At 41.6% G+C, this 576,716-nt stretch overlaps 3 protein-coding genes across 10 annotated transcripts; 1 reads left to right on the top strand and 2 right to left on the bottom strand.

Moving 5' to 3' along the window:
- The first annotated feature begins 10,081 nt into the window (after positions 1–10,081).
- Positions 10,082–30,159, top strand: SDCBP (syndecan binding protein). Of its 2 annotated transcripts, none has more exons than XM_019498684.2 (9): positions 10,082–10,190; positions 13,678–13,743; positions 16,974–17,052; positions 19,382–19,491; positions 19,842–20,003; positions 22,093–22,268; positions 23,478–23,649; positions 28,006–28,097; positions 29,391–30,159. In XM_019498684.2, the coding sequence occupies exons 2-9, from the start codon at positions 13,693–13,695 to the stop codon at positions 29,443–29,445; spliced, it is 897 nt and encodes a 298-aa protein (XP_019354229.1). In that variant the 5' UTR covers positions 10,082–10,190; positions 13,678–13,692; the 3' UTR covers positions 29,446–30,159. The 2 variants fall into 2 exon arrangements, with proteins under 2 accessions (XP_019354229.1, XP_006269597.2); XM_006269535.3 differs by having other exon boundaries at positions 19,839–20,003.
- Positions 30,160–39,456: 9,297 nt separating this feature from the next.
- On the bottom strand, positions 39,457–93,341 carry NSMAF (neutral sphingomyelinase activation associated factor). 5 transcript variants are annotated; one of them, XM_006269534.4, is made up of 31 exons: positions 93,201–93,341; positions 79,454–79,540; positions 79,267–79,345; positions 79,106–79,173; positions 78,978–79,014; positions 75,721–75,771; positions 74,092–74,163; positions 73,658–73,705; positions 73,513–73,565; positions 72,344–72,473; positions 71,618–71,689; positions 70,417–70,525; positions 64,046–64,222; positions 63,008–63,087; positions 61,141–61,231; positions 60,983–61,046; positions 60,803–60,854; positions 59,606–59,726; positions 59,072–59,203; positions 56,312–56,354; positions 55,716–55,879; positions 53,437–53,545; positions 51,921–51,979; positions 50,048–50,115; positions 47,807–47,874; positions 47,511–47,634; positions 45,765–45,848; positions 44,570–44,720; positions 44,093–44,195; positions 42,877–42,986; positions 39,457–40,986 (listed from the first exon to the last, which is right to left on the bottom strand). In XM_006269534.4, the coding sequence occupies exons 1-31, from the start codon at positions 93,251–93,253 to the stop codon at positions 40,892–40,894; spliced, it is 2,754 nt and encodes a 917-aa protein (XP_006269596.1). In that variant the 5' UTR covers positions 93,254–93,341; the 3' UTR covers positions 39,457–40,891. The 5 variants fall into 5 exon arrangements, with proteins under 5 accessions (XP_006269596.1, XP_059580043.1, XP_019354186.1 ...); XM_059724060.1 differs by lacking the exon at positions 93,201–93,341 and adding an exon at positions 88,026–92,936; XM_019498641.2 differs by lacking the exon at positions 93,201–93,341 and adding an exon at positions 92,324–92,936.
- An 84,977-nt stretch (positions 93,342–178,318) lies between these two features.
- Positions 178,319–484,440, bottom strand: TOX (thymocyte selection associated high mobility group box). 3 transcript variants are annotated; one of them, XM_059724058.1, is made up of 10 exons: positions 483,551–484,440; positions 334,027–334,092; positions 322,716–322,769; positions 312,633–312,875; positions 238,388–238,666; positions 226,794–227,024; positions 209,699–209,779; positions 194,877–195,263; positions 181,929–182,080; positions 178,319–180,569 (listed from the first exon to the last, which is right to left on the bottom strand). In XM_059724058.1, exons 1-10 carry the CDS (start codon positions 483,653–483,655, stop codon positions 180,533–180,535), a joined length of 1,635 nt encoding a protein of 544 aa, XP_059580041.1. In that variant the 5' UTR covers positions 483,656–484,440; the 3' UTR covers positions 178,319–180,532. The 3 variants fall into 3 exon arrangements, with proteins under 3 accessions (XP_059580041.1, XP_006269595.1, XP_059580042.1); XM_006269533.4 differs by lacking the exon at positions 322,716–322,769 and having other exon boundaries at positions 483,551–484,438; XM_059724059.1 differs by lacking the exons at positions 322,716–322,769; positions 334,027–334,092 and having other exon boundaries at positions 483,551–484,439.
- Positions 484,441–576,716: the final 92,276 nt, after the last annotated feature.

The raw sequence follows: 576,716 nt of genomic DNA, 5'->3' as shown, positions 1-576,716 counted from the left end.
GATTTGCGGCCACAGCTGCTGGACTGGAGAGGTGGGTGGGAACGGAGACAGCATGTGTTCTATATGCCAGGCCAGAGCAGGGCTGGAGCCACAGAGGTGATGGGGGCGAAGCAGTGAGGAGCTGGTGGGGGAGCAGAGGAAGTGGAGGACAATGGCAGTAAAGAGAGGGCAGAGGTAGTTGGGAAGAGGCAGGAGAAAACAGGCATCATAGGATGGAGGCAGGGACAGAGGTGATAGGGCAGTGGGAGAAAGCAATGGCTACAGCTCCAACCTGACCCTGAGCCTGGGTTAGGGTCCAAGCTGGGACTGCATCAGCTGCTTGTCTTTCCCTCCCCTGCCTTGTATTTGAATACAAGAAAGATTAATTCTGCATGAGAACAGGAGCTGTCAAACCTCCCCGCCCCCCCGCCCCCCCAAATGTTCAAACCTCCAGATTACTCTAGGGATTAATACCATGAATTATAAAAGCAACAAAAATACATACCCTTTCTGCTCAAATCAGTTATCCAGCAGGTTGTTATTTTTCAGTTGTGGGTACAACATTATTCTGTCCCTCGAAATGTTGGTGACAGCATGCTGTATTTTTTTGTCTTTTTCTACATTTTGTTTTTGTTTGAAAGTGTTAAAAACCATAGAACTACCACTTAACACAATATTGCCTGGTCATACTCTGTAGGAATAAAAACTTAACCAAAGGAAAAGAAGAATGAAAGAAGGAGAGAGAGAGAGCATAAGAAATATACTGAAAGAGGAAGAGAGACATGAAAACGAGTGGTTAGGGGAAGAGAGAAACATTTTAGGGAGGAATATGAAGTGGGAGAGAGACACACACACAAACAAGGGGTGAGAAACGGAGCATAAAAACAGATGGAAAGTTTAGATAGTAATAATACATTTCTTATTTTCTTTAGAAACTAATGAACATTGGCATAAACAGATCTAGGATTTCAAAAGGTGGGGTATGGACCATGGCACTGGTACTGCAGCGGCTGCTGCAGCCCCCCACCCTCATGCTCCGTGGCAGATTGCACCGCAGTATGTGCTTGGGATTTTTTTTTCTCCCCTCCTCTTCCTTTTCCTTTTCTCTCTTTCCATCTGAGGTTGTCTCTGGGCTTAGGAAGCAGAGAGACCTGCCTGCTGCCTCTTACCTTGGCTGACCTGTGGTAGGGGAAGCCCCAGAGTCACTCTTCAGCTGGGGGGCTGTAATGAATGACTGGGCAGGGAACAGCAGCGGGGCTTCCTATGTTCCAGTGCCTGCTGGGTCCCCCCAAGCATCCGCCCTCCCCCTGGCAGAAGCAGGCACTACAAGGGAGAGGGCCACCCACCAATGCCTTCCCCTGCTCAGCCTGGCTCCAGCAGTTGGTGCCCTTGGCTCATGGGGAAACCAAAGGGAGAGGACAGGGAGTGGGGACAGGCCAGATGCTTTGGTCCTAGCAGTCTCTGCTTGGATCAGGGCACTAGCAGGCTGGGGCTTCCCTTGCCTCCACTCAGCTGGGAACAGTGATGGTGGCAGGTAGGTCCTCTCCTTCCTCACCTTCTCTCTGCTTGGTTCCCCCAGGTATTCCCCACAAGCTTGGGACTCAGCCTGCAGGGGACCCTGGCATCTGCAGCTACATAAGAAGTGGAGCTGTTGGCAAGTGAGCTAAGCTGTTGAAGAGGGATGTGACCATGCCACTTACCCTGCCACCCCCCTGCCACCCCCCCCCCCGCCCCCCGATCTACCCTTGAACATTGGTGTTCCTAAACCAGACTACTTGGGGCCTCTGACCTCACAAGTTAAACAGATTCAGTTTTGTCAGTAATTTGATGGCAGACTTCCAAGAATAACTCATACTGCAAAAAAATGTAGTGTTAGCCCAGTTTGTTTCCCTCTAGTCTGAAACAGCTTTAAGAAGTTTTTTCAGAAAAGCCTGATTAGGCAGGACATTGTAGCCTGATAGGGCTTTCTTTCAGATTAAGTCATGAAATTAGAGGTTCTGAAAACCCACTGTGACTAAATGTCTTCTGACCCTCTGCAAGAATTGTCATGTTAATCCCAGAGACCTGGATGAATTCAAGATTAGGTAACAGAATTCTAACCTACTGGCCTCTAGCTGCTTTACCAGCATCCAGGAAGAGCACAGACCATCTTCAGATGCTTCCTCAGCTTGACGAAGGGTGTTTGTGCCGAACTGCTTGCTAAGAAGGATTTTTCCAACTATTTGAGTTGGTTTAATAAAAGATGTTGGATTTACCCAAAGAACCGTGTCAACCTATCTATGAGTAATTTCAACAGTGTAGCGTGTGCAGTTCTCCACTTAAATACAGGATGTAGAAATGCTTATTTATAAATTTTGAAGATAGAAGGGTCTAGTACAATAATCTAGCTGGATTTCCTGCAGAACACAGACTGTAAAATTTTACCAACGAACCATTTCAATAACTTTTGTTTTAATTAGAATAACATTTCCAAATTGTAGTCCATGGGCCACTGGTGGTCCACAAGGACATGCTAAATGGTCCATGTATTGCAGCAGGTCTCAGCCTGTCCTTTTCCATTAAAAGATTGATGAAACTGGTACATAGTGATCTGTGAGAAATTCTGAGGTTTGACTATGGTCTGTTTGTTCAAAAGCTGGGGAACCATTACACTAAATGAAATCTTTTTTTATATAAAGACATGAAATCTTGTTTTAGAGCCATCAAGAGACAGAGAATCTGCTATATCCCTTGACAAGTTGTCCCAATGGTTAATTACCCTTATGATTAAAAATATGCCTTATTTCTACTTTGAATTTGTCTAGCTTCTGCCTTAATTATGTAAAACATGGAATCATAGAAGCAAATATGAAAAAGACCTATTAGCTCATTCCATTGCTATTCCTTCCAATGAAATCTCACTTGTGGATTAGACACAGGGAGAAGCACAATAACGCTGTGTGTGAGTGTAGAATTCCACTCCACCCACTTCCTGATTATTTTTCTTCCTAGTTTCCTCTTTCAGGGAATGACTCAAGATTGCATAGTGAAGGAGGCTGTTGCCCACAGAACATTTTCCTCTGACACTTTCAAACTTAGAAGGTGGCTGCTGAATGAGGAAAGGGATTCTAGGGAAAATAAGGATGGTCTTGTAACTTTAAGCAACTAAATGCCATGCTGGAAACTTTGATTTAATCTCTGCCTCTTGCACAGAATTTCTAAATTATGCTGGACAAGCCACTTGAATCAGACTTTTAACAGGTAACTATTAACTGTGTTTCCCATTATCTGTGTACCCACTAAGAACTCTAGGATCTGATTTGTAAAAAGTACTGGGCACTCATAGCAGCAATCAAAGTCAATGGATATCTACATTCTGACTAAATAAGGCATTCTGTTCTTAAAAAAAAATGTAGCAGTAGTCATTTACAGCTTTTGCCAAAATAATATAATAAATTGAACAACAAAAATTATTTTAAAAATTCATTAAATAACACTGTAAGAATCTCAAACTGCACACTCAAAATTACAAGTTTAACATTAATGCTTCAGTTCCCAAACTGCAATACAAGAGTAATAATAATATCACCTCAATTCATAGGAGGATTATAAAAATAAATTCATTAAGATTTGTGCAGCATTAAAACATTACATTGGTAAGCGTTGCATAAAATCCCACCAGGACATTAATAATGATACTTTCAGAGCAGTTTTCGAATAGTTTGCACTAAATAAGGCAACAAGGCCATATATTGAAGTGTGACGATAAAACACAGTATTGAAAAGCTATTTGCTCAGTGAGCACAGTCTGTTCTGTCTCCTGAAACACAGAATGTGGAAAATCATTTGTGATTAGGCACTAAAATACTGCACCCTAATGTATATGCAAAAGGAGGCCAAAAAATATTCTGCCATTTTCAGTGCTTGACTGCCACCTTAAATATGTTTCTCTAATAAAATTTTTGTATGTATTTATTTTACATGCTGAAAGCCTCCTTGCCATATATAAAAACATAGAACATGACTTCATTCTCTGAAAGATCCAAGGACTCTCTGAAACTGCTTCTTCTACTTTTAAGTTGAAGTGAAAGCCTTAATACGACCACAGGCAACTTTACTAGAAACTCTGCAGCTGCTTGTGATTTGTTATTTCCCAGGCATGGAGACCGTTGTTCTCTGGAAGTTAGCATGAAAACAATGGTAAAAAAAGTGTATTTCAACAATGGAAAAATAATCATGACACTTGGTGTAGGGTGTTCCAGTCTGAGTAAGCAAAAGCTGATGAATTCACCAGGTGTTGCTCTGCTCTCATACAATAGATCTAATCATGGAATCCTTCTACAAGAAAAACTCTTATTATGTTTAATGAACAAGGAGTTCAGGACTGAGCTCCAGGAAATGAATTATTGGAAAAGCAACCTGCCCATTTTGACTCTGATACTCATTTAGCATCAAAACAAAAAGAATTTTAAAATGGTGCATGATTATGTACTAGGATAAATGTAATTACTTGCAAATAACTTTTTCAAATGCTCTTCTCTTCAAAAGCATGCTTTAAAAGCACATTAACTGCATTCTGTTGTGGGTTTTTTAGGTGGAGGGTGGTTGGAAGGAGGGGTTGTACATTACATCCAGCAGTTAGCTTTGGATATTTAGATGATGTTCCTATGAGAATATCTAATTATTCTTGTTCCTGTAACCTCATATTTTCTTGTATCTCAAGTTGCTAAGGTACATTTCTCTAGCAAATAGTTTCATAGCATGTCAGACCTGTTAAACCCAGAATAAGAAAATCCATTAAAGAAACATCCACTTTCTCCTTTTTTTCTTCACTCCTTTTTGCATTCTTTTTATTCTCCAGTGTGAGAGAGATCACTGTTCAGGGCCGGTCCATGATACTAGGGCAGAATAGTGGTAATGGAGGTGAAAATAATAAAAAAAGGAAAATGTTTAAAAAATAAGAAATAGGTTTTGAACCAAAAAATGCTGACGTTTTTCCACAAAAATAGATTTTAATTTTCCAAACAATTCTAGTAATTAAAGTGCTGTGAAAGTTTGGACCTTTGTGTAATAACTTATAAATATTACTCTTTGATGTAGTTACTGTTAGGATCCCCTTATGCTTATACTGAATTGATTCAACTGTATGAGTTAGCAAACACTGTGGTAACAACTCAAGAACCATTTACTTGGATGTTGGTGTTAAATACAACTCAAAAGTTTTAAACAGCGTAACTAAAAACTCTTCCTCTCAGCTTTCACTGGCTCTCAAATTGCCATTGAACTATTTCTCCAGTTATTGTAGTTTTCCATGACAGACAAGACTTTAATTTCTATGGTAAAATAAAAGGTGAGGAAAAGTCCAACAGCAGTTGCACAAAATTGATAATGTCTATGTTTGCTCTGAGTAATTAAGTGGTATTATTGCAATCAGTACACTACCTCTCCCTTTCTCTGTCTTGTGTGGTTATTATACGTACTCCTTTTGTCTCCCACATTAATTTAGGTCACAGCTCTACAATTCACTGACCAATGATGGACTCATGCTAGTGTGAATCCAGGGGCAGATCAGTGCAGTGGTGAGGTTATACCCGTCCCCCTTTTGGACCATGCCATGAGAGCAGCAGCTAGAGACTTTTTAAAGTTCCCAAATCAAGAATTATTCCCCCTCCCTTTCCCTCCATACTCAGCAGCATGTCCCTTTCTCTCCCATTCCCAAAGTTTTTTACTCTTTTACTTCCCTTCTGTTAAGCAACTAATTATGCTTACACACCAAGCTCACCAAGAGAGCCATGAAGTGGGCAGCTGTCCTATTAAATAAGTCTTCAGATGACAATATTAATGATTCTGAAAATGATAAATAAAATTAACAAGTGCTTTCCTTAAAGTTCAGTAGAAATAAGGAAATTCTAAACCATCTATAAATATATATAAATTATCTACACCACATCAGCAGGGAGCCCCAAGAAAGGCAGGGGTGAGCTTGCCCCACTCCAATCCACTGATGTGCTACTATGTGTCATGACCCAAGGGTATGATTTTGTGTGTGCTTCGGCACTGCAGAATTATTTCCTGCCACGAGGAGCTTTCTTTGCATGGTGCAATTCTCAGTTGCATAGAGAAAACCCTGGTGCAAAGGAGTTCCCGCCATTCGCATGCAAATTTGTGTCCCACTATTGGCTGTTTCTAAATTATTCCCACATGGCGGCTAGCAATTGGCTTGCTAGCCGTATAAGAGGCTTGAGCGGTTTCCGCCTAAGTTGGAGATCTCCAGGGAGGACCTCATTTAGGAGGACTCCACATCCATCTCGTGGAGAACTCTAAGTGCTGTGGAGCTTAACAAACCCCGCGTGTGCCTTAGAGGAGAATACAGGGGCCTGATCAACCTCTAGCCTCTCCCTGTCGCCGCCTAATCCCTCGACGTACCCTTCCCTGTGCGCTTTTGGTCCACGGAGCCTAGCAAACTTCGTGTGTGTGTATCCAGAGCTCTTTCCGGGTTTAAGAGGCTCAAGTTTTCTACGGGTCTTGTTCGAGCGAGTTTTCTTTTCATTTGTAACTGCAACTTAAGCGAAGTTTTTCCTGCCTGCACCGCGACCATCTACAGTGTAAGTAAAATAATCTTTAATCAACCGCTACACATCCGTGCCTAATTCTAGTCCGCCGTGCCGAATTCCCCAACCCACGTGCCAGGGCTGCTGGCCACAGTCCGCCGCGCGCCCCTGAAAGCCTCGGACTGCTCCCAGCCCGCACACAATGCTCAGAAGGTTTGTCCCCCAGTGCTGTTCCAGACTTATCTTAGTGTCTGCCAGAGACAGAGGACTCAAGAGCGGACAATCAAAACCAGCCCAGAAAAGCCTCACTGGGGAACTTTTGGTCCACATAAGTGGACTCAGATGGGCTGGGGAATATTCAAACTCTACTCGTGATTGCATGACAGCAGCAAAAATAGCAAATGAAGCCCTTTCTATAAAGCTAATGTTGTGCCAACATTTTTTAAAGGATTAAATGGGACAAGCCATTATAAACTTGTCAGCCTGGCTTTGATCCAGACAAAATAATGGCACTGTTAGTATGGAATGCAATTCATAAATAATTAAGGGAGGATAATACAATGGCTGCCAGTCAACCTGAATTTATGGGAAATGGATCCTGTAAAATTCATCGGATATTCTGTTCTGATGAGATTGCAAGTTTAACTGATGACGGTAATAGCATTGATGTAATATGCTCAAGAGTATGTCAAGTGCATTCACTTCTAACTGCACTCCAGTTATACATAAAGTAGTGGTTCTCAACCTTTTTGAAGAGAAGGCACCCCTCACTGGACTCAAAACACCCCTCCATATGGTATTTCCATTTTAAAAGCTAATTTATATAGTGCAGTATTTCCTTCCTTGCAGAGGGACTGGGCAGTAGTGGTGGAGGACTGGCCAGGTAGGGACAAATCTGAACCTGTGCTTATCTGCTTATCTCCCCACACCTCATGGCACCCTTCAAAAGATCTGGGGACACCTCGGGGTACCCTTGTTGAGAATTACTGACAAAGTTAGCTTTATAATAGATAGCTTAGGTAATAGCTAGGACAGCATGACACACTGACTACAAAACTCACCTGAGAAGCTAGCTTGCACAGTGTATCATGCTTTCATGGATTATACTGCTAGTTGTTCATTAACTAGCTAAACTTAATATTAGCTTGGGTTACCTATAGGAGCTGCAGTTACAGTAATGAAAATCTGTAGACTCTAAGTCACTTACATTGTTATGGCCTAACACTTGGGGTGCCTATACACAAGCACGGAGGCTGCTCCAATGCATCGGATGCACTGCGCATTAGAGCGGACTCAATGCTTGGCAATTGCTATGCTCTAGTGGTCTCTTGCAACTCATGTATCAGCATCCCCACACTTAAAAATGGTGGTGGGAGCACTTGAACTATAGCTCATCGAATGAGCTTTAGCTACAGTGGCCCTGCCACTTTTTAAAAGTGGGGATGCTGATACAGGAGACATTGCAGCACCTTAATTTGTGCGGCTCTCAAAGCCACTCTAATGAAAGTGCCATCCCCCACCCTGCACATTAAAAAAAAAAAAAAAAAAAGATCCAAATACAGAACACCAATAACTAGATTCAAAATTGTCTGATATCTCAAAATGCATGTATGCACTTGCAATGGGGAAAACACGTTTGAATGACTGTTTCTAGAGAGGCTCAGCAGTGTTTGGTTTTTGGTTACATCACTTGTATCAATAACCTGTTACATGTCAGAGTTCCTTACATGTAGGAAGCCTCCCTTAGAGAGATTGGATTGGTTTTCCCTTATTGGCACAGAGTTGGTTATAGCCAAGGCTAGGGATTTTGACTGGGGTATGCCAGTGCTCCTGCTGGACTTACAGGGTCCTGGATAGACGGTCTTGCCCCTCTGCTCAGGGTCAGACCAATGGCCATATTTGGGGTCAAGAAGGAATTTGATTCCACGATCAGACTGGTGATGACTGGGTGGGTGGGTTGCCTTCCTCTGAAGGGGGGTGTGGCCCTCTACCAGGGACCTCTTGAGTGTATATTAACCTTTTCCACAAGCAGGGTTTTGGCCACTGTGGTCCCCCTGCTTTGCATGTGGCAGGTGAGCTTGTTATGTCTTGCATTGTCTCAGGGTCAACCGTAGTTTTTCTAAGAGGTTGGAGTATGGGTTTGCATAGGGATGGTCCTGCCTCAGCACTAGCACTAGATGACTTCTGGAGGTTCCTTCCAGCGCTACTGCTCTATGACAAATCTTAATTAGGAAAGGCAACACAACACTTCAAAAAGCAGTGGGTAGTGCAGTATCGAAGAGCAACAGTGATCAAAACAACATGTGTTTCAAGTCTCATTCATGTGTCTAGAAACAAAGGGCATTTATAGACATGTTCTGGGAGGTCCCGGCCCACCCTGCTTCTTTTTAAGCAGCTCCGGCGGCGACTCCTTCTGGTTTCTGGCTGCAACCACCGCAGACCCCCCCAAGAGTCAGAGTGTAATTCAAACCCTAGCAATCCTGAAGGCTGCTGGAGCATGTTAATTTCTGCACTCCAGCAGATTAATCGAGTTTGCTGCCACGCCCTGCATTTACGGCATATCAGAGTAGCCACCTTGCACATGTGTAAATACCCAAAGAGGGCAGGCTGCACTGAGATCTCCGGGGAGCATCCTTGCCAAACAGTACCATAGCAAGGCGGGTGGTTTGAGTGGAGCAACTGTTCTGGGTGCCAAAGTGAAGGGCGGGGCACAGGATGGAGCCGTGAGCGGCTCATTTGGGGGGGCACAGGGATGGGGGAGGGCAGCTCCTGCAGCTGCATGCACTCCTGGACAAGCATGGGGGGTGGCGCCCCCGGATCTGCGTGGTGGGTGAGGGCAGGCTGCTGCTGCGGGCTTGCCCTGGGCACCAAACGTCCTGGCTATGGTACTGTCTCCAAAACAGATGGTATAAAATCCGGGTTGGAAGGGACCTCAGGAGGCCTAGTCCAACCCCCTGCTCAGAACAGGACCGTCCCCAGCTAGATCATCCCAGCCAAAGCTTTATCCATCCTGGGTTTAAAAACCTCCAAGGATGAGGAGCCCACCACCTCTCTAGGAGCCTGCTCCAGCGCTTCTCCGCCCTGCTAGGAAAAAACTGTTTCCTAATATCCAACGTAGAGCTCCCTGGATGCAACCGGAGACCTTGTCCTGTCGTCTGCCAGCACCGAGACCAGCCTGGCCCCATCCACACGGGACACGGGGGCGGCGCTGGGTCTACCCCCGGGGGTGTCCCAGGGGCAGGTCTGCGCGGCTCGGCTGTAGGCGCGGGAGACCCTGAGGCAGAAGCAGGGGACTGATTTCCTCCGCCTTTCCCGGCAGCGCAGCAGCCCTAGCAAGGCGAGGCCGGCCTGCGAGACGGGTGCGAGGAAACAGGGCAGGGGGCAGAGGAGCCACCAGCAGAAGACGACGGGGCGGCACATCGGACACCGACCCGCCAGGCTGCGCGACAGGCGCGGGGCCCTGGACAAGGCGGGAGGGGACAACACCCCTTCCCCCGGGCCCCCCCGCGGGCTTCCCCCAGCGTACGAGACTCCCCACTGCGTCACGGGGCGGCGGACAGCGCATGCGCGCGGCGCCGTGGGCGGGGCCAGCCGTTGAGCCGCAGCTGGTAGCCTCATAGCGACGGAGCCAGGCCCAGCTGACGTCGCTGCTGCAGCAGTTCGCCCCGGGCCGCCCGGACGGTGAGTAGCGGCGCGCGCCGCCCCGCCCCGCCCGGACCTCTGCCCCCGGGCGAGGGGGGGGAGCGGCTCCCCCCTTGCCCTGAGAACGGCTCCCCCGCGGCCGCCGGGGGGCGGGGCGGGGCGGGGCGGGCAGGGGTGCCGCGTCTAGTCTTGGCGGCCCCGGCCGCTGCCTCCGCCTCAACCCCTCCCTGCTGGGCCGGGGGAGGCTGCGGTGTCGGAGCTGCGTGGCGGAGGGGAGGGGGGTGGTCTGGCTGGCTCTCTGGGATCCGGCTTTTTGTTGCCCTCGTCCCGCCCGCGGGCCGCAGCTCTGTGCCGTGGAGCGGTGCGTCACGGGCTGCTTGGGCGGCGGCGGCGCCCCCAGCCCGGCCCGGCAGGAGGCCCGAGATCAGCGCGGCCGCTCCTCAACCAAGAGCCCTGCTCCGCTCCCGGCTGTGTCCCGGGTCGGGCGGGGGCCGCAGCCTCCTACGCTAGCGGCGTAACGTTGTGTGCGCGTGTGTACACGCACACACATTCCCCCCCCCCTTGTATTTATATGTGTATGTACACACAAGATAAATCTCTGTAATCGCAAGGTTTATTTTGTGGGTATGTACTTGTATTTGTATAGATATATACATATAAGTGTGCGTGTGTGTAGGTAGATAGGTATCCAAGCCATAGCTGGTTTGGTTTAGAGGAAAAAGCAATCGGGTCTAAAGGAAAAAACAAGCTGGTGGCGGAGGTGATAATATCTTTTATTAGACCAACAAGATTTGTGCAAAAAAAAATTGTCTTTAATTGCAAGCTTTTGGGCACAAACACCCTTCATCAGGCATCGGAGAAACTTTTATAATCCTCTGTCCGAAGCCTGGTGATGAAGGGTGTTTGTGCCTGAAAGCTTGCAATTAAAGACAATTTTTTTTGCAAAAATCTTGGTCTAGTACAAGATATCACCTCTACCACGAGCCCTGATTGCTGTGTGTATAAACGTGTACACACATGCGTGCACATATCTACACAGACGTGTGTAGATATGTGTATGTGCATGTATAGAAAAAATATGAGAGAGAGCACAAGCTTTCCTGAACCCAAGTTCACTTCATCAGATGCTGTGAAAGAATGCGCAGGAAGTAGAGTGGGAAGAGAGAGAAATCAGAATATAGAAGACAAGAGGGGAGAGGAGGAGGGTGCCCAGTGTTTGAGAGGAGAGCAACAACTTGAGTGGGTTGTGGATGAAGATGCAGTTGCTGATGGCTCCTCACCCATGAATGCCCTAGCGTGAAAATGGTGGGCCAGGCACTGTGGTATCAGTGGTTCCTCCCTTCTGAGGGATTTTCTTCTTGTCTTCTATACCAGTGGAAATTTTGGCTTCAGCTGCAGATAGGTCGGGGCAGGTCAGTTGGAAGTCAGTCAACCTGCTCATCTATTGCAAGGTTTTGCCCAAAAAGAAGGCTTGTCATCTAGCAGGAAGCTGAAGTTCTAAAGATACTTTGTCACTGAGGATTTGTAGGCAAAGTGACAATTCAAACATTCAGGCTTCATATCTTTAATACATATCTCTTTGACAGAACAGGGGAGGCTTGTGAATTTGCTAGTTCTTGGAAGTCTCATTTTTCTAGCCTAACTCTGGGTTTCTTTGCATTGAAGTTTGAACTAGTAATTAATCTTTTAGGTAAAATATCATTTTTGATAGTAGTAGTTGAGCCAGTGGAAATGGAAGTGTACATGTGATTAGCTGTCAGTGTCCTACTTCTGTTCCTCCAGGTAAATTTTTCCCCAAGTAGATCATAGAAAAGGAAAAGGAACAAGAAAAAACTTCTCTAGCAGTCAGTCTCCAGACAAAGGTTATCAGAATTAAGGATCGAGTAATCTATATGAACGAGGAGCTTTCTAAGGGTGCTGGTGATTATTACCATTTTTCTCCTACCTGGTCCTGTTCCTCAACTCCTGTTAATGTTTACTTTTGTTTTAGTTTGTATTACCTATTTTATGCAAAATAAATAAGCATATAAATAATAGACTAAGATGACCTTCTACAAACTTGACCCATATGGCAGGGAAGGATCCCTTTCCTAGAATAATATAATTTTTATCTAGGCTAACTTTTGTCTCTGTGGTTTACTATTAAAAATTGCACCCTTTATATAACTCTTCTTTACATTATTGGAGATGTCAGGTTATTGGAATACCTATTACTACCTAAGATGCAACGAAATTCCTTATTAAAATCAGTTTTCAGTACCCCTTCCCCCCCTTCCCTCGCAACAGACTTACCAGCCTGACCTGGATATGCTCCTGGTCACCTGCGTGCTGTGCTGCAGCTACACGCATGTGTCATTTATCAGCCACATTGGTTCTGCATATCCCCTATGACCTTTTTAAGTACCTCTATGGGTATGATTACCCCTAGTTGACAACCACTGTCTTAATTAGTTTAGATTTATATATTGTTGAAGGTGGATGCATGTTTCTATCGCAGACAACTGATTTGCAAATCTGTTTAAAACGAGCATACGTTTTATAAGTAGCAGGAAGATTTATTTGGAATAGACAGTCCAAATGAAACTGATTTTTACACTTTTACCCCTCCCCACCTGATGAGGGAGAGGCGAGGAGGAGAGGGAATCATTCCAAGGCTGAAAATAGCATATGGAACAACAGGCTTTATTGCTATCCCTAATCCTAATTTCATTTAAAAATTGCTTTCTTTTAAAGAACTACCAATAAATTTGCCCCTAAAATTGTATATTACTCTTATGTAGAGCCCCCTGTTGACTTCAGTGGGGGTTCAGATACATGGGGCTTGGAAAAATTTTGGTTGCCTGGCCTGTTGCCATCCAGTTCCAGGAGAAGGTAGAGTACATTCACTGTACTTTCCATATGATCCCTTGGGGCGATGCATGGTTAAGTGAGACTCCAAGTCTATAATCTTTCTTTTGTATCATGTCATGAGTCAAGGGATAGCTTGTACAAAAGGGACCTAACTGCCTGTATTAGTTTCTCACTGTTGTTCTCAACTATCAAATTCTGGCAGATTTAAGACCACTTGGTATTATTAATATGATTTAAATTGGCATTAATGTATAATAAAAGCCAGTTCTTTGATCAGTGAATTGTTGACTAGTTGAACTTAACCAGCGAAACTTGTTCAAATGCTTTAGTTTAGGGGTGTCAAACATGGGTTCTGTGGACTGGATCTGACCTGTGGGTCTCAGACAGATGCTGCATGCTTCATGTACAGCCAGTACTCATATACAGCCTGGGGTACAATCCTGAATGGCCTTGGAGCCAGTGCACAGGGCTGGTGAAGTGGGGCGTTAAGTACTTTTTTTTTTTTTTTAAACAAACAACAGGCATCAATCAAAGGCTTTATCTTTCTTCTGTATTATGGTTGATTCTTGTAAGTATTTTAGCATCAGCTTTTCTAATAGGTAGAATCTAACAAGCAAACTAAAACTTTATCTGTAAGTGTGCAGTTGCTAAGTTGGATTTTATTTGTTTTCTTTAGTGAAATTACATAAAAATGTCGCTCTATCCTTCCCTGGAAGATTTGAAGGTGGATAAAGTAATTCAGGTATGATGAAATGTATAGACTCTTTAGATCTGTTTTAGTGAACGGTTGAAGTAGTAATAAAATTGTTCCCCTCCCCCTCATATAAAATATGGGGTTAAAACCACTTGTCCATTACTAAATCATCACTTTTCAGCAGTAGAACAGTTGTTTAGCTCCCTGTTCTTTGACATTAAGTAGACCTCCATCCCACAAAACTGTCACGCAACTGTAAAACTCACATATTTCAAAATATGCTTTCCATGTGATCCGAATGATTTGGTTCTGCTTTTTTAACTCCATAACTTATACACTGATATCCAGCTGAAGTTGAGGAATTCTCTGGTCATGTGAGTCTGAAGCTGACTGATAAGGTTAAATCAGAACATTTTGTAAGCCACTGAAAAGAAACTGCCAGGCTTCAGAGAACAAAACTAATCTCATTATTCAACTTTTGGGTCAGTGTCCATGCACATAGTCTCACTTAGAGTGCATGTTATTATTGAAAGGAGTTAATATCTGCCAAATTGCTTACTTCTACCTGAAGTTTTTGATTTCAAAGTAAATTATTGTAAGATGCCAGAACATGTATATGTTCAACATCTGGTCTCTAACCCAAGGGAAACAGATTGGGACATAATTTAAAATCTTAACTATCGTTTGAATCTTCTGTTTTTAATTGTTAATTGATCTCTAATGTTATGGAAATGGACTGCTCTTTATCACTGAAAGTGGCAGTGAAATGATTCTTTGATTCTCTTGAATCTAGGCTGTTTGCAGATGTTAAAAAAAAAACCAAACAAACCCCAAAACAAAACCCAAAAAACCCCATGCTTTAGTAGAAGAGGCAGCATGTTACTTTGGTTTGGATCCACAGCATCTATATAGATCAGGCATTTCAGTGGGGCTTTTTGGCACTTTGATTTAAAGCTGATTCAATCAGCTATTAGATAAAAGCACCAAAAAGCCCTACTAAAGTACCTGATCTATAAAGACACTGGGCAAGCTAGGTCCAACTAGCATGCTACCTTTTCTGGGCATGCGCTGGGCTCAGTGCAGGAACACGCCAAGCTTAAAGTGCCTTTTATTGGGGCCTTTTACTGGGGGGGTTGTTGCGCAGAGGGGAGGTTTAATGTCTGCAAGCAGCCCTAGCGTGATGGAAAGCTTTATTTTAATGCTGCCTAGTGCCCAAACCATATAAAGACCTTTCAATTCTACAAGTTGGCCTGTGCTATAGCATGGTGGGTTTTTAACACTTGGAAGCATCTTTGTTCTACCATGTTTGTTTTCAGATTGTTAACAGTAGCTTATGTTAATAAATTAGTGTTAATACAGTGAAATATGGATGAACATTTGAACTTTCTCATGTTATTTGAGCATAGAACTCTACCCCTTTCCTTCAGGGGTAAAGAAAGGGTCTAATGCTCCAGTCTCAGTAAGGGGGGGGGGCAACCTGGTGGCTGCCTATAAGTATATAAGGGGTGGTAACTTCTCTATTGTCCAAGCCCCCAGGCCCTAGAACAGACTGCTTCCAGAGGTGATGCAAGCACCTACTCTGGACTCCTTTAAGAGACATTTGGATGTTTATCTTGCTGGGGTCCTTTGACCCCAGCTGACTTCCTGCCCCTGGGGCAGGGGACTGGACTCGATCTTCTGAGGTCCCTTCCAGCCCTAATGTCTATGAAATCTATGAAATGAGTAAAGATTAAAGGGGCAAATTGACCAATGGGAATAAACAGAAAGGTGTAACCTCCATAGATTTGACACTTTTTTTTTTTTTATTGTTGGTATTTAATTTGATATAGGCTAGTTTCTTCTAAGCCTATTTGTTGCATGTTTGTTGAAAAAATGGCATTATTAAGTCGTCATTTAATTTTTAAACTACTCCAGTTTGAAACATTAAGTAGCTTGGCCAATTTAATGTCAAATTAGGTTTTTATATCATAATGTAATATATTGAAATGGATGTCTGAGGAGCCTCTTCTAGCCTTGTTTATAAATATCAGAACAGCCAACTGAGTCAATACTATGATTTCAAGATGCCTTTTAAAGTAGTCAATAATACATGGCATATATTCCAAGCTGTGAGTAACATGGGGTCTACAAAACTACCAAAAGAATGGAAAATCTGAAAAGGAAGGAAGGAAATACTGTAAAACAGCATTGTTCAGCTGGTGGCCAGTGGGCTGTGTGTAGCCCGCAAGTACCTAACATGCAACCCAGGGGCTCCCACAGTTCTTACATACTTAACTCCCTGTACATTTTCCCATAGGTCTGGGGATTGCTTCCCCTGGCCGTTACTGCCTCTCTCTATTTGCTGCCTTCTGCTGCTGCTGTTGTCACCTGTCCCTGAGCTGCTAAGGTTTCTGGACCCCCAGTCCTTTCTCCAGTTTGGCTTCCTGCCACCTCTTCCCTGGTGCTGGAGCAGTGTAGCCTGCAGGGGAGTTGGCAAAGGGAAGGTGCGACCCACAGCCACTCAAAGTTAGACAGCCCTACCCTAAAACTTAAAAATAAGCTTATCCTATCTCCTGTCTCTGTGAGTAATATGCTAATGTAAGTTTATTTGAGGGCATTTGCTGTACACCTTGCCACCTCTCTTGAGTTTTATATGAAGCTCAAATTAAAAGATTCATATTCTTTAAATAGAAGCTGTAGCGCCTAGACTGCTAAATAAATTCTTAAGCAATTTACAGAGCTTTAAGTATTATTATGACATGTTGGTTTGCAAATAATCCTTGAAATCCATGCAGGATTGTGCGATGACTTTTCAAGAACTGGCTTTCATTGAACTGAGAAAAAAATCTTGATAAGTTAAAACTGCTCAGATTTTTTTTATAATGTACAACTTGGATCCTCGGAGACTATTTTAACTGCTTATGTTGCTTCTAGATGAGAAGTTATTTATCCACTATAAATGTCTTAAGTTATCGAAACCAAAAGTTAGAAATGTAATCGATTACAGTTTAAAAAAATAAAATAAAATGCTACCTGTCTCTGTTCTTCTTGTTTCTCCCTTTTGAAAAGTCATTATATGATTTTATAGGAAAGATATTTTATGATCATATGAAAGATAACTTTGGACACCAAATGCATGCTATTACCATTAACTGTTTAGTTTCAAGAAAAAGAATTAATCCCAAGATCTCTAACAACAAAGTGTAATGTGATATCTAGAAATGAACATTTAACTCTAAAATGCACAGTAAGGACTGTAGGCTTTACGTACAAAATCACATGACTTTTTTTCCCATTAGGCCCAGACTGCCTTTTCTTCAAACCCAGCTAATCCAGCAATTTTGTCTGAAGCCTCAGCACCCATTCCTCAAGATGCAAGTAAGTTTTATTTATTGCATAAAACATTGTTTTGGAAAAGAACGAAACGTCTTAAATCTTGCAAAAGAAATCTTCTCTCTCTCTCTCTCTCTCTCTTCACTTCTGGTATGTGAAATACAGCCATTAAAATAGAAATGGGAGTTTGGAGGATATCAGAGAATAAAAAAAATTTCCCCTTTCCCACCTCTACCCCTTTTGCAAGATCATGCCTCTTGCAACTTTTTGCAGTTGCTGGAGGGGAGGGGTAACTATGACATCTTTTTTTTTTTTCCCCCCCTCTTAAAATAAAGAGAGAGAATTAACTAATACCTTTCTATCCCTATCCCTCACTAGAAGCTCATGCCAAGTAACTAATTTTACCAGTAGTTAATATACTATAACTTTAAACTAATAAATGTTTTGGGTATTGGAGCATACAACCATTACAATAATTTCTTGTCCATCCTTTTATTGAGGTGAGAAAGGTGCAATAGTGTGGTATAAATCCCTGGCCTTCTGAAAATAATCAATAATATGTTGCTTTGGTGAAGGGGAGGGGTGTCATATCTAAGACTGCATAATGGAAGATTTAGTGGGTATGGAAACCTGTCTGCCATCTTTGTATTGGTGTGTTTCCCACTCATAAGTAGGCATGGACCTTGTGCATGAGGTCAGTCTTTAAATAGTTTTCAGTCATGGTTGGTGTATAGGCCTGAAAACACTAGCAGCTGACACTTTCATCAGCATCAACTCTGAGACTGGTACTAGTTTTATCAACAGAGTCCATAGATACCCTATTGGTTCCAACTGGAGGAGGTAAATTATGCTTTGGCAATGACCTTGGCACTAGTCTCTCTTTAGCTGGCACCCACACATTTTTCCTCAAAGCCATCTATTCTTCTTTCATTTAATAAAAGTAAAGAAAAGGCTTCACTGTGCAAACCAGAACATGTTGCTGAAGAAACCCAATATATCTACTTTAGATTGAGCAACTTATAACTCTATCCTGTTGGTTCCAATCTTACAAATGCCACCTTGGCCCTGTTGAGTACACTGGGGAATCTTAGTCCATAAGCTCATCCTTCCATCACTCAAAGAAGCATAAATGGTCTTAAACATTTTTGCATCTATTAAGTCCTTTTGCTCTCATTCCCAAGGTCTTATAACAGTATAAAACATGCTTATAGTTGGTGGGGGGAGCAATTGGAGAACTAGGCTAATGGAAATTGGTATTTGCTGAGGTTACCTGGAAAGGCTAGGCCTGCTTATCTCTTACTGTCAGGAGACTGTAAAGAGTTTTATGTAGGCTGTCCTCAGGCTTTATTTTTAATGCTTTGTTCCTACTGATATATAAATGAAAGTTTAAGAAGGCTGGTGATGTGACTTCTGTTCAACCAACTGGATAAGCATAGCTCAAAGTCCAAGCCCTGGGATGCAGTACCTGTGTAACAGTACTCCTATTGAAGTATTGTGGAAATTCAGCCTAGGAGAAAGAAAGGTACAAGGTGATATAACCAGAGGTCAGAAAGGGGACAAAGGTAAAGTTAGCCTTTTTTGATGCAGTGACCTTATATTTTATCTGGACCTGAGATTGTTGTATCTAACAGCCTGCACGTTAACTTAGCTCCCCCTGACATTGCCAGGGGCAATGTATTCCCTATAAGTACAGAAAATCCTGCAGCAGGAAAAAACTATATATGAGAATTTTTTTTTTTTTAATGGAAAACTTTCCCAACTTGAGCAGCACAATGCAGACTTCACTTACTTAAAACCCTTTGGCCAAAAATCCTTGACTACAGTCTCTTCTGTTCTTCATTGTGTTCACCTATTTATCAGTCTCTTTAAGCTGATCTAGGCATGTCTGCTTCTAATATACTTAAGCTCAGTTTTCTTTACCCTGCAGAGCTAGATTACTATTTCATGGTCTCTAAGAGGTGAGTAATTATGAAATAATTTTAGCCATGTCCCTACAAACCTCATGGAACCTCCCAGAGCTTTGCTGAATGCTCTTTACACCATCACGTTCTCAAAGCAGGCTTTTTAGTCACTATTCTATAGGAAATATTTCAGGGGAAAAATCAGTTGCTTTCCTGACAGTGACTTAAGAATCTTAAAATGAGATCCACATGGGTGGTGTTGTATATATTTTCAAAGCCATGGTTTGTTGCTTTAATGCACATGACTTTTTATGATGAAATATTAGATTAGTTATGGTTTCTCCTTAGTATTTTTGGGAACAAATGTTTGCTCATGTTTACTACAAGTTTACAGGTGCTCCATTTTTTCAAAACTATCTCTTATAGTAAAAAGTGAATCATCGTATTACTAAATAAATCTTTGCTTTCTATAGGCTTATATCCCAGACTTTATCCTGAACTCTCTCAATACATGGGCCTCAGTCTTAATGAAGAAGAAATACAAAGAAACCTGCAAGTGACTGCTGCTCCACAGTCTCAGGGTGTAGGTATTATTCAAGTAAATTTAGTTACTTGTATGACATTGATATTAAGTGATCTCCCTCTCTTTTAAAAGTAGGCTGCCATATATTAGCTTTAATTGGTGTAGTATGCTTCTGTACAAATTAATGATGGTTGAATGAATAGCTTTGTCTGTTCTATCTCTAGAGCTTACTTTTTACCAAGTCCTCTGTAGAGAATTCTTGGCAAAATTTAAATTATTGATTAGAAACTTAATCATAAAACATCTTGAATTTCACCTGGTTATAAATGTGATCATGTTTTAACTGACCTGTATTGTTCTGATAAATTGCTAATTAAGTGGTATGATAACATGGCTTTTTCAATTAGCAGCAGTTGGTAACAAAGCCTTCCACTGTGAATTATATGGTGGCCCCAGTAACAGGAAATGATGTTGGACTTCTCAGAGCAGAAATTAAACAAGGTCTCCGTGAAGTAATCTTGTGCAAAGATCAGGATGGCAAAATTGGGCTTCGCCTTAAATCTGTAGACAATGTAAGTATATTGAAGTGGTGCTTCTGTAGGCAGGTGGTTGAATTAGTGATTATCTTGCTAATCAATAGTGAGATAATTGTACAGTTTTATTGTGGCGTTGCAAATGGTGCATATATTTTTAGGTTGCAATACAGTGTAAACTATTAAATTACCTAATGTGTAATGTTCTATTCAAAACACTCCAAAAAATCATAGATTTGAAGTGGTACAAAATGAATGTTCGTCTCAAAGATTGTTTGCTCCTGTTTAAATGTCTAGAAGTAGTTAGCTTTTTGTAATACTTGTATCTGTTTGCGGCACCCATAAAGCACTCTTGATATGTCCTTATGTAGAGTGCTGAAAACCCTTCAGTCACTCGCTACAAAACCTACTATAAGTTTCATAGACATTAGGGCTGGAAGGGACCTCAGAAGATCATCGAGTCCAGCCCCCTGCCCAAAGGGCAGGAAGTCAGCTGGGGTCATAGGATCCCAGCAAGATAAGCATCCAGTTTCATCTTGAAGGTGTTCAGTGAAGGCGCTTGAACCACCTCTGGTGGCAGGCTGTTCCAGACCTTGGGGGCTCGGACAGTAAAGAAATTCTTCCTTATGTCCAGCCTGAAACGATCTTGAAGTAGTTTGTGACCATTCGACCTCGTCATCCCTTGGGGCGCTCTGGTGAACAAACGTTCCCCCAGATACTGGTGGTCACCCCTGATAAACTTGTAGGTGGCCATCAGATCACCCCTGAGCCTGCGCTTTTCCAGGCTAAAGAGCCCCAGGGCTCTCAGCCTGTCATTGTAGGGTCTGCTTCCCTGACCTCTGATCATGCGCGTGGCTCTTCTCTGGACTCTCTCAAGCTTCTCCACATCCTTTTTGAATTGTGGAGCCCAAAACTGGATACAGTACTCCAGCTGCAGCCTCACTAAGGCCGAGTACAGGGGGGGTTGCCAAGCTTCTGACACTATAGTCTTCCAGCATAAATTTTGGGTGACATACTGCAGTGCAAATTCTCAGTGTCCTACCAGTTCCAAGACTGTTTAAATTACTGGTATGCACTGCTGATGAGAAAAGAGTTGAGTGTAATAAGAAGTGAAGCTCTTCTCTCATCCATCTGCAAAAAGTAACATCAGGCTAGTTTTCTCCTCTCCTCCACTTGTAATTAACCTAATTGCAAACAAGTTCTTAAACTTCCCTCACTGCCTTCTGGTTGTTCCCACTTACGAAAGATGCATGGTGCTGTTGATTAACATGAAGGGTAATTTGCAAGAGGGAATAACTGTTTGTATCTGTAGTTTCAAAGTATGTTGCAGGCTTTGTTTTTAAGGCTTTTTAAGCTAAAAGTGTATTCTGGGATCCTATGACCCCAGCTGACTTCCTGCCCTTCGGGTGGGGGGCTGGACTCGATCTTCTGAGGTCCCTTCCATCCTTAATGTCTATGAAATATTCCAGTCTCCCTCAGAAGACCCTGGGACTTCTCTTCAGAGTAAGGGACACCTTGAAGGATAGAAAAACCCTAAAGTTCCTTAAAAAGATTCAGTTGAACCAGTGTTAAGTATTGTGTGTCCTAGTTAGGTAGAGTTTGAGTAGGCATGCTTTTCAGGAATTTCTCTCGAGTGAAGTCGAAGCAAGTTTAATTGGAAGCTGAAAACTTTGCAGACAAAACTCCATAAATACCAGTCCTTTACATATCTAGACAAGATCCATGATATGGAATCTGAAAAGAAAAAAAGCCTTCCTCTTGGTGCTGAATTTTTAGATTTGTATGCTAACATACTGTGTTCCAAATATTTAAAGTTCATTGCTAAAAGTTATTTGAAGAGGGAAAAGCAGCTAAAGAGTTTAAAGTTCACAGTAAGAAAGCTTTTGAGACTCCAAATGAACCTTGAGGAAAACTGGGGAATGTTTGTAACTTTCTTGTTAGGCTGGTTATGATAACATGCCATGCTTGTTAAAAGGAAAACATTTGTCAAAGTATTTGTTCAACTTGTGCATGTAGCTTTATTTGATATAAAAGAAAGTTGTTTGTTTGTTTGTTTTTTAAAGGCTTCAAGAAATCCTTGTATCTCACCTACTGAAGAATAATAAAAAATGTTTTTCTTTGCACTTAGGGTATATTTGTCCAGTTAGTACAGGCTAACTCTCCAGCATCTCTTGTTGGTCTGAGGTTTGGGGATCAAATTCTGCAGATCAGTAGTGAAAACTGCGCAGGGTGGAGCTCTGATAAAGCCCACAAAGTTCTCAAACAGGCTTCTGGAGAGAGAATTCCAATGATTGTGCGTGACAGGTAAGACTGCTAACTAAAAATGGGAAATGATTGTTCATTATTTGTGTTTCTGTAGCATCGGGTGTCCCCCTTAGTCCATGCTTATGGTTTCTCTGTACTAACCATGGTTCAAGCAAAGATTGTCCCTGTCCAAATAGGATTCAAGCATGTCAAACTTCCAACTTCCTCGATATATTTTAATCTATTTAAACACTCATTGGCAAGGGTAAATTTATATTGCCCACAAGTATTGCTTAGTTCTGCACAAATCCTAGTTGTCATTTGTACTGATACCTTATCTCTGGGCCACTTGGCTTAAAAATGAGTATCTTAAGATAGTTCTTCCTTTGCTTTCCTATCTTTGAGATCAAAGTTCTGAACATTAATGACAGCCACTGGAAATGGGAGATTGGGGTCAGGGCAAAAAATGTTTACCTTAATATATGAGTTCACAGTATTTTGGTGCTGACTGAGAGTCTTCACTTATCTTTTGAATAAAAGATTTTGTATTTGGCTTAGTACAAAAGCCCATCTCTGCTTAATCAAAATAAGTGTCTGCACAGTAAATTTGCACTACTCTAACTACATTTCATTTAACAGTGTGGCTTTTGGTTAAGCCTGTACAGCATTGTATGTTTAAGTCCTGGATCCCCAGAAAAGATACCAGATAGTTCTATTAAAAAAGAAATGTATTTAAATGTGCAGCTTAGAGGGTGGGATACATGTAACACAAGGGAGTATAGGCCAAAAACTAATGAATGGGTAGCTTTTAAAATCTGAAGGGTGGGGGGGGAAAAAAGGCTTAAAAATAAGAAACAGTAGCTGATTTATATAAAACTCGATTATGTAAGGGTATGTACATTAGTCACCTAAAATCAATTTCTATTTCAACATTGTTAGAATCAATATACACTGAAGATGAAATGTCAGTTTATAAGTTTGGTAGATCAAAGGAATTTATTCAGATTCCTTTAATCTTAATGCTACCTTATTTCTCTGAAAAAAGTTGAGTAACTAGTACTATAGAAAGGACATGAGGCAAAGACAAATCAGGTGAAAAAATGCTGCTCTGCTGCTGCAATTGTGGTTTGTATTTAAAAAAAAATCCTAAACAACAATTATAAAGCCTTGTCAAAATTAGTATAACTCTAATCTCTTTGCAGAATTGTTCTGTGCATGTTGAATACTTCTACATTGTAAACAAGTATATATGGATATGTTTTTTTTCAGGCCTTTTGAACGAATTATTGTTATGCATAAGGACAGCACAGGACATGTTGGCTTCATATTCAAAAATGGAAAAATAACTTCAATAGTAAAAGACAGTTCAGCTGCAAGAAATGGGCTGCTTACAGAACACCACTTATGTGAAATTAATGGCCAGAATGTAATTGGATTGAAGGTAAAATAACTTTTTATTTTTCTAAAAAGAATGTTACAACACCCTGACTCTTCGCTTGGTGGTGGTTTTTTTGGTTGTTTTTTTTTTTTTAATGCAGTGTGGTAACACTAGATATTTTTAAAAGTTCAGGGAAGGTATTTGAAAGTGGCGTACTAGATGCTTAGCAATGTGATAACTCTGTTTGTCATTGTGGGAGGAATGGGGAGTCAAGAAAATCGTATTTACTAAAAGTGGACGTGTTTCCGTACCTTTTTTCAGTTTTTCCCTTGTTTTGGTAGATATAACTAGCAACCAGGAGAGGCAAGCTAAAAGCTTGCTTGATCCTTCAGGTTTTTTGCTGTCAATTCTTCCCTGTGAATTTTAAATGTGCTGATCCAGAGTTTGAAGTTTTAGGGAGTTTCTGGTTCCAAGACTAGGGATATTTTAATTTATAACCAAATAAATCTGACTAGACTACAGGATGATCCTAAATCATTCTACCAGATCTTCCCTCTTCCAAGACACATTGAAAGAGAACTTTGGGTTCCTTGTACTTCTTGCTTTTTAGTCTGAGTGTGAAACTAAGTAATACACTGTGTATGTTTATAGCCAGATGCAGGGGTATGAAGCTCTTCTTTATTGTCAATCTGTTCAAATTATGCTGAACATAGAATAAGTAAATCCTTGCATTTTATTTAAAGATGTATGCCAGGCACAAGAAAAGGAAAATAATCTTTCTTCTCCACTTAAGAGGAGTTTTCAGGTTGGAGTAAGCACTCCTTGTGGACCTCCAGAACAGGGGTAATTGGTTGTAGAAGGGGGAGATGGAAGTGGACTACAAAGCTACAGCATTGGGGATTAGCTCATGAGACACACCTCATAAATTAGCCTGTACAAGCAGAAATTGTTTGAGCAAATGATCCTACCACAAAATGAGGAATTAGTTGACTATTACTCTGGCTCTTTGGTCCACAGTGGCCTCAGTGATGGCTGAGAGGAATTACAGTAGAACCCAGATTCTTTGTGGGCTAGGTTCCCAGCCCTCCTCTGATAATTGAAGGTTTGTGAACAACTGTCAAGTGTATAGCTCAAGCTGTTGCACCTTTTGTGGTCCCACATAGCTGTTTGTTTGCTATAGCTTTTATTTCAAAGGGTGCCACCTCTCTGATCGGCTGTAGTGATCAGACCATGGTAATGCTTCAGCTGATTGTAGAAGCAGCAGCCTTTGAAGTAAAAGGCTCAGCAAGCAGTACTCATTCTTAATTTTGCATCCTGCTTTGAACCATCCTCATAGGAAAACTTTAGCTTGTACTGTAATGGATTCCTCTGGGGTAGATGAACTCCCCTGTCATGATCCTCTGCATTTGAGCTGTGATAAGTTTGACTTGTGGGATAAGAAGCCATCCTGCTGATCAGAGGAAGGGGAGAGCTCATGTAGGCTATACTTCCAAGAGTCATCCCTGCCTGGAGAAATATAGGTTGTGTATTGCAGACTCCTCAAGCAACAAATTATCCTTCAGACAATAGACAATGTAACAATTCTCTACTTCATAATATATAGGCTTGTATCAAGCACTGGCTCAAGTTTTCCTTCCTTTTCCTGCGGAGAAGGAAGATGACCATTTGTGGGTTTCAAGAATATGAACTTTGCAATGTATTGCTTTGTATTTAATGTGGTCTATCACTCTTGGATGCTTATCCCCATGTTATTCACCACCTCTTCCACAGTATTGACAGTTTAGGACTTAAGCCTTCATTTGATCACAACTCCACATGCCTTTCACAGCCTAGTAAAACTTACATTAGCAATTGCAACTGAAGATGCCTTCTTTCCACATCTGCATGAATTTATACATCTGAATTTATACAGTCTAATCAATGAGTACAGTTCAAACTTTCCTACAAATCTATAGATAAGAAAGGGAAAGGGCTCTTGAGTCTTTGTGACATCTACTTATGCAGAGCTATATAGAGGTGATGCTTGTACTTTTCCGAAACTAGCTCTTAGCTGGTGGTTGGTGGGCAGAGAACATCCTTTTGGAGTTCCTTTTCTGAGAAACATTCTGAACACTCGTACCAAGCTGTGCAAATATGGTTGCAAGTGGTCACAGAACCTAGCTGGAGACTACTGCTTAAGTACACTTGGAAACTGAAGTAATCTAGAAAAGCCTAATAGTTGGGGCTGTACCTTTTTAAGAAAAGCATCTGAAGATTTAGTACAGGGGTATCCAACCTTCTTTAACGTGGGGCCGGATCACGAACTTTTAATCGCCCAGTAGGCCGGCGACCCAAACTGAACAGCCTCACTCTGGCAGGGGGGGAGAAATCACCCAAGTGTGTTCTAACTTGTCACATTCTCAGCTGCAATTTCTAGGCAGGGAAGAGTGTCCCAAGAGTTCCCCCGCCCCAACCTTGTATAATTGACATCCTCCCCCTCCCCCCCCCCCCCCCCCCCCCCGTAAAAATGGCAGGGGGTGAGGGCAGGAAATCCATAAGAGGTAGTCAAGTGGAAAGCAGCAAGAAAACCACCTATGGAGGTTGCTGGGAGTCTCCGGGGCTGGCAGGGGTACCAGCTGCAGCCCTGGCCCCAGCTCTGGTGCTGGGAGAGTGGTGGTGGCATGGGCCACACCACTGGAGCAGATATGGGGGGCACTGCCCACCCTGCAATCCACACGCTGCCCAGGGCCTGGGAGGCTTCTGGCAGGTCTTCTGGAGGATTTCCTCGCCTCGCTCTATGTGCTGTGGGGGGGGGGATTGTTTTACCCACTCCTTAGTGTGTATGGGCCCCTGAGTAGGACTTTTGGGGGTCTCTGGGATGACCCCCCTAGCCCAGAGTGTTGGCTCTCCCTGCAGTGCTGGGGCTGGGGCAGGGGGGCTGCAGGTAAATTCCTGCTGCCCTTTGGGTTTTACCCGCTCCCCCGAGCCTGCCTGGGACCCTGCTGCAGTGATGTGGGGTCTCATGGGGGTTTCCCTTCCCCCCCCCAGTGTGAGGCTTCCCTTGTAGGCTCTGCAGAGCAGAGCTGGCTTCTCTGCTTGTAATGCAGTCATGGGGTGGGGAGATTGGTTCCCGCATTTGCATTCTCTTTTACCATCCTGGTGGTATGTTTTGAATAAATAAAACCTATACAGACAAAGATGCTTATTTTTATTTTCACAGACTCAATATTTTACGGACTTAACATAGACATTGGACTTATGACACATTACAACCTGCCTGACATCTGATTCATCACCAGGCACCTGCCTGACCCCACCTCTTACTTTCTTCTTTTTCCCCAACCTTTTCTCCCCTCCTCCCTATTTGTTCTGCTGTTTGTCTTCCTGATTTCCTCCTTTTCCTTTTTGTTTGAGATCCTCTCTCACCTTGTACTATTATCACTGTCCTGTTTCCCTTAGGCCTTTTCCCCCCTGCTTTCCTCCCCTTCTCTTCCCTGTTTTACTATTTTTTTTTCTAATTTAGACCTATTTTCTTTTCCATGACTTCCTGTCACTTTTCCGTGTCCCTCTTTGCTCTTTTCCTGTCTCCTATTTATGCATTTTTCACTGACGGCTTCTTCCCACCCCTGCAGTCTATCACTGCTGTCTCTCCTCGGGGCAGTGGCGGCAGGACCTGGCTCACTGATGAGCCCAGCCCTGTGGGGGTAAGCAGCTCCCCTCCCATCGCTGCCGGCTGGGGCCCGCGGGCCAGCTGTGTCCGCCTCGCCACTGCCCCGCTGCCTCTGTGCTCCACAGTGGTGCTGCCGGCCACTCCACGCTCCACGGCAGCGCTACCGCCACCGCCTCGGGGCGGATAAAATGGCTTGGTGGGCCGCATGGCAGCCTGCAGGCCATATGTTGGACAAGCCTGATTTAGTACATCAAAGTAACTGTAGGGGTTGTGTGGCTGGTTTGGGGGGGCGGGCCGGGTCTTAAACGCATGCACACACAAAATGCCATAACTTTAGACTATGCTTTACTTGAAGTCCTGTAATCAGTTGCTTCTTGGCAGTTCAGTGCAAGAGGAAACTGAGTGATAGGGCTGCGTGACTCTTAGCTAGATCCTATTATTTGAGGACAGGCGACTAACTAGATCTCTGTCAAAGAACAGGAGATGAGTGCATTACTATAACTCTCATAGAGGAGAGAGGACAAAGATTAACTAGGTTTATGGAACTTCTTTGGCAGAAATTTGCTCAAATCTATGCTGGTTTTCAGTATTTAGATGAACTGACACCCCTCTCCCCTCCCCCCAATCTTAACACCCCTGGTTTAGTAAGAATGCTGCAAAAATAGCAAAAATGGCCTTGGATTGTCCAGATTTTTTTTTTTTAAATTGCAAAAAGACTTGCTGTCTCAGGGAAGTAACTAACATGGCTTCCTGTTTTCTTTTAATTACAGGACTCCCAGATTGCAGACATCTTGGCAACAGCTGGGAATGTGGTGACCATTACTGTAATGCCTTCCCACATCTATGAATACATTATTAAGAGGTAAGCAAGAAAAATAAACAAATTTTAAAAATCTCCCCTGAAACTTGTGAGTAACTGAGGCATCAATGTATTTTTATACATAAGATTTCACTAGATACCAAACAGCTCTGTCACACTGGGCATATTGCAACGAAACACTTTGATAAATATTTACTAAGAATTCAGTAACCCTAGTCTACAGAAGAATTCCAGATCCCTTTTTCTTAAGAAGGTTGGAGAATTTCTTGAAAGCAAAACCATTTAAAAGCTTCTGATAGAATAGACTATAACTTCACAGGAAAAGTGGGAACTATGCAAAACTCAGTTTGGAGTGGTTTTAAAATAACCTGAGACCTGTATTTCACTTCAGTCAGTCATGCTGTTACTCATATAGCATTGAGAGCGCTTTACACATATCTAACAAAAAAGGATCATCTTTGCCAGTGAAAAATTGTACATCTGAAATTGACTCTTTGACTGGATAGTGTGGGGGGGGGGGGGGGTGCTGGTTTGTGGAGTTTTTGTTGTTTTTTGTTTAAGTTCCTGTCATTAAGTGTGCTTAAATGCATTGTACAGGTTGAAAGGAATTCACTAATAAGGCCATATTTAGAATTTGAAGTTTCTTCAGTAGCAAAAACAAAACAAGACCAAAAAAAAAACTCTGTTAATTTTTCAGTCTTAATGCATATTTCACAGTTGATATAGTGGGTTTCCTGGCAAGGATTATATTCCATACGTGTCTTATTTAACACTTTGAGGGTGAAGTTGTGGGTTCTTTCTGAGTGCTCATTTGAAAACCTAGGTTTAATTCTGAAGAATACAATGTTACCATTTCATGACCATCTAGATGCAAATTACTCTCTAGGCCAGACTCCAAGCTTTGTTTTTTTCCCGGTAAACATTGTGGTATTCTTGCCACCTCTTTCCTGTAAGTAACCACTCTACCTGTTCTAGCTACATATTGGCAGGTTTGAAAGTTGAGTATTTAAAAACATTCCTTTAGTGGTTGTTTAGCAGTTTGTTTGTTTTTTTTCCTATAGTCAACATGCCAGGTACATGAGGCAGCATACATCTTCTTGAAAAAACATTCCTATTTTCATATATAAATATCACTTTCTGTAGCAATATACTTGTTGGAGTAAAGGGTAAATTGTATGGTCACTTGGTAGTGACACAGCAGCTTGTCTGTGCAAACCTTTGTTTTTAAACATTTTCAATGCTAAGACAAAGTAACTAGAAAATACTTTACACTAAAACTATTCTTTAAAGTTTAGAAGTTCTAAAATTACTATTTTTTTTTTTTTTTTCTTTTAGGATGGCATCTAACATTATGAAAAGCCTGATGGATCACTCAATCCCTGAAGTTTAAACAGAGCCATTGTGTATCCATTTGTGTAATAGGCACTCATCTAAACTTGGGCTGTTATACTCAGCGAATTCTGTATTCTGCACATGAGCCTTTCTTGAGGCCAAAAGAGAGATGCTGCATTGAGCATTTGCATTTATATTCTATGCCTGGGAATATTACAGTTCAACATGTTATCTTGGTTCATGCAAAAAAAGTAAGACTTTTATAGCCTTATGCTGGTTTTACACACATGAAACTAATCACGTTCTGATTTCTTTCTTAGGGTCATGTTACTATTATGAGAAGCCATTTCAATTAAAGGAAAGTAATTGTAATCTTTAGGTGATCTAGTCATTTCCTAGCTGAAACTTATTGCTGTGCTTTTTATGTTCTTTTTTTGAACAAATAAGTATTTTTACAGCTTTTCAGTTTGCAACAATATAGTTGGAATAGTATATTAGAGTTATGATTATTAGTGCTAATTTGGGGCTTTTTTTGTTCTGTATTGTTTACAAAAGAATGTCAGTTAAACTGAGTGTAGCTAATGTTGGCATCATTCCATAAATAAGCATTTTAAATGGAAAATTGTACAGATAAAAATTGATTTATGTTGTACTAAAATCTTTTTACTGCTCTCATTTTACAAAATGTAACTCTAAAATGTGACTACATTCTGTCGCCTTAACTAATGTTTAAACAGTTCAGGAATAACCTAATAAAATCATAGTAAAAGTACTTTGGTGTGCATGTTAGATGCAGTAAGTGTCTCAAGTATATGGCCAGCAGAGCCTCTGGGTCTCAGCACATCCATGTGGGGTATGGCATGTGCCAGATCAGCTCCAGAGGCAGGGCCTGGGATGTGTGCAGCATGGGGTGCCCACTCTAGGTGCTTCAGGACTGCACGGCATGGGTAGGCTTGTGCAGTATGGATCCTGGAGCAGGCACCAGATCTGGTAAGAGGGGAATAGGGAGGAGAAGGAGGGGTTCTGTGGGCCTCATCCAGATGGTGGAGCTGCCCTGAGCCACTTATCCAGCTCATGGGGCTGGATGAATTTGGCACCCTTGAGAGGAGGATTGCAATTTTAAAATACACTAATAGAGGTTAATAAAGGTGAGATGACAGGTTTACAATTAGATCATATTACGAGCACTTATACATGAATGATTAGTAACAAGTGCTAAGTGCCTTTGAGGCACCTTAAAGGTGTGCCACTTCAGTTGAGGATTATCTTTTGAGATTTACATATTAGAGTTAGCACATGCTAACTGTAAGGGATGTTAGTCTGTATTACGGTTAACTAGTCCTTGTTGTCAGTCACATGTTTGGGATCAATACCCTCTCTAATGTGCACTGCTCTGATGAGCCACTAGAGGGCTTACAAGCGGGGATGTGGCTAAGGCTGCACATCTTCATGCCTGCCCTGCTCCCCAACTCTGTAACCAGTGAAGGCTACAGAGGAAGAGCCCCCCACTTCTCCCTGCTGGCCCCTATAAATCCCTAGATTTCCCCCTCCACCCCCAGATAACTAACCTTCCACCCCAATGAGCCTGAAAGCAATGGTGGCTCCTTGTCACCTCCAACTCCCCCTTCCCTTCTGTCTCCCCTTTACTCTTGCACAACCAGGTTCAGCCTCTGCCAGGTCTGGAAGCTAGTGTCATGTGGAGGGACCCCAGGGGCAGGCAGGATGGGGGGACTCTGTGCCTGCTGCTGCTGCCCCTGCATCTGCTACTCTCGGGCTGATTGGGGTAGCAGGGCAGTGATCCAAGGGTAGGGGGGTTCACCCCAACAAATCAACCCCCAGATCCAAGTGGTACAGTGGGAGAGCCTATTCTCTCCCCCCTCTCCCCTGGACTTGCAGCCATCTAGCACAGGGGCTTGTAAAATGCGACCCATGGGCCAGATACAGCCCACCAGGCAATACCATCTGGCCCACAGGGCCCCTCCATAAGCCCACTGTAAACACTGGCCCTTGCTGCCCCTCTGCACGCTGGTGCATCCATGTAGGATGTGTGACTCTGGTTGCTAAGCAACCACCACCCCAGCCTGGGGCGAGGGGGTCCTAGAGATAAGAAGCTTCTGCCTGGCCAAGGCTTTTGCTTAGCCACCCTGTGGCTGTTACTATCCTCCATCCAGGTGAGCCTTGGAATTCAGGTAAGGGCCCCACCGAGCTGGGACCAGGAACTCCTCTGGAGGTGAGGGGGAAGGGGGCCAGGAGCAAGGGGATCCATGTGCTTTGCATGCTGCAAGAGTGCAGGAGCTATGCACTATGGGGCTGGTTGAGGCTGGGCCCACACACTGCTACCATGTAAGGCCGGGGACTGGGGTGGGAGCACAGGAACTGAATGCTATGGAGCCAGGTGGGGCTAGCCTTGCTTGCTGCCACCACATGCAGCTTCAGGGATTCATGCATTCTGGGGACTCTGAACACTGCCCCCCACCCCGGACATGCAGACGCACCCCCACCATACCCCCAAACACACCCACATTCTTCCACAGCCCCCCACCCTCCATACCTCCTCACACACTAACACCCTCCCACATGCCCCACCTCCACCATACCCTCTAATGCCCCCACCACACACGGACCCACTTTCCAACCGTACACCCCCTTACCCCTCCCCCCACAATATACAAGAGTAAGACTGGATTTTGAGCTATGATGCAATTGCCTCAAGATACACAGTGCAAACTTGCATATATCGGGACAAAGATATTTTTAAAAATAAAATTAAAATAGGTTATAAAAGTTTGATATTTTCAGTATATGATTTGATTTTTTTTCCAGTTTCAAGATGGCACCCCTTCCAAGAAATACTTCTGGGGGGCAAGGGGAGGGACTTCTGCAGGCAAAGGTCAGGGGTTAGGGAAGGGGCAAGTAATTATTTTGGCTGGAGGGCTGCAGTTGAGGGCTGCATGGGTAACCCTGCCCCTTGACAGCTACTCTGACCCCCTGTTGCCATATTGGGACTGGAAGTTCCCCCCTTAACCCCTGACCTTTGCCACCAGAAGTCCCTCCCACCAAATACTATTTTTGAGAGGGTGGGGTTGCCATCTTAGAACTAGAAAAAAACCATTCATACACTAAAATCAAACACTATGACAGATTTTATTACAAAAAATATTTTTGTCATGATTTGTGTAGTGTATATATAGAGGTGATTGCATAATAATTAAAAAATAAAGTCTTACACTTGTATGTATGGTGTGCATGTGTGTATGGTGGGAGGTGGGGGGCATAGGGTATAGTGGGGTGTCATTAAGGGGCAGAGTTGGGGTGTGAGGGGGGGTGGGGGGTCCTCTTACGCACTCCCCCAACTGGTGTGCAGCCCCTGCTGATGGCAGCAGCAGAAGGTGGAGTGGGGGGCAGATGCTCCTGCCAGCACTGTGTGGGGGGTCTGGGGCACCTGCAGCTCCCCCACACACACTGGGGAAGCCCCACACTGTTCTCTGCAGGGAATTGGGAGGCAGAGCTTCCTCCACTCCCGGTCTGCAGACCTGCACAGCAGGAGGTAGGAAAGGCAGCTGGCTCCAGTGCAGGGCTTCAGCCACTGAGCACAGGAACTGCAGGCACATGGCACGGAGTGGAGTGGAGTGGTGAGCCAGGCTGCGCCCCTGCACGCAGCGTTGGCTGGATCTGTGTTCTGCCACAAGCACCATGAGTCCCCTGCCTGCTGCTGCTGTGGGCAGCTGGGGCTGTGCTCCATGTCGGGGAGTGTGTGAGGGGTCCCTACAACCCCCAGCCTCCTTCTCTCAGCCTGTCCCCCTGGGTGTGGGTTCTGTGCTGCTCTCCTTCCTTCCACCCAGCTGCAGCTGCAGCTCCACTGCCCCCACCTGGGCCCCAGCCCCCACCACTTCCCCACCTGCTGCCTGGAGAGCTGGAAGCTGGTGAAGCCAAGCAGACTCCCATGGGGGTGACTCTAGCAGGGGCAGCAGTAGCCCTGCCTGGAAGCTGCTGCTGGCTGGGCAGGGCCACTCCACCCACAAGGTATGGTGGGGGGTGCACACATGAGTGCCTTGTAGGCAGAAGGGCTGGGTGGGATGCAATTTGTTTGTGGGGGGGTGCCTCGGACTGAATGAAAATGCCTGGCATGCTGCATCTGGCCCATGGGCTGTATTTTGGCCGCCACAGTTAGAGGCTACTTTTATTTATTTATAACCTCATTAAGTGTACATGAGCATCAGTTTCCCTTTATACAATTAGTTTGCCTCGTTTTATGTGCCAGATGCACTGAAAACAAGAGTAAAACCCTAAAGTGGCTTTAATTGCATATTAAAAGGCAGGCAGGGGTAACTAATTACTGAAGCTAACTTTTTAACAAGACTTCAAATTGATGTCCCTTAACTAAAAAAGTGTGTAGGGAGTTAAAATCTCACCATACTATTAAATGGTAGTAATTGGAGCTATGTCTGACCTCAGAGTACAAAGATTTGTTCCTAGGCTGATATGCTCCTGTATCCCATGTCTGTTCATGAAAACTGGCTCTAACATTTATGTTTGAAGTTTTTCTTTCTTCCATCTGAGTAAGATTGAAGCCTTTTATACTTGTAAGCTAAAGGCTGGGAGTAGTAGTCACTGCAGTTGAAGCAACCAAGCTACTATTTGGGATGAGTCCATTTCTGTTATAGCTACTCTGTAAATATTCACAGTAAAACAGTTCTAGGTGACTATGAGCCACCGACAATCTGAGTATTCATCTGGCATATGAGAGACGTGATTAAGTCCTTGCTCTAGTTCAGGCAGACCAGGATTTGAAACTGCTCTCCTACATCCCAAGTGAAAGCTTACCTAGTAGCTTTACATGGTTAGGGGAGCAACCCCAGACCTGTAATCATCTTACTCATGAACTGTCATCTAAGTGCTCCTGCTAGGGTTATAGCTTTGAAAATACTGCTATAGGCTAAACAGAGTCCATGAATAGTTTCTCCTTTTTCCTCCTTCCACCCTTTTTGGGGTAGTTAGGAGCAGTGACCTTCCAAAGCCCAAAGTCCTGAGTTCAAGATCCCTGGCTTGCCTAAGCAGGTACTCATTTGCTCTCTTTTTTAAAATGCCTCTGCTCTACTCACGGATGTAGAAAGATAAGGCTGTTCAGCCATGGTGGCTCTAGGGGCTGGGTGTTGCTGTGGGGAGGTGGAAGGGTATGACTCAAGGCTGCCTGTGGCTGCCCCCTCTGGGCAGAAGCACCTGCTTTTAGCTGGCTGTGGGTTCATATCTCCTCCTGAGCTCAGCATGGTATGGCAGCTGCCCACCCTGAAAGGGGATGGGCATGCACATGCCATGCAAAGCTATAGATTCCAATCTGTGCTTCATTTTTCCTGCATCCACTGCCTTAGCTTGTGTTTGAAAACAGAGGCAATCTGTCTTTACATTCAAGTCCTCTCTTAGCTGGTCTCCACCCTAATCTCTCACTCATTGGGCACGTCTACACAAAATGCTTAACTGTGCAGCAACATAGTTTATTGTGAAGTAAACATGCATCTACACATGGACATGCTTACTACACAGTAAACCTGGTGTATTGCGAGTAAATTTGCTACCCGCAAATGCAAGTAGCAAATATACTTTTGATTAGTAACGGCACAGTAGTGCTTGTGTAGACAACTGGCTGGGAGCAAATCCGTTCCTGGGCAGCTGTCCACCAAGGGGGTGAGAGATTTGTCCCTGTCCCCGGGTACTGCCTGCTGCCGGGGTGGGCTCCACCACTGGAGCCCAGGCAGAGACTGTCCCCCTGCCCCAGCAGCAAGGAGCTCCAAGCACCCTGCTGAGATTACGAGTTGGGGCTGGGATATCTTTCTCTCTCAACCCCCAACTCAGTCATCCAGATAGAGAAGCAAGGAGATCCTTATCTCCCACCACAGACTCTGCGGTGGCAGAGCTGGGGCTGGGAGATAAGGGTCTCTCAGTGACGGTCTTGTGGTCACGGAGTTGGCAGGGAGGTAAGGGTCTCCCAGCACTAGCCCTGTGACTGTGGAGCTCACGCTGGGAGATAAAGCTCTCCCAGTACTGGACCAGCTGGCACTGGGAGCTCCCTGCTGGTGGGAGCTTGTTCCCTGCTCAACTCCATGAGCACAGAGCAGGGTGAGGAACAAGCTCCCCAGCCTGTTCCCCACTCAGTGCTGCGCTTGTGGACCTGAGCAGGGAACAGGCTCCCCAGCCTCCACCCGCATGCAGGGTCGGGGCTGGGAACTGTCCTGGTAGGGGCAGGTCCCAGCCCCATGCACTGATTGAGGGATCAAGGCATGGGGCTTGAAAAGAGCTGCAGGTACAAGTTAGGTCCCAGACTCTTGTCCTGATCTGTTGCTGGTGCAACTAGCAATGAGCTAGGTGCCCCAACATATTGAGGCAGGCGGCTGGAACCTGTCCCTCTGCTGCAGCTCTTTCAAAGTCTCTTGCTCCTGATTGGGGAGCCAAGGCAAGGAGCTCCCTAGTGTCGGGGAAGGGGACATTGTCCCTGGCTTGGCAGCAGGCAGCCCCCAGCGGTAGGGTGTAATGTCCGAGCCCCTGGCCAGGAAACGGCTGTCTTCTGCCGGATGCTCCATGCCAGCCCCTAGGCTAGCACCCAGGGGAGCCTAGAGCTCGCCCTGGTGGCAGCACAGGCCCATTGCAAGGGAGTTTGCAGCAGTTAGCAGCAAATCTGCTCCCACTTCCATGCATGTGTAGACGCCCAGGGGCGTTTAATTGTGAATAAACTGATTCCAGATCAAATGCATTTGTAGATGTGCCTACTGGGCACATCTACACAATATGCTTCACTTTGCATTAGCATAGTTTACTGTGAAGTAAGTATGTGTATCTACATGTGCACATGCTTATTTCCCAGTAAACTTCTCTAATACCAAGTAAATTTGCTACCTGCAAATACAAGTAGCAAATTTATTTGGCATGAGTAACAACCGTAGTGCTCGTGTAAATGCCTGACCAAAAGCAAATTCTGCTCCTGGTCAGCTGTCTACGGGGGTGGGGGGTAGAGATTGCTCCCAGCCCCTGGGAGCTGCCTGCTGCTGGGACAGGCTCTGCCACAGGAGTCAGGGCAGAGACTGTCCCCATGCCCCATCAGTAGGGAGCTCCAAGCCCCTCACTCTTGAGATTGCCGTCGGGGTGCAGGGGGCTGGGGGATTCTTATCTCCCAGTACCAACTCTGTAGTTGCAGAGCTGCCGCTGGGGAATAAGGGTCTCCCACCAGGAGTCCCTGACCACGGAGCTTAGGCTGGGAGATAAGCATCTCCCAGCAGCAGCCCCATAGTTACAGAGCCAATGCTAGGAACTGCCTGCTGGCTGAGATTTGGAGGGGGGAGGGGGGACAGCCTGTTCCCCACCCCACCTCCATGCTCACAGAGCTGGGCAGGAAACAAGCTTCCCAGCCCCAACCCTGCGTTCCCAGTTGGGGACAATGTCCTCCTGCCCCAGCAGCAGGGAGCTTCCAGGCCCTGCTTCCTGGTCATGGACTGGGAGTTTATTCCCAGGCCCACTCCACAATTGCAATTGCAGAGCAGGGGCTGGGAGTTCCTTGCATGGGGACAGTTCCCTGCCCAGCCTGGAGCTGGCAGGGACCTGCCCGCACCTGGGACAGTTCCCAGCTTGCCCATCTGTGTGGGGAAGCATGTGCAGCCTGGAAGCAGCTAGGGACTGTCCTGTTTCAGCCAGTCCCCAGCCAGCTCCGGGCTGCACATGCAGACTTCCCTGTACTGTCCAGGGCTGGCCGGGAACTGTCACAGTCACGGGCAGTCCGAGCTGTGTGATTGAGGCATGGGGCTTGGAAAGGAGCTGAAGTGGTGGGGAAGGTCCCAACCCCCTGCTTGCTCTGCCAGTGGGGAAGCTAGCTGCCCCATTGATGGATTGGGACAAGGGGCTTGAACCTGCCCCTCGCCTGCAGCTCTTTCCAATCCCTGTGTCCCTGATCAGGGAGCCAGGTCCAGGAGCTCCCTGCTCTTGTGGCAGACAGATGTTGTCCTGCCCCAGAAGCAGGCAGCCCCCACCTAGGGCCAGGAGACAGCTGTTTCCTGGCCTGGGCAGATGCACCCATTGAATAACAAGTCATCAAATCTCATCTTGGATTAGCCTTTAATGTCAGTCATTCTTACTGTAGCTTTCAAACAGGTGCTTTCATGCTGCCCTTCATGGGAAGCTGTCAACCATCTGCACAGCTACCTCCAAAACCCTCTCTCCGTGATGCCTGAAAACACTGCTTGTTAGTTGATTCAGCAAACTAAGTGGCTGTTTTAAGCAGACTGATGTTAATCTGTTAGTGCTGCCCCATCCATCAAATGTATTATGGCTATTTCTTATCTAACACAAGCAGTAGCTTTTTACTGTGGTGTACAGTGCTTGGGGCAATAGAGTACTGTATATCCTGTTCGAGTTTCTCCTTGCTAACATTACATACAAAAATGGATATTTCTGCTTTTGTCAATAAAAAAAGGCTTAGCTCTGTACCTACTGGGAACACAACTTCAGCAGGTCCAGCTGCAGGTCATGTTGTTAGAGGCAGAAGAACTTGCTAAGTGTTATAGGTGTTTAGTCCGTGTGCATATTTGCATGGATACACTGGGGCTTAAAGTCCAAAGGAAGCAGATAGGTGTTTACATCTTTGCAGTGAGAACAGGGGTCCAAACATGAATTGGGCTGGTTACTTTCCTAGCAACAGTTTGCCTGATGAATGACTATACAGGAAAACAACTCTGCTCTACCTTCCATGTGCTGCATTCTTTTTTCTAAATGATGCAAGAGATTAGACACACCTAGCACCAGCTGATGCAGGATCCATTGTGTAGAAAAAACCAACTACCACAGAATATACAGGGTCTGGAAGTAACCTGACATGTCAGAAGGCCCAGCATCACATAGCAGCACACAGGCGGTTTTGGAAAACATGACAGACAAATATTAATAGATTAGCAGGCCAGTTGGTTACTTGGAGTACAGCGATTACTCAGCAGCTCCCGGGCTAGAATCTGGTTCCCCTAAAAAGTCCTTTCCTAAATTTTCTGTCAATACTGTCTTTTAGCCTAAGAAACATTTCTTCCTTTTGTGTGTATATTTAGTATATAGCAGAATAAATGAATATATATTGTATCCCTCCTCAGTCCTCTTTGCTATGTTCTCTGTGATGGCAGATGACAGAATAAGGAGCAATGGTCTCAAGTTGCAGCAAGGGAAGTTTAGGTTAGATATTAAGAAGAATTTTCTCACTAGAAGGGTAGTAAAACACTGGAACAGGTTACCCAGAGAGGTTGTGGACTCTCCAGCCTTGGAGGTTTTGAAGACCTAGCTAGCCAAAGCTTGGGCTAGGATGATCTAGCTTTGAGCACAGGGTTGGACTAGATGACCTCCCAAGATCCCTTCCAACCCTAATTTTCTAGAACTTTATAATTTTAAGCCAAACTCTTTTTACCTTCTTTCATAAAATAAGGTCTCCATCTCCCTTAGCCAGACTAGTAACCTTTTTCCCCCTCTCTAGCTGTTTTAGTGTAAATTTAGGATTATGATCAAATCTCATTCAGTTAAGTAGAGGACAGTTCCACTCAGCAATACATATGGCCACGCTTATTCCTTCAGAGAGCTAATTACCCAAGCTGGATAAATTAAGAGCAAAAACTAACAAAAATGGGAATGAGTTTAAGTTGGAAAAAGAGCTGAGTTCCACAGTCAAGCACATCTTAATTCAGTGGGAAGTCTAGCCAGTGATTACAAGTATAATTTAAAAAGACTTATGCAAGAAATGGACACTTATCAATGCATAGTAATCAATATTTCAAGGAATTTAAAATATTGATAAAGGAAACAAAAGAAACAACAAAAAACCCCACCCATGGCTGAAAGAGATAAACACAGGATTTTTGTTCCCAATTACCTATCAGTACGATGGAAGCATGACTAAATGAAGTTGGTAAAATTGTTAATGATGCAAGGAAAGCATAAGTATTCAATAAATATATATATATATTTTTTAATAAATATATTGTTCTGCATTTGGAAGAAAAGCAGGCTGTGCTTTTATCACAGAGGGACAGTGAAGTGCTTTTCAGTCCATTAGTAAGCAGGGAGCTTATCATTTATTATAGGTAAATATTTAAGTAACAATGTAGCATAACTTGTACCCAAAGCTTTGAGAGCAGGGAGATGCAAGCCTGAGAAAGAGGCTAACGTTGTGCCAATACTTAAAAGAGTGCAACCATGCTGACCCAAGTAACTATAGACTGCTTAAACTGACATTGGGTCTGGCCAAAACCACAGAAGTGGTGCAGGATTCTACTGAGAGATACATTAGGACATCATTAAGTACAATCACTGCCAGTTGAAGATAAACTTGTTTGCCAAGCTCAGATTTCATTCAGTCAACCAAATCAATCAACAAAAGGTCACAGCTTGGGTAAAATGCAGTCTTCTGAGAAACATTTACTTATTTTAGTGCTAATTCTTAGTCACTGTCACACAGTCTTATGCAGCATCAATAAAGCATACATTAAGTGGAGTAACAACTGGCTACTTTGGGATTAATCCCTTGATGAATCAAAAGATACCTCCGCAGTTGCACTTCCTGCCCACCTTCCAATCTACCCCAGAATTCCAGGCGTCACCTCCTGCTGGGGTGCAAAGAGTAAGCTGACGATGACATCCTTTCATGAAAGAATGTACATGAGAGAATGCCCCCCTTCCATGCAGAAACTAATACTGCTTTTCAAGGCAATTCCTCAGTTTTGAACTAAGGAGGTACAAGTTGCAAGTCTAGGAGTGCTTTGCTGGTAAATAACCTTCTCCTTAGTTCCCAAAACTGCATGGTGTTCCCCTCCATGTAAATAACTCTAGTCATGGAGCACTTTGTCCCAGACGCCATTAAAATGTAGCAGCTACTATCTCGACAGAGCTGCATTTTGTGCTTATGAGTAAGGATTCCTACTGCACCTCCCGTTAAAAAGCAAGAAGTTGCAAGTTCTACAATGGAGAGTAGGCCCAGTAGAAGAAAAATACCCACCCTGATCTTTATTTCATCCTAACAAGTTTGTAGAGAACTTAGCAGATCCATGAAAGAGTATCTGGTAGACATTTTCAATTGAATGATGCACCACGTATTTATTAATGTGGTCCTTGCTGAAAACGGAGCATCTTTTTTTGTTTAAAAAATGCATATGGTATTCAATACATTTCAGTTAGGTCACAATGACTGCAAGTTAAGATTTCTTTAATTACAGAAAATACATCTTTAATTGCATCTCAGGATACAGACACAGGCATTTAATCTGAGATATATGACAGCCATCATGAAAAACCAATAAGTACAGAATGGAAATTATAATAAGCATTTAAGAACTTCTAATGAAGTCACCATGAACTAGAAATCCTTAGCTGAACAGAGCTTTGTTTGGTTAAACTTCAGTAGCCATCATTGCACATGGGTAAGTTCCTTTAAAAAGTTTGGTTTAAAAATATAACTTGAAAGCATTTGTTTAAGTAGCTGGAGGGAAAGGCACTTAGTACTGCAGTTTCCAGAGCACGATTTGTCTGTCTTCCCCTCCCGTGATCACACTGTTGCATTGCTCATTCATCCACATAGATGTTACAGCACCTGGGGAAAAAAGCAAAGCAGAATTGTGTATTAGAGGCAAGTACAGTTGGGTACGTGATAAGTGCGGAGCTAAACCTGAAAAGCATGATTTTAAAATAGGTGCTGGGGGTCATTTAGCAGATAGCCAACAGCAGCCTATTTGTTTTCTCTTGCATGAACATGCTCAACCTCTCTCCTGTACAATATGAATACCCTACAGCTGAAGCATACTACATCTCCTCAGCTATCTTTTAGGACTGACTGGATTAAATTTAGCCACAGCAATTTTTATTCTAAATCAGTTGGCTGAGAGCTGTAGGACTTTTCTTTCTGATCAGTTTTCAGTGAACTCTCTTCATTGCCACTTCAATTATGTTGATTTTTTTTAAAGACATGAATGGGCATACAAGTAAGAATACACTTTTGTGGAAGGATCTGACCAGTCCGAAATATTACAAATCCCAGTTTCATTCATCCTTTAATACAGATGTAAGTTTTATTAAAATGTTATAGCCAACTTGAGGGAAATCTTAAAAACAAGTTAGTAGAAAACTATGACAGTTTTCTTCAAGCTTTCAGACCGTCTGTACCATGCAATACTTGAACTGTTTGTAAATGCACTGAAAACTGAAGACTACGTAACATTGCATTGACATGAAAATATAGGACTTCTGACAGATTATCTATTCCCCAATTATATAATAAGCCAGTTTTAAACATACAAATGCAAAACCAACACACACCCTGCCCCAGACTTCTAATCTACTGCAGATATCTGAACAACTAGCTATATCAGGGAGTATACTGGCTCTGGCTTACTACTCAAGTACCCCATTCTATTAATACAACTCCTCAAAGTTCAAAGATTATACATCTATCGTGTTGCTTTTTCCTCATGTCACCCAAGAGGCATTGCTGCCTAAACAGCTCTGCAATAATCTCTGTGTCTACATGGTTGGCCCTATTAGGCTGCAGTAAAACTAGCAAGCGCTGCTGTAGGTACTTTTAAATTCAAGTACTATCTTGCAGCAGCGTTATTTACTGCGCAGCAAAGCATGTGTAGACGCTAATGGGGCTGGCTAGAGCATGAGGGTGCTTCAGTGTAGGGGCTACCTGCTGGCTTGCCCCTGCACTGAAGCATCCTTGTGCCCCAGCCAGCTCCTCTGCAGCATGCTGATCCATGTCAGAGCATCTCTGGTTTGGCAAGCTGACCCTCTGGGCTCCCTGCCAGTTGGGGCTGCTCCAACCTGGTTTAATGTGCTATGGTCCCGGGCACATGTATAAATGCAGCACGTGGGAGCAACAAATTCGGGTGTGATATGCACCATTTTATTGCTTTGCATTAAGTGCATGTGTAGATGCACCCACAGTGGAGTAAAATCTAGGATACATTACTTCATAGTAATGGTGTCATATGTCCAGATCTTTAATATAAGGGGCAGCCCAACCACAAGCAGGCCCAATACTCCATCCAGAGGAGAACAGTCATCCATATACGCACACTCTAGCCGGAATACTACATAGATAAAACAAGATTATCTTAGTATTGAACTTTGCAGAACTCCATTTGCTATTTTTCATCCTGTACTATTTTCTTTGCATATCAGAAGTCCAACCTAATGGACAAACTGACTAACATAATTAAGACTTCCCTGCCTTTACTATGATGCAAACTCAACAGTAATGAACTAACCCCATCCCACCCCCAATCTTAAAGATAATATGTTCTAGGGAGTCAAAACTTAGCACTTCTTTCTAATACTTCATTCTTAATTTCAGTTCTCCGCATGACACTGGCTTGTAGATTTATGATCAGACATTTAAAACCAAGTGTTAGAGTATACAGTGTTTTTTTAGACAAAAGGAAGTCTTGCGCAGAAATCAAGAGAGATTACACAGTACCAAGCGCACCTGCATGCCCTTTGAATTTTTCAATAACTTTTCCTTCGAGAAGGTCCCAAACCAGTAATTCACCAGACTGGCTTCCTGACAGGACTGTATTTCCATCCCATTTGAAGCACCTGCAAAGTCATTCAGTAAACCAGTTTGTTTGACTTAAGAGCCTTTAATAAAACAAATCCTATCTATTTTTGGAATAAGTGAAGGATTATACTAAGAATTTTATGAATTATATTATAAAAAGTGTCAAGACAAAGGAGTGAGTCAGAAGGAGGTAAAACAATAATAAATATTGATTATTTAAATCACAGATACCATAGTGGTTTATTGTTCTGGAACAATATATGAAGTGTAAGTGAAGAGAGGTGAGCCTTCAAGTCGCTTTTATTTCAGTGTAAGATCATTTGAAAGGAGGGCACTACTATAGTACACTACAAACCAATTGCATTTTGAATTTGTCTTACAAATGCAGAATAAAAACCTGCATGTCCATATCACAGAAATTTAGTACCTGGAGACAAAAATATTAATTGTTTTGTCATTACTAAAAAAAAAACTTGGATGTAATCATTTTCAGTCATCCAAACAAATATTGGTATACACTTTTCTATTGCTTAGACTTTATCACTGCAAGAAATATGGGCAATTTCCTAGGTAAGAGCTAAATAACCACAGCTCTGATTAATTTAAACAGAAACTGCACAGGCACTGCCCTCCTGAATGTGGGACTATTTATTAAGGTTCCGGTTTTTAACATTTAAGTAGTGAAGCTTTGGCTGCAGTACACTGTGCATACCTGAACTGCAGCTGGAACTCTGATCTGCTGGTATACAGACATCTTGTTAAAAGGACTTCACTTTCCCTAGTTGAGATGTACTTTATATACATATTCAAAATGTCTAATTTCTATACGTTAGAATAGGGGTAGGCAACCCTCAACATGGGTGCCAGGAAAAGGGGCTGGGGCTGCACTGCCACAACAAGGATTGGGCCGCTCTCAGCTCCCCTATCATCCACCCTGGCACACGAACCTTACAAGATGCGGTTGCAGGTGTTTTTGGCACTCTGCCCAAAAATGTGGCTGATCCCTGCTCTAGAAAGGCATTTGATAACAATACAAGTGTCTATGTCCTGCACTCAAAATTTGATTCTCCAAAATATTTGTGCAAAACCAACTCACTGAACTTAGAAGAAGTTACTTTCACATTTAGCATTTTCTCAGTATTACCTTTGTGGCTGGTCAGAACTCAAAGAAGAGATAAGCGTTCCAGTTTGTACATCTATAACTTTAAAACAGCCATCTTCTCCTGTGCTGAGCAGATGTCTGCTATCTATAAAAAAGTTAAGATGCATTAAATAAGTATCAAATACCTCAGTTTCTGAAGCAAAGAAAATTCTCTTTGGTATTTGGGCATAAAAACATGTCAGAAAAATCTGTTTTTTCAAGTAAAAAATTCATTCCAATTAAGTATTGGCTATGTACACCTTCAAGCAAAAAAGTAGCACCTTCTAAACTGCCAAGAAAATGTGAATTCTGAAGCCAAGTAATTCAAAACACTTATAAAAGCTGAGACAATGAGATGGGATGACCTTAAGATAGTATCTAAAATCTGCCATTATCCCAAAATCCAGTATCAACATTGTAGAATTAAGCATTGACTATCATCTTCTCTCTACCCATTAAAAAAATGTAAACACAACATACCAGGACTAAAAGCAGCATCATACACGGTCCCTGAATGACATGCAAGTTGGTGCAACACAGTAGTGGAAGTAACATCCCATATACTAATAGTGCCTTCTTTGGTTCCGGACACCAGCAATGTATTTGCAGCATTTGTGTTGATTGTATTTACCTGAAATTAAGCAATGCATTATTCTTTCACTCATCACTTGTGTGGTCATTCTTAATTGGTTTAAGTGTTTGCAAAGCAAGTCTGTCCTCTTCTAGAAGTATCCAGTTTTATTATAAAAATAAGTTTGAGGATCTTTTATAAAATTCTAAAACTAGTCAATAACTATTTGTAAGTGGAAAAGCAAGGGCACATATAATCATCAACAGCCTTCAATATATTGGAAAATGCTGTTTTCCTTTGCAGTATCAGAAGTCTAGATTAGTGTTTAAAGTCTTCTAATTAAGAACATCCTACCTTAAACTAAATGCTTAGCTGCACCAAGTAGTATGAAATCCAGTCTACTGCTTTGATCAGGCCAATGGTTTTTTATATCTTTGGGAGGTGGTTGAAAAAATCAACGGTAAAATTTACATGTGTTCATATTAGGTGTGTCTATAACGTTCTAAAAGGAAATCCACTTTAACATTTTTTTAACCCAGTATTCTACTTTTCAGGAATGCCATCAGAAATTACAATATGGATATACAGTTATACTCAGATCCACCATATTTTAGTGTTTAGGCACAGAATGCATTTATATTTACTAGCAGGCAAACCAGAGTGAGTAAGAAAACATGAGTGGACTCTACTTTTATATTTGCTCAAATTTTGGCTGAGAGTTCTGAAGAAGCCATTTTGTATTTTGGCAAAAAGCATAAGGATGAAAATTCCTCAAGCATGTTAACTTTGATTAAACAAAATCAAAGAGCCTCCAAATCCTTTGCATATATAAAAGTTAAGCCACACTAATAAAAATACCCATTTGTTTATGCAGTCCCTCCATTCTCTAGAAGTGATTTTAAGAAAAAAAATCTGGATTGGCTTTCACTTTGCTCTCAGCTTTTCTGGCATTTTTGCACAGCTAGAAACTTTGAAAAAAAATGGAAGCCTTAACTTGGACTTTTTGCTTCATTGATAAATGCCTTCTCACATCCTGGTTTAGATGTTGTCAAATAACTCTTCCAATTTATTATAAGTTATACAGTGCATTATTTCCATACTTACACTAACATCATGCTCTAACTCAGCAAGCAATTCAAAACTATGTCGCCTAGTGCCCAAGATCTCTGCAGGAACACACTGCCACACCTATGGTACAAACATACCAATTTGTTCAAATACACACTGGAATAGTTACTTGTGTAAGCTTTTCTATTACCTAGTTCTATTACTGCAAGGTAAGCTGCTTGTACTAACTGAGAGCTGTACAGAAGTTACAGTGAACATCTTCCGTATTTTCAAGTTCAAAGTTAGATTTACATTTGTTTTGGTTTAACATTAATGCTCTTAACAGCCTCAAGTGCCCTGACAAACCATGAAAAACACTAGGGATGCACTGAAAGATTTTTTTCAGCCAATACCAATGGCTTATTATTAACCAGCTATATGGGCTGATACCAATCCGATTGCTGATATGCAATCTGGCAGCTTGGAGACCAGCATCTGGCCAGTAAGTTTGTGGGGGGAAGGGGCAGATGAAGGCTCCCATGGTGAGGGAGGGAGTAGGGCTGGGGTAGGGGCATGGGTAGGCTCTGCCCAGCTGGGGCAGGGCGTGGGACAGATGCATGTGTGGGGCAAGGGTGGGCAACAGCGCTGGGAGGGGGGCTACAGCCACCCCAAAATTCATTGTAGTCCCCCATGGTCCCCCTTCTAGTGCCACCCACCCCTGCCCCAAGCGCAGCCCTGGCCCAGCCCCCCCACTGGGAAGAGGCTGGCACAGACTCTGGGCCCGAGCCCTCAGCCCACCCTCACCCCATGCACAAATCTGGTGGGGGGGAGGTACATGCCTTCCTCGGGGGGGCGAGTGCAGTGGTGGGAGCTGCCACCCCACCCCGATGAGCTGCCCACAACTGTCCCATGCCCCACCCCAGCTCTGCAGCACCTGCCCCAGCCCCACTCCCTCACTCACTGTGGGAGCCTTGATCTGCCCTGCCCCCATTCCCCCCTCCCCCCCCCCCCCGATTTACCGGCCAGATGCTGCTCTCTAAGCTGCTGGGGTGCATTCCTGGCCATGTGCATGCTGTGGCTGCGCACATACATGCATTTAAAAATCGGTGATACTATTGACCACATCAGCCAAAAAAAGTCGATTGCCAATAACGTCAATTTTCTTTTTATTGGTGCTGATATTATATGGATTGATATATCAGTGCACCTCTAAAAACATGTCTGCAACAAAAGTGCTGAATACCAGCAGCATACTCCATTTAAAGTCAACAAACACCTCCCTCATTGAAAAATTCAGATCTCCCAATGCCCCAAAGAGATTAACTTGGTAGAATGCACTGTGTCAGATCGATCTGAAATCTGTCATCAAAACAAAAATGAATTTTAAAAAGTTTGGGGGGCAACATCACACCAGAAACCTGCCCGTACATAGGAGGTATGGATTTTCTAGCTCATTAACCTATACTTCTGGACAGAGAGAACCAGTCAGACAAGGCAGATCTTATCCTGGCTTTAGTGGCCAATGCCAATGCTTTGATCTTCACCAACAGATATCTATAAATGAGGGTCATGAAGAATTGATGCTATTAAGATACTTCATCTAAAGAGCACATTAACTATAGCATTTGACTGAAACCAAGATACAGCCTAATATAGACGAGATAAAAGTCAGTCACAGTGAGTTTAAGTTTGTTGTTTATAATCTTTATGCACAACAAAACAGCTGATCAGCTCCAGACTGCATTGCAATCACCTTGGTGTAAAATTGATGGGAACAAACAGTAAAGTAACTGACACACAAACCTTCACAGTGGAGTCCCAAGATGCAGAATATAAGCGATCATCATGCCAACGTATCTTGCTGACAGCATCATCATGTCCCATTAGAACATCTTGCTGTCTTCCAAATGCAATTGAATAAAAATAGCTAATAGGAAAAAAATAGTTACAAAAGCAGTATTTAAGAGAAAACTTTTAAAGACATTAAACTGTTTTGGCTTCTGCAATTTCTAAACAGAAAAATAGTACAAGCATCTCAAGTAGCTTATTTCCATGTCCATAATGTAATTAAATATTAGCAACAGAAAGCAAATACATACATGTGATTGTCCCATGAAGAACATATGACAGTTGTATCACCAGGCAAGATCAAACAAGATGACAAGGCCTATAACAAGAGAAAGGAAAATAGTTTTATTTGTTGCCAGATATCACAGAATTCAATTAAATTACATTAGCGCATTTCAGAAAATAGTACAAACAATACCGATCCTACACACTCATATTTTAAGAGTGTTGTGACTAAGAATCAGGGTCTCATTCTTATTAAATTAAAAGCAGATATTGGCAACCTTTATGAATTGTGGGCTTTTGTTTGTGACCCAGCCACCATTGCAGGTTGCTGATCCCTTGCTGCCCCTTCCGCACTACCTCTCTTACTCTCTTGCACCTTCCCTCCCCCCACCATCTCCACTTCCTGTCACCAAGTGCCACAGAATCCCATGACCAATGATCACGTTGAGGTACTCATTCAGCAGCAAGGGTAGAGAGTACGTAGGGATGAAGTGTCAGCAAAGGCTGTGCAGATAAGAAGTGGAGCACAGTGCAGGAATGCACAAGGAAAGTGGCATGCAGTAGGCAGAACAACATTGCGAGGCATCCTCTTTGTAATTTGTCACCACATGCTGCTGTTTCCCCCACCACTGCAGACTGGGTCCTAGCTCTTTGCAAACTGGATTTGGCCCACAACCCATAGGCCCCTGACCTCTGCCTAAAGGGATGGCATGTTCATTAGGCCTGCGCAAAGCAGCTAGTATTTGCTTCGGATTTGGATTTGTTCGATTTGGGGGACAGTGATTCAACTTGGTGACTCAAATCACTGTCCCGAATCATTTCAGCTGAATCAGCCGAACCAAACAGGCCCCATCTCAAACCTGCTCTCCCAGCCCCATCAATGGCTGCCCTGCCCAGCTCTTAAAAAAGAAGAAGCCCTGCACTCACTGGCTGCTGTAGCAGCTGTTGGGGCTTTGGGGCTTCTGGGGGCTTGTGGCAGAGCTCCCCACGCAGTGTGGGGCAGTGGAGATTGCCCCCCTGCCTGCCAATATCCAGTGAGTGCGGGGCTTTAAAAAAAAAAAAAAAAAGAGTTGGGCAGGGCAGCCATTGACAGGGCTGGGAGAGTGGGGGGAGGGAGGGTGTCAGGGGGCAGGGCCTGGCAGGGGTCCTCCATGGTCTCCTCCACCCACTTACTGGCATGGACTCCAGGTCCAGCTCTCTGCAGTGGTGAGCAGGAACTGCCCGAATCTCCGAATCAATTCTGAGAGGTTCAATTTGAACCTTTTTATTGGCTTCCAGATTCGAAGATTTGGCCTTAAACGAGGCCGAATCTCCTCCAAATTGGATCAGCAACTGAGGCTTAGCAGAGTCCTAATATTCATCATTCCCATATAAAAGGAGGTACAAGCTTTGTTTAACAGGTATTTATCACGTATGCTATGGATATAAAACTGACAGTAACTTATCAAAACTCATGGGGACATGACTGGCAGAGACCTCATCTGTCAATCAAGTCTTCATGGTTCAAGAATAGAGAAAAGTCAAAAACACAGTTGTTTCCACCCTCTAGTTCACCCTATTTTCATAATCCAATATAGTCTACCTCCCTGCTCAAGATAACCTCATGAGGTCCCTTCCAGCTCTCCTTTCCTATTATCCTAAGATTAGTGCTATCAGTTATAAGGCTACATTATGTTGAAGATGGCTACTATTGTTACACTACCACCACTGGCAGAAACAGTAGGAGCATTAGGCACAGTTCTGCTACTGACATTACTGCCTGTGTCCCAGATTTGCTCTAAGTGTGGTTGGGTGGCACTATACCAAAGAACCAGTGCCAACCCTCTACCAGTGCTTCAGTGTTGCAGTGGAGCAGCAAAACAGACACGTGAGGCAGAGAAATACCAGAAGGGACAAAGTACTAGAAATAAAAAGGTAGTCATTTTAGTAAATACTTTTTTTAGTACTTAAAAACAAACACCCCACAAACCACAGCTGTAAGAGCCCTGTTGATAGCATAGGTGAAGTTTCCACCCTTTGCCCTAGAATAAGAATGTCAAAGTTATGGCCTGCAGAGCTCCATCATCTGGCCTGCAGTGCTGTCTTTGGGTCTCAGATCATACTGCATGCAGCACGTGTTTGTTCCAGTCCTATGTGTGCAGTCCAGGTTAGGGGAGGAAGGAAGCAAAGACAAACCCAATGTTTCACTGATAACTAGGGACACCTTCCTGTGGGTAACTTTCAGAAAGTTTTCCTATTGGTTTCATTGCAATATGACAACTACTTACCATATTTGAAAACGATACACTTCTCTGAAGCGTTTTTGTTTCTTTAGAAAACATCTTCAAAGTTGAATCTAAAGAAAACATAAAACACCAATTGGAGAACTCAAAACAGAACTGTTTTGCAACATACTATACTCATTTTTGCTGTGGACTAAATATTTGAATGTTTACTTATGGACCACAGACGAAGGATGGATAAACCAGTGGAAAAAAATGACAAGAGTTCAAGAAACAAAGGCTACTGTTAGTAAAACCTATTTGTGACACACTCAATTTCTCTCCGAATTTACCTCTGAAATTATTTTTGGTGTCATTAGGAGAATAACACCGGCAAATTGGGATGCTTAACTGAAGTAGTTCTGGCATTTGTTAATTTCACATGATTGTTTTGCAGAATTAGTAACAATGAGAAGTTGAAGAGCCCTGTAACTCAATCCAGCAGACACCCTTTGATTTTAGTTTATTTTGCACTGCTCCCATCAATCATAGTTCCAATACTTCTTCCTTCAATTTTTTTTAATTTCATTTTTTAATTCTACACTCTAAATTTTACACTGATCTGAAATACATGACTGGCAGCACTCCACTCTGCATCAATGGTAGGCTTAAGTTCCACAAGACACTGAACCTAATAAAGGACCTTTGCAACACTGGAAAGCAGAAGTTACTGACTTTCCAGTGAGACTCAGCACCTGAAAGTTCTCTTCAGTGAGTAATAGTTATTTTTTTTTTTTTTACTTTTTCATTTCATTTTTAAATAAGTGGCATTTTAGTGTGTTAAATATGGGGAATATACAGAATAGATGTTTTAACATGCCATCCTGTCATTAATATTGATGCAGTTCATTCAAAGAACGGACCATAGCAAATTCAGCCAGATAAAAAGCCTTTGTACTAAACAAGAATACTGAGCTATTTAAGACAGTTCACACATTCTATCTACTGTCTCCTTTTCTTTTGTAAGATATTACAATGAAACCTAAAATGAGCATTTTTGCACTGAAACTCCAAGCTTCTCTGCCAGTTATGCAGTACAGCTGCATTCATTCTGCACTGAGCCTGGGTTAACCGACTCCTCTAAGGAGCCCAGGTGCAGCACTATGCCAAGATGACATTGCTTTCAGTTTCAGGGCATGCTCAGATATCTGTGCACAAAGCTGCTTTTCCCTGGGTAGGCACATTCCAGATTGCTTGCAAAGTGCTCAGTGTGGGATTTTAACAAATTACTGTGCTGCCTTAACTCCATTCTCATTGAAGTTCAACTCAATCCACTTCTCACTCTATTGGGTGCGTAAGGTAAAGAGGGCTGTTGTCACCAACTAATCCTATCTATCTCAGGCCAAGTGCCTTTAATTTGCTCAGGTTAAGAGCCTGTAAGATTTCAACTGATACACCAGCTTCTTGCTAAGACAAGGTTTAGCTGTTACTTATTGTGCAGTTCATTTGGGCACTATTCACTGACAAGCAGTTTGGTAAGAACTTCTGTTTCCATGATAATGTTTTCTATGGGATGAAGCAGTTACCTTACACCCAACCCTCAAACCTAGTAGACTGGGAGACTAGTTTTAGTCTGGCTTCTAATCAGCAACCTATTTCTAATAGAGACATCAAATCAAACAAAGAATTTACTCCCTCCCCTCCAAACAGTTCTTTAAATCATGGGGGCTGCCCACAAGTCTCTATGACAAGATGCCAGTCTCAGAATTCACTGACAATAAGTTAGGCCAGTACTAAGTACTTTGGAAAACCCCACCTTAAAAGGGCTGGCTAGTAAGATTGATGGTTCATACAAAGTTATCAGGACAAGACATTACATAAAACAGTGCAAGGTTTGAAAAAAACTCACGATACAAGAGACCCATACTATAACACTCACCTTGAGATGTAGTAAATACTGAAGACCCATTGAAAGAGACTGCTATTCCAGTAATTGCCCTGTTCAAAACATAAAAGGTTGCATGTGACTTCACACAGGTTTAAATACCAACAACCAGACTTTATAACAACTTTGTCACAGCTGGAACCTCACAAGAGTTAAATTAGATGTAGATTAAGAAAACTGTTACAATATGCATGACAACCCTACAGATAAAATACGTTGGCAAAGAAGTGAAAATAGCAGTGTGAGAGATGCCCCCTCTGTTTGTTCTGTCAGTAAACTTCAACCCTCATCAAAAAAGGGGCTGAATAAGTACACTGGAGAACACAGTCACCCCATTTGGGCTAGATACTAAAAGGCAGGGCTGCCCAACTTCTGAGTGGTCAGGGACTACATTCCCCCTTCCAGGCTGCACTTCAAGCCACGCAGGCAAACCCGCTGTTGTGCTGCAGTGAGCACAATCCAGTGCTGGTGTCCCTACACCATTCAAGACCCCCCACAGCTGTGCCACCTCACCCCCAGTGCACTGCATCAATACCTTGCACTTCACAAGTCCCTGGGATCCCCTTGAGTCCCCTGATCAAGAGCTTCCTCAGCTACACCCAGGGATGGGGTCAGGAAGTACAGGCTACAGGCAGAAGGGGTAGCCTAGGGACTTATAGCAGCAGCTGAGGAGCAATGAGGGGAGCAGTGGCCAGACCACGAACCTGGGGGCTAAAGATTATCCCTTGAGGGCCACATAGCCCTGGGACAGTTCTGCTATAACACAACTTGCACATCTACAGATTAGATGCTACTACTTAACTTTGAGGCTACCCAAGACCACAACATCCTGATCAAGGAACCCTCTGAAAGTTAGTTAATGACAGCTAAGCACAGGTTGCGTCCAAAAAGCCCCTTGCTAGAGCTTAAGGGCTTCCCTAGAGTGCCTGGAAAGCTCTTGAACAGATATAACCATAAAGAACACAGGTTACCACAGGTGGGGCATACTCTATCCTCCCTGGATCTGTGCCATTTTGCATCCAAAAAAAATCAATCAGCCTCCTGTATCAACAGAGAGGGGGATGGAGGGTGTCTCTGCATCCTAGTGGTTAGGGCACTCACTTAGAACAGGGTTCTGGTCTCTGCTGAGGGATATTTGTTTTAATGGCTATTGAATGCAAAATGAGTCCTGGGAGCAGGGTTTACAATGAAAGATTCTCCCCTGCAGCCATTTTGAAATGCGGGATGTTGAACACACACGACACCACAGAATTTTAATTAGAGTGGCTGTCTGGGAGCCACTCTAATTAACCTCAGACAGCCACTCTAATTAACCTCCTGCCTACTCCCTGGAGCACATGTATAGACACCCTAGGTGCCTAGTGGACTTTCAGCCGGCACCCATGGAATTTAGGCAATTCCTGGGTTTCCCAAATACACCTACTGGAAGCATTCTTATTTTAATTAAGCTAAAGCCCATGACTGAATGAGGTTAAAACCACCATACCACAGCAGCTTCACAAGAACTTACTCTTTGTGAATTTTATGTTGCTCATCTAATTTTAATTTGGCAATACTGTTCCATGCAAGTGTTATGCTTTCTTCTGTCAAATCTTCAAAAGATTCTTCACCTGGAGAAACTAAATTACAAATAAAAATGCCATCACAAATAAGAAGTCAAATAAGGACAGACTCCAGCTAAGTAGATTTAGTGAAGGAGATTACTGAACCTTTAAGTACAAAGCATACTGATACAAAAGAGGTCATTTAACACACAAGATGTTAAGGACAATGAAAATGATTTTTTTTTTTCAAACAGATTACCCTCAGTATGTGTACATACATGTATATACACACCCCCATAGCTGGTGTTCTGCACATCTTTTAAAGCCTAAATAAAACAAGAGATTTGAGAGAGTGTGCATGAGAGCTCATACTGCTGCAGTTCAGCCTCCTCCACACCATTCTGGTGCTCAGCATCCCCACCCTAGGCACCAAAAATTGTTAGTTATGCCTCTGATTTCCTGCTAAAAAGTTAACAGATTATTGGTCTGGAGAGGCATACAAAAGAGATGCATGATTGTTTTATTTTTTCTGTTAGGATTGGCCACCACTTCGTTGAATCTGACTGCTATAAATAAAATTGTAGGTTTGTACCCATGCCCTCAGGAGGTTACTGGCATAATGATATTAAATAAGCTAACTGTATAACTCATTACAATACAGCTGAGCACTAAAAATCTCACTGTATGAGCTTTTCCCATCAAAAGCTGATAAAAACTGGCAACCATATAATATACTTTAGGAAAGTTTAAAAACTATACTAGTACCTTAAGTAATCTTTAAAAAAACCTGAAGAACAATAAATCAAATCTTACTCTAAACACTTGTTTTGACAAGAATTTTAAAAAGTTAAAATGCCATTTGGAAGCCATACTCTTAAGTTTGCAGACTTACAACACATTTTCTCCAAAGTAACACTAGATTTTACTCCTCAGTAAGCTTATTCTGCATTAAGAATGAACAGCTCTTTCAAGTTGGCCAGCCCAAGAACTGTCACTCCACCTGGTTCTGAGGTAGAAAGGGAATCAGTTTGCAAACGACTATCGTGGCATGAAACTGAGAATGGTAGCAGTGACAAGGTATTATATGCTATAGCAACTTGTGTAAAAAATGTACTTTCAACTTCCTTAGATACAGCTTTGCACCTCAGAATATGATTTCCTCTGATGTAAGCATGTCATGGATCTGCATCCTAGGACAGCAACCTTATCTTCATCCCTTTATTTGAAATTAAAAATAGCTAAGAGGACTGAAGAGGATGATATAACCACTGGTTTGAATACAATCCAGGATACTAGCAAAAAAAGTGTCTGACAGTTAACTGATATAGTCTAAAGTGCTAGAATATCAGTCCAGCTTCAAGTGGTTCTTGTGGTATGGACACTAGTCCATTATCTTAATTGGCACTCACTGGCAGTCCCAGGAAAATGGCCAACATTGTGTCAGGAACAGAGTGATCCTCTCATTCTAGAGATCTTTCTAGGACAGGATATAAAGCATATTAGCATGGAATTGGGTGAAAGCTTGCAGTGGGCATTGCCCATGCTGTAGATAGGTTAATCTGATTCCCATTGCTTTCAATACAGTACTTTCCAGATCACAGAAGTCATTTTTTTAGGACTTCAGTACCATACAGGAGAGAATCTGCATTTATTTTGCATATGTTCTCTCACTGTATGTTTAAAAGGCTTGCATGTACAGATGCCTCAACTGATGTTGTATGTTCATTTAAACCCTTGAAACAATCTTGAGACAAAATTGAAGGATTACCAGTACTCAGCAAGACCAATACCTGTATTCTCAACTGTGTAAGACAAAAATAGAGTTGTCAGGCAAATCTATTTTCTATAATGAGCTCTTTGGTCCTGTAGTTATTTTTATTTGGCTTACAGAGGGACATAGATGCCAACTTTGGGTTTTGCCAACGGGTAGTGTGTGTGTGTGTGTGTGTGTGTGGCCATGCATGCCCAGAAGAGGCAACACATTACCCCAGCTTGGCGTGCCTGACATGGCTTGTGGATGCCAAGCGCCTGCTAATTTTTTTTAGTGGGTGCTCAAACCCTGGAGCACCCACAAGTTGGCGCCTTTGTACAGGGAAACTAGTTGAGTGAGTTTTATAACATGAGATCTTGTCTACCAAGAACAAATGACACATAAAAAACGTTGCCTTCGCAAAAATAGGGCCAAGTCAATAGTATTGTCAGACTATATATAAGCAATAACTATGATTTTTTAAAATAAGTTTACCTGGAGAATCAGTTATGGAAACAGAGTGACTAGAAGTTCGAGACAAGCTTTTGAACTTTGGTATTATTCTGTGGGGATGAGGAACTGTAAACAATTGTTTTGGTGTCTGTCCAAACTCTAAGATTTGTGTCAGCAGAGCTACTTTCTCATTTGGGTCCATAATGCTAAAAACAAAAAAGTATTATTATTAACAATACTTAAAAGGGGTTTTTTGATTGTTTGTTTTAAATGTAGGCCTTTTGGCTAGAGGGCCTACAGTTAGAGATAACACTCACACTAACAACATATGAATTACTTCTTCTAAATCTGACTGGTTATTTGCATGATATAAACACCATTATAAGCTACAGCAACTGCAGATATACTTTCTAAAAATTGAGTAATCTTTATCCATAATGGAAGTAATTTAGACTTTGGAGATGCATTGAAATAGCTTAATCCTTCAATTCAAGCTATATTAAAACCATCAACCTACTAGTGGTTAGCAACAGTCTGTGAAACTAAAATGGAATGACTGCTTCACTTGCTGGAAGCACTTGTGTAGCAGTAACAAATAATCCAATATTTAGCAATCAATTTAGCAAGCATTTAATTACCTGTTCAAATCAACTCCTCCTTCATAGGTTAATGGATGAAACACTAGAAAAAGTAAAGAAAGAAGTTTGTACAATGTAGATAAACATACCTAATGTAAAACTGTGTGCATATTTTTTTAATTATGGTTACATATCTCTGCAAGCTCATAGTTAAATACAACTTAATTTATTCAAGCCATCTGTGTTGGGCAATGGAAGAAAAGTTCCAGATGTTTTTTCTGATCCTATGCTTTTTACTTGCTCAGTTTTCTACACTTTCCCAACAGACCCAAAGTAGTAGGAAGCATACTGATCAGAAATAGATATGCAACAATTATCTTTCAGCTGAATCCATCATTGAAAGTAGGCAATCGTTTCACTGTAAGGAGGTGACTACTTTTGTCAACTACAATTTAAAAAAAAAAAGGAAGGTGATCTAATGATTCAGGGTCAATTCATTCAGTACTATGAACATGAATGATTTTTCCCTCACTAGAACTAAACTGAGCTGAAGAGTCTGGAAGAGATGTCAGAACTTGGTCTCTTGCTTCCCTTGTAAATAAACCAAAGGTTCACCACCTTTGGCCAGATCCAGACATGCAGGCACATACAGCTTATGGCACTACAAACCTCTGCGGTGCCACAAACCACACGTGTTGCACGTTAAACTGTTTGCCTTGTTAACTAGCAGCACTGGGACAAAGTATGTTACCTGGATTTCCCAACAGCAAAAAACTAGAAAAAAAAGCAGCACTGAGTATTGTATGCCGGGACAAACACAGAGACAGAGGAGCAGCCAGCCCAGAACTGCTGGCTTCCCCATCTCTGTGCATGCAAAGCCCCAGTTGCTCCCTGGCTGGCTGGGGCACAGTGTGCCTTGAGATGGGGGAAGCAGGCAACCCTGGCTGGCTGGGATGCAGAGTGCTTCGAGACAGGGGAGCAGGCAGCTCCTTAGGCAGGCTGCTCCCCATCTCCACATGCCTCAGCACAGAGGGCTCCACTGCAGAGCTGAGGCACACAGAGCCCTCGTCTTAAGGCACCCTGTGCCCCAGCCAGCTGTGGAGAGGAGCAAGTTGCAGGGTGCCTCAAGACAGGGCACTGCAAAGTGCAGAGATGGGGATGTGAGCAGCTCCACGTGCTGCTCCCCGGCTGGCTGGGACACAGGGTGCCTCAGCATGGGGACTGCCTGCTGGCTAGCCCTACACTGAGGCACCCTGTGCCCCAGGCAGCCCCTCCTGCAGAGCAGCAGAACAATGCACCCTGCTGCAAGCTACACAAGCTGGGGCATGTGCTGCAGCACAAAGTAGCAGCACAAATTTGTGTTGCTACAAACATGTGTCCCTGCTTGTTGGTGGATGGGACTAGAAGGCATCCCTTGGAACAATGCCAGCTCTTAGTATAGTCAAAATGATTTAAAACTATGTATTTCTATTTAAAAACCTCTGGATCTATCATCTTGTGATTAATGTTTACACACCTAACGGTGCTAGCACTCATGGCATCCTTGCAAGGATCTCAAGGAGCCCCAGCTGAGAATCACTGAGTGAAACACTGGAAATGATGCATATCAAACAAACAAACAAACAAACAAACAAACAAACAAACAAACAACTTAGCATGAAGAATTTTAGCAAACCATGCGCATCACGTGGCCATCTCTTCCTTAAATTAAAGCTACGTAAAACTTAAAATAGGGACATGAGGAGGTGTGCAGAGAAGCTACTTAGGACAGATAAAGGTATTGACTTGGTAAAAAAAAAGGTGTATTTCCTCATTAGAATACAATGAACATATTAAAGCAGCCAAGGACTCTATTATTTATTTGTCTACTACCCTTCTTGGAATTTCTCTAATTGCAGAGCCCTGAAAACTGTTTTTAATCTTTTGCTGAGCCTGATTTTCCCTCATATCTGAAGAATGCCTTGTATTTGAAAGCTTAATTCCACCCATGCAGTTGGGATAATAACTACCACAAACAGGAAGCCTAGCCTCTCACATTTTTCCTGAACATCATGGCTACCACATGACTTAAGCACTAATCAAAGCAACCAAGTATACTTAGCATCAGATTGTAGGACTACTCAACTGGCAATGTTTAAATTTCCCTTTAATATTTTCCTTCAGAGAACTACATCATGGAAAGAGACCAGTCAATGCTGCAACTATTTCCAATTACTTGGAACAAAAAACATCTCAACATATACAGCATCAATTATCTGGCCTAATTATAGCCAGATGAGAGTAAGACAACTTACTAAATAAGACTGCAAACAAACAATCTGATACTATACAGTAGTCCAAGAAGTCCAGCAACTTACTTAACCTTTCCCTTTTCTCCGATTCCCTAGAAACCTCCTGGTTTTCTTCTCAGAAGCCAGCGTTAACAAAGCTAATTTTCATGCAGCAGTTTCTGGACAGAAATGGGAACACACTGTCTGTGGGCCAAGTTACAGACTCCCACAGCCCTTTTTAACTGCATGAGATTATATCAGCACCACATTGCTACCAGGTGTCATATCACAAAGAAAAAATGTGTTTTCCCCTTAACTTATTCTATGTAGGTGCTGCACAACATTACCAGAAAGTAAGCAAGCTTCAGGAGTCACTGTTTCCAGTGAGAAGGAATGCTGCTTCCTCAAGAACTTTGAGAACAAAGTAAAGTAACATTTATGTTGCAAAGAATGATGGGGAATTGGGACCACTTTTCTATTTTTCTCTTTCATATTAAATGATTCTCTAAAAGGCAAAAACCCCCAAAACATTAAAGAATTATAAATTTACCATTGTGAGCTGCAATAGCTTCACTTCCTTTTTGCTTGCAGCCAAATATTAAGTCTATCCATTCATGAAGATGTTCTGACACATGCTGGCTTTCTAAAGCATCTTGGCTCTTCTGAAGAAAGTCATCAGGATCTAACAAATGGAAGTTTAATCAGTACAGAAGGCTACCTGCTTAACATAGATAAACCATTGTGGTCATCCCTGCTGCTCCTCCAGGGAAGCACACTGTAGATATACTATTAAAATTATCATCTGGCACCTTTCAACTATTTGCCAGCACGGGGGGGGGAATCATCAAGAACATGACTTCAAATTATGACCTTGAATCACAAAATAGTCACCTTAGATTACTCCTACATTATTTAGACTAGAACCTTGCCTACCTTAAATTATTCCTACATTTAAATAAGTTGTGTAACTGAAAATAAAACAGGAATATTTAGGATGGGGGTGTGAAAAAAAATGTAGAAGTCTGAGAACAAAGATAAGTTGTCTGCAGTAATGAGATGGTAAACCATCCAAAAATGTCATTACCTGATGCCCATGGAGGAAGTTCTACATCTTCAACCATCTTTCCTCCCTGTCTTTTGCCCAAATCCAGCTTCAAACCATTTACTAGAAAACTGGAATCATTTTCATAAAATTCTGGAATCAGCTGGAAGCAACAAGAGGGAGAAATGGAGATATATTTTATCATTTGAAATTAACTATATAAAAATATTTTAAAAGACTACTAAGGTATAAAGCGTATTATAAAACACTGCAAAGTTCAAACTTAGATTAAAATAAAGTTAAGCCTGGCAAGATTCATCTTAGACACTGAAGAAACTTTCAGTAAGCACATCAAGATAAGGTTTTCATGATCAAGTAAATCTATAAAAAAAATGTTATTTCATTTAAATCAGTTGTCCAAGATCAGACCTTAACTGTTACTGTTAAGAAAAACTGCATTGTCAATCCCGTCTCTACTGTCAAAGAAGCATAGTTTACCAGCACTAAGCATGTACCCGATACTTCAAATATCCAGTGACATTTAGCTGGAACAGGAGCTTGGCACAAACGCATTCCCTGGCAGACGTTACACTTAAGACACAGTTAACCAATTAAATCAGATCTTCAGTAGTAACTCAACTGCATGTTCATTCAATTAATGAAGTGATAAAACAGGGAATAATCTACAAATTCTTAAACGAAGTGGCTGGATCCCATTGGAATGTGTGGCCAATCAGCTGATCAGGACTTCCAGCCTCGGTAGCATGCTGGATCCCTTGACTCCACTGTGCTCCTGAGGTTGGGAGGGCTGATCAGCTGACTGGCTTACTACTGTACAAGGTGGCACAATTGGGATCTGATTCCCAAACTCACAATTGCACCTCATGCCACATATCTGTAGCATGGCAGGAAGTGCTATTGTTGAGATTGGGGATCATAACCCATTATTCCTTTAACTGAATGCCTGCCAGGGGCCATAGCTGCATGATTTTTACTGAAATATCCACATGACAGAACAACAATGATATTACTACTTAACAAGGAGAGAAGGAAAAGATCCAGGCCGCAGGAAGTGATGTGTGCCTAAGGAGAATATTAAAAGTCCTCCCCAATATCAAACACACACACAAGGCAGTTTTATCTCAGTATGGAAGCAGCTCAAAAATTAATTTTGGAAAAGAAAATTTTAAGCACAGAGAAATTAGTGAATGTGACTTGGGAAAGCTTCTGGCTACCTACTTCTTTGAAGTCTGTTGCACCATCCAAACAGTTTTTCCAGGTTTCTGCAATACTAGACACAATAGAATGAGATACTGATGAGTCAAATTAATTTCAAAGCTCTCTTACCTAAATTTATATTTTAGAGCAAGCTATTTCAGCAGTGAAAAAGTCTAATTTTAATACTAAATTTAAACAAACCTGTTGAACGTTCTATCAGCATGGTCAAACTTTCCATTTTGTAAACAAAGCATGTACTCTGGTGCTGGGGAGAGATGAACAAAAAAAATCAGATATATCCAAATTCTATTTTCAACGATATTTTGTGTGCAAAAGACTTGGTATGAAAGCCATCTTACCAACTCTGACAAGATAAAACAGAACATAACCTGGAGAGGAGTAGTGGCTGCCATACATAAATTTTGGCTCTGGCATTTCCCGATAACGTGTCTGCAACATTAGAAGAAAGATATACTGCTTAAAATAGAAATACAGATTTTTTTCCCCCACCTTCCTAGTACAAAACAAGCACACATGCTGTTTTTAAGATTTAATCCAGGATTAAATACTCTTTTCTCTTTAGTTAAAATGCAGTACATTGTTAGTGAACTGTATTCTTGTTAATACTGGTTCCTGCACTTTAGAATATGTAGAAAAGTTGTACGTAAGCAGTAGTAAATTGCAAACAATTACAGAACAGAGAGCCCAGGTTGGCAGTTTGCTTTTCTGCATGCTAAAGCACTTCCATACGTTTAGTGTTAAAGCTCCTTCAGATTTTGAAAAAAAATAAAGGTTATATTGTTTTTTCACCAATCATGATCATAGACCAAAAATTTGGCCAAGTTTCCAAGCAGGTGAAACAGCTTTTTATTCAAGTTCAAAGGAGCAAAACGAGCAATTATTCTGAAGGTGAAGCCTAAGTTTACAATACAGTTGCTGGCAACAAAAGGCGTCTCAGTCCTCTAAAACCAAAGCTGCTATATTCAAAATACTTTCTGCAACAAGGATACATTGCTATATTTATAAATCCATTATCTACTTCAGAGCATAATTAAATCTTGACTTTGGATGCAGGAAAATCCATTCTTAAGGGTGACACTGTTCTTGTGCTTGCTTCACATAATGCGGAACAACTTGTTTGTAGCCTTTATTTTTACTAGTGGAAATCTGAGAATTTCCCAGTAAAATCTTTTCAAGAGCTTCAGCCTACAGCTGCCCCCTCGCCCCTTCTCTCTGTACCTTTAGTGAACCTGGTCTGGGGAAGGCATGGGAATCAGTGGCTTCTCCAGTTGTCCCAATCCCTGGGCGAGAAGCAGAGTGGCATACAAGACTCCCCATACCTTTTCTAAAACGGGGTGTAGGGAATCAGTGGGAAGCAGCCAAAAACTTCATTTAGAGCCTTTTCTACTTTAAAGCCTCTCTCATTTCTAACAATAAAGGTATTATTGATATGGCAAAATTTTCCCTGTCCAATGCATCTTAGAGCACTAAGGAAGTTAAAGAGTTTGAAAACATACAGATAACACCTCTTGTTGCTCCGTGCCCCCGGGAGGGCTACAGGCTGGGGGGCTGTGTCAGGCTCTTCCCAGGAATGCATATCCACAAATCTGCGCATGGGATGACAGACTGCCACTGCAGGCTGGGGCTGGCAGCAGCACCAGGCTGCTTCTTCCTAGTGCTCAGGGAGGGCGCACCGAGCGCCAGGAACAGCCCCATACCACCACCGGCCGCAGCCTGCAGCAGCAGACTGCTGTCATCCCACACCACATCCAGGGGGCAAGCACCCCCGGGAAGAGCCCAAGTCCCCCCAGCCCTCCCAGGGGGCACAGAGCAGCAAGAGGCATGCCCCCCCATCAAAAATCGGCCAAATCCAAATTGGAATACTTGCTGCTTTGCAATGGCTAATGTATATATGTTAAGTTGCTCCAAAAAAGAAAATCGCTGGTTAAAGTGGTATTTTCATATACTTTGCAGCTAAATACAAGGGAATATTTCACAGAAATTATGCCACAGTATACTAGATTAAGGTAAAGTTTGTTTCTAGTAATATTTACAGTCCAATTACAGAAAATCACCCTAGAGTTAATACATCACACAAGCCTGTTCATTTCTGTACCGTGTTAAGTTTAATCTTCACACATTTGATTACATAAAGCTAGGAGCTTGGAGTTCTCTTATTACTGAGATGACCATCACAAATTGAAAGAAAACCCAAATGTCACATACCAGTAATCTTTCTAGCCTTTCCTTATTCAACGCACCAATTGGTTTACTAAGGTCCCGGAATGTTTCAGGCTTTGTCAAATCTGAAAGAGAAATGCAATTAAATTTTATAAAAAGCACTTTTTCATCCTGTCTACTTGCAGAAGAACAAAGGAGTCTCACAATAAATGGCTATTTGTGCTCTTCACATTAGTGTTTTGCTCGCTTACTGAAAAGCCTTACACAACAGAAAGCTTTGGAGTTGGGTTTTGCTAGTATGAGTTTCACAGTGCTGGGAATTAGGCAAACATCTCACTCTCCATATGACCTCAATAACATTAAGGCACAACTAACTGGCATATTTCTCCTCCGCTCCTTAAGCAACTTGACATTATTTTGTGTCATGACAACACTTTGAAAGGAGGTATGAGTGGTAGCTAGAAACACTATTAGATTCCCCTTCTTTCCTTCCATACAGCAGGCAAAGACATGTCAGGCCTATTAAGTGGCAGAGGCAGCCAGATTCTCAAGAGAGAAAACTGACAGCAACACAAGTTTGCTATGAGAGATTTACCCAAGAAACCAATAGTATTAAATTCTGTCATACAGTTTTATGCATTAGGCCTTTCTGAGCATTTCTGGAGAAATTAACCTCATATTTTGGCAACACCTGGATTTGGTAAGTTTTTTTTAATTAATTTTTTTAATTCATGCAAGACTAACAAGCCATTGCTATCAATTCACTGGAAACAAATTGTGGGGGAAAACAAAATAAACTTTATTAGGCATTTAACTGGTCTAGAATGTTGACACTTAGTACTTCTATTAAATATTACTTCATCTTATGGATGGGATAATCAATCCCAACATGCCTTGCATTAGAAAATATAAGAACCGTAAGAGTAAAAAAATATGCATACAGATCAGCATCCTGTTTGTCAACCTTCAATTTCTTGTTGATGTTGCTTGTGTGTTTTAAGTGATGTAAAAGCAGCAGTTCTTACATAAAGTGCAGCTTTTTTATTATTAAAAAAAAAAATACAAAGAAGAATATCTGCTTACCTAATTCTGAACTAGAATAATCTGCTACAATCCAAGGAAATACAGGATACTGAGATAGATCATTGCAGCTCCGATCAGCTAGATTGTTCAGATGAAGAAGATATTGGTAATTTGAAATATGCCCTCGCTGCCATTGTAACATGTAACTTTCAGCTGTGTGTTCTGCAATATGGTTTTCTATAAAAAAGAAAAATCACACAGTAAAACCTTTGTTTAGCCGGTTTCCATTTTAAGATACTTAACTAACTATGCTTGGATAAGTGATCTCCCAATCATTTATCCAAGCATAATAATTTAAAAGGGTCAGATTAAAACCTATGGCAACTATACACTTTAATTCCTATTATACTAGATCTTTCCAAAAAGAGCTAGTCAAGTGACTGTAAACATCTTATATTAGAAGAGAAGAAGCAATTCTAGATGGAATCCTGAATGAATGAATATATCAGTGGGACCATTACATGACCAGAGTGTAAAAGATGCACTCAGGGATAAGGTCATAGCAGAGAAACTAAAAGCATTCTTTGAACCACTTTTTACCACAGAAGATACTGAAGAAATTCCAATGCCAGAACACTCCTTCCTAGTAAATAGGACTGAAGAGTTGGACCACTCTGAAGTGAAGTGATGACAGAAGTTTTAGAATGAATTGATAAATTAAATGCTATAAGTCACCAGGACTGCATGGGAGTCACTCAAGGGTTCTCAAGGAACTCAAAGGTGAAGTTGTAGGAACTGTTAGCAATAGTATGTAAACTATCATTAAAAACAGTCTGTGCCCAAGAACTGTAAGGTTAGCAACATAACACTCATCTTCAAAAAGAGCTCCAAAGAGCACCAGTTAGCCCCACTTCTATCCCTGGCAAATTGGTAGGATCCAAAATAAAGAATAAAAATCAGTCGCATGGACAGAAGTGATCTGTGCTGGGAAAAAAAAAAGTCTTTGTTTTTGTAAAGGGATATCCTGCTTCACAAATCTGCTCAACTTTTTTTTTTTTTGAGGTTGTTAACAAGCATGTGGAAGAGGGGGATCCCATTATAAACTCATAGAAAACGAGGGTTGGAAGAGACCTCAGGAGGTCATCTAGTCCAACCTCCTGCTCAAACCAGGACCATCCCCACCTAATTCATCCCAGCCAAGGCTTTGTCTACCCAAGTCTTAAAAACCTCCAAGGATGGAGATTCTACAACCTCTTTCAGTAATCTGTTCCAGTGCTTTATTACGCTTCTAGTGAGAAAGTATTTCCTAATATCTAACTTAAACTTTGTTTACTTCAACTTGAGACCACTGGGCACCTATACACAAGCAGGGAGGCTGCTCCTATGTTCTGGAATTCCAGTGCATCAGAGCAGACTCTGTTAATCAATTGCTGAGCTCCAGCAGCTTCCCATGTCTTGTGCATCAGTGTCCCCATGCTTAAAAATGGCAGCAGGGGCACAAACTTCAGATGTGCTTTAATTAGAGCAGCTCTGGGAGCCTTTCTAAAGCACTACTCCCCCAACCCTGAAGCACCTGTGAAAGTGCCCACTGTCCCTTGTTCTGTCATCTACCACCACTGAGAACAGTCTAGCTCTATCCTATTTGTAGCCACCTATCAGGTAGTTGAAAGCTGCTATTAAATCCCCACACCCGCACTCCCAGTCTTCTTTCTTCCAGACTAAATAAGCCCAGTTCCCTCAGCCTGTGCCCCAGCCCCCTAATCATTCTGTCACCCTCTGATGGACTCTCTCCAACTTATCCAAATCCTTTCTGTAGTGGGGGACCCAGACCTGGACACAGTACTCCAGATGTGGCCTAACCAGTGCAGAATAGAGGGCAATAATCACTTCCCTTGATCTGCTGGCAACACTCAGACTAATGAAGTCCAGTATGCCATTAGCCTTCTTTGCAACAAGGGCATGCTGTTGGCTTGTATTCAGCTTACTTTCCACCGTAACCCTCAGGTCCTTTTCTGCAGAGCTGCAGCCCAGCCAGTCAGTCCTCAGCCTGGATCAGTGCATGGGATTTTTCAGTCCCAAGTGCAGGACTTCACCCTTGTCCATACTGAACTTCATGCAAATTTTTTGGTCCAATCCTCCAATTTGTTGCAGTTTCCGAATCCTAGCTCTACCTCCATCAAATCTACTATTCCCCACATCTTGGTGTCATCTGCAAATTTGCTGAGGGTACACTCCATCCCATCTTCCAGGTCAGTGATGAGGGTATTGAACAAACCGGGCACCAGGATCAATCCTTAGGGCACTCCACTCGATACCGGCTACCACCTAGACATTGAGCCATTGATTACTACCCCCTGAGCCTGACAATCCCACCAGTTTTCTATCCACCTTACAGTTTATCCATCTAACCCATACTTCTATAGTCTGCTTGCGACAATATTGTGGGAGACTATATCAAAAGCCTTTCTAAAAATCAAAGTATATCATACCCACTGCTCTCCCCACATCCATAGAGAATGCAATCAGGTTGGTCAGGGCCTTGGTGAATCCATGCTGATTGCTCCTAATCACCTTCTCCTCCACATGTTTAGAAATAGATTCCTTGAGGACCCACTCAATGATTTTTCCAGGGACTGAGGTGTGGCTGACCAGTCTGTAGTTTTCTGGATCCTCCCCCTTCCCTTTCTTAAAAAGGGGCACTACATTTGCCCTTTTCCAATTCTCCATGACCACTCCCAATCGCCATGAGTTTTTAAAGATAGGACAGCATTTCTGTAATCACATTGGCCAACTCCCTCAGTACCCCTGGGTGCATGTCTGGCCCCATAGACGTATTCTTTCACCACTGTCAGGTGCTCACCTCCTCCCCAAACTGCTGCCATGTGGTAGTCTGGGAGTTGACCTTGCCTGTGAAGACTGGGGTGAAAGAGAGAGGCATTGAGTACTTCAGCCTTTTCCACATCATGTTACTAGGTTGCCTCCCCCATCCAGTAAGGGACTTACACTTTCCCTAATCTTCCTCTTGTCAATGAGGAATTTGTAAAAACCTCTTACCTTTCATGTTCCTTGCTAACTGCAACTCCAATTATGCTTTGGCCTTCCTGATTTCATCCCTGCATGCCCGAGCAATACTTATATTCCTCCCTAAACTGTTTGTTCAAGTTTCCACTTCTTCTAAGCTTCCTTTTTGTGTTTTGGCTCACGGAAGTGTCCCCTGTTAAGCCAAGCTGGTCTTCTGCCATACTAGCTAAGCCTTCCTATCTACCAGATTCCCTGCATCTGCTGTCTTTGTCCTTTCTTTCCTCAGAATCCTAAACTCGAATCATCTCATGGTCACTGCTGCCCAAGCTGCCATCCACTTTTATGTTCCCCACCAATTCTTCCCTGTTTGTGAGCAGTAGGTCAAGAACAGCATGGCCCCCAGCTGGCCTCTCCAAAACTTGCTAACCCCACCTGCTCCAAAAACTTCCTGGATTGCCTGTGCATTGCTGTATTGCCCTCCCAGCAGATGTCAGGTTGACTGAAGTCCCCCATGAAAACCAGGGCCTGTGATCTAGAAGCTCCCACTAGCTGTTTAAAGAAATCCTCGTCCACCACATCCTCCTGGTCTGGTGGTCTATCGGATACCCACCACGACATCATCCTTGCTGCTCTTCCCTCTGACCCTAACCCAGAGACTTTCAACAGGCCTATCTCCAGTTTCATACTGAGGCTCTGACCAATTATACAGCTTTTACATAAAGCACAACTCTTCCTCCTCTTCTCCCCTGCCTGTCCTTTCTGAACAGTTTATACCTACCCATGACAGTGCTCCAGTCATACAAGCTATTCCACCCATCACATCATAGTTCCATGACTGTGTGAGGACTTGCAGTTCTTCCAGCTTGTTCCCCAGGTTCCGTGCATTCGAGTACAGACATTGAAGTTAACTAGCCAATTGCCCTACTTTCTCAGGAAGAATGAAAAGGCCTCCACTGTTGACCCCTCCTGCTTGTGCTTCCTCCAGGTCACCTACTTCCTCGCTTACTTCAGGACTTTGGTCTCCATCCCCTGGCGAATGTAGTTTAAAGCCCTCATTAGGTTCTATTATATTGATATAATATATTTGGATTTTCAAAAAGCTGTCAATATGGTCCCTCACCACAGACGTTTAAAAAAATTGCATTGCCACAGGACTGAAGGGAAGCTTCTTTGGTGGACTGAGAGCTGGTTAAAAGGCAGGAATTAAAGTGTAGGGCTAAATGGTTACTTTACAGAATGAGAGCGGTTAAAAGTGAGGCAACTAAAGGGATCTGTGCTGAGCTCAATTTTATTAAACATTTTCATCAGTGACCTGGAAATGCGGATGCAGAGCGAAATCCCCAAGTTTGCAGATGATACCAGATTATTCCAGGTAATCAAATCCCAAGGTGATGTAAAGGAGCTGCAGAAAGATTTCACCAAGTTAAGAGTGAGCAAACATGGTGAAAGGACTTCAGTTATGACAAGTTCAAGGTAATGGATATGGGGAAAAATAACTTGAACTATATGTACACAATGCTCAGTTCTGAAATAGCTGTTACAACTCAGGAAAGACCTCGGCGTTATTGTTTTTAGAGAACTACCTACATCAACTAAACATGCAGGGGTGACCAAAAAAGCCAGCAAGTTGATGGATATCATCAAGAAGTCAACTGAAAACAAAATGGAGAATACCATTATACCATTATACAAATGGTGTGCCCATATCTTGAATACCACATGCAGTTCTGGTCTCTGCATCTCCAAATATGGTAGAAGAATTAAAAAAGGTACACAGAAGGACAACCAAAATGAACAGGGGGAGAGAGGATAAAAAGGCTAGAACTCTTCAATTTGGAAAGGAGAAGGCGGGAGGGGGGAAGAAGGCAGGCATGGGACAGAAAGCAGGAGCAAGAAGGAGATGTGGACTACATGGACGGAAGCATTATTTAGCAAGTCCCAGAATACTAGAATAGTAGTTACCCACTAAAAAAATTAGGTAACCAATTTAAAACCAACAAGAGAAAGTACTCTCTCATGCAATGAGTAACTAACTTACGGAATTCATTGCAGCAGATGGTAGAAGCAGATAGCATAGCCAGGGTCAAAAAGGGACTAGGAAAATGGACGGATGATAGATCTATTAATAGCTGTTGAACAGAATGATTTGACATTTTCCTCTGGCATCTCTTAACCAATAATGGTGGATGCCAGGCAGGGTAATGAATTGGAGATAGATTATTCCAGGGACATGCAGTTCAATGCTCTCCCTCTAAAGTATCCAATCTTGTTATAATCAGAGACAGGCTTTTGGGTAGATGGGCCATTGGTCTAGTTCAGTATGGCACTTCTTATGTAGTAGAAAACATCAAGGATTGATTGAATGGAGAGAAAGGAAAGACTATACATTTGTTAAGGTAAGAAAATAATAGAACATGAATTATCTTAGCATTGATAAAACATTTAAGAGCCTAAGTCTCTATTTTCTACAGCTGAGCAACTAAGGATACTTACTTGAAATATGGTTGGAAAATGTGGCCTCATTTTACCATAAAGGACATCTTATTTCAAGGACACCAAGACAAGTAGAAAGGATGAAAACAGAACATCACCAGCACACAGGAAGGAGGAAGTTTACTAAAAGGACTAATCTGTCCAGAAATTCTGAACTGCCCTAATCCCACAATCAAACAAAAAAAAAAGTTCTAAGTATGGGTATGCAAGGAAAACTCTTAAAGGAAAAAAACTGACTGAGCTGACAGAACATTTCCAGATTACTGTTGTCCCTTTTGTGGCATTGGCTATTTCTCATTAAGTCTAAATATATATACTTGAGGAGTATGTGCTACCTGTCATCATGGCATCCCCAAGAATGAACATGCACAGGATTTACTAGACATGAGGACTGAGTTAATGAAATGCCAAAGTTTTGCCAGCTCAGATATCAGCTAAATTAACTGCAAACCTATTTTCTTTTTCTAGCTACAGGCTCAGTTCAAAGTAGACTTTCTATGACTTCAACTAAAACACTTCCAATAAATAATGATCAGCTCAGCTGTATGTTATCCCATGCTATGAAAGCAAAGTCCATTAAGCTCCTCTCACCCTGAAGAGTTAGTAGCAAGTTGATTAACCAGAAAAAAAAAACAACCCTCCATACTTTCAATAAAGCACTATTATCTGAGCTTCCAGATATAGTTCTAATAATAGAAGAATGTCACAAAGTAGCTACAGGCAGCACTGTAACATTCATTTCAGACTTTGCCTCCTCTAACCCAGAATATATTTTTAGACATGTCAGGTCACAACTATTTAATATTTCTACTTCCTCCCACACATCAAAACAGAATCTAAGTTGTTCCTCCCCACCCCCAAACCCCTCCCAGAGAAAGGAGAACATTAAAAACAAAACAAAACAAAACAGTGCACACCTAAATACGTTGCAATATAGAAATACAGCTCATCTCGATCTTGAGGGTTGTAGAATTTTAAGTAGATGTCAGAACAGAGGTCATTTTCTGTGCAAAATACTTCTAGTCCCTTAGAAATTGAAGGAAGAAAAAATTAAAGTCTAAAATTCAACAATAGCGCATTAGTGACTAATTTCAGTTACTGATCTTAGGTTATGGTTGTTCCCATTGAATTTGGCAGCAGTTTTGTCCAAGTATTTTGCTATTTATAAATATTCCTCCCCTGCCCACACAAGAGATTGAAGACAGTTTAAGGACTCCATATAAAATACATCCTATAGGACAGAATCAAAGTAAGCCCTTTGGATCCATCAGGCAAGTAGCTGGGGAAAAAAAAAAAAAACAGAAAACCCCCACAAAAAACAAAAAAATCCCAGTCAGCCATCCTTCCCCCCCTAGTTTTTGTTTGTTTGTTTGTTTGTGTTTTTGTTTTTTAAGAGTAGACTTTCCATTTATATCATGTTAAAAACCAGATCTGTGAAAGAATGCAACTAGGACTCCACAGCTAAACTTTGTACCACCTCTTTCCCATTCCTCACAGTCGTATCACATCACATAATGCAATTTCTTCCCCGTTCACTGAAGTTGTAGGGCATCTTTCAGCTGACATTTACCGATATAGTTACAATGCAAAGGAATATATTGTTTGAAAAGTCATTAGGGATGCCAATGTTTAATAAGCTGACCACGTATTTCAGCTTTCTGAAGCCAGTGAATTCACTGCATAGTCCCAAAGACATTATGATAAATGGAAGAAGTCAGTATTACTTCACTGCAGAACTGCAGTACAGATTAAAAGAATGTGGGAATGAGGTTAAATTTTGATCCCAATTCACACATTAAATAAAATTGTTTAAGCAACTTTTTACCAGCCTTAACACCTGGCTTAGTTTTCAATTACACCAAACTGAAATAATCAATGTAGCCATGAAAGAGGTCCCTTTATTCTCCAGGTAGACAGTTTGCAGTCTCTCTCTGCTTTTGATTTCTACTTTGTCAACTCAATGAGAATAAATACATTCTAAGTGGCAAAAAGAAATGCAGGCCTGTACTTCTAAAATACCTTCCCTCTTCCGCCCCATCAACTAACACCTGCAATTTCGGAGAAAGTCTGACTGGTATTAGCAATGCATGAAACTAGAAATAAAAACCTACAGCTTACCACTGGCATTAGACCATGTCGTCTTTTATAGATGCGACGGACATTGTACAATGTTATTTGCACCACAGGTTTCTGTAGGGTAAGAATTAAGAAAGTGCCAAGGCCATTAGTACTACATAAGTAGTTCTACACTAATCAATTTTAGAATTATGAAGGTTTCTCTCTATTGGAGAGATACAACATCTGATATTATTTGCATACATCATTCTTATTTCTCTGCCACTAAATAATTACTTTAATAATAACTGTTTGATCTTAAAGGCAAGTTAAGTGGCAACTCCATTGCTTATTTCTAACCTCTGTCCTAAAAAGACACTAGTCAGAGTTATAGAAGACAAAAATGAGGAAATTGTCAGAATATGGAAAGAGTCAGCTTCCTAGCTACTGATACCACCTTATGGACAAACATGAAATAACCTCTCTAATGTAAAGCACCAGCTGGCAGTGGATAATACATACTTCATCATTCTGCATTCACAATGTACCAAGATCTGTTACAAACCTCATTCTAAGCTTACAATAGTGCTTGTCCTCTACACTGTATGTGAAGAGACTATGTAAATTTAAGGAAAACAGCTATATATTTTTCATCAGCATCCAAGAAGATTTAACTTGGCTCTTTATCATGTGTTCTTATAGCAGGTTTTCTTATAAGGAATAAGTTATAGGTTTCATAGGAGAGCAGGATGGAGAAACCATACATGTATTTCCTAGCTAATTACTTACTGGATACCCATTGAGAGGTTGGAAATACAGGTTTGCATCAGTGACACACACATGACCTGGATTAGTCACTAATGGCGTCACCATTTCTGCTTCACATTCCATATGTAACGTTTCAGAAATGCTCTGAAATCTATAAGAAAGCAGGAATAAGTTTACCAGTCTTTGTTCCTGCTCAACTGAAATGGTCTTTTAAACTGCTCTAGAAATATTTTTATGAGCACCTTCTTGCATACCTAAAAAATAGTACCCTGAGAATATTTAACAAAGTTCTTTCCTCACAGTTATTTTTCCTCCTGTAAAGCACAAAATTCTTACACCTCTCTATTATATTCCGATGCAGCTACCAAGTCTGTGCGCTGGCAGCTCCACACACACACACCATTTCATTTTTTTTTTTAATTTTACATTTGTGCCAAATAACTTGAAAATTAAAAAGAAAGACATTTTGAAGTATAAATTGTAAGATTTACCTTGGATACTGGAGGACTTACTATCCTCTATAGCAGGGCTCTAACTTCAAAGTGGCTAGGAGTCACATACCCCAGAAGCCACACTAGCAGAGGCTGCACACCTCACAGGCTGCACCAGGGTGACCCAGGCCCACCCTACCCCACCCCCAGGCCACACACAGACACTCCCTTCCCACCAGCCTCTGCACCATGTAACCTACCCACCTAGTGAACCCGTAAACACTCCATTCCCCTCTACTGCACAGCACACCCATGAACCCTCTCCCCTCTGCTGCAATGCATGCCTGAGAAGCTGCCCCCCTCCTGCTGCAGCACTTGCCCGCAACCCCTTCTCTGCATTGCAGGCCCCAGGCTCACCCCCAGCTCCCTATGTTACTTCACTGCGCAGACCCCTGGGCCAGGGGCAGAAAACAGCAGCTGGATGAGGAAGGGAGAGCCCAGAGACTCCAACTGGAGAGCACGTACTGCTGGGCAAGAGCCCAGGAGCCTCAATTTAACCCTTCACAGCTGCATGTGGCTCATGGTGAACATAACATGCTACAGTTCTGGGCCATAATGCAAGCCTAAGTAAAATGTTCTATATTAAAGTACTTATGCTGTAGTTAATAAGCATTGCTCAAAGCTAAAATTAATTCTAGCATCAAAAATGAACTAAATGTGCAGTACAAAAGCACAAAAAATAAGTTATTGAAAACATACCTGTTCTTATCAAATGATGTTCTAGCCAAACGTGACTGCAATATAGCAGTTATCTAATGAAAGAAGGGTAAAGTTTTTTATGTTCCTAATTGCAGTTGCATCAACATCAATAAAAGCATGCTCATAGGAGGTGTCAAAAGTTTACCATGGCAGCCTGATCTCCCAGTTCATCCAGATGAGAAGCCCTGTAAAGCTATTTTAGAGAGAAATCAGTGTGGGTGAAGAAACAAATACCACATAGGACTAAATCTGTTTTCTGACAATTCAGAAGTCAAGTAAGAGCACAGAGGACACACCGTAGTCTTGTAGACAGAATGCAAAGAGAAGATTCAGTCATTTAAAGATAGAGATAACCATTTCAAAGTTTTGTTAACAGTTTCTTTACAATCAACTGCTACCAGGAAATGAAAGTTTTTATAAAAGGGAAGTGCAAAACAGTTTTTAGAAATATGCCATTTGCTTAGGGTATTTGAACTAGGGTACTCCAACCTATTTGCCTTCTGACTATAAAACTGTTCAAACTATTTGCTTTGAAGACAGACTCTTTCTGTATTATAACTTGAAGCTAAAAGTATGTACCTGAAGCAGAGTCTGTATAACATCTTCCACCTTCCCAGCAACATCCAACTGAAAGAAGTATTCATTTTTACCCTAATAAAACAAAGTGAAAACAATACTGGATAGAACAATAAAATTAAAGCTAAAAAACACACAACCCCCATCCACCCCAGACAATATTTTTTTAAAAGCTGGCAGCATTCCTGAAATATTTTGAATTTCACACTCATGGAAAACTCTGTAAACATACTACATGTATATCTTATTTGTAATAAATATTCCCTTTGAACTATAGTTTGCAAGTTATTCAGTATTTAATAAATGCTTAAAGAGAATTTTTCAAAAAATAGCATGAGAAGCAAAATCTTAAGTACTTATGCATCTAACATATGGCAAATGTTTTTTAAAAAAGTGGCAGGACCCATTTTAGAGGATAGTGTAGCTTTGTACAATGCAGAAAAAGATTTCCAGTTAACAACTGCTTTGAAGGATAAAAGCATACAGTTTAACTGCAGTATAGGTATTTTTTCCTTCAGACATTTTACTTTCTTGTTCAACATCCTAGAAGTAGAGGTTTAATTTGAACTAACTTGACTTTAGGACTGAATAGTATTACATCAAATGAGTATACACATGCATGTGCTTTTTAATAAAAAAATGCAAAAGATATGAAGAGTAAAATAGGTTTTGAACAATGAAATATGGGTAGTGAAAAGTTAACCTCTGCAAATTCAGGGAAAAATAACTGCACAAAACCAGATGATTTTCAGCTCAATGTAATAGTCACAGTTCACAGGAATCTAATAAGTAAAGCAATAATGTAAAGAGAAAGCAAGACATCCCAAAGAATTTGGATTGGGGAATAAGAAAAAGAGATTTGAGAAAAAATAAGTTCTAGCACAGATGTAATTAGAGGTCCCCTGTGGCAGATTTCAGGACTGTCCCATTGTATTACTATGAATACCTCTGAGAAATCAGGAGGCCTTTTATAGCTATGTATAGGGTGGGGGATTTATAGGCAACAATGACAAAGACCATTTTCCCAAACACATGGAAACATAATTCAGAATTACTACACAGATTTTAAAAGAGAGATCAGATAAGTGGTTTCATAGTACAGATACCTCAGAGGGCATTTACAAGGTGTACTGCTGTTCATTATAGGAACATGAATTTGTGGGCTGTATCACTATCACTCAATTTTCCTCTTACAAAAAAGAAGACAGAACACTGTGTAACTTAAATTCTTGAACCTGCTTGCTCTTTACTAGTAACTTTAAATAAGAATGCAATTTTTTGGTGTTTGAACTTATGCCCTACTCTTGCAAAGGAAATACAGAAAAGCTTGTCATTTTCTGTTTCATTTCTCTTCACTTGTTCTGGTTTGAACTTACTGAGAAGCCTATAAATGTATAAATACTCCCGAAGTTTGCTTCAATATTGGGTCATAGAAAACTAAGACCTCTGCCAAAGTTACCTCAAAAATATTAATGTCCATCAAATAAAATGGAAAAATTATTCTAAAGTGTTTTGATTTTACTCCCATATTCTTCAACGCAGTAATTAAATAATCTGATTCTTACAAGGATTTTTATGAACTGTACTTCTGTTCTTGAATTGGCAAAAAAACATAAGAAAGTGTTCACTTACTCTTTCAGTTTTGTACGGTGCAATAATGTTTCGTTCTTTAATTAGATGAACCTAAAAAAAGATAATATAATTTGATTTGTGAATTATCATTTGGTGCAATATGTAGATAGAGAATGCAAGTATGTGTGTTCCTGGATGCGAGGAGGGAGGTGGCAGAGGAATGCAGTGCAATTCCTGAAGTTGGAAGCTGGAAGAAGGAATTACAGTGGCTAGAAGACAAGAATATGAGAAATGCTTCATCACATCCAAAAAGGGACCTATCCCATTCCAGAATGTAGCCACTACTCGATACTTCAGAGGAAGGTACAAGAAACCTAGAACTGGCTATATATAAGCCTACCTATAGGTTAAGTTCTTAATTTAAAAGTTATGCTTCTTAATTTAAAAGTTATGTCTTAAAAGTATTAGAACTCGTATCTACTCTAAGTCTTTAAATCAAAATGATCTTAAAGAAAGCAAAAGCTAAGAAGTGTTCAACACTTTTAGTAGCTGATATAAAATTTTTAAGCCTACATAGTAGGTAAATGTCTGAAATTATATTAATTACTTATGCCATTTGATTTCACTTTAACTCCCACAGTAAGAACTGTTAGGCAATAGAACAAGCTGCCCAGGGAAGTTATGGAATCTACTTCAACAGAAGTTTACAAGGCCATGATTTGTGCTGGAAAAAATACCTTTTTTCCCTGGCACAAAAAAGGTGAATGTATTACAGGTGTTCAAGCAATTTATAGCAGAAAAAAAGAATGATTCCACCACAAACTGTTTTTTTAAACAACAACTTTGCTGCTTTCCAGCACGCATGTAATGCCTGTTCAGTTATAGGTAGTGAGATGGGCATCCCTCAAGACTTCAACTCCCCCTCCCACCACCTCCAAGGAAAAGGGAGAGAATGAACGGTCTAGATATCCCACCCAGGGGCAAGGTGTCAGGAAGCCCTGAAAGGACCAGACTACTGCAGATACTTGAGTAGTCTTGGCTCTCTCCAGCACTGTTTAAAGAGCTGCATGGTTCCCCCCACTCCCCATCCTTCGACCAGCACCAGAGAGCTGAGGGACTGCTCAAAACGTGGCACAACTTCCCTTCCCTTCCCTGTTCCCCCTGCCTGCTCAGCCAAAGAGCACAGCAGGCAAGCAAAAGGGTGAGGGGATAGGGTTAAGGTTAGGAAATTCGCCCCACCATTGCAAGAGCTCTGGCAAAAACTGGAGCTCTGGCAGTACTACCAGGGGTGATGGGGCAAAGAAAGCAGCTCTCTCCTACCAGATATTCATTGACAGGTCTGCCCCCTTCCCTGGAATTGGAAAGGAAGGCTGTTGATAATTGGGTACTCCTGGGAGGAGAGAACAAAGGAGCTGCCCACTATCACCCCTTGGCTGAAGAGCTTGCCTTTTTGGAGCTAGAACACCTGTACACTCCCCTTGCCACATTTTGTGGCATTGCAAATTCATGTTTGTTTGGTGTCTTATCAAGGACAGTAAAGAAGTAGCACATCCTACATCTGTGCAGGGGCTGGACTGGATGACCCCTAAGAACTACTCCAATGGCATAATTGTAAGTACTACCTATTACAAGGCAGATGCAATTCATGGGCATCAGTAAAAACTGCCTTTATATGAAGGCTATTTACAGATGTTCAGTTGCTACCAAGAGAATCTCCATCTCTAGACATACAGCTGTTCAAGCTTTCTCTCAAAAGCAAAAAGTGGCCGCTCCAGAAGAAAGACAACACTGGAACAAGGAGAGTTTTTCTTGGGAGAATAAACTTATGTACACCTTCCCCCAGCTTAACACCTCCTAGAGAACAGAGGTAAAAACTCTCATCCCAAGACTGAGGTCACCCGAGGTTGGAGAAGGCACCAGGGCAGCTGCTACCCTTCTCCCATTGACCATTTGCTTCTCACACCAGCATTCCCAGTGTGAGAAGCAGGCAGGGACTTTGCTCTACTGCTCCCTCCGTTTGGCTCCCAGCACCTGGCAGCAGATTGTAAAAAGCGTTGCAGCCTCTGCCTGTTTTCCACACCAGTCCCCAGGATGAGAATTGCATAGGGGTTGCCCTGCTGCTCCCTCTGCTCTGCTCTATAAGACCAGGAGCAGAGTGGTGAAGTGGTTGCTCCAGACAGGAGGCTTTACCCTGCTGTTCCTCTCTCCTCCTGGATCAGCCTGGGATGGGAGAAGAGCAACAGCTGCTGCTCTCTTCCTCTTCTAAGCCTAGCACTGCCCAGCTTGGAGAATGGGGTAGGGGCTGTGCCTCGCTGCTCCCCACCCAGTCCAATCCAGGAAAGGAGAAGAGCAACTGCCACTGCTCATTGCCTCTTCTGTTTTCATTACTGTAGTTACACTGGGTAAAAATATCAATATAGCCTAAGACTTTTTCCAGGGTAAGCAAGGTGTTATTTTTTGTATTTATATACATCTATATATCTCTATATATTTTAGAGTTGCAAGTAAAAGTGAAGCATACACTTACTTCAGCACAAAATAAACTTCTGCTTCTTTTACTAAAATATTTACCACTTTGAAATACACCAGAAAATGACCATAAGATGTTAACTAAATCAGGTGAAAAAATAAGGTGATTCACCCTGGTCACAAAGGACTTCATGAAAGAAGTATCCCCATTTTTGCTAAAAGAGTTGCTTTTAAAAATTTCAAAATCAACTCTATTTTTAATTAAAGCTACTATGTCTATAGTTTATAGATATTAATCATAATTAAGACACTCCTGTCAAAGTATTACTTGCACCGTTTTTTAAATCATCTACTGATTAGTGCTGAACATACACTAGAGTCCAATGTTTAGACAGAGTCTTCCCATTTACTTCAATGTTAGGACTTTTTCCAACGCTAACAAGTTAAATCCCTGTGATAATGAAGTGTTGAAAAACTATGAGACATAGCAAGACCAAAATTAGTAAATCTCATAGATGAAAAACACTTAATTAACGAGAGCATTATTCTTCCATTCTCAAGTTACTTCTGAAAATATTGTCTTTATTAGGAAGTTTCCCCAATAAAAACTTATGATGCAAACTCAGCATGGAAAACTATGATCTTTTCAGGTAGGTTTCTTGAAATATTAAATTTGTGTTTCATATAAGGTTGCAGGTGTTTTATGGCTATTCTTGTTTATTTACAAGATACTTTAAGAACAATAATGGTGAATATCCCCCCCTTAACTAACTGCTTCTAATATTGATTTTAGTAAATACTAAACAGAAAAAATTCTTACTTGCCAAAAAAAACTGTGGATGTCTTACCTGATTAGATGTGATAAAAATCCCTCCAGGTATCTCCCTAAAACGTAAATACGGTATATTTGAAAAGCATAATTCAACTTACTAAAACAAAAAAATGTATGCATCTGAACTTCTTAAAATTCACACACCTTGCAAAATGCTTATTTGCTTCATTGTCTTCTGGTGCTTCTATACTAAGACAGTCTCTCAATGGTATCTGTAACAAATTATAGAAATACAGAGTTTATTTTAAAATTCATTTTAAAAAGGAAACCAAGATACTACCAGGTTATAAGACCATACAACTTACTTTAATAATAGGGTGGATATTGTCATCAGGTTCAAAAATAATTGACTTTGAACAGATTTTTAGTGAACCTCTTATTTGCCTAGAAATGAAAAGAAAATCATGATGATATTGCCAAATCATTATACAGTATAATGGCAGAATGATTTTAATGAATTTTTAAATAAATACAAGTAGATGGGTTTTCTACCTTTCACCTCTACAGCCTTTGTTTATATGATTAGCTGTATGCTGTTCAAAGTAATATTCTTCCAGATTAAGGAGGAGTAAGGAAAACCTATACATGAAAAAAAAAAAGTTAAGAAAATATATAAGAAACTTTCTTCACAAAAAGAGAAGAGTCTGTGCTATTTTTAAATTGAAGTACACTGTCAAAAGGGCACAATTAAAAGCATTAAAGATGTACTGGAGCATCTCTCACTTGAAAATATCTAAAAGTGTTATATTTACACCTAATGTGAAGAAAAAAAAAGTTTTCTATCTTTTATTAGCTTTTTCATGAGTTGAGGTTGTTGGCCTCATACCCCGCACAAAAGATGCCTGGCAAAGTACAACAAATACAGAGAGTCTGCATGATGAAACAAAATAGTAATGGTATAAGACTAATAATATTCACCACTTCACAGAACATGATTAAAAGTACAACATTCCTACATATACATAAATAAGAAAATTTACGTTATAAGAAAAATATACGTAAAGACACCTCATTTTCTCCTGATGGAAGAATTTGCAACCATATTGGCTATGCAGAGAAGGCATACGAGACAAATTTTGGAAACTGAGGTAGAAGGTATCAGACCTTGAGGCAGACTAAGGCAATGATGGCAAGATGACAAACACTGATCTGGAACAGCTAGGTGAAGATGTGACAAAATGAAAGGAGATTGCACAGGATAGGAGAAGGCTATAGTTAAAGTGGAAGGCCTGCAAGACCAGAGACAGATCATTTTGATTGTTTGCAAAACCTTAACTGGGCCTTCTGTAGAAACAATAGTGTGCGATGATAATGCATACGCGCAAGGCCCCAACCTTATTCAGTTCAGGCTGGAGTCGATGTATGGATCATTCCAGATTATGCGGTGAAGTCAGTTTCATCTGTCGCAAAAGCTAGAAAGCATGCCATTAACAAAGGGGGTGGAGAGAAGGAAGAGAAAGGATTATTTTGTGACTAAGGCAGTTAAATGTTTCTCTAAGAACTGGATCCTACCCTTACTTCTCTGATATAGTTCCTTTGGGATACTGGGCAATTTGCTTAAACCAATCTTTTCACAACTGGGTCCAGGTCCTAAAGGATTAAGTGACCTACATGCCCAAGTTCGAAACTGAGATCCAGGACACCTGCTCTGCAGTTGCCTAGTTCTGGAGGTGCTTAAAAATTCAGTAGTTAAATCTATGACTTTCAAATTCCCTTGATGTCTAGCTACTCAGGATGGGGCAGTGCTGGTCCAGCCTCCTATAACTTGCTGAGTTGCCTGGACCCAAACCTGATTGGCATCCAGAAACAAGATGGGATGGCACTTGTGTCCTAAATGACCCAACTTGTTTCTTCCGAGTACAGCTATTGCACACTAAGAGAACCAGGCCCTTCACAAAAATTCAACCATAGATACTTCTACTTTTAAAAAGCCAGCTGAAGAGGTTACAATGGTCAGAGACTGTTTCAAAACCCTCCTCAGCCTGCGGAGTTCAGATACTCATGCCCCTCTTTCTAAGAGTACCCTACCCACCAAGTTATAGACAAGCTAGGTGAGGGGCATCCTCCCCTCCTTATGAAGAGGTATGATATTGTGCAGCAAAGAATACATTATAGATGGGGCTGGATAAAGTAAAAGAGGGAATCTTGTGAATCATGTTTGCACACTTAACAGTGCAGTGATGTTGTATCTGAATTGTTAGGGCAATAAAAATTGGAAGCACGGAATCCCAAGTTCTCTACTCCCAGGTGTCTTTATGTATTTCATATAAACATCATTGCATTAAAAAAAAAAGCTACACATTACTAACAGGCCAGATAATCTCTCTTCTGCCTTATAGAGCTGCATTACAAATGAAATAGCCCTGTTCAGCTCTCTGGAAGATCCTGAAGGAGAAGATTCCAGGTTCTGGATGCCAACTTGATAGAGGATCCTGTCTACAGGCTCATCTCAGGCACCTAAACTTCGGAACTCAAGCATCCCGCCCTGGTGTTCAGCACTGCCTGTTGACTAGCTCTAGACAATTCCTGGACAGTACATGGATTTTGTTGGATCCCATTGTGAAGCCCTCTCTCCTAAGCACTGTACAGAGAATGTAGGCACCTAATGCTGGGTTTTGGATTTGACTTTGGGATTACATGCCAACAAAAAGTTCAGCATAGCAGACCCTAACCTGTAAGCACTCTTCTTGGACTTATCGCATGGTCATCCACCCTGTATTTTTATTTTCTGACTGGGTCATGAATTTGTCTTGGCATTAGTTTATTTGTAGAAGTACCAAGCACTCACCTAGCAGCTGTATGTTTGAATATATGAAATGCCCTGAAAATTCATATTCTTGGCTTATGTTGCAATGAGAAATAGCACAGGTAGAGCACAGGGCAGGGCTGCAGTGTGGCAGTTGCCCCTCCAGCCATGGCTATGGCATGCAGGTCCTGTCCCATCTGGCAGCTGAACACATAGGGTATGAAATTTTGGGGGGAGGGGTTTGGAGTGGGGTGGTATATATGGGTGGGGTCTTTGTGGGTGGGGTTTGAGGGTGGATTGTGGGGGAATTTGTGGTTGGGGAGGGACTGTGGGGGAGGGGTGGGTCCACTGCACGGTGCGCAACCCCCTCCCCCACCACAGCATCAGCCAGGGCAGGGTGGAGCATGGGATGGAGCCATGGCAGCTCTGGGCCACTTCATGCATCTCTGGGGGAGGCATGGGGAACACGTGCCCCCCAGATTTGTGCATGAGGCGAGAGTAGGGTGCCTGCTGTGGGCTCTGGGCTACACTCAGGGGAGGCACTATGATGAATTCTGGGATGGCTATAGCCCATAGCCCCCCTCCCAGTGCTGCCACTGCATCCCACCTCACCCCCACCCATCCCAAGAATAGCCCTTACCCAGCAGCCCCCACCAGGAAGAGGCTAGTGCAGCCCCTGGCCTCGAGCCCACCCTCACCCCACGCACAAAATCCTTGCCCCATGCACATGCCTCCCATGCCGACCCTAGGGGGTGTGCACAGCAGCTGGGAGCTGCCCCCCAGCCCACACACTTGAGCCTCCTGGATGAGCCACCTGCAGGTCCACTCCACACCCTGCCCTGGCTGGGCAGCACCTGCCCCTGCCCCTTTCCCTCGCTTACCTTGGGGACGTCTATCTGCCCCCCCACAACTCTGCTTCCCACCACACTTACTGGCTTGAGGCTGCTCTCCAAGCTGCCAAGCTGCATATCAGCTATTGGATCAGTATCAGCCTATATAGCTGGTTAACAACAACAACAACAACTCGGCCAAAAAAATCTTTATCGGTGCACCCCTAGCACTGGTAGGCTTTCAAATTGTAAATATAATCAATAAAACATTGCACAACCAATCTCTCACTATACAGTGACATTTTATTTTAATTGCAGAAGAACATACATTTGGAGTATTTTAATGAGAGAATTTGCAATTTTTTAACCAAAATATTTGTAATTTTTAAACCAGGAACACCAGGATCTCCGCTAGTGATGCACGTGGCAGGACCTGGGCAGAGAAACCTGCCCAGGGCCAGCACTGGGGACCCAGCTGGAGGGCTGATGAGGTGGCTGACCTGGCCATTTAGGGCCAGGATGACACGTTTTGACAGTTCAAAGCAGACCACCTCAAGGAGCACATCTTCTAGGCCAGGGGTGGAAAAAAAATGCAACCCGCAGGCCAGATGTAGCTTGCCAAGCCATTCTATCCAGCCCCCATGGCCCCTAAAATGTAATATTAATCAGCTCTGGGCTGCCTGTCATGTGGCCCTCGATGGCTTGCCAAAACTCAGTAAGAGGCCCTCCGCCCAAAATTCAAGCCTCTGCCCCGTTCTAGGCAATAGCTGCCCAGATGGCAGAGCGGGGATATCAAAAGACGTGACAGCAGTGCCCCATGAAGGCCAACTGTGCAGCCACAGCCCACTGGCAGCTAGCCCAGAGATGCAGGAGGCTCTGCTGCAGTACTTACACCACAGCCCAGATGGCAGATGCTGTCGCAGGTAGCAACAGGTCACAGTCAAGCAGCAGGTCCTACTGCCAGACTGCTACAGTGGGTAGAGGGTGCAGGGGCCACTCTAGATTAGGGATGCTTCAACAGTTCAGCCAGCACAAGGTATCTGGGGACACTAGCCCCAACTGGCCAGGCGTCAGAAGCTCCCAAGGGCAAGTAGCCCTGAGCTACTTGCCAGGGCAGTTCTTTACAGTGCTAGCTGTACTAGTCTCTAGCTCCCCCAGCTGAAGGTCCAGGAGGAGCTGGGCAGATTCAGTTTGCCCCCAGTGGCACAATTTGCCCCACACTGAAGTACATGTTCAGGCACGTTTGCTGAAGCACAAATCCTCAGTACAAGTTCATGCTGCTGCTATCTGAGCTGCTGCAAGCGCACATGACTGCATGTGTGGATGTGCCCAGAGATTTCAAATAGAAATCCAGAGTTGTGGTCTTTCCAAGTTTTTTTGGGTTTTTTTTGCAACAGAAAAACTGCTCTATTATTTTTCTGTAGCCAAAAAAGGAGTGAAAACTAAGAGCTAGTATATTCTAACGGGTGGCTTGAGTCTATCTTGGGGTGCCTCATGATTGAGAACTTAGGATATTAACAATGCTTTATACTATTTAAGAGAGAAAGGTTTGAATACTAGAGAGGAGGTCAAAGATAGTCTCTGGGCTCAATCTGGCCCATGGAGGCATGTCACTGGCCTGTGAAGCTTCCAATAGAACTGGAAGTTTGCCACTTAGATGAGCTATAGCAATATCAATTGCCATGATTTGTGGAGCCACAACAATTGATGCTGGTGGTGGGAGGCGTGGCTTCTGCAAAAACTATAGAAGCTGCAGCAATTAATGCTGTCAAATTTCCAGCCCCATTCCAGGCCAAATGATGCAACTCCACAGCACAAAACCAGCCCGTGGACTGGCTTCATGCAACTCATTTGCCCCATTGGGCTGGATGAGTTTGCACCCAAATTTTATTTATTCTACAACAGCAGACAACACATGGAAAAAAATACACACAAACCTCAAGAGAAAACAATATACCAAAGTGCTCATTAAGAGAACAGCCTGTGCACTGAAAGAAGCAGGGACTCCTGGAAAATAGCCTCTAATTACATAATCATAGTGTGTCATAGTAATCATAGTGTGGCTGTAATCCTATTGGCCTGATCCAAGGTCTATTTAAGCTAATAAAAATATTTCCATTGACTTCAATGTGTTTAAAGACCCTAAGTGACCTTTAATTTAGACCCTTTGGTGCAAGTATGCGACCGGAAACACTTATGTCAGTTATGCTGCCTCCCTATAAAGTTTTTTTTAATAGTTACATCTGCAAACTGAAGGGTTACTGTTCAATTTCGCTGCTCAAGAATGCATAGATATGAGACAATACAACTTTAGCAATATATACTTCATTTAGCGTTTTATTTTGCATATGGAAGTGAAAGGAAGAAAACAGCAAGAAAAATGCAAGACATTTCAGAAGCAATATACTACGAAGCAAAAAACAAAAGGAAAAGCTTGTTGAGGCCATGGACAGGAATGCATTTAAAGTGCTCCAATTCCACTCCAATTTTGAGCACTCCAAATTCAGTGCATTTACACTTCAGTGCCATACAGATGAATTGCACCCCTCCCCTTGCCCCCAGTTCCCCTCCGCCCCACAAGAACAGGGGTGGCCAGAGTTACTGGCCCTGGAAGCCAGAGAGCAGGGGAAGGGAGCCAGGGAGCAGGGGAAGGGAGGTGGTTAATGAGTGACCGGAAGCGGAGGTGATCACCTACCATGCACTTCTGAGCCACTCGGGCTTTTCCCACAAGAAGGGAAGAGGGCGGGATCAGGGCGTGCTCCCCATGGGGAAAGCTGGAGCAGCAGGAAGTGCTGGGCTGCGCTGTCCCCTGGGAGTCACCTTGGGGAGAAGCAGGCAGGGCTTCAGCCAATTTCCAGAGAGCTGCAAGTATTGTGCTGGTGAGCCACAGTTTGGTTATAGGCGGTTGCTCAGCCTTCTGGAATCCCATGAGTCTTCATTTCTCTTCCCCTCCCACACACCCGGACCCCAGGAGAAGTAGGGAGCAGGTGAGACAGCCAAGAGCACTGTTGTCCACCGAGCTGCACTTGGGAACCTATGGAAGCTATGAGGCATGCGAAGAAACATTCACTCCAGTCCCCTTACCTAGAAAACCAAGCAACCCCCTGGAGCATACAGAGCATTTCAGGAAGAGCTTCAATGATGTTCCTCGTTTTTTGAGGATTTTTTTTTTTTTTTTTAATACATCTTGGCCATTTTTGAAGTTCTGCTTTGGTTGTACATGTCTGCACTAACACCGTCTGGAGCACTTCAAAGGCATGTCAAATGTTTCAAACAGCAGGTCTGTCTCGGCCCTCTGAACTACACAAGTGAGGCCAGATTTCCAGAGCTTAAATTCCATATAGGCACCTAGGAAAATGCAAAATGTTTGCCACCCTGATGTACTCAGTGCTTTTGGACTACTAAGCCTTAAGTACAGAAGGTGAACACTTTAAAAAAAAACTCTACATTTAAGATCCAACAACTGTTTTTATTCAGAAAGAAAGATCACTGGAATCACCACACACCTAAGATCTTAAAATCTGGCTTCTGTTTAGGTAGAATAAGATCAAAGAACTTCAGTTTAAAACTGCATCCACAAGAGAATACTTTGCAGTATGCCATTTTAATACTACCAGAGATGTGAACAAACTGCAGACTCAGTGTATTTTTTCCTAGATCAGGACTTAACTATCCTTCCAGTTCTGGCATTACAGCAGCGAAAATAAACACACACAACAAAATGGATCACAACAGGCAACACCTAGCTTTTGTCCATGTGTACTACAGCTGGTGGTCACAGCAAAACAGCCAGAACACAATATGACAGTTCGGTCCAATAAAATCTTTGCAATGGGCAGATTGTGGCAAAGGGAGTACATGCTTATGTAATGTTTTCCACAAAGTGATGGCAATCTGCATCAACCAAGGGAACTTGGGAAACTATACAAGTTATTGAGCTAGTCTTAATTCTTAAGTTAAATATTTCTTGTGGGAGTTGGGGGAGAATACCTTAAAACAGGAGGCATAGTTATACTGATATGTTTAAAAAAAACAAAACAAACAAAAAAAAAAAAGGTGAGAGTGAGGAATTCAACTGATATTAAAGCTAAACTAATTAACCTACTTCTGAAATAGAAAGAACTGGAATACTATACTATGCAATGACTTGCACGCAATGAGGTAGCTTAACCAACTCCTCAATGCTACAAAAAGAAAGATAGTCAACTAAGATTGCTATGTTTATTTACTGATGTGATGAGAGCTGTTCCCCAATCCCAACAATAGCACCTGCTGCCATGCCATATGTGCAAGGCAGAATGTGCAATTTTGGGATTGGGGATCAGATCCAAATTGTGCCATTACTACTTGCCAGTACACGGGGAGCCCCAGATCATGATCCCTCTGCACTGCCAAGTTGAAAGCCAAGTCTGGGACCAACAATCAGCTGACTGCTGGTCTCAGCTCCGGGATCATTTCAGAGTCTTGAACTGGCTCCAGTGAAATTCTGGGAGCCGAGGCTGACAATAAGCCTTGTGACAGGGGGGCCTCCTGGGGCCGAGCTCTGTGGCCCGCCCGCCTGTCACCGTGACAGTGGGCCTACTCAGGGCCGAGCTCTTCGTGGTCCGCCCACCTGTCTCTGGGCAACCGCCCGCTCATCTCGCCCACCACGCCTTTGATGATAATTAGTTAAATTAAGATGATAATTAAGCGGAAGGCTGCCCTTCGACTGCCCCGATGCCCAGGGGCGCTCTGCGGCTCCGACCTCCCCTAATACCGCAGCCCAAGCCTCGCAGATGGCATCATGGTGTTCTTCCTCACCGGCCCCCGCACTGGGCCCCAGAATCTTCTATGCACGACCCCACTATGGTCTTCTCTAGTCAGGCGGCCAATCCGCCGTCACCTGGGCTACCTCCCCCCCCCCCCGAAGCCTTGTTCCCCTCTCGGGTGTGGTTCCCCCAGAACCTTCAGCTACCTAGCCCTGGCCCACCTCAAGGCCAGTTGGGGCCCCAGGCCCCCAGCTCTTGGGCGTCCCTTGCAGTGGGCCCCTGGCCCTTTTGACCCTCACTGGTCCTGGCCCCAGCATGGGCCAGTCGAGGGGACTCTCCCCTTCAGGCTGGGTCTGTCTAGCCACTCACTCTACTCCTCGGGCCTCACCGTGCCACTACTCCCTTCCTCCTAGGAGCAACTGCGGCACCTCGCCCACCTTACTCCCACTCTCAGGGTCCGCCCTCTCTGGGCCCCTCACAACCCTGGCCCTCTCGGCCCTCATAACCCTGGCCCTCTCGGCCCTCATCCAACTCAGGGGTCACCCACCCGGTGGTGGTGGGAGCTAGGGGTTAAGGCGCCCCAACCTGCCTTTCACCAGGGTGATCACTGACCTGGCATTTCCTGGGGGCTCCCGCGCCACCGAGAGCCCCACCAGACCACCCACTCCCGGCAGGGTGCAGTTTCAGGTCATGCCCAGGACCAGGAGCCTCCTTACCATCCCCTTGCAGCTCCCCCTTACCTCCGGGTCATTTACAGCAGCCCTACGGCCAGGCGATGTTGCTGCCTGACCTCCTGCAGCCAAACTGCCTGGTTTATATAGGCCTCAGAATGGCTGCCGCAATCAGGCACCTGGAGGCTGCCAGCTCCAGGCCCTTAAAGTGGCAGAGACACCCTGTGCTCTGCCACAAGCCTATTTTTGGTCCTAGCCTTGGGACCACACCGCAGCTGGTGGAGACTTCAGTGTGGTTCTGGGGCTGGGGAAGCTATGCATGCAGCATCAATTTAAGACACAATGGAAGCCAGCCACAACATTATTAGACACATTTTGTAGAATAATTAATTGTGTGGCTGGTTCCACATTCTGTGGCACTGTTAATTGCCTGAACATGCGACTGGGTTACTAGTTAAGGCACAATTAACAGGTCAGTTGCATCTTAAGTGTAATGTCTGCCACAGATTTAAGTGGAAGCGTTTCTTTTCTAGGAAATAACACCTCAGTCCAAAGAACAATTACAGAGAAGTGCTTAAGCCCATAGTCATGGGCAGCAGAAGTCATCTACCCCAAAAAAGCAGAGAGAGAGAGAACACAGGCCAAAGTGGCTAAGGAAAAAGACATCCTGACCTTTTGACTAAGCCTTCCTATGAATGCATATTTAAACTTTTAGGATGTCTATACATGAGCGCCAAGGCTGCTCTGACATGCTGGAATTCCAGCTTGTTGGAGCAGACTCGATTAATCAAGTCAATTGGAGCGTGGCAACTGCCATGCTCTAGCAGCCTCCTGCATCTCGTGTATCAGTGCCCTTGCGCTTAAAAAAAAAAAATCGCAGCAGGGTGCTTGAACTAAAACTCATTGAAAGAGCTCTTGGTCAAGCATCCCTGCTGCCATTTTTAAGTTCAGGGATGCTGATACAGAAGACATGGTGGCACTTTAATTAGAGCAGCTCTTGAAGCCGCCCTAATAAAAGCACTGCCCCTGCCGCCCACCCTGCAGCACGTATAAAAGTGCCCTTAGTTTTTAGCAATCATTATACCACCGCCACTAAACAAAATGGTGGTACAGTCTAAGACACATACCCAAAACATACACAAAAATACTACAGGGCACTTTTAATAGCTGGGTAATAAACACTAAACCTGACCTTGCACCATGTTATCTGCTGTTTATAAGACTTTTATACCTCATACATATTTCTCTTATATAGCCATTTTCATGCATTGATCTCAAAGACAGTCAGTTTAATTACTGTCATCTAACACGAGCAAACTGAGATACCTGAAAGACCTTGTCCAAATTACCAAATGGACCAGTGGCAGAGCCAGCTGTAGAATCCATATTTCCCCCGAGTCCAAGTCCAGTGTCTAGTCCATTAGGCCAAACTGACTCATACAGTACAAATAAAGCCTTGTGATGAGCAGCCCTTCACAGCATCATGCAGACAATTTTGCATACAGACTAAAACTGCCAAGTAAAGCAAGAGACAGTTGCCATACTGTGAGATTTCCAAGAGATTCTCTTTCACGGAACAAGGAGCTACATTACAACTATATTAACTGGCATAACTGAATAATAATTCAAAAGTTTATTTTGTGTCTAGTATGGGTATCCTGCTATGAAAGATTTTTTTTAAACAAAAAAAATCGTACCAAATAAATGCCAAATCCTAGTATTAGCTGTACTTTGTGTTTTGAAGCACCACACTTAACGAGAATCAGATAAAATGAGGATGGTGTCAATGCCCCAATAAGAGCCCATTTCTACCACACTATTCAGAGATGCTCCTGAGACATCTTCAATTAATAGGTGCTTGAACATGTCCTGCAACCTCCAACTCCAGGACTCGTTTCTGCCAAATCAACCTATTTGTATTGAGAGAAGACAGCTAGAGTTCTTCATTAAGGAAAACTAAATAAAAGTTCTACTTCTACTCCGTGCTTTCTTCCATGGTGTACATTTATTGGAGGAAGGGTGATGTTACTTAGTATTTCCCACATGGGCAGTTTTAAGCTTCATCTCGGAAAACTGTTTTGCATGGATGAACTTGTGCACTGATGCAGTCTGAATGAAATTAAGGGGCTGTACAGACCAACTTGCAGAAGCAAAAAACTTTAGCAAAGTCTAGAATCAGCAAATTATTCTTGCAACCTAAAACAGTTTAAAGTAATGATCTCTAAAATGTGATTAAAGTATCTTTAAATAAGAAGTGCAACTCATTTACTGATATCTGAACAATAGCTGCCACTACACTTCTGGTTATAGATATTTTGCAATATGATGACAAGAGAAAGTTATCAGTTTAGAAGAAAAGTAAAATGATTATTTTCAGAATTCATCTGCAAGCTTTTATGCTGCCAGTATATTATACACAAAACAGAACGCTAATGCAGAAACAGTTAAGTCTCCTGAACAGGAAGCACAATAGCATGCAAGACGTGGGCCAAAAGAATTCCATTTATAAAAGATCCTTGTATCAAATGCCAGAACAACGAGCTAAATATGCCCCCCATCTGTGTTCAGGACCAATGAGCTACAGAACTTAATTTGTAATTGAAACAATGATCTAACAGAAAAGACAAACACTTGCCATGCTTGTAAGTTATAAATTTGCATATTGGTAAATTTTGTAATCGGAATTAGTTAACAGGAAGCATGCTTGCTTGTTAGAAACCTTTACAAACTTCAAAAGGCATATATTTCTAGTATGTACAAAATATAACAAGTCAAAACACTACAGTACATTTTTCAATTAATTTTTTTCTCTTATTGTTTCATGCTTTTTGTGGATCAGAGAAACAAACGTGGATGTTTACCAATTTCAATAGGATCTCTCTGCTTTCCGTCTATTAAGAGACCTCGCACAAAGTGAGAAGTTTGTTTTGTTTTTTGTTTAAGTGAAACAATGCAGTCTGGCTTCTGTGCAACTTGTGTGCACACAATTCTTTTATGATTTTTTTCTGAGGGTTTGTAAACTATAGAAAAAGGTTTAAGAAATCAGATACTAAAGAAAGATAAATCGATTAATAAATTATTTTTGTACAGTTTAAAAGCCATTTTCCATTGCACTTGTACAAGGGATAATAGGTACTTGTTATAGAATCAGTTTCTTAAAGGCAGTTAAGAGTACTTTTAGATATAATGCCTGCTTCTGAATCAATTTTACTGTTTTTACCATGTCTTACATAACTTTGTTCCTGCATTTAAAAAAAAGCCACACCCAGAGGGAACTAAGACACTGACTATACATAATTTTCAATCAAAAAGCACAAAATGAAGAAAGGAAAAACAATCTTTCAATTTATAGAGTTACAGCAGTTGAGATGACACATTCACCGATTACTGGAAAACCAGTGAGAACATAAATTCATTTTTTCTTGGATTGTCTAATTGCATTTAATTGTTCAACTTAGAAATGAGTTTATACTCAGGATAAGGCAAGGTAATATATTAAGGGGGATAAAACCCTCTCTATTACCTACTTACAGTGGTTTAAGAGCCTTGCAAGCAGTGATGGTAACAGACCCACAGGTAACAGTGGACTGTGAAATAGGGTAGCAAAGGATCAGTACATTTTACAAGTTCTCCATTTAACACAACAGGAAAAAAATAAAGAAACCCGCCAGAAAAATAATATAGCTGGTGGAACAGAACTGTTCTCTTTCCCACTCTTAATTTTTGGTTAAGAAGTTTTCCTCCTCCAGTCCAGCCCTCACCCCTCAGTCAGGGAGGGTTTTTTTCTATGCTCTGTGTACCTCACCACCACAACCTTTACATACCCAGAAGTCAAACCCTGGTCCCTTTGGCAATGCACAAGATTATCCAAGGAGCGCCGAATCCTTCCAGAACCCTCAAGAAAAGCAAAGCAATCCAACAGATATGTGCATCTATTGCATACCTAAAGCTTTAATTGTTTCACCCTGGCTTTCCCTGTCCACATGAGGCCTGGTTCATTACCCATTCAGTCTGCTTCATCATCACATGGTTTTTCTAGCCAAGGGTGAAGAGCAGCTGTGCAACCATCAGCTGCATAGAAGCACTGACATCAGGAGTCAGACAAAAAACTAGAATCCTTGGTTCCAAAATACTCTTTATTAGACCAACTGGGAAACTGCAAGAAAACTGCCCTTTTCTGCAAGCTTTTGGGATCAAAGTCCCTTTGTCAGGCTCTGGGAAAAGTATAGATGGTACAAGATGGTAAAAAAGCATCATTTTGGAACCAAGAGTTCTAGTCTTTTGTAGAAGATCTCAAATTTTAGCTGATTTTGGATTCGAGACATCAGGAGTGGCACTCGTAAAGGGCTCACACGTGACTAGTTTACCATCCCATCTCCACTGCTCCTGGCCCCATGGTTACTCAGACGGGAGGCAGGCACGCCACAGTGCTGTATCTCCATCGCACCTCAAGTGGTAGCATCAGAATAATCCATTCGCTGAGACTTTCCGAATAAAGGTAGAGAACTAGACACGTGGTTTTCGACCACAAAGACCCTAGGACAACCACCTCACAAGAGCGTCAACTGCACCGCCCTATTGAGTGTGCAAAACACCGCCAAGCTGGAGGACGGCGACCCTCAGCCAGGTGCACCTCGAGAGCCTCTTGAGGGTGCTGGGAGCACCGCGAGGGGCAGACCCATGATTCACTCGGCCAAGCCAGAGGTTTCTACTAGACATTTGCAGCTGGGGTTTCTCCAAGCTCTTTGCAGCAGAAGAACAGCTCCGGTCATTTCTACAGCCAAAACACTCCAGGGTGAACAGAAAGAGGCAGCATTTGCCGAGGGGCCTCGGGTCTCTGCAGGGGGCTCCTTGCCTCTTCGAGGGTTGAACGGCGGGGCGGCGAGCGGAAGCGCGGGGCCAACACTAACTCAGGGCCGAGGCTTCCTTGTGGGGCCCCGCATAGAGCTGTCATGAAGAGTTCAACGCCTTTCCCCGCCCCACAAGCAACGAGGCCGCTTCCCCCGCCCCGCTCAGCCCGGAGCCGGGCCCTGCCCCTGCCCCCTCCCTCCGGCGACCCCCGCCAAGCCCCCCGCGCGCGGGCCGGGCCGGGCCGGGCCCCGCGGTCTGCGCGGCCCCATCGGCCCCTCCCGCCGGGGAAGGGCCGGCGCCGCCCGCTCCCCTCCCCTCCCCTCCCCTCGGGCCGGGGCCAGCCGCCGCCGCCGCAGGGCCAAGGGGAGGGTCGCGGCGCGGCCAGGCACGCACCTCTCCCGCGAGTAGAGCTGCGGCTCCTGCCGTCTCTTCCGGATGAAAGCCATGGAGCCGCCTGGCCCGGCTGCCACCCAGCGCGCACCTCCGGGGGGCGGGGAGAGCCGCACCGGCCTCGCTCCCTGCCGGGGCGCCCGCGCAGCGCTCGGCCCTTTATACCGGCGGGACTCGGCCCCGGCTTCTGCGTGGGCGCTGGGGCACACGCTGCCCCAGGAGTGATGGGGCAGCTCAAGGCCGCAGGCCTGGCTTGCCTAGAGGTGAACCTGCCTCAGGCAGGGGGTGGCCCAGCTGAGCTCCCTTGCAGCCCAACTTCTTCTCCATGACTCCCGTGACGCCCTCCCCCTGTGGCCTCCCTGGTTGTCCTGAGGCACGTGAGTGGGGGCACCTCCATGCCTCCTTCCACCTCCGCCTTCAGCGGGTGCAGTCACTGAGGCACCCAGAGTGGTCGCCCGCAGGGGGGGGACATGCAGACACGCTGGGTGACACAGGCTAGGCCCGGAGTCAGCAACCTGTGGCCCACAGAGCTGCTGGCTCGGCCCCTGGGGCGGAGCTAAGGCATCAGGCAGTGGCAGAGGCAGGCAGGTCCAAGCGCCCTGGCATCTCCACCTGAACCGGCCCATTGCTGCCTCTAGAAACGTTGCCCACAACTCTTCCAGCTGTTCTCATCCTCTTCAGCTTGTGGGCAGGCCTCATCTGCATTGGGGTGCCCCTTGGAAAATGTCAGCCCAGAGCATTTGCTCATTCTGTGATGACAGAGAAGTCATTGAACCATTCTTTTGATGCAGCTGGTCAAAACATTTTCAGTGCAATGGATTCCTCTTTGAAAAACCTGGGTTTATCCTATTTGTCTTGTGAACCGTACAGCGCTAAATATGGTGCAGCAAGTTGCAAAGCCCTTGAAAGGATCTCAGCACCCTGGTTGAGAACTGCTGGTCTGCACCAGCAGAGCTTAAGCTTTTGGCCGCACAGGCCAGAGCAGTGGTGCAGAGCTGGCCGGTGGGCTGGATCAGACCTGCATGCATGCTCTTTGCAGCCTTGTCTGTCGTCCCATTCCCTCCCCGCCACGCGCACACACTGGGATTGGGGCCTACACCACCCTCTTGCCCTGGGATAGGGCCCCGCACCACCTTTGTTCAGCTACAGCCCAGCAGCTCCTGCCCCAGCATGTATGGCTGCAGCTCCTGACTGCCTTCCACCCATTTGGTGGCTGCTCATCCTACCAGGCAGACAGAGTGGGTGGAAGGCAGCCAGGAGCTGGAGCCCTGTGTGCTGGGACAGGAGCTGCTGGGCTGCAGCTTTCCCCCTGCCTGGCTGGGCGTGTGGTGTCTAGCACATGTCCCTATGACCTCTGCCACTTTCTTGAACTACCCGATGTCAGGAGAGGCAGGGGCAGAAGGAGGAGCCACTGGAGATGGTGGGAGCTGAGCAGTACCTAGGTGGCTGCAGCCACACCGGGAGCGGCCCCACTGGAGCAGTGGGACTACTGGCCAGGGCTATTGGCAGGCACAGGCAGGGCCCTTCCAGCCCTAATGTCTATGAAATTTGTGAAACATCAGTGGTACATCCAACATGGCCATCAGCCACCACCAATTCCCCAACAAGTACCATAAAAAGCAGGGGAAGGGGCAAAATATGGCCTGCAGGCCTGATCCAGCCTACCAACTGATTGGATCTTGCCTGCAGGTGGGTGGCCCCCCCATTGACTGTATCCAGCCAGTGGCTGTCCTGCAGTGCTGCATATGGAGCTGAACCCTGTCCATTCCCACCTCAGAAGATCATTGAGTCCAGCCCCCAAGGGAAGTAAACACAGTACTAGCAACCAGTTTGGAGAGTGTAGGGCAGTTGCGGCCCAAACAGGGGAGTTTTGTGAGAGAGGGGCATGGTCTGGTTGACTGAAATGGACTGTCCTTTTCTGAAAAACCCCCAAAACTGATCAGGGCTGAGTGAGCTCTGGCTGCTGCTGGCAGAAAGGTAACAACTCTATCCAGAGTCCCAGAAACTGAAAGAGGTTGAAGGGAATTTTAATAACTTTTCTCTCAACAAGAGAAGCATGTCTTGTTCTGGGTGCCTGACACCCAGGGAGAAAGAAATATAATACAAGTGCATTAGATCCAGGTGGATGCAGGCAGACTCAGTTTGCTCTGAAAGCAGATCTCAGAGGTTTGAATAGCCCCAATAAGAGGGCGATGGATCCTGTGTAAGCTGGACTTTCAGGTACAAATGTCAAGAACTGGCACTTAATGAGGAATGTCTTGTATTAGAAAACTTGTCTAACTTTATCCATGAATGTTGCGTGCCACCCCTGGCTGGAGGGGCACAGCAACCACCCACAGATGGCAGCAGGGGTGTGGCATCAGCAAGTGGAGACCTTTTGCAGGTGGTTGCAGCAGTGTTGGTGGCAAGGGGCAGGAGATGGCAACTGGCGACCACCCACAGATGCTGCCGGCAGCATTGGTAGCGGCCAGCAGTGATTGGTGATCGCCCGCAGATGCCACCGGCAGTGTTGGCAGCAAGGGGGGGGGGGGGGGGGGGGGAAAAAAAGAGAAGAGGCCAACGCTGACCACCTGCAGGCACTGCCAGCAGCATCGACGGAGGCCAACCTCAAGGGATGCACGTGCACCCCCTGCGTGTCACCAGTGACTATCCCAACCAGGTGTGAATAGATTTCATAGACATTAGCAGCTGGAAGAGACCTCAAGAGATCATTGGGTCTGGCCCCCTCGCCATAGTTGGGAAGTCAGCTGGGATCAAGTGACCCCAGCAAGAAATATATCCACCTGTTTTCTGAAGGAGTCCAGAGAAGGTGCTTGCACCACCTCTGGAGGGAGTTTGTTCAGACCCTGGACACACGACCGTAAAGAACTTTTTTCTTATATCCAGTCTAAATCGGCTTTCCTGGAGTTTATGGCTGTTAGACCTTGTTGTATCCCAGGTGTTCTCCCAGGTCCTGATGTACCCCCTCTTATGTAATTGTAGGCTGCCACCAAGTCCCTCTCTTCTCCAGACTGAAGAGTCCCAAGTCCCTCAGCCTCTCCTCATATGGCCTTCCCTCCAGGCCATGGATCACGAGTGGCTCTCCTCTGACTCTCTCAAATTTCTCCACATCCTTCCTGAAGTGTGGGGCCCAATACTAGATGCAGTACTCCAGCTGTGGTCTCACCAGGGCCAAGTAAAGTGGGAGGATGACTTCCCTGGTTTTGCTTGAGATGCATCAATTGATGCACGCCAGGGTTTGGTTTGGTTTGCTTTGCTTTGCGAGCCACGACATCACATTGATGGCTCATATTCATCTTGTGGTCAGTCAAGACCGCCGAATCCCTTTCGGTTGCAGTGCTAGCGAGTGTAGCACTGCCGAGCCTGTAAGTGTGCTGGGTGTTTTTCCTACCGAGGTGCAGCACCTTACACTTCTCTGCATTGAAGGTCATTAGTTTTTGGTCAGCCCACCTTGAGAGAGTGGGCAAGTTGGCCTGTATCCCTAGCCTGTTCTGTGGTATGACCGCCCCCCCCATAATTTGGTATCATCCACGAACTTGACAAGTTCATATCCGATTCCCATATCCAGATCATTAATGAAGATGTTAAAGAGTACCGCCCCAAGTACCAAGCTCTGAGGGACTCCACTAGTCACCCTGTGTCACATTGATTTGCTCCCTTCAACTAGTACTCTTTGGGTCTGACCCTGTAGCCAGTTGCCTAGCCATCAGACCACATGATGATCAAGGCCACAGTTCCCCAGCTTAACCATGAGGACATCATGGGGAACTAAGTCAAAGGTCTTGGAGTCCAGGTATATGATGTCCACATCATCTTCCTTGTCCAGGGCCCATGTTACCTGGTCATAGAAGGTGATGAGGTTGGTTAGACATGACCTGCCAGTCACAAAGCCAAGTTGGCTGGCATTCAGAAGGTTGCCTTCTGTCAATCTGGTGTTGATGGATCCCTTGACAGCTGTCTCAAGGATTTTTCCAGGGACAGATATAAGACTGATTGGTCTATAGTTCCTCAGATTATCTTTCCTCCCTTTCTTGTAGATAGGGACATCTCTCTGCCAAGGGGGATGCAATGATGCCTGCCAGTCAAGACTCTTGGGTGCATTCTGTCTGGGCCTGTGGAGTTATGAATGTCCAGTTCCTCAGTGTTCCCTCATCTGGTCCAAATCAATTTTAGGCCCGTCACCTGCTCCTGGGTTGGTCTGGGCCATTCATGACAGTGTGATCCTCCTGGGGAGGTGAAAAACTGATGCAAAAAAGTCATTTAGGAGATTGACCCTTTCTTGGGCATCAGAAGTCAGTTGCCCCGTTAGGTCTCTCAGGGGCCCAATGCTATCCTTGTTTTTCTTCCGACTTCCCACATACCTGAAGAAGGACTTCTTGTTGTCCATGATTCCCATAGCTAGCCTAAGTTCCGTTTGTGCCTTGGCTTTCCTCGACTGCTCTTTACAGGTGCGGGTGAGTGCAGAGTAATTCTCTTTGGTAATACTTCCTGTTTTCCAGCTGGTGTAGGCTGCTTTTTTGAGCTTAATGAGGTCCAAGAGTTCCTTATTCAGCCATGGGTGCTTTCTTGCCCGTTGACTGCATTTCTTGTAAGATGGTATGGCTTTACCCTGTGCTTCAGTTTCATAGTTGGTAGGGTCGGAAGGGACCTAAGGAGATCATCTAGTCCAACCCCCTGCTGTGGCAGGAAAGAGTACTGGTCAAACAACCCTGGCCAGATGTTCATCCAGCCTTTTTAAAAAAAAAAAAAAAAAGACCCCCAGGGTAGGAGCCAGCACTACTTCTTTTGGAAGTTGGTTCCAGGTCCCAGCCACCCTGACAGCGAAATAGAGCTTCCTAATGTCTAGCCTGAAACTACCCTCTGCTAGCTTGTGTGTTGTTTCTTGTAACTCCCGGGATTGCTCAGGGGAACAGGGACTCTCCCAATGCCTACTGGTCCCCCTTGACTAGTTTGTAGACTGCCACTAGATCCCCTCAGCTTTCTCTTTTGGAGGCTGAACAGGTTCAGGTCCCTCAGCCTCTCCTCATAGGGCCTGCCCTGCTGACCCCTGATCGTGAGGGTGGCCCTCCTTTGGATCCTCTCCATATTGGCCACATCCCTCCTGAAGTGCAGTGCCCAGAACTGGACGCAGTACTCCAGCTGCGGCCTGACCAGTGTCACATAGAAGGGAAGGATCACCTCCTTGGACCTGCTTGAGATGCATCTGTGGATACACGACAAGGTATGGTTGGCCTTCCTGACCACATCCCTACACTGTCGGCCCATATTCATTGTGGCATAAATGATGACTCCAAGATCCTTTTCTGTCTCAACACTGGTGAGAAGGGAATTTCCCAGCCTGTAGGTGTGCCGCTGGTTCTTCCTCCCCAGGTGCATTACCCTGCACTTGTCAGTGTTGAACCCGATCCTGTTCTCTTCGGCCCACCCCTGTAACCTGTCTAGATCCACTTGCAGCCTGTTTCTTCCTACTAGCGTACCCACTTCACCCCACATCTTAGTGTCATCTGTGAACTTGAACAGGGTGCTTTCTACCCTCTTGTCCAAGTCACTGATGAAGATGTTGAATAGTGCAGGCCTGAGGACCGAGCCCTGGGAACCCCACAGCCCACATCCATCCAGGTCGAGTAAGACCCATCCACCACCACCCTCTGGGTGCGGCCCTCCAGCCAGTTAGTGACCCATCTGACTGTGTAGGTATCAACACCACTGTCTCCTAGTTTCTTACTGAGAATGGGGTGAAAGACCATGTTGAAGGCCTTCCTGAAGTCCAGAAAGACTATATCCACTGCAACACCTCCATCCAAGGACTTGGTGACCTGGTCATAGAAGGCCACCAGGTTAGTTTGACAAGACCTGCCCCTAATGAACCCGTGCTGGTTGCCCCTGAGCATAACCTCCCCTGCTGGCCCTTCCTGGACATGTGCCAGGATAATTCTTTTGAAAAGCTTCCCCAGGACTGAGGTAAGGCTCACGGGCCTATAGTTTCCTGGGTCCTCCTTCCTCCCTTTTTTGAAGATGGGGGACCACATTGGCCCTTTTCCAGTCCTCCAGCACATTGCCCGAGCGTCATGAGTGCTTGTAGAGCTGTGTCAGAGGTCCTGCAATGACCCCTGCTAATTCCTTCAGCACTCTGGGGTGGAGATCATCAGGACCTGCAGATTTAAATACATTTAGTCCCTCCAGAAGTTCCCTGACAAGGTCCTCATTAACCCTAGGCCTGGGTGTGCCACCCACAGGGCCCTCAGGGGAGCCAGTGGGGGAGATATCTGGGTCCCTCCTCAGAAATACGGAGGCAAAGAAATTGTTGAATATGTCAGCTTTACCATCAGGTGAGATGACCAGATTTCCTAGCATGTCCTGCAGAGGCCCCATGTTACTTGGCACCTTCTTTTGCCCCCCTATGTATTTGAAAAAGGACTTCTTAAAAACATAATCCTTGACCCAGATCAAGGACAACAAGAAGTAACCAATCCTGGTGTACTTCCTTTTCAGAGGGGGAAGGGAAGGGGGGGCAGGGCATGGCCTCTAATTGCCCGACTGACCAATTCTCTGTTTGCAAAAGAAGTCAGCTTTCCCAAAAAGTTAAGGACTTCTGATTTATTGCTGGGTTTGTCTGCTTTTTGGTGAACTAAGATGATGACCAATTTGTGGCTGCTGTCACTAAGTTTCCCCTCAATCTGCAGATCACCACGGATAAAAGGAGAAATTACATTATCAGTGTAACATGGTGAGGTCCTTAGGGATGGCTGTGTTACCCCTAGGGCTCCTTAACCGTGCCAATCTTGCCCAACAGGCACCCTCTATTTTTCCCGCCACATCTTGCTGGTGCTATTAATATAGGGAGGCTGCCCTTGATCTTTTATGTTTGGACGTGGTCTTGCTGGATCCTACTGAACCCTGGGGTTCGTAGACCCCTTGGCGTCCTGCTTCATGGTGGATATCTCCTGAGACTCTCTCAGCCCTCTGAGCTATATGTGTGGCTCCAAACCGCACCCTTACCACATCCTAAGCCTTGCAGATGGTACTGATGTTGTCTTGTCTAGGCCTTGCTATAATTTGGCCCCCTTTGTCCTGCCTGGGCTCTCTGCAGCCCTGTTTCTGCGCCTCACTGGTGCTGGGGTCCCCATGAGGTAGTGGGCCCCCAAAGAGGCCTCATCCAAACCACCCATGTTATAAAACAGCAAACAAAACATGAGCCGCTGGGCTATAACAGAACACCAAAGTTCAGGGTGTGCTCTGCCCCTTTAAAAGAGTACAACTTTTTCCTTGGTACTAAGTGCCTAGTAGGCAAGGGTACCTTGTGGGCTCCTGGAGCCCAATTAGCCCTAAGGGCAGTGTACCTGACAGTTGATGCACCTCTAGTCCATTGCTCCCTGGAGGCTCCTTCCCCTTCAGCTGCTAGCAGGAAACTGAACTGCCTAGTCCCAGCCCTAGGGTTTATATGGGCCTAGGGCCCTGCCTCTTCCGGCCAGCTAACCAGGTGCAGGTGTGGCCAATTTTCTCATTAGTTGATTGTCATAGTAACCTGCACCTGGGCTCTCGTCTGGCTCTTTAGGCTCTCTCCCCAGGCAATTTCTGCTCTTAGAGGAGCAGGCACCTTAGTGCCCTGCGACAACCAGCTATAGGCTTTTTTTGGTCATTGTAGTCAATAATTTTTCAGCTGCATGTCCAGAGCACCCTGGCAAGCATAGTTCGGGTCCCCATGCCCCACCACTGGCCCGAGCCCATGGGAGACTACAGGTCCTAGCAAGCAATGGGAGGGAGAAGCGGCACCACGTTCAACAACAAAGGGACCGTTACCAGCTCCTGATGCTGCTGCCATGGCAATGCTATGTGCACAGCAGATGCCTGAGCACTGGGGCTGCCTTGGAGAGGGGCTGCACGCAGGTGAGATAAGGCACTGCACAAGGGATATGCTGCTCCTCCAGGCACTGGACATTTTTGTAAAAGCAGCTTTTCCCCAGCAGCTGCAGGAGCTCAGTTGTGCGGGGCCTCCCAGCGCTGAGGCAGCAGTGTGCTCTGGGGCTCCAAATGTGTCCGGTGCCACTGTCCATGCGAGGGTCCAGCCCAATCACCCAGGATGGCAGCACAGGCTGCATGGGGGTAGGCTGGTGGGTAGGAGCTGTGGGTGAGGGGGTGATGTGTGTGGGAATAAGGCAGTCACCACCTTCCTCATCAAGAGCTGGAGCAGGCAAGAGGCATATGTGCATTATAAATGCAAAACAACCACCGAAAAAGCTTTATTTATATCAGTCATTTAAAATTCCTTGCACTATTACTAAATATCAGTTATTGGATCAGCATTGCCTGATACAGTTGATTAATCATTGACTATCAGTATCAGCCAAGAAAATCTTTATTGTTACACCTCTAATACCAGCTAACTAGATCAGGGGTGAATAATTATTTCTTCTGGAGGGCCGTTTAACAAGTTCTGGTGAGCTGTCAAGTGCTACAAAGGTACACCCCTTGTCAAAACTGCTAAGCCCCACCCCTTGACAGGTGCCCCACCCCCTGGTTGCCATCTTGGGACTGGGAGTCCTGCCCCTAACCCTGGACCTTTGCCACTGGAAGTCCCTTCCCTTGCCCCAGTAGTACTCTTTTTGGAAGGGGGGTTTGCCATCTTGAAGCCAGAAGTCCTGTCCTGCCACATGGTCCATGACATAACAAGGCCCAACCACCCAACACCAAACCTAGCCTCCACATTGATCCCAGAATCCCCTTCTCCCATCAAATGGTCACTGACATCGGAAAGTCCATCCCTTGACTGGGAAACACTGCCTCTCCACAGGGCCCTGGGGCCCCAGAAGTGCTGCCCTCTAGACCATGAGGCATAGGCATGACCTATCAGGTAGCGAGGAATTGTGACCCCCTCTAACAACCTGCCCCATTGCCCTTAAGCAATCTGTGGAGGTTTCAGGGACATCAAATCTCCCCAAGAATGATGCCAAACCAACTGAGTCAAGGGCCACGCACATAAAATCTTTCAGAAGAAATCATTTTAACAAAGTATGGATAAAAAACAAATCATATACTAAAATCAAATCTATTATATTTTAATTTTATTAAAAAAAAACTTGGTCCTAATTTGTGTGCATTTGAGTAATATATATAGAGGTGATTGCATAATAGCTCAAAATAAAGTCTTACTCTTGTATATAGTGATACTGTGTGTGGGGGGTAGGGAGGTGTATGTGGGGGAGTGTGGGATGTGTGGCTGTGGGGTGGATGTGTGTGCGGTGGGATGTTGGGGGGGTGGGGTGGGACTATGGGTGGCATAAGGGTATGGTGGGGTATATGGAGAGGTGTGGTGTGTAGGGAGAGGTGTAAGGGTATGGTGGATGTGTAGGGGGGGTACGGTGGGGTGTGCACGTGTGGGGGACTGCCTGACCATTAGATCCTGAGAGCTGGATGGGGGTGGGTGGGGGGAAGGAGAGGCAGGGGTTGCATATAGCAGACTTTGCCCAGGCGGTGCAGATGCATTCTGCCCCCACTTCCCTCTGGGCTGCAGCTGCTCCCTAGCATTCCACGTGGGGCCAAGCCCTGCCCACTTCCACACAGGGCAGCCTGCCCCATACTCCTGCCTGCAAGCGCCCTTCACTCCCTCCTACAGCCGCCCCAGCCACAGTCTGGCCACAGCCCTGGCCAGTGCACACAGCACCCTGGAGGGGCTACCTTCCCCACACTCAGCAGCTGGCAGCTGCTGATCATGTCAGGCTGGCAGAGTGGGTGGAAGGCAGCCTGGAGCTGCAGCCCTGCACACTGAGACAGGAGCCCCCAGCTGCTGCTTCCCCCCTGTCCACTACTGCTTCCCTTCTGCCTGCCACTGCTTCCTGTCCCTACTTGCTGCCTAGATCACTACAGCATGGTCAGGAGAAGGAGCCACAGGAGACGGGAAGCCGAGCAGTTCCCTGGGTGACTGCAGTAGTGGCAGCAGCATCCCCACCTGGAAGCTGTGTGCACTAACGGGGGCCAGGGCGGGGGCTGGGACCCTTCAGCAAGTGGGGGTGGGAGCCTGGCATGCACTGCCCCAGGCAGAAATGGGCAGGGCTTGGCCCCATACAGAGAGCAGCAGGGGCAGCTGTGGGCTGGATACAATGTATTGTTGGGCACCTACCCACAGGCTGAATACAATCAGCCGGTAAGGCAAATCTGGCCCACCCCTGACCTAGATGGTTCACTAAAAGATACTGCCCTAAGAAATTCTAGTCTCTCAAAAAAAACTAAGCATTAGGACCTTAAACAGAGTGGAAGTATCCAGATGCAGCTAGCTTTTTTTCTTTTTGGTTTCTTTTCTGTTTCCCTTTTACAGATTCAGAATATGAGGAGTTCTCAGGAATGGTGCAGTTGGTTTGTGGTTTCTTTACCACATGGGAGCAATATAATGTATAGGAGTTAGGTAGCCTGTTGCTTGTGACAAATAATTTTTAAAATGTCCAAAATTATCAACCATTTTTATTACAACAGCAATCAATAAAAAGCTTACAAGGAAGACAGTAAAAATGTTATATATATTGGGAACCCCTAGCATACACTATGCATGCCTGTCAGAGCACAGTTCTCCATAAAGGATTTTTTTGGAGAGTCCACCGTCATATATCCTGACCATGTGGTCAGACCAACTTAGTTATTCTCTCAGAAGCACAGCACCTATACTTGGTATATTTACTCACCAGTGTTCTTTAGTACTTGAACGTCTATCCTGTCATCATATTTTCTTTATTTTTTTCAGCCAACCTCAATGGCAATGATTTAGCTTCTTGACAAGATAGTGGTGGGTTGTCCATGATTACTATATTCTTCTTCTTCTTTCATATGACATTCTAGGATCACACCATTCATAAATTAATATCTAAATTTGATAGCCATTTGACTGATTCAGAGCTAACTGTATAGATTGATTTTAGATTGCCATTAAATGATCTAACTGGGCAATCATTCACAACATGTTGCACCATCTGAAAAACCGCACTGTAGTCTCAACCCAGACTCTCTTTGGTTCCCCATTTATGGAGTAGGTGTCCACATTTTCCATGAAGTGTCTGGATGTGATTCAGGGAGGACCGTATCTTTCTTGGTAGGTCAAATCCTGCTTGGGGGATTATAGGGTTGCTACCGATGTATTTCTGTGGCAAGTTGGTATTTGCCCAGGCTTCCCTCCATTGTTCTTCACTGCTTTTATCATCATAGAGCTTCTTGGTGTATTTCCAGAAAGGTTTTCTAGATTTGAGCCCATCTGGTGGTGGCATGATTATGTCGTTGTTGATTGGGAGGTTTGGGTTACTGATGGACTTATGGTATTCCCTCATGCATGCGGCATCATGGCAGAACTGTGGGGGAGCAACGTTCACTAGGACTGGAAGCCATGGCAATAGTGTACTTTTTAGCATTCCTGATATAATCCACATAGGTGCATTTAACTGTGTATCAACAACCTTTTGCGCATGCTTTTGTTCCAGACAGGGAAGCAATATTCTGCTGCAGTATGCTAGAGTGGCCGTTCAAAGCATGGTTGCATTTGCTCCCCATGCTGTTCCAGCCAGTTTATGCACAAGGTTAACTCATCCTTTCATTTTTTAGCAACATTCCATAGATGTTCACAAAAGGTGAGGCTCTGATCAAGAGTTACGCCAAGGTATTTTGGGAACTTCTCATGCTTAACCTCTTCTCCACAAAAAGTGATGGCGAGTTTCTGGTCTGTGTGTTGTTTAGGTGAAATGATGTGACTGTCAGTCTGGGCACAGTCTCCAACACACAAAATATACTTTAAGAAACTTGAGGTCTTCACAAAGATCTGTCTGGATCAGCATTCCCCCTAAGTTTTATGGTGTGCGCGGCTGCACAGGCGCACTCATGCCACGCTGCCAGGCGTACCTGCATGGCTGTGCAAGCCGCACAGCTTAGCGGGAACACTGGTCTGGACTTCAGCGTGGGTTCTTCTTTGAGTAGCAAGTGCCAAGTCATTGGCATAGCCAAATTTCTGGCTGGTGGTGACAGGAAGATCACTTACGTATACGCTAAAAAGTGCTCGTGCATTGATTGCCATATGGAAAGTAAGGAGATCAGGACTGTCATCTTGTCTTCAGAGTTATATCTCTACTGTATCAAAGACATTAAACTAATCTTCCAGGGTCATACTAGCTTTAGCAGTTCTCTTCAAAGCTTCATAATCAATATGAGACTTCAAATGAGAGAGTACTACCCAGTAGGTGTGTGCGAAGCAAGTCCTATTTGATTTGGATTCAGCCCAAATCAGGGACAGTGATTCGATTTGTTGAACCGTCCCTGATTCGATTCAGCTGAATTCAAATCTGAAGATTCGATGTTGATTCAGAGAATTAGCAATTTGAACATAGACACATCTTTAAAAGTTTTTTCTACGTACCTTGAGGTAGCAGGCGCAGCAAGTGTTCACTGCAATACATGGAGTGTCACACAAGAGCGAGGGGGACCCTCCATGTGCTTGGCGGCGAACCTGGAAGTGGACCAGAATTACTTTCAGCCCACTTCCAGGTCTGCTGGGGAACGTGCTGGGCCCCGCCCCACTCCAGGTCTGCCGGGAAGTACACTGGACCCCCCCCCCCAACATCCCCCTGGTTCAGCAGTTGGCTGCAGGAGGACCCTGGGTGTCCACCCAGACCCAGGAGGCACCAGTCACTGAGTTGGGGAAGTGCGGGGGGGGCCCCCCCAGTGTGCTCTCCGGCAGACCCAGAAGTGGACCAGAAGTGCCTCTGGTCCACTTCTGGGTCTGCTGCCAAGCACACTGGGGAGCCCCCGCACTTCTGTGGACCACTCCAAATTGAATCAGGGACCGAAGCTTTGCACAGCCCTACTACCCAGGTCTGCAACTTGACCCATACATATTCTAGTACTGATGGTCTGTGATGTAGGAGTTAGTAGAAGGAGGCTAGAGACTTTTGTCTTTTTAAGATTAAAAGTCCATCCAAAATATGATCATGCAGCTATAAAGTGATCCACAATGACTTGCATATTTTCTTGGGAATGAGTAACTAAAGACCAGTCAGTGAACAGAAGTTTGCACAGAAGTTTTGCTCATAGTCATCTGGAATTAAACAGATTTCTGTCAATCCTGAAACTGATACATATATCAAAATCATGGAATTCAACAAGAAGCACAACAGCAAGCAAAACAATGATTAGGGTGGGGAGTGAGGAGACAGCCTTTTTTACAAAGTTTTTTAACCAGAAATGAATGGGAGATTCATTCATTTTCCATTAGTCTTGTTATTATATCATTAAATTGTCTAATTATAACAATGGATTTGTCAGAGCAACCAGTCTCACATAGAAACTTCCATAAACCTTCTCTGCTGACAGTGTCAGATGCCTTTGAAAGGTTAATGAAGACACGGTAGAGGTCAATGTTCTGCATTCTGTATTTCTCCTGTATTTGCTGTGCTGCAAAGATCATGTCTATTATTCCTTTCTCTTTGAAATCAGGTTGACTGTCAGGCAAAAAAAATTCTCAGCTATGAGAATAGCTATGAGCTATGTGGCAAGTAAAGAGGTTGGCATGATTCTAACAAGAATCTTGCCAGCAGCCAACAGTATGGAGATTCCCTGGTAACTATCCCATATTAAATGATTATCCTTCCTTTAATATACACACATTCTAAGCATTCTTAAGGAATCACCTTTTTATATCTCATCACCTACGAGATGATGGATTCAGTTTTTCCCACCAGTTATGCAGATCTGAGCTGCAATGACATCAGAACCAGGTACTTTGCCATTTGAGAGCCAAGTAAGTTCAGGTAAAAGAATTTCATTGGGCATACTGGATGCCAGTATGTTGAGATTCCTTGCTGATCAGGCTTTTAGAGTGGTCAATCCACCTTTCTAGAATTCTGTTCTTCTCAATCAGAAGGGTGTTTCTATTTAAACTCATAATAAGTATTACCTCCATTATAGGTGCTTGGTAGTTTGGCGACTGATAAAAGAGACAAGAGACTGGTCTACAACCTGACCTTTTATTATTTACACTCCAAAGCAAAAGAATAAAGACGTATCCCAGTGTCTACCTGGCTACTGGTAACATTGCAATAGAACAGGAGTGTCAAACCGTTTTGAATGTGAGGCCGGATCATGAACTTTTATCACCCAGTGGGCCGGCAAGCCATATTCAAACACCCTCTGTCCTGGGCCAGAGAGATCCTGCCTGTGTAGCCCTACTGCACCTGCCTGTTACTGCAAGGTTCATGGCAGCTGGTGGTGGGCAGGGGCAAGAGGGACCCATTCTGCATCCAGCCAGCTACTGCCCCAGAGACTGAATTGGAGAAATAACTAGCTCCACATCTCCATCCCCCGAGCGGCGCAGCCCCACGAGCCGGCGCTGCCTGAGCAGGGCTGGAGCGAGGTAACAGCTGCACCGCAGCCCCTCATCTGCCCGCCCTCACAGCCCTGCTCACTGTGGTGCCCAGCCACCTGCGCACGCAGCCCCAGTGGCCTCAGCACTGAATAGAAGGTCTCAACTATACCATATGGGGAGACGCAGGAGAGAGGAGGGTAGCATACAGGCTTCTTTGGCTTCCTCAGTGCTCCAGTTTTCCACATAGTCTATACCCTAATTGCTTTATTTAAATTTATTTGTTTCACTGAGATTTTGGGAACCTGACTGGATCATTTTTTCTATGGTCTTGGAAAGCATCAATTAGATGGGACATATCCTTGTGAAAATTACAGTTTTTGGAAGGAAAGATTTTTATCTCCTTCCTGCACCATCTTTGAATGGTGCTTGCTACCATCCTGGGGTTTTTTTCACCTTGGTTTATGGTCTTCACTAAAAAAGGCTGTTTTCTTTTCACAAGTTACCTGAGAAACTCAACAAAATAGACAGTATTTTTATAGAAAAACTACATCAAATACATTTACTTACATCAATCACTACTACTACTATTTTTACTAAACTATATTTGGATTATCTCTTTTAGGGCCTTCTTGTAGTATTTGCTCTATTTTTAATTCACTACTGGCTTAGCTGGACATGTCAATGGGTTTCTTTAGTTTGCTGATTAGGCTACTTGTAATGTGTGCACAGGTTCACTCATTAGCAAGCATTAGGGGCCTTCTGCTCTAACCAGACTTCTGCAGCCTGGCCTAGGCCACTGGAAAATGGCCACAGCTGGCAACACAGCTTTGGACCCACTTGGATGAAGCTGTGCACTGTTTTAAGAGCATAATAAAATTTCTTCATGTAATTTCAGTCAAAGTATGAATGTAGCTCAACTCTTGTTTTGCTCCACAGAGTATCTCATAACTCTCAACTTAGACTGAACAGTGTTATTCATGTTTTCAAAACAGTTTTCATGGGTGCTAATCTTTTATTCATCATCCAGGATCATATTATATCAGTCTTCAAGCTATTGACATTTATCTTCTTTAGAGACTGTAAGTAATTTGTTGTGGGTAATGAATTCTGTACAGATGAGATGTTAGTTTATCCCAGTGGTTCTCAACCTTTTTCCTGCCTGAACCCAATTGCAAAGATCCATAGGCTGTCCTGACCCCCACACCGCTGCCCCCCCCACCCCCCCGGGGCCATGCTGGTGTTCCTTACTCCCAACCCACAGCCCCCTGTCCCTCCCCCCAGCCTTGCCAGAGGGGGTCCATAGCTGCCACAGTCCAGCTTGGGCCAGAAAGCATTGGCTGCAGCGGCTCCAGCTCATGTGGGTAACAGCAAAGTGAGTCCAGCCCTGGCACAGGCTGATGGGAAGAAGGGTAAGGCCTGTGGCACCTCCCCCTGCCCTGGGCTGGGGCTGCTGTGCTGGGCCAGGCAGTCTGGTCATGGCCTTTCCCACCATGGGAGCAGCGTCGCCACCATGGGCACCAGCCTGGCCATACAGCTCTCTCCCACCCCCTGCCCCCGCTGGAAGGGGTAGGCATTTTCCTTCCGCCCCTCTGCCCTGCTGCAGCTTGTGGCCCTTTGAAATATTCTTGCAACCCACTTTTGAGTTGTGACCCATGGGTTGAGAAACACTGGTCTATCCAACACAGCTGTTCATGTGGACTTGGAGATAATGACATCATCGATATCTCTTTGATTGACATCGATGTAATTAATCAAAGGGCAGTTTTTGAATTGGGGATGCATCTAGAATATTTTGCTCTTATTTGGGATCAGAAAGATAGCATTTGGAGTGATAAAACTGTGTTTAGCATGCTTCTTTAGGATTGCTATTGCACTTCTGGATGACATTTTTGTCAATGGTCTGATCCAAGCACAAACATTGAAGTCACCCAGGATATGAACTTGTCCTGTTGTACTTAAGAGATGGCATTTTCCAAATCTTTGGATGTCAACTGGGTTTGCTATGGTATGTTGGAACTGTTAATAGTAGCATGGCATTTCATAAGAGAGGTAATCTTAAACAGACAAAAGTTATTTGGGTAAATCCAATATCTTTTATTAGACCAACTCAAATAGTTGGAAAAAATCTTTGCAAGCTTTTGGGTACAATTACCCTTCATCAGTCAGAGGAAGCATTTACAGATGGTCTGTGCTCTTCCTGTATATACATACTGGCCTCTGGCTGCTTTACTACTCCATCCAGGAAGAGCACAGACCATCTGCAGATGCTTCCTTTGCCTGATGCTTTCTCTGTAATTGTACCTGAAAGCTTGCAAATAAGATTTTTTCCAACTATTTGAGTTGGTCTAATAAAAGATATCAGATTTATCCAAAGAACCTTGTCTGCCTATGTCCTTAAACCAACACGGCTATGACCTACACCTCTGAAACATGGAAGTAATCTTAAACAGGTATTTATTCCCTGCAGCAGGGAATCTAGTTCTTTGATAAGGGATCTAATAACAAAACTAGCTCTAGCCTCTCAATGATCTTCTTTGGCACAACTACTCCAAAAGCAGGTATAGTCAATTCCAGACTCCCTAAAATGAACTTCCCTTGTGAAGTGAGTTTCACTTAGTGTTGCTGTATGGGTTATGTATCTGACCAGTTCTCTATTACTCAATGCAGTTCTTCATTCTGGCCTGTCAGAGATATCACTGCCCATAAGTGTTTGTAAGTTTCAGGTCACTATGCTCAAAGAAGTAAATTTATTTTTCATATTATATCAACCACTGTAATGGGAAAGTTGCCAGCTGCAGGAGGATGACAAGAGCGAGTGTGAAGTAGGCAATATTTAGGATGCTTTTTTAGCTTCTTCAGACTACAAACATAAGGCATGCCATTCTTAAAAAAAAGGCTGATCATTCACCCAGGGGGCTGCCTGATTCCACTATTGTTTCTGTGTGGTGAAGAATGACCCTATACACTGAGCTGCACATGCACAAGTTTGCAACCACAGCTCCCAGTACCTCTTCACCTGATGCTTTACTGCTGGTCTATTACTACAGGACTTTGGAAGGATATTGAAGGTATAAAGTGAGATCAGATTAAACGTGTCTGCACATGGATTGAATGATAGTGGGGAACACAGGTGTCACGCAGGCATGTGTAGTGAGATTACTCTAGGATTTTATTAGGGGAAGCATCCAGGCTCATGCAGGAGTGGGGGTAAATGTATCTAGGGCAGTGGTTTTCAACCTGTGATTCACAGACCCCATACCATTATGATCAATCAAAAGTATGCGAATACCCACACATACAATTCAAAAGGGTCCAAACTTCCATTTGACATTTTTTAGGGGTCATCAAATGAAACAGGTTTAAAAAACACTCATCTAGAGTATGCAGCAGATGTTACCCACATAAATAGATATAAGATAGTTTCTGTACAGCTTTCATCTTTAAGAATTCTAAAGTGTCTTATGTGCTTCACTGCATTGTATTACAATACAATAGCCATTATGAGCAGGATTTTTAAAAATGCTCAGTCTTAGCTTAATTGCTTAACTCCTATTGACTTGATGGGAGTGAAATTAGGCCACTGCTAAGTGCATTTCAGAATCCCACACTACAATGCAGTCAGTTTTCAGTGAAAAGCAGCAGCCAACCAGTGGCACATTAAGCAACAGTGGAGCAGAAAAAGGACATTTTGATCTATTATTATTAGAAAATAGAAGAAAATTTCCCCTGAAAAAATTGCATAGACACACTGCCATTTTTAATGACATTCTGAACTACTTCAAAGTTTACTCTGAGCTCTCATAATTATTGAACATTTTGCAACTGAATGACGCTTTAATGAAATGATCAGTTTTATTTAAAGTGAGTATTTTTGAGAAGACATGATTTTGAAAACAAATCTAAACAATAGTTTCCATCAGGTTAAATACTGAAAAGCAGATCTTAGTGGTGAACTCATTAGTGCAGATGCTCTCTTCTCATTTTGTGTGTCTGCTACCTTGTATAATGGGACCATAGTTCTGATTGATGCATTTGGGCACTATTCCTACCACAACAACAACAGTGATGATGATGAAAGTGATGATGATGATTGCATAATTTTAGTCCATTGCAATGGACGAACAACATTTTATGTAATCTGTTGTCTTAAATAGAACAGTACCTAGAATTTGCACACAAAAAGGCATTAGTTTAATGAAAATGATTTGTTAATTTGCTTTCATTAGATCTTTACAAATGTGGATTTGAAACTATTTAAATGCATTTACAGTCAGCATATATTTACTTAATTTAATTCTGCTAAATTTCTTTAAGCCAGTCATAAACCAATATAGGTATATCCACAGAGAAGTTTGTACCAATTTAGCTATTTCAAATAAAAAATAAACTTTTGTTAAAGCAATACAACTTGTATGAATATGCAAGGCTTGAGTCAGGCCCCCTCCATAATTTCACGGTGTCAGAATTCTGCTGTAATAATTTTTTTAAAGAATTTTTTCCAACCATTTGAGTTGTTCTAATAAAAGATATCAGATTTACCCAAAGAACCTTGTCTGCCTGCATCCCTAGACCAACACGGCTACAACTTATACCCTTGCTATAATACTGGCATTTGAAGTTGTTGTGTAACAGTACCAGCAAGGAGGAGATAATTCTGTACTTATATTGCAAGTGTTTTTGAACAAGGTACATGAAAGCTTCAGTAGAGAAGAAGGGCTCACCTTACTCATAGTGACAGTCCTAGCAAAGTCCTTGTAACAGTTTATGTAATTAAAATTGTCCATAAAATTATATTGATTTTATTACTTTGGGAAGCAGCAACAAGTCAATAAACTTTAGAGTTCTTTGTTGCTTCTCTATCTACCATTACTAGTAGCTCTTCTTTACAAACATATTCATAAGTAGAGAAACAAAAGGCTGAAGTTTCATTTCCTGGCCTTCCTGTATATACCATTCAATTAATCATATCAGATGGTATGTACCCCTCTATGCCCACTTTACTTTAGAAACTTTCCTGAGAAAAGCCAGGTGATACAGGTGGTGTCTCAGGGCAGAAAAGAGCTCAACTCAGTTCTTAATCAGTGCAGCAAATCCAGCTGGAAGCAGTTAGTGCAATTCAGAACGGTTCAGTTCAGGCTAACATAACACAGCTCTCAATTATGCTATTTTTAACCTGGGTCGGGGTTACAATTAAGACAGGTATTGGGGCTTAAAGCCACCTTTGCTTGGTCCTAAAAACAGAAGGCTTAATTTATCCCTGAGGCAATGGATTGACACCTGGATTGAATCGGCTCTTGTATTTCAGTTGTCTGAAAGCATTAACTTCCTTATGGGGTTGGTGAATTATCATATGAACATATTATGATTTGGCTGACACTTGAAGAACATAAGTTAATGAAAGCAGTTTCTGTGTGTGCGTGTGCATGTGTGCATGTGTGTACAGTTCCTGATACAAAGGGGTGCCAGGCCTCTTGGGCAATCCCATAATAGAAATTAAAATAAAGAAACATAAGAATGATGAAAACTGAACTAAAATGTAAATATAGTAGGGCCTGCCCCATCTGTCGTATCTATGGGTGAATTTACATGTTAGGGTTAGCAAGTGCTAATTCTAAGGAATGCTAGTCTATGTTAAAGTTTATTAGCACTAGTGATCAGACACACGTTTGAGGTTAATACCCTGTCTAATGTGCACTGCTCAGACCTGCCACGAAAGGGCTGGTGAGCAGGGGCATGGCCAGGAACTGCAGTTCTACCCCATGCCTTCCCTGCTTGCTGGCTCTCTAGCCACAGGCTGGAGATGTAGACAGTGGAGTCCTGGTGTGTTTATGGATGCCTGGTATGACTAGAGGTCGGCACCTTCTGGCACATCTAAGCTTCTAACCTCAACAATGTCATGCCCTACTTTTAAGAGCTGAGCATGCACAGTGAGTTGTTTGTTTGGACCCAAGTTGTTTGTTTGGTAACCAGGGGAACATAGCACTTAGGACCATTATGCCAATGAGTCATTATGGGATACAGGCAGGCCTCGACTTACAACGTTTCGCACGGACATTTCTAAATTGACACCCTGTTTCAACTTTCTGATGTCAGTTTTGACAACACTTGATCCGACGCCACGCCATGCCAGTGAACAAGTTCGCTGCATCACCCATCTTCCTGGAGAACTTCTGTCCAAACTTCCTTGGACACTTTCTTTAAGAAAGCAGATGAGGCTCCAGAAATACCTGCAGACAAGACTCCTGAGAAGACTCCAGCCAAGAACCCTTCAAAAAGTCCAGCAAAGTCACCTCAAAGAAGTCCTTCCAAATCAATATGATTGCTATTTACAATATAAATACATTAATGTAGCTATATTACTCATCTATAATTGATTAAGTACAAAATTCTAGGGGCTTTTGGGGAAAATATGGTATTGGGCCTTGGGTCAGGAACCAATCTCCCATTCATAGCATTCTTTCCTATGGGAAATCGGTTCCGAGTTATGTTTCAACTTAAGACACAGTTTTCAGGAACCAATTCTGTCATAAGTCTGAGGACTGCCTGTATTGTGATAGTTTGATTTGTATGGTCCAAAGTTTGATTGACTTTGATTGACAGTGACCAGAGATTAATGATTGGGTTTCCACATGATGGACAGGTGGCGTGATTTAGGCCCTAGAAAGCTTGTCCAGTACAGGGGTCAGCGCAGCTTTTCAGGTTGAGAGTTGCTTTGTCTTGCATTCTGTTCCTCTTTGATTGGTGTGCGTGACCGAGTGTGAGAGTATAACTAGCATACAATTCACTTAGCATTTGAGTCTTGATGGTTGTTTGGAACCCAGAGCCTAGTGGTGCCTTGTTGAACAAGTGAGAACAGAGCGTGTTGCAGTGCTTGGGAAGCAAAAACGGAGGGTCCATATCACCTGGGCTCTTCCTGGCTACTCATCTGCTCCTTTGTGTCGCAGCAGTTGGGTAAAGTATCACCCACTGTTGACTGAGGTGCTTAGCACTCAGCTGCATGCAGGGCCATCCCTGGGGTGGGGGGGAAGGGAAGTGAATCAGGGCAACTGACCTGAGCCCCAGGGCCTTGCACCCTGCTACGGTCGTCTCTGCCTGCATCTGAGGAACAGCATAGAAATCCTCAGGCTCTCCCTGCACAGCAGCTGTCTAGGGTGATAGTCTGCCACCTACAGTGACAGATTACTGGTGGGTTTTTAACTGTTTATAGTACTGTATACTGAATATTGTACTGTAAACGGTTGTGTTTGCTGTTAGAGTGTTTTCTTGTTTTCTTGTCATAATACACTTTGTTAACTTTACCTTGTGTGGAGTTTTCTTTGGTATTTTGTACCTCTGATCAGGGCTGGGCTATAGGCCAACTTCTAGAAGGATTTAATTCTTTGGTGTCTCTCAAATCTTATAGGGAGGCTGGCAGGCTCAGGCTATAGAGGCGTAATGACCCCCTGTGTGTGTTTAAGAACATGGGGGGTGGGGAGGGGGGGAAGGGTGCCTGAAGTGGTCCACAGGGTTTTCGGTTATATTGTTATGTCCTTGCCATCTTTTCCCCAGTCTTCAGAGAGAAAGGGGAAGGAAGGGTCTCCCCACACCCCAACCCCATGCCACTTGGATCACCTCCTCTGTCCCCCAGAGGAGCAAATCACCTTGCTGCCTTCCATCAGCCCCTAACCCCCCACCTCCACCCCACGATCAGCCCCTTTACCCCCAGTTTGCCCCCCCCCAACCCTGACTGTCCCCTTTACCCCTGATTGCTGTTCTACCACCCCAAGAGCATGGCAGCAGTACTGGAGGGGGTAGGTCTCTCTCTCTCTGACTGCTTCCAGGCTGCTTCTCTCTCTGTGTGCTTCCTCCACTGCACCCAGATCCAGCACCCAGCAGGCCCCACAGCTGCTTGGCAACTTCTTGCTCCCTCCATCTCCTCTCCCCTGCCTCGACTTCAGTTGCAGGCCTGGCAAGGGCTGAATATAGGAACATTAGGGTGGCGTGGTCTACAGGGAGCCCAGAAGTAGAGAGAGAGGCAGAAGCCCTCCACTAACACCTCCATCACTCTTAGGCTGATTGGGGTGGCAGGGCAGGGCATTGATCCAGGGGTGGAGGGGCCAAGGGGCAGAGAGGATAACTGGCATGGCAGGGGAGCTGTCTGGGGGTTGAGGGTGATTTGGGGGTCAGTGGGATAATTTGGGGGACAGAACCCCTGCAGCTCCTCATCCACCCACTCCCCCCTCCCCCTGTCCCCTCCCTCTTCCCCACTCCGATCCTGTCCCCACCCTTTTCCTTCCCCATGCCTTCCCCTGGGCTCCCCTACTCCATTCACCCCTTTCCCTCCCTTCCCACTCACCCCATCCCCACCCACCTGTTGCCCAGCTGCCAGTCAAGGGCCACAGAATCCTAGTCTAACTGGAAGCACTGACTCCTGTGATACTGGAGGACTGAAGATTGGTGGTTTTATCCCAGGTGAACATCCAGAAGTTAATTTAACTCAAGCTGAGTAGCCCAGCTCAAAGATAATCTTGACCCAAAGTAGTATAACTTTAAGAGACCTAAAGGGCACTTAGCACTAATTAATGAGCCTTAATGTGTGATAATTCAAGCTTTAAGTGCCCTTAACATGATCTAACTATAATGTGTAATCTCACCCTATCTTTTTCACCCTATCTTTCTACCTCTGTCTATGCATATGTGTCACAATGGCCACCGCTACACGAGACACTGTCTGCACAGTAGCTTGTTACTACTGCACAGTAGCATCACATAGACAAAAAAGCATGATGTGATGCTACTGCACAGTACTAATGAGCTACTGCACAGTTGGTGTCACCTAAAAGCCATTCAGTGATGCTACTGTGCAGTAACTGTGCAGTCATTTAGTACTCGTTGGAAGTCATTGGCTGTGTCTACATGAGATGCCAACTGCACAATCACTACTGCGCAGTCATTTAGTACTTGCATACACAAGTACTAAATGATTGCACAGTAATGACTGGGCAGTCAGCATCTCATGTAGACACAGCCAGTGACTTCCAAAAACTAAAAAGTAATAAATAAATTTCCTGTTGCTCTCTCTTCCCTTTCAGCAGCGCCAAACTGGAATGGTTGCCATAGCTTTTTGGTTTGTTTGTATATGAATATCTTTGTATGCAAGTGTGTCTGTGGAACTTAATGCTGGAAAGCTATATTACAGTGATAAGTTTTAGATTACTTCTCAAAGTGGTGAGATCACTGGTCATTCTTATCTCTTGTGGCAGTGAGTTCTCACAAGCCTCCCATTACTGGTTGGTGTTTTCCAAATTCCAGTTGTAAATAGCTGTCAGAGGAGATTATGTTTGTTGAGAAAAGCCACTACTCAAATAGGGCCAACTCGGGCAGGAAGGGCAGCATAAATAATAAGATTTATACCTTAAATTGAATTCTTTATTTAATGGGAATCACCAGACAGTGTGGAAAACTAGGGTGACATATTCAGAGTAACCATGGTTCTTCAAAAGCTCCATCATTTCGAGATTTTTACTCTGAGAGATGAAATTGAAGGAAACAAGCTTGCAGGTTATAGACACATGGGACACTGTGCTCAGGTGGGTGTACCTGGCAGAGGCCACATGCTTTTACTTAGCTGCCACCAGAAAAAAATAGCATCCAATTATATTAAGATTCTAATAGGCTTCTGAAGTTGTGAACCAGCTAACAAACTTTGGGAAAGGATATACTGGAGAGGCTATCAAAGAAAGTGCCTCTAAATATTTGCTTCTGCTTTTTTTTTTAACCAAAGAATAAACCATTTAATTTGTTAGTTTGGCTTTACTGTAGTCCTTTATAAATTCTTGGCAAGACTATATGTTAAATGATTATAAGTTTTTCCATGGCTACAGTCAGTTTATTTATTGATGCCTTCTAATCCAAAATTAACACCGCACTTGCTGTCAAGAGAACTTGATGCTAAAATATAAAAGGGATTCCTATTTATGCTACTGTCACAGTTCAGCAAAGCGGACCCAGAATTAAAAATAATTGTCCCAGATGGGAGTGAAACATTTCCTTCATATATGATCAAAGTAATCACATTCAGCATAACATAAGCTCTATACAAAAGCTGATGTAGTGTGATTAAGTAGGATGTGCAGATGCAAACCCTGTTGGTATATTTATGAGCACTAAGCTCATATCCTTTTAGACTTGAAAAATTATGTTTCTTTTGCCACCTGTCGGAATAGGTCCCTTCTATTTTAGAATGATTATAGAAAGTAACCATAAATAATATTTATTCATTTGTCCTGCTGTATTCACAATATTCTTAAAATAGCAGTTAGTTCAGGAAGTAAGTGTGTGTAGCTGAGACACTAAAGGAAGAGTGTTTCAAAAAGAAAAAGTCACTAATTCTATGCCCTTATTAGATGCCTGGTATGGAGAAAACAAGCAAGAGAATCTTCTATATTCTGACCAGGATAATTTTATCCTAGAACAGATATGAAATTCCCAGTCCTGGTGTGCTCTGAAAATTTTCCAAGATGAAATTAAGACTTCTGCCCAGTATACAAAAGCATGGAGTCATTTTTAAAAGATTGAACATTTTTAAACATTTGAAAGAGAAATATGGCATTTGACACTGCAGTCTCATTGTAATAACCTGATTTAAATGGCATTATTTTCAAAAGGTTTCAACAGTATAATGTGTGAGAATCTACCCAGGACTACATCACTCAGGAATGTGCAGCTTCTGCACCATATTTCAATATTTAAATTTCTTTGAAAAGAAATTCTTACAAAAACTACTATAAAAGAAGCTGCGCGATCACAAGAGATCTGATAACTGCTCTGCAAGAGAGATTTGGAAAGAGGGTTCAGGCAGAGAAGCAATGAGTGTTTCAACATTGATAGGTGTTTTATTTTAAAAGGTTATGATGGCATCCAGAAAGTAGCTAAGAAGAGTTTTAAAAACTTAAAGCAAAGGAGACTGACTATTTTTCAAGGGTTTTGAACATAGATACTATTACTTAAAAAGGGAGCTCTGTGTGTTCAGCACCTCTGAAAATCAGATATAAAAGGATCCATCTCTGGTTTGAAGCTTTGAATATTATCAAAGAAAAATGTTTAAATAGTTTTGTTCCATAGCAGGAACAATGAGTCACAGCAATCGTGCTTGTAAGGGTCATGACTATGTGGATCTTGGCCAAGTTTGTGTTCAATGCATTCTTCTAGCCAGCCATGACAGAAGTGGATCTCTTTCTTTTCATGGCTATTGTCTCATAGTTTCCTTGTACTCATTCATCTATCTGTGTCTGTTTGTTGTCTCTTGTCTTACACCTATCTTGTAAGTTCTTTGTGGCAAGAACTGTTCTTTTGTTCATTTGTATAGCACCTAGCATAGTAGAGTACTGGTCCATGACTAGGACTCTCAGATATCCTCAGTTAGGGATGACAGTTAGATCAAGAAGTCCAACCAGGCACTGAAGTTGTGGATCAGGTTGTTAAAATCTGGCCAGATGTTCATTGCCCGGGACAGCTGCTCAAAGCAGGAAACAAATTCCTACTAGTATCATTTCTTTCTCACCAGGTCCAAATTCAGCTAGGCCAGGGGTTTTCAACTGTTTTGCATCATTGTACCCTTTGGCAGCCAGACACAGAGCAGTGTACCCCAAGTCGAGTATGTGTGTGTGGGGGGAGGGGGAGGGGGGAACACAGAGCACAGCCAGACACTGAGCAGCGGGGGTGGGGGTTGGTGTGCGGCTGGATGCCGAGCAGGGGAGGGGGGTGCAGTTGGTGAGCAGCCGGGTGGGGGGGGGGGTTGGCGAGCAGCTGGATAGCATCTGGCTGGGGGGATGGTGTCTGCACGGCAGTGTGGGATGCTGCGTGACGGTGCTCCTTCGCCACCCATCCACACGCACCCCCTAGGGCTGCCTCAAGTAACCCCAGGGATACGCATAACCCGGGCTGACAACCCCTGAACTAGGCATTCAAGGTTTTTGTGGCTAGAACCTCTGTTCTCTACTACTGGAGCTACTACCATCACTGCTTTTGGTCTTCCTGAGGATTATAAAGATAATACATCAAGGAAAGGCACTCAGGTCCTGCTTCTCTCATTATCTATTTTCTGGGAATAAATCAACTTTTCTGGCTAAACTCACTTTTCTCCAACTCTTACTGTCACTCTGTGTTCCTGTATTGTACAAAACAGCACTTGGCTGAGAAGTCATGCTAGTTCTCTGTACATTATCTCTAGAACCAGAAGCAGTATAGCTGCATTAATAGAGAGGACCTAGATGTTTAAGGCATAGGGTAGGTACATAACTCCCATTAACAGTTATGGGAATACCCACAGCCAACACATTGGGCACATCTACACGAGGAGCTGAATGTGCAGTAAACTAATTCTGTGCATTAGCGTGTCATGGTGAAAGCTGTGCTATTATGCTAATGCACGGTAGAATTAGTCTACTGGGCATTAGCATCACTTAAAAGGCATGCATCAGCACTACTACATAGTGGTGCCAGTTACTGCTCATTTAGTTAGTACCTGTTATTATAGGTACTAAATTTAATGTGCAGTGCCAATAACACGTTAATGCACGTGTAGATGTGCCTACTGATCACTTAAAAAAGTTAAGGGGTGTACGTGGAGGGGGTTTGATTTAATCCTAGTACTTTGAATTTAAACCTGATTGTAAGCAGCATGCAAATCCCTTATGCTGTGTTCTTTCTGTTTACATTGTTGCCAGCAGTTTTAGCTAAAGTGAAACTTTACTAGCATGTGTGGACAGACAGATATGATATTATATATGTATGATAGTTTGTTGTATGTGTCTATTCAGAGGATTGCATCCTACAAACAGGAGTGTTACAAATCAGCCATAGCCTTATTAGTGCTTTCCAAAACACCACCTTTCTAGCATAGGTAATATCTATGCCAGTGATTCTCAACCTGGGAGCTGGGACACCCACTAGTGCCTCCAGATCATTTGAAGGGTGCCACGAGGTGTGAGGAGATAAGCAGGCTAAGCAGATAAACCAGGCTTAGGCTTGTCCCTGCCTGAACAATCCCCCACACCTACTGCCTAGCCCCTGTGTAAGAAGATAAGCACTGTAATATATAAAACAGGTTTTTGAAATTGGGTGCTGCGCAATTCACAAAAGTTATGGAGGGGTGCCTCGAATCCAGTGAGGGCCACCTCAAGTCTAATAAGGTTGATCTATATAATGACATAATTAGGGCACGATGCCTAGGGCACCCACCCCGGTGCTCACTTGGGGTAGAGGGTGGCACAAAAAACGGCTCCAGCATACCACACAAGCACACCAGGGGTACGACACAACTAGAAGTTGCTGCTTTGCTTGTGTGTGTCTCCTGGTCTGGCCAGAATCTGGCTTAATATAATTGGACATGTATTAACATTAGGAGACCTACCAAAAATGAAGCAGCAGATGGGCAATTGCGCAGGCTGATCATGGCATTGACTGCGATTTTCATGAACTTGTTGCAGTGAGCCTCCCCCCTGCTGACTGGCAAGGGGCTCCAGTGGCCTCACCCCTCATTGCTGATTGTCTGAGAGGGGCAGAACTGCACAAAAGGCAGCCCTTTAAGCCAATCAGCAGCACTGGGAGGAAGGGGCGGCTATCATATTGGATGCTCCTCTTCATGCCAGCAGCTCCCCACCACCAGTGGGCTGTGAGGCTGGGCCACAGTGGCCACTGGCTCCCACTAGGGAGCCAGCATTTTTAGTAAGTTGGGTTTTTTTGGCAATTCAACACAAAATTGAAAAAACCACAATTTTTCAGTTTCCGTGAAAATGGCTTCATTGCAATTTTTTATCAAACACTGAAACTGCACTCCTGTGAATACACATTTCCCCCCCCACACTGGCTGTTAGAATCAAGTCAATGTGTGTACGAGTTCACTGCACAGCTAGCTTGCTTTGAAGCAGCTACTGACCACTTCATGACACCCACACAGGTTTCTTACTTTGCTCTCTTTACTTTCCTGCCAGTTATTAGAATTGCCAGCTTTCAGAAACAAAAGTGCTGTGGCTGGTGGGATTCTGACGAATGTTGAAATGTACATAATTATAAATCCTGCCTGTGATCATAGTCAAGTTCCGGCATGCTGATGTTTTTGGACTTTGTTTAATACTTCATATGCCATCCCTATGATGTTCAGGCACTTAGATTAGGTCTTTTGAGTATATTTTAAAACATTCTTCTGTCTCTTATTTTCTTACATGTGTTTTTATAAAGTTCTTTAATCACATTATTATAGGCTTTGGCTGGGGCCTGTTTCTTTGCAGACTGATGTAGAGCTCCTTCTGGTGGTTTTATGTTATTATAACATGTACACCCTTAAAATGGAAGAAACAAGTACCTTATCCCAAAAGTTAATGTCATTTTCAGATTGGTTCAAGAAGAGCAGAGTGGCAACTTATTTATGTTTCACCATTACAATTGTAGATGCTCTAGGTTTATTAGGTAGGTGCTAGATTTGTGGGATTGTTTTCTCACAGGTACTGCTTACACAGGGAGTTTGTGATAGTGGGTAGCATAACATACTTCTAAAAACATCAGAAAGACCTTAAGGTAGTGGATACATCTAGGTCAATGTCTGACAGGGCCCAGGACCATGCCAGGGTGTCCGTAGACCAACACGGCTACAACCAAAAACCTGGGAACCTAAATAAGGATTTAAGTTCCCAAGATGGAAAATCCTGGTTTTGAAATGAGTATTAGGTCCAGAAGGAAAGGAAAATAAGCTACACAAAATAACAGTTTCCTTACAATTGTAGCTTGGCCACTCTCTTCCTCCTGTGCAGTTCTGGAAATCTCAAGGTAGGCTGATGGTCAGTTCTGAAGCGTGATTGATTCCTGAAGAATGTGCTGGCCAATCTACAAATACAGAGCTATAGATGAGATAAACAAATACTTTAGTCAATAAGTAGCAAGTGTACCCTGCATTTTATCCTAAGCCTCAGACCAGACAGTGGAATCAGGAGTATGTAGTATGTGGGCAGGAGGGCAAGAGGGAGTTGTGGGTGGGTGGGTGTGCCAGGGCTCTTGATTTAAAAAAAAAATGAAGGATGAAGTCCTCCCCTCCCCTTGAAGTCTCTGGCAATGAAGTCACATCAACAAGGCCAGGACTTCACCTGAGGAGTTTGTATTTTGTATAGTTTGCACTTTTCAAACCTAGTTACCTAGCAAAAGAGAAAAGATCTAGGTTTATCAAGGTATGTAAGAAATTTTAAACCTAACTTTTAGAAATTAAAATTAAACTCTGCAGCAAATTCCTCATTCTTTTGTTCCAAAAAATAACAGCTTTGACAAAAAAAAACAAACCCCACAACTGCTGTTTCACATTTTTGAACACTTGATGGCACTAAACTAACACTGTATACATATTAATCACCTACAACATAAGAAAATTCATGAGCTACTGTATTTTTTAATGCTAAGCTTTTTGTAGAATGCTTTGTGTTGTTCAGGGTTAGATTCAATATAGAAAGGAATTTTTTTAAAGGGTACAAAACCCAGATACTGCATTGAAAATCGACAACAAAACAAAAATTCTAAATCACAAATCCTAAGATTGTTCTCTTTTAGGTCTAGTGTCCACTTGCGTCACTGTGTCTCCCCCTCCCCCCTTTAAACTTTGTAAACTACTACCATTAAGTTGAAAGATAACAGAATAGTAAGCAGTTCTGAACAACGGAAAACTGTCAGTATTTTTAATGTAAAATACCTGAGCTCAAATTAAGCATTTCACTTTAAAAACTTAGGTAGAAATATCTGCAATCTTAGAATGATGAAGTTTCTGCCAAAATATGCAGTCAGCAGGCTGGTTTTGGTCATTCATATAGTGGGAAGGGAGCATGGCTATTCTGACTTGTGCATAGTCCAAAATCTACAGGGAAATTGCCAGAAGCGCAAGACATCTTTGAAATTGTGTTAATCTTCAGTTCTATTTGGTTCCTTATTCCCATCTGTAAGAAGAAGCACCCTCAAAGCAGAGGGAACTAAGAGGGGAATATTTTTTCCCTTTTTACAAAAGTTTTCAAGATTTCAAGTTTTTTTCCTCATTCTATTTAGGGACTAAAATATGAAATCTGGAAATTTTCTGGAAACGTATAATTAAAGGAAATTTTGGATTAAGCCACACAAAACATTATATATACATGTAAAACATTTTATTTTGATTATAAACGTTGTTATAAACTTGAAAGTAACTTAAAATTCAAAAGAAAAGTTCTTTGGAACATAAACCTTGAATTTTTCATTTTGAAAATGTCAAAACAGGACATTTCAATAATTTCACAACTTGCTTTTCTTTTTCTTTTTTTTGAAAAGGGAATTTTATTGAAGTCAGCATAGTCCCATTAGCAGTTTTGGTTTTGACAAATCAGTATGTGCCAATGAAAAAAATGTTTCATTGGAAAATTCCCAACCAGCTCTAGAAATTAAGCTATGGAGTACAACTAGACTCTTCTTTTTCAAGTCACATGCCTGAAACCATGACTGAATATAGTTTGCTGAGAGAAACCTTTATAGTTCTGAATGTAGGGAGATTCCAGGATGCTTCAAACTTTCCCTCTAGCTTCTGACCTAAATGGGAAGGCTTTCTCCTGTGGCAATACTAAAATGTGACTCCTGTTTTAAAGCCATACCTTTTCTATCTTAAATTTCTTAGAGGCAACTTAAAAACAAAATTTTTGTTTTAACTTGTTTCTCTTCCCCTTTACCACTGACTGTATTTAAATTTCTTAGCAATACAGGATTTTGATGATTCTGATGATTCTATCACTTAAACCCCCAAAGAGCTTACAACTATCTATGGAGCAGGGAGTAATCATCATATATTCAGATCAGATGGATGTTTCTCATATGGCAAGTTTTTGCATCTTTACTGAGAGGGTTTTATTGGTATTTGGTTCTTCCTATTTACTTAATTTCTAACTTTTCATGTCACATCAGACATGAAGTGTATCCTTTCATTTTATTCCCATGCTTTCCATTAGTCTCAATTCCCTGATATACCTGTCAAAGTCCAACTAGGGAAGTTTTCATCGAAATTTTTAGATGGGACTGTGCTTTCCTATGACTCTGTTCTCTAGTGTTTGGGGTATTTTTTGTTGTTTTGGGAGAGGGGGTTGGGGTTGGCAAACTATTGCATAAATTTCTTTGATATGCAGGGCCCTCATTTATATGTTTTGCACAAGCAACATATGAAAGAATGTGGTTCACTCCCCTTAAAAATACCTGCTTTGTTGTGAGTATTAAGATATAGGCTCTCAGAAATTTCATCCAAATATAACAAACTAAATCTATAAATGTGACCTTGAAAATCATACTCTTCCTTGCAGCACTAGTAAATCTGCATTTTTTAAATTATCATCAAAATCTTTTTTAAAGTGCCAGAGATAATACATGCAGTGTTAGCCTTTTTGCAGTCCGTAAAAGTACAGGAAGCCAAATCTGTGTTTCAGCCCTAGAACTAGCACTTGCAGGAAGCCAAAACAGAAGAATGAGAAGATGCAGTTGAAAACCTTTTCTAATACAGCAAGCAGTCACGTAAGCATCCCAGTACTACACATATCAATCTCCTACATTGTCCATAAGCCTGTTTGAGTCACAGAACACAGAAAACTAACTTTTTATAGCCATGGTAAAAATGATCATCATTTTAATTACTTGCAGAGCCTTGATTATAGCTGTACTCAGAACGATTAACTTTTCATGGCAGCTCAGAAGCTTCCTTTCCTTATATGGCTGAATTGTTATTTCTGTAAATTGCATTTGTTCACACAGCATAAACTCAACTAATTCTTCTTTATTTAATTTCTATTTTTTTAAAGAAAAAGTGGCAAAAAATGTAATCAATTTATAGTCATATTCATAAAATACGTCAAACTCTGTCTTTCTCACTGAAGATTAGGTTTTTTGTCCTACATTTCACTGGGCATGTTTGAGGGGTCTTTACATCAGCTGGAGTCTGGGGAGAAATTTTGACTGAACACAGAAGTTAACTACATCTCATTCCTTGTAATAGTCTTTCCACTGAGCATTGACAGAACACAAGGCGGAAGCTTGTTCTATTCCTGTTCTGTACCATCCAAATCTTAAGATACTTATTTAGATTTCTATTAAGCCTTTGCTTGAATATGGACTGAACACAATTTAGAGGGAAATTATAACTCAGAATTCCTCCTAAGAACTCTCAGGCAGGGCCGTAATGCACAGTTACTGCACTACTTGCAACCTATCTTATCCCCTTCACCCCCAAATAGCTCATCTGGCAATTTAGGTCAAACCATGACTCTGTTCCTCAATCTGCCCCAACCCTTCACAGTTATTTAGGCCCAGATCTCCAAAGGCATTTTGATATGTGTCAACTCTCATTGAAAAATGCCAAAAATGTAGTGTCAACTCTCATTGAAAAACTCCAAATATCTGGGGGCACTAAGGTCACACACACACTACATACCACTATGTTAGGAAGCACTGCATCCCATTTGCACTACAGTCCTAAAGAATGTAATGTAGCTACTGTTCAGCATGTGCCTAGGTCATATCTAACTCCACTTTTATGCTCTCAGACCTGGACATGCTCATTAGAGTGTACACCCAGTAACATCCTGACAGTGCCTACATTAAACTTGCGAGCATATAGTATATGCAAAGTAAGTGGTATTACATGGCTCACAGGATCACTTCTAGGTATGACAGAGACATAGACATGCCCTAGAAGAGGCCAAAGACTATTTTTCAACTCCTGGTGCACTTGAGATCTACATAAAACTCCCATCTCCTTCATGCTATGTTTCTGTATGGAGGTACAAAGGTGTCCTTGTATCCTCCCCTGCCTGTATAAACCCTTGCAAGGATTGAACAGAATGTGCCTATAAGCTTTTGCTTAGTCCCAACTCAGTCAACATTTCTACAGACTTCAGCAGTAATGTGCTTGGGGAAGCTCTACTTTTAATACCATTTCATGCCCACAACTTCACCTTCACAGAACCTATTCATTTTTATGAATTCACAGGCTCTATTTATACTGACAATGAAAAAAAATGTGGTTACAGACTTGAAATAAATTATTAGTGTGTAAGTACAGAATACTGAATTTGAAACGGAGTAAAAAAAGATATTGGGGCAGATTCTAAGCTAGTCTAACTTGGCACAGCTCCATCGGAGCCAGTGGTGTGTTGCTAATTTACTCTGGAGAAAGACCTAGCCCGTGGAATTTCAAAAATAAAACTACAACACCTACAAAATTTGAACTCACTACCTTTGAAATATAAGGCAGGCACTTTATCCACTGGGCCACACAGTCCTTGGTTAAAATCCACTGGAATTTAAAGATATTATTCTTGGACCACTGGAAAGAGCTCATTTTGTTCCATGAAAGAAACAGAAACAAGTTGTGAATTCAAAAGCCAAAGCAATAAAAATAGCTAAAAAAGCTATGGAGTTCACATAGAGTGCATTCCTTTGTTCCACATCAAGATCTATATACATGGAAAATCAGACTTAATTTAGTTTTGTTTCTTTACAAATTAATTCAAAGTGGTGACAAAATAAGTATTTTTCTGTATGATAATTATATATCTCTCCATTAATCAGTAATGTATTAACATTATTTGATCTTAGACATCCTATATGATTTTGGAGAGCCTAGGTGTTTCCCAAAGAAGTAGTTTCTTAGAAACAGTTCTTATTGGCTATACAGTATCCCAAACTTGTAGTTAATGGAGGCCTGGTTTCTTGGAAAAATCACTATTTTTCAATTATCCTGGCTGTGTATAGCAAATAATGGGTCTGACTGTCCAATCACTTGCACTGATGAAAATCAGAAAGAATTCTATTAAAGGCAGTAGCATTACAACAGCATTACTAAAATTTGTGTGAATGAAGAATCAGGCACAGGATGTGTATAATTACATAGAAATATGGTCCAATATTGCTTTCCTTAGTGCTGTGAAGCCAGCAAGTGGTTGGTTCAATAGGAATAGAATAGCACAATTGAAGAGTAAATATTAGTTGCCCAAAGCAGCTGGAAGTAGTCTTTCACAAACTTTTCCTCAAAACAAAAAAATCTCAATACCTTTCATGTTTTAAACATACTATTTCAAAATAGGCCAAAACACCATCATCAACAACAAAAAAATAGTCTGTGGTATATTTTTTCCTAAAGTAATTGTCTCAGATCATGTCATTTAAAAAAAAATCAAATTTAGATTAATTTTAGCTGTGGGTATCCGATGATGTTATATCCCAGCTAACAGACTATGACACAGAAATGATAAAGTCTCGCTTCTCATTAGGCAGAATGCATAACATAAGCTCTTAAATCTAGAAAAGTGTCTCTTCTCACAGGGCTGAAATGGAAAATCAATAATAAGCCAACTAGTAGTTTTAAAAGATAAGTGCTCTGTGGCAGAGGTACTAGATAATACAGCTATATAATACACCTTCTCTTGTGGAGGGTGAAAGAGGGAAATGCTTGATGAGAAACATCAGAGAAGCATCCTGCAAGTGACAGACAGCTTGATCTCACTTGGGCGTCTTTACATGTGCTCCATGCTAATTAATCGAGTCTGATCTGACACATTTCAATTAGAACGCGTCAGAGCAGGCATTGGGCACAGGTATAGCTGCCCAAAGTGTGGAGTATGATAAGGCTACGTGAGTCAATTTTGGTTGAAAGTTTATGAGCCAAATTCTGTGCTCAGTAACACAGGTACAATTCCACTGTCTTCAGTGTATAACTGACTGCAGAATTTGGTGCTGTATGACTCGTATATCCGGACACTGTGGATTGCCAAGGGTAATTATTTTTTGTTTATATGCATTCATCAGGGGGATTGCCCAAGGTCTGTTATCAAAAGGCCTATTTCAAGGATAGTTTATCAAATACTGAAATTCCTGGAGCCATTAAGGAAACAAAAGTACCCTTTTCCAAACAAAAGAATGTTTGGAAATGCTAGGAACCTGGAGCCACATGAAATAAACTTTTAATTCATTTCTACTACTCTGGATTTTGTAGGGTAGATAAAGATCTCAGGTTTACCTAAGAAGCAGGGAGATTTCTAGGTCTAGATATACATTCCAGGCACTGACTGGTTATAATGATCCAGAGTTAACAGCAAGATGGCACAGGCATCATTATTGGCATATATCAAAGGTGATGGCAAAGGCTACTCTACTATGTAAGCTCTTTAGATAGTGGTCACTCTTAGAAACATAAGATGATAAACTGTTCTCTGGCTGCAGAGGACCGGACAAGACTAAGAGCAATGCCAGCAGAAAAGCTGCCAGCAGAGGAAATTTAGGTTGGCGATTAGCAGAACTTTCTGCCTAGAAGTGGAGTCAAGCATGAGAGGGAACAGGCTACCAAGAGAAATTGTGGAGTCTTCATCCTCAGAAATGTTCATGTGCAGATTAGACAGACACTTGGCTGGGATGGTTTAGTCAAAAGTGATCCTGGCTTGAGCAAGGGGCTGGACCAGATGACATTGTGAGGTTCCCTCCATCCCTACTTTCCTATGATCCTAAGGCCAAATTATGTTTGTATGTGAAATAACCTTATAAAACTTACAAAAATCCATAAATATCATATGGGCAGAATGTTGTCTGAAGTATATAATGTTTTGTTCTTAGTGATCAACAGACATCTACAAACATTTCAACTATAGTTACCTAAAGACATCAAATTCCCCTTTTCCAGTCTGTTCAATCTCTTGACTGAGAGAGGTGTTGCGTCTGCAAGCCTTTACTGAATTCAACAAGAATTAGGGGTTCCCAACTCCTCTAAGTAACAGGTGGCTGAATGTTGAGTTGAGTGTATTTTCTACTGGCCATGTATTTTCTACTGGAAGTCATTCATTATTCTGTAAATAAAATATTTGTAACAGATCTACTTTGGTCAAAATTGGCTGTCACATACTGATTACAAAAATCTGGAAGTATATGAATGTAAACATTACACATATTTAACCAAAAAAATTCTTTCTGAATATTGAAGCTAATAACTTCCATGTGCCATATGGTTTTCAGGCGATTTGATATACTTCAAAACAGGCATTCAGTAGTCTAATAGAAGCACTTTACCGCAAAAGTGCATTCCCTTGAAATATATGCTTTTTTTTTTTTTTTTACCTTGCTTCTTAGGTCTTGATACTTCTTCAGGCATTGGGAGTACAATGTCAGCAGTAAAGCAACTTCCAAATTCAGTTTGCTAGCCTACATTATCAAAAGCCCTTCCACTGGAAAAATATTCATGTCGGGCTTGAAATACCTTCATCATATTTTTTCTCTTCATCCATCAACATAGAATATGAGGTTATGATGTAGAAAAGGTAGAAACTGCTCAGAAAAAAAATCACTTTCCTGTGTTGTCCAGATCATTTGAGAGAACTGTTTTGATCCTAAGCTTAACTGCATGAATTTGCAGTTTTAACGTGCTAATGACCATGCATGACTACCAGCTGTACTAAAGTGCATGTAGTGTAGGTTCTAATGCAGATCTCAGTGGTTCCAAACTCCTCTTGCTTTCTTGTATTGCTTTCTGAACAAAAATGGTGGTAATGCTGGGTGTGTTTTTTCAAAGGGAAATATTTTTTACTCATAATCAACAACCTTTTTTTCATAATAATAGAAGTACAAGAGTGAAACCTGAGTTCAAGTAAGGAATTTCTCAGAATTATTGTTTATTCACAAATTTGTGATGTTCAGATACCAAGGTGATATGTGCCCGTATAGGATCAGTTGTAACAAATCTGGGTACAGTCACAGCAGAAGCGCTCGTATTGTAGCCCTGTCAGATTCAAGTGCATTTACGAGTTCTTCTAAATATCTGGCTTCAGCAATCTCAGAGGACATGAGAAAAAGAAAAAGTACAAATCTGGGTAACCCTGAAAAAGAACCATTCTGGGTAACCTTGCAATGCCACTGATTTTTTTAGGCACCTAGCAGAAAGGCCTAGCATTCATATTGTGGTCTTTTCTGCTGCAGCCTATCTCATGTAGCTCTGATGATAGAGAAATGCATTAGTTCTATGACATGCAATTCCCATTAGGGAAAATAGGATATATCCCAAATTATTCCATATATTTACTCAAGATAACTGTGTTCTCTCCATCAAGATCCCAGCCAGTACAAATCCCACTCACAGGAGCACAAAGGAATGAATAATAAACACCCTAGCTTCTATTCACCTGTCCCTTGTGAAAAAGGGTCCCAATGGCTGACCTCTGTCTGCTTTTTTGGCATCACTGAATGAATTAGCCTTACAAATCAGATAGTAGATAGATACCGATAGGATTTTATTTTCACTTATCATTTTTATACTCAATCGTTCAGTTACTCAGTTTTACCAGTCTTGTTTTAAATGATGAAGTAGCTATATATATTCAACATTTCTTTGAAAGATTTATACAGTTCCTCACAGGCTGCCAGAATCATAATAAGGACCTAGCTATGGCTTCACAGATGCCTGAATTCAACAAGAATTAGTGGTCTAATTCTGACAAAAATAACCTAAGTTTGGTGAGAGATTGCAACATATTATTAAGAATAACTATGTTATAATGAACATGGTAATGCTATAAGCATGCCTAGTGTAAACTAAAAGCCTGGGTACACTCAGACTGGATTAATAGTAGAACACACTTTCCAGAAAGTAGAAAAGAAGCACTACACTTGCATTTGCTACCCATTCCTTAATGTGGCCTCACTAACTAACTCAGGACTCCCTTGTTCCTTGAAGTCACAGTACTGCACTGAGAGCAGCAAAATTAGATGTGTAACTAAACATGAGTGCCCGGGTGGCAAGACATGAGTGCCCAACCCAGGGGCAGATCGGCGAGGGAGGGGGGATCCCATTAGTCAGTCACCCTTCTCCCCCACTTTGATTCCTGTTCCATTCAATTTTAAAACAAACTGGTAGGGACCACCACTTTTCTTTTCAGGAGGAGCTGAAGGAGTCAATTGACTATATAGTTCATTATTATCTGCTCGATTCCTGCTGATTTTTTCACTCCATACATTTAAACAGCCCTTGATCTTCCACTAATAAAGCTATCCTTTCTTCAGTAATTATTCTGTTTGTTATCTATTCCTGGTAATATTTCTCTGTTTTTATTTCCCTTGTTCACCGCCAAGCATGCCCAAAAAATGTGTGCCACTATCTAGGACCCTGTACCTCGGCTTTTTTTCCTACGGGATTCAAATCCACAACACATTAGAGACAGGAAGGAAAGAGCAAGGCTAAAGCCAGGCTGAGCTGTGCAGTTGCACAGCAGCTGGGAGCTGCAAAGGTGAGGTGAAGCAGTTAAATTAATGCAATGACTCTTTCCTGGGGGAAAAGGTTTGAAATCCTTTCTTTGCAGCAGTTGATGGAAGCTGTGGGAGTCTGAACTAGCAGCACAACCAAGGTCATGTAAAGCCAGCCATGGGCAGCTCAGATGGGTTGATCACCCCGGGTAGGGGCACTGCAAGTGGCTGAAGTGAGTTCTTCCCCAGACCCAACTATTTGTTTCTGCATGTTCAGGGCAGAGGGCAGTGAAGTCCAGCTATAAGCAAGCTATGGGAAGGGGGAGCAATGAGGGGAAGTAGGGGAGAAGTTACAGCCCTGCTCTCACCTGCTTCCTGGTCAGGAGTCAAGGGCGGGGGGGAGCATTTGGGAGGGGTCTGAGTACTTGGGGGCTGAGGGGCTGGAAGGGAAGTCATGGGCTCAAAGCATCTTTTGGGGGAGGGGGTCATATGGAGTAGAGGGCTGTTGGATGAGGAGGGCCTGGGGCATTATAGGGAGACAGACAGGGTTAGGGCAGAGGGGATGGTGGGAGCTATGGAGGTAAAATGGGTTGTGAGGGGGATGGGAGCAAGAAGGACTGTGGGTGAGGGGGGCCCAGGTGTTATGAGGGACTGTAGTGAGGTCTGGGGTCTCAGATGAGCAGGGGAGGACCCGAAGGGGTATGAGGGGACAGGGGAAATGGATCTGGGCAGGGTGAAGTGGATTCATGTAGGCCAGGGGTGGGAAAAATGTGGCCCGCGGACCAGATTCAGCCCACCAGACTATTCTATCCGGCTGGCAGGGCCCCTACAAAATTTAGAAATTTGATATTTATCTGCCCCTGGCTGCCTGTCATGCAGCCCTCAATGGCTTGCCAGAATTCAGTAAGTGGCCCTCTGCCCAAAATAATTGCCTGCTCCTGAATTGTAGGCAGTGAACAGTCAAGCTAGGACTGACTAAGGCATGAAGGGGATGGCATGGTTTAGGGCACAATGGGGAGGGGGAAGATGAGTATGGGCTATATGAGGGATAACAGGGAACAGAATGGAGCCAGGATGCATTTAGGGTGACAGAGTCAAGGCATAAAGGGCAGTGAGAGGCACTTTGGAGCCATGGTGTTGGGGTGCAAGGAGCAATTCCATTGGTGAGCAGGCTGGGGTAAAATAGATGTACTCCTCTGGCACTCAGTTATATTTGCTTTTGCTTGAATCTCAAGCTGAATAATATAGATCAGCCTGTGCCTCCCCCCAGGATCAGTATCTTGGGGGTGAGGGGGGGTGCCCTAATTGCCTCCCTTTGTTATGCTACTGTGTGAAGTGCACTCCTGCACCACAAATTCAGAGAGCATGTCTGCATGACAAATTCAAAGCAGTGATTGTGAAATGGGCAGGCAACAACAGCAAAGCTAGATGGGTAACAGCCTGGAATAGCAACCAGAATGGAGCTCATACTCTAATTCAGCCTCTGCTGCCGCTTGTGCTAGTGCCCTTACTGTTAACCATGTTAGCTGGATTAATGCTTGCATGGGCTTCGCTTATTCAATATGGTTGCTAGCAGACATGCAGTTAAAGGCACAGTAGGATCTGATGTGCGATCCCCACAGTTGTGTTTCTTGTCATGCCACACATGCATGGCAGGAGGTATAATTGTAGAACCAAGCATGAGATCCCATCGGGCCTTATTGCTAGTACAGGGGGAACATGGGATCAAGATCCCTGGCTCCCCCTGCACCAGCAAGTAACAGTCTCCCAAGGCTGGGACCCCAAACAGCTGATGGGACTCACAGCTGCAGAGATGCACCATGGATCATCTGACTGGAGCTCCCAGCTGATGGGTGCAGTGAAGCCCTTAACTCCAGCTGTTCCTGAAGACTGGGAGCAACAGCTGATTGCCTTGGGGGCACATCGGTAACACTTAACTTCGATGGGATCCCAAGGCTGGGAGCAGCAATTAGCTGATTGACACATTCAGACTTGGGAGCACATGGGAATCCAGAGCTCCCATGCAGTCCGGAGGCTGGGAGCCCAAGCATGATAGGAATCAGCCATAAAGTTGCATATTTATATTATAACTTTGTGCCATATTCCTTGTTTTATCATGCCATTTATTGCATTAATGTGTTGCCAGGTAACTACTTAACATGTGATTAACTGGTTAATTATGTCTCAAGTGTAAAATGTACCAGAGGCCTGAGACTAGAAGCAATCATAGTGGTCCCCAAAAATTCCAGCCGCTGTGTTCTGCCTTTTATTTGGAGGTGTTGTACATACACCCTTCCAAGTTCAATCAGCACAGGTGGCCAATAGGCAGTTTTCACTGCAGAAAGGGGAGGTCATGGTGCTGTCCTTTCCACAACTCTCTTGTGCTCTTCGTTGGCTAGTAGTTATAAAGAGGAACATCTAGGCTGCCCAAAGTGTTCAAGGATCACAAATATATCCCCGCTCAGGAGCAGAACAGAAAAAAGGGGATGCTTCCCCTCAAACACTTTCATTTGTGCATCCATGCAGGGGCTAGGTATAACTTGGTCTCCAGGCTACATTAACTATGGGGAAATGCATGGATTACTGTTGTAAATCATTGAGGAATAATGCTGTCGGGTACGAACTGACATTGGGGTATAAACACAGAGGTTCTATAATAACTACAGTGAAACGAAGCACCCTTTCTAGCCATTTTTAGTTGCAGTTTCTAGTTCAAAGCAGGTGAAATAATAAATACTTAGCTGAGTAAAAAAAGTTAATTGGTATGTGGAACATGCTATTAAATAAGAAGTAAAAAATTACAGTGCAGCCATGTTGACTCTTGCCAAGTCTTGTTTCTGCTGGGGTTCCAAGAAAAATTAATAACTGACCTACTATATAGCACTGTTCTCTTATTACTTTCTTGAACTTTCATCAAAAATAGATATCTTGAGTGTATTGGATATTTCTGGTTCTTTTGACGGTTTGCTCCACAGTGCTGTCATGTTAACACCTTCGTGCTGCTGAACCAAATTTCACCTTCAGACACAGGAGGGCTGAATTTTTAGACAGGGATAATGTCGGAATCAGCAGTAGTGGGTTTTGGAAAAGTGACTGAAATATAACCCAAGCTGGGCTGACTTGGCTAAGAAGCTGAAGTTGAGGTAGCATTGCAAGAAATGAGTCTTTACAGTTTTTGTATGCTGATATTTCAGTAGCACATTGCCTTTAAACTTTTCAGGGTACTTATAAGGACCAGAAACCAATATTTGTGGGTGCCAAAGGTAGAGAAGAGGGAATTTATTCCTAGAAATAATATTAAGGCTGAAACTGTAATCTAGCAGTGTCTTTAATATAATTGATCATGAAGGCTTCTTGACATGGCTTGCAACCTGAACAAAGAGACATGCGAGTGCTCTGTTCTCTTTTCTGTAAGAGAGACCAGAAATATTGTTGAGCATGTACCTCTTTATCTCAAAGTTTCTTTGACTTCAGATGGTTCCAGTTTATCCTCTGACCTCACAGTGCAGGCTGGGGAGAGCAGATATCAATGCAATAGATCAGGGGCCAGTAACCTTTTCAAGGTGCAGGCCAGAACAACCCATCTCCAGTACAGTGCAGGCCAGGTATATTCAGAGGTATGTCAGCAGCTGGGACGGGGGGAGGGGCATGGCGGGGAGGGTTTCTTGCATCCATGCCAGGGCCAGGGAGCTGGGAGCTGCGCTGGTGCCAATGCCACTTCTACCAGCCCCCCATTCCCAGTTGGGGTGCAAGCACAGCTTTCAGCCAGGAGGGAGCTGTGCTAGGCCAGGGCAGCTGGGAACTGAGCCCACACTGCTGCTCCTGTTGCTCACCAGCCACCCACTCCCTGGCTGAAGCATGGGCTCACTTCCCGGCTGGGTAGAAGCTGTGCCTGCATTGCAGCTGAGGAGCAGGGGGCAAAAGGAAGCAAAAGCGATGTGTGTGCAGCTTCTAGCTGCCCAGCCTCAGTGCAGCTTCTCACTGCCCCAGGTGTAAGCAGAGGCAAAGCCTTCCAGCTCCACAGGCCAGATCCAGTGGCACCACAGGCTGGATCTGGCCTGAGGGCCAGCTGTTGCCAACTCTTGAAATAGATTTCTTTCACCTATGCAGTGTTTAAAAGAGACTCTAGTAGGAGAAAACAGGAACCTGATGCCGTCAACAAGACAGGGATGCAGTTTTTGCCTTTCAACTGGATGTGCTTTTCCTCAGCTTTGCCAATTGTAGCTCAGTCTGAGATCTGGATGAGAGCTCCCTAGTCAAGCAAAATGAAGGAGAGATTCTTAAAAGATGTAGGAAAGTGCTTGTGCCTGGTTCTGGTCCTCACACCTCAAAATGGATATTTCATAGATTTCATAGACATTAGGGCTGGACGGGACCTCAGAAGATCATCAAGTCCAGCCCCCTGCCCCAGGGGCAGGAAGTCAGCTAGTAGGCAATAAGTAGGAAACTAGTAGGAAACTAGTAGGCAATAAGTTTAGAAAGAACAAAAGGAAGTTCTTTTTCACCTAGGATGTAATTGAAGTGTGGAACTCCTTGTCACCAGATGTCGTGCAAACTGACAGATTAGCCAGATTAAAAAAGGGACTGGACAAATTCTGGGAGGAAAGGGGCATCAGGAGCTATTGAACCTTGGAGTTAGGGATACAGCCTCTGAACCAGAACTTCTTGGACCTTAAGGGTGCTGACAGACATGAAAAAAAAAACCCAAAACAAAAACAGTGCTTTACTGAAAGAGGAAGCGTGTCAGTTTGACCTGGCTCCCTAGCATCTGTATAGATCCAGTGCTTCAGTGGGGCTTTTTGGTGATTTTATCTAAATCCAATTCAATCAGCTATTAGCTAAAAGAGCCAAAAAGCCCTGCTGAAGTGAATGATCTATACAGACGTTAGTGAGCCAGGTCAAACTAACACAATGCTTCCTCTGGGCATGTGCTGCACTTGATGTGGGGATGCACCAAGCTGAAAGTAAAGCACTGTTTTGGGGTTGTTTTTTTTCACGTCTGTAAGCAGCCAAAATGCTTTCCCTGGGTATGACTAGGGAAAAAACCCTGGTCATACCCAGTTTAGTCTCCCTTTCAGCATCCACTGTGCCACTGTGTCAATGAATACTAGGCAAGATGGACCTAAGATCTGATCCAGTATATGGCATTTCTTATGTTGCTAGGAAAGTTGAACAGTCTTGAGCGATTCTTTTAGAACAAGGGTGCTGCTGTGTGTAGCATGCAAGCTCCAGTACAGGGAAGAGCCAGAATGGAGGCAGTGCATGTTGAGCCTCCGTGTGAGGAAGAGTGGGGACAGGAGGACACTGCTGCAGGAGGTATCATCACCAAGAGTCAAGTTAATCCTTCCCCAGCCCTGCCACTACCTCTGAGTCTGAGGCTTTAGATCCTCACCCACCACATAAAACTGGGGCAGTTGTGGGGCTAGGGAACTATTACCCTGGCTCTTGGCAATGGTACCTGACACCTGTCTTGCAACAGCATCCTGCCTTCACTGTATTCTGCATGGTCACAACTGATAGTCTGAGATCCCCTGCCTCCTTGACACCCCTGGGCACAAACTTTATCAGGTATGCCTCTCCGGGAAGGGAATCAGGGTGGCACTTGGGAGGCAGTGGGAACTAAATTGTGACATGTGCATCAGAAAGGTTGACCACCACTGTTTTAGAAGATCAAGTTGTAGCAATGGCCAACTCTGGTTTTGGCTAAGAGTCTGTAACTTTCTGATCCTTCCACAATTTGCTCTGCCTTTGTCACCTCAAGATAAAGCAATAGTGTAGGCTATAGTGGCTTGCTTACTTTATGGAGATAGTTGGAGGAAATTTATCATATCTTTGTTTTCTAATACATTTTTTTCTGGTGCAAATGGTTGTTCTTTGACCTCTAGAGCTTAATATACCTTGAATTCTGGTTACTTAATAAACCCTAGCCCAGTATGGTAAATATTTTTATAGTCCTCATTTGCCATTCAGTTTCTCATGACTCTCCTCTTCCTGATTTTTACTCAGACTGAAATTTGAAATAGCAAAAAACACCAGAGTGGTATTCTCACTGACTTTTCAGCCTGGTTGTTAACAGGAAATAACAGAAATCTTACAACAAAAGTCAGCTTGCCAAAAATCACCTGTCAGATTTTTAGGCCTTTTGTATGTATCCAAAGTAAGTTTTGAATACTTAATCATAATAATTCACAATTCCAAAATGCCTTCCAGCTAAGGATTTCAAAGTGCTTTATAAACATTGGCAATACCAGAGTGGAGGAAGTAAGTATTATTATTCTCATTTTACAGATGGGAAAACCAACACACCAAAGTGTTACGTTACTGACCAACAAAGAGTTCATTGTTGAATGGAAAGTAGACTCCAGATCTCCTGACTTCCACCTAATGCTTTAGCTACTTTCTAAGCCATTCCTTCAAATCTTCCTTTGTACACATATTGCTAATCTCACTGGTATGAGGAAATGTCTCCCACCTACTCTTACCTGATACAGTATTTGGTCTCATGTTGTCCTTAAGGATGACCAGTAGGGCCTGCCATAAAGCTAGGGTCAAAATTGCAGCCAGAAAAGTATACTTGATGGCAGAAAGGAAGGAACTGTTCAGATCATTAAGTGAACACACATTAGGATTTGATACTTCAGCATTTGTCCGCTCATCACAAATTGCCTGAAATGATACCACAGGACGTGGCATCTCCTGTCATTCCTTCAGAAGGATGAGACAAGCAGATCAGGGGCTGATGGACTAGGGAATAAAACAACAACTACAGGAAGGAAATATTCAAATTACTGGAAATTTGAAAGACCAGGAATTAAGCCAGCAGGGAAGAGAAATATTTTATCAAGCTTTAAAATGCTCCTTTTGTTCCTCAATTTTATTTTGCAGTGCCTATAAAATTGAATTAATGTATATAGTTGTAAAGTATAATGGAGCTTTTCTGAGCCAAATATTCTTATGATTCTATTTTTCACATCATATACAAGATACTTAGTTTTGTATTTTGTCTCGCCTTTTTAGCCTGCTGCAGGGTAGATATTTGGCTCTATATGATGTTGGCTAAATATATAAAATAAATATATTAGCAAAACTCAGTCACAACCAAATTAATCATATAATAGAAATTGGCCTAGATGGACCACTGGTCTGACCCAGTACAGCTCTTTTATGAACTACAGATAAGGAAACAGATAGTAACCATATTAATTTATGAAGAGGTGGTCCAGCTCTTTTATGCATTAGCCACGCAGCAATTAGACAAGTGGACCCCAACCTTCTTGACTCAAGGCTCTCCTTGTTATACTTAAGATACTTCTCAAAAAATGCCAGTACTTACCGTTAACTTACTTTTTCTACAGAAAATAATTGTCCAACTCTTCTCTTGCAAAAGACCTCAGAAAGACCCCAACAGGTAAAATTGTTTTTGGCACTATGGATTTCTATTTGAAATCTCTGAGTTTATCTTGTGGATCGTGTGTGGGCATCTTGTGGCACTCTTAAAAGGATGTCATGGCATCCCATGGTGCCATGGCACCCTGGTTGAGAATCACTGAATTACACTGGGGCTTTGACTGCATTCCACCCAAGGATGATAGTTTTCTGCTTTTATACTGAATCATACCTCCAGCCACTGACATTACATCTGACACAGCTTTCCTTCTATTTCTCACGTTACCTTATAATGACAGCAAGCCATTACTACTCTTGATTTTGCAAGAGGACCAATGAATACTGTTGTCCTTCGGTTACAGGGGCGGGCAATTATTTCAGGTGAAGGGTCGCTTACTGAGTTTTGGCAAGGCATTGAGGGCCGCACGACAGATAGCCAGAAGCAGATAAATATTAACTTTCTAAATTTTTTAGGGGGCCCGTGGGCCAGATAGACTGGCCTGGCAGGCTGCATTTTGCCCACCTCTGTTGTATTATCACGTGCCGAATATAAGCCATACAGGAACAGCTGTCTGATGCTGTAAGTGCTCTTTCACACCATAGTGTCTGTGACAGAAACATCTGTACTCCCCTTGGTGATTGATGCATACGAATATGTTGGGCCTGATTCAATACGCTTTACCAAGAGGTTGTTCAGGATTGGGTACATACAGCAAAATACAGAGTCATGTAGGGACAACCACATTGTTCTCAACAAGTTGGCTCAGGTGCCATAAGCAAGATATATAATATATATTATATGAACATGAGCCCAGAATTCTTTCTAACTTAATTAGTTCTATTGAGAAGTAGAATTTATTACTCTGGACAGAGCACTAGCCAAAGTGGCTGTACCATTTCTGGTATCCATGTTGCCTAGTTCAGAACTAGCTCAAACACCTCAATCCAGTGCTGCAGTGTGAATATAAACATACTTGCAATGAAAAGGAGATGCAAAACACAACTAGTATTTTACAACAAATACATTTCACCCCTTTATAGAGGTATAAATGGCTACATAAGATACAGAAGCTCAGTAGCAATGAGCAAGTATTTGTGTGTGTGTCTATAGTAAAAGAATGTCATCCCTGCCTTTATTCTGAAAAAATCCAAGAACCAATCTGTTAATTAGGGACTTGTGGGTCTGTCAATAAGAGACAGCTGCATAATTGCAACACTGATAATTTTAGAAAAAATCATTTTGTTCAGATCCAAAAACTGATTTAAACAATCATTATTTGTTTTTCGTCAAAATGTCTGTGCTCTATTAGATCAACAGTTTCTCCTTTGAAAAACATGCCTGGCTTCTAAGATTAGCTTGTCCATCAATGAAACAGATGGTTTGGAAAGAGAGTCCAGAAGGTGATATTGCAGATTAAGCAAGGCATATGTCCAAGCAAAATTTCCTTCATGGCAATTTTGAATGTTCAATTTTAAATACTCGAATATAGCTTCACGAATGGGCACTGTGGAACATTACAAATTAAAATTAGTTACAATTACAAGAATGTAGGACTTGCTATAGTGAAATAGAGCAATCTATCATGCTGCCTCTGAGAGTGACTATTGTCTGATTGCAAAAGTCAAAAACCAAATTATACAACAGAACATAATGCATCTGGCCAGTTGTGCAATGCTGATTAAAAAAAACAACTCCTTCTTGATGCCTACAGGTAATCAGTTTAGCTGGGAAGCATGAGGTTTTATTATGCTTAATTATCTTAACATAATTACAAATGCTAATGGTCACAATAATTATCTAGATTTTTTTTAGAATCCAGTCACTTAATTCACTAGTTCACTCAATAGCCTCTTGGGGCTGTAAATCCCATACACTGCATGAACAATATTTCCTTGAAATGTGTTCCTCATTTAGCTGTCATTAGTTTCATTAAGGAGCCTTTTCTCCTTCTATTCTAGGGTTGGACAAAAGGTGGTCAGACAAATGTCCATCATATCTATAATATCAATACTAGTACTGATTTTGTGAGTTATAAGAGCAACAAAAATGGAGGAAGGAGTAAGATAAGTAGAAATGAAGGAGAATCACAGAGAACATGAAACGGACAGGTGTAAGTCCTACTGAAGGAAAATCTACAAAGCTTATGATTTAGATATTCTTTCTACCAGGTAAAACTCTACTCTGTCTTCTGCCTGACTTCAGACTAACACAGTTAACCTGTCTCTCTTCATATTCCTGTAGCTTTAATCTACAATCATTTGAAGACAACTGGGGTGAACCAGGATGACTCTTCTCAGCAAAATGGCTATATTACAGCTTCCTGTAGCTCAAAAGGAACAAACAGGTCTCACAGACACAGACCCTATGTGCACAGACCAGTTAAAATGATTAATAACCACAGATAGATAATTATCTTTTTAATCTTCTCATTTTAACTATTCAAATCTCTCTGGCCCTGATCTTACAACATCAAAAACAATGGCATTTTTGCAATTGACTTCACTGAACATTAGGATCAAGCCCTCAATCCCACTCTGTGGCTATCACTATTTGATTCCAGTCTTTCCTCATAGGTTATTAAAATCATTAAGACTTTTCATTTCAGAAATTGGACTTTTATTCCACAGGTCACTATGGAGTCCATCTTTTTCTCTAAATAACACTAATAAGAGAAATGCAAATATATCAAAAATAGAGAAAAGCCCCACTTTCTGTCCTGTGAACTCTTTAGCTGGCAACCATTACTTCTAAATGATATTCTTAAGAACTGCTTTACCCTTATTCTTTCTACTTTCCTGCATCTGTGTTTCTCAGATATTATTCACCTCTTTTCTTTCTCTGGTTTATATTTTCATAGCCTGGACAAGACATTATAATATAGCATCCAATGTTATATTTTGTTTTCACATACACTTTATCACCTCAGCTCATTAAACTGAACTCATTGGGATTTAAGCATATGGTTATGTGCTTTGTTGAACAGGGATGTACTTAACTGCATATTTAAAATCAAGGAAACTGTTAAGTGCTTTGCTTTGCGGCATCACGGCTGGGGTGAGTGGTTCTTCATTGTTCCCAGAACATTCTGGCTTTTTCATCTTCTACTTTCTCTTTTCTCGTTCTTTCCCCCTGCTTAACCAGTGTGGCTCCTTCAGTCAGCGGTAGAATTCCTTCACTTCTTACTCTTTCTTGGACCCACCCTGCACATGTGTAAAACAGATACACTCAGTAAAGTGCTCTGTCCTCTTCTCATGGGGACTGGCCACAGATAGAGGTTAATATAAATCCACTACAGCCTTAATAACAGGGCAGGACCTTTTAGCTCTGCCTATAGATCCTCATGCTTTCAGAACCAGAGATTCCAAGTTTGACCCAAGGCTGGTGAGTAATCCAAGAGGACAGCTATAACCCATGCTGGACAACAGCCAGGAGGAAAAAACATTAAGTTTAACTGGATTCAGTACAATACAGTGTTTGCACTTGGTTGAAGGATGTGGTGTGTCTGCTGTAATTCCGGTAGAACTACATATTACTAGTTAGAAAAAATGCTAGTTTGTATCTCTTTTCATACGCATGTTTCACAGCATCTGATGAATTAGGCTTGTTGCATATGGAAGTGTATGCATTCCTGCCCATGCCTGGGCAATTCCATCCCTCCCTTCTGCACTTGGCATGTGGGCAACCCTACCCACTCAGTGCAACAGGCACATGGTTGCTTCTTTCCCCCTATGAACCATGCATGCAGGCATGTACATAGGTGCAGGCACCCCAGCAGCACCTTCAAGTCTCTGGGTGCAGGCTCCTGCACTGTGCTGCAGCTGTGTCCCAAATAATAGGCTTCCCCAGCACTGTATGCTGTACAGTTCAGCTCTTCCCTGCTCCTTAGGGCAGGCCAGGAAGCAGAAGCCAGGGGAAGGGGAAGGGGAGGGGGAGCCCAGAGCCTCTGGTGACTGTTGTAGTTGGAGCAATATGGGGAGCAGCTGCTGGGTGGGCCCAAGGGTCACAAAATAGCCCCTCACAGGCCACCAGTTGGACAACCCTAAGTTAGTCTATAAGGTGCCACCCTGCTCTACCTTTTGCCTGACTTCAGACTAACATAGCTAGGTAGTTCTCCCTACATATGTATATTGTCATGGAGTGCTGGAGATCGTGAGCAAGGATACACTTACTAGGGGCCTTTCTTCTGTGTACATGTGAAATCTATTAACAGCACCAATTTTATTGCTTCCTCCATCACCAGAAAAAATGTCATTTCCTTCTTTACCAAACACAGGAAAAAACAAACATCTGCCCACCTGCAGATGTTAAGCTGATTAGACACTGAAAACAAAGTAACAAGCAATAGAAATCATTTCATTTCCCTCTTCAGTATCAAACAAAAAGAAAAATAACCTTATTCTTGCTGATGCCAAACTGATTATAGGGTGGATATGTAAATAAAAGGAAAGTCCCCACCAATAGACAACATTTCAGTTGCAAGATAAAGTTAAAAACAAGTTAGAGTGATCTAGATGGGATTATACAGATTCAAAATGTAACAGCAACAGTAGAGCCTTAACAGAACAGCTATGAAATTATCAGTAATAGTAATACAGTTGCCAACATGATCATCTATGTCTCTGTTCACAGCTAGGTAAAATAACATTAAAATCAATTAGTTTTCCACCAGCTGAGATTTGCTTCCAATTGTTTTTATAACACTGGTATTTACCAGTAGCTGTTGAAATGCCCTGACCCATATACATGGATTTCACTCTGATTTGAAAAAAATCTTCATCCACTTCTGCCTTAGTTATAGAGCACTCCTTTTCCTCTATAATGTTGTGCAGCACAGAGAAATAATGCTGCTAATATATTCTATAGCAACATCATTTTACTTTTCTTCCAGATGTTTCTAGCACTATTATTCTGCACTTCCAAATTTTCTTTAGCATACTCTTCCCCTGGCCAGTTTATCAAATGTATGAGTACCATATTTACTCACATACTACATGCACATCTTTCTTCTCCTCTTGCAAAATTGGGGTACGTGTTTTAAGCAAGGAAGCTGATTTTTCTTTGCTGGAAAGGAAACAAGCTTGGAAATATGATGCATGGTAAGCACTAGCTGCCAACATGGCTGCCACTTGTATCTAGCTTAGAAAGCAGAAGGGACAGAGTCCTGTTTTAACCCTCTCAGAGCCACAGCTATGGACAAGCCCTGTAGCTTGTGCATGAAGTGGTAAGCAAGCTGCTGCTGAGGCTTGTGGCTTGCTTAATTTACAGGAGATTATATAAATAACTACTTACAGTAAGGAAGTAACATTCTTGCTATGCCTTTGCAAGGATCTGGGGCATAACCTTAGCCATGCCCACAATTATCCAGGTAATACAGCTGCCTCACTTCCCCAGACTGTCTTTTCCACAGTGAGCAATGCTCTCAGACTAGTAGCATAAAGGGAAGCTTCCAAAAAGAAAGAACACTATTTTGGTTGAAAGTTTAGGAGCTAGTCCTGAACCCATTGTTCTGTCCTGATAAGTCCCGGGTCCAAAAAGAGACTCGGGTCTCCTTTGGAAGTCCTGCAGGTGCTTCTTTCCTGCTCCACTTGCATCCAGTGACACTGTTAATGTTCTGGTCCAACACTTAGACTGTCATTTCTCCACTGGCTCCCCATGATTTACCTCATCAGACAGAAGCTACTTTCACAGTCTATCTTGGCTATCTTCTTATGTTCAGTAACCAGAAACTAATTCCAACTAGCCCATAATGCCAACTTCCATTGCCCACTTGTTACATTTTTAAAAATGCAGTTTCTTGCTTTTCCTGGCTGCTGCTTTGCCCCTTGTGAGCATCTGCAAAGCTACCGTATTATTCTCTTTCAAAACTCTCCTTAAAACTCTCCTTTGCTCTGATGCCTACAAAACACTTCATAACCGTTAGGCAGCTGGTGTGCTGACACTATTCCCTGCTATGCTGATTAATATTGCCTCTTCATTTCCTCCATCTGCCTTATCCATCTGTTGTGTTTTGACCTATTTAGATTGCACACTATTTGGGGCAGGGACTGTCTTTTTGCTTTGTAAGTGGCCCCTGTAACATCATCAACATTGCATGTTGCCAGCAGTTGTTCAAATATAGGCACAGCCAGCACCCCTTGTTTGGAATGGGTAGTCAATACTATCTCTCTACATGCCAGAAGAAGGGGGAGCACAAATCTGAATATCAGAAAATGATAAGGTGAAGATCCATTGGGATTTCATCTTATGACTGGACAGACTGGTGGAGGCAGTTTCTAACTTCTTTGCTTCTGGGGAAGGCAAAAAACCCCAAACAAATAAACTAAGCCAAACCTCCATCAACAAAAGCCAAATCCTTTGAATTCTAGCACTGAAATTGGTGCTAGAATTGGAATTGGTGCACTGGAATTGAAATTGAAATAATTCATGTACGAACATAAAAGTAGCAACATATATGGACTCGATGCTCAGAAGGCCAATTTCACAAAGCTGAAAACAAATACAAGCTAGATCAGGAGAAAGAAAGGAGAGTAATATTATTAATGCCAAGCAACATGAGTAGATGGAAAACTTATTCTGTCAGGCTAATTTGATACTTTTTAATGTATATAACATTGCAAGTTTGGTTGCTAAAGTTAACAGAGTTCAGGTAACTTACTTGGACTTCTGTAAGGTATTTGTAAACCAGATAACATTTTAGTTAAGAAACTAGAACAAAAAAAAATATGGCATACACAAAACTGATTAAAAAACTGGCTAACCAATAGATCTGAAAATATAAACATAAATGTGTAATTGTTCTTGACATGAATGGTTCTAGTGAGGTCCTGCAGGAAATAGTTCTTAGCTTTACACTACTTAATGTTTTTATCAGTGACCTGGAAGAAAATCTAAAATCATTGCTTACAGAGCTTGCAGAAGACACAAAGACTGGAGACACAGATAATACAGGTCAATTATCTGGAGCAATCTGGATCACTTCTCAGGTTGGTATTAATGAGTGGTATATGTTTTTATATGACTGCATACTTATAAATCCCACTTATGTACAGATATACAAGCCATTTTTATAGGCTGAAAATCTCTGTCCTGAGAAGCAGAGACTTTAAAAAGGACATGGTAGATAATCAGTGGAACATGTACTCCCAATGTGTTTCTGTAAGCAAAAGGGGTAGTGCAATCCTTAGATGTATAAATAAAGAGAATTCCAAGTAGGAATAGGAAGGTTATATAGCCAGTGTAGTTGGCACTGCTGTGACCTCTATTGGAATCCTGCTGATGCTGATAAACTGGAGATGGTTCACAGAAGTGCATGAGAACGATTAAGGGATTGAAAAACCTGCCTTATAATAATACGCTCCAGGAACCTAACAAAGAGAAGGTTAAGAGGTGATTTGATCATAGTCTACAGGTACCTAGGAAGGGAAAAGAAATTTCACAGTAGAAAGTTCTTAAGTCTAACACTCAAAGATGATCCAGTGGCTGAAAGTTGAGGCCAGACATATGCTGAGTAAAATTAAGGCACAAATATTCATCAGTGAGGGTAATTAATCATTGGAGCGCCATGTCATGCATGCTTTATCACTAGAAATGTTTAAAACAAGATGGATTTTTTTCCTAAGACATGCTTTATTCCAAAAAGGAACTAATTTAGGGAAGTCTCATGGTCTGTTCCATATAGGTTTCAGATTAAGTGGTCACAGTAGTCTCTTCTGGCTTTATAAGATATGAATCAAACCTAATAGAGCTATGCTATTTCACCAGTTATTGTTATGCTTTTGCAGGATGGTGGGTGGCATGTTAAAGTCTGTTCAGTCAGTGGCACCAAAGGAAGCCTAAAATCAGTCATCTCAAAGAGCAGAACAATCACACAGAACTTACTTCGTATTTTTCCTGAGCATTCATCTTTAGACTTACCCTAAGATATCATTTAGATTCACTGTGCAGGCTCCTTTTTGTAAATGGTCTATCTTTTCAATATCCTTCATTTTTATCTTTAAATTTGAGTTATTTTTTTCTTTACTCACTAGCACTAAAAGATGCTCTATGAGAGTTTATTTTCATCTCTCCTCTTTGTGATTTTATCCAGTCATGTCTGTGTATATTCTTTGTTTAGGCACAAGCATCTTTATTGTCTCAGACACTTAGCTTTTAGCGAGTTACTGTGAGCTAGCTGGTGCCCAGGAGTATGACTTTTAGGTAAATACTTCACTTGATAGTATAAAAGAGAATTTGTCCTTTATAATTATTGTTCTCTATTATAAATCCATAGCGCCCAACCTCCTCCTCTACTTCTTTATGCTTGTATAAAGCCTGCATCTTCAATAGACAGCAGTGCAATAACATGATGATTGTTGCTCTAAAAAAATAAATAAAAGGACCCACAAACACACACACACACCAGCAGTGGTGAGGAAAGCCCATCTTCTAAGTGAATATACTAATCCCCTGGGAAGAGTGACCTAGGAGCGGAGAAGAAATCTCTGAAAGATCCCCATCTTCTGACCCAAGCTGGGGGAGACTAGATGTCTGTTCCAACTGACATCAGGTAGGACACTAAGGATGTTTTTACACTTGCTTCAGGGGTGGGCACTTTAATTAGAGCAGCTGCGAGAGCTGCTCTAATTAAAATGTCCACAGTGCCTTGTGTATCAGCATCCCTGTGCTTCAAAATGGTCCCTGAAGCTTTAGTTAAAGCACCCCTGCTGCCATTTGGATGCGCAGGGAAACTGATACACGAGATGCGGAGGCTGGCTGGAGCGTGCTAATAAGCATGCCCCAGCAAACTTAGTTAATCATAATTGCAGTGTGTCAGAGCAACCTTCCTGCACATGTACAGGCACTCTAAATTCTGTGTGATCAGGAAATGGAGGATTAATTAGACTTAGGAGGAAAAGAAAAGGCCTGGATCCACGAAAGAATTTAGGCCCCTGCCTAAACTACTCAATGTGCCTAAATATAAAGGCATTATCTTCCAAATGCTTGCTTAGTTGCTGCCTAATCCTGGAGGCACCTAAATCTAGAGTTATCTAAGGGGATGTCCGTTCCATCTCCCTGCAGTCTGGGACAGCTGCCAGGAATCAAGCCTTTCAATTTAGTCAAGCTCTACATATGTCCAAGCCCAGAGTAGATGGCTTTGAAGTGTCCTGAGACACTTCAAAGTGGTAGGTATAGGTTTGTGGGGGGAAGTCGGTATGTGGGGTGTGGGGGAGGGTGTGGGTGTGTCTGTGGGGAGGTGGATAGGTGTGGGGGGTATGGGTGTGGGATGAGGGCCTATGTGGGTGTGCATGTGGGTATGTGGGGTGTGGGTGGGTATGGGGCTTGTGGGGGGCTGTGTGTGAGGGGAGGGTTGCTGGGGTGTGTGAGGGGGTGTGGGTGTGGGGTCTGTGTGTATGGCAATGTGGGGGGTGTGGGTGTGTGTGTATGGTGGGGTGTGCATGTGGGACTCACCCTACAAACACACACTCACACTGCCTCTTCCTACACACACACACACACACACACTGCCTCTCCCTACACACACACACTCCCTTCCGCTCCTGACCCCGGGGTACCGGTGAGGGCCCTGTGGTCCCACAATGCAGCCAGGATCCTGTGGTGCTGGAGCAGTGTGGGGGCAGGAAAGGTGGGGGGTGGGGGGGCTGGGCTGCTTGGTCCTGCTGCTGGCTCCCCCTGAGTCCTACTGCCCCTGGCTCCTGTCATATTTGACAAGCAGCAAGGAGAAAATAAATATGAATTTAGTAAAATTTTTAAGGGCTCCATGGGCCAGATAGACTTGCCTGGCAGGACGAATCCAGCCCATGGGCTATGTTTTGCCCACCCCTGGCCCAGTGGCTAGAACTCCTTGGCGGGAAGTCAGAAGAACTCATGAATCAGAGGTCAGTCATCAGAGATGCCAAACCTACGGACAACCACAAGAGACAGGTGCAATATACCTAGAGAAGGTCAGGTGCTTAAACACTACTGTAAGGACATCAAGCCAAGGGGCCAGGAGCCATAAGCCAAGAGCCACAAGTTCAGGAGCCAGAATTCAGGGAGTAGAAGTAGGAACCACAACTGGGAATCAGGTAGGAGCTGGAGTAGGAGACAAGGTCAGGAGACCAAAGGCCAAGTGCAGCAAAGGTTAAATGCTAGGACCCTTCCTTAAGTGAGGAGCTGAAGTCAATCATGTCTTAGCAAGTACCGGTTTAGCACCCAGATGGGAAATCTCTAATAGCGGTGGCAAGGCAGGCCACCTTTTAGGCTCATCTGAGACTGAAGGCTCTTCCCATTACTGGGGTAGGGAGAGGGAGAAGACACAGCTGGGATAGGTGGCTAATTAAACTCTGTATTGAGAAGATCCTCCTTGGAGCTGGAAAAGAGAACTGAAGTTGGGCCTTCTTCATCTTGTGTTAATCCTGGTCAAAAGAATGCCACCTCTTAAAGGACTGGCCTGCCTTTGGTTATTAAAAAGAAGGGCTTAGGTGCTAGAAAAAGGCTCAAGGCTGCGAATCGCAAATGGGTAAAGGCATTCCTGCACCTAGAGTATGGCACTTAGGCCTGTGAGAAGAAAGGAATATAAGGCATGCTTCTATCTTTAACAATTACTAATTGCTGCATTAAGCCTCTCCCCTTTTAACCTGCTGACCGTTGTAGATCCTTTTTCAAGCTATGTAACTTTCCCTGCATTGTATAGGACATTAAGGCACCTAAGTTAGGGCTGTTTATTCTTCTGCAGGGATGTTTCAGTGCGAGTAAATACACTGTGGACAACCTTAGTGAATATTTGTTATCAATATTACAGCAATCCTAGAGGCCTCTGTGCGCGCCAGGTCTGACCCCGGGTCGCTTACGTCGCTCTGCACGCGGGTTGTGGCCAGCAGCCCGGGCAGGCTGGATCGGAGAGGGCGGGTGCCGAGCTAGAATTAGGCACAGACACGTAACGGTTGATTTTAAGATTATTTTACTTACACCAAGATGGTCGTGGTGTAGCCTGAAAACTTGCTTGAGTTGCAGTTACAACAAAAAACACGAACACACGTGGAGGTTGCAAGGCTCCACGCAGACAGAACACGAACAATCACGTGGAGGTTGCTAGGCTCCACGCAGACAAACTCCGGATGTCCAGGACAAGCGCGCATTAAACTCGTCGTTACGTCTTATAGTAGGCTCCGTTCGAAGAAGGGAAGAGGTGGGCGGTGGATCAGGCCGCCAAACTCCTCTGAGCGACACACAGGGTTTCTATTACCCTGCCGCGCACACCCAGAGTCCCCACGAGATGGATGCGGAGCCCTCTTCGGCTTGGGCGGAAACTGCTCAAGCCTCTTATACGGCTAGCAGGCCAATCGCTAGCTGCCACGTGTGAATAATTTAGAACTAGCCAATTGCGGGGCACAAATTTGCATACGACGAGCGGGAAACCTTTGCACCGTGCATTTCTGTGCTGCAAAGGAAATGCACCCTGCAAAGATCGCTGCAAAGTGGCGGGAACACTTCCCTGCACGCGGGTTCTCTGCGCAGCAGAACTCCTCCGTACAACGAAGCTGTATACCCACGGGGATAATTCTTAGTGCCGAAGCACACACAAAAAAAATCAGACCTTTGGGTCATGACATCCCCCCTTGCTGAAGGCACAATAGAATTGTACTTCAAACCTATCATCCGGGTAATTCACTGCTCTGTCAATGGTTCGCGAAACTAAACGAGCATAAATAAAATCAGTCAACAATAAAAGTTCGTCCTCAAGGGATCGAATCAAATAATAGCCGGCACACACACAAAATCAATACATAAAATCACATTCATAACAAAAAACTGAACGATCATGACTTTGGTGGGCGTCATGGTGGAATCGCGCATCAGGCCTTTGTTCCGCTCAGTGATGTTGTCCCTCTCGAGGCCTCTCTCCACCATGCACTCCGAATCCCAGATCTGTAAAAGAACTCTCTTAAAATGGTTATTCAATACTATCTATAAAATCACACAGGACTGCACGATAATGCAGTCAATTAAACTTATCAGTACTATTAAATACAAATATATAAACACGAGTTTATACTGGACAGCTCTCTTTCTTTTCCGACTCAGCAACTCGACGAAATCATCGATGAGTCATCGTCGCCTTCTTCTAGATAATGAAAACCTAACTCGTAGGCTAGCTGCCATTGTCCTGCGTCTCCTAAAATCCGAAGCTATCTCTTATTAAGTCCAGAACGCTGCAGGAGGTATCCAAACATATATCTCTCCTCCTGTGTTCTCTGGCGTAATACTGGACGCTCGGATTCGCGGTGTTTCGTGTTCTGAGCCTCAGTCGGGTGTTGACACTCCCGATCACTGGATAGTCTTGGCTCCATTAGGACGCGTAGTCTTGACAACTGATGAAGGAGACTACTCACAGGATGATCGACTAGTGGGTTCAGCACAATTCGCAGAACCACGATGTTTCTTTGCCCGTAAACTTTAAGACAACTATCTATGCTGTCGAGGGTCACTGGAACGGTTCCAGGGTCTCGCAGGTGACGATGAGGCCACGGTCGCATTCGTTGGAGTGGTGTTAGTCCCAACGTGCCTTCTCTTGGGTTCCAGGCACAGTATGAAACTCCAATGATCGCCAGTACAAGCTGTTCTGCACCGGTGTGCTCTGGTCGGCCGTCGTGCCATGCGTGGGCCTTCTGTTCAATCACTCCTGCCACAAGCGCTGGAATCGGAATAGGCCAATGGACGCTAAACGCCACCATGTCGATGTCGGTGACATGTCCCCTACTCCATGAAGCTTGTCTCACCAAGAAGCTTGCTTCTTCCTGGTCCAGGAGGTCGGACCCAAGTTCCACAACCAGACGTTCCAACCACACAGCCAGAGTTTCGTCGGATCGTATCCTGGATTCTCTACACAAATTCTGCAGTTCGGCTCTGGAACGAGCGTAGTAGGTGGTAGCTTGAACTGCATTCTGCGGACCGATGACTGGGCTGCTCGATACTGCAGGCTGATCAATTTCCTCATGAGTTGTCGTTGCTGTTGCTGTTTCTGTCGGAGCTGCAGTCATTGTTACAGTGGGAGTCGTCGCTGTCTCAGGCAGGAGGGGCGGATGCACTCCTCCGTTCGACTCCCCCTCCCTTCGGCAAAGGGGTGTGGTCAGTGGAACTGACGCTACGTCGCTGGGCGGAGTCACCGGCTGAACACTCGCGGGCTCTCCTGAAGCTCCATCCATCACTTCCGGCTCCTCCATGCGGTCTTCCCTCTGCTCGGCGCCATCTTGTTGGGGCCTTTCAAGATCCCCTTTCTCAGCCGCTTCTCCGACCGCTCGGACGGCCATATGCAGCTGGGTCTTTAAACTTAAAGTTTCAGTCATTAAATCAGCCATACTTTGAAAGGCGGCATTCAGTTTTCCCCCCTTGTTGCACCGTAGGACCATTCTCTCATTTACAGCGCGGTCCTCCGTCTCCGGGTCTTCGCGGAGCTCGGACGGACAATCACGACCCCTCAGTCTACGCACCACCATACACGGGGAAAACCAGCCGATTGGCATCGTCTCTCCCATCTCTCGGGCACACCGTGAGCAACGGACACACTCCCGGGTGGGGGTCGGGCTTACTGCGCTCACCGGGTCGACTTCAGCAAGGGTCACAGCTTCAAGGGGCCTATACAGGACCCGCTCATCGCCCATGATACACCCGAACGCCGCGGGGTGAAGATATATCTCTCTCCCTTCCAGGGCTCCGACTTCTGGAGTTCCCTCTTCTCCCCTTAACAAAAGGTGTCCACGGACACATCTCCGGCCCGTTCCGCCCGCCTGGTGGTACGCGAGGTGCGCCTCCAGTTCTCCGACGCTTGCTACGCTGCGTCTCCCACTTCTCCAAGGGCAGTTCTCAACTAATTCTAACTCTAGCAAGCCCTCTTCTGATCCCATCGGCATGTGCCGCGGTGATCCTGATCCCATCATAGGTCATGGTGATCCCGATCCCATCCTCGTTGCCATGTGCACACTGGGTCTGACCCCGGGTCGCTTACGTCGTTCTGCACGCGGGCTGTGGCCAGCAGCCCGGGCAGGCCGGATCGGAGAGGGCGGGCACCAAGCTAGAATTAGGCACAGACACGTAACGGTTGATTTTAAGATTATTTTACTTACACCGAGATGGTCGTGGTGTAGGCTGAGAACTTGCTTGAGTTGCGGTTACAACAAAAAACACGAACACACGTGGAGGTTGCAAGGCTCCACGCAGACAGAACACGAACAATCACGTGGAGGTTGCTAGGCTCCACGCAGACAAACTCTGGATGTCCAGGACAAGCGCGCATTAAACTCGTCGTTATGTCTTATAGTAGGCTCCGTTCGAAGAAGGGAAGAGGTGGGCGGTGGATCAGGCCGCCAAACTCCTCTGAGCGACACACAGGGTTTCTATTACCCTGCCGCGCACACCCAGAGTCCCCACGAGATGGATGCGGAGTCCTCTTCGGCTTGGGCGGAAACTGCTCAAACCTCTTATACGGCTAGCAGGCCAATCGCTAGCCGCCACATGTGAATAATTTAGAACTAGCCAATTGCGGGGCACAAATTTGCATATGACGAGCGGGAAACCTTTGCACCGTGCATTTCTGTGCTGCAAAGGAAATGCACCCTGCAAAGATCGCTGCAAAGTGGCGGGAACACTTCCCTGCACGCGGGTTCTCTGCGCAGCAGAACTCCTCCGTGCAACGAAGCTGTTTACCCACGGGGATAATTCTTAGTGCCGAAGCACACACAAAAAAAATCAGACCTTTGGGTCATGACAGCCTTAACAAGGAAGAATGTGGGGGAGTATGGGTTTCATTCCCTAATTTGCCTGAAGGGATTCCTATCTTAGGAATCTTAGTGGGGCTAACAGAAACCTGGTGGGATTCATCCCACGACTGGGCGGTACATATTGAGGGCTATAGATTGTACAGAAAGGACAGGTTGGGGAAGAAAGGGGGGGGGGTTACACTTTATGTCAGTAAGCAATATACATCAACCCTCATCAAGACAGAATCCAAGGTTGAGGAAGTAGAAGGATTGTGGGTTAGGCTACATGGGGGGCAAGGAGAAAGGGATTTGTTGGTAGGGGTCTGCTACAGACCCCCACACCAAGGGGAAGAAATAGATGCGGGGCTCCTGAGGCAACTCTCGGAGACCATAAAAGCTAAAGAGGCGGTAGTCATGGGGGACCTAAACTACCCGGACATCTGCTGGGAGACGCAGACAGCAAGGTCCCATCGCTCATGCAGGTTTCTAACCTGTGTACAGGACCTCTACCTGACACAGGAGGTGCATGGTCCCACTAGGGGGAATGCCATACTGGATCTGGTAATGGCAACAGGAGATGACATGGTAGGGGACCTCCAGATTGGTAGCCATCTGGGGGACAGTGATCACCTAATAATAGAATTCAACATAAGACGTCGAGTGGGTAAGGTAACTAGTAGGGTGAAAGTGCTAGACTTTAGGAAAGCTGATCTCAATGAACTCAGGCGATTAGTCAAGGACGCACTGCAGAGTAGGAGTTTTGAAGGGATGGGAGCCCAAGAAGGGTGGCTGTGCCTTAAGGAAATGATCCTTTGGGCACAAAGGGAGACGATCCCAATGCGAAGAAAAAGAGGGAAAGGGGCCAGGAGGCTTCCTTGGCTGACCAGAGAAATCCAGGGCAGCCTAAGGGCCAAATGGGGAGCACATAAAAAGTGGAAACAAGGTGAGATCACTAAAGATGAATATACCTCCTCTGCTCGTGCCTGTAGGGAGGCAGTTAGACGGGCCAAAGCTACCAGGGAGCTGAGGATGGCAACCCAAGTAAAAGACAACAAGAAATTGTTTTTTAGATATATTGGGAGTAAAAGGAAGGCCCAGGGAGGAATAGGACCACTGCTAAATGGGCAGAAACAATTGGTGACAGACAGGGGGGACAAGGCTGAACTCCTCAATGAGTTCTTTGCCTCAGTGTTCCTAAGTGAGGGACACGACAAGTCTCTCACTGGGGTTGTAGAGAGGCAGCAGCAAGGTGCCAGACTGCCATGCGTAGATCCTGAGGTGGTGCAGAGTCACTTGGAAGAACTGGATGCCTTTAAGTCGGCAGGCCTGGATGAGCTCCATCCGAGGGTGCAGAAAGCACTGGCCGACATCATTGCAGAGCCACTGGCAGGAATATTCGAACGCTCGTGGCGCACAGGCCAAGTTCCGAAGGACTGGAAAAGGGCTAACGTGGTCCCCATTTTCAAAAAGGCGAGGAAGGAGGACCCGGGCAACTATAGGCCAGTCTCACCTCCATCCTTGGTAAAGTCTTTGAAAAAATTATCAAGGCTCACATTTGTGAGAGCCCGGCAGGGCAAATTATGCTGAGGGGAAACCAGCACGGGTTTGTGGCGGGCAGATCGTGCCTGACCAATCTAGTCTCTTTCTATGACCAGGTTACGAAATGCCTGGACACAGGAGGAGGGGTGGATGTCGTATACTTAGACTTCAGGAAGGCCTTCGATACGGTATCCCACCCCATACTGGTGAACAAGTTAAGAGGCTGTGATGTGGATGACTACACAGTCCGGTGGGTGGCGAATTGGCTAGAGGGTCGCACCCAGAGAGTCATGGTGAATGGGTTGGTCTCGACCTGGAAGGGTGTGGGCAGTGGGGTCCCACAGGGCTCGGTCCTTGGACCGATACTCTTTAATGTCTTCATCAGTGACTTGGACGAGGGAGTCAAATGTACTCTGTCCAAGCTTGCAGATGACACAAAGCTATGGGGAGAAGTGGACACGCCGGAGGGCAGGGAACAGCTGCAGGCAGACCTGGATAGGTTGGACAAGTGGGCAGAAAACAACAGAATGCAGTTCAACAAGGAGAAATGCAAAGTGCTGCACCTAGGGAGGAAAAATGTCCAGCACACCTACAGCCTAGGAAATGACCTGCTGGGTGGCACAGAGGTGGAAAGGGATCTTGGAGTCCTAGTGGACTCCAAGATGAACATGAGCCGGCAGTGTGATGAAGCCATCAGAAAAGCCAATGGCATTTTATCGTGCATCAGCAGATGCATGACGAATAGGTCCAAGGAGGTGATACTTCCCCTCTATAGGGCGCTGGTCAGACCGCAGTTGGAGTACTGCATGCAATTCTGGGCGCCGCACTTCAAGAAGGATGCGGATAACCTGGAGAGGGTCCAGAGAAGGGCAACTCGTATGGTCAAGGGCCTGCAGACCAAGCCCTACGAGGAGAGACTAGAGAAACTGGACCTTTTCAGCCTCCGCAAGAGAAGGTTGAGAGGCGACCTTGTGGCTGCCTTTAAGTTCATCACGGGGGGCACAGAAGGGAATTGGTGAGGATTTATTCACCAAGGCGCCCCCGGGGATTACAAGAAACAATGGCCATAAGCTAGCAGAGAGCAGATTTAGATTGGACATTAGGAAGAACTTCTTCACAGTTCGAGTGGCCAAGGTCTGGAACGGACTCCCAAGGGAGGTGGTGCTCTCCCCTACCCTGGGGGTCTTCAAGAGGAGGTTAGATAGGCATCTAGCTGGGGTCATCTAGACCCAGCACTCTTTCCTGCTTATGCAGGGGGTCGGACTTGATGATCTATTGAGGTCCCTTCCGACCCTAACATCTATGAATCTATGAATCTATCTACATCTTGCATCTCCCAGATCTTTGCCATAACTACTGGATTGAAACAGAAGCATAGGGAATTCTGTTACAAGAAGTGACTACATAGTGGATGTTTGGCAGGATAAGGGGTAGAACCTAAGGGCCTGTCCTGTACTTTATCCACTGGATCACACTGCTCCTGCTGCTTACTGGTAGCTGCAGTGTAGGCATCATCATTCAGGAGAAAAGTGAGTTTACTGCATGAAAATCTATTCCATTCACTGGGGCCCACATGCACATTGTGCTGAGATATATTCCAGAGCTGCATTGCCTCCTGTTAACAATGCCTTAGTACATGTGCTGATGTCACTGTTGCACTGTCAAGGAGTTAATTTTTCACTGAAAATTACAAATCCCTTTATATAGATCAGGCTTGCATTAATTTGTCAAGGCATGTTCACTGTGCTAGCCATCATCCTTTGCAGGGAACGGCGATTAGATCTGTACATAGGCTGGGGGTCTAATCACTGTCTTATATAGTAATAATAAATATTATAACATCCTTTGCTTTATGTTTTTCTAGCTGTGCAATCTGTCAACCAGTTTATTTCTTCACTAATTAGGCTGAGAGCTTTGGAGGATTTATCTACTGTAAATCCTAAATCTCTTCCTTGATTATTCTCATGTTTGCATTCACAACTTGTTTCCAGGTTTTTATTACTATTTTAATATAAAATAATACAATTATTAGTGTTATGGTGAGGGAGTTTGTATGTATTCACAGCAAGACTGTGATGTCAGTGCTTAGCACCAGCACCATTATCCTACTCTGCTTCCCTGATTTTGAGAGCTGCTATGAACATCAGAACTCAAAACTGATAGCTCTGGGCATGTCTACACTAGTCTATTCTACTGCGCACTAGAGTGTCACAGAAAAAAACCATGCTAATGCACAGTAAAATTAGGCTACTGTTCATTAAGCATCATAAAAAAAATGTTCGCCTTTGCTACTGTGTATTAGCATGGATTACTGCACTTTTATGTAGTACCTCATATTAGAGGTACTCAACTTAATTGGCAGTAGCAAAGGTGCATTAATGAACGTGTAGATGTGGCCTTTGTGTGCTATCAGTTAGCACTCAGTAGTAGGCAGGGAGCCCGATAGCCCAGTTACCATACATTTTTAAAAACCTTTTAAAGAAAAAAAATTAATGTGATAGGCCTGAGTTTTTAAGTGAATAAAGGCACTGCATTGTTTTGATGGGGGCTAAGAGGTGGGAATCTGGGAGAATCCAGACATCATGATGATATTTTGAGAGAAGGCAAGGCATGAAGGCATGGTAAGTGGTAGCAGATGTGGTAAACATTGGGACTAGGCACAGAAATTACACATTAAGCTGTTTAAGTGATTGGAAACTGATTTAAACCTGTAACAGAACAGAAGTTTAGTTCACATAAACCAGTCTCAAGATGGGCAAAACTGGTAAACATAGACCTGGATGGATGTAGTATCAGACTTAACCAATTTAGGTTAAACTGGTATATCAAACTGCCTTCCCAGATCCCCTCCTGACTTAAGTTAAGTTTCTGTTCTCCAGCACCCCATGGTCTTTTGCATGCCTTTGCTTGCTGTCTGCTCTGAAGATCTGGGCTGGTCCTGCCCCCTGGGCTGTTACACTGCTGAGACAGCAACGACTCTGCTCCCCAGCCCTGTGTCCTGCCTGCGCCTTCCAGTGGTGTGGGAGGAGGGTGATGAGGGAGCAGAGACCTTCCACCACATGCCCACCGCCCCCGCCAGCTGTGCTTGCTCAGGTTTGGGGGGGATGGGGATGGGGCTGGGCCATGGGGTGGGGGTCGCTGCTTCTCACCCCCTGATGCTGCCTGGCTCAGCTGACAGCCTGCTCAGCTCTTAGCCCTATTCCTGCCTGCCCATGTCAACCAAACCCATCAGGGTGGGGAGAAGGATAAGAGAGGCAGACTCCCTACAGCTGTGGTTGCTGAGGTCTGGGAGGGCTGAGCCTGGACTCACAGAACAGAGGCTATGCTCCTCTCTGCCCTGCTTCTGCTTGGCTCAGCTGACATGGGCAAGCAGGAGTACGGGGTCAAAGCCGCGCCAGGACTCAGCCCTGGGAGTGAGGGAGTGGAAGCTGCCACCCTGTTGGCCTGCCCCAGCCCCCCCAGATGTGAGCACGCACAGATACAGGAGGGGCCTCTGCTCCCCCTTGTCCTCCCCTCCCCCTGTTGCTGCACAGCTTGGCTGTTAGCCTGTGCAGCTCTCAGCCTTGCTTCTGCTTGCCTGTGTCAGCTGAGTGGTGCAGGGAAGGGTGGGGGTGCAAGTTCCCCCAGCTGTGCTTGCTGGAGTCTGGTGGGGTCTGGGCCCCTGAGGCCAGGGCTTCCTTTCTTCCCCCACCCCCAGCACTGAGTGGCTTAGTTGACTGTCTTGGCACAGCTCTTAGCCCCATCTTCTGCCCTCCTGGAAGGTGTGCAAGAGTGCCTCCTGCCTTCTGGCCTGGCCATTGCCTCCACCCAAGAGTAAATGGGCATTCTGTTCACTCCCAGTTCAATCTACACAGCTTAGAGTAACCTGGGCAGATCAACTTGGTTCCACCTTGGGCTTTTGGACTGTCTGTACTTAGCGTGGATGACCTGGGTGGGTGGTGCCACAGAAACAGCAGTCAGCCTAACAGTTCAGGACAGCCTAACAGCCTTTATGAGTGAAATAATTCTAGATATTGCCTTTTTTCTGTTTAAAAAAAATCAATCAGGAAATTAAATGTGAAATACCTGTATTAGCAGAATGTGAAATCTGTGTAGTTAAAAACACAAAAAGTTGAAGAATGCACATTGTCTTGCCTGTAGACTTTACAGTATCATCTGTATTCCTGTTTTTTCTGGTTAAATTAGTAGCTTAATAGTTTGTGTTATTTTTATTAAGTTAAATATCTGTTGGAAAATGTACACAAAGTGCTGTGCCTTAAAGTTAATGGCAGCACTGAAAGCTTAATTTTTGCATTTCCTAATATTATTTTATTTGAACTGGACAAACTTAACATGACATGAACAGCTGCCTGTATTTAAAAAAAGTTTATGATGACACAGGATCAAGTTAGTTCCAGCAAACTCATACAGATGCTAGTGGGCAGGGTATCCAAGCAAAGGAACCACAAGGGGATCAGGGAAACTTGGGATCATACATTTCTAGACTTGGGGGCAGAAGTAATTCTAATCCTAAAAGTAAAATCAGGACAAGAGACACAGGATGAAGAAAATTTTACACAGCAGGATCTTCATCATTGTAACGTTTATCAGCATCAAGTTGTGGCTTTGCTAGCAAGAGGCAGTGGCTGAATTGAGTCAGGGGGATCAGCAAACATGCACGTGAGACTACTCAGCACAGAGGTGAAGATATCAATGAGTTCTGACATGGGGGGAGGTAGAAAATCCAGTAGATTTTATGAAAATACTTCTTCTGGCATAGTTTGATTTCTAAGGGATTTGGGGGCTGTTGCACTCTGTGGTGAAGTATAAAGCAGACTGAAATCTGTTTCAGTATCAGGAGCCAAACCAGTACCAAGACCAGCTGAGGAGAAAGAGGATGTGGGTGGCCAAAACCAACTTTTTTACTGGGACATGTTTCTACTGTCAGTAAAAAAAAAATATTGTGTTGGCAACTCTGATTGACTGCAGCGGTGGTTTTACACCATGCTGCCCCCACCTAAAGGGGTCCTCTACTCACCCCCATACTCTGATACCCCCAACTACACCCTACACCATGCTGTTCCTGCAGCCCAGCTTACCTCTGCTGGCCCTATTCCTCCCTTCCAGTACAGACCCCCACCTACTGCCTCTTGCTACTCCCTCCCAGACCCACAGCTCTGTCCCTGCCCTGCCCTGCCCAACCCAGGGTGACCACTGAACAGGCAAGTGATGGCCAGGATATGCAGACAGCATTTGCTAGTGTGGTAAGAAGGTAAGAAGGAGCCACTGAGGTTCTACTGGGCCAGAAAGCTCTGGGTGCATCTATATAAGACATTTACTGTGGAGCTGACTAATTAGCTTTGCAATAAAGCGTCAATGTCTACATGTGCGGTGCTATTCAGATGGAGTAAACTAACTAGCTCAGCTGTAGGACAGCACTACCTGACAGTACTATCCTACAATGAAGTTGAGTGGGCCACAATGCACGTGTAGATGGTGATGAGGGAAGCCCTGCATTGTAGCACCCTTGTTCCCCAGCCAGCCCCTCCGTAGCATGTTATGTCAGGTCAGAGCATCCCTAGACTGGTAAGGTTGGCTCCCTGGGGCCCCTGCCAGCTGGGACTGCTCTGCCCTGGCTCAACATGCTGTGGCCCCGGTTGCACGTGCAAATGCTGCACTGGGGAGCAGTGTGATCTGCACTGGAGTTTATTGCTTCAAATTAATTTCATGTGTAGATGCGCCTCCTGACAGGCAATTCACTGCTGTGCTCCCGCTCTAAATACCAGGTGCTGCTCTGATCTCTCTGTCCGTTGACACTAGCATTCCAGTTTTATTCAGATGGCAACAAGACCATGGGTCTTCAAACTAGTGCACTGTTTCTGAGCTTATTTTTACAGACAGCTTCTTTTTTTACTGATTTTATAGACAGACATTTTTAGTGTCCTTTTTTTATAGACTACCCATAAATTTATGGACAGCTGGCAACTCTGTTTACAGCTTCCAGGATTCAGAGATCAAGTAAGTCCTAGTTTGTAGATTATCCTCCTAATCATAATGTTTAATATCTGCTAGTGAACCTATCCTGCATGAATTTGTCCAATCCTCTTTTGAATCTGGTTAAATTATCAGCCTCTACAACATTTGGGGTGATCATTTCCACATGTTAAATTAAATGCTGTGAGAAAAAGAACTTTTCTCTTTGTTTAAAATCTGCTTCCTTAATATTGCATTACGTGTTCCTTAATTTCTAGTATTGGGAGAGATTATAAATAGTAAATCCTTATTTATTCATTGTTTTATAAATCTCTATTATATCTCCCTTCAGACTTTTTTTCCTCTAAACTGAAAAGTCCTAGATTAAATAGTCTTTTCTCCATATACAGGACCATAAATTGCATCCGACTGGAGGGCTTGTTGGCAACATGGTGGGGCTGCTCGTGGCAGAGTAGCTCCTATAAAATACCATAATGTTGTAGTCTACAGAGTAAGGCGAATATAAGGTGCCTCAAAAACCTTAGCCCCTACTGCCTTGTACATACTCCTTGGTTGGACAAAGGCTGAGGGACATCACCTTGGCAGAAACATGCCTTTGCTGAGGCAATAGGCAGTCAACAGCAGTTCTTATCTATTGCAAGCTGGCAGAGGCTACAACCATCGAGGCACTAAATGCTACAACCATCTGGCCTTTGGATTCTGTCTCAGTGGTTTAAAGTGGGGGTGGTAGGTCTTGGGCAGCCTCCACTCCTCCATACTTTTGCCTAGGTGTACACATCAAAGGTCTTGGACCTGACTAGACCTTTAAATTATATACCATGATCCAAAGGGTTGATAGTTGCCTGCTACTATTGCTTCATTCAGAAGCCCCTCCATACCTCTGATTATCCTTGCTGCCCGCATCCTCTACCTTCTCTGATTCAACTATATCATTCTGTAAGCATAGGGGGCCAACGCTGCCCATAGTGTGGACAAACCATGGAGTTGTACCGTGGCACATTAATATTTTCTGCTTTGTTTTCAATTCTCTTGTAAATAATTCCTGACATTGTTTGACCTTTCAACTGTTGCTGAACACTGAACTCATGCTTTCAGAGAACTGTCCACAGTAACTTCAAACTCTCATTCCCGAGTTGCAATGCTTAACGTACAGCCCATTATTGTGTATGTCCATCACAAGTCTTTTTTTCCTATGTGCATCACTTTTTGTTTATCAGCATTGAACTTCATCTGCCATTTTGTTGCCTGTTCACTCTGTTTGTAAGATCTTTGTATACGTCTTCACAGGCAACTTGTTTTTTGTCATCCTGCCTAATTTGGTGGCATCCACAAACGTAGCCCCTTCACTATGTACTCCCATTTCCAAACAGTGTATGAATGAATATGTCAAACAGCACAGGCCCTCAGGACCCCATTGTTTAGCACTGTCAAGTGTGGGGACTGGCCATTTATACCCACCCTTTTTCCTGTCCGTTATCGAACTGCTGATCCATGAGTGGACCGTACCTTGTTCCTGAATACAAATGATGTAAACCAGGTGGAATGCAGAAATGGCAAAGTAACAGCTGGTGAAGTCTGAGAGTTTCAAATTTTGAAAGCAGTTTAAACTGCTTAATTCTTTATACCACAGTGTTTGTGGTAATGCAGTTTTGGATAAACAAATACAGCATGTGGAAAATAAGCCCCTTATAACATTAGAGAGAATTGATCCTCAGGTGTCACAATAATGTATCCAAAAGTATTTTTAAAAAATCTGATATGCCATGGAAATATAGGGTATGGCTACTCCTGATCAGAGCTCAACAGACTAGCATATTCAGAAAGGTCTCTGTGGGGAAACCAACTCTTACTAAACTCCATGACATATGAATATCCCAAATACATGTCTACAGAACAAGATTAAAAAAAAACCAAAACCCTCTGACAGGATTATTTTTAACTTGAGCTTTCAAGTAGGTAACAGAGTTGCCTCTTATCTTTCACAGCATGAATTTCATGCACATGTTGTTAGGAAATACAGAACAATATGGAAATCATGGAGAAAAAAGAATTAATATACCTAAATCAGCCGAGTCATGCCTGAATTACAAAAAAGACTTTAGAAGGGCTGAGATTGAAATAATAATGAAAAAAAATCCCTCATCTATAGCTATAGGGTTACTTACTACCCTGTTTTGATGGGAATTATGACAGGGTTCCTGGGGACTATCTTGCTTCAATTAATTAAACTCACATGGAAAAAGCTTAATGCTGCTCTACAATGAGCATTACTTTTAGGGGAAAGTAAGAACTGGCATTTGAAAAGAATTTGAGGAGCATTCATAGTTTCTGATAGTTGAGGTTTTGAGTGAAACCCATTGCCCAAACCTCAGGTCAAAGTTTGGGAGAAGAGAATTTGCTAAGAGGTGATATATAACCTACCATGGCTAACCCTACGAGAGAGGACTGATAGGATATCTTGAATATCACCATTATCCTCTTTCCTTACTCCCTCCTCTTTTTGCTGTTGTCCTTAGCTCCCCAATTCCTTTTCATTTCTGAATCTTTGTCTTTTCAAAAACAAACACAAAGCTTTCATTTTAAACATTTGAGGCAAAAGAATAGCTTTCCTTTCCTAGGAGAAACTTAGTCACATTTCAGCTCCTGAGAGGCACAAGTCAAAGCTATAATTAACTCTCGGATTCCTGAATTCTTAAAAGCGCTCTACTATTCTCAGGGCAATCATTTAAGCTCTTATAGAAAAAAAAACCCTTTCCCTGGATTTTGTTCCCTTTTACACTACAAAAGAGAATAAGTTATTTGAAACTACATTTCTTTGTGAGACAAGTAACTCAAAAAGGTCTACAGCATTTTGTTTTCTCTTTGAAGTTGGACATAAGGAAGTGCATGTGGTAAGTACGCAAACACCTCTGGGTGATAAGAAACATACAATTAAACCCATGAGTGATAATGAACAGATGCTTCCCTCACACAAATGCTTTTTCATATCGAATGAAGTCTGGCTCTAAGATTTTATCAATTCTAGGAGTTTACAGTTAAGATTAGAGGAAAAAATGTGGCCTACCTTGATAATATCCCATCTGGTTATCTCCTCCCCTGGGGTTTTACCTTTGTGGGTATATGCTTGTTTCTGTTAAACTGATTTTTCCTATCTGGGTAGAATGAAAAACAGAATGGCATGTGACTTCTTGGGGGCCTCAGTAAACAAAGCAAGTGCACGCATGCTATCTGATAGTGACTATTGCTAACCATTTCTTATTGGTCTCATTACTTCTCAGCTGTTTCTCTGTAGCAGGACTAGATCACCAACAAAAACAGATGGTTGGGTCAAATCAGTCATAGCCTTAATCAGTAATTAACTGAACTAAACTGCATGTAACCCAAAGCAGTAAGTCCTTGCCAAACATAAGACAGACCAGTTTGTATTGGTAACCTGCACAGTTGTAGTCAATTATGTGCACACACCTTCCAAACATTGGCACATTGGCTAGTCTTGCTCAGGGATGACTTCAGCTATATCCGGCAATGTTCCCAGTTGGCATGCTGGGAGCTCATTGCTTGGTCTGTTATTCCTGTTACAGCCTAGTTTTATTTGTATTGCAACAATACACGGTCAGAACACAGGATCACTTTGCACTGGGAACTATACAAGCCTATAGAAAACAGATAATCTCTGATCCAGAAAGCTTAGAGTTACACAGAATATGTATGTTTAGGGAGGCAGAATGGTTTGGCGAGTAGGGCACGAGGCTGAACTCCAGTCCGAACCTCAGTTCTGCTCTGACCTATTCTGTTACCTTGGGGAATTTACTTTGCTTCTGTGTGTCTACATCCCCTCCTCTGTCTGTCTGCTCAGTGTAAGCTCTGCAGGGCAGGAAATATATTTTATTATGTGCTGGTAGAACCCTAGTTTGTTTGGGACTTCTGGACAATACTGTGATGCAAATTATAATTGTAATATTAAAGTGCTCCAGAGGGTATTATGGTAGTGTTGTGTACAGTGAGAGTAGATCACTATGATTCTCTGGATCTTGGTTTGGTGGGAAAACTGCTCTTCAGTTTTGGGTTAAGCCTCTATGACTTGAATATAGAAAGGACGTGTCTCAGGTACACATGCCCAAAATAAGCACTCTGTCAAGACAGAATAGTTTAAGGTAGCCTGATACGATACTCACATAGGGAAACAAGCAAGACACCAATGTTACCCCATAAAGTGCCTCTTATCCTAACTGATCATCTTGTATAACTTCATGCCTGTCTGGTTCCTGGCATTACATGTCTTTGTTCTCCAAGGAGTATAAACTGTCCTGCTTTTATTCAGACTTCTATTGATAACGGCAGGATTATAACTTAGTGGTGAACTTCCCAGTCATTACCAGCTACAGTTTCTGAGATGTAAGCCAGATCAGTGGTGCAATGGAATCCCCTGCTTGCCTGTCACAGAAAATTTACTACTTGTGGAATAACTACTTTCCAAGTTTCTATCTAATAGACTCTTAAGTGCATTGGGAACAAGATATCACTGTAACAGTAAGTCGCAGGATGAAAAAAAACCCATAAATTAGAAATTACTTACGAAATGCATAATTTATATTGATCAGAATTTTCAAACATAGCCTCTTTCATATTATAAAATGAAGCATAACTAATACAATGATAATTCACATGGCTGGATATAGTGCTATTGATAGTAATAATAGTAGTGGGAACTGGCAAATGCAGAGCCTCAGTATATATCTATTATAGTCTTTCATCAGCTGTTTTATTTTATTCCATCTAAGTCTTGCTTTTGATAAGCACAATCTGTTTGGCACCAGGTAGATACAAAATAGCCTGGTATTTACAAATGTTCTAAATGACAGGTGATGTTGAAGAGCTGTTGTAGTTTTGATGCTCCAAGAAATATGCAAAAGGCAAGTTTTTGTGGGTGATATCTTTTAATGGACCAATTGCATGGTCAGGATAGATTTAGACAAGTGATCAGGCATCCAAGTAGTGCCCTTCCTCAGGTCTCTGGGAGAGAAACAGGCATAGCAGAGTTAAATAGTAGATGGCTAAATCTACTCCAACTATGTAATTGGTTCAGTAGAAGATAACACCCACAAAAAAATCTTGCCTCTCCCTAAACAATAATAGCAAACTCTTGCATCTTACATTTTCTAACTTGAAGCTAAGGACACCGATACACATGCATTGAGGCTGCTCTGACGTGCTGCAATTACTCAATTAATCCAGTCTGCTGGAGCGTGGTAATTACCGCGCTCCAGCAGACACCAGCATCACATGTATCAGTGTTCCTGTGCTGAAAAATGATGGTGGGAGTGCTTTAACTAAAGCTTGTTCAACAAGTTTTAGTTAAAGCGTGCCTGCCACCATTTTTCAGTGTGGGGATGCCGATACATGTGATGCTCTAGGTACTTTAATTGAAGCTGTTCTCAGAGCTGCTCTAATTAAAGTGCCCCCACACCTCCCAGAGCATGTGTATAAACACCCTTAAAGTTCACCTCTCTCCACACATGCTAGTCCAATTTAGTTAGATTGGCTGGGAGGGGTGGGGGAGGGAACAATGGTGCAGTTGAACCTCCCTTGAATTATGCTCTACCTCAAACTTTAAAAATGCCTGGGAGGGGTAGTGGCATTTCTATTCAGGCAGCAGTGAGGGAGTTAATTGACTTCATGGCTCATTATAATCCACCTAATTCCTGCTAAGGTTTCTTCATTCCATAGGTTTTAACAACCCACTCTCCTTTTTAATGGTCTTGATGTTTTATTATTCAAACTGTCCTTTCTTCTGCAATTGTGGTGTCTGTTAGCCACCCCTGGTAATGTCTCCCTTCTATTTTACAGACCTGCAGTTTGTTTTTAGCTCTAGCTAAAAACCTTAACTTAGGTGTGATAATATTAACTCAGGTGTAGAAATGACTGACAGTGAAGCATTGGAGGCACTGTGAGGACACTCAAGTAGACTAGGAGATGTACATTTAGCTATGATGACTACAGGACTAAGGAGAACAGCTTTTGACTATTTAGCCCAATTTATTTTGCTTTTTAAACTGAATATATAAACCAGCAAATTAATACATATTCCAATAAAGTTATATTTGTTTTTGCTTTGATCTTAAATGGAATTATATAGCATAGAGCCTCCAGCATATTACTAAATCTTCTAGTTTCTTTTTAACTGGAGAAAAATGTGTGTTGTTTTATAGGTGATAATGCACAATATCGTCTGCACCCTGCCCCCTTTCAAAATCCTAGATCCCAAATCCTTGGATTAGGCTCTGACTTTCTGGATGATGAGTGTGAATATATCCAGAGATCTTTCCTTTCAAGTGCTTTCACATTCCAGTGTTTGTCAGATCTATCCCTCCTTGCAGTTATATGCACCTCAAAACTATATTGGGCCAGATTATGTGCTCCTTGATTTTTGTGTGGGGCACAGGAAACACAGAGGACGTGTCAACCTGGTCATAAGCATGGAAAGGAATAATTCTTGAAAGGAAATTAAAGCCTTTACCTGTCATTTTTGTTTCTCTGAGCAACAAAGTCTACTGACCTGGACATTACTTGCTCAAGAAGGACATCCACACAGGCTATGCCCCTTTTATTTTTAAGGTCTGATTCCTGTAGCTGGACTGCCCTAGCACTACCCTGAGGAGAAAGAATAGCATGTTTGACTTCCTCTACTAGGTCTAGTGAAGATGAAACCATCAGCTGTAACACTGTGCATTTAAATCACTTTTTCATATGCTGCAAATTAAATGTCTGGCTCTAGGTAAAGGCTAAGTAAGGCTCTATTTAGAGCAGAGGAGAATTGCCTCTCTTTCTTGAAAGGAAGCTGGTTCAACTAAGGCCTTTGTTTATCTGTTTGTTTGCCGTTTGAAGGGTGATGTTACATTCAGTGCAGCAGCATAACATATTCATCTTGCTTTTGGTTAACTTCTAGGATACATTTTCCTCTGCTCAGAATCCTCTTTCTAGCTTTGTTTTTACATTCTTACAAGTCAATGACATATTTATTTTATTTAAGTGGTAGATACTCAGGTGCTTTTTGAGAAATTAGTTTGGATTCAGATTTCTGGAACTGGCTATATTTTTTTTTATTAGGAGTTATTTTGTAATCCTTATTGGGTAAGACATGATGAACTTGAGAAAAGCTCTCTCTCATCCTTCCTGGGTAGGTACAAGGGATAGTGTGGGAAGCTGGAAAAATCATTTATAACAAATCATTTAGCCATAAGTTCCATCTCTATTTGCAAATTTACACCCCCAAAGATTTTCAAAACTATTTATTAAATGTTTTTTTACGTACCTTGTTAGACGCACGTATTGCGAACATTCAGTATTCCAAACTTTTACCAGCTGCCTGTCACAAACAAGTTGCACATTATGTTTACATTCCCCAATTGGATATGCATTACTCCTAGAATCAGGGAGGTTTGAGCAAATAGTCACATTTGCCATTTAAAAATCCATATAGTACATAGTATTCAAATACATTTTCTCCAATGGTGAATGGTCTTACCATTTCCTAGAATAGAGGGGAGCTGCAAGCTTGCTCAAAACAATTTGTTTACGAATTTCAATAAGCACTGCCAGATTTGTTTTGAAGCATTCACTAATTATGATCCCCTCTGTCCTCCTCTGAGTCAGACATTTGTATAATGCTTTATAATCTTTGACCTCTGTAACTTTACGGGGTCTGGAGAAGACTATCATTTTTGTAGCTGTGACTGCTAACCTATGGACACAAGCGTCTTCAAAGTACAATGAGGAACATCCTTTGCTGAAGTGGAGGTCAATACTAAGGGAAAGTAGGAGATCTGAGTAGGAAACAGTATCAGGGAATGTCCTCTTGATGATTTTAGAGCTATGCCACAATTTGAATACCTTTTCTCCTAAGGAGAACCTATTATTGCAGGGTTTCTATTTCTGGAGCAGTCCTCTGATCATAGATTCATAGATGTTAGGGTCGAAAGGGACCTCAATAGATCATCGAGTCCGACCCCCTGCATAAGCAGGAAAGAGTGCTGGGTTTAGATGACCCCAGCTAGACACTCATCTAACCTCCTCTTGAAGACCCCCAGGGTAGGGGAGAGGACTACCTCCCTTGGGAGCCCGTTCCAGACCTTGGCCACTCTAACTGTGAAGAAGTTCTTCCTAATGTCCAATCTAAATCTGCTCTCTGCTAGCTTGTGGCCATTATTTCTTGTAACCCCTGGGGGCGCCTTGGTGAATAAAACCTCACCAATTCCCTTCTGTGCCCCCGTGATGAACTTATAGGCGGCCACAAGGTCACCTCTCAACCTTCTCTTGCGGAGGCTGAAGAGGTCCAGGTTCTCTAGTCTCTCCTCATAGGGCTTGGCCTGCAAGCCCTTAACCATACGAGTTGCCCTTCTCTGGACCCTCTCCAGGTTATCCGCTTCCCTCTTGAAGTGCGGTGCCCAGAATTGCACGCAGTACTCCAACTTTGGTCTGACCAGCGCCCGATAGAGGGGAAGTATCACCTCCTTGGATCTGTTTGTCATGCATCTGCTGATGCACGATAAAGTGCCATTGGCTTTTCTGATGGCTTCGTCACACTGCCGACCCATGTTCAGCTTGGAGTCCACTAGGACTCCAAGATCCCTTTCCGCTTCTGTGCCACCCAGCAGGTCATTTCCTAGGCTGTAGGTATGCTGGACATTTTTCCTCCCTAGGTGCAGCACTTTGCACTTCTTCTTGTTGAATTGCATTCTGTTGTCCAACCTGTCTGCTTGCAGCTGTTCCCTGCCCTCCGGTGTGTCCACTTCTCCCCAGTTTTGTGTCATCCGCAAACTTGGACAGAGTACACGTCACTCCCTCGTCCAAGTTGCTGATGAAGACATTGAAGAGTATCGGTCCAAGGACCAAGCCCTGCGGGACCCCACTGCCCACACCCTTCCAGGTCGAAACCGACCCATCCACTATGACTCTCTGGGTGCGACCCTCCAGCCAATTCGCCACCCACCGGACTGCGTAGTCATCCAAGTCACAGCCTCTTAACTTGTTCACCAGTATGGGGTGGGATACCGTATCGAAGGCCTTCCTGAAGTCTAAGTATACGACATCAACCCCTACTCCTGCATCCAGGCGTTTCGTAACCTGGTCATAAAAAGAGACTAGATTAGTCAGGCATGATCTGCCTGCTACGAACCCGTGCTGGTTTCCCCTTAGCCTAATTTGTCCTGCCGGGCTCTCGCAAATGTGAGCCTTGATAATTTTTTCAAAGACTTTGCCAAGGATGGAGGTGAGACTGACTGGCCTATAGTTGCCTGGGTCCTCCTTCCTCCCCTTCTTGAAAATGGGGACCACATTGGCCCTTTTCCAGTCCTCTGGGACTTGGCCCGTGCACCACGAGCGTTCATGACAGAAAATATGAATTATTTTGTTGTGAATTGCTACTAAGAGGTCTGGGAAGGTGGCTGGTAAGGAAACTCTACCAGAACGTGGGAGAGAAAGTCATGTTACAGGGTTTTTTGGAGTTCATTTTCCATGTTGGGCTTTGCTGACAAGAGCAGGCTGTGGCATGGACTAGAACACTGTTGCACAGTTGAGGGGAATTTGATAGTATTTGCACTATCCCACACTGATACAACCATCAGAAAGGCATATTCAACTTCCACAGTCCTGCAGACATATTAAATGAATAGACCTTTTGTGATGTGAGTTCCCAAAAACTCGTGAAAAGAACCTTTTCTTCTCCTAGGTCATTGGAATGAGAAATGGGCCTGAAGCTGTTCTCCCAAAGAGAACTAGAGTGGGGTTCAGGTGCCATAACCACTGCTGTCCAGCAGGGGGTGTCTGAAGTTAAGAAAAGCTAAGTGCTATGATATGGAGAACTTTTATCCAGCAGTGATATCAAGATCAGAGGATGCCTATGGCTATGAGAACTGACTATTTGCAAGTACACCAATAGCTATAACTGCAGGAGTTGATTCGGGTCTGCCTTACAATTACTTTGCGGGAGTCTGTATTCCATAATGCTCCTGTTTGCCGCTTTGATGTGTAAAAGCTGTTGACGCTGAAGGTATCATCACAAAATTAAATGTTGGCCCAGCACCTACTCCTCCCCCATAGGCTGTGTTTGCTTTCATTTCTTATCCCTGGGCCTTGTAGCAGCCTTGGCTTTACTTAGTTTTCCCTGCTGCTGTTTCAATTTTTTTTTCATTATTGCTTTTATGCAGTGACATGGATTAGTGACAGCAGCACCGGGTGGGAGTTTTACAGACCCTGATGTTTGCTAATTATAACCTCCTGAATATCAGAGCAGCTAAAATAATATTACTCTAGAAGCATGAAGTCAGGGTCTGACAGGGTAGCGCTCCTGTTGTGTGCTACCTGCCACCAGTACGCTCATTAATGAAAATCTCTTTGTTGCATGGAGAGCTCTGTGAAGTAGTTTGTGTTTACACATGCTCAGAATAAGATCCTCTACGCCCAAGTTTTTTGTTAAGGACCAGGGGCATTGCTTCTTTTCTTGTTAATTCCCTCATCTCAATCCAAACCCAGCTCATTGAAGTTTATCCATGCAAGTATAATTTCTCAGAAATGTTCATGAAAGCAGATAGTAAAATAAAAGGGGTGGGGAGAGAAACAATTTTTGGACTTTCCTTTTTTAGCCCCTTTTATTCGATTCAGTTGTCACCTCTTAGGACCTACTGGGCTGGATATTTGATGTCCCTGTAGGAATCCTTTCCACCCATGTCCTAGGGTGCTTCTACTGTTTTGTTTCAATGGCTGATATTATCCTCTGTCAACCAACAAGTAGGGACCAGAAGGCCCATCCATTTGTAGAATCTCAGACTGATATTTCTCTAACCCACTGATTTCAGACCAGCTTCTTGTAGAGACACCCCAGGGAGCTGGAACAACTCTGGGGCATTCTCCTTTATCCAGCCTACTATCACTTGCATTGTAGATCCACATCAGTTTCACCTCCAGTGGATCTTCGCTGACTCCAGAGCTGGGATTGGATTTGCTCTTAAGAGCAATTAGGGTTTACAGTACTGAGCACTCTCCAGCTTTCACACTCTGAACATATTCCCTGAAGTAATGACATCAAGACAAAAAGCAAGATAAAGGGCTTGCATCATTATGTTTGACAGAGCATATACACTACTTATGCAGAAATTGAAATGATCATAACTAACCTCATGGAAAATTGCAAACACGCAAAGGTTGTGTGAAAAGATGTATAAATCAAATTTACAAAGTAATTTTAATGCACTTTTTGACATAAATTCCCTTTTAAAAGACTCATCAACCACATTCTGATGTGAATGCCTATTTGATAGCAAGAATGATGATGATTAAAGTATTAGACACTAGCAAAACTTCTCCACTTCTGAAAAAAAGTTAAATCCAAGCCCTGAGGCAAAATGTTAAAAATAGGCTTTTTTTTTTGTAAGAAACCATTTGCACAAATGAAACTAATAGGTTTTATCTAAACCATCTGTTGGTGGAGAGGCATTAAAATGTATAGTCACATATGGAAGCACTTACGGACTTCTGTGACAGCTATACATTAAAGAAAAGAAAATGCTGTGTCTTTCCCTTTATTTATCTGTGGTCTTTTTCCCTGAAGTGCATGCCCAGGTTGGTTAACTTTGCTTTGGCAACTGAGCTACTCTAGTCTGCCCTTGCCTGAAGTTTGTGCTCCCAAAAATGCAAATCAAATTCATTTCAGGAAATTGAGATATGTGCTGGGATTGGATGGTTTGTTTGGGAGGGTTTTCCCCTTAAATAAACCTCTGCAGGAAACTAATACATAGAATGATGCTCACTTTTGTTTTTCTGTTCATGTAAAACCAAACTGTGAAAACTGAAGTTAAAATAGTATCATTTACTGTAGCTAAGGAGGTGATTTTTGCATTTGTGCATAACAGGAATTAATCAGTTTCACTGGGCAAAATGTATCACCCCACTCCCTTTCCTAATCTAAGGCAAAACTCTGATGTCTTCATTTTGGCCATATAGCTATTCCCATGATCTGCATGACTTTTTCCATCACAGGCCTAGATCATGCATGTATAGATCTCTTTCCTTCCACACAGAGGGTCAGCTATCTTCATGGCTCATTCTCTCCTTACTTTTAACTCAAGAGGTTGTTCAATAAAACCCCCTACTTGAAGTACTCAGCCCATGGCTCCTTTACTGCAGCGTGTCTGTCTTTCTTCCCAGAGATCTTTGCGTGACAGCTGCCATTCTGCTTCTGGTTGTAAACACAACTTTGAAATTGATAGCTGGGGTAGTCATAGGCAAAAGGAAGAATTCAGTCTCCATAGATCACACAGCGCTTGCCAGGGGTGAAGACAAGTGGACTATTTTTTTAAAACCTGTACCTGGAACCCAGAAAGGTAGTGAGGCTGGGAATACTCTTGAGAAACTACAGTGAAGCAAGGAGTGAGAGAGAGAGAGAGAGAGAAGATCAACCTTGCCAGCTCCCATTATTTTATTGTAGTTCATATGAGATTTGATTTTTAACCTAACATCCCAGCGCCCGGAGACAAATGATTACCTGGGAATGAGGACTTTCATTTTTCCACAGAATTTCTTGTCCAGGTGATTGCAGAGAAAAACTTGAAACCATCACTTAACTGCATCATTAGGACTGAAGACAAGGGAACCCCCCAAATTTATCATTAAAAAAATTCTCATACTACATTGAAACCAAACTTACAATTTGGAGGACCTGAAATGAAATACTTGCGTATTTGGGGTTAATAATACCATGCTACTGTTTTCTTTCTTCCCTTCTAATAAATATTTTTCTTCTCATGTAAAGAGAGGGAGTCCACTGCAGAAACTACTGCAGGAGATTGGTTTTCAAAACTCTGAGCAGTATTGAATCACTGTGACAGTGGGTATGCCACTTAAACACTGTGCTGCATCTATAACATAGCCACAATAACACATACCTAGAAATGTATGTTGCTTACTTCATTACAATATAATGGCTTCTAGAAATGTGAAGAAAAGGAGCTATCAAAATATGAAGTATTATTATGCTACTAATATTGCTCTTCTAGGGTTCTTCCATCTTTTTGAATGACTTTTAGAATGCTTTTATTAAACAATGCTCAGATATGGCTTAAGGGAAAAGCACCCTTCATATTTTCCCTGTAACAATTCAGATATAGAGCGATTCCCTCATCGTTATATGTTTCTAATTCAAGTGTTGCATTCACATGAAAGCCAGGGTAACAAGAATGGACTTTGGTTTGTTTCTTTATAAGGCTGGTTATATAATAATTGCTTTGCAGTTTTTCTGTTAAGACGTAAATGTAATACTTTGGCAGGTGCCATTTTTTCTTGTAAAGAGAAAGAATGGGATTTATTTGTCCTGTTGGTACCAGACACTTGGGAACTCCTGGATGGGCCTGGAATATTGCAAAATGTTGACCTTGTCCTGCTAAAAATATGCAAGGCGCAGATGCTAACAAGACTCTTTTCTAAAAACTTGGGAAATTTTTATCATTCAGATCATGGGGAAAACTAGCTAGAAAACTAGTTTGGAAATCCATTTGAAATTTGTAATATTTAAGAGAGCTTGCTGACTCATAGGTTTTAAGGCTGTAAAGGACAATTAAAATGTTACCTTTCCTGCTACATATAACACTGGCCTGAAATTTTGCCCAATAATTTTATCACTGAACCCAGTAACATGTGACTGAAATAAAGCTTTTAGGAAGGTATTCAGTCTTGATTTGGATACGAGAATCCACCACATAAGCTTATACCTAAAAAGTTTAATTTTATTTCCAGTTTGATTTTGTGTTTTTACTTAACTTCCTACCTTGTCTTCCCCCCTCTGGCTCTTTCTGCTGAGGACATTCAGTATCTGCTGTCTTCATCCTACATATTCATCTGGCCGACAGGCTGGGAAATGCTGGTGCTCAAAGGGTTATGAAATTACAATTGTTCTTTGCAAACAAAATTCACATCTGTTCTGACAACTTATTTCAGCCTGATGCAACTTGAAAAGGTCGAGATTAATCCCAGAAAATCAGAGTTCTATTGGAAAGGCCAAATCAACTTTAATTGTAACACACTGCTATTTATATTGGCGTTCATCTGCAGTGAATATTATTCTTTCCATTGGCATGACTGATTTGCTTCTGAACTCTCTGTTATAGTCTATAAGAAAAGCTAAACTGCTGTTTAAGTAATATAAAAAAATTAACAGCTGCTATCTTTCCTTTTACAGGTTTCCATTGACCAGGCTATACTGTGCGTGTTTTATGGCTTTTGTTTATTTGCAGCCTGGGAAAAGATTGTAGAAGAAAAATTCAACTCATTTTATAAAGATTAATGGTGTCTACCATACTTCTGCATATCATCCTACTGTGCTGGCATTATCCATTATGGCCCACAGGGACTTGGCACAGCCTGAGGGGCGGCAATATTAATTTTGGAATTCTGTCTCTCACACACCTTTGATCATAATCTCTTAACAGTTTTAAAAACCCCTTTGCATGTAACAGTTGCAAATTGTGGTTTTCTGTGTTCATGAGGTGACTAACAGAAGTACCCAATCTCTACATGTGGGACATGTTCTTGTAGCACCTTTCTAACCACCTAACTGGCTTCCGGTATCTGTTATCAGCTCAGCCATCAGCCATAAACTGACATTTCAGCTTTCAGACCCGAAAAAGTGACAGGAGGAGAGAGACTCATTTGGCAATGCTTTGCTCTTGCTGTTTGGCCTGGAGACACATACTCAAAGTGGTATAAGATTGTTTAGTAACAGCTGGCAAGCACCAGGGTGTGAGCCTGATTTTCAGACATGACAGGCACTTACAGGAATGTTGCCAGATACAGCTGTTTAAAAGCCTTAATAAACAGCAAGTCAATACTAATCTTTGCCAAATTAATCTTTTCCTTGACAGCCCATCAGAGCAATTATGTTCAGGCACATTGTAAACACACAATTGTTGGAGGGTGAGGCTCTGATCTGCAGTATTCTGCAGTTTTGCGCATGGCTATTTTTCAGAATGGGAAGCTTTTATTTTTTCCTGCTATTTTATTTTCTAGTTTACTTATATTTTCCCAGGCTTTACATCAGTGTGAATTAAATTTCCCTATAAAGTGTCTATCCCAGCAAGTCCTTAATAGAATGTGAAATGATGACAGTTGTAGGATCCATGCAGATGTACATTTGCTGGTAGGTTTCTTTAATTAGGCAGTAACTGTGACAGATTCTGAAATGTTACAAGTCATTGTTCTCACTTGTCCCCTTGTCTCTGGAATAAGAACTACACTTGAGTTGTGATTTAATGTGCTGCTGGGTAATAAGAAAATACATGACTTAGCAAAGGGAGGCAGAGTCTGTAACATGTCAATACTGATGCAAAGAAAATCTCCATCCTCAAAGGTGCTGAGTACATTTTGTAAGGTGCAGTGATCCCCCTACTCTCACTGACTTGAACAGTATTCATCATTGTGAGGGACTCCACTGCTTTACCTTCATAAGTACGGTATGTTGTTTTCTTTCATTGCCAGAAGATTCAGAGAGACCCAGTAAATCAAATCCCTACCCTGATAATGTGTGCATATAAAAAGCATGTCTGTGGTTTTAGACCATGTGTGAGCTGTGGTCGTTACAGCTCCTTATTGATATCATTTCTCTCACACACGGTTGCAGCTGCCTCACTGGCACTGGCACTGTCTTCTATTCCCTCAGTACATGTGAAAGGCTCTCCAGGGTCTTGCAATGCTTATGGGCATGGTGGGGATGAGCAAGAAAGGACCTGGGAGCTGGTAAACCAGCACAGCTGGATGAGTAATCTAGCTATATAAGAAGCCCCCTTCCATCATAAGGATTTTCCCTTCAAGAGGACTCCCAAAAGAGTCCCAGAAAGCACAGCACTACTGGAGCTAGGAAGACAGACATTGTGCTTACTACAGGGTACAAATGTATAAAGGCTTCAGTGTAGATGACTATGGCCTACTGTGCAACCAACAGAAACTTGCTGGCAGGTTCCTTCCATGGATGAAGTGCAGGAGGTGGCAATCAGCCTCATTCTGTTAAAAAGCCCTATTGATTTCAGTGAAAGCAGAACTGGGATCCAGTTGGTGTCTCCAGTTTGCACTATGTGACTGCAAAGAATGAATTGTAAAAGTTTTCCTTTTCTGTAACCCTTGCTCACCATGGTTGCAATCCAGTAGGGTTCCCATTTTATGGTGCTCACATGTTGCTGTCATCCCATATTGACTTCTCAGGCCTACTTTCAAGTCCTGCTTTCAGTGCATTTTCCAGGTCAGAGTGAAAATAATTATTAATAAACAATGGCGAAATGATTTCCTGAATGTTTGAAGTCTTTGCTGCATTTAAAATATTTGCATTAGCTGTATTTTTTTTATTTATAAATTGTTTGTTTTTCTGTAGCTTTTATTTATTTTCTATCTGAGAGCTGGGGTTTTACAGCTTGGTTCTATATCGTTCCTTTTTTGAAGTTACTTTTGGCTTCGGGAAGAGATACAAACTTATAAACTTTATTGGACTTCCACCTGCTTATACAAGGCTTTTTGACCTTTATCTTTTGTGATCCTGCTGTTGACCTTTGTATCTGTCAATCCACAATTGAAAAAAAAAAAAAAAAAGTAGCAGGTAGCCCCTTGCAGATGGCAACCAGCCACTGCTTATTCTTTGGCCTGGCAGGGAAAACTGCTTTTTCTGTGCCAAAGCTGGAAATCATTTCTTCTAGAATTAAGTGTTACTTCAGCACAGCTAAGACCAACATTGCTCGTCTTCCTGAAGGCTAGGTCTTACCTTAGTTTCAAATGCAGAACTCCCACTGAATTCACTGAAACTGATATTAAGCAATAGCTTAAGTGCTTTGCTTAGCACATTGTAGGCTGGAGCTCTTAAAGACTAATAGACACCCAGTAGCAATAGTTTCATACAGAATAAGTAATTTTATTCATGATGTATTTTTTATTTACATTCATTTTGCTTGTATTTTGAATTCTGATTGGATACTGAAATTAACAACTTAAATTTCTTGTCTGCACACCTGCTTTAAAAAAAGATGAAGATAACACAGCTCTTTGATAAATGAAAAAAACCTGCCCGTCAAAATCAAACCTGACTGTTTCCATCCCCAGCAATTATCTTCTCACTTTAGAATTAATATGAGTGGAAAATGTAGTTTACTATAATATAATAAATAGAAGACATTGGGTAATTAGTAGTGCTGGTATATTTCTAAAGTACTAAACAGACAAACAATAAACTGTGAACTTAATCACGAGTTCTTATACAGTTTCAAGACAGGAAAATTAGAGCTCTCAGCTACAGTCATTTGAGTAATCACATCTGATCTGCATTATTTATTAGTTATTACATGCTCAAGTGATTCAGGTTGTACATTGCCTAAAATCATTTCAAAGCAAGCATATTTTTGTTTTTAAAAATGTTGACTGCATCCCATATTGTATATTTAATCAGAATTACTATCTTTATTTCATATATGAAATACAAATCAGTGTTACTCTTCATCAGTTGGACAGGCATTCAGGTTGAATTCCTTCCTAACTGTTCCTGATCTAAAACCCTGAAAATATTCTATTTTGGCATTCTTACTCCTTATCCCATTGCTCTGTTACTTTTCATTCAGGTGCTATTTGTGACATTCCCCACAGCTCAAAAGCAAAATCACTGCTTTCTTATCATCGGACTTTTGCATTTGTGATAAAAAGGCTGAAGCACGTTTAGTAATTCTTTTGTTTTATTCATTATGGTTTCACTTGGCTGATTAACCAAAACTGAATTCCAAAGGCAGCGTCGTACCTTTTTATTTATATAGCCTTGTGGCTTATGTGTTAGCTTTCGGCAACTTCCTGTTACAATGCTTTAAAAAGGGAAGTACATAAAATATCTGTTTTTTGCATCAACAAAAATGCAGAAATAAGTGTTGGTTGCCTTCATTTTTTGCCAGAAAAAGCAGGCTTGGCGTTAGTCACTGTTTTTGTAAAAACTAAATAAAGTATTCACACCAGTTGTGAATAATTTTTGTCAGCAAAAGTTAAAGCATCAAAGAAATCTCCTTAAAATGCTAACAAATTTACTTACAAACACCTATATTTATTATTTCATAAATAGGCGCAACAGGTTTCATAAAAAAAGATTAAATACAGACACAGTATGAAGAAACAATAATACATAGCCATATGTAAAGATTATAATTTAGCTGTTTCCAATCTGTTTCTGCATCTAATAAAATATCAGGTAAGCATTTGGCAGTTTTATACATAAAAGGATTTAAATGACGTTTACTAACCATTACACATAAAGTGATTTAAAAAAAAAAAGCATTTTTAGGCAGTACAAAATAAATGTGTTTACTTTTTCCCCCACACTAAGTTCCTTTCTCTCCCCTCCTCCCCCCCCCAACTATTTTTTTTGTTTATTTAACGAGACAAAGCCAATATTTTTAATTAAAATCATTTGGGAATATTTTTCTTTTTTCTCCAAATACTTTGAAAATATAGAACTATTAGTCAGCTGTTTAAAAATGAAGTAAAAATATGAATGTTTGCCAATTTAACCCTTATTGTGAAATCAATAAACTGGAATGAGCCAGTTTCAATTACAATTAGCTACAAAAACATTCACATTTTATACTCTAGGAGAGTGTAACATAGATGCTATTTACAAACTTGCTATGACTGCTACATCAAGCCATTTAAAAAGTCTTTAGTAGTTTCATATAAACACCCATTATGAAAACCAATGGAAAATCCAGGACTTTTATCCAAGACATCTACAGTTGCTAAGGCAGTTACTAGCGCAGCACTTCACAGCAAAAACCAACATAAAATCTGAATGGTCCAAATTTCCTTCAGAAAGGAAGAAAAGCAATGTCCGTTAAAGGATCTCGGTAAACAAAAAGAGGAGGAGAAGGGGAAAAAAGAAAAAATAAAGGAAAAGAAAAGAAAGAAACAAGACTATTTTTTTCCAGAGTGGGTGACCCACAAGCTCAAATAGTCCTAAGTGCTTAGCAACTTGTATTTTCTAATAAAATGCAGAACTGCCTTGACTGCATAAAGCAATCCATGATGAAAAGACTTCCCTGCATTCCTCCATGGAAAGGAGAGGTTTTTCAGATTTTCAGGTAAGGTACAGTGCTTTGTCCCTCTGCATGCCCCTATTCAAAGATAAAAAAAATACAGATTATATTTAAACCAGTCAAATTTTTAATAGCCCTACCAAAGAACTTATTATATTTTGTTTGTTATTAGCTCAAGCCATACTATGTGGGTCAATAGGGTACAGCTGCAAAGTATTACTGCTACTACTAATAAAAACTACCACTGCAACACCAATTTGTACTTCCATGGCAGCATCCAGAAATGTCAAAGTACCCAAGGTAAATGCTGAATTACGCTTCCAACATCCCAGTGAGCTAAAGAAATGTGATGCTCCCCATTTTCCAGGTGAAAAACATGGGGCACAGTGAGATTTACTGACTCGCTCAAGTGCATTAGTTGTTGTGGGAAGGCATGCCAGAAGGCACAGGTTGAGGGACTATGTACATGAAGTACCATCTACCCTCTGAAGAGTAGTGGAGAATCTATAACAAAAGGTAAGAGAGCTAATACCAATGGCTGCCTAATACACATGCTTGGAAGTGTGTGTGTGGGGGGGGGGAGGGAGTACGTTTTAATTAGAGCAGTTCTTGGGCAGCCACTCTAGTTAAAATGCTGTAGCCTCACATGTATTAAACCTCATTTGACGAGGTTTAGTTAAAGCGCCACATGGTTATTTTAAAACATGTAGAGCTTAATATATGTGATGCTGCAGCAAAACTGCAGCATTCTAATTAGACTGTGGAGCAGACTCAAGTAATCAAGCCTGCTCCGATGCATTCTAATTAGAACACGAAGAAGCATGTGTATAGGCACCCAATAATTCTCCCTCCAGCTTCCATTTACATAAGAGTCTCTAGGCTGATGCTGGGATGACTTTGATTGCTTCACCAGAGATATGCTGCATAGGATCTAGACTGGAGCATTTGAAGAATGACACTATGCCCTATTCTATTCTATATAGTTTCTTATATCATATGCAGCCCTATAGCATCTGAGAACCATGGGATTTGCAGGTCAAGCCAGTGCTTTTTCCGCTGTAAAGGAAAGTGATGAAGAATTTGGAAGAAAATACTACAGGGGCATCCATGTAAAGTTACCCACTCTTCTTCTTAGATCTGACCCTTCCAACCCTGTTCCTGGGTCAAAAGATCACAGTTATGCTTCTCTGGCAATTTAAAGTTTTTGAGTACTAAAATGTACTTTGTGATAAAGCAATAGCAACCTTTAATAATGTATGTATTGTGCATATTGCTTTCACACAGCCATTCAACTACAAAATAAATGCAACATCATCACAGATGCTTTTTTAAAAAAATCAGTAGGGGAACATGCAACAAAGCTATTTCACAACTCCCTATTAGACTCTTGTGTCATAAAGGTTGCTCAACACAAGGTGGCATTCACTGGCTGCTTACCCATTACTGCAGTAGTCATTATTCCAGTCCACAGTCTGTGCTGGAGGATTTCTGCACCCTGAACGAACATACTCCATTGCTTGGGTAACAACCTGTGCAGCCGTAGATGTGGGGTTGATGATATTCTGATAATCAGGCTGAAGAGTAAATCCCTAGAAGAGAAAGGAAGCTGATAAATGTACAATAAACCAAGCAACAGTTTAAGTGCGAAAATTTTATAATAGTAGTATGTGTAAAGCAAGGAGTAATATGTATATTTCCCCTGTACTTTTTACTTTTAAGTTAAAATTAAAACAGGAAAAAATGTGTGGGCGTTCTTTCAATCCGTTTTTTTTTTAAATCTTCCTTGGGCAGGGTGGGTGGGGAAAAGCGCACCAAAATATTTGATAGCATACAGCTATAGTATGGAACTAAGACATGAAGAACAGAAACAATGTTAAGCCAGGAGGACAGGGGGAAAAAGGCAGTGTGTTCCTTAGAACTTTTATATAAAACTAAGGATCCACTAGTTGTTAATTCCCAGAATATGCAACAGAATCTTTTTGAAGGATGCAGGCAGCAGGTGGCTGAGTGTTTTATTAGACTACACCTATTCACATATTGTTCTCAAAACCTTCTTTCTTCATTCAGTCACAAAGGGACCATCTGCTTCTTCTTTTATTTGTACTTCTTTCTCAAACTAAACAAAAATTCAACCAAAGCTTTTTAACAGTTGTTGGATTAATGTAGCAAAAGCAGCACAAAACAACTTGCTGTCTGAAAACTAAGAAAGGAGTGTGTGTTTTTTGGGCTGGGGGCGAGGGGGAGGGGGAATGGAAGATACAAAGAAATGTATATATTTAAAAAAAATGAAATATCTTTTAAATGGGAATTGATTGCGATTTGTGAGTCTTTCAATGCACTAGCATGTTTAAATATGGCCTGTCAAATCTACCAGAACTTTTAGAATTTCAAGGGTACTTCACAAATATAACAGGTTTTGCCAAAATAACACACAAAGGATAGTTATATGGTTAGAATACCTTCATAGCTGAGTACTTAGTAACGCTATAACAAACCAACCAAACCAAACAATATTTGCTGAAAAAGACCAAACTCAGTCCTGAGGCAAGTGTGTACAATTTCCAGGGACACCTATAGGAGGTGTAGCTGCTAAAGCAAGAGCTGACTCTGCTCCAACATATTTTGTTTGAAAATCCAGTCTTTCTGGACCAACTTCCCACATGGTTTCATTCTGATAAAAGCTCATGTCTTCACAGCTTTATTTTTTGTTTAAGTGGTTTGCATGTGGTTGTTTTAGCTATATACATATTATTTGTTAGGAAAGTGGGCCAGGGAAATTTATTTCTTTTTGGTCATTTAAAAAGATGAACCACTTTTTCCTTTTTATTAAAAAAAAATAAATAAACAAACCAGTATTTTTAGTTTCACTCAGGCCCTTGAGAATGAGTATCCTTTAAATTCAGAATGTCACTTCCCTCTTTTCTAATCACTCTGCTGACTCCCCCTTTCTCACTTCATTATAATCAGGCTTTCTTTCAAAGCCCTTCATAGCTCTGCCCCACCTTACATATTTTCTATTGTGTCTTTTTTTCTCTCCATTCCACTCTACCAAGGTCTACCCTTGATCACAATCTTCTTCCACTCTCCAGTCTTATTCCACACTCCATTCTACGTTCTTCCTAGAGAGCCCCTCATGACCTAATTCTCAAGGCCAATACCCTTTTTTCTTTCAAATCTTGCTTTCCTGAAGACTCATTTCTCCTATGCCTACAAGAAACTGGTTAATAGTGGATGAGTGAAGGGATAATGGGATATAGTTTGTGTGTAATACACACACACACGACTATATGAAGAAACTACATCATTTGATTGTAACTCTCCCAAACACCTTGTATGTTGCTTGTTCTTTTAGACACTGGTCTGCAATCTGAGAAACACAGAACAATATTCATGCTTATAAAGAGCCTCACTGAAATCCTAACTGAGCAAAACTCTTGTTGATTTTAAGGAGAGTTTTATGTGATGAAAGACCATAAAATGGGTCTTGTATTATTACTATTATCATAACACGCTACCCTTAGGGCCATTTCTAATTCAGCTGCAAGAAGAAACTGACTAATGGAGCATGTTCTAGCCTCAGGCACTGAGAATTACCTTCAGTAGAAAATGGCCCTTAGTGATCTCTTATTAGTTTTCCTGAAGCAAACAAATACATGAAAAACCATCATACAATAGGTTGATAAGTCTAGCAACTTGCTTTAGAGAACTGTCAGAGAAACCTAAATTACCCTTCTGGCTAGCAGAGAGGGTTTCTCAAAGTCAGAGGACACCGATGTTATGCTATTTCTGATTCACTCAGACTAAAGCAGAATAAACAATTTCAGAAAGGAAAAATGGCTCTGAGATTAGGGCAGTGGCCTAGCTCTGACTGGGATCCATGCAGATATATTGTGTGACATTAGATAAATTATGCTGGGTCCATTCCAACAAATCACAAGCATAATTTTAGTGTGTTCATAATCTGACTAGGTTGGTACTATCTGTGCAAGTTATAAACATGTGCTTAAATGCTTTTCCAACTTAGGGCATTAATCTTTTTGCCTCAGTTTTCCCATCTGTAAAATGAAACCCATTATACTCCCTTTTTCGTATCCTGTTTTGTTAATTTATTGTAATCTCTTTGACCTAGGGACTGTCCCTTATTAGGTGCATGTACAGCACACTGCACGATGGAGCACTCATTTATTTTGAAGCTTTGTGGCATTATTTTAATACAAATAATAATAATTTACATTACTAAAGATATAAATTAAACCTTAATATGATTTAAGAATTCTTGAACTATGCAAAATGAAGGGTTAGTAAAATATGATTGCATCTAAAATGTAAACAGTAATTATTTCAGCCTGGTTCAAGCAAACCAAACGCACTGAAAATATATATCTGCATAACATCATAAGACAGCCTTATATTTAGGCTTGTAGCAAATATTTGTGTATTATTTATGTAAGTCCTTAACAAACAATGATGAAATAAAAAGCATTCAGAAAATGAGTGCTTAGAGGTCTAATTAAACAATGCTGAATGTTTTGCATTGTAATGCTCAAGAGAAAATCACCAACTGTTTTGCAACATGCCTAGAATTTTAAATTTCATTTTCTTGTTCCAGATTGAAATAAAAATAGGGAACTTGATAAAGATTAATTTGATGTCAGAAGGGACATTTGCTCTTTAATTAGATTTCTGTAGCCCTAGCAGTTTCGTTGTGCCACTATAGCTAGTCCTAAAAAGCCTGCAGCAGAACTAAACAGTGATCCTCATCTCCACACTTTACTGGGAACTAATTTCATTTCCTGCCTGTCTGGAGAGGTATTTTCAACAGGCATCAATGTTTTTGTCTTCACAACTGATTTATTCATCAATCTCAATGTGATATTTTAAACCTTTAAATTACATCCAAATCCTAAAGCATCTGTTTATTACACAAGGAAATTGAAAATCTGTCTGTGTGATATCATACAAAGATTTTTCCTTAAGGTTATAAAGGAAGTTGGCAGATATTAATGATTTTTTTCTCTTGACCTCATTTGAAGACATAGTGTAACAAAAAAGAGGGTGGTATTGGGGGAGGAGGAAAGAATTCTGGACAAATACAGCAGGGCCCAAGAATATACTGTACATAATATGTACTAGAAAAAAATGAGACCATTATTTTTGGCAGGCTATGCCATCACATTGCAGCATACATTTATTTCCTGAAGAAAAAAGGAAAACAACCCAAGGTATATTGAATGAGCCATTATTTAAAAATAAAATATAGCTAACATTAATCATCTACTTTTTTGCATATGCTCTATACATATTCCTGCATCCACAGGTAAGAGACTCAGGGAACTTGGTTTTAGCTGGTCTTGCATATACACAAATGTGGGATAGAGATTGTAATGAGTTTCCCTCACTTTGTGCTCCAGTGCAGAGACAAACAGGGAACAAGAACAGGTGCTATGATGAATGGCTCCAAATAATAGTGCCAGGCACCTGAAAGCGGGGCAGGAACACTTAGGAAGGGGGAAGGGCATGAGACTGAACGTATCCTTTTCCAAATAAAGTAACAGGGTTCTTCCAGTTGGGCTCAGTGGGCTCCTGCTCCAGCATGTGTTTCTCTTGAACCTCCCAAGAATTTTGATCAATTCAGCCACATTCCTGTGCAGCACTCCAATGAACCCAATGATTTAAACTTGGCAAGTGACCCAGAGGATGAAAGTTTTCTTTATTTTGGGCCAAATTCTGCTCTAAGTCAAAACTTCTATTTCCTCATATGAAAGCTCTGCTTGCAGCCTACAGGCTTTGCTCCTGTAGGCCAGAATCTGGCTTGAAGATTGACCATTTTAGAGACATTGCTAACAATGAATGATATTTCATGCCCAGGCAGCCTCTACAAGCAAAAGGAATTACCACACACTACCATGGTCCAATTAATGCAGCTCTGATCTAAAAACCTCCACATCAGTGCTTTCATGTGTGAGCATTAGGTGAAGGGTGACTTACAGCCAAAAAATTGCTATGTTACTTATTCTACTTTCCAAGCCTGAGAAACAAAATCCATCTAAAAACAGCAGCTTAATCTTTTCATTCTTTCTGAGTAGGGGTATGTACACATATGCATGTAAAACTCAGTATGGCAATAAAATGTCAAATGCCTAAATGAAGCTAGCAAGTCTATAGATGCAAATCAGCACAGTTTCTATGAAAGGAAAATCATACTTCTCTAAACTACTAGAATTCGCTGAGTACGTTAAAAGTCGATAAATCTGTTAAATAATGCTTCTGAACTTTATATGAACTTTTAAAATGGTCCAAAATAGGAAATATTAGGAACTATAATAAAGAGTCATGGGTTCAGAAACAAATATTATAAAAAAAACAAAAACAGAAAAAAACTAGTTAAGACCTAAAAACTAAGAGTAGGGCTAAATGGTTATTTCCCAAAGCATAAAAGATCAAAAGTAGAACAACCTAAGGATCTGTACCAACTAGTGTTATTCATTTATTAACAACCTGGAACAAGGGTAAGGTATGACAGTATAGTTTCCAGAGACTACAACAGTTTTTTAGATTAGGTAATATTAGAGAAGACCTTCTGAAAGACCAAAAATGCTGGCTGTCTGGACAAAATGGTGATAGATGAAATTCACTTTGAACCAGTCACATTCAAGTAATTTTGGTAGGAATACTTTAATTGCTCACACATATAGGGGTTTAAATGCAACTACAATCACTCAGAAAAGACAACTGATCATCTTTATAGAGAGCTGAATATAAACACCTGGTATGTTATGATCAAAATAGCAAAGGACAGAAAATACTGAAAATATTATATCTTTTTATAAGCTGATGGAACAATGAGTTGAGTTCCATTCCATCTCAACAAAGATAAAACTGCAACAGAAGGGCTTCAGTTATAGACAATGAAAATTATTAAAGGAAAGAAAACTGTATATATGAGAAGGTGGCAATCTTTATAAACCATGGGCCAGAACAACCTGGCTTCAGTCCAGTGTGGTCTGGGTGGCTTTGGCAGCACATCAGCAAGGAGGGGGAGGGGAGGGAGTATTGCCAGGGCTGGGCAACTGGGAGCTTTAGCTGCAATACCACCACTTCTCCCAGCCCCTCGTTGGGGTGTGAGTGAAGTTGCCTGTGCCATAGCTGCTCTGTCCCCCACTCCCCAGCTCTAGTGTGGATGTAGCATGCAGCTGGTAGTGAACTGAATCAGGGCTGGGCAACTGGAAACTGCATCCACACTGCTGCCACTTCTTCCCACAGCCTTCCCCACCTCCCAGCTGCAGCACGGGTACAGCAAGACGTTCTCCACTGGCTAGAGGCTATGCTCATGCTGCAGCCAGGAAATAGGTGTGGAGGTGGGATTGGGGGGTGGGGGTGGAGAAGTGGTGTCAATGCAGGTGTACTCCTAGCTGCCCAGCCCCAGTGCAGCTCCTCACTGCCCAGTCTCAACATGGGCACAGGCACAGGCAAAACCTTTTGGCTCCAGAGGCCGGAAGATCCACTGGCTCCATCTGACCTGTGGGCCATGTGTTCCTGACCGCTTGTGTATATTAAAAGAAACAAACCTGAAAAAATAACAACTAGGACTGGCTAGCTTAGATTAAAGATGAATAAGAAGGAACTGGAGATGACAGAAAGGACATACACAATTAGGAATGTTGTATGGAAGTTAAATAAAAAAACTCTTACCCACAAAATATTAATTAAACATAGGTGCCTTTTGTGGCTAATGAGAATATACATTCTGTAGAATGAAAAAAAAAAAGTTTGTAAACATTCAGTGTTTCATGCCCATGGACACTTTATGAGTTTTTGGTAGGCCCTTCTTCTATAGGTGCATAACTCCATGACTTTCCACTCTGAGATATCTTGTGTGCAGGTTACAGAGACAGGAGATACTGCACAAGACCTCATTACGTCTTGCTTCCAGATACTTAATCCTTACTCTGTCCTCTAGTGTTTACACTGAGTGACTATCTAAGTAGTCATTCATAACTAGCACCACCTCCTCCTCTCTGAAAAGCAAGGGGAGATAAAACCCTTGTCCACACCTTTAAGTAAAGAGCATGCAACAAAAATGAAAGGTCAACACAAAACAAGAAACAGCCCTGACCCTTCTGCCTCAAGGACTGCCTTGAACCGTCAGGCCTGTGCAGAGATGGACGTTGCCTTTTTTTTTACAATGGGCTACTAGGCTAGTGACTTGCTAGAATTTTCCAGTTTCTTATCTAATCCTTCAGGGATGCAGGAAACTATACATCTCTATCTTCTTTGAGTCTGGTCATTCTATGAGGGTAAATGCCTGATGTTGAATGAATGAGAGTACATATTACTCTCTCTGGACTTTCTTATTGACCTTAGAAGCACAGACCTGTAGAAAAAAAAGGGCTGGAAGGGACCTCAAGATGTCATTTAGTCCAATCCCCTGCTTCAGACAGAATAACTATTGTTTCTCTAATTTACCATTAAAACTTTGAAAGATAGAGATTGTACAACTTCTCTATGTAAACTGTTCTAATGCTTAACCACCCACCAGGTGAGAAAGTTATTCCTAATATCCAACCTAAACTTCTCTTTGTCACCGATCATGCCCCTTTCAGGGAAAGCTCTGCCATGGGACTCCCCAAGAAACAGCCTTATTTGGTTTCCCTCTCCTAAAGCAAGCCCTGGGGTGGCTTCACAATGGGCAAGCCCCTGGGTTTGAAACCTTGGCTCTTTTCTGTTTCCTGGTAATCCATAGCAACCCCCCCTCAGAGAGCTCGGTTTTTTTGGTCAGCTCCTGGGAAGGCGTGTGTCTTCTTCAAAGTGCAGGGTGAAGAGGAGTCAGAGGGCTGACATCCCAAACACAGCCCATCTCCAAACAAACCGGCTTCATTTTGCCACTGCAGTTCCCTCCTCTCTCCTTTCCCAGACTTTACTCTGTCCTCCTTGGGACTCCTTTCTCTCCAGCTTTCTGTCCTCCATGGGACGACTGTTTCCCTCTCCTGCTCTCTCAGAGCCGCAGCCTTTCTCCCGAGGTACTCTCAGCCACCCTTGCAACCGAACAGTTGCAAAACTATTGTATTAACCCAGTAACTAACTTAACATAATCAAATTAAACATCCAATCATAGGTGACCAATCAGAGAGCAGTCTCTGCAGCCTGCTGTCAGGCCTTGGCTGTCATTTGACCTTGGGGTGAAAAGGGCAGATAGGTATCCTGTTTATGAAACTATTTACAGGAACTATTTACAGCAAAGTGGGCTCACACCTCAAAATCCCTACAAGAACTCAGAGGAGAACTCAGCCCAGTTAGCCATCTTTGTCACACCCTTATTGTAATTTAAGGCCATTAACTCCTTGTCCTGTCCCCACAGAGAATACTATTGTCATTATAACCACCCTTTAGGTATTTGAAGACTTATCAAATCTCCCCTTTTTCTCTTATTAATGTGTTTTAGGGACCACTATCATGTCGGTTCACCATTCAGATGGAGTATCTACTGGGAACTACCAATCTGTATTGGGTCAGTCCCCTCCTGCCTGTCCCCTCAGCCCTACAAGACGCTTCTCATTTTTCTATTGCCACAGATCTGTTGGGCTGTAGAAGGTTTTTATGAAGTCATTTGCTGACTCATCCTTTTCTTGCTCACCTGAAAGTGTGCCCACTTCAGAGCCACAATGTTGTGTGTCATGAAAATACTTATCCTTCTTTAACTGGGGTGAGCAGCTGTGAGGCTTCTGGAAGGGAAAAATATCCTCTCCTTACAGTCCCAGCATACAGAACAGGTTAGTAACTTGAGTCTCCTCTAGTTGCTAATCTCAGCCAGAAGTCTAAGGGAACATCTGGTACCTGGTTAGAGTGGACATCTTCCAGGTTCTGGAAACTGAATCCTGATGGGGTGTGGGTTTTTTTGAAAAACAGGCTAGATGTGGCCATTTGTGGTGGTTTTTCTTGGCTGGTGCATCCCCCAATTTTGTTTGTTGCCTTTGTCTGGCACAGTGGTGTGGATTTTAAGGAAACAAACTGATGTTGCTGGGGGTTCTGCTTTAGGCTCAGTGTGGGTACAAACGTAGGTCTTTCTAATGATGGAGAAAATCTTGAGGAGCATCCCCTGTATGTAGTGTCTATATTGAGGAGGCACCCTGCTGTAAGGTTGTGTCCTGAAGATATCATGTAAGGGGGCATTAGCTATTCAGTGGCCTCTGAGTGATTTGTGGCCTGGAACAATTGCTTCTCTTGCTTCTCTCTAAGCCCCTAGTTTAATGTTCCTAACTTTCCTATCCTCTTTCCCTTTTGCAGCCTGGAATCACCAAACAAGTTGTGTTTGGATCCTCTGTTCTTTTAATTCTCTTTTCAGTCCATGAGGCTACCAGGTCTGTGAATATGTGAGAATGGTATGGCTGTGCTGGAGGGCTTCCTTATCTGTTTTCCTTCTTTCCCTTTTTTACAGTTGTACAGCTGTATCTTGTTCATATATTCAGTCTTTACTTGACTTTGATCAATTTGGTCTTTACTATTCAGGCCTTAGTTCAGTCTCTTCAGTCCAGCTTCTTCTATGTGAAGATCAAAGATGTAGGATCCCTTTGTTGGGGTCTTTGGCCACGTCTCTGCTGAGTCCATGAGGGCCAAGGACTGTTTCATCTGCTTTATATATGTACCCAAACCAGCAATTAGGCAGCAGAGATGGCTTAGAGCAGTCCTAAGCATGCTATACCCCTGTACATCTCTCAGGCTCTCTATCTTAGGGAAAACCTGGATTGCTGCTATGGCACGTGCTCTAAACTGCTCAGCTCCAAGATGCCTAATCACACTGCAGTTTGGCACTGCAGGATGGGAGTCAGTAGGCAGGGCTTGTCAGTGGAGCTGGGCTTGGCAGGGAAGCAATGTAAGTATGGCCCTTAGCTTCTGGGTTACTTCCTGCTTACTCAGATTCCTACCACCTTTCTATATGCTGCCTAGTGGCCACCCTGAAACATGCTTACAGCTAACAAATATACTTACCTCTGAAATCCAAAATACTTGCAACTGCCAGGTCCCCATCGCATGTTACACTTAGTTGTGAGTAACCAGTTAATCGTGTCTTAAATAGTTACCCAATCGCAGGTTAATGCAATCAATGGCGTGATAAAACAAGGAATAAGTCACAAACGTATTACACAAAATATGTATAATAACTTTATGGCTGGTTCCTACCACACAATTAACTGAACATGTAGCCAGGAGTCAAAAGCTCCCATGTGCCCCCAAAGCTGGGAGCTGTGATCACCTGCTACTCCCAGCAGGAGAGGTGCATTGGAGCCCTTAACTCTGATACATCTCCTGGGCTAGGAGCAGTGGCAGATCGGGGCTCCCATGCTTTGGGGTGCAATTGGAGCCAAAGGCTCCACTGTGCACCTGCAGCTGGGAGTCTTATAGTTGATCCAGGCTCCCAGCTGTGGGGGCACACCATGTAGGGATCATGCATCAGATCCCATCCTTGCTTTAACTGCACATCTGCCAAGGGTCTGAGAGATAAAAACCAACAGTGTAGCATTTCAACAGGTTACAAGCACCTGTCAACTTGAATGAAGCTGAGATAATGTCATACTTCTTGGATGAATGATGGGGACCAATATTCCCATTCCTATTTAAAATATAGTGGTATTTTAAACTGATTTTTCTACCTTCGCACAGAGGATATGACCAGGCTAATAACTTTTTTTTTTTTTAATGTTGTATGCATGTCAGCAAAGCACAAATCTACCACAGGCTACCATGGACTTTTCTCCGTCCTATGTTGTACCTCCAGAAAGAAATGGCATTGTGCAACATATGCAATATCACAGCTAACAGCATCTGCTATGAGTGGCAATTCTCTCACTCCAGTGACATATGTGTAACATGCTAAAAGACAAGACTTCCCACTCTTTTCTTTCCTTCTGTTTAATGTTGAACCTGACACAATAAAAGCAACAGAATTTACATTTTATTTAATTGGTTTTATGCGGTGTAACCATTCTGAATCATACACCATGGAACAGTGCTTAGGTCTGTGCAGTTATGACGAGCATGGTATGGCACCATCAAGCAGATGTAGTGCTAAAAACCCTCCAACTCCTGTACTGCACCTTCTGTTAACTATAATATTATCTACTGAATAATCAGTGCCAGATTTTCAAATCCATTTCATAAATTGCGCCCACAAGCTCTGCATTTGTATGCAGGTATTTAAGAACAAACCAGGTATTTAAGACATCTGCAAGTGCACAAAAACAAAACAGAAAAGAGTAATCATGAAAGGAAATGCTGGGGCTGTTTTTTCTATTGCTTTCTATCTTTCCTGGATGTTTACTTCCAACAGGAAGGAGTGGAAATGGGTGAAAAAAACACGAGTCTAATTTGGTAGGACTCCACAACAATGTAAATGATTACACCAAGTGAGGTCCAAATTACATCTAAAGTTAGGATCTGATCCTGACACAGAACTAAAGAACTCCCTTGTTTGGATACTTACGGTGTTAGATACCAGTTTACTAGGTCCAGGATACTCTGTCCACGGTACTTTTGGCTGGCAGGTCACTAGGCCTATTGTCAGAATGAAGATGCCTGATCTAGCATATATCCTGCTAACTGATGGAACTGTGATCTAGCTGTCTGTCCCTCACAGGTCTAGTGCTGTCCCCTTTAAAAGCCCTATGGTTTACACCCACTGTATCCCAGAACTCCAGCTGTACGGCCTTTCCGGCTGCTGTTAAACTCTTTAAGTTCACAATGATTCTGCATGGGATTCTAAGGACGTTTCTCTTTCCTATTACCACGACAAACACACAGATCTAGACAAAAATAACGCCTGTACACATTGCCCTGCCTTGGCTTCCTTACCTCTTGGGATCATTGTTTGGGGCTAGAAAATCAGATCCTCCAAGATGACCCAGGATCCTTTTGTGCAGTTCCTTTTGTATCTTCTGAACTATAGAGTCTTTTCAGCCCAGCATGCTTTCTCTAACATTGACTGGTCCTAGAATTAACCTTCCAGCTTTAACAGGAGTATGCTTGCCTCCTCTTTTCCACTGCCTAAGAATTCAAATGTATTCCTATGAGGCTTTCACTTTTCTTTTTCCTTCTGAGAGTCCCTTTTCACATCTCTCCTTTGTTGCCTCTGTCCTTTTATCCTGCTTAGAACATTTCCACTCCCTAGGTTCTCCTGAGTAGGAGACATTTTTTGTCCCAAGCTGCTCCCCTCTCAACCGTCTACCATTAAGTTTTAATGACTATTACAACTAGATTGAAAAGTAAATGCTAGAACCTTGTTAGCAAAGGTGAATACCCATTCACAGAGGCATGCAAAACATATAGATATTTCATAATTCCATAACATCAACCTGAATTCATTAGTTGTACATATAGGGTACATCTACACATGCACTTTACTGAGAGGAGTAGACTAATTAGCTGTGCAGTAAAACATCACACTTGTGCTGGTATTAGGGTGAGTAAACTAATTAACTCTGATGTAACATAGTATTGTCAGAGTAATCAACTGTGACGAAATGCAAATGAAGATGGTGACCATGGATGCAAATTGCACCTCATCAGCCCAGTCAGCCGTGGACCAGGCTCTTGCCTCCTGCTAGGCCCTCTGCTGCCAGACGCTGCTACCAGAAGTCCAGGACCGATCCCTGGTACCCCCTGCCAGCTCGGGGCCTGCGTCGCACTTCACACATATACAAGCATATGCTACACTCACTTTACTTCCTTTCCAGATCAGGGGTTTGCAACATTTTGCCACCATAGGCTGGAGCTTGCGACTCAACTACCTGCTGTAGGCTTCAAATCTCTACTTGCCCAATCCTCTGTGCAAATTATGGGATGGTTTGGACCTTTCTGGGCAATATCCAACTACTTTGTGGGCTGGATCTGGCTCAGGGGCTGCCTGTTACTGACCCCAGTCTAGATATACTCAGAGTTTACAAATTGCATCACAAAATCTAAATTTCAGGAGCCTTAAGATTTCACCTGTTCTTCAGGGTATTTTCTACCATGGAGGCAATTCTGTTGAATACCAGTAATCTATTTCTAATAGACACTCTCTCTTTATATAGATGAGATGGAATTCTAAGGTTTAAGTGCCAATCTTCTGTATCACATGAATAACATTATTATCATGGCTGATTCTACTGAGGTCTGGGAGACTAATCTTATAAATAAAGTTGCTCATGAGTTGAAATCTTTGCAGTACAGACCACCAAGAAAGAACTGTATTATAGAAATACTGGAAAGTTCCAAAACTGAAGTTAGCCCATGACTCAAAAACACCCCACTAAAACTTCATCAAATGTTTTCATTGGTTTGGAAAAATGAAATGGAAAAAATAAAACAGTTTTTCAAACAACCTGAAAAAAATCACATTTTACAACTTACTTGCTGCATTGTAGGTGAATGTAAAGCAGACTGGACCTGCATTGGTAGCTGGTTTCCAATGGACTGCTGCATTGTAATTGGCTGGTGTTGCTGTATGTTGAGATGCTGGTGGAGAGGTGGACTTATCTGAAGTGGTGGTGGTGGGGATACAGCCATATTTGCTATGGAAACAGTCACTGGCATTTGGTTGTTGGGCTTGGGTGCTATATTCCTAGGAATATTAGCGTGCATGGCAGTTATGTGAGGGTTCATTCCTGGTTGTTGGTGATAATGGGAACTTAGATACAGTGCAGAAGGAGCCTGTGCAGGCCCATGAAACACTGACTGTTTTGAATTAATCATCTGAGGTGGCTGGGATGCCTTAACATCAACAGGTTCACTGTAGCTCTGTTGAGAAAACAAACAACAATATTTAGAGACCAATATTTTCTTTAAATGCAGTTTACTGTAAAATTTTTGCATCATGCTATCCTTTACTGAAACACATTCATATTCTGCAGTAATGGTCCAAAACTTAGTGTGATGGTAAGCTGTATTGTTTTGTACGTTTAATCTAGGACATTGTACAATTAATTGTGTTGTGCAAAGAAAAGCATTCTCCTCTCTCATTGTTCCACGATGTGGAGGATTCTTTTATGATAATACACATTTCAAAAACAAATATCTGTCATGGTCATGTTGCTAAAAATGTCCCTACAGTGGAAACTGGGTATTACTCTAGAAATAAAGTTAACTCTTATACCATAAACCCTACACACCTTTTCTCTATTGTACGCAAGACCCCACTGCTTCCTAGCTTACACTACTTCCTGGTCTATCATTTTCATATAACAAAACTTGGAAGTGACTTTACTGAGCTAAACAACAAACAAAAATGTGGATTCAAGCTTGCCACCCTTAATCATGTCTGCCCCTCAAATTTAGTGGGGGGGGGAAACAAAGTCTTTTTCATGTAAAAGGCAATGTGCCCTGGTATAACTGAGAAATCTGGATTCTGTTTCTGGCACTACCAGAGGCCTACTGGGTGTCTTTAGGCAATTCACTTCCCCTCTCAGTAAATTAGTTTATCTGCAAAATGTGCAAAAAAGACCATGACTTGGCTGTAAAATGTTTTGATATCTACTGATTTAAAGTAGTGTGTAAGAGCTAGTGATACTCATCCTTATGGGTGGCAGGACTGAACCCTAACGTTGCTCTTCTACACAACATTAAAATTCCAATGGCAGTGTTGGTGCCCTTTATTTTTTTAAATGTCTTGTGTTAGAATTATATCCAGGCTACATCAACAGCATTTTGTAGACTGTTAATGTGGAAATAATAAGGGCATATTGAATAATTAAATTTTAAGCAGAACCTCCTCAATGAACCCAATGAAGGAGTTCTGCTTAAAAATTGATAGTGCCAGATGGCCTATAAAGTGTTTGACTGCACCAAACACAGGAGAATTATCTCAACAAGCCTTGAAGAGTACAGCACCAAAATAAATAGATTTTCAGAATAAGTGCAGCATTTGTTCTCCTTCCTTAAGATAGAAATATTTTCAATCATGAAGCCTGGTCTTTCTACAATCTTATTTTTAACATTATAATGTTTTACATTCAATTTGTTTAGTTCTCCATATATTCAGTTCCTCAGATCTTCTGAGTAAACTAGATGTGCTCAAGTAAATGCTGAAAAGAATTAAGAAATAATTCCCAGGTGTTTCTCTATGGGCACCTGAATCATAATCTGACAGTTAAGGGAAGGTTGAATTAATAACCAGTGAAAGGTGAAACATTCTGGAAAAAATGGTAAAAATATTCCTCTAGAGAAAGAAGTCACTTTGACAAAACAAAGGATGGAAGATGCATATATGTCCTTGTTCTATGACCTCACCTCCATGTCATGTTTACTCAGTTTACAAGTCAAAGTAAGCTTAACGTTACTCTCAACACTCCCAGGTCAGTTGAGTCTGAGAAAGTCTATTTATATTCTTTCTGATGAATGGTACCATCACCAACAATCAGCCACTCTGCACGTTACAGAAATTGGTTCATTATATGTGATGATAAAGATGAAAAAAGATGATAAATTCATTTTCCCAAGACAGGTTGCAGTACTGCTAGCAACAAAACTTATTTTCTCCAGTAAACTAAGGAAGATAAGCTGAAAATGATAAAAAGAATGCAAATTTCTGTGTGCTTATATGTACAATAGGCATTGTATATACATGGCCATAGAGACATACAGATGAATGCATACACATGCACACATGCACGCACGCACGTGAAGACTAAAGCAAATTTTTATCTTACCCTGTTTTATGCTTGTACTCTTAGTCAAATGAAGGGAGATGAGGGGGACGCTGTCCTGCCACCCCAATAACAGTTGCAGGACATTCTCTTGAGTATGAGAATTATTTACCAGCTTTGGCCGAGCACAGGTGTCTCTCTTAGGTCTAAAAGAAGGTCTGTTATTTGGGCATGTGGCCAGAGCCCTCTTGGTGAATGTGCAAAGTTTCTCAATGACTAAAGGGAGTACAGTCTGTGGCATTCCTTGAGAAACCATAAGATATATAATTGAGTGTAGACTTCCAGCAGTGTAAGTTGGCAGGATACCCCTTGGCCTTTCACTAGCCTCTGTGTTATACCCAGTTAGACCAAGAACAGGTTTTCTCTGAAGTTTTTGAGGTCAAATAATTAATCCTGAAAAGCAGGTGTCAATGAGCCCTTGATGGTTCCACCCTTGTCAAGGTCTTCCACTGTGACATTTCTTTGCGACTACACATGCAGTCACTAAAACGCTATCCTGTGCCTCTTTACATAAGCAGACATATTAAGCCAAATACATTACTGGTGCAATTGTACCAGATTCTGTGCACTTTTATAAAGGATGAATTTGTACTAGTATGAATTAACCCTAATCCAAGATGACCCTGAATTTAAGATGGTCTCTCAATAAATAGGTTCTATACATGGAAAAGTTATAGATTTTTTATAATTTTTCCATGTATAGAATCTAATTATTGGAGGATTCTCTTAAATTTGCCCCCACTACAAGTCCAGTAGGGAAGGCAGCAGTAGGGAGGTAGGTGGTAAGGAAGGTGGGGGAGGGGGCAGGTGGTAGGGGGAAGGCTGTATGCGGGTGATGGGAGGGCAAGTGGTTATGAGAGCAGGTAGCTTGCCCCTGCCACCTGTCCCCACCACCACTTACACTCCTTGTGCCTGCCCTTTCTGCAGGCATAGAGCCTTGTCCCCCTCCCCATTCTCCTCTCTCCTCCCTTTCCTTGTTTCCCCCCTGTTGCTTCTTCTCCCTGCAACCTGGGACCCCTCCATCTACTTTCTTTTTCCATCCCCTCACCCATAGCCTCTATCCCCACCCCTTGGTGCCTCCTCCACCCTAACCCTTGCTTACCTAGGCTCTGTTCCCACTCCACCCTGGGACACAGAACATGGCCCCAGCCTGGCCCTGTAGCAGCAGTGCCAGCTCTGTGCTGCTGTTATGGGGCTAGGATGGGTCTGTGCTCCATGCCCCAGGATAGTGGTTTTTTATTCTGCAGACCAGCACAGGAGCAGGATGGGGCGCACGGAGCCAGCTGCCTCCCTTCTTGGGCTGCCCTGCCACCCAGTTTTAATCCTGCATGTGACTGCCAGCAGCAGAAACTGCTTGCCTGGGTGGACAAATGGGGGTCTGAGCAGGGGGCTTGTGCCACGCTCAGCAGTCAACACTTTGCAGCCTGGTACCAGGCCACAGCCCAGTGATTAGGAACCTTTCTCCAGGATGCAGTGGGGACACAGCCTGCTGGTGCAGGAGCAAAGACAAGCAGGGTGGGGAGGAGGCATACAGGGGGACAAAGGCTGTGGGGGAGGGATGAAGAAGGTGGGGGCAGGGATTCATGATTGGGAGAAGAGAAACAGGGCACGTAGAGGTAATGGGAGAGCAGGCAGCAGCTGTGGCTCCATCCCTGACCCAAGGACAGAGGCTCCAACTAGGCAGGTATATGGCATAACCGCAGACGGAAACTCAGCCAATTTTCATCTGCCTATCTAAGGGAAATTAGTCTGGCTAATAAGATCCCTATTTAATTAACTTTTGAAACATGGAAAAACATTGAGGGGCAGTATATGCATCAGGGGTGGGCAATTATTTCTGGCAGAGGGCTGCTTACCGGATTTTGGCAAGCTGTCAAGGGTCACATGGGTAGCCCCGCCCCTTGACAGGTGCCACACCCCCTGGTTGCCATCTTGGGACTGGAAGTCCCGCCCCATAACCTCTGACCTTTGCCACCAGAAGTCCCTCCCCTTGCCCCCAGAAGTACTCCTTTCAGCAACGTGTTTTGCCATCTCTATCATTTGTGCAAAGAGAACATTCGTTTTAACCTTACAATTATTAGTATTAGGCTGTATAGACTGGAAATCAGATGATGGCAGTCTCTAAGATTGGTTATATAGGGAGAAGTACTGCACATACACATTATCAAGCACATTGCAGGATGGTACACTAGTATACCAATTTTTCATTCTAGTCCTCTATACTCTCCAGTCACTCCCACTCATGACTTAGTTCAAAGTCTTAGTCTTAATTATGAAGCTGTTAGAAGGCTGAAATTAGGACTGTTCCTGTATACATGGCTCTCCAAGACTATGCCGTACAGTGTAAAATTATAAAGATGGAAGGAAAGCAGCTCTGGTGGTCACTCTGAGGTTATAGAACACACTATCAAAAGATGCATCTTCTGGGCTCAGTGAAAAATCAGCTTTTCACAAGAGCCCAGAAGAACAAAGCAGAGGAGAAAATAAAGGCTCAGTTCAAAAAAGGAAAAAGTAGGGGAGAAAGAAAGGAAAAGAAAAACAGTCAAACAGTGAGCATATGCAATTAAATAGCAGGAGCATGAGACCAAAGCCCACTCCTATTTTACAGTGTTTAATGATGCTTAGATACTACAGTTATTGGAATTCTATAAATAAGAAGTTTACATGTAGGTGATAGATCTTCAATTTCTACCTCTCCACATGATTACCACCAAACCCTCCTTTTGAACCCTCCATCCTTTTCCTCATTTATTTCCATTCTTGAGCTAAATGAGGACTTCCTTTTAGCTGTCTACATCCAGTAGTTCTCAACCTTTTCAGACTCAAGGCACCCCTTGGAAAATGCCAGCTTTTTGCGTTCACTCATTTCTTGTCTATGGAAAAATAATAGAGCCATTCTTCAGTTGCAAAGAACCCAGAAAGACCACAATAAGGCAGAATGTTTTTGACATTATGGATTCCTATTTCAAAGCCCTAAGTTTATCTTGTGACTCATGTGGGTGTTTGAACATCTAACAAGGTTAATATTATGCGGTACCCTAAAAGGATTTCATGGCACCCCAGGACTGTGAATCACTGTTCTACTCCTCCCAGATGCAAGAACTTCTTATGCATTTACAAAACTTCTTTACTGCCTGTGTGTCAAAGGTCCTTTTGAACTATCAGCCAACAGGGGTAGCCTAGTTGCACTGATTTCTGCAGCCAATAGTAGACAAGGGAGTGATTTACATTCAGTGACTTGTGATATCCCAACCCAAATAACCAGGTACTCCCTTACAGTAGGCTGACTGGGGACAGGCTTTGGTGTGAGTTGGGATAGGTGCTTTAATTCATGCCTCTAGGAGTTGAACCAAGATGCCACTAAATCCCACAGTATATTGTGTAGCGGAGGCTGTTTGTATTAATAAAGAAAGATATCTGTTAAAGCTGGCCATTACTAGTCTATATGCAGCTTAAAGCATAGTGCTCCATGCAGAAGTTTTAGAGCCCTTGGGATATTTTCCTGATACCACTTCATGATGAAAAAACACAGTATTCTCTATGTGGGGAATAAGGATATTATGGAAACATTTGTTTATTTACTTCAAACATTCATAATTTAGTGGAAATGTGGAAAATAGCAGCAAGTCCTGGTATATGCTGAGCTACACTCAACCACTACTGTGTGTGTGCATGCTCATGTGAATGTTTGTGCAAGATTCTACTGTTGGCAACTTTTCCTATACAGCATCTGTAGAAATGGGATTTGAAAGTGGAAAATAAAGTGTGTCTGAATATTTTTGACTTCCAGCTATAATTCCAAGGAAACACAGGTGAAAACTAGTACTCATCAGCTAAAAATGATTCTTGGCTTCAGTTGGCCAGTTTTTGCTTGGCTTTCAAGAAAGTGAAGATAGACATCAAATCATTATTAGTAAGGAAAAATGTTGGGCCCTGAGCCAAACCCTGGTAGACTTTAGATCAGAACCTTAAAATGTTGCCATATTAAAAAAATACTCTTGTTTTATTTTCAGACACTGAGCTGTTGCATCTTTTTCTCCAGAAAGGAGGCCATGAAAACCATCACTAGCCAGAGGCCGAACAAACTTTCTTACAGATTTCAGTTGGTGGTTGACTACTGAGATCTATAAATGAACATTTCAAAAACCAACTTCAGACTGAACAAGCAAAGTTTGTACTGCTTCAGACTGGAAAAGATACTGTTAACAATGCTGTGGCAGAGCACAGGGTGTCTCTGCCACTTTAAGGGCCTGGAGCTGGCAGCCTCCAGGTGCCTGATTAGGGCAGCCATTTTGAGGCCTAGGCTGCTTATATAAACAAGGCAGTTCGGCTGCAGGAGGCCAGGCAGCAACATTGCCTGGCTGTAGGGCTGCTGTGAATGACCCAGAGGTAAGGGGGAGCTACAAGGGGTTGGCAGGAGGCTCCTGGTCCTGGGCATGACCTGAAACTGCACCCTGTTGGGAGTGGGTGGTCTGGTGGGGCTCTCAGTGGTGCGGGAGCCCCCAGGAAATGCCAGGCCAGTTATCACCCCGGTGAAAGGCGGGTCGGGGTGCCTTAACCCCTAGCTCCCACCACCACCAGGTGGGTTACCCTTGAGTTTGTTGGGGGGCCCAGATGGGCCAGTGTTGTGAGGGGCCCAGAGAGGGCAGACCCCGAGAGTGGGAGTGATGTGGGCGTGGTGCTGCGGTTGCCCCCGAGAGGACGGGGAGTAGTGGCATGGTGAGGCCCAATGACAGAGTGAGTGGCTAGAGAGTACCCTTGACTGGCCCAAGCTGGGGCCAGGACTACGGTAGTCAAAAGGGCTGGGGGCCCACCGCGAGGGACGCCCAAGAGCCGGGGGCCTGGGGTCCCGACTGGCCTTGAGGTGGGCCAGGGCAAAAGGCTGAAGGTTCCGGGGGAACCACACTCGAGAGGGGAACATGGCTTTGGGGGGCCTAGGTAGCCTGGATGACAGCGGAGTGGCCGCCTGATCAGGAGGGATCATAGTAGGGTCATATAGGATGATTCTGGGGCCCAGTGTGCGAGGCTTGGGCTGCGGTATTAGGGGATATAAATGAATAAATGTGATGAAGGAAATCAAACTTTAATTTGATACAGGTGTCTTATTTCCCACATGGGAGCAGTAGGGCAGCTCTAAAAATGCAATCCAAATAACTCTTTTATCCCCATCACTTTAGAAGCAAACAAAATACTTCTTAGGGTCAAAAGAAGAAATCTTTCGAATCAATCTGTTATTGGGAAATTTGGGGCTGACATCTTGTGAGAACAGGTCTTGGTTTTAGTACTAGAGAATGGGAAGACTTATGACTTGGCTTCCCCCATGATTTCTGGTGGTAGACAAAAAATACAAGGTTGAAGATCACTGTCCAGGTCCATCTCCCCAGTAAGCCAGGTCTGCTGCTGTAGTAAACTGGGATAGCTACTTCAAAGTGTACTTCATAGTCCACTTCAAAGCAACCAAATCAATATATACTACCTCAGAATTAGCTTTCAAATGTATTGCTGCTGTTATTCTAGTAAAATTCACATTTTTCTGCTGCCAACTACTTGTGAAAAATGAACAGTACTCTTACTGCATATAGCTATTATACCCAACTTTTTTGTTATAACTAAAAAAAATTCCTTAAGTCTTCAATAGTTTGGATAAATGGCACCATAGGTCATAGATTATTCTTAGACAATGCATAGTAGTAGACATATTTTTGTTTCAAAGTTTTCTTAAAACAAGAGATTTCTTTTCTGACATCAGTTTTTGAATCCTTGTAAGGATTTGACAGTGGCTTATGGAAATACATTATGAGTCAACAGACATTTTTGATTTACAACATAATTCCAATATATGGTATTGGTGAACATGTATGGTTTTGATATATGGCCCCTCATCAGTTTTCATATACTACAAAAACAAGGACTACAGTATCACAAGTCATGAAATAGTAATTGTTTATAGACTTTGTAGTTTTCCTGGGTAAGAATCTTTATATCGAATGGAGAAGAATAAAATGTTGCAAATGAATGTGACCATTTTTTCCCCACTAGGAAAATGTTTCTAATTATTATGTACAAACTTAGTGGCTAAAAAGTAACCCTTGATGTTTCAAGAAACTGCTTCACTTTGATTTGCTCCTTAGGAGGAGAAAGTCACCGTGGTTACTTTGTAATATTAAAAAACAGTCAAAACTATTTTTTATGTCTTCTGTCTCTGTGGACCTAGGGCTAGCTCCAGTAAAGGACACAGGTTCTTAAAGGAATGGAATCCAGAACTGCAAGTGAAGTGCTGAGGCTTCCTATACAGTGCGTGGGGAGAGTTAGGCAATTCAGAATTGCATCCAAAACAGCCAGCTTATTAAGCAGGGATCTGTTTGCAGTCAGCATGTTCAGAGTGCAGTGGCTTAGAGTTAACTAATAGGGAAATGCTGAGGAAAGAGAGAACTCATACATGTCATGAATTCTACTCCCAACACTTCATTTAGGGCTGCAGGCCACTTTTCCTATCCACACCCCAGAACCCTCTCTTGAAGGTGAGAAGTAAAGGAGGAGGTGCTATGGTTCCCCTCTTATATAATACCCTTGTGGTTACAGGACTTGCTTAAGATGTAGGAAATCTGGGTTAGCTTCTTTCCTTTACCTGGGGAGGCTCAACCCCACCATCTCCTACTTTAGAGAAGAATTCCCTAGCTTAGTTTAGTGTATGTGTACTTGAGCATGCACATGTATGTTGAAACATGGGGTGGGGATGGGGATGGGAGGTGCTGACTCTCCCTCTCCAACTGAAGCTGGCTAATTGCACAGAATAAATTCAAGATTCACTGGTCCAGAAAGATAAAGCAGGAAATAGGGTCAATCTGTAGCTTAGTGCTTATGTCACTTACTACAGGTGAATTGATGCTTTATACTTAAACCACACTAAGAGCACTTAGTGTGTGCCCACATGTTAAAGCTTATCAACTCATGCTAAGTGCCCTCTGAGCGTCTCAGGGTGCAGACAGAAATTTTCACCTGATCTAGCCACAGAAAGCATATTATAGCTGTGATGACAGCTGTAGACAGCTTCCAAAATGGCCAACTGGGTGAAAATCTGACCCCTCATTGCATGTGGGGTCAGTTGAAGACATTTCAAAACGGAACATCTTCTGTAACTGCTGTCCGCACTGCCAGCCAGCTTCAGAATGGGAAGGGGGAAAGGGAGTGGAGGGATTTCGTTCTGGGATTTTTTTCAGCCCCCTTTGGATGGTGGAGCAGGTGTACTGGACCCCCCCCCCGGTGGGGAGGGGGCTCCAATTCACCCACCCTACCCTCCAGTAGGGACTGAACCCACCCTCCCCAGATCTAATTCCATCTGCTCACTCTCTCCCCTCCTATTCTGAAACAGGGGCAGGCTGGGAGAAAGGAGGGGCCATTGCTAGGGGAAACTGGCTGCAGTCTTCTAGCCAGCAGCTAGATTCCCCTCTCTCCTGGAACCAATGGTGAACTTCTGTTTGTTCCAAGGGATCGCTGTAACTCAGAATGCTTCCTGCAAAGTGGTCTGAGTTACAGCAGGGAGCTGCACTTCTGTCTGCACCCTTAAAGTTATGGAACTTTAGTTGAGAGTTAACTGTAGTCTGTGCTACCTAACTTGGGTAGGCTACCTTGCTTGATAACATCTGTCTGCTCCATGGAGATAAGAGCAACTTGCAATCTTCTAGCATCCCAGGATGCACCACTCCCAGTCCCCCCCCCACCCAGAGAAAGAATAGAGCCCAGATAACCTGTATCCTAGGCATGCCCCTGCTTATCAGCCCTCTAGTGGCAAGTCAGAGCTGTGCAGGCAAGAAATGCTCTTAACCCTTAATGAGACTGCAGCTGCCAGGACAATAATGTGTATACAGTGATGGAAAAATAAAACCCAGTGTTTCAATTAAAAACTCACCATTTCAATTTTAGGGGGTATAGAATGCAGCCCTGAAGGACTAAACCCTTGTCATGTGTACAAGTGCCCCTATTGTCCAACTCTAATTAAGGGAGGTCTGAGCCTGCCATAAAAGCAAGGTAGCAACATTGCACATGTTGAACACACATGCATTGTTTCTAACACTTTTAGAATGTCAATATAGTTGCTGTGATGTTACCCAATGGCATGATTTTCAATTAGATAGAACATCAATTCTTCAAACTACAATTTTTATTTAGCTGTAGGGGTTTTAGCCATGGTTGTTCAAATATGTCCACATGAAATATTTATGCATGTGTATATATAAACACATATTTAATAGATATAGCAATCCTACTGTCAGCCAGTCAGAAAAAAGGGCAGGGTAAGCTATAAAAAGTGCTTGTTTTTAAAAAAGTCAAATTGCAATTCACAGCATTTTAAGTAATGCTATACAAATTGCTATATACTGTACGTTGCAATTCTGAGTTTGAATAGTACTAAAAATTGCAACTAAGGCCAAATATAAAGACACTTGTTTATCATGCAAAGGCTTAGTCAGTACTATAAGCAATATGGCAATCAGCATAGCATTACATATAGAGCTTTGTAATGTAATTTTTACTTTAAATATTGATTTCTACACACATGAACAAGCTTGACTATAGCTCCATTAATTTCAATCATTATTAAAAGAAAAAAATATCACATAGAACAATCTAGCAAATACGCTGGTAGATTTAGTAGAGATGAGTGCACAGCTATGACATTACGTTCAGACCAACACGTTGCCTTTATATAGTAAATGCTAACCCTACTGTACAATGTACCATATTTTATTGCATAAAAATGCCCTGAAATATAATTTGTACCTTATTTTCAAAAGGCAGAATGAAGAAAAAAAGATTTTTCCAGAGTTACAGCAGGGACAGAGCCAAATCTTCAGCTTGCTCACTCCCCTCCCTTTCCTGCTTATTTAAAGCTGAAATCCTAGCTGCTGCTGAAGACTAGTCTCCATGATTTTGAAAAGAGCTAGTCTCCAAGGCTGTGAAATGGGAGAAGAGAGACTGGGGAAAAAAGTGTGTGCAGAATATAGCATGAGAAAATATAATATTTTAGATGGCATTTCAAATGTTGATTGAAATTTCACAGAAAAAAAATCAGCCTGAGGGGAAACGTCCACCTTGCAAAATTTCAGCTTGTTAAACATGGTGACAATAGAAGCAACTGAAAATATTGACTTTTATGATGGGAAAAGTACTCATCTGGGTTCCCAGACCCATCTGAAATCACTGCTATACAGTTCCTGTCTTAACACAGCTGAGATTCGTATGTATATGAATAAATAACCATGAATAAATTACCAAGCTCCTTTCCCTTTACTGCACAGAACAACTGAACATGCTGTCTCAAAGGCTGGACTTCACTGTTAATGGTGACTTCAGGCCAATGTAGACCTGAACATCAGATCTGAGATCAGGCCAATGTAGACCTGAACATCAGATCTGAGATCAGATTGACTTTCTTCCCTAATGTATGGCACAGCCCACTTCCTAGGATCATTTGAAAATATCTTCCTCATTTGGGAATATCATCTTAGCAGAAGAAGCAGTAGCAGTAAATTCTGCATCAGTTACATTTGTCCCTCCTGCCGCCTTCATCAGATACAGTGTCATCTCCTTTTTATTGAGTGTGTTGTTGCTGTTGTGTGTGAGAGGGACCAGAGTGCATGTTTTGGACCTTCTGGTACCCTAAAAATCCAGGGGACTAGATTTGAAAGTCTCTTTCAGTATTATGTTCCTATTTCCATATGAATGCAAATGAGACAACTACAGTGAGAGAAGAAAAACATTACAGGGATAAGGCGTCTCAAAGCACTGGAGCAAAGAATCTGGGATTGTCTGGGCAAGAAGGAATCTGGAACTGGGAGCAGTTGGAGGTAGATAAGGATTCTGAGAAATAGCAGGGGAAGGTGGACCAGTTGGGCAGGGAAGCAGACAAACTATGAGTAAACTGAGGGTGGGGTCACTGTGCAAAGGATCAAGGACAGCAAGCCAAGGGGAGAGAATGGGGGCTGGAACTGTTTGGGCAAAGAGATTGGAATTGACAGCTAATAAGGAAAATGGGGGGGGGGAGTGGGGGAGGGAGAGGGGGTGTCTGTGACTGGGATGAAAAACCTGGAAAAGAAGGTTGGAACTATGTAAGCAAGAAGAATTGGACTGGTACAGGGAACAATGGTGGACAAGAGATATGACTGGAAAAGTGACAGGTTGAGGCCTAAGAGGTGAAGCTGCTTAAGTGGAATAGTCATAATCACTTGATGACTTTGTGCAAAGTCAAACACTGAAAAGTTTGATGTTAGAAACGTCAAGGTTAGAGCACTTGGCTGCTGAGTATCCAGTCACTACTACAGGGACAAGCCAGTTAACCTGTAAAAAGTTTGGCAAGTTTATCACAAACTGTGTTTCCCTCATTTTCTGGATAGTGAATATCCTTCAGCCACAATGCTCATAGCTGCAGAAGTAATCAGGTGGTACTATTCTGTAAATGATAAGGACTCTGATGCATCAGGCTCCAGGGCTTTGAAACAGGGCACCTAAAATGAGCACAAACTTTTTATCTTAATCTCTCCATGTCTCAATTCCCCATCTGTAAAATGGGGATAATATCCCTTGCCTTGCAGGGGCATTCTATGGATATATTAATTTCTTTGAGGTGCTAAAATAAATTGTATCATAGAAAACTGATGAAAATAAATTTGCCTACAGAGCAGAGTTTAAATAATGTACAATAAATAAGGCATGGGGTTATAAATGGAACAGTGAGGATAAAACAAAATACTGAATTACTAATCATCAAGTGAGCACTGCCCATCCCGTGCACTGAATGAAGTAGAGGGCTTGTGGAAAAAATATGTAATCATGTCATTAAACACTGTAACTAAACACTATACAGTATGTACACACTGAAGCTGAATTAAAGCTGCATAGGCTGTCACCTTAATTCCTTAAATTTTCAGAATCTGACTTTGCAACCTTAATAATGTCTTCCTTAGTGTAGTTTCTCAGATTATATTCTCTTTAGAAAAGATGCAGTCCATGTGATGAATATTAATAAAATATCACACATCCACTTTGTGTTTACATGCTTATTTATAGACCTGTATCACCTATGGTGCCATGAAAATAATTACTAACAGCAATACTATATACTGAAGTAACATTTCTATGCATTTTATATCCTTGTGTCAAATCCTACTTGTTCTAGTTATTTTGGCAGTCCTTCACTAGCTTCATTTTGACTATTTATGTAAAATAACCTCACTCATTCATCTTTATCTTTTAGTCCATGCTTTTTGGACAGAATTTAAACAAATGTTTAAAGCTAAGTAGATCCTTAAGTCCCACTAAAAGCAATGGGATTTAAGCATCTGCTTAGTAGTAAGAACATGCTTTCAGTGTTTTCCTGAACAGGGATGGACTCAAATATGCATTAAAGTGTTTCCCAGTACTGAATTCAAGCTCAATCACCATTTTTTTTTTTCTTTTTCTTTTTCTTTAAATAAATGAACCTTCCTCATAAAAGGCCATGCTGCCATTTTTATTTGCCCTGAAAAGAAAATAAGTGTAAAATTCAGAGCTTTACCTTATCAAAATGAAACAATTTTGGTTTCATGTTAACAATGCATGTTCAGCAAAAATAACAGCCTAGGTTATTTTCCCAAGTGAAGAGCTGGCTTCATAATTCATTTTACAGTTATCGGAGTGCACTGATCTTGTTTTACTCATCTTTTATCAATAGGTAAATTATTAAAAAAATTAAGAAGTATTGTATAGTAGGATTCTCATGACATTCTACCTGTTTGTAAAATCCCATTCTAGAGAGAGTGACTATATATGGAACTTTCCAATATAAGAGAAGAATATTTATTCTTACATGTTTAAGCAAATATGTTCAGTACTTGTAAGTATAAATGTTGGCGATTTACTTTTCTTATACAAGATATAACACAGGAAAACTATGGATAAGGTGACACTCATGTCTGAATTTAGATAGCAACACAAATTCCTTGAATTTTAATCTCACAAGGCCCTTCTACTGAAAAACACGAATAAACTGTAAGTGAATGCGTAGTTAAACATCCCATGTAGAAGTGCCCTTAGTGTATGATCTGCAGTACAATTTATACTTGGTTTGTATACTTCATTTCTGCACTATGAAATTTCATTTTATCATGGGAATGTTTGCACAGTAATGCTAAATATGATATATCTGTACAATGATTGCAATTTAAAAGTTTTTATATGCTTTAAATAAAAACAGATATTTTATGTGAGATGCCAGAATTTTTTTTCTATTAAAATTGTGGATGATTGGATATTCTGTGATGCGGAACAGTGTGCTTATCTGTTGGCATAGGTCAACCTTTTACTGATGACTAGGAATGGACACACTATCTCTGCACTGAGAGAGAACTATTTGTGTTGAGTACTTGAACAGTGGATGGATAGCGTAAATTTAAGATGGTATTGAGCAATGATATTTACATTGGATACTATGATGATGAGCACTATACAAATGTGAACATGATTTACAATCTGTCATAATATATATTGGATTACCTTGGATACAAGACTTGCTCTATATGCAGCTAACTGCTTCAGATACTCCTTCTTTGCAGCTTCAGTTTTCTTTTTGTATACCTATGAAAAATAGAGAGTTATAATTAATCTGTTTTTGTTTTGATATATTACCAATCTGTCTCATGCTTCTGTATAAAGTCATTCTAATTAAGCAGCCGTTCCTTCTTCTCCAGATTCTTCAAAAAGTGGGGGCAAAAGGAAGTACAACATCAAACACTTTAAAAAAAATAAATAAAAAATAAAAAAATTTTGCTCACGTTGCAAGAAATCCTTTCCTCATACAGCAATACAGGTATCTGAGGTTAGTAAGAACCTCCTTATAACCACAATAGCTTTAGTCATTCTAAATATTTCCAGACTGGACTGCTGGGGCTGGAGATGCTCTTTACTATAGCTCCAGACTGGCAGATCAATTACCTTACTCTAGCACAGTGATTCTCAACCAGGGCCCCCTGGGGTACTGCCAGATCCTCTGAAGGGTGCTGCAAGGTATGAGGAGATAAGCAGATAAGCTCAGGCTTGTTCCTGACTGGCCAACCTCCCACTGCACAGCTGTTCTGCAAGGAAGTAAGCACTGCAAAATATAATTTAGTTTTTTAAACTGGGTGCCACTCAGTTCACTAAAGTTATGGGCGGGTGGGGGGGAGGGGCAAAGTGCCTCAAGTCGAATGAGGGGTGCTCCAAATCCAAAAAGGTTGAGAACTGCTTTAGGACATATAAGAACAGTAGGACTAGGGCTGCTGAGCTTGGACAAAAAAGGAGAAAAAGAGATGCACTGGGAGCTTTTCTCCCTTCATTCAGCAAACTACTGGAGAATCAGAGAAGGCCAAAGGATCCATTAAGTAATGTTAATTTAAGTTGCTGTTCTAGTTTCCTCCAGTAAAGTTCTGACCAGCTTCTCAAGAAGGTACATCTGTTCCTACATATTTCAACCCACTATTCTGTCTAGAGTTCAATACAAGCAAGAAAGCATCACACAACAGCTTAAAAAGCTTCAAATTTTCTGGACCAAAGTTTTCTTGCTAGATTGGGCCAGACATCTAGACACTATGGTAACAGGTGCTTTAAAGATACAGTAAGCAGATACTTGAGAAGCTGAGAATGTGCTCTGGGTCTGCACCACCCTCTCAGTTGTAGCCTTGCTCTCTGACAACCAGCCACTTGCTTCTGTGGATGCAAGGGAAGGGGTTATGACAGGCTAAGGAAATTTGCAGTGCTGCCAACCCATGTGACTTTTATCACTAGTTTCTCACTAGTGACCTATAGGTCAGACCCTTGAATCATGTAATGATATGAAGATCTCAGCTTTCATTTAAACACACAAAATGAGTCTCTAGCCCTCTTAGTGTATATCTACACAGTTCACGGCTGCACTGACGATTAGTCCGTGTGCACTAGCTCCTGGGACCTAGTCACAATACTGCAGGTCCATACACAACTCAATAAGCTCCATCTCTATGAACAACTCTTCCAGTGTGGGTAAAGACCATTCTCCCTGGGGCTCTGCTTATTTGGGCTACACATTCATGAAGTGTAGGATGGGAAAAGCCACTTAAAACATCTTTGGAACAGACTCATGAATTCTGCAGTTGAGAAGCACACACACATACACATATCCCCTATACTGTAGGGTAAGCTTTATGAAACTTTAAATTGATCTCTTTTGATCCTCTTACTTTTCAGTAAAGCTAGAGTATTCTCAAAATGGACAGCATCTGGAAACTGCAGGCTGCACATACACAGAACGCTACAATTCCAAAATACAAAATCAGAGCAAAAGCATTAGGCTGGAAGCATCTAATGCTGCATCATTTTTATAAAGCATATTCTGGTGAAATGTCTTTTATTTCATCAAAACTTTGCTTTCAGAGAAAGAACATTCCTAAGAGCTAGGCTGGTGTGGCTGCCTCAAAAGTTGCCTAAAAGAATTAATGATTTTTTTTTTTTTTTAGCCAGGAAAGCAAAAGATCATAAATGGAAAAAAAAAAAAAAGTCCTAGGATACTAAAATTATAACTATATAAAGATTGGTGGGAGGAGAGAGAGGGTTTTTTTTGGCTAGAAAGTTGTGTGTCTGCATTCTTATGATTCCTCCAAATCAGGATAAATATGTGGTCTGGAGTGGTTTCATATTGTTTTTTAAGGAAGTGGTAACGTTGCTTTCTAAGTTGAAATTGTTTGTGGTTACTAGGGAAATGTACTGTTTGTTTTGATAATGAATTGAAAAATTAATTGACAATCTGCTCCCAGTTGCTGAAATGAAATTAGCGTGACTTACAGAACAAAGATAAATTTAAGTTGTACTGTACATCTGAATACATCTGTCTCATTCCGCTTGCTAGATTTTAAAAACACCACTGAGCACAACAGCATTGTAATACACAAAGTGAAGCTCTTTAAAAGATCATATAGGGTTTTATTCTGATATTTTAGTCCTGCTTTAACTCATCAAGTCTTATTTTGCATTACATGAGTGTCAACATTTTAAGCAATCAAACTTCATCTATAGTCAAAACATATGGAAACTGTTGTCTAAGATTGATTTTCTTCTCAAATTGTGGTGTGCAAGAAGACAATCTTCCTTTGCAACACAAAGCTAACAACAGCTTTGTACCCAAACACTACTACCCCATATGTACATCATTATATAGTCTTTATTTAATTATTTCCCAACCATGTATGCACAGCATTCCATACATACATACTATATTTCATACCTTCTTTTCTTGGGTGCTTTTGCAATTTCTTAATGGTGTAAAGCCAAGTAGCACTTTTTTTCAGGTTACTATTGCAATTGACCATGTTACAGGGTATCATTCTGATGGCTGCAATCCACAAACCCTTTACCTATCAAGGGCACTACAGCCTGTTCTAGTATTTTGTATCCGTATCACTGTTCCCTTAGAGGTGTGTCATTCAAGCTGTACATAATTCTACTATGAACGGTTTTTCTTTGTCCTGGGTATTTTTAATATATTATCCTCAAGCATGATAGCTCAGGGTGCTACTATACATTTTTTCAGTCCTCTTCTACAATCCAAAAGTTTAGGCAACTTTTTAGTGGGTTCACTAAATTGCTGATGATTATTCTAACAGCAGAACTTGGGTGGATTCCACACCTCAAAGCTGGGGAGTTGGCTGGCATCAGTAAGGATGCTTAGTTAACAGGAATTTTCTCTGATTGAGGGTTCCAGTTCTAAGTCCCCGTTCTAGTTTGAACTTTTCCATGAAGCACAGCCCAGTGTGGAGACTACATGAGTGGCACACTAGGAATTTTAGCAGTATTTAAAACAAGCAAAGTGCCCTCCCATCCTCATTTTGCTGCTCCCATATTACTAGCCCTGAAGCTTAACTAGTTTTTTGCTATAATACAGTTAATAGAAGGGCAGACTTGGACAACAAAGGGTTTGTGTCATCATTCAAGTGTGCTCTGGATACTAGTTAAAATATTTTTGTTTCACAGTTAAAAGACAGTGAAGAATTCTGAAACACATTATTTTCAATAGCATATTAAAAAATGTTCCCAATTTGAAATGCAGATTTTTTTGTCTTTTGCTGAAAAGCTATAGTTTACTTATAACATTACACTGGTAATATTTATTTTAATGCTGTCTTTAACACCACAAAACACACTCATGAGGTGTATTTTACCTACTGAAACGAGTAAAGACTGCTGAACAAGTAGTAGCTTGGACAGTAGGGTATTTTAGTAGAACCAGGCCACTTCTAGGTTGTTTTTTAATTAAAGTAATAATTAAATATTAATTATTCAATACCAATCGATTCTCATTTGGCCATTAGTGGTCCATTTTGATCCTGAAGATGTTTATTTTTATATACAGTATTTCAGTCTACATATTTTATGAGCTGAGGTAGTTAGATATTAGCAGACATGGCAGCATGTACAGGATCATCAACGTTCTGTGGAAGTCCCTACAGATTATGGCATATTGCATCTACACTGTGTAAAGATGAACAAAAGTGCTGCCATTATTTCACCACTGTGCATCATAACTGGAAATTCACATTGTTTGATGCATAGGTTTTTTAATTTATTACTTGTTAACATTTAAAAAATGCAGCCAGTAGCAGAGTTCCAGGTATTTCTACAGAATGTATTAAGGCACACAAAAATATGGCTCCAAAATAAACAAGCACCTGCTCTTCTCAGTGCCTTCAAGCCCAAGAGATGAGATTTGAACTCTACTGCTAGGGAAATGAATATCAGAGTTCAGGCCTGTACATGAGAGAGTCCTGCTACCAGTTACATTTAGGACCCAATAATCCAAACTTACTTTGCTAACCATAACTATTGACCACACCTGCAGTGGGAATCTTTGCAGAGGGTTGTACCATTATTAATGAGGATATATAACCTCCAAGCTTTATTTGAAAATTAACAGACTGTGGGATCAATGGTTAGGCAAAAGTATTGCACAAATGTCAGATATACCAATCAAACCTACAATACAATAGCTGAATTGCTACAATACCAATTTATGTGCAGATTGTGTTTTATGCATTTCTGAGCCTATGTAGCTTTTGTCTACAGACTGTAAGCTCCTTGGAGCAGCTCCAGGTCATCTTTGCACAGTACGAAGTTGAACAGTCTCTGCTCCAAACAAACATCATAAATACCTGATGCATCATTTTTTGCCATCAATTCTTTATGAATTTCCTCTGAACTTCCTTCTGGAGTTATACCACCACCTTATATTCCACTGGGAATGTCTACATGTGTGCTATCAATGCACAGTAAGGTCACTGCGCATTAAAAAAGGAGCAGTAAACTGCCCCCAGGGGAAGGGTCTACATATGCTCTGGCTTGGGAGCAAATTTGCTGTGAACCAGAGCAAGTGAGACGAGGGAAGTTTCTGCCCCTGTGCCTTACTCTGCCTCACTGTAGCAGCCAGGGGGACCTCCAGGCTCCCCCAGATGCCAGGCCTGGGCTGGCAAGGGGCAGGGGGCTGATGCCAAACCCCATGTCAGGAGCGACAGCTGGGATTCCTACTCCCAGCCACATGGGGATCAGACCCAATCCCCACATGGCCAGGAGAGGCATCCCTGCAGAGATGCTGCCTGGCAGCCACATGGGGATTGGGAGGGTCCTGATCCCATGTGGCTGGGAGAAGCATCCCTCTCTGATCCCCATATGGCTGCCAGGAAGTGTCCCTGCCAGGCAAGGACACCTCTCCCCACTGTGTAGGGATTTGGTCCCAATCCCCACTTGGCTGGGGTGCAGCAGTCCTGACGGCCAGGACAGCTCTCCCAGCCATGTGAGGATCAGGACTATCCCAATCCCCATGTAGTGAGGAGACAGCTGCCCCTGCAGCCAACACAGCCCCTGACACATGGGGCTTAGCTCAGCAGCAGTGGGCTCCTTGCTGCCTGGCCTTACTGGGAACATACTGTTCCTGGCCAGCATCTATATGTGTGCTACTGTGCAGTAGCTAGTGCTCAGTTAATCTACTATCTGTATTTTCAGGTACTAGTAACTGCACATTAGCCTATTTTCCTGAACAGTAGCTTAACACACAGTTAAATAGTGACACTTTATTGTGCAGTAGATTAGTCTACTGTGTAGTAAAATGTCAGTGTGTCTACACGAGACTTTCATTAAGACTAGCTGGTCCCATTTGGCTTACATCCTTGTTCTTTAAAGATGCAGCTGGTCCCTATTGATCACCATGAGATGCAAAATCTGCAGGATGCATTTAAATGCCTGTGTACACATTCCTAATTTTGAGTATCTGGGGGCTCATGGAAGGTCACACTGCACGTACTAGTCATGGGGGTTGGAGGAACTGATATTCCCCATAGATAGACTCATCTCCAGAATTTGTTTTTCACATTGGTTAGACTCAAAAGACAACATGTGAATCTTTTAATGTTTAAGATGTACTGCAAGCCTCATTTTTATTCTCAGCAGTTACCTAAATGATTGGTATAAGGCATGACTTCTAGGGGAAGATATTGCTTTACCTAATGGGAGTTATCTTGGAGTTATATAAATGTGTCTGGAAAAATGTGATGGATATGTCCCAACCCCTAAAAAAAAAAAAAAAGGTACTACTATTTAAAGTGGCAAATCAAAGAGCAGTATCATCACATTAGATCTGTTTGAGTGACTGCTAAAGAATCATTACAACTTTCAGAGAATAAGACGACTAAACCTATGCTTTTGTCCAGAATTAAGTCCTGTATTTGGATTTCGTTCCTTCTCACTGCTGAGTGTCTCCCTTCAAGCTTAGGGCATGGATAAATGAGCAAGTTGTATGGGTAAAGGAGAGCAGGGATATTTAACAGTTGTAAATGCATGTGTGCACACTCTTACCCTATGGTAAATGAAAAGGCATCCATGGCAACTTAGCTATCAAGCATAAAGATGTACTATGGGGTAAGAGCAGGCACCATAACAAGGTACTGGGAGTAGCTGATGCACCATACATCCTTGCCCTCCTTTACCTTATGGTAACTTGTTCATGTGCCCATACCCAAAGAGAAGGCTGACTTTTTTTCTAAGTGGGAGGTCCAATCTTTTTATGATTCAATGAAGGCACCTAGGATTATACAAATTCTGCTAAAAGGCATCAGCTGTAGAAACACTCCACAGAATTAGTTAATGGAAACAGAAAGCTACCATTTAAGTTTTAGTCTATGTACATACTGTAACTGAAAAAGGCCCAGGGCTAGCTATATGGCTCAGCAGTCTCTTTGACTACAGAGCATGAAAATGACACTGATGACATATTAGAGGCTTAAGAAAAAGAATTCAGTCTTCCTGGCAAGCAGAAGAAAGATCACAGGCCAAATTCAGCTCTAGGACAAGCACTGCAACTCTACTGATTTCACTGGAGCTACCACCACAGAATTTGACCCACTGAGCTCAAAGTTTGCCACTTCTAAAGGTGAGATTTGTTTTTGTATCAACTGTGACCTTTAGATAAGAAAAAACAGACAAACATGTGATGTGTGATTTCCACAGTAAATACTGGAGCGTAGCTAGCTATACTTCGAAAAACTGGATCTGAACACAAATGGGCCATAATTAGTTTAATTATATCTGGAGCTGACTATACTCATGATTTAGTGCCTAACTCCTATAGACTTTTAGTATAGAGGATGGAGGAAGACCAAGGAAGAAATTAGAATTATTATTCATGATATGCATTTCAGTAGGGCCTAGAAGCTAAAGCTCCATTTTGCCCAGCAGTTTACAAATATAACAAAGAGACTGACTGCTTTTTGGGACAGGGACTAAATATAAGTGAATATCCACAGCTCCAAAGTTATGTGAAATATTTATCTAGTAGTTCTGTCTACTGAGTGCAGCACAAGGAAATAAATTCAGAGTTGGTGTGGAAGGCTGATATGCTCTACTCTACCCCTTAAGTACTCCTGAGACGCTGCCCAAAGGAAAAAAAACCTGTCAGGTGGCCTGGGGAGAGGCCAATAGATTCATGAATGTACAATACTTAAAATGCCCTATGTAGATGATGTTCAGCAATTGCTATATTGATCTACATGGGTTTGGTGTTCAGTAGAACTCTTGTTTACTCTGACCTTGTTTGGGAGGGAAGGAGAGATTTCATCTGCCAGAAATGTGAAATAAATTACTGTGAAATGTGAAAAAAATAGTCATTGCAAACTTGGGGTCTGACACTGCCCTCTTCTGAAGTTAGTGGCAAAACAAGGAATATTAAATGAAGGCAGATGTGGCTATCAGAAATTTTTAGCTTGCTAATCACATACAGAACATTAATATCTTATATGTGTGAGTATATGTACATCCATATAGATAAATAGATCTATTATATGTCTATACCTATATCTGTATATAATGGACCTATTTTTGTTCCAGGGCATTAAGTCCAGCTGCTCTCCTAGGAGGAGAAAAGGAGCACAAAACAGTGTGAAAAAGGATTGAACTGATTAAAACAACCCGGTGTTGTTTTTAATGCCACTTGTGTTTATCTAGAACTTAGAAAGGGAAAACAAATCTTCCCTAATAGAAAAAGGGTGAAAACAATATGAAAAGTCTTTACTGTTAAAGTGGGGGAAGGGAAGGAGCTTTAGTTTCACGGATAGCAAACAGAGGAAAACACTCCCTCTTTCTTATCAACTGAGAGATCTCAACACAATGAGGTAGTTTTGACTGTGGTTGTTTCTGAATATATTTTGTTTTCTAATTCATGGTGGCAGTATGTACACACAGATGTTTCTTTGCCTCTATTCTCATTTACAAAATAAAGCAAAAATAAACGTTAAACCCTGAATGGTTGTCTTTTACCCATAAAACTGATGGTATAGGAATAATTTTGCGGTCCTCTTAAAAGGATTGTATAATGATTCCCAAACTATAATTTAAGTATGTGACATGGAAGTTGGGGGCAGGAAAACATTGGTCATTCCCTTATACATTAGACTCATACTGTGGCTGTAGTGGGTTCATTTCATAACTATAAATCCAGAAAACAAAATGCAGCTAGTAATGAATAATAGGTAAATGTTTTGAAAGCACTGCTGAGTATCCTCACTTGAAAATCAGCATTTCATTTCTGCTATTTCTATGGCTATACTAGGCCTGCTAGAAAACTATCCTGTAAATTAAAGATTAGAGATCAGTCATCACATGCTATTAACTGTCATCACTTCACTGAAGTCAATGCAGCTATGGCATGTTAAACCAGCTGAGGCTCATCACTGCAGTTTCAAAGACATATGGGGGTTAGGTATTCAATTCCAGCTGAAAGGCAATGGGGTGCTGGGGGCCTAGCTCCTCTTTGAAAAACCTCTGCCCTAGACTACAAATATTACCCACGTGATCAGATTACACCTAATCTTGCAGCAAGTACACAATAGAAATTGAACCATGTACTCAGTAACAGCTGGTATTATGTAGCTGGCTAAATCTGGAGAAGAGCAACATCTTGGTGTGTCTTAAGGATGCACTGCATGAGAATTCCAGTTGCTGCAGTCCCTTCCAGAGCTCATCCTGGAAAGATACAGGACAGTTTGCCATGTTATTCCTTTCCAATGCAGGTTTATGCCTTCAGTACACCTTTGAGCTAATAACCTTGAGAAATCAGGTGATGTATAAACATGGATTTACTTTTAAAATATTCAAATAAATACGGCCTTACACAGTACAATCATTCTGGAGGCTAAATGTTGATGAGAATTACCAGTATTTTTAAAGACCTACACAAATTGCCACATTCTACCTTGCAATAGATAATCTGCTACTTTTTAGTATGAATCTAAAGCTTCACTGAGATCTGAAGAGTAACTTTAGGGAGTCGCTGAAATTTTTTTTAATGCTTGAATCAGACTGGGTTATTTTTAGTGGACAAGATAGAAATCCTTGAAAGCTTAAAGTTTATAATGAAAATGCGCTAACAGTATCACAAATGTTGACTCTAATACACAGGGACTTCAATTTATTTAAGTATTGGTAATATACAGCCCAAGTTCCATGAGATGATAAAGAATAAACTGCAGCATTTATCTAGCGGGTCTTTGAGCACCAATGAGGAGTAAATGATTTGATTTTGTGAGCTCAGAGGATTTGTCAGCTGCCTCATAAGTATAATTCTGGCTCTTCATATTCCTGCTGCTTCTAATTTAGCAGGACAGGCTCATAATTGAAGCAAATTAACTATTTACACTTGCCACTTCTACCAGGGGAAGAGGACACATCAGCAGGAAAGAATGAGTGGGAAATTAAATTCTTCCCACTTGTGTCAGATCTGCCCTTATATAAACACATTAACAGTAATTTCATGAGGCGTCAAACATAGGAATAAATACTGAAGGATAAAATAATGAGGTGTTGCTATTGAGCTGAACTGTTGCAGCTAATATTACTATTTATGAATTATGCAGCCTGAAAGAAGGCATATGTTACAGCACTCAAACAGTTGCTTTGCTTGTGCTATATGATCATTAAGCTTTGGATCTCTAGGTAAATCCTTCTTCCTCCCAGCTACAAGGGCCAGTACAATATTTAAGTAAACACACACACTAATTTGTTCATAGGGGGCAAATTCATAGAACTCTAGTGAAGACAATGACGTTCCACCAGACAGTAACTTTGAATACTATCCTGAATAGGCATTCAGTTCCTTTTCTAGAATAATAGCACATTTATTTAGGGTCTTGGCTTGAAGCTTTAAAGTAACTTGCATTATGTAAACAAGAACATTTTGTTTGTAATTTGCTAAATCTATTACTGCCATATTGGGTCTCCAATGAAACTTAAGGTTCATTTAGTGCATTGGCATCTGGTTCTGATTTAAAATAACTTTCTTCTTCACTTAAAAACAGAAAATTACCTAAGTAGTCTTTTTACGGAGCCTGAACTAGCCTTCTGTTGGAAAGCCAAAATGGCTCAACTATTCATTTATTTAGCAGGCCAGACTCTGATCCCTGAGGGCTATTTTTCTCCCTTTTATAGTTAAACTGTGCTCTGAGGGCAGTAATATAGAGAAATCTGATTTAAAAAAATGGGATGACAAGAGCATGCTATTTACTTGGGGTGTGGGGCAGGGGGATAATTGGCCTAAAAGGCAGACATATATAAACCCACTGACAATCACCACAAACTGCAGTTATCATACCGAGGAAAATGTACAGCAATGGATTATTGGTAGACTTGGTTTCTCTGGATGCAACTACACGTGCACTTCACTGTGGAGCTGACTAATTAGCTTCACAGGAAAGTGTCACCATCTACATGTGTATCTATATTAGGGTGCAGTACATTAATTAACTCTGCTGTAGGATGGTAGTGCCTGAGACAAGTACTGTCCTACAACAGAGCAGTTATGTGCAATGAAACGCATATGTAGACGGTGACCTGGACTGGCTGGATCACAAGAGTGCTACAGTGTGGGGGCTGCCTGCCACCTAGCCCCACACTGTAGCACGCTTTTGCTTCAGTTAGCCTGATGCTACCACCCAGCACCCAGGGCTGAACCCCTGTACCCCCTGCCAGTCCAGACCTGCTCTGCCCTGGCTCAAATTGCTACAATCCCAGGTGCACATGTAAACGCTCCGCCCGGGAGCAGCTGACTCTAGTGCAAAGTGCGCAGGAGTTTATTCAGTTGAAGTGATTGCATTTGTAGGTGCACCCTGTTAGAAGTTTTATCGACAGCAAATTTGATTTGCCCCATCCTTCCCAAATTTAAATCCCTCCTCCTCATTTTCCACCAGCTTTAATTCTTATACATGTGATAGTATTTGGGAAGGAGCTACAAAAAATGTGTAGGAAACCATTTGGAGTCTAAAAGGACACTTTTACAAATATAACTATGCTATTTATAAAAGGTCTCTGAATGATTGGAAAATAACTGAAATGGTTTATAATATGTGGTACCCTGGGTGGATCCAGGACAGCAGTGATGGCAGTGTGGCACAGTGAAGACAGCTCATTGTGCATGAGTCAAACTTCGGAAGTGGGTGTAGCTGCCCTCTTCCCCTTGCTGTGATCCTGGATACCAGTGTGGCATCTGCTCATGCAACCCTGGAGCCTGGGGGTAAGCTCTGCCACTCTTTGCTTTTCTTTCTCTTCTCAGATGGCAGGGCTCAGCCTCTGGGTTCTGGAGCTGTGTGAAAGCAGGGAAACATCTCTCTTCCCCTGCTGCTAAATTTGGGTGGGTGACAGGGGAGGAGAAGGGAGAACAGCAATAACACTAACCTCCGGAGCTCCAGAGCTTCATGAAACCCCATGGCAACAGCCAATGAGCTCATTTTGTTCATAGCCCAGGCAGACCTCCCAGCAGGTGCTGCACTGACATACCAGTGAGCTTAGACAACTCACTGTGCATGTGGCGCACAGCCAAAGGGGGTGGAGACCCCTCTGGATCCACTCCTGCGTGCCACTGAGTGCAGATACTATTGACTTTTCAGGGTTGTGTAGTCGTGAGGAGCTATGTTAGAAGCATAGCTCCTTAATAACTTAAATGAGAAATCCTCCTTAAAAAGTAAATGCATCATGTAGCTCATCATGTTTTTGCTTTTCCTCAGTCCTGCTGAATTTTCCCAGACCACATTTCTTGGGACTTTCTGTAGCATGAAAAACATATGGAACTTTCTGCAAACTCCTTAAGTCTTGCAGTCTGGTATGATGGGTCATCAAAGAACTTTGGGTTTTTATACCATATATATATATATATATATATATATATATATATGGTAATAATAAAATGTGTGTGTGTGTAATTTTATTATTACCCTATTTTCTCCAGAGGATTATCATTTTATACCCTGTGTGTGCTATGATTTCCTTTCCAATAGATTTATATTTAAGACACTAGAAAAGAATTCCAACTCCAGAAACAATTTGGAAACTTAATTCTATTTTTAAGTTCCAGAATAAGCATCAGCTTCCAAAGCATAAAACCCTGAAGCTTCATGATAATTGAATTTTTTCAACACTATGGGTGCGCATAATTCATAAATAAAGTATGCATCTAGTGAAAATATATTGCTTCTTTATTTTAACTTTCTTTTGAGTTTCTGAAGTTTCTAAGGCTTCCTCGTAACAGCCAAACCCCATTCAAGTGTGCTCTGGATACTAGTTAAAATATTTTTGTTCCACAGTTAAGCCCCATATACATTAATCCCTGCCATATTTAGAGTTCATTTTTCATGTTGCCACCCCTAGACTTCAAACAAGTTCCTTGTATTCTGAAACCATAGAATTAAGGCCTTAAAATACAGAAGATATAGGTGGTGTCTTGTAGCCACCCTCATTGCTTTCACTGGGAAATTGAGTTTAAAGACAAATACTTTAGAATATTCCTGGGTTTTCCTAACTCTTTCTTTACAAAGTCCTAATAAATCCTCATAAATAAGGTCTGTTAATCCCCATTTTCGGTCCCCAATGTAGTAGTCCCCAGTAAAGCCAGTAGGAGATTTGCTCAAGTGAAGCTGCAGACTTTGGGCAGCAGCTGTTAACAAGCGTCTCTGACTAGAATTTTTCTGAACGTTTATTTTGGATTAAAAAACTAAAGAATATTTCCGATTTCAGATTCATTTAGGTTTATCCCCAATTATAGAGATAGGTCTAAGACTGAGATTTAAACTTCTGGAAGGTTCTTGAGAAGCATCTGCTTAACTGTGCTGTTCTAATTCGGGAACATTTCCAGCCAGAACTACTGAGCCACACCATTGTCTATTTTGGGAGTAAATCCACGATAGGACATAAAACATCAAGGGTATGTAATAGGATGAAGAAGGAGGAGTGTGACCACGCAGCCTTAGTCTTCTTGGATGCAATGAGTAAGGGTCCAGGATAACAACAGACCATTGCTGCTTCTACTATGTGGGCACAATTCTCTTTAAAGAGGAAAATTTTGTCTTGGCTCCTCAGCCACTTAGCTTTGGCCCAAAGATGGAGTACAGACTCCTCCTCTACAATTTGGGAAGCTTTCTGAGAGAGAAACATTACTGGTACCCCAGCTTGTAAGTACTTGGGAGAAAGGAAAATGCATGATCCAACTACAGAAGAGAAACTGAAACATCTTAATAGTTCATCTAATCCAGCTTTCTTGCCTTGAGCAGTGAACTTTGTTGCATACACTACAGAAAAGAAAAAGAACAAGGCCTTCTAATGCACTTGGTAAGTGACTTCTCAGACCTCTCGATTCAGTTTCCTTTCCTCTGGCTGAACCCGCTGGAAGCTGCATCCAGTTTTGTAAGAGCTGATAGCTTTTTTGGTTATCTATACACATGCTCAGGGGTGGGGTGTTTTAATTACTGTAGTTCCTGGACAGCCGCTCTAATTAAAATGGTTCACTGTCATGTATTAAGTCCCCACGTTTCAAAATGGCTGTGGGATGCTTTATCTAAAGTCCATTCAGTGATTAAATCGAGTCTGCTCTGACACGTTCTAATTACAACGTGAATGAGCACGTCTATTGGCACTCTAAGGGCCAACCAAAATCCAATCCACAGAATTGAATAGGAGCATTCTTGTCTTTTACAGCCCCAGGATTTGTCCTAAGAGTTTCTGTCCTGCATCCTATAGCTGTTTTCCTTTGGGAAGAATAGTGACATTTCTTCAAAGTCGAAAGTATGTTACAAAAAAAAATCATAGTGATGATGCTCTCCTCTCTTAACAATACTAATAATGTGCTCATATTAACGTGCAAGTCAAATTAATATAGTTGGAAAATGAGAAACCTCTGGAAAGTTCTCCACAGGAAACTTTATGGCTCATTGTTTCTGTCAATTAGTGCAATATGACTGAGATGCTGAAAAAGACAGCTTCTTACCAGTGTTTTCTAATAAAATCAAACGCTATATAAATGAACACATATTTTTCTCTCTCTGCTGGCTGGCAGTTTGCCTTGACCTCCCCCCATCCTTCCTGCCATAGTTCCTCTGTAGGCAGTGACATGCTCTACTCTTCATGTTAAAACTCAATTCCCTACCCTGCTAATTTTCCTTTTCTAAACTTCTCACTTCTTTCTCCTATCAGTTCACCCTTTCTCCCACTCAGGTGCCATATTAAAACTAACCAACAACATCAGAAAAGCAACATTCACTAAGTAAACTTAGCCTGGCAATTATCAACTGCCACTCCAATTCCTGTGGTCCCAATCCCACAGTGATCTCTACACAGATGGACCCCTGTCCTCAACAAGGCCTTTGTTTATACCATACACTTGTATCCTCTATCTTTTTTCTTCTGTATTTAGGGCCCCATTACACAGTCCAATTACACCAGACTTTTACACTGGTATAGATGTGGAACTGACATGAGAATATAAGCATATAATTACCACCATAGTGGATCAGATCAATGGTCCATCTAGCCTAGTATCCTGTTGCTGATAGTGGCAGAAGTAATATTATACAGGGAGACCATTAAACTGGATATTTCTAGAGTGAGCTACCAACTATTCAATACCCTCCTTAGCATCCACCATTTATTGGGTCAGAGATGCCAGAAAAAAAACATCTCAAACACAAGGTATTCTCTTACATCTGGCTATCACCCAATCTCATGTAGAATTACACTTTAAAGAATAAAAGGTAAAACTATACCAATGAAAGATATATTCACATATATTCTATGTGTCCACAAGTTAACCCAGGGTGCTCATTTAGTTCATGCAAAAAAGCTATTACTGACTCTCTGCCACCTAGTGGCAAAGCACAATAATAGCAGCCTTCAGTCTGTTACCCTGGGACAAACTAGTCCTCTAGGCGTCTATTCTGGAACCTGGTGTTATTCACATTTGTGTACAAAATGGATGCAAATAACACTGGTGCAAACATGATGTGCGCCTAGGACCTTGGACTGCCAACTTTCCAGGGTAAGGACTGTGTCTTCACAGAACTTTGTACAACACCTAGCACAAAAGGGCTCCTTATCTTCTATGGCCATGTACAGACATTTATTTTATACTAGGAGACTCGCTGCTGTGCACAGATATTCAGGATTTTTCTCCCAGAGCAAAAATGGCTGCTTCAAAGAGAAAAATAACCAGATAACAGCCAGGGTTAAATGGCTTCTAGAACAGCTTTTTCTGGGATATTGAACTTCTGTACACTTACTAGGATGCACCTTGGACACTACTGCAATACAGATATAACTAATGACAATGGCTGAGAGAAGGCCCCTTTCCTATTTTCTATAGCTGGGTTCCAATCTTTCCCTTCAGTGGCAGAATCATAGTGCATTTAAAAATAAACATGCATATTTTGATAGGTTTTTAAAATATGAGGCCATTATTATAGTTGGATTCAGACACCACTGGGTGTGATGTTGCTGCACAGTTATGATCCCCACCCTTGGGTAGCTGCAGGCGCTGGGGATTTATCCACGTGCTTAACAATGAACCTAGGTGAATCTTTGTAACACAATGCTATATGCTCCATCATGTTTTATGGATTAAGTAAAACATTTAATCTTGTATTTCTAAGATAGACACACAAAAGAAACAGGGGCTTACTGGGAGCAATATTAACATCAGCCTGGCTGTATGGAACTTAAGTAAGAAAGACCACAATAGGCCTGGAAGTGGGAGGGTGGCGGGTGATGGAGGCAGTGCAGAGCTGAGGATGTGGAGGAAATTGTTACTTTACCATGTATACAAAAGGGAGCTTTTAACACTGCTTTACATTCTGCCTGATTGTCTCTTACAATCAGTCTAAGTCTTTTTCAAGAGAGAGATGAAAAAAGCCCCTTGATATCCCACAAATGGAATCCGTAAAATATAAAGATAAGGAATCAAACATTTCCTGAACTGACACATATTTCCTTTTACAAATAGAAACAATACTTTCCATGTACAGTACTGAAAATGCATGTGCCATGGAACTGTCAGATAACAAAGAAGTCCCAAAGTATTTAGGGCCTGAGCACAGTCCCTGTAAACCTCATCACAAGAGATGAGATACAGAACAACCCACTGGGTCTTTCACTCTCTGCAAAAGGAAGTGACAGCACATAGAAAAAAAAGAGAATGCAAGAGCTGAACATATAGTCTCAAATAACAAGGAAGAATATTGTGGAAGGATCTAAAGAACATTCTGGTACTGGGATTTGGGTTATCTTATATCTAGCTAGGGATAGGCAGATTCTAGGATTTTAGTTAAGTTAGAAAAGGATTAAAGATAATAATAACAAAAGGTGAAGACGTAACTACTGAAGGAGAGAAGATTATTTTAAAAAATCCTTAAAGATTCTAACCTTTGCTATGCCAGGCCATTGCTGGCACTGAATAGGAAAATAACGTTGGCCATTATTTTAATTTACAGTAGGGCACCCCTGTTCCATTACAGTATAGAAAAATTGAAAACAAGTCAGGTTCTCTTACTTTGGCTCACAAAGTCCTAAAAGTAATAATATCAATCCTTAAGCAAAGGAAACGAATACTCGTTCTAACAGCATAATACACCAATAAATGAAATTAGGAGATACTCTCCTTATCTCAATGCCCTTAAATATCAGGTTCAAGTGTTTACCAGTAAACAATCTGCCCAGAGATCTTAAATGACAAGTCCATAGATATATTGCTGAAATAAAAATATTTATGTTTCCAAGCTATATTGCTTTGTACCTGTTTTTGTTCCTCTCCTAAGCCATCCCACATTGATGCTACAATTTTAGAGACTTCACCAAAAGTAGCATTTGGGTTTTGGCCCTTGATGGCTGCTTGGGTGTCTCGAAAAAATAATGCATAGGCAGACACAGGCTTCTGTGGCTCATTAGGGTCCTTCTTCTTCTTCTTTTTGGGTGTTTTGGGCTTCTTTCCCAAGTCAGAAGCAGGCCGCTTTTCTCCTCCGTTAACCTGTAATACAAGATCACAAAAGCATTACAGAGAAATCCATTAAGCTGAGGACTAAACAAAAGCTCAATTTATTAGTGAGGCTTCTACAATCCAGACACAATTTGGATTTTGCAGGCAAAAATGGCATTTTAATTATGCTCTTTTGATAATCCACATGTTGACATCACTTTCCATGGTTTCATCTCAAAAATGCATTATAAATGTTCTAGATTACGTAACGTGTTCCCTAAAATGTTTTACATTTTGTTTTCATAAAATCATGATCCCATTGGTAATTCAGCCTCTAATTTTTTATCTTTTTTGAGTCTTACTGCTAATGGTGATTGCACGCCTGTAATGGGTAAAGCCATTATAGATTTCATTAGATACTGACCACCAGTTCACTCGCACAAACCATGTAACAAGAGCAAGAACATTTCTATCATGACTTTTTCTTTCCTTTAGAGGATTAGTCAAGCCAGTTGAATTCCTACCGAAGCTAGTAGGAATCTTTCCAGTAATTTCAAGAACTGGACGAGAAACTGAAAGATTTGAGATACAGAGAAATAATTGATTTAATTGTACAGTTAGTTCAAAATAAATATGAATGAAATTCGAAATTTTTGACCTACTTAATTCTGCTTCTCAGATTTAACTGCAACCTCTAACTCTGCTCATGTACGATCAGTTTCTTAGGGCCAAAATAAAGGACTGAATAAAGTCCATGCTGACAATGAATTAAAAGGATGTGTGTGTGTGTGTGTGTGTGTGTGCGCGCGCGTGCGTGCACACATACTTAAAAATGTCCCCACCTCTCATGGATAACTGTGAAAACCAAGGAGGCACAAATTCATGGAAATCCAACTTTCCTATTGACTGGGAGATTTTGGCTTAATGCACCTGCCCCACATTTAATAATTTAAAAATATTATATGGGGGGGGAGAAGAGTGTTACCAACATATAAATATGATTTTTATCACATACCTGTTTTTTCTGTTTTTAATGGTGTGTGATCAGGTGACATGTCAGATCATAGGTGGTTTTAAAGTAGGTCTGCTATATTTTTTTGGAAAAAAGGGAGGCATCTACATGAGATGCTTACTGAAGAGTTCCCTAATTAGCTCTGCAGTAAAGCATCACCATCTACATGTACAGAGCTATTAGACTGAAGTGAATTAATTAATTCCGCCACAGGTTAGTACTTGTAAATATAAGTACTATCCTATGATGGAATTATTTACTGCGCTACAATGAACATGCAGACAGTGGTCGGGACTGACTGGGGCACAAGGGTGCTTCTGTGCAGGGGCTACCTGCCAGCTAGCCCTGCACTGAAGCACCTTTGTGCCCCAGCCAGCCCCTCCACAGCACGCTGAACCAGGTCGGAGCAGCCCCAGGCCAGTAGGCTGACCCCCCAGGCCTCCTAGCAACCGGGGCTGCTCCACCCTGGTTCAACATGCTGTGGTCCTGGGCACACATGTAAGCACTGTGCTCAGGAGCAATAAACTCCAGCGCAAACTGTGCTGGAGTTTATTGCATCATATTAATTATTCAAGTGTAGACGTGCCCAGGAAGTGTAAATAATTATATAGGGTCAGAAAGGAGTAAAGTTAGGAGATTTTGGTCTTTTGGACTTTTAAAGCTATGTGATGACTATAACTTGAAAAATAAATTTGCCTGGTTCCTAGGCACCTGCACTGCTATTGAGTGGATTTTACTTAATAGTTGTGGAAAATACTAGATGCACCTCAGAAAACAGGGAAGCAGTAATAAACATAAGCAATGTGCGGCTCATTATTACTGTTTGTTCCCCAGATTCTCACTCTTACCTCATCCTAATCTGTGGAAATAATACGAATAAAGTATGTACAAAGACATACAATGTGCCCATGTGCAGATCCACACACAGAGCTCTGAAGGTAAATTGCCAGTGCTGTTCCATATTTTCCATGGCAAAGTAATAGTTCACAAATCCCATGGGCAACAAGACTTGACAACATTACAGCCACAGTTAAAGTTTTTACTCTTAATGTTTTTAAAGGTTTCCCTCTTTTTCTTTCTGTGTTGAACATTGGGTTTTACAAGCCCATACATATTTAGGGTATTCTGATGCCCACACTGCCATTTAATCAAGTGGTATGTAAACTATAAAAAAAGCACAAAAGGTCTTCTTTTAAATAGTTCTACAAACAGCTCCGAGAAGTTATTCTCTCTCCCAATTGATCAAGAGGCGTCAAAAACCCCACTGTTAAAAAGAGAGTGCTCACTGGGGAAATTCTGTTTGTTTTATAAAAAATAATTAAATAAAAAGAATTCCAGCACTGATAACCTTGGAAATGGCTGAGATGATGGCCTACCTTATGCTCCCATCAGTCTATCAGCTTCATAGACTCAACTGCTAACCACCAAAGCAGAGACAGATGGGAAATAAAATAAAACATATATATTCTGCTAGGCATAGACTTGTGCCTCAAATTCCCTAGAGGAGTAGTTAGCTCATGGTAATCCACCTCCTGTCATGCCTTATTGCTTAATTATAGTGATGTATTTAACTTATTTATCACAAGAAAGCAATAATCTTTCACTTTAAAAAATGTGTGTTAACTACGTTGCACACATAATAGATCACAAGAATATCTAGTAAAGGATTTAAGACTATCAACTAAGGCACATCGTTGATATCTAAATGTCCCTTGAGAAGTTCGAAAATGTCTATAAGCATATTTAAAATAAACTGCAATAGTACCAAAGCCTTTAATGGAGCTAGGAGAGCTGTTTTATGCCCACTATCTTGCAGTAATCGCCGTAGTTTAAAATAGATTTTAATCAAGCACCATCTGCATAATAGGCTGAACAAACAACATAGACTTCTACTTATAACTCTTATCATATAAAGTAAATATTGTAAAACCTCTACCCCAAAGAGAATATGAGGCAGCAGTTCTTGGGTAATCACGTTTCTGTTAGTTAATTTTTGCTACTTGCAGTCCTCTCACTCTCTTTCCTTTAAACTACACTATTTGAAATTCTCTCATAAGTGAAATTCAAATGAGTATGAAAAAACCCACCATCCATCTACTGAGAAATACATATTTGCAAACCTATAATGCTTCTAGCATTTCACAATTAAGCTTAGCAATAACAGAATACATGCCTAATGATCCAACACTATGAATTATGGCAAGAATTACATAAATACAGTATTTGAATTTTGAAGTGGTCAGAATAAAATGCACAATAAGTGGGCACTTTATTTAAAATGGATTTATAGTTACTTACATTACTAACTTTTTTTAAGTTCTTCTATTTCTTATTTTAAATCCAAAAGCCTTAATACTCAGTGTAGGAGAACTGTGAAGTCCTTAAATTCTGGATATATCAAGTCCTACACAAATTAACACCTTGGGCTTTAGAGTAAAATCCAGATAAACCCCTCAGATACTTCCAACTTGGATGTCTGAATACCTAAAAATTAGGCATCTGGCCCCAAAAGGATGATTCAAAGAAGCAAGGTTAGGTGCTAGGCTTCCCAATACAGTTAATGAGAAGAGGTAGGCATTTCTGAAGATCAGGGACAATTTTAGACACTGAGCAGGGAGGAATCTAGAACTAGTCAATAGGAAATATTATGGCCACAGGATATCTGAACCCTTGCACCTCTCTGGAGTTTAGGTGCTTGACTCAGGTCTGTATATTACGTGCTACTCAGGAACACCGGGTGCTCCTCTAGGGAAGAAAAATGTCCAGCACACCTACAGCCTAGGGAGGAAAAATATCCACCACACCTACAGCCTAGGGAATGACCCGCTGGGTGGCACAGAGGTGGAAAGGGATCTTGGAGTCCTAGTGGACTCCAAGATGAACATGAGCCGGCAGTGTGACGAAGCCATCAAAAAAGCCAATGGCACTTTATCGTGCATCAGCAAATGCATGACGAATAGGTCCAAGGAGGTGATACTTCCCCTCTATCGGGCGCTGGTCAGACCGCAGTTGGAGTACTGCATGCAATTCTGGGCGCCACACTTCAAGAAGGATGCGGATAACCTGGAGAGGGTCCAGAGAAGGGCCACTCGTATGGTTAAGGGCCTGCAGACCAAGCCATATGAGGAGAGACTAGAGAAACTGGACCTTTTCAGCCTCCGCAAGAGAAGGTTGAGAGGTGACCTTGTGGCTGCCTATAAGTTCATCACGGGGGCACAGAAGGGAATTGGTGAGGATTTATTCACCAAGGCGCCCCCGGGGGTTACAAGAAACAATGGCCACAAGTAGCAGAGAGCAGATTTAGATTGGACATTAGGAAGAACTTCTTCACTGTTTGAGTGGCCAAGGTCTGGAACGGGCTCCCAAGGGAGGTGGTGCGCTCCCCTACCCTGGGGGTCTTCAAGAGGAGGTTAGATGAGTATCTAGCTGGGGTCATCTAGACCCAGCACTCTTTCCTGCTTATGCAGGGGGTTGGACTCGATGATCTATTGAGGTCCCTTCCGACCCTAACATCTATGAATCTATGAATCAAGGTACCAGGTGGCTTGTGAATGCTGAGATGGTGGGGTGGAGAGCTTACCACCATAGCATGGGGGGGTCCCCAGCGCACTCAGCAGCAGACCTGGAAGTGGACCAGAAGTGCTTCTGAGTCTACCAGGGAGCATGCAAAGGGGCCCTCCGCACCCGCCTAGCTTGGTAACTGGTGCTTCCTGGGTCTGAGGGGGCACCCAGGGTCCCCCCATGGCTGATCGCTGAGCCAGGCGGGCACAGGCCCCCCCCCCCACATGCTCAGTGGCTGATCCGGAAGTGGATCAGAAATGGTTCTTCCGGTTCACTTCTGGGTTCGCTGCCGAGCATGTGGGAAGCCACCCCCATGCACCTGTGGGATGCTCTATGTGCCCCACCGTCGCAGCGCTTATGAGCTGTGCTTCAAGGTACGTAGAAAACATATTTAAAGCTGTGTCTATGGCCGAATTGCTGATTTGCCAAATCAGCATCAAATCTTCAGATTTGGATTCAGTCAAATTGAATCAGGGACAGTGATCCGAATCAATGAATTGAATCACTGTCCTCAATTCAGGCTGAATCCGAATTGAATATGTCCCATTTTGGACACCCCTACTAATTAGGCAACTCCGCAGTAAATATCTTTTGTAGATGTGCCCTGCTTCTGGTTTAGTCAGCCCTAAGCAGAGAAGCATCCAGAAGGATGTTACTCTGTACAATAAGTTTATTGTACATGGCTGCATAGTACTCTGTAATGCCCCCCTTTAATACCATTGCTACTTTTCCCTTTTCTTGTATTAAATAGCTACTACATTTGTCCACCTTAGGTCTACCATATATGTATACTGGAAATTCTCAGTTACTGCAGTGCTGGGGTCCTAAAGTTTGTTTATTATTAGCATTGGGAATAGGTATATTAAGCTACTTGGACCAATTCCTGAACTCACTGAAGTCCATGAGAGTTTTGCCTGAGGCAGGAAGTTGGGACTAGATGATCTCTTGAGGTCCCTTCCCGAGCGTGTGTGTGTATTTTATCTAATGATCGATTGATCGATATAAAAAGATGGCTTCCAAGATAGGCGAAGTGATCCACGTTCTCTCCCCCGCCCCCATATATAATCATAGAATAAATATCAATCATATATATTCTATGCTTGTATATGTGTGTATGTAGGGGGGAGAGAGAGAGAGAGAGAGAGAGAGAGAGCGCGCACAAGCGAGCATGCGTGTGCATCCACACATGCAGGCACATGCACTTGCAGTAGTTCAAATAGCCACAGCACAAATTTGTGCCAGAGATTTGTGCCTCAGAACACATGCCTGAACATGTGCTTTGGGGTGGGGCAAATTGTGCCACTTGGGGCAAACTGTCCCTGCCCAACTCCTCCCAGATCTTTAACCAGGGGGAGCTAGAGGCTGGGGCCGGTACCTGCTCTCAACCCAGCAGTACAGAAAGCTGCCCTGGTAAGCAGTTCAGGGCTACTTGCCCTCAGGAGCTTCTGCTGCACAGCCAGTTGGTATCTAGCCCCTTGTGCCAGCTGGACTGCTGAAGCAGCCCTAACCTAGCATGGCCCCTGCATCCTTTCTCCACCCCCAGTTTGGCACTGAGGGCTGCTGCCTGGCTGTGACCTGCTGCCACCAGACAGTCTCTGCCCCCTGAGTCCTGCAGTCCCATGGCTACATGCCTGCCAGACCCAGATGGGAACCCTGGGCTGTGGTACAGACACTGCAGCAGAGCCACCTCTGGGCCAGCTGCCAATGGGCCATGGCTGCACAGTTGGCCTTCTGCTGTCATGTCTTCTGGTGCCTCCCTCTCCGCCATCTGGACAGCTATATCTGGAAGATGTGCTTATCGTGATGGCCCATTTTGAATTGTCTAAGCATATCCTCCTGGCCCCAAATGGCCAGGAGGTCCGCCACCTCATCTGCCCTCCAGCTGGGTTCCCAGTGCTGGTCCTGGGCAGGCTCCTCTGCCTGGGTCTTACCAGTTGCTTCACCAGCAGAGATCCTGGTGTTCGCTTGCTAAAAATGGCAAATACTCTGATAACACCCCCGCCCCCAAATTCTCTCATTAAAATACCCCAAATCCATGTTTTTCTGTGATTAAAATGGCCACTATCTATCTATCTATAGAGAGAGAGAAAGATCAGTTAGGCAATGTTTTATAGGTATATTTACAATTTTAAAGCAATTTGGAAGCCGACCATTGCCTCTATCATCATAAAATACATTCTAAATACCTCTCTTCTAAATACCTATACACTTTTGCATTTGCGCTTTTTTTTTTTTTAATTATAGAAAAATCAGAGCTGTCCCTGCTCCCTTTGTTCACTGGGATGTAGGGACAGCTGCAGCTGGACCCGCAGCTGCTTTGTGGCACTGAGCAGTACTGATATGCTGGTCCCCTGCCCATGCCCTTGCCCCTCACTCCCAATCCACAGCCCACCCAATCCCTTCACTCCTGATCCGCAGCCCCTGACTGCCCCCCACCCCACTTGCTCCCTCTCAGCAGCAGCTCCAGGACATGGATCTAATGGCAGCTGTCCCACCCACTGCTTTGTGGCTCTGAGCAGTGTCAGCCCTTCCTGTTCTGCTCCCTGTGCCTGTGCCCAGGCCCTAGCGATCCCCATGCTGTTCTTGGGAAGCCCTTGACTGGGACTCAGGGACTGGGCTGGACAAGGCCCTTCCTTTCCAGGGTGGCCTCTTCCTGCACAGGCTGCTCTGGGGGACTGGGGGGCTCCAAGCCCAGCTCTGGCAGCCTCTCCTACGTAGAGTGCTCCCCCTTCCCCCACCCCCATCACTCTCTCTTTTTACACAAATCCCTGGCCCATCACATACACCCACAGAGCCTGCTGCCACATCAATCTCCACCCTGCCTATCACCCACCCCTGCTGCCACTTCTACCCTGCCCCGCAACCCATCACACCCCTAAATGGTTCCTGAGACCAGGAGTCCCCCAGCTAGGGCTTCATGTCCCAGCAGTGGTGTGGGCACAGTGCATAACTATAGTGCAGCAGTTGCCCCTGCAGCTGTGGCTCCTGCAAGCAGGTCCCATCCCACCTGGCAGCTGGGCATGCAGGGTGTGAGATTTGTAGGGGGTGGGAGGGTTTGTGAGTGGATTATTGGGGTGTTTGCGGGTGGGTATGTGTGTTGGGGTTGGGGGTTTGTGGGTACATTTGTGGGGGGGTGTTTGTGGGTGGATTGTGCAGGGGTTTGTGCCTGTGAAGTTAGTGGGGGGACCTGCCACATGCCCGCCTGCTCGCTCCCCCCACAGTGCACAGCCCCCACTGCTGGTGGCAGCACTGCTGCAGGCAGAGCCCCCTGGCAGCGTGTGGTGCCACCTGAGGCACATGGAGCTGAACCAGCCTGCTGGCGCATGCCTTCAGGCAGTGGCTGGAGCTGGCTCAGTCCTATCTGGGGCTCCCAGCACTGCAGACAGAAGCTGCATGCCATGGGGCTGGGCTGACTCCTGCCTCCACGTGCCCACCACGTAGAGGCAGGAGTTGGCTCAGCCCAATGGTGTGTGGGTCACAAGGAGACAAGAGCCAGGCCGGCCCAATGGTGCGCAGCCCTTGCCTGTAGTGCCAGGAGCCCTAGGTGGTGGCAGGAGCCAGTCTGGTTCTGGCTGAAAGTGTGCACCAGCAGGCCAGGTTGCCTCTGTGTGCTATGTGTAGCCCCCGGGTCTCAGGCAGTGCCACAAGGGAGATCTGCCTGCAGCGGGCCATGAGTGCCCCAAGGGCCCACTGACAGCAGGGGCTATGCACCATATGGAGCATGGGCAGGGGACCACTGCTGCCAGCCATGCCCCACTTCTATTTCCTTCAGCACACTTCCTCAAGCAGCATGCTGGAGCAGCAGGGAGATGCAGCAGGCAGAGAGACGCTCTGGCCAGGTGCTAGAGTGTCTTTTCGGAGGGCCGAGCCCCCAGTTGCTTTGGAGCATGCCACAACTGCTTTGAGATGCCACAGCACACGTTGTGGTCATGTGGACGTGGCCAGAGAGTGCAACTAGGTCTATGTCTACATCAGGGGTAGGAAACGTTTTTTGGCCGGAGTGCTGAAAAACACCACAATGCCTACCTCAGAAGGTGCTAGGGTGCTGGCATGGCAGAAAAAAAAAATGAGGGCAAGGGGTACATGGCAGGATGCCCTGCTTGTGCCCCTTGCCCCCCACCCAAAGCCACTGACCCCCCAGCCCTGCTGCCCCTTGCCCTCCACCCAAAGCCCCTGCCACCCAGCCCGGGCTCTGTGGCTGCCAGCAGCTACCCCGGCTCTGGGTAACTGCTGGAGCCTGAGCTGCTCCCAGCAGGGCTTGCAGCACCCCAGCTGCCTGTGGGAGCAGCCCAGGATCCCAGATGGCAGCAGTTCCTCAGAGCCGGGGCCAGTTGCAGCCAGGAGGCTCCAAACAGCTGTGCCAGGCTCCGGCATCAGCTCTGTACTCGCGCATTCAGGTGTGCCTTGGAGCAGGCAGTGGGGAAGGGGCCTGAGGCAGTGCAGCCCTGGTCTCTCCCCCACTCCCGGCACAGAGGTGATGAGCCTGGCACAGCTGTTTGCAGCTTGCCCACTGCTTGCTGCAGCTGCCCAGAGCCCGGGCTGGCTACAAACAGCTGCACTGGGCTCGTCACCTTTGTGCCAGGAGTGGGGGAGAGACCAGGGCTGTGCTGCCTCAAGCCCCTCCCCCACCACCTACTCCGAGGCATGCCTGCACATACCGGTGCAGAGCTGATCCCGGAGCCCGGCACAGCTGTTTGGAGCCTCCTGGCTGCAGCCGGCCCCGGCTCTGAGGAGCTGTTGCCAGCCGGGTTCCTGGGCTGCTCCCAGCAGGTAGCTGGGATGCTGCAATCCCCACTAGGAGCAGCCAGGGCTCCATTGCTGGCAGCAGCTACCCAGAGCCGGGGCTGGCCATGGCGTGCCAAGCAAAATGGCCTCACATGCCACACTTGGCATGCGTGCCAGGGGTTGCCAACCCCTGGTCTACATACTAAATATAACATGCTCTATATATGCAAAGGTTAGATTTGTTATACTGGATTACATGCTTAGTTTAGTATTCTGTGTCCAACAGAAGCCAACACCAGACACTTCACAGGAAGGTGCAAAGAACCTCATAGGAGGAAGATCATGACATAATTTGTCCCCCATCGAGGTTTCATTCTAATCTCTAATACCCTGAAACACGTGGTTTTAAAACTCTTACAAAATTTCTGTTAGCATTAACTATTATAACTCTAGAAAATGTTAAGATAATATATCAACTACTTTGTATGATGTAATATTTTAATCCTGGGGCATAATGCTTCAGTTTTCTAATAATTAAATTAAGGATGAGGGAATTTTAATGGGATATTCTATATTAGCACACCTTTAAAAAAAATAAAAACCACAGGACATACAAATCATTTCTATAGGAGAAAAATCTGGTCTTCAGATATTTACTTTCTCTAGAACACAATACTTTCTTTACTGAAAGTGTAAACATTTGTTTTAATATGAAATCACTGATTCAGAGAAATCTGAATTATGTTACCAAAGATTGTTGTCACGAAAAGAAAAAGAATCATATAGATGACATGATATAATTGAAAGACTGGCTAAAAAAGAGGGGATAGTCTGATTATAGGGTTATGGTCCCATGTGCTACCTTTTTCTTTAGGAATCTATTTAACTCATAGCCTCTGGCCCAATATATGAAAACAGGGAGAAAATAGATATAAAAAATAACTTATTTTAAAAAATGAAAAGGGAATGAGCATGTCTATATATGCTATATTGTAAAGTTTCCCTCACTACAAAAATATTAATTTAAATATATAAATTATTCAAGAACTTTAAAAAAGTGTGTAAAATCAAGGGACAGTAGTGAAATAAAACTTTTATTGTAAAGTAAATAAAGATTTTGCCAGCTTGAAAACAATTCTGACTTATATGTGTTGACTGAATTGTATTCCTAAATTCCCTTTTTTTGTTTCTTTCACATTCTTTTTCTCCCACAAGAAATGGTCATGTTATGACTACTGTTACTATATATTGGGAATATTAACTTTTCTGGATAACTAGAACACAGATCAGGGAGGCAGGAAAGCTCATGTTTAATTTGGATTTTCCTCCTAACTTGTTGTGTGATTGTGTAGCAAGCAATAACCTGTTTACTGGTCTGAAAATGGAGATAATAGGACTTTGCCCACCTTTACAAACCATGCTGAGATTCTTCATGCAAAATACTGTATAAATGATGATGATATTGATAATTTGTATTATACTTTTAGCAATACTAATAAAGCTTAACTGCACTGGAATTACATGAAATATAAAGAAATGGCATCTCCCTATTTTTTCCAAGATATTAATAGTTATTTTAGAATGCATTCTCCAATTCTTCTTCTTGCGCATATTTTCTTCTAGTTTCTCATGCTGTGGCCAAATGCCAGACATGAGCATACTGCACGCACATCCATATGCTATTTTTAGAAATAGCCTGACTTTTGACATGAAACAAACATGCTTTCTATGCAAGAGAGGAATTCAATTGTTGTATTAAAATTCTCCTTTACACTCTCCCTTATTATACAGATCTTTCAATTTGCTCCTTCAAAAAAAAAAAGTGTTGTTCATTCATATTGTTTTAGGACAAACTGGTGAATAGAAAATAGATTTGAGGAAAAATGTACCTCTTTTATTCACATCAGCTAACCACCACATGCTTCATGTAGAAATATGTGAAACAGTGCATTACTGGCATTTATCATTTGGATGACAGTAAAGCTTGTAGAATTATGTCCTCCACAATTAAGGCAACATATACCAGACAACATTCAGGGAGACTGATTTATTCAGGAGGTTCTAAAATGGCTAAAATGTATTATTTTTTAAACAAATGTTTAATGCATTTCCTTACCTTAGAGGTATCTTCTCCTTCATCTTCATGGACTGAACTTGATGGTGAAGGAGTTGCAGACTTGCTTCCAGGTGGAGATGGAGAGTTGTGGGGAACGTTGTTTCCACCCATATTCAAACCAAGCTGAGCACTGAGCTGTGACTGGTTAATGGTAGTCAGCTGCCCATGTGGTATCATTCCTGGTTGCCTAATATCTGCAGGCTGAACCCTTGGTCTCATGGCTGCCATCTGAGGATGGGAACTGTATTGAGCCCCTTCTGTATTCCGTATATCTTGCATCTACAAAAGGAAAATTGGAAAGTAAACCATGAGTAAAATATTTTGTTTCCTTTGTACTTGAAGGAATCCCTGCTGATCTACCAGTTTGAATCAGAGTTATGAGAATAGTGAGTATAGATGGATCAAAAGTTATGATCCGTTTCACAGAGATGGATTTGGGCTACAGGCTGTTGATTTAGATCCAAATTTCCCCTCCAAATTCCAGAAACTACTAAGGCCAACTTTTCTATTTCTTAAGCCAGCCCAAAGAGATACTGTGATTTTTAAGATTCAGAATACTGACAAAAAGGAACTATTTAATGGCTTGATTAATTGACTTCTCAGCTAATTTGCAGCAACAATCATATATGAACCTGAACCTCTAAAGTTGCAAGGTTGATAAATTAATCCATTTTTCTACTTGGGTCACTGGTTTTTAGCAGTAATAAGACATACTATTTTAATTCACACAACAAATGCAGTCTTTGCAAATATCAAAATTAAAAGCACTGGGCGATGAAGCTCTTTACTCATCCAGATGTCAAATGTACTATACAGGGGTGCTGTGGAGGTTTGTCCAGTGCACTCAAATTCATAGCTGGAGAAATGACTTAAAGCAGAGAGTAACTCAGTTTTAAGTTTAAGTGGTTTGGAGGTGATTTTAAATTGATGTGTCACTTCAAAGATGAAAACAGAATGGATATAGATATCCAAGTCTAACTGAACCATAAAAACATCTATACATAGCTGGTAGAACTCGACACAAATTGCCACTGTAACAATATAACTGTGATATCAAAATATGTTAATGGTCCACAATATTAATATAATTATGCTAATTTTACAACCTTTTTGGCCTTGTCATCCAAGATAGTTTAACTGGTTAAGATCACTTAAGAAATTCAAGTTTACGTTAGAACCAAGGTATTTTCTCTGTCTTCCTCTCTTTCACACACAATGTTTAGTGATCAATGAAATCTTTTTATAACAGTAAGTCACCGAATCAGAAATAAATATAAAACAAACATCTAATTGGATCTTTACTGTTCATTACAAAAAAAATTAAAGTCAAGATTTTTCAACAGGTATATATTGAGCTCATAAATTGAGTCACAGTATTTTTAAGAAAGTGGATTGACTGGTCCATTATGCCAACAGATATACCGGAATCTGACATTAGCCACTTTCAGTTAATTTGATGCTCTAGACGATATATGAACTATATTTTGACAAGATGACCTCTGGTTATAGCTGTCTTTGTACCACTTGATAAATTAGTACCTCTGGGAGAGAAATGTATATTAACATCTATAATTTAAGTTTATTCAATGTCTATTAACACATTGGGTGAAAAAATAGTGCACAGCATTGACTGAGGATCAGATCTGAATCTTAGAAAACATTTATATTGTTACAGGATGTTACTGACTTTTTGTTCCTTTCTTTCGAATACCAGCTTCCCTCCTAGTCAAACATATTAGCCTTGAAAGCTATCATTATCTCTGCCTCTAGCAGACAATCTATATCAAAACAGTTGTACACATAAAACTCTAACTACTTCTTGGCTGTATCTCTTCTGATCCAGCTGTTTCACTGAATAGCAGTTGGTGAACGGAGAACTAGAACATGGGTAGCCCTGAGGCCTTATTTGCTAATGTTACTCACCAGCTGCTGCTTTATATGGTGTTAGCAGGCAAGGGCTGGAAGTATGCCAGTTGCAGCAAGAACAAGGGAAAGTGAGGTATCTCTGAAGCCCTTCCATTTACCCCTGTCTATCATCATTTGACACTGAACATTGTTGAGTGCTATCCCCAGGGCTACTGAGAAACACTGCTGGAGTTAAACTGTGACTAGAGCTTACACTATCCCTTTTGTAAGCTTTTTTTTTTTTTTTTTTTAGGTGCCTCTCAAACATTGTAAAGGAAACTTCAGTTGAGTGCTAAAGATAAACCTCTTTCATATCATAAAAGAGGCTGGAAAGGCAAAACATCTATTTCTGTAAGAAATGTTTACTGCTACTAATGGATTTCAAAAAAGTAAAAAAACAAAGATAAAATAAGCCCCCCAACTAATTAGCAAGTATTTTGATCAGCCTTTTAAAATGAATATGCAAAGCATGCATACTCAAACTGGAAGTTGATTTAATAATATAATTTTAATTATTTTTCTCTAAACATTTTTATCAACAGGCACTATATATCCTTATCTGAACTGACTCTGGTTTTAAAACCCTCTTCATACATTATTTATTTAGCACCAGACATTGATACCATAAAGTGTTCTGGATTTTCTATGCTATATTCCTCATTTTCAAATGATATTGCTTTTTAAACAACTTGCACTTAGTTTTAGCTCTGACACTGAGACAGGGCAGAACTACACACCCTGTATTTTCATAGGACAGTACTCTGGATCAGGTGAAGTGGGGGAGTCAGCAGATAGGGCGGCGTGTGTCAATACTGGCCAGATACATAAAAAGCCAAAACAGAAAAGGAGAAAAGGAAGACTCTCCTGCCAGTGCAGCTATGAATATTGTAGGGAATTGTTGTAAGAAACTGCATTTTTCTTTTAAGTGCAATCAACTTTTCCTGTGAATTTTTAAACCAGATGGATACACATTTTCAATAACAACAATACAGTACAATACTTTACTTATCCTTTACAAAAATGTGAGAAGGCAGCTTGAAGAGAGTCTGTTCATGTGTGTATTTAAAATAAAGACTCAGCCCAACACCCAGTCTGAGAAGGTAGGTTGTGTCCTAGGTATTCGCAAAGGGAAAGACTGGAAGGCATCCTTCACAATAAACTGTGTCCCTAATATGTCCCCTCTGTAGGGAAATGGGGGAGATCTACAAGACAACTCATGTAGCTGTGGATCTTTTGGCACTATCTCATTCACCACCACATCTCATCACTTCCTGCAGAGTCCTCCCAAATCCTACAGGCTGCACAGTGAAAACAATGGAGCCATCCCATTCTGTATGTTTGTATCCAGCAAGAATTGACACCTTACCATATTAAAACATTTTTAAAAAGTCATAAAACTCCTCTATGGAAAGTAATTTACAACAGCTGTGAACAACAGAGAACATCACAGTTAATGATCAATGGTCAAGTTTAAAGTTTTAAGCAATGCACATAGGTAGTAGGGGTGTGCGAAACAGGCTGTATTCAATTCAGATTCAGCCTGAATTGGGGACAGTGATTCGATTCCTTGATTCGGATCACTGTCCCTGATTTGATTCAGCTGAATCTGAAGATTCAATGCTGATTCAGAGAATCAGCGATTAGGCCATAGACACAGCATAGAGTGGTGGGGGGGAGGAGGGGAGGAGGGGGGTGCTTGGCAGCAAACCCAGAAGTGGACCTGAAATACTTCTGGTCCACTTCAACGTCTGCTGTCAAGTGCGTAGCCCCCCCCCCGGCTTAGCAATCAGCTGCGGAGGAACCCCGGGTATCCCCCCAGATCGAGGAGGCACTGGTCACTGAGCTGGGGGAGAGAGGGTGGGCCCCCTGCATGCTCCCTGGTGGACCCGAAAGTGAACTGGAAGTGTTTCTGGTGCGGACTGGAAGTGCTTCTGCGAGTGTGCTGGGAAGCCCCACATGTGCCTTTGGGATGCTCCATCCGCCCCATCACAGCATTCATGAGCCACCTGGTACCTACCTTGAGGTGTGTAGAAAAAACGTTTAAAGCTGTGTCTATGTCTGAATTGCTGAATCTTTCTGAATCTCTCCGAATTGCTTTGGAGAGCTAAAAGGGTCTTCTGATTCGATTCAGATTTGGAGATTTGGCCATTGAATTGGGCTGAATCTCCACTGAATCGAATCAGGGACCGAAGCTTTGCATAGCCCTAATAGCTAGGGCCACCTGAAATTCTTTTCCAGTTTGGGGCAAATAGAAGCCAAGAAGTAGTAGCAGCATTGGTGCAAACACTTATAGTACAGTAGTACCCAAATACCCCAGTCAGATTGGAGACCTCATTGGGAAGGGTACTCCATGGCCAAGCTAGTGCTGGTGAAAATTTATAGACCAGCTGATCGACTTGGATCCCTCAACAGAAGGTAAGATAAGTTGCTGAAAAGGGCAGAGAATCATAGAATCATAGAGAAATAGGACTGGAAGGGATCTCCCTGGGTCATCTAGTCCAATCCCACTAAGAAAAGGCAGCTGGCAACAGATTTTCTGAAGCACCACTATATAAACTGTTGCATGAATACACTGAACCTGTGCATTCCCAGGCTGCCCGTGCCATGACCCATATTCCTCAGGTTTGGAATGTGCTGGCCACCTGACAAAGAGAACAGAAGATACAACCATTTTTTTACGTCATATCCTTTTCTCTTTCCACCTCTGGGGAATTTTACAATGTCTCTAAACTAGGAGTTAATGTATAATAATGTGCTCAAACCTTTAAAGGATTATCAAAATATCACTCCTGGCTCAATATATTACTATCAACTATTGCCCTGAGTATCTGTATACATCAATGAAACGTATTCATTTGCACTCCTTGGGGAAAGACATTTTTTTTTTTATGTGAAACACTATGAAAAATATGGCCCTATATAATCATGCTGTTACACGTGTCAGGTTTTTTTAAAAGCTTTCTTCAGAAGCATTGGGCTTTGGATGCAGTCAAGGCTGGGGATTTTGACTGGGGTGTATCAACGCTCCTGATCAGATTTTAATCTGGAGGTTCCTGGGTAGAGGTTCTTGCTCCTCTGCTCAGAGTCAGACTGAACTCCATATCTAGGGCCCAGAAGCAATTTTTCCCCATGGCTGGATTTGTAGAGACTGTAAGAAACACCTTCCTCTGTAACAGGAGGCATGTCTCTCTTTCTTTGATCTTTTGAGCCTTTTTAACAACCTTGCAGCTTCAGGGCATTGGCTACCATGGTCTCACTGCTTTACCTGTAGCAGATTAGGGTATTATGTCCTGTGGTTGTGTCAGGGTTGACTGTGTAATTTTGCTAAGGGGTTAGACAATGGATTTATATAGGATGGTTTGGATAGGGATGATCCTGCCTCAGGCAGGGGTTTGGACAATAAAATACAGCCTCTATGTAGCTATTTTGGAGCCACATTCAGTAAGCAAGCTGAAGAGGGATGTAATACTGAATGCATTTTTGAAGTTGAGATAAGACAGTTTGGTGTCTGAGAACAAAGTTTAAGATAGGAAAATATTAGCAGTTTGGAACATAAGGATTATCCTCATTTGACATCTTGAATGAACTTTCTGATGATCTAATAATGGAACCACCTGGTATTTCCATATTGCTTTTTACCTGAGAATCTCAGCATTCTTCACACGTATTAGCTAATTTAACTTACAACACTGAGTCTTTTATCCAACAGTTTTTGAAGGGAATCATCACATTTCTGGATGAAGTATTCAGCTTGTATTGAATTACTGGCACATATCTGAGCATCTGTCCCTTTAAATACCTGGTGGCAAGCACAGGTAAGTTATACAGAAGTTCAATTACTGAATTTACAATGCATTTTGTAGGTGCCAATAGGGTATGCAAACAGAGAAGTTGTGTCAGCCTGGCTGAAAATATATATCTAGGGACTTTCCCTAAATCATGGCTGTAGAGAGAATAGAATCCAGGCACATTAAATAATGGGTCATGTTTCCTCCATCACCTTAAAATGAATGTGAAGGGCAGCCCTCCATAGAGAATACACCCTTGTGTTCCCCACAGGGAAACCTTGTACTGGGAGAAACTTGGGGGCATAATACTGATATTCTTATCTTATCAATGGCCAGGACAGAATCTTTTAAGCAATTCACAGGATTCAGCTTATAGTATGAAAAGGAATGCCTTGTTTTCCTGATTTAAACCTGGTTCTCATGCAAAATGCGAGATTACATTGTTGTCAGTTGCTCAAGCTGACATCTTAAGATCCTAAAATTGATCATAAGAAATAAATAGATCTTCAAATTAAATATCAGAGGGGCAGCCAAAATTAAACATGATGTTGCCAAAATAATCCCTATTTTATTTGCAACAGTTCTCCAAAAGAAGAATTATGATGTAACAGTATTTCTCCAGAGCAGTTAACAGATAATTAGTCTCAACTAAAATTGCTATTCTATATATTTCTAAAAGAACAAGACACTAAATGGGGAATGGGGAAGGAGGGGAAGAGCAGATAAATTTGTCATTTTTATGTTAATCTGTAGAGCATTCCAAATGTATACAAGAAACAGAGGATTATACAATGATTTATGAAAACACTAATGCAGAAGGAAAAATACGTAAGGGCTGGATTCATTGAAGCTAGTGCTTTTGTGTTAGCTAATCTTTCCACATCATGGGCAGAATTCATCCTTAGGGGCAGTTGGTGATATGGCCATGATTTCCAACCTTTCACTGGGAGATATTTACTTAGTTTCTAGCTGAGGCTCCTCCATAGGAGGCTGCTGAGAGCTGATAACTCTTTACATCTTGCCTATGAGGGTCAAACATAGATCAGGGGATGACAATTAATTCTTTTTACACATTGTATCCTATATGTGGCTTGTTGTCAACTATGTTCCAGTTACTTGAGTCAGATAAAACCTTCTGGACAGTGTGCTCAAATTTCCTTCTGTTAAGTTTTCTAGCTAGAATTCTGGATTGGTACATCCCCACATTCCCAGACAGTCCCCCTCTTCCCAGCCATCGTCATCCATTTTTTTGGTTTGGTGGCATTATAAGTTCCTAAGAAAGTAGGAGGTTGTTGTTGCTTTGCACTGGTCCAACCTTCTCCCTTAACAAGAAAAGGTATCCTTCATGCAGCACTTTGTGCCAATTCTTCATTACTTAGTATAGTCCCAGGTAAAATTACTGCTATTCCCTACGCATGTCAGAACCACAAGAGTCATTGGATTAGTAATTCTAAGATTTTTTACAATAAATTCTAGGGTTTTTAATTTGGATGAGGGTTCAACTGCACATATTTTTTTTCTTCAGGACTAAAAACACAAAACACTTAAATGTCTTCTCAAAAATGAAAACACAAAATCACTTGACTTTAGAAGCCAAGTCTTTTTAAATATTACAAGATCTGTGATAAAATTGTGAGAACTGGTGACACCATGATGGAGTTAAGCTTCGGAGAACATCAATTTTTTATGGTAAAAACCCCACTTATGTTTTACAACTATCAAAAATGCAAGCATTAGACAACGATGAAATCAGAGTTGGAATTAAACTTTAAAAAGAGTCAAACAAACATGTTAACATATGGAAATGTATAGCTCAACCATCTACATGTCTCCACTTGGCTCCATAGGGATACCATGCAATAACCATAAACTTAAGATTGCTGCATATTAATGTTTGCTGTTCCAGATTAATTGAAACTGACTTATTGGCTAGGGACAGAAATCATCCCAGGCAAGGCTTTGTTTAGTCAGGTCTTAAAAATCTCCAAGGATACAGATTCCACAACCTTCTCTGGGTAACTTGTCCCACTACCTGCCTAGTGAGAAAGTTTTCTCTAATATCTGATTTAAACTTCCCTTGCTGCAGCTTGAGACTGTTGTTCCTTTTTATGACATCTGCCACCACTGAGAACAGTTTAGCTCCATCCTCTTTGGAACCTCCTTTCAGGTAGCTGAGGACTGCTATTAAATCTCCACCTCAATCTTCTCTTTTCCAGACTAAATAAACCCAATTCCCTCATCCTTCCTTCATAAGTCATGTGCCCCAGGTCCCTAAACATTTTTGTTGCCCTCTGCTGGACTCTCTCCAATTTGTCAACATCCTTTCTGTAGTGGGGGGCCCAAAACTGGACACAGTACTCCAGATGTGGTCTCACCAGTGCAGAATAGAAGGGAAGAATCACTTCCCTTGAACTGCTGGCAACACTCCTACTAATGCAGCCCAGTATGTCATTAGCCTTCTTGACAACAAGGGCACACTGTTGACTCATATTCAGCTTACTGCCCATTGTAACCTTCAGGTCCTTTTCTGCAGAGCTGCTGCCCAGCCAGTCAGTCCCCAGCCTGTACTAGTGCATGGGACTGCTCTGTCCTAAGTGCAGAACTCTACACTTGCCCTTACTGAACCTCATCAGATTTCTTTTGGTCCAATCCTCCAATTTGTCAAAGTCTCCCTGAATCCTAGCCCTATCCTTTAGTGTATCTGCTACTCCCCCAGCATGGTCTCATCTGCAAACTTGCTGAGGGTGCACTCTATGCCATCTTCCAAGTCATTGACAAAGATACTGAACAAAACAAGTGGGCACTCCACTTGATACCAGCTGCCAACTAGACTTCCAAACATTGACTACTACCCTCTGAGCCTGATGATCTAGCCAGTTTTCTATCCAACATCATTCATCCAGCCCATACTTCCTTAGCTTGCCTGCGAGACTATTGTGGGAGACTGCATCAAAAGCCTTGCTAAATTCAAGGTGTACCACATCCACTGGTCTCCCTGCATACACAGAGCCAGTCATCTCAACATAGAGGGCAATCAAGTTGGTCAGGCACGACTTGCCCTTGGTGAATCCATGCTGACTGTTCCTAATCACCTTCTCCTCCAAGTGCTTAAAAATGGATTCCTTGAGGACCTGCTCCATGATTTTTTCAGGGACTGAGGACAGGCCGATCAGTTTGTAGTTCCCTGGATCCTCCTTTCCCCCCTATCTTAAATATGGGCACTATATCTTAAATAGGAGCACTTTATATGTTCCTTTCCAATTGTCCAGGACCTCTCCCAATCGCCATGAGTTTTTAAAGATGATGGCCAACAGCTCTGCAATTACATCAGCCAACTCCCCTCAGCACCCTTGGGTACATCCTGTCTGGCCCCATGGACTTGTATATGTCCAGCTTTCCTAAATTATCCCTAACCTGTTTTACCACAGTTGGCAGCACAGTTTGGGGAGGTCATGAGCAGCCAGGTGCAGTAATTTGGGAGCTGACCTTACCTGTGAAGACTGGGGTGAAAAAGGCATTGAATACTTCAGTCTTTTCTGCATCCTCTGTCACTAGGCTGCCTCCCTCATTCAGTAAGGGACCCAAACTTTCATCTTCTTGTTACTGACATACTTATAGAAACCCTTCTTGTTTCTCTTCACATCCCTTGCTGACTGCAACTCCAACTGCACTTTGCCTTCCTGAGTTTATCCCTGCATGCCTGAGCAATACTCTTATGGTCTTCTCTAGAAACTGAGTGTACCCAAATGCCAAATCCTTGGTGCATGTGAGCATGTGTCCATGTGTGTAAGTGTATGGGCAGATGAAATTAAAGTCAAGGGGGAAATTTAACAGTTCAGATCAATTTCTATTTTTTACATGCATCTCAGTGGTTGATTTCTAGGAAAACCCTTGTTAAGAAACAACAATCAGTGTAGAACGAGCATAGACTCTATAGTTTAAAACAAGTTAAGAGAATAAAACAGTGCACAGCCTAGCAGAAGAAAGGCCATGTTTCAATACATCCTTGTTTTTATTTTATTTGTGTCACTAACCAAAAAGTAAAAATAATTAAGAAAGATCAGCATCTTGGGAGTACATCTTTATTGTACTCTAGTTTAAATATATAGTGGGTGGTGGCTGCAAGGAGAGTATCATTCTAAATCTGTATTCCATGAAGAAAATCAGTCAACATGAAATACTAGAAACCTTACAAGTAAAATGAATCCTAGATGATGAAGCCCAAATTATTAAAAAACAAAACAAAACAAAAAGCACCCACCCCAACTGACTATTAAATTTGCTACTAATAACTTCCAAAAATCATTCAGTCAAAAAAAAAAAAAAAGTAATTTTGATTGTTTTACATAGTGTGAGTTCTGTAAGTGACCTTAAGCGCCTTTAAAACAATTAAATACTCAAAATTTGACTGCAAAATTTTATAGCATGATCACATAATGACATGAATGCGGTAATACAGTTTCTGTATTTCTTGGTACACAGTTAATTTTGTGACTATTAACATTCTTTTCTACTCTGTTTTAATATCCTTTGAGTCACACAGGGCTAAGGTCTCAAAACTAATCATGAAAAAAACTAGTGACTGCTATTCACTCTAATATAATAACCCTTTATTTAAAACAACCTCCAATAAATTTCATTATAAGAAGTTATTAAAAGGGTTAAAAACCTATTAAATGTCAAAGAATTTGCCTGACTCAAACTTCTAATAAAGAAACAGAATAGGCTTTCTTTTTGAATTATTTAAATCTTTACTGACTGTGCATTGAACCATGAAATTAGAAAAGTGTTATTAGAAGTGTTCTCTGGTTTTTATAAAAGTTGTAGCATAGAATATATCAAACCACAGTCTTTAACTAGACTAGTTAAAGAAATAGGTTTTTAATCCCAAATACATGGTTTCTACTGATATAAAAGGGTCGTAATTAAGACTCTGGCCTGCAAGCTGAAGATAATAAAATTATTATTACAGGAGCATACATGTTCATTTGGTATATTCTGAATGCATGTTTCCATTTTAATTTGGAAAAATATCTTCAATTTTGTTTGATCTTGCAAAGTCCACTAATGCAGACCCTCTCAGCAAACAATTAGACTTTTAATAGTGACTCAATTTAAAGAATTAATGGTGAATAATTTGTGTTATCTTTTTTTTTTTTTTTGGAGTGTCTAATGCTTACAGGGTCAACAGCAGACACAGGTTGACACCAGACAAATGAGATCTAAGAAGTGCAAGTGAAATATTCTTGCACACTTCTCTTGATAACAGTATTGACTCTCTGATGCTTTTATTTAACAAATAACTCTGGGTCAATTTGTATTTTAGCAATTATTCATATGTGGAAACAAATATGCACTTCACAGAAACCTTAGATCAGCAGTGATTCAAAAAGCTTCAGTCAAATGCACCTGAATCAATATTGTTTCTGCAAAACAATGCAGTCAGAAAGAGACTTGGAAGGGGATGGGTAAAGCAACACTGGTTTACCTCCTTGGGACAATAACAGAAGTCTCCGTGGTATCTGAAGCTTCTAAGCTTAAGAACGTTACACAATCTATGGAAAACATTGGTAAGAGATACTGGTCATTCCACTCATCAAAATGTTTTTGCTGTGCCCAATCCTATGAAGTACATGCATCTCCAGAAAAGTTCTAAGAGCCTCATCACTCACTGAAGAAAGTGTAGCTTAGCAGAACTTGGTGAGAAGGACCAGAAGAAAACAGGAGAAGTAAAACTAAATAGCAGGTATCTTCACAATCCTGAGCTTGTGATTGACTAGCAACACTGCACTGCTGTAACTTATCCATGACTAGCCGTAGTCCCAGTTGGCCACTTTGTTCTATTCCATTCTTGCTTAGGTAGGTTCCTATACTGTCACAATAGTCTGACAGCTCCTATACTGTCAGAATAGAATTGCCCTTCTCTCATTCTCTTTTCTGGTAGCCAAAGCTGGTCTCAGTGCACTCCTTTTTTCCCTAAATAAAGAGGGCTAGTTTTGAGTTACTATAGTAAGTTTCAGGCATCTGGACATTTCCCCCAACTTTGCCCCTCCCCCACAACTGTCATCCTCCAGTAGCTCATTCAGTTAGTTTCCCAGCAGTTTTGTGCTCTCAGAAGATCTGGACCCCTTGATAACTGAGCATTCTCAACAGCCTGTAGGAATGGGAGATGAAATGGCATTCTTGTTATTGGCTATAAGCAGGGATAGATTACAAGGGTCAGATTTTTCCTTATTTTGTTCATGTGCATGTGTACAAGTGTCAGTCACCCACTGATGTTCATCTGAGTTGAATTTGGTCATAAGTATTATAAATCACTTTTGTACACTTAGTATTAGTAATCAGTGTTTTTTTTTTAATTCAGTGAATATTTTTGTAAAATGAGTACTTTAGAAGATTACATTAAGATTCTAACAGAGACTGGTTCCTATGGAATAAAAAGTAATAGTTCATTCTGAATCAAAATTTTACTGAGATTTTTGGCTTAAAGTGATTTTTCTAGGAATCCTAAAATTACAGGAGAGCAGCACAATCTGTGATTTCACTCAAATACAATGCTTTAAATATTTTGTTTTAAAACATTTATATTAGTCTGCCCATGTGAATGGTTTGGGTATGCAACTTGTCTGTTTCTGCCCTCAGACATACAGATATCATCTTCCTACCAGCATAATTTTTTTTACAGTGGCACAAAGGCCAAGCAAACAAATGTCCTTACCCTTTGTTGTGCCACAAATGCCCAGAATTATGGCTGTGACAATAGGTGGTATACATTTATGCCCCTTTCTTTTCACAGACGATATCTGTTTGTTTTATGGTAGGTAAGCATGGGCAGCCTAAAGCTGCCCACACTTTCCAACTGCCCTGGGCAGTTCAGGTGCTCCTAGGGCTTCAGGGCCCAATCTTGCACATTCATTCCCGAGGCATACAGGATCAGGCGCCTCGAGTGTCTGTCTGGCATTCCCTGATTTGCAGAGGCATGCCCTGGAATCACCTGGCAGTGTGATTCTCTGGGTGCATGCATCATACTGTCTCAGGGGACACATCTAGAATAGGGAACCCCAGGTTCCCCCATTGCAAAGGCACACCCCAAATCAGGGCATGCTGAGAGATTTCCAGGGTGTGTGTTTGCAAGCAAGGAATGCAGGGTTCTTCCATTTGCAGTTATCCTATCAGGCCCCTGGAGCTCCAGGAGTGGCAGAGTCCCAATCCTGTGGGACAACAGGCAATATCTGTCTTGCCCAATGAAGCAGATCAGCTGTGCTGGGACAAATCCAAGTGTCTCATGCTATGATAACAAGACATGCAGGACTAAAAGTCTTTGAGGAATACTGTAGTTATCTTGAATGACCAAGTAAGCACTCAGAATTCTGCTACTGACCATAGTACGTAAATGGGATAGTCATCCAATTTAAATCTACCTGACTTACACATGTTAATAGTGGGGACCTGAGAAACCCCCCCCCAGATGAAACATACAATAGGTAAGGTATAACTGTAAGCTATGACTTTGTGAATATATATATTGTGCCTATCTTGCTTGTCCTCCTCTCCCTCCCATACTCTCTTAGAAAGAATTGCAAAAGTGCTATAACAACTGTAGTATTTGACAGCAAGACACCTGGGGCCTGCTGATGACCTGTGTCTGCCTGTTTGCACCCCATGCATATAACTGTCATTAAAGTCAAGGGACTATGTGTGGTCAGTCCTTCTGCAGCATCTGGGACTGGGCAAAAAACTGGGAAATTTTCAAGTTATGGTAGCTCAAATGGAAAGACATTTAAAAGTGAACTTGAGTGGAATGTTAGCCAGCTTTTGCCTAAATTCTGCTCCAGATGTGGTCATGTTTGATTCTGCTTGATTTCAACATAAATTTCATTTGGCCATTTGAAGGAAAAAAGAATGTTCCTCTTTGAATATGATTTACTGCAAAACCTTGTGCTCCGAGTTCACCCTTGGCTTGGTACCAGAGATCTCTCTAGGGGAAAAAGAGAGAAAGCCTAACTCATGGCTTTCCAGTCACAGAGCCATACACAGGAGTGGGAGCAAGGTCTACTTTGAGAGACAGCATCCCAGTGGTTAGGAGGCTAACCTGAGATGTGCGAGACCAAAGTCCCAGCTTTTCTTGATTCAGAATGATCTGGGATGACAAAATGTTCTGGCAGAACAGAGGCAGGGCTGGGACTTAATGCTACCATCTATCATATCCCAGGTAAATGGTACTCTTTTCTGTTTATACAAGAATGTTTGAAAGGTTTCATTTTCCTTCTGATGTGGAATGGAAACAAAACTCTTCAGTTTCTGTGAAACACAACTCTTGTCCTCTGATTAGCACTAATTTGCCCTTTTTACATGAGGTCTTAATATTCTATCATCCCAGGTAGGTACTCTGATGAGGAATTTCACTGGTTCTAAGGCCTGGAGGGGACTTGAGAAAAAGGAAATGGCCTCAATACATAAAATACCCTTATTTCAATAAATAATTTATTTTAGAAATCATCTCTCTCCAACAGAAATAATGGAATTGTGTTAGCTGTTGAACCCCCTAGCAAACATTTACACGAAGACTTCTGTTACAAGATGTATTTATTTGCAATTGGGATGCATATTCACTGCACCTACTGGATAAACAGCTGTACTTCGCTTTCTATTCTTTTACATTTCAATGAAAACAAAGGCCAAACCTGGTTTGGGAACTAATTTCTAAGCACTAAACATTGATGTATCCACTCAAATATAAAAAAGGGGGTGAAATCCTCTCCCTAATATCTTGTTGTCTTTATATTGCCTTAAGGCATACAGTGACTGATTTTCTTTCAGATATCAGTCACATATTGTATTTACTGTTGTTCAAAAGTAATGCTACTTTCAGGTAGAGGTGCACCAATACATTGGTCCAATATTGGATTGGTACTAATATAATGAAAACTGCCTGTATCAGTTATTGGCTCAAGGGTGCTGATAATTTGGCTGATAAATGTCTGTGCTGCATGCAGCTGCAGCGCGGCACTCAGGCAATGAGGAGCACAGTTGGCAGCATGAAGAGCTGCTTGCAGCTGGTACGTCCAGTGTGGTGAATGGGCAGGGGGGGCTGATAAACTCCACCCCACAGTGAGGGAGGGGTCAGGGGCAGGCGCTACCCAAGCAGGGTGGAGCCACAGCTCGTGGCAGGGGGGCGGCTCCCACTGCTTCTTACACCTCAGAAGGGCATGGGGGGGGGGCATGTATGAGGCTATGTAGGGCTCTTCTCAGTGGGGGCTGGGCTTGGAGCAGGCACTGCCAGCATTGGGAGTATGATGCATCCACCCCAAATTTTGCCTGTACTTCCAGCTGCCTAGCATAGCTCCAGCTCTTCCTGGTGTGTGGGTGGAGGTGAGGTGTTGAGCCAGGGCTGCACTGGGTGGCTGGCAGTGGCGGCGCTGGGAGCAGAGCGGTAGCAAAATTTGGGGTGGATGCAGCATTCTCCCAGCACTGCCGGTGTCCACTCTGAGCCAAGCTCCCGCCGAAAAGAGCCCTGCACATTCCTGGCTGCAGCCCGCCCTGCCCTGCGCAGATCCAGGCGGCACACACCCTGCCTGTAGCTTCTTGGGGTACAAGCAGCAGCTGTGGCTCCGGTCCCCCTCTGCCCCACCTGGGTAGCCCCTGCCCCTGCCCCCTCCCTCACTGTGGGTGGCGTTCATCTGCACCCCCCCCATGTCCCTTCCCTCCCCTCTACCCTTCCACCACACCAAACTTACCAGCTGGAGGGAGCTGTATCGGTAATTGGATTGGCATCGGCTGATATGCCTCCTTAAATATCGGCTATTGGTACTGGCCCCCAAAATCTCTATCACTGCACCCCTACTTTCAGGTTTTGTAATTTCGGGTATTTGTGATTTTAAATAATTTCAGCTTGATTCTGCAATGTAATCAGCCTCATGGAATTAAATGTTAGAGGATCAGGCCCTTTAATGCCTGGTAATACAGGGCACTTTTACACGTGCTCTGGCGGTGGGTGTGCAGGGTCAGCTCTTTGATTAGAGCAGTTTCAAGAGCCACTCTAATTAAACCACTGCTGCGTCTCCTATATCAGTGTCCCCATGCTTGAAAATGGCAGCAGTCTCAGAAGATTAACTAATGCTTGCTAGTTCAAGCACCCCCACTGCCATTTTTAAGCATAGGGACACTGATACACGAGATGTAGGATGCTGCTGGAGCGCAACAATTGCCATGTTCCAGCAGCAGGTCAGCGAAGCCTCAGTGTTCATGTATGCTGAATGCTGAAATGGCGAACAAGTCTAAGTACACACAAAGCTAGAGAATGAATATGCTTTTACAATCCTCTCTACTTGTAATTAATTGTGAAACCATAAAATAGTCAAGTAATTTTTCTGAAAAAAATGATTTTGAACATTTAATTGTTTTGGGGTTAAAAGATCTTTTATCACTTCTGTCTGTTCTTAAACATTCTCAGTATGTGTGACTTTGCTAATGCAAGATAAAATTCAGTTTGCAAAATTGTTAACTCGGAAAAGACTTTTTCCTAAATTCGATTTTGTTATAAAGTGATACATTTACTGATATTATTAACATCATTTTCCCAGCAATACACACCTAATAACTAGAAACCCAATACCATAGTCAAATACTGTGGTTTTTGAAAATGTTAAACGTGTGTTACTGCAAGGCAAGCCACTTCTTGTAAGTTATGAAAAATATGCTTGGCTTTCAGGGAAAAATAGATTAATGATATGCTAACAAGTTCATCATTCTCCTGTATTATATTATTTACAATTTCGTCTCTAAAACCTTTTCAATATCTCCAGCATAATTATCTGTCTCAGCTTGCCAACTCCAATACTGTAATTCTAAAACAGAAAAAACCTCAATGATTTTATTTTCTGCTGCAGAGAAATGTGATGGACACCCAGCAGCCTCAGAAGATTAAAATTAATATATTTATACTGTTAAATGTACATTTCAGAGGAATATGATGCAAGTGAAAGTCCTCAGTGCAAGTTAGTTTTTTTTTTTTAATTTGAGACCACCTGTACATTCTGCTAAGTTCTTCAAGTAACAACATTCTTTTAATAAAAGCATGTTGAAAATGGAGGTAAAGCCTCCTGAAAAAGGGATAAATCTACTTCAATCACTTTGGACAGAACCTGTAATAACATAAGGCCAGTCACAGCTTAGGTATTTTGAATTCACTTATGTATTTTCCCTGCACCTTCTAATTCTGAAACTCTTTGTCATCACATCTACATTCCAAATAAAGAGTATTTTGCTGAGGACACTTCCTTTTTAATTTATTTTTCAAACTTGTACTTTCATTATTGCACAACAAACAATGTTTGGGGAAGTGAGTTTTTATAGCCTTTTAGATAGTAATTTCATTCTGTTCCTGTACACCAGGAAGCAAGCTGCAGGCATCTGCAGTGAAAATGTTCTATGATGCAGTTTTGGTTTTTATAGCTTTTATACATGCAAAATAGTTTGGTAATATTCTGGTGTCAGTGAAGTTCATAGCAAAACTCCCATGACTATAGGGGGGGCAGGATTGTACATGCTGTATGTGAAACCTACCACAACATCAAGGGGATTACTGCTGTGTCTGAGGGAGGAAGAAACCTAAATATTGGGAACTTTATGAGACGCACAAAATACCTATCTAGGAGGAAAAAGGAGTAATGGGGAAAAGAACTGATGAAGGCAGTTGGTGTAAGATGAATTCCATTACAGTAAAGGAAGTGGTTGTGCCGCTCAGTGATGTCCCAGATTAAAGAAGTGGATTGGGATGAGATTTGGTCGTTTCTTTTCTTTTATTAAAAAGGTCTTCCTGTGCTCAAAAACAAAGCTAGAGTGGAGTTAACTTAAAAAACTAAAGCTATTTACAAATTGTTAATGACTTTACAGCTATCAAAGAACCCCTGCCTTGCTGAATCTAAAGGAATATGTAAGCAGAGAATTTTATTTACTTCACTATGCCATTTGTGTTTGGCTCCATCAGACATGCCAAAACTCTCTTGGTTTATCCTGTGAATCATGTGTAGGTGCTAGCACACCTAACAGTGCAAATACTGAGTGGTACCCTGCAGCATCCTTGAAAAGGTCTCACAGGACTCCAGGGTGCTGTGCTGTGGCGCTCTAGTTGAGAATCACTATGATAGAGAACTCTCTGCCCAGCCTACTCCAGAGTTCAAGACAGGATGAGCATATTAAGCATAAGAAATAAAACCTGTACCACCTTTCAGTTACTTTTTGATGTCAGTTTAAAGCATCCGTCCTTATTTTTTAAGCACTAATGAATCAAGCCTACTTGATTCCAATTCACAATATTTTGTCATATTTATAAGCAATAGTTTGGCTCCAGGAGCTTATGTTAGCTGTCAAAGCAAATGCATAATACAATGTACATATAACCTTGCATTCTGCCTCCTAGTTCATTTCTGCTGCAGAAATTTTATTAATACTCCAGGGAAGACACGTCTTTCACCTGCAACTGGGAATTTTACAGCTTCAAAACCTATCCTATGCTACCTTAGTTCTCTCAGTCAAGGAATCATTTTATTTATTCCAGGCCAAATTTTCCTAAAGGTAGTTGCTATGTGTATGTAAAAGTGCATCCATTATTGTGCACATAATTACTGCGATTATGAATGCAATTCAGGCAAATACGCAAGCAAACTGCAAGATAAGCCTCTAACTGGCAATCTATGTGTGCCTTTACCCAATTTGCATTTGCAATTTTCATAATTGCCTACTCAGTTTTAGTACGCAGACCTCAGGACTAAGTTTATACAAAATTTGACTCTGGATAACTGATGAAAGACTGATGAGGGATGTGTGAATGACTTCTAGAATACGGAAATTAGAAGCACACGGAGAGAAAATAAACCAAACTAAGTCAACTTTAACTTACACGTTGTCCTTTGTTTACATTACAGTTTGAAAGGGGAGAATATGAATAATGTGCTAGCTGGGTCAAGTTCTTTCAATTATCGTGTCTCCTCCTGTTTTCAATATTCAACCTACCTTTTTGATAGTCAAGATGTACAATGACTTTCAGGCAGAATAGCTATGCATGTATAGTGTAATTTACAGTAAGTGAAATTGTCATTTTAAGTGTCTAACACTTATTCTGAGAAAAAAAGAAGAGGTACACCTTCTGAATATAAAGGCAAAATAGGGCTCCTGCAGTATGTTTACTAGGATGAAACTGAATGAGTATACAAGTGCTCCCTTTCTCTGCAGCATGAAAAGAAAGCAACTGCATTCAACTTACAGAATCATTTCAGCAAATTATACTTCTATTGCTACTGTTATAACCATCTTAATAAAAAACTTGACTCATTTGTTGTGTTTTATAGACACAAGTGAATAAAAGCAATTTAGAATAAAAGACTTACCTAGATATTTCTGTTAACCTTGGTCATTAACTTCAGAAAGACACTTATATTATATTTAGAGATTGAATTTCTAAAGAGAAATGTACCAAAATACTTAAGAAATGTACGTTGGGGGGGGGGGGCGGAAGGAAAGAATGCTAAAGTACCTTTCATACACTATTAACCCAGCTCTGCTGTACTTTCATATGCAAAGCTCCCAATGACTTCCATGCAGAAGATTTCTTTGTGGGACGAAATGCATGATCATGCCCTATATATTTAGCTGCTTAACACAATTTGAAAATTAAAAATACTTTTTGTTGATATCAAAAATACTTTCTATAGTTAGTAGAACATTAATAAAAACATTAGCTTAACAAAATATGAAATGGTGGTGGCACTGATTTTGGAAACAGGGTTTCTTTTTAAATAAAATACTGATAGTTTATGAGATACCACTACAGTTTGACAGGAACTCTTTATAGTTATTGTTCTGCTCTTTATTGTTCTGGAAATGTGGTTCTACTCTAAAAACTGACTGTGTAAATATGACATATTCTTATTCAACAGCTGAATTATAGGCATATTAATAAGAATTTTTATGAAACGTATTATTCCAATATAGTATTCTTACTTCAAAACCTGCTCCCTTTAAAAATTCAGAATGTTGTCACTTTATTTTACTAATAAAAATAAGTTTTAACTTTATATTACTTCTGTTGGCATTGCAAAGTCAACATGGCTTTGAAATTGTGAGCTGGGATATATACTGGCTATGAGATGATCCGTAGAATTCTTAACTAAACTTGAAATGTAATGCCAAATACAACTAAACTCCACATATAGTACTAAAAATTCCCATAGAAAACAGAAGTGCAAAGTGTTGAACAGATAAAAATAAGCCTATGATTTGAAGGTAATGTGGTTTCTTCAAGATGGATGCAAAGAAAATCAACCTGTGGAATGGGCAAGTGAGAAGGAAAGGACCTTCTAATGTGACAATTATGAAAAAAATCCTTTTTGTTGTAAACACATTTCACTTGTAAAATTGAGCAAATCTAGTGTGGAAATCACACAGTGAACATGGCCCACAGAATGCCATTTGTTCAGCTGCTTTTTAGAGTTTTCACTACACTAAAACAAAAGAGACACAAATCCTATACTCTTGGTATAGAACACTAAGTAATCTGTACTCGTCTAGTAATAATACACCCCCCAGCATCTTTCCTTTTCCATTTCTTTTACACTTGATGCGTAATTTCCTTTTCTCGTCTTTGTCCAAAACTGGGTTAAGTGAAACTGTTTCAAAGCTTTAGATCAGCTTGGCTTTATGTAACTGAATAACTTAGCTCTCATTTCATGGACTCTAATAAAGATTAAAACAAAGCCCTAATTTTCTTCCTAGTGCATAGGATGACACACGCACACACACTATGAATTAGGGAGCTTGCTGAATTTGGGAGAAAAGTATCTTTACTTCCGGCCTCAAAATAAGGGTAGTATTGTACAGCAAGGGTGACACATGGAAGACTGGGGAGGGGACAGGCAGCACAGTGGCAGAAAAAACAAAATGGATAGAAAAGCATATCAGAAATCTGCAAAACAGATGAATTTCCCTGTGAGAATCGTCTACTAGAGTCGCTCATGATCTCTCTGAGTACACAAAGGCTCTAATTCAAGGACCAACAACAGCAGTGTCTTCCTATTGACTTTACTGGACTTTGGGTCAGGTACTTTCATTGCACATAAGGAAGTACTCATTCTAACAGTGTATTGCTGTAATAAGGGAGTACACTATTTTCAAAGGTGCTAGAGGTCAAATACTATGTATTTTTAACTCTTTCATGAAGACTGAAATAACATTTAGAAAAGAAACCATACGGTATATATAATTTTAAAACTATGTTCTGATACTTCAAAGACTAGCACTTAAAATGCTCTGTGTATGATGAACATTCTTTATGAAAGAAAAAAAGAATAGGGTAAAAAACAACATTTTTTCAGGATTCAATACAATTAAATTACAGTGGCTGTCAATAAACAGCTAACATCTGCCAGCAGCTTTCATTAGAAAGATGTGAGGTACTTCGAATGCATCCTATTTACAATGTGCAGAGAAACAGATGTGTAATAACTATGTTGAATGTTGACTTTAATGGAGGACCCAGCATGCAGTAGATGACATATATTAAACATTTCTGTGGCTCTTAATGGGGCACTTTTAGTTATTTTGGATACAATTCTGATGTCATTAATGCTAGGAATGACATGAACAAACAATCAGTGTAAATGAACTCAAAATCAGGTCTTTGATTTCTACAGTAGCTTCAGAACAGTCATTTATTTTATGAGAGAGGTAAGGGTTATTTCACACAGACTTACAAAGGATGTCAGTGCTCTGCCACTAAGTTTTCTTGAAACTGCAGCCTTTTCAAGTGAGTAAGTTCATCAGCAGTTTCCTAGCTTTGGTCAACATGCTGCCTACTCCACATGGTGAATGGTGACTCTGACTGGTCCACCATGGCAGCGGCATAACTAGGGACACCAGAGTGGGTGCAAATTTGCTCCCCTCCCTCAAGAAGTCTTTCCCACAAGCAGGTACAAGGGTAGAGCCAGGCCAAGCACTGCATCTGGAAGGGGAGGAGGGTGCAATGCCTCCGTTTTGCCATGGGAGGCACAGCTCTGTCCCCAGGCGTTGGGGGCAAATGGAGCACCAGGAGCAGCTCCCAAGAGCCTGCACCCTGCCTGTGCCTCACCGGGAGCAGCCCAAGCTCGTCTTGCTAGGAGACGATCAGCAGCAACAGCAGCCGCTGCTCAACTGAGGAGAACCCCAGCAGGTAACAGTCCCCTTCCTCTCCCCTTTCCCTCTGGCTCTTTTGTGTTCAGCACAATTCCCCATTCTGCCCTGGCACAGAAAGAGCTCTTTGCACCTCTGGAACACATACATTTTACAGTGGTTTTTATATAGGCCGTACAGCTTCAGTTCCCACCCCCTCCCCAAGATTCTTAAAACAGCAGTTCTGGCTAACTAACTTGTGAACACTTGCCAAGTTTGATCTCACTCCACACACACTTAAGCAGCACAGCCTTGTTGAGCTGCATATGAATTAGAGTTGAGCTAGGCTTTTACTTTCAAGGTAAGTAAGAATTTTCCACTTTTCAAGGTAGCTGGTTATATTATCTCGCCATTACTTATACCTGCAGGATTGGAGGTCATGTAGGTGTTGGTGTTAGTGAAAGAGAACTTAAAAGTGATAGACGAGACACCACTGTAACTATGTATTTATTATAGAAAAGACACAAGCCTTTCAATCTCAAGATAAAGCCAATCTTGTCTTAAATTTAATATGGCTACCCTGTATGCCTGTAAGTAAATATTTGCATATTTAAAATATTTTTAAAATGTTAGACAGCCTCTTGTTTAGAGGTAAAGTGGCCTTATAGATCAGCAGTCAATAGATTTCAGAAATGGAAAAGCATTACACAAAAAAGAGAAAACTTATGATATTAACTGGTGTTTCAGAGGATCAGAAATGTTGAAAATAAGTTTTTATGCCTTTGACTAGACAATGCCTGGTCACTAACCTAGGACTCTTTCTTCCTAGATGTGACTGTTTTTCTCCTCTTTTAATTACAAAGCTGCTCTTCCTACTTCCTTAGATTATGTTCCCTACTTATTTCATGCCAGAACATTAGCAATGTACTTCAAAGGTCAAAATAAAATGGTATTTTGGTTTCCTATAAAATTCACAAAGCAAAGTAATTAATTTCAGGCCATATATGAAGTGGATTCAAGAGATGGAACTTGTAAATGCATCTAGAAGCAACTGAACCTTAATGCTTCCAGCAGCACTAGTAGTCTGCAAACCGAGGTCACTCCTGAGCATGGTGGCCATTAGGGCTGTGCGAAGCTTCGGTCCCTGATTCGATTCGACCCAATTTGGTGGCTGAATCTCTGAATCAAATCAGAGGACCCTTTAATCTCTCCAAATTGAATTGGAACCCTTCAAATTGATTCGGCGAGATTTGGCGATTCAGACATAGGCACAGCTTTAAATGTTTTTTTCTACATACCTCTAGGTAGCAAGCAGCTTGTGAAAGCTGCAATGATGGGGAGGATGGAGCATCCCACAGAAGCGCAGGGGGCTCCCCAGCGCACTTGGCAGCAGACCCGGAAGTGGACCAGAAGCACTTTTGGTCTACTTCTGGGTCAACAGGGGAGTGTGTAGCGCTCGGTGACTGGTGCCTCCTGGGTCTGGGGCAGCACCTGGGGTCCTCCTGCAGCTGATCACCAACCCAGTGAGGAGTGTGGGGACTCACCAGAGTGCTCTCTGGCAGACCTGGAAGTGGACTGGAAGTACTTTTGGTCCACTTCTGGGTTCACCACCCCTGTGGGACGCTCCATGTGCCCCAGCATCACAGTGATCATGAACTGTGCCTGGTACATCGAGGTTTGTAGAAAAAACATTTAAAGCTGTGTCTATGTCCGAATTGCTGATTCTCTGAATCAGCATCGAATCTTCAGGTTTGGATTTGGCCGAATCGAATCAGGGACAGTGATCCAAATCAATGAATCGAATCACTGTCCCTGATTTGGGCTGAATCCAAATCTAATAGGGCCCGCTTTGCACACCCCTAGTGGCCATATAATTTTTAAGTAAATCTTGGACATTGCCCCTCTGCCACCAATCCCCACCTGAGGCAGGAGGAGCAGTGCCCAGTCCAGCCTGCCCCCCCCATCTCCAGCTGCTGCTCAAGAGGCACCGGTTCTGGGCAGTGTGGGTGGTGCCAGTCTGGGACTTTTGTTTCCATTTCTACCAACCAGTTGGGATGCTGGTACAGCCTACAAAATCCAGGACTGTTCTGGCCAAAACAGGATGTATGGTCACCCTGCTCCTGAGGCACTTTGAGGACATATTATATGCTTCTCTTGTGACAGCATAGATTCTGTGGCTAAGGTAAAGGGCCTAGACCTCTCCATCTCTAAGATACTTCAGGGGGCTAGTGCCATTACCAACACATACAGATTTTGTTTCTTTCAGAGAACTCAAGAGATAAAGCTAGATGCTATACAGTTGCCGCCACACATTTTTTGGCTCACATCACTTGGAAACCCATGCAGGGTTCATAATAATCTAACATTAAAAAAGCAGTTTCAGACAACACCTTCTTTAGTTAAAAATACAAAACACCCTTGCCACAGCTTTTACAAGTTGTCTCGATACCAATATTTTGATCTGCAGCTGCTAGTCAACCAACTTCTCCTTCAGGGAACTTCAGACCAAACTGTTGAATTCAAGCAACTTCTGTTTTTTAAATTATATACCTTAAAAACATGATTTTGAAAGTTTTGGGGGCCTTAGTACTTTCAATTTTTTCCACATCAACACTCTTAAAATGTATGGGAGAACTTTTAAGTACCATCTCTATGAAAAATACAAGTTTAAAAACAAATCTGAAATTAAAAAAAAAGGGATTTTGCTTTGGAATTGAACCTTAAAAATCATCCCAATTGTTTATGCTTATTTATATTAATTATTTAAGATTATTTTTAAATAATTGAAATTGCTATTGAGATTCAGAAATTATAATTATGGGAATAAAATAACTAACTTAAAGGTCTAAGAAGACATGATTGGTATGATAAATAATTGGTATATTTCTACTTAAGCTACATTAATGTAAACAATAAATCTCTTAAACAAAGATTGTGTGAATTTTCATTTATCTTTTATGACAAGAGAGCAAAGGTTGTAGCTTAATGAATGGAAAGAAGCAACAAGGTCAGATTTAAAAGCTTCACAGGTCAAATGTCTGACATCTCTGAACACTGGAAAAAACTTAACATGGTAATTACTATTTTGGTCAAGTCACAGACATCTACTGTGATTTCAAAAAGATAGGATAAAACAAAAAATAAATTTATATAATTCAGTAACATGAGGACAGGTACTGTGTATAATAGTCCATAAAGTCCTCTAGGAAAGTCTCCTTTAGCCAGAGAGAAAAGAAGAAAACAGTATGAATTTCATTAGGGAACCACAATGTATATCAGTTCAGCTAGAAAATGCTTACATAGTATGGTGATAAACACTATGTTTAAACACAAGTATTGTTAAATTATGAATTTAAGATGTTTGCAAGCTGCATTTCAATCTGTAAATCTCCCATATTTCGGTTAACTAGCAAGTAATTTTGAATCTTGCTGGACCAACAGAATCACAAGCACTGATAAGGACCTAGGCAAGCCAAATATTTTTATTTTACATATGCATTGATTTTTGTCCAAATGGAAGACCTCTGTCATCTAACAGGATTATTCATAGATCTAAAGAGCTGATCGAGGTCATTAATAACAATAGTAAATTGATCATCATTCCAATAGGATTTGACAACGGCTTTTTTTCAAAGTGGATACTAATGTATTGATGCCTCTGAAGTTCATTACAGCAGTAATAAATCATTAGCCTCCACAAAATGATTTATAAGTTGGTTAAAATGCATTAAAATGGACTGTCAAACCACTCTACTAAGATGATGAGGCTGGAACGAAAAATAATTTTTTCAGGTCCTCTAACCAAGATGGTGATAGCTCATACTAATCGCATCACAAAGAGAAAAATAAAACAAATCACTGTAATAATTTACTTTAATAGCAAGTTTCAATCTTTGTAAAAGGGTGAGTGAATTTTACTTTGAACCTCTATATGCATACCTTTTATTCACTGTTGGCAGCAAACTCTTAACCTACAAAGCTCCAGTGCTGACCTCAATGATTATATTTGTGTTTACTTTAACTAAAAGGAACATACTGCATGCGTAACTATGGTTACACTCCAAGTGTGTAATAACAGTTTATTATAATGTATAAGTAGCCTGTCAAGCATCTAGCCATAAGATGCTAAGCCATAAGATTAGTAATGATCATATCACAAGTAGTATATGGGCCAACATTTGGTGCTCAAAATGTTTATACTATGCAAATCTGTCACTATACTATATACAGTGGTGATAGGTGCTGTTTAAGTAGCTTATCTGAAACTCAGACCTATCAGTGTTTAACTATAAGAACATACTTCAGTTTCATATTCTAACAAAGTGTGCCTGCGTTTTAATTAATGTGTATCTTTATCCCAAATGGGTTATTTCATAATACTGGCTGAAATGATCATTAATTTCCGTGTAAATAAGAACAGTTAGGCCTCCTGTCTATACTGTATCATAATTACAGTAGCATGTATGGTCTGGGACAGACACTGCAATAAACCATTTTGACCCAAATCAGTTAAGTCTGATACTACGTTCAACCATTTTATATCTCAAACCGGTTTCAGCCATTTTCAAACTGGTTTATGAGCACTGAATGTCTGTTCTGTTACAGGTTTAAACCAGTTTCTGATCACTTAAACCGGTTTATGTGTAATCCATGTCCCTAACCTAAAGGTCCTAGATCAGAACTCTTTGCTAAGTTCTGTATCAACAGGCACAAACAGTTTTTGTACCACCACACAAATTTATATCATCTTAGTAGGTCTGATACAATTATCTAGTCCAGTGGTTCCCAACCTTTTTTTTCCATGCCCCACTACTGAAAGTGGAGTGCAGAAACAGTGGCCCGGGGTTGGGGGAACTCGCAGCATGCAGTGCGGCTCATCTTTTCTGTGCGGTGCCGCTGGCATTGCCCCTGTGACCCTCATTTAGGTTGCGACCCTGGGTTGGGAACTGCTGATCTAGTCAGATGCTGCCTGGGCCTTATATGGATACACAGTATGGAAAAAGAGTGTTTAAGGACTTTAATACATCCACAAATCCACAAATTTTATTTGCTACTCTGTTCCACCATGCCTCACAGAGACTTAAGAAGGGGACAAGAAGGATTGAAGATGCAGCCATGGTTTTGCTGTCCCTTCATTCCATGTGCTAGCCTGTAAATCCAACATACAGAGGGATGTATACCCATAAAATGGTGTAAGCTTTGTATTTACACTGAAAATCAGAGGGAAGCATTCTGCATCTTGCCATCTGGGGGTGTTCAGAGTACCTTGGCACAATCTTAGGACTGTGCCTAGATGGCACAAGTAAGCCTCAAGAGTCTGAGCAGTCCTTACTTGAGCAAGTGGCTTTTAAATAAGGAACTCTTCAAGTTTAAAGGCTTTTCTCTAATACCCTGAATAAAATAAAATCATAACTTCTGGAAATACAAGATAAGAGCTACTTTCAACCACAAAGAAGCCAGCACAATAACATGTTATACATCTAATTGAATTATACTGAGAGGATGTGTTGTATAAGTAGGGTGACCATAAGCAAATCTGGACTATCTGGGACACTGTCTCCCCCTCCACAAGGCAGTGGCAGAGGCTGGTGGGCAGGGGCGTGGGCACAGTCTGGCAGGGAGGTGAAAATGCCTGGCCCACCATGCTGCTCCGCTGCCTCCCTGCCAGACTGCATCCTGTACCCGGGACTCTCATTTTAATTTACCCCAACCAGCGGGACCAGCCTGTGAAATCTGGGATTGTCCAAGCCAAACTGGGATATATGGTCACCCTATACATAAGGCCACATAACATTCAGGACCAGATTTTCAAAAGGCCAAATCTGCAAGTTTACAACCTCAATTTGTGCTTGCTGTATGAAATAAAAGTTCTTGTACTTTTACCTAGCTATCTTGAGTTCATACTGGATCATCAGAGGTATTAGTATACTGGAAATAAAGGATGGCTGCAAACAAAGGAATTGAGCCACTGGGAAATCTAAGCCCTTTAAAAATAGTCCTTAATCTCATCTACTATTATAAGCAAAAGTCTACTCCTTATTCTGAACAGAAAATCTTGACGAGGTTCTTCTTTTTGTATTTGAAAGAACCCCTACAAAGAAATGGAAAGAACCACTACATACAGATGTAGAGGGGGAGCTAGACAGTCTCATCTAACTTCTGAGCAAGTTTCCTTAAGTGCAAACTTAAAAGCTACGAGTTGTTCTAAATGTAGTTAGGCATTTCCTTCTGCTAACGTGAGAGGAAGAGCCCTAAGAAACTGTTCCATGATGAGTAAAGAATTTCACCTTAATATATCATTTTATGGTTATGAAATCATATTACGGTCACACTGACACATTTGTTTTACAGTTTTTCTGTTTTATGCAAGAGGGAAGTGTAGAAAATTTATGCAGAAAGGGTAAATCAATACTTGAGACTATCAACAGACAGATTACCAGTTGAGTAATCTGGTATCTTGGGTATCAGGCAAACACCACCAAACTCAGAAAGAATTCAGAACAACCATAAATATATATAATTTGTCATTTGTATGTATATAAATGACAGAAGTGCTTATTAAAAATGTCATTTTTAAAAGTCTGACTACTCTTGTTGTTTCCAATTGACTGTGTTTTGGAACACTTTACCACTATGAGATAATCCATGACACTAAAAAATTCTTGACTGTTCTAAGTCAAAGCAAGTTACAGAAACATGGATAGACAAAAGATCAAGAAAAACTAACTGAGAGCAGCAGAAGCAGATTAATTGGATCTACCGAAATATTCATTCCAAGAATGAATGAGATTCTCTTCCCCCTAAGAAGCAAAACAGTTTCCTGAACCCAGGAAAACAGCAGTAACACATCCTTGTGCCTTCCTGATTTTAAGAAGCTCTGGGGGATTGAAGTGGCCCCCAGTGTAATTTACACAGTTATGAATGATTACTTTATATCAGCCTGGTCCTTGTCTATTTACTATCCAGTCCTCCCAACACGCACCAGTCTGTTCCAAGCACTCCAACCTGAGGTAGGACCTGCAAAGTGGTCCATCCTAGGCCAACATGTGGCTATCTTCCTCCATTCCACCCAGAGGTACCTCCTCGAGCCAGACTTGGGCCTTTATAATAAAAAACAAGGCTGCAGTGGGGTTGGAGCAATAGTCCTACACAGTAATTTGTCAAATCTTTAGAAATGTCTCTCTAAGTTAAGAAAAAGAAAATTAAGAGTCAAATTGTTATTGACTGTTCAAGATGACTCTTCAGGATGAATGCTCCATGATAAAAATCAACAACTTATCTCTTGCCAACCAGAACAATCATTAAGAACTTGCACCTACTCTTACTTAAGTCAAAGGATTTGTGAGACTTGCATCAGCATCAGGATGAGGTACTGAAAGTTCCTAGGTAAACTAAAGGAGAAGTAAAGAGGTAGCTCATCATGTGTGTAGTCCTGTACCTCTATGGCTAGGGACAGCAATTACATATAAAATGGTTTAAATAATCAGAAACTGGTTTAAACCTGTAACAGACAGGAAGCTCAGTGCACATAAACCAGTTTCAAAATGGCTGAAACTGGTTTAAGATAAAATGGTTGAATGTAGTATCAGACTTAACTGATTTGGGTCAAACTGCTTTATGAAATTTCTGTCCCAGACTGCTTCCAGGTTCAAGTTAAATCACAGTCCTCCAGCATCCCAGGGTGCTTTCCAGCCCTGTCTGCTCCACAGAGCAGGGCTCCCCCACCTCTCTAACTGGAGCAGTGAGGTCTGGCTGACAAGGGGGTTGGGGGGGGGCAAGCCCAGCTGGAGATGCAGCCCAGTCTGCAGAGGGGTGGGGGGCCTACCCCCCCCAGGCAAACCCTGTCTGGGATCTGGGGCTGGGGGGGGGGGATTAAACACCACTTCTACTGCTCAAGCTTTCTGCTGGCTGCAACTGTGGACTACAAATCCTAGAGGTACCTGGAAGCAGGAAGAAGTGGTAAGCATATTTTAGAGTTCTGCTGCTCTGATTCTGGACTGCAAACCTCAGAGACCTTGGGGGAAGTATGAAGAGGAAGCCAATACAGCCCATGCTGGCTACATGCCAGAGAGCTGAGCTCTAGCACCCCACAACTTCTGGCCTGAGCCACTGTAGACATGTGACTACATTTTCTGAATCAAAGGTGAATATCTGTTCACTTCTGTTTCAGTTTAATCTCTGCTAACCTGCAAAGACTGAACCAATTCAGCCCCAGGTTTTTTGACTGTCTGTACACACCCTATATGATGGTGCAGTATTTTTGTTCCCCCAACGCACGCTTCTGAAATATAGGAGAATACTCCAAAGAACAATAATAACCTAAAAAAGTAAAACCTCAAAAGAATAATAAACCAGGAAAAACCTCAACATGGGAAAAACATTTGTACAAGGAGTCATATAGAAGCCATACTTCAACATGATGAACTCTGGAAACAAGGCAACAATGAGCAGGAAAAACAACTGGGCCTGAGCCTAGAAACTTCTTCAGCTGCTCTGCACCAATTCCAGTAAACAGAAAGCAACAGAAAGCTAGCTTAACCCACTGCTAGAGGATTTTCCCAAGTTTGGGGAATTTCCTTTGTTGTACATAGAGAAAGGTGGCACAGTCTTCAGAGCTACTATGCTCGTCTGATCCACATAATCTGTCTGACCACAGCTACACATAATGCATTACCACCTGGCACAACAAAAGCAGCCTTGAGACTGCTCTGCATTCAAGCTACTGAGCCAGCTGATGGCAAACCTGGAATGAAGAGGAAGGGGCCTCAGGTGTTTTAAAGTTAAATTCCCCTGAACTCCACTGGCTATAAAAGGCAAGTCCTTATGAGACTGGCCCTTTATGTTCTGCATGTGTAGTAACACTCTTCATTATAAAAGGACAGTAATTCTGCTAATCTAACAACTGCGCTTAACATTACCTTTTCCAACTGGAATATGCACCTGCAGTGGCTGAGTAATAAAAGACATTTATCTCAATCAATGCTGGAAAAAATACAGCAATGAATGAGGATGAGAAATCCTCAAGTACGACTTAGAAAAAAGACACTGACATAAATTTAAGAGCTGCTTCATAGTATCTGAATGCTTGTTTTTTTGTTTTAACAGATAAAAATAATGTTTTAATGCAAACTGGCAATGAGGAAAAATATAGAAGCACTATGTTTTATAACATCTAAGAAAAACAAAAGAACAAGCCAAATGTGGAAAGGTATGCTGATGTTACAATGTACGAAGTGCTACCACACGTAAGGAGAATACAGAGCAGCACATGTATAATGCAGAATTAAGCAGTATAGAAAATGTCTATATATATTGCACTCTTAATTCAATCACTACTGATGATTGTGGGGAGAATGTGCTGTTCCTAACTCATCCCAGAGAGATGTCTTCCCATCTTCTTGAGAACTACTGATCAAGAAGATTTTACAACAGTTTAAAGAACAAGCAGTATAAGGAAGAAGGAGTCTACTTCTGAACTGCAGTGGTTAGTCACAGCACTGCCCTGAGACAATCCATGCTTCCTTCACTTAGCAGAGATGAGTGCCATAACCACTGGGGTTACACAGGCTATTGCTTGTTCTAGTTCTTGGGTAAAACTATTCCCACCATGAGTTCTGAGCTGAAAACAATGCTGTCAGTAAGAGTTAAATGAAGTCTTCTCTGCCTTCCTTCCTGAAGACTCAAGATGACTCTGGGTGCCTCGCAACAACATTCTGAATAGTAATGACATTTAGATGGGAATTCAGTACAGTAATACCTCAGTTAACGAAGCCTCTGGGAGTGAAACTCCTTTATAATGAAGTCTGCCGGCAGTGAAGCTCCCTGAAGGCTGGCAGTTTCAGCCTGCAGGGAGCTGGGAGGAAGCGGAAGGAAGGTGGTGACAGAGGGGGCGCCACGTGCATGTGGCCCCAGTCAGCCTTGAGGACAGCTCCAGCAGGTAAGTAGGCGGGAAGAGGGGGATTCAGGTCCCTGTAGGAAGGGAGCTGGGCAGGACAGGGAATGTTGCCCAGCAGGGGTGCTTGGGGCCCGGGGCCACGGTGGGGAGCAGCCTCAGGTGGCTCATCACGGGAGGGCCAGCTTCCTGCTGCTGCGCACACTTTGAAGGGGCAGCAGGGACCCATGCCCTCCAGATCTGTACATGGGGCAGGGGCAGGCTGCAAGCTCTGGCACCACTGCCCTCACTGCAGCCCAGCGTGAAGGAGGCATGTTGCCAGGGCAGCACAGAGCTCGCAGTGGCACAAAGATCCCAGCCTTGCTGCTCCCCGCTGCGCTGGGTCATGCCTGCTGGGCTGCAGAGGCTCGGGGGCAGGGAAGCAAGGCAGCAGGTAACAGCATGGAGAACCTGTTCACTGCTGCTCGCCACGCGCTGCCCTGGCAATGCACCTCCTGCGCACGGGGCTGCAGTGAGGGCAGTGGCATGGTGCTGTGCCCCTCAAAGAATGGCAAGGTGAGCAGCCACCATTCCCTGCCACCCTGCTTCTCTGCCTTGGGTGCCTCTAAGCCTGACAGGCATGATCCAGCATGGCTGGGAAGAGCAGGCCTGCACAGAGAAGGTGCTTGCCCCACAGTCTTGGTGACGCGCCCCCTGCGCATGCTGCTGCTTGCAGCGCACAGCACACAGCCTCTCTTCCCAGTTGTGCTGGATCGCACCCACTGGGCTGCAGAGGCACCTGGGTCAGGGAAGCAGGGCAGAGTGAGGAGTGGCAAGCAGCCACCATTCTCTGCTGCTTTGCTTCCCTCCACCGGGCACCTCTGCAGTCCAGTGGGCACGATCTAGCACAGCTGGTAGAGGCACCCAGGGAAGGGAAGCAGAGTGGCAGGGAATGGTGGCTACTTGCCCTGCTGCTCTTTGAGGGTCACAACCCGTGCCACAGCCCTCACTTCAGCCCTGCATGCAGGAGTGTTTCACCAGGGCAGTGGGACAAGTGGCAGCGAGAAGATTCCTGAGTGGCTCCCCCACTTCCTGCAGCACCTCATGGAACAGCGCTGCAGGGAACTTGTGGGGTGAGCAGCAGTGAGGAGGTTTTCTGCATGGCTCCTCTGCTCCCTGTAGGGAGTTCCCTGCAGCACTGTTCCCTGAGGCACTGCAGGGAGTGGAGGAGCTATGTGGAGATCTTCTCAGGGATCTTCTTGCCATGGCTTGCCCTGCGCTGCCCTGGTGAAGCACCTCCTGCGCTTGAGGCTGCAGCAAGGGCAGTGGTGCAAGGTTGTGCCATTCAAAGTGGCAGCAGGCACAGGGGGTGTATCGCATGGGCAGCATGGGGGCAGCTTGCAGCAGCGAGATCCCCGCACAGCCCCACTGGGTTGTGCCCGCCGGGTGGTGGAGGCCATGGGGGAGGGAAGCAGAGCAGAAGCCTGAGCTTCCACCTGCCTCCCATACAGATCTGGGGGCTGTGGGTCTTCCCTGCCCCCTTGGAGTGCATGCAGTGGTAGGGCAGCTGCCCTGCCCGAGCCCACAGCAGGAGGCTGGGGGCTGTGGACCTGGGTCCATAGCCCTGGCAACTGGGAGTCCTCTCTGCAGGGCTGGGGGTTGAGGGGTACCAGCAAGGCTATCGGGAGAGTGAGAGGCATGAGCAGGGCCAGGGGGACTGTGGGAGGCCTTTAATTGAGTATTTAATTATTTTTTCTTGCTGTACCCCTCTTCCCCGCCTTCTCTGAAGTCCTGGACTGCATCCCTATACCTCCTATGTTATTTCCACTTCTGATAACAAAGTTGCTGATAAAGTGGTCATAGAACGCATCTACTTTGTTAACCGAGGTATTACTGTACTTAGGAATGCTTGATCTCTCCTCCTGAATCACTTCCTAACATGCTCAAAGGCCTCAGTGCAGAGTCTGACAGATCTTTGTGGTTCAAAGTAGAAATAGTCAATTAGTTTGGGCACTTAATGAGTTTTGTAGCTGCTGGCACAGGGCTATTTTGAGTTACTCTTAGGAACCTAGGCAATAAAGTCTACCTAAGTCCCATTTAGGCACCTAAGGACCAATGGGAATCTCTCCTCCTACATCTGACCAAATTCTGCACTAAAAAATGCACAGGTTTCTAGAAAGCATGGTGGAAGTCCTGAGCTCTTATATCGAGTGCAAAATTGGATCCTTAATTTCTCCACTTACTCAGTGCTTAATTCACTAAGTTAGGGGGTCAAGCATACGGTTCATGGGCCAGATCTGGCCAATGCTGTCACTCCATCTTACCCACAAGCCTCATGGAAGGGAAGGGAATTTGGGGGAGGGACTACTGGCGGGGTAGAAATCCAGAGCTATGGGGCCCTGTAGGACATGGCCCTCAGTGGAAGAGGGTTTAGTAAGGTCTGTGCCAACACAGTTCCTTTCACTCAGTGGCTGATTAGCTCACTGCTGTTTGGCTTACCGCCATTTGACTCACTGCTTGTATAATCTCTACGATCTCTGCTGCCACAGGTGCTGGCCCCAATAAAGCCATCACTTGTTCCACTGCCTCTACTGCTTGCCCCATGGATCCAGTCCACAGAGCCCCAGGGTCTGGATCTGTCCTGGGTCATGGGATGAGTTTGACACCCCCACACTAGGCCACATTTGGCATAAGTACACACACCTGTGTGAACTTTCAAGTGAAATTTGAATTAATAAAATTTGAATTTAAGGCTAAATTATAAAGTTAGGCTAAATTATACATTTAGAATAATCTATTAAAATAATTAAAATAAAATAATATGGTGAGTGAATGAGTCTTTACTATAAACTCTGAAATTAAAGGCTGATTTTCTTCTATATAAGAATGAGGAGGAAACCATTTAATTTTTGAGGTCAAGCTTTAAAAATACGACATACTATTTTATCTATTAGGAGCTTGACCCTGCAAGGGATGCAGAGTATATACTACCAGATGCAAAGGATCAGCAAAGTCATCACAGGTGTTAGAACCGGGACACTGATTCCAGCAGATACCATCATGTGTACTCCTTGATCAGGATGGTCCACTGAGCCCACCTGGATGGTATCAATCCAACTCCTGTTTTATTCTCTCTACCTGAGCTATGATTAGTTCAGCTCTCAAATTAGGAATATTTATGATCCTACACCCATAATGGAGGCTTATTCCCCAGCTCATGGAAAAACAACCATGTGCTTAGAAACTACCAAAACCCCTGCTTCTGAATTGTTCTGGGTACTTTAGTTAAATGGCCTTTTGTGGTCCCTTTGCATATGTACAGAAATGTAAACAATAACTTCTCAAGTGCTCTGTCTGTGTCTCTAAACTAAAATAGTGCAGCGCACAAAGCCTGGGTGTTAAAATAGCAGAAATCAGGAATTATTAGAGGGAGAGTTTGCAGGGGAGAAGGAAGGTGAAGGGTGTGGTAGGTTATGCCACAGGAAGAAGGAAACGTTGTTTCCTGTTATTTCTTATGTTGAGGAGGGAGAGGGAGCAGAGGGTGAGTTTACACGAGATGTTTACTGTGGAGCTGCCTAATTAGCTCTGTAGTAAAGTCTCTGTGTCTACATGTGCACAGCTATTAGGCCATAGTAAACTAATAAAAGGTGCTGCAGGTTAGCGTGTGGGCCGGGAGCAGTCCGAGGCCCTCGGGGGTGCGCGGCGGGCTGTGGCCAGCAGCCTTGGCACGCGGGTCGGGGAATGCAGGCCGGCGAACTAGAATTAGGCACGGACGCGTAGCGGTTGATTAAAGATTATTTTACTTACACCATAGATGGTCGCGGTGCAGGCAGGAAAACTTGCTTGAGTTGCAGTTACAGATAGGAAAGAAGAGCGGACAAGAGTTCTAAACTCGCGAACTCTAGCCCAATCCGGCTGAAGGCTCTAAAAACGCGAGCCCGTCGTGTCAACCGAAGAAAACAACTCGGAGAAGAGCTCTGGATACACTCACACGAAGTTTGCTAGGCTCCGTGGAACTTGCATGCAGGGAAGGGGTTCATCGAGGGATCGCTCGGCGATGGGGAGAGGCCAGAGGTTGATCAGACCCCTATAGCCTTCTTAAGGTACACGCTGGGTCCGTTAGGCTCCGCAGCGCTTAGAGTTCTTCATGAAACGTGAAGTTCTTCTCCTCCAGATGGTTGTGGAGTCCTCCAACTTGGGCGGAAACCGCTCAAGCCTCTTATACGGCTAGCAAGCCAATCGCTAGCTGCCACGTGGGAATAATTTAGAACTGGCCGATAGTGGGACACAAATTTGCATGTGGGTGGCGGGAACTCCTTTGCACCGGGGTTTTCTCTTTGTAACAGAAATGCACCCTGCAAAGAAAGCTCCTCGTGGCGGGAAATAATTTAGCAGTGCTGAAGCGCACACACACAAAATCACACCCTTGGGTTGTGACATCCCCCTTTGCTGAAGGCACAGCTGAATTATACCACACGCTCGTCACTCGGGTTATCGAGAGCTCTTACCACGGGTCGTTGAACTAAACGGGTAAACACAAAATTAACTAACATAAGAAGTTCGTCCTCTAGGAATCGAATCAAAAAATAACCAGCACAAATACATATACACATAATCAGATTCATAACAAAGAACTGCACAATCAGGGGTTCAGTGGGCGATATGGCGAAGTCGCGCGTCAAGCCCTCACTTCTGATGATGATGTTATCCTTCTTGGGGCTTCTTTCCACCACGGACTCTGAATTCCGGATCTGGATGAAATTGTCAAGGAGCTGTCGTCTAGTTCTTCTAGATAATGGAAACCTAACTCATGGGCCAGTTGCCATTGGCCTGTGTCCCCTAAAATCCGAAGTTGCCACTTATTTTGTCCAGAACGCTGTAGGAGAAATCCAAACATGTAACGCTCCTCTGGTGTTCTCTTTGGCAATGATGGAGGATCGGATTCGCGATGTCTTGCACCTTGAGTCTCCGTCGGGTGTCGACGTTCCCGATCACTGGATAATCTTAGCTCCATCAGGATATGCAGTCGTGACAACTGACGAAGGAGATTACTCACGGGTTGGTTCACCATTGGGTTAAGCAGAATCTGGAGGACGACGATGTTCTTTCGCCCATAAACCTCAAGACAACTATCTATGCTGTGAATGGTTACTGGAATGGTTCCAGGATCTCGTAGATGACGGTGAGGCCATGGTCTTATTCGCTGGAGTGATGTCAGTCCCAGCGCACATGCTCTGGGGTTCCAGGCACAGTACGAGACTCCGATGATCGCTAGCATGAGTTGCTCTGCGCCGGTATGTTCTGGCCGTCCGTCATGCCATGCGTGGGCTTTCTGACCGATCAGTCCTGCAACAAGCGCTGGCAGTGGAATAGGCAGTGACATGTCCTCTACTCCACGAAGCTTGTCTGACCAAGAAGCTTGCTTCTTCCTGGTTTAGCAGGTCGGATCCAAGTTCCACGACCAAACGTCCCAACCATACAGCTAGAGTTTCTTCAGGTTGGATTCTTGATTCTCTGCACAACTCTTGCAGTTCAGTTCTGGTACGAGCATAGTAGGCAGTAGCAACTCGGCTGGTTGTTGCTAAAGGCTGAACTACTGCTGCGGGAGTCATTGCTGTTATTACTTCAGGCAGGAGGGGCGGATGCACTCCTCCGCTCGATTCTCCCTTCCGTCAGCATGAAGGCATGGTCGCCGGAAGTGACGCTGCGTCGGTGGGCGGGATCACCGGAAGCAACACTGTGTCGGTGGGCAGAGTCACTGGCCGAACTCTCGCGGGTTCCTCCGAAGTTCCACCCTTCTTTTCCGGTTCTTCCACGTGGTCTCCCTCTTGCTCGGCGCCATCTTGTCGTGGCGTTTCAGGATTCTTTTTTGCAGCTGCTTCTTTGACCGCTTGAATGGCCATACGCAGCTGGGCTTTCAAACTTAAATTCTCCTGCATTAAATCAGTTACAGTGCGAAAAATTGCAGTTAACACTCCCCCCTTATCGTATTGTGGGGCCACCCTCTCATCCGCGGCGCGTTCCTCTGTCTCCCGATCTTCGCGGCGTTCGGATGGAAGCTCGCGACCCCTTAATCTAGATGCCAGCATAAAGGGGGTGAACCGGTCGATCGGCACCAGTTCTTCACTCTCCCGAGCACATCTTAGGCAACGGGCACACTCCCAGGTGAGGGTCGGGTTTACTGCACCCGCCGGGTTGACTCTGGCAAGGGACACAGTATCGAGGGGCCTGAACAGGACCCGCTCATCACCCATTATACACCCGAATGCTGCAGGGTGCAGATACACTTCCCTCTCTCTCGGGGCTCCGTCTTCAGAAGCTCCCTCTTCTCCCTTCAGTGAAAGGCGTCCGCTGATAAACCTTTCACCTGTTCTGCCTGCCTGGTGGTAAGCGATATGCGCCTCCAGTTCCATGAAGTTTTCTACTTGGAGTTTTCCACTGCGCCAAGGGCAGTACTTAACTAATTCTAGCTCCAGCGTGCCTTCCCCTGATCCCATCCTTGTCGCCATGTGCAGGCCGGGAGCGGTCCGAGGCCCTCGGGGGCGCGCGGCGGGCTGTGGCCAGCAGCCCTGGCACGCGGGTCGGGGAATGCAGGCCGGCGGACTAGAATTAGGCACGGACGCGTAGCGGTTGATTAAAGATTATTTTACTTACACCATAGATGGTCGCGGTGCAGGCAGGAAAACTTGCTTGAGTTGCAGTTACAGATAGGAAAGAAGAGCGGACAAGAGTTCTAAACTCGCGAACTCTAGCCCAGTCCGGCTGAAGGCTCTAAAAACGCAAGCCCGTCATGTCAACCGAAGAAAACAACTCGGAGAAGAGCTCTGGATACACTCACACAAAGTTTGCTAGGCTCAGTGGAACTTGCGCGCAGGGAAGGGGTTCGTTGAGGGATCGCTCGGCGATGGGGAGAGGCCAGAGGTTGATCAGACCCCTATAGCCTTCTTAAGGTACACGCTGGGTCCGATAGGCTCCGCAGCGCTTAGAGTTCTTCATGAAACGTGAAGTTCTTCTCCTCCAGATGGTTGTGGAGTCCTCCAACTTGGGCGGAAACCGCTCAAGCCTCTTATACGGCTAGCAAGCCAATCGCTAGCCGCCACATGGGAATAATTTAGAACTGGCCAATAGTGGGACACAAATTTGCATGCGGGTGGCGGGAACTCCTTTGCACCGGGGTTTTCTCTTTGCAACTGAGAAATGCAACCTGCAAAGAAAGCTCCTCGTGGCGGGAAATAATTTAGCAGTGCCAAAGCGCGCACACACAAAATCACACCCTTGGGTTGTGACAGTTAGTACTTGTAAATTCAAATATTATCCTGCCACGACATTATTTACTGTGCAGCAGTGCATGTGTAGACTTGATGGGGCTGGCTGGGGCACAAGGGTGCATTCAGTGCAGGGGCTGCCTGCCAGCTAGCCCTAAAGTGAATCACCCTTGTGTCAAAGTGACCACCTCTGCAGCACATTGAGCCAAGTTGAACCAGCCCTTGGCTGGCAGACTAACTTCCGCCCCCAGGGTATGCTGCCAGCGAAGGCTGCTCTGACTTGGCTCAACATGCTGCAGCCCCAGGAGCATGTGTAAATGTGGTGCCTGGGTGCAATAAATGCTGGTGCGATATACACCCAAGTTTATTGTGTCACATTAATTTTGTGTGTAGACATGCCCAGTGCATGCAATAGAAAGGCTCAAGACAGCGTAGGAAAAGGACATAAATTAACATTCTGTGGGGCATAGATTAATCTTAATTTCAACATGTAAGCATTTTAGAAAATTTTACTTGGGTTTACTTGAAATAATTGGTTTAATGAACTAATCACAGTTCATCCTTCATATTATAACTTTTAATACTAGTGTTTAATAAATTAGTTGTAAATCTACACCATATTTTGATTTAAAAAAGATTTCTGTATCCAAAACACTCAAGTTTTTAATAAATCTGAAGTCCTGGTGTTGTGCATTTAATTAAATTCAAGTTGTCATCTTAATGCAGCTTGACAGAAATATAAGCAGAAATGTCATCACTTAGTGAAATACACATTTCTTATTCACTATTTTATAGCATATTCAAATGTAGTATTTCTAACAAACCAAATATGTTGTTATATTTTTTAAATATATACACATCAGGTGTAAAAACTGCATTTAGTTGTAAATCAACTTAATTGTTATATCAACCAATGAAAATGCATTCTTTAAAAAACAAAACATATATACAATGGGAAATTCGATAAAAGGCCAATTTAAATAATTGATTCTTTGGCTTGTTGATTTACTTCATGATTTAAATTGACTTGATTTATATCAATCCACCCTGCTTTTCACCAATTCTGCTTAGCTCCAAACAAAGGAGACTAAATATTTTACTGGATTTTCTCTGTCAGTATTCAAGGAAACAACTTCTTTTGTCAGGTGTGTGTGGGTGTGTGCAAACTCTACTGGCTCTCTTATTGACTCTAATATGCATCTGCAGACAAAATACTGTTCTGATAGTGAGTAAATGTGTAAGTTAATGTTTCTGCATGTTCAAATCTACTTATATTCTGCATATTCATGACCAATACAAACATTAAAATCTCCTGATTTGCATGTGGGCATAATTAAATTGAATAGAGGATTAAAATAATTTAACGTGAAATGGCTAAATTTTCCCATACAAATCTGAGCTTTATATAAACACTGGCTACTTTGCTCACAAGCCAGACACACAATTACCTACATATAACTATAAGCAAGAAACTTACTGCATTAACTCAAATACAAAACAAGGTTTTTCCCCCAATCAGCATGGGAAAAAAGACCCTCTTCTTACATTCACATACAAGGAAACCTCATAAAATACACTGTCTATCATTAAACTGCTGCCAAATGCAGCATGTACTCAGTAATGGAAACCAACTACGAAGCTGATTAAATGCAGCCAACACTGAGAATGATTATAAAACACATGGTCCATATTGGACAAACATACTGATGAGAACCTACCACCAGAATAGATTAGTGCAGCTTACCTGAATAAGATATATGGTGGTACCCATTGACCGCAGTCCCCGTCAGCGCCAACTCTTTTTAAAGTCATAGTGACCTACTACATTGCATACATTTCAACTTCCTCTTCACTCTCATGGATGAGCAGTGTCTTTCTTTCCCCTTTCCAGTGATTCCTGTTTCTTCACCAGCCTTAAATGCCTCTCAAACATCATCAGATGGGGCCCCAAGCAGTTCTCCACAGAACTCCTCTTTTGTCACCTCTCTCAGCCTGTTTCATGTGATTATAGATTTAATAGATTTCTCAGACATTAAGGGCTGGAAGGGACCTAGCGAGATCGAGTCCAGCCCCACTGCCATAGGCAGGAAGTCTACTGGGGTCAAATGATCCTAGCAAGATAAGCATCCAAAAGTTTTCTGAATGAGTTCAGAGTAGGTGCTTGCACCACCTCTGTGGGGAGTCTGTTCCAGACCCTGAATGCTCAGACTGTAAAGAAGTTTTTCCTTACGTCCAGTCTAAATCAGTCTTCCAGAAGTTTATGGCCATTAGAGCTTGTCATCCCTTGGGGAGCCCTGGTGAACACTTGTTCTCCCAGATCCTGGTGCACACCCCTTATGTACTTATAGGTTGCCACCAAGTCCCCCCTGAGCCTTCTCTTCTCCAGGCTGAAGAGTCCCATGTCCCTCAGCCTTTCCTCAGAAGGCTTGCTCTCTTGGCCTTTGATCATGTGGGTGGCTCTCCTTTGGACCCTCTCAAGCTTATTTATGTCCCTCCTGAAATGGGGGCCCCAAAACTGGATGCAGTACTCCAGCTGTGGCCTCACTAAGGCCAAGCAAAGTGGGAGGATGACATCCCTAGTTTTGCTTGAGATGCATCGGTGGATGCACGCCACAGTTTGGTTTGCTTTGCCGGCTGTGACATTGCATTGGTGGCTCATGTTCATCTTGCGGTCAATCAGGACCCTCAAGTCTCTTTCAGTCATGGTGCTAGTGAGTGTAGCACTGCCAAGCCTATAAGTATAATGCTGGTTTTTCCTCCTAAGGTGGGGCATCCTGCACTTTTCTGTGTTGAACGCCATCAGGATTTGGTCTGCTCACCTTGCAAGCCTATCCAGGTTGGCCGCTATCCCCAGCCTGCCCTCCAGTGTGACCACCTTCCCACATGGTGTCATCCTCGAATTTCACCAGTCCGCATCTGACACCTGAACCCAGATCATTAATGAATATGTTGAAGACTACTGGCCCGAGTATTGTGCCCCGAGGGACACCACTGGTTGCCTCGCACTATGTTGATTTGCTCTCCTTAACTATTACTCTTTGAGTCTGACCCCAGAGCCAGTTTCCCAGCCACTGGACCGTGAGATGGTTGAGGCTGCAGTTCCCCAGTTTAACCATGAGGAAATCATGGGAGACCAAGTGAAAGGCTTTTCTGAAATCCAGATATATGACATCAACCTAGTCTCCCTTGTCCAGGCAGTGCGTCACCTGGTCAAAAAAGGAGACTAGGTTGGTGAGGCAAGACCTTCCAGCAATGCAGCCATGTTGGCTGGCACTCAGAAAGTTGCCTTCCATTGGCCTGTTGGTGATGGAAACTTTCATGATTTTTTCCAGGATCTTTCCAGGGGTGGATATCAGACTGGTTGGCCTGTAATTCCCTGGACCTTCCTTCCTTGAAGACTGGGACCACACTGCCTCTTTTCCAGTCTTCTGGTACCTCGCCTGAGTGCCACAAGTTCTCAAATATCTTTGCCATAGGGCATGCTATGATGTCTGCCAGCTCCTTCAGGACTCTCAGGTGCATTCCATTCGGGCTCATGGATTAGTGTGGTCCCACCCTCCATGAGGTGGAGGTGGAGCTGGACCAAGTTGCCCTGCACTTTATCTGCATATAAATTTTTGGAGAATTCCCAGGACTCATGTCGAGTGGTTCCAGTCATGAGTGGAAGCTAATTCGTACAGGGAGGGGGGAGGAGGGTGGGGAGAAGATCTGGAATACACACAGAACCTGAGCAGTGCTGAGTTGTGGTGTCAACCTGGCTTGAAATGCTGTTGGCTCCATTGGAACCTGACCCAAAGAACTATATGGTAAATCATAATAAGCCTTTTGGCCTTGGACTAAAATACGGCATAGTCAGAATGTATACATGAATCATTTACTGTGCAGTAGACTAATTAGCTGTGCAGTAAACATCTTGCATCTAAATGTGCATCCCTATTCAGCTGCAGTAAACTGATTTACTCCAAAGCAGGATAGTACTTGTAAATTCAAGTACTATCCTGCTGCGGAGTAAAAAACTCTGCAGCACTGCACATGAAGATGCTTCTCCGGTTGGCTGGGGCACAAAGGTACTTCAGTGTGGAAGCTCCCACCAGCTAGCTCTGCGCTGAAGCACCCTGGTACCTCAGCCAACCTCTCCGCAGCACACTGAACTAGGGGGAGCAGACCTGGGCTGTCAGACTGATGACCTGGGGCTCCTGCCAACCAGGGCTGCTCAGCCCCAGCTCAGTGTGCTGCAGTCTTGGGAGCATGTGAAGATATGATTCTGGGAGCAACAAATCATGGAGCGATAAGCCCAAGAGTTTATTCAGACACATTAATGTGCACATGTAGATGTTGTCCAGTTTGTACTATATATAAAGTAGGTACAAAAAGTGCTGCTTAAAAGTGTGTTTATGGCGTACCTCTGTGAAAATTGTAGCAGTTTCAATAAAGGCAAAATGAACCAATACTGAATGAACTAAATCTATGGGTATCTGTTGTAATTCACCTATATGCAAATTACTACAAATATGTTTAGTTCAAGGTCAGTGTTTTCATATTTGCCCCTTACTTTCATGTGCTCCTGGAAAGCAGGGTCTGACAGTAAGGAGTGGGGGAAGAGGCTGCAATGGGGAAGATGTTGGGAGGGTAGAAGGAAAGGGGGCTATGTGACCCCCCCACCAGATGTTCCCTGTGGTAGCTGTAAGGAAGGGACAAATTCAAGGCAAACCTCCAATAATTAGATTCTATACCTGGAAAATAATAACAAACGTATACATTTTCCATAAGTAGAAAATAATTATGAGTAAATACAATAATAAGAATCCACTCCTACTAGTGAAGTAGAAATTACCTCAGTAAATAAAGCCACTTTAAGCTAAGCCCATGCACTGTTAGGTTTTCTGTCTGGCAGAGCTGCTCTTCAATTCTGTCCAGGGGCAATTTTTATATGCCCTTGCTTCTGACTGTTATGTCAGTGTTTAACCCAATCTACAACTACATACAGAACTTTATGTACACATTTTTATCTACCATATATTTCTTTCTGGCAGATAAATCCATAATGGTCTTCCTAATCAATTCTTTAAAGGGCTTGGCATAGACATAAAGAGTAATTGCAAGGATCATAGCATGAAAAATAATAATCTTTAGTTAAAACTGAGGTGGGGGGAGGCATTCAAGCAACTTAATCAACGTATGTCTGTAGAAATATATTGCACAACATTTTCCACAGTTTCTCATCTCCTATTCACTATTGTAACAAAACCTTATATATTACGCAGCACTGCTACCTGCCTAACCAATACCTAGTATGTATATCAACATTTTATGAGCACTGTTTCATGGTGTGTCTTCACAAAGTGAAAGGAATATTGCAAGATAGCTTTCTTAACTAAAGTGCTGAGTCTGTAGTATACCTCAGCTGAAGTACAAGAATGTGCCATGCCTATGTGCCATGCCTTTCATTTCATTGATAGGCATGCTATGTGCCACAAAACCTGTGTTATACTAACAAAGAGTTCAATCATTCATTCCCTGAAACAGTTCAATAAAATAAAAAGCATATTTACTCACAATGTATTTGGCTATATTAAGATGACTTGTTAAATAAAGGTTATAATCTGTAATATAATACTGTCATATATGAAAAAAAACTGCATCTGGATAAGCATTCTCTAGAGAGTGCCTCAAACCCACATCATATTCCAGAGTTCTCCATACTGTATTACAACTGGATCTATGAGTAGCTGAAGAATGTACAAAACCAGACAGCTTGCTATTGACAAAGCTTCTGCAGAGGCTTATGTACATTATTTATTTTAGCAGTTGTAAGGAATGGAGTACTCTGATGCAATGTGCTTGAGAGTTGACAGATTCATGTAAGAGTATGAGGCTCTTATGTTAGTGTGTGTTTGGTAAATCAGACCCCATTTTCATTATATTCATGCACAGATACATTTAGATGCATTTCCCTGACCTAACAAGTTCTTCTGGAAAACTGCCATTGCCCAAACAGTGCAACAATCTTGTGAAGAGGCTGCTGCTAGGTTTTCTCTCAGACATATTTTAAATCAACTTTTTGGTGCTATGTATGTGTGGGCATGATACAAAATGAGCCTTCACTGCTCTAATTCTGCGTCTGCTTTACAGGAACCAGGGATCAGTGCTTCATTCAGTAATGCTCAGAGCTATGAAACCACATACAGGATGGACTCCATGATCTCCAGCCAGTACCATGCAGATTAACATAAATTCATTTAATCTAATCCCACTGTTTAAATAACCTAATTGCAAAAAAAGAAGTGGATCTATACCTTTTTGTACAAAATATGACTAATGATAGTGGGGGTATGCACATTATTGTTTTCCTAGATCAACAATAAAGAAGGATTGCACCACAGATACTATGATTATGTTTAACTCACTGTTAAAAACTGACAAAATGACTGGTTTCTAGAAGTTATTCGTTTTTTTAATCTTTTTCGTATTAGTTTTAGCCTCATTTTAAGTCAACATCAGCAGACTGTTGGGCAATAAGTGGGGAAGATCCTAATAAATCAAATATAAGTTTCCATCTACGCTTTCATCACAAAGAACTAAGTATGTCATCTCAGCACGCATAGGGGAAAAAACCCCACAATGTCCTCATTTTAAAATATTTGCAAATCATTTGAGCAGCTTTATTAGACTGGCTCTCCATTATATGGAACTACTATGAAACTTGTGTGCATTAAACTTCAACATTTTCATACAAAGCCATATCCCACAAATTATTTTTTTTCCATTGGAGACTGAACAATAAAATATAATACAGCAAGTACCGAGTGAAGCTATGATTACTAAATCATCAGAATCACAAGGAGAAAACAAAGATTTGTTCTACTACAGGTACTGAAACAACAAATGTAGTGCATCAGTATGAAAAAATTTCCTCATGAAGTAGCTTTGTTAATCCTCTGAATTCAAGTGAATGATGTTTTTGTAACACCTTAGTAGGAATAACATAATAAATTATGTTTAAATGAACTATTTAGTCTGCATTCAGTACAGCTTTGTCATGTTGACACCTGAAAGCTAATAAACACATGAGTATTAGATTAGAATGGTGGAATAAATATACACTATGTGAATCATCTGACAGAAAACATGCATTTTCACTCATATTTCCTAATTATTAAAACTGGAGACAGTAAGATCATAGTAAATAAGGAACGTCAGCATTTCCTAATTCTGTGCAACTTATGAGATTTAAGCAAATATCATTGAGAGTTTTAATTTGGATCTCCCAACAGCTACACTGGATTATCGTGAGTGTAATAGTTTTATGTTCAAGTGGGATTCTGCTGTATTAAACTCATTGTTAAACAAATCAGTCAAGCTCTCTCTGGAATTTCAATTTGCACCTTTGAAGAAGATTAACAGTGTTTCACTGTTTTAATGTTTGATTACAGACATACACCTTTTAAAAAGGCAAAATCTTACCAATTAATGATGATTTTACTTGAATTGAAATGAATTTTAGTACACATCGGTAGTAGTAGGTAGCATTATGCAACTGCTAATAATGCATTTTGATAAAAGAGAGTTCAGTGAAAGTTCTAGAGTGTTTCTGAATCAACTAAAATCTGTATATTTGTTAGATTGCAAATATTTGTATTCAGCTTAAGACCCAAACTTTCACTTGTTGAACTCCATGGTAACACTCCTATTGGCAAGAAGAGGAGACAGGCAGGGCACTAAAGCATACCTTCTGTACTATGTCTGACTAAATTACTTATTGTTGCCACTTCCACTTTTTTTATTATTAACAAAAGATAAGCATGTCTGTGTGTGACTATTTTCTTTTGGATAATTTTCATTTAACTATCAATCAATTTATCCTGCTTTTTTTAGCTGTGTACTTTCACCCTGATATGAGTCATTTCTGGGCAAACAAGGGGCTTTTCTAGTAATCTGAATAACTGACCCTTCTAATCAGGTGCCATTCACAGCTTGATCCTTCAGTCTATGCATACACTAAAGCCGTACTGCCTTTACTGAAGAATGCAAATTCAGGACATTGGGTTACTCTGAGAATGGTACACTTGTACTTGGTGGTTTTCCTAAACAACTATCAAGAGAAGAGTATGGTCTGTAGTTTCATCATACAGCAACAAGATTATAGGCTGTACTCAACCAAGTAGAGTAGTCCCATGGAAGTCAATGGGACCTATTTTTTATCCATAAGAAAACAATAAATTACATTTAATGTACTATACATAGAATTTTACAAGGAAGAAAAGTATATTTAGTAACAGCTGATACTATTTATGTAGCTGAAATACAGTTTTAAATTAAAAACAGCCCCTAAGTCAACACTGTATAAACCATAATTTGATAGATATTACTAAAAATGAGAAGGAAAGAGTTTTCTTGTCCATAGTTCTGCTATTTGAAAAATTCCTGCTATTTGAAAAAATCTCTCCTTTCACATCAGGATAAAATCAATGTCTTGTATAAGGTTTTCATGGAATAAAAGAAATCAGTAAGAACCAGTAAACTGGTGGTTAGGATGTTCACTTTAGATGCGGATCACCTATATTAGAGAAACCTGCTCCCAAATAGGTGAAACAGGGACCAGAACCTCAGTCTCCAGTGCCTTGGTTATTGGCTATATAGGTTATATAGATTACTGGCTATTCAGAGGTAGGTCTGTGTTCCTTGAGCTCTATTTCTGACCAGAAATTCTTGAACCTGAGAAACATTTCCCAATAAAAGACTCATCAAAACTGGGGTGAACCCATGAATCTCTGATTTCTTTGAACGGGTATTACCCGAATAAAACCTCTGTGTCAATAAATACCTGGCTACTGGTGAAAGAAAGCCAAGACAATGCCAATTAAATATTACATTTATTAAATATTACTCATTTTTTTCCAGGGCTGGATGTAATCCTATGATGAATGCATCTTCAGCGTAAAGAAAACAGAAGACAATGAGTAGTGGGTGCTACAAACACTTCTGACCATCACTGAAGAAATTTACCATGTAATATAGAGAGGGAGAATGTAAGTCTGTTTTGTGCCAATGTTTTTTCTTTTCACTGATTGCATACTGGCTACCATCTCAAACTTGAACTTTTTTCACAGGCAAAATACAAGTTTACTTTAAGTGCTTCATAATGTCACTCTTAATTAGAAATCAGTAATGACATACCTTATATAAGATTTTATTTCTGACTTCAAAAGGAGCTACCTAGGATTGTTTGGTATCTTTACTTTGAAGAAAATGTCTTTTATTACTTATTTTAGTACAACACATTAAAATCAAATATCTCCTGTAGCAAAACGATTCAAGTCCCTGGAACTCAAATAATTTTCTAATAAAAAATGCATGAGACAAATAAATGCACTTTATGTTCCACAAGAAAAGGCAGTTTCAACAGGCTAATGCTCAGAGAAAATTCATTTTATCAACCAGCCATTTCATTCTTTGGTGCTGTTACAAGCTCCTTCCAGTTGCTAGGCAACCATAATTCATAGTACCTTTTAATGGATACTCTGCTACTGCTGAGAACATTAAGGTGAAGAGAATAAATGCCTTGGGTGAATCTTGAAATCTTTCATTATGCATGTCATTCTATTTCTGTAATGCTATAATGCTGAAATGTTTCTGTGGCAGGAAACTGAGTTGTGGTAATTGCATATTCCACTCATATATGTTTTGTAAGCAGAGCAGCACGTACTTGTCTAAAATGAGTTATTTCTAACATGATTGAAGTTCGACTTTTCTACTTCTAAAGGTAGTAAATAAATCTAAAAAAAAAAGAATAGGTCTAGAGTATAATGTCTTGAAATTTCCAGTAAGAATGACAAAATCCTATAGCATAAATTGAAAGTAATCAAGTCGGCTTGATCAGAGTGCAGAGTGGTACATGAATATATGCTATACACAATTTAAAATGCAAAAACACAACAGCAGATAAAGTACACTTGATATAGCTATCTCTTAAAAGCATACCTGCTTCAATGACATATATGCTAGGGTAGGCACATCTCTATATATTTGTAAAATATAGCTTACATTTTTGACTGGGCATATGTCTATGTGCTTATCAAATGTATCTAAGGTTTTTGATTGAATGTGGACAGCAAGTATACTGTACATTCCTTTTCTCATTGTTTAGGGCCTTTGTTCTTCTTGCTAAGCCCTTACACAGATAAATCAATGGGCTCAGCAGTATGAAAAAAGGGTTTTTACATTTAGGTTCTTATTTTACAAACAAGCAAGACAGTATTGTATAAGATATTCAGATACTCATAATGAGCAGTATTACAGAACCTTAAGATAGATTTCTTCCTAATTGTTCAAGCTGCACTTTATGGCCCTGATGCTCCTTTTACTTCCAGCTGTGCTAACCAGAGCCTATGCTTTTGAAGTCAAGGGGACTATACTGGGATCAAGCGGACTATACTGGGATGAGAAGATTCAGATTTTGTTTTCCTACTATAACAGTATTTCCTGGTTTGAAACAATAGAGCAGGGCTCTATTATATTTCTTTCAGAACAGCTATATTAACTTTGTGTGTCTATATATATTTCAACTTCAGTTTTTTCTTCAAAATGTCTGGCCATGTAGGTGCTAAGGGACCAACAACAGTTTGTCAACTCTTATTCAACCATTCATGCAAGAGGCCAGGATTTTTGGGGGTGATATTGTTTATATGACCAACTGCATAATTGGGATAAAATTAGATAAGCTTTCGAATGCAGGGCATTCTTCCCCAGGTCTTCATGACTATGTCACTCTGACACTACTATCAACCATTTACAGCACTTCCCTGATGGATGCCAATGACCTCAAATTAATCTTGAAGCTACATGTATAGTAATTCTGCATTTTTCACTTGTTACCAAATCAAGAATCTTAAAAAAAAGCTTTTTCTTCACTTTTGATGTCAGAATGGGCTGTATACAGAGATGGAAAAGAAATAGACATCTTTTGTTTAATTTCGTATCCTAGCCAGTCTGCTGTCCATGAGCATTTTGAGATGATCTTTTCTATTTGGCTGAAAGTGAAAACACAGGCCAGTTGCTATTATCAGTTACCCAGAAGGATAACAAATTTGGCTTGTGTTTTCATCTGTAATGTGCTCTGCACTTATTTGTACTCAGAGTGATCTAGTCTTCTTTTGTTTGTAACGTCATATTTCTGAAAACTCTGACACTATAACTATAATTTTTATAATGTGAAGCTGGAAACATCTCTCTCTTCCTTTTAAAATTCATCCATTTTTATGAGAAAAATGATCATAGGAGAAGGATATGTTCAAAATGATAAAAAAAATGGACTGACATAGATGGAGAACGGAGTTAAAAGAAAGGCACTTAAGGCAGTTCTTGTACTTGGTTAATACTGAAAAAAGAAATATTTGGCAATATCTGAAGAGGAAGGGGACAGTGATGAGGCTTCTCTCAGGATGTAGGATAACAAAGTTAAAACAAATGCATTATTAAGCCAAACCAAATAATGCATTTTTGCGTTATTATTTGGCCTTCTGCCAAAAAAAGTCTATTAGAAAAAAGACGAGATGGGTACTTCTCTGATCATCATAAGCTACTTCATCACCAGGAAGGTAGTTTTAATTCTTACCATCCATTTTTCATCAAACTAAGTATCTCCTATACCCAAAGATCATAATGGAGTGCCACCTCTATGACTGAGTATATTACAATATTTTACTTCTATACAACTTGCACTGTTTTTGTTGTAAAAATAGCAATTCCACCATATCCACTACCATAAGATACTTGCAGACAGATAGCGACCATGGTTTTGAATGCTTTTAAAAGACAGAATCCTGAGTAACAGGTAAATACACTCACTTTCTTATCTAGGATATCTGAAGAGAGAGGAAGAATAATGGGCATGTATGGTGTAAATCAAAAATCTAAAATCAAAACATTATCAACTTGAAGTCTTCCTGAAAATTATTTCCATAGAATTCTTGGAACAATGTGATTTTAATTGTATCTATATAAAGGCACTGCCAGCTCTTGTGCAACATTTCTATTTTTCATGAAATAATATCTAAGGCTCTGCAGTATGCTGAACTGCTGAAAAAATGTATGTTTTTTAAAATCATGTTGGACTTGCTTGAAACAGATTTAATTGCAAATTGAATACATGTTTAAGGTTGATGGAACCTACTGTTTGTAAGAGAAACATAGAAAGTTAATTCTAGTTCAGTTCAATATACATTTCTTATAGGAAAAATATCTCCCGTTTTGGCCAGTATATTCCAATGAAAGGGTCAAAATAATTTAATACAAACATGCAATACTAATATCTTAAGCTTCATTGTGAAGTAAAGAAAGTAGATGCTCAATATCATTTATCAAAGTAGGAAGGAAATAGCACAGAGACCTAACCAGGGGAAGGTCACAGCCAATAACATTTCTGCAAATAGAAATGGGCTGCAGAAGCATCAAATGCAAATTACTGTTTGCTGGAGAATTTTAATGGAGTTCTACGTCACATTATAAAATGTTTAATTGTAACCCCATTTTAATAACACCATCTGATTAAATGAAAAGACGCCTTGCTGATCGCAATTACAATCTGTCAAACTGCATATTTATTTACAGTTTGGTTTCCTAAAACCATAAGATAAAAAAAAAGAAACTCTGTTCAGCTTGTCAGCAAACTATAATTATTGTGTATCCTTCTGTCAGTTTCTGCATAAAACTTTGGGTTCTAAAATGGATCTAATTATATCTACATCAACATTTTTATAAATTCTTGCTTTCCTCCTCCTCCTCACCCCCCTTCCCTGAACCAGTGAAATCTTTATTGTTAACTAAGGGTAGAACACTTTTTTTTTTTTTTTTTTTATGGTCAGTCCCTCCTTCCCTCTTCCCATCAACAACATAATTAGAATACAGTCTTATTTTCAATATAAATATAGTTTACACCCATGTAAGTGTAGTTGATGCCCTCCTAGCCCTTTAGTTTGAGCAAAACCAGTGGACTGAGGTTCTGTTATTTCAGCTTTCACAGAGATATGTTGGATATCAGCACACAAAACTCTTTCCAACTATGTCATGTAGCTTATCTTTTGCAATATCTATTTATTAGGGGTGTGTGAAACAGGCTGTATTTGATTAAGATTCAGCCTGAATTGGGGACAGTGATTTGATTTATTCATTCAGATCACTGTCCTGATTTGATTCAGTCAAATCCAGACCTGAAGATTCAATGCTGATTCAGAGAATCAGCAATTCAGCCATAGAAACTGCTTTAAATGTTTTTTCTACATACCTCAAGGTACCATGCGTGGCTCATAAACACTGTGATGCTGGGGTGGATGGAGTGTCCCACAGGAGTGCGGCGGACCTCCCGCGTGCCCAGCGGCAGAAGCACTTCTGGTCCACTTCTGGGTCCACTGCCAAGCATGCTGGGGACCCCCCCCCCCAGTCCTGTGGGACACTCCATACACCCCAGAATCCCCAGGATCTCAGCATTTGTGAGCCGCCTGGTACCTAGAGGTATGTAGAAAAAACATCTTCAGACATTCAAATCTTCAGATCTGGATTCAGCCGAATCGAATCAGGACAGTGATCTGAATCAATGAATTGAATCATCGAATCACTCCGAATCAATTTGGAGGGTTCCAATTCAATTCGGAGAGATTAAAGGGTTTCCTGATTTGATTCAGATTCGGCGATTTGGTTGCCAAACCAAATCAGTGACCAAAGCTTTGCACAGCCCTACTATTTATCATGGTTTATTACCTTTCCTAGGAAACAGTTTTTCAGGCACAAAAGAAATGAGTCCAAATGTATGAACACAATTGTATATATTAATTATAGATCTTGTAGAAAGACCTATTAAATCATCTAGCCCCGGAAGTGTCAAACTTACTTGGAGACCTGGGGCAGATTCAGCCTGGGACATGAAGACTTCCACAGTAGCCACTGCAGCAGTGTTTGAGAGGGGTCTGGTGATGGTAGCAGTGGCATGGGGGTTGGAGGAGTGAACTCAGGGGTGGTAATGGCAAGCCAGGCTCACTGCTAACAGCCATGGCCAGCAGGGCCAAAGGGCCATGGATTCTGCAGCAGGCCATGCCCTCCAACTTCCAGTGCCTGCCAGTATCCTATGAGAGGTGCCATGGGCCATACATCTGACACTCCTGATCTAGCCCATCTCCCAGGCAGTGCATGACTTTCCTCTAACATATCCATTTGGCATTTTAACAATACCTGGCAGATTGTTCCATTCACGTATATTTTTTCCGCTTTTCATCCTAAAATGTTCTTCATTTATTTTATCCCATTACTTCTAGTGACATTCCTTATGTCTTACAAATCATTCATAGCTTCAGCCTAACTTTCTAAATAGTGGAGATGTGTATAAATAAATAGGATGCTGAAAACAGGGACATAGACAATTTAGTAAGAAATAATTTATTGAAACTAAACCTTAAAAGAAAGGTATTTTGTTCAATGCAGATGATGTGGTAATACAATCTAGGCCAAAATTACATGCTAATAAGATATTGGGAAAGCTGATTAGTTTTATACTGTAGTTGTAACCGATCAGGCTGCTGGCAAAGAAAAAAATTCTGAATTGTTATACTACACTTTCCTTCCAATGACTGCTTTCCCAACTGTCCTAGATATATGTTCCAAACTGATATGTGTGCAATATTATAAGATTCAAAAAAAGTTTGAGAACTTTAAAGGCCTGATCTGACTCCATTAACTTGAATGTACTTTGAATGAGGCCCTTAAACTGTCTGACCGGTATATGATGAGAGTCTGTTTAACAGGAACTCAGGAGTACTCAGTGTAATTTGCTGTGCAGGGCAGGTGGACTTTTTAAAGCTCCAGCAATCGGCATTGATAGTATGTTAGGAATGCACAGTTAACATGCAGCAGATACAAGAATTCTGTGTGTGCAGTTATCTCAATGCAACATAATTATATCTCTCTGGATGCAATATTTAATTACATATCACATATTATATCTGGAATAAAACAATACACAATTGGATCATAAATTATTTCTACAATCTTACAACAACTTTTATTACTTTTAGCTTTTTATATTTAAAGTAATTTCAGAGTTCTCTTGGTCCAGCATGAACTTTTTATTGAGTAAATTTTATTTCTTTAATGGCTTTCATTTTAATAATCTTGCTGGCAACCAAAAACAGTCAGCAACAGCTTAAGCCTGCTCCTACTGAAACAACAGCAAAATTCTCTTTAAAAATGAACAGCACTAGAATTAGGCCAGAGTGGTTTTGAAAATGTTATCCATTGTTTTCAACAAGCAACTCATCCTGCACAAGGGTCAGGGTTAAGATTCCACATCTGGGCTAAGTACATATGTTCACAGGGGCTTGGGGGATGTTAGATCATGTTAAAAATGGACACATGATCTAACTTATTTCACTCAGGTGTGGACCTTACACTTAGACCCAGTCTCAGTGATTGGAAAGCAATCTAAACACATAACAGTACAGAAGTTCTGGGCAAACAGACTGGTTTAGAAATGGCAGAACCTGATCTAAGATAGACCTGGATTGATGTACTCTTAATCAGTTTAGGTTAGATCAGTCACTTAAACTTCAGCACAGTTACCTACACAGTCCTAGGGCTGGAAAAGCCCAACCGCTGGCTCCAGTCCCAGGGCTGAGCTTTTCTTCCCTCCCTCCCTGGCAATAGGTTATCATGGAACAGCCAGCCCCCCTGCCCCTCTGAACCCTTCTCCCTCAATCCACACTGGATGCCAGTTTTATAAACATTTGTGGATGCCAAAAGCCAAAGAAGTATGTTCTGGTGAGTGTAGGGGTGGGAGGGATGGGGGTGTAGGTTCACCAGGGGGATTCAGGGGGCTCAACATAAGTTATGGTCCTCTCCCAAGCCTTCCCAATGGACCCTGTAAGCCGCTTTGATTCCACCAAACCCTCCTGGACCACCGCAACCCCCCTATCCCCGACACCTGCTCCTGATCACTCCCACAGATCCTGCCTGCTCCCCTGATCCTTTTGATCACTCCCATGGATGCTGCCTGCACCCCAGATTCCCCCTGATCCTTCCCACAGATGCCACCTGCCCCCCTACCACTCCTACCTGCCCCCCAATCCTTTCCATGGACAGTGACTGCACCTCTGATCCCTCCCGCCATTAGCCCCTCCCAACTTACCTTAGATCAGGAGACCATTTTTAACGTGAACTAAGTTCCCCCTAAATGAACATCTGCACTTAGCCCAGGAATCATTCACAATCTTGTCAGATTGAAATTACTTTTCATTTGGACACTCAAATGGTAGAGCTCCTCAACAAGAGCTATTTCTAAGAAATATTACAGATTTCATTTCTTATTCTTTTTACCTAGAATCACAATATTATTTTAATATATTCTTTCAACCAATCCAAGAGCTCCATCATATTTTGCTCATACTTTCTCAAGGAAGAACACTGACTTCTTGACATCACGGCCTATGAAAGGGGCTTAAAAGGGCAGATGTATGAAGCATGGCAAAAAGCATCAGGATGGATAAAAGGTGAAGTATGAAAGTATACATGCTTGGGGGTTGGACCCGATGATCTGTTTAGGTCCCTTCCAACCCTAAGCACTATGAAACATGGTTATGGAAGAGATATAAAAAATAAAAATAAAAAAATCAGAAGCTACCTCTGAGCAAGGATGTAGCAAGCTCATGCCCAACTTACCACAGTACTGATGCCCAAGTGGCTGGTTTGTAGGCCAGTTGGCCAGTACCACACAGCTGGAATAAGGTCCATTGGTTGGTCTGGCGCCTGGAGGCTCTGGGCATAAAAGGAGCCCAAGAACTGAACCACAGGGGAGAGAAGAGGGAGCACTAGCAGCAGCCAGGACAGCATCAAGACTGATCCGTACCACTTGAGTGGAAAGGGGTGGGGTGTAGGGAAGGGGGTGCCCCACAGAAGAAGTGCCAGCAGAGCTGCCTGGGGTGTGAGGGAGACCATTAAACAACATCTCCAAGTAAAACCTCAAACAACAACAAGTTGGGGTGGGCAAATAGACCCTAGCTTGGCAAAACCAAATAGGGAGGGCACATCAAGAGGGATGTGGATAACCTGGAGAGGGTCCAGAGAAGGGCCACTCGTATGGTTAAGGGCTTGCAGGCCAAGCCCTATGAGGAGAGACTGGGGCACCTGGACCTCTTCAGCCTCCGCAAGAGAAGGTTGAGAGGCGACCTTGTGGCTGCCTATAAGTTCATCATGGGGGCACAGAAGGGAATTGGTGAGGTTTTATTCACCAAGGCGCTTCCGGAGGTTGCAAGAAATAATGGCCACAAGCTAGCAGAGAGCAGATTTAGACTGGACATTAGGAAGAACTTCTTCACAGTTAGAGTGGCCAAAGTCTGGAATGGGCTCCCAAGGGAGGTGGTGCTCTCCCCTACCCTGGGGGTCTTCAAGAGGAGGTTAGATAAGCATCTATCTGGGGTCATCTGAACCCAGCACTCTTTCCTGTCTATGCAGGGGGTCAGACTCGATGATCTATTGAGGTCCCTTCTGACCCTAGCATCTATGAATCTATGAATCACTCATGAGCCTGCAACAAAGGAGATCAAGAAGTATGTGGAGAGGGATGGTAAGACAAGAAAGAAGCAGTGGGGATGAAACACAGTAGTCTTGAAACAACTCTTTTTCTTTCATGGTACCTCTCAACATTGGGTTTATCAGAACATCATCTATCAACACCTGTATTGAACCTTGGACCCATTTAGTTTTAGTCCAAACTCTGATTCCTACAGCATTAAAAAAGCAAAGAGCCCTGATCTCTATTGTGTGGCTGCAATTTGGTATGCAGGCAAATGGCTTATGGCTTCTGCTTCTATGGTGAGACCTACTTGAGATACAGAAAGGGGTTCTGAGCTTTTGAACTGGAAGACTTCAAGGAACACCTGAGTACTGCAGGAAGTAGTGGCAGTGAGTCAGGAGGGAGCAGTCTGAGTCAGTACGGAATTACTGTTTCAGCAAAAAGTTAAGGGCCATTAGGCTGAAAGTGGTATTGTTCTTGAATGAAAGGTAAAACTACAGTCTTAATTACTTGAGGTTTTAGCTCTAGTATTCTGACCAAATTTCAACTCTGATGGATACATTGTGCTCCCTAATTTCTCCTGCATTTTCAACTCCTCTTTCCCTTTGTGGGTAAATATCACTAAATTTGTAGTGCCAGCCTGCTACATTAACTACATTGATCCCTAGAGCTGGCTGTGTTTCAAGCACCGGTTAAGTAACCCACATATCTTTCACAGGGCTCCTGATGGAGCCATTACAGCTCTTGTGACTTGTTCACAAGTGGCTGTATTGTTTCAGTTCTCGTGACCATGCTATATACATTACAGTCGCCATGCACCTCAAGCGTTTTAGACAGATTTTGGTTCTTTTGAGATCCTTAATTACATTTGAGACCTGCAGCTAAGCCTCATATTGATGGTAACCTTCTTGCATCTCACCCCTCTTATATCCCCCACTCTTTAATGACTGACCATTACAGATAAAAGCAAGTGTTAACCATATTTGTTAACCTGTATGGCAGGGTTGTCCAACTGGTGACCCACTTGTAGCCTGTGACCTCTTGTCTGGCTGCTATTATGCCCATTGCTATTGCACCTACAACAGTCAGGGTCTCTGAGCTCCCCTGCCCCACTGTGGCTCTTGAGGGCAGGGCAGTGCCACAGGAGGGGGCCAGGCTGTCCATGCTATCTATGCACAAGGCAGGGGAGGGACAAGTACTGTGTGCTCAGAAAAGGAGGGAGCCAGGCTGCCCGTTCTGCAAGCTGCAGGTGGGCTGCTTGGGTAAAGTGCATAGCCAAGAGGCAGGTAGGGGGGCTGTGGAGGAGTTCTGCTGTGTGCATGGTAGGGGAGGGGAAGCTGGGCTACATGAGCAGAAGGGGACAGACTTGGGTGGGGGAAGCAGCCCCTGTATCATGTAGCCCCCAGGTGTCCAGAAGCTGGACAGCCCTGGTGTACCATACCATGTGAAAGTCACCTTGCCTCTGAAAAATGTCCCATTTCATCTTTTCAGTGTGGGCTTCCTTTTTCATGATTGTTTTCAGAGTGAATGACATTCCATTGCATTTCTATTAAGCTGCCTTTGTTTTTATTCTGATGTATATTGTCTAGAGAGCCCTGCATGGATGAAGGGTTGATACTGTAAATAAACAACATACTGTACTATTATGTTTACTGCTATTACTATGACCTCACCACTGCAACAATTATTATCACCACCCTCTCATAGTGAAGGTTAGTTAATTAACAATTGCAAATGAGAATAAGATAGTCAAAATAAAGGTGCCACAGAAGAGCAAGTAAGGTTATTAGACCAACTCAATTGGTGTAATAAAAGATATCACATCTACCCAAAGAATCTTGCATGCTTATGTCCTTAGACCAACACGGCTACAACCAAAAGCCCTGTAAAGCATTGTTAGCATTATGTCCGACTACTAATTATTTCTAAAGAATTCAATTTAACTAATGATTATTTTGTCGTATGTACTTTCTGCCAGAAAGAAATGCTGAAGATGAATGCTTTGCATTCAGAAGCCTGTCTAACTTTATCCCAACTATACAGTTAGTCCAATTACAAGGTATGCAGATTAGCACTAAGCCTATTGCACCAAACACTTTATATTACCTTACAAGAGAGAGAAGTGTAATAACATTCATTAAAATGGTGTCCTACACTTGAGTATTGAATTGTGTGTCAAAAACTGCAGCTTCATTACACAGCTAATATCTAAAACACTTTGCATGTGAATTAAAGTTCGTTAAGTTTATTAGAAGTCAGAATAAAAAAAACCCAGCTCAATTCTTATCAAAGACTTGATCATTTAAATGATCCATATACCCCAATTCTATTGACTGAATTTATAGGGTCTGATCCCAAACTTTTAATTTCTAAACCTGGGCTAGCCAATCCTAGAAGCCACAGGGACTAAAGCAATTCTAGGCCAATACTATTACTGTCAAGGCAAGGAAGTCAAGCTCACCCTTGGTGCTTTCTGTTTTCAACTCAGTTATTACACTGTAGAACACTAAGAAGAATTTGCCACCTATGTGCACTATCTTGTGCTTTCCAAAGTACATAAAACCACCTCCTCTGATCAGCCTAACTAAAAGAAAAGGTTTAACTACTTCTATCAGATAATTCATAGGTTCACAGATTGTAAGGCTGGAAGGGACCTCGAAAGATCATCGGGTCCAGCCCCCTGCATCAAGCAGGAAAAATAACTGTGGGTTCAGGTGACCCCAGCAAGGTGACTGTCTAGTCTCCTTTTGAAGATTTCCAGGGTAGGTGATTGCACCACCTCTGGAGGGAGCTTATTTCATGAGCCATTACTCCTGGTTTTCCCCAAGGGTGCCCTGGTGAACAGCTGCTCACCAAGCCCTTGATGTACTCCTCTAGTGTAGCGGTAAGCTGCTACCAGGTCCCCTCTAAGCTTTCTTTTCCTCAGGCTGAAGAGTCCCAGATCTCTCAGCCTTTCCTCATATGGCTTGCTGTGCAAGTCTCTGATCATATGGGTAGCCCTTCTCTGGACTCTCTTAAGTTTGTCCACATCCTTGTTAAAGTGTGGTGACCAAAACTGGATGCAGTACTCCAGCTGCAGTCTCACTAGTGCTGAGCGCCTCGGAAGAATCACGTCCTTGATTTTGCTCGAGATGCATTGATTGATGCATGCCAGAGTGTTATTTGCCCTACTGGCTATAGCATCTCATATTTATACTGTGGTCTATTACCCCCAGGTCCCTTTCAATCATGGTGCTAGTCAGTTTGGTGCCACCAAGCCTGTAGGTGTGTTGGGGGTTGCTCGTCCCCAGGTGGAGCATTTTACATTTCTTGACATTGAACTTCATCAGATTCTGATCCGCTCAACTTGCTAGCCTGTCTAGGTCTTTCTGTATCATACATGTATCAAGCATGATCACGCTTCCCCATAACTTGGTGTCATCTGCGAACTTAGCCAGTGAGCTCTTCACCCCCACATCCAAATCATTAATACAAATGTTGAAAAGTACAGCACCAAGCACCAACCCCTGTGGGACGCCGCTGCCCACTTCTCCCCAGGATGACACAGATCTGTTCACTACGATTCTCTGGGTTGTATCCTGTAGCCAGTTTCTCACCCACCTGACTGTCTCGGAGTTAAGCCCACGATCATCCAATTTTCTTGCAAGGACATTGTGGGATACTAGATTAAAGGCCTTTTAGAAGTCAAGGTATACCATGTTAACCTGCTGTCTTGTGTCCAGTTGGTGAGTTACCAGGTCATAGAAGGAGATAAAGTTGGTAAGGCAAAACCTGCCCACAATGAAGCTATGCTGGCTGTCATTCAGAATCTTAAAGCACCAGTACAGGCTGGGAGCTGACTGGCTCTGCAGAAAAGGACCTGGGGGTTACAGTGGACAATAAGCTGAATATAAACCAACAGTGGGCCTTTGTTACCAAGAAGGCTAATGGCATACTGGGCTGCATTTGTAGGAGTGTTGCCAGCAGGGCAAGAGAAATAGGGTGGGGGTACTCCCAGGGGGTAGGGAGGACCCATGGCCCCCAGATCTGTGTATGGTATGGGGACAGGCTGCCTGCTGCAGGCTCAGGCTCTCACCCTGCTGCCCTCCACTGGGGCCTCTGCAGCTCAGTGTGTGAGACCTGGCACTGCAGGGAACAGCAGAGCCATGCAGGGATCTCCGTGCTGCTGCAAGCTCCACGATGTCATGGAGACATGACCTCCATGCAAGGGGGCAGCGGAGGAAGTGGCATGGCGTTGTGATGCTCATTGCAGTCCTGTGTGCATAGAAGACGCACTGCCACAGAAGGGGGGGACCTGCACCCTCCAGATCTGTGCACGGGCGCAGGTGCATGCTACCCACTGCAGACTCAGGCTCACACCCGGCTGCCCTCCCCCGGGGCCTCTGCAGCCCCATAAGTGTGACCCGGTGCTGCAGGACAGAGCATGGCTGCACAGGAAAGCTGCTTGCCACTGCAAGCTCCACACTGACCTGGTGACGCATTCTCTGTGCACGGGGCTGAAGTGAGTGGCACAACCCTGCGCCGCTTCCCCCATGCACAGAGGACGTGTCACCAGGGCAGCGCAGAGCTTGTAGCAGAAAGGAGATCCCTGCATGGCTCCTCTGTTTCATGCAGCTCCAGGTTGCACACACAGGGCTGCAGAGGCCCTGGGGGAGGGCAGCAGGGCAGCAGCCCGCCCTGCCTTCACCCCACACACAAATCTAGGGGGCAGGGAATCCCCATCCCCACCGGGAGTGTGCACACTTTTTCATCTAAGCCTTGGGCTCGAGCCTAAATTAAGTAGTTCTTTTGGGTAGGGAGCATCTTTTTTCTCCATTTGTTCAGTTCCTTGTACAGTGGGATCCTAGGTGTTCCTTCCCCCAAATAAGCAAATTGGGATAAATATTCAGCTACAGCTCTAATATAACCCTTTGTTTTCCAGCTTCCTGGATAGAGCTATTACATTTAGCTAAATACAATCTATAAATAAATTGTAGGTCAGTAAACACAGGGCAGTCACTTACCCTGTTCTGTAGAGCTGTTTGAGATATGCTGTCCATATACACTTTCCATTGTGGGTGTGTTTGCAACCCAAGCAATCCTGCCAGAGACCTTTTGCCCTATTGGTTCCCACACAGCAAGTATATGTCTGCTAGGGCTATGTGAAACTTCAGCAGCAGTTTCATTTTGGAGGTGTTCTGGCCCGTTTCAGTGCCTGAAACACCAAATCTGAATTGGAATGGGACATGGAGAAAAAGCTCTGAAATGAAACAAAAGCATCCAAAATGTTCTGGAAAATTTCAGAATTTTGGAGCTGGGCTTGCAGGGAAAGAGGAACCAAGAAGAGGAAGGAAGAAGAGTGGGGGAAAGACTGCTTTGATATTTACTTCTGTAGCTGGCCAGTGTTGGCGATCTGTCCCTGAGGTCCCTTCCAATCCCAGTGTTCTGGGGGAGGGACGGCAGCCTGCGCCCCACAGGAGGAGTCTGGCACAGCCCCGCAGCCCTCCTGGGGGGCGTGGGCCCCTGGATCTCTGTGTGGGATGACAACAAGCTGCTGCCGCCGGCTGGGGCCAGTGCCAGCACCCAAGTCTGCTTGGTGCAGCCTGCGCCAAGCGCTGGAAAGAACCGAGTGCTGGCGCTGGTCCCAGCTGGCAACTGGAGCCTGCTGTCATCCTGCATGCAGATCCAGGTGTCCTTGCCCCCTGAGAAGAGTCTGGCACAGCTCCACAGCTCTCCTGTGGGGTGTGGGCCCCCAGATCTGTGCACGGGATAACAGCATACTGCTGCTGCCAGCAAGTGATATGAGTTTCGCTTTGAACAGTTTGAGGTGCTGTTTCACAAAAGCTCCTGCACCTATCTCCTTGAAACTTGGCAGGCTTCATGCCCTCAGAAGAAGCTACCAGCTCTGCAAGTTTTATTTGAATCAGCTAAAAAATGACAAAGTTATAGGTATTTTAGCAATTCCCCATTATAATCCATGGCTGAATTTCTGAAACAGCGTCAAAATTCCGAAAGTTTTGGCCGAATCGAATTGGGACAGCGATCTGAAACACTGAATTGAATCCCTGTCCCTCCAAAATGGCCTAATCTGAATTGGAACAGAGCTGTTTCACACAGCCCTAATGCCTGCTTCTGTCCTTGTGCTCATGCTAACAATGTAGAGCTTCCCATTCAGTTTCCTCTTGACCGCAGAATCTAAAGTGCCAAGGGGGATGTCTGTGCAGCACTAGGCAATGTTAAACAGATATACCCTGTAAGCTAGCTCATGAACCAGTAGTAATATAATGCATTAGTGCAGTGCTTTGCATGGGCTACCTATTGCAGCTATATCACTTCTGGCTAATGTGCACAGAACATTAGTACAATTCTGCCTTGTATTACAGAGACTTCCCAAAGATTGAGGATGAGGGGAGATACGACAGGATGCAGGCATCTTGAAGAATTCCAGCTACTAGAAGTGCTTGTCCATATGCACATTCCCACTGTGGGTGACACTAAAGCAGCATTCAAATCATCTTAGTGTGGGTTTCAGAATTAAGGCACACAGGAACTGACAGACTGTACCAAGCACATCACCATCCTTGGAGACTTCTGTAACAACATACTGTTTGGTAAATGTGGCTGCTTTGCAGATCTCAGAGGTAAAGATGCTCTTTAGAGAAGCCACTGAAATCATCTGGGCTTTGGTATTATTAATTGTAAAAGGTGACTAGAAGAACAAAGTCCTTGATTTACCATATGTGATAGATACAGATGTATCGACCCTGAAGATATTATTTATCAGGAGATAGGTCCTTTGATGGATGCACTAGTTCATAGGCTAACTGCCTTTCTACAAAGATTGGAAGATCTGAAGTCTATACACAATGTAGATGTTGTCAGTAGATCCAGGAATAGGGTGGCGGGGTGTCCTTCCCCCCTACTTTGGGTGTGCTGTGCATACACAGTGAGCTCTTAAGCTCACTGCCTGGTCAGCGCAGAACTTTGCCAGAGCACTGTATGAGCAGTGAGCTCTGAGCTCATCAGCTGATTAGAGAGGAGTCCTCCCAGAAACCCTGCTTTCATACTGCTCTGGAGCCCAACTCAGTGGGCAAACATTGCTGGTGTTCACTCTTCCCTTCCCCCCTCCTCCCTGCTGAATTCAGCAGCAGGGGACAGGAGAGGGATGAGTGGTAGCAACAGCAGCACCAGTCACCCTCTGGGCTGCAGAGCTGCACAAAAGCAGGGGCTCCGGGCAGATCCCATGCTGAGAGCTCAGGTAGGACACAACCAAAGGCACTGATATGTAAATTCCCATCCAAGAAGACCAGAGACCTTGCACTTGGAGGTTGATGCCCACTCTCCACTCTTAAGGGGAGGCATGTTACACAGTTGTCTATAGCTGGCCTGGCTCTAGCAGATGAAGGACACAGATTGAATCCCAGGGATCTGGCAGAAGGCATAATAGAAAAAGAACAAAGAGAAATATTCAAGAAAAAGGAAAAAAAATACGAGAGGCAAGAGCTAAATGAGGAAAAGTGGTACCTCCTACAACTGAAGTGTGGTAATGAACACTTGGAAAGTATCAGTTCTCACTGGAGAGAACAATCGAAACCACAGGAAAAGGTATAAAAAAAATCAAGCGGAGCAAAAGAGAAACTCTGTAAAGGTGGTCAAAAAGGATAAAATAAAAATAAAATCAGATTAATTTTCAAAACAATGTACACTGAACATTTTTCTTCTCTGCATATATCTGTGTAGCAGGTTTTATTGTAGGAATATCCAAATGTGGCATTTGCTGGATGATATTTATTTTTGCTCTTGTAGAAAGACAACCCAATACTTTTGTTGAAAAAAGAAATAATGTAAAGTAAAACCCTCTAAAGCTAATAAATGAAGAAAAGAGTGAAGCAACATAATCTGAGGAACATCCTGCTGAAGAAAGAAGGTCACAGGCCCAGGATGTGCCATTTTTACAAAAGTAAGTCTGTAACATTATAGTATAATATATAATGCTCACACTGCAAGGGAATAGACTAGAGAAGGGGAATTTAAGGTCTGATCACAATGTATAGTATAAGCCAAGTATGAAGTTCACAGGTGCAGTTCTTGTTTTTCCCAGTCCTTATATTTGGAGCTGGGGCCCCTGCAAATTCCAATATGCATGATTGCCCAGATCAGACTAGTATTCTCCATGCACTGTGCCTCTCCAACATCTGGGCTCAGATGAATGTGAATGCAGTCTGATCCATTTAAGCACTACTACCTTTTAAAGTTTTCAAGTAATGGAAGGCAAAGAAACTGCATTCTATTTAAGTAAAGAAGAGAAGCAGGAAGCAAGAGGAAGCAGAGACCATTCCACCTGATGCACAAGGCTCTCTTGTTAATCTATATTATGGGTTCCTGACTCCTCTTCGTCTTCATAAAAAGCATCTTTCCAATATCTAAAAGTGAAATTTCATATCTATGTCATCTATAGACCCTAAAATGAATAAAATGTTTTTGCCAAAGATTAAATGAGTCTTCTTGTTCTTCTTTGATGCCTACTCAAAATGTTTAAAGATTAAGTCAACAATCTCAGAATTTCAAACAGTTCTATGAGATATGTTTTTATATTTGCATACTCTACTGTGTGTTTTGTTTGACATACAGCTGTGACACTATCGAATGTGCATTCATCACTAGCAGGGACTGCAGGAAGAAGGTCCTAGTTAGCATAGCACCAGAGATTGAAGACATTTGCTCCATAACACGCTCAGCATGCATCAGTGCACTTCTAGCCATAGAATTCATGCAGACATTTGCTGTACCTCATCTACAATCATATGGTTTACTTTAAACCATGTGATAATAGATTGGGAGTGGCTTGTGCATGTGTTTGCTAGTGCTGGGAGACACAATGAGAACCTGATCTAAGTCAATCAGGCTGGGGGAAGGGGCAGGCAGGATTGAGGGGAGGGCTAGTAGGTCTGCAAGGGGAGGGAGATTGGCAGGATTGGGGAGGGCTGATGTCATAGCATGGGGACAGCAACTGCAGCTGGTGCTTGTTTGACAAACAGCACACAGAGAATGCCTACAGCTAAGCCCCCCGTTGCTGAATGTCACCAAAACCCAACACCTATAGGCCAGATCTCATGGTTTCACGGGCCAGATCCAGCCCATGGGTCATAGGTTACTAACCCATGATATAGGTAATCAGTACAACCATAATTTGCAGCTTATTCATTGTCTATAAGGCCAGAAAGAACCATTGTGAGAATCTTGTCTGAACTCCTGCATAACACAATATGTATAATTTCAATAAGTAAATTCCAGCTTCACATCCAATACTTTGTGGTGAAATATAGATTATCTTAGAAGGAAATTTAATCTTTATTTAAAAAAATCCATGTAATGGCATATCCCTCTCATCCCTTGGTAAATTGTTCCAGTGGTTAATTGTCCCCACTGTCAATCCTGAATTTGAGTTAACTCAGCATCAGCTTCCAATTACTGTGAGACAGTTAGGTGGGTAAGAAGCTGGCTACGGGATAGGATCCAGGGAGTCCTACTGAATGGATCTGTACTGTCCTGGCAAGAAGTGGCCAGTGATGTTCCTCAGGATGCGAGGGTGAATTGCTCACTGGCCTAGTTTGCAGACAACACCAAGTTATGGGGAAGTGTGGTCATGCTTGAAGATAGGCTGCAGATACAGGAGGACCTAGACAGCCTGGAAAGTTGGGCAGATCAGAACCGGATGAAGTTTAACATTGAGAAATATAAAGTGTTCCACCTGGGGACAAATAATCTCCTGCACACCTACAGGCTTGGCAACTCTGATCTGACCCGCACTACAAATGAAAGAGACCTGGGGGTAAGAAGTGACCACAGTATGAACATAAGCCGACAGTGCGATGCTGTAGCCAGAAGGGCAAATAATACTCTGGCGTGCATCAATTGATGCATCTCCAGCAAAACCGAGGAAGTGATTCTTTCGCTCTACTCAGCATTGGTGAGACTGCAGCTGGAGTACTGCGTCCAGTTCTGGGCACCGCGCTTCAACAAGGACATGGAAAAGCTTGAAAGGGTCCAGAGAAGGACCACCCATATGATCAGAGACTTGCACGGCAAGCCACATGCGGAAAGGCTGAGGGACCTGGGACTCTTCAGCCTGAAAAAGAGAAGGCTTAGAGGAGACTTGGTGGCAGCTCACTGCTAAAACAGGGGTATACAGCAAGGGCTCGGTGAACAACTTTTCACCAGGGCACCCTGGGGGAAAACCAGGAATAATGGTCACAAACTCCTAGAAGACCATTTCAGGCTCAACATTAGGAAAAACTTCATAGTTAGGGTGTCCAGACTGTGGAATAAGTTATTTCTAGAGGTGGTCCAATCGCTTACCCTGGAAATCTTCAAGAGGAGACTGGACGGTCACCTAGCTGGGGTTATCTGAACCCAGTTATCTTTCGTGCTTGGTGCAGGGGGCCGGACCCGATGATCTTCTGAGGTCCCTTCCAGCTTCATAATCTATGAATGAATCTATGAACTGGGTCTTATTGTGCCTTTGTTGGCTAGGCAGAGGAACCTTCTATTATCAGTTACCTTATCCTCATATAAGGATATAGATGTTTATTAACCTAAATCAAGTTACCTCTAACCTAACTCCCTTCATTTGTCATATAGACTATCTTTATAACAACAGTACAATGGAGGGCCTCTCCCAGGGCCTGGGGGGAAGCAATGCAGAACAGCTCAGTTCTACTTCAGAGTTAGGGTGGCTAGGATCTGGAACCAACTTCCAAGGGAAGTGGTGCTGGCTCCTACCCTGGGGGTCTTTAAGAAGCGGCTTGATGCCTACCTGACTGGGGTCATTTTAGCCCAGTTTTCCTCCTGCCCAGGCAGGGGGTCAGACTTGAAGATCTACAAGGTCCCTTCCAACCCTACTTCTATGATTCTACTGAGGACAATAAATTAACAATTACCTTTAACTATGCAGTTTAACAATATCCACACTAACTGCTATGTCCCTCTGCCTTGCAAAGCTAATGTCATTGCATAAACCCAGGTTTTAAACTATAAAAATGATTCTCCCCAAAACAACAAGGCTTAAAATATATTTTTAAAAACAACCTATTAATACAAGGGGTTCTGTGACCTAAAATTTATGATTCACCATTTCTAATTACAATAATTCACAGTAATAAAATATGGAGTAACAGCATGTCTGTGTGGAATAATAGAAAATGTTGATCAAGTAAAGACCAAAGCCTGGAAAGGAGGTACAAATGTGAATTATTCACCAGAGACTGAAAGTCTCTTCTACCATTCTGTGATTGCCATATAAAATACAGGGCAGGGGTGAAGGGGGTGGGGGGGGAGGGCGGGGGAGATTATGTGTATCCAAGCATGATTCAAATCTCAACACTAAGGTTAGGAAGAGGAAAAATCTTTTGTTTTGTTATGGTAAAGAAAGTTATTCATTTTGTTCCTCAGCAATATACAATTTCTATTTGACTCAGTGGTTTGTTCTAACACTTATAGGTGCCAAAAAAAAAAATCAACTGTGTAGGTCAGCCACAAGATGAGTCACAAATAGTGATTTTAAACTAATACGTACAAAGCTGGTGAAACAAAATATCTTAAACACGTTCCAGCTACAACAACAACAATCTCCTCTATTGGATTTATTAGCAATCACCGTATGAATAAGAAATAGTATCTGCTTTCTACCCAATATGGAAAATTAAAATAAAATAGGTGTTTGATTTCCTTTGCTGAATTACTGTGCTGTATTTTGTTTAAGATAGTTTCTCGTGGGTTGCATATCTAAAAAAATATAATTTCTGAAAAACTAAAGTAATTGCTCAGGCTTTGATGAATTGGAGCATAATGTTAAATAATTATTCATTGCCTTTATTCTTCTGTCAAGGTGGGCAAAATCATTTCTTTTTATTGCTTTTCTTATATAAGGACACAGGTCCCTATGACATCCATTTTATTTTAAACTAATGCTTCTATTATTCCAAATCTGAATAATTACAGCTGACATCATCTATTCTTTGGTGTCCTAAAAGATCTTTAGCTCTAGTCCACTGCTACATATTTTATACATTACATGAAATAAAATATCTCAAGATTTTGAAAATATTTATTTTAAAAACAGCAACGAAATTGTCTGTAATCATATTTTCTGCTCTGCTTTGAAAGCAGCATTATTCAATATGCCAGTGGTCTTTTCCATAATAGCAAAGTATTAGAAATTCATGCTGCTCTAATACATCTGAATTCATTGATGTACTGCACTCCCTATAGACCTAAAGAAACATTTCTTCTTCAGTTTCGTATGTCCTGCATACTACCTACCGATGTAATGGTTGTCAAAACAGTTGTACAGTAGCCTTTGAATTCAAAGTGTGCCTTGACTGTATACTAAAAATGACAATAAACCTAACTATATACATTATACTGGCTTTTGTTGTCAATACAGATAGAGCATTTGGGAAATAAATCCCCCAGTTTTATTGCCTTTTAACATCTTTTTCACTTTCAACTTCAAAACTTGAAATCTGAAGCATTCAGAGAAATTGAAATCCCTTTTATATTTTTCTTGTAAATTTTCTATACCACATCATTATGAACCATATTTTTCAAAAAGCCCTGCTCTAGCATAAGTGTTCTATATGAAAGCACTCTAAAAATACTAGTGCTCTTTTTATCTAAAAGCAGCATTGTGAATTTTAATTCAGATTTGCTAAGAAAACTCTTAACACCCATAAAATGTACTCCAGATCTTGGCATGTCTATAATTTTATGTTGAGCACATAAACACAAGAAACATTTCATTCTTTGTAGCATATTAAAAGACATTTTTCAGATTAAAAAACACTCTTGTGTGAGGCACTGTATAGGTACTTTTGCTTGCAAATGGCTAATGGGTACTTCTTACTGTCTTAGGGCTATTTCAGGAGGATAATATTCATATGGACAAAGAAGCCTAGATAGGTTAATAACTGAAAATGAAGCAGACCTAGATACAGTGGAACTGCCACCATTGTAGTACATTGGAAAAGGCTCCTTCTCTTCCACCATACATAAGTTAACTTACCAATCAATGCATTTTCATTATGAAGTTATATCTAGATATCCAATTTATTTTAAATATTGGCATATCATAGTTATGCCATATGTATTTACTGCAGTCTTGCAGTTGGATCTGATGTTGCAGGAGTAAGAGGTTGCAATTTTTTGTTGCAATATTACAAAAAGCTGCATAATTTTGAGTCCTGTATATCTATTTTAAGTCCTGCATCAATTGAATTTCTTAAGAAATTTGTGTTTGATATCATTATAAACATGAGTGCAAGTGTATGTGTGTGCTTGGTAGAAAACAGAGATCCAGGCAAGAACAGAGAAGCAAGCATAAAAACTAAGAGCACTGTGTTGAAGAAGAGAAATCATGATTATTTTTAAGAAGTAAGGAGTATGAGAGAAAGACTTAAATCAAATTTCAAAGCAGGCTAATTCTAACTTAACTGTCAGATAATGTAAATGCCAATGGGAAATTCTCATCTCCCAACACTGAAATTCTTCAGAAGAAGAACCTCCACAGTGCAAAAAATCTATGAGGCTGATTCTTAATAAGAATTCCCTGAGCTGGTACTGCGTTCTTATTGTGTGCACTTAAGCACTTCTACAAATGAAAACTCTTACAGATCCTGGGTCAAACCTGCAGTCCTTACACAAAGGGATTTCAGTAGAAGTTAAGGTCTATCTACAAGTTTTAGTAAACCCGGAATTTTAGTTGGAGATTATCAAAAGAATGCTTTTGAACGTAGGGTGGCGTAACTTTTAACCATACTGGGTCAAATCTTGAAGACCTTAGCTTTTACTTAGCCCTCACTCAAAAACACTGTAATTTTATAGAAGCAAACAGTTCACAGTTGAGATGAAAGGAAAATGATGTGATTTGAGTATCCAATATTTTTTCAGCTTTGTCTTTGAGGTCAGTGTACTTATTTACTTCCATCTGTTTACAACGAACTAATAAATGTATTAGTTAATAAAAATAACTTAAAGGAAAGTGTCAAATAATCTTTTTACAGTTGACTACAGACCATTCAGTTCAAGTGAAGGATCAAAAACATAGATATTATTGCTGAAATACTATATAGTTAAGAAGTATTTAGTCATAATGTTCAAGAGGAAGAGTTTATTTGCCAAATTCAATGAAGTTATATTTGTTTGTACTAAAACTGGATTTGGTCTAATATCAGTAAATTCCAGTGAAGAAAATAAATGAACTAGGGCTTTTTCCCCATTCTACCAAGTATTCAGTGCTGAGAACAATTCCAGTATAAATAGTTATTAGTGACTGGAAAATTAAACCCATTCTGGGGTGTTGTAATTTGCCAACATCAATATTTGATATACTAGTTTTGTTGTTATTATTTGCCCTTGATCAACTAGTATATCAAAGAGTTGGTAACAAATTTTTGGAAAAAGTGGGAGAAATTGATACATAATGTTTATGGTAAAAATATAATTTGCAAATTTAATAATTAATATATTAAATAATTTGAGAAGATTAAATAAGATAGTAAAAAAGAAACAAGATTGGTGGTGAGTTATATCAAGAGGGTAGAATCATGTTAAAGAAAAGACATGTTATCAAGTGCTGCATCTTAGATATCTACACAAATTCTTCTGTCTCCTTTGATGTTCCAGAAGGTTGAAAGCAATGTGGAGTGACTTTTTCTTCACTGCAAAGTAAGCTTGAATTATCTGCATTTGAGTTAATTACTTTCGGGTTATTCTACCTCTAATTAGAGTAGCCACACTGCAAAGTAACACTCAAATTAGAAAGGCATCATAATATCATCTAATGAGCTATACTAACTTTATTTGTGGCTTATTCTGTGACACATCAGCCAGCTTGAGTTAAACGTGCTCAAGGTGTTTTGTGAGTGGATGCGATTCAATGTAGGGGTAACAATTCAGTTAGAACAATCAGTGGTGCCTTCGGGATCATTCTTACTCAGGATTCATTCAGTAAACTTAGTGCTTCTCTTCTTTTTTCCTATATTTCCTGGAGTCCTGAACTAAATTATGTCTTGACATCAAGATTGCCAGTTACACTACTCAGTCATTATTATCATCTTCATTATTGTTGTTGTTAGTATCAGTATTATTGCTACTTGCCCTTGATCAACTAGTTCTTTGTGATGATCTCCAAATGTTCAAGTCCCTTTGTTCATAGTTTTTTTGTTTTTACAAGGGGCTACCATGGAACATCAGTGGTTTTAAAAGGATACATAGTTTCTAAAACCCTGGCACAAAAATGGTCAACTCAATGAAACGTGGCTTTACATCTTTACTGAAGTGTTAAGGTACCTCATCAGGTACTTCCGTAGTTCTAGTTCTATGAACACTTCAGCTCATTTTCTTTCATAATGAGATCCAATACTGCATTTTATCAGTTTTTAGGACAGCTACACAAATTTAAATTAATCTCAGAAATACTTCTGTAGTTCTGTGTTGAAAATCCTCCCCCCCCCACAACATCATGTAGGCTCTTGAAGTTCAGATTCTCCCTTCAAATATAAAGACACAACATTTAATCATGGAATCAAGTTTGGAAGGGATCACAAAAGGTCATCTGGTCCAAATCACTGCCGAAATACAGGAATGCGACTCCTAAATTGATCTTGTCCAGTACTTATCCATCCTCCTTATGAGAACCTTAAGTGAAGCAGGGACGTTCTGGGGTGGGGGGGGTGAATTGGGGCGACTGCCTGGGGCCCCATGCTTTGGGGGCCCCACAGAGTGCTGTACGGGCCCTGCCACGGCCGCCATGCACCACTGCTGCTCTGGCGATGCTCACCACCCCCTTCACTCCCCCACCCCCTCCACACACCCCTAGGGATGGCTCTGAGCGATGGAGATTTTAAACTTCTCTGGGCAATCTATTCTACTGTCTTAGTGTACAGGATAGCAACTGCACAGCATATAGTATAGGGATTCTGAATCAGGCTTCTAGTAGTTGGCTGATCTGACCTAGTTGGAAATACTGAAGACAGTTTGATTTTAATGAATTTACAATGGAATGCTGTCTACTAGTTGGGTTTCTGTTGTAAGCCTGCATAGTTTCCTAACACCTTGTCACCTCAGCTCCTTGGTTTATGAGCTGACAGGAGCTGGAAGCCTCTGTCTCAAAGCTCCTAAGCTTGATAGGCTGCTGTATAGCAGGATTTGGAGCTTCCCAACTTCAGGGAGGCCATCTGATGAGGTGCTGGGAATCTGGAAGGCATGTGGCTTGAGCTTCCAAGTTTAGAGGCTGTTGTCTCAGTGACTATTCCCTGAGCTTCCAGGTCTCCACTCTTGACCAGGCAGGATGGCAGGGAGCCAGAAGCTCAGGAGTACTAGTCACGAGCTTGTAGGTTCACCGCTCCCAAGAGCTGTTGCCTTGAGCCAGCCTACCCTGTTGCCGGGTCTTCATTCCCTTTCACAGAGGATTTTTGAAAGTTTGGGATTTGTTGTCTACAAAACAGAATTATCTGCACACCTGTACAGGCGATATACTTGAAGTATGATACTTATTCTTAAGAGTTTCTTGAAAAATATTTTTTGGAATATTTAAGATGGCCCTGGACTTGTAATCAATTTTGTCAGGACAGAAAGGCATAAAAATGGCAAATATCTTAAGATCAGGACCATGATGACTTTGGGCCAGATCCTAATCAATACTGTAGCTGCCTAAACAGAATTTATAGTCACAAAAAGCAATCCAATCAACTGCATCCAACAGCTGAGGACTGATCCAGATGCCTAATGTCTAACATAAAAATGCATCAACAGTCAACCAACAAATGGCAGTATGACTGTAGTCAGTAATGAGAATGCTTCCAAGAGAAGGAGTCCTGGGTGCTGGATCTTCTTAGCAGACTGTTTATGCATTTTTTGTTAGATTATCATTGATTAAAATTGTAAATAACCTATTTAGCAGAGGCTAGGACCCAGAACATCTGTCATGGAGTGCGTCTTAACCACTTAACTATAGTGATTACAACGTCTCTTGCATTCTCTCTTTCTGGTGGCCCTATCAGTTTTATATCCTTGGCTGCCAGTGGCCTAGCTTCAGCAGGAAGGGTCAATTTGGCTCATTCTTCTGGGAATAGGCACCTAAACTGTGTAAGTTGTGACACCTATGTGGAGATACCTATAAGGTTGATTTGGTTCTAGCTTGGCATGATAGGCAGATTTTCAATAGTTTTAATGGAATTTCTGGCTGGGTAATGACTGGAAACTGTGAAAAGGATACAAAATTTGGTCTACAGTCAGAAATGACATTTGGTGTTTTCCTGAAGTATAGTAAACAAGAAAGCAAAAGCTAAATTTCTGTACATCTCTCATTATATGCACATTAGAAAGAAAAGACCTTGCAAGGAAACCAAAAAAAACCCCAGTCATCTGAAGCTAAAATCTGTTCTAACTGAAATAAAATGCATTGGGCTGTATTCTATTTTCATTTACACCAATGAAAAGATGGCATAATGCTACTGAAGTCAGTAGGTGAAATCATGGTCCCAACAGAATCAACTTCAAAACTGTCACTGACTTCGATGGGTCAATATATCACTTCATATAATCAGAGTAATACTGATGAGAAAGCAAAGCCAAGCAATCTAATCCCACTTGAGACCTGGGGACAGACAGTCCTGTATCAGTATTTCAGACATCTGAATGTTTTAAACTAGCACGAAAACCAAAGATGAAAATTCCTTACCACTGAAAGTGAATTTGAAAGCAGTGTCCCATCTTGGCTGAGCATATTGGATACTGTAATTTCAGGTAGGTCCATGTTTTGTGGGTGGAATGGAAGCAGGCCATTATGATTCATTGGGTGACACAGAGAGTGATACCCAGACTCTACTTCATTCAGGTGCACCAACGAATGGTCAGGTAATGATGGAGGAGTTATGGGAGGTATGTTGAAATCTTCACTTTCAAGACTTGGACCAGGAAACGACTGTAAGGAAAAATATAGATATTACTGCAAGTTACTCAAAAGCACTATAAAAAGCCATGTAGAAACAAACAAAAACACTTACACATTTAAGCAGAAGTTTCAATTTAGCAAAGAGAGCATTTTAAACACTCATATATTACAATGGTGGAGCTTCACCATTATATATAGGATAAAAATTGCCTCAAAGGCATAACAACCTCTGGTACTTCCACAGCTTTCATTAGACAAGAGTTTTTTCTTCCCCTCAAGAACCTGAATTCAAACAGATTTCAAGGGTACAATTAAATTTTTCCAAGAGTCTTCATCTAGTTGTATGCCTTTTTCATGGGAATTGTGGAAAAGGGAATAAAATTTATAAAATTAACATTGAATCAAAAATGCTTTATGAGACTCCCTGCTACTGAGATCAAGAACTACAAAGTATAAAAGAAGGCTATTGCTTTTTTTGGTTTATATAAAAGAAACATGCATTCATTTTGCTTCAAAAGAAAAACAAATTAATATAGAAATAGCATGTGCATTGCATAGGCATATATTATAGTTATCAAAAATACATTTGAAATTATATTTCAAGAATATGGATTTTTCCTTTCTCAATCTATAAACTCACAAATATGTGTCTTTCTTATTCATCTAAGCAATTTACTCCATAAGGTGACTGTTTCATGTTTTTGCTGTACGTTGTTAAGTCACATAACTTATTTTATTCAAGGTAATGCCACAGATAAAAGTCAGAGGGATACACCAAAGTGGATACAGGAATTGCTATTATTTATTCATGCTCTTTCTACAGCAGGTAGGCTCATATGGGGATAAGGGATGGCTGTGTGGGCATATTTTTGTACTTCAAAGGGAAAGGTGAGCATTGTAGTTGAAGGTGGTTAAAGCAGTAACCTGACAAGAAAGGAGGGTTATGATTCATAGATTCATAGATGTTAGGGTCTGAAGGGACCTCAATAGATCGAGTCCGACCCCCTGTATAAGCAGGAAAGAGTGCTGGGTCTCGATGACCCCAGCTAGACACTCATCTAACCTCCTCTTGAAGACCCCCAGGGTAGGGGAGAGCACCACCTCCCTTGGGAGCCCGTTCCAGACCTTGGCCACTCGAACTGTGAAGAAGTTCTTCCTAATGTCCAATCTAAATCTGCTCTCTGCTAGCTTGTGGCCATTGTTTCTTGTAACCACCGGGGGCACCTTGGTGAATAAATCCTCACCAATTCCCTTCTGTGCCCCCGTGATGAACTTATAGGCAACCACAAGGTCGCCTCTCAACCTTCTCTTGCGGAGGCTGAAAAGGTCCAGTTTCTTTAGTCTCTCCTCGTAGGGCTTGGTCTGCAGGCTCTTGACCATATGAGTTGCCCTTCTCTGGACCCTCTCCAGGTTAGCCGCATCCTTCTTGAAGTGTGGCGCCCAGAATTGCACGCAGTACTCCAACTGCGGTCTGACCAGCACCTGATAGAGGGGAAGTATCACCTCCTTGGACCTATTCGTCATGCATCTGCTGATGCACGATAAAGTGCCATTGGCTTGTTTGATGGCTTCGTCACACTGCCGGCTCATGTTCATCTTGGAGTCCACTAGGACTCCAAGATCCCTTTTCACCTCTGTGCCACCCAGCAGGTCATTCCCTAGGCTGTAGGTGTGCTGGACATTTTTCCTCCCTAGGTGCAGCACTTTTATATTAAATATAATCAAGTACTAAATAAATGTGCAGTAACCAGAGTTGCTGAGCAGTAGCGCTGACAAACGCCTTTTTAGTGATGTTACTGAGCGGTAGCCTAATAATACTGCACAGTAGCATATTAGCACTGTTGGTGCTGTGATGTGCTACTGCACAGCATTATTCAGGTACTGTGCAGTTAGTGTCTTGTGTAGATGTGCCTACTCATTCCCTAATGTAGTATAACACTGTGTATGGATGCAAGCATGAAGTTCAAAGCTATGCAGAAGGCCAAGAGATGAACCAGTGTCCCAAAAGATAACATAGTGGAATTCAGTTATTCAAAATAGAGATATAGTTTCAATACAACACCTGAGATTATACCACCCAGCTGAAACATGTACATAAAGCCTTTCACCTGGCTTTACAACAAAAGGTTTTACATGCTTCCACAGAATTATTGAAATATTGCTGGAAGCCATTACCAAATAACTTGCTCCAGAAAAGTGCACCTTGCCATGCCCAAAAGCAATGTCCTGTCACTGTAGTCAAAGGACACTATAGCTATTTACAGCATCTAAAGACCTGTTCCAAATTAAGGGTACCACAGTACATAGTATATAAGGAAGAATCATGGATAAACTCATAGGGGCAGAAATATGGGCCAAAAAAACCCAAAAAAACCTAACAACAAAACCATCATTATGTGTGAAGAACTTAGTTTATCCTTGCCTGGTGGACTGACTCTGTTCTTAAGAAGAACATACTATTGTAAACTAGCCCTCCCTCCTCCTCCAGGCATTTGGACTCTTTAGCATTTGGTGTGGTTTTCTAGTACGAATTCTCAGAGAAAGAATATTGGCATCTAGCTTGCAAGCCTTATCTTTCTTGGCATTGACAAAGTTTTAATGCAGCCATCAGTTAAGACTCCGTGAAAGGCAGAAAATGTGTGCATCAAAAACAGATTCCTCACTGGATGGGAAAGAAACATAGCAGTGATAAAGAAAACAAATTAGGATTAAGCAAACAATAGGTAATTGCATAAGGTGCCAAATTAGTATATTAACAAGACAGATAAAAATATAAAGTCACTTCCACAAAGGCTTACAGCCTAAATTTCACTTGATACAACAGAAATAATGAAGAGTAGAGACATGATGGGAAGGAAGAGAGTGATGACATCAGAAAGGTTATTCTGGACAAGTATATCTCTTATATACTGCATAAGCTGCCCATCATGATGATCTGCCTCACAGCCCTCTCATATTCATCTTATGGGTAGATGAGGTGGCTTGGTCTGTTTGGAAAGATGCAAGGGGTATGAACGGAAAAAAGTTGGGTTTGAACTACTGTACATTTACTACCTGACAGCCCCATAGGAATTCAAAGCCTCAGAAGATATTTTTCACCCTTACTCTATCCCAAGGGTGGGCAATTATTTGGGCTGAAGGGCCACTTAGGGAGTTTTGGTGAGTTGCCATGGGCTTGGTCAGTGCTCCCCACCTCCCTGGGTCAGGTCAGCACCCCCAGCGGCCCAGCCACAAAGCTCACCAAAACTCCCCAAATGGCTCTGCCCCAGGGCCCAGCCATGTGCTATCACTACCTGGCAATCTTAGGGTCTCTACGGAGACCAGCCCAGGACCTCCATGGGCAGGACGTGCTTGGCCAGGCAGATGGGATGGGGCCACGAGCAGGCAGGGAGTGGCATCTGGGAGCAGGATGGGTGGAAGGAGCCAGGGCTGGGATCATGGGGAGGTAACAGCACAGGGCTGGGGCCCAGGGCAGAACCTCAATCTGTTCCCTTCACATCCCCACCTGCAGAACTGCTGCCCATCATAGGGAATGTACGGTCAGCAGATCATACCTTTGTCCCAGGCCCTGACCCTGTGTTGTCAATGACCTGGGATCCCAGCCCCACTTGCCCATCCTGCTCCCTGCCCACCTGCAGCATCATCTCATCTGTCTGGCCACGCACACCCTGCCCACACAGGTCTCCGGCCAATCTCCATGGATCCCCTGCTTGCCTGCTTCATTTGGAACTCCTGGTGGTGGGTGTGGAGAGGACAGGCTGGGGTGCTCAGGCAGCAGGGCGGGATTCGGCAGCAGTGGTGACACTGGCAGTAGCAACCGGAAGGAGCTTCCGCCACTAGGTCTACAGTGAAGCGGAGTCTGGCCACTGTGCCGCCCCAGCCCTGATGTGACCTTGGTGCAATGGGATCAACCCCATGTGCCACAGCCCAGGCTGCCCTATGAACCTGGGCTAGGCAGGGCTGAGGGATCTTGACAGGCTAGATCTGGCCCGTGGGCCATATTTTGTCCACCCTTGTGAAGATGTAGTTACAGAAAGTGACTGTTCATGATCTTCTGTTTGCTGATGACTGTTCCCTGTATGTCAGACTTAGATTTGGCATTCAACAGAGTATGAACCATTTCTCTTCAGCTTGTGACAACTTTGGCCACACAATCAACAAACACTAAGATGACACCAGTGATGCACAAGCCTTCACCAGAAAAGCTTTACACAGAGCATGCCATCACAGTGAATGGCCAAATCCTCTAGGCAGTGGACAAGTCCACTTATCTCAGCAGTACACTGTCACATGCAGTTCACAATGATCATAAAACCAATGCCAGAATTGCTGAAGCAAGCATGGCATTTGGCAGACTATGTGAAAATGTGTGGGAGTGCACACACATCAGTCAACAAACAAACTGAAGGTCTACAAAGTCATTGTGTTGCCAGTCCTGATGTATGTATGTGAAACCTGGATGGTATATAGACACCACACTATGCAGCTTTCTCTTCATGGGCTGTCTGAGGAAACTGATGAGAATAAGATGGCAAGACAAGGTCCCAGACACTGAGGCTTTTACATGGCAGACATTTCAAACATTCACACACTGTTGATGGAATCACAGATGAGATGGGTAGGCCATGTCTCCAGGATGTCAGATGAGCAACTACCTAAGACGATCTTTTACGGTGAGCTAAAGGAGAGATAGTGCTCTCAGGGAGGCTAGAAGAAATGCTTCAAGGACTCCTTCAAGTCATCCTTGAAACACTGACCCAAAGTCTAAGGAAGATCTCACTCATGATCGTTCCACCTGGTGAAGCCTCATCCATACTGGAGCTACCATCTATAAGCAGAAAAGACCTGCTGAGGCAGAGCAGAAGTGCAAGCAGCGTATATCTCACAACAGCAGCATGTCTACTATTGATTAAACAACCCAAAGTGGCATCTCTCATTCAATGCGCCATAGATGGTTCAAAGCACAAATTGGCCTGATCAGCTATTCACATGTCCACAGAAACCAAACTAATCAGTGATGTCATGGTCATCTTCAAATTCAAAGGATGAACAACATGCGCACCCCTGCTCTATCCCAATCTCCCTGCACCATCCCACAAATGAGTTGTTCTTGGAAATATTCACCTCCCTGCTGGCACCAGGGTACCAAATGAATGAGAGACCTCTCCTCAATGCTCTTCCAAGAGGAAGAGTCTGCCAGGGGAATTTCTCTTTTCTCAACTTTCTGAAGTAAGAGCTTAATAGATCTCATCTATGACTCTGACTCTTCTCTTCAGATGCTCTGTTTGTATAAGACCAGGAGGCAAGCTTCTCGATTTGCACTGGGGCTGAAAAAGACCATCACTATTAGCGAGGACACAAGCCAAATACTGAGAAAACTACCTGTGTGATAGCCACTAATATTCAGTGTGCTCAATTAATCTGATATTTGAATTGCCCATCATTCTACTGTATATGCTTCTATAATGTAGCTCTCACTTAAGAATGATTTTTTCCTTCAAATATATGTTTAATTAGTATCACTTCAAATAGAGTGGCAAAAGCACCACAATGATGACATGTAACTTCACTTATTATAATTTAAATGAAACACTAGTCTGATAAATTCCCACCATCCAAATGTATAGTTAGAGTATGCACATGCATTATATATGTAGGTTAAGCATTATAAAGTCAAGGTTACTGTGTATGCTCTCTTCATTGCAACTAAAAATGTACACACTGTGATTAGTTACAAACCAGCTATAGTGCATTTGATGCCACAATTTAATATATATTTTTCAAATTATATTGTGCAAATTTTTAGATTGCTGTGGCAGAGTATTAAAGAAAATAATAAAACAGTACAATATGTAACTAATGTGGAAATTAATTAACAAGCTATAATAAACTACTCCCATAGTACTATGGTTATATATGAAGTTTTGGGAGGTATTTTTAAGTGAACAGTACTAGTGCCTGCACCTTTTTAGGGGAAAAAAAAAACATTAATGTAAGGCAGAATCTAATTCAATAAGAGAATGTTTGAGATCATTAGTAACAAGGAATATTTCACTATGCTAATACTTCCTATCTAGCGAGGCAGTGCCCTTTATTTTGTGTATGTGTGTGCACATATTTCTACTCTATATATCATCGCTACACCAAGAAATAATGTCGCTACTACTGTTTGTCTCATTGCTGCTGTGAATGCTTGTGTCCAACTCTAGTTCAAAGGTATATCTAATTGCATTTCAGAGTTTTATACACATTAACACTACATTCTACATGTTACTTTGATTTAACATTTAGTCAGACTTCCACAGTTCCACTGTATCCTGAAGGCCAGGGAAAATCTCTTTATTCTACTAGCCAAGACAGTGAAAGCAAATTGTCATTTTAAAGCCAAGAGGACATAGCACTGCATGTTTTCTTTGCCTCACCCCTGACTGCAAGAGGACTTAGCAGTGACTGTGCTTTTCTCCCTCTAACTATGGAAGGGAGGAGCTTATTGGTTATCAGCACTAGGGAGAGTTCCTATATTTTATTATAACCAGGAGAAATGACTTTACAAACCCAGTTAAACCCTACTGGAATGTACTGAAGAGATCAAGCCTTTATTTTACATTGTTAAAGAAAAGAGTTTAATTGAATCTGAGTATCATCATAAGCACTTTCAAGCATATTTACATTTTAGATGTTTGGTTACAGGAACCTCAAAATCAAGCCACTGTAAATTTGGTGTGTTTGGTATTCTATTTAAATTAACAGAGCTGAACCTGAATTTAACAGTTATAAATACAGGATGGATCCAAAAACAGAAGGAACTTTCTCTATGGTTCTAGTTTAATGTTTGTGAAATGTTACATTCAGTTCTTTTACAGAAAATACACCCTTCAAAATGGTGAAAATCGCAAAAGAGCGCTCACATGAGTTTTCTGCCATTAACTGTGGGAATCTTTCCCTTACTATGATTAGAGAGAGGTATTTCACCATATTAAGCATCTTAGAGGCCAACTGGCTCAGGCATAAGCTTTTGGAGGAGATAGACTACTTTGTCAGATGCTATGAATCAGAGGCTGCTGCCTATGAAAGCTTATGATCACTTGAACCAGGTAGACCTAAAGGTGCCATTCTCCGCTGCCTTCTCTTTTTGCCACTATGGTTAGTGGCAAAATCAAGCCAATGCATTTTATTTCCTTTTTAACACACACAAAATACTCATTGTAACGAAGAGGTATTTGAAATACTTGAAATGGCTGTATGACGGACTGTATAACAATTAAGGGAGGGAATATAAGGACAAAAAAAAATCTACATAATAAATTATGGTGACTACAGATGAAAAGAGAAAGCTTATTTATGCTTGTATTGAATGTTATATATCAAAGTTTGGAAAGTAAATGGAGAAAAAGAAATGGAAGGAAAAGAGATATTTAAACACAACAACCACAGGAGGCAGCAAACATCCAAATATCTAACAAACTGGGAAGAACAGAACCATCATCAAAAGATATCTTCTAGCAGGTAAGTTTAAATTAAGTGCTGGATGGCAGAATTATGCAAGCACTCAACAAAATATGGTATTAGTTATAAGTCCTTAAAAACATGATCTTCTTACAAAGACACCTATTTAAAAAAAATGAATGTGGAATGTGTCTTAATTTTTCATTTACACAAAGGCTTCTGCATCAGTAGAAAGATGCCAATTTTTAAAGATAGATGCTTCAGGCTCTTCCATCATTGAACACATGATTACATAACTGAAATAGTTATGAATTGAAAATAATGTAAAAACAACAAGCTCATTTGGAGAGAAAAAAAACCAATTTATACGCATTTGAGAGTTAGGGTGGTATATCTGACAGTGAAGTTTTCTGCAGTTTTAATGGGATCAACGTAATCTCCAATTTCTAAATGGAGGACCTTCAGAAGCAAGTGTGTTTTTAGCTTCTTTTGTCTCTGCATGAGCAAGGCTTGATAGCTTGAGACTATAATGCATTATTGTGGAAACCTTCGGTCTGTTATATAAATCATCTTAACACTCAGCAAGAATTGTCCAACAGTACCATTGATATGTTCAAGTCAATGATCCTGCAAACAATTTTTTTGTTTCTTCATATGTTCGACAACAGCAATAAATCATATTCATTTAAAAACACACAATATACTAATTTATCAAGCAACAGCCATCAAAAACATATTACAGGGGAAGGTATACCTTTTTCTCCTCATTGTGTTAATCAATTTCTCTAATTTACATTAGGTAAAGGGCAACGCCTCAAGCAAAACATTAATTTTCCAGTAGTAGATGAATTCTATTTTCAATAAGGTGGAGAATATGCTGACAATTATATAATTGATTTAAAATAATCACAATTTCCAAGGCAACAGAATCATGAAAAGGTATCGTGCTTTTTAGATTAGTTCATCTCAAGAATCTCTTCTCATTGTTTAATTTTACAAATATTGCCACAAAATTTGTTCTAAAACAAATTTTTTTTTTATGTTTTATACTGAAATGCATTTAATAGGGGACAATGAACAAAAAAAAAAATCAGAAAAGATTACAAGATTTGAATAACATAAATGGCTAGAAATACAAACATTTTAACCTCTCCAGAGGGTTAAGAGTATAGCTTTCCTATTCAGAAAATTTATATTAGTCTAGCAGAAAAGCACTCCCTCTTGCCATTGGTCCTGAGGTACAGGAACTCAGGGCCAGATTCAAAAGATTTAGATGCCTTACTTCTAAGCATCTGGCCTTAAAACCCATGACTTCCCACTCCTAGACAAGTATCCTAAACACCAGGCTAAAGTTATTCTCCCTCTTGCTTGTTCTTCTGCTTCCATGAATTTTGCATTCCTTTCTGCACAGGGGCCCGGCTTCAATAGGAGGGGTGAAGAGTCCTTCTCTACCTGGAGCCTCAACAATAGCCTGGCAATAAGTTATTCTGTTGCGGGGTGGAAGACATAGGTTTTAATCCCCTCAGGCAGACATGATCTTAGAAACCAGGGATTCTACTATATCACAGAACTATGATATGGTTGGAATAACAGAGACTTGGTGGGATAGATCACATGACTGGAGCACTGTCATGGATGGGTATAAATTGTTCAGGAAGGACAGGCAGGGGAGAAGAGGAGGAGGAGTTGCACTTTAGGTACAGGAGCTATATGATTGCTCAGAGCTCCAGTATGAAGCTGGAGCTAGGCCTGTTGAGAGTCTATGGGTTAGGGTCAGAGGGGAAAGTAACAAGGGTGATGTTGTGGTAGGGGTCTGCTATAGACTACCAGACCAGGAGGAAGTGGTGGATGAGGCTTTTTTCAAAAAACTAGTAGAAGTTTCCCAATCACAGGCCCTGGTTCTCATGGGAGACTTCAATCAGCCTGACATCTGCAGGGAGGGCCATACACCAGTGCACAGGCAATCCAGAAAGTTTTTGGAGAGTGTTGGGAACAACTCCCTGGTGTAAGTGCTGAAGTGGTGAACTAGGGGCTGTGCTCTTCATGACCTGCTGCTCACAAACAGGGAGGCATTGGTGGGGAATGTAGTACTGGATGGCAAGTTGGGCAGCAGTGACCGCAAGATGACTGAGTTCAGGATCCTGAGGAAAGGAAGGATGGAGAGTAGAAGAGTAAGGATACTGGACTTCAGAAAAGCAGATTTTGACTCATTCAGGGTACTCATGGGTAGAATCCCCTGGGAAGCCAGACTGAGGGGGAGAGGAGTCAGGAAAGCTGCCTATACTTCAAAGAAGCCTTGCTGAGCGTGCAGGAACAAACCATCCCAATGCGCAGGAAGACTAGCAAGTATGGCAGAAGAACTGGTTGGCTTAGCAGGGAACTCTTCAGTAAACTAAATCACAAAAAAGAACCAGTCAGACTCACCTCAGTCCCTGGAAAACTCATGGAGCAGAGCCTCAAGGAATCCATTTCTAAGCACTTGGAGGAGAAAAATGTGATTAGGAACAGTCAGCATTGATTCACCAGGGGCAAGACATTTCTGAACAACCTGACTGCCTTCTATGATGAGATGACTGGGTCTGTGGATGTGGTGTACCCTGATTTTAGCAAAGCTTTTAATATGGTCTCCCACAACATTCCCCCAGGCAAGCTAAGGAATTATGGGCTGGATGAATGGACTGAAAGGTGGATAGAAAACTGGCTGGAGCACTGGCCTCAAAGAGTAGTACATCATTGCTCGATGTCTAGTTGGCAGCCGGTATCACGTGGAGTGCCCCAGGGGTTGATCCTGGGACCAATTTTGTTTGATGTCTTCATCAATGACCTGGAAGTTGGCATAGAGGGCACACTCAGCAAGTTTGCAGATGACAACCAAGCTGGGGGGAGTAGTAGATTAGCTGGAGGGTAGGGTTAGGATTCAGTGACCTAGATAAATTGGAGGATTGGGCCCAAAGGAATCTCATGAGGTTCAAGGACAAGTGCAAGGTCCTGCACTTAGGACAGAACAATCTCATGTACCAGTATGGGCTGGGGGCTGACTGACTGGGCAGAAGCTCTGCAGAAAAGGCCCTGGGGCTTATAGTGAGTAAGTGAATAAGAGCCAGGAGCATGCCCTTGTTGCCAAGAAGGCTAATAGCATATTAAGCTACACTGGTAGGTGTGTTGCCAGTAGGTCCAGGGAAGTTATTACTCCCCTCTATTCAGCACTGGTGAGGTCACATCTGGAGTACTGTGTTTAGTTTTGGAAGCCCCACTACAGAAAGGATGTGGACAAATTGGAGAGCAGAGGGCAACAAAAATGGTGAGGGGGCTGGAGGACATGATTTATGAGGGAAGATTGAGGGATCTGGACTTATTTAGTCTAGAGAAGAGGACAGAGAAGATTTAGTTGCAGCCTTCAACAACCTGAAGTGTGGTTTCAAAGAGGATGGAGCTGGACTGTTCACAGTGGTGGAAGATGACAGAACAAGGAGCAATGGTCTCAAGTTGCAGCAAGGGAAGTTTAGGTTAGATATTAGGAAAAATTTTCTCACTAGGAGGGGAGTATAACACTGGAACAGGTTACCCAAAGAGGTGATGGAAACTCCATCCTTGGAGGTTTTCAAAATCCAGCTAGGCAGAGCGTTGGCTGGGATGTTTTAGTTGGGGATGGTCCTGCTTTGAGCAGGGCATTGGACTAGATGACCTCCTGAGGTTCCTTCCAATCCTTTCTATGATTCTATGGGTTAATTATACTATTGTTATATAAAGATGAACACCATCTTCTTTTCAACCCTACTTTTCAATTAAAATGGCTAGGCTGTTGTATCTTGGGCTGAGCTCAATGATATAGGTACTTAGGAACTGTACCATCTGGTTTCTGGATCCCAGTGGAGATTAGATAGGAGACAAGGAACTGCTTTTACTAGGAGTGTTGTGCATATTCTCAAAAGGCAGAACAACAGGTGTTCAGGGAATTTTCAGGCCAACAAGGGAAATGCAAAGTAGGTTAACTGTAAAAAATGAATGTTATAATCCATACTTTTCAGACTAATAGTTATAGGCTGCCCACAGACTCAGACAGATAAATCAGTTAAACCAAGATGGCATTTTCCTTGCAAAGAAGAGAACTAGATTTTTTCCCAATGACAGCTGAAATTCTAGAGTTAATATGGGACAACAGAATTTAAGTCTCTAATCATTAGCCTATACTTCCTATTTTGCAATATATCCTTGATTGGAGAAAATATATTTCTATTAAATGGTCATTGTATTTAGTTAATCTGTTTTTCCTTATATATTTTTAATTAAAAAAAATAAGGTGAAAATACAGTTTTTAAAAGTTTTCAAATGATTTTAAAAACCCTTGCTGTAAAATCTACCAAAGGCTAGATTTATAACAAAGCACCAGAAATTACATCTCTAATATAAACACATTCAACAACTAAAGATTTTATTTCTAATTTAAAAGCCCTATCTTTACATAACTTATTGCTTGAAAACGTAAATGATACACCACATTTAACCTGTCAGAAGCCTCATTAGTATCATTGACACTAACTAGCAATCAAGACAGTGTGCTCTTCACATGTTTACATTTTTAAATGCTCTTAAAATAGCAATACTATAGATTTACATTTAAGTACTTCCACTTAGTGGGCAAATATTCAGTTCAAATTTTTAGAACCTCATTGGCTTTCTTGAGATCACACTCACCCAATTATGCAATATCCCTGTGTATAAACCACCAAATGATAAAGGACAAATTCACACTTCCTTTTTTTTTTTTTTTTTTTTTTTTTTTTTTTTTTTTTTTAATAGAAATGCCAAGAACCTTTGCAAAGTCTCCCAACTTTTTGGGAAAGTCATGGATCCAATGCATATCACCTGTCTCCACAGTTTACATAAATCTCTACACATAAACCCTGATGTTCTCACGTGACAAGAAAGACAAAACTGAAACACAAAAGTTTTCTTCTTAATTCTCTCCAGCAGCAAACAGAGAAACACTAATGGGACTTAATCTTCACACAAATAATCCTTATCGATTTTAAGAGTCATGCAGACCTCAAGGCCCTGATCCTGTGCAGAAGTTGATAGGATGCTACGTGGTCCTTAGATTCTGTAGCAGCATGTTCCAGTAACAGATTAGGGCAAATAAGGGAAGATTACTTATGTGAGTAAGATCTGCAGGATCAGGCCCTCTATTAAAAACTGCTAAGACTTTACCTAGGAATAAGCCCAATCATACCCATATCACACCAACTATCAGCAGTGTAGTAACTATTAAGACATTTTTATAAACTGCAAGAAATATGTGAGCTATTACAGGATATAATTCTGAAAAACAGACTACAATGTAAGAAGCCAATTTAAGAAGAAAACAACATAAACAATAGTAACTTGTGTGCTCAAGTGAAACATCTTTTTAATTTTGAGTAATGAAGATGTCAAGCCAAATGCTAGAGTAGTTTAACTTAATTAGGTGGCCTATTTTTCCAGGCAGCCTTTCATTTCCTATTGAAGACTCAGCTTGTATGCAAGGCAACAAGAGCAACTTTGTCTGTAATGAATACCTCTGGGACTCCACAGAGTAATCATTTGAATGTTACATTGAAGACTGGTTTGAGTAACTAGTTTGGGCTTGTTGAGATGCCAGACTTTGTAAGACTAACTAGATTAATCAAAGCATGGCATCTTATCGTTTTATTAGGTCAGAGGTCAATAGGTCAAACTGCCTTTATACTGCTGCAGCCTTTGCCGAAAGGGACAGTCTAATAGTAATAGGTCTAATTTGTAGTTCAAATTCATGTAATTCTCATAGACATTTTATGGTCCAAAAAAGTTCATTTTATATGAAGTTCAATTGAAAAATACTGCCTTTAACATTTCCCATGGTTATGTCTCATAATTCATCTACATTGCTGACTTGGAGAATTTCCTGAAAAGGAAACTATTTAACTAAAATATATGATGTCTGTAACCTGGTTTTTACATGTTAAAAAGCTGTACATGATGGAGTAAAACATTTTAAAGGGTGTTTTACAATACTTGCTCAGTAAACAGAAAGTTCTCATGTCCTGCGTAAACAAATAAGGACTGCATTTATTATAATGATCTGGGAAGAACTATTCCTACCTTACAGATAAAATGTATTATTTTATGACTGCTTTTCTGCTTATCTTTCTCATGGTAAAATAATAACTTTGGTTATTTTTATTATATCGATTTATAGAAGGCTTATCATTAGAGCTGCGAAGGTCCTCCTACGTCACAACTAAGATAAGATACAGTGCTTAAAGTTACTTCCCTCCAGACGTAAATTCTTAAGAAAAACCGTTTAAAACAATAAACAGAATTATTGTTTGTTCGGTGTACTGAAATCCCATGATTTAGTCATTAATCTTGAAGTGGTTAGTGATTATTCCTAAAGTCCCAGTCCCCAGAATGAAGCATCTATAGCAAAATCTCTGTTTTCATTAAAGTCATGTTTTAGCCCTCTTGACTGCGAACAAAATGTAAATTCTAATGGATCAAAACCTGGAAAGAAAACAAAAGAGGCTTCACAAGCCTTATTTTCATTTCTTTATTAAACACTGAATAATCAAATAATTATAATACTAATCTCAACATTGCATCCCCAATTCATGATTCTGAAGGTCTGAAGTAGAAAAGTCTGTCTGTACTATGTCTATACTACAAGGCAAGTCACATCAGGAGAGGCTGAAGGGAAATAGGCATGTTCAGCTTGCAGAAAAGGTGCTTAAGAGAGAACATGATAGCCTCCTTTAAATATCTGAAGATCTACTATAAAGAAGGGGGGGAAAGAAGTTCTCTCTCTTGCTGCACAGTATAGGATATGGACCAGTGGCTTGAGGTTGCAGCAAAGTATTTTAAGATAGGATATCAGGAACTACTTCACTGTTAGAAGAGTGAGGCAGTGGAATAGACTGCCTATGGATGTTGTGGACTTTCCATCACTGAAGGTATTCAAGATGTTGGACACAGCCACTGGTCAGGGATGATCTAAATGTAGCTATGGGTATTCCCACTGTTCTCTACCATGGGTATTTCCTGTGCTTCTGGACCTTGCTTGCAGCCACCTGGTGCTGGAAAGGATTTTTTTCTCTCTCCTGCTGCTCAGTGTCGGGGGGGGGGAAGGGAGGGGGCGGGGGACGACAGTTTGTTGTCTTCCTCAGAAGCATTGGGTGTTGGTTGCAGCCAACATTAGGGATTTTGACTGGGGTGTGCCAATGCTCCTGCTAGGACTTAAACCTGGAAATTCCTGGCTAGGGGGTCTTGTCCCGCCACTCAGGGCCAGACTGATTGAGATATCTGAGTTCAGGAAGGAATTTTACTTTAGTGAGATTGATGCAGACTGTGGGGTTTTTTGTCCTCCTCTGTTGTGGGGGGCCTGGCCTTCTTCCTTGGATCTCTTAAGTGTATTTTAACAACCTTTGCAGCAGCAGAGCTCTGGCCACTGTGGTCTCCCTGATTTACCTGTTGTGTCTTGTGGCTGAGTTGGAGTTGACTGTGTAGTTTTTTAAATAGGATTTGTATATGATGGTTTGCATAGGGATAATCCTGCCTCGTGCGGGGGGGGGGGGGGGGCTGCACTAGATGACCTCTGGGGGTCCTTTCCAGTCCTACTTTTCTATGATTCTAATAAACACAGAGCAACAACATCCCACTTTATTGAGGGATAAGCAAAGCCACTGATGCATACTCTTCTTGCCCTCAGATTCTAAGTCCATTTATTTCTGTGTGTAATCTAATTATATTCATGTTAGAAGTAGAGTTGAGGAAAAAGAGGTGTATTTTGTATGACTTTTGTCTTTTGTAAAGGCAATTCTAATAGCAAAATAGTTCAATAGCAAAATTAAGTCCTTGAATGGGCATATGCTGCATACATCTCCTACTTACTTCATTGAGAATCCTACACGGGGTTGCAAATGTACATTTTTCCCACTACCACATGCAAGTCTACTTTTCATTGCTATTTTAGTTTCCAGAATTGAACCATCTTGCTTTGAAAATGCAATGTTATTTTTTTTTAAACTTTCACCAAAATAGTATTTAACAATCCTGGATATAATGTATAATATACAATGGACAAGGCCTTAATGTTCTGTAGATGTTGAACTATACACAAAAAAAGTCTTAGGGCCTTGTTAAACTTTGAGCTGCACAAAAATTGATCACTGTTAAGTGTTATCTTGAGTTTGGAACAGTCACGTGTTCAGGTCAGAAGGGGCCCTGGAGGACTGAAAGGTCAGAATCCCCCCTCTGATTCCAGGCTTCCTCCCTGGGGCTCCTCTGGTTCCTGCACTCTCCCCCCACCCTTGCCCCTTGGGTTTCCCCCCTGCTTCCTGCCTCCTTCTACCCCCAGAGCTCTACCTACTTATGGATGCCCATGCGGTCTGTCCTAGGGGAATAGGAAGTGAAGGGTTAACCTGCCTGCCTGGCCACCACCACTGCTGCTGCTCTTCTGACCCAAAGAGCAGCAGTAGAAGGGGAGGCTGGGAAGGAAGTTTCCTGGGAAGGAACTTCTTAGCATGACTGCACCTGACTGTAACAAACTGGGCAGCACAGATCAGAGATTAACCTGCCCTGGAGTGATTACCTTTGAGTCACATAAGTGCTTAAAACCAGTTATAGGTGTTAGTGTGAACAGTCCAGGTGTTAAGAGCCCCAGGAGCCACCAAAAATTACCATATAACAGACATTTTATATAGTTATTGGAAAAGGGACTAGGCACCTAGGTCCTTCTCCCAGTGAGTGCCCAAACCACTAAGCTGATCATATTCTCTTCTCCAACAATTATTGAATTGTTCCATGCAAAGTAGAATCATGTTGACAGGTGGGACTAGCAGTGCATCCCTTGATCCCCTCACCAGAATAAACTGGAAATTGGTAAGGAGGACCCTCTATGAGAAACTGGGAGATTGTTTGAGTGAATTCAAACATAAGGAGAGAACTGAAAGCAGGTCTCACACATCCAGGATGAATGTGATAACTCCTGAGATACTAGCTAAACGGTGGGAAAAGTACATCCTTCTAATGTTTTGAAAGACAAGGATAGATCCTGCTTGGTTTTTGAAAGAAAAAGCTCAGTTATCTAACTCCAGGAGAAGGCCCTGTCTTTAGCATTCCTATTCAGATAGGGCTCCTATACACATTCAGGGAGGCTGCTCTGACACACTGTGATTACAGCGTGTTGGAACAGACTCAATTAATCGAGTCTGCTGGAGCATGGTAATTACTGTGCTCCAGCAGACTCCAGCACCATGCGCATCAGTGTCCCCATGCTAAAAAATGGAGGCAAGTGCTTTAAATTAAAGTTTGTTCAATGAGCCTTAGTTCAAAGCACCCCGCCGCCATTTTTCAGCATAGGGATGCTGATACATGTGATGCCCTGGGCACTTTAAATAGTGAGGCTCTCAGAGCTGCGCTAATTAAAGCGCCACCCTCCTGCCTCCTATAAATGCCCATAGTTTAGACAGCTCTATGCTCACTATACTCAAATTTGGAAATCCCATTATGAGATGCTTAAATCTCCTCATGGGAGATGAGGCATATAACTCAGGACTGTGGATTCACCTCTAGGGGCCACATGGTGGCCCCTAAGTTCCTTTGAGGATCTAACCCACATTACTTCATGTGGAGAACAATGGACGTTCTAGTTCTCTGCTTCCCCCCAAAAAAGAACATAGGACCCCAAGTGGGTTTCTGCAGCCATAACTACTTGAACAAAGGAAGTTAAGTTGGATATACAAGATGTAAATTGCTAGGAAATAAGAGAGTCACTAGCAGTCTTTACTGGGAGATTAGAGTACAACAGGAAGAAAAACAAGTAGTAAGGGATAAGCAATCAAGCACATATGAAAGAAACACTGTTTAAACATAACAGCATGATCAATCTATTTACTACATCTAAGGTTCCTGTCTCCATTGTTTCTTAGGATATGTTAGGCTGACTCTGTACAGGACTAAGCACTTTTCATTAGCTTCAGAGTTAGTATATGGAGTGAAAGGGATTTACTCAAACTTTGTCAGTATAAGCAGTGGAATAGCTTGGGAGGGGGGAAAAAGATGATATTCCAGTTCAGCCAAATATTCCTCCCTGGATTTTCTGTTCTTTTTTCTAACCATTGGGGCTATGGATGTCACAGAAGCCTCATATTGCACATTTTGCAATGGGAGAGAAGGCAAGGGCTGCCCAAGGCAGGCCACAAGCATTATGAATGTTCTGAGTGTACAGCTTTGAATTATACTCTGTATTTTGTCTAAAACTACATTTAAAATAAGCTATGCAATTTTATTTTGCACTGAACATGGCCCACAAATTGTATGAGGAGGAACTACATGAAGAACAATGAATCTAAATGATTCTAATATCTGTAGGAAAAAAACACAATATAATGAGGTGAATTTGAAATGCAGGGCAGTAAGAATATTTTTATTTAAAAATGGTAAATATTTTTAGTTTGAGATGAAATTAGTAGTGAAAAATCATATAGTTTTATTGTCTATTTTTTTTTTTTTTAGTATTGGTGGTATAATTTATTTAGGAGTTACCTGCAATGTACATTCCTATACTTAAAATATGATAACCAAAAATATAGTATTCACATGTCTATGTAAAATATACAGAGACAGCAGTGCCAAACAGCCTTTTGGGACAGTCTAAAAGAATATCATTAAGTTTTACTGTATACTTACATTTCTGGCTCTGTGCCAACTCTGGCTTTCTGTAAAAATCATTTCAAGTATAGAATTATGCTGTTTGCTTGCAGCAACATCACAAGAACAGTAGTGAGCCATATGTTGCTACTTAGCAACTTAGTCTACAAGTCCCAAAGCGTGTACTGATTTGAAAATTGAACAGAAATGATAATTGTTGAGTGATGCTGTGAGGCAAGTTGTCTTGGATTACCAAGCTATGCAGATGTTTGATGTTATGCAGGAAAAGGAACAAAACTATATTTTTCCTGTTTGACAGCCAAGTTTTTATTTATGTTAGCCTAGAGGGATAATTTGATTAAAAACCATTAAAATAATACAAGGTGATGTTTTCCTGAATAGGAACACATTCCAGTAACAAGACAAACAGACAGAAAGACAACAAAAAACCTGAAGTGGTAAGTTCAGTTTTCCAAGACTGTTAGTCACATTTTTATGTCCAAACTTATTTCATTCTGCAATTTGTAATATTTTGAAGATTCTGAATTTCTTGAGTTCCTTCAATTCAAGAAATTTTAGAGACCAAAGTTAAATTACGTAAAGGTACTTTTTTAGTTGCTGTCCAGAATTTCCATAATTCAAAGATGATTTTTGAAAGATTTTTTTCCTTGGAAGACAAAAATCATTTGCACTTAACACGGTTGGTTTCAATGCTATTTTTATGATGAAATGGTCTTAGAGATATAAACACTTTTCAGGAACCAGGCTTTAGAACATGTAAAAGAAGAATGAAATATTAAAACTAGCAATGTTATCTTTGTTTATTATGGAGCTTAAATTCACTAAATTATACACAGATGCACATAAATATAACAACAGAAGAAAATCATTTTTATGTATAATGTGAATTTGCAATTTTTTATTTAAAAAACTGTTTAAGACAGATGTAATGATTCTCCAAAAGGTAGCAGCTGCTTTATAACAGCAATCATTCACAGAGTTTGTATTTCTACTGTTTCAAACAAATTCAATTAGCCCTTGAACTTCAAAAGCCTTTAGGCATAAATGAGATTATACTAGCTTGCTTTAATCTAATAGTAATACTAAACTTGTCAGTACAGTTTTTGGATTAATGGTTAGAGAAAAATTAATAATACAATTTTTCATTTTTTAATCAAACATGTCTGTTCAAAACTACCTCTGGATCTTGGAGGGTTGTTAGCTGAATGAGTTCAAACACACAAGAATCCTAAATGCAACACACAATGTCCAAAGGCATTCTTATAGTAACTTCAGCTGAAAATAGGGAAATGATGTGGTGGGACCATTCACTTTTTAAAAGATAGCTTTTTTCACTGAACAAACTGATATAGCCCAGTTGATATAACACAGATTAAAATGAAAGAAAGAGAATGAATATTAAAATTAAATTTGAGTAGGTAAGTATGACTATCTACCATTCTATAAGGACATTTAGCTCTCAGTGTATTGTTAGTTTTCAAGACTGTTCATTCCTAAATTACGCGTGATAGCTTATCTACAGGCAACAAAGAGGTACAAAAACTAAGTTCTCACCTACTAAGAAATCTTTACCTAGACTCATAATTCCTGTCTAGCTGAGGTATATTGGACTGGACACTACTACTGATGGGACACTGGAGAAGAGAGACCACCAGTCTAATTCCTTATTGTAATTCCAATGATCTATCCCTCTGACTCTAACATGGAAGAGATAACTAAAATATGTGAAAAGTCAGCCAGCAGAATCAGAAGTTAAATTCTCCCTCAATATATGGATGTACATACCCCTTGCTCAAAGGAAGGTAATCAGTTGATTGCTGGCCAGTTAACTAATTGACATCCTGCCAAATTTAACAATTTGCCACTTAAATGATGAAGAGACTTGACAGACAGCCCAAATGAACTATATTAGCTCTAAACATTAAGCACCTTCACCAAATGTAATAAAGTACATGGCATGATTTTTATTAAGCTTTTTCCTAATTATGCTTACTATTAATTAAGGTTACCCAGACTGGATTATGTCTAGTGGTCCATACCGTAAATTAGTTTCCTCTCCTACCCAATATATTTAGCCTGTTGAAAACTAACAAAGTTTAATAGTTCATTAGCACGTTGATCCTCTTTGCCTGCAAAGGCATCTGCCCAATTTGGTCAAAGCCTTGGCAAAAATAAACAATTACAATATAACAATACATAAGTTTATATAATTTATCCATGTTTTTGACATGCTTAAAACTAAACCTCTAGCATGCAATTTCTACTTATTGTAATGTATGTCAGCCTTTTGTGTCAACAGACTGATACAGTGGCATAGACGGTGCTGGTTTATTACTTTTGTTAAACAAGCAAGCAAGCAAACATTGAAAATACCCCCGTTTCTAGCAGCCTGGGATAATTTAAAATTCCAGTAATTAGGATAAAGTATTTTTCAAGATATGGTTATAAACTGCATTTTAAAAGGTCTTTGGTTATGTAAAAATGTTTCCTATGAACTGTGATAAGAACTCAAAAAAATCTATATGAAGAATTCTTGTTTTAAACCTTTTGGATTGCAAGTTCAACCCCAGCAGCAGACTTCAAGAGAATCATTACCCTAACACTAATGGTAAAATGCTGGCAATGTCCCTCAGCCATTTTTTTGTAAAAAATGCAATTTTTCAACTTCAACTGGCCTAAGAGTGATAATTAAAGTTATTTGTGACGTGTAGCTTATAATGATTAACTTCTCTGCAGTCAGATAAACAAATAACCTGCACCTGTAAAGACTTTATTTCCTAAAGGTAAAACAACTGTTTAGGAAAGATCATGCTGGCAAAACAGCTGCTTGCATTCTGGAGAGGAAACAAGGTAGTATCTTTCAACAAACGCCAACTCTGATGCTTTATCAGCTCTATCTCATTAACTGGAAACAAGGCTTAAATGCTTTGTTTATAAATTATGATTATTCCTGATTGCAGCAGTTACTGATAGTGCCACTCATTTGCAATGCAACTCTTTGAATTTGTTTAATTACAATTTGAAACAAGGCAGAGAAGATTAATTAACCCACCTGGCTGGCTGGCACATAGTCCTGGCTTGGCTCTGTCATACTCATATACATGTTCTCACCGTCAAACTGTGAATGAAATAATAGTAAACATTCAGCAATCTTGAATATTCTTCTTATCAACTGAAAAACAGTAGCCATAAAATAATATTACAGCCTGCTTTGGAAGACTTGTAATTGCATATGCACATCTTGTCTTTGATGTTCCTGTTGTCATCCTTATTGACCCTGGATGTCAGTGATTTGGAGTAATTAGTGCTCTAGTAATTACAGCAAGCAAGCAAGAAATGAATGGTTTCCTTTCATCTACAATCTGTTTTAAAACAAAATGGCTCATTCTGTACACCATATATACATATTGCTGTTGGTTGTAAGTACTAAGTGAATTGCACAGTTTCTGACAAGAGGAAGATGAGAATGGAAAATGTACTAAAATGCATCTTAATGGATTCCAACTTTAGCTTTTCATAAGAAACAAGTGCTGAATTTCAAAACAAATTAAAACCCACATTATTGAGATGTCCTCAAAACAGAAATTAAGAAAAAGATTCATAGACAAACGTCAGGCATTCGAACCCATAAAATACAGCATTTTCAAAACTGTGGAACATTAAAGGATATTTTGCTTGTTGTATAAACAAAATGAATATGTGCAATTATAATAGTGACAATGCTTTTCAGTAAGTATTAAGTACAATTTTTGAAAACGTTGTGCAAGATTTTTTTTGTCTTTTAAAAATACATTTACAAAATCAAGATGCAGAAGAGAAGATTAGAACATGAACATCCAGATGGAGTGAAACTGTCAGAATGAAAGCCTCGGCATGTATCATCACAAAGAATCATGCAACTACTATTTTCTTTGAGCTGTGTTATCTGGAAACTGTGCCCATAGAACTCTCCTCAGACTTGTTCAAATGTCAGTGTCAAGTTTGCAATGTGGTAACTATAGTCCTAGTATGCAATCAAGAGGTAGGGAAAACCTTTCCAAGCTTTTGAAAAAGAAGTGAACAGCAGCAGGAATCCCCATCTCCCAATCATCAACTGAGAATTTCCAGCTGTTAGCAGAGCTGTTTAAAATAACTTTCACCTGACCCCTTCTGTGAATACTCCAAGTGACACATTTTGAAAACAGGCCATTATTTTTGATGATGTAGCAAGCAACGAGTGGCGGAATTTTTAAAAATGTTCAGCTTTGAGCTGTGTTCCCACAGAAATCTGTAGTAAAATGAACATTGACATCCATAGGAGCAGGAGTACACCATAACTACACATTCTTTAAAATCATACCTGTAATATTTATTATATCCACCAGAGCAGAGAACTGTATTCTCCACAACGTAGTCTTAAAGAAGGTGTAAAGTTATGGTGCTGCATACAAATGCTACAATAAGTATAATATGTTTCAAGAAGAGAGAGAGGTAATTTTCCATGCTAGTTTGATGCTAGGCAGAAGGAAGGGCAAGGTGACAGCTTATAGAGTAAAGCAGGGTAGAGTTGCATCTCACACAGCGCATGTATACATGCTGTCAATATGGGTGAATAAAATCTGGTACAATTCATGCCAGAGTTTATTGCTTCTACGTGCCCCATTTGCATTTCCATGTACACCCAGGACTGCAACACATTAAGCTGGGGCGGAACAGCCCTGGCTGGCAGGTGGCCCCAGGCAGGGCAGTCCGGGGGAGGGGGGTGGTGGTGGAGAATTCATAGTAGCTAGGGTCAGGAGGGACCTGAACAAATCATCTAGCCTGACCCCCTGCCACAGGCAGGAATGAATGCTGGGGTCACAAGACCCCAGACAGGTGATCATCCAACCTCCTCTTGAATTTGCCCAAGGTAGGGGCGAGGACCACTTCCCTGGGAAGTTGGTTCCAGATTTTGGCCACCCTAACTGTAAAATATTGCCTTCTGATCTCTAACCTAAACCTATTCTCCATCAGCTTATTACCATTGTTCCTCATCACCCCAGGTGGTGCTGGGGAGAAAAGGGCTCTACCTATTTGCTATTGATCCCCCCGATGAGCTTGTAGGCAGCCACCAGGTCCCCCCTTAGCCTCCTCTTGCTGAGGCTGAACAGGTTCAAGTCCTTCAGTCTCTCCTCATAGGGCCTGTCCTGCTGCCCTCTCACCAAGTGGGTGGCTCTCCTCTGAACCCTCTCCAGGCTGGCCACATCCCTTTTGAAGTGCAGTGCCCAGTACTGGATGCAGTACTCCAACTGCAGCCTGACCAAAGTCGCATAGAGGGGGAGTATCACCTCTCTGGACTGGCTTGAGATGCACCTTTGGATGCATGACAAGGTATGGCTGGCCTTGCTGGCTGCGGTCTGGCATTGGAAGTTCATGTTCATCTTGGAGTCAATAATGACTCCAAGATCCCGTTCCGCCTCTGTGCTTTCAAGAGGGGAACTCCCCAGCCTGTATGTATGCTGTGGATTCCTTCTCCCAAGGTGCAGCACCCTGCATTTGTTTACATTGAACCCCATCCTAATCTCATCTGCCTACTTTTGTAGTCTATCTAAATCTAGTTGCAGCCTCTCTCTCCTTTCAAGTGTGTCCACCTCGCCCCACAGCTTAGTGTCATCAGCAAACTTGGACAGTGTGCTTTCCATCCCCTCGTTCAAGTCGCTGATGAAGATGTTAAATAGTGCGGGCCCAAGGACCGAGCCCTGGGATACCCCACTGCTCACATCTCGCTAGGTTGAGTGCAACCCATCCACCACTACTCTCTGGGTGCACCCCATCAGCCAATTTTTTACCCATCCAACACTGCAAGCATCAATGCCGCAGTCACTTAATTTATTGATGAGAATGGGGTGAGAGACAGTGTCAAAGGCCTTCTTAAAGTCTAGAAAGACTATGGCCACAGCGACACCATCATCCAAGGATTTAGTTACTTGGTCATAAAAGGCAATCAGGTTGGTCTGGCAGGACCTGCCTTTGGTGAACCCATGCTGATTGCCCCTGGGCACGATCTCCCATGCAGGCCCCCCACAGATATGCTCCTTGATGATTCTCTCCAAGAGCTTCCTGAGCACCGAGGTGAGGCTTACAGGCCTATAATTACTTGGGTCCTCCTTACTCCCCTTCTTAAAAATAGGGACCACATTAGCCAGTTTCCAATCTCCTGGCACCTGACCAGATGACCATGAATGCTCATACAGCTGGGCCAAGGGCTCCACGATGACCCCTGCCAGCTCCCTCAACACCCTTGGGTGAAGGGCATCTGGACATGCAGATTTAAAAATGTCTAGCCCTCCCAGAAGATCCCTAACTACATCTGCACTGACTGAAGGCTTGATAGAGCTATCCCCAAGACTGTCTCTACCTCTGGTAGGTGGGATATCCCAGTCCTTGTTCAAGAAAATGGGTTTTCCGCCCCAGTCCCCATGTTTTGGGGGGCCCTGTGGAGTGGCAGGGCAACTCTGTGCTGCTGCTGGCTTCACATCTGGCTGCTTGGCACCCACCCTCCCCTGGCTGCTGAATCCACCACCGGTTTCCTTGCGTCCAGGGGCGAGGCCCCGCACATGCTGATTTGCCCTGGGCCCCGCACCCTGCTTGGGCCGTCTCTGGCCCTGGGGGTCAGCCTATCATCCTGGGTCTGCTCCGACCTGGCTCAATGTGCTGCAGAGGAACTGGCTGGGAAACAAAAGTGCTTCAATATGGGGCTAGTCTTCAGGCAGCCCCCACACTGAAGCACCCTTGTGCCCCAGTAAGCTATTGTCACCATCTACACATGCATTATAGTGAAGTAAATATCTCCACTGTAGGACAGTACTCAGTCCTAACAGCACCACGCATGTAGACAGTGATGTTTTAATGTGGAGCTAATTAGTCAGGTCTTGTATAGATGCACCCATAGATTGACTTCATTTAAATCAGATTTAATCTCTAACCTGCCTTCTGCCTGACTTCAGACTACCATGGCTAACTACCTCAATCATGTTACAGACCAACTCATTCAGAGAAGCATGAGCTTTCATAGGCTATGACCTACTTCACCAGAGCCTATGAAAGCTCATACCTGCCTGAACAAGTTAGTTTATAAGGAGTCACCCTGCCCTGCCTTCTTTCTATATTCCAAGCATGTTAGAGCCATATGAATTGGTCACTACAAATAATACTCATGCTAAGTTTTCTATACATTAATTTTTCATAAGCCAATTCTTAATACCATGAATACATTAGTATTCAAAGTATAGTTTGGACACAAATATTCCAGGCAATACTTAACCTAACTTAAACCAATAAATAATCATTACTTCCAGGGTGGAGTTGGTCAAAGTAACATTGTATTGCTTCTTCTATTTGACTAGATGGATGGAAACTTGTAAAGTAGAGGGGCACAGAAATGGTCCAGGGCCTGGACAAACAAGATTTACAACATGAAACTTTAAGAGCTCTAATTATTTAATTTGTTGAGGAGAAAGTTAAAAAGTAACTTTTTGATCCTTATATATAGAAAAGGTACTGATAGCAGGGATCTTTTCAACCTTGCTGACAAGGACATAACAAAAATCCAGTGGCTGGAAGCTGAAATTAGAAAGAAAAAAAAAATCAATCTTGAAATAAGGTGCAATTTCCTCACTGTGAGAGTAATTAAACATCGGAACAGTTTACCAGAGGAGGCGATAGACTCCGCTGCTTGGAGTCCTTAAAATGAGACTAAGTATCCCTTTAAACAGACGTTCTTTATAGCCCTGGGAGAAATTCTATATCCTATGTGTGTAGGATTAGATGGATAGTTATGGTGGTCTCTTCTGGCTGTGCAACCTATGATTCATCTAAGTCTAATGCTTCATGCTCTTCTACCATTGGTTTTGGGGAAAAGGGCCTGTACTGCTTTCAATATGCTGCAGTTTTTGTTAAGATGTTCAGCTTCTTGTTAAGAAGATTATAATACTCAAATTAGGGTTTCGGCTAAGTTATCTGTAAGTAGGGCTGACCTTATGGGTGGGTGACTTGGGTGACCACCCAGGGCACCCTTGTCAGGCGGGCACCACACAAACACATGCGAGTAGCTCACACTCACAGCCACTCTCTCCCCTCACCCCTCCATAGCCAGTCCCTACCCCAGAGCAGGAGGAGCTGTGCCCAGTCCAGCCCGCTTCCAGCTGCTACTCAGGAGGACCTGAACTGGGCACATGTAAACAGGGAGGTGCCTGCTCCAGTCTACCCACCTTGCTCCCTGTGGAAGCAGGGGGTATTTCTCAAAGGGGAACCTGGGAGTAGAGGCCCCTAGAAATCCCCTTCCAGGTACTTGGGGCAAAGCACACAAACCCAGTAAGGGTTAGAGTTCTCCTGCATCCTTGCAGGAATCATGGCAGCAGCAGAGTGGCAAGAAAAGCAGGAGACCCAATTTGTAAGCTCCTGCCCTCTCCACGTTGGTGGACGCATGGGAGCCAGTTGTATAACTGGACGTCTAGTGTAGGCAGAGAGAGGGGGGCAGGAAGATGGAACATGGAGCTGCGCAGCTGAGAGTGAAACAGATGCCGGCCGTGTTGATGAGGGGAGAATCTCTGTGGCCGGGTGTTTGGAGAACACTTGGCAACAGGTACCTGAGACCCAGGCAAAGCAGTCAGGAGAGAAAGCCCTGGGGCACTTTCACCAAGCCAGGTAAAGAGGAAGGCTTTGTCATTGCTGATTGGAGCAGGATGAAGCAAGTGGGTACTTAATGCATCGAGCCGAATGACTGGAGAACAGCTGATTCCCAAGAAAGAATTAGGTGCTGCGAGTTGCACCTTTTTTGGAAAGCAAGAACTTCAGCATATAAACAGATCTAGCCTTAAGAACTTGAAGGGATCTTGATGATTTAATTAAATTAATTAGACTAAATTGATTTCCTTAATGATCAATGGATTATGGACAGTTTTTGATGCCATCAATTATTGTTATTGGATCATCTTGTAGAATTAGGCAGTTTGCTTTTCTTACAGATTAAGGAATTTTGGATGGATTTTGATTTATATTGACTTTTGATTGTGTGATTGCCTAGTGGAATTAATTGTATGGACTGATTTCCTTAATGAGCAAAGAACTGCACACAGTTTTGATTTCCCTGATCATTGTTTATTTATCGTTGACTGATTAAGTAGGTGGAAACTTTGATAGGCTGAACATTGGTCCAAGCTGATGACACTCACTCGGAGATCCTATTGATAACAGCAAGTGAGCCAACACCGTGGTTGTTTCTCTTTGCAAGAAAGGAGTGGGACAAACATCATTCTACTCGGTGTGTGGAAAGGATATGAAGGGAGGTGGAGCCCCACAAAGCACCCTTGTATGTGACCAGAGCAAGATTCCTACTGACAACCAGAAACCCTCCTAACACTATACAGAAACAAGGTGTGGCAGGAAAGAGGTGGGTCTGTTCTAGTGAGCGGGACACACAGAGGGTCAAGCTGTTTAATCCTAAAAGCTGGGGGATTGAGTTCTTGCTCACTGCAGCACAGGTCATACCTGTGGCACTGCTTACACACCGTGTTGTTCTCCCTCCCTGTTGGATTGTGGCCTGCCCCCCTGCCTCTGCCTGCAGCAGAGCTGCTGACTTGGGGAAGCACCAAAATATAAATACACCCAGAGCACCATCTTCCCTTAGGATGGTCCTATCTGTAAGAGTAAAAATATTTTGTTTCCAAGATGTACATCTGTCTAGATGTATTCTAGGTTTTATTCCATCTTCCCTGAAATATTACAAAACAGCCATATCTGGATATGGGACAGTGATAGGGTAAGCCATTGCTTTGATCTTGTGAAGAAAATCTTCTTAAGTGTGTAATAATGTATCTGGCTCACAAGCTTGAGTGCATACTCCGAAGTAGATATGGAGTCAGAAAGCAATTTCCCCCAGGTCAGATTGCCCAGGATCCAGGGAATTTTCACTTTCTGCACCATGGGGTTCTTCTTCTAGGATCATCTGAGCATATCTCATGCAATCAATTTCTTGCCATTGCAAGAATTGTGAAGACTGGTGGCATCTTAGTCTTTCCTGCTCCCTGGCCAGTGGCACACATTTCAGTCTCTTGTCTTCTAAATGCTTTAGCCTAACAAAGTCTTTGTGGTAAACCTCTACTGGTAAATGACACAGGAGGTCAAATTACATGAGCTAATGGACCAGGCTGCCCTAGCCTTAAACTATCAGCAACTATGAAGTTACAGGACAATTCAGAAGTCACAACAATGAAGAGCAGTACTTTTCCTGCTCAGATGAATTTTCAGATTAATATTCAGATAAGTACTTGTGAAAATTTCTCACAAGTGCTCAATAACTACTTGAATACTTACAAGTATAAGCAACAGAAAATCAAAGTTAGAGTTTGTGTGTATGTGCATTAATCCTTTTTATCAGTAACTGGCCTGATATCTGTTAGACCTATGTGTAATATGCCATGTAGTACACGGAGCCCCACACAATGTATACTTTTGCCATATATATGCAGCTCACCATTTTTCATATGCTTCTTTATCACTCATAGGCATCTCATCTACATGAAAGCGCATGCAGGCTTGTACATATCTTTCCTTAAGATAGCTTAACCCAGGCAATGTCATCTTTTCTCTAGCTTTACAAATGGATTGACTTAGGCAACAGGAGGTCAAATGACTTGTCCAAGGTCACACAGCGAGTTGACAGATCAACTACAATCTGACCCAAAGACCCTTTAAACTACAAGACCTTTGTTCCAGCGAGACCCCACAGCCTTCAAAATTGTCTTATTCTATATATCAAACTGAGCTTACAAGAACCTTTCCTTAACTTCTCCACCTCCTTCCACTCACTGTTTGACTGCTGTGGTTTTATTACAAACATGCATACTGTGAAAACACACATATACCATTCAGAGTCGGGATGATTCATTTAAACATAACAGATAAAAAAAAAATAAAGGCAGTTAACTAAATCATTTTTTAGGCTACTTATGTGTGATGTATATTTACTGCATGACATTTCATCTAAAGCTCCAAACTCCTCTGGGATCATTAAGGACAGATATCAAAACCTATAATTTTAATTTATTAAAAGTGAATGCAAATACAATATTCTTATACATGATAGTAACAACTACTGACAACATTTCTTGTCATATTGAAGTGGAACTCCATGAGAAGTTTGGATGTGAGCAAACTAAGAACACTGCTGTAGTCCAATATGAAAAGACATGCAATTGGCATCCTCCTCAATAGTAAAAAAGAGAGGATAATCACAAGACAGCAGCTCCTTTCTAAACACATATTTAGCAAAATACTGCATGTAAATTATCTGACTGTTGCTATGATATGGATTTAGATGCATAAGTTAGGATCACAATCACACCTGTGCATTAATTGGGTATAACTGATAGGAAAATAACACCAATGAAAGTCATCTGGAAAGTTCTACTACTGCCTAGAGTCCTAAGGCTATTTTTTAATAATGAGTATGAAGAAGCAAGAGCCTGCCTTAGTCATATTACTATTCATTATTTATATTGGGCCTTAAATGCACATCAGTTTTCTGACTAGAAAACACAACATTAAGCGTGCGCCAAATTAATTGTTATCAAACTTGTACAAAACAAACAGGGCAAAAGTAACTGTCTAGACCTTTTTGACGGGGGCACCAACGTAAGAAGGCTTTATCCAAGCTAGTTTTACAGAAGAATGTGCATGCAATTCCAAGGAACTGGAAACAAAAAGAATGGAGGAGAAAATAAAGGATACATCTACACTGCAATCAAAGGTGTAACTGTAGCATGCATAGACATATTTAAACTAATTTTAATATAGCTACCTTGGATAACCATAGCAATGAAACACAGGCTACCAACCTGGGTATGTACCCAGGGTTTGCATTTTCACTATTACACTAATCTGCCAGATGTAAGTTAACATGGTTAGGTCTACACATGTTGCCATCAGAAATATTGTAGATGTATCCAAGTTATGAAGCCAACAACAAGAGTATAGGTAGTGAGTGGAAACAGAACGATTGTTTCACAGTTGGTAGGGTCGGAAGGGACCTGAGCAGATCATCAAGTCTGACCCCCTGCCAAGCGCAGGAAAGAATGCTGGGGTCAAACAACCCTGGCAAGGTGATTGTCTAGCCTCCTTTTGAAGATCTCCGGGTTACAAGTGAACACCACTTCCCTTCAAAGTTGGTTCCAGCTCCTAGCCGCCCTGACTGTGAAGTAGTGACTCCTGATATCTAGCCTGAATCCACTCTCAGTCAATGAGAGTGTTATGGCTGTTATTCCTTGTTACTCCCGGTAGTGCTCAGGGGAACAGGGACTCCCATTGCCTGCTGGTCCCCCTTGGCCAAATTATAGATGGCCACCAGATCCCCTCTCAGCCTTCTCTTATGGAGGCTGAACAGGTTCAGGTCCCGTAGCCTCCCCTCATAGGGCTTGCCTTGCTGCCCCCTGTTCATGTGGGTGGCCCCTCCTTTGGACCCTCTCGATGCTGGCCACATCCCTCCTGAAATGCGGCGCCCAGAACTAGACACAGTACTCCAACTGCAGCCTGACCAGTGTCACACAGAGGGGGAGGATCACCTCCTTGGACCTGCTCGTGGTGCACCTCTGGATGCATGACAAGGTGCAGTTAGCCTTCCTGACTGTGTTCTCACATTGGCGGCCCATGTTCATTTGGAATCTATAATGACTCCAAGATCCTTTTCTGCCTCTGTGCTGATGAGAAGGGAGGTCCCCAGCCTGTAGGTATGCTGCTGGTTCTTCTTCCCCAGGTGCAATACCTTGCTCTTGTTAGTGTTGAAACCCATCCTGTTCTCATCCGCCCACCCCTGTAACCTGTCCAGATCTAGTTGCAGCCTGTCCCTCTCCACTAGCATGCCCACTTCTCCCCACATCTTAGTGGGGAGACTGTCACAAAAGTAATGGAGATAATGAGATTCCTCATCCTTTCTTCACTCTATTCACTTTCTAAAACATAACTGTAAAGAGGTTGGGTCCACAACTATAGCTCTGTGCCACAGATGCATAGGGCAACATGGGCTGCCACTGTATCAATTCCAGCAGTGTGATCATCTGTCCCTGCAGCAGTGGCTATTTTTATGTCCCTCCACAAAGGAAGTGCCCAGGCCTTCTGCCCTGGTCACCCCTCTCAATTATGTTACTGGTTGGGTCATATCTTGTAAAGGACTTGGCCACTTTTTATGCGCATTTTGAAGGTTCTGTCAGCTTAAATGTAATAGCCTGGATTTATAAACTGTGGATATGATCACGTTGGTTCTTTTGGGAATAATGGAAAGTCAGCTAAAGTGCAAAAATATGTGCTTACATGCAAAAAGCATCTGAACCTGGTATTTAGTCTTCTCCAAAATTCATTACAGATCTTCTGCATCCATGTCTTTAGTTATGCATTATAAATATGAAACTTCCATTCAAGACTGGAAAAGAATTATTAGATTTAAATCCAAATTCAAACCGTAGCTTTTAACCTAGACAAAGGTTTAGCACTTTACAGTGCATTTTATTTCAAAGCAGTCATCACATGAAATAGAATAAAAGATTATAAATAATCATCTAGAGATTTATTCATATTTTAAATATCTTGGGCTTGTAGATATTGTTTTTAACCTATATTATCCCAACCCACTAATCCTGGAAAAGCTTTAAAAGTAGGTAGTTTTTAATTTTTTTTTTTTTTTTTTTTAAGAGTGGACATTGTTAGAGTATGTTTAATGACAAATTGAGTGATATTCATGGCTGTTGTGAGATATCAAAATGAGACTAAAATATAAATGAGATCTGGGCATAAATCATTGAATGATTACTCAAAAAAAGGTTGATCTTGTTACAGCAACCATTAAAGATAAAAACAACTGTTAAATACATATCATATTATTATGTCATTGAAAAAAACCCATTTTTTTTGGTACAGTTAATTTAAATATACAATTCTAACAGCAGATGTGGTAGTGTCTCTACCAAACTACTTCATCAGATGCTGTCTGAAGAGAAACCAAAGAAACCAGTTTCTCTTCAAATGGAATCTTATGAAGTATGGTGTTACCCACAGAAGGTCATGCCTACAAACAGTTAGTTCTGAAGGGACCATCATGCCCTACCTTCCGCCTGATTTCAGACTAAAACATGTAACTACCTCCCTCTTTAGACTGAAACAAACTGTGAACACCATTTTGATCATAAACTTCACTATGTAGTAAGTATGTAGTAAGTGATAACCACATGTTTAAACTTGGTCAAGATGGAGTATTGTAATGCACCCCCAAATAAGCACCTTTCCTCAAAAGGATGTTAACAGGTGTCACAGAAAAACCAACAACAGAGCAATTTAGAGTTATCAACTTTGATTGTCAACTAACTGCTAACTCAATCCTTTGAAATTATGATTTTTTTCTATAGAGGGTCACACTATGGAATGGGGCTGGAATCCAACCAGAGTACCACAGGACCCTTGGGTGCCTTGAGAGCCTTTCAAGAGTACCACAGGGTGCCACAGCATGTTAATGCTGTTAGGTGTGTAAACATGATTCATGAAATCACAGATTTCAAAGAGGAACCCATACTGTCAAAAACATTCAGTCCTGTCATGGTCCCTTTAAGTTTTTGCAACAGAAGAATTGCTCTATTATTTTTCTGTAGTCAAAACAAAAGTGAAAACTAAAAGCTGGCATTTTCTAGGGGTGCCTCGAGTCTAAAAAGGTTGAGAACCACTGCTTTAGATTTTTTCAGAAGTACTTACCTAGACACCATAAAACAGTTCTTTAGTGTGTTAAAATGTTTGTGGATTCCAAGAGAAGAAAGTACACCTTTGCATGGAAGCAAACTCATATCTGAAATACAGTGGTAGTTAAAATTTGAGTGACTGCACTATAGCATTGGTATTTTTGCATGCTTAATAGAGGTTAATGTAGAACTAGAGGGAAAGTGGAGGGGGTGTTTAGCTTCCTGCTTTGAGCTTGCATGTGTCAATGCCTGACAGCCTTGAAGTTATCCTCCATGCAGAGCACTAGCTGAATGAAGTTGCAGTACTGAGCACAGCAGGCTAGCAGACGTAGGATCAGACTGATCGGAGGAGTGGCAGAGTCCAGACACAGCAGAATGTTATCAAAGACAGCACAGGGGAGAATGGGATACTGCACTAGTCTTTTGTGTAAATTTATATAGAAGACAGTGGGCACACAGAGATGAACTCTGAACTGCCTCAGCTGGAGTCCAGGTCCCTTTAACCTTGAGTGTTAAATAAAAAAAGAGCACTGCAGTCTTGGTTCGCATGATAAACTCTCTTGCATATAGAACACCTGTTAAATATACACACAGAGATCAAAGTGGCTTTTGTCAAAGGCTTTTGTTACTATTTTACTCAACACATGCTAAATTATAAATGTAGCCACCCGCTGGGAAAGCTGGGTGGTGATGGGGAGATGACTGGACCACTGACACTAGACCTTTTCTCTACCACAGTAGCTAAGTCATTTTTACAACCTTACAGGCTTATGACCTTTTCAAACACCAGCACACATGGCTGCCTGAGTGATGCATCTGAATCTGCACCACTGTAATCAATGGGAGTTTGCCATGCACCTCACCACAAGCAGGACTAAGGTCCTAACAAGATAAATTCCCATTTTCAATTTGAGTGTAATTTTTGTGAATGTACAGTTTATCTTCTTTCCTCAGCATGCTTTCCTTAAATGGTAAATCATAAAATAATAGACAGGGGAAACAAAGCAAAAAGTAAAAGACATGTGGACAGCACATACCAAGCAGTACAAGGAACACTGTCTTATCAGCCCACACTGCACCATTATGTCACAGCAAAAAAAAGGCTTAGACCTTCCAGAATGAGCTCAGTCCAAGTGCAACAAAACTGTATGATTTAATGTACACAGACCCATAGATTATATCTGACCCACCATGTTGTTTAGAGAAAGACTGGGAGAAAGGTCCTGAGAGAAATGGCATCTAGCTTACATACAACAAACAATCAGAAAATAGATTGGCATGGGGAACACACAAACCCTCCCATTTTTCTGAAAATCTTCTGATAGGATAAGGTAACAAGGGCTAAATAAACAGAAAGGCCTACATATTTATTTTCTTTCTACATAAAAGATGAGGAAAAAGAAAGTAAGGTAATGCTTTTGAACTTATTGGAAACAACAGAGCCACAGCTCAAAGTCCATACACACAACATAACTGCTATACAATAATTTACCCTCAATTTTACTTCAAAGTAAGTTTACTCTGTAGTAACGAGTTGACACACAGTCAGCTTTTCTAAGCTAGCTGTCCACTATAGCAGTGGTCCTCAACCTTTTCATGTACCAGGACCCATTTGTAAATGTCAATGGCTAGTCCTGCCCCAGTGACCCTCACTCATGACCTGCTGTCCCCAGGCCCCAGCCCCCCAGCATATAGGGCAGGGCAGGGCAGGGCAGGGCAGGGCAGGGCAGGGGGTGAGGGAGGTATGGGGCCCCCCTTGCAGGCTAGAAAAGCCATGGTTTGTCACATTTTTTTCTTCTTTTAAAGGAAAATCCATTTTTAAAGTTTGTTTGCGACCCTTTTATATATTCTTCCGACTCACTTTTGGGTTGTGACCCATGGGTTGAGAAACACCACACTATAGGATATATCACTTTACCTGGCCACTAGGTGGCAAGGGGTGTCAGTTAGCATTGAGAAAATAATTATCTTTGAATGAAATTGATGAGCATAAGCACATGACTTGCAAACAGGTGCAACTTCAAATCAGCATATGGTTACTCCTCACTTTGACGAATAGTTTTACCATGGAGGGTAATGACTTATACTGTTGTAACGCTGTGTATTATATGTCTATTCAACTTTCATTATGCAGCAAAGTCAGGGCTGTCAAATTTTGGGTGGCTTCCTCTGGCCCTTCCCTGTGCTGTGCGTGCGCGCTCCTCTCTCCCTCACCATGGTGCACACAGTCCTAATCTTCTCCTGGATAGGCATAGCAGGCAGCCCCATCTCTGCTGCCCCACACATGCAGCCTAGCTGCCTTGCTTGCCACCGAAGACACTGTGGGAACCCTGGAGTTTTTGCTGTGCTTGCAACATGAACAGTCAAGTCCCTTCCCACTGCATTGCACTGCCCCACCCACAGGTTCAGGGCAGGAAAAAGAAAACAGAGAACAGAGAGGAAGACCAAAGACTCCTGTGGCTGCCACAGCAATGGGGGAAGCAGTGAGTAGGCAAGAGCCCCTAGGCCACATATGAATTCCTACCGGTAGGACAGCCCTGGAGTAAAGTCAATGTACTCCATAGTAAAGCTGTTGTGTATTTGTATTCTGATTCTCCTGTCCATAGTTTCAACAGGTATATAAAAGACCAATTGGGCATGCAGGCTCAACTCATCTCTTTATTGGAAGGGTAGTGTAAAAGAGATCTTTGAAGTGCTGGATTACCCAAAAAAGGAGACAATTTAAGAATTTGGCTGGTTGGCAATGTTCAAAATGTTGATGAAAATGGAGAAAATGGTGATATTTTAAACACTTTTGCAGCATTTCTTACGTTTTGTTTTCTATCATTGCAATAGATACATCCAAAGTCCATTGCTGCACCATGAAAATTGTTTATTATTATTTTTTTAAATATTCAAAATAGGTTGTATACACCTAATAATCTGATATTTGACTTTCTGTCTATGAAGTTGTGTTCCTAACACTGGTTATACCTATTGGTTGTTAAACAGATTGTGATATAGTATTATGCTTACCCACTTTATGTTATTTTTTCTCTTTTTAAGCTAGATCTCAATGTACAAATATCTATTTCCCTTTAGTTTTGGAGGCAAAGAGACAAACCATCAACCTGTTATTCTCTTTCCAAAATGGTATAAAGATGACAGATATTTATCTCCTCCTCTTTTCCATTTGGAACAACAGGGCTACTCTCACTGAAGCTTACTGTTTTTCTGGGTCAAAACACTCTGAATCTATTATCATTGTGAATTGCTCACAGTAAATCGACTAACAGAAGTTGCTCAAACCTGGTGTTATCAGCACCCTAGCTGCTGCCTCCCAGGAGGCCAAACACATTACAAAGAAACGTATTTTGGAAGGAAGCTTCTGAGTAATCTACTCAGTCTTTCTTCATCATGACAGAATTGTTTTCACTCTTCCTAATGTATTCTCAGTGGCTTATTGCCAATTCTTGCCTTTGATCTCTTTCCAGCAATGGTGTGTCTACACTCCTTTTCATGAAATTCAGAAGTTTTACTGCTTCATCCTGGGACTTGTTAAAATTCCTACTGTCTACTGAAGTAATGTGTCCTTCCTCTTAGTAACCCTCTTGATTGTATTTAAAGACTGGCTTATTTCAATTCCTTCCACTTCCTTTGATAGGTTAGATTTTGCTCATTTGTAACCACCTGGATTTTCTTTGTTATGTCCTTCTTTAGTATTGTGTGCTGCCATAATATATGTATAACTTTAGTGTGGACAAACTCATATTCTCCATTAGCATAACCTTTGTTCAAAGATGCCTTTCAGGGCAGTCAGCCAGTGCTCATCCAGTCTGTATGTGGACAACAAACTCTTCATTTACAAAGTATATGTTCCTACAACTCTGAGTAGTGGGAACCATAAAGACCCTTCAGTGCTGTGGAGTAGTGAGGAATGGTGCTATATTACCTTGGGATCATACTGCCTATATTAAGGAAAGCTCTACCCCACATACGGTCTGCAGGATGGAACTATGTATAGAATCATAGAAAATCAGGGTTGGAAGAGACCTCAAGAGGTCATCTAGTCCAACCCCCTGCTCAAAGCAGAACCATCCCTAAGTAGATCATCCCAGCCAAAGCTTTGTCTAGTCAGGTCTTGAACCTCCAAGGATGGAGATTCCACCACCTCTCTGGGCAACTCATTCCAGTGTTTCACTACCCTTAGTGAGAAAATTCTTCCTAATATTTAACCTAAACTTCCTTGCTGAAACTTGAGACTGTTGTTCCTTGTTCTGTCATCTGTCACCACTGAGAACAGTCTAGCTCCACCTTCTTTTGAACCCCCCTTCAGGTAGTTGAAGCCTGCTTTTACATCCCGTCAGTCTTCTCTTCTGTAGACTATAAGCCCAGTTCCCTCAGCCTCTCCTCAGACATCTTGTGCCCCAGCCCTCTAATCATTGTTGTTGCCCTCCACTGGACTCTCCAACTTGTCTACAACATTTCTGTAGTGGGAGGCCCAAAATGGAACACAATACTCCACATGTGGCCACACCAGTACTGAATAGAAGGGAATAACCATTTCTCTTGACATGCTGGCAACACTCTTACAAATTCAGCCCAGTATGCCATTAGCCTTCTTTGCAACAAGGGGATACTGCTGACTTATATTCAGCTTATTGTCCACTGTAACCCCCAGGTCCTTTTCTGCAGACCTGCTGCCCAGCCTGTCAGCCCCCAGCCTGTACTGGTACATGGGATTATTCCATCCTAAATGCAGAACTTTGCACTTATCTTTGTTGAACCTCATGAGATTTCTTTCGGCCCCATCCTCCAATTCATCTAGATTACTCTGATTTGTAACCTTACCCTCCACTGTATCTACTCTCTACCCCACTCCTCTCCCCTTCCCTCCCCCCCCCGCCTGGTGTCATCTGCACCAAGAAAATATAGAAAATGATTCATAAAATTGCAAAAAAAACCCATTTACATCAGAGTGAAATGGAAAACTTTCAATTTTTTTCATGAAAAATTAAAAAGAAAGTCCCTGTGATATAATCAACAGCCTGGTGGTTTGGGTACTCACCAGAAGCATGGGCTACCCAAGTTCAACTTTCTGCTCTGCTATTCTACTTTGCATAGATAACTGAATATTTCTGGGACAGGGAGTTAAATTTAAGTCTCCTACAAACCAAATGAGTGTTTTTGCTACCCAGCAACTTCTAAGGATGGTCTTTCTGTCACTGGTTTGGGCCAGAAAGCTTTCTTGATTAAAACTTCATCAAAAAAGGGTACATTTCTGTGAAAAGTTCAGTTCTAGCAAAGTTTCAGGGGTATAAGTTGTAGCCATGTTAGTGTAAAGACGTAGGCAGATAAGGTTCTTTGGGTAAATCTGATCTCTTTTATTAGACCGACTCAAATAGGATATTAGATTTACCCAAAGAACCTTGCCATTCTGACAAAGTGACATTTTTTATAAGCCCATGTTATTGGCTAGCAATTCTACAGGATGCTATGGAACAGGCACAGCTTTGCTGCATTGGGAAGGACTCGAAACATGCTCCATTATGGCCTCCTTCCTGGGAGTAGGACATGCAGTGAGGGCATTGTTGGTTAACCTATGAAGAAGGCTTAACTCTGTATAGTACATCTGCAAACCCACAGCCATGCTAATAGCCACAGGCAAGCTGGACAGATACTCTATAGACTTCCTTTGATTTGGAGAAGGGCTATAACCCTATCTCCACTTGTTCCCATCAGATAGCCTTCACAGAAAGCCTGCTGAACTCTTGGAATTAGGTCCTATTATTTATTCTAAGGGAGCCCAATGCACTAGTCAATAAAAAAGGAGGAGATAACTTGTCAGAAAAGTAATACTATAATCAATATGAAACAGCCACCACACTAAGTGTATTAAAATAATAATGTAATGCAACATATATTAACTTTACAATAGTAATGTTGTAACAGTTGTTAATGAGGTAATACAAGTTTAAAATAAAATGTATTATATAATGATTTGATTAAATGTAAACTACCTCAATGAAGATGTTCTTATAATGATTTTATGATGTAAAAACGGTTTCTTATTAGCTTTTGATATTTCATTTTCCCCACAGTATCACAATATCTCCTCTATTTCACCCTATCGTATCATAATTGTTGTTTTACTTCAGCAATCACATAACCTAGTCAGACACTTCAACCAATTTATTAAATCAATGAAAGTGCTTTATAATACTAATGATGTCACTGAAACTATGCCTTATCCCCTTTAGTGCCCCATATTATATTCTCTTACCACCCTGTGCAAACTATTGCATTATTAACATTTCTTTTCAATTTGATAAAGTCTGCAATGAAAATTACCATCATCTTCTATGTCTATGACTATTAAGTGAATGCACATTAAAGTTGAAATAAGCAGCTTGAATAATTTTTGTTTTAAAATGTTCTTTGCATCACTTTGAAAGAATTAAATGAATATAAACAGCTTTAAAGCTATCAAGGCCAATTCCATCTATGGTTCTCTATTGACATCATAGCTTCCCTGGACATATATGAGGGCATAATGTTTCCCAGTATATAATATTTATAGTAAATTATTCTTAAACAGTCAAACTCTGCTTCACATTAACTGGTGAGAATTTGGAATAACACCATTAAAATCAATTTACCTCTGTATGTATTTGGCCAGTTAAGGCCAAGGAAAGAGTAGAGAAAGATAGGGCAGCATGTTCTGCTCTAAATCACATAAATACAACTACAGTGAGCTCAGTGGAATTATATAAAGTACAAGTAAAAGCAATACTTAGTTCTGAAAAATAAGCAAAGCATCCACTGAAACGAATAATATATCTGCATATGGTAGACTGGAGGAAGAATATTCTCATGAATAGAATCAAATGTAAATTGAAATATCTCTTTACACAGATGGGGCATGATTTACTAAAGCATTAGCCTAAATGTATGCTGGTGTAATTCCATTGATTTCGAGGGTAAAAAAAACTGAAGTAGGTAATTGGTGACCCAGATCCAGTAAACTTGACTTTATTTTGTTACTCCTATTAGCAGCTTGCTTGCTTCTTATTCTCAAGGAAGGCTGTTAAACAGGATCACGCATTTGATTCTCAGTCCCTTCTGGTGTCAGCAACAATCTGTTTGGTGATATTCTAACAGCAACATTAAGAGGCTCCAGGGTTTTGCAAGGGTGAAAGTCTTAATAGCTGAATTCATAAAGAGCTAGTCTTGCAGCACCAGTGTTGCTTCCTGTGCTCTACAAAGGCCTCTACACTTCTTGTAATACTTCTAATTTTCCTTTGTGTCAGCACCTACAAGTTGAAGTTCATGAATAATAGCCAACTGCAAAAATGTGCTGTATGTCAATAGATGCATGCTTTGATAGGAAATTAATTTGGTGTTCAGATTCATTGGCTTGAAATAGTGTCTTATATTTGCCAGAGCAGTAGTTGATTTCTTTTCCATTTTTTTCCAACTCATATTATTAATGTGCAACTTAAGTGTTTTAATGTGTCTGATAGTTTTGCTAGTTAAAAAGTTTTTGCAATGCAGAATGTCTTTTAGCTGTTTGGACTCTTACAAGCTATAATAGTCAGAATGTTGATTTAAAAGCTGAATAAATATTTTGTGTGTTACTGTGTATCACTGGAGATCCTTTGTTAACATAGAGAGCAATGTGAATTATGTATCTGATTTTATTTCCTACTATTTAACATAGCACACTGGAAATGTATAACCAGGTCCTTTTAGGAATACACAGTAAAAGCTACATTATGTATTAAGCTACAGCAACTAATTCGGTGTTTTAGTCAGGATTATCCAACAGATTTATCAAGCAGCCTCTAAGGAAAGCAGAGTTCAAGTCTGGGCTCATCAATAATACATAAATAAACTGAACAATTAGGTACAAAGTGGCTATCTTGTCAGACAACTTATTAATCAATAAATGATACACTCACAGCAGTGAGTGTAAAAGGGAGAGAAATGTAAAGACAGAGAAGGAAGAAAGCTACTGGGCTTTTTAATCCATAGGTGGATTTAGCAGTCCTCCTTAATTTGGCTTCTGTGCAGGGCTAGGAAAATGGTGGGTTACATTTCTTATATCTCATGGACTGCAAGGTTACCCCTTAGTTATTATGTTACTGCTAGAAATTGCTATACTGCAGCCCAGGCACTAGAAAATAACTCTTTTTTTTCCTAGGAAAAAGTCTTGTTATACCAATCTGTGCAGCTGGAGTTACATTTACTAGTAGCCAGGAGCAAGCATCTTTGGAGGCCAATGTAGCTTGTAAATGTGCCATTGGAGCTACTTATGCATTCCTTGCCAAACATCTACAAACTCTAGCAGTCAAATGTTATCCCCTTTGTTATTCTGTATTGCACTGCTCCAGGTGGCAGGCAAACAGGATGGTTGACCATGAGCAACTTGAAATTTTACCTACTGAATCATAAGTATGATCTCCTGCAGCACCCATCACGTATTTTCTATGCAAGTCTTTCATGTGAACCCTGACTCAGTCCAACTCTAGCAAGGGAGAGCCGATACAATCACAGCATGTGGCAACACACCAAAATGAACATTATGAAAAAAAAGAGAAAGAAAAAGAGCAAAAATAGTATCAATTACCTTAATTTTGTTAACTACACAACTGATTGAAATGAAGAATACATGACATAAGCTAAATTAGAAGCATGCAAATTGTATTGTGATACCAGTTCACCAAAGAACTGAAACAGGAACTGCAGATCACTGGGGCAGAAAAAGCTTGGGCAATGTCTCATCCTCCAACCATGCTCTTAGATCAGCAAGAAAGATTTCAATGTGGCAAAGCAGTAGCTACGCCTGCCCCATGGCTGAAGAATAACTATTCCACTTATCGAGTATCATGCTAAGGTGCTTGTTGTGTTGATTCTTAGGCATGGGTGCAGCTATTTTGTATTGCATTGCCACAGAATAAAGTTACAGACATAGCGTAGCAGGCTATGTGGAATATTCCTACTGAGAGATGTTACCTGCATGGGGAAGATAACACATGGCTTATACCTGCTGTACAAAATGCTTGAACCCTCATCGAAGAATCTAGTAGTAGGAAGAGGGCTGCTAGTAGAGGAAGAGACACTATGTATGAGAACTTGTCATACACAGAATATATTTCTGAACTGCTATAGGCTAATGTGTATCACAGTTATGAGCTTTTGAAGAACCAAGGAACTCCTTGATAAATTTCATATAAAATTTGGCTGAAAATTATTCCTAGGTTTAGCTAGAGATGATAAAAATTTGATTAAGGTATACTCAACTTTTAACTGGCGAGTTTATGCTATGCTACTGAATTTTTGTATATGCAATATTTAGTCTGTTTTCAGTTAATGGGCCATGTAATATTGGCATACACACATGCTCACGGACAAAATCAAATAAAAGTTGCCCCAATACTACATGCTATAACTTCCATCCTTTAAAAATAAATGTAGAAAGCAATAATGTACAGTTTATAATTACGAAACCCAAAGAATTTCTGTTCAGTGAAGCCAAAGGAAATTGCTTACTACAGAACTAAGAATGTGATAAAAAGAAAATTAGGCACTGGCCATGAAGCTTAAAAACAGAGTAAATCACTTATTTCCTCAAGCAGAAAAGGAGTCTCATTTCTCAGAAAAGAAATCACATGAAGTTTCAAAACCAAAAAGTATAGAAATACGAATCCAAAGCGTAAAGAGGTGAGATGTATTAATAGAAAAAAATGAGTTTCAGAAGCAACGTAAGAAGCAATATAAACTTTCCATACAGTCTTACTGAACTGATACCTTTAAAAGAATCCTGTAAACAACTTTTACTATTCATAACTTGGCTAGACTTCCAACAATATTTTGACTCAGAAACATCACTTTAGCCACAGCATTCTTTTAATTAATCCAAATGCCTTAATGCAAGGCAAACAAGGTTCTTTAGGTAAATATGCTATCTTTTATTAGACCAACTAAATGGTTGGAAACATTTTTTTGCAAGCTTTTGGGCACAAACACCCTTCTTCAGGTATAGGGAAAGTCTGCTGTTGTTTTGTGTTCTCCTGGATGGAACAGAAGCTAATATGCAAACTGCAGGTCTGTGAAAATGCAAATGCATGGCAATGAGGATCAGAAGCCATGGGAGACAACAGGTGTTAGACAGGTAGCGGGGGAAGGGAGGGATGTTGACCTGGTGATAGAATCTAACTGGTAAAATGTAGAGAAGTTACCTGAGGTTACCGGATAGCAGGCAGGTTATAATGCGCCATTAATTCAATGTCTATATTTGATCCATTTTTTTTGTATCCAGTAGATTTATGAAGGGAAGTTTGTAGGCTCATCTATGAAAACTGTTTTGTAAATTCCCTTTGAGGATTAGAACTGAGAGACTGGAGAGAGAGTTGTTATCTTGTGAGAAGCGTGTCCCCACAGGTAATTGGGTAATTTTGTCTGTGACAAAAGATTTTTGGTGTGCATTTGTTCTGGTACGTAGTTGTTGTTTGGTTTCTACTACATATTTCCATCAGTACATTTAGTGCACTAGATGAGATATATTTCATTTCTGGAAGTGCAGGTGTAAAATCCAGGAACAGTGATAGGTCTGTTGTGGGCTATAGTTAGTGTGGTTATTGTAGTTATTATTAATGCAAGACAATGCATTTTAAGCTGCTTTGTTTCTAATGGAAATTGTTAAACGAATGCTAACTTTTATTTTTGGCTACTGCAAACGAATGTTCAGTGCAGACAGAAAATCATCACAAAATATATAAGGTATCTATTTCCTTAGTATCTGTATGTGTTGAAAGATTTCATTCTCTAAGGAAGAATTAATCGCTGAAAAGCTTTACTTAACAGTTTCGCATGCTACAAACATTCATGAATGTGTTTCTTGGAGCCTTAAGTAGGGTTAATACACTTTCAGCCTATAATCAATGAAAACAGCATAATTTACAGAATCTATGCTCTTTGTCAAATTTAACCAGTGTATCACTGCACAGGATCTTTCTGCTGGCAGAAGCTTACTACATGATGGAGATGCTGGAGCCCTTCTTAGACTTGTCGTTTCTGGCAGGCCTTGTTGTGTCTGCACAATGATAAAATGAAAACTCACAGGAGAACCTTAGGCTATCTGTCTCTGTTGCTCAAACTAGTGGATGTAGCTTATGTAAAATAGTTTTCAGAAACAAAATGTAAGTAAAGTGTGACACAGAAGTGTTACAATAAAACCATGTTCTCCAAAATGTAGTAGCCCAAGTAATAAAAATATAAAGAACTCTTAGATCTTTAATTAAATGACCATTCATAGCCAATCTAGCTTTACTTCGTATCACTATGGACTCCTATACACATGCAGAGAGACTGCTCTGGTGTGCTGTAATTACAGACTCAATGGTAGAGCATGGTAATTACCGCGCTCCAGCAGACTCCAGCACCATGTACATCAGTATCCCTGTGCTGAAAAATGGCGGCAGAGTGCTTTAAACTAAAGCTTGTTTGAAGCTTTGGAGCTTTAATTAGTGCGGCTCTCAGAGCTGTGCTAATTAAAGCAACCCCCACCCCCTCCCATTCCCCCCTGAGCACATCTGCAAATGTCCTATGGTTTTTAAGTGACACTTAATGCCTATTTTAATGTACCTTATTTTTTTTAGTGACTCTTGAATGTGCATTAAAACAGGCGAATGTGCATTAAACCACACATGTAGATGCACCCTATGTGCCTACAGGCTGACACAATACAATACAGACAATATATCCATCTAGTGTTGGATAAGCTTTGATTTGAAAGTATATGTTTAAAAACAAGAACACTCAAGAAGTTCATCCACCTTTCATTTTTGCTTACAGAAAGAGAGACTACATGTGCAATAGCGTAATTGCATGAGTAGGCACAACTTGGAAGCTGTTTGGAAGATTATTGCTCACATTTTTTCATTTTTATTTATCAACTTAAGATTCTGAAACTTTTCAAAGCACATTGTGAAGCCTTTTTCATGTACAAAGCGGAAAAAACTACACAAGTGCCTGATGAAGCTGAATACTATTTCAGAACAGGAGGGAATATATGGACAGTTGTAGAAGTCTCTCAGTGACTACTGAACCACAAGTCCAGGGTACATGGCTCAGTGGGATTGAATGTAGCTAGAGAAATGACTAATTTCTGGAGTACCATATTCTAAAGATCATGCAGAATCTATCATATAAGACAATATTGATGTGAAAACACTGTAGTAACAACAATTATAAAATACCTGAAAAGATCTATTACAGTGCTCTACATTATTAAAGATGCATTTACAAAGATGTTATTATACAGAACAACAAAGTGCATTTTAGAAAAAAGATAGAAAGTTTAAGACTAACTTCAAGCTCAATAGAAGTCAGAATAATCTAATGTCTGTCATTTATAACCAAAAGATAACCCTAGCGCCCCCCAGGATAACAAGGCATAACGGCCACAAGTTGTTGGAGAGTAGGTTTAGATTAGACATCCGTAAGAACTACTTCACAGTTAGGGCGGCTAGGATCTGGAACCAACTTCCAAGGGAAGTGGTGCTGGCTCCTACCCTGGGGGGTCTTTAAGAAGCGGCTCGATGCCTACCTGGCTGGGGTCATTTGAGCCCAGTTTTTCTCCTGCCCAGGCAGGGGGTCAGACTTGAAGATCTACAAGGTCCCTTCCAACCCTACTCCTATGATTCTATGATAAGATGAGGAAGCATTCTGAACAGGCCACTCATGTTCTAACACTTAAGCCACTGTAAAAACCTGCAGTAGACTACCAAACAGGTTAGAGCTCCATGTTTGTCCCCTTTCCTATAGGAACCTATGTTCTGCAGTGATACATTCTTACCTTTTGCTTGTTTCCAATCCCATTTATTACATATAGATAAGGGAGTAAATCAAACACTAAGAGCATTTACAAAACAGATATTTCAAACTACAAGAGGCAAATAAGACTTAGAAATTACATTAAATGTGGTTATTTCAAAATAAAACAAATGCATTTCCTTTTTATACATTATAGCAAAATTAAGTGGAAGATAGAATGAAGTTCAGTGACAGAAGGAACGGAATTTATCTCTATGTAATCTGGTCACCATTTCTGAACATAAATAAAAGACTGAGGCACTCTTTACTGACTGATATATTGGTATGCCATTTGTGCACCATCTCACAAATGAGGAGATGGGGTCCAAGTTGCTTTGTGGGTGTTTGCCAGAGACTAGGAATTGTTTTAATTGACATGCACAAAATGCCATCTTTTACATGGTTGGTATTCACAGCTTAAATGGTCTTGCCAACTCCTTCTTCAATAATTCATAGATTCATAGAATCTAGGGTCGGAAGGGACCTTAACAGATCATCGAGCCTGACCCCCTGCCTAGGCAGGAAAGAGTACTGGGGTCAGAGGACCCCAGCCAGATGCCTATCCAGCCTTCTCTTGAAGACCCTAAGGTAGGGGAAAGCACCACCTCCCTTGGGAGCCCATTCCAAATTTTGGCCACTCTTACCGTGAAGTTTTTCCTGATAGCTAGCTTAAATTTACTCTGTCAGTTTGTGACCATTGTTCCTTGTTACCCCAAGAGGCGCCCTGGTGAACAGAGCATCAGAATAAGAGACATACTATGCTTTAGATCCATATGCAGGAAGACAATGTTTTCAACAGAAATCCAGCACACTCATTTGAGGCTACTGAAGTCAACAGGACCAGATCTGCCCCAATTAAAATATGGTACAAAAATGGGAAATCTGTGTCTGATCTACACGGTTATTTTACCAATGGTTTTATTTCGTCTCTGCAGAACACATCAGATATTTCACCTTCAAATCATTTTAACTGCAAAGAGGAGTGTTACTATGATAATGTATCAGTTTCAGTGGTGCAAGAAAAGTGATGACTAAAAATTCACACTGAACCACTCAGCATCTTTCATATGTAATATCTGAATTGCCTTTATGCAACTACAAAGATAAAAAAAATAATCAAATCATACATTTTTCACATTGAATTACTGATTTTCATTGTATAATTAGAAAATGTACCAATACAAGTTGATATGTTCCTCTGGGAATATATTTCATTTCATTTGAAAAAACAGTAGCCTTATCTACAAATAAAAACATAGTATCAGATGTATGCATTTCCTGAATATAAAAGTTAACATATACTACAATGTTACCATATGTTTCATTCTGTAACAGTAAGCTACTACTAATAATGTTAGCATTTTTTATTGTAGTCGTATAGTGCCCCAGAAAAGTACAATTTTCTCTAAGACTCTTACCAAAAAAAAAAAAAAAAAATAAAGCCAAAAAATGTCCGCATATATTTGACTAGGATGTAAATATAACATGCTTAATATAAACATAACATAATATAAAACAGTCTCTATGCTATACACTCACATACTGCATATACTTTCTATTACAGGGTACATCTCAAAAAACAAAATAGCTGAATAGACTACTTTTTGCTGAGATATTCAAGCCATTCTGCATAAAGTCAAAATACTACTGGAGCTGAACAACTGCAGAAGAGATATAATAATGCAACTAGGCACTTGGGCAACACACTGTGGTGGCAGCTGTTTTTTTCCACCCCCCTCTCCCCAAAGTTAGCACCCGAGACTAACTGCCGCAGTTGCCACACCCTGGTTATGCCAATTTCCTGGTTTTCTAAAAACATGAATTTTGGTGATGAACAAAAGGAAGCCTAGCTTGTGTGAAACTCAAGCTATGAGGTGCTCCTGTGAGAAAAGAATCATGTAGGAAATACATATTATATATTTTTTGAGAAACTATGAAATTCTTAGCTTGGTCTGTTTGCTTTTGATTAGATTGTTGCTGTGAATTGAGGAGGATCAGCTCTAATATGGTTTAAACCTTCTGTGGTAAATATAACTGCATTTTAGATTTAACAAATATGAAATACTACAAGTATGAAATCTTTTAAGTAAATCAGTTTCTTAAGATTTTAAGTATTTCACAGTAAGTATCTAGTTGGTTCTGTTTGCCTTTTTAATACATTTCAGTCCCTTCTTCACTATGAGACCAATATTATTGTCCAGGGCTAGGGACAAGGCTGGACATTCAGATGCTTGACACCTATTTTGGACCTTAATGCAAGGACTTGTGCAAAACAGCTTTCCACATCAAAGTTAGACAAATCATACAATGGCACAATACTGACTACTTCAGTTACAGGGGTATTCTGAGGCATAACTAATTAATGTTTGGAAAGCAATGCGAGATCTCTGGATGGAAAATAAGCTAAATAAATGCAATGTATTGTTATTACATTTTTTTTCCTTTTGTAATGCCATTGTACTAAAAGTGATATACTCTTCTATTTCACTCATTCATATGCAGATCTATAAACTATTATAGCTAAGGGTATTACATCTAATGACTGAAAATGCAAGATATCATTAAATAATTAGCTATTTAAAGGCAAACAGTAACATGTTTAAGGAGACGACCCACAGCAAGAACCAGAGAGACTGGAATGTGTCATTGAGGCCCCCTCTAGATGTTACAGGTATCGCACAATTAACTGGTTAATTGCAGAATCACCTGGAGACCCACTACATGTGCAAAGTAGCTATCACACCATTAAAAGCTCCAACCAGCTGTAAAGTTAGACCTTGAAAATGTGTACTAATTTATAGCTGGTTCCTATCAAGCTTTAATTTGCATGTGAAGCAGGGTTTCCCCTGCATCTTTCAGCCCCCTCAGCTCCCTGAAGTATGCTTAAAACTTGCCTGGGAGTGGGGTAACTCTAAGCCATCTACAATGTGCTTAAAACTAGTTTCAGGTGTTAATGTGTGGACAATCCAGGGATTAAGAGCTCCAGGAACTGTCTAAAATTAATGTGCAACAAGACCCTTACGCAGCTACATTTGAGCAAGTAAAGTGAAAGGATTTAGTTCTTACTCTCCCTAAAGAGTTTTTACAAAATTTGAGTTCAACTTGCTTCAAATTTGTCAAGTCCAGGCAGGACCTGGGTGTCTTAGCACCATTCAGCTCTGTCATGGTCTTGTATAATTAATTTCATTCAGACTGTTTAAGGTACTAGTAAGTAGGTAACTAGCCATAAGTCAGAAGTCTCTTAGCTTTTAAGAACAAATAATATAAAGAGATAGAGTGTTGCAAGTAATTTTCTTTTTTTGCATTCTTACACCAAAATTGACTAATCAAAATAATGTTTATGCTATTTTTAGTCTGTAAACTTAAAGTAGCTGGTAAAAAGAAAACTATATTATGACTGCCTGCATCATCACCAATGACAGTCATTCCACTCACTGTTTGAAAGACAAATAGCCTTGTTAAAAGTGTAGTAAAAATACAAAACAGCAATGTCACTATTCTTAGATATGACAGAGCAGTAGATTAATATTAAATACCAGTGTGTAGAAATTTAGGATTAAGTGGCAATCATAAATCCTGAATCATAAATGACTTGAAGAATGCGCTGCATTTGCAAGCTTGTCTAAATCCATTCCAACCATAGTTTATTCAGTAAAAGAGCCCATCCACAAATCTTTGCCTGAAACATAAATCCTGCTTTTTTTGGTTCACACTAGATCTGTGGTTCTCAATTTTCTTTAAAAAACAAATAAATCTAGGCATCCTTCCACAACTTCTCTGAATTCAGTAGCACCCTGGTTGAAAGCCACTGTTGTCATGCCTTGGCCTACCTCAGTGGTTCTCAAATAGGGTGCTGCTTCCCCCCGTACCTTATGTATAGACAAATAAGCCCGAAGGAAGCAGAAGTACCTGCTCTTGCTCTTTCCTTACCCCTTTCTGGTCCACACCCCCACCCTCACATTCCTTCTAGAAACAGAGGTGTGCAGGACAGTTGCACAACTACCCTTCCTGACCTGTTCTACCTGGCCACTGCAGCAGCAATGCCTATGCCACAGCACCCCTGAGAGGGTACTGCGCCACTCTGAGAACCACTGTGGTAGACCACCAGTATCCCTTTAATGTGACATTTTAACCAAAGAGAAATTCATGGCAAAATAATTTCCTGATCAATCATTCCTTTCAAAATACACAGGAGTGTTGAAGACCAAAAGAAACACTGACTTGAAATCTAGAGGATCCCTCAGTCCTGAAAACAATCAGGATAGAAAGATCCCCATTCTTACCCAATAATGGGGGAAAGGAATAGGGTAAGGTTTTTTTTCTTTAAAGGGTTTGTGCTCAGAATTTCAGTAGGTAGTCAAAAGAGAAAGGAGGCAGGCAGCTCCAGAACAGAAAGCAATGAAAAGCTTCTGTCTTCCCAGTTCAAAACTGCCAAGCGGACACAGATATTGAAGAGTTCTGGTCCTATACAGGTCATTGTTTCCACTGAATAGGTTGTTCAGCTGTATGTCTAGCTTTGGGCTTACTGGAGCTTGCATCATCACAAAGCCACCAATCCATTTTACTAGTTAGAACAGCAACTTCTTAACTGCAGAAATCGAAATTTCTTGGACTGCTTTAGGCTCCCTAACAACATAACACACCACCTAAGAGATTTCATTTCTCTAGCAATAGTGCAACAAATGTACTTAGATAAATAATTTTCCAATTTCTCTTCACTCTGCTAAATGTGTCAAGTACAAGAGTATGGTATCTGTATTTTACACAAATAGATATAGGACTATAGACACTAAAACCTTTAGCTCAGTGTCAAAGTCCCAACTTCATTGTCCTTACGTTACATACCTTAGCCATTATGATAACACTTACTCAGAAAACTACACTGAAACAAAAGGACTCTACTCCATAATTGCTGCTTGCCTTTGCCTCTTCCAATTCTAGTAAGGTATGTCAGCTTCAATGGTGTAAGATATCTTTAATCCAATCTTTTTTCCCTTTTCCTCCCCCAAATGGTAAATTGCACTCATCAGGAAGCAAACCTCCAGTGGCAGCAAGACTGACACCTGGAAAGTCACCACAAATCACATCATCAGTTTCAGTGGGACTTGAAATGACAGCACAGAAAATGAGAGAGTTCACGCATTAAAGCATAATGGCTAACTCTGAAGAACCTTGTATTGGCTGTTATTTAATTGTTTGGTCTTTAGAGAAGAATTAAATTCCCTATTTATGCTTTCCTGTATTGATAACAAGTCACACTAATGTTAGTCATATCAAGCACTCCCATTTTAGCACAGGGGAACTGCATGCCAATGCTAAATGCAACATTATTAAGGTTTCCATGACGGTCAAATACAACAATTTATTTGTATTAGGGCACACACTACAAAGATATTTAACTCATTGGTGGACATTTTTTTACTATTTTCAGAAAAGTGGAAATTATGCAATTTATAAAGTCTGACTTGTTTATTCTTAGATAGACTAAGCAACAACTGTAAGGGTGATAAATGGTTTGCATGCATCAAAGGAAGGATGGGATATGATACTTTTTCTTGGATCTCTCAACCCTATTTAAAAAAAATTACTTCTTGTCCTTGCAGTAGCAGAACATGGACAATGCCCTTCTCTCCTGCCTCCACTTTACTGGTGGTAAATAAGGGTGTTTTTGATATTGCACCTTTCAGTTCTCTGAGAGGGTTGATCATGCAGTTTTAAGAATAGGTAAATCCTTGTATAGGATTATTTAAGAATGATAATGTCTTGGGCAGGGGCTTGGCTCAATGGCCTTCTGAGGCACTTCTAACCCTACTTTTATATGATGCCATGATTCTATGGACATGAAGATGCACATTGTTGCACTAGCATGCACATTGCTACATCCCTTAATCAAGTGAACCTTGCGTCATTGCTGCATTGGTCCTATCCTGTAGACCAGTGCTGAAGGGGAGAGAGCTCTATCCTCTTCTCAGGCCCTTTGGATGGCCTTGGGGCAGCAAGTGCTTCCACCAAAATATGAGTTTTTCCTTATATCATTCCAGCTTCCAAGATTAGGACAAGGCAAATATAGAGGTACAGTCTGATCAGCAGCGAGGTTTACTTTTTAAATTTTTCTTTCTTTATTTTTTGAGAGGCCTCATGCAAGGTTCAATTTTGGGACCTCATTTATTGTGGTATAATGTCCCATAAAACATAGCTAGAATTCAATGGAGGCCCTGACTCACTCAGGGCCTCCATTGCAAGCAATCAACCAGTTTGCACTGCCTTAATGTCACGCCCAAGTTTCAGAATTATAAGGACGTCTTCAATATGGAATATTTAGCAAATGTATTTCCCATTGTGTAAAATCCTTTTGTATACCACACTTCATACTGGTTAATTTTACTTCTTGGTTCTTATGCACTAATATAATATTGCTGGAGTCTAGAAAATGTAATTATATGAAAATACTCATTTTTTTAAAATCATGAAAATATTGCCTTTTATTCTAGTTTTTGCAACTCACAATATGACAGTAGGTCTCTATGATATAAATAAAACATATGAAAAGCAAAATAGTACGCATAAATTTAATAAGGTACAGAACCTTGTAAATCAGCTCATTTCACATCCCCAAGATTTCATGAATCTGATATGTTGGACTCAGTAATAAAAATAACTTGAATATGAAATTGTACATTCAACCCTGGCACCATTTGAATAAAGAACTCCAACTTTTTATGCAATTATGGGAATGAAAATGGTCCTTTAAAGTACTTATTATGGATTTACACCAGCACATTTTGACAGATATTCTTTGCCCCTGAATATCACAGGGGCTTAGCTTGTTTCACTGTCTATTTGACTAGTTTTAATGGTTTTTTGTCTTTTTTTATACGGTGAAGTTTTTCTAAATTATTGAGGTATTCTGGGTTATTTTGTAATATATACTTTTATTTCGTTTATAAAGGAAAAAAATAAGATTTTGTCTATAATTTCTCACCCTATACAATTCTAAAAAATATTTACTTGGGACTAAAATTATATTATATATCTTGAAAGAACTTAGCTGTAAGTTTTCAAGCCCTTCAAATAAAAGATGCAATATATATATATCTATATATATATCTATATATATTACATATAAATAAACAGGGTGCATGGAATGCTCAATATTTCCAGCCTGTGAAAATATTTCTTGTTGTTCTGAGCCTGAAGCAAGATGGAGACTTACTGATGAATAAATTAGTACTCAACATAAATTTTAGAGGCTCATTTTATCATCAACTCATTTGCAGGCATATTTCTGTACTTTCCCCAATGTTATACATTTATACTGTATAATTTTATGTAGAATGCAAACTACAGGCTTCCATTACCAGCATATATGTTTATACAAGCTGGCTGTTACTTCCAACTTTGAACTACAGAGCTATGTAATGTTTTGATCAAAGTTCCTATACAGCTGTTTCAATTGCAGCGAATAAATTATCTGCTAGGATTCATTGTAAGAAAAACCATTCAGAGCTGTCAAACAGAAATGCAAAAAAGGCATTAGTTTACATATATGACGTTACTCATTTTGACACAGAAAATTATACATAACTGGTTTAAAAGCTGATGTCATATTTTTTTTAATTAAATGAAAGATATTACATTTGCAAAGTCAAGTATCCGGACAATAAAAAAAATAGCATGATTAAGGTCACCTGATTCCCCTTTGGGGTAGGCTATATAGAAAGAGTTTGGTCTAATATCACATATGAAGTCTGTTCTCAGGAGTCAAAGATAAAACTCAGCTTTCCTAAATTCCAATAAAATCATAAATACAAAAAGAATATTCTCCTTCTTAAAATGTTTAACCAAGTCAATGACTGGAGGGGAAAATGTCCCTGAACATTATGTGGTCATTAAATTAAAGAATGTCATCAGGAATAAAAAAGAGGATGAGAAGTTTTAAGAAGAGTTTGAACCCAGGACTTCTTATTACCTATCACAGGATCAATTAATTGAGCTAACAGTACAACTTGGTAATAGGTTGTTATCTTCTATAAGGATGTACCAGTGAAGCCTACACTTTAATAGCAGCCTGTACTTGAAACAGCAACACCACGCTGGAAAAATACCATTTGGCATTTTATTCTTTGCTCTGAAGGCAAGCGTAGTCTAGTGACGACAAAAGATTTAGTTATGTCCATTCAAAGGCTGGTTGCTTCAGTGGCTGAGGCTTAGGTCTGCCTATAACTGCACGATGACAGCTGGCTTCCTTTCCTAGCTCAGCTAAAAGTGAGATGATGCAACCTTATGGGTGACCAATATGTAAATTTCATTAAATGATACTTGCTTGCTTTCTGCAGTACTCAAGAACAAACACTGTGATATGCTCAAAAATATTAACAGCAACCAGTGGGCAGCCACCTCAAGGCCTACCATGCTTTCCCTTAGCCAAAAGAGGGACAGCGCAACACTATCAAACTTGGGTCTGAACCCACAATGCAGAAACTTAAAGGGGGCTTCTACGGACGCAGATGGCAAACAGGGGAGTTCTGAGGAGTTCTTTGGAGTGTCTTCAGTGCAAACGGCATGCATGTTCACAAAGTTTTCTTCAACTACTGTTGAACAATCATAAATGGTGATTTTCAAAGGACTGTGATAAAGACATTTCAAAACCATGTCATGGCTAAAGGATAACCTCTGACAGATTTCAAGTCCCAGCTGCAAACAGAGAGGCACTGGAACTATTCAAAGAAACAGACCTGAAACTACCTATTTTTCTTTCATTCCTAGACAGAGATTAATCATTTTTGCTGAAACAACAAATTTTCTAAAAATTAAACCTGAAGGTTACAAATATAGAATTCCAACCTAAACAGTTATGCTACAGCAAAGTTGTAAACAATTGCAAATAGGGGCGTATAACTGAAAGGGTCAAGCAGTGTAACTATAATCAGTTCTATTGATAATAATTTCATAGATTTCATAGACATGAGGGCTGGAAGGGACCTTGGAAGATCATCGAGTCCAGCCCCCTGCCAAAAGGGCAGGAAGTCAGCTGGGGTCATAGGATTCCAGCAAGATAAGCATCCAGTTTGCTCTTGAAGGTGTTCAATGTAGGCACTTGAACCACCTCCGGTGGCAGGCTGTTCCAGACCTTGGGGGCTCGGACAGTAAAGAAATTCTTCCTTATGTCCAGCCTGAAATGGTCTTGTAGTAGTTTACGACCATTCGACCTAGTCATCATCCCTTGGGGCGCTCTGGTGAACAAACGTTCCCCCAGATACTGGTGGTCACCCCTGATAAACTTATAGGTGGCCATCAGATCACCCCTGAGCCTGCACTTTTCCAGGCTAAAGAGCCCCAGGGCTCTCAGCCTGTCATCGTAGGGTCTGCTTCCCTGACCTCTGATCATGCGCGTGGCTCTTCTCTGGACTCTCTCAAGCTTCTCCACATCCTTTTTGAATTGTGGAGCCCAAAACTGGACGCAATACTCCAGCTGTGGCCTCACCAGGGCCGAGTACAAGGGGAGAATGATGTCCTGGGATTTGCTTGAGAAGCATCTATGGATGCAAGCCAGCGTTTTGGTCACTTTACTAGCCACAGCATCGCACTGCAGGCTCATGTTCATCTTGTGGTCAATGATGACCCCCAAGTCTTTTTCTTCCATAGTGCTAGCCAGCGTAGCACTGCCGAGCCTATAAGGATGCTGCGGGTTTTTCTTACCAAGGTGGAGAACCTTGCATTTATCGGCGTTGAACACCATCAGATTCTCGTCCGCCCACTTGCTGAGCCTGTCTAGGTCAGCCTGGATCACTCGCCTGTCTTCTGGTGTGGATGCTTTGCCCCAAAGTTTGGTGTCATCGGCAAACTTGGCCAGTCCGCTTCTGACTCCAGTGTCCACATCATTAATGAAGATGTTGAACAGTATGGGTCCAAGGACAGAGCCTTGGGGGACCCCACTGGTCACAGGACACCATGACGATTGACTTCCATCAATTACTACCCTCTGGGTCCGACCCCGGAGCCAATTTTCCAGCTAGTGGATCGTGGTGGACCCAAGGCGACAATTGGCCAGTTTCACCAAGAGGTGATCATGGGATACCAGATCGAAGGCTTTTCTCAAGTCAAGATATACGACATCAATCTCTTCTCCCTTGTCCAGGTGATAGGTCACCCGGTCGTAGAAGGAAATGAGATTGGTCAAGCAAGACCTACCCACGACAAACCCATGCTGGCTATCCCTTAAGATGTTGGCGTCGGCCAGTCCATTAAGGATGGCCTCTTTAATAAACTTTTCTAAGATCTTCCCCGGGATAGAAGTCAGGCTGATGGGCCTATAGTTAGCCGGATCCACTTTCCTCCCTTTCTTGAAGATAGGCACCACATTGGCCTTCTTCCAGTCTTCAGGCACTACACCAGAGCGCCAAGAGTTTTCAAAGATCCGTAGAAGATAGAAGATAATGATTCAAACTCTATTGAAACTAGATGTTCAGTAATCCTTGAGTTCCCAAATGACCATAGAGCTTAAAGATTTAACTCCACTGCTATAGTCTATAAAATGTCCAATGACCATATTTTCTTATGCTAGTATGAATCACATGTAAGGAAAGAAAAAAAGCATAAACAACATAAGCAGAGTTGGTCAGAAAACATATCTCCTCCCAGCACAGAAAATACTAACTTCTCGCAAAAAAAAAATGATTTAAAAATGTTATGGTGGTGCCTCATGTTAGTTGTCATCTGGGTTCCTCATGTTTTTAATTCTCCTGTACAGGCTGGGTTATCTGCTACAGTCCATCCTCAATGATGTGCCACAACCTCCTCTTTCAGAAAGCAGAGGAAGTGCATGATGATAATCTCATGTGTCCTATCTTGTGAATCTGTCCCACCAGAGAATATGAGGACAGAAGTAAAAACTGCAACTCCCAAGTGTCACCACAGCACCATAAAATACTGAAAGATTTTGATTTTAAATATTCATTTTTATGAGTAATCAGCATAATCTGGAAACAGATACCTTTGCAAAAAAAGGTGTGTCAAAATTCCTATTTATCCACCAAAATCAGTTTAGATAGAAAACTTTCAACCTGCCCTAAAACATGAGGTAAAAAGCAGTGTGTTATTGCTCTTTCCAGGAACTGAAGCCCTGAATAATTTGCACCTACAGCAACATAGATCAGCATAGACACCTGTCAACAACAGTTCCATTTCCCAAGATACCTGGAAAAAATGGTACTAAACAGTCAAGAGGACAATTGTTCAGCATCCTTTCATTTCAGAACTGTGCCATGTCACATGTTTAGCTTGACCACAGAAGCAGTAGCCATTGACAGACACCCAAGGGAGACAGTGAAACACTTGAAGTGACAAAGGTAATTGTTTACACCCTTTCCTTATCATTGCTTGACACTTCTATGTAAAGTTACATTTGCACCCATCTCTCATGTAAACTGCTGCTTCCTCCAGGCAAGAACTTGTGAAACACCAACCCCAGTTGTGGAAGCTATTAAGTAATAATTGCTTCTACTATGAATAAGTTCTGGCATAAGCACTTGACCCTCACTCATACTTCCAAATGATCATTTGGTATAATAATACTACATAGTCTCCATCAAGGGATCTTGGAAAATGTATGCAGAGTAGCCTATCAGTTTCTATCACCTGCTGCAATGCTATGCAGATTTTTCAATGTTACTATTATACAACCACACCCAGTGCCAATTACTGGAAGCATTTGTTCAAAACATGCAATAACATGACATACAATTTGGTAGTAATTTGTGGGCTTATGCTTAGTTGTTTCTGCATACTGTTATTAAAAAGAGAGGTATGTGGTAGAAATTACCAAAAAGTGTCCCATCTTCCTCTTTCCTCCTGAAGTATTTTCAGTTTGGATTGTAATCATAATTCCATGCTTCTTCTTGCCTTTCCTGAAGACAACTCTATGATGAGGAAGGTGGATACATCACTAGCTCAGATAGTGAAGAATCTTTTGCTTTCCTCACAGACTTCTCTCTCTTACCTACAAATGGAGGCATGGGAGCAGGGTGAAGGTCAGAAGGAAGTGCGAGTAGCAGTCCTCTGCATGGATTCTACTGGATCATCTCCATATTGTTTGGAATATGGGCAAGCTAGACAAACAGAGCCAAAGGCAACAGGTAGGACATCTCAGGGAACAGGAGATAGTGTTGAGAAATAACGAACTACATAAATGGATCAGTGTCCACTAAGAAGCTTCATTTAAAATATAAGGGTACCTCTGGGAGGGTGTGAAGATCTCTACTACATCTTCCTAGGAGTAGTAAGTGAAAAGGTAAGGAGAGGGCAATACCCTTTTCTCCTTTCCCAAATGAAAAAGAATTTATATTAGCAGCAGTTTGTAGAGGGTCCCATCTTCTACAAGGCTGCAATCTAGGCCATTTATAGTACTGGAATAAAACACATTTTCTGTCTTTATTGAGTTCCTATTGAAAACAACAGCTTTCTATACATATAAAAGGAAAAAAAGATGTGATTATTAAGATTCTTTGTTGTGAATGCACACACAATCACAAGAGAGTCCATGTGGGTGTGAGCATGTCTGTGTATGTGTGCATTCACACACACACACACACAGTCTCTATCCATGCTTTAAAAAAGTGAAAATAAAAGTTTCAGATGTTAAATGGTTGATGCATTTTCCATTTAAATGCAGATTTCTCTCTTTTTTTGAAATTGGATTATGAATACCTTTGCCCAAAATTCTCTGATAAAATCAATCTGAAAAATGGCAGGAGTTTTGGGAGAATGAAGTTGATATGGATTCCCTGGTATAATTTTCAATAAAATAACCTTGATGATTTTTCTTTGATTAATTCATTTTAGATTTTGATAACTCACCTACAAAAAGAAAATGCAATGTATTATATATGTTTTTGAAATTAAACTGGATAAGTAAAAGAACAGGGAGCTTACCCTTAGCTGTTTGTGTAAAACACACAGAAAAAATAAGATTTTGCAAAATAATGATCTGCTGCGTAAAATACAGAACAAAAAATGAGAGTTCAAGAGTAGCATTATAATGACCAAAATTCACTATGTGTTTTTTATTATGTCGGAAAAAACTCTTTCAAGAAATGGAAATCACTACATTCTATTGATTCATGCACAGAATCTTCAGACGTAAGTCATCGGTGTTGACACTTTCAAATACATAAAACGTGACATCTGCTCCAACAAATGCACTATACAGGCTGTAAATCATCAAAGAGAAAAACAGTTCAATGTCATTTCAGCCACTGTAAGCCATGGTTTACAACTGAGAGATAAAAATAGTCATACTGTCTCTATGACATCTAAACCACTCTTCTATTGCAGTATTCTATGTTCTAATTTATCTTTGTGGTTGAACAACACACAATCAATTGTAAGCAACTAGTATAGTTTGATTCCAGTCAACAGCAATTTTCTCTAGCTTTATCTTTTTCCCCTGCAGTGCACTGACTTTAAATGCTCTCCTAAACACATTCTCTAAAGTGTAGTACTTTTTGTAAAATCTGAGCATTTTAATTTATCATTTTAAGTGTGAAAATATGGGGAACAGACATTAGCATAATAATTTATATGCCGTGATTTAAGAATACTTATAAAACTATATACGGGATGCCATCAAATTTGTTTCCACATTCATAGAGAAAATTATGCACACAGGACATATGCATAAATGTGTAAAGTCAAACACAGGAATATTTTACCAAGTGTTATTTTTAAAGAATGCATCATTCCCAAGGAATGAAAACAACAATTCCAAGTAGTTTGTTCCTGTTTTGAAAGAAATGCAAAATAACCTCCTATAGCTCCAGTATTTGTCAATGTAATTAGCATTCAAACTAATATTAAATTTGCATAAAGCTCTAAAACATTTTGTCAAATCTTCAGTGGTTCATTTCATGTAATTATGAAGTGAGAACATAACTATCACAAGTGGCATATTTTGTTATTATTAGCATCTAAGAGATCACAACATGCAGTAAAACTGAATTTTTTTTCAAATTATATGGTAAAGGCAACATAAAGATAAAGGTAAAATTATTCATATCAGTATCTGCTGTAAAACTGAAGTATTTATACAGTTCAAACGAATGTGGGGAATATATGCATCATCATGACAAATTTAGGTACTGATCTCACAACGAGCAGTATGTGGGTGGACTGCTAGCAATAGGGAAAAGAGAGCAACAGGGCTTCACAAAGGTACAGCAATACAAAAATCAGGGCCAGAGCTGGGCAGGAAATGGTTTTCCATCCTACATAAGTATTTGAGATTTCAAAATTTTCACATTGAAGATCAGGACAAACCAAAGGCCTTTTTTGTGAAAAAGCTGGAGGCCCTAGACCAACAAATAACCTGCTCTGCTAAATAAAATAGAGTAAAAATGTGAACCTAGGTCTCCCAACATCCCTGATGAGTAAATCCCACCACTAGATTACTGGATATCCTCCAGGCACCACACTCTCACTCACATACTTTGACTAGAAATTCAAACCTGGACCTATTAAGCCTTTCCAATGAAAGCATGTTCCTGCAAAAAAAGCTTCTGTTTCATTGACTGGCATTTTCTAAAGAAAAGCTGCTTTATCAAAAACTACTCAAATCGTTCCAATCATAGTCTCAGCATGAACAATGTGAAAAATGTGTAGTTTGTTTCTCTCTCATGTAATGCCACGTTTCTTGAAACATTATTCATTAAACCGTTTTTTAAACGTAAACATCACCTCAGTTACAAGAAGGTCTGCATAACTTACAAAGGTGTAAAAATATTCCAAAACTGCCATGCTGAGTATCTGTGTGTCAGATAAACATATTTTGTGAATTGATAGAAACATATAATTTACTTTTTGACAACTGATAATTTACTTCAGGAATAATCCTGGAAATATGCCTAAAAGCCTGGGCTATCTCAGCAGCAGTATATACCCAGGTATACTATTAGGAGTATTCCACATTAAAGAAACCCTCCTATAAGGGCCCATGGGGATATACTTAGGACTAAATGTAGTACTGACACAATCTTGGTGCAAAACTCTCTTGCTACTGTTGCTACCATTTTGTATTAACTGTAGATGGCACCCTAGGTACTTACAATATTTGGGGCTAACTGTGGCCTTTGTCCTTCAAAGCACATTCTTAACAGACCATGTTCTACTACATTAGTTATGAATACTGGTAGCAAAGTGCACTATAGCACAATGCTACTTGCATGCTTCACCAAGTATACTGCACACTGATTTCTGCTTCTTCACCATGTACACCTTTCTCATAAAACTACAAACATTTTGAACTTTGCCTTTATGAGTACAGTATGTGAATTTTATAATTCTCAAATAAACAGTTCAGAAATTCAACAGTACTTGTGTTAAGTCATCTTATTTCAATTTCTTACTATAGACCTAATTCCAAATGCACAAAACATTATACTGTCAGAGAAGTCTAGTAAACTATATTAATTTGCACCAGAGGTTTCTTCTGACTTCCTAACAGCTATATTATCCAACTTTGTATGGTTCTTTATATTTCAATTAAAAAAAAATATTTGTCACTTATTCCACATCTGAAGCGCATATATGATGGACAAATCATAGCTATCTTCATGGAAAGACCTATTAGCTCTTCAAAGACTGAATCTTTGCTCAGTGGGCATGTCTACGTATGCATTTATGCCAGTTTAAATTTACTGTTCAGTAAGTTACTGCATAGTAAGCAGGAATAGGCCAGCGTCTACATATGCAGGTATTGAAGCTGGCTGGGACTAAATTTAGTCCCAAGTCAGTCCACACACAGCATTACTGTGTAGTAAGATGTCTACATGCGTGTTACTGCACAGTAACTAATCGGGCGTAAATTTGATACTTGCATGATGGGGGTAACACAGACCAGGGGTGGGGGCCAGCACCTTACAACCCATGGCCCACTGATACACATGCACAACTCCTATAAGCATTAGGTCAGTAATAAATATAAACTTAAAGGAGAAAAGATGATTCAGTTTGATATTGTCATGGGTCAGTGCCAAGACTATTTATCATTGTATTCCAACGGGATATTTAAAAATTTTTCATCAGACAACCAAAAAAGAAAACAAATCTTTGTCAGAGCTGGTGAAAGGATTTGTGTAGTTCTGTCAGGAAAATCTTACCATGTGTCTGAATGAATGTTTCTATTTCTGTCTGCATGGCATACATACATATTAAATACCCTCTTTTAAGAGGGACAGTCCCTATACCATTTAAAAGCAAAGTAACTATGAGGTTTCCATTTTGCACCTCCAGAAACTTGCTCCACTGATTAATTTTAATAGTGTTAAAAAGTCTGTCTCTAATATTCATACTGAATCTCTTTATTCAGAACTTCCAAATGTTGCTAAGCATGGGTGCATAAAAGTATAATGTAGTGGGAAAATATCTTCTGTGGGCAGTGTATGACTTCATAGATACAGAATTTTAAAACCCAGTGCTCCTTAAAATATGCATCTTGAAAATGTGAAACTGAAGAAACACCAAAGAATTCTCCTATTTTGGCTACAAAAATAGGCCCCAAAGTGTTACAGACTTCCATGGTTCCTTTTTAGTGTGCACATAAAAAAAGATCACTGAATTCACACAAACTGAGGAAGGGGTATTTTTTTTCATGAATAAGGTCCTTCATTACTTGCAAAGTTAGTTATACAGCAAATTCTTCCATACATTGAAGTGAAAGAGCATATTCTTTTCTACTTTGCTTCATTTGCATGTAGATGCTTTTCTGTTTGCATAGTCATTTCTGATATTTTGTATGAGCATTCATACTCTTGCTAGTTTTTATGCTCCTCTCCAAGAAAGTATATTTAATTCTTTTTTTGTATAAAAAAATGAGCTCAATCTTGTGGGGAAGCTCCCATCAGCTTCTTATAAAAACATAAATAATTTGTCACAAGTTTAAAGGCCAAATTGTGCAACCGTCTCCTACTGGTGAGAGCTTACTAATATAAGTAGTCCTGTTTTAGTCACTGGGCTCACTTGTATGAGTAACAGCCAAATATGAATTATAAGGGTTGCACAGTTCAGCTTTTACATATTAAAAGTTGGAGGAGATAGGGAGTTGAGGATAAATAGTAAAAGGTTTAGCAGCTGTAGCATATCCCATGGTAAAAGTTGTCTTTATTATTGTTGTTCCTTTGCTAAAACTGACAAAAAACCACAGGAACTATACATATCAAACTGCTGACTACATGACAAGTCCCTTAATGTGTAAAACATAGGCATTTCTAAGGTACTTAGAGCAGTGGTGCTCAACCGTTTACAGCAGTGGGCTGGGTGCTTGTGTTGTGACCCAGCTGCACTACTGGTCATCACTATTGGCCACTGTAGGAAGGGAAGGAAAGAGAAGGGAAGTGGCTGCCAAAGTCAGAAGGAGGGGAGGAAGGGAGGAACAGAGCTTACTGTCAGAAATTAGTGCTTGCAATAGTGGAGAGAGAAGGGAGAGAGTTAACTCCAGTAAGAAACGCCTGCCAAAGGGAAGGGAGAGATGGAAAGGGAGTGAACACTGGAAGGATTCAGTGACATGGTGCTGGACAAAGAAGGGAACGTGCCAGGCTAAGCGGCTTGCTGGTCTCCCCAGTGTTGTGGGCTGGATCCAATCACTTTAGGAGCCAGATCTGGCTGGCAGGCCATAGGTTGAACATAACTGGTTTAGTGGAATGCACTGCCCTCCTGCTGCACACAGATCTTCCATTAACATTAATGAGAATTGTACACATGGAAAAAGTATAGAACATGTCCCTTATTTTTCCACACACATCTATAGTCTAGGGAAGATTCTACTGGACATGAACTATATTAACTGACTTGGGAACCCAAAGGGGTAGACTGAAGCAGTGCTGAAGTAATAGGGTTGGCATTCAATGCGACTACTGGATAATATGATTCTGTTATCCTTTGCCTATTATAAAACTTATCACCAGGCACGTGGAGATTTATAACAAAAATGTCAATGGTGTTGCTATTTCATTTGAGATGTTTAATCCCAGGGTTAGATGGTATAGGTTATTCATGGTATTAATGTTATGTATTTTCCCCAATAATACTTTGGTGGATGCCCCAAAATCTATCATTGTGACTTGAATAGAAAGTCAAGAAAGAAGCCTGAACGTGACAGAGATAAGAATGTTCCAATGGATGTGTGGAGTGAGGAAGATGGATAAAGTGAGGAATATTTACAACAGAGGATTAGGGAAGGTAGCGGAGGCATCCAAGAAAGTACAAGAGAGAAGACTGGAATGGTATGGGCATGTTCAAAGGAGTCCAGAAGTATATGTGGGAAAAGAAGTTACCAGAATGGCACTATCAGGCAGAAGGGGAAGAGTAAGAATGAAGATGAGATGGAGAGAGATAGTGAAGTGGGACATGAGAGAGAAGGAGTTGGAAGAAGAAGGTACATATGACTGAAGTTGATGGAGAGAGAGGATCCACAACAGCAAACTTGTTTAGATAGGACAAGCGAGGGAAGAAGTGACTTAAATAGAAATCTGAACTGGGACTTGGGTTTTACATTCAATTTTTGCTTCTTTGTGTATATACCAGTAGTTATATATTTCCAGATTTTTTTTGCACAATAATAAAACTTTTACATTTCCTAAGAACAAAGTCTGGATGAAAAAAGTTTATTTTGAAATTTGTCCCACTTCCAACAGGCTCACCTATTGAATCGGTATGTAATTTTCCTACCATCTCTTGAGCCCATGTTGAAAATTGGAAGGAAAAAAAAAGTTGTAACATGCTGTACTGTCAGACTAACAATAAGACAACTGAATAATTTGTTCTTAATATCTTCAAAGTAAGTGGTTGGAAAATCTATACACACTGAAACTTTTAGAAAAATGAAGCCTCCTGACTACAGTTACTATAAACATAGCTCAGGCTTTTATTTTTTTCAGTTTGTCTATATTCTCCTCACAGTCTTGACAGCATCTCCTTATGTTTCACATATGCAATTATAGTAATATGTGATAGATGGAATATTGCAAAATTACAAACAAAATATTTCTCCTCTTCAACTCTATAAACAACCTAGAGCTTAATGGATCTGTCTGGAGAAAAATGATAGTTTTTTTTCCCCTATAATTTAATCTTGCTGCTCCCTTCCTAACTCCCCTGTGTTCAACTATATTTAACTAAGATTGCCACACCATCCTGGGCCTGAGACTGGCTAGCCAGTTTATAACATGCAACTCTATTTATATATACCATGCCATCAATTCCTTATGAATGCCGACTTGATTATTTAACTGGTCTCTTGTCTCTATGTTGTACATACAAGGCATGTATAACAAGCACAGGCTTATTTGCCTCATTGTCTTCAATGCTTTATTTTCTTGTGATCTTCATAAACTGGTGAATATGAGTGGTTTTACATCTATTACTTGGCTTGTAGATTGGAATGGAACAGGATAGTTTGGTTTATTTGATTTTGGTTGGACTGAGGATAACAATGCCATTGCTACACTTGATGCTGGTATTTTCAATGACTGTTATTCCCTCTTTTTGATCTGATGACTTGGGTAAGATTTACATGTTTTGTTATAACATAGTAATCTAACATCTGCTATTACTTGTGTTACAACTTTGGCCAGCTGTCAAGGCAATTTTAAGAATATTCTTTGAAAAATTAAACAGAAGCGGCAAATTTTATTTTCACAGAGGTGAAGCTGATGTCCCTCAGCTTCCCCTTCCCCCCACACCCACATTACGTTTACGTTATGGTCAATATGCCACTTGTGGAATAAATGAGAAGCAAGCTACATGTACACCCAATTTAAAGCACCAAAACATGGGAAACAAGTCATAAAAATGTTCCTTGCATAACACAGAACATTTTTTATGGCTCATTTATTTGTTGTCTTAAATGTAACATGTGGGTGGTAGCTGACAATCAGCTGCATGCAGGAACCACACCAAGGTTCTGGTGTAGTCCTTGCTGAGCTTACAATCAGCTGGTTGTTGGACACCCAGCTTTCACCTTCCTGGTTCAGGCTACACCTACACCAACATGTATGGTATGATTTAGATCTGATCCCTGATCCCAAAAATCATACATCCTGCCATGCATTTATAGCATGGCTGAAGGTGTGACTGTTCCCATTAGGAATCAGATCCTATCACACCTTTAAATGAATATCTGCTAGGGGCCCTCATTTCAGCTGGGGGAGTGAGGACCCAGGAACCAAGTACTGATATTGACTTGCTTGCAATTCAGCTCCCACTCCTTGAAGAAGACTATAGTGTCCAAAATCTTTTGTCAGCTGGCCAAGCCTAGGAAAGGATCTACGGTTTAGTAAGTTTGCAACTGATGAAGGGGTCTATTTTAACTATAATAAATTCATGGGTACAGCAAATGGTCAAAAGAAAGGACCTCAGCTGTCTCTGCCATTAAAACTATCTGCATTCTGATAGTGGTTTTAATTACCTATTGATCTTAGAGTTTTATGCTGTTGCCCATCACCGTAGTATCTGGATGCCTTCCATGCAAAAATCAATAACAATAATCAAATCCCTTCTGCTTCCCCTTACTTGGTTCTTTTTTTTGGTTGATTAGATCATCTTTTATTTGATAAATATGCCTAAATACAACAAGATCTTACTTCAGGTACAATGTTCTTGCTCAAAGAGTCCCACTTAAACAACAAGACTTCTAGCATGAGTCCTAACTCATATTTCAGTCTTATACCCTATAGTTGCAGTCTAATTAGAACTGCCTTGTGGTTTCCTTACAACAAACCTGTAACAAAAAAGTACTTAACCACTGCATATTGCTGGTATAGTGAATTATTCCATACATTAAAAAAGGCATATTTGCAGTGTTTCTATACCATTTGAACCCAATTTTGAGTGAGAAGCATTCTTTATTTAATCCAATTTATTTAGTCAGACCAAGCAAACACAATGAAGTCATCTTGTTTCCCTTTTTGTTTGGATAACACAATTAAGGAGAAGGGGACATAAAAATGTATTCTTTTGAGGAATAAATTTAACATAGTATTAGATGACTTCCATTCAGTTTAGAATTTCTTTAGGAAGCCACTCCTTATGCACTTCCAGATACCAGCACTTATTTTGTTTATTTTTTCAAACTTTTAAATTAATTGTCATTCATTTACTACTAAAATGTTATTCTATGAGACTCATTAGGGAATAAAGTACACCATCCTCAACTTTTGTTTCTAAAACATGTCATTAAATTTTCCATATTGGTATTAAATTGTTTTCAGTTCCCAGCCATATCTGACTGGACTGTCTTCTACGTATGCTAAGAAAAACCACAAATAAGCTCAACTCTTAAACTAGTGTTAAATATAGGGGAAACTTCACCCCCAGACAAAAGTTCTAAAAGAATTCTGATACTGTCAAAGCATAATGTTCAAGTAGATCGGTATAACGTTTTTCCTGACATCACAGATATTCGTGTTTTCTATTTCCTGACATCTATACTTATATCAGTTTTCATAATCTTAACTTTTTATTCTGAATATTTCAGTAGGAAAAGAAACAGAACTCAGATTAATATCACATAGTCAGAGATGTGGAAAAGCAATCAAAAATAGTTCAAACACCTATATTTAATAAAAATCACCTTATTTAAACAAAAGTTTGAGAAGAATCAGTGAAAAAACATCACTGTGTAAAATAGTAAATGACCATATGCAGCTTAAACATTCCCATGACACTGACTGACAATGACAAATAGACACCAGTTAGAGTAGGCTGTGTTCTGAAAATTCATTTCACTCGTGTATTTATTTTTTAAAATTATTATTCATTGTGTGCCTGAGAAAAATGCTGCTATTATGCATAGCAGTTGCATGGCATGGCTGAATGGTGCCATGGTATGTAAATTATATATTCATAAACATGGTGGAAATTAGTATTACTATAGATAGCAAAGGAAAGAAGACCTAATTAAAGAAACAACTGCAACAAAACCATATGCAACCCAAAACAAAAAAAGACAACTCCAGGTCTAATGAATCCCTTTAATATTAATTACAGAGTTCCTAACAATACATTGGGAAAGCTCTCTTAGAGAATTCAGCTTACTGTTTAACAGTTTCTGACTAATTTTATTAACCTGTACATCTGAGAGGATCAACCCCCTCTGGGTTTAATTAGAAGAAAATTCAATTTAAATCTAAATGTCAACAGTGGTTACTAATTATGGCAGGGCCCTGGACGAGACATCCAGTCTGTAATCAGGCAGTTCTCTGGTAACAATTAACAGTTTCTTTCAGAGTTATGAGTGCATTAGGGTTTGGTTTTTTTTGTTTTGATTTTTTTACTAAATAAATATGATTCAGCATGGGACAGCTAATATTAAGAGCACCTACTGCTAGGTGCAGACATGCAGAAAAGGTTGCCAAATTAAATTACAGAGATTTCTCAAACATATAGCTGAATAATAAGCAGCTACAAAACTAGGTCAGGGTCGCAAGCAATAGACCACTGCCCCTCCCCCAACATGCAAAATAAATATACCCACTATCTCTGAATAGAAATCATTCTTTTGTTATGCTTTTTGTCAAGAATACATTATTGCAAAATGATATTTATTTCCACAATCTTCACAGCTGTGAGCAGCACTGAATTAATCTTTCTAGAACTGATTTCATTTGCAGTTTCATGATTGTGATTATAAAATGTAAATTTATTACTTAAAAATGAAACAACAATGAAAGGCAGAAATACAAAAAGGCAGCTCTTTATCCACTGGTTTGCCTTGTACTAATGAAATAAATAGCCGACTAACTGAGATAAAAACAAACACTATGAAAAAGGTTGCAAAAATATACAGTTAAAGAAATACTGGGGAAATGAGAGAAAAAATAACTTACTTTAAACTCTAACTCAAGAGCAAGTATGTGACTTTAAACCACAGAATTACCGAACATGCAAGCATTGCCAAAACTAGGGTAAGTAGAAGGGGTTTAGTCACCTAAGCTTCAAATCAGCCCCAACATTCTCAATGTTAATACTAAATACAATACTGAAAATGCTGGTATACTACTAAGCATGTAATATTTATCTTCAGATTGGTGGCAACTTTATTCAAAATCTGTAATTGTCTTTTTGAACCATTTAATGCTGATGACCTACAAACTAAATCCATATTTAGAATGCAGTGGTTTTGTTTTAGTGAAAGTTATTCAGAAAAATTATATTATTTCCGCTGGGATTCAGAGAACCATTGTGTTCAATTATTTTTGATGAACACATTTTGAAACTTGTTAGCCATGATTTAAAAAATGCTTCTCTGGAAGCAATGCAAAAATCAGTATGTTTCATAATAAGGTGTTTCCTTTTGCATCATATTTTAGTGGATGTAACATTAACGTGACAACCAAATGCATTGTTTGCCTTGACCTGTTCTCCTCCCAAGATGAAAAATAGGTCCTTGTTAAAAAATGCTTATTTTATTATAGATAATATGTAAGAAATATCTGGACAACAATGCTTATCTTTTGCATTAGAAAAAAAGATTTTCTTTACATCTTTACATAAATTAAATTGAAATTCAATTACTATTGCCTCAAATGAACAAATTCAATGTTATGTATTCAGCTATTGTTTTCATTAATACTACAGTGTTGCTTTTTAAAATTAAGCTCCAGACCAGAAAATTATTATGCATGTATTATGCACTTTAAACCCATGGACAACTTCAACGATTTCTGTGGCACTACTCACAAACTTAAAATTGAGCATCATTTAGGAGTTGAAAAGATCCAGAACTCATTCCCCAAATTCAGCAAAGTACATAAGCAGGTTCTTAACTCATCCCTATTTAAGATCTTTCCAGAGATTACTTAAAACACATGCTTAAAGTTTAGCACTTGCTTGACTGTTTTGTTGGATTAGAGGCTAAGGCTGGATTCTTATTGATCTCAAAGGCACCTAGGTCATAAAACACCCTAACCAGAGGCTAAAGAACTGCTCAGGCTCCTAGACCCATTAGGTACCTCCATTTTGGCCTGAAAAATCACTATGCACCTCAACTCAATCACTTATGTGTAAGATGTGCTACATATGTATTATCAATATGTTCTTAAAATAATGAACGTTTACTTGGGAGACGTTATTTTCCTGTTTATGTGCATTAGATGTGTCCTAATTTAACCACTTATGTACACTTATTATTTCCTTTCACTATTTTCCACAAACTAGAGTTTGGCAAGTAGGCTCTATAGAAAAAAAAAGAAAGATTGTTTTGGGGCTAGTCATAACAGTAACATCTACAAAGGGCAACACAGGTATGTTTTTCTTTTGAATGCTCATATTTCATTTATCAGCCTCACGAGGCCAAGTCCAATAAAGGAACTTAAGGCTAATGGGAAGAGGAGGGTGGAGCTTGAGCAAAATTTAGGGGCCCAAACTCAAATATGCAATCCTGAAAACACTAGTGCAACTAAGGTGGGGCAACAGTGACAGTCCTGGGTGCCAATTTGGTTGTCGGGGGGGGGGGGGGGGGGGGGGGGGAGATGGTGAAAAATAACAGCTGCTGCCACAGACTCACAACCTCGCTGAGAGTTCCAGAAATGAGAAACTGCTGCTGCCTATATGCATTGCCATTGCCACCAAGGGCCCAGCTGCCCTGTTTTTGTCTTTATAAAAACCCTCACTGACATGGTTCTCAATCTTGGAAGTGTCTAAATTCTTTATTTGCCACAGCTCCTAGGAAACTGGAGTTGAGCCTCCGCACACTCCAAGAACTGCTCCTGTCTTTACCAGTTTGCATGCTAGCCCAATTCTAGGATCCTGAAACCAGGTACTCTTCTGGCCATTATTATGCCTGGGGAGCCTGATCTGGTATGCTCAGGGAGCATACTAAGCACACAGCACACCAACAAAATGTAGTTGCAGCTCTACTTCCTCAAAATTCAGAGGGAGGATGCCCACATTTTATACAAGCAAATGTTATTTACACAACAGCTTGGCATTTTCAAAAATGATAAAGACAGGTTCGATTCCTTCCTCTTCCTGAAAGAATTCACACCTCATTTTCAGAAGGGTGCCCTAATGTACAGCCCCATAGACAGTTCTTAATGGGAGAGAGGCTGTGACTCTTCCTTCTCATTGAACTGTGCTGCTGCACAGACAAGAACTGAAGATTAGTTTGGCCAGATAAACAGTACATAATAGGTAGTATGTGGTTAGGGCACTAACGTGGAAAGGGATGGTGTAGGTTCCAATCTGGGTTCCATTCTCTGCACTTAGACTGGTTTCATTTTGAAATGGCTTAAGAACTCGGATGTGATTTTAACACTTCTCTGGTGGTTACTGACAGAGAGCAGTAACTGGCAGAGAGCAGATTTAGGCTAGATATCAGGAAAAACTTCTTCATGATAAGGGTGGTCAAAATTTGGAATGGGCTTCCAAGGGAGGTGGTGCTCCCCCCTACCCTGGGGGTCTTCAAGAGAAGGCTGAATAGGGACCTGGCTGGGGTCATCTGACCCCAGCACTCTTTCCTGCCTAGGCAGGGGGTTGGACTTGATGATCTGTTGAGGTCCCTTCCGTCCCCAGCATCTATGAATCTAAAATTCCTTTGTTCTTCAGCCTTATGGCCTATAACACTTTGACACATATAGCAATGGTTAAAAGAGCCTTTCTGGGTTATGTTATAATTATTGTTTAGATATAATGTTTTTGGGTGGAGTCCACTGACCTCAGTGTGGGAAAGGTATTTGGATTTTAAATATTTGTTCTTAACTTCCTTTATCCTTCTTCTAAGACTACTTCTGATATAACTACAGGATGCGATTTCAATAAAAAATAATCTAATCTTTCATAAACTCAGTATCTCAAAATTAACAGTTCCTTAAATCACAAGTTAAACCATAAAAATGAACAGTTAATCATTTCTACTGTACACAGCGAGAATCATAATTCCTGTGATTATTAAATTATATTTGGCCTAGGTTTTGGTTTTTTTTTTAACTTCAGTAAACAAATACAGGTGTTTAACTAGTTCCCGGTCCATAAAAGACTTTCTCATACTCCATATTTAACTGAAGTTTTAGTTGAGATTCTTTGATAACACAAAAAAGGAAGTTCTATCAACCACAGCTCAATAATAAGGTTAATGGAAAAACAGTTGGTTTCCTCCTGCCTCAACTGTTTACCTTCATCTGTTTTAAGTTAGAGAGAGAAAAAGAAAGCGTGCATTCTTTATTACATAACCACCACCATTAACCCAAAGAAATGAGTAACAACTTATTGTTGTGTTTTATAATTCTTTCTGTCCTTCTTAATTAATTCTGTTTTCCCCTCTAAAACAAGAGAAGTGTACTGAAGAGGTATATATGGTAGTACATCTTCATAAATACAATATATCTTCAAAAAAGCTTTATTGTAAAGGAACAAGGCATTTGGGGCTACAAAGAGAAGGAAGTCTTTGGCTAAAAGTATGGATAATAAATAAGAGGAATTAGAAATATACATTTAAGAAGAAATTTGGCAGGATTGCTGTTACCCAAATTTGGAATGATGATTCACAGAACTGAAATATAAAAAGTATTCAAAGCATTATGTTTGGGAAAGTCAAGCAGAAGGGCAGATGGGTTTGCATCCTGTATTAAAGATGCATGTAAATAGTTTTAGAGTAATTAACAATTTAGGAGAATGCAGTGCTTATGGATTACAGTAGTGATTGAAAAAAGACAAGATGGATACTGATGATGGTCTGTGTAGATATCAAATCTGATGTTGTGCTAGGATGAAAAGTACCTAAAATATCTATCTCAAGTATGTATAAAGAAAAATTGCTTTATTGTAGGGATTTCAATTTAGGGAATATAAATTGGAAGTCTCATGCTGCTACTTGTAAAAAAAATCCTTAGAATTTTTAAAATTATAGATGCAACCTCCTTAAGAGTAATTCTATAGTCAACCTCACTCTGATAAATAAAGATGAATTGATTACCAACTAAAAAATGGTGGTTTCATAGATGCAAGTGATAAAACCCTGATTTTACTCATGGTAGATGAACAGAATTACAAAAAATAATATATATATATTTGATGGGCAAATTTCCCAAACTAATTTTGAAATCCATTAAAAGCAAAATTGAGTGGAAATATATATTCAATTATAAAAACATTAAAGATTGTCAAAAATTGTTCAACTAATGTTTTGTAATACAAAAAGACACAATTCTGCAGTAATGAAAGGTTTCTTAGATATAAAAAGATATTTGTTAAAGGAGAAGTAAAGGCAGATGTGTGCGTGCACAAATGTATGTATGCACATGTGTGTATATATACGTCAATCCCGGAAGTAGCCACAGTGCTTCCAGAAGTGGCCGCGCGGCCTACATCTGGCACTCCTACTCCTCAGCTGGCACTCACAGGGGGTGTACCGGTGCTCTCACCTAAGCAGGGAGGGCGGTCAGTCACGGGGTGCACCAGTGCTCTTAGGGGGGGTACGTGCACTCCTGTGCACCCCCTATGCTTCACCACCGATAACTAGCATGTACTAACTCTAAGAAATGTTACGTAGTATTAAAGTTAGTACATGCTGTGAGCAGTTGCATGTTAAGAGTAACTACTCTGTCTTAATGTGAACAGCTCTAACTTGCTGCTAGTGTGCTGGTGAGTAGGGGCATGGCTATGAGCTGCCAAGTCTGCTCCACACTTGTTCTGCTCACTGGATCTCCAGCAGCAGTATACTCTTCTGCTTCTGGATTAGACTCCTCTGGACATGCCCACCCAGATCTGACCTATGTTGCCCCCCACTTCCCTGGATAAAGCCTGCTCTGCCCCCACGAGGCTCCACAGTTGCCTTGTGAATGCCCAGCAGCTCTCCACCCCCATACTTCCCCACCCTACTCACCTGTGGCTGCCCAGCTGTCCCTAGCTGTCACTCAAGGGCAGTAGAGTTCTAGATGATAGGTAGCCTATGTGGGGGAAGGAGGCTGGGAATTGTGACTCCTGGGATATGGGGGGGCTGCAAATTGGTGGTATTAGCTTCATGAAGCACACTGATGTTACTGCAACATGAGCTACCTATCAGCAGCTGGAGATAATCCTTGCCTGAAGAGGATTATCTCTGAGACACTCAGATGGTACTTAGCTCGCCTTTTCCTGCCTTACCCTGCAGACACTCCTGTCTTAAGAGCATTTAACACATTTTAAACGTAATGTATAACTACAGCTCATTATCAGAATAGTGTATCTAGTTCTGGTATCCATATTTCAAATAGGATAGCAAAATAAAAAAGGTTCACAAAGGAGCTACAAGAACGATTCAATTATATAACCTAATCTCCACCTCTTTCATATATTCAAGATGGACTACAGGTGACTTGATCACTGTCTCCTTCCATTTGCATGGGTAAGAGTTTATGACAGTAAAAGGGTCTCTAATGTAGCAGACAAAGTTGCATTGAAAGTTTCAGTTTCTATAAACCCTGACAATGATAATTTAACCACGTGACTGGGATTGAACAAATTCTATCCTGGATCCCAAAAAATCCTTCTGCCATGCCAGGCATGCAATTTTTGTGATCTGAGATAAAAAGTTGTCAGATCTCAGTTGTGTGAAAAGTGGGTAGAAAGCCCAGCATCAGGGATTAAATCCGTACTGCCAGGCTTTCCATCCACCCAAATGTTCAAAGAGTGCCAAGGGAAGCACAGTATCAGGGACCATTCCCTGATGCTGTGCTTCCTTTGGCAACCTTTCAGCTTCTTGGTGCATGGCAACTGATGGAGTCTCTGTGCTTCAGCTATCCACAACCTAAAGTTCCCCATCCCCAGCTGCCAATGCCCAAGGCACTGACAGCTGCAGGTTGGGAATGTCCCCATGCCACACCACACAAACTGGTAAATTTAAACCCCTTACCTTAATCTGCAGTGGGGCTTTTCCCTGCCAACTTAATGCACAATGAAAATAGCCACATTATATGTTCTATTGTATGCAGACCATGTTTGTGGCTGGTTTTTAGTTTTTCATGCTATTAATTGCCTGACCATGTAAGCACAGTTTCTACTTACAGTGATTAACATGTTAAATTGTGTCAGATATATAATATCTATAATATTGAGCCCTAAACTAGATAAATTCATAACATGTAAAATACTGTTTTTTGTTTTGCTTTGTTTTTGTTTTTTTTGTTTGTTTGGGGGTTTTTTTTGTTTTTTTTGTTTTTTTTTTTTACACACAACTGAAATTTAGCAACTGAAACATCACTTGAAGTCATAATTCAAAGACTGTTTTGTTTCTTTCCCCCTAAAGATAGTATGCATACAAATTCCAGGATTGATTATAAAACTAACGAATGAGATTTTTTGGCCTGCATTATGCTTGAGGTTCAAATCAGATTATAATACCCTTTTCTTACCTTAAAAATTTATGAATAAACTACCACCCCAATGGTTAAGGTGAGAAGAACCAACAATGAGTGCTCTTCTGTGCACTCTACCCTGACTAGAACCCAGAGAGAGGGTGGGACTTCTGGTGAGGGAAGGGAAGGCACTGTGGGAGAGAGAAGGTGGAGTGTACAGGTCACAGGCAGTGTGTAGGAGGTGCATATGCACCTCCTGAGAGCGCTGGTGCACTCCGAGAACATGCGCTCCCAGCTTAGGCAACAGGCAGACGGATCGCTGGTGCCCCACCCAAGAAGTGTCCCACCACCACTGCAGCTACCTGCGAATGGTCCCTGCTTGGCTCGCTCTCACTGCCACCGCCTGCGCACCACCTGCAGGTGGTCACCATGTGCCCCCAGACTTAGGAGGCATGCATCGCCTATGGTACTAGATAGTTTACCCTGCTCTCCCTGTATCCCTCCTTGTGGGAAAGAACTGGGACCACTGCAGGATTCTGGAGAATGATGTCCTCCCATCATGCTTCATAGAGCATGTGTCATTGCTGGCAATCCCTCAATTCAAGAACTCTCTCTACCATGGCTCACTGATGAGTCTTGAAGTGACTTAAGAGTCCAACCCTTGAGCAATAGTTCTGTCTGCAGAAGTTACAGGTCTTTCCATAGGGGAGAATATGCTATAGGCTGGGATTTCTCTCTTTTTCCTTCCTCCGTTCTCTCTTCTCTTATTAAAGGGTAACACGTTTTATATGCATATGCACGAACATGCCACAAAAAGGGATTCATTTTAAAGTGCTTCTAAGTAGTTGTTCTCTACAGGGTTATTCTGCCAGTTTTGGAGTGCTTCAAGGATGTGTATGTCTGTCCACCCACTATCTGAAGTGCTTCAAATGTTATATGTCCAACCTACTTCTTCTAATACTGCAAATTAAGCTAATTTCTTCATATCCTTATCACAGTGAAAAACTGATAATTTCTTCCTTTGTAAGAACCTTTTAAATACTAAGAGAAAATTACTATGTCTTGCTTCAGTCTTCACTTTCCCAGACTAAACTAACACAATTCCTTTGACCTTTCCTTATATGCCAAGTTTTATAAATGTCTTGGTAGTCTCCAAGTCACCAGTACTGAATATAAAGAAGAAATGAATCATCCCAGTTCTTCTTATGAGCCAGGTCATCTGCTTAACATAAATGTGTGTGTTAAGGTACCCCTCAAGGGTATGCAGTCCCCCAGTTTCCTTTAATTTCAATGATAATTGGACATCTAAGTATCTTCAGTACTGCCTTTGGAGTCTGGACCTATGAAACTCAAGACCCAAATTCCCTATCAAATGCATGGGAAGTAACTTAGAATAGAGTCTTCCCTATGAATATATCCAGTGAGACTAAAGTGTTAGACTTCAGAAGGGCCAACTTTAGTAAACTTAGAAGGTTAATTAGTGAGGTGGCAGAACTCAAGAGCATTGAGCAAATGGGGGTCCAGGAGGGTTGGAGGTTTCTCAAGGGAGTGATCCATGGGGCACAAAAGGAGTCTATCCCCTTATGCAGGAAAAGAGGTAAGGAGATAAAAAAGCCCCCTTGGCTGAACAGGGAAGTCCAGAAAAGACTGGGGGCAAAGAAAGAGATTTATAGGCAGTGGAAGCAGGGGGCAGTCACCAAGGAGGAATACACCTCCCTGTCACACTATTGCAGGGAATCAGTTAGGCAGGCCAAAGGAGGACTGGAGCTTAGGCTGGCTACAACAATTAAGGACAATAAAAAGTCCTTCTACAGATACATAGCGAACAAAAAGAAGGTGCAGAGTAGCATAGGGCCCCTGCAGAACAAATCAGGACAGTTGGTGGTTGACGCAAGGAAAATGGCGGAGCTCTTCAATGAGTTCTTTGCTTCAGTATTGTTAAGTACTGACCAAGACAATTCCCCACCTTGAGTATAGACAGATGTCCAAAAGGCACCAGAGCACCAAAGGTTAGTGCTGACTTAGTTAAGGAGCACTTGGAGGGGCTGGATCAGCAGAATTCAGCTGGCCCAGATGACCTCCATCCACGGGTGCTCAAGGAATTGGTCAGTGTCATGGCTGAGCTGCTGGCACGGCTGTTTGACCACTCACAGAGCTCTGGCCAGGTCCCTGAGGATTGGAAAAGGGCCAGTGTGGTGCCCATTTTTAAGAAGGGGAGAAAGGATGAGCCAGGTAACTTCAGGCCAGTCAGTCTTACCTCTATCCTTGGGAAAATACAGGAAAAAATCATCAAAGAGTGCATTTGTGAAGGCCTAGCTGGGGAAATGATGCTGAAAGGAAACCAGCATGAGTTTGACACAGGTAGATCCTGCCTGACAAAACTTATAGCCTTTTATGACCAGGTCACACACTGTCTTGACACAGGAGCTGAGGCCGATGTCATGTACCTGGACTTTAAGAAGGCCTTCAACACAGTTTCGCACCCTATTCTCATAGGGAAACTAGCAAGCTGTGGAGTGGATGCTGACACAGTCAGGTGGGTGGCCAGCTGGCTTAGGGACTGCACCCAGGGAGCAGTGGTGGACGGGTTTTCTCAGCCTGGAAGGAGGTGGGCAGTGGGGTCCCGCAGGGTTCAGTCCTCGGACCAGTGTTACTTAATATCTTCATCAGTGATTTGGACAAGGGTGTGGAGAGTACCCTATCTGAGTTCGCAGATGATACCAAGTTATGGGCAAAGTTAACACACTGGAGGGCAGGGAGCAGATACAGGCTGACCTGGACAGGTTGGACCAATGGGCAGAATGAAATAGGATGCAATTCAACAAAGTTTTGAGGAGAGGCTGGGAGCCATGAGACTTTGATGCCTGGAAAAGTGCAGGCTCAGGGGTGACCTGGTGGTAGCCTATAAGTACATTTGGGGTGTGCATCAGGATCTGAGGGAACACCTGTTCATCAGAGTGCCCCAAGGGATGACATGGTCCAACCATCACAAACTCCTCCAAGACCATTTTAGGCTGGACATAAGGAAAAACTTTACTGTTCAAGTCCCCAAGGCCTGGAATAGACTTCCTCCAGTGGTGGTGCAAGCACCTGCTTTGGACTCCTTTAAGAAGTGTTTGGATGCTTATCTTGCTGGGATCCTTTGACCCTAACTGACTTCCTGCCCTTGGGGCAGGGGGCTGGACTCGATGATCTTCTGAGGTCCCTTCCAGCCCTAATATCTATGAAATCTCTATGAAATCTATGAAAGATAAATGCAAGGTACTCCACACCTAGGGAGGAGGAATCCCCAGCACACCTATAGGATGGGGGCTGAGAGGGATCTTGGAGTCATAGCTAACTCTCCAAGATGAACATGAGCCGGCAGTGTAACGATGCTATCAACAAGGCCAATTGCACCTTGTCACGCATTAGCAGATGCATGACCAACAGATCGAGGGAGGTGATGCTCCCCCCTCTGTGTGGCATTGGTCAGGCCATAGTTAGAGTACTGTGTCCAGTTTTGGGCGCCACACTTCAGGAGGGACATGGAGAATCTGGAGAGGGTTCAGAGGAGGGCCACTCACATGATTAGTGGCCTCTGTGAAAGACCCTACGAGGGGAGGTTGAGGGATCTGGATCTCTTCAGCCTTCACAAGAGATGGCTGAGGGAAGACCTTGTAGCTGCCTATAAGTTTATCAAGAGAGAACAACAGGGAATTGGTGATGTGCTATTTACCAGAGCACCCCTAGGAGTAACTAGGAATAATGGTACAAACTAGTGGAGAGTAGATTCAGGTTAGACATTAGGAAGAAATTTTTTACAGTAAAGGTGGCCAGAATCTAGAATAGGCTTCCAAGAGAGGTGGTACTATCACCTAACTTGGAGGTCTTCAAGAGGAGGCTTGCCAGACACCTGGCTGGGATCATCTGACTTCAGTCCTCTTTCCTGCCAGGGGCGGGGGGTCGGACATAATGATCCTTTGTGGTTCCTTCTGACTCTACACTATGAATCTATGAAGAGTAACACAAGGGTAGAGCTGGATCCTAAACTCTGCCCTGTTTCAGGTCTTAGGTACCTTACTAAGAGTTGCAGGAAAGACTTTTCCTATACTTGAGGTTCAGAGCCCAGAACCCTCTCCTGGCATGATACACTTAAGCCCTCATTTAAAAATCTGAGAAGCAGTTGATCATTTAATTTTATCCAACCGACAAGTCATTTGAGCACTCTTTCAGGATGTGGAAGACCTGGATTTAATTCTCTCTTGTGCCTGAGGAGATTTTGGGTATGTACAGAAGCAAAACTTTTAAGTTCTACCGTCTAAGAAGTATGCCATAACCACCTCACTATATGGGGTATTTCCTGGCTCAGTATAATGCAGGAGACCCTTGAATTGCCTTTTTAAACATTTTCCACTTTGCATGAGATACCTGAAGATGAACTGGGTCAGGGAAAGGAGAAAGTGAAAGGTATATTATGTACAGAAAAAAAAAAAAGAGCCCATACAAATAAACACAACTATCTTGCCCAGCTGCTATGGTAAAAGTGAGTCCTAGGTCCAATAATTATATATTTTACCCAAAGATGGTTTAATAGCAAATGCGTAATGGTTATACCGACATACCTGAAAGTTCCCAACACAGCTTAGGCATGAACAAGCCACTGAAATGCTCTGCACTGCAAGTTTAAGGTGCTTTTGGACATGGGCAGAAGCATAACTTCTATGTTCCTAGAACATTTTAATATTAAAAACTGAGATGTATATTGGTTTCGAGGACTGAAACCTTGAATTGGAGCCTACACATGAAGTTAGGCATGTAAGTACTTTTCTAGGGATCTATGCTGCAGGGTTGTTGATTGTAGCCATGTTGGTCTTTGAGTAGAGGCGATATCTTTTATTAGATCAACTAAATAGTTGGAAACAGGTTCTTTGCAATCTTTCAGGCACAAACACCCTTCTTCAGGTATTGGGTCTAATAAAAAAGTAATCACATCTTCCCAAAGAACCTTGCCTGCCTTTGTAGGGATCTAGACCTTAGCCTGAAGTCCCAGTCTCATCTTCTACACTAGGGTTAAATATTATAGTAATGATAATAAAAATGCTGTAACAACCAACTCTCATATAGTGATTTTCTTCAAGAGATATCAAAAAATTTAGATTATTTAAAAATCCTGTAGGCAAATAAACAAACCATTTTATTGCACTGCACAGATTTATCATTTTCTCTTCTTTCCAATACCATGCAAAGGAGAAAATGATAAATGCAAAGAAGAGAAAATGGTATTGGGCTTCAAATTATATTAGATTCTAAACACTGTTGTCTCATTCTGTCTCAGCCTATTAGAATATCCTGAAATCAGAAACAGTGTTAATATTTATGTTTTTAAACAAAATTGAAATTGCTGTGGAGTTTCCAGTTCAGGAGATACCTAGAGATTATTACAATAACAAGCAAAAACCAGTATGTTGCACAATCCTGACCTTTTAAAATGTTCTCTAACATATCATGGGGAAAAAAGAGAGAAGAATTTATGGTGTTAAATAAGAAATTTGTTACCCTTCAGCATGGAGGCAGGTTTATTAGGAAACAACTAAGTGGAACAAAAAAATCTATAACCCTGATCTTAGTGAAATAATTATAGAATCTTTAATGTTCCACTAGGCATAAACAGAGACAAAGATGGAGCACACAAAAAGAGTATAGTAATGAAAACAGACAGAAATAGGCCACTCATCCTACCTTTTACTTACTGCACCCAAACCACTGTTAAAGGTATAAGACCATATGAAAATGATTGCCAGACCGAAAATGCTTAAAATTTCTTTTTCAGTTCACTAAATTTTACAAATGAGTGTCAAAAATGAAGTTTAAAGTCAAGTTCAGACTAAGCAAATAAGTAATTTTTCGTGTTTGTACATATGTAATGCTTAGTTATTGATGCATCTATGCAGTGTTACAAAAACGATATTAAAGTTGTATGTAGAACCATAACAATCCCAGGACACACATTCTGTATGTGCTGCAGCTTGTTTGTTTTATAGGACAGATTAAAAATATATAGTAATGTATTAAGCTATTGTACAAAATTAAATCAGAGAATCAGGGTTAGAAAGGACCTCACATCATCTATTCTATTCCCCTGCACAGAAGCAGGACGCACCTTTCCTAAGCCATCTCACATAAATGCCTATACAACATTTTTTTGCTCCAAAAGGGAGCATCCCTAAGTTCCCAAGCCAATTTGAAATAGGAACAGAAAATATATGCATGTATTCAAGAGATTACTCATTTCTAGAGGGTTCTGCACCTCTGCTCATGTTCAAACTGATCACTACATTTGGAGCAGGAAGAGAATCTATCTCATGGTCTGATTGCGATAAATTGTGGGAGATTTTGTCTTCCTAAAGTAGTAGTATGGGGGCATGGCGCTCTTCCTTAGATCTCTGATTGTATTTTAACAATCCTTGTAACAGCCTTCATCCCACTATTTGACCTTGTAGAGGCAAGAGTGTTCCTGGTATTTTTGGGTAACATGCCTGGTACTTATATGACAGGTTTGTTTGTGTAGTTTTAGGAAATGGTTAGACTAGCACTTGCTGGGGATAGTTTGGGTCAAGATATTCCTGGCTTCAGGTGGGGGCCAGACTAGATGGCCTCCTGTGGTCCCTTCCATCCCTACTTTTCTAGGATTCTACCCAGAAACAAAAATGATATATAATAAACCAGATAAGAGAGAGAGAAAACATGATATTGCTACTATAAACTTATATTTTGCATTTTTCTTACTTCAGCAGAGTGTTAATTGCAACATTAAGGCTTGGTTGAAACTCTGCACCAAGTCAGGAGCAGCATGTTGCTGTGCTTCCTCTGGAATAGATTGGGAAGCAGATTGCAATTCAGAATTATGATCTGTGGTCTCCTTGTAGGTAAAGTACTTTTCCAAGCCTATACTTGGTGCAGCATACATCCTCTGGTGTGGTTACATCACCTAGTCTTTGGAAGAGGCACAGCAGGCACTAATCAACAACTAACATGTGGAGGGGAACAAAGAGCTCTTAGGTTAGAGACAAACATTACACATAAACCGATTTAAGTGATCAGAAACTGGTTTAAACCTGTAACAAAACAGATGCTCAGTGCATATAAGCCAGTTTGAAAACAGCTGAAACCGCTTTGAGATAAATTTGGTTGAATGTTGTAGTATGAGACTTAACTGATTTGGGTCAAACTGGTTTATATACATTGTCTGTCCCAGACCCCTTGCTGGTTTAAGTTAAATCAGACTCTCCCAGCATCCCAGCATGCACTCTGGGCTGGGCCCTCCCTGGCCAGAGCTCCTCCTCCCTCCCCTCCCCATCTCCTCTGCCTTACAGACACCTCAGCATTAGGTAGCAGACTACATGCTGTGGCAGGACAAAGGGAGAATCAACAGGTAGCTGGTAATGTCCCTTTGTTTTCTTAATGGGGTGATAAACACTGTTATCAATTCCCTGCTGTGGGGGAGGAAGACCCCTCATTAATAAAAGCATCTTGCCAGGGCCTGGCCATGCCCCCCTCAGCTCAGTATGGAAAGGGAAGGGAGGGCTGCTCTAGGGCCCCCCAGCTTCTGGCCTGAGCCACTGCAGACATGCGCTTGCATTCCCTCAGTCCAGAGAGAGTGTCTATTCAGTTGGAAACTGGTTCAACCTAGTTAGGTTAGACTATCATGCAAAGATTGAATCAATTTGGGCTTTCTGTACGTTTGTCCTTAGCCTTAGAGCTTTCCCTCTTCTTTGCAATGAAAGCCATGGTAGAAACACCTGGTGAATATGACAGAGCAGTTAAGTTCCTAACTTTACTACTATACTGCAAATGGCTTTCTGTAATATTTCATTTACAGAATAGCCATATATTGATATATACTGTAATACACATATCTTCAAAAGACAGAAACAGGAATTTGGATTGTAAGTGAAAGCATGATTTTATTCAGATCCAACTGCAGACAGATATTAGGATCTCCTGATTTTTTTTTTAATCTCCTCCTGCATAAATTTATCTATTCCCCAATTAATATTATTTTGCATGTGTATTTAGAAGGATTTTGCTAAATGCCCTTCATTCAAATACTATCATCTCCTACTTGAAAACCGCCCAAGCAACAACTCCAGGACAGCAGGCCTTCTTGGTTGCACTCTCTCAAAGAAGGCGCTATCGTCATGTGTGTCCATAAGCATAACTTGAATGGGAGGTTCTCAGGATACTCTGTTGTAAATCACAGCACATATTTAACTTTCTAATCAGTTGAACTTAAAAAAAAAATCCCCAAACTAAACAAAATTAGACCTCCTTAAGTATGTGTTATTGTCAAGTATCAAGTTTAAAATTTCAGCTTTTAATTTTAAAGAGATTAAAATTTATATTTACATATCCTTATCATGGGAAAGGTATCATATTTAAAAAACCTCTAGAAAGTTCAAATTATAGCTATCTAAGCTTTCAATACAAGGATAATCTGCGGACAGAGACTACATATTTAAACCTGTAAACCTGAATATTTCAGAAAACTGCATATAAAAAATAAGTAATTATTATTACCTATAAGGGTGCCACACCCTTTCTTCCTAAAGTAAGCATAACCACTTTCCACTATCATATATCTGGATAACCATGTAGACTTTGTCCCTTAATATACCATTGTGGCAGCATAAACAGTCTTTAAAAAGGCTATAAACATAAATTTGCACCTATTTGATTCTGCCTTACAGGGGATATCATGATGTTAAGAGGCTGCACTATAAATAAAATCAGACTGTGTCTGTAAAGATACATGTGCACTTCTTTTTAAGACAAAATAGCAAGAAGGAATTATCAAACTTCAATAGAGATACAACATGATACTATATGCTGAATAGGCAGCAAATGTTAATATCATGTTCAATCTACCTATGTCACACCTTAGAAATGACTTTCATATGAAAATGCTCTTCACTTTCAATTCATTTATGGTGCTATGACAAACCTTACTATCCTTTGAAGATCTTCTTATAATAGAGGCTAATACATAAGCCTTTAAATATAATGTTCTATGGATACATTAACCACTTGAGTAATCTCTTACCCTTTAGAAAGAATAAATATATGAATACAATATTAAGTATTTGCTCTATACTAACTGTATTGTATACATTGTGCAAAAGTTATTACCTAATCAATAATATTACTTTTAAGGACTTGCTATGCACATCTTGACTATAAAGGAACAAAGACTTAGGGAAATACCTGAAATACACTATGAGGTTTTTCAAGTTCACAATACTCTATTAAAAATGCATAATGGAATACTAACAAAGGCTCAGCACTTTATTTTTTGGTTTAACAAGGAGAAGTGCTTATACTGAATGTTTCACACAATTCTCTCTGCAGAATTTCAACCAGGTTACACCTTCAAAAATACTGATCAGCTTCTGTGGATGTTTTTTAAACATGATACCTTTCCCATGATAAGAATATATTAATACAAATTTAATCTCTTTTGTAGAAGATAATGGAGATTTCATATATGTACTAATAACAAAGAAGTAAAATAATCACAGGATCTTATTGGCTTGATTTATCCTATGTAAGAAGGGAAGTTCTGCTCATACCACACAGTGTCCCAATTCAATCAATTCTGCCAAGGAAGGGATTTTGAAATTGTGACTGATGCCCAAAACAAGCATCAACAGCTGAGGCTGCTTACATGAAGTGTGCCTTTGCCACAATATCTATCCAGCCACCATGGTTCATTTTGTCAACAGCATTCTCCAACTTGGGATACTTTATCAGAGTGGGAATTTCTGAAGCTGCATGTTACTACAGTCTATACCCTACTACAAGAGCCCTTGAATAAATTGGGATATCCTGACAAAACAGTATAGCCAAAGACTTAATTTAGCTTAATTCTTATGCATGTAATTACACACAATTTAGCAAGTTTCACTTCCCATATGACCCCCCCTACATCTCCTTGCATTCCACATCCACATAGCTTAACCACCTGAGCATCTGAGAACTAGCTACAACCCCCTCCCCAAGAAAACCCCAAACAAACAGTACCCAAAATAACCAGTGTCACAAGTTGCTGCTCAATACTAGCAGGAAATGCTCAATCTCAACAGAAAATACTGTACAACTTTCTGAGCAGAATCTCTCTAGAACTTTGTGATATTCTCTCACACATCATTTTATAATGAAGTCCCAAACAAAAGAACCAACCTAATTTGTAAACCATTACTGAAGTCCAACAATGCAGATAAGAGTCTGTGCAATCCACTGTCACCCTAATATATTACGGGTTCATGTTCCCATGACTTATTTTATGTTCTGGCTTGTTTGGAAAGGAATTTTAAGAGTTGGCAGTGATGACTCAGGCCCCTTATCTATATAGGATGTTAAGTGATTCATCAGGCCTCAATGTGTCTTCACTTTTTTCAGTTTTACACTAGTCATTTTGGATGGAGCCACTCCTGACATTATGCTAGTGCAACTGCAGAACTGCAAGTGTTATAGCTGCACAATTCTCATTCATTTATTTGGTGGTTATTAGGCATTCCAGTCTAAATACCATGCAACAAGAAATGGTCTGGAGCAGTCTTTGCTGGCCTTTGGGGATGCTGTGGCTCCTTCTCTGTGACAGCCAGGTGGTCTCTGATACTATTTTCTTTGTGCTCCCTTTGCTTAATCTGGGCAATAGAGGAGGTGGTAGCAGCAGCAGCCACAAGGGGCTGAATATTAATTCTGAGATCCTTCTATCTACAACTGATTTCAATATGAGTTAGTAGAGCCCCAGTGACTACACGTAAACAGAGGGAAAATGGCTAATTTGTATTAATCTGAATTCCATTATTTGCTACGAATCCACAGTTTGGCCAGTAAACCACGTGAAATTGTGGGGGTTGGTAGCTATCACACCTTTTTTACCTGGTTGCATTTTGAGATCGCTAAGAAGCAAGCCCTACAGATGCTTTGATCCACATTTGAGAGAAATGGCATCACAAGAGTAAAACTGAAATATGTTACAGTATCTGTTAGTATTAAAATACCACAAGATGAGACTACTGAAAAATGAAAATAGAAATTCCTTGACAAATTACAGGTCACAATCCTGACACTGAATAACTTGAATGTTTAAAATAGATGACACATTGGAGTATGCACCCTGCTTATCAGAATGTTTTTTGAAAATTGTTAATACAATTTAAGGTGCATAATAAAACTTTAAAAATATGCTAATCCCAACAATGTGTATAGTTCTCAATTGTTGAAATATACATATTCAAATGCTTCCTTGTCTTTTCCATTAAAAAACTAAAAAAGAAGATAGATACTGAAACCTTAAGAGTCTGATGTAGTATCAACAACAAAAGAAATTCATGTTACATCAAGAAATTCAATACATCTGGGGAATATTTTCCCCATAAGTATGCTTGAAACATGAGATATGTCACACTGTCCAAATTAAAATATTATCCATAGGTATTTTAAATCATAAAAAGGTAATTTCTGTTCTCTTTGTAATTCTATATGGCAGGAAAAATGGTGAGGAACAAATTTTGGAGTAGAAGTAGATCAGACTGGGTTCCAGTACATACCTGGACTAAGGCTTTGGGAAAGTTGTATTGCTTCAAAAAGAAAGCATAACAGTGGCCCATGATATTACAACATTTCAACATAAGTCAAAAGGAAAACCTTAGCTAACTGAATTGGTTTTCACACTGAATTTTGGTTCTATTTGAAATTCAAATTCAAAATGAAGTTTAAGGAGTGAACTGAATTCTAAGAGAAGTTTTACTTAATGCAAAACCATTTCACAGAGCTGCTATATTTTATAATATATAATTAGAAAACTAGAGTTTGGGAATTACAGTTAATGTAATAGTTCCCAAGTCTCTGTAGCCTAGAAGAGTAATTCAGATTCACCCCTGCCTTTGTCATTGCTTAGGTCTAGGGGGCAGCAAATGAAACATGCTGACTTCAGGATGATCCTTGTCTGGCATGCTGGTTGTTTCAGATCACCATTCCAAAGATCATAACTTTCCCCCCTCACTATGTAGGGAGTGTAGACATCTCAGTTGAGATTCTGTATTTCTTTCTTCCTAGCCAGCTGTCTTGTCTGAGCTCAGCTCAGACAACTCATTCATATCCAAGTCCCAACTGCAAACAGGTGCACCAACTAATGCACTGAACTTTCAATGCCATCACAGATCTGAAGCTAAAGCTAGACTGAAAAGAATAAAAGAAGTCTGGAAATCCCAGAAAGCACAAAAGTTGACAAACAAAAACTATGCGTTACTTCCTTTCTGATGAAGATTATTAAGGGTGTGGTGATAAGTAACAAAAAAATGCAACTGGCAAGACAGGATATTCATGACCTATTACTATCTAATGAGCATACTCCCAAATTTAATGAAATCTTTTATCGCTAGGGGTGATCTGAAGCAAAAATTTGTTTTAAAAGAAACACAAAACAATAAAAAAGACACTTTCCATCTATGCACCTGCAACTGCTCTTTGAATAAAGCATCAATAAACACATTGTAATAAGCATTTCACTGGAAGATAATTACAAAGACTATTGATTTTGTATTAAAAGAAGCCAGTAATATAAATGTCCCAATTATGTCTTTAGAAAAATATTATGATAGTCAAATCAGTTGACATTACAAATAAATAACATAATTCTATATTCATGATCAGCCAAACAATCCATAACCACGATCTGGAACACTGATTTCTAGTCACATAATGTCTTTAATTGTATATTGAAATGTTATTATATTTGTTTAATTAGACTGTAGTGCATTATCTATAAACATTGACTTTGTTATTAGGGAAAAATGAGATGTTAATATGTGGAATTTAAGAGCCAATCCTACGATTAAAAACTTAAGGACCCAGATTCTGCTGTTAATGAAACAGAATTCCAATGTATTTGTTCACATTTGTTCACTGCATGTATCATAATGTCTAAGCACAGTTCTAGGTATATTATTCCTACTAATTCAGACAAACTGGGTGTCCATTAGGCTAGATACTATATAAATATACACATAGAAAGTCTCTGCCCTAGAGATCTACTGTTTATATTAAGCACGTCTCCACATGCAGGGGGGACTTGCTGCGTTTGTAGCAGCAAAAAAAGTAGCAGCACATAGCAAAATGCCCTGCCTCAGGTAAACTGCCATTTCCCTGCTCCTCCTGGCTCCTGGTATATTGGAGGAGCCAGGGGACAACCAAGGCAGCAGAGATGCAATGGCCAGCAGCCAGAGCATCTCCTGGGAGAACCAAGCCTCCTTGTCCAATGGCGCATGCACCACTTTACATTTTGTAGGGGTTTTTTGGGGTTTTTTTTTTTTTGCTACCGGGATTTCCACAAATTTGCAGTGTGGGGCACATTTTAAGACACCAGGCATGCCATCTGCGGCACCACAAATCACATGTGCCAGCACATCTGGATGCAGCTATTGAAACCAAGTGCATCAAGTTGGTGCAACAAATTAAAAAGCTACAGAAGGCAGGTGAAGGACAGTGCTAGGAATACATGGTTATATACGCTAACTATACATTATTTAAAGGTTTCAGTCATTTTTATTTTTAAAGTTATAGATAACCAAGAAATAATAATTATGCTAGTAACACACAGGCACACAAATCAATCAAACGTGAAGGCAAGGTTTCCAATCGACAAAAATACAAAGACCTCTCAAAAATCCCACACATTTCTCACAATAGTCTCAAAGTCCTCTGTCCTCCTTTTCCCACATCAATCCTCCCACAGAGAAAAACAGGTAGATTTTTCATTGTCCCTAAAGGTGCCCAAATCCAGGGTTTAGTAAATACCAAGGAAGGAAAAGAATTTCAGTCCTAGCATGATTGCGATTATTCTGTTAACAGGACAATTTAAAAGAAAATGTTAAGTTCACAACAAAAGTTCAAAAGGAAGGATTACTATGCAAAAGATGCATATTCAGTATCTCTATAGCTCTGTGGTACATTTGAGGAATGGATTGTTTATATAACTATAATGATGCATATTATTGTGCCTTTAGCAATTTCAGTTAAATAGACAGCAAATGTAGCATCGTAGTTATGAACTTCCCATGGACCTCTTCATAAGTAATGCTGTAGTCAGATAATAATGAGAAATAAAGATATCACTTAAGGCCATATTCTACCCTCATTTCCATTTTGTAAAGATCAAGGGTATAATAGGCTCTTTATTTGTACACTCTACTGTAACTTTCCTAACTGAATGATCCATTTTTTTCCTAGAATAGTTACGTGATCCATGAGCTTATACATCAAAAATGTGTTTAGTTCTTCAAAGTTATTTCTTATGGCTTGTTCCCAAGGTCAAGGCACATAACTATATCAAGAAACACTTGTTTTTTTTCCTGGGCCTCTCTGTCAATAAAACACCACACGCTTCGGCAAGAGTATTCTTTTACTAACATAAGAGTGACAATATAAGGTAATTTGACTATACTAAGCTAAATGTCAGGAAGAAATAAGTATTATAGCTATTCACCATTTTCCTGGTTATCACGTGTTCAATATGATAAGTAAATAGTATCTTAGCAAACCTTGAACTTTACAAAGATGTAAGGTTCTGAATTAAAGCTTTGGAGAACACGCTTTTTTTCTTATCAGCATACAAATAGATAATAGCTTGTTTTTGGCAGGAATTCTTTATGGCTAAAGTACTTTCCCCCTCAGGGAATCATACTGTCATTTGTTTTTATTTTCAAAATGAAAACAAATGGCATTGTAACTCCTAAGGGTGAAAATGACTTCAGTCTATTTTTTTCCCTGCACTCTCAGCTATTCATTTTTAGTTAGATGGGATATAGATATAGTTTTTTTTTTTCCCCCTTTGGCTTCTATTGCCACAAAATGTATTCACTAGCTGTACAGTAATTAACAGCTCTTGACTGGAAAACTGCCAACATGTACAACGTGACACTCTTCCTTTGAACACTAACAAAGTGCATAAGTAATTTATGTTGGATTAAATATCCCTAACAGGGACCCTTAAGTAACCCAATCACTTTAAACAGGCTCCACATGTATGCTCCTGTGCAGTGAAAATGTCAGACAGTGATAACCCACTAATAGCACAATTCTAACTATATTCCAGCCATTAGCATTTTATGACATCAATCCTCATTAAACCTGGCAAGGAAAAAGATACTAATGTTTCCCAATTTTACAGCCAAGGTGGAAGAGAAATGGAGAAAATGTAGACAGGTGCTGTCTCCCAAAAAGGATTAACATTTTTTAAAATGTGGTTGCAATTTTCTGTTAGTACCTTTGTTTGCATTGAAAGAGAGACAACAAAGAGGTAAGGGCTACAAGGACCTCAATGGAATCCAGCCAAGAGTGAAAGAAAAGACTGGTATTTCAGCCATTGTGCTCCCTGCTAAAGCACTGTGCCAACTCATCTTCCAACCCATTATATGAAATTTAATTTAACCTGCTATGCAATTAATTCAGATGTTCAGCCTATTTTTCTCATGGCAGAATCCCTCACACAATGCCTTATTTAAATATTAATCAGTCCTCTTTCAATTAGGACTAATTTGCTTCACAGGGTTTCTCTCATCTTCTGATTGCAGGAAAATGGAGGTAACTTGCAACGTTTGAGGATAATTAACATGGTATTTTTATAATACTGATACATCAAATGGGACCTTAATGAACCCCGCTGATTCCATTTAGTAAAGCATGCCTCAAAGTTATAATCAAGAGGAAAGCCATTGCCATCTGTTTAAAATACTAAGGAGCACAATTTAAACACAGAATAGTTATTTCTTTAAACCATCTATTGTAGGGGTCTGCAAAAGTCATTTTTTTACCATACAAACTAATTGTAAAGCATTTAAATTTGAACCTTTTATTACACATATACAAACAGTGACATCCTAAAATGTAGAGGGCCTTCTTAATTAAACGTTGACAACCACAGATATAAGTAATGTTTGTTAATGTTAATTTTTAAAACATGCTGTGCAGTTGCTGCAAAGGCAATACAGGCAGGTTTTACCACATTCTAATGAACATAATATTTCATGTACTTTTGCATAATGCTTGGAGAACATATTTTTATTAAATCTGTTCCCAACCTTTGTAAAACTGAAAAATAAAGGCATATGTTGTGCATTTGTTAGTTACTAAGAAAGGCAAACAAGTTAACATTTACACATGACCAGTTGTTCACAAAATGTTCCATCTGCTACAAAGAAGGTCGAAGTTCATCTTTCTTATGTTTAGAATTGCTCTAGTGTTCCTAGGTAACCTGTAGTCAAACCCCATGTGACTGAGATATCAGATCCTGACTTTATCTTGAAAGAAAAGTATTTAGTGTAAAAAAATAACAGATGCACATACCAGTCAAGGCGATTACATCACATTTTTACGTTACCATAAATTAAAATATAATGTGAATAAATTACACATTTTTATATTATATTATTCATGAAGGTCCTAAGGTAATGGTATAACTTATCTGTTAAAAATCTAATATTTTAGCCTTTTTTTAATCTTTAAATCCTTAATATACCGCTATGATGCCAAAAAAGAGAGAAGATAGCACCCACTCTGTTAAATATCAACAATTTACTGTAAAAGAACATGTTCTAGAAAACAAAAAAATATTTTTTTAATAAGTACTGTGCAACCTACAACAATAAAAAAGCTTAGCTTCTGATGTTTGGTTCTTGGGACAGGTTAGATTACAGTGGGGACTACAAAGCTGCTTGTAAAAAGAAACTGGGGGCCCCATTTATTATAAAGAAAACTCCCAGTGGGATAAACAGATATGGCCAGTTCAAAAACCTGTGGGCCATTCTTGTGCATATAGGGCATTCTAGGGTGTGCAACTACTAAATGGATGATGCAGAGCCAGAATAAGCTGTTAGTGTACAATCCCTGGAAAACAGAATAATCCCAAGGGAACCATTTCAGGTAATGTGAAGTGCAATATAAATAATTTACACCTAAACTTTAAGACTGGGCATAGGGATTAACTCAAAAATTATGTGATGGGCATGCATAGAAACATAGGGAATCTTTATAAGAAGTTGGATTAGAGCACAAGTTCATGGCTTCACCAGCTTCTGCATTCTACATCTTTTTTAATTGGATGCCACTCTTCAGGTATATAACAAGGAATATAAACTCAAACTGTGATTTCATAGATTTTGAGGAAATTACAAAATTGAGCAATGTCCTCAAAATCTGTGGAGAAAAAACAAACAAACAAAAAAAAATACTAAAAATGAAATGGCGGTTCCCCAGTGGGAGCCCATTGTCCTCATGGCTACTGCAGGGAGCTGCCAGCATGAAGGGAAGATGGCTGCTGCCCCTGCCCTTCACCATCGACTGGCTGAAATGGCTGCCTGTCATGTGGCCCTGCACCTTTCTGACAATCAGTGGTGAATGGCAGGGCCAAATGACAGGCAGCCTTCAGCCAATCAGTGGCATGGGGTGGGCCATGTGACAGAGACTTCTTAACCAATCAGTAGCAAGGTGTGGGGCCACTGTGGCCCGTTGGCCAATCAGAGGTATGCAGGGGAGGTCTGCCATGATAAGCCCACAAAAATGGCAGCTAGCCCTGCCATCTGCCCACAAAATTGGCCTCCTGCCTGCTCAATTTAGGTGGACCCCTATACGTAACTCAAATAAGAGTTGTGACTGCTAGAAATATTGGGGACATTATATATACATTTATGAGCAAGGTGAAACATCTGCACTTGAAGAGTTATGCAGAACAGATTTGTTCTGAATGGAATAAATCACTATATCCCAAACAGCATTGTGGTTAGGCCTTGGGAGTGGACCTCAGGTTCTTTGCGAAATGCAGAACTGAATGATTGATGCTTACATAGTCTCCTTTAAGATGTGTTAATCATTTGCAGTTCCCCATAACTTCACCTGGAATTTTTGCTGTATTTCTGAAAATCTGGGCTTTGCCTTTAGAAACAAGCCAGACAGGACTCTAATAGTGATATTGGTAAATGATGCCCTTGACAGAAGGAATAATCCAGAACTATTCCAATTTGTTTGAAAAGTTTTTTCTTGGATTAAGCTTGAGAAAACTCTCTTTTGTCCAGACCTATTTCTTTAAGAAACAGGGAACTGTTTGGAGACTGCAAAGTCTGTTCTTGATGTGAAGGGCACATAGCTAAATACTCTCTGTACACTGATGTAATTTTGGCCAATGGTGTCCATCTTCCTCTGATCTTAAATATTAACTGTTACAAGTTAAAAAAGAACGGGAGCTTCTGCATGTGAGCACAGTTGGGGTGGAATAATATTTGCCTACCATTGCTTTCAAACATGCCTGAAAGCGAAGAGTAGAACTGCTTTGTTATTTGCTTACAGCAGCTGCATAGCAGTGACAGATCACTAGAATCCTATCAACAATTATTTCAAAGCCTACTATCAGATCTGTAAATATAAACAGGAATGTTATTTTTTTGCCCACGGCCAAAAGAAAGTAGGCAGCTAATACAAAAAACCCTAATTCAGTGATACAACCAGATTGAAGCCACTGCTACAAGATAGATGGTTTTGGAAATTGTTCATCCCAATTTTTCTGATTGATCTTGGAAAGCCAATACTGGAGACATGATGATTGTTAGGTTGTTGGCATCTAGGCCTGGCTTCCTGAGTAAGAGTCAATTTTTACGTGCTTCCAGGGCATTCCCGAATTATTTTCCTACAGGATAACATCTAGCATCTATGAATCTAGGATATGTTACCAATTTGGTCAGTATTGGTCTTAGCCATAATCAAGCCCAAAGACATCAGTCCATCTCACATGTGGCAGCATGGACATCCCTGAATGCTTTCAGAGCTTCCATCTCTGAGACTGAGCCAAACACTATAAAACAGAGCAAGGAGTCTTTACAGTATGAATTACTAGCTTCTATGGTTGAATGGAAGCAGTCTATATTAATTATATGGTTCATGTTCACTCAGAGTTGTCATCTATGTTTCAGTTACTCAGGATTAGCTGTTAGAGCCCTAATTACTCTGGCGTAGCAATTCAGCAATTCAGAGAAGTAAAAGTTATTGTACAGAATTTATGAAAGCAGGGCGTCAGACAGGATAATCATAATGGTCCTTCTTTCTTTCATTAAGCTCTATTAATTTATATATGGAATAATTTCATTGGCCTTTGTTAGCAGATCCTAATGTAGGCTTGTAGAAATTCTTTGTGCTACTGAAAGTTGACATCTGAGTGTTTCTCATGTCACTTGGCCCGCTGTTTCCCGCTTTCATGGTTCATCTGATACAACTCAACCATAAACTATGGAGGTATGCAAGGTACGGGGCAATGTTGTGAAAAATAAAGGATAGTAGAGTTTAATACTGTGTCTCCCTTTGGATGATGTCTGTCAGTGTCCAGACATTTTGGAACCTTGCTGGTGCCCATAAGCCTTCAGCTTGGTGGATCTGTTTGCAGAAGCAAAATTGAATAACTATCTCTTACAGTTTTAAGAGAAGAACAGAAGGGGTAGATACTACCTTTTCATTGCTATAACTAGGCTGAATGCATCCACCTGAGTGACTGTGTTCAGAGGGGACTTGAGAGGACATGGAGTGTCTAACATCCCAAGCCCATCCAACAGATCCATTATCCACAATGTTTTTTAAATCTCCAAGATGATGGTTTTTCCATCTCCAGTCCCAAACCTCAAAACTATTCCATGATCTCCATTTGGAACCAGCAAACAATAAGGTGGTATTTATACCACTAAAATGTTCATGTTTGATCTGTCTTCACTTTCATATTACCCAAGGCCCCTTGAATGAGCACATCTACCTTGTTAATTTATAGTGTTATTTTTGCCTAGAAAGCATAACTAGACTTGCAGAAAGAAGTTCACATTTTTCCCATCAGCAGATGAAAAGTCTTCTAAGCAATTTTTTCACGAGTGAAGTGTATGTGACTTCAATTTTTAAAACTTTTATATCTCTTTCTATGACCTGTCTAAACTTGTATTGAGATTTCAAAAAAGGTATAATAATATTTCAGATTTTGCTCAAAAAATCTTTAACATCCTTTGAAATAAAAGCTGGAATATGAGTACATTGGTGCGAGAAAAATGTTTATAGAATAATTTAAAACAGTTTTACAGATAGACTCAAGTAAAGGCATCAGGAGTAGGTCAGTACTTTCTCAAGCAAATCACCCAATGAAGTCAACAGCATATTTTTCTTGGTAAGGATTTCAGGATACTGCACTACTTTTTAGTCATAATTAGCAAAGATTTAATATGTGAGCTCTATTGAAATAATTTTAAACAGGCAATAATTAATACTTTTCAATTAAAATGAACGTATTTTATTAAACAAATTATAATTTGACCATGACCTAATACAATGGTGCTCAACCTTTTTCCCCAGCAGGCTATATGGACAGTGACCCATCCATCTGTGGCTGGCACCCATTGGTGAACTCAGTAAGACACTGGGACAGGCATGGTGGGCAACATCTGGCCACACGGAGGGAGGCAGGCCCATGAGCAACCCAGACCAGGAAGAGAAGGGGATAGGGGCCAGATGTGATGGGTTGGAGGTTGAGCACTCCTTATTTAATACCAATAGGCCTGATCCTGGAACCAGCTAGAAGCTGACAACTTCAGATTTAACTTAGAGAAACCAAAAAGACTGCTTTTGGTTATGCCAGTGCGAGCAATGCTCTAAGGAACACACTGATTACCAAAGATCTTTGGATATCATGCCCCAACTTCAATCTATCACAGGGCTGGGCAAAATACAGCCCATGAGCTAGATTTGGCCCACCAAGCTATTTTATCCTGCCCATGGGGCCCCTAAAAATGTTAGTAAATTAATACTTATTTGCTCCTGGCTGCCTGTCAAAAATGACAGGAGCTGGGGCAGTACGACCCAGAGGGAGTTGGCAGCAGGACTGAGCAGCTCAGCCCCACCTCACTCCCAGACATTTCCCTGCATTCCTGCCCCCCACACTGCTCCAGGACCACGTGGATCCTGGCTGCATTGCGGGACCATGACAACATGGGGCCCGCCCCAGTACCCTGGGGTCAGGAGTGGAAGGGTGTGTGTGGGTGGGTGTAGGGAGGGGCAGAGTGTGAGTTCGTAGGTTGAGTCCCACACACCCACACCCCCCCACCATACATGTGCACCCACACCCCCTCACACTGCCATACATGCAGACCCTCACACCGACACCCCCTCACACACTCCAGCCACCCTCCCTCCCTTCACACACAACCCCCTACAAACCCCATACCCACCCACACCCCACATATTCACATGTACACCCACATGCTCCCTCACCCCACAACTATCTACCCCCCACAGACATACCCACACCCTCCTCCCCAGCCCACATACCCACAAGTCCCCCACAAACCAAAACCCACCCCCTATACCCTCACAACATACAAGAATAAGACTTCATGTTAAGCTACTGTGCAATCACCTCTATGTATACTACATAAATGCATTTAAATCAGGACAAAAATATTTTTTGAAACCAAATTAATGAATGTTTTAGATGTTTAGTTTTTAGCATATAATTTGGTATTATTCTGGTTCTCAGATGGCAAAACCCCTTGCTGAAATGAGTAGGTTCAGGGGCAAAGGGAGGGACTTCTAGTGGCAAAGGTCAGTGGTTAGGGGGTGGGACTTCTAGTCACAAGATGGTGACCGGGAGGCGGGGCACCTGTGAAGAGGCAGGGCTACCCACGTGGCCTTCGACAGCTTGCCAAAACTCTGTAAGTGGCCCTCCAGCCAAAATAATTACCTGCCCCTGATCTATCATGTCTAACCCATACTTCCAGCCCCCTGCTAGCTAACGGTCAGGAGGAGAGCTGACAATGCTAGCTTTTTTTGCTTTGGGTATTTCCTATGGAAAAGAAACATTCAATTTTCCTTTTAGGGCAATTCTCAATCTCAGTTGTAAACTCTGATCCTACAAAGGCAACAGGGTAAAAAACAGTGCTGCATGTCATGCTGTGTTTTTTTAAGTTGTGCTTCATCATAAAAGTGATACCAGTTGAGTTGCCCTCTGTTAAGGCAACCATATTTTAGCTCACGAATTCTTTTGCTTGTAGTTGGATTCATGGTACTTAAAGGAGACCTATTTTATATGCACAGGAATATGAAATTAATAACAATAACATTTTTGGAACAATCGTTAAACTATTAACAAATTATGTATTGTTATTGTAAATTATTTACAAATAAGTAAATCGACAGTTTATTTAGTGTTTATACTGCATGCCATCATGTATATGTAGGTTTTGGTTTGTTTAAATGTACCAAGGGAGGTGGTGGTCTCCCCTACCTTGGGGATCTTCAGGAGGAGATGGGACAAGCACCTAGCTGGGGCCACATGACCCCAGCACTTTTTCCTGCTACTGGCAGGGGTTGGACTCTATGATTCTTTGACGTCCATTCCAACCCTAGCATCTATGAATCTATGCATAGAATTAGACATGCCTAGTGGTGGGTTTTTTTTGTTTTGTTTGTTTTTTTACATAAAACTTTATCAGTATCATTTGGAGACCACCCTCCTACATACTATAGGTGGATTATGCAGATCACAGTAAATGAGCACACCTAAAAACATTTATGCCAGGCTATCCTGTATGTCATAAAGATATAATCCACACACATAATTTGTTAATAGTTTAATGATTTTTCCCCAAAATGTTATTGGTATTAATTTCATATTCTTCTGCATATAAAATAGGTCTCCTTTAAATACCATGAATCCAACTGTATGAGTTTGAGAGTAAGAGAAATAGAATCAATAAATATCCAACACGCATATATATTCAACACACACACACACACACAGAGTCAGTAGCCTTGTAAAACCATCATGAAGGTTTACCAGTTCAACCATATAAATCTATTATTTCTTCCATTTTCTAATAACTAGTAATAAAAAGACTCATGATGTTTTCTTTCTGTAAAATATAGGCTGTGTACAGAGGTTCAGTTTCTATCAAGAGAATCACCATTCTTCTGCTAGAAACCAAAAGTGTACAAATGTTCACAGGATTGTTGGTTGTAGCCATGTTAGTCTAAGGACATAGGCAGACAAGGTTCTTTGGGTAGATGCGATATCTTTATTTGTGATATGGAAAACAATTTTTCCAACTATTTAGTTGGTCTAATAAAAGATATCACATCTACCCAAAGAACTTTGTCTGCAAGTGTTCACATACTTTCTCCCCGACCAAAAATGCTGCTTTGGGACAAAAATAAGCCTACTCCAAACAGTTAGAAGTGGGTCTCAGGAAAAGTTTCTTTTGGGAGAAGGACTATTTGTACACTTTTTCCTGCCTTAACTCCTCCCCAGGGACCAGTGGAGAAAAGCACCTGTTTCCCAAGACTGGGGTCACCCCAATCTGAAGAAGGGTACAGGTAATAGCTGCTCCAGGTTCTACTGTAGACCAAAAGATGAGGAGAGAAGCAGCTGCTAGCTTCTCCCTGCTGGCTTCTCACACACCAGGGTCCCCAGCATGAGAAGTGAGCAGGTGATTTTTTTCTCACTCCTTCCACTTAGCTCCCAAACATCTGGGGACTAGAAGCTGAGCACACGGAGTGACACCACCCTGTGCCTGCTTGTCATGCCAGAGACACCAGAGTAAAGAGGCAGGGGAATCTGCACCACTGCTCAGGAAGTGGGAGCCAAGTGGAGGCAGCAGTGCTACAAGCCCCTCAACTACTTCTCACACTAGGGTCCCTGGCATGAGAAGGGGGATGGGTCTTTGCTCCACTGTTCCTCTCCTCTTCCAGACCAGTCTAGGAAGGGAGTGGAGGGGAGTAGAAACCACCACTCCCTGCCTCTTCCCCAAACTAGGAAGTCCCCAGTTCTCAGAAGAGGCAGGGGACTTTGCCAGTTCCTTCTGGCTTCTCCTTGAACCCCTACCAGCAGGTTGGGCAATGATGGCAGGTACTACATAGTCCCAGGGGCTGGAAACTAGGGCTGGGGAAGGTAACTGTGGCCTGGTTCCTGGACCCTGGGCTTTAAATGTTGTCCTTGCTGCCCAGTTGGGCAGTGGGGGCAGGAACATAAAGCCCAGGGACCACGAAGTAGGTTTAGGGTCGATTCTGGTACTGCCAGCTTTCCCTTGCTCCCAGTGCCACCAATCTGGGTGGCACAGTCAGCACGTGGAGACTAAGGTCAGGTGGAAGTGGGCTCAAGAAGGCTTTCCCCATCCCAGTTCCCAGCCCCATGTGTTGTAAATGCATATCAGCCACCCAGCTGGGCAGGACACAGCATCAATTTAAAGCCTGCAGGGCTGGGAACTGGTACCTAGGAAGCTGTTTCTACATTAAGAGGGCAAATCACCTGCCCACCTCTCGCACCAGAGTCCAAGGTGGGACTTTATCATGGGGTTCAATCTTTTGGCTCTCAGGCACTTTGGAGCTAAGCAGAGGGAGCAGCACTAGGAGCCCCCTATTTGCTTTTCACATCAGAGTCCCCAGTGTGAGAAACAGATAGGGAGCGTTGCCCTGCTGCTCCAGTCACCAGAGACTGGGAGGCCAAAAGCAGCCCATGCTTTCCTTAGACTAGGATCATCCCAGCCTCAGGAAGGCAAAAGGAACTGCAGAGAGAAGGTGGTTGCAGGCTGAATGTTTGCACTGCTTCATTTCCCAGAATAATCTCTACAGGTAGAAATTTTCCACCACCAGAAGTGAACATTTGTACCTGGCCAGAATTATTCACTTTGTGTGAGACGGCAAGTAGAATTTTGCACAGCTGATGGATATACTTTCCTCAAATAAAAAGAATTACATCAAAAGTGATATTTTTACTGAAACCACATGCAAGATAGACAACTTTACATATCTATTCCAAAAAACTAAGGCAAGCTAGTTAAAGATTTCACAGTTTATTTAAATCAGCTCCCATATGCCTAGGTATATTTGGGAACTAAAATTACTGTATGAATACTTTGGGCAATTTGTACTGAAATACTGAGCTTATGTACTAAAACCCAAAGGGATACTGACAGTGTTGGTAACCATTTTCTTCTCTCCCCCATCTCCAAAAATCTAAATATTTTTTCCTATGTAATTTTCTCTGTAATATTTCACTTTTAGTCTCTAAGACCAAAACCAACAAAATGGTACTAAGAAAAGCAGCACACAAATGCAGTATAGGAAAATAGAAGTGGCTAAATTAACTGCCTTCATTTTCAAACTTCTAAGGGATTATAAACAAAAGTGAGCTAAAATTATGAAAAATATCTAGGCAGTGTCCTTGTAAGGTTCAGAAAACAAAACTCCATTATTTTTACACAAGGCTCATCAAGAAAGGTGGATCACAGCCACTGACACCGTGCAGCAAAACAACTCTGCCAAAACTGTGAATAATTAACAGATTTGAAAACATAAGTAGCTTACACCAATCACACACATTTGGCAGGGGTAAAAGCTGCTTGTGTTAACTGGCTACTACATTCTCCTGCAGTGTCTTACTAGAAGACAGCTAAAAGCAACTGTTTTTAGAGCTAAGGAAAAAGGTGATTCTGAATCATCAGAAGAGATAACAAGGGCAATGTGAATCCCACATACAGACTTGAGAGGATTTTGGGGGATTCCCCCTGCCCCCAAATTAAATCTAGTACCAGATTTGAGGGAATAAGAAGACCTAATTCTTCCTGAATAGGTGAATAAAACAATTTTGATGGGGAAATCTTATTAAATTCCTCTGATTAAACATTTCTAACCCTGACATTCTTTCCCCATCTTTGGAGACTGTCCAATTCTTTTTTATCCAGTCACAGTAACTAATAGTACCCAATCTAGAGATTGTCTCAAGGAGAAAAACTCTGAAATAAATATTTCAAATTCTTGGAAAACAGCACAAGGGCTAATAAAAAGCAGGGGAAAGAGCAGCTTAGCTATTTTCTTTTACTATTTCAACCTCCGATTAATTTGCAGAAGATCAATCAAGTAATTTATTCCATCTCCCTTCTAAAGCAGAATTATTAGAAAATATTGGTGAAACCTCTGTTCCAGCTTCCTTTATGCCCAACCCCTTCCCCTCCCCCCCCCAGGAATGAAAAAGGGACTCAAAAAGTCAACCTATACATGTACAGCTATATATAAAAGCCTATCTTTCTTATGTATGCTATGAAGAAAGGATTCTTACTTGATTACTTTGTAATATTTAACCATTACTCTATTATGAACTTAAGTTTGTATAATGGCAGCATCATAAAATTCCAAATTCTTCCTGGTAACAAATTGAAACACTGTTTTTAAATTTCTAAATAATGTCTATTAAAGCAGTGCTTCTCAAAGTGGTGGTCCGTGGATGAGACACTGGCCACCAGTCCGCAGCGAGTTGCCAGGAAAGAAAGAAATATATTTTCAGAAGCATAACACTGATATGTCATAGTGCCACAGTTTGTACATTCCAACACTCCAGGTGATGTCACATCGTGCGATGTGAGGAAAGAGAAAGAAACAGCTGGTCGCGCATTTGTGTAGCGCTGTTATACGCAGTTGCTGCCACCGGCTGAACCGGGCACCGGTCCCTGGCCCACTGGAAAAAAAATTGCCGGTCCACCACATCAGATAGTTTGAGAAGCACTGTATTAAAGGAATAATAGCTACTGGAAGGTAGAACTAAAACAAATGTAAAACTTGACAAAAGCACACTGGTGTTCTAAACAATAAAGACAGTTAAAAACCATGCTTTCTCCATTCCACTTTGGCAAAAGAAAATGGACACCTGTATTCAAGAAATGCTCTAAAGATCGGCCCATGCTATTTATCAGAAAGATATACCTGAAAAAAAAATCATTTGACATTTTCATCAGTGAACATGGGCCACATGCTAAATACATGGCCATGGGCTAGAAAATAATGTAATCCATTAAGTAAAAAAAGAAAAAGGAACATCTCAAATATTTTATTAAAAGCTTTCTTGATAAACCCACTAAGGGAAGAACAAACAGAAAATTAATATACACTATTTTCCACCCTCTCTGGGTGGTTGACCAAAGGATGAACCTACTGAGGTTTAAAACTTCATTTGATTTTGTTGAAAAAACATGATATTTTTTCTTTTTTGTTCTTGTCACTTAAGTTGTTTTGGTGTTTCTTTCATCTTACAAAAAAGCTTTGTGTTGCTCTACAGTATCATTTAATTACTTTGAAATGTATCTGATCTAAAATGAGTGCATATTGTATGCCTTCTAGTGGTTACACATTTCAAAAGTACCAGTGATATTTAAACCAATCATCCTAGAATAAGAAACACCTATAGGCAAACTATTCCTAACTGTCTGGACTTGACTTTGATATTATGCTCTTAATCCACTAAGCATGAAGAAACTCTTAAATAGGCTTCTGCAGAAGAAAAAAATCCATCCTTTCTACTGTGCTAGCAGGGGAGGCCACACATTGAAGACAGGCCCAAAGAATGTGATAGGTTGGAGACATCTCCATTGCATTTATAAACATTCTGAAAGTACTGGGCCAAATATAGCTTGGGTTGAAGCAGCTGGTTATGTCTGCCATTTCCCTCTGTATCTTAATGCATCAGCTTACATTCAACTTTGTAAAAGTTTCTGCATGTTAAGGCTGAGGAATCTATTTATCAACCCTATGATGTTTCTGTGTATCATTATGAATGCACAATCTTTTTCTCAAAGTGAAATAAATTCCACAAGTTATATTCATAATGAGAATCAAGTGATCTCAGTGAGCAGACCTATTAAACCTGATTCTCCTCTCATACCACTTCCATAGCAAAATAGTTAATTTGGACCTGACTTAAGTGGCTCCAGCATAAGCCATTATAAGTGAAATCTTCACAGAAGTACTACTTAACAGGAGTAAGGGTTCCAAACCTGAGCTCCTTCCCAGAGTTTGGCCCTATTTTCATAGAATTGCTACCAGTTTATCCCCCAAAAGTAGAGGGATACAGTAAATACATTATTTACTAAGCAAACTAACATACTTTTACTTAATGGAATGATAAACATGCTGTTCAGCTAAAGTAAAGTTTAGTTTAAGATTTTACTGTATGAACATTTCTACAATCATGAATTTGTTTCAAAGAAAAGGGAATTCTACAGAAAGTGGGTGAGTACAAAGGTCTAAAAAGCAGTTTAAAGATTTAACATTATATATCTTTAAAAAGTGGGGGGAAAACAAGGCTTCTTCCAAGACTTTATAGAGTTAGTTTTTAATCAATATCTAAAGTTTACTACATCACTCTTTTAAAAGACAAGTAGTAGTTCTTACATAAAGCAATCTTGCTTTCCAGAGACTTTACCAAGATAAGCCATTCTATGGCAACTTTAAATTAACATTTTGCAGTGCATTCACAACACTTTAGAACTCATTTAAAAGGAATGTTATATGGAAAGAGAGAGACTGGTAATGGGATATGGACACATTCAGCTACATATCACTAATTCCAGTTTGGCCTAAATTAGTGAAAGCTAAAAATAAGTTTAGTCTGGTAGCTGATCTGTAGCTCCATGTAGAGAACCGGTTTTGCTTATTATTAGTAGTAATATTTCAATAATGCCCATAGGTCTTAGTCAAAATTGGGCATGGAATTGAATTATGCTCTAAACCAGTGATTCTCAGCCAGGGTGCCTTGAAATCTTTTCAGGATGACACACGGTGCTATGCAATGCTAGCACTATTAGATGTACAAACATGGTTCACAAGATAAACCCAGAGATTTCAAATTAGAATTCATTAAACATTAAAAACATTATACTTAATGCTTAACATTAAAAACATTCTAACTTGCTGTGGTCTTTCTGAGTTCTTTCCTACAGAAGAATTGCTCTATTTTTGTATAGTCAAACATGAGTAAAAACTAAGCGCTGGCATTTTCCAAGGGGTGCCTGGAGTCTAAAATGGTTAAGAACCATGTCTCTAAATCCTTATCATAGTCCCTTCAGAAAATGATTGTTAATACACCAGTGACATAATATGAAAGTGTGTTCTGCTTGTGGTATATTTATGCTGTGGATATATAGGAAGATTCAGTTTCCACAGATGTTATTCTGGTAATTCTTATGAGCTATAAATATACTTTAAAAGAAACACTAAATGATACATAGCTTGAATGAGGAATGATCTATTAATGTCGATATATATAAGTCAAGGGCCAAAGTTAGTGGGCACTTCCCACGTTAAATATTCACAACTTATGCCCTAAATTCCATGTAATGATTACATAATTAAGATAGAAAATTAAAATGTCCCATACAGTTTATGTAAAGAAAATAAAAACTGAAAGTTATGTTATTAGAATATGTAATTTGACATTCCTTCTAACTCTGCAATATCAGTTGGCAAACTATAATCCATTTGCTCTTCCGGGTTCATGAATACTGAAATAGTTAATTGATCAGTCAGCTGTTAATAACTGTTACTCAGGCTGTGCCATGAGATTATGTACTCACACTGAGAATCAATGGTAATTAAGTATCTGATCAATGGAAGCACCTCTTTAATGTATACAAACTCCAAAAATGCTAATCCAATTCCTAAAATTAAACAATGCTAGAGACAACATTAGTATAAAATTTTCTAATCTTTTCAGTGTAATGTTTTGAAATATATTCTGTTTTGAATGTAAACTAAGTACAGATAGAATGAAGTATTAGTTCAGCAATGCATTCAATTTAGATTTAAGAACTAAAACCTACATTGGTCACTGTATCATGTAGTTGGAAAACACATCCTTTATCTGAGTATGATAACCAAAGCAATATGATAATGCAAGCAATCTTGGAACTGACTGAAAATAGCACAATGGATACTCAGCTATCAGTTTCTTTAATCTGTAAATTATTTTAGATAATATGTTATAACGTACTTGTGGCATGTCAAAAAATTTAAACTCCATAGAAAAAAATCATCCTTTTTGTGATTCCACTTAAGTCTCTGGAGTCCCCTGTCGTGCAATTACTAGTAATGTTAATGCTATTGTTGGCTGAATTAGCCCTATGCAGCGATGGCTCCAAAAGCTTTCCATGCATCTTATATTTGAATGCAAAGAATATTCAACTTAAATCAAGAGAGTGCTCACTGACTTACCCTCCATAAGTATTTTGCACCATAGTCTGAAAAACCAAGCCAACATGCTGGAACAAGGTTGCAGGGCAAATTAAATTATAAAGTTTAGGACAGTTGAATCATATTATTATTCACTGTTATAAAAGTACTACAGTATGTCCAGAGGACGTCTGCTCTGATGTGCATCTTATATGTTAAACTGATCTTCCAATACTTAAAACCACTTCACAACTCATCCCCTTGGGCTATCAAGTATTGGGCTAACTTAGTAGCAAGCAAAGTGGCATTCAGAATTTCCCAGACTCATAGTGATACTTAACATAATTTTTCCACGTTCAGTAGATAGTACCACAACCAATAATATCATAAGGGTATAAAGGAAGTTAAAATTAGGGTGACTGAAACCATGCACATATCTCGAGGCCAAACATACTGATGTATACTGTAAACTCATGCCATCTTGCGAGATCATTAACCATTATCAGAAAATAATCAACTTTTCACAGGATTACTGTGCATCATCTAGCTAACTTCACATTCTTTGGCAGCTGTTCTCTGAAAAAAATCATGCTGAATTATGGAGATTTTATTTCAATATTAACTTTAATTATTAAACACACTCATGAGAGAGTGGTTATTAGCAGTTACACAGTCCTGCGATGGTGTAGACAAACCCTTAATGAAATCTAGCACAAATCCTTTTAACCCCACCAAAGACCTGAAATATACAAATTGGCTGGCAATAGACACTATACAGGACATTTCTACAACTCCCTATCATAGAACCAAATTGCGCAGTTGTTTTCCTTGAGGGAGTACAGAGAAGGGCTATGAGTAGGATGGGGCAAAGTGCAGAATCTGAGTAGATCCATTGACTACAATGGGTAGGCAGCCCCCAGCACGGGTGCCAGAGTGTGACACAAAGGCATTTTGCTTGGCACGTGCACCTCAGAGTGAATGGCAGGGAAGGGGATGGGGCTGTGCTGCCACAACAAAGATTGGGCCCCTTGTAGCTACCCTACCACTCACCCCTGGCATGAGACCATCTTACAAATCAAGTTTGTGGGTGTTTTTGGTACTCTACCCAAAAAACACTGCTGACCCCTGGTCTACAAACTTCTCAGGGAGCAGGCACAGCAGTCCTTCTACCTGCCATGATCTCTACTGGAGAGAACAATTCCCACATCAAGGCTGGTCACCAAGCCAACTAAGCTGAGAATGTCATTAGAAAGATCCTAGAAAAAGAACTAGAATTTATTCATCGCATATTAAATATCATGCTATCTTTAGCTGTTATCTGCTTTTTTGCAATTTGTTTCCTCCCAGACTTACTGGGTATCTCTTATTGTGAAAGTGTGTACATATGTATTAATTTAACTAAGTTTTATTTTTACTATGTTATCTGTAAAATGAAAGCCCCAAATACAATCTATCATCTGCTAATATTTTTTCATAATGAGTGACTTTATCACATTGTTTTCTAAATGTGGACTTTTAAAAACCTCTCTCTCCAAATATCACTTGCCTGCATCTAACCACTCAGTCATCAGAGAGGGAATAAACTGAATGGATCATCAGAATTGATATCCATTATCCACAGACTTAAAGTTTGACCCAAAATCTTTCTCAGTTGACAACCTTCAGTGATATCAATATACAGCTATTATGATTCTCTAACAGTAGATAATAATAAGGAAAGTGTGCGACAGGGCTGCAAAACTGAAACTCCATTAAGATCTTTTTTAATAAAACAAAGCAAAGAAGCAAAGAAATAAAGCTATATACTCACAAATTTAAAATAATATAAAAATAAACAATTTAAATATAACTTAATACCTGAATTTGATAAAATCAAGAGCTGATGTAAGTTTCCTCAGAAAAAAGTTGCTTTTTCTCAAAATGGACATTTCTGAACAAAAATACATTCCACTATTATTTTTTGTTTTCAGCAAAAAGCTGAAAAGTTTAAAAATGGCAATAAGAAATTGAAGAATCATGTTCAAGATAATTTTGGAAGTTTCCAAGCTTTTAATAAATACCTAAAAACTTTTTTTAAAAGCTCTGGAAAAAATTTTGAAAAAAATATTTGTGGGAAAAAGTATTTCCCAACTAGCTCTATCACATTGTTTCAACATATATGCTTTTGTTTTATGAATGTATGTAATATAATAGTCTAACAAGCATATTTGATTTTCAGATGACTAGCTAGAGTATTTTATCTATTCTTCCCCGATGAATATATCATGGATACAGTAGGGTAGGTTATATGCATGGGAAACATACTCAAGTGAATTGGTATGTATAGACACAACACTTTTAGATAAAGCCTTTATCTAAATAAAGGGTATGCTACTTTCTGAATAAAGGGTATGCAACACTTTTATAAATTTAAATTCTGTTTTTGCTACATATGCAGAATACTCCGATCATATTAAAGAAAACAGAACAGCCTTAAAGAAAGATGTTGTGTGGATCAAAAAAGGATAATATATTCCATGATGCTTTGCTTACTGCATATAATATTCTGTCACTAACTAACGTTAGTTGTTCCCCTAAATTGTAACCTTAGTAATACTTACTGACCATTTCTCCATATAATCTGTGAAACCCCTATTATTTTTTATTTCTTAATGTTAGATGAAAAAAACCACCAGTCTTTTGTCTGAAAGTCCCAATCATTAGGCTAACAAAGAATGAAAAGATCAATGAAAGACACGGTATATGTTTTTGAACTCATTCTCATAGCATTGTACTACCTCACCAGGTTTGTCTAGGAAATATATTGCCCTTCTCTGACTAAATAAAACCCATAAACCATAATTTTGCCTCTTGTTTTCATTCCTTTTATACTGACCAATAATTCAGTTCTCTTATATCTCGCAATGCTGTCTTTATAACATGGTTTGTTTTGTACTGGCATTTTTATATCGTTCTTCTTTAGTGTTACGCATCTAAAACAGCTTTGCAGAATGAGTTATTACACTAGAACAACCACTACCCTTGTACGGCATGAAGCACATGGATCAACCTCTAGGTAGCAAAGAGAGAAGGAACATGATCATGTATATATGTTGACTAACCTTTTAAGTTTTCAGAGATGGAGCTGAACAACCTCCAACTGAAAGCAAGGTAGGCAGAAACCCCACCTTAATAGTTTGCATGAAGAATAATACCTATAGTAACCACAGCAGCATCTTATCTAGTTTGTTCTAAAACTATTCTGTCTCAGGACTTCATATAAGACATAAGCCTCAAGACAACAGTAGCAAGCACTGTTTTTGTAAGGATTGAGCCTCTAAAGTTTTCTAAAGAGAACAGCTCAACTTTTCTTATGCTCATTTACCAACTCAGAGCCTGAGCCTATATCCTGTTACTATTAAGCAGTTCTAGGAGTTTAGTGGATTTTTGCCTTACTCTGGAACTTATTCTACACCACGGAGGATCACACCCAGAGTCTGCAATTTCATTCTGGAGCTTATTTTTTTATTGTCACATAGTGCAAGCTGAATTCTAGTTACAAAGTGCTGGGGTTATTTGAATATTACCTCACTTCCTATTCATTGTGTTTACTGCTCAATGTATTAAAATAAACACCCAAAAAAAAAAACCTCCACAGAAATCCCCAGTGTTATTTTAAACTGAGAATTCACAAAGCTAGTTTATTTTAATTATTAATCAAATATGTGTATCATAATAGCAATAAATGATTTAAGATACAATTAACTCTGTTATAAACATTTCTCATGAATAAGCATGAGAATGGTATTCATTAGTGTATAGAAAACATTTGGAGCATTTGTATATAACTCCACTATCATTTTCCATGCTAAAACAAACAGATTTTAAGCTACTGACAAAATTCACAGTTTTGTCCCAAGTTCATGGAAGTCAGTGATAACAACAGTAATTTTTCTCCTATTTAACAGTCTTGATTGCCATTCTGCAGCATTATCAATGCAGTTTATACTTGTGTTCTGATCAAAACAAATTTATGGGGCCATTTTTTGTTCAGTAATCCCAGTAGTCCCAATTGCTCCCAGTCACCAAGACTGTATCTACTGATTTCATAGTTTCTCTATATTGCGGTTATGAAACTAAAGCCACAGTTTCATCTATAGTATTTATCACAGTATTTTTTTTACACATAAAAGGCTCTTCCATACAAACTGGACAGAATATAAACTTTGGGTATCGGAGTAACAGTTACTTTAGTTAACTTTAGTAATATTTTCAGGGGGGAAAGTGTTGTTTCTATAAAAAAGAAAAGTACAAACAAATGTAATAAGAAAGAAACCTCAATGTCTCAAAAATATTAAAGTACAAAATATACAGCAGGGTTGAATCCCAAAGTAAACAGAGATACTCTGAAAACTTATCTCTTTGTGTTTTATTTTAAAAGTTTACAGATTTCCAATTTGAGCTCCCTAAAGTAGAATGGTATAATATAGCTTTAAATTTTTAACATAAATTACATCCATCACATTGTTTACCAAGATAAAGATAATTTACAATATTATGATGAATCAAGTATAAGCACTGGAACATTACAATCACCAGCTGTGATGCATGCCTTTAAGAAAAAAAAAAGTATGATATTCAGTTTTCCCCTACTGACAGTACGGCAGTTTGCTTACATGGAAAGCTAAATAGTGTTGTTTTAAAGTCTGATCCAAAGCCTTCTGACGGCAATGGGAGTCTTTCCATTAACTTCAGTATTGTTTGCATCAACACATTTGTTGATAGTGCATTTGAGAATTTTTTCCCTGTCTTTAATACTTTTGACCTAGAAAAAAATCTACCCATGTAATATTTTTGGGTGAAATACATGAAAACATTAAGGCTGCTTGCAGATGCGGGGAAAAAAACAACCTAAAAAAAGAATGCCCAGAAGATGCATCACATTAGTTGGATCCAGTTTTCCCAACATCTGTATAGATTGGGTGCTCCGGTAAGCCTTTTTTGGTGCATTTATCTAATAGGTGATTGAATCAGCATTAGATGAAAGCATCAAAAAAACCCCCTGCTGAAATGCCCAATCTATACATACATTGCAGAGCTGGGTCGAAGTAACACGCTGCTGCTTCCAGTAAAGTGCGTTTTTCCCCCCCACATCTGTCAGCACTTATTATTGGTTTCCAAGTTTATCAGATATTTTACAAATTCTGAAATATACTTCTTGGAGTTTATTGCAGTAGCACAGAATTTAAAAGCTAGACCAAAACTATCCTTTCTTTGTTTGAGGGGTAGCCTGTAATTGTGCTGTCCCAAGAAAGGAATTCTGAGTTGCAGTTCCTTGCCTAGTGCTCTTACAGCTCAGTCTGAAGAGGAAGATAAAACAAGAGATAACTGGTGCAACTCCTTGGCCAGGTGCAGATTATTCCTCCCCGTCTTCCCCCACAGTGGTTCAGTTCCTACCCCTTCTACCTTTAGAGTGGGGGATTCAGTGGTGAGCCTATATTTACATCACACACACACACACACACACACACACACACACACACACACACACACACAGAGTCTGCCCCCTTTATTACACTTCTAAATGTTAAATATAACATACGTTTTTGAAAAGCTAGTCAAATTAAATTAAAGATTTGCTCATTGTTATTTATCTGTGCTTCCAAGAAAGTATTTAGGATATATAAAATTTGATTAGCATGAGAAATGTTTAGAAACTCAAGCTGAGCAAAAAGGTGGAAGCTGAATTACAGAGAAGCACATCACAATGTCATTTTCAAGAGTACTTAAACTTACAATGCTTAAGGAAATGCAGGAAATCTAAATGCGATCTTTGACATGTTATAACTACATAACATGTCACAGCGGATCATTATTACAATTAAATGTAATAATATACTCTCAAAGGGCTTTTCCTCTAGTAGTTGACTGGCCTTTATAATACTGATAATGGAGGTTTAGGTTCTGGTACCATGTTCAGGTTGTCATTTGCTTTTGATGTCTAATTTCTTATGTGCATATATCTTAATGAAGTCTCCATTCCCCAGCCTATTCTCAAAGGCATCTAGTTTATAAAAATGTTTAGTCTAAAAATATATACAAGTAACAGGAAACAAATCAAAATACTATTCCTTTTAAAAAATACACACATGGCTTCGTAATATTGGACAGTCAAAAAACAAAATGCTGACCTCACATATATTACCTAACAAAAGTATCATTTTAATCTCACAAGTTAATTAGGTTTATGCCTGCACCAGGTGACTTCCTGGGGAAATCTTGGAACCGAAGGAAATAGAACCAATGATTCAGTTGGTGGCATTCCCTCCTTTTGGCCAATATTTCCCCAATAATACTAGCAGTAAACTCTCTAAAGCTGAAGCTCACAACCTTTTTTCTTATAACTGAGAAATCTTCTAGGACATGATCCCTAATTTTTTTTAAAACCAGTAGGCCCTATGAACCCCATGATAAAAAATAGAAGTAGTAAATTAAAATAGCATTTCTATATTGGAAATAATTAGATGTATGGGGGAGAATGTGATTTGATCATATCTGGGTAAATTAATTTTGCGGTTATGGTTTACGGCAGGAGCACAGAGAGTTTTGGATAGGCACATGTGCTTTGTAAAACTCTAATGATAATCATATATGAAAATCATATGCAGGTGAAAATACAAAGAACACTTTATAGAGGCAGAATATAATTTTCCAAACTGAAATTCAGCCAGAACAATGGATTTAATTACCCACATACAAAAGGAAACCATTGAATCATCATCTCATCTATTTATTTAATAAGCATTGATAATGTAATTGATACCACCAAAACACAACTGAAAACAGGCTTAGCTCAGAGATGTTATAATCTATAACATTCTATTTGGCAAAGCCTTAGTCATATGAATTAGTGTACTAAAATTTGCCAGTCCCACTTACTGTGGCCACATTTCAATGTTCATAATTACATTTTGCCTACCCACAAAATAAGCCAGCAGTTTCAGCTGGATTTTTTATTCCCCATGTCCAACCTGAAATACTGTGCAATGTTATACAACTGCTGGTACTCCTTAGTGGTACTTGCATTACAGCAGGGGTGAGTTGTTTTAACTTTACAGGTTTCAAGGCATTTAAAAAGCTATTTAATGCACACTTTTACCCCCCTCTTTGCCTGTACTTTGGGGGTGAGGGGGAGAGAGGCTGAGTTTAATTGAAAGGCTCTGCAAAGGATTTCACTGACTCAGAAGAGAGGGATTTGCTATCTTTGGTTCTGTTGGGCCATCTCATAAATACAGAAATACTGTCAATCTAAAGAACAAGTTTTAGGGTCAGTACTGATTTGAAAATGATAAAAATCAGCTGCACTTTTATAGACTAAGAGATTGCTCCTCCTTTGCCTTTCTTCTCTATCACCTAACAAAGAAGTCATAGACAAAAGATCTGTGCTTCAGTTAAGAACAAAAGAATCTGGAGGTGCTCTATATTAAAAAAGTACTTACAGGGTGCATCTACGTGAGACACTATGTTGCTATAGCCAGGGCTGTCCCTGGAGGGGGGCTGCAAATCGGGGTGACCACCCCAGGCCCCATACTTTGGGAGGCCTTGCAGATAGTGCCACACAGACCACACCATGGCCCCACCGCTGGCTTCTGCAGGTGGTTGTCACCCCCCCCCAACACCGCTAGCAGCTTCTGTGGGCAGTCGCTACCCACTTCCCCACTGCTGCTGCTGGCTTCTGTGGGCGGTTGTCACACCCACTTTGCCGCGGCTGGCTTCTGCAGGTGGTCGCCACCCCCCCTTGTCTTCAACGCCACTGCCGGCTTCTGTGGGTGGTCACCACCCTCACCTTGCCACACATGCTACTGCTGGCATCTGCGGGAGACACCCCCCCCGCCACTGATGCTGCCGCCGGCTTCTGCGGCCAGTCACCACCCCCACCCCCCAGCCTCACACAGGCAGATATGCCCCGGGCCCCACACACCCCTAGGGATGTCTCTGGCCACAGCAACATGCTATGGAGACATAGCATCATTGGGAACAAACTGTGATGCCACATGCTCCCTCGCTCTAGTGTGTCACTACAGCAATGTAGAAGCTAAATAACCGTGCACCACTGGCACAGCACAGTAACGGCTATTACTACCCTTAGGAAGTATTAAATGATGGCACAGTAACAACGGCCCCATAGGGGCGATGTGTAGACGCACCCAGTGCTATGGTTTTTGTGCCATAGAACAAAATAATTCACCTCCCAGTTTCTGCAAAGTTTAGAAAATCTAAAATGTTCCTGGGGTGTTGGTTGTAGCCAGGTTGGTTTAAGGACAAAGGCAGACAAAGTTCTTTGGGTAAATGTGGTATCTTTTATTAGACCAACTAAATAGTTGGAAAAATTGTTCTTCACAAGCTTTTGGGTACGTAAGGGTGTTTGCACCCGAAACTTGCAAAGAACAATTTTTCCAACTATTTAGATGGTCTAAAAGTGTTCCTGGAAATCTCAGGACCTTTCAACATTGGAAGACAGTGTTATGTGAACAAATGGCAAGTTAGGAATCTGTCCTAATCAAGAGGAGGAACAAGACTGAGAAAAATCAAGCTTTCATAGAACGTTTGTTGGTTTAGGATTTTCAGGAATTAGAGTGGATCTGAACAATTAATATTAGCAGCTTGTGAGCAGTTTGCAAAAAAGTTTTACCAATTATAACCAAACTCATTAATGAAATTCATCTAGAGAATACCAATATCAGGCATTAAAAGAAAAAAGAAAGAAAGCACCTCAACCAAAGGAGTCAATACTAATTTAACTATTTTCATTGAGCTACTAATGATCATACAAATGAATAGGTGCAGGCTAGGTAAGTGCTCGCAAACTACTATTCTGACAAACAAAAAGAAAAGTCTGCCTGAAAGCTGTCATAAAAATGTCTAAAACCTACCCTTTCATTTTCACTAGCTAAGTATGTATACTAACTACAAGACAGATTTTCACTCTGGCTGGACATATTTACAGTGACTGGGTTTTATCACGTAATGAGTTTTACCTTATCTGATACCAAGATTATACAGTACATTATTTTCATCAACTTCAGTCTATTCACAAGCATATAAAATTCAACAAGCAGAATGTCAAGAAAATTATAAAAGCAATATTTGATGGTTCACAATATTTTCCAATTTTGTAACAAAATCTATTACTTCAGAAAAACTGTTACTCACCATTCAGTTGAAAGTTTCCAGATCATATTGTTCTGATTATAATCTGATCCTACATATAGGTCCCTCACAATTTCACTTTAGATCTTACAAAAAACAGTTTTTTCCATTAATATGAGTTGATACCTCCTTCTTGTGTCCTTGTTGTAACAAGGTATTTATCAGATTTCACAGATCTATTGAAATCTGATAGTACTACACTATGAATTATTCTGCTGTGGCCTCAAACTTTGAACCTCTGGGCTGTCAACTGTGCACCTTAGTGCCCATGTGATCCCAGCCCCCAGTTGATAACTAAAGATGAAGAACTTGAGCTGCCATTGCTTTTACAAAACCTCACAGGAGAATCAAATAACCAAGGAAAGGACCTGAAGGGTTAAACATAATAAAAAATTACTTTATTTTTACTAAACACATTTATTTAGTAAGTACAACAGTCAAGATGATGAGGACCTGATTATAGTTCAACTTCATATACAAGTCAAGTGCAATGTCTATGTTTCTTTTAGAAGAAAAAAAGAGAAGGAAGTCATAATCAGAACAATACAGTATTTTCTTTTTGCCCCAGTCATTCGTTTTGAATGTTTGTATTACAATAGACTAACTTATCTTATCCATTACGAAGTTCACTGTAATCAAAGAAGCAAGCAATTCTTTTTCTTTTTGGAGCGTTAAAACCTTAGAAAAGTATATTTCAATAATTCAGAGCTAAGTTGCATCATTAGGTACAAACCTAAGAAAAGGATTTCCAACTGCATACTCTCTGAGTGGCACTGAAAAGCACCACGTGACAGACAAATCTTTCTGAGGTTCAGATTTACTCCGTATTTCGCCTTAGCTCTGAGTGCACAGAAGAAGAATATAATTTCCTCTCACCCAAAAAGAATAGTGCTGTCCCAGCACGTTAGGTAGGCAAAGGTGAAGTTCCACCCACCAGGGTTTTGCATTCCTCCATAGGCACACTGTACCAGTCGTAAGTATTTACTGTTTTAGTTCCTTTGATCTTACTGTAACATTTGGTGAAAGCAATATTCTAAGTCAGGGCTGTTCAAATTCTGTGTGGTCAAGGGCTGCACACTGAATGGGTAGCATGCTACAGGGGCAGTCCTCCTGCTGAACCAGCAGCATGCAGCCTTACCCAATCCTTTGTGGAACACTGGCAGCATGAAGCCCCTTTGCCTCCCAGGTTGTGCAGATGGTATGTGGATCCCTGCCATGTAGTAGAGGGAGAGAAAGCTGCTGGGGCCCCATGGGCCAATGATCAGATGACCCGGTTTTATTTTTTTAAAAGGAAAGAGAATTATGTAATCATCTACTGTAATTAACCTTGTAGTTTTTATTGTGCCCACCAGTAAAATCAAGGGGGAGATGGTGGGATAATTGGAATTAAGACTACAGAATAAAGATCTCCCACTGTAGTTATTATAGCTTCACTAATATGTAATAATTAGACAACAGCTAACTCTGCCCCCCCCCCGAATTTACTCTTATTATTATTATATAAAAATATGGCTGCTGTATTTATCGTCCTAACTTTCCACAGGGTACTGCACTTACTTTTAAAATAACATATACTGGGGTCAGTACTGTAGCAAGGGCAGCTCCAGCAGTGTACTGGGACTGGGTGCCCTCGTAGAGGGGGTGCCAAATCAAATGGAAATAATGCTATGTAACAATCCATAAGGGAACACTTGGCATATGACCTGCCCCAGGCTCCAAGGTGCCTGGTTATGGCTATGACTGGCGCAGACACTGCTGGAGTAACATTGTAGCTGTGATAGTCCATGGAATACACAAAAGGCAAGGATTTGGGGGGGCGATATCTTATTGGATCAACCGTATAGTTGGGAGAGATCTTAGACAAACTGTCAGATACACATGGTGTCCATCTTCTGATCTGAGAAAGAAACAGATACAACTTGAGCTGAGTAGTAGGTAGAACAATAGCCTGTATATAACTCCGTATTTGAATAAAAACACAATCTGCTTAAAGGAATGGAGGAGGCTATCAAATAGGGAAAAAAGAGACGTTATCAGGAGCAGTTAAAAGATGTGGAGTGCAGTAGAAATGATATATTGGAGCATACACTAATCCCTGAAAATTAATTTTATCATCATTTTACCCCAGAGGCCTCTTCCTATGGTTTTTGCACCTCGAATTCCTCTTGAAATGTTCAAGAGTTCAAGATGCAGATGAAAACTGGACCAGACCTTTGAGCGCAGGTAGTTATATCATTAAACCAGGAGAAAGCATAATTCATAAGACCTTCTCTGGAATGGGTTTAAAATACTTCGGAGTGTTTCTGCTCTGAAGAAAACATCTCCAACAGCTACATTCCTTACGAACCACAAGGTTATCCACCTTAAACTTGTGAGAGAAAGACACAAAACTTTTACCTCAACTGGGACACACTTTTGGAACTCATTACAAAAGAAGGTAAAGAATGACCACAAATTATTAGACTTGGCTTTCCCACAAAAATAGAGAAGGCCAAGGAAAAAGAGGGGAGCCAGGGGCAAGTGGAGGCAAGTAATAAAAGAAAGGAGTGTGAACAGAAAGAGGAAGATTTGTAGTAAAGAACAGAGGAGAGGGAAAGAAGACATTAAAATCATAGCCCTGATTACCTGAGGGAAAGTAGGTCAGACTATTGTACAAAAGCCTATTGTAATTTTGCTTATTATGGTATCTTTAGGGGCATCCAGATACTCTGGTGATGGATGCCATTATAATACATATAGGCAGATACATTGTCAGGCTATATATTAAAACAACATTCTTATAAAGATTTTATATTATTCTTCAATTTTCCCTTCCATTAGAAGAATTATCCTTAGCATAATCATCTCATTCAAAAAGATTTTAATGTGTTTTACTCGAGTAAAACTGTCACAGATCCCAATCAATGCAAAACTGACCACTCACTAATTACTAAAAATATTGTAATATACTATCATACAGAGAGATTAATATTTTGATAAAACTACAAGGTTCTGAAATGTTGTCAAAACAAAGAGTATTGATCTTCTTAAAACACTGCAGTTAGGATATAAATCAAAAGAAAATGACTGACATTAATACGTGCCTTTTGTGCAAAAGCACTTTATCATGTACCTATTTGACAGTAATAGCATTTTATTACTGTCAGCACCTTAACATACTCCACAGACAATTTTGTCAATTTGAGAGCTTTCACTTAAAAAACCCCCAAAAAACAAAAAACTTGTTGAGCAAGGGAAAATTAACTGTCTTTATTCAGTATGATTTCAAACCTTGTCAGTTTGGTGCATTTTTTACAATTCTTTGTATAAATAAAAAGTTGAAAAGAGCTATTCTAATGTTAATTTGGATCAACCTTACAAACATATGATTCCAGGTTTCTAAAAGGGGCCCACTTGAAGGGGCTTTAAAACTGAACAAAAAGAGCCCTGGGGCTCTACAACTCACATTTAACCTACTTACATGAAAAAGGAACTGCTCTGGTTAAGAATAAACTTCCACAAGCTCAGGTTCAAACCAAACATGCCAGCATATTAGTGAGGAAATGAAACAGCAAATAGTAACCCCTTTCATACTTGTAAAAGAATACTGTATTTATTTAAACTCTTTGGCAGAAATTCTCATTTTAATTAAATTGCATTTACTGAAATAACATTTTCATAATTAAGAAAAAATAACCCACTCCTTTTAAAGACCTATGAAAATCACAGCAATCTAAAATATATGGAGAGAACATGTAATTGTGAGAATAAACCTGTCTAACTGATTTAGGATATGAGTCAGGAAAAAAGGTTGGTTTGTTTTTTGTGCTGGGAAAGCCCATGCAAGCCAGCCCTAGTAACCCAAAGAAATTAGCTTTTGTGGGCTTGGAAGAATGGAAAGCAGCATATAATGATTAAAACGTTATGTTTTTGGACCCAGATTTTTTTCCTTCTGATTGAGGCTTCGCTGTCACCAGAGCTTCTTGCTCTCTCTAGATTTCTAGCTAATCGTTTAGAGCAATAGGATATCCTCAGAGATGAAGAATTAATTTGTCTCACTATAGAGACAAAGAAGGGGATCAATGTGAAACAGGAGAGATGTTTTTGTCAAAGGCCTTTATCACTCATGTCTACCTCCAAGAGGACAGCCAGTGTCTATTAAGTATATTAAGAAGCGGAGCTTGTTACTTTGTTTGCCTGTGAAGTCTGATGCAAGAAGGCAGTTTCATTATGAACAGAAGGGTAAGGAAATAAATTTAAATGAGTAAAGCAGCTACGAATGAAAACCAGAACAAAAATTTAATAAAAACCCTGCATGCATTGGCTATGATCAATCAACCCATGCACTAGTAAGCCACCAAATAAAGATCCTACCTAAATATCTCAGATCCCCACTATGTGGATAAAATGCATCAGATCAGCTTTATGCATATGTCACTTATTAGTTTTAATACTAAGTGAGAAAACTTTTTGCATGGAAAAGAACCAGAAAGGATACAGTAACACTTTCTATTGTACATATTCACTATCCAACTGCTTTTTCATCTGCTTCAATCTTATCCTTCGCCAGGTCATTTAAATATACGTTTATTTTGAAACAATAGTGCAGCTGCTGCTTGTTTGCACTGTTTCTCAAGTTACTTAGCAATTTAACTAGTTAGTTGCTTGAAGAGAGAGAAGCTAAAATGTGGCATCTTATATACGAACACAGGAACTAAGGGTTGGAAGGGACCTCACCTGCTACCACAGGCAACAATGTATTTATTCATTAAATGATAGAGTTCCATCTTAAAACTAGTTCAGGATGCAAGGCTGATGCAACCATTACTCTGATGGTTAGAGGTCTCTTCTTAACTGCCAATCTACCATATTTACCTACATCTAAGATGACCCTGAATTTAAGATGACACCCCAATAATTCAATTCTGTACATGGAATGCAGGCAGTAGCTTTAGCTCTGGCCCTGGCCCAGGTTGCAGCTGGAGCTAGAGCCCCAGCAGCTGTTTGCCCCTCTGCCCCCCACCTCCCTACACTTGCCTCATACTCAATTTAAAGATGAGAGGGTTTTGCCGTCATGTTAATTGGATTTTTAAAAATAGTCTTTTAAGTAAATGCGGTAAATGTATTCACTGCCAGTTTTGATCCATTTGTTCTTGTCCCAACATTGTCCTTTGACTTAAATAGCTCTTTTCCCTCCCTTGTGTTTATCCCTGAAGTACTTAGTGTTTTACCAATCTAAATATAACATGCTGCTTTATGAGATGTCTACACACAGCCCTGTAATGTACTGTAAAGCTACCCATGTTCACTTGCTCAGGTACCAAAAGCAATTTAGTCACAGAGAAGATTACTCTGTGTAAGCTAATTTACCCTCCTAAGAAGCAAAGTAAATTAGCCTGCCTGGAGTTCTGGCCTATCACAGCTACCTTACTTCCAGTGTCTGGTCTAGCATGTTTAGAGCCGGCTCAGGCATCTCTTGCACTACACTGAAATATATAGAAGTATCCATAATCTCCTTTTAAATGGTAGGCTGTCCAGGCCCCAAATCATTACTAATGTTTTTCTCCACCTGTTTGGATTCATCATTCTTGAATATAAGCCAGAGTTGTACAGAATGTTCTAGATGTCTTATACAATGGTATTAATACTCTCCTTTCCCCACTGAAAACTTCTCACCTGAAACCTATGAGGGTTGCATTTATTTTTTTCATAGCCACATAGCATTAGTTTCCCCCAATCCTGTGAACCTCTAGAATATCTAGGTTTTTCTGTTCCTCACCTATTTCTAGTTGATGAGTTCCCATCTTATAGCAGAATTTCTTGTTATTAGTTATTAGGTAAGTGACCTTTTACTCTGAACTATTAATTTTCATACCGTTACTGTCACTCCAGTCTTCAAGGCCTGTAAGTTTTTCCCGTGTGACATTCTGATCCTCCTCTGTCTTGACAATGCCTGCTAACTTTATGTCATCAGCAACTTTCATTTGCACATTTCTACTGCTTATGAATGGTCTTCACAGAAAAAGTTAAATGAAACCAGCCTCAAGAACATTCTTGCAGAAACTTGATTAGAAACCTCCATGCAGCCCCAAACTTCCCCTTTCAGTACTCCCACCTTCAGTCAGTTTCTTGCCCACATACATATCTTGTGATTATTGATTAAGATACAGAAGATGGCAATTATCTGCCATGTGGAACCATATCAAATGTTGTACTCAAGTACAGATATATTAGATTTAGCATACCTTTGTGCAGAAAATCAATTATCTTATTAAAGATAGATATCATATTAGTTTAGAATGATCCATCTTTGGTGAACCCTTGGTGTATTTTATGCCAATTTCTACTTATAGCCGAATCTTATTCTTTTCTCCAGAAGTTGTTCTAGTGATTTGATGAAGACAGCCTTGTAGGTGTGTTGTTGGATGGATCATTCTTCCTCCCATTCTTTAATATAAGTACCATATTTTCTATTTTCCGGTCATACAGTATCAGCCCCAACTTCAGGAACATTCAAAGTACTTATCGCCAGACCTTAGATTTCAGGTGACAGCTCTTTCAAAACTCCAGGATGAAGATCATCCAGTCCCCCAGACCTGAATGTATTACAGTCTATGACATTTGTTTCCCAGTCAGTTATGGCCATTTTTATTTCTGAATATTTATTCCCATTACCTATCTGGATTTTTCATACTATAATCAGCACCATCAACCTTATTAAAAACTGAGGCAAAGTATTCATATAGTTCTGGGGTTGTATATATATTATCTTTATTCTCTACTTCGTTCTTGCTGAAAAACACCCCTATTTCTTCCTTCTTTGCACTCTTTTTATTTACATGACTGAAGAATATTTTGGGAGGGTTTTTTGTGCTAATATGCTTTGCAAGATGTAATGAAGCTTGCCTTATGGCACATCCCACCTCACTGGTGATTCCTTTTTTTTTTCTCCCTATTCCTTGTAAATTTTCTGCTTTCTCCTAGCCTCCTCAGCATTCCAGTTAGGTATGGTGCTCTTCCTTGAAAGTTGCTCCCCTTGCTTGAAATACAAGTTCTAGATTTTCTTTTCACCTTTGATTTAAAGGGATTTCAAGCCTCCTCTCCCTTTAATTATCTGAGCTCCTCAGTTCAGTTGACTTCACTAACTGGTCCCAAGTTATAAAAAAAATACCTTTTTAAAATAAAAAACCTTAGTTACAGACTTACTTCTGTTTATTTCACATTTAATTTAACCATCAACTCATGATCACTCAATCCAAGGTTACTTTCAACAACCAGGTCTTCCACAAAGTTGTTGAAATTAATTCAGCCATTTTCTCTGAGAAAGTTTCTTGATACAGGAAACAGCTGATAGCTAGTCACAGAAAGGTAGTTTGCTGTGTTAGCCTGAAGCCAGGCAGGGTAAATATTCATTTTTGAAACTAACTAAATATGGTGTGTATATGTGTGTGTGGAGAGAGAAAGTGAGAGAGAGTGAGAGTGCAAGCAGCATCTTTCATGAACTCAAGCTCACTTCATCAGCTGCTGTAAGTGATTTGAATACAAAAGATGGAAAAAGAGGAGGGAGAGAAAGAAGAAGAGCAGGAGGGGAGGGGGAGGTAGCAAACAAGAAAAAACCCATGGGAACAAAGGGTCATGAAAACTAATCAAAACAAAAGCAAATCAAAGAGGTCAAATTGTCAATAAACAAATTGATGACCTGTTTATTCAGACAACTAAAACACAAAACATATGCTGAGTGTGTTATATGCAAATTTGCATGATGCAAACCAACATCACAAACCAAACATCACAGTAGTAAATCTAATGTGGAAGAGATGGGGGGAGAACCATGTATGAGGAAACTATGCCCCCCACCTCAAAAAAGTTACTATAGACTTGATTGCCCTGTAACTTACCTCATTACTTATTGTTCTTATCATTTGTACATTCTTTTTCCTTATTTTCACCCTCCTTTCTGATGCACATTTATCCATTGTTTTAAATTCCATGGTATTTTAATCTTCCTTGGTATTCAATCTAGGCATGGGAATTATGTGGGTCCCTGTCCCTCCTAACTTTCTCCCCAATTTCCCTTATTAAAGCTCTTCTCACTGGTTTAGTCAGCCTTGACTGTTGAAAGCCAGTACCCTAGGAACTCATGTGAAGTTAATGTATCAAGAAATATTCTTTTTGTGTGTATGATTCCAACTGATTGAAACCTTCCAAACATTCCTAACAGCACCAATCCTTGAGTCATCTATTGATCTTTGTTATCTTTTCATACCTTTTCCCTCCTTCTCTAGGCAATGAATGAATGTTCACTGAAGATCAGTTCAGCTTCTACTTCTTCAGGCAGCCACCCTGAACTAGCATAGTCATGCCTATTATGTTCTAGTGGGAATCTAGAAGAGTTAATGATTCCAACATGAAGGGCAATCAGTGGCTTCCATGAGGATCATTTTTAACTTCAGGTCTACCCCCTACAACTGTTTGTTAGGAAGTACACCCTCTTATTATTCTCTAATCCCTCTCGTAACAGGTCTATCAATTCTTCTTTACAAGAAATCCCCAGTCACATATTCCTTTTCCCAATATTGATATAAACTGATGACCCTCTCCCTTTGGCACTTATTTCTATATTCAGATAACTCCATATTCCGTTTTCTCTCATGCTCACCCATTCATAATCCTCGTTTCTTTTTAAGGTTTTGGTTTCTAACTATCCTTATTCACCTCTTCTTGTGAGAGTAGTTACTCTTTTCTTCTTCCTTGCCACTGAATCTTCTGTTCCTGCTGATTTCTTCTCTTTGTTCACCAGTGTAAAAATTCTGTTCCTTACTAGTATTTCTCCTCCACTAACTGATTTCTCTTTTGACCTTGCCTCCAGGTCACATGTTCCCATACATCTCCCTTGCCATCTAGGGGTCTGCCTTCCAGGTCCATGTATTAATAAAATCTTGAGATATCTGTGCAGCCTCCTCTCTTCTCTTCTCTATCACATCCTCAAAACTCCATTTGAACGCCACCATTTTACCAAGCTGCATCTCTAGTCCACAGATCTTTTCTTCTAAGAGGTCTTTTAGACAACGCTTCATGCATAAGTAGTTTTGGTCAGGTACCACTCATAGTTGCTTCATATTCTCACAGTCTCATTTATAACTTAATTCACAAGAGAGCATTTAAACATTCAGATACCGATTTTTTTAAACCACCATTGGTCAATAATTGTTACCTACTTATCTAAAGAATTTGCATATTGTAAAATAAAGTTAATTTAAGTTATCCAAGTACACACAGAAAATAAATATGAATGTACAAGGTCTCTTAATACATGAGTATGCATTTTTCAAACTACCAGTGCACCAAGTTCCTTTTCATCTCCATACAGAGATATAAACTGCTTCTTGTATCTATGTGGGTTAGCACTAAAATCTAGAAAACAATGCAGAACCTTGTATTAAGTAACTTGATAAAGAAAAATAGAAAACTTATTCAATTAGTACGATATTTATTCACATACCACATGAACATTTCCCCCAAAAGTCAGCCCTTCAGAATTGGGGTGCACTTAATCTCCGTGATTCTGAAACAGGATGCAGCCAGATCCTTTGAAAAGTGCCATGAGGTATGAGAAGGTAACTAAGGTGTGAGGAGATAAACAAATAAACTGAACAGATAAGCCCTGTGCAGGCTTGCCTCTGCCTGTAGGATCTCCCACCCCTACTCTCCAGCTTCTGTGTAAGGAGAGAAATACTGTAACAGAAATTAGTTTTTGAAATTGGGTGCCACTCAATTCACAGAAGTAATGGAGGGGTGCCTTGAGTCCAATGAGGGGTGGCTTGAGTCCAAATATGGTTGAGAACCACTGGGTAGAAACAAAGGCACTATGCTTCAAAATGGTTGCCAGCTTCTCTCTGCCATCCAACAGAAGAGGTGCAGTCCAGTGCTAATCCTTTCACAGCCTCTTTCAAATTGGAAGCAGTTTTAGCTGAGTAGCCAAAAACTGTTCCCAATTTAAGAGTGGCTGTGAAAGGGTTAACACTGGACTACACTCATCCTGCTTGTTGAAAGGGACAGATACTGGCAGCCCTTTAGAAGCACAGCATCTTCATGAAGAACCCAGCTCTACACCACAACTCTGGAAAAATCTTTATTTCTCCCTACATTCTGCCTTCCAGAAACAAGGTGCATGTCTTTTTTGGGAACAGGAAGTATGTGAAAAAAACAGTGTAATACTGTCCCATCATTTAATACCAACACCAGAAGCAGGTTAACACTATTTGGGGGTCTGGGCAAGGAGAGAATTAGGGGTCCCAGGACTTCAGCAGGTAGAAAGACCTCTTCACTTCTTCCCCTCCTAGTGCTGCTGCCACTAACAGGTAAATTACAGTGAACAATGTAACGCAAAGAGGAGGAAGACTTATTTGCATACTTATCTGCACATTTCTGATATGCAAATAAATAAGCAAATAAGTCCTCTTTTTATTTGCTTTATATTACTCACCCTAACTGGGCAGTTAATGAATAAGAACTGACTCAAAATGGAAGAATAATTATATACTTGGCAACATTGAACCCAGGCATTTTGGGGGTCTCAAACACCCTGGGGAAAACCTAGGTATCCAGAGATCCCTAATTAGCAGAGGTCCCTGGGCCTGGGCGCTAACCCACCTATAACTGACACACTTAACTCACATTAAAATTTCTAGAGTTCTATTTCTGCCCAAGATTAGGAATGAATCCCAATGTGTTATAAAGTAAAAGAAAAAAAGCATAGAAAAAAGCATTAAAGCTATCAAAATGTAACATCCTTTTGTGTTAAATGTCTCTGTTACCTAATCACTGATCCCTAGGTACATGTCCCCTTCTGTGTCTGATGAACAGACGGGACCTACAGAACCTAATTTGTTCAAGCTAGAAAGACGTTTTTTCAGCTCTAGAGGTATGCAACTCAGTCCCTGTGTTGGCCAGGATAGAAGCTGCCACCATTTTACAACTTAGAAGCCAATCTTGCAAGGCAAATTAGTTGCTCAGTTATCGGTTGTCTCTTGCATTGACAGCATTGAATGGAAACATGCACTGGGCACGTCTAAACACATGCAATTAATATGGAGCAATAAACTCTGGCATAGTTCAAGCCAGAGTTTATTGCCCCTAGGTGCCACAATAGAATGTATGCCCAGGTCCCCAACATATTGAGCCAGGTCAGAGAAGTCCCAGTTGACAAGGGGCTCATGGGGGGGGGGGTGTCAGCCTGCCAGCCCAGGTATGCTGCGAAGGGCTGACTGGGGCATGAGGGTGCTCCAGTGCAGAGCTAGCCAGCAGTCAGTCCCCACACCGAAGCACCCTCACGCTGAGCCAGCCCCTCCAGCATCTACATGAGTTGCTGCAGAGTAGAAAACTCCACAGCAGGATAGTACATCTATCTACAAGTACTATCCCGCTGCAGTGTTAATTAGTTTACTCCATCTTAATAGCACTGCACATATAGATGAAAAGCATTTACTGCAGAGCAAATTAGTCAACTCTGCAGTAAATGTCTCACGTAGATGCACCCAGAAGCCATATCCCTCATACTGCACCCCTTTATCAGGTAGTTTCCCCCCCCCCCCCATCATGTGTCCACTCAGGTCTGCTCCAGAGTGCAAAGCATGGTGTTGACCTCTTTCTCTTTGCTTTCTTTGGGATCCTGGGGATTCCCTTGGCAAAAGAGATGAGGTAGTTCCTGTGGTCCAGACAAAGTAAAGACTAAATACCATCTGACTCTTTCCCACCCTTCCTATGGGACAGAATCTGGCCCCAAAGGATCACTACACTCCACCCTTCAAGGCAGAATAGTGGTGAGACAATATTCTGGCATATTGAGGCCATTATTAATTTTTCATTTTCTATCAAGGAAAGACGAAGAAAATTGTTAATTTACAGACAGCGATTAATGTGTTTCTCTTACATACCATATTTTGTGCATAGATGCTATAGTGCTAGTATACGAGCAATACTAAGGGAATGAGGGGCCAGCACTTAAATTAGAAAATTATAATAAAATATCAGAACATTTATTAAATACATCTACCCTTTTCTGCTAACTGTGGGTGCTTACTCGCATACTAAGTCGACGTAAGCCATGTCAGAGCGTACACACGTACAGCTCCTTGACGTGGTGGCAGCCATCTTGTGAGCTAAGTTGATTTAAATGTGACTCAAGATAATACCTCAGAGGTGTATTATCTTGCTTCACATTTAAGCCAACTCTGCTCCACATACATGTGTATGCTCTGACAGGTGTCTTAAATGTTTTTTTTAAGTTGACTTTAAAAAGTTAAGTTGGCTTAACTGTCACAAAGTTAGTATGTGTGTAGGCACTCAGTGTCTAGAAAATTGCATACATTGGGTTACCTACAAAGCTTAACCTTCAGCTTTCTGAAAATCATATTCCCTCTGAGAAGTGCAGTAGAATCAATTAACCACACAAGTAGGAAAGCACCGATTACTACAAGTGAAGACTTTTGCCCTTTCTAGTGTTTGATGGTAAGTATCCTGACAAAAAAAATTCTGCCCCTGAGAACACACAGCTCACTCAAATCTCACCGTTGGTGCCTTGAACTGCAAATCCTTATTGATTTCAGGCCTCAAAGTAGGTGAATAAGAAAAAGTGGTCTTTGAGAACCAAAACTTCAGAAAGGTATCTTCTAGTTCTGAGTAATTTTGTCTTGGGCTGGCAAACTTGAGAAATACAAGACCTGAAACACTACATACCTCCCACTCCAGGCCAAGCGAGGAGGAAAAAAAAGTGGTTGTAACAAGCTTCATACAAGATTTCATGAAAATCACGTACAGGATCATTTATTACATTTTGCTTCTTGAATAGAAGGTTGTTTAAATTAGCCTATTAAACACAGCTATTTCTGGACAAATGATTACTGGATTTGTAATGATCTACTTCACACTGGGAGAATAAAAGATACTGAATGTAGAATTTTTCATAAAATATAACCCTCTCCCCTACAGGATTCGAACTAACTACCTTTACAATATAAAGCTAATACTTCATCCACGAGGTTATGCAGTCTAATCTATTGAATGCCTTGGGCTATCAACTCTGCCCAGCTGGTCATTAATCCCCAGGAAATAATCTGCACCTCAATTGTTATTGCTTAATTAAATGTAGTGATCCATCTGACACACTGAATAAAGATACAAAGGCGTTCTAATAAAAAGCGGACCTAGCAGAATTGGAACTCACCACCTTTTCAGTATAAGGTGCATACTATATAATGTAATCTTTGGTTACTATATATATATATATATATATATATATGCTATTTCCATATATTAAATTTCTACAGAAATCCTTCTGATTTAATATAGTAGGAACTTAGACACGTAATAAATTAACTAAAGCACATGAATATTAAGTATCAAATTACCTTTTCTCCTACCCTAAATCTCTTAAGTCTGTTTAGCTTGTAAGCTTGTTGAGACCACTTTGTGCCTGAACAGTGCCTTCCACAATGGGACCCCTATTCTTAGTTGATCATTAGGTGCAACCATAATAAACATAACAGAATAACAAATTGTTCACTTCCTAACCCCTCTGCCATATCGTTCAAGCCAATGAATTCACAAGTGTGGCTGAAAGTTGAATATGGAAAAACAATATTCTACAGTTCATAAGAACAAATACATGCATGTAAAATTTCAGACATGAAAGACATTATTTGCTTTCATTTTCCTTCCTTAATAAAAAAGGATCAAAGCCCATATACCATTTTTTTTTTAATACAACATGCGCCATTTTTTTCAAAATCCAGCTGCTAAGAACTACATCATCTCTTCTTGTTTGGCAATCCCTTGCAGTCAAGTTTGATTATCTTCCACCATTGTCCTCTCTGTGGGTCTAAAAATGGCCAGCGAGCCCGACCCAGGAGCTACAGACTCTGCTGCAACTTGAGCACGTTAGGGGTGCACTGACATTAGGAAGAACTTCTTCACAGTTCGAGTGGCCAAGGTCTGGAACGGGCTCCCAAGGAAGGTGGTGCTCTCCCCTACCCTGGGGGTCTTCAAGAGGAGGTTAGATGAGTATCTAGCTGGGGTCATCTAGACCCAGCACTCTTTCCTGCTTATGCAGGGGGTCGGACTCGATGATCTATTGAGGTCCCTTCTGACCCTAACATCTATGAATCTATGAATCTATGATAGAGATTTCTGGGGCCGATACCAATAACTGATATTTAAGGAGGCATATTGACCAATACTGATCTGATTTCTAATACAGCTGCCTCCAGCTGATAAGTCTGGCATGGTGAAAGGGGAGGGGGAAAGGAAAATGCATGGGGGAGGTAAATCAATGCCCCCTGCAGTGAGGGAGGGGGCAGGCACTGCCCAGATGGGACGGGGGGGGGAACAGAGCCACGGCTCATGGGGGGGCAGCTCCCTCCACTGCTTGCACCCCAGGAGACATGGGGGAGGGAGGCTGTGCAGTCCCCCGGATCTGTGCAGGGTGGGGCAGGCTGCAGCCGGGGCTGTGCAGGGCTCTTCTCAGGGGGGGACTGGGCTCAAAGCGGGCACTGGCAGCACTGGGAGAATGCTGCAATCCACCCCAAAACACTATTTCTGCTGTTCCTACTTTTCTATCTTCTGTTGTTGTTGTAAGCTTTCAAAGTACTGAGATCCTTGCAGCAGACTCTTCCTCTATTTGGGGTGGTCCTGGGTGATAATTTCCCCACATGTTGATGTCAATGTTGCATTTTTTCAAGTTGGCCTTGAGGATATCCTTGAAGCACTTTCTTTGCCCTCCTTTTGAACAGACATCTTCTCTTCCATTATATAGAAGAGCAGTTTCTGCAGCATACCAGGCCAAAGTAAAAGTAAAGTCTGCATACAGTCCATGGGGAGGTGCAAAATGATCAAGCTTGGATGCCTAGATGCTACTACTCTGTTACTACAAGGAGACATGTTTTTTTCTTCATCCTGCCTTTCAAATACAAGGTACATATCTTATACTTGAGAACACTGTATGCAAGAAAATATGGTATTTTGATTTCTTTATAAATATGGGAAAGATCTAAATTATTTTCATAAGCATCCCTAGCATGATTATGACCATGTGAAATAAAGATATATACAGCATTTACTACTTCAAGGCTGGTTCTGTTTTAATTGTAGATCTTTTGCTAACAGCTCATTAGGGTTGTGCAAAGCTTCAATCCCCGATTCAATTTGGCAGACATTCGGCCCAATTTGGTGGCCAAATCTCTGAATCTGAATCGAATCAGAGGGCCCTTTAAACTCTCTGAATCAAATCAGAACCCTCCAAATCGATTCTGAGAGATTCGGAAAGATTTGGCAATTCAGACAGACACAGCTTTAAATGTCTTTTCTACATACCTCTAGGTAACAGATGGCTCATGAATGCTGTGATGCTGGGGCGCTTGGCAGTAGACCCAGAAGCAGACCAGAAGCACTTCTGGTTCACTTCCAGGTCCGCAGGGGAGTATGCTGTGGTGCCCCCCCTGTGGCCAATCACTGAGCCAGGGGGACTCTGGGGGGTGGGCAGCACGCTCCCCAGTGGACCTGGAAGTGGATCAGAAGTACTTCCAGTCCACTTCCGGGTTTACCGCCAAGCATGCGGGGGGGGGGGGGAGTCCTCCCACACTCCTGTGGGATGCTCCATCCACCACAGCATCACAGCATTCACAAGCTGCACTGGTACCTTGAGGTATATAGAAAAAACATTTAAAGCAGTGTCGCTGATTCAATGCTGTTTCAGAGAATTCAGCTGAATTGAATCAGGAACAGTGATCCAAATCAAAAAATTGAATCACTGTCCCCGATTCGGGCTGAATCCAAATTGAATAGGGTCCACTTCGCACACCTCTACAGCTCAAGTGAATGCCATGGTTTTCAACTCCACATTTTAGTGTTTAGTTAATTATTATGAGATAAACTGAAAGATCAGTTTAAAATATGCATACTATATCTGTCCATGAAGATATAACCAAGTCCACAATTACTGAACTGGATATGGAATCCACTACTTATCCATGTACCAGGTACATCATTAGTATCAACAGTTCAAACTTTTCCACATAAGAATAGTGTAACCATTGTTAGTTATGATGACTCAAATCAGTCCTAATGCCTGTTCACATATTGGCCACTCTGGTGAGGCAGCTCACAAGAGGTGGAAACTACTAGGTTGGCAATAGTTTCTTCTGATATATTCCACTGGTTATTGGGAACTTGATGAATACCACTAATTCTATACCACAAACAAGGCCTACATTCGCCCCCCCTCCCCGGGGATATTACATACTTTCTGTCAGACTCCAGGACTAATCCTTTACAATTCATGTCACATTTGTCAGTTGTTGTTTTTTTCCAATTCTGTTATTGGGACACTACAGTTCTTTCAGGTACCATGAAGTATAAAGTAACATTTTATGATTGTTGAAAAGCATTTTTCCAGAAAGATCTTGCACAACAAGTCTACATTCCAGCATGGCCCTTTTGCAATACTCATTTTGAATGCTATTTTCAAATACACTGCTGTTTACACTGTAATTAATAACACCCAATAAAATAATTAATTTTCTTTTTTTGTATGTTTGTAAAATAGCCATTGGGGTTTTCAAAACTTGTATGCATTCTCATAGAAATAATGTACTACCCTTTATGAAAAGATTGCCTTCTATCTAAAGTATTCCTAAAAGTTGCTACATGACATTCACATGAGCTGTACATCAAATATGATAGGATCACTGGTATGCAACTCATTTTCCAAAAAACAGTCTTCTTTGTGGGTCTCAATCTCCTGCATAAAAAGGGAGAAATCTTGCAGTTTAAATCTGTTATGAACAAGTCACAAAAGGCATACACCAACTAAAATATGTTTATTTTGGAAAAGCTTTTAATACTCACTGGATGCTTCATGTATTACCTACAGAAAGAATGTCTTGTATCTACAAAGAGAAATACTGGTCACTGAAACAGAGGCTACAAATTATTTTTACTTCACAAAATATTCACATTGAAAAACTTTCTGATCTCTAGCAATTTATTCTTTTTAAAGTACAAGTATTCTAGTTATTATTTTTTTGATTCTAAATGAGAAATTCTAAAGAAAGCAGGAAAAAAAATCAGTAAAATAGGGTGCTCAAAATGGAACCCTGTTGTTTAGAAAGCTAACACACAGGTCCATGACAGCAGTTTGTAAAACAATACTGGGCCAAATGAAACTCTCTCTCTCTCTCACAACTACACATTTTTGCTTCAAGCATTTTATACTTGCCCTATTTTCTGCAAACAAAGCAAAATTTCTAGTAAAGTCACCTACAAATGCCTTCCTAAACAAAATTTTAAGACTCATCAACTAAAATACCATGCTGCATATGAATGATTAAACCTGCTCTAACAAAATTATCCAACTATAAAAAATAAAAATCACAAAAAGTGGCAAGTGACAGTACTGAAGCTACTTTTAACTCACTTTTATAGAATGACTAAGACTGAAGCTGAAAGAATTTCCTTTACATTTCATAAGTTTGATTTGGAATGTGACAGGTTTACCAAAATCACTACCCTAAACAAAAAAAAAGTGAACTTTAGTATGCTTGTTTGCAATCTATACCAATAATGCTATTTCAAATAAATCTTACAGTACTTTAGTAGTGCAAGCACATTACATTAAGGAACTAATCAATCCAACTCCCACTGATGTCAGTGGCAGTCTTTCAATTGATTTCAATGAAACCTGGACTGGTCCCTAGGAAATCTGTTCTGCCCCCACCCTCATCCCCCAGCCTCAAAATGTAAAACATTGAACTCTGCTCTTGTCTTCTGGTTCAACATCATGACTTTCCCCTGCCTCCTCCCCCTGTAATAAATATTCTCTCTCCATCCCTGTTACTGACAATAATGTAGGTGAACTCTGCACCACACACATCTGTCATTATTAATGACCACAGTAGAGAGGAGCAATAGCTCACTCTTAGGAACCAAAAGGGCAAAATGCTTCAGAATTTTCCATTCACATTTCCTTTTAAAAAAATATATTTTCTTGGTGACTTTCCAAAGTCATGAGTGTGACTCAAAGAAGAAAAATCTCTCAGTATTTAACCTTTACATAGAAAATTATTTGTTTAAACAGAGAGCACTTGTTACTTTGAAAGTCTCATTTGCTTGCAATAATGCTATGCTCAGTATTTTGTAGATTACAATAAACATTAAACTAAATCTTAGTGCTCATGGAAAAGAATGTTGTGAGAAACACTACATTTATTTTACACAAAGAGATTAAATAACTGTAATTATTACTAAAACAGAAAATGTTTTCTTTGCAGTTCTTATTTTGCACCTTCACTAGTTTTCCATAAAGTACAAGACCATGACTGAATAAATGAATGTTGCCAAAGCAAATTGTATAACAACATGCACCCACTCAAAGGAGCTACTCTAGGTAGTTGGTGGAAATAGCTGGTTTAACTGAGATCTGGTTAAAGTGGTGACATTTTGATTTTTGTTTTATTTTGTTTCTGGAAAGCTAGTTGTAGAAGCAGCAGCGGTTCAGCTGCTCAATTAAATCACAAGACAAGTTTTGTATTTGTGAGATGCACAGAAAACCCTACATCCCACAATATTGCTGTGTGTAGTAGTTTTAAGTACGTCCGAAGTCCCAGAATTCACAGTGTACATCAGTATTCATAAGACATATTGCATGAGGGAACACCCAAATAGTTCTGTTAAAGTTAGGTGTTAATATTTGGTTGTGTCAGAGCTAAACCATTCCAGAAGCAATTTATGACAGACTTTCTATGGTCATTGGGTTGGTTTTTTTTTTAATGTATACAGGTCGAAACGTCTCCAAAAATCCTCTTTGTCTACTATTTATCAATATAAACAGGAAAAAACATACGTGCAAGTTCAGCTTGATCTCAAATAAGACTATGTAATAATCACTTGGTAGTTAAGCCAGTCATATCTTTATTGACAAAAGGACTTAAGAGCAAAAGGCTACGTCAGTGTTGATCATGGCAGAAGTCCATAAAGGACCCTGTCAATGCTAGCCACTTAAAAAGTGACAAAGACATTACTCTTGCTTTTTTCCCAAGTCCACACTACTTTCATGGACACATTATTTTATTGGTAACCAGCTCATAGGTTTCAACTTTATGTGCACAGTCCACATGAGCTATATACTGTAAATATCTGTCACTTTTCTTTAGCATTTATGTTGATAAAACTTGTCGTGAAGGTTATTTTGACTTAACTGGAAATGGGCTTTTCCACAACATAAATTTTAAGGCTTAAACAGACTGGGAGACCTCTGTTAAAACCACTAATATGTTCTGCTAAGTCTCCCTTGTCTTCACTTCGCCTCCTTACAATGTTTTAAGCAATTTTATTGACATGTGAAATTGTGGAAATGTCAGTTCTTGGCAGTGTTGCAGTCTACAAGTGTTATTAGTAGTTCTCTTAGGAAGTGTAAAAGAATATTTTACAGGAACAATTTTGTCTTTCAATAAACCTTTTGAAAATGATGTGATAACCACAAGTTCTACATCGGAAAAAATAAACTATAGGGGCTTCCAATTATATTTAAGTAAAATATGTTAATAAATTGACTTAATTGGTGACAGACTGGATTCCATTCAAACCTAGCTACCATTATATCTTTTAACAATAAGTAACTCCAAAACCTCTGCGGTATTTTGTAAGCCGAAGAGGCATGCTGCAAGCAGAAAGGCCTAAAAGAATCTCTCCTATAATGTGCTAACTCAAATACTGTCATTCAGACTACCTCCAATTTAGGAGGGAAGTACAATGCGACTGCAGTCACTTGCTTGGATCTGGACCCAGATCTCCTCTAGCAGGCAGGGTCTACAGTAAATGTACGTTAGGGCCTTGTTACATGGTAATTTTAGGTGGGGTGGCTTCTGGAGCCTTTAACCCCTGGGTTGACTGCATATTAACACTCTTTAAGTAACTTACTTATAGCACTCGTTATTCATCTTAAAGTTACGCTACTCCAGGGCAGGATAATGCCTAATCCACCTAATTTTCCTCCTTTTTCATTAAGGTATGGCTACTCCAGACAGCTATTCCACCCAAGTGGAAGTCCTCCTGTATCCCAGAATGCAGTGGCCCCTCCTGAGCCAGGGCAAGCAGCGACACTGGGGAGGCAGCAGGGCAAGCACAGTGTCTTGTCCACCAGGGAAATTGGGCAGTGACCACCACAGCCCTAGAGTGCCTGGCAACTGTGGTGCCTCCCAGTGCCACCAGGACCAGCTTGCTGCTTCCACCATCAGCAGCATGGGGGGAGGACGGCATGAGCTCCAGAGGAAAAAAAGGCTCAGGCCTCTCAAAGCTCAGGAAGCACCTAGCCAGCCAGCAGTCTATCCAACAGCAGTTCAGGGGGAGAAAGGATCAGGCTCCTCAGGGCTCAGGCAGCAAACAGGTCTAGGCAGCAGGCACTGGCAGGAGGCAACCGAGCTATCAGAGATAGCTAGGTGCTCTGTCAGAAGTTCATCCAGGCAGAGTGAGCTCCAGTGTTGTGGCTTCCCTGGGGCTCTCTGGTCTCACTCAAACCAACAGAGTGGATCACTAAAAGGATCCTGCTCTCAGCATGGAGCTGATACACCTTGACAAGACCGGACAGTCCAGGGAAGCAGCTCATGCAGCAGTTCTATGCTGAGAGGACTGCCAGGGCTTAAGCCTGGCAACTTCGTTCTCAGTGCAAAGCCATTGTATCACTTTCAATGGGACCAGAGAGCACCATGGAAGCATTTCCCTGAGTCTCTCTGGTCTCAACGCAACTGACATGGTGGTGGTGGGCCTGCTCTCTGCCTGGCGGGAGCAGTGAGCCGTTCCTGCCTGTAGCTCCTAGTCTTGCCCCTGCTCACCAAGCCTCTAGTGGCAAGTCACAGCTGTGCAGGTGAGGGACAGTCAGAGAAGGATTTTCACCTTGAAGCTGCTCCACTAAGCCAAACAACACTGTGCTGATTAACATCTGTGCGGATTTCAGCATAAGGTGGAACAAGGCCCTTACTTTCAAGCCAACCAAGACTTCCCAAGGGGCTTACTTCTATAACTCATGTCTAAGGAAACTGACCTATGTTTGTATGAATGAGATATAAAAACTGCCCACATCGCACTAGCTTGTTAGTTTTGAACATTATTATTACTACTGCAGAACGAGTGGTGGTTAAGATTCAGATAGATGGCAACATAGGACAATCTATTTTTATGCTGTGGTATTTATTGCTAGTCCAATATTAGCATTTATAGTCTTTTGGGGAGGAAGGAAGTAATAATGTTTATTTTGTGTTACATTTTGTTTTTATCTATGCTTTTACTATCATTCCGGTTGGTTTTCCTGAACTGGCTTTTCTCTTCAATGCACTAAGGGTCTGTGAGTATTTTAATTCTCAAACCACAAAAATGGCAAGAGAACTACCAATGAATATTACAAGAGCATAAAATCATTCATTCTACAAAACTGTTCAGAACAAATTAGTGTGAATCACTTTATCCTTAAAACTGAAAAAACATTGTGGTACTAAATACTCAATATTATCAACCAAGTAAATTGGCCCAGGTCAAATGAGCAAATCTAAAAAATGAGATCACTAAATTTTCTCAGCTTGATAGCTTAGTAATAAATAATGTGTTCCTATTCAATCTGTACATTAAGTCTTTTATGTGGCCTTAAGGCACTCTCTTATGGCTGTGCCCATTACAGTGTAGCCATAGAAACTGACACATTTATTTCTTGGATTAGTGTGCCATTGAAAATATTAATATAATGCAGTAAATGGGGATTTAATCTAATCTATTGATGGTAGGATGAAGTTACTAAAAGGTTGTATGTTCTTCCAGTGGAAGAAAGATTATATCTGCATGGTACAGCTTGTTATTGGTTGGAAACATCAGCTAAACCACCTATGACATTATGTACACTTTCTACACACTTTCTACATTTAAACAGATCCTAAGAAACATAACATGAAGGTATCTCCAGTGAGATGTCTGTTTCCTATCCTGAATTCTTCCCAAGCATAAAGCATCAAAATTGAAAGTCACAACAAAGAGAAAATGGAGATGTTCAGGAAATGTCTTTAAACAGTGCAAATGAAACAACACCCCCTCTTGAGAATAGGTAAAGACGGGGACTTCATGGGAAAGTCTCTGATAATATTACAACAAGAATTTTAACAGAGATCAGTTTGTTCTTTCATGTGTAAAAAAAATTACATAAGAACAGAAATAATTAGGTTACATGATCGTAAAAGGCAAACTGCCTTAATTTCAAGAAGTGAGTAAGATCTGTGAGTAAGATTTTGTTAATTTTCAGGTCCATACCAGCTGTCCATAAATACTAGGGTACCCAGTTCTGTAGATCATATTTGACTTGGGCTCCTCATAATAATTCATAGTACTCAAGTTCCGACTACCCTTTACACTGCAGTATACTACATAAATTCAGAAGATATATTCCGACAGATGAAGCATTGTTGAAAAGCACAGCACTTTGTCCTTGAAATGTTAACATGTAATGCCATAAAGTATTCAAATAATAATTTACTCAATCTTTCAGGGTAATTAATTAAAACGCTCTAGGTGTTAGAGAAAATCACCTTGAGCTTATAAAATTGGAATGCCTCCCCTTTTCCTCACTGCATGCAAGCTGCTCCAATGGACTTACCACATGCTTTCCCAGTTATGGTTTTTGATTTCAGCAGATAATAAATAGCCAGGATCTAATTTTGCCATGTCAAAACCGATTATGTTTCACAAGAAAAGGTGGAGTGCTCACCTACCAGATGAAGGTGAAACATAAAACCACTTTTATTTATGTGATGTGTCCAAATTCAACTCAACCTGGCACTAGGTACTGGGAGTATGTAGACTTTAACTGTCATATGAATTTATGTACCCCTGGAAAATGTCAAATATAAACATAAATTTAATCAAAGAAATTGAAACCTTTATTATCAAAGAAATAAACACAGTTTTTGACAACTAATGTAAATTATCTTAATGTGTTTTTCACTATTTTTCAGAAGGTCAAATAAAAAAAGAAAGAAACATTAAACAGAGACATTACTGATTAAATTATTTTAAGCAAGTCCTGGCCCAATTATTAATGGTGATGTTCCAAAAAGAATTTTTGCTGTATAACAATAGCACTGCAATCAGACATTATAGTTCCTGTTTCTATTCATTTCAATGGGATAAAACAGATGGCTTACAACAACAGATAAACAAGCACCATGTATTATTCTGCAGTTCTTCTCAGTTGGGTAGTCTTTGGACAGCATTTTAATGGCTGCAAAAAAAATTGCACATGATGAATAAGGATGCCATTCTCAATTAACATGGACCTAGGATCATAGCCGTATTTGGCAAATGAGGTAGTTGTGGTGTAAGAAAAGCAGGACTATTTGCAGACATTGCCGCATACATCACTGCCTGCAAATCAAAACAAGTTAATGACATTTTTGTACATTTGCCCAACAACATGACTACCCATTAGTCTGGCAAGTACTTATTAGCCCCAAATTAAATAGTACAATGATTATAGCTTGTATTTACTAAATATAGTATTATTAATTTATGCTGCACTAAATATGGATATTCTCAGTATGTAAATAAGTCATGAGTACTGAACCAAAGTAGACTCAGTTACAAAATGTACTATTTTGATTAAGTATATCTCAAGCAGTTCTGAAAAGTTTCTGTTTACATGGCCCCACTTAAAATAAGCTGTACTTGGGGAAAAATGTTGACTTGCAAACTTCTCTGCAGATACAGACAACAAAGCAGCCACCCAGCCCCAACAACAACCTAGGCCCACTTATATTATAGAATATACTTCCTCTGCCAGCCTCTGCCCATGCACAATCTTGACAGTACCTGACCTTCTACATAATGCTATTACTTAGGAACCTCAGCACCCACAGATCTGAACTAACCACACCATCACAGCACCCAGCTTTCCTAGAAAAATGCAGTTCCTCCAGGCATCTCAGCCATGCAGTATTCAGCATTCACCAACAAAACCGCTGCAGCGTCCCCCAGCACCTATCCACCAAATCCATAAGCACAAACTGGCCACAGAAACAGAGTAGTTCTACTGTGAAAATGGAGATTGAACTTCCTTAGAACAGGAATTCTATCTACCCAGAATGCACTGAGATAGATTAGAGCTGGGGTCAGCTACCTACAGCCTGCAGGCTAGACCTGGCCCAGAAAGAAATTGGATTCATCCCACAAAGGTGTGATCCAGTCTGTATTTTACTGTGTGCTAATCCTCAGCTGTCCCGTGGAGCCTGGCTTCTGTCCTTTGTGTTTTACCAACAGCACTCTAATTCCCTGCTCCATCCTAGCTCTACAGAGGGCTGCTCTCCCCTTCAGTGAAGTTCTCCTTACCATCACCAGGAGTTAGCCAGTCCAACTGTTGCTCACCACGCTTTTCAGCACTATGTTTTTCAGTGGCAGCTGCACTAAAGGATGAGAAAGAACAGCCCTTTGCAGAAAACGGACATCTGAGGCACATCTGTGGCAGCAGTATGGGATCAGGGACCCATGGCACTGGTTGGGCTGTAAACTGTGGTCCATGTTAACAAACACTGCCAATCCCTGGATTAGAGGGCCAGTGAAGCAAAGGACTAATGATTACAATGGTCCTCAATCATTCAACTGACTAGGAGTTTGTTTCCACATATGGGACTTACAGTAGCCTAGTTACTGCCTACCAACAATTTCAAGTGCTGTTCCACACTGGAAGATTCCTTCCTCCCAACTCCCCAGAGACCTTTGTACAAAAGGTTCTCAAACTGCAGCATATGAAACACTGGAAGCAAAGGCTTGATTCACTTAACAGAATTTTTTGTTATAAGGCAGGAGTAGGCAAAATAAGGCCCACGGGCCACATCTGGTCCACCAGCTGATTGGATCCGGCCCCCAGGCAGACACCCACCAATTAACTGTATCCAGCCCCACCCAAGGCTTCCCTTGCTGCGCTCTGCCTGGGGCTGAGTCCTGCCAGAGGCAGAACATGCTGCACTCCCAGCCTCCTCCGGCAGCAGGCACAGCTTCTGAGCATAGCTCCTGCTGCTGCCCAGGGAACTGGTGGGCTCCCCCAGCCTCCAGAAACTCAGGAAAGGGCAAGAAAGCAGCTGCCACCACCAGCAGCAACAGAAGCCCCTGGAAGAGGGGAGGGGGGGGACAGGGAGCCAAGCCTGGCATTACCACCTCTCTTAGTCTCTATCCCACACCTGCCTGGCAGGCTGCAGCCTGTGCTGGCTCCTGCTGCTGTTGCTTCTCTTACTTTCCTGCCTGGAACAGCTGCACCAAATGCGCACAGGCTCCTGCTGCTGTTCCTACCTCCTGCCTGTCCCTGCCTGCCCCACAGGGCTTTGTGAGCAGCCAAGCTCCTTCATGCCCCTTCTCCCTCTTCCCCTCATGCACACGTACTCCTGCCCCACACGAGCAGGACCCTCTCCCTAAGAAGGGAGTGCTTCAGCAGGGATAGCTTTTGCCCCCACTGCCCAGGGAACTCCCCCAGCCTCCAATAACTTCTCCTGTCCCTGCTGCAGCACTCCTGGCTGCAGGTAGGAAGCGGAAGCTGCAGCATTGAGGGGAGCAGGGCTCTGCCTGCAGCTCACTCTGGTCCAGCTCGTGCTGGGCAGGGGAGCACATGTGGATGGGAGGGAGGTGGGGTGAAGCTCAGTTGCTCACAAAGCCCTGACAGGCACACAGGGACAGAGGAAGGGGAAGCACCAGCAGAAGCCAGCATGCACTTGGTGCAGCCACCACAGGCAGACAGGTGAGAGAGAAGCAACAGCAGCAGGAATCAACTGCAGCCTGCCGGACAGGTGTGGGACAGAGACTAAGAGAGCTGGTGATGCCAGGCTCAGCTCCCTGTCCCACCTCCCCTCTCACAGGAGCTTCTGTTGCTGCCAGTGGTGGCAGCTGCTTTCCTGCCCTTTGCAGTGGACTGCGAGCCAAGCAGGCAGCACCAATCCCTTTCTTCTTCCCCTCCTCCCCACCCCCAGAGGGGCTGGGCTCAGCCATATCATGAAAAGCAGGCAGGGGGAGAAGCCCCCACATGCACACACACAACCCACCCCACACATACACCCACGCCCCCTTACACATCCCACCCTGCTCCATACCCACACACACATCCAACATGGTCTCACACACCCCACTATTCACATCCCACACATACACCCACACCCTGACCACCCACCCACAGACACCCCCATACACGCCACACTTCAGCCACATACACACCCCACACCCTCTACACACATCCCACACACATCCACATATATACCCACATCCCACACACATACCTACATCTCCCAACACATGCATCCACACCCCTTCACACACCCTACCCCCTCATACCCACACACACCACACACATCCAAGTGATGCCCCAAACACACCCCATTGGCAACATACCCCCCCCACACACCCCCAAAATCCCACACACCCTGCATCTCAACCATACCTCCACACACACACACACACACACACACACACACACACTCCCACATGCACACAACTGCACCATACCCACCCCCACAACCTCACACACACCCTACCTCTCCACACACGATGTACAAGCAAACTGCCCCCCCACCCCAAAAGGAATACTTCCTGGGGAAGGGGAGAGACTCCTAGCGGCAAAGATCAGAGGGTTAGGGGGCAGGACTTCCAGTCACAAGATGGTGACCAGGGTGCAGGGCACCTGCCAAGGGGCAGGGTTACCCTTGTGGCCCTTGACGCCTCAACAAAACTCGTTCAGGAGCCCTCCACCCAAAATAATTGCCCAACCCTGTTATAAGGTAACACATGTACTACACGTACTAATAACGTCTGGGAACTACTCTTGTAAGGTAAAGAAACTGGCCTAAATGGCATAACCTAAATGCCATTTAAGTACGGGGTTGGTAAGGGACATCTAGTAGTATTTCCATGCTATTTTTACTTGGGTTTTGTGGCACAAAAATCTACCTTTTTATTTGAGTCTTTGAAAGTAGCCATTATAACTTCTTTCCACCAATTTAACTGTGATAATTTTTTTATTTAAACACTGGTACTAAGGCAGCTTTCTGAAGGCTTTCAAAGATCTATGAAATTGACATCCCATTTCATGACTCATAATTCCATTTTTGCCACAGCTGACAGACAGAATCTAAAGGATAAAATTGCTAAAACTTGTTTTTCTATTCATCTGCATATTGAAAAATAAAATTATTTTGTGTTACTAGTAATTATTCATCCTGTTTCAAATAAGTTTTAAACAGGAACTACATTCTATCTACAAAATAAATGTCCTTTTTATCTATTTGTGTGGGTTTTTTTTTATCATATATGACTCCATTATTTGTATAAGACCAATTTTCCAGTCACTCAACTTAGCAATTCCATCTAAGTGCATAGTAATTTAAATCCATGGCTCATTCATTGATTCCAAAAGGCTAATGTTTGATATTACTTTACATATATGTAACTGAATATACTGAATCTCATTAGAACCAACAATAAATAGCTACTCAGAATATAGTATAGGGCTTATACAGACTCTCTCTAAACTTGACTTAAAGTTCAAGAACAGTTAACCTATTTTCTTTTTTTTGTGTTACACCCAAGCAAGTGTATTTTCACAAACCACAATTACTCTGAAATATCTGCGTCTCTTGATGCCAGTCCACAAGCTGTTATAAGAATACAGACCGTCTTCCTGTAATAAAGGGTTTAAGTTGAATCAAACACATTTCCCCTCCCTCCTTTACAAAGATAATAATGACTGATTATGCATTTTTTACTCGTATTAAGAGATCTATTCTTCCTCAGCATCATCTAACATCAATCTGACTGTTTACCAACAAGACGTACACAACAGTACACACATTAACCTCTTCAACATAAAACAAAACATGAAATTATTAATGCATACAAGCAGAATCCGAGAGCTGAATTCATCATTAAGATATAATATACTTATGAGGAACAAAATAGCCTTCAGAATGTTCAAATTCACAAAATGCAAATGTATAGGCAAAAAACAAATATAGTTCCTCAGAACCATTTTAGCCTTTAGGTAGATACATAATTCCCTGACAAAAAGACATCTCCCTCTCGCTCCCTCACTCTCTCAGGTGCCTCTGCATTCATAAAGTGATTTCCTGAAGCACTTTTAAAGACAGATTTAAACCACTGAAAGCTAAAATGGCTGCTGGTATAGACAAGGTCAAAGAATGTTAACTGCATTCTTAAAAACTGTTAAGGCCATTGTACTCAAAAGGTGATCTACTACTGAAAAATGGCAATGGCTATGCTAAAACATTTTCAATGTTAATGTGTAATTTGAAGAAAACAAAATTCTTTAACGAGATAAACACAATTAAGCTTGATCTAACTTGGAGATTTTAAAGAAATCTTTCACTTTTGCATTACATGCAGTGTTAATGCAATTGTGGATTGTTTCCCAATATTCCCAATGTGAATGTAGTCTCAAAATTTGCTTACACTTGGAAGTCAGCACACAGTAAGTGACAGTTTGAATTTACAGATGGGGTGCCCAACCTCTGACCTATAGACCAAATGCAGCCTGCAAAACCTTGGAATCCAGCCCATAGGGCTCCCCATGGTTTGGGTAATGGCAGCGGGGGAACAGTGGCAGCACTGCCACCCCTCCCTGCTACCAAAATTCCAAGTCTCACAGACCAGATCAAAGCTGGGCCACAACCCCCCCTCACACAGCAAGATTGGAGCCTTCCCTCAAGGCCGTCAGGTAGGGCCTAGGCCATTCCCCCTTCCTCCCACAGGGCCAGGCTGAATCACAATCGAGTCATAGCCCTTTCCACTGCAGGACCAGGTTGAGGCTGGCCCAAGCCCCCTTCCACTTTGCAGCTGGATTGGGGCTGGGCTGCCCCCTCTACCCTCTGTGGGGCTGGTTGGGGTCCCATTGGATACAGCACACAGAAGGATCAGGCACAGCCCATTCAGACCACCACCCAGAAAGGTTGAACACCACTGATTTATAGTATGTACTCCATCTTGACTCCCTCGTGTAGAACTTGGGCCGAGTCCAAAAAAATGATTTAAGGACTTAAATTCCAGATGAGAAATACAGCACAAGAACTTCTACCTAATATCGTAGGCATATCCCAGGCTACTACACATACTGAGAGCTACTGCCATCACCACCAAACGTTTACGTGCCAGAAGTCTTTCTAAGGCCAACTGGATTCACAAAGTAAGTGCTCTCTTACTCTGGAGGTTGCAACATTGTGGTATTTTATAGAAACTGCCCCACCACGAATAGTCCCACCATGTTGCCACCAGGCTCTCCAGTCGGATGCAGTTTATGGTCATACCCAGGGCCATAGCTGCACTAGACTCATGACAAATTACATTAGCCCAGTATACCCTGCCCTACTCACTAGGCCTCTATGATGCTGGGGGGAGGAGATGAAATCCTCTTATTCCCACAGCCAATGTGGTAGAGAAGGAAAAATACCTTTCCTCTCCACAACAGTCGTGTGAGAACTCAGCATACCCAGGTATGCACAAACCTCATAGACTGTTAGTAACGCCAATGCTAACAGTTGTGCCTGAAAGAGAAAGTAGCTTATGTGAACCCCAGTCTCTCTCCTCGTCACTCTATTGTGTAGCAAGCAATCCACTTTCTGTATCATTGAAAATGACCTATTGGGCATGATGCTGGCAATGACTAAGCTTCATACACATAGCACATGCCTCTTCATCTCACTCCTTTCTCCCCCTGGAAATGTGAGTATGCAAGGTATCAGTGACATGGGACTGCAAGGATCTAGAAGATATTGTTTTTTCTTTTGGATGAGTCAAAATATGAAGGGTTTGGTGGCAAATGTTTCCGATACACAGCAGAGTACTGAAAAAAAAAAAAAAGAACCACATTCACACATCTTTATTTTGATAACTTTAAAGTATTGGGGTTTTTTAATGAAAAATTGACAGTTGTTTAACCAAAAAATGGACTTGAGGCCTCTTGAAATCTTGACTTTTCCTGTAAAATTTTAAGTTTGGTTACATTTGAAAATTAAAGGCAGATCATATTAAGTACTATTTTAACATAGAGCTTCTCAACACATGCAGGTAAAGGCACAATGGGCTCTAATATGCAGTCCACTCAAATGCACTTCCTGGTATGCCATCCACCCATGGCCAGAGGTGTGATTGTGGGATCACAAATTTAGATTCCATCATGCCTTATTGCCAGTGCAGGGGGAGCCCAATCTTGGGCTACCCCTGTACTGGCAAGAAGCAAGCTCCCATGGCTGGAAGCAACAAGCAAGCCCACCAGCCAGATACAAGCTCCTGCAGCTCCCCCTCAGCTGAGGGGCTCCCAGCTAAGTGCCCCACCAACTTCTATGGCTGGGAGATGCAACTGCTGCGGGCTTCCAGCCCCAGGGGCTCCACACACTCCTGGGGCTGGGAGGTCACAGCTGGGTCCAGACAGTGGAAGGCATGTTGCTGGAGACAGCTGTGTGTACTGCTGGGACCTTGAGTTGGCACCTGCTGGGCCTGAGAGTCCCCTCAGTTGCAAGCCTTCAGGTCCAGCTGGGCATGGTGCACCCCTGTGGCTGGGAGCCTGGTCAGCTGCTAGGGCTCTCAGCTGCAGGAGAGATCCTGCCACATGTGCAAATCAGAGCTAGATACCAACCATTTAACTATATGCAAAAGCTAATACACATTTTCGAGTTCTAACTTTATAGCTGTTTGGACCTTTTTATGGCATGGATAAGTACTTTGCATGTGTAATTGGTTTCAGTTAATTGTGTAATTAACCAGATAATTGTGCAATACCTGTCACATGTAGAGGGTGTCTCAGTCCATCAGAATGACCTGGGATTCCAGAACTCCAGAGAAACTATACTCTAGAGAAAGTTATGTTAAAAGTTTTAATACATGCAGGTTTACAAGAAGCCTTATAATCCATTGTGATAAATCTTTTGTAACCTTGTTGGTGAGAGTTAGGTTTGACACTGTAGCGGTTGCACTAGAAGCACTAGATGTGGAGAGATTTTTTTGTTGTTGTTTTGAAGAGAAAAGTTCCTGCTTTTTAAGGTCCCTAAATCATTAGGTATACTCTTGCTGCCCTCATCTGATCTAAGTAATTTTTCTAAGGTTCCTGATATCCCACTGCAGTGGTAGCTTAACCACCTAACTTATCCTCTGCCAGGGATAAAATTTAATAGAACCACAATCCAAAGATTACAGGAAATCCTTTTGTGATGGTTCCATTTCTTGTTATCTAAGGAAAGAAAGGAAAAATTGCCCTACAAAAATAGATTCAGGGGAGAGATCAATCTCCACAATGGGAGGAAGTCTTCCAATAAAAATGCAGGTAGGTATAAAGTACTCTATAGACTGTTTAGTAAGAAACTTCTCATTCTTTCCTTATTCTCAGGTAAGAGTTCTCTCTCTCAGGCCAGGCAACATCTATCCTACAACTACTGCTTATTTACCAGGGTAGTGTGCCTCCACATAAGCCATTGCACAATTCCCTGTGAATGAAGGTTCCTTTTTTGTTGTCTTTGTTTCCCTGTCCTCGCAATGACCTCATTGATAGGTCATTTTGCTGCAAAACCAACATCTGACAGCACTGAAGTCTGAGAAGATGGCACGAGTTCTTTTGGATTGAGATTCTTTTTTAATATCTGTCTAAAGAAATTAACCAAAAAAATAGTATCATGTGAATACTGTTCACAAGCTTGTGTTATACCCCCAAAAAATCAGGAAAAGTCAGAATTAAGGCTGAAATTCTATTTGTAATTTACAAGTTTCTAGTTAGAGCAGCATGTTATATATAGAGTTGTCAGTCTTTGGAAAGCCTTGCAGTATCTAAACACTTTTGGGTGGGCTAAGAATGCAGTTCTGTTTAACTCTGAATTTGGTTTTGTGGTTTTAAACTTCAGATTATAGTAATGTGTCATGAGAATCAGGTTTGATGGCCAGTTCATTTGTAGAAGAAGCTATTTTTGTACAGTTATAGTATTAATTCGGTGAACTCCATTGTCTTTTTTTTTCCCCTATTATTGAAGACACTGAATTATAGACTTTTTTTGCAAAATAATTCAACACATCTTAATTTTTCCTACCATTCTGGTTCTTACCATAACAAGGTCTGGAACCAGGACTGCTGTTACATTGTCACAATACTTTATTATATGAGTTGAAATATACTCCTGAAGCTCTCATTACATTATATGTGCATCACTTGTACAGGACTGCTGATGGCTATCATCAGTTCTTCCTTAATGCAGTCTCCCATTCTTAGCACCTTGTATTTAGATTCACTGCAGCACAAATATAAAAGTAGCTGTTTTGGTGTTGAATTTTTAATATGTTTCAGCATTTATAATAACCCTAAATTAATTCCTTAGAGTACTGGACAGAATTAGACTTGCGTATTTGCAGGGGTATAGTCTGTCTGTAAAGAACAGATATTTCCTGTCTGAAAAAACAAAACAAAACAAAAAATTCTGTGTGTACAGTACAGCATGTTCTGTATCCTGTATCTATCTCTAAATTAGTTGATTTCACCTATGTTAAAAAAAATCCTTTCTTCCTACACTACTCTAAAATTGCCTTTCATACTTGGTATAACCTACGAATTGCTCCTATGAGTGAGTCACTCCAAGGTTGTTGTTCTTCCTATAACTGCATTTAATGTACAGTACTGTGCTTTATGTCCATCTTGTTGTTCAGATGGAACAGTGCCTGCTCAGATGGAAGAGCAAAACGCAATACCAGAATACATTTAAATGTAACAACATCTCTAAAACCTTTCCTTTACGTTACAAAAAATAACAGTCCTTGCCCTTATCAGTACTTCGGCATTTAGAGAATCTCACAAACTGGGATTAGGCCATACATCAGCTGTAGTCTTCTTGCCTTTGACATTCTATTCCTAAGTAAACATTTACATCATCTTTCCTCACCTCAAATATTGCAAAAACCTCTTGTGTCAACAGTACAACACACTTTGGGGCTTAATTTATAGGATTATTGCATTTTCAACATACTGGCACGTAAAGAATGTTTATTAGGCACATTAAATATGTTATCTGTTCAGATAAAAACAAAATAACTATTTATTTTCCCAGGAGAGAAGAGTATCCACCCCAAAATTCAAACACAAAGTTAAAAAAGCTTTTATTTAACTGTCTGAATTCAATAGCACAGGTTAACCATCACTTTTGAAGCTTTACAAGCCATGACTAAGGGCCCCGCTACATGTGCAGGCATGATGGGATCTAATGCATGATCTACACAATCGCATCTCCGCCCAGGCCACATGTGCATGTCAGGATTAGATCCCATTGCACTTTATTGGTAGTGCAAGGAGAATCCAATCCCGGGCTCCTCCTGGACTGGCAAGAAGCAAGCTTCCATGGACGGGAACCCCCTCAGCTAAGGGACTCCCATCCACAGGGTCCCCCGATGCATCCCCAGGGCTGGGAGATGCAGCAGCCATTATGTCCCAGCCATAGAGGTTTCACGCACCTCCAAAGCTGGGAGATCATGGCAGCTGTGACACAGTCCCAAGGGCTCCTCACACCCCTGGGACTGGGAGATCACAGTCATGCCCAACAGTTGTTGGGAGCCAGCTGAGTCCTGGCACCAAGACGTATGCTGAGGAAACCCAGCATCCACAGCTGTGGGACTCCCAGCAGCTGTGGGGTGCTGCTGGGACCCAAGGTTGGCAGCTGCTGGGGCTCAGAGTCCCCTCAGCACGACTCCCAGCCTGGGCTGGGCATGGTGCACCCCTATGGCTAGGAAAGGTACACCTTGCTGATGGAGGTCCCTGCTGCAGGGGAGAGTGACTCTGCTATGCGTACAAATTAAAGCTTTGTAGCAACCAGCAATAAAGTTAGTAAACATTTTTTAGGTCTAACTTTATAGCTGGTTGGAGCTTTTTATGGTATGATAGCTACTTTGCACATATAGCTAGTCTCATGGTAATTTCACAGTTAGCAAGTCAATTGTATGATACCTGTAATGTGCAGACAGGGTGCCTAGGATGTTAGGCAGAAGTTCTTGTGCTGTATTTTTCACTTGGAATTTAAGTCCTTAAATCATTTTTTTGGACTCGGCCCAAGTTCTACATGAGGGAGGCAAGATGGAGTACATACTATAAATCAGTGTTCAACCTTTCTGGGTGGTGGTCTGAATGGGCTGTGCCTGATCCTTCTATGTGCTGTATCCAATGGGACCCCAACCAGCCCCACAGAGGGTAGAGGGGGCAGCCCAGCCCCAATCCAGCTGCAAAGTGGAAGGGGGCTTGGGCCAGCCTCAACCTGGTCCTGCAGTGGAAAGGGCTATGACTTGATTGCGATTCAGCCTGGCCCTGCGGGAGGAAGGGGGAATGGCCCAGGCCCTACCCGATGGCCTTGAGGGAAGGCTCCAATCTGCCTGTGTGAGGGGGGGTTGTGGCCCAGCTTTGATCTGGTCTGTGAGACTTGGAATTTTGGTAGCAGGGAGGGGTGGCAGTGCCACTGTTCCCCCACTGCCATTACCATTACATGGGGAGCCCTATGGGCTGGATTCCAAGGTTTTGCAGGCTGCATTTGGTCCATAGGTCAGAGGTTGGGCACCCCAGCTGTAAATTCAAACTGTCACTTACTGTGTACTTGGTCCTCGGACCCATGCTGCTCAACATCTTCATCAGTGACTTGGACGAGGGGGTAAAAAGCACCCTGTTCAAATTTGCTGATGATACTAAAGATGTGGGGGGATGTGGGCACACTAGAAGGGAGGAATAGGCTGCAATCAGACCTAGACAGGTTACAGGGGTGGGCAAATGAGAACAGGATGGGTTTCAACACTGACAAGTGCAAAGTGCTGCACCTGGGAAGGAAGAACCAGCAGCATACCTAGAGGCTGGGGAACTCCCTTGTCATTGCAGAGGCAGAAAAGGATCTTGGAGTCATTATTGACGCCAAAATGAACATGGGCCAACGGTGTGGGGATGCGGTCAGGAAGGCCAACCACACCTTTTCATGCATCCACAGATGCATCTCGAGCAGGGCCAAGGAGGTGATCCTCCCGCTCTATGCAGCACTGGTCAGGCCGCAGTTGTAGTACTGCATCCAGTTCTGGGTGCCGCACTTCAGGAGAGATGTGGACAGCATTGAGAGGGTTCAGAGGGCCACCCACACGATCAGGGGCCAACAGGGAAGGCCCTACGAGGAGAGGCTAAGGGACCTGAACCTGTTCAGCCTCCAGAAGAGAAGGCTGAGGGGGGGGATCTAGTGGCCTGTTACAAACTAGTCAGAGGGGACCAGCAGGTATTGGGGGAGTCCCTGTTCCCCCAAGCACTACCAGGAGTGACAAGAAATAACAGTCACAAGCTGGCAGAGGGTAGATTTGGGCTAGATTATCAGGAGGCACTACTTCACTGTCAGGGCGGCTAGGATCTGGAACCAACTTCCAAGAGAAGTGGTGCTGGCTCCTACCCTGGGGGTCTTTAAAAGGAGGCTGGATGAACAACCTTGCCGGGGTCGTTTGACCCCAGTACTCTTTCCTGCCATGGCAGGGGGTTGGACTTGATGATCTGCTCAGGTCCCTTCCGACCCTACCAACTATGAAACTATGACTTCCAAGTGTAAGCAAATTTTGAGATTAAATTCACATTCGGGATATTGGGAAACAACCCACAGTTGCATTAACACTGCATGTAATGCAACAGTGAAAGATTTCTTAAAAATCTCCAGGGTAGATAAAGCTTAATTATGTTTATCTCTTTAAAGAATTTTGTTTTCTTCACATTATACATTAATACTGAAAATGTTTTAGTATAGCCATTGCCACTGCCTTGTGGGCAGTTGGAGTAAGGCTAAGGGATATCACCATAACAGAAACAGATCCTCGCTGAGGTATCAGACACTCATCAGCAGAGCCAAGCTGAGCAGGGTGCAGGGGTCCAAGGCAAATCAGCCCATATGGGGCCCTGTGCCCACCCCGATCCAGTGCGCCCCTGACCCAAAGAAGTTGCTGCTGCTATTGGTGGGGAGGGAGGGAAGGTGGAGTAGCGAGCGGCTGGATGTAAAGCTGGTGGTGGCGGCACAGAGTCTCCGCAGGTGCTCCACCCAGCTCCGCGGGGGCCCCCAAAGCATGGAACCCAGGGCAGTCACCCTGATTCACCCCCCACTCCCCCCCCCCCCGGGGCCGCCCTGCTCATCAGCAACTCTAATCTGTTGCTATCTGGCAGAAACTACAAACATCAAGTTACTAAACATGTGGACTTGGTCTGGACTCGTCTCAATGGTCTAAAGGGGGCCCTACAGTAGGTCTAGGGAAGCCTCTACTCCTCCATATCCTTGCCTAAGTGTGTGTGTCAAAGGTCTTGGTGTGATAGTTGCAAGACTCCATAGGGGGCATCAGGGAACCTGAGGCAGCTACCAAAACATCCAAGCAGCCCTATTCAGGGGTGTCAGGCATGCTTCCCTTGAGGAAAGCCCTGTAAAAGATGAGCCAAAAACGTCATGCCCAAACTCAATCTATCCTGGTCAAAATGAAATAAAGTGACTTGCATGTTGGAATGTATGGACTCTGCCCCCTGGATGATTTAGACTGTGATTTATGGAGAAAAGCACTACTAAACTACAAATTGGTTAGATTCATAATTAATATTGCTGCATTATCAGAAACTCAGCTCTCACATACAGGGTCTACACCATACTCTGGCATGGGAAGCCAGCAGAAGGAAGGAGAGAGCAGGAAGTAGGCTTTGCTATTAGAAACAGCTTACTATTTTCCTGTGAAAGTCCCATTGCTTTATCTATTTGACTTGTGATACTCAGACTGCACATACAGAATGGTTTCATTACAGTGTTTACTGTCTGTGTACCTATCCTTCAAGCTAGTGATGAAAACAAGAACATTTTCTACCAACTTGTAGAAGAGATTGAGAAAACTCATAAAAACTAACAGAAATGAAACCAAGCAACTCTTAGGGCAATGAGAGAAGTGCAGCATCCCGCTGTAACTCATGACACTTCACATTCACTGTTGGGTCAGGGAAGGTAGGGGGAAAAAAAAATCAAGCTCCACTTTGGAGCTGGTCTAGGAGGAGCTGCATGTCTGCAGCCTCTCTCTCCTGCATCAGCCCAGCCCCAGTCAGACAGAAGTCAAGGTGCTCCACTTCAGAGTGCCTTCATCTGAATCCTCATTAGATGAGGGTTAATTTGTTGCGCAATTGGTCACTTTTAAAATGCTCTGCAGACATTCCCTTTTGTCAGGGCACAGCTGTAGTGCACTTTCAAGGGGCTGATTGAATGACAAATGTCACTTCTGTCAGTACTCTTCAATGCAAGAGTTGGATGTAGTTTTGAGAACTGACCTGGTTCTCTGGGCACTGGTCATATGAATGAAAATGGCCAATGAGTGTTAGAACTGTGTGCGACTCAAAAATCTATGCATTACCAACACCTGCTTCACTGGGAAAATCACAAGGAAGACACTGCAGAAACATCCAAGATCAAGGCACTGGCATCAGTTAGATCTAGAACTGATCAGGCATAAGCATCTGAAAGAAATCCTGCTGACTGTGACACTGATCATGCCTTAGTCTGCTGCAAACTCAGAATTCTGACAAGATCCACCATAGCAAAACTACCAGTCAGCCTCAGATTGACATCAGCCAAAACTAAAGACATAGAAAGATGCAGACTATTCAATTAAGTTGTGAAAGCAAGTTTACCTAACAACTCAGCCAGAGGCTTGGGAAAGCTTAAAAACTAACATGTACAATGCGTGCTGTAACAGCATTTGGCAAAAAATGCAAGAAAAATGCGTGGTGTGAAGAGCACTATGAAACCCTTCTGCCGCTGGTTGAGAAGAAAAGGACAGCCTTACCATCTACAAGAAATCCCCCAACACCACAACCATGGAAAATTTGAGAAAGGCTTGAAGAGAAATGCAAGAGGCGGCTAAGAGGTGTCCAAGATTTTTGGCTGAAACTCTGTGATGATATTCAGAAAGCAGCTGACACAAGCGACAGCTGTGGAACATACAAAGACATCAAATGAGCAATTGGTCCAGTCCAGAAGAAAACCGCTCCGCTGCAAAAGACTTAAACAGAAATGTCATCACTGATAAAAAGTGTTGGACTGAATACTATGGAATACTATACTCCAGTGAGACTGAAATCAAACACAAAGACCTTGAAGGATTGTCACAGTTTGAAGTTAGGATGGATTTGGACAATGTGCCTATATTAGAAGATTTGCAGAAAGCCATTAAATTGATTCCTGGGAACAAAGCATCCGGCAACGATGGCTTGCCTGCTGAAATCTAGAAACGTGCCAATGACAAATTACTTCAAAAGCTCCAGGAAGCTATACTGCTCTGTTGGAAACAGGAAGTCATACTACAAGATTTCAGAGATGCTTTGTTTGTACAATTATACAAAAACAAGGGGGATAGAAGCAACTGTGACAACTATAGAGCTATCTCCCTGTTGAACATCATTGGAAAAGTTGTCACTCATTTTATTCTCCCTAGGCTGCAATCACTAGCTAAAAGAATTTATCTTGAAAGTCAATGCAGTTTTCACTCAGGACGCTCCACCATTGATATGATATTTTTAGTCAAGCAACTGAAAAAGAAGTACAGAAAAGAACAGATACCACTGTACAGGGCCTTTATCAATCTGCTGAAAGCCTTCAATATGGTCAACAGGCAGGGCTTTTGTACTGTTCTGCAGAAATTGTGTCATTCCCCAAAACTCTTGATCATTTGCTCACTACATCAAGGTTAAAAAGCAACTGTTGTGTATCAAAACAACGAATCATATGCCTCTGACATCAACAACAGGATGAAAGAGGGATCTTAACCCCCGTGCTCTTTAGTATCTACTTTTCATCCCTGCTTCTTCATTCATTCAAGGACCACAATTAAGGCATTTATCTTCTAACCAGATTAGATGGAGGCTTGTTCAACTTCATAAGGTTTAGTGAAAACCAAGGTGAAAGAGCTGGTTCTGACAGATTTCCTGTTTGTGGATGACACAGCCTTGGTTGCCCAAAGTGAATCTTCCTGCAAAATCTTTTGGGCAAATTTCCTGCTTCATCCAAGACTTCTGGTTTAACAGTTAGTCTCAAGAAAACTGTGATCATGTATCAAGGGGTGGAAGAACAAATGCCTGACACCACTCTGGAGGGTAAATCTCTTGCTATTATTGACAGGTTTTACTACGTGGGTTTTATGATCAACAGGAATCTTGGCCTTCAGACTGAGCTGACTAGGAATTTGGAAAGCAGCTAGGAATTTCAGGCTATTACAGAAGCGTACATGGTATAACAACAAACTATTAAGTAAGGTGAAGATGTGAAACTATGAGACTTGTGTGCTATCATCCCTGCTTCATGGTTCAGAAATGTGGACTACACATGCTAGGCACTTCAGGAGACTGAACAGCTTCCACATAAGATGCTTATATAAGATCCTGAAAATAAAGTGGGAAGACAAAATGCCAGATACAAAAGGTGCTGGCACGCATAGAACTGACACACTTAGAAACCACTATTAGGAAGAGGAGGTTATGATGACTCGGCCATGTCAACAGAACAGGAGGGGACCATACACCCAAGAATATTTTGTACAGCGAGATTCAAGAGGCAGCTCTAGAAAGCAGGGCCACCCTCTATGGTGGTACCATGACAAAATTATATGAAGTGGTTCAACATCAATGTAGAAAGCTGGTAAGAGTGTGCAAAATCCCATCCAAGCTGGAGAGAACATCTGGCACAGGGTGCAGCTCAACAGGAAGCGGCTTTGATCCAGAGGATGGAAGCAAAGTGAGAAAAAAGGAAGCAATATGCTGTAAACTTAGACTCTAATTCAGACAAAACATGAATCTGTGAAACTTGTACCAAGCTGTGTCACTCTCAAATTTGCTTTTTGTCAGCCACAAACAGATTCATCAGGCACCTGACTAGATCTCTTACACCAGGGGCAGGCAATTATTTCAGGAGGACGGCTTTGTATTGAGTTTTGTCAAGCCATCAAGGGCCGCATGACAGGCAGCCAGGGGCAGATAAATATTAATTTTCTAAATTTTTTAGGGGCCCCACAGGCCAGATAGAATGGCCTGGCGGGATGCATGTGGCCCGTGGGCTGCATTTTGCCCACCCATTTTACACACACCATAATCCAGAGGATCAGTGCTTAGCTGCATTAAATTTTGAAGGTATCTGGTCAAAGGATGCTCCAGATCCTGGGTAAACCCAAACACAGGAGATGCCATAATGGAAGGTAGCCCCCATAACTGAATAACTGAGGGTGGACACTAATGTCTGGTAAAAGCAAGGAGCTCTGGTCCTCAGGCACCTAACCCCAGGCCTAATGCATGGGAAGGCTGGAATGGTTTGTAGCAATGGTACTGGAATCCCAGTTAATCATTTATGCAGCAGAGGGTTAAAGATAGACCCTTTCGCTTGCAGTGAACCAAGTGTTATTGGAGGTGAATTAATTAATTTGTAACCTTTAAAATCACATTTAGGTGTTTTGTTTTCCTTCCTTTTAAGCCAGAGTCCAAAAAACCTCTTCAAGTTTTTAATCCCCACACTACAACCCCAACATCAAAAGGAAATATATACTTTCAGATATATAATCTTATACTCCATGTCTTATTTCATTCAAGAATATGAATTTCTGAAAACAGCAAATTAAATGAAACTATGATACAAGCTTGCATACAGCAACATTAGCAAGTGCTGTTTTAACACTTTTACTGCAGTGTTCTCTGCTTTATAAAGTTTATTTCAGTAACAATGTCTTTAAAAGTGCAGTGCATTCAACCATATAATATTTTTCATTTCAAAAATAGATTTTTCTTCTCTGAGCTTTTATTGCTACATTCAGAGAAAACCTCCTGATGGTCCACACAGAAAAAAAGTTAAGGGTCATTTTATCAGCTGTTATAAACTAGTTCCCCTAATTTCACTAGATCTAAATCAAGTTACATAAACTAACAATAGGGCCCAAAAAGTGTAGCATATTAATATAAGCATGCATGAATTACACATTTTTGTAAGAAAATGTATGTTCATACATTGATCTGTAGACAGATTTCTGTTAGTTTGTAATTGTACATTATGTTATAGGATGCTCTGACTGTGACCTCTACATTGAGGTTTCATTATAAAAGACTTGTAATCTTTGAGAAATTCTAACACCTCCACTGTTTGCAGCAGGTCTTTGAAATTCAGCAGTAGTAAAGCCACTGGGATAGAGAAGTGCCTTTTCTTTTTTTCATCAAATTCTATCGAGGTTTCGCTCAAATATAAATATTAAAAAAATGCTATACCCTGTCTCTCACTTGCATTCCTCAGGAAAATTTTGGCAGCATGCCAAAATAATAACTAAAGCTAAGTATGTACAGTTGGCCCTTTGCCACCCCAAAAGCAACAACAGCAGAACGGCCTGAGTAGCTGTGGAGATGATGGGCAAGTTGCAGGTCTGAGCACCTTACCACCTCCCCAGCCAGAACATGGCTCAAGTGGCCCATCCTCCCCTCTGGAATAACAGACTTCTCCTGAAATTAGAAAAAATAGTTATTACTGTCTCTAATGCAACATTTCCGGTAACTCATCTGGTTGCACCCCCACTTACAGTGAGAGTAGTTCTGTAAACCCCACACAGTTTTTACTGTCACTGCAGCCTGCAGTTAAAAGGAGCCAGGGTTTTACTGCATCTCAGCTGCTCAGAAGTAACTGTTCTTGTACCCTCAGTTAAGCCCTGAATAAAACAGGACTAACGTGCTCTTGTTCAGGTTTTACTCACTGCAGAGTAGGTGCAGACACACGGTTACCACAGAATAGCTGAAGCACAGTTAAGTCATTTTTCCCTGCTAATTAAAAACACAGGGATTATTACTGCTGTTTGCCTGCCCCTAATTATCCCGATAAGTGAAAACTTAACTGAAGCAACTGCACCCTATTTTGTTCAGGGTTAAGATCTTTTAGGCCAATTACAGACATTCAGTTTCTACTAGAATTGTCATTCTCCCAGCTGAAACCAGAAGGGTGTAAACATTCAGGCTCTTTCTCCCAGAGCAATAATGGCACCTCTGGAAGAACAATAACCCAGCAGTAATAAGGGGTAAATCATGCTCAAGACAATTTATCCTGGAAAACTGAATATCTACGTAATTTCCCCTGGTTTAACTCCTCTTGGGGACCAGGAATGCAGCTAAAGGGCAGGCTCCTTGCCTTCCCAAAACTGAGGTCACTCAAGTCTTGGAAAGGCATGGGAGCAGCTGCTTCCCCCCTCTCAGGGCATTTGTACATGTGCTACAGGATGGGGTGGGGGAGGCACTTTAATTGCAGTGGATCCAAGACCTTCCAGAGCTTTGTTGTATAGTCTGAGTGCTCCCCCCACAACTTCCCTGCATTCCTCTCTACAGGGACAGAGAGCTATTCTCCTGTGGGGGAGAACCAGGAAGGTTCCCACCATAGCAAAATGCCCCCTCCTGCCAGTCAACTAATTGGTAGGATGGAGGGGCATTGTCCCAGGGCAAAAATCCCCCCAGAAAACAACCATCTCAGGGCTGTCTGTGGCAGCTACTGCTTCTTAGGAACTGCCACTTGACCACCTGCCCCCTTCCCAGGCAGAGGAGAGGACAAGTTGTCAAGTAATGGGCTCCCCTAAGGGCAGGGATGGCCCAGGGAGCAGCCCTCCCCAGCTGTGAAGCTCTCCAGCCACGGGGCTGTGAAAACATCCGTATAGTCCAATTCCTGGGCTGTTTTTCTACCAGAAGAAATGTCATCTAGTAGAAAGGAACATCTGTGTGCAGCCTTAAATTAGCTCTAACTTTAGGGTAATTACTGGGCATCTACTGCAGAGCAGCTGAGGTTGATAAAGCCCCTGCTCCTGTTAACTGCAAGCATGGACAGGGAATGGAGGACTCTATAAAACTTAGAACCCCACTCCTACCTGCCACAACCCCTCCTCCTCACAACCCCTGGTTTGGAAACTGCTACTCTAGTGACAGAAATTTGTGCCACAATGCTGAAGTATGGGATCAGACCCTGCTCTAGATGCACAACGAGGATGAATAAATGCAATCTATTATGTGTGAGGTAACTGCATACAGAAAAGGATACATTAAAAGAATATTGTTTTGGTTTTACTCAAAAAAAAAAGTTACAAAGCGTTAGACAGTATTAATTCAAACTTCTTGTGAATGCATACTTGATATAGTATCAACTATATGATCACAGTCTATTCTACAAGAATCTTGCCTTGTACTGAAAGTACAAGAAAAAAAGAGAACAGAATCAAAGCTCTATAAGTAAGTATCCATAGATGTGGCATTACTGATGTTTTAATACTTGATTTTACAATCTACCTAACACTCTTAAACTAAGGTTTTTTATGTACGTATAATTAAGACAACATAAAAAGTCAAATTCATTTAGCGATATCTCCACTGCCTTCACTAGACTTACCCCAAGAAAGGATTTTGTCCAGTGTCTTTAGACTGCTAAAATACTAAACAAAATCCTCATCGTGGTAATGATTTTTTTTAAAATGCTACAACAGTTACTACGGTGATTTACATAAATAATCTAGGAGCTAATCTGAAATTACAGGTCTAGGGTACACACATCTCTCTTTCCAAAGTCACTGAAAGGCTACATTTAATATCTAGCCCATTTCAAAAGACAAACAACGTCTTCCTTCCTGACTAGAAAAAACAATATATGTTTGGAAAAATTCAGTCCCCAATAAATTCACATCTCAACCTGCAGTATTTACTGAGGCAAAGCTTCTATTCGATCCTGTGTTACCATCCAGTCCATAATACTTACCCAAGGATGGGAAAGATGTTAAAATTATCTCTAGGACAAAGTTTCACTGAAATTAAAAACATCAAAGTCCCTGATAAATCATGCATTTGAATGGGCCTGAGTAAAAGGGGAGTACTCTGAAGCTCCATACATGATATGTTTGGCAGGACTGGAGCCTCAATATGTAGTATGTGTAGAAAGACTTGCTTTAGATTTAAAACATTACTCATTTGTCAATGTTAATGTTTATAACCTTTAGTCCTGAAGGTTCCCAGAAACAGCAGTTTTCAATATATATTTCTGAATGGCAGAGTGGAGAAGTAATTGGCTGCTTTATGGGCAACAAAATTAAGCAAAACAGTTTTAAAATATACTTACAATTTTGAAGTAGCATCATTTATTGACACATATTGTCATTTGCTGACACTCAAGACCTTTGTAGAAGATTACTTGTGTTTGACCAGAAGCACAATGGGCTTAATGCAAGAGTAACTGGATGAACTTCTATGGTCTGAATACAGGGGATCTAATCCTCAAGACTTGAAAATATAGGAATTGTCTGCACCCTACATCTCCATGCTGTGTGAAAGCGCACACCAAGGAGAAACTACATTTAGTTGTAGCTGGGCCTGGATAACAGAGTAACAATACTTAAGGCAGTGAACACTCCCTCTCAAAGCACTGAGAACCAAAAAAACCCAAAAACAAAACAAAAAACAACCTGCACAACCCCTACTCAAGATTTTAAGTAATACCTCTATACAAACAATTGGGAATAGGAGTTCCATTAAAAAGTTTCATAAGCCTACATGGCCACTGTGTTTTCCATATTCATATAGTAAATGTTAAAAAATACAGCAGGTCATATTTTCTAGTTTGTTTTTGTTTTAAAATAAAATCTGAAATCTATTTAAAACATCACACACAATAGCTGACACATTATTGCTGTTAGTAATGGTAAATTTTGTCTGAAATGCTGTTTTCCTAAGGCAACTGATTAAATGGATTTACCAATGTAACCATATAACAATGTATTATCTACTTTTTCTAAAAGAAAAAAATATATCATTAATGGCCCAGTTTTGCTACTGAAGTTAATGGCAAAACCCCACAACTCATCTAATCCACCACTGACGTCAGTGTTTTGCGTGAATAAAGGCTGTGGACGAGGCCCAGTTGGTTTGAGAATGCCCATCACCATGGTATAAAAAACAGTTTCCTCAAGTCTTATGTAAAGATACAAGATACTGAACGACAGTCTGCCTTAGTAAATTTTTCCACCAGCTTTATTTTGTTTTTAACTGATTTTGTTCAAAGCACTCTTCCAAAGAGTAGAAAGATAAACATACTTCTCTTAGCAAATGACACATGAAAAATATGTTCTGGCAAACTTTGACCAACTTAGAATAAAAATAATTTTACATAATAAAATACTTCTTAATTTTGTTACAACATGCTGTAAACTGATTAGACACATTTTTCAGAAGAAAAGGTTCTATAAACCACAGAATTCTTTTGCTTCAGTCCTCAATCGCATGCACATTTTTTCTCTCCTTGAAAATATATCAATTGCTTTCCTTTTTTTTTTAAGAAGTATTTTTGGCATGGCTGACCTGTGGAGATATGGAGCTAAGCAGAGTCAGTGAATCCACTCACTCTGATATGCACACATGATATGCAATTAAAATCTCCATTCACATTCCTACGAGGTTGTCAATCAAGAGAAAAGCCTTTTTGACAACATTCAGTGAAGCGTACCAACTAACTGCTCAACAGGAACTTAAACAGTAACAGCTTTTGTTACCAGCAAGAATGGATTTTACCAAGATTGGTTTTAGTTGCTAAAGAAATCATTATGTTAAAAATTTTGGGGCTTTTCATTAAAAATGAAAATGTGCCACGAAGCTTTTGTATACAAAGCTATCATATCATGTAATACATGAGAGTTATCAGATGTGTGAAAAAAAACTAACCTTCTTGACTGTAGGAAACAATTTAACCTTTCACTTCTAGAACAATGATTACAAGTCAGTATGTTGAGGAAAACAGAAATGTTTTTCTAGTTACATTTTGCATCTGTTTGGTATGCATTAGAAAATATCATTTTCAATATTTTAAGGTCTTTAGTGACACCATAAAGATGGAAAATGCTCCATTATCAAAGTGATCCAGTTCCAATGACTTATTAGCTAAATATAGGTAAATGATGTGAACCAATTGTTGGTATTCAGAACTACCTCGAAAACTGCATTTTAATTTATGAGGCTCTCTAGAAATTATTATGCACATAAAAACTTTTCAGATGAACACAGAAGTTGCCATGGCTATAACTTACACTTGGTTTTAAAAGCCTAATCAAAGAATGTATTCCTCATAATAGCATTAATCTATGTTCAAAGCATAAATCTAAAAAATCTGGGTTCAGTATACATGCATATGCTGTGCTTGTAAATCTGCTGACCTGTGTTTTGAGGAACTTACCTGGAACTACACTTTTGAATCATGTAAATACTAGCAGATATTGAAATATTTACCTTTTTACTTATCATAGTCTGTAACTGAAGAGAGAGCAGATGCATCCTGACTATTAACAGTCATGACAAATTGCCTTACTAATGAATGTTACACACTGAAAGTGCCATAACTGATTAAACTACAATTTCCCACTACCAGATAGAGAGAGACTTGGGAACTCCAGCAGTGGACAACTCTGATGTTCTGCCAACAGGCCTTCAGGGCACAGTGTGGTATTTAGAAAAACACACTATAAATTCCATATGAATATATTCTAAAAGACTGTGTGTATACAACAGGTTTTAAAGAACATTAGATGAAACAGCTTAGGTTTGTAGCTGATGAGCCATATAAAATGAATGTGTTTTAACAATTTTAGTATCATTACAAAGCTGTGTTAAAGAATATTCCTATTGGGTTTTTCTACCCCTCCAGTCCCCCCTTCCAAAACATTGCTTGTGCTTTGCATTTCACATAAAATCTTTCTTTTGTCAGTCTCTTTGTTGGTGCAAAATTGGCAGCAGTTCAAATTCAAAGTACTCCTATTCATTTACTGACCATTAAACCAATGTCATTCTAGTTCACATCAGCCAGAGAGCTAAGCTCTAAAAAACATAAAAGGCTTGCTTCACCACTGACGAATAATGTGTACATTTTTACAGAGCTTAAACCTTAATGCTTTGCCTGAAACTAACAATACAGTATATCTTATCATTCCTTTTTCACAAGCAGGCAGCTGCTGAAACGCTTGCCACTTCAAAATATCAATTGCTTGCCAGGGTTGTCCTCAACACACCCTGTCAAACTCATGTATATTGTGCAAAGAAAATGGTGCAGGACTGAAAGCTAGAAATTCTGTCAAATTCTGCTGGAAGGGTATGATGTGCAAAGAACAACATATGACAACCGTAGAGACTACAAACAATAGCAGCGAAGCTAGACACTACATATATCACAACTGTGCCTGTACATATTTTAATGTATTTATTTTATATTTAAAGCATGACAAATGTACCACTGTAGACTATGTGCTACACAAAATAGACACCCTTCAGCTATTTAGGCTTTTTCATTTCTCTTCATGATGAAAATATAGATGAATTTTTCTGCCCTCAACATTTGTTTGTAAATCAGACAGGAAAAAAACCCGTAAGGTTTTCAAAATGAGTAACAGAAAACAAAAGACAATATGCTTCAAGATGAGAAAATGATATTTTGTTCAGTTAACACTTTTTGCTTCTCTCTGAGGAGCCATAGTCAGGGTTACCTTAAATACTATCCGAGGCTATGCAAGAGAAATACAATATCACTGTGCCCATAAATTACAGTACACCTAATTTTAATGCAGATAAGTGCTGGCCTATTGATTTGCATGTTTCCCTGGCAAAATGGAAATCCCATGTGAATATGCTCTTTGTCTGTAGAAAATACATTTTGAAAAAACCTTTATGAATATACAAATCTATGCCAAAAGGGAAAATGTAAGAAATAAATAGGTTGATAAGTCATACATGAAGCCTGAAGACAAGCGAGAAGTGTGCATGCATGTGTGTGTGCATGCATGTGTGCATTATACACAGTTTTCACACACTTCATTATGATTTTTTAAGGGGCCCTGCCTACTAAAAAAGTGCTTACCCCCTGAGAATTTTAAATTAAATGAGGAAAAATGAATGTTATTAAATTATCCAACACAACCAGTAAATCATAAAGGTGACCATGGATATACTAATCTTAAAGCAACCATAGACTACTGAAATAGAAAAAATATTTATGACGGATGATTAGTATTAATCTACCCACAATCTAACTTAAAGTGCAAAACCTTAAACACACAAGTTTCGCTGAGTGTCATTAACCGATATAATGCTACCTAAAATGAATAGATATGCTTTTAAAGGTGTTAATAAATATTTTGGAAAGAGAATAGGTGTTTTAGGTGCTTGGGGGTGCTGACCTTTGCTGTGTTTATTAGTGGGACAATGATGCATTATTAACGCACAGCAGCTGTACCTGAACTGCTGCCATGAACATAATAGCCTTTTATAGCCATCAGGGGAGTGAGATAGGAGGCCTTTATTAACCACTAGACATGATTAGCACATTATGTGAACTTTAGTAGGCAAATTATCTCTTATTGAAATATAATGTTGGTTATAACTAATTGTAAACATGATTTGAAAAAAAACAAACTTTCCAATGCAAAACTAAGAAGTTTTACTGTCATTTAGGAAATTGTTGGCTAGCGATCTACAAAAGTGCAGTTTTCCTTCTGCTCAATCTGCTAAAACAACTATGTCTTAAAGACAGAATCTACCAAGGTAAATCCATCAAAGTAGAAGGGTTTCACTCTAATTTTAGCTGTAAAACAAAATATATAAATGAAACGTTTCCAACATAAGTAAAACTTTTAACAAAGAAATCTGTTTGTGTGTGCACGTGCGCGTCTGTGTATAAAACAGATTTTATATATCTGCTTGTAATCTTAATATATTGATATGTAATGTTATATATTATAATATGCAATATTTATATTATATATTGGTATACATATGTGTTCTATTAAGATTACACTCAGTTCTTAAAAAGATTCATTTTGCAGTAATTTTTTTAAGCGTTTACTTGAAAAAGTAATACTATCATTTACTTCAAAAAAAGCTTAATTTTGGGAAAGATTATCCCATTAGCCATAGCAACTGAACACAGCACGGAGAGTCCATTATGAACAGTCTTTTATGCCCTAGTAGATAGTCATTAACATAAAATAAATCATTAGCTTTGATATTGAGCTTCTACTATCTGCAGGTTTCTATGACTAATGTTCACAACTGCATTTACCAAAGGATATGTTATACTATTTGAAAGGTTACCTTCCTATTTTACTATTATTTATACCTTTTCATTATTTATTTTTCTGATACAAATATGGTGTACACATAAATAAAAATATTTTCTGCTTTATACAGATACAAACAAAATGTTTCAGCCTAAAATTGGTATATTAACAGGTAATTTATACCACAACACAGGCTTTAATAAGTCTATTTGTGTTTTGCTTTCTTTAAAGTACACAGTATGTATATAGAGAATGAAACAAGTATAGGTCTCCTTTTATTTTGTGGCAGTAATTGCCTGGATAAATCTTCAGCTTCATGCCACTGACATCATATCCACCCTTCTGACTGTCAGAGGTTATCACGTTCAAACTTTTGAGATATTTTTTGTATAAGCAATACGGAAGTGGGCTCCAGAATGGCTACCCTCACTCAGGAAGGCACATTTAATAACAATTGGAGTGACTCTTCCTGAACCTTTACATCCATACAAACATCCATAACAATATTAAGAGTCATAAGTCTTACCAGAGAAACTCACTCTGTTTATCCCACCTGTATCTTTAAAAAAAAGCAGAACAAATTATCTCTACCAATCAAAAGTGGCATGATTGGCTAACAGTCAGGATGCAAAAGCTTAGGTAATCTGACATTTTCACTAACCTGGATTTGTCAGATGTTCAGCTAATTCAAGTGTATTTTGTGACTTGGAAAGCCATGTGTTTCTTAGGAAGAAACTATGTTATCAGAGTCTCTCTCAAATCTACTGGCAGCCAATCAAGACACAATAATCCAACAGTTGAAGACAAGTACTTATTTATACTGTATGTACAAATTGAAGTTCAGACACAAACAGCAATAGATCAAAACTATTAGATTCAAATATTAAAAATAAACTATATGGTATAAAACAAAGAGGGCAAGAGAACACCATCAATATCAACAGTACCATGAACTTTGTCATCTAAACAATTTAGCTTTGAAGATACAATTCCAAATCAGAAAATAACATTAATTCAAGCTCTTGGTTTATTTATGTCCAACTGATTAAGCCTGGTTAACATGAAAAGGAGATATTGGGAGAAGCAAAGCTGAAAAGAAATTTACTTCTCAGCAACTGCTGCTCTGGAAAGCAGTTTTTGTTGCTGACACCATGCAATCAGTGCCTAACCATCGAATATTACAATGTTGCCATTTTCAAACTAAATGCTGTAGGGGAAAATGCTATGACCAAGAAAATCTCATTCAGGTTAATGTGAATTCCATGTCTTAAAGTATCATGGAAGTGCTGCTATAATTAACAGTCTGTTGCCACTTCCATTATAAACCATGTTTCTTAGCAGTTTATAACTCAGATTTTTTTAATGAGAAATTATTCCTTGGGCAGAAAACTGGTACATAGGTTGTATAACTACAAAATGTTTAACTTGATTAGGGTAGATTTAAATTGAGCTTTTTAGTATGTGTGGCCCACATTAGATATCCACAGAGCATGTGCCTATATCACATAAAGACAAAATTGCCCCTAAAAGTAACCACTGTTCACTTCAGGAACTACAGGCTGACTGGACCTGGAGACTCTCCTCTCACCACTAGAACAGATACTTTCAGGTCAAGTTTATGTCATACTGGCAGAGCAGCTATTAGCACCACTGTCAATGCTCTCTGTAGGGCTGGGCAGCAATATAGGATTTCAGTCTCCAGAAATGTGCATACAGGCTATCACAAAAAACAAACATTTGCTCAGTTGGAAAATCAAGTATAAGAATGAAGTGTTAAATACTGTCCATTTTCACATGCTTTCAAGGAAAGGCCAGAGTTTTAAAAAGTTTGCAAGAATGTAGAGGAGCAGGGTGCTATGCAGCCTTACTGTAAACTGCTGAGTGCCAAAACCCTCCCTGATGTCAATACAAGTAAAGACTGCCCAGTTCCTCACAGGATCAAGCTCATGACAAGCCCTTAACAAGGATGCGACTTTAGGTATGTCTTAAAATTAACAAACGCAACAAAAAACTTGATTGCATTTACCTTTATTCTGTTCCTAATTGGGCACGCCCAACCTTGAGCTCCTTTAACTTTTTGTCTACAGACCTCAAAGACCTGTATTTTGAAGGCAACATTCCAGTGATTAAATACATTTTCTAGTGAAATGACAAAATGCTGAGGCTCCTAAGGGTGCAGGATGTTTCACAAAACAGAATAATATAGACTGTTCATGGTTTTAAAATATGGCAGGAAAAAGTTTCTTCAAAAGTCCACATATAAAATGTTTCCTATATACAAAATCACAACCATGTATTTTCTGAAATACGGGAATCCAGGAAGACATATTTGACATTTACTTATATCTCATAAACTACTTTCCAGGGTCTAATCATCTTTACGAAAGAAGTTCATTTCACTTTCTTAACCTGTGGCATTTCTCTGAAACCCAGTACATGGCTTTAAAGCTCTAAAAATCAACAACAGATGAAAATACCATCATGCTTGTTTAATCTTCTAAGAAACACCAACAAAAATCAAGTGTGATATAGTAGGTGTCGAAACAGTTGTCTGAAGAGAAAAAAATCTAAAATAAAGGAGTGGATCTGCTTACCCACAATTATTCAAAAACTCTAAAATCCCTTTAAAAACCCACAATTCTATTTTGTGTTCCTAAGATTTAGGAATTTTGGAAACACAGTAGATGCTTGGTGAGCTAACATCAACGAAGTAGACTTTTGAAATACATAGTTGTGGGACATTTTGCACAGGAGAATATCTATGTTGTAGCTAGGCCTGATAAAATAAAATAGTATAAAATACTGTAAATACTTTTGTCTACTGAAGTCTAATTCCTAACAAGACTCTTTTATGCTTATAAAATAATACCTATCTTTTCCACTGTTTTCATGGTTACAGTGCCTTTTCATTTTGTTTAGTCTTTGATTTTTATTGTTTCATTTATACCCAGCTCTCTCTCTTTTTAAACAACTATATTCTAACTCTGTAATCAGGCTTGTTTTTCCTGATTGCATTGACAATTACCAGTGAGAACAGAGAGGATGAGTTGTAGGCTTCTTTATTTTTGAATTAGCTAGCAAATCACAGAAGAATCCAGTGCACAATTGCACAAGCCTAACCATTGGGAGCAGTAAAGACCATTATTTTCTCTCCTACTGTTGGCAGGGGTCAGCATCCCTGTCATTAGCAGTGTCAAAATATAATTATATTACTGCTCTTTAAAGGAACAGATACTTAACCATACATAAAAACACCACAGAGTTGTAAATATGAAAACTTTTCTTACAGTACTTACTGAAACAGCATTTGGAGATGATAGTAAAGGAGGAAACCAGAAGGAATGCTATTGCTGTGTACGTATGTATATTAAACTGATGATCTGACATCTCCAAAAAGAACAAAACCCAAGATAATACTCTACTACTGAATTTGGACAGTGTGATCAAACATGATTTCTTTTTGTAACATGCAGTTCAAATAAGAGACATGATGTTACTTAAAATAGCTTTCAGTTGAATCAACCACTCTTATTAGCCTATAAATGTCAGAAATGCAATTATGTTTCAAGTTTCAAGAAGTGAACAGTGTTACCCCAATTCTAAATCTGTCTGTCCACCCTATGAGCTCTACTATGTTATTTCAAAGCTGACCTATATACAGCAGCATACCATCCATTCTATCTGTTTGTATAAGAGATACCTCACACAGTTGCCATAACCAACATTGTTTGCATTGTTCTCTCACTTTTCTCCCTCCATGGGATGTGATAAAAACAGGAAAAGTCAGCATAGTGATATATGCAAAACATAATGTGCTTTAACAGTAAATAAAGGAACAGAAGTCTAAACTGTTTAGAATACTTTTTTAAGTTGATAAAACAAAGATCTAAGCAGTCTTTGAAACAAAGACTGCCACTTGAAAAGCAGCAAAGATGGGACAGTGAATCCACATTATTGCATTTTCTTTCAAGAAAACATCACAATACTGCTTGTTTCTGACCACAGATATACATACCAACAACAATTCAAATGTTTATATTTTTGAACTGCTGACTGATATGCCATAAACAAGTATCTGTTCTTTAATAAAAGAAAAGTTATAGGAGCATTTATAAAACTTCATTGTCCCTATTTGAGGAACACATTCTAAATTAACAGAAGTTTAAATAGCGTAAGCACATCGCAAATAGAAAAAAAATTAATAAAAAATCTTTAACATTTATTTTAAAAAAGCACAGAATTAAGGGGCTAAATCCAGCAGTCAGTACCCAATCAAAACTTCCACTGACTTCAAAGGGAACAGGATCCAGCCCTGAATGAGGATTTCAGTGTTCAGCCCAAGGTAAATGACACCAACCGAGACTAGACTATCATCCTTCTCTGGAACATTTGTCAATCACTCCCACAATGAATACTTTTGCATTTAGAGATTAACTGTTAAACAGACCACCAAGCTTACTGAAGACAAAATTCTATGGGCCTCTGCCTGCCACTGAAAACTCCCATCATGAAAATGAGCGACAAATAAATATTTTTCATACTACTGAATGATTACAACAGAGTAGATAAGATTTTGCAGCAATGTTAATCATGCTGATTGGAAGGACTGAGGGTAGAGGTAGAAAATGAAATATCCAGTAACTGCATGCTTGTCAGGGGCCTAACAAACCTACTCAAGTCCATTTAATGCAATCCATGACCAGTGTCCAAGACAGCGATGAAGAGATGTGTTCCTCCTGAAGTCAGTATCTTACATGTAAAATTTCCAGCATGTTGTTTCCAAGCAGAAAATGATGCCTCATGTCATGTATTTTTAAATACATTATCAGTCCAGAATAAGTTAAATAGAAGAGCTGCAACTTGTCTACAGAATGAGTGCCTCATCTGCATTTAAAAAGAACAGTTTGCTCCTTCATACATGGCATGCCTTAAAAAGAAGCTTCAACCAGCTAGTAAAGAAATTCTGAAAACGACTTTCTAAATTAATGTATTCGATTTGCAGCGCAACCCACCAAAATGATTTAAAGCACTTAATTGGAAAATGATTTAATATAGTAAAGTAATTCCTGATTTTCCAAAGCATTTAACTTTTAAATTAAATCTAGCCCACTATCTCAAGAATGATGAGAGAAATGTGTATTCAAATCATTACCTTCTTTTTGAAGCTTTAAATCACTGATAGGTTTAATAACGTTTGTCCAGTTTCATTGCCAAATAAGTCTTCAGATACTTGGTGCTTAATGCCTTCAATTCTACCCCAGGCTTCTTATAGGCCAACGTTTGAAGGTTACAATTAACAATAAAAGGGAATATGGAAAACATTTTCTGTGGCAAGTCAGAGACAAAAGTTGTACCTCGGTTATCACTATGAGCAGTTAAAAGGTAACACATGCACTCTTGCATGCAGCTGGTCCATTCCCACTATATAAAGTTCTAGCTTTTCTCAAACTTCTCATCTATGGGGCAGCCTGTAGGGATACTGAAAAACATGACTGCTACCAGCAACTGTATCATCCATAGACATCCATCACAAAGAACCAGCTTTATCCCTGAATTCTTTAACTCTGGTGAGAACCAGGGAGTTACACTAAGGATGTATTTGGTCTTTTTTTTTTTTTTTTTTTTTATGGTGTGAATGCTAGGTTTGACCATGCTGGATTTTTTTTCTGGAAACCAGGGGTACTTTGTCCCAGAGCTTCAGCATCCATTTTTAAATCAGATATATTTTATCTGATTATTTTTATTTCTGAATCTATGCAGCTGCTGGCTCTAAATATCTGTATGACATGTGAAACCAGCATGACAATGGACAAGCACACAACACAGCAGTGTGTTCCAGTGAGTTCCAATGCCCCTCAATGGGACTGCACTGGGCATCTCGCCCTTTCAAAAGGGTGCGCTGCAGAGGTTGGATGGCAACAAGCGGGCACAGAACAATCCAAAAGAACCAGTCCTAAAGCAAGTCTCCTTGCTGACTAACAAGCAGCAGAGTTTAGGCTGCAAAAACATCTGCTGCAGCTTGCAACAACAGACTTCCAAGCCAGATTTTAAACAAACGCCTGAAACACACAGGTTTAAACAAATCTTTATAGAAGTGCTTGTTCACAGCTTTCTCCCCTGGCGGGGGTGTGCTCAAGGAGTGCTCTGGGTAGCTCGCACTTCCTGATGATTTCCTATGGCCAGAACATTATTCATGTGCAAAGCCATTCCACAACAGCAGAGAAAGTGCAGATCATGCATAAAATACCAGCTGGCTCATGCCACAAGAGAGGGTAACAATGGAAAGAGCCCTAGCCTCTTGTTCATGGGCAAAAGTACTGCAAAGTGCTCCAGGATCACAGCAGCAGAGTGCAAGAAAACCCAGTACCCAGGTTTCTTGCAAATAATATCAGCCTGCTTTGCAAATCCTCCTTCTCCCAGCCTCTTGCCCTCAACTTCTCTCTTCTATTTACAGCGATTTAAGCAAGCTGCAGGGGGATGAATAATGCACTTGCACAGCCAGGACAAAGTTGATCTTCTGGGCTCCACAAACTTGTCACTCTTTTGATTTTGTACAACCCCTCCCCATCACAAATTGCTAAGTGCTGGCTTTTGCCAAGGCTTTGACACATGAACTGAAGAGCACACATTGGGATTTATTTATTTTTTTTAAGGAAAAACAAATCAGAGTTTGTCTGCAAGGGTGATATTTTTTTTTGTTTCTAATAAAGGGAGCAGGCAACCTGGGGATGTCTCCCACATGGGCACCCCTTTTCACCTTGTTTCTCAGAAAGCAATGGTGGGAATAGCGACTTAAAGACTTCAGCTGGGGGAAGAGGTTACATATATACACATACAGCAACAACAACAACAACAAAAAATTACTTGGTGCACCAAGAATTACTCCTCCACTCCCCCGCCCCCAAACTATTCTGGGGTTTTATTTTAAGACGCCTTCCAGGAGAGACAGGGAAACAGATACACCCCTGGGTTGGCTCCCAGCAAAAAAGGTAGGACGGGAGCAAACGCTGTTACTTTTCCCCTCTGCACCATAGGGGCATCTATCTAGGACCCCCCCCAGGGCTTGCTTGAAATACAGCACTGCCCTACTGAAAACAAACATGAAACCCCCTCCGACAGCGGCTTTGGGGTGGCTGCTTTAGCCTGCATGTGCAGCCTGCTAAGACAGAGCTCCCCATTCATGCAACAACAACACCACAGGCACACAACCAAGAACACAGAGCAAACACTTCGAAGAAAACAAAACACGAGTCACCTTGTTGCAATAGTAGGGGTCCAGGCAGGGAGAAGGTCCCAGGCAAGGAGTATCAGGAGCGGCTGCAGGCTGTGGTGGCGGTGGTGAATAAAATCTTACGTCCATTGCACTAAAACATCAAGCAAACTCCTTTCCCCCTCCCCGCTTTTTTTTTTTTTGTTTGGTTTTGTTGGACACCCCTCTCTCCTGGTGTGTGTGTGTGTGTGTGCGCGCGCGAGAGAGAGGGTGTGTGTGTGTTGGTGCAAAATAAAATAATAATAAAAAAACAACAAGGTTGAGGAGGCTCAGAAAGAGGTGCCTGAGTTTAGGAGTGAAAGAAACACCTTCCCTGCCTCACATCCGTTTGTGGTTTTGCAAAGAAGAAAAAAAAAGAGAGAAAAGAAAGAGAGAAAAAAAAACTCTGCCAAAAAAGCACCAATGTGCAGCTGTCTGCAAGAGAAACAACAAGCCCTCCTTCTTCTCCTAGAGCAGGGCAGGTAACTTGGAGTACTTATTGTTTTCCCCACACACGCACTGGGCTCGCTCGCTCGCTCTATTTGGATTCTCGGAGTTGGTGCCTCTCTTTCTTTCTTTCTTTCTTTCTTTCTTTTCTTTCTCGCCTGCTGGATTTGGGGTTTTATTTGGGTGCTGCTTTATTTTCTTTTCTCCACCTTGAGAAGTGGGGAAGGGAGGAAAACAAAACAAAACAAAACAAAAAATTATAATAATAATAATCAAAAACCGACTGCCCGCCCAGGGAGGGAGGGGGGCAGAGGCGAAGGCGCTGCGCGCGGAATGGCTGCCCCGCGCCGCTGCCTGGGCGGAGGAGGAGAGGGACGCGGTGCGGTGCACTCCGCTCCCGGGCTCGCGGCTCCCTCCGCTTCACACAAAGGGGCTGGCGAGTAAAGGGCCATTTGCGGCGGCCGGGGCTGGGAAGGCAGAGAGGGGGCGCTGCAGCACCCCCCGCCCGCTGCTCCCTCCCCTTCCTCCCCATCCCGCCTCCGCCCTCCCCCCAGCCTGCCCGACCCCTGCTAGTTACTATGGTACCTCCTCAGCGCAGCGCGGCGGCGGCGGCTGGCCGGACTTGAGGAGGAGGAGGGAGGGAGCAGGAGCAGGGAAGGGGGGGAATAAAGGCCTGGGGAGCACAAAGGGATGCCACTTATCTGGAACTTGAGAATGGGCTTTCCAGCTTTCTAGTCCTGGCATTGTCTCTCCTGCGTTGCCTTGGCCAAGTCACTTTATCTAACTTTGTCCTGGCTGTGTCACAGATTCTCGCATGTGGCCTTGGCCAAGTCACTTTATTTAAGATTGTCCTGGCTGTGTCACAGACAGTCCCGTGTGGCCGTGGCCAAGTCACTTTATGTAGCCTTGTCCTGGCTGTGTCACAGGCTTTCCTGTGCGCCCTTTACTACATCACTTTATTTAATGTTGTCCTGGCTCTGTCACAGACTGTCCCATGTGGCCTTGGCAAAGTCACTTTATCTAACTTTGTCCTGGCCATGTGACAGGCTCTCCTCTCCGTGTGGCAGGCTCTCCTGTGCGCCCTTCACTAAGTCACTTTATCTAACTTTATTCTGGCTGTGTCACAGGCTCTCCTGCATGGCCATGGCCTACTCAGTTTATCTTCATCTGTGCCTCAGTTTCCCACCTCTAACACAAAGACAATGGTGCTTCTTCATCTGAAAAGATAAATTCAGCAGTGGCTGCCAATGCACGTACTAGTGTAGCTAACTCTCAGGATGGGGGTGCGCCTGGCGATGATGTCAGTTTTGTCCTTGGGGTTTCCTTTCTAAAGCCCCAGCTTGCGATATAAGTGTAAAAAAAGAGACACTCTTAGTCCACATTTGTAAAGTAAAAGTCTAGATTTCCCCACTGCAGAAATGTGCTGACAGAGGTGACCCACGTGCATGGCACAGGTAACAGCAGTCAAAAAGAAAAACCCCAACGGACTATTTTAAAAATATCTTACACATTTTGGAGCTTGACTCATTTTTGAACACTTGGGGTTGGCACCAAACACGTCCATATTTATGATAAGCAGGTAGATAAGGGAACAAAGTTTAAAGAGGAAGCGGGGAATTAGGTAGCAGGGAAAGTATCAAAACTGAGAAGGAAGAGGAACAAAAGTAGTTGGAAAGAAAAATGAAGGAGAAAAAAGTCAGAAGTATGAACAGAGGAAAGGCAGATGGACGGGGAAAAAAAAAGAGGTAAAGGAGGGGAAACGGGAAGAAAAGGAATTTGAAGGTCACCCTGAGTAGATCCCGGTGGTTTTCTGTTGGATGACTGAGAGTTTTAGTGAAGAACAGGCAGATTATAAAGTAATGCTAAACTGTAAGTAGAAGGATACAGGAAAGGCAATTTTAGTAGATGTAAACATCACTGCAAAGCTAGAGATTTAAGATGGAAAAAAGGAACATGTCTTACTGGTTACTCATTTAAAAAAAAAACTACTGACCTACACACAGATAAGCTTTGATGATCATTTCTAAAGTGAGGGTGATGTTTACGTTTACCAAATGCTCATATGATCATTTACCTTCATAAGATGTACAGAGTCCAAAGTACTTTTACAACTCTGTACTTTTATGAACAAGTTTTCCACAAAAAAATCTTAGAATCATTACAAATAAGAAACTAAAATAAACGTTTCAAAATATTTGTTGGAATTTTAACTGAAAAATCATGATTGCTAAATAAACAAAATAGGGTATATTATAAAAACCATTGATTTCTATTTAGTGGTTCAAGCATTTTCATATTTGGAAGATTACATTAAGATGGGATTGTGTTATGGCTTGCCTCTACATCCAGTTCCCTTTCCTATTAGGCACTGTAAAGCTTAGTTAGTTGGTAAGAAATACTTAGGGTAATATTAAAGAAACACCAGATAAAAAAGGGCCTGAAGCAAGGGGGGGGGGTTAAGTTTATTTTAATTAATTAAAAATATCTGGCTATATTCTATGTTGGCAACTCCCTCAATTACTTAAAGTCTTGGGATATTAGTTGATTTTCTCAAATCCCTATCTCCTGGCTTCATGTGATAAAAAAAGAATCTCAGCTTTCATTTTCTAAATAAAGTTTCTAGACCTTCAGGCTATGGAGAAAAGCTTGAAAATGTGATCCAAACACACCCTAAAGGCTCAACTCCAGAAAGCCAATAAAAGAACCCAATAGTATTTCAGAAGAACGTACCAGTTTTCTGGGGCTTGACTCGTGAGTTTAGAACACTTGGGATGGGTAATACTGAGAGCAGGAGCATTCTAAACTAGGCCACATATTGCAAGGAGTGGCAGATGTTTCCTATTGTAAATGGTTAGTCTGTAAACTGTATAGTCTGATAAAGGGAATCAGAGACAGATTGCAAGCTTTGTGGAAAATCACCTCTAGAGAGAAGTTACTGTACTGTAGAAGATGTGGTTTATCTTTCTGGTTTGTTGTGGAGAAGAAGAGTAGTGATATTGATTTTAAAAGTTTCTCTAGGTCACTGATGCAGAGGTGAGTACTTGAATATACAAGTGATAAAAGAGGAAATGATGCAAGAAGCAGAATAGGTTTTAACATATTTATCTAAAATATAATTGTAAGTGTCCATAACAAAGACAAATATTTCAGGTTTTCAAGAGACTACCAGTTTAAAACTATGCCATTTGGTTTTCATGGCACCAGAGTTATTTTCAGCAATTACTAGAGCAAACACTTGGAGACTAGAAAAATGTTGCTACCTAGATGACTTGCAGTACGTACAAATCTTTGCAGGTCCTGATCTATGATCACGTGGCTTGCTTTAATCGATGTGATCATAGATCAAGTCTAGCTTTGTGCACACATTCTCTGGTGCCAGCAGCCACACTGGGAACCCAATCTAAGTAAATCAGGGTGGGAGAAGGGGCAGGGGGGATGGGGAGGGAGACTAGTGGGTCTGCTGGGGTGGGGGGTGATTGTCCATCCAGACTAGGGACAGAAGTTACACACAAATTGGTTTTAAGTCATCAGAAACTGGTTTAAACCTGTAACAGAACAGAAGTTCAGTGCACATAAACCAGTTTCAAAATGGCTGAAACTGGTTTAAGATAAACCTGGTTGAATGTGGTATCAGATTTAACTGACTTGGGTCAAACTGGTTTTTGAAACTTCTGCCCAGACCCCTTCTTAGCTCAAATTAAATCAGAGTCCCCCAGCATCCCAGTATGTTTTCCAGCCCTCGGCTGTGCTGTGCTCTCTGCTTCAACAGAGTAGGGTTTGGGTGTGTGTGAAAAGAGGCAGGGACTGCCCTCCAACCCCAGCAAACCTTGGCTGGGGTCTGGGGCCAGGGAGGGGGGTTAAACCCCACTTCCCCTGAGTACAGAGCTGCCTTGCCTTGCTAAACTTACTGAAAGTTACTGCTGGCTGCAACAGCAGACTACAAACACTAGAGGCACCTGGAAGCAGGAAGAGGAAGTGATGAGCATCCCTGCAGAGTCCTGCTGCTGTGATGCTGGACTGCAAATCCTAGAGCCCTCAGGGCAGCAGGAACAAGAAGTGCCAGAGAGCTGTGCTCTAGTGACCCCCTGGCTTCTGGCCTGAGCCACTGCAGGCATGTAGCTGCAATTCCTGAATCAAAGGTAAATGTGTGTCGAGTTGTTTCTCAGTTTAATCTCTGCAGTTTAGACTAACCTGCAAAGACTGAATCGATTTAGCCTTGGGCTTTATGACTGTCTGTACTTAGCCCCAGGGATCTAAAAATAGCCCAACCTGGAGGGGGTGGTCTAGGGCAGGTATGAAAAGTTCAGCCCTGGAGTTGAGGCAGCTGTGTTTTTTCCAGCCCTGGGGTTGCACTTCAAATGTCTACAGATGTTTGTAAGATTAAGCTAACCCATCTTCAGTCTAATTTAGTTTACCTCCTCTGGCCATTTTTCATCCAATCTATAGTCCCTAAATATCTGTACAGAGATTGGCACTTAAATCAACCTAACCCTAGTTAGGTCAATCCAAGTGTAACGTCTGCATGTACCTCTAATGATCAAGACATTAAGAACACCTAAAACATTTGGGACATTCATCTGTAATGCTTGTAAAATTACACACTAGTACTTATTAATCTCTTAAAGTGTTCTTTTCTTCAACATAAAACAGTCTCAAGGGTTTTCCTTGGTAATGCATATATAAAGCCTCAGGTTGAACAGTTAATGCTATTGTAGTTTTTCCTTTTCTGCAGATTGAGATTGGGTATCTGTTTTCAGGTGGTAGAGAAGATTTATGTCAAAATTTGCCATCTTAAAAGTACCTTAATAAAGATTATGCACAAGCCTTTTCCAGAGAAGTTGCAATGAACTAAAGAATGTCAACTAGCTTTTGAAACCATAAAGGGAAAGATGAACTGTATGCCTATGCTGAAGGGCCTTGATTTTTCAAAGTCATTCATTGTGCAAGTGCATGTCTCCAAAGTAGCCTTGGAAGAGATTTGTATACCAAAACGCAGCAGCAGTGACTTTTGTGTTTCTGATAGAAATAGGAAATGAATGCCTTGAGAAACAAGAATTTCATCTGTAGATACAAAGTGGGTCTTGACCTCTTTCAAATACCATCTGCTGTGCTGAGAATTTCTGGTAAAGTCAGATCATTAGTGATATGGATGTATACATTAATTAAAATCCAAGATAATTAGTACAATACAGGTAAATTTCTTATCAGTATGAAGGTCCCCTTGGTGATGTTTAGGTCTTGAAGTGGGAGTGAGTGCACCTAGTGCCAAAAGAGCAACAAAATATAAAAGTTCCATTGAGTAAATGAGAAACTGGCCCAGTGTCTTTCACCTCATCAGTATACATCTAAAATCCAATTTTATTCAGGATCTCGGACCACAGTGATAGACCATCTACCCCAGGCATGGGCAATTATTTTCACTGAAGGGCCACTTTAATTAGTTTTGGCAAGCTCAAGGGTAGCCCTGCCTCTTGATAGGTGCCCTGCCCCCTGGTCACCATCTTGGGACCAGCAGTCCTGCCCCCTAACCCCTGACCTTTGTCAATGGAAGTCCCTCCCTTCGCTCCAGAAGTACTCTGTTTGGGAAGGGGTGTTGCCATCTTGGAACTGGAAAAAACACAAATTATATACTAAAAATCAAATATCCACAATAACATATATATATTTTAAATAAAATTAAAATATTTTGTCCTGATTTGTGTGCGTTTGCATCATGTATATAGGGGTGATTGTATAATAGCTCAAAATGAACTTTTATTCCTGTATATTGGAGGGGTGGGGGGTATAGGAGGGTATGGGGTTTGTGGGGGCATGCGGGTGGGTATGTTTGACTATGTGCAGTGTGGGGGAGGGTGTGTAGGTATGGGGAGTTTGTGGGGCTGTGCTTGTGGGGAAGTATATGTGGGTGACTATGGGGTTTGTGGGTTGTGTGGAGGGGGAGGGTGGGTGTTTGTGTGTGGGTGCATTTGTGTGGTGGAGTGTGTGTAGCAGTAAGCGGGGCTTCACCCAGAGGTGCACAGTGGTGTGGGAGGGAGGGGTGTGGGGGGATGTGGGAGAGGGTGTGGGTGGGTGCAGTATTTGTGGGGTGTGTGATTGTGTGTGGGGAAGGGTGTGGTTGTGGGATTTGCAGGGCAGGGTTTGTGGGTATGGTGGGGTTTACATGGGAGCCCCTCACATGCACCCCCCCAAGATGGTCAGCACCTGTTCCTTCCCTGCAACACCACAGAGCCCACATGCCCTGTGGAGCCTCCCCACCATTGCCAGCAGTGCGCAGCCCCAGCCCCACCCTGCGCCCACTCTGGACTGACTTTGGCAGGAGCGAACCAGCTAGAACCTGGGCACGGCCCCAACACCAACCTGCCTCACACCTGCTCTACACAGCCAGCCCATGGTGCATCCTACCACCCCCTGGGCATGCAGTGGAGCTGGGGCAGCTCCGCAGCTGGACTGCCTTTCTAGGCAGCTTCTTCCATCTGCTGCTGCTACTGGCCCCAGCCCTATGTACCAGTGGTGACCCGTGCCACATCCCTGACCCGGCGCACCTCACACCTGCTCCGGACTCTCTTGCTCATGCTAAATAGTGGCAGCAGCAGCACCCACTGGGCAAAACTGCTGCTCAGCGTCAGGGGAAAAAGTGATCCTGCCCCCTAGCCAAACCACTAGCAAGGATATATGAGCACTCATGGTCAGGTCCCAGAGGACTGAAAGAGAGCCAATGTCATCCCAATCTTTAAGAAGGGGAGGAAGAAGGATCCAGGGAACTATAGACGGGTCAGCCTTACCTCTATCCCAGGGAAAATCCTAGAAAAAATTATCAAGGAACACATCTGTGGGAGCCCGCTGGCTAATGTGATGTCAGGGGCAACCAACATGGGTTTATAGCGGGCAGGTCCTGCCTGACTAACTTAGTTTCTTTTTATGACAAGGCCACCAAATATTTAGATGCAGGAGTCAAGGAAGATGTTATCTATCTGGACTTCAAGAAGGCCTTTGACACGGTATCCCATAACATTCTTATTAATAAACTGAGGAGATTTGCCATGGATGATTATACAGTAGAATGGGTAGCAAACTGGCTCAGGGGTCACACCCAGAGGGTGATGGTGGATGGGTCAGTGTCAGCCTGGAAAGATGTGTGCAGTGGAGTCCCATGGAGGGCTCAGTTCTGGGGCCAATGCTGTTCAACATCTTCATCAGTGATCTGGATGAGGGGGTGGGAAGCACCCTGTCCAAATTCACAGACAACACTAAAATATGGGGTGAAGCTAACACCCTGGAAAAGAGGAACCAGATCCAGGCTGACCTCAACAGGTTGGGGAAGTGGGCAGAGAACAACAGGATGCAATTCAATAAGGGCAAGTGCAAGGTGCTGCACCTAGGGAGGAAAAACTGCCATCATACCTATAGGCTGGGGGGTGACCTCAGCACCACTGAGGCAGAAGGAGATCTTGGGGTCACTGTTGACTCCAGGATGAACATGAGTCATCAATGTGATGAAGTAGTCAGCAGATCCAATCGCACCTTGTCATGCATCCATAGGTGCTTCACAAACAGGTCCAGGGAGATGATTCTCCCTCTCTACATGACACTGGTCAAGCTGCAGCTGGAGTACTGTGTCCAGTTCTGGACGCAGCAGTTCAAGCAGGATGCAGACAACCTGGAGAGGGTCCAAAGAAGAGCCACTCATCTGATTGAAGGCCTGCAGGGAAGGCCTTATGAGGACAGGTTAAGGGACCTTAACCTTTTCAGCCTCTCCAAGAGAAGGTTGAGAAGGGACCTTGTGACGGCGTACAAATTCATAAGTGGGGAGCAACACAAAGTAGGTGATGATCCGTTTACCAGGGCACCCCCTGGAATAACAAGGAACAATGACCATAAGCTACTGGACAGTAGGTTTAGACTGGACATTAGAAAAAAGTTCTTCACTGTCAGGGTTGCCAGGATCTGGAATGGGCTTCCAAGGAAGGTGGTGCTTGCCCCATCCTTGGGGGTCTTCAAGAGGAGACTGGACAGGCACCTGGCTGGGATCACACGATCCCAGGTTTGGTGACCCTTGTCTGCCAGGGGCAGGGGATCGGACTAGATGGCCCACTGAGGTCCCTTCTGACCCTGGAATCTATGAATCTCACCACTGCCCAGCACTTCCTGCTACAGCCACTTGGATCCTGCACTTGGTTTCCCTGAGAACTCCACCACTATTATCACCACCTCCAGGCTGCCCCATGGGCAGTGGTGGCAATGCAGAGGGCCTAGAAAGGCAGTCCAGCTGTGGAACTGCCCCAGCCCCACTGCATGCCCAAGGCATGGCAGGACAGGCCACAGCCAGACAGTGCCTGGGCCAGGTAGGACCAAGGGGTCCACCACAGGTCACACAAAGCCCCTCTGTGGGCCAAATCTGGCCCATGGGATGTATTTTGCCCAGCCTGATCTATCCTAAAGATCTGGACCTTAGGGCAGTGGAAAGCCCTATAGTTTACCGGTGTACATAGGGTCCTGAAAATTTTTCCTAAATTGGTTTTTATCTTAAGGTAAGTATTCTCTGAAGGGGTAGAAATTTTGCTTATATTTTTTTTTTGGAGACATTCTTGGGGAGTCCAAGGTCCATCCTTGGGTTGAGGTATAATAAAAGTCACAGGACCTTGTTGGAAAGCATTTAGTGGTGCAAGTTCTATACTGAGACAATGGAAAGCACTCTGTTACGAGGCTGTCCTTTAATCAGAGAATGGGGCGGGGGGGGGGGGGGGCTTGTTTGTTTTATATTTTTAGTGACTAAGAAGAATGCTTTTAAGGGGGTTTTTTTTGTTTCTTGATTTCTGCTTTTTTTGATAAGGTACCACTTGCTGAACCATATATTTCACAAAACTGACTGGGTTCAGAACTAGTTAGGACTCTGTTCATAGGACACCTCTGAGGAGGAACCCCATTGTACATCAGTCCTTAAGCATTAATATAACAATAATAATAATACTTGGATGATGTAGTCTGCTCCCCTGGTATAGGTACCCTATTTTGTGTCACATGCCATATCCCAGAACTGAGTGTGATACTTAGATCTTGAACAACTTACAAAATCTATAGCATGACAATAGTGTAGATTATAGAACTCTTTTTTTTTAAAGGTACTAACATAGTCCTCTCTCTGAAATGAATTACAACCCAAATCCTTTAAGAATTTTCTTCATCTTATAAAACAGTAAAAGTAAATATCCTTTAAAAAGGAAATGCTGCAGTCATTAGCAATCCCTATATAAGAGCTCATTGATTTTCCTTGAGGTGACTTAAGAGTCAATCCTTGAGCCACAGATCTGTCCACAGAAGTTGCAGGTCTTTCTTTAGGGGAGAGTAGTCCATAGGCTGGGATTTCCTTCATTTTCCTTCCTCTGCTTTCAAGGAAAGACACTGTACTTATAAGTGGGCTGCAACTTGGTTGAGGTTGAGGGCACCATTAGAGTTGGTTGGTAGCAAGCTCCTCCCAGGTCTTGATGTTGGTGTCCATTTTCCTGAAATATGTTTTCAATGTGTTGCAGTTGCATTTCCTATGGCTGCCGCGAGATCTCGGGCCACAATTAAGCTGGAAGTAGAGCACATATTTTGTTCACAATGTCCAGTCCAGCAAAGTTAGTTCTTGAGGATCACTGACTCAGTTTTAGGAACATTGGCTTCAGGAAGGATGCTGGCAATTGTGCGGAGGATTTTCTAGATGCATTGTTGGTGATATTTCTCCAGGGTATTGAAATGACAATGTTAGATCACCCACATTTCACATTCATTGAGGGGAGTAGGGATGATGACAATTTTGTAGACCCGGATCTTCATAGATTTCATAGATTTCATAGACATTAGGGCTGGAAGGGACCTCGGAAGATCATCGAGTCCAGCCCCCCACCTGGAGAGCAGGAAGTCAGCTGGGGTCATAGGATCCCAGCAAGATAATCCAATTTACTCTTGAAGGTGTTCAACATAGGTGCTTGAACCACCTCCGATGGCAGGCTATTCCAGACCTTGGGAGCTCGGACAGTAAAAAATTCTTCCTTATATCCAGCCTGAAACGGTCTTGCAGTAGTTTATAACTGTTCAACCTCGTCATCCCTTGGGGCGCTCTGGTGAACAAATGTTCCCCCAGATACTGATGGTCACCCCTGATAAACTTATAGGTGGCCGTCAGATGACCCCTGAGCCTGCGCTTTTCCAGGCTAAAGAGCCTCATAGATCTCAGCCTGTCATCATAAGGTCTTTTCCTGACCTCTAATCATGCGTGTGGCTCTTCTCTGGACATTGTCAAGCTTCTCTACATCCTTTTTGAATTGTGGGGCCAATTCTTAGTGTCTTTATGGAGATTGAAAACAATAAAAACATGCCAAAGTAATATCCCAAAGGAGGCACGTGCACACCAGATCCTAGGTTGGATCTCATCATCACTATTCGCTCTCTGAGAGGGGTGGCGACCAAGGTAAGGTAAGTGTTCGACTGCCTCCAGGATTTTTCTCTCAATGGTAATTTGAGAAGAGGGGATGGGCACATTCATGGCCTGGAGCAGGCTGATAGAGCATTTCTCGATGTTGAGAAAGAGAGGCCCAAAGTTTGGTAGGCTTCTGTGAAGAGACCCAACACAGTCTGGAGATTTTCCTCACTGTGCAAAAGGTTGGCACAGTTGTCAATGTATTAAAGGTCAGACATGGTTCTTCTGAATACTTTGGTTTTCAAGCAAGGAGTAAAAGTAAATATCCTTTAAAAAGAAGTGCTGCAGTATTAGACCTGATCACCAGGGATTCGGGTTTTTCATTTGCCATGGAAAAACACAGTAAAACCTGGATTTTCTCATTTTAAGAAGGAAAAACCCTTGTTTTCTCATTTTAAGGAGGAAAAACCTAGATTTTCTCCTTTTAAAGGAGAAAAACACAGGAAATGGGGGGTTTCCCCTTGCAGGTGGTAGAGTCCCAGCCTGCAAGAGACTGGGGGGAGCGGGAGAAGGGCGATCAGCATGGGGCGCCATGTGCATGTGCACAGGTACATATACACATGACTGCCACAGCCTGGACTGCAGCTCCCTGCAGGTAAGTCTGGCAGCGGAGGGGAGTGTGGGGGATTGAGGCCAACACAGTGAGGGAAGGAGGGAGAGAGTTGGGCAGGGCTGAAGCTGGGACTGGGGCAGCTGCCCAGCCTGGGCAGTGCATGGGGCTTGGGGCCTGAGGCCAGAATGCATGACTGCTGGGCCTTGGCAGGGAGTGGGATGGAGCCACAGAGGGCTGGCTCCCCACTGCTGTTTGCACTCCCAGGAGCCATGTGGGGCATGTTACCCACAGATTCATGTGTAGGATAGGGACAGGTGCCTGCTGCAGGCTCAGGCTTCCTGCCCTGCTGCACTCCCCCAGGGGTCTCCGTGGCCCAGTCAGTAAAACCTTGTGCAACAGGGCAGAGTGGAGCAGGGAAGCTTGGTGTTGCCACTGCAAGCCCCTTGTTGCCACAGTTGGAGTACTGTGTCCAGTTTTGGGCACTACCATGGCGAAGTGCCCCCTACCCACCCAGCAGTAGGGCATGGTGGTGCATAGTTGTGCCCCTTGCTGATGCTGGTAGGCAGGAAGTGCCTCGCCATGGTGGCACAGGACTCCCAGTGGTGGCACGCTTGGCCCCGCTCTGCCCTGCTGTGCTGGGTCCCACCCACAGGGCTATGGTGGCCCCAGGAGGATGGCAGCTGGGCAGGGAGCCCCAAGCCCATAGTGGGCAGCCTGGATCCACTTTCCCAATGGGATCTAGTCTGGCAGTGCTACCCATGGGGGAAAAGGAGCCAAGCTCCGTGCTCCGCTCCTCTCCACCACAACAGCTGTCACCTCTCATGGGGGGCAGCCAGGGCTCAGGCGCTGCTGCAGGCCACCTCCAGCAGGTCTGAGGGGGTCTGTGGATGGGGTGTGAGGGGTACCAGCAGAGCCCAGGGGGCTGTGGTTGGCGAGTGAGGGGCACAAGCAGGGTTGGGGAGGCTGTGGGTAAGTGAGGGGCAATAGCATGGGCAGGGCACCAGCATATCAGGGCTGTTCAGTGCCACAAAGCATTATTGGGGAGGGGACAGCTGCAGCTGGACCTGAGTCCTTGTGAGTGAATGGGGCAGGGAGAGCTCTGATTTTCCATGATAAAAAAAGCTAAAATCAAACACCAAAATTTAAAGGTATTTAGAATTAATTTTATTATAGTGATTGAGACACTGGCAGGCTTCTAAATTGCTTTAAAATTGTAAATATATCAATAAAATATTATGTTCAATTTATGGCTATATATGTAGTGGTGTTTCATTTTAATCATGGAAAAACATAGATTTGGGGGTTTAAAATCAGAGAATTTTTGGTTTTATCAGATAATTTATTATTTTAAAACAGAGAAAACCAGGATCCCTGATCACAGCATAAGAGTGATATATTTACTAGTATAATTAAACACAGTTTGTAATGCTACTAAATTAAATCAAATGATGAGTGGGCGTTCAGCTGAAAGAGACAGCTATGTCCTGAGCATTAGTTCTTACTACTTAAATGTGCTTGTTGAGAAAATAATTGGTCCCATTTCACTGGTCTCAGATCATCAGACTTACACCTGGGAGCAAGTTGCTCTGTGTCCATAAGTCAATAGTGACCAAAGCTAAATAAGAGAGTGAGAATGAATGGTTGATTGTTTTCCATACAGAGAACCTTTACGTGTGACACTATTTTAGTTCACTCCCACAAATGATGTACACTTTGTAAGGGGATGAGAGGAAAAAGCAGATGTTTTGAACCTAACAGGTGCTTTGTATCCTGAAATTTTCTTAGCACTTTCATCCACCATTGGCTATAGGGGTATTTAAGGTCACTGAACATCTCACAGAACCAAGTTCTTAAGTTTAAAATAAAGAACCAAAATATCAATATAAAAATGTAAACCTTTTACTTTGCATCCTTGAAGCTGACAGCTCTATGTATAGACTGGAAAGATATTGTCTGATTGTTTTAGTTTAAGATGTCAAATTTAACATGGTCTTGCCAGTATGCAAAAGGTGGACCAGCCATGAAAGAAGACGATACAGCGGTCTCTAGAATTCTTACCTCATGGTCAAAGAACCCAAGAAAATCATGAAATTCCTCATTTTCCCGTCTCATAATTCCTGGCTTTGCCAACTGATTTTAGTTGAGATACTTTGAATGGTAGAAAAGAAACCTGGAAAAACAATATGGTATATTCTAGCTCTCTATTGCAAGATATTCTCAGATTTCTGTCTCTCATGCACATGGCTAAATCAATTGTGAAATATCTAGTAGGTGTAAGGATTAGGAATGTCTTATGCCATTTTCATCTGATGAGTCTAAAAGAGCTGTCAACATTTTCCATTTAAATCTTTTCTTTTGAAAGAACAATGGAATTAAATGATTTTGCGGGAAGCATGTCTGCTTCCTACAAAATATTTTAATATTTCATCAAAAAAGTACCTCTAGCAAAGTTACAGTTTGGATTTCTCATGTTACCATTCTCATCCAGTGACAAGGCCCCTAGGAGGAACTACATTTCACATAATGTACTACAGCCAGGGATATACTGTTCCTGCTTTTCTTTACCTTTACAGGCAACCATGAATTGTCTAATGTCATGCAGAAGAGTGGGAGCATGATACACCTAAATTACAAGTCCACTTAAACACCAGAGAAGTAGTATTTCTGCATTGAATTATTTTTCCCCAGAGTCAGAATTTTTATTGTCAATTCTTAATGGTAATGATTTTTATTTCATTTTAATGAACATTTTCTCTGAATAGAAGCCCATTTTATCAGTTCTAGTATGCCACTGTTGCACATAAAAGAATACACAGCGCTATTTTCTTTAAAATATGTATTAGATGGTATAGTTTTCATTAACTGACCCAAAAATAACAGTTTGACAAGTTTTAAGATTTTATTTTAAAATAATATTTCCTAATATTTAGATTATTAATTTTCCTCAAGAAAAATGCTTCCTTGTAATATATCTGAGTTTACAGTATGTGGAAAATTCTTGAATTTTTGTGTCAAGAAAATAACACATTTTTTCTTCTAAGCTATTTTATTTAACTAGAATTTGAATTGGATTATTTAAATGTGACACGTTTTCAGAATTAAAAAAAATCTTTTAGTAAGTAAATGAAGTTTTAATCTTTCAATAAGATATATTATTAATGTTCATGAGATAATGTAACAGAATTCAAAACAGGAAGGGATGCCAAATTATGGAAGTGTTGTTCTGTTTAGGACATATTTTGGAGCTATATGGTTCCAAAGCAACACAGGTAATTCAAAAGTGTGTTTGTGCATTGTGGCATGGGTATAATAAAAATGTGCAGAGGATATGATGACACTGCAGTACTGAGGACATATCCTTTGGGTAGGCATGATGTAGATCCAACCAATAACTAACTACACACTCATCAAAAGTAATGTATCTTGAGTCTGATTTCTTAAGGGAAAAAAATGTTTGGAAATAACACTACAGAAGTTCCATCAGCCTAGGCAACATCTTTTCCAGCCTATGTTTTCTCCTCAGGCTTCATTAGTCCTCAGCTTTTATTTCTTTGGGTCCCACATTGTCATTCTTATGTTGGAGAACTACTTCAAATTCTTGTATATTATACTTACTTGCAACTGGTCAAGTGTCACATTTACATTGCCCTAACCAAGGTTAGGCTGATCTAAAATGCCTGGTTGTGCAGGCATTTACAGGGCTTAAATCACCCTAAAAATGGCAAGTCCAATCTAAGTCAAAAGATGAACTAACTTTAGATCAGCCTGGGTTAACCCAATCTAAAATGGGTTAATCTGGCCTCATGAATGCTTGCATGCATTCAGAACCCAGGTACTCTCCCCAGCCCCAGGACTGTTCTGTTTTGACCTACCCCTACCCTGAACTGGCCCTGCAGATCTGCCAACCCCTGACTCAGGTTTGAGCAGCTCAAAGTCCTGGAGGACTAGAAAAGGGGTTAATGCAGTCCCCATTTTCAAGAAGGGGAGGAAGGAGGATACAAGTAATCTTAGGCCAGTTAGTCTCACCTCTATCCTTGGGAAAGTCTTTGAAAAAAATATTAAGGATCATATTTGTGTAATTCCAGTGGGAAAAATAAAGCAGCAGGGCAACCAGCATGGATTCGTAGCAGGTAGATCATGTCTGACTAATCTGGTTTCTTTTTATGACCAGGTCACAAAACGCTTAGATGCAGGAGCAGAGGTGGATATCATTTACTTGGTTTTTAGGAAGGCCTTCGATACGGTATTTCATCTCATTCTCATAAATAAATTAAGAGGCTGTGGCTTAGATGATTACACAGTGCAGTGGGTGGCAAATTGGTTTAGCAAACTGGTTGCACCCAGAGAATCCAGTGGGTGGCAAATTGGTGGTGGCAAACTGGTTGCACCCACAGAGTGGTGGTGGATGGGTCAGTATCGACCTGGAAGGATGTGGACAGTGAGGTCCCATAGGGCTCGGTCCTTGGATCTGTACTCTTCAATGTCTTCATCAGTGACTTGGATGTGGATATGAAGTGTACTCTGTCCAAGTTTGCAGATGATACTAAATTGTGGGGTGAAATGAACACACTGGAGGGTAGGAAACAATTGCAGGTGGACTTGGACATGTTGGAAAAGTGGACAGAACACAATAGGATGCAGTTCAACAAGGACAAGTGCAAAGTGCTGCACCTAGGGCGTAAAAATATCCAGCACACCTACTGGCTGGGGAATGACCCTCTCAGCAGCACAGAAGCGGAAAGGGATCTCAGAGTCATAGTGAACTCCAAGATGAACATGAGGTTGGTGAACCAAGGAGCTGATACTTTCCCTCTATGCAGCATTAGTCAGACCACAGTTGGAGTACTGTGTCCAGTTTTGGGCACTGTACTTTAAGAAGGATGTGGATAACCTCAAGAGGGTCCAGAGGAGGGCCACTCATGATTAAGGTTTTGCAGGCCTAGCCCTATGAGGAGAAACTAAGGGACCTGGATCTCTTTAGCCTCTGCAAAAGAAGGCTGAGAGGTGATCTTGTGGCCATCAACAAATTAATTATAGGGGTGCAGCAAGGAACTGGAGAGGCTCTGTTCACCAGGGTGCCTCTTGGAACAAGGAATAATGGTCACAAATGGACAGAGAGCAGATTGAGTCTGGACATGTGGAAGAACTTCTTCACAGTAAGGGTGGCCAGAATTTGTAATGGGCTTCCAAACGGAGGTGGTGCTCTCCCCTACTTTGGGGTTCTTTAAGAGAAGGCTGGATAGGCATCTGGCTGGGGTCATCTTTCCTGCCCAGGGCAGGAGATCAGACTTGATGATCTGTTGAGGTCCCTTCTGACCCTAGCATCTATGAATCTATGAAGGTAAGCCATCTAACCCAGGTCAGGTTGTTTGAATGCTTGTTGCACCCTATGGAAGCACATTTGACCACATGAGAAAAAAGAAACATGAAGAAATCAGTGCATGCTCTAACACAGTTGGCAGTTGAAGTGTTGCAGGTAAGGATAGAGACTTTGGTAAAAAAAAAATAGCAGATCTGTTATAGTACCACAGAAGACCCAGTTAACCCAACTGGTGTCCTTATCTAGTACAACAAAACATCCACAACATTCACAATCACCTGTTGCTGTTGCTTTAGAGGTAATATGTTTGTGTACTTCTCTACTTAAATTTCAGTGTCATACCTATACCCTCCCTGCTGGATCACCAGGAGCTCTAGACCAGTGGTCACAAACTGGTTGATTGGGATCCCAGAGCCTCTCGCAGTCAATCCTGAGCTGGGAAGGCTGAGTGTGTGTGCATGTGTGTGCTCCCCCACCCCAGCCCAGCAGGTCAGTTGGTGGAGGAAGGAAAATGGGTGGGGGCCAGATCGAGGCCCCTGTGCTGAGGGACAGGGACAGAGTGCAGGAGCAGCCTAGTCAGTGTGGCCCCAGCCAGACGGATGGTGGGAGGGTCGAGCCCAGGCACATCCAGGGGTAGGGGTGGGGGTGGGAGCTCCCACTGCTGTATGCACCCCAACGGAGGCCCCAGGCAGCACATGCCCCCACATCTGTGCCCGGTGGAGGCAGCTGTCACTGTGGGCTGGGCTTTGCACTATGAACCCCACTGCAGCTGGCCCAGGAGCAGCCCGACTCCACATGCGTCTTACCCTGAGCTGAGCCTCATCCCCTGCCTGCCCAGCAACCAGAAGCACATGGCATTGGGCCACTCATGGGCCAGTTGCAGTGGGGCTAAAGGTGCAAAGCCCACCCTGCAGCGGGAGCCACCTCCACCATACACAAATTGGGGGAGCAAGTGCACCCCCCCAAACATGGGGCAGCATGGATGACTGCAGCAGCAATGAGAGGGAGTGGGGCTGGAGCAGGCACAGGCCCTGCACAGCCAGGGCAGGACGGGACAGAGACATGAGCAGCTCATCTGGGGGGTGCAGGGAGGGTGGTGGCACACAGTCTGGGAGGGTGTGGAGGGCATGTACCCTTGGAATTGCATGGGGGGTGAGGCAGGCTGCAGCTGCCACTGGGGCTGGGCTGTTCCTGGTGGAGGCTGGGGCCATGCTGTGGTTGGGCCAGGTGGTGATGGTGCTTGGATTGGGGCTATGGGGGGCTGCAGCCACCCAAAAATTTACTGTAGCCCCCCAACTCTCTCCCAGCACCACCACTGCCCTGCCTAACCACAGCATGGCCCCAGCCTCTGCCAGGAACAGCCCAGCTCCAGCCAGCAGCTGCAGCCCACCCTGCCACATGCAATTCCAGGGGCATGTGTCCCCCCATGCACTCCTGGGCTGCATGCCCCCCACTCCCCATGCCCCCCAGATGAGCCACTTGTGGCTCCATCCCACCCCACTCACCCCGGCTGTACAGGGCCTGCCCCTGCTCCAGCCCTGCTTCCTTCCTCACCATTGTTGGGGGCGGGGTAGATCAAGGCCGCAGCAGTGAAAGCGGGTCAGGTTAAGCTGGGGCCTCAATCTGCTGTACCCCCCCCAATGGTCCTTTCCTCTCTTCCTGCCCCTTCCCCCACAGACTTACCTGCTGGGTGCCCCCAAATAATATTTTCTCCCTCTGCCCTGATTTGCACCCCCTTCCCTTCCCAAAGACCTAATAATTACTTTCTATCATCCTTTTCTGAGCACCCAAGTCTGATAGTTTTATCTCCAATCTTTGTTTCATGATTAAAAACTAATCTCTGGATGTTAAGTATGCCCCCTGAAAAGTGAGAGTTAAAAGTAAGCAGAGTCAGTATTTCCAGAACATATGGTATTGTAAACAGTGTGAGTCCTGGCCTAGTCATAATAGTGATTATGCATGCGTTGGATGGCTAGAGGTTAGAAGTCTCTGGAACATCTAAACTTTTGACCTTGATGATACTATGACCTACTTAGGAAACTGAGGCATGCACAGTTGAAACCTTGTTATTAACATAAAGTTCCAGCTCTTTGGTTATATAAGTTATATAACCCTTATATATATATATATAAGGGTAGGTCTTGCTTGACCGATCTCATTTCCTTTTATGACCAGGTGACTTATCACCTGGACAAGGGGGAAGAGATCAACGTTGTATACCTCAACTTTAAAAAAGCCTTTGATTTGGTATCCCATGATCACCTCTTGGCTAAACTGGCTAACTGCAGCCTTGATGTTACCATGATCTGTTGGCTGGGGAACTGGCTCTGCGGTAGGACCCAGAGGGTGGTGGTCAATGGGAGCTAATCATCTTGGTGTGCTGTGACCAGTGGGGTCCCACAAGGCTCTGTCCTAGGGCCTATACTATTTAACATCTTCATCAATGATGTGGACATTGGTGTCAGAAGCGGACTAGCCAAGTTTGCCAACAACACCAAACTCTGGGGTAAAGCATCCACACCTGAGGATAGGAGGGTGATCCAGGTGGATCTGGACAGACTCATGAAATGGGCAGACCAGAACCTGATGGTATTCAACACTGAAAAATGCAAGGTTCTCCACCTTCAGAGGAAAAACCTACAGCATGCTTAGAGGCTCGGTAGTGCTATACTGGTTAACACTGCAGATGAAAGGGACTTGGGGGTCATCATTGACCACAAGATCAACATGAGCCTTCAGTGTGATGCTGCGGCAAGTGAAGTGAGCAAAACGCTGGCTTGCATCCATAGATGCTTCTCAAGCAAATCCCGGGACGTCATTTTTCCTCTGTACTTGGCCTTGGTGAGGCCACAGCTGGAGTACTGCGTCCAGTTTTGGGCTCCACAATTCAAAAAGGATGTGGAGAAGCTTGAGAAGGTGCAGAGGAGAGCCACACGCATGATCAGAGGTCAGGAAAACAGACCTTATGATGACAGGCTGAGAGCCATGGGGCTATTCAGCCTGGAAAAGCGCAGGCTCAGGGGTGATTTGGTGGCCACCTATAAGTTTATCAGGGATGCTCATCAGGATCTGGGGGAATGTCTGTTCACCAGAGCCCCCCAAGGGATGACAAGATCGAACAGTCACAAACTCCACTGTGACAAAATTCAGGCTGGACATAAGAAAGAACTTCTTCACTGTCTGAGCCCCTAAGGTTTAGAATAGACTGCCTCTGGAGGCAGTTCAAGCACCCACTTTGAATGCCTTCAAGACACATTTGGATGCTTATCTTCCTGGGATCCTATGATCCCTGCTGACTTCCTGCCCCTGGGGCTGGACTCGATGATCCTCTGGGGTCCCTTCCAGCCCAAATGTCTATGAAATCTATGAAAGTTTTGAAGTGATAATGAATATGAGTGGTCCAAGCAAATGATATTGTTGAGTGACATTGATTGATTGAGATGTGCAAGCAGTGATTGGACCATGGTATGATTGGCAGGTGGCGTGAGGTGGCCACTACAAAAGCCAGTGTGGAGCACCATCTTGGGGGGGGGCGTGTCTGTGTGTGTGTGTGTGTGCGCGCGCGTGTGTATATAGCGTATTTGTCTATAGCATTTTGTTAAGTGGTGTTAAGAGGCATATATTGAGAGGAAAAAACTATTATTTGTAGCTGCAGGCCTTGCCTGGCAAAGAAATGGTCAGCTTGATTTTAATGTACATGATTTTAAGCAACCATTAATTTGAGGATTTAATTTCCAGCAGCAAACTTACTTAGGTGGAAGCGTCCTAGATGCAACACTGGATGAAATTCTTCACTGGGCCAAACGTGGCCATGAGCTGGATGCAAATAAAAATATAGAGGATAAAAAGGGAAAAGTTTCTATTGTTTCCCCAAAGGGCGTGAGCAGGAAAGAGGAAGATTTGGAAAGATGAAGGAGGAACATGACAACATTAGCTACCGTTGATAGTGATAGCACCGAGAACGACCGAAAAGCCAGGTGGGGAAACAACAAAGCGCAAATATATGCAGGGAACCCTACATTTAAGGAGGACACAAAATCTAGTGAAAAATACAGGCGTAAGCCAACATATAAACAACAAAGATGGAGCAATAATGAGAGATGGGAGCCTAGAGCCCCAAAGTTCGAGTTGCAGGACTCCATCTGGAAGAAGCTTTTAAGATGAACATGGGCCAACAATGCGAGGTCACGGTCGGCAGGGCTAACCGGACCCTATCGTGCATCCACAGGTGCATCTCAAACAGGGCCAAGGAGGTTATCCTCCCCCTCTACACAACACTGGTCAGGCCACAGCTGGAGTACTGTGTCCAGTTCTGGGCACTCCACTTCAAGAGGGATGTGGACAACATTGAGAGGGTCCAGAGGAGGGCCACCCACATGATCCGGGGACAGCAGGGCAATGAGAGGCTACGGGACCTGAACCTTCACAAGAGAAGGCTGAGGGGGGACCTTGTGACCATCTATAAACTCACTAGGGGGGACCAGAAGGGTTTGGGGGAGACCATTTTTTCCCTAGCGCCCCCCGGGATAACAAGGAGTAAGGTCCACAAGTTGGAGAGTAGGTTTAGATTAGACATCCATAGGAACTACTTCACAGTTAGGGCAGCTAGGATCTGGAACCAACTTCCAAGGAAAGTGGTGCTGGCTCCTACCCTGGGGGTCTTTAAGAAGCAGCTTGATGCCTACTTGGCTGGGGTCACTTGAGCCCAGTTTCCCCCCTGCCCAGGCAGGGGGTTGGACTTGAAGATCTACAAGGTCCCTTCTGACCCTACTTCTATGATTCTATGATTCTATGATACACCTCCAAAGATGTAATCAATGGTTTACCAACCCTAAGGCTCCTGGAGATGCTGACCCAGTACAAACAATAAGAGAATCAAGCAAAGCGTGAGGGTAGTGCAGAGGGATTGCCACTGTCTCTGGCAAGCCACTGCTCTGACTAGGCCAGCCCGGTGCTTTCCTCACCCCAGGAATTGGCACCACTTATTTTTTATTCCTGGGGGCATCCAACAATTGTAGTTGACTTTCAAGAACCAGACGGGAAAGTGCTGTGGCATCCACAGAGAATGCTGGTGGACACGGGCACCTCTTTCAGCATAGTAAGCAATGAGACAATGCTGTTTTCTAATTGGACACCCAACAGTGTCAAATTATTAGAGGAGTTTAAGAGTTCTGACCAAGTGGTTGGCTTCTCAGACCCCAAAGTCGCCAGAATTGAAATGAAAACAGGGGCATTTGATTTTGGCTTGCTAAATTTGGGTCAGTTAGGGATAATTGGCATGGACCTGTTGGAAAATTGAGGAATGTGATTGATTTACCTAACAGGATCCTGCAATACACTGGTGGAGCCAAGGGCTATTGGACCATTCCAGCAAGGCATAGATGTGCTGCCTTAAAGGCAAAGGAAACATTACATTTTCCCGACTACAGCCCAGAAGTGAAAGAGCTTGCCTTAAGTGTACCACAAGTGTGGGCACGTGATAAATTAGAATGTGGAAAAATTGATACTGTAATTTGGATAAATGGAAATGACTCAAAGCCACAAAGGCAGTATAGATTTCCGGTGGAAGCAGAAAACAGTATTCAAAACACTATTGACTCATTAGTAAGCCAACAAGTCATAGTGCAGATCCATAGTGTATGCAATAGTCCGATTTGGCCTGTATGAAAGACCAACGGGGTCACTTGGAGACTCACCATGGATTATCACCATTTAATAAAAATACACCAACCCTGGTACCCATTGTGGCCAAATATCCAGAAGTGTTAGCCAGCATAGCCCACAGAGCCTGATGGTTAGTCAGTCTCAGCGTCATCAACTTGGCTAATGCATTTTTTGCCATTCCAGTTCATTCTGACTGCTGGTTTGCATTTACATTAAAAAATAAACAATATACTTTCACCCGCTTACCTCAGGGCTACAACAACTCACCCATACACTGCCACCGTTGTGTAAGCTCAATGTGGGAGAAAATTCCTGATGATATTTTGATCATGGCACAAACCTGAGATGAATGTATTCGGAGGACTGAGGTTACCAAAGAGGTATGCCATGCATTTAACATCAAACAGCGATTCCACATTCCTGGCCACCCGCAAAGCTCGGGAATTGTCGAAAGGGCCAATCGAACCATGAAAACAGCTCTGAGAAAGGTGGTCAGTAGTTATGGCAATAACTGGGATGAGAAACTGTCACTCATCCTAATGGCACTAAGGGGAACTACTGCCAGCCATGGGCTCACACCATACATGGCAATGACAGGCAGAAAGATGAGACTTACTGAACAATGGTGGGTGAACTTAGATATACAAAGTGAATGGCAGCCAAAAGTTATTACAGAACTATGGCTTGCTCAGTTGATGGAAAACATAAAGAAAATCCAACTTCAAGTGGCTACAGCTTTGGGAACCAGAGAAATCAAGATGGATAAATATTTTGTACGTAAAGAAGTAATAGAAGAATGGAATGTCGGAGATCAAGTTTTATATAGAACCTTTTCGGAGAAGAAACATCTGTTCTCACCAATATGGATGGGACCGGTATACATTGTCAACAAGATTAGCCGCACCGTATATGCTCTAGAAATTAGGAAGAAGAAAAAGAAGACAAAAAAATGGTTTAATTCAAGTCATTTAAAAGCCTGGAAGGGGGCTCCAGGCTTGCAAAATGTATGATGTGCTATTTGTGCGTATTTATTTATATCTTTAAGGTTAAACATTTGTTTATATCTTTAAGGTTAAACATGAGACTGAAGATATGGATGGCAAGTGTCTTCCTGATTCTGCTATCGAGATCTCAACAGGTGGATTCCAGACATGGAGGAGTACAGTGACTTCGCACTCAAATTGGGAATACTGCATCATTTCTAAAATTCTAACTAATGAGTAATTTTGGTTCACAGTAGCTGAACACAATAGAACTTTTTTGTGTCTGCAACGTCACTAAGGTGCAAGGATGTGATTTTATTTTTCTAATTCCCTTAATATCCACCATGCTATTGAGCACTATATTACAATTTTTACAGATGTCAGGCCCATTCCCATTGGTCTAGACATTGGCTTATTAGAAAAGTTCATGTATCACCCAGAACTGCAAAGAAAATGCCAGAAAATCTCATCAGACATCAATCACTGTCAAACATGATGGTGAATGGATTGTGTCGGTGCTATACAAAATCAAAAATATAGGGCACCATCACTGGTGGGAATCAATTATGGGTTGGTCCCCCACTGCCAATGGAATAATGAATGTTATGTTACACCTAATAGTGGTTGTATTGATATGCCAAGTGTGTAACATTGTGAGTATTATATACATGTGGTGTGCATGGATGAGAGTATACAAGCGAATGAAGCAATTGGTGAGAGAATGATTGGTGAATGATACTTACCTTATCTTGTTTTTTCTGTGAAGTTAAATATTGAATTGTACTGTTTGACTAGAGCCAAGGTCACTGTGGCAATTAATGGCCTAATTTGAGTCCTGTGGATAGCACTGCCCTAACAACGTGTCACTGCCAATGATACAACTATTTGGGCGTTGAGAATGGGGAGTCTACAGCTCAGGACATCATAAAGGGACCATTAGTGTGATGGACTTTTGGGAGTTCCTCCCTACAGCCTTCAAGGAGGGGAACTGTAAACAGTGAAAGTCCTGGCCTAGTCATAATAGTGATTACGCAAGTGTAGCATGGCTAGAGGTTAGAAGTCTCTGAAACATCTAAACTTTTGACCTTGATGACACTATGACCTACTTAGGAAACTGAGGCATGCACACTTGAAACCTTGTTATATAACCAAAGAGCGGGAACTTTATGTTAATAAGTTATGACGTGATAATGAATATGAGTGGTCCAAGCAAATGATACTGTTGAGTGACATTGATTGATTGAGATGTGCAAGCAGTGATTGGACCATGGTATGATTGGCAGGTGGCATGAGGCAGCCATTACAAAAGCCAGCGTGAGGCACCATCTTGGTGTGTGCGTGCGCATGTGTGTGTGTGCATGAGCATGCGTGCATGTCTGTGTATGCAGTGAAGAGTGTGTGCGCCGAGAACCTGTGTGAGCTGAGTCTGAGAGCCTGAGAGTTTTGAGTGGTGTTGAATCTGCTGGAGAGGCTGGGAAGGTTGGGCATGCGGGTGCTGAGCAGAGTGTGCGTGGGGACACCAGAATTCTCACCTGAGATACTCACCTTCGTTTCCCCATGGGACGGGTAAAGTATCACCCTTCTCATTTGAGGTCTCTAAGTATCCCACTTGTGGAAGAAAGGGTAGAAATCCTCTGCCTGACAGATCTGACAGTAGGCCCTGCAGCCTGGGAGTCAGTGTTCTGGGCTGCCACCACTGATGACAGGTCGGTGTGGCTCTCTGTATGTATTTGTATACAGCGTTCTGTTAAGTGGCTCTTAATTAGTTCATGTTGCTATGATTATTGTTCATTTTGGCTTGTAATACAGATTGCTTATTAACCCTTACTTTGGTGTTTGTATTCATTAATAGTAGTGGGCCTCAGGGTGGGGCTGGGCCACAGGCCAATACTCTGAGGGATTAACCCTTTCAGGTGCAAGCTGTTGGGACCAAGGGCGGTCTAAGGCTATGGCCAGTAGCCTGGACCATCAGGTGGGGTTTTTCCACGATGGAGTAGAGTTAGGCATGGAGGCGTATTGGTTTTACAAAGAAAGCTTTACTTACACTGCCGATGGTCACAGTGCAGGAAGGAAACTTGTTTGAGTTGCAGTTGCACACAGACAAACACAAATGAGATCTCTTCCGAACCGAACCGAACCGAGATGAGTTGTCAATGCACGACTCCACGAGCGCTTCACACGAGGGTACGTCAAATTTTCCACTATGACAGGGAGTGGCTAAGAGCTGATCAGGCCCCTATGTCCTCCTCCAAGACACATGCGGAGTTTGCTAGGCTCCACAGCACGCTCAGAGTTCCCCACGAGATGGTTGTGGAGTCCTCCAACTTGGGCGGAAACTGCTCTAACCTTTTATACGGCTAGTGAGCCAACTGTGCCCACCGGTTTCACTCGGACCAAGGATATGGTGCCCCCTTCCTCTCGGGATCTAAATAGGACCCGCTCTCCACCCATCACACACCCGAAAGCTCCGGGGTGAAGATGCGCTTCCTTCTCTTCTCCCTTCAGCGAAAAGTAGCTGCTGATGGGCCTTTTACCCGTTCCGCCCGCCTGATGGTAAGCAATATGCGCCTCTAATTCTTCGGCGTCCGTTACATGCCATTTTCCACTGCGCCAAGGGCAGTTTTTCACTAACTCTAACTCCATCGTGTCTTCCCCGCATCCTGTTCGTGACGCCATGTTGGGACTGAGGGCGGTCTAAGGCTATGGCTAGTAGCCCGGAACGTCAGGTGGGGTTTTTCCACGACAGAGTAGAGTTAGGCACGGAGGCGTATTGGTTTTACAAAGAAAGCTTTACTTACACTGCCGATGGTCACAGTGCAGGAAGGAAACTTGCTTGAGTTGCAGTTGCACACAGACAAACACAAGTGAGATCTCTTCCGAATCGAACCGAACTGAGATGAGTCGTCGACGCACGACTCCACGAGCGCTTCACATGGGGGTACGTCAAATTTTCCACTATGACAGGGAGTGGCTAAGAGCTGATCAGGCCCCTATGTCCTCCTCCAAGACACATGCGGAGTTTGCTAGGCTCCACAGCACGCTCAGAGTTCCCCACAAGATGGTTGTGGAGTCCTCCAACTTGGGCGGAAACTGCTCTAACCTTTTATACAGCTAGCGAGCCAATTGCTAGCCGCCACGTAGGAATAATTTAGAATTGACCAATAGTGGGACACTAATTTGCATGCGTGTGGCGGGAACTCTTTTGCACCGGGGTTTTCTCTCTGCAGCTGAGAAATCCACCGTGCAAAGAGAGCTCCATGTGGCGGGAAAATTCCAATGTGCTGAGGCACTAAAAATCATTGGGTTATGACGCAAGCGAATCATAGACCCCTGCACAGTAGAAGTCTAACAAACCTCTGTCCCTGTAATTACCATAGCCCTTGTGCCAAGCCAGGCTTCAGTATGTATCACTGACCTTGACAGTAATAAGGAGATCAACATCTCATTAAGTCTGTTCTTGAACATCTTTCTAGTGTGAACTTTTAGGCAGAAATATTCTTTTCAGATTAGTTGTACAACTAGCCTGCTTCTTTTATCTAGAACAAATGTATTCAGCCTATTTTAAATAAAGTCTTCATTTGTATCAGTTCTTGAATTACTGTACTTTATTTTGCATTCTCTTGGTACAACAGTGCATTCTAATTTTTTTCTGAAGTCATATAATTTGCTTGTTAAAGTCTTTTTATTTTAATTCTTTCCCTTTTTAAGATATTGCAGCCCTACAGTAAATTGTAATATTTTTTGATATGCTACTTGTTCTACTTCTGTTGTGTGTCAAAATAAAATCAACACTACTTCCATTTTGGAATGTCCTTTGTTTCACTTTTTAGTAGTATTCAGAGAGACCAGTACTAGGGGACAAATAGGGACAAAAGTTACACATAAACCGGTATAAGTAAACAGAAACCAGTTCAAAACTGTAACACAACAGAACTTCAGTGCATATAAATTGCTTTCAAAATGGCTGAAACTGGTTTAAGATAAACCTGGATGGATGTAGTATCAGACTGAACTGATTTAGTTTAAATTGGTTTATTGAACTTTTGTCCCAGATCCCCTCCAGATTCAAGTGAACTCACTATCCCCCAGAATCCTAGGATGATTTACACCTCCCCTGCAAATCCGTCTCCTCACAGGATGGACAGGCTAGCCTTGGCTGAAGCTTTCTGCTCCAGCCAAGCAGGGAGGCATGCTCTAGCGTCCCTAGCTTCTAGCCTGAGCCACTGCAGGCATGTGGCTGCGTTTCCAGAATTAAAAAGAGAATGTCTGTTTACTTGCTTATCAGTTCAATCTATGCAGTTTAGATTAATCTGTGAAGGTTGAATACTTAGAAATAGAGACAGCTGTCTCATGGTATGGGTGCCCCAGCAATGAAAATGAAAAGAATAAATGTACATAGAATGAATGGAGAGCACCTTATAAGGATCAACAATAACTAAATAAATCATACAATTCAGATTTTAAAAAAAGAAATTCCCTGCTCTCCTGACCACCACTGCTAAAGATGCATCCCCTTGACCAGAAGCTACCTTGAAATGATACATTTTTTATTGGGCCTGACAGGTCACGTGCCTGTATGGATTCAGGGGTTGTTTTCAAATGTGAGAGCTCCTCACAGAGAATATTTTGCCACCACGTCCTTAATTTGAATCAGCTGGTCACAGTTGCATATGCAGACAGGGGGAGAGTCTTTTGAGTTTTTGTGCAGTAAAAATTCTGCTTCAGTGCCAGTGTTTATGAACCGAGGTACTTTTACATCCACAGAGAAGAAAGTAACAAGTGTTTACTTATACATAAGTAGAACTGCAATGGGAAAAACAGAAGCATTGCCCGCACTTACAAAGACAGTTTATTGTGTCGTCCATCTACTATGTCCGTCTGCTTCTTCATAAGCATTAATGCTTGCTAAAGATTTTTTCAAAGGAACAGCAAGTAATTTAGGCCAATAATAATTGACTTTAGAGCTATTTAAACTTTTTCCTCCTAATACTAGCATAAAAAATAAAATTACAAACTAGTTCCTTTGCCATAATAGGTTAACTCAAACCAACAAAAGAATGCAAAATGAAAAGCAAGCATCTTTAAAATAAGATGTTCTATAAAGCAGATGCCATAGGAATCCAAGCTCAAATCATTTTTGTGCTGCAATGCCTAGGCACACTGTAGTGAATTAAAGGTAAGGAGGAACTGTATTTCTGAATTTCCATGTCTTTGTGGATTTAAGTCAGACCCTTAACCTTATTTGAATATAGTATTTTTGTAGTTTAATATATTTTATACAGAATGTATAAAGAAGATTTAATAACTGTCTCTTAGCTTGGTTTATCTCTACCTCAGAGAAAGCCAGAATGAGTTTCTAGTGAAATGGCTGAGAAAGCATACACTGTAAGTCTTCTTTCAAATTATTTCCAGTTGTGCTGATTTGTAAAAGATCTTTCCAACAGATTCTGTCTTTCTGTGTAAAATGTTAAAGTTTGAGTCTGTGCCCAAAATTTATAAGAGGAATTACAAATAACCACTGAAAGTTTAACTTGCCATCTTTACCGTTTAAATCTCCTGAGACTGCTTGCTATCTGTTGCAATATCTTTTCATGTAAAATTTGCACTGACACTTAACCCCAGATTTTCCAAAAAGCAGGGAAACAGTATTCTGGCATACTAAGTATGAAAGGAATGAAATATTTTAGAAGTAAAAGACTGAATCCCCAGGATTCTGCACCCTTTTTGTTTTTCCAATATTCTTTATAATTCTGAAGTTTGATTTGGGAGCAATAGGGACTCAAAAAGAGTACTATTAATGCAAGTAGTCAATATGTTCAGGTATTCCAGAAGGAGATCTTTTGAATGTCATAACAAATATCAACATTCTTTCTTCCTTTTTTTTACTCTATACAATACTTAAACATTTACTCAAGCTGCAATATACAAATTCTTTAAGCCAGTCTTCTTGGTCTGGTCAAGCTGAGTTTCTTGAGGAGAGATTGGAATGTAGGCTGTAAACCATCTTCTGGTCCCAGGCTGACATGGGACTGTCAGGAAATATTAGCTACAACTCAAGTGCAACTACCACAACTACTCTGAAGTGTGGCACAGGCTAGTGCCACTCAAATACCACTTGTCTTTCAATACCTTCCCACAGTCCTCACCAGTTTCCCTGTACTAAAGCATGCTGTGTTCTTGAGACATGGCAGAAAATAAAATGTATGAACAGAGAATATAAACATTATAAAAATTAGAGCAAATAATGTTTTTTGCCCAATTATGACACATAGCTAGTAGGGGTGTGCAAAATGGATCATATTTGATTTGGATTTGGCCCAAATCAGGGACAGTGATTCGATTGGTTGATTTGGATCACTATCCTGATTTGATTCAGCCAAATCTGAATTTGAAGATTCAATGCTGATTTACAGAATCAGCGATTTGTCCATAGACACAGCTTTAAATGTTTTTTCTACATACCTTAAGGTACCAGATACCTGGGGTGGGAGGAAGGTTCCACAGGAGCATGGGCGGAGGGGGTGGGGGGGAAGGGCACGTGCTTGGTGGCAAATACAGAAGTGGACTGGAAATACTCGTCTGCTGCCGAGTGAGCAGGGCCCCCTCCTCGCCACACCATTCCCCTCCCGGCTTGGTGATTGGCTGTGGGGGAACCCTGACTGCCCAAACCCAGGAGGCACCGGTGGGGGGGGGGAGGGGGACTGTGTGCTCCCTGGTGGACCCAGAAGTGGACTGGAGGTGCTTCTGGTCCATTTCCAGGTCTGCTGCCAAGTGTGCTGGGGAGCCCCCTGCACTCCTGTGGGACAGTCCATTCACCCCATGATTGCAACATTCAGAAGCCACCTGGTACCTTGAGGTATGTAGAAAAAACATTTAAAACTGTGTCTATATCTGAATTGCCAAATCTTTCCAAATCTGTCCAAATCGATTCAGAGGGTTCTGATTTGATTTAGAGATATTAAAGGGTCTCCTGATTTGATTCAGATTTGGAAATTTGGCACCGAATTGGGCCGAATCTCCACCAGATCGAATCGGGGACTGAAGCTTCGCACAGCCCTAATAGCTGGTATAAAACTAATAATTAGATTAGAAGACCTCAAAACAGAAATAAATGAAATTTAAAACTCTAGAACCGTTGGTTCAGAGATGATACCTTTTATTAGACCAACTAAGAAATCACACACACACAAAAAAAAAAAATCCTGCAAGCTTTCTGACACATCACCCCTTCCTCAGGCTCTGGGAAAATTAAAGATGGTAACAAGTCCCCAGAGGTAGAAAATTCATTTTTGCACAGAGGAAGCTGAAGGTGGAAGTCTGTTTCTCTGGGTCCATGAGAATGTCTTTGTGAGGTGTTTTTTGATGTGGAGATAAGGTAGGATTCCTTCCCTGGTGGTATCAGATGGCAGAAAGGCAGGGAGGTGTAGAAATCTTTCTTGTTGTTCAGCAATTAAGTTTAAATCCAAAATTGGCTAATATTCAGCATCTTCCATGTTTCAGGGATGTATTTGGTAGCTGTGTTGGAACACTGCTACCAAATACCTCCAAACAGAAATAACATTTGAGACCATTCGGGCTCAGGAGGGCTATAGATACGGGTGGCATGGTTATAACAGTTTATCAAATAATATAAATGCATAACACAGTCGAGTTGGTCATGGGGATGAGAACTCATGTATATAGTAGTTCTCATGTATACTCGTGTATAGTATACTCATGTATATATAAGTAGTTCCATTGTGCAGTATCAATGGGAAAGAAACATACACCACAACTGAGAAAGAAGTAAAAATTCACTGGGAAAAAGATGGCCCCTGTTCTTGATGAACCTTTTGGGGGTTGTTCATCTGTTACTGTTAGAGTGGCAGGGTTTCTTTGCAGTTTTCAAAATCCTAGAGCTCCTTACCTCTTGTTCTATATTTTGTATATTTATATGTATGTAAGGAAGAATTCTCAGTGTGCATGGTTCCTTTTTATTTTCTGTTGCTAATGTCTGCAGTCATGAATGACTCGTGCCCCCGGCGGCTGGGGGGGGCACGGTGGTGGTGGGAGTGTGGTGGTGGTAAGCAGGGGAGCTCCTGCAGACACCGCTGGCATGGTCTGTTGCGGGGGGAGGTGGGGGTGGTGACCAAGGGGCAGTGACCACCCACATCCACTGCCAGCAGTGGCAGCAGCAGCCATCAGGGATTATGGACCGCCCACAGACTGGCGGCGGGGTGGTGAGCACCGCAGACTGGCAGCGACAGCTTTTTGTAGGGGATGTGCCACGTGCACCCCCTACACATGGCCCCTGTCTGCAGAAGAGTTCTGAGCTAGGATGACTGCAGTGTTTTGGGGCCATAGTCTTTGTGACATTGTATAACTCACATCTGCAGTTTTGCTTTTTATGGCCTGAAGTCAGTGGGAATATTCAACACAGCATAGGATCAAGTTCTTGAATTTTAACAATTTTGCTTGTGACAGCTAGGTAGCCCAAAATTCCTTTGAGTCTGAGAGTCAAAGACTAGATTTTTAACTGCCACATTGATGGAAGGAGGAAAAAGGTATGTAATTTGGACTTAGTATCTGCCAAAAGCACTATGAAAAGGTCTGATTATTTTGGAACTTTTTTTTACTGAGCACCAGTTGATAACTTTTGACTATATAAATATGTATGCTAGTGTGGTAGGTGTAGTTCAACTTTATGTAGAAGGGTTAAATTTCCTTAACAGTTGCCCATGCCGGCAACCTTGGACATTAGTAGATCAGGCAGAAAATAGATAAGTTTATCACATGATATAATATCCCAAGCACTTGTTTAAGCTGAAAAAAATGACATGCTTTAAATTAATTTTTCAAAATGGGGCATACAGGGGTAGAAAAAAAATCAATCCTCCACATAGTGAAAATTCCTTTCTGATTGCTATGTGTTATTATTTAGTATCTTAGATAGCTTAATGGAAAAACATTTGCCAAGAGAGAATATTGTAGAGAGCTGTTCTGACCTTGATGGTTGTTCAGACAGGGCAGTGTTTGTTCACTTTCACACAGTGAAGTCTTAATTTTATTCATGGTAAACCAGGGAAAGAAAGTACCACTGATTTGGGGAATGTAATGTAGCTTCAGGCTGTAGCATATCAGTAGGCACTGAATGGTGATGGCAGTGGTAGGGTACTCAGTGACAAACACTGTACAGTATCAACTTCGTGAACCAACTCCAGTCACTTAGATTCAGATCCAAATAGTTTGTGCTGACATACTAGGTGAAACTTAAGAGGAATTTAGGTACCTAAATTCAGCCTTGGGCGTTATGACTGTCTGTACTTAGCCTAGGTGTTTTGGCTTGTGTGCAAGCTTAGAAGCAATCCAGATGGAACAACTGGAGGTACCTAACTCCTGCCTAAGTTCCAGTGCCATCCAGATCAGTGTTGGGAGGCACCAAAAATCAGTTCACATTCTTAAACTACAAAGCATTCACCAAGTGTAACTGTGAGCGTGTAAGGTAATCTTAGCCTTTTTTCTCCTTTGTACTCGCCTGCCATGACTTGGATTGAATAAGAAAAAAGGAGGAGGTCAATGAGCTTTGATGTTTTGATTGTTAAATACCACTCAGGTGTTAAATGCTCAAGGTATGGGTTTATTTTCCAACATAACAGATACACTAACAAAGAACCTTGCCAATTACTTCATTGGAGAGGATATCCTGAGCTACAGACAAAGTAAAACTCTGTTTTGTTACTTTACAGATACTTTGTAATTGAGTAGCTTCCACCGCTAATTACTTCATTAGCGGAGCGTGGTCCTCCGTGTCTTTTGCTCTTTGCCCGTGGCTTGCACTGAGAGCAGCCCCTTGCCGCTCCCACACTGTTTGTTCTGCTGTCTTCTCAGCAGACATCACCCTGACAAGGGATTAATCTGGGTTCCTGCCTCCCCATGCACTGTCCCAGAGGTACCGTCTCTCTTTCAGCTCAGGGCAGAGCCGCTCCGGGACAGCTTTTCCGTACTCATTGGATATAGTCCAATTTTCTGAATCATCATCCGTTCTGCATCTGACCTGTTCTCTGGAGTCCTGGGCTCACAGCTTTCTCCAGGATCACAGGTAAGAACACTTTTTTGCTCTCTCCATTTTCCAGGGGTCTCAATTACCCCTGTGTTTGTCCTCTCATTCCCAAAAGCAATCAGTAAATGTCCTGCTGCCAGTTTTATCTCTGGGTTTCGCAGGATAATTTTCCAATCTTTCCCTCAGGTGTGAAATCTTCTCAACCTGGCAGGGGCATTCAGATGCCACTCCTGCCTGAGTTCCTGTTACAGTAACTAATGCCTAATTAATGCTGACAGTACATAGTGCAGCACCCCGAAATAATTCTTAAACATTCTGTTGGTAGTGCCCACCATCCTTTAGATAATAGCCTAATGGCTAGAGCATTTAACTAGCAAATGAGAGACCTGGGTTTTGGGCCCTCCTAAGCCTAAGGAGACTCAAAGCCCATCTCCCATATCCCAGAAGAGTGCCCTAAGCACCATGCCACAGTGTAAACTGGATTTTACCTCTGCACAGGGGAGAGTGCTCTTTGTCTTGCTCATGCTTCCTTACTTTCTGGCTCCATACTTTTCGTACTTTTGGTTGCACAGCAGCCAAATTTCAAAGGGTCTCTCCAGCCTAGCTTACAGTCCCATGATTAGTGAAGTGAGAAATATTGCTATGAGGACCTTCAGGATAAGGAGGGCCTGGAATTCAGGTTTCCCACTGCCTAGGGAAGTGCTCTACCCACTAGGATCTTGAGAAAAAAATTAATTGCTGGATCACTACTGGCTGTGCTCAAGAGTGAGCACACAGTGCTGCACTTTTCACTAAACTTAATGCTACTGCCAGGTGCCATGATTCAAGTAGGTATGTCCAATCTTAGCATTCTGGAACTTGAGATGATAAAGACACCTAATGTGTAGCCCTTGGTCAGATGCCTAAGGACTACGATTTCAAGCACATATTTGAGTCTATAATTTTCTACTGGCTTTTTACATATGGCTCACTTTTTAATGCTCAGGCAATCTAGATCATATTTTTGGAGGAAAATAACTGTTTACATTGACTGGATATTGGAGCTAGTGCAGGAGCAGAAAAGTGGGGTGCAGTAGACAGTAGGGCTGTGTGACGTTTTGGTCGCTGATTCGATTTGGGGGAGATTCGACCCAGTTCGGTGGTGGAATCTCTAAATCTGAATTGAATCGGGAGACCCTTTAATCTCTTTGAATGGAGTTGGAACCCTCCAAATAGATTTGGAAAGATTTGATGACTTGGACATAGACACAGCTTTAAATGTTTTTTCTACATACCTCAAGGTACCAGGTGGCTTGTGAATGCTGAGATGCTGGGGTGGATGGAGCATCCCACAGGAGCGCGGCATGGGCATCCCCAGTGCACTCGGCAACCGACCTGTAAGTGGCCCAGAAGCACTTCTGGTCCACCTCCGGGTCCACCAGGGAGCATCTGGGGGACCCCCTCCCCACTCCTGGCTTGGCGACTGGTGCCTTCTGGATCTGGGGGGGGGGCACCTATGTTCTCTCCACAGGTGATCACCTAGCCAGGGGTATGGAAGGGGGGTGGGGTCCCCTATGCGCTCAGCACCGGACCCGGAAGTGGACTGGAAGTACATCTGGTCCACTTCTGGGTTCTTTGCTTAGCACGCGGGGGCCCCCCCTGCACTCCTGTGGGATGCTCCATCTGTCCCACCATCACGGCATTTATGAGTTGTGCCTGGTACTTTGAGGTATGTAGGAAAAACATTTAAAGCTGTGTCTATGACCGAATCACTGAATCTGCAAATCAGTATCGAATCTTCAGATTCAGATTTGGCTGAACTGAATCAGGACAGCGATCCAAATCAACGAATTGAATCGCTGTCCCTGATTTCGGCCGAATCGAAATCCAAATCGAATATGGCCTGTTTCACACACCCCTAGTGGGCAGGTCACTGGTACAATGCTGGTGCAGTCAAAAGCAGAGACCAGAGCTCTTGATGGAGAGCTCACTGCATGTTTGCTACACAGTCAAAGGAGGATATGACCACACTACCACACCTACTTAGATCTGCCCCTACATGGGTGCCCATACCTGTTGATTTGGATTGTCCTTCTGTGCCAAAGCACTTAATACTTAGATGTTACACTGTGTAAGTGAAGGCACTGAATGTTTTGGATCTGGCCCTTAGTGACTGCAAGACAGTTTTTCATACTGGGAATGAACTTCTACATGTTGATACCTAGTAATTTCACAGAGAACCCAGTCTTATAATCTTTATTTAAGCAAAATTTTTCACATGATAAATGGCTGGAATTTTACATGATTGTAGACTACAGAAGTGGCTCTAGATCTGCTTTGTGTTAGGAGACATGGAAGATTCTATGAGGCTGAGTAGTGCCTATGTGTAAAGTATATGGAAGTGGAATGGTTTTGAATTTGTAGCACAGGACTGAGATTTAGAAAAATGTAAGTTATCTTGTTTAATCACAGCCTTCATGTAGAATGAGCAAACCATTTCTTATCTCTGCACCTTAGGTTTTCAGTCTGTAAAATGGGTCAATGAACCTTCTAGTGAGGGTTAAATATTAATGTGTATAAATTGCTTTGAGATCCTTGTATGGAAAGTAATTAAGCAGGAAGCATATTATTATAAACAGATAAACATGGGTGAAACAGTGAACCATTTTTCACTATTGAAAAAGTTTTATGCTATCTTTGTCATGCAGGAGTCTGAATAATAAATACAGAGAAGAGTATTCACAGTGTATTTTTTCCATTAAAAAGGAAAATATACTTTATTCATGTAATATTTTAAGCTCTTTCACTTCCCCAAATGACAGCTGTCAAATTTTCTTACTATCTTTAATAATACAGCTGCAAAATGAGAATTTTTGCCATATTTTAATGTTTGGGGGAAATGCTTTCTGATCACAAGCCAATATTATCAATATTTTTAAAAACAGATTTTAAAGTGGAAGTATGGGCTAAGAATCATTTTAAAACTATAGTACTGCACTGCAGGGAATAAAATAACCCCCACAAAGTGAAAATTATGGTGGGGAAAAACAGAAATTGTCCATCCCACAAACCGGTATTAATCCAGCTTTAAGTGATGCCAATTGTATTTAAGCAGTTCATGGAAAATATAGTCTACAGGAAGATATTTATAGTATTGGAAGTGCTTCTGTAGATTTTGCTCTCACTTAATTTTTTTAATCTTTCCCTAAAAATCAATTATTTCACATTCTGTTTTTGATCTGTTCGATTATTTCCTTATTTTCCCCCCTCTTCCCCCCATCACCCTCCACACCACCTCCCTCACATCATTCCCAGTCTTTCAGAAAAAAATACTGCTTTACTGTGTACTATATTCTTGAGCTCTAGTAATTTTCCATTTCACTTCTTTCTCATTATACTTTTTCCATTTAATATTTGGGGAGAAAATTGTTCTTGAAGGTGAACAGGATACTGTCAAGATGTTTTGGGCCAAGAATTTAGTATTTTCAAATATAAAGTTTACTTACAGTTTCCTGTGTTTTCCATTCCACTGTTATTAAAGCAAAAAAAAAAAAAAAGTGTATGGGGGGAAGTGTTCACACAACTGTCAATGTTACATGGTCACAGACTCCTTCCCAATAGCTTGGACAGATGGTGTAGGCTTTATAAATGGTATATATATCATACATCCCTGTGATATTGAGATGATGAAGAACAGCTTTATCCACTGTTTTTAAGGGGTAGAAAGTAAATTAGTTAGGGCTCTAGGGGCCCATCTACATGAGACATTTACTGCACAGTTGACTAAATAACTGTGCACTAAATGTTGTCTCAGTATCTACACATGCACCCCTACTAGGGCACATAAAACTAATAAACTCTGCAGCAGGGTAGTACTTGTAAAATACAAGTACTACCCTGCTGTGGAATTTTTTCATGCACAGCAGCACATGTGTACATGCTACCCCAGCTAGCTGGGCCACAGGGTGTTTCAGTGTGGGGCTAGTTGGCAGGCAGCTCCTGTGCTGACGCAGTCCTGTGTCCCAGCCGGCTGCTCCATGGCACATAGAGCCCAGTTAGAGCAGCCAGCCCTGAGCTGCTCCAACTGGGCTCCACGTGCTGCAGAGCAGCTGGCTGGGGCACAAGAGTGCTTCAGCTTGGGGGCTGTCTGCTTGCTAGCCTCATGCTGCAGCAACCTCATGCCTCAGCCAGCCCCTCCACAGCACATGGAGCCTTGTTGGAGCAGCCCAGGGCTGGCAGGCTGACCCCCTGGCTCCCCTGCCAGCCTACACTGCTCCAATCAGGCTCCATGTGCTGCACATGAATAAACTCTGAAACAATATGCTCCAGAGTTTTTTGCTTCTGGGATCACATTCAAATGGCTTGCCTAGGAGCAAAAAAACCTCTGGAGCAATAAGCTCCAGAATTAATTCGTACACATTAATCACAGATGTAGATGTGTCCTAGTAGAGTGTGTGTGTGTGTGTGGAGTATAGGGATGGAGATGATGTTGCTTGCTGGGGCAGGGAAACTGAGTTAGACCATTGCAAAGATCAGGGTAGTTTTCTAGTGGGTAGAAAGTTGATGGGGTTATTCTAAGCCTTAAGAGTGTAGCATGAATTTTGCTTTAATTACTACCCAGGAGTTGCAGAGGTTGGAAAATCTGAGATGAAGAAGTCACATAATACAATAGGTGTGATTTGTAAGAATAAATAAAAAACAATAGGAAACACATATATTTTAAATAATTTTACTAGTGGTACTTGCTTATCAATATGGAAAACCTTTCTTTACTCTGAATAGATTGACTACTGTTCAGTTCTACCCAATACTTTTTTTTTCCACACAGAGTAAATGGAAAAAGCCATGTAGGTTTCCAGAACAGCGCATAAATATGATGAGAGCACTCTTATGATGCATGATACTGGCAAATAGTAAGATATCACAGCACTTAGATACCATGATGATAAATGTATTAGAACTGTATACAAGAGAGACAAACAGGCTGAGTTAACATATAGTCAATTTGAATAAAAATTATCATAAAATAATATTCAAACTTTAAGACAGAATACCATTTACATTTTATGTTGTCTTAGCATTTGGGTAGTGATAATAGCAAAAACTAAAAACAATGGTTGGGTAGTGATAATAACAAAAACTAAAAACAACTGTGAAAATATTTGCCTGCTGGCATCCTTCTAAGCCACAAAGAAGAGTTCTTTTAGTTAGGGAGAAGTTAAAAGTGATACAGGCCACTGCAATTATACTTGCTCTTGCAGCTGGTATGTGATTAGTTACTAACTTGAAGGTTCTTCAGAGGACTTTGGGACAAGTACTTTAAATCCTTACTCACACAAACAATCCTTACTTTTGGTTTGCTGACAAGAGGCCTGGTGAAAAAGGCAGCAACTAAAAACTCAAGTTTTTTTAATAATTTCCAAAGGTATTCCTCTCCACCATTTTGATCCAGGAAGGTCATTTACCCTGCTGTGCTAACCCTCTGCCTGGATAAGACATCTTCTTTCCAGGATTCCTCAGCTCATGGTTTGTGCCTGGTTTCCACTCATTTGTGCATCCCCAAAATCTTAGCCTCTGTTTAATCAAAATACTTAAGCCTGTGCTCAGTCTCACATTCCACAAAACACTTAATTAAGCATATGCTTAAATTATTCCCAATGGAATTTAGTGGAATGGTATGAGTGTTTTAAAATTCAGCACATTCTTAAATGTATTGTTTGTTCTACAGGGACTCTAACCAGGACTGAAAGAGTATTATATATTTTGTTACAATAAGTAGATATAATTAACCAAGCATATCTTCATGTATTAACACTATTTCTTAGAGTTATAAGTCTATAAATGTTATAAGAACAAAATGTAGATTAAATATTTTTCAGTAAGTATATTTTAAAGACTATCCTTTCCCCCTTTTCACATAGTTAAGCTGTCCCAAAAGGCAAAGGTGGAGATAAAATATAACTGCCTATTTCCATCCAGCCATATCTTGCTAATGTCAGCTATAAATGAGCCTGCAATGCTGAGATATTTTGCTGAAAAGGAGAAATTAAAAAAGAAAGAAAGAAAATTGACAACTTCAAGTCAACTTTATGGAAGGTGCATCAAAGTCTAGGAATTCAGTGCCTTTCCTGCAGTGTAATTATTTTTGAATTAGAACTCTTGACTGAGAAGGCAATGGCATACTTTTCTGTTAGGCATGATTGAATTAGCAAATTTAAGAAAAGAGTACCCCAAACATAATAAGCATGCCATTTTGCAATTTATAAAACATGTGGCTCTGATATGCAGCTCAGGGAAATCATACTCTGTTTTCATGGGTGAATGGCTTGAAAAGTGGAAAAACTCACTGAGCATGAAGAATTCTGTGTCATAGTTTGGCAAGACCAGTTACTTTATCCAATTTGTAGTCTATTTATTGGGGGCAGGTATGACCAATTTAAAAATAACTTAACATACACATCACTTCCTAAATTGCTGTAAACTTCCTACTGTGAGGGGAAATAGGGGTGAAAATTGTTAGAATAAATTATAGCAAATTATATTTCAGAATTATTTTGGAATTACTCATATTGTAGTTCTATAGATCAGGAATCTGGATTTTTAAAATTCCATTTTAACTTTTGGAGAACACTCTTAAGATTGTCAATTTTTGTTCAGTGTTTTCTTTTTCTACTGCAAGTGCCTTTCAATAAGGTAAAATATATCCCGAATAGATACCTGCATTAGCATCTGTAATATTCTGAGTGTGCTCTAATTCTGAGATAACTTCAGCTTTTAGCAACTGCATAAAAAAAGAGTACATGGGTCGAATGCATTAAGAAATATGTCTTCCCAGGTGTATATTGAATTGTAATACTAAGATAGAATGGATATGCCCTTTATAATTTGGACATAGAAAAATAAAAACTTATCATATGAAATGGAAAGATATGGCTTCAAAAGATGATGAACTTAATTTCCAAACATTTATGATTCTAAAGTCCTTGCAAATGTATTTTTGAATAAAGAACTGAAATATGAGCACTGGCATGTCTTCTGAGCAGTTTTCCTGTGATTTTAATATTGAACAATAAATGTGCATGCTATATATAGAACTGTATATAATTTGAACTAGCATGTAAGTTACAGATGTTACACAAACCCAGCTAAACCAAAAATTATACGTAGAGGTCAACTAGCACAAACAGTTTATGTTTAGAGTGTGTGTATGTGTCTGAAAGAGAATGGATAAAGGAGGAAAATGGGATGAATTTGTTTTGAAAATATGGTTTCCAAAATGGCTCTGCCCAAAACAATGTTAAGCTATCTGAAATGCTAACTGACTTGAAAGGGAGGGGGGCCCTGGGTTCTGGCCCAGCTCCTTTCTCTCAATAAGGCAGAAACTTTTCCACTGCTTTTCATCCATTTTATCTAATGATTATTTATATGTACAAGGAAGTGGCTCAGTTCCCACCCACAATCACTTTAATTTATATTCAGGTTTATGTGTATGTACATGACTAGTTCATGCTTGGTCTAAATGTGCACACATGTGTCCACAGTGCAGGGATGAGTGTGAAAAGTGGCCAGGTGCACAGCTAGAAAATTGCCATTTAGGCACTGTGACAGGCGCAGGTATTTTGACCTCCCTGGAGTCTGGTGACCCTAGTGGCCAGACTGCCCTGCCCACATTGCCTGGCCTCCTCTACCTCTTATCTCTTGCCTGCCACAAATTGATGTTGCATATATGAAGGGGAGGCTGCCCATAGGGGCTGGGGTGGCCTATCCCTTCCTGTCTTTTACTTCTCTGCCCTCACTCCAATGGATGTTCTCCCTCTTTAAGAGGGTCTTAGTCATGTTAGGGGCTAGAATTATGACTTCCAGCTACTCCCATAGTCATGCCCATGTCTCACAGATGACTCTCATTTGTCCCTTATAGGGGAAACTTTTGGTCCCAAATAGACAATGGGCCCTTGTCCTGGTTTCAGCCTTCTCAGCCTCTGCCTTTTTTAAGTGGCTGAGCCCCCTTAGTCCAGGTCCATAGCCTTGGACTCTGGGTTCCTGGACCCCAGCTGGACATGTCTTTGACCAAAGTTGATCTTACAATCACACAATATCCTTGGCCTCCAGACCTCAACTCCAGCCACAGTGTGGCCCTTCGGTCACAAACTTAAATAAAGAAAATAAAACTAACATACAAAGGATTAACCATCTGGTTCTAACTCAAAATCAACTCTCTGAGGGTCATAACATGTATGGTCTTCTGTATGGGTAACTAGAATCTGGAACACAGTTCCAGCAGAGGTGGTGCAGTCGCCATCTCTGGCAGTCTTTAAGAGGAAACTGGACAAATACCTCGCTGAGCTCATTTAAGCCCAATTACCTTCTGCCCATGGCAGGGGACCGGACTTTATGAACTTACAGGTCTCTCCCAGTCCTTCTTTTTATGATTCTATAACCATTGTTACCTTCAAAAGGAATGGCCTTGATTCCTCCAGGCCTAGGGTACCTCCTTTTCCCTGACAGCCAGCAATGTCTGCCAACTCCTTTCCTTGCAGTCTGAAGGCCTGGACTGCTTATCCCAGCTCAGTTACTGTTTATATGCAGCCAAGCCCTGCCCCTGGAGATATGTGCCCAGTAGTTCCTACTCAGCCTAACAAGTTGTTGGGCTGTTCTTAGCAGGCCCTGGCCTTAAGGCTGGAATTCTTGTTAGGGCTATATGTCATTGCATCTGCTCCTGTGGTCTACAAAAGTCTGGCTCCCTCTCTGATTGTAGTTAACAGGGTTGGAATTCCCTATTACAGGCACAAAGGGAAATAGAATTCTCCCACATCATGTATGTCCACATCCTGCTTAAAGCAATAGGGCTCTGATCCCAATTATAATTTCAGTTAAACAATACTGAGACCACTACTACTAAATTGTAGGCTTCATGTTTTCTAATATGTATCTAAATATTAAATATTCAAAATCTGACAAAAATGGCCAGTTACATGGACAATAAAATAGACATTTTTGTACTCAGTTTTGCTTGTTGAATGAGTGTCCCAAAATTCAACATTTTAGTTGAGCAGGAACCTGGAACAAATGTGTTAGTCATTCAGTGGGTAGCCTGTTACAAACATGATTTTTTGAAATACCCTGATGAGTGACACTGGATGTATTTACAAGAGATGCTTAATGCACAGAAGACTAATTCCACTGTGCATTAGCATGGTGGGCAAAACTTGTGCTAATGCGCTAATGGTCTGTAGAATAAATCTACTGCACATTAAAGTCACCAAAAAACCCCCATTCATCTGTGCTAATGCGCAGTACCACTGATTACAGCACATTTAGTCATTACAGGTACGAAACAATGCACTGTAATTACAGCACACTAACAAACATGTAGATTGGGGTGGGTAATTATTTTGGGCAGAGGGCTGCTTACTGAGCTTTGGCAAGCCACCAGGGGCCGCATGACAGGCAGCCAGGGGCAGATAAATATTAATTTTCTATATTTTTTAGGGGCCCCACGGGCTAGATAGAATGGCCTAGCAGACCACATCCAGCCTGCAGGCTGCATTTTGCCCACCCCAATGTAGATGCACCCACTATTACTATTTAAATGTGGATACATTTATATCAAGTTACACTAATCACTAAGGCTGTGCGAAATGGCACCATTCTGTTTTGACTTCCATTTTGACAGAACAATGTTTCATTCTGAATTTTATTTCATTTTGAAACTGCTGTTCCATTTTGTTTCATTGAAAAAGTTTCGCTGTTTCAACACTGTTTTGACATTTCGCCCATAGGCTATAATGGGGAAGCACAAAACTGCCTATAACTTTGACATTTCTTGCCCGATTCAGATGAAACTTGCCAGGATGGTAGCCCCTTCTGAGGCCATAAATCTTGCCAACCTTCAAGAAGATAGGTGGATGGAGTTCTGGGAAACTGCACCTCAAAATTGTGAAAGTAAAACTCGTGTCACTTGTATGTGTGAAGGCACGGCGGGGGGAGGTGAAAACTGCAGGGATGGTAGCCCCTGCTGAAGACACAAAGCCTGCCACTTTCAAGGAGATAGGTACAGGGGGTTCTGGGAAACTGCATCTCAGGCTGCTGACAGGCAAAACTTGTGACAAGAGTGACTGTGTATGTGTTAAGGTGGGCCCTCACTGGTGCTAGGGCATCTACAGGACACGGTGGTGTGCCCAATGAGGCCTCCTCCTCCCCTACAGCCTCAGTCTGGTCCACCACTTTAAATGACAACAGGTATAAAATAACTTAGTGAACACTAGCACAGTAGCACCAGCAGCATCTCAGGCAGCAAAACTATGCCAGGGCCTTTCTTTTCCGTCCTGCAGGAGCTTCTTCTCCAGCATGCATGTCAAGGCATGCCCTCATTGTGTGTGTGTGTGTGTGTGTGTGTTAAGGTGCACCTTCACTGGCACTGGGGCATCTACATGACATGGTAGTGTGCCCTAACAAGGCCTCCTCCTCCCCTACAGTCTCACGGTCCACCACTTTAAATGACAACAGGTAAAATAATAACTTAGTGAGCAGCAGCACAGTAGCACCAGCAGCATTTCAGGCAGCCAAACTGTCAAAGAGCCTTTCTTTTTATAAAAGAATTGAATGGAAAAAGTACAGATGTTGTGTCTGGATATATAAATGATGTGTTACTTGTGGTGTGTGATGGGTAATGTTGTGTTTTTATGTTTATATGTTTATTATTTAAAAAAAACCTAAATAGTTAGAGAAATATATCTTAGCAAGCTTTTGGGTTGAAAAACCCTTTGTCAGGCTGAGTAAGCACATGCAGTTGGTGTGTGTGTGTGTGATAATCTTGGATGGAAGGAATAGTAAAGAAGCCAGAGGCTGGCATGCAATACAGGCAAGAAAGCCATTCAGTGAACATGGAAATGGAGGTGTTAGGGGGTGAGGGACAGTCTGGGGGGGGGGGGGGAGAAGAAGGGGGATGTAGCAGCGCAGGTAAAAGTGCAGAGGTACCTGGGGGGTCAGATGTCCAACAGGTTGTAGTGTGTCAGAATTCCACTGTCAGTGTCTATATTGAGTCCATGAGTTTCTGTACTTACAACCAAGGAGGCTGATGAAGTGAAGTTCATAGGCCCGGCTCTGAAAAGTGGTTTGTAAATTCAAACAAGCACCAAACCTTGCTAACCTAACCTCATCACCAGAACTGAAGCCAACTTCCTACAGCTCACAACACAAAACCTGCCAACAATCTCTAGTACCCCCACAAACTGCACACCAGAATCTATCAAAGACAACAATACCCAACTGCCTGTGGGGGCACATTTCTCACAAAACCCCCCCACTCTGTCTCCAGTCTCTCAGGCCTGATCCTGAAAGGGAATTTACAAACCACTTTTCATGGCTGGGCCTATGAACTTCACTTCATCAGCCTCCTAGGTACAGAAACTCATGGACTCAATGTAGTGGAATTCTGACACACTACAACCTGCTAGACATCTGGCTTCAAAGCTTTCCCAATTACACCAGCACTGCAGTCTTTGGTTTGGTACCTCGATCCTCATCTCCCTCCTCAGCCCGTAGCCCGAGACTGGGAGGATCAAAGAGAACACCACCTGCACCCCCAACCCCTTAAGCCCTGCTCCCAAATCCCTGTAGTGCTTCATGACCCAGTTGTGATTGCTCCGAGCTGTGTCATTTGTGCTCACATGGACAAGGAGCATAGGGTAGTGGTCAGTGGGTCAGAGGAGCTCAGGGATCTTCTCTGCAATGTCTCGGATACAGGCTCCTGGGAAGCAGCAGACTTTCCGGGCTAAGAGGTCAGGGTGGCAGATTGCCCCCTCAGTCCCCCTCAGGATGGAGTCTCCCATAACAAACACTTTGCGTTTTGTCTGAGGGAGAGCAGGGGCATTAGCTACAGTTGAGCCTGTGTTGCCTGTGGGAGCTTGCAGCTTAGCAGGCTCTGCTAGAGCTGCAAGTTGTTCATACTTGTTGTAAAGCTCCAGCGGAGCAGGGACCTTGGTGCAGCAGGCCTTGGGGCCCTTGACCACCTTGGCCCAACCCCTTGGTTGGACAGAATGGGAGGTCCTTGAGTCCTCCCTTGTCCTGGGAGGTGACTTTGTTCTACCCTCTGCGTCCAGGGGTGAAGGGCCTGGCAGTAGGAATCTATCTCCTGCTCACCATCCCTGATGGCATGCAGTATCTGGACTGCAGCCTAGAGCTCCTCCAAAGGGAGCAGACCTCACAAGGGAAAGTGGCCTTGCTCCCAGACCCCAGAGCCTAAAAAACTGTCAGGCAGCCCTCACAGCTGAGAGCCAGAGGCTCCATCTGGGTGAATCCCGGAACCATGGGTTTTGTCTGGGTGAAGGCCTCTTGAGGTGCCAGAGGGGGTGGGCCATAGACCCTGAGGAGACCCTTGGGGTGTGGTGCATGCCCAACCACATGATGCCACTGGTAGGCCAGCTACAGGTAGGACTGCCTTCCCTAGGGTGCACTGGCAGGGCCTCGGGCCCTCCCGATTACCCTTCTGTGCAAACTCCACTCAAACTCATGCACCAGGCAGACAAGCGTGCCTGTTTATGCAGCCTGTTCATGAGGCTCCGGTCACATGGTTCCCTGGGGAGCTGGGCAAAATAGGATCTGGGGAGTGGACCCTCCTCGGCTCTGACTCGGCCGCCTCCCTGCAGCTGAGCTGGGCTAGTCCCCTCCCACCACGGGCCCCGCTTACTTCCAACTGTGCTGGGGGTCAGTGGGGGTGCTCTGTAGCTGTTGGGGGGTCTCTGGGGGGCTTCGGGGTGCAGGGGCATGATGGGCTTTCACCCGTGCATCTTGCAGTGCTCCCTAAGCCCAACTGGGGCTTTTTTCCCTCTGGCGGGCCCTTTTAAACTGCATGCATGCACAGTGGGCCTGTTGCTGGCACTGTGCTGCTCCTGGGCAAGTGGAAGGCTGCCCAGGATTCAGGGGACCCTGCCTCACTACAGAGGCATTGGTGAGTACCTCCTCTCCCTCCCCTACTGTCTCCCTGGGGGGCTGGGCAAAGTAGGAGCCAGGGTGGGGCAAGATCCTCCTCATCTCTGACTCAGCCACCTCCCCACAGCTGAGCTGGGTTAGTCCCCTCCCACCATCGGCCCCACTTACCTCTGGCTGTGCTGGGGGTTAGTGGGGGTGCTTCACAGCTGTTCAGGGTCACTGGGGAGCTTCAGGGTGTGGGGGTGAGATGGGCTTTCACCCGTGTGTCTCGTGCCACTCCCTAAACCCAACTCAGTGAGTGCCCCCTCCAGCTCTGATGCAGTGAGTGCCCCCAGTGATGCAGTGTGTGCCCCCTCCAGCTATGAGAGTGGGGCATTAAATGGCTTTTTAAAAATTAAAAAAGGAAATAGGCATGGATGGAGTGAGGAGGGTGGCATTCACTCCACCTGCACGTGCAACTTGGGGAACCCCAGCAGTGGGAGGTTCACCTTCAGGAACACCAGCTGCTTCACCAAACGAGGATCCAAGTGGGTGTGCTGTGGTGTCACTACATCCCCAACAATGCTGAACACCCTCTCACTCAGAACACTGGTTGGTGGACAGGACAGGTGTTCCTGGGCAACTGTTGCCAGATCCGGCCACATCTGGCTGGGGCTTGTCCAGTAGGCCAAGGGGTCACACCGTAGTGGCTCCAAATCCTCGGTGAGATAGGCAGTCACCAAGGCCTGAGTGCTACCTGCCTGATGGTGGGGTCTGGTGCCTCTGGACCCCACCATGGAAGCCATGCCCTTGGCCCACATTGGCAGTGCCTGTGGTGAAGGAGACTGGCTGGTGGATGGCATGCTAGAATGGGACAGTGGATCCCCCTCTTCCACATCCCCCTGCCTCTGTTTTTCTGCCTCCCTGACTCTCTTCACCAGTACCTCCATCCACTGATTCAGGGTTTGGCAGCTTCATACACTGCCCTTCACCCTGGGGTCACACGTGGTGGCCAGCACATGAGCAGTACTGGACCGCAAGGGATCAAGCCATTTCCTGATGCCCTCCTTCAGCTGTCTCACCAGTGCCTGCATGTCTGGTGACAGTGCCCTGCCCCAGCCAGGAACATTGATCCCCTGGAAGTTCTCCATTTGGCTCACTACAGGCATCACCGGGCTAAGGAGGGCATCGCCAACACTGAGGGTCTCAAGGAAGGGCTTGAGGACCACCAAGATCTGGGAAATGGTATCCCACTCAGCTCTGTCCAGGGGGCCACTGTTCCCAATCTCCCTGAGCAAGGCCATCTCATGGATGGCCTTCTGTTGCTTCACTAGTCTCTCGAGCATCAGATATGTGGAGTTCCACCAAGTCTCCACATCCTGCATGATTATGTGCTGCAGGATGTGTACCTCTGTTTGTTTGTCCCACAGCATCTTTTCCCCCTTGATGCTCCAGTGGAAGTAGACTGCCACTTTCCTGGATTTGGAAATGAACTTGTTGGTGGTGCTGGCACCATCACTGGCAGTCCTGTCCCCCTCCAAGGCATCCCTAACAATGAGGTGCAACTTGTGAGCCACATAGCGGATGCCAACAAAGTTGGCATCATGGACCACCTTGACCATATTGGCTCCATTGTTGGTGACCATGAAACCACAGGTGAGCTCACCCTGCCCAGCAAGCCACCCATGCACCAAGAAGTTCATGGCCTCCATGATCTCTGTTGCTGTGTGGGACTCATTCATCACCTTGGCTTAAAGGAGAGCCCACCAACTGCCTGACTGGTCACACCAGTGCCCTGTGAGTGAGAGGTAGGCGTGATCTCCACCCTGGCTGCTTCAGATGTCTGAGGTGAAGTGTAAGGCCACGTTGGGCAGCTCCTCCCTCAAGTACACCCTGCATGCCTCATACAGGGACAGCACCATCATTTTGCTGAAGGTGGTACATGTGGGCACTTGGTAGGATGGGGCAACAAGCACCATGAGGCACCTGAACCCTGGCCGCTCAACTAAGGAGAGTTGCTGGCCACTGACAGCAAGCGTCTCCCCAGTGCTCTAGGTGATCTTGCTGGCCCTTGCAATGTGCCCCCCCTTTCTGTTAGCCTTTCTCCCACTGTTCCAGGGTGGCCTGCCTCTGCTTTGGGGGGATGGGGGCTTTGGAGTGAGAGGGGGACTTCCCTTTTGGCACACTTGCACTGGTCCCAGGCTGAGGAGGAGCAAGGGCAAGGGGGTGGTGCCTGCAGAGATTCATCAGCATCCCTGTGGTGCTCATGTGTTTTGTTCCTTTGCCCTGGCTGATTTTGGCTCAGGCATGCAGGCAGATAGTGCATGTGGGATCATCTGCCAGCCCAAAATGATCCCAGACCACACTACCTGCTCACTTCTGGGGTGTGGGTGCATGTGTGGATGCTGCTGCACTTTCCCCCTCCTCAGCAGGCAGAGGTGCAGTAAGAGGAGGAGCAGACTCAGCTGAGTTGCTTGCCTCCACCTCTATGTCAACCTCCTCCGAAGTGCCTTCTGGGGAAGGAGACCTGACTCTAGGGGAAACTTGAGGGTTGTGGAGCACAAACTCAGATGATTCCCCCTCCTTCCCCAGAATTTCCCTTGCTAGGTCACCGAGATCTCCAGCTCTTCCCCTGGCACTGGAAGTCTCAGCATGGGAAGTGAAATTGGGGTGGAGGAGGCTGTCATGCTGGTGCTACTGCTTGTTGTTGTCACGGTGGTGGTAGTAGGGGTTATGGCTGGTGCTTGTGGAGGGGATGCAGTCTCCGGCACAGGCAGTGGCACTGGCACTGCTCCCCTATACTTGCTGCTTGTGCAAGCCTCATCCCTTTTAGCTGGAGGAAAGAGGCTGTCTCTCAGTTTGGTGGGGGTTGGGGGGGAACCTACCCCTCTCCCTCTACCCACTCTTTCACCCCTCCCTGAAGGCTTGCCACCACCTGCCTTTCTATCACACTTCATGGTGTGTTTCATTTCTTGCTTTTCTACAAATGTATAAATTTATTTATGTTCCTATATAAATTCAATAATGTGTGTGTGGTACAAAGTGGAAATGTATAACAACAAATATGAAGAATAGAATATGTCTTTCCCCTATATAAATTCAATAATGTGAGTGAATATGGCGCAAAGTGGAAATGTATAAAAGGAAATGAATGAATGAATAATATGTCTTTCCTCCTATATAAATTCAATAATGTGTGTGTGGTGCAAAGTAGAAATGTATATAAAAATATAAATATATCTTTCTTCCTACATAAATTCTATAATGTATGTATGCTGCAAAGTATAAATGTATAGAAATAAAATATAAATGTATTTGCCTTCCTATATACATTCAATTCTTTAGTAATCCTATCCAATATAATTATAAAATTGAAAAGAATAAATCAATAAATAAAATAAAAGCATGTGGAAGAAAGAAAAAGCCAAAAACGTATTCTGAAATCCCTTTTGGTAGGCTAGCCTAGGCTAGCAAGTAGGAAATCCTTGAGAAGATCAGTTCTAATAGCTTTCATTGTCTGACGCTGATGAGCTGCTGGAGCACACAGCTCAGTAGCTGGCACCAAGGCAGAAAGCAGGGCAGTTCAAACAATGCTGCCTTTAATGCTGTTTTTCCATCCCTCCCCCAGAGCACTGGGATTGGAAGGGAAGGATGTCAGGGAAGGGCGACAGTCACTCGCCAGCTACAAAGTCAATATGAGAGCAGTCCTTCCCCTGTCCTCCCCCTTCTTCCCCCTCCCTCTCCTTACTTTCTGTTTCCCTGCAGGCAAGCCCAGCTTCAGCTTCAAAACTTGAAATGTTTTGAAACTTTCCAAATGTTTTGATTTCCCTCATTTTGTTTTGAGGCTGCTTCAAAGCTCTGTTTCATTTCGATGTCACTGTTTCAAGCTCAAAATGAGTTGAAACAGCATTGAAATGAAACAGCAGGAGAAGCTTCGCACAGCCCTACTAACCATGCAATAGTTTTATAAAAAAGAACATTTCCACTGAGGGGAGTTTAATTGTAACCATCAAAATCATTTTGTTGGTGACATAAACCAGAGACACCCTAAGTCTCCAAAGTTAAAGATCACCATGATTCTTCTCCACTTTCTAAAGTTATCATAAATTCAAGCTTGATTAATCCTCCAAATCTACCATTTGCTTATTAACTCAAGTTCTATAAAGAGCTACTAGTTTAGCATTGTGATGCCTGATACTAATGACTCTGGCCTTACAGAGAATTCTACTGAGTCAATTGGGCTTAACATGGGCAGCATGGGTAGAGGGGTTTTCTAGAGTCATTTGCCAAACTAGGCCTAAATATGTACACCTCTACTTTCTTGCAATTAGCATGTGGCTTATCCTGTGGTTAAACAATATTCATGTTGGATTTAATACATTAAAGAAAATGAACAACCACATGTTTTGATATGCGCTATGCTAATTCTCATAATTATTAATTAACTTAACAGGACTTGTTCATTTAAATTCTCATGAATTAAGAGGGATAGTCTAAAATGTTCAAGTAGTGGTGTGTCTGCTTTGATACTCAATATTCTGCTTTGAACTTGTATTGTTAAATTATATGATGTGTTAACCCACTACATTTGTAACAATTCTATAATTATCATATTTCCTTGTTATAGAATGTCAACAAGAATATCTAATTCAGCAATGGATTTTCTCCTGGTAATACTTGAGCTCAGTTAGTAATCACCAAAAAAAGGAATTGATATTTTTTAAACAATGTATATATTTACTCTTCAGCAATTTTTGACCTTATATCATTTGTTTCCATTCTTATTACTGTGGTATGATATGATTTCTCATACTGTAAAGGACATCTGAACACAAGCACAACAGTGTTAGTATAAGAGCACAAATTATGTATTGTAAAGTGCTATCCAAGGACAACAGTTGTGTCGATGAGAACTTCACATTATCATTTAAGTCTAAGTATGTCAATAAATCCTGATTTGTCAGCATAAGTGACATACCCATCAGTAAAAATACACCAGAAATAATTATCCACTCTGCCTGAGCATACACTATCGAGATAAAATTAAATAAGTTCTTTTGGGGCACTGCCATAAAGGTTTTTGTTTAATCTGTAGTTGTAGGGTAAAGTGAGAGAAATGTCATTGTCCATGATGAATCAAATCATTCATTTGTTTTAAAATATAGCAAATGAAGTTGTAATTTTGTGTGCACAATAAACTTCTTATTTCTGCATCTGGAAATGATTTGTTCAATTTTTAAATGATACAGTACTAAATTTGTGAATGAATTTAAGAAATAACATTTCTGACATATAATTTGGCTAACTGGTCATCTCTCTATGCCGTATCACTTTGTCATTAACACATTTAGTTTATGAAAATAATGAGTAATACTTGGTTTCTGTTAATGTGGTAAAATATCAATTAAATTTATATGACTTAATTTTTTTAATTGGTGTACAGCATCAGCCTGTTTGGTTTTTTTAGGGTTTATGAAAAATATATATTGAATGTGGAATGGAAGTGAGCATTTTTCCAGTTCAGTTGCTTCCGCTGAAATGTAAACAATTGGGTTGTTTCAAAAGGAGGGTAGCAGGATTTGTAACTATGACAGTTAGTAGTGGCTTAGTTTACTGCTTCTACCACCTGCCTGCTGGCTTAATATTGGAAGCAAGAAGCATGCAATTAAGTATGAGGAAATGAAAATAAATGACACTGTTCATTGCACATTACAAAGTGCCTGGCAGAAAGAATGCAGCTTGCCTGGACCTGATGACCCCTGGGGAAAACATGTCTTGTGCCTGGAAAAACGCCAGTGAATCAGACACTGACCCTAGTTTTATCTGTTATCAAATATAGCAGTTTTCTTCTTGCCACCTATAACTTTCAGTTTTAATTATACAAGGTTCTGAAAAGCTGGAGAATCCAACATTTAAATAGCATGTATATTGTTTATCCTGGAGGCACTTTACCTTATAAATGCAGAAATATTTCTCTTGATTTTCAGAGAAATTCACTGATAAAATTCCTGTCACTTGTAAATACATTCACAATAGAATCTATCTGAGTTGATTATTAAAATTTAAATTTTGTTCTAGAGGTAAGCAGTTTCCTTTAAAAAGAAACAAAAACCAAAACATTTCAGTCTGAACAACTAAACCACACTGAATATCATATTTCCTAGGCTGTAATTAAATCTTCCCTCACCTCCCTGAAATCTCAATAATTACAGCTTAATTAATTTTAAAATACCTATTTTGTGAATGGCATGCAATTTTATTACGTCTCACATAGTTGTTAGGACAGTGATTCTCAACCAGGGTGCCAGGGCACCATGAAGTGCTGTGAAATCCTCTGAGGTATTAGAAAATAAGGCAGGTGTGAGGATATAAGCAGAGAAGCTTAGGCACAGGCTCTTTCCTGCATGGCTCCTGTGCAAGGAGGTAAACGTAATAAATAAACTGTAGGGGTGTAGGTTCTCATTTTTTAAATGGAGTATAGCTCAATTCACAAAAGTTATGGAGACATGGCTTGAATCTAATGAAAGGTGTCTTGATTCTACAATGGTTGAGATCCATTGTGTTAGGATATAACAACTTGTTTTTGCGATACTTTTCATCCTTAGTTTGCTAAGCACCTAACCATGCTGAGTAAGGCCTGTTGTCCTGATCTTGCAAATAGGGGAAACTGAAAAAGAATGTGTAATTTGTCCAAGATCAACAGTGAATCACAGTGTAGTTGAAAATAATCTACCCAGTCAAAAAGGAGGACAAGTCTAACACAATCAAGCTACCCACAAGTTAACAAAGCAAATTCACCCTTTGCACAGAATCACTGGAAGAATTTGATCCTGATTTAGCTGATCATATAAAGAGCTGGTGACTGTTTCATAACAGAAGCAGAAACAGTGTCATTCTTTCATTGTTTCTTGTTCTGTTACAGAATCAAAGTTCAAACCAGGTTTGATAAACTTGGTGAGGTTTTTATGAACTCTAGGCTAAATTGCCATGGAACGTGGGGATGCGTTTTGGGTAGAAGCAATGTCAAAACTGAGGATTGGAATGATTTTAACTAAAAACAAGCATGAAGTGGTATTACTGCTTTGTGTGTTCATTTGTTCACTCAGATGTCTAAACTACAATTTGGAGACTGAAAATTTAGGAGGAAACAAAAAGTACCCCCTCAGCATTCCAAACCCAAATCACTAAATTCCAGTATCTGGCCACCTGTCGGCATGTGGGAAGAGACGCCCTCTACCTAACTCCATTGGGGAAGAAGCTCTTCTCAGCCAGAATGGCTGACCTGCTCAACTTGGCTTTAAACTAAGCTCATCAGGGGATGGGCAGATAACCACCAGAACAAGCTTACCAAGCATCAACCACAAAATCATCAGGTTACAATGCTTAAGGGAACCCACTTCTACCCCAGCCCAGGAACAGAGCTTCTCCATGAGTACAAGGAAGCCTAGAGCCTCCAATGGCATACTTACTTGCCTGTACACTAATGCTAGGAGTCTGGGGGATAAACATAAGGATCTGGTCCTTCTACTAAACGAAAATAACTATGCTCTCATAGGGATAACAGATACCTGGTGGGACCCCTCTTATGACTGACTGGGCTATAGGTATAAATGGCTATACCTTGTACAGGAGAGATTGTGTTGAAAAAAGGGGTGGGGGTGTAGCTCTCTATGTGAAGGAGAGCTACACATCACTACAAGCTGAGATTGGCACCCAGGAAGGACATCCGGAGACCCTTTGGGTTAGAATATGAGGGGAACATGGTGAAAGGGATACAATAGTAGGAGTCTACTACAGACCTTCAAATCAGGAACAAGAGCTTGACCAAGAATTTGCCAGGGAACTGGGCAAGGGTTCACGCTCTCAGTGCATGGTTGTCATGGGAGACTTCAACTACCCGGACATCTCATGGGAAGAGCATTTGGCCAAATCTGCTTGGTCTCAAAGCTTCCTTACATGTGTGGATGAACTCTATCTGCCTCAAGAAGTTTATGGGCCAACAAGAGGTAAGGTGCTGCTAGACCTGGTACTGGCCAAAGGGGATGGTCTAATCAGTGACCTAAGAACTGAAGGGAAGTTGGGTGACAGTGACCATGAGTTGATCACTTTCACCATCCATTGCAAAGCTAGCAAGTCAGCCAGCAATGCAGTAGTCCTTGACTTTAGGAAAGCTGACTTTCATAAGCTCAGAAGGCTTGTTCTTGAGGCCTGAAAGGCCATGATTTCACAGGGAGGGGAGTTCATGATGAGTGGTTGTTCCTTAAGGAAGTGATCCTAGAAGCACAAGGGGAGTTCATCCTAACCCATAGGAAAGGTAGTAAAAGGGCTCAACAATCCCCTTGGCTTGAAATGGAACTCATGAACCTCCTACATCTAAAAAGCGAGGCTTATAAAGGATGAAAGACAGGAAACACCACTAATGAGGAGTATTCTGCACTCGTCCACACCTGCAGGAAGTGAACTAGGAAAGCCAAGGCTGCAACTGAACTCCAATTGGCCACACAAATCAAGGACAATAAAAAGTCCTTCTTCAGATATGTGGGGAGTTGAAAGGAAAAAAAAGGGCACCATTGGACCCCTGCTAAATCAGTTGGAGCAGCTGACTACTGACATTCAGAAAAAAGCTAGTCTGTTTAATGATTACTTTGTGTCACTTTTTCACCAGCCCAAAGGGACCACTCTGCCTAACATGATGCGGGATGACCAGGGTAAGAATGAATATATGTCCACCATTGGCATTGATCTTCTGAGGGAGCATCTAGAGAGGCTGGACCCCCACAAATTGGCTTGTCTGGATAGATTGCACCCAAGACTGCTAAAGGAACTGGCAGACATCATAGCGCAGTCACTGGCAAGGGTATTTAAGAACTCATGGTGCTTGGGCAAAGTACCTGAAGATTGGAAGATTGCCAATGTGGTGCCTATCTTCAAGAAAGGGAGAAAAGAAGACCTGGGAAACTACAGGCCAATGAGTTTGACTTCAATCCCTGGAAAGATCTTGGGAAAAAAATTCAAATAAACCATTATTGACAGGCTAACAGAAGGCAACATCCTGAGAGATAGCCAGCACAGGCTTGTTGTAGGTGGGTCTTGCCTGACCAATCTCATTTCCTTCTATGACCAGGTAATATATCACCTGGACAAAAGGGAAGAGGTTGATATAATATATTTGGACTTTAAAAAAGCCTTTGGCCTGGTGTCTCATTATGCCCTCATGGAAAAACTGGGCAACTGCGGCCTCGACTACTCCACAGTCTGATAGCTGGGGAACTGACTTCAAGGTCGGACCCAGAGAGCGGTAGTTGACAGAACCGAATCAACATGGCACTTGGTGACTAGTGGTGTCCCCCAAGGCTCTGTTCTCAGACCTGTACTCTTTAATGTCTTTATAAACAATCTGAACTCTGGTGTCAGAAGTGAACTGGCTAAGTTCGCTGATGACACCAAACTTTGGGGAAGAGTGCCCACACTGGAGAATAGGCTGGTGATCCAGGCCAACCTTGATAGGCTTAAGGTGGGCAGATGAAAACCTGATGGCATTCAATACAGAGAAATGCAAGGTTCTCCACCTCGGGGGAAAAAAAACCCACATCATACTTACAGGCTCGGCAGTGCTACACTCGCATCATGACCGAAAGAGACTTGGAAGTCATGATTGACCACAAGATGAACACGAGCCACCAATGCAATACTGCAGCTGGCAAAGCAAACAAAACTCTGGCTGGCATCTACTGATGCATCTCGAACAACACCCAGGATGTTATCCTCCCACTGTACTCAGCCTTGGTGAGGCCGCATCTGGAGTACTGCTTCCAATTCTGGGCTCCACAATTCAGGAAGGACATGGAAAAGCTTGAAAGAGTCCAGAGGAGAGCCACACACATGATCAGAAGGCAAGAGAACAGGCCTTATGAAGACAGGCTGTGAGCTATGGGACTGTTCAGCCTAGAGAAGCTCTGGCTGAGGGGTGACTTTGTGGCAGCCTATGAGTACATAAGAGGTATGTATCAGGATCTGGGGGAACACCTGTTCAACAGAGCACCCCAATGGATGACAAGGTCCAGCAGTCAAACTCCTGCACGACCATTTTAGGTTGGACATAAGGAAAAACTTATTTACTGTCTGAGCCCCCAAGGCCTGGAACAGACTCCCCACAGAGGTGGTACAAGCACCTACCCACTACTGATGATCTTACAAGGTCCCTTCCAGCCCTAATGTCTATGAAATCTATGAAATATTTGACTTTTCCCCTCCCTTTTCATTATATAGCAACTCTCTCTAAATGGGGAATTATTTTTCCACCCATAATTTTCAGCAGCATCAAATCTCCCCTTTGTTATGAAAGTTCTATTTTTTAATAGTACTTGTTACAATAACATTAGTTTTTTATACAAATAATTACCTACATGTCAGTCAATTGATGTCTGTTTGTTAAAAAGTAGTTCATCCTATGGATGTCTTATATCTACACTAGTGTACAACATGAAATATAGATGACAGTAGATTACCACACTGCAAAGTACTAGACAGTTCACATTATACACAGTTCTAAGTATCACTCCTTTAGAGCTTTATGGATGTATAGCAAATTTCCAACCTAGTGGCATTGGTGCTGCTGTTATGAATGTAATATGCATTCGGTTTATATTGAAATCAATGAAATGTAGTTTGTTCAACTGACTTATCCCTAAGGTAATAATGTATGTCACTCAAGGTTAACAATAAAATACCGTGTGTACAATATATACCTTTAAAATGGACTTTAGCACACAGCAATGTTTATTTTTATGCTGGTATTTCCTGTAGTTAAGAATGGAAAATCCAGTAGTAAATTCAACTGCTGTACACGGTTGAAGTCCAGTTTAAATGTTTATCTTTATCACTGAGATGGCAAAGAAAGAACAAATGATATTCATATCATCACTGGAGTCCTGTCCCCAGGGGAATGGAGCAGCATCAGTTTAGGAGCTTAGTTTTTTTTGTTATGCCTTAGCATCACTATTATTGTTCTCTATAACTTAAGCATGAGAATCAATAGAGACATAAGCCAATGCCATTCCATGAATCCTCACTATGGTTGACATCATGTCAAAGATCCCTCATTCTTAGTCCCTGAGCCCATATTTTTCATTAGAGTATTTCCTGGATGTGCAGATTAAAAAAAGATGAATCAGCAAGAGTATTTACAGAAGCCATAAGCATGATAAATTAAGTAAACTATTAAACTGATGGTTTAGTACATACAGACCTAAGATGAACAGGTTTGTAAAAACTCTAATTTTCTTTGGAGGAAAGACTTCAGTGGAGCCAGATTTTCACTTTTAGAGTTGTTAGGCTTTTGGGAGTGAAGGTACAAAAATGGGAGGAGATACAAGGATTAATAGAGTCTTTCCAATTTTTTTTCACATCTTGAATGAAGTAATCAGATCACTGAAATTCCTGTTTTGCCTACAGAGCCTATTAAGAAACATTAACTAAGCTGTAGAGTCATCAAAAAGCTAGACTCTAACTTCTAGACAAGATTCTAGCAGTATAGAATCTAGAAGTATCTGAAAGCTAAACAGAGTATTTTTCCATATAAGGACACCTTACTTTGTTGTCTCAAGTCCTTATAGTATTTAATTCTTCAGGTAGTTTTTCCCATTCTAACTGTAGTACTTGCAAAAGCTGCTGATCAGTATCTTCAACAGTATTCTGTGAAATAGTGTTCTGTGGTTATTAAACATCAGTACATAAACTTATCAAAATAACTTGAAGGAAGTGGTAAGAAGCAAGCAATTGAATGTACTGAAGTAATGACAATAGATAATTCTCTAAAAGCCAACTCACAAACTGATCATTAAAAAAAAAAGAGCCTAATTAGGAAGACAAAAATGATTCTAGCTCATTTAAAAAAGTACAGAAACTTAGTTTCCCATGACTCTTCAAAAACAAATCTGCAGTTAAAAGAAACTTGGTACACTGATGTGAAAGAATAGACCATTAATAAGTTTGAGAAACCTGGAAGTATAACATTTTTTAAGCCTTAAGCATTACTGAAGTGCTGTAGTGAGTGTACTGTAGTGAATGAACTGTGATAATTTTAGACTAGGTCTCTTCGGCTCATAGACATTAGTTATTAAAAAACAGCATGACAAAGATCAGTTAGTGAGCACATGTAAACTAATACCATGGACAGCAGAAAGATAAATAAAAAGAAAAACTAAACTTAAGGAAGTTATGCCTGTCCTTCATTCTAAACAAGAAGTCAACATAGCCAAAAACGAGCAATTTAAGAAATGAATATAGCTCTTTGTCCAGATATCCATTAAAATGCAGATCCATTATTAGTTTTTTTCTTATGAAGAAATATAGGCCAAATTAAGTAAAGAAATAAAATGATCTGTACTGACATCACTGCAACATCATTGGTCTAATTTAAGAAATGATTTGATAATAAGTGTTAAGCACTGACACTAGAAAAATGCTTTCCTATTGATTCTATATCTGAAAGATAACTGTATAATAATTTGTCCAAATTGCTGGAGATATCATTCAAATATCAGTCAAAAATGAGAGGTAAGTGAGCAGAGTACCAGCCCTGGACACTGACCTTGAGGAAGCACTGAATGAGGAGCCCCCTGAGGAGTCTTAGCCACAGCAACAGCAACAAGGTGCAGGGGTAGCAGCTGCTAATCAAGCAAAAGCAGCAACTGGGGGTGGGCAGATAATTCCTGAGTCTCTGAGGCAGGTAAGACTGATTGCCCTCTCCCTCCCCTTCTCCCTGCAACCCAATTCTATGCCTAACACCTCCCCACCCCCCCCTCCCTGCCCCCCAGCAGGATTTCATCCAGAGTGCAAATCTTGTTAATTACTTTTCTTCCAGATATGAAATATGTAGAATAGGGGTGCTCAGCCTCCCACCCATGGGCCAAATGCAGACCACGCAACCATGCCATCTGGTCTGCAGGGCTCCTCATGGGTCCAGAAATTTTGCAGTGGGGGAGCAGTGGCCATTAATACTGCTGTCCTCCTCCACTGCCAAATTCCTAAGCCCCCTCCCCAGTGCACAGCCAGATCAGGACTGGGCCAGGCCCCCTTCTCCCCACGAGGCTGAATTGGAGCTAAGCCATGCCCTCTCCCTCTGTGGGGCTGGGATGGGACAGGGCCACTCCACCTCCCCTCATGGAGCTGAATCAGGGCTGGGCTATGCCCCCTTCCCCCATAGGGATGAATAAGGGCTGGATCATGCCCCCTTCCCCTTGCAGGGCTAGATGGTGGCCGGGCTGCCCCCCCCCATTCACTCTGTGTGGCTGGATGGGGCTGGATGGGGCACCCACGGTGCCCACGCTGGCTGCTGGATAGGGACCACTGGCTGGATCTGGCCTGCAGTCACCCAGTCAGACAGGGCACTACCATCCACCCCCCTGGGGAAAAAGATTGAGCACCACTGATGTAAAAGAAAGTACACTAAGAAGGTCACTGTCATCTAATGCTGTCCTAAACCACAGGGTGGATGCTCAAATACTCTACTGCAAATATAACCCTGGGCATGACACTACATGCACCCTCACCTGAATAATGGGATCCTGGGGTACCCGGTAGCCAGTAGCCCTGCCCAGCCCCCCTGGGAAGCTGCTGCAGTGCCCCCGAGCAGAGAGCCTCCCCTTACAATCAAGCACCCTCCCAGACAATTCTCAAACTATTTACAAGATTTAATTATTTACAACATAACAAATAATCATTAAATAAGCACATGGATATACCAACTAATAAACCCTCAAGAACTTATTTACACAGTCTCACTTGCACACGGTGTACTGGGGATCCTGTGTGCACTGCCCCTGGCAGGGTATCTCAGGGAGCGGGACTGTCTGTGTCCCTGCATGTGGTCTGGGGACGCTCCCTGGAGCTGGTGTCTGTCTCCGTGAACCTGGGGTCTCCAGGCAGCAAGCAGTGACTCCTTTGCAGTTCTTTCAAGACAGCCTTCCCCTGCCTTTGACCCCCTTCCCTGGTTCTGCTGGGAGCAGTGTCTGGGCTGCAGGCTGTAGCAACCCTCCTGTCCCACACAGCCTCACAGCCCCGGCAAATGCAGTCCCTCCCTGGGCTTTGCCTGCCCCTGAGGCCCCTCACCCATCAGGGAAGCTAGGGCAGACTCCAGCAGTCCCCCCTCCCACTCTGCTGTGCTCACCCAGCCACACTGGCTGCAGTCAGGTCTCTCCAGGCTTAGATTCTCCACACAAGCAGTCTCTGCCTGATCCTGCTGCCACAGCTTCTCCACTGCTGCTCCTGCAGGCCTCTCTCAGGGGCTTTCTGAGGGACAACTGTGCTAAGACTCTGAATCCGGTCTCCAGCCTGTCCCTTGGCCCCTCTCTCTCTCTTGTTCCCCGCCCCCCCCACGGGAAAACTGCTCCCCCTTTTATCCAAGCCTCTCAGCCAATCCCAGCTCAGGGCCCTTCCCAGGCTTTTGCTAACGGCTCTCTTTCAAAACTTTGCTGGGGTTACATCACCCCTCCCGCTTCCAACAGGGCTGCTCCCAAAACAGCTTCACTTGCCCTCAGAGCCTGCAGTGTCCTCTCTGCGACAAACTCTGTCTCTCTGCCAGGCAGCCCTTCCCATTCTGTTCAGGTGGGTCCATTTTTTAAAGGCTGCTACACAATGATCATGGCTTATGGGTTCATTGAAAGTGGAACCTCTGGAAGACTGCAGCCTAGATCTTGACCTAAGTGAAGAAGGTGAAGTTTGGGTGCAAAGGCAATGTAAAAGTCTCCTTTGCAGTCCCCTTATAGATTCATAGATGTTAGGGTCGGAAGGGACCTCAATAGATCATCGAGTCCGACCCCCTGCATAAGCAGGAAAGAGTGCTGGGTCTAGATGATCCCAGCTAGATACTCATCTAACCTTCTCTTGAAGACCCCCAGGGTAGGGGAGAGCACCACCCCCCTTGGGAGCCCGTTCCAGACCTTGGCCACTCGAACTGTGAAGAAGTTCTTCCTAATGTCCAGTCTAAATCTGCTCTCTGCTAGCTTGTGGCCATCGTTTCTTGTGACCCCCGGGGGCGCCTTGGTGAATAAATACTCACCAATTCCCTTCTGTGCCCCCATGATGAACTTAAAGGCAGCCACAAGGTCGCCTCTCAACCTTCTCTTGCAGAGGCTGAAAAGGTCCAGTTTCTCTAGTCTCTCCTCATAGGGCTTGGTCTGCAGGCCCTTGACCATACGAGTTGCCCTTCTCTGGACCCTCTCCAGGTTATCTGCATCCTTCTTGAAGTGTGGCGCCCAGAATTGCACGCAGTACTCCAACTGTGGTCTGACCAGCGCCCTATAGAGGGGAAGTATCACCTCCCTGGACCTATTCGTCATGCATCTGCTGATGCACGATAAAGTGCCATTGGCTTTTCTGATGGCTTCGTCACACTGCCGGCTCATGTTCATCTTGGAGTCCACTAGGACTCCAAGATCCCTTTCCACCTCTGTGCCACCCAGCGGGTCATTCCCTAGGCTGTAGGTGTGCTGGACGTTTTTCCTCCCTAGGTGCAGCACTTTGCATTTCTCCTTGTTGAACTGCATCCTGTTGTTTTCTGCCCACTTGTCCAACCTATCCAGGTCTGCCTGCAGCTGTTCCCTGCCCTCCGGCGTGTCCACTTCTCCCCATAGCTTTGTGTCATCTGCAAGCTTGGACAGAGTACATTTGACTCCCTCGTCCAAGTCACTGATGAAGACATTAAAGAGTATCGGTCCAAGGACCGAGCCCTGAGGGACCCCACTGCCCACACCCTTCCAGGTCGAGACCGACCCATCCACCACGACTCTTTGGGTGCGACCCTCTAGCCAATTCGCCACCCACTGGACTGCGTAGTCATCCACATCACAGCCTCTTAACTTGTTCACCAGTATGGGGTGGGATACCGTATCGAAGGCCTTCCTGAAGTCTAAGTATACGACATCCACCCCTCCTCCTGTGTCCAGGCGTTTCGTAACCTGGTCATAGAAGGAGACTAGATTGGTCAGGCACGACCTGCCTGCCACAAACCCGTGCTGGTTTCCCCTCAGCATAATTTGCCCTGTCGGGCTCTCACAAATGTGAGCCTTGATAATTTTTTCAAAGACTTTGCCAAGGATGGAGGTGAGACTGACTGGCCTATAGTTGCCCGGGTCCTCCTTCCTCGCCTTCTTGAAAATGGGGACCACGTTAGCCCTTTTCCAATCCTCTGGGACTTGGCCCGTGTGCCGCGAGTGTTCGAATATTCCCGCCAGTGGCTCTGCAATGATGTCAGCCAGTGCCTTCAGCACCCTCGGATGGAGCTCATCCGGGCCTGCCGACTTAAAGGCATCCAGTTCTTCCAAGTGACTCTGCACCATCTCAGGATCTACGTATGGAAGTCTGGTGCCTTGCTGCTGCCTCTCTACAACCCCAGTGAGAGACTTGTCGTGCCCCTCGCTTAGGAACACTGAGGCAAAGAACTCGTTGAGGAGTTCAGCCTTGTCCCCCCTGTCCATCACCAATTGTTTCTGCCCATTTAGCAGGGGTCCTATTCCTCCCTGGGCCTTCCTTTTACTCCCTATATATCTAAAAAGCAATTTCTTGTTGTCTTTTACTTGGGTTGACATCCTCAGCTCCCTGGTAGCTTTGGCCTGTCTAACTGCCTCCCTACAGGCACGAGCAGAGGAGGTATATTCATCTTTAGTGATCTCACCTTGTTTCCACTTTTTATGTGCTCCCCATTTGGCCCTTAGGCTGCCCTGGATTTCTCTGGTCAGCCAAGGAAGCCTCCTGGCCCCTTTCCCTCTTTTTCTTCGCATTGGGATCGTCTCCCTTTGTGCCCGAAGGATCATTTCCTTAAGGCACAGCCACCCTTCTTGGGCTCCCATCCCTTCAAAACTCCTACTCTGCAGTGCGTCCTTGACTAATCGCCTGAGTGCATTGAGATCAGCTTTCCTACAGTCTAGCACTTTCACCCTACTAGTTACCTTACCCACTCGCTGTCTTATGTTGAATTCTATTATTAGGTGATCACTGTCTCCCAAATGGCTACCGATCTGGAGGTCCCCTATCATGTCATCCCCTGTTGCCAATACCAGATCCAGTATGGCATTCCCCCTAGTGGGACCATGCACCTCCTGTGTCAGGTGGAGGTCCTGTACACAGGTTAGAAACCTGCATGAGCGATGGGACCTTGCTGTCTGCGTCTCCCAGCAGATGTCCGGGTAGTTTAGGTCCCCCGTGACTACCGCCTCTTTAGCTTTTATGGTCTCTTAGACCTGCACAAGAACACTAATGCAGAGTAGAACAGCCTTTGAGCTGCTTTATGTCAGCTGCTAATGGCCCCAAAAAGTTAAAACCAAATCCAGGTACATCAAAAGTCAATGGGACTTAAGAGTATCTATACACATGCCTTGCAGCGGAAGGGGGAACACTTTAATTAGGACAGCTCTGAGAGCCACTCTAATTAAAGCATCCACAGCGTCATGTGTGTTCAGCATCCTGCACTTTGAAATGGCAGCAGGGGAGCCTTAACTAAAGCTTGCTTGATAAGCTTTTGTTAAAGTGCTCCCACTGCCATTTTGAAATGCAGGGACGCTGAATATACATGACATGGAGACTGCTGGAGCACACTAATTAGCACAATCCAGCAGACTTGGTTAATGAGGTCCATCACATGTATCAGTACCCTTAGAGTTCAAGCCCCTTAGGCATTTTCAATTTTTTTTTCTCCTTTGTATTTTAAGTTCAGCAAAAGCTCATATGCTTACTTACATGGGAGTCTTAGAGACAAATCTTCATCTTTCTACACGTGGCTTCTGGTCACTGCTTCTGTTATTGGTGCTTCAACAGATTATGGTCACCCAAAGCGGAGGTACTCAGATCTGTCTATATGCAGCTGTGGTCTTTAGGATGGACTGTTATCTTTGTGAGTACAGTGCAATGATGTTCTCAGAACTGTTAAGAATTGTCAGTATGAAAAAATAGTTGTTGTGTACAAATGATTCAACAGCATTACTGAAATTGGATTTTGTCATTGTATTGGATCTGCTGATTTTTATACTGGAAACAAAATATCCTTATTCAGAAAACAAAATATGATGCATTTAACATAATATACATCCTGGCATCAGGCACTGTAATCTTTTAGATTATTGTCATTGGCCTTCAATAAATACACAAGTAAAATCATATTTCAAATATATATCTACAATTTTCCCAGTGTATATAATAGTTCTGAATAGTACTGCTATATCTTTCAAGATTAAGTAAACACAAAAAATAAAGCAGCCTGTGCATAAATCCAGTATGGCTAAATAGAACTAAAGTTTTCCAAAAATGAAAACTTTACCAATAGGACTAGTTAGCAATTTTTTCCAATGATATTATTTTCCAACAAAGAATGTTGTTTTGTTAAAAACAAAACTTTTCTTAGGAATGTATCAGCTTTAATACATCTTTCTCAGCTTCTGGAAGTAAGTATTGGTTGAAATGACAGAAAACTCATTCCCTGTGAAGACTAATTGACTTGTGGTTAGCTCATTCACCTGAGATACCTGCAAACCCAGGTTCAAATCCTCTCTCTGTCTGATTCAGAACAAGGATTTAAACATGGGTCTCTTATTTCCCAGGTGAGTACTCTCATTTCCTCATGGGTCTCTTTAATTCTTGCCTTTTGAAGTTACTCCATTTTATATATGTAATTAAATAGTCACTGGACAGTTACTAGTGAAGACTGAGCGTGTGATCTAGCTTGCCCTCAATCCTTAACAAGACTTGAATTTTAGGTGCCTACATTTACTGCCACAAAGAATCCTTGGCACCTCCATCCTGGCTTTTGCATCTGCTTACCAAACTGATATCCATTTGAGAGCTCAGATGCCTAATTCCCACCTAACCTCAGTCAAAATCCAGTTTGGTACTGGAGAGGGGCCTAAGTCCCTGAAGGAACCTGATCCATTCTTGGAGCATGCCTTGCTCATATTAGCAACAGTGAATTCAATTAAAATGACAGCATGGGGGGCAGGGGGTCCAGGAAGTGATCCCTCCTCAGTAAAAGGCAGAAGAAGAGAAGTGTAGGAATCTTACCCATGCTGGGAACTCCAAAACAGTACCCAGATATGCTATTCCTGCTGCCACATGCTCTGCTCAACCCCAGCCCTTGCTCTTAAAGCAGAAGCTGAAGTGTATCCATGTACCACCTGCTGCTGGTCCTGCTGCTGCTACAGCAACTCCATAAGGCTGCTTTTGCTGCTGGGATGAAGGCAAGAAAGTTTTCTTCAAACACTAGAAGACCCAAAATGTGTTGCAACTAGGGTGGTCATCATAGAGGACATTCCGGTTTTCTACTACTCTATTGATACGAAACGCGATGCCTTTCTGTCCTATATTTTTGTCTTCAAGAGAAAAATAGAGGACATAAAGGCTTTGGGTTGCATATCAGTAGAGGGCAAAGGACAACTGGACTGTCCTCTATGATGGCCACCTATCCACCATTAGTTATTAGGGGTGTGCGAAATGGGTCCTATTCGATTTGGATTCAGATTCAGCCCAAATCAGGGACAGTGATTTGATCCATTGATTCAGATCACTATCCCCGATTCGATTTGACTGAATCCGAATCTGACTATTTGATGCTGATTTGGTGAATCAGCGATTCGGACACAGACACAGCTTTAAAAGTTTTTTCCACATATCTTGAAGTAGCAGCACGGCTCGTGATCGCTATGGTACTGGGGGGCATGGAGCATCCCACAGGAGCACAGGGAGCTCTCCAGCATGCTCAGCAGTGAACCCAGAAGTGTACTGGAAGTACTTTTGGTCCACTTCTGGGTCTGCTGGGGAGCATGCTGGGCCCCCTTCCCCCACTGTACTCCCACAGCCAAGCGATCGGCCACAGGGGGACCCCAGGTGCCCCCCCCAGATGCAGGAGGCACCAGTTGCCAAGCCAAAGGGGATGTGGGGGGGCCCCCCCCCGCATGCTCCCCAGTGGACCCGGAAGTGCTTCTGGTCCACTTTTGGGTCTGCTGCCAAGCACACTGGGGAGCCCCGCCATGCTTTTGTGGGATGTTGCATCTGTCCCAGCACCACAGTGTTCAGAGCCCCTGCTACCTAGAGGTATGTAGAAAAAAACATTTAAAGCTGCACCTATGTCCAAATCACCAAATCTCTCTGAATCGATTTGGAGGGTTCCAAATTGATTCAGAGAGATTAAAGCATCCTCTGATTCAATGCAGATCTAGAGATTTGGCAACTGAATTGGGCCAAATCTCTGCCAAATCAAATCAGGAACCAAAGCTTCACACAGCCCTACTAGTTATGCTACTGCTGTCAGGCTATAGGTATAGTTGAAGTTCAACTTCTATTCAGTTTGGACCTCGGGTTGGCCAAGAATTAAAGAACCACGGATGCAGAGGAAAGAAGAGCATGCCTCTGGAGCTTAGGAGTTACAGCTTGGGTATCTTTGGGTGAGGGATCCTATTATACTGATGGCTATAATATTGGTATGCCTTACTCATGTTAACCCAATGAATGATTTAGGCTTAGGGTAGACCTCTAATCTATAATGTTCAACTGGTTTATAAGACGAAAGGATTTAGTAGAAGAGGAAAAAGCATTCAAGATAAGAGTAAAGGATAAAATAGATATTCTTTAAAAATATTAGAAAGAACAGAACAATTAAAAAAATAGTTATGTATCAGACAAATTTAATATAGTAATGGAAAACTATGTCCCTGAAAATGAAATATTAAAGTTTTTCATGAAGATGACATAATATTTATGTAATATGAATATATAACTTATGTATTGCACAACAGTGACTATATGATTTGGACCTAGTAATAAATATACAGGGTCTTCATAAAGTCCTTGTGCTCTTTTAAACTTTAATAACTTAAGTTGTAGGTATGATAGAAACAATATGTAAATTGTCTTTAAAAGCAAATTTATTAAATTTTAGTACAACTAGTGTACACAATACTGGACTTCATAAGTAATAACAAATTTATTCTGGAGTTCCATGCCACTACGCTCTGAATGTACGACAGTTCCTAAATGATGTTTTCCCAGAGAAGTGGCTAGACAGAGGTGGACCAATTGCTTGGCCACCTCATTCACCTGGCCTGTCGCCGTTGGACTTCTTTTTATGGGGACATGTTAAAAGTGTAGTTTACTTGTCAAAACCACGTTCTCTGGTGGAACGTAGGTCTAGGATCGCCAATGCAATTAATGCAGTAAGTCAAGAGCAACTGGGAAACATTTTCAAGGAGTTGGAAGATTGGATTGAGTATTGTATCATGATGGATGGTGGTTATGTTGAAGACTAGCATTGTGTACTCTAGTTGTCCTAAAACTTTAATAAATTTGCTTTTAAATGCCATTTGCAGATTGTTTCTATCACACCTACAACCTAAGTTATTAAAGTTTAAAAGTGCACAAGTACTTTATAAAGACCCTGTATTTTAGGGTGTCAGCAAATAAATAAATAAAATAGAAAGAGAGAGAAAGTGAAGCTGTTCACCAGAGCACCCTTGGGGAAAACTAGGAGTAATGGCCACAGACTCCTGGAAGACTGCTTCAGGCTCAACTCTAGGAAAAACTTCTTCACAGTCAGGGTGTCCAGACTGGAATAAACTCCCCCCAGAGGCAATGCAATCACCTACCCTGGAACTCTTCAAAAGGAGACTAGACAGTCATTTTGCTGGGGTCACCTGACCCCAGTTGTCTTTCCTGCCTAGTATAGACTGCAATTCACTTACCCAAATCTGCTTGCTACAAAGCACTTTTGCCTGCCTAGTGCAGGGGGGCTGTACCCAATGATCTTGCAACGTCCCTTCCAGCGCCTGACGATCTATGAATCTATGAAAATGAAAAGAGTATCATGTGACAGTACTCCTTTGAATACAAAATTTCATAATGTATGTTATAAAGCTTCAGTCCAAAAAGTAGGTCTGTACAGATTTTAGTGGGATGGGAGACAATCCACTCTTATGGACCCATGTGTAGAATCAGGACCAACTTTTAAAAAATGGTATCTCGGTAGCTATATGGGCTCAGTCCTACCCCTATTGAAATCAGTGTGAAAACCCACACTGGTTTCAGTGGTATAGACTGCAATTCACTTGCCGAAATCTGCGTGCTACAAAACACTTTTACCAAGGCCTGGGGAACTTTTAAAGATATAAGCCCTTTGCTTGGCTCATTGACATAGAATTTCACATTACCTGGAATCGTGGGTTCTATTTGTAAAGGCAGAAGCAGAATGAATTGTATTTGTTCTGTGAAATGAAACTGGAATAGAATCCTGCAAGCAAGCTTCTTTGTTGAGTCATATTTGTACTTTTATTTTGAGTGCTAGATTTGTACATCTCTCACTTCACAGAAAAAGATACCATTTACATTAACATGCAGTAATTGCTGTACATATTATAGTACCCTACTTCACTTTCTCTCCCAATGGGCATTTTCTCTGAAATATGAATGTGGGATTTGGTCTTTAATTTTTTTTTCAAATGCATTTGGTAAAACATGTAGTAAATGTCTTTGTCATAACTGAAACAAAGAGAAATGTAAATGTTAAATTCTCTAAAACAATTGTACATAATAATATTAACAGATTTGTGGTAGAATAAGACTCAGATGTTGAAAAATCCCACTTGCAAACCTTTGCTTTCCCAGTCCTTTTAGTGCATGAACTTAATTAAATTAGATATGTTATTTTAAAAACAAACACAAAAATAGTTTAACAGGAACAATGATTATTAAATACAAGTTTAACAGTTTATGTTCTAAAATCTACAACATAAACGGTTGTTTCCTAAAGATTTTAACTTTTATGTATCAACTTTGTTATTCATGTTTTAATATAGTATTTTATTCTTACTGCAATCAGTAAAATAGGGTTACAGGATGTAATAGATTATGCTTGCCACGTCAGTATGGGTGTCTTGCAAAAGCTAAATAAATAAAAAGTGACTTAGCTTTTATTTACCTTGCAGCAGGTGAACAAATAAGGTGACAGTAAAATAAATTATTTTTCCTGCCAGCTAAGCATGTCGTCAACCCATCTTACTAAAGTAATGAAGCAGTGAAACAATATTTTGTTTACTTTTCACCTCTGGTATAGGAGGCTCATATGAAAAGGAGAGGTAACACTTCAACTTTACAGGGAGCTGTAACATGATATTTTGGCCTCCCTCAGTCATGTACTACCTTCTCTGTTATAACAATCTGAAACGCCTTTAGATTATCTTGTCATGAATATTGTCTTCTGGCTGTTCTTAGAATAATTTGTGAAAAGCGAATGCGGACAACTTCCCTACATGTCTTGGAAATGTTATTTCAAATCCAGCACTTTATTTTTTAAAGCAGTACAAATATGATCTGCAAATAATCAGAGGGTTGTAATTCTTAAAACCATATGTGCACTGAAAATGGCAATTCTAAAAAGAGAATGCAGGTGGAAACATATGTTTTGCATGTTTGTTCACTTCTCTGTTAATTTTTATCCCTGGTCCTCCACGTTGATATCTATGATATATAAAGTCTAGGGAATGAATATTAGTTTACCTTTATGTGCCTAAGTGGCACTCATGTAGCCACACAGAAGGATGGTGACTAAGCTTGCATGCTGTGCAAATACACAACAATAGTGTTTGGGGCTCTGTCGTGCAGGATGATTTACGCAGCTTTTAGATTCTGTTTCCATCTGTAGCAGAATATAATCACCTAAGCATGTGTGTAAGTGCCAGAAATAAAATGGAGGAGAAGAGGAGGTGGACAACAACTCTACCACCATTTAGCTCAGTAACCTAGTGGTTAATACTTGCTCAGGGAGTCAGAGCTCTAGTCTTTTCTGCACCTTTCATAGAATGTTTATTGTAACAAATGGATAAATGGAAGAGGGATAGTTTCTGCTCCACTGGGGAAAAAGACTATGAACAAAACTCAGGACTCTCCTTTCTAAGGCAGCATCTATCTCACTGAAACACTCTCTGACTTGCTCTCCTCTTCCTAGTTCCAAATATCTATCCCTCTTGGCAGCCCATAGGTTGGCTTCAAGAGGAAGGCCAGAGGGTACTCTGAACAATGCCTACCCATGGCCTGGTGGAGCCCTTTACTGAATAGTAGGACATGTATTCAAACCCTTCTGAGTGACGAGGATCTAAAATGTGGGTCTCCCACTGCCAGGACAAGTGACATCCATTTGGCTATTTGCAACAAAATTTTCAGGGATTTAGACGTTACCTACAAATCCAGGCAGTACTGTGGCAAGGAAGTTTGGCACCTGGGGCAAAGCCCGCAGCAGCAGCTCGCCCTTGCCCCGCGGACAGATCTGGGGGGCACACACCTCCCTGTGCTTACTTGGGAGTGAATGCAGCGGCAGGAGCCCATCCTCATTGCCCTCCCCCCGCAAAATGAGCCACTCATGGCTCTGTCCCACGCCCCGCTCTGGCTGGGCAGCGCTTGTTGGTGCCCCTTCACTTCACCACCTGGGGTGGTTGCCCCGCTCACCCCACCCCACCCGCTTGCTATGGCATTGAACCCAGAGGATCCTATTCCACCCCAGAACCTATGTAACTAGAATGGAGCATTTTGAGCATGCTACTCAGATACAAACAGGATACAAATTCTGCATAAGTGTAATAAATTGCACTTACTATATGGCATGGAAGATGAAATAGGATGAAATTAGGTATGGAAGATGAAATAGGATTTAACCCAAGTATGCAGCTAGAAGTAAGATTGTTTACAACTTTTCTCTGATTAGCAAAAAGATGGTGATGGTAATTGTCTCTTTATTTTCTTTGGTAGGATTCCAGTGTTGTTTTTCTCTCTGGACACTTCAGTACTCTATGGCCTTGTGCACTGCCAGTCCAGAACTGCAAAAACTTTTATAACATGTGCAACTAAGATTTGAAAAGTGTAAACTGAAGGTGAAAGGATATGTGTCGAATCAAACATGATGGTAAGTGGGCATAATAACATGAAATAAAATGGGTTGTGTGCTTATATCAAAACTGAATTTACCCCTATTATATATAATAAAGTTTATAAAGTGATATGGAATAGTACATTGTTAAATTTAAGGACTGATTCTGCTTAGAACTCTGGCTTAAAAAAAGAAAATTAAAAAAAGGGTATTGTGAGGAATTACAAGAGATAAGGACTTTCCTCCCTATTTCCCCATAATGTGTGAATCAAGCAAGCTGTGTGAGGGATAAATTCTGTCCACTGTCACGTTACATACACTTACATATATATATTTGGCAGTTATAGACATTAACATGTATATACTACATATTTGCTTTTACGATAAAGTTCTTTAATAGCCATTTGTACTGGACGGTGCTTTGGATCATGCTGTCATTAATGATATACTTGAGTCTGAATTTAGTTTTTCCCTTTAACTTTACATTAAAATGTTTTCTTCCTTATAGGAAAAAATATCTGCTAAGCAAAATTATCTCAGTTAATATCAGGACACAGATTGGACCGTTAGAAGTAAATCTTTTTGTAGTTACAGAATTGAAAATGAATCTATAATTTCAAAGCTGTCATCTAATTTTTTTTGTACCATTTTTATTGTATACATTTCTCTAACACTAATTTGGTAGATGTGTAACTTAACATAATGCTTTGTATAGATAAGGTTCTTTTAAAGAGTTGAAAATAAATTTGCCAATAATAGTGCTTGCTATTAATGTGTGCAAATAAACCACATATGCCAGTAGGTCTGATTTATTCATCAAAATCTAAAGTCCAAAACTGTCTACATTAAAACTCTGGAACTCTGGTATCAGACATCACTCCTTTCACTTACAGTTATCTTGCTAGTAGAAGCTCAATTCAGAAGTGGTAGGGTCTCTACTACGACAAATTTTAGAAACTGTGTAGGGTAACACCTTTCTATAGTGATAGGCATTTACATGTTAGAGGATGTATATGAAATGCATTCCTTTCCCCTTAAGAGTGTCTACTGTTTGAATAGAAAGCTTAGAATAACATAAGCCCCTTTTAGAGGGAAACTTACAGGCAAATAATAAAGTAGCTGGTTGGCAGTCCATGTAGGAAGCCGCCTTAGAAATTTGGCTGTATATTGTTTTCATTAATTTGTAATGTCATCTGTCTTGTACAGCAGGTGGCACTGAAAAGCCCTTTGGATGAAATTTGAACAGAAATTGCTTATTGCTGGCAAGATCCAAATGGCCTGTTGGCATTATTTCAGAATTTGAGATAAAGTTGTGGTTTCCTTTTGCATAAGAGTGGTATTCATTTCAGTGATCCTGAATGGAAAGTGGGGACTTTCTCCTGTTGTGAAAGACAGAAAACTCAGTAAAGGATTAGATGACAGAACACTGAAAAAGTTTTGTATCACTATCTTGAAACACAACAAATCCTAGATGGGGGTTTATGTAAACCTATTTTTTTGTAATGCTGCTATTCATTTTATATTAATCTGCAGAAAGCCAGAATATAACAAATGGTCCTTACAAAAGCAGCAGCAATTTTTTACTGAACTTTTACTGAATTTTCCTGAATTTTTTTGAAACAGAAGCATCTAAATCTAATAAATAATAATAATAATAATAATAATTTAGCATTAAAGGACCTGGAGACCCTTGGCTGCCTGTACTATCTTAATCCATTCCTGTCTGTTGTGTGCCTTTGTTCTCTATTCATCCACTTTTAATTTTTGTAGGTCTGACACGACATTATCTAGCAATCTTCTTAGTCATACAAGCAGCCTTCTCTCCTCCTGTAGCTTGAGGAAAACTTTCTTTGGTGTCTAGATTGTTTCCATTCTTTTGACATGGCCCAGCCACTGTAATGGTTGTGCTCCAATTCTGAAATCTAATAAATAACTAAAATGAACACACAAAGGAGCTTGTTCCCATGAGTTTCAGTGGTGGATTAGTATATGAGGTCTACCTCTTGACAGACATATACTTTTGTCCACTGCTTTTGCCAATATTAGAAGAAAGAATTAAATGGAGGATTAAATTCTACTAGTTCTCCAGAAGACAGCTTAAGGTAAAAGGGTTACCAGCATATTTCTGAGGGAGTAGGAGGTAGAAAATATTTTGAGAAACCTTTTAGATGGAAGCTTTCTGTGGCTTTTCAGGGTAGAAAGTTTTGTAGTAGTGCATGAAGGGGAAGGATGTGAAATTGAGTGCTAATACTTTCTAATTTGACCACTGAACTAATGAAAATTATTCTTTTCTTACTTAGGCAGGTTGAATTCATTTGAAAATCTCCAAGCAAATTCTTACAGTTGTGATAGCCATGTGAACTAACCCAGGTTGATTTTTTTTTATGTCACCTGAAGTCTATTTACATACTGGATAATTCAGGGGTTTGTTAATCACTGTGAAGCTGTAGGCCACAAGTCTGAATTCCATCCAGTCATCAGTGAATAGGTCAAAAGTCAAAATTTCCAAAAGAAGCCTGTTTGCTGGTCTCTGTAAAGGGAGTAGGTGTCATCAGTTCGTTTCCTAGTGGTTAGGTGCCAACAGTTTTAACTGCAACCCTTGTTAGTAAACTGACCAGAGGCCAAGGAATGCAACTGTACGCTACAGCTAGGGTCAGAGGTAAAGCACATTGGTGAGGCATTACGGGCCATTGCTATGTCTCATGCATAAATTAACTGACATCTGTTTCCAGTATTGTCCGTTAAGTTTCTGTCAGAAACACTTTACCTCTTATGAGTCAGCTGGATTTGGCCCAGTGTTACAAAAGTTTTCAAACAACTGGAGATTGGCTCTTTAGTACTATTTTACTATATATGTTAGTATGTTAAAATATATGTGGATAAACAGAAATAAATAATTTCTCTTTCCAAATTAAGTTAAAATGAAGGTACAGACAAGTAAAGCAATTATACCAATTGAAAGATAGAGGGACTTACCATGCATAAACTTATCTGTGGTAAAAGTCCTCTCTCCTGTGCTGTAAGGAACCACTAGCACAGTTTACCCCTAAATGAAGCAGATGCTAAATTGAAATGGTTTAGCTACCATTTACAGTGGAATAGAGTTGATATATGAAACAGTTACTGCAGAGCAGCTTAATGCATTATATGTTCCCCCCTCTCCTTTTAATTTGGTATAATTGTTTCATCTGACCTTATTCTGTTGTTTGTATTGAGATACATTTTTAAATGTTTATAATGCATATGCATGTGGTAGCATGCTCAAAACAGGAAAAGGGAAGTGCATGAAGCAGAAAATAGAAATTGTTTGTGGTAGTTTCTGTTTTAAACACATACTTACTTTACATATGCAATTCTGTTTAGCCTGAACCACTTAGAAAAGCATTTTTGAAACTCCTTCAGTCACATAACTTTTTCTTTCCTCCACACTTTTGTTCTCCACATTCCATGCATTCCTTTTTTATCCTGATATGCCCAAAACTGTGAGACTTGTCCCATACAGGCAATGCACAATCAAAGAATCACTCGCTTCTAAACCTTCCATCAAATTACATCAGTGTTTAAATCTATCTTGTCTATCTAACTAACAATGTGACAACTCCACAATACGTTAGAAACAGACAACCCAGAACTTGAAAACCTCCATGTTTGTTTACTGTTTCATTTCCTTCAACACCAGGAACATTATCCGTCAAATATATTTCTGAATTATTGATGCTTTTCATTAGTGCAGACGTCCCCATCTCAATGTCTTTTATCAAACCAATTTAGGAAAGTAGCAATTTATTTTTAAGTATCTGGTATCTTAAGCTTGCAAACAAAGCAAGCAGAACTGTATCTTTTGGTGACATGAAACATTGCAGAAAAAAAAATTTATCTCCTACAATGATAGAAACAACTCTTACCCAATAGAAATATAAAACGTTGTCACCTTCTTGTTATCTCACTGCATTCAGATGCTCATAACAGTTTTAGAAAGCATGCCGCCCACACCACAGGATCTTGCTCCTCTTTAATTTTCTCTAATTTGTGTAGTGAATAACCAAATACTCATAATGCAATTAGAAGATAATCAGGCTTGTAATTATGTTAATTGCTGGAGACTTACATCAATCCTCCAGCAAAGTGATAGGATTTCAGGGGAACTATTAACATGGAGAGAGAGAGAGAGACAGAGAGAGAGAGAGAAAGAGAGAGAGTGCCGGAGAGAAGGGGGAGTGAGTAAATTGATGAACAGCTTAGGCTTGTATCATTGAGCAACAATGAGAATACAATGGTGCAACAAATGAAAAGGGCCTCAAGGGGAGAAGCTCAGAAAATGAGGTTTTAGGTACTAGCAAGTCAACCTCTTTTGTTTGTTTTCTTCCCATAAATAATCATGTTGTGCATCTATATTTATTGTAATAAGTCCAATTCAGAGAAATCAGATCCATAGCTGAAGAGAGAACAAAGGGAAACTGTTCAGCTATGCAGCAGTTTTCCATGTCTCCCACACCACTGAAAGAGCCACTGTATTACCTTCTGTCCTGATCTCCTGGGGATATTCTTTTCTCATGGTGATGTCCAATATTACATTTAAAGCCATAATACTGCAACTGCAGTGGTCTGGACTGTCATGGATTAGTCATAAACTGTGAAAAACATGAAGTATATATTATGCTGACTGAGTTTATAAGACACCCAATATTAAAGATGATTTTTAAGATTACCTTTTTATTTAGATTTCTATGGGTTGTAATGACTGTTTAATTCTTTTGAAAGACTGGTCTCTGTTTAACTGGCTGAAGTCACACTGTGTTGCATAATTGTATTTCATTAGTGTGGTAACTTCAGAGTTTAAAACACAATTTTCTTTTTGTAGATTACTTGCTGAAAGTGACATATCCAGTCCAAAATCTAATGCTGCTGCTAAACTGTCTTTTTAGAGAGGTATCAAATGTATTGTATGTAGATGGAGAAACTAGTGTGGACCATGGTGGCTGTGTTCTGTTTTGCATCAGACTACTCTGTGGACGATATATTTAGGATTAATATTCCCAAAGCACAAATCTCTGATGATTACAGAACCAAGTTAAAGTAAATTGATAGTACTTCCTCTGCAACATGTCATTACAATATTAAAGAATATGAAAACAACCCCAAACAAAATACATAAGGCAAATATGTTCTGGTACTTTGTTCAAGCTGGAATGAAAACTTGTCGGCTTTAAAATTTGATTAGTCCATTCTTGTCAATACAAAGATGATCAAAAGGGTAGTTTAATAATTTGGCAAATAAATTATTTGATAAACAAGCAAACTAAAACTTTTGGTTTTGTCTTTATTTGTAAATGCAATGTAAAATTAAGCCAAAGGAATTTTGCAAGGTTTGAATAAATCTGGGAAAGCCATGGTGTGTGATAATGCATTGTGATGACATTACCTGTTATGATGCCATGCAATAACTTTTATATAGTATCCTCCAAATAGGGCACTATGGAATTATTTATAGAGAGTCAATAAACTAAAAAGAAAGTGAATATTTTAAATGAAAGATTTAAAGAGAAGTAATTACTATTGCTTTTAATATGGAGATTCTGTGAGTGTTTCTAAGTTTGTGCCTTTAAAGGTTCCAACTTAGTTCTGTTCACTTTTGTGGTCATGCCGTCCCTCTGACCTGGTTGTCCCTGCTGTTGCTCTCCCTGGGGAGGACTGTTCCCAGCTGAAGCACTCACCCGCCGTGACTTGATGGAATTCATAGATTTCATAGATTTCATAGACATTAGGGCTGGAAGGGACCTCAGAAGATCATCGAGTCCAGCCCCCTGCCCAAAGGGCAGGAAGTCAGCTGGGGTTATAGGATCCCAGCAAGATAAGCATCCAGTTTCATCTTGAAGGTGTTCAATGAAGGCGCTTGAACAACCTCCGGTGGCAGGCTGTTCCAGACCTTGGGGGCTCGGACAGTAAAGAAATTCTTCCTTATGTCCAGCCTGAAACGATCTTGAAGTAGTTTGTGACCATTCGACCTCGTCATCCCTTGGGGCACTCTGGTGAACAAACGTTCCCCCAGATACTGGTGGTCACCCCTGATAAACTTATAGGTGGCCATCAGATCACCCCTGAGCCTGCGCTTTTCCAGGCTAAAGAGCCCCAGGGCTCTCAGCCTGTCATCGTAGAGTCTGCTTCCCTGACCTCTGATCATGCACGTGGCTCTTCTCTGGACTCTCTCAAGCTTCTCCACATCCTTTTTGAATTGTGGAGCTCAAAACTAGACACAGTACTCCAGCTGTGGCCTCACTAAGGCTGAGTACAGGGGGAGAATGACGTCCCGGGATTTGCTTGAGAAGCATCTATGGATGCAAGCCAGCGTTTTGGTCGCTTTACTAGCTGCAGCATCGCATTGCAGGCTCATGTTCATCTTGTGGTCAATGATGACCCCCAAGTCTCTTTCTTCCATAGTGCTAGCCAACATAGCACTGCCGAGACTATAAGGATGCTGCAGGTTTTTTTTCCCAAGGTGGAGAACCTTGCATTTATCGGCGTTGAACACCATTAGATTCTCATCTGCCCACTTGCTGAGCGTGTCCAGGTCAGCCTGGATCACCCGCCTGTCTTCTGGTGTGGATGCTTTGCCCCAAAGTTTGGTGTCATCGGTGAACTTGGCCAGTCCACTTCTGACTCCAGTGTCCACATCATTAATGAAGATGTTGAACAGTATGGGTCCAAGGACAGAGCCTTGGGGGACCCCACTGGTCACAGGACACCACGATGAGTGACTTCCATCAATTACTACCCTCTGGGTCCGACCCCGGAGCCAATTTTCCAGCCAGCGGATCGTGGAGGACCCAAGGCAACAATTGGCCAGTTTCTCCAAGAGGTGATCATGGGACACCAGATTGAAGGTTTTTTTGAAGTCAAGATATATGACATCAATCTCTTCTCCCTTGTCCAGGTGATAGGTCACCTGGTTGTAGAAAGAAATGAGATTGGTCAAGCAAGACCTACCCACAACAAACCCGTGCTGGCTATCCCTTAAGATGCTGACGTCGGCCAGTCCATTAAGGATGGCCTCTTTAATAAACTTTTCTAAGATCTTCCCCGGGATAGAAGTCAGGTTGATGGGCCTATAGTTAGCCGGATCCACTTTCCTCCCTTTCTTGAAGATAGGCACCACATTGGCCTTCTTCCAGTCTTCAGGCACTACACCAGAGCGCCAAGAGTTTTCAAAGATCCATGCTAGAGGCTGGACTATGATGCTCGCCAGCTCCTTGAGTACCCTGGTACTCACCTGGAGTAGCATGCTCACCTGGAAGAAATTTATAGAATTCTGGCTCAGGAGGAGATGAAGCTGTCCCAGATCAGGGTTCAGATTGGGAGCTTCTCCACCCTTACATCCCCACCACAGGCCTCCATATTGTTCTTTGGTTCCACCGGACCCAGGTTCCAGTCACTGAGTCGATCACCCTTTGACCATCATGCCAGCCTTGGAGTGTCTTATCAATAGCTCCCAGAACTCACGCCTGGAATGCCCAACATTCTGTTTATTATGAAAATAAAGAAATGTGGGTGGTCTGGCTGCCTCTCACCATTTTCCAGTGTGTGTGCCTTCCTCCGTCATCCACGAGCTTCTCCCATCACTTCCAGCATCCTTTTAACCCCACCCCAGAGCATGTCTAGCCAGTCAGCATCGGGACTTGATGAGCTCCCTAGATCTCAGTGTGCCGGCTGAGTCACTCCCGGACAGGGGCTTTCTCCCCAGCAGCTGCTGTTTTTGGGCCAGGACTTCTGACATGCAGTACCCAGGGTGTATTTTCCATGGTGCTGCAGTTAGCACTCCAGCTGCATCACTCAGAGCTGCTGGGGTTCTTCACTGGGCTGCAAGTAAGGGAGAGGGGGCAAGGAGGGCATTCTTCTTCCCCAATCCTCTCAACCTGCTACAACTTCCAAAATTTACTTTCTTTTGTGACTTTTGTGTTACCATGGATGGCCTGATTTTTCACTCACATGGGATTATTCATGGGAGAGGGCATCTGAAAGGGCAGAAAGCTCAAGAGACTTCTCACTTCTCAGAGGGGGAGGAAAAACTGTGTTGTTGCCCAATGGAAATGGGCACTTGGCTCACCAAATTAATAACTTCCCTTATACTCTATCAGATTCACATAGATGCTAGAGTCCTGCTTGTACTTTCGTAGCCCTCCTTAATTCCTTCAACAACCACTTTGTCAGATCTTAGAGGGCAACATGAATCTAATACAAGTGCAGGCTGGATGACAGTATATTACTGACCTCTGAGACTATACTTGCTTCCTGAGTTTAAGTTAAGTCCCTTACCTGTATCTCATTAATAATTCCCTTGTTTCACTCAACATTTGTTCAACACATCCATTAAGATCCATTAAGAACAAAAAATGAAATGCAAAGATTGATGAAGATTTCCATCAGCAGTGGAAATCTGAATTAAAGAAATGAAAGTGGAACAAAGAAAACTTACTTCAGCTATGTCTGTTGGCACTGGATTTATGACCTAGACACCTTGTTTCAGGTGGACCCGAACCCTCAGACTGACCATGACCTATTCAATAATAGGCAGATTTTATTGATACACAGTAATAACAGATAAGAATAATGCAAACAATTCTATATCTACCAGTTCTAGAGCTGTCATCAGAGTCAAAGTGTATCTGGCCAGTATGCAAGCTTCACTTGATTTTTCTTGAATGTGAGATATCAGCAGCCTGGAAGTTGGAGGCTGAGGCCCACCCTTCCTCCAGTGGGGTGCGTGAGACAGTCTATGGTGGCTTCTGGTGGCCTGTGTCCATGGTGGCCTTGGGTTCCCCTCTCAGGGACCCTTTGCTGCTCTACAATCCCTCTTTTTGTATTCTTTTCCCTCTTCTGATGACCCTTCATCTTTGGGCATCATTGATTGGTCTCCCTGTGGTTGTCATACCATCCGCGTTCTGTCCTGTCAGCACATTCCTTTGTTTCACAAACCCATCACATGCATACATCTTGATTTGGGCTTTTCTGCTTTCTCCTAATTTGGTCTGTTTCTCAAAACTGTAAATCTCAGGGCCCTGCAGTTGGGCACTGTGGCCTGGCCAATATGGCAGAGTCCATTATCTCATGTTATGGAACAGTGTGTTACATGTCTTCAATTTACCAGCCTGTGTGCCTGCTTTCTGACTGCCTGTGTCAGACACCGTGGGTCTTGAAGGAAACTTTTGTCATAAACAGGCTTTTAGAAATCAACTAACTCTTGCTGTTGCCCTGGACCATTATTCTAATGCAATATCTACTTTTACCTACAAGTCAATTCCCAAAAAGCAAACCTCTAAATACCATTTTCTAGCCATCATGTCCTCACTGCATGTTAAACACTAACTCTCACTAGAATTTTAGTTCAGCAGTCCCTGGCATCCACATGTACTGGTAGAAGTTGTAATTTAAAGGTTCTTCCTAAGTAAGGAGAACTGAAGGGCATTCAAACAAAGGTTTGAGTGGTATCTAGTAGCCACAGGGCAGAAGAAAAAAACTGACAGTCAAATCATTTTTCTTCTTGCATATTGTGGGAGAAAAAGCCCTGGGTATTTATAACACCTTTACCTTCACATAAGGCCAAAAAATGAAGTTAAATGTAATGCTGTCCAAATGCCAGGAGTACTGCATGCCAAAAAAGAATGAGACCCTTGAAAGACACAGAATTTTTTTCTTCAAATAAGCAATAGAACAAAGTATAGATCAATATGTTACTGAACTAAATAGACTGAGTAAGAACTGAGATTTTGGGAACATTACAGAGAATCTCTAATCAGATATAGGATTATTTATGGCATTGCAGACAATTTATTACGATAAAGTCTATTGCATGAAGGAGACTTGTCCCAAGAAAAGACTGTCCAGATGTGCAGAGCAGCAGAAGCTGTGAAGGCCCAAGCTGCAGAGCTTAATTTACCACAAGGGGTTGCCCATCCAGTAGATATGAAAGAATGTGACCAGAAAAAAGCCACCTTAGAAGGTGAATTTTCCATTGGCAAGGAGACTGCTAAGCATGAGAGCCAAAGCTAGTTATGTAATGAATGTGGAAGACAACATCGCCTCAAATTTTATGCTGCATTTGGAAATCTTTATTTTAACTGCAACAAGAGGGACCATTTTGCTAGGTACTGCCAAACATATAAACCTCCAGTATATGCACTTGAAAGCAATTATAAATAATTTTATATGGATATGGTAGAATCAAGCACTGTCAATAAGGGGGACTGGATTTTGCTTGTGGAAATACAAGGAACAATGGTTTCATTTAAACTGGACACTGAAATTCAGATTAATTCAGATTAATGGTTTACTAAAACTGAGACCACAAGTGAATCCAACAAACAAAAAACTGGCTATTTAGGACCAAACATACCAGTGCAAGGGACATGCATTGCTAGCATCCAGTATATAAAACAGAGTATGTAAACTCTCATTCACTGTAGTATATAGGGAGGTGATACCAATTTTGCACTTGCAGCCTATGAAAAACTGAATTGAGCTAAATGTGTGCTTGCAGTATAAGAAGACACAAAATTCATGCCTCCTGATGATCCTCTTGGCCTTTCTGCCTCAAATCTGGACAGTTTTTTTAGGAAGAAACCAATTGTTCCAGAACACAAGAAACAACCATGTCCTTATGGGAAGAAATATACCTACAGACACAAATACAAAATGAGATCATGCAGAAAGTGGAAATCAGCTTCAGCTGCATGTAGCTAATGCACATTGTGTTATGTGCAGAAGCACAGCTGCCACAAGTGTAAGTAAATCAGTATAAGGACTCACGTCTATCAAAACTTGGAAGAAAAACTTCCTACCAAAAACAAATCAGACTTTGATGGTCTGAGAAGTAAGTGAAAACTCCTGGAAGACTCAAAGACTGCATCCAGATGTGCTGGCATTTGCGGTTTGTGGCACCATAAGCCTCTTTATAGTGCCACAAACTGCATGCCTAGAATGTGAAAACATGCCCTGCACTGCAAATTTGAAGCATGGAGGCAAACATTGCTTCCAGGAAATCTTGGTAACAAAAAAAAAAAAGAAAACCACTACAAAAAAAGCAGCATGCTGTATGCCAGAGGACTGTGTACTGGTAGACACAAAATCTTGGTCCTCCAGGGAGATGGTCTGGCTGCCAGTCTGAGTGCTTCCCCTCCTCTAGGTCTGCCACAGCTCCTCCAGCACACCAGTTACCAGGAGAAATGGGAAATGGGCAATTTATCCAAAGTGGGGCATTTTGCCCTGTAGCAAAGTGCACATGCAGAGTCATGTGCAGTGGCAAAAAGTAACAGCACAAATTTGTCCCGCTACTTATTTTTGCTGCTGCAAGTGGGGACATGCCCAAAGAGACGGGTTAAAAGAGATGTAGAAAAGGGGGAACAGGAAAATGAGTGATAAAGACTCTCTAGAATAATATGCTACTAATCGCTTCTTTGTAGATGGGCATGAATTGATTTTTGTACTTATTGTTAAGAGGAAATATATAGTGATAGAAGTTGTAATTTAAAGATGCTCTCTAACTCGGGAGACTGAGGAGGATGGCAATTGGGAGATGATCCCTCAGTTAAGTAGCTAGTTAGTTACAGAGACCAAGGGACTGCAAAAGTTGTCTAGTGCTACAGAGAAGTTGTCTACTGCTTTGCAATGAAGTTAATTCTCGTTAGTTCTTCTCATTCAGTGTATGCTTATATTTATTGAACTTGGTGATCCCTACACCATATACAAAACTTATACATCTAAACATGCAAACATGTTGAGCGTTAACTTGCTTGACCAACTTGGAGTATATGCTGGACCTGGGATTTTAGAAAGGAGTACTGAAACATGTCTACCTTGCAGCATGGATGCAACTGAATCCTGGAGTGCAGTTTCAAGTTTTGGCCATCCTCCAATGCCATAATTCCCATGCCAGCAGTTTTCAACTGTTCTAGCTGTTCACTACTTGTTTTCCTCCAATGTGCCAAAAGCTACCTCTAGATAGATAGATAGATAGATATAGCTATGCAGATATAAATATGGTACAATCAAGTGAAATATATAAACTAAATGTATATATACCAGGTGTTTGACCATTCATTCCATATGGCCTCCATTTCTGTATTACTCAGCTTCCCTAAGTCACGCACTCTGAGAAGATGCCATTTCAGCATGATACTTGCTGTCCAAAGGATCACACCATGGCTCTGGTGTACAGGTCTGGTCCTGGTCTGAGTTCAGACAGGAGCACCTGGGAACATTCTGGGAGATGTACCTAAAACTAGTACATGTATGAGAACAATTCCAGAGGGAGGCCGAGGAGTAGATCAGTCATTGGCTGTGTGGGAGTGAATCAGAAATCTCAGAATCATCTAAAAAAAAGCACAGGACACTCCCAATAAATGCAGCAGCCTCACGTACCTGCCCTTTCTACAAGTTATGTTACAATCACCACCCTGTATAGAGTGACCACTACCATTAATGACAAACTTTTGAGCCAGGAGAGTCTGACTTTTAGACTGGGTGCAAAAGTGACAACACCAGTGGGAATCATGGTGATAGAAATAGCAGAGGAGCTGGTGTAGAGCCAGGATGAAGAACAGGCCCTGGAACAGACCCTATGGCTGAATGGGCAGGGTAGGCTTAGAATTGGGCTAGGGCAGAGGTTCTCAAACTTTGCGATACCGTGACTCCCTGGCAGCCAATCAACAAGTGGGGAGAGGGGGGTCCCCTGTGTGACTGCGTGGTCCACAGTGGTGAAAGTGGAAGTGCTGGCAGTGCGCAGGTTTGCAACCGCGTTTTAAGTTGCTCGCGACACCCGGGGGGAGGTGGGATGTCACAACCCACAGTTTGAGAACCCCTTGGCTAGGGAATGGGCCAGAAAGTAGGATACAGACCTATACCTACATAAGAGGCCACTGCAATTATGGTCATTATTATCAGACAGATTGTAGTATACGTGGCATCATTTCCTAGGTTTGGAACACTAACATTAGTTAGACAGATTTTGTTATGGAATGGTCATAGCTTCAGTGGAAGGTAGAGCTATGCTCTTACCTTCATCTACTTTCTTTCATTTCAAGTATATTTCATTCAAAATAGGTTCCAAATAGGGGAAACAGTTTTAAACATCTAGTTGGCAGTTTCCATACATACCACTCTTTATATAGCTCTGTAACAGTGCTATACTATTATACAGGAATCATAATATTAGCATTCCATCACTGTCCCAGACATTTGGCATAATAAGTCCCGATGGATATGTCAAGTGAAAAAGTCCTTTGATGACTGAGGTACTTGGCCTCAAGCTACTGGACTTCAACTGTGATACAATGTCCAGGTTTCAAAGACCGGCCAAGGGAAGGCAGTTCTGTTATTAGCATGACAGAGAACATACAGGGGAAGTTTCCTTTCTTTCATTCAATGTATAAAAGTAATATGCCTCTTCACTTCCTCAGTGGGTCTTTCCAGCTCAGATGGCTCAGTGCAATCCCTCAGGCCTCTACCAGAGTAAAAGAGAAAGGTTCAGGGATCATAGCAAAATAGGTTTGATCAGAATCTCAAGTATCAAAAAGAGCAGGAAAAAATGGAGAGGGAGAGACAGATCATAACAATTTCACAGCATCAATCAGAATTCATATGTTGTGCAAAAACTAGATTCTGCAAAATATCAAAGGCACATAAAAAGCAATAGTAAACAAACTGTTTCTATGTGCTATAACATGGCATCACATTCTCTCAACTTGACATTTCATGTCCGTATGTATGCTAGTGTATGTGGCTATATGAGGCATTCCTTATTTCCTTTGTTTGCCATGACTCAGCACACAGTTGTGATAAGTGCACTTTGTAGTTGCCCATGCGTGGCCCGCAAAACATCAGTGTTTTTTCCCATTTCTGGAGAGATCTTTTCTTCCTCTTTTGTTTATAGATGTACAGGGCCCAATGCATCACAAAAATCTGTATAGCACTACCTATAATGACACTGAAGTTAATGTGTAGGCAATGCCACCTTGCCTTCTGCCTGTCAAATGCATATTCTATCATGAGTTTGCAACAGCTCCATGTGAAATTGTATTTTTTTTTGCTAGGTGCTCTCATAGTCATAGTAGTCTTGTAATTCCATAGTAGTACAAGGAACATGAAAGAATCAAGATTTTCTTGGTAATACCTTTCATTGCACCCCTAAAATTTGCCAGGTACGTAGCTAGAAAATTGGTCTTTAGGTATACCAAGGGAAACAGAAAAGCAAGAACAGGTCATATCCAGTAATATGTGAACAGAAATTTGTCAAAGAGTTTAGTATTTTCTGACAAGTGATAAGTGTCAGTGGGAGAAAAACAGCAAAAACACCAGAGAAAGATGTAGAGAAGGCATCAGAAAGTGAAGGACAACAGGAGAACCAGGAAAAGGACTTCTAGCATGATCCTAAGAAGAAACTAAAGAAAGGGAACTTTTGAATGAAGTGTTGATTGGAAAAAAACTTGGAGGTATGAACAAGGGAACTGTTTCCTGTGTGTTATCTATTGTATCCTGAGAAGCACAGCTTTATATAGTGTTTTGTAAATAAATGGGATTTCTTTGAATTAACTTACTCCATTACCAGTTTCTTCCCCTAACAGAAATAACCTGTAAGACCCTGACTTTCAGCTAACTACTTAGGTCAAAAGGGATAACATCATGTTTCTGACAAAAACAATAGACTGTATTAAGAATTCAGCAAAAATTTATCGTAGTATTACTTAGGAGTTCATAATTTCTCAAATATTTTAACTCATTTTTTTCTACTTGCATTTCTTACAAAGATGCCTGTAAATATTTCCAAGGTTTCCTGCCAATTTGTGCCATTGTGCATGGTTGCCATTTTTAAATTAATGAAGATCTTTAAAATGACCTTGCTTTGCATTCACCATTGTGTCTAGAGAAAAAAATAAAAGAACGGATAAACAGAATGGAAAGCAATACCCATCCTAACCTGAAAATCTTCAACAGACCTGGAATAAAATTGTGTCATATTTTGCCAATTCCATTGTTTCTTCTGCCAGGTTTCTTCATACTGTGCAAGCTTTTCTCTCCTGCTGCTGGTTAATTTTTCCATACATGAAATGCTTCACACCTGATTAGACCAGCTTTGTATTGCAAGTAGGCTAGGGCAGTGCTAGCCTGCTGTGACTACAAGCCAAACTGCCTGCTGGAGATGCTGGCTCAGTTTGGTGGCTCTCCTACTTATACCTTGAGGAGAGTAATCAACTTCCAACAGGACAAGAAACATTTTAGATTGGGTCTTATTTCATGTAATCATCATATAATTAAAAATCACCCTCAAGAAATCTGATCAGGTATTTCCATCAGCTATACCTACAGAAATTCACTGTGCCTTTTGACAACAGCAGTTCATTGCATTTTAAATAATATTCAATGGGTATTAAAGCTCTGAGACAGAAATTCACATATATTTCCACTAGTATCCCAGACCAGTTCCATGCATTGCTAGTTGCCATAGATGTGGTCCAGTCTGAATCCATAATTGAAAACATTTATTTTTATAGCATTTATTTGTGAAGTTCACACTTTCAATATTTCTATGCTACATATAATTTAAGGACTGTGTGAGAAAAGATCTATGCATAGAGGGAAGCCATTTGGTTACTGGCATCACAGAAGATCCAAATCATTGCAGAATTTGCTTCCCTGATGGCATTTTTTCCACTATTTTTTCATGAAAAGCAAAAACAATAAGCGCAGTCTGAAGACGAATGGACTTTTCATGGAAGTTGGATGCTAAAATAAGCTGGATATTTAGAAACATTTCTATTTATATCTCTTAGACATTTGTGAGGTCCACATCACAGGACTGGTCACACAAATTTATGCCATGTTCCCTGCCATTTTCTTTGAAAAAACGGGAAAGATTTTGATAAAGCTGTTTGTTTTGCAAGGACAAGAAGAAAGGACTAGAAGCGAGGGGGAGATCTATTGATATTAGAAAAAAAATAATTTATTTAATCCAAGATGATCATATGAAAAGTCTATGTAACATTTCTGTAGCAGCAGCCAATTAATTGTTCTTTTGATCAGATTTAGGATTTGCCTTATTGTCTGACAAGTTAGAAAATATATTAACCGTTTGTAACTAGGACTGCATTCTTGTAGGGAATTCTAATACTTGTTACCAGGCTGCTCAAACACATAGGGTAATGTGTCCTGATGGCAGACCTGTGCTGCAACCCAGCGCTTCCACAGGTGGTGGATAGTGGAATGACCATCAGGGAAGGTTAGCTGTGAAATAAGCAAGGGTAATTCTGATGAAAAAGCAGTTGCAGACCAAGCAATGATACCGAATGGAGATTTCATCCCTATTAAAGCTACCCTTTTTTTTATTTGGAGGGACAGTATAGCTTTTTAACTGTTGATTGTTTTCTTTTCTCCGTTTTAGCTATATTTTGCCCATAATCTGATTCCTTTCTCAGCTTGTTGATTAGAAGTTTTATTTGTTTTATACTATAACAATACACAGGTGGGATTATCCTAATTCTCTTGTTCCTATCAATATATTAATTCTTTTATTAATTAAAAAAAAAACCTGCTTTACCTCTTGGGCTTGAGGGTTTGAGATGTAGTGATATGCTTAGAAAGAGAAACAAGCACAACATTTTAAGCAAGCTATGAGTTCTTCAGCACATGTAAACATTGAAGAAGGTTATTACATTAAATCAATTACTGTAGAACTATCTCTTTGTATCTTTACCTTTTTATCTAGAGAATTCTTGACTGAGCCTTATTTTAAGAAATATGAGGCCTTGTTTCAAGAAAGGCCTGAAACATGTCTTTAGGTTCATCCATATTTAGGAAGCACATAACCATATGCTTTAAGTCAAATATAACCTTAAGCAGTCTTCCTGAACAGGAATGCTCTCCTGACATAGGGTCTAAATGTTTTATCAGAATCAGATTGAAAAGGCTGCATTGTTCACAAGTGGTGAAACCAAAACTGGAGTATTAATCTTCCAAATAAGTAAAAAGCCCTTATGTTAAAATTGCAACATCATGCATTCTGCAGAATGTGTATATATTTTTATAGAAAAACTATTTCACAGTGTTTTATGGTGTTCTAAGATTATTAAGTATTGTTTCCTTGTATCCCTGAACCTGAAAAGATGGGTACCTGTAGGTAGGATTTACTGAATTACCCATGCTCCTACTCAGGCTAACTTTAGTTACCATTTTTTAAAATGTTGGTCCAGCAATTCAGATACAGAAAATGAGAAAAAAAGTATAACAGCATTTAAGCAGAAGGTAGGACAGGGTGGCACCTTATAGATGCATCTGGTAAAGTGTGCTGTAACCTATGAAAACTCTCTTAATGAGTTAATCTATATGGTGCCACCCTGCCCTGCTTTCTACCTAACTTCAGATTAACACAGCTAACTACCTCTCTGATAACATTTAAGAAAAGTAAAAAAAAAAATCTTTAAATAGCTTTTGCAACTATTGTGTAGATTTTCTGAAAACTTCCCTGTGTTGTAGATTTTACTGAAATTTAAAAGTCAATCTAAGTTTAAGCCTATATGCGCTGTACTGTCTTTGCCTCCATGTAAAACTTGTTTATATTATATTATATTTTTCAGATGAAGATTTGAGACTAAAATATGAACATAGTAAAATTTGAATCAATAAATACATAACCATAGGATTACATGTCTAACTTTTGCCAGAAGCTATACCTAGCATTCCAATACAAACAAATCTCATGCATAATTTCTTTTCATAGCTCTGTAATAAATAGGCAAAAAGAGACTTGAGAATCCCTACGATTATGCACATAATTTGTAACTGTAGGACACTGCAAATGTCAAGGATGACATTATTGAACAAATACAGGATTTGCTGGATGTGACCCAAGACCAAGACTGCGACAGGACACTTTTCACAGTGAAACCCTCCATATATTCCTTGTCCCCTTAGGTGCAGGTTGTGAGTGCTCTTTACATACTTGCTCAATGCTGGAGGTGTAAAAAAGAAGTGTATTTCTATTTTCCTTGTGCACCTTTCTTAGGACAACTTATGGCAGCAATCCCTATGCTCAAGGACTGCTTATCTTACCAAGAAGGAAATCTACATCCTCTGTTCAATTATCCACAAGCCAGCAGAAAAATGTGAATGCACCAGTTATAGCACTCTACTCCATCCTACTGGATGCATTACTTTTTTGAAAGCACCTTCTCTCTGGCATTCCTTTTGGGGTATAAAAACTACATGGTAACCCTTACCTGTGTCCCAGAAGGCCTGTGTCCTAGAAAACACAATGTAGCTTCTATGTTATGTTTGTGAAAACACAATGTAACTCTTTGGGGTACATTTTTGTGCATCTAACCCAATAGGGTCCACATTTTGATAAGAGACCTCTGTTCAATTTTCTGTTACAAATGAAGATCTAGGTTATTTTTCCAGACACAGTCCAGGCAATGCATTAGGTCTATCAGCCATCCTGCAGGAAGTTATACATTCTGTAGTACATAGATAGCACGAAAATCTGAATCTGAAGTGAATCTCTAAAACCATATATAGACTAAATAAAAGCAAGAGAAGCAACAGGAAAGCTTAGAGTACAGCTGTCCTAAATATACAGAAAATGGCTTTAAAAGCCCAATGCACACAGTCAATAGCTTTTAAAACATTGATAATATCCTTTGAGAGAAATTCCAAAGCTAAACTATTTTCTTTCTGTTTTCCCATTTCATATTTTCCTTTCCATCATCCTGCAGCAGTAGAGAGGACTGGAAGAGTGAAGGTAGTGTTTACATTATTTCAGCAAGGAATGAGAACAATCCTAGCTTATATTTTCTCATTTTACTAACATCTAACTCATTTCCTATTGTTCAACTGAGAAAAAGTTGCAAATCAAAAACAGGATTTCAAACAGAAAACATGCTTAATTCACATTTTCATGGATAATTGGCAGACTAGATAACTGTGGGAAGAAAAGTGATTATGTCAGTAGTTATATCAGCACACATGGCATACTCCGGCAGATTGGTTTTGTTAAACATGTAAAATGTTACCGTAATATGCGTTAATTATAAAAAAAACATTTTTTTGAGAAATGTCCCAGTTCTAGGCCCTAGCACTAGGACCACTTGGTAGAAGACAGTGGGGAAAAAAAACAATAAACTCTCATTCAAAGCAGTGCAGGAGAGCTCTTGACCATTTTTAATTACAATATGGTTCCAGAGATTCTGAGGGTAGTGCTTTATGCCCATCTTGTCTTAAATTCACAGGGATTATTGCTCTGTCTCCTTTACACAAGATCCTATTTTTATGCATATAATTCATCTGTAACCTGTCAGTAGGGAATGAGTTCCTGGGGCACTTACTCCTTGAGATTTGGCCACCCCTGAAATATGATTTGGATCACAATCTGTAGCCATTCATTCAATTCTGTGTTCTCCCATTTTGACTGGAGAGTTCCTATGAAGATAGTAATATTGTAGCACATTGATAGCTTTTGTTTCCTGTTCTATGGAGTTACATGTGGAAGGCAGGCCCTGCTCAGACTATTTGCCATTAACAGTGACTTCCCTGGACAATATCTGATGCTCACATCATAGCACTGAAGTTGCAATAGCATGGATTGCAGTCACTTTGGTGTACTCAGGAGTAGCTTCTTCATAATGCTTTCCAGTGGCTTGTGATCAGAATGCACAAACACCTTCTGGCCAACGGTGAACTGGTAGAATTGCTCCATCCCAAAGAGCACAATCAGGATTTCCTTTTCTATTTGATCATATGCTCTTTCTGTATTAGTTAGGCCCCATCTTGCAAATACTATGTGTTGCTGCTTCTGCAATAATGCTGCTCCTATGCCTTTTTCTGAGGTATTGCATTGTAGTTCTAGTTGCTCTGCTGGGCTGTAATTCTTCAAGGCTGGTGCCCAGCTTATTAGTTTTTTTATTCTTTCAAATGCCTGCTTCTGAGTTTCTGCCCAGTCCTGTGCTGTCTCTTTATGTGTTAGCTGTCTTAAAGGTTCACAAGCCTCTCATAGGTGTGTACAGAATCTGGAATGATAATTAGCCATGCCTATAAATCACTGGAATCCCTTCACATCTTTTGGTCCAGGCATTTCCTTAATGGCTCTCAATTTTGCAGGATCAGGCCAGAATCCTGCTGAGGTCAGATGGTGTTCAATGTAGGGGATCTCAGTTCTCTTCAGTGTCAGCTTGTCTAAATTCAACTTAATATTCTGCTCCCTATATATGTTTAGGAGCTGTTGCATCTTAGCATCATGGTTCTGGATAGTCTGTTCTTCTTCATCTGTCTCCCTCAAAAAGGATGTAATCCATTACAACCGATCCCTGAAAGTACCTCCAGTGCCTTATTCAGTTTGCAGTACAAGACCTCTGGGGAAGGACTGATTCCCATGGGCATTTGTACCCAGTGGGAACATCTACATGTGCAATGAATGTGGCTGAATTTTCTTTGCAGAAAATGTAGGTGCATTAAACTGCAGCCCTGCATGCATTTGAACGTGTGTCCCCAACCAGATCAGTTCAGTCCAGGGCTGCTCCTGCCCTGCTTTGCCCTCCCTGCAGCAGCCAGGAGGAGCTCCAGGCTCCCCCAGGTGCCATCCCTGTGCAAGGGGCACAGGGCTGGTCCTGATCTCCACAGGGTAGGGGAGAGCAGTCCTGGCTGCTGGGAAGCTGCCTCCCAGCCACATGAAGATTGGAACAGCTCTCCCAGCCACAATCTCCTGTTCTCCACATGGCTGAGAGGCAGCTGCCCAGCAGTGGGGACAGCTCCTCAGCCATGTAGAGATTGGGATGCATCCCAATCTCCACACAGTTGAGATGTAGCATCACACTGAGCCAGGATAGCTCTCCCCTCTCCCTGTGGCTCCCTGCTGTCTAAACTGACCTGGAGCAAATTACTTCTGTTTAGCATCTGTACATGTGCTTCAGTATATTAGCTTAATGCACTGATTTCTAGTACTTGTGCCTACAAGTACTAGAAAATGGCACAGTAGTCTAATTTACTGTGCAGTAATTGCTGCGCACATGTAGACAGCGATGCTTTACTGAACATTAGATTAGTCTTCGGAGCCGCTTTGGAGATCTGGCCATAGGGTATAATGGGGAAACAATGAAATATCTATAACTTTGTTGTTATCAGATGTCTTGAGGGCTCATCTAAATCAATATGCCAGAACCCATTTTTTTATATCACAAACCCTGAACACTTTTGCAGTGGATAATGGATTATTTTCAACACTTATTAAGAGGTTTTGGATATATACAGATACTCAGTTTGCTAGATGGTTTTCTTACCACTACCTGGATGCTGATCCAGATTATGCTAATTTGCACTGGTTTACTAATGCCCCTTCTTGTTAGGCTTGTTAGTTTCTCTTTGAATGGCTCTATCAGAGTTAATGGTACTCTGTGTTTTGGAAGTTGTACAGGCTGGACTTGTGGGTGCATTTCTAATTTGAGATTACCCTCAAGGTCCCATCTCCCTCAAATATGTCTTTGTACTCTTGTAAAACATCTGATAAAGGACTATGCTGTGCTTCCTCCCTTCTGTCTAATGTGGAGGATATTCTGGTATTACATTGAGATTTAAAGCTTGCACTGCTTGCTACCTAACAGTGGATGGTACTCTTCAGTGCTGACCACTATGAATTCTAGGTCGTGTTGTTTTCGGTCCTGTGGATCTTTTTTATTGATAGTTTGCATTTACCCACTGGTTGTAGACTTTTTTATTGTACATTACTAGTATTTGCTCACATTACTCCAATCTGATATTATTACTGAGCAGCTTTGCAAAAATTACATTGCAACTGGATGCACAATGAAGCTGGAATCTGACTGGTTGCTGCTCCACTAACATAGTTGCAAGTATGACAGGTGGCTGTAAAGCAGCTTTTTTGTGCAGTGCATG

This window comes from Alligator mississippiensis, chromosome 3 (assembly GCF_030867095.1).
Source record: "Alligator mississippiensis isolate rAllMis1 chromosome 3, rAllMis1, whole genome shotgun sequence".
In the NCBI taxonomy this organism is placed as follows: domain Eukaryota; kingdom Metazoa; phylum Chordata; order Crocodylia; family Alligatoridae; genus Alligator; species Alligator mississippiensis.
Note: the sequence above shows the minus strand (reverse complement) of the source record. Positions and strands in the feature narration are given on the sequence as shown.

Coding starts and splice junctions, on each gene's coding strand:
- TOX (XM_059724058.1), bottom strand. CDS start 483,655: ATGGACGTAAGATTTTATTCACCACCGCCACCACAGCCTGCAGCCGCT. Junction 322,770..334,026: donor ACTATGTGCCAGCCAGCCAG/GTGGGTTAATTA, acceptor TTCTCCTCCAAG/TGCTTAGAAATGGATTCCTT. Junction 180,570..181,928: donor AATGACTACTGCAGTAATGG/GTAAGCAGCCAG, acceptor ATCTTTGAATAG/GGGCATGCAGAGGGACAAAG.
- SDCBP (XM_006269535.3), top strand. CDS start 13,693: ATGTCGCTCTATCCTTCCCTGGAAGATTTGAAGGTGGATAAAGTAATT. Junction 20,004..22,092: donor GCCTTAAATCTGTAGACAAT/GTAAGTATATTG, acceptor CTTTGCACTTAG/GGTATATTTGTCCAGTTAGT. Junction 28,098..29,390: donor TATGAATACATTATTAAGAG/GTAAGCAAGAAA, acceptor TTTTTCTTTTAG/GATGGCATCTAACATTATGA.
- NSMAF (XM_006269534.4), bottom strand. CDS start 93,253: ATGGCTTTCATCCGGAAGAGACGGCAGGAGCCGCAGCTCTACTCGCGG. Junction 79,346..79,453: donor AAAGGCTGTAGAGGTGAAAG/GTAGAAAACCCA, acceptor TTTCATTTCTAG/GCAAATAAGAGGTTCACTAA. Junction 73,706..74,091: donor TTATACAGACTCTGCTTCAG/GTACATACTTTT, acceptor TCTCTAAAATAG/CTTTACAGGGCTTCTCATCT.